General features: G+C 51.7%; 2 protein-coding genes across 6 annotated transcripts; one reads left to right on the forward strand and one right to left on the reverse strand.

The window, feature by feature from the left end:
- Positions 1-9,159: 9,159 nt before the first annotated feature.
- On the forward strand, positions 9,160-444,145 carry GMDS (GDP-mannose 4,6-dehydratase). 5 transcript variants are annotated; one of them, XM_024983738.2, is made up of 12 exons: positions 9,160-9,369; positions 99,121-99,165; positions 104,891-104,978; positions 106,391-106,500; positions 199,371-199,563; positions 200,498-200,602; positions 222,566-222,693; positions 368,544-368,662; positions 387,895-387,991; positions 393,421-393,567; positions 443,644-443,712; positions 443,856-444,145. In XM_024983738.2, exons 1-12 carry the CDS (start codon positions 9,268-9,270, stop codon positions 443,916-443,918), a joined length of 1,266 nt encoding a protein of 421 aa, XP_024839506.1. In that variant the 5' UTR covers positions 9,160-9,267; the 3' UTR covers positions 443,919-444,145.
- Positions 444,146-452,217: 8,072 nt separating this feature from the next.
- On the reverse strand, positions 452,218-456,016 carry FOXC1 (forkhead box C1). The gene has a single exon (XM_024983879.2). The coding sequence runs from the start codon at positions 455,612-455,614 to the stop codon at positions 453,974-453,976; it is 1,641 nt and encodes a 546-aa protein (XP_024839647.1). The 5' UTR covers positions 455,615-456,016; the 3' UTR covers positions 452,218-453,973.
- Between the last annotated feature and the right edge of the window lie 68,697 nt (positions 456,017-524,713).

Here is a 524,713-nt window from a genome sequence, read left to right on the forward strand (position 1 = left end):
GGAAAGAAAGTTATGTCCAACCTAGATAGCATATTCAAAAGCAGAGACATTGCCAACAAAGGTCCGTATAGTCAAGGCTATGGTTCTTCCAGTGGTCAGGTATGGATGTAAGAGTTGGACTGTGAAGAAGACTGAGCACCAAAGAATTGATGCTTTTGAACTGTGGTGTTGGAGAAGACTCTTGAGAGTCCCTTGGACTGCAAGGAGATCCAACCAGTCCATTCTGAAGGAGATCAGCCCTGGGATTTCTTTGGAGGGAATGATGCTAAAGCTGAAACTCCAGTACTCTGGCCACCTCATGCGAAGAGTTGACTCATTGGAAAAGACTCTGATGCTGGGAGGGATTGGGGGCAGGAGGAGAAGGGGATGACAGAGGATGTGATGGCTGGATGGCATCACTGACTTGATGGACGTGAGTCTGAGTGAACTCCGGGAGTTGGTGATGGACAGGGAGGCCTGGTGTGCTGCGATTCATGGGGTCGCAAAGAGTCGGACATGACTGAGCGACTGAACTGAACTGAACTGAGTGGAATTACCTTGAGGAAGGAGGTGTGGTCTGGTACGTGGCATAAGGTAGGCATAAGATAATGGTTTGTTGACCTAATGCAAGATTACTTTTCTGAAGGAGCAAGGACTTTGCTGTCAGACAAAGCAGAATTTTTTCCTGGCCCTGCCATTTATTTACTAAGCAAACTTTAAGCCATTTACTTAACTTCTTTATGCTCCAACTTCCCTTTCTATAAAATGGAGCTACTTCCGACCTTTTACAATTGACATATAATGAGATAACCCAGGCTGGGCTTCATCTAGGGGCTGCCCAGTTTATTTGCTTGGTAAATGGAAGAATTTATTTCCTCTTAATTTCCCTGGCCATGCAAGAGAATTCCATACCCTCAGAAAATCTGACCCGGGCTCTCTTCACAGCCTCCTTCCTGGCCCTCTGAGCACTTCTCTATTGGTTTTAAATCCAGCCTCCCCAGCTCTGCCCTTTTACGCTGCCCACGGTTCAGTCACATCTTCCAGTTGCGATGACTTATCACCAGCACTTTAGCTTTTTAGTAGACTCACAAACACTGCGTTTTGTGGGTTGTATTGTGTCCCCAAAAAGATGTGTTCGAGTCCTACACCAGGCTCTTGGGAATGTCATCTTATTTAGAAGGAAGGTCTTTGCAGATGCAATCGAGTTGAGATGAGGTCGGACTGGTCAGAGTTCACTGGGGTGAAGAGGGCCCTGAACCCACTGTGACTCGGTGTCCTTATAAAAAGAGGAGTTTGGATCTGAGATCACACCGGGGGAACGCCAAGTGCTGGTGGAGGCAGGGGTCAGAGGGAAGCATCTCCAAGCCAAGGAATCCCAACGTTGGCTGGCAACTCAGGAGCCAGGGGGAGGCTCCTCTCAGAGCGCCCGAGGGAGCACAGCCCCACGGACGCCTCTCCTCCAGACTGCCAGCCTCCGGAGCCAGGAGCGGCTGAGTCTGCTCCACGGAGTCCCTGGTACTTTGGTGAGAAGCCTGAGGAGACTGACGCGCTGCCCCCGAGGTCAGTGGGCTCCAGTTTTGACTCCGTCATCATCTGTGACTCAGATGGAGGTGGTTCCCGGTTTTGACAGTTCTGGATAAATCCCAGATTATATAGTCTTGATGTTCCAACGGGAAGCCGGGCTTAGAAAAGGGGAGTGTATTTAAGGACTGCTGCTGCTGCTAAGTCGCTTCAGTCATGTCCTACTCTGTGCAACTCCATAGACGGTAGCCCACCAGGCTCCCCGGTCCCTGGAATTCTCCAGGCAAGAACACTGGAGTGGGTTGCCATTTCCTTCTCCAATGCATGAAAGTGAAAGGTGAAAGTGAAGTCGCTCAGTCGTGTCCGACTCTTAGCGACCCCATGGACTGCAGCCCACCAGGCTCCTCCATCCATGGGATTTTCCAGGCAAGAGTACTAGAGTGGGGTGCCATTGCCTTCTCCGATTTAAGGACTAGATGGGCTAAAAAAAATTCTAAGGAGACAAAGCAACAAGCAAGGTTAGCCTCAGGAGAGAGGGCTCCAGGGGCGGGTTCCCGACAAGGAGCCTGAAGGCCCCCACTTCCCTGGCTGCGTGCCGGAGGGCTGGTGCGCAGTGGTCGTCTGGGGCTTCTGGGGCTGCCGGGCTCCTTTCTGCTGCCGCTGGGGCATCCACGGGAGGCGGGGGTTCTGGGGGCACAGCAGCAGAGGCACGTCACCAGCACATCTCGTGGGACAGGGCTGACCGATAGGAGGGTGTCAGTCCGTCCTGACGAGGGGGCGCGATCACCATGGTGAATTCTGTTTGGCTCCCCCAGGGGCCCCTCTCCCCACACTTGCTGCTCAGTACCCATACTAGAAGCCCAGCCCCGTGTCTGCCGAGGGTCTGTCTGTCTGTCTGCGGCCTCAGTGCCCACGCTGACCCTCTCTGCCCCCTGCCCCACCTCTCCACTGAGGTTCCCGGAGGGGCAGCTTATATCCTCGGGGCTGACGTTTGCTGTAGGAACTCGGGACGAGTTTCTGCAGAGCTGCCCTGAGGATCACTGGGCATCTCCATCAACCGTAACGTCACAAGTGAATCTTTATATGGATGATTAGGACACAATCAGGGACAGAGCCCGGTACACTTCAGCCCTCCTGCAATGACCAACCCGTGTGCTTGGTCCTCCCCAATCCACAGAAACTGATCGGAGGCCCGATGAGAAATTTAGGCCAGGCTTTATGGGGCCCCTGCTGCAGCAGGAGGCAGAGGGAACAAACAGCTTCCCTTGCTCACTCTCCGAGGAGTGAGCTGGTTCCTCACAATGAGTGAGGGTAGGGTGGGTCTGGGGATCAGCTGGAGGGGAGCTTAGGAGGTGTGCCCACCCCTTTGGTGGTGTTGGGAGCAGGGGGCATGCACCATACCCTGCTTTTGCTCCCAACACTGCTCTTTGGCCACGGGTTTTTTGCGCTTCTGATAGCTTTTTGTTCATAATTTGCCCCCACTGTGCATAGTTGTTTTGAGTCCGTTATTGTTTCTTTGTATTATATTTTGTTGCTCGAGGAGACATTAGTCCAGGTGCAGGCACTGGGGCAAGGATCCCAGGTCCCGGCCTGTCTCACTTCTCGTCCTGGAGAAGAAGATTCCTTCAGGCATATCTCCCAGAGGTTGAAGGAAGCTCTCTCTTGGTGGGGAGGAGGGGGCCACTAAGAAAATTTACTAGGATCCTAATTTTTCTTACCATCTCTCCCAGCTGGTCTAGCAGATTCTCTAATGCACAGGATTTCTGGTGTGAGCCTTTATAATCCTAAAGTTCCTCTGTTACCTGCACACACGGGGCCTGAGCCAAGAACTTTCTAGGCACACAGGTACTGGAGACAAGATCGGAAACAGAGGTGGACTCAGCCTGGAGGAGCTGGAGATTTATGACAGCATCTCGAATGTGCTGAACATGTCAGCATAAAGTTTTCTGGAATCAGAATCCTTACCATTAAACGTGAGACCTATATCATAACCTTGAGGCAAGTTAGACATTTTATAGGGATCAGACTAGCAGCCAGGAACTGGAAGGGTCCTCTCGGCAGTCAAGGGTGTTTTATTACCTCATCTAATTTAAAGAATAATATATTACTCCAATTCCAGTGTTTCAAGTTATTGGAGAGTCACTTTTTGTTGGGCACGGCTTTGGGAAACATCACGAGGAGCAGAGTGAGCCTGTGTGCATCCTCATGTCCAGAGGGAAGGCTGAAAATCAGGGCCCAGGGAGGCTGAAAGCGTCAGCTGCTTCACCCTGGGTTTGCCGCCAATAACTATGGAAAAGCCATACTGTGTGCCTTGAGTGGAGATTCTAGTTAGACAGTCCAGGAGGGACCCACGGCCCTGCTCCCTGGGACTTTAGTGAATTAAGAAACTAAGATTACCAGAGGGGAAACCTTTCCCAATGAATAGCTCTTCTACCGTGAAAGCTATTAGCGCAACTAAAAACTTTGGAAATTTAAAAACAAAGGAGGCAGAGGTGAGGTGGCAGTCCGCCCCCTCGCTCCACTAGAGACAGTGTGTATCTGACAGGCGCAGAAAGCATCCTTCTCTGCTCATCTGCCTGGAGCCAGAGCAGAGTCTGAGGCAACTGGATGTGTGAGAATGTGGGAAATACAGGTCTTCAACTATTTCGGTTACATCTTCCGTTTTATGAAAACATGATCTGAACAACTTGCTGCAGTGAGATCTCATTTGTCAAAGGAGAAACCCAAAGCAGAGGTGACAGATTTCAGGAAGTCCTCACAAAGCCCAGGGATGTCTTATCATTTTCCAGTTTTGTTTCTAAAACTCTGCTGCTCCTGCCACAAATCCCAGGACAGGAGACTTGCCCAAGTTAATTTTATTCTGGAGAGAAATGCAGTGAAAGACAGGGGTCTGAGCTGCCTCTTCTTCAGTGGAACTTACAAGATTTGACTTAAAAATTCACTACTTCTATCCTGCTTTATTTTCTGGAAAACTGGTGTAAATCCTGAAATAGAGGGAAAGTAAAAAGAAAACGGTCTTTTCTTTCCCCCTATATGTTTGCCGTGCTCCAGTCCTTCTCACTCAGTCACACACACACACACACACACACACACACACACACACCATTTCACTGGCCTTTCAGTGGGGATTCAAGGGCCCAGGTTTGGAGTTTCTATCTCGTCTGCATCGCTTTGCTCGTAAGAGTTCAGGGTGGGACACAGGAACCACGGAAGGCAATTCAAGTGGAAAGGGGTTTTAGAGCAAGATATTCTGTTTACAAACTCTTTGCAAGACAACAGTTTGGAAGTTTAAAAAACAAAAGAACTAAGTGTGCAATTTCCACGTGGCCCGGCAATTATACTCTTGGGCTAAATGAAAATTATGGCCACACAAAAACATGTATATGAATCGTGTACACGTAACATGTACGTGTTCCTACCCACAGACTAGAAACCATCCAAATATCCTTCAGCCGGTTAGGGTTGGGACTGCATAAACTATGGGGCACCCACACCATGGATGGGTTGATATACAGCATTGGGACATGGATCCCTGGGGAAACTCAGGCTCAGTGAGAAAAGCTGATCCACAGAGACTGAAAGCTGGAGGAGTTCATTTACAACTTTGTGAAGGGACCGCTGCAGAAGTCAAGGACAGAGTAGCAGTTCCCAGGGACGAGGGATGGGCTGGGACAGGGCAGCAGGCGGGTCCTTGTGCTGTTAGAACTGTTCCGTACTTCGAGCTGGTAGATAAACAGACCCACAGGTGCAATAAAGTGGTGTGGAACTGAAGGCAAGCATGCACACGCGAGTACAAGCAGAACTGGGGAAACCTGCATGGTGTTGGCGTCTGGTCTCGGCGTCAGTACCCTGCTTCTGACGCTGCACTGCAGCTTCTGAGGGACCACGAGGGAGATCGGGTAAAGGGCACATGGCAGGTTCCCGCATTATTTCCTACAAATACATTTTAATCTACAATCATTTCAGTAAAAACATTGGTTCAAAAAGAAATCTTTGTAAGGAGTGGAGGAACAGAAGCTGGAGGGCTATCACTGGGCTGCTGACGTCAAGGGTATACCGTCGCCTTGCTCCAAACCAGAATTCGGGAAGCCGCTGCTGACGCCACTCCCCCTGGCTCCTGGCGAAACTGGTAACAGACCTAAACTTGGAGTCCAGTTGCCAAGAATCTTTCCACTGTGTGACCAGCAAGGAGAAAGACGGCGCCCGTTTCCCTTCCACCTGTCACAGTCTGACTGGTGGAACTCAATTTCTAAAACTCTAGATGCAAAATAATCTGGGAAATGTGGGTTTCTGCTGTTGTTCAGTTGCTGAGTCATGTCTGACTCTATGTGACCCCATGCCAGATGCCTCCACTATCTTCCAGAGTTTGCTCAAACTTACGTGCATTGAGCAGTGATGCTATCTAATCATCTCATCCTCTGTCATCCCCTTCTCCTCCTGCCCTCAATCTTTCCCAGCATTAGTGTCTTTTCCAATGAGTCGGCTCTTTCCATCAGATGGCTAAAGTACTGGAGCTTCAGCTTCAGCATTAGTCTTTCCAATGAATATTCAGGAGTAATTTCCTTTAGGATTGACTGGTTGGCTCTCCTTGCAGTCCAAGGGACTCTCAAGAGTCTTCTCCAGCACCACAATTTGAAAGCATCAATTCTTCGGCGCTCAGTCTTCTTTTTTTTTTTCCCAGATAGAATATGGAATGGGATTGGACAACCAAGAATGATTTTTACCATTACCAGCTACTAGCTATGTGACCTCGGCAACAGCTTTTTACAAGTGCAGTCATCATTCTTAGATGACATGTTACAAGGTTCTGGACACAATTCCAATCAATGTGTGTTTTGGGGTGGATTTCCCATAGCCCCAAGGAACAACTCTCCCACATCAGCTGGGTGTCCTCCAGTACAGCTCAGTTCTGACACTTCTCACCCAGAGGTGAGCCAAGAAGAGAGGCCGCAGAAGGAACCAGCCCTGCAGACACCTGATCTCGGACTCCAGCCTCCAGAACTGTGAGGAAACAGATTTCTGTTGTGTAAGCCCTTCATCTGCGGCGGTCTGTGCAAACCAGTGTGCTAGCCTGCTGCTGTTCCTGGTCTCCTCCAGATCTGGGGACAACAAGGCCACAGAAATGTGTATCGCTCCTGCAAGGCTCTTTGGTAGGCAAAATTTTATACTGGAAGGAGAGCTTGTGTACAAGGGAGAAGGCAGAAACAAATACCAGCTGCTGGAGACGTTCAGGGAAGGGGTTTTAAAGGCCACTTGAGGGTGAGGACCACAGAAACCTGATTACCTTGTGCTCAGTTGTCTGACTGGTTGGCGTCGAGGTGAAGTTTCAAGCATCATCAACCATCTGATTTCAGCAGGGCTGGGGGCCACGTGCTTGTTCTTGGCAGTTTCCAGCATTTTCATCGGATGGGGGTCTGCTTCCTGCAGAACAGCTTGGGAACACCTGTCAGGTCTTTATCTGTAGCTTTCAGGGAACTGGCAGTTCTGTTGGGTGGGGCTTTACAATCCCGCTTTTGTTCTTTGGAAACTATGTACATACATCAGGGAACAGAGAGAATCTTTCAGAAGCCCAACCCTGTAGGTGCTCTGTTTTACTGAGCCTGCTTACTTAAGGCCGTTCTTCCGTCCTTTTCCAAAATGGCTGTACTCGTCTTGCTGTTTCATCCCCTTTTTTCAGAGACATTTTCTAGGGAAATATCCTTCCTTTTAAATCTCCCACTGTATCTCGGAACTACCTTTTCCCTCAATATTTTTTTTTTTATTGTTTACAGGCCCTAAAATATAGTCGATCTTCTGTCTGGGGGTCTTCCAGCATCAGGCTTCTTAGCAGGACAGGTCAGAGATGTGATGGGGGTCTCAGCTGCAGATAAACTTGGCACATCCTCCCTAAGTATCCGTTTTTTCCCAGCAATTTCAGGGAAATGTTAAATAATTTATCTGCAAATTAATTCAAAGCATATTTATTTCAAGACAAACATGTTTTTCGTGGACTCTAGTAGATTTCACAGACATTTCTTGCTTATAGCACGTTCCTCCAATGACAGGGTTCCCTCTCTCTGCTTCAGGCCTCTGTGTTCACCAAGGAGGTGCGCCACAGACCTGCCTTCAGCCATTCTCTGTGTAGAACAGACAGGAGTGAGGCAAGTGAACCCAAAGATGAGTCTATCCACAAAGCTAAGGAGTATTCCTGATGACTTTAGGGGACGGAGAGATTTTTCATTAAATCCCGAGCTTTTCTATTTGAGGATTTGAGGTCTGCAGGGGTCCGGCAGTTTAGGCGGGCACCTCCAAGTCACCCAGCGTGTCATGTGAAGCTGGTCTGTGCGGGTCTGTTGGGGAGAGGAATATGCACAATGCTGGGAGGCAGAGCAAGGGGACTGGGAAGTTCCATTTCCGCCCTGGATTCCCGCCGGGGTTCAGGTACACACACCTCCTGCCTCGCCAGGGTCTGAGTCACCTCCACTCCTTTCCCTGCCCTACCTGCCACTGCCAGGTGGAAGCCACATTCAGCAGGCCTCAAGCTAGGACCCTACCTTGCATCAGAATTATTTTTTGAAAGTGGACATGTCCAAGGTTACTGACCTGTGCAGTCTTTTCAAGAATTCGTTACACTGCACATGGGTGAGGCCAGAGACTCTTGTCCTGCTCTGCCAGTCCCCTGACTACAGCATTTTGAATCGAGTTACTTGGAACCTCTTGCCTGGTTCCAAGCCTCAGAGAAACGTGAGAAGAGCCCGAAAGCAGAGTGGAAGTGAGGCTGGTCATTGCCCACATGTGTGACCCCATTCAGGGCCCTTCAGGAAGCAGAGAACCAGACTCCTCAAAAGGTATTACAGCAGGTTTCCAGAAATTACACATAGCTTCCCGCGTAGCTTAGCCTGTAAAGCATGTGCCTGCAATGCGGGAGACCTGGGTTCAATTTCTGGGTCAGGAAGTTTCCCTGGAGAATGAAATGGCAACCCACTCCAGTATTCTTGCCTGGAGAACTCCATGGACAGAGGAGCCTGGCAGGCTACAGGCCATGGGATCGTAAGAGTCGGACACGACTTAGCTCTATCTTTCTTTCTGCAGAATTTACTTGTCAAAGCCGATGATCCAGGGCCGTGACCCCTGGATTCAGAATTAAGGGCCTTCTCCCAAGGTAAAGGTCAGCCCGTAGCTCAACTCGGCACCCTAGGTACAATGATTCTGGGAGATTCGGGAGGGTGGAGGGGAGGACGAGCAGCGTGAGATGGGCAAGTCCAGGTGGCTGACAGCCCGCCCGGTCCACTGCCGGCCCTTACGAGGGGCAGGCCTGGCGCGAAGACCCAGCATCCTAGCGTCTGCCAGCAATCTGGACCAGCCCGCGCGGACCCGCCCAACGCCCCGCCCCTGGGTGTAGACCCCGCCCTAAGCCCCGCCCCTCCCGGCGAGCGCGGCCCCTGTGGGGTGGGAGGGGCGCCGGCGGGGCGGGGCGGGGTTTGTGGGCTGGGGGGCGGAGCCCCGGCCGGGTGGGCGGGTCCCGGCGGGCAGCGCGGAGCTGCGCTAGCTGACGCGGCCCTGGCGGGGAGGCCGGGGAGGGCGGGGCCCGGCGGGCTGCGCGGAGCGTCGCGCGGTGACGCGACCACGCGGCGCCCGCCGGGCAGCATCCCGGCCGCCCCGCCCCCGGCCCGCCCCGCCGGCCTTCGGGCGGCCTGTCAGTGTGGCGGCCGGCCGCGCGTTGCTGGTCCCTGCAGCCGGCTCCGCGGCACACCCCCGGCTGTCGGCGTCTCGGGTCAGAGCGCGGATATGGCCCAGGCGGCGGCGCACTACCCCGGCGCCTGCGGCGCCGGGGACGCCGAGACGGGAAAGCCCAGGAAGGTGGCGCTCATCACGGGCATCACGGGCCAGGTGAGCGGGCCGGGGGTCCGCGCCGGGGGCCGGGGTCTCTGGGGCCGGGGGCTTGGGGCGCCCCCGTGCGCGCTCGGGGCCGGGGTCCAGGGGTGGGCGCCGGGGTCGCCCCGCCGGGGTCCGCGCGCGGGGGCTTCTCTGCCGCCGCGGCCCCTCGCCGGTCCCCCGGTCGCGGAGGAAACGAGAGGGAGCCGGGCTGTGCGGCTGCAGACCAGGAAATGTGCGCCTGTTTTGTGCTTTTTAAACATGAAAGCCCGCCTCGCAGGAGCTGCTGTGAGCGCCGGCAGTTCCGTGTCCGCGGCCGCACATGCACGTGGGGCAGCCGGTCCCCTTCCCGCCGGGCCCAGAGGAGTGTCCGAGCCCGGCCTAGGTGGCGGCGGGCGGGGCCTGCCCTTTCGGGTCCCCCCACCCCGCAGACCCCGGCGCTCAGGAAATGATGGGCGGCGCGAGTAAAGGTGGTGACTCCAAGGCGCCTGCTGCTCTGCCCACTGCGGCCGGTCACCTGCTGATGCATCTCGTTTGGTTTCCCAGCTGTTTTTCCAGGGGGTGCTCTTAGGACCCCCACTTCACAGACGGGGCAACTGAGGCAGCGATCGTGGACTAGGAGGTGTCCAGCGGGATTCACACTGCCCTCAGCCTCTCTGGGGCTGAAAGTAGAAACCGTCTAGAGCCTTAGGCAATGCTGACTGCTGGCTACCTGATAACTTCCTGGTTAATGGTACCTCTCTCACTGGGTTTACGTTAATTACAGTAAATGCGGGTTTGAAAACTGGTGGCAGAGGTGGGCGGGCTGGAGCTGCGAGGTTGAGGAAGAGAACTCTTGAATTCAGTCAAGAGACTGCATGCTTTCAGTATCGGGGAGAAGTCAGTTAAGCTGTTCTTGTAACTCTGTTCGTATGGCTCATGGCAAGCTAAGTGCCAGCAGTGTGAATCCACCGGGTTAGAAAGGAACCCTGCTCACAGCCCTGAGAGCAGTGGGCTGGAGGTGCCAGTGGGCACCTCCGCCCTCGGAGGAGCACTTCCACCTTTAAGGCCCGCCTCTTCATCTCTTCACCAGTGTTTCCCGCTTGCCCCCAGCACCCACCCTCTGTGTTGTCCCCTCACTTGTTGGGTGGTGTCGTTGGCTTCTGCAGCCCTGGCCTGTGCTGAACTCTGAGGGCTACGTAAACCCCTCCTGGTGGAGGTGACTGGTCTGCTCTGCACTTAACTTCCAGGACAGTGGCTCCTGCCCTGGGTATCCCGGGTCTGGGAGAGCCGTGAGGTCAATGGGAAGGGTCTGGAGATACACACCCGCGGTCCATTTTCTTCATCACTTTGGGTGAGAGCTTACTGAAGGGCTCACTTTGCTAAACATTTGTTTTGTCTCTGTATAAGAGGCAGATATGTTTTCTGTCCCCATTTTACACCTGGCTTAGCAAGGTTATGTTCCCTGCGGGTGCATACCTCCTGAGTGTCAGGGCTGAGATCTGAGCCCAAGAATTGCTCTAAGGCATCTTGTTACATTGCCTCTGTAGCGAGCCACCCATGTGAAATTACAGCTCTGTGTGTGTGTGAGAGAGAGAGATGGGGTGGGCAAAGGGATTCTTTACTCTAAGAAGGGATCTCTTCTTAGAGGAGAGGTGGAAACCGCTGCTCTGGCCCTTAGGGCTGCCGTGGCCCCTGGGCCGGCGTGGGCTCTAGGACGGGTTGTTCCAAGCGCGCACTTCAGGTGCCTGTCTGCCGTGGTCTCTCGTCTTCACTGTCACAGCCACCCCAGCTTCCTCCCTCCCATCTCTCCTGACAGCAGCCCTGAATGGTTTACCGGGGATTTTTCTTACTGACTGGCCGGGGGGAGCGGAGGCCCTGCTCTGCGTTGCCGCCTCCAAGCCCTCTGCCCCCACCCCCGGGCTCACCCTGTGGTGTGACTGCACCTGCCCTTCTTTACTGCGCCAGGGAATGTTCCTGCTGGAATATTGCTGCCTGTACCTCTTCAGGGTCGTTATTTGTGGCTGAATGCCCTCCCAGATCTCCCTCCTCTTAACTAAAAGCCTCTGTGCCTGCACGCATCCAGCCAGGTGCAGCCATTCCAGGGTTTGTATTTTCATTTCTTTGTATTTACACAAGTAGAGTCTCTGTTGGTTACATTGGTCGTGTACATGCCTTAGTTTTTTTTTTTTTTTTTAACTTTCTTTGGTTTGTAAACACCTTTAAGATAGAAACCCTTTTTTGACCTGTTACACCTCACATGACTTCTCCACGTAGGCTTCCAGAATGTTGACTTACTCTTCTTATTAATGGAGCGTGTCTTTACTGTGTGTCTGCGGGATGAACGGCTTGCTTTGATGCCTCTGGGAACATGAGGGTACGTAGGGTGTACTCTGCCCTCCAGAGCTGCACAGCTGTGCAGGGACTTAATGCACGTGACAAACTTTGTGTTGTTCAAGAATTAGAGGCCCCGTGACTGGTTCATCCAGCCTCAGGACTCTGGGAGAAGCCACTGACTGCTGGAAGTAGCTCCGACTGTGTTCTGGGTGAGCAGTGGGTACAGGAGTGCGGGGGGTCGCGGGGAGGGCGGTGGGGGACAGTGAGGATCAAATGTAGTAATAATGGGAGGATATGTAATAATTTATCCTGGAGAAGGAAGTGAAAACCCACTCCAGTATTGTTGCCTGGAGAATTCCATGGACAGAGGAGCCTGGTGGGCTACCGTCCAGGGAGTTGCAGAGTTAGACATGACTGAGTGACTAACACATATGTAATAATTTATGAAATTTCATTCTCCTTGCTCCTTTCCAAAAAGATTCTGAGGTGGCTTCAATGAAAATCACATCATTGGACCATCCTAAGGAGAATGAAAGAAGCAGGAGTCTGCAGTGTGGGCTGTAGAAAGATGGAGATTGTGTCCCCAGCGCCAAGGACAGCGTCAGGCGGGCATGAGACTCAGCTTTGGGCTCCCTGACAGTCGAGACAGAATGGGTGGGCGGGTGAGGCTTCGTTAGCCCTGAGCTCTCAGGGGGACATAGAGCAGAACGACACACGAGGAGCTCAGTAGAGTCATCCCCCTAACGGGCCCGGGGAGCACACTGGGTGGGTGGGGACTCGGAGAAGTGAACGGTCAGCGTTTGTAGACGTGTCCTGGCCTTCCTGCTGTGGGTTATGTCAGGCTAGTCTCAGCCGGGAGCGTAGGCAGGCTGGAACTCAGATTGTTTTGTCGGGTCTGCTTGGTAGGACGTTGGTGTTTTAAATATGGAGGAGTTGCACCAGTGAGTCCTGCATACCCACAGGTACCCTGGGTTTGCCTTACGAAGTGGTTTCGATGTGCTCGGACATCTCAGCAGGCCCGAGTTCCAGAGTCCTGGCCATGACACGCGGGAGACACAGCGTTCCTCTGTGCGCGGTTGGAAAGGCAGTCCTGGCCAAGAGGACTTAGCTTGCTGGGAGACCGCACGTTTGTGCTGAGTCTTGTGTAGAGCAAAGAGATGAACTGTTTGAGTTGTCGAGGTCCGATTATTTAAGCTATAATATTTTGTCTTGGAATTGCATTTTTATGGCCTTGTTTCTTGTTTTTACTGATTTGATTGTGTTCTAGCTGCTGTAGGTCCCCCGTAGCCTTTAGAGGGAACATACATAGAGCAGGTGCCCAGGTTCCCTGGACATGGGCGGCTCTCACAGGCCTCACCTGCTTCTGAGGTGGATGCAGAAGCCAGGAGGTGGCAGCTGAGGACTGGCAGCGAGAGCCATTCTTCCTGTGCTTCTCTGCTCCCTGCAGGTTGGGGTCTGTCCTCGCTGACAGGCCCGCGTTTCTGAGGAGACTGGTAGCCCCCCATTCCAGTCTCCTGTGCCCTGACATGTAAGCCTGCTCTGGACACGCACTGCTGACTTGCCTTTGCCCTGATGGGGGTCGGCTCTGCACAGATGCTTCCCTCACTTGAGAGAGCCCTCCCGCTTCTCTCCCCCAACAAGCCTTGTGTTCAGGCTGAGAGCGGTTCTCCATTTCATATCTCCTGAATTTCTAGGAGCAAATTTTTTCACGCTTAATTGGTCTCCTCCTGGAGGCAGTTACACCTGGGGGCTGACCGTCCTCTATTCAGTCATAGACGTGCCCGTAACCGTGGTGCGGTCAGCGTCCGCAGGCGCTTGAGCGCCAGCCGCGTGTCCCGCCCTGGGGCTGCGACGGAACAGGCAGCCCAGGGGGAGCCTGCTCGTGGCCCCGATGTTCCCGATGGTGACGTGGCGGTGACGAGGGGCGGCGACGGTGACTGAGCCGCGCGGGCGTCCACTGTGTGCCGAACGTCGCCCAGTGGGCTCTGCCTCTGTTTCGCTTTCGGAGCAGGGAGCCCTCCTGTGAGGCAGCTTTCTTGTCGCCCCTGGGAAAGGCAGAGGTTAAACACTTTGCCCAGAGGTGACTCCCATCCTTGTTTACAAAGTCAGGTGTGAAATATAAATCCCAGCAATTTTATTTCCTATCAAGTTTTTAACTGCTGCTGCTGCTAAGTCACTTCAGTCGTGTCCAACTCTGTGCGACCCCATAGACGGCAGCCCACCAGGCTCCCCCGTCCCTGGGATTCTCCAGGCAAGAACACAGGAGTGGGTTGCCATTGCCTTCTCCAATGCATGAAAGTGAAAACTGAAAGTGAAGTCGCTCAGTCGTGCCCGACTCTTAGCAACCTGATGGATTGAAGCCTACCAGGCTCCTCCGTCCATGGGATTTTCCAGGCAAGAGTACTGGAGTGGGGTGCCATTGCCTTCTCTGAAGTTTTTAACTAGTATTAACTAATTCTAAGAACAGGTAAATAACTTTTAAGGGGAGGTGGATAAATTGTCACATTTGAAATAAAGCATATTCAAGAGTTTTTTTTGTTTTGCAGTTGTGAAAGGATGTAGATTACAGCAGTAAGGCAAATCTGTATCCATCATTATGTTCTGTGCTGCTCATTTTTTTTTTTTTTTTCTTTCTTCGCTGTCATTTGGGTCATACTGTCTTGGCAGTTTATCTTGTGAACTCTCTGGAGGCTGGAACTCTGTCTTGGGGCGGTGGAAGAAGATTTGGACTTCTTGGCCAGTGTGGGTTTGAGCTACTGCTTAACCCCTTAAGTGCTGTGTCAGTTTGGGCATGGTGTTTGCAATTGCTGCCCTGTTGGAACAGTTATACCTACCAGATAGAAAAGAGGTCTTAGCAATGACAAACCAGCAGTGACAAACCTAGACAGCATGTTAAAAAGCAGAGAGATTACTTTGCCTGCAAAGATCTGTAGAGTCAAAGCTATGGTTTTTCCAGTAGTCATGTAAGGATGTGAGAGCTGGACAATAAAAAAGGCAGAGCGCTGAATAATTGATGCCTTTGAACTGTGGTGCTGGAGAAGACTCTTTAGAGTCCCTTGGGCAGCAAGCAGATCAAACCAGTCAGTCCTAAAGGAAATCAACCCTGAATATTCATTGGAAGGACTGATGCTAAGCTGAAGCTCCAATACTTTGGCCACCTGATGCAAAGAGCCGACTCATTGGAAAAGACCATGATGCTGGGAAAGATTGAAGGCGGGAGGAGAAGGGGACGACAGAGGATGAGATGGTTGGATGGCATCACCAAGTCAAAGGACATGAGTTTGAGCAAATTCTGAGAGATGGTAAGGGACAGGGAGATCTTGCATACTGCAATCTGTGGGGTCGCAAAGAGTCAGACATGACTTAGCAACTGAACAACAAGAAAAGAAATCTGGCATGAAATAGAGAGCTTACTAGGATGGACTTTCTCTTCATAGAGCAGCCAGATAGAAAGCGCTCTTGCGTATGAGGAGAGGGCATTGCACATGGAGGGTACAGTAGTCTGCCTCGCTTTGTGCAGGCAGCAGGTTCCATGGGATTTGGATCAGCTGCAGGCTGTAAACCGCTTTGCCGTCCGGTGGGTCTTACAGTCAAGCAGATCTGGGAGCCGGGCTTATCCTCCCGGGGCGAGAGGATTGCTGGCCATGGTCGGACGCTAATCCTATGTAGCGTGAGTGCTCCAGGATGGCAGGTCCTGCTTTGGTCAGAGACTGTTACCTGGTGGGAGTTTTTTATGTCTTTACATTACACGTAGTTAATTGATTAACTGAGGAAAGACAGTGGACTTGAGTGAGAATCAGAGGCTGGGTTTTGACACCGATTAAGTGTATAGCTGTGATTTTTTTTCTGACTCTGTCACGCGAAGGGGTCACCTGGCGACCTCTGAAGTCTGTTGAGAGTGACATGCGCTGTGACTACAGGACTGAATGCTGATTGTAATCTATTGAGGGCAAAACATCTTGTATTTAAGCAGCGCAGTCATTTAATATCAGTTTTAAAGATAAGTCCAATAGGAGAATTTAAAAAGTGACTATTATCTGTAGTTGCTCAGTGGCTAAGTCATATCCAGCTCTTTTGACCCCATGGAGGTAGCACCCTAGGCTCCTCTGTCCTTCACTATCTCCTGGAGTTTGCTCAAAATTAACTGTAGTGAATTTATAATTAAATGTGTACACTGGAAAGAGATGAGTTGGTATTTTGCTAGAAATTATAGAGTTAAATGGAAAATCCCATGGACAGAGGAGCCTGGCAGGCTACAGTCCATGGGGTCGCAAAGAGTTGGACACGACTGAGCGACTTCACTTTCACTTTATAGGGTTAAAAGCAGAAAATCTGAGCTGTCTGCCATGGTAGGTTTTACCAAATGAAGTGATTTTTTGGTGAAGAAGGCTTTTAAATTCCTGCTATTTGTTTTTTTGGATTGAAATGTTAAAAGATATAAGCATCTATATTTTGTGCTTCGTGTTTAATAGTGGCATGTCTATTCATGCAGTAAATGTCTGCCAGCCCCTTCACGATCACAGCCTTGTCATGGCAGAGGGCCTTGCCCAACTCAGTGAGGGTCTGAGCCGTGCCGTGCGGGGCCACCCAAGACGAACGGGCTGTAGTGGAGAGTCCTGACAAAACGTCTGCTGGGGAGGGAATGGCCAACCACCCCAGTATTCTTGCCGCAAGAACCCTGTGAACAGTATGATAAGGCAGAAAGATGTAACACCAGAGCACAAGCCCCCCAGGTCAGAACTCGTCCAGTGTGCTGCTGGGGAAGGTTGGAGAGCAATTAGTAATAGCTCCAGGAAGAACAAAGCATCTGCGCCACAGTGGGAAGGATGCTCAGTGGTGGACGAGTCAGGTTCCATGGGAACCAGATCAAATTGCCAACATTTGTTGGGTCATGGAGAAAGCAAGGGAATTCCAGAAAAATATCTACTTCTGCTTCGTTGACTATGTGGAAGCCTTAGACGGTGTGGATGACAACAATCTGGAAAATTCTTAAAGAGATGGGAATACCAGACCACCTTAACCTGCCTCCTGAGAAACCTGTATGCAGGTCAAGAAGCAATGGTTAGAACCGGACGTGGAACAACGGACTGGTTTGAATTTGAGAAAGGAGTATGTTGAAGCTGTATATTATCACCCTACTTATTTAACTTATATGCAGAGTACATCATGCGAAACACTTGGCTGGAAGACTCACAAATTGGAGTCAAGATTGCTGGGAGAAATATCAACAACCTCAGATATGCAGATAATAACACTCTAATGGCAGAAAGTGAAGAGGAACTAAATAGACTCTTGATGAGGGTAAAAAAGGAGAGTGAAAAAGCTGGCTTGAAACTCAACTTTCAAAAAACTAAGATCATGGTGTCTGGTGCCATCACTTCATGGCAAATAGATGGGGGAAAAAGTGGAAGCACTGAGAGACTTTATTTTGGGGGGCTTTAAAATCACTGCAGATGGTGACTGCAGCCATGAAATTAAAAGACACTTGCTCCTTGGAAGAACAGCTATGACCGACCTAGACAGCATATTAAAAAGCAGAGACATTACTTTGCTGACAAAGGTCATTTTAGTCAAAGCTGTGGTTTTTCCAGTAGTCATATACGGATGTGAGAGTTAGACCATAAAGAAGGCTGAGCACTGAAGAATTGATGCCTTTGAACTGTGGTGTTGGAGAAGACTCTTGAGAGTCCCTTGACCTGCAAGGAGATCCAACCAGTTAACCCTAAAGGAAATCAACCCTGAATATTCATTAGAGAGACTGATGCTGAAGTTGATGCTCCAGTACTTTGGCCACTGATGTGAAGAGCCAACTCATGGAAAAAGACTCTGATGCTGGGAAAGATTGAGGTCAAAAGGAGTAGGGAGCTGCAGAGAATGAGATGGTTAGATAGCATCTCTAACTCAATGGAAATGAGTTTGAACAAAGTCTCGGAGATAGTGAAGACAGGGAAGCCTGATGTGCTGCAGTCCATGGGGTCACAAAGAGTTGGACACGACTTAGCGACTGAACACAAAAACAAATACCTGCTGAGGTTTGTCCTGTGCTGAGTTAGGTGCTGGGGATGTGGCCACCAGCGCGATGGCTGGGACGTTTCTCAAGGAACTGGTCGTCTGGGGGCGCACGTAGTTTGACAGGTAACTTCACAGCGTGTTAATTTCTGTGATCAGAATAAATAAGTCACTGCGGCACGCGTGTAACACGCATGTTAGTTTCTGTGATCAGAATAAATAAGTCACTGCGGCACGCGTGTAACACGCATGTTAGTTTCTGTGATCAGAATAAATAAGTCACTGCGGCACGCGTGTAACACGCATGTTAGTTTCTGTGATCAGAATAAATAAGTCACTGCGGCACGCGTGTAACACGCATGTTAGTTTCTGTGATCAGAATAAATAAGTCACTGCGGCACGCGTGTAACACGCATGTTAGTTTCTGTGATCAGAATAAATAAGTCACTGCGGCACGCGTGTAACACGCATGTTAATTTCTGTGATCAGATTAAGTCACTGCGGCATGCGTGTAACAGCATGTTAGTTTCTGTGATCAGAATAAATAAGTCACTGCGGCATGCGTGTAACACGCATGTTAGTTTCTGTGATCAGAATAAATAAGTCACTGCGGCACGCGTGTAACACACGTTAGTTTCTGTGATCAGAATAAATAAGTCACTGCGGCACGCGTGTAACACGCATGTTAATTTCTGTGATCAGAATAAATAAGTCACTGCGGCACGCGTGTAACACGCATGTTGATTTCTGTGATCAGAATAAATAAGTCACTGCGGCACGCGTGTAACACGCTGTGGCCGTTCGCACGCGAGGACACCTGGGTGGGCCTGCGGCGGGACTGCTGTGGTTTAGTTCTCGTCGTGTGGGCACACTGAGAAGTCGGTGTCCTGCTTGCTGTCTCAGAAATGATGCGGGGAATAAGGAGAAGGTGCTCCTGCCATGCCCTGTGTTGGGTCTGGGGGGATGAGCTAGGAGGAGTCCTGAGTATCAGCCCATCCCAGATTTCGTAGACTGAGAAAAACTTGAGAATGATATGCAGTGGCCAAGTTTTATCTTGAATGTGGGAACTTTAAGCAAATTCCTCTGTGGTCCCAGCCATCTTGCACACTGAAGTGTAACAAGGATGTGTTGTCAGAGTAAAGAACAATCACCAAATCACATCCTCTGGGCTGTGGGACCTACTTTTGTATTAGTCTGTCTCTTCTTCTCGCTTTGTAGAAGAGTGGGCTGTAACTGTCATGGATTGGTATTGGTCTGTTGGTGGCATTTGGCCCTCCGCTGAATACTGCTTTATTAAAAAAGAGTTACTTGTCTGATTCTCAGGGCTCAAGTATAAGTCTCCGGGCCTGCGATGACTGCTTTTTCTGGACGGCAGGGTAGGACACGTCTCATGACTTATGCCCTGGAGCAGGCCGTGTCCTGGAAACCAGGACGCTGGGAAGGGCGTGCAGGGCCTGCCCACCGTGCCCGCCGTGTCCAGCTGGTGCCTGCCGACCACTGGGCACCGTGCACAGTACTTGTGAGCACGAGGAGCTGCCTGCTGGAGATTTCGTTTGTCGCCACATTCCCTGGCACGCTGGGCAGAGCCCACTTCACAGAGAGTACCGCAGCAGCCTTGGGGCCAGGACCCCCGCCCCTCTGACAGCTCTGGACCTGGGCTGCCTCCTAGGGCGCGGGAGGGAAGGTGCAGATTCTTGCTGTTTCAGGTCTAACTTGGGAACCTGAAAGTGAAATCAGGTTTGGGGCGGTTCTGACTGGTTTTGACTTGGCTTTATGACATTGGTCAAACCTGGGTATGCCCTGCAGGGCGGGTACTGAGTGAATTTCTCAGGGGTGAATAGGAAGACTTTGGGAGGGGTTGGTTTTCAGGGGAGGTGATAATACATGGTGGGTTTTTCAGAAAGTTTTGCTTTTTAATGTAAACCTTGGGAAGGAAACATAGAAGTTAGAACAAATACTGAACCATTTCTATTGTTTTCTTTTAGCTTTTTTGTGGACTGTAGTGGTTTTTCATTTTACCCCCTCCCCCCACATCCATTTTGCTGTTTTGACTGTTTAGGAACTTTTGAATTATTTCAATTTATGTAGTATTTTTTTTTTCCATTGAATTGTGTTTTAGTCTTTAGTAATGTTCGAGCATATAGATTTTAAGTTTATTCTATTACCATACTGTTATTTTGGAGATTTTGGTTTTAATTCCTAGAAACAACGGGGTGTCTTAGAAGGAACCCTTTATGGCAAGCAGGCCAGTGGCTGGGGCCCGGCTGGGGGCCAGAAGCCCCTGTGGGGGTCCCGTGCTCGGTGGCGGCTTGGCTTGTGTCCAGGAAGCCTGGGGTTCCCTCTGGGCTCTCTGAGCCACACGGGCTGCTTCTCCTGCTTGCATTGATTTTCTTCTCTTTAAATACACTTTTTGGAAGAGGGAGATCCACGCAGGGAGTGAAGGCCTGGATGCCTCCCCTCGTTTCCTGGCTGGAGTTTCCAGCGCGTGTAATGGAAACCGGACTTGAGGAGGGCTGGTCAATCTGGGTGACATCCGGTGTGGCTTGGACTCGAGGAGGACTTGGGGAACAGCCTCTGGCCAGGCTCTTTAGGGGGTCTCTGGGTAGCTGGGGCCCTTCGCTGGGGAAGGGGTGGCCTGGGGACCGATGCCTGGGTTTCACTGAAGGATGGTCTTGTGTCCCTACGTGCCTGGAGCTGAGCCACTGGGGGCAGGTGTGGGAGCCCCTGCTTGAAGGGCGCAGGGGAGCTCTGGGCAGCCTGCACGTGGCCGGCCCAGGGGAGTGGGCCTGGCCGCTAAGAGCACCACCCCTGTGGCCCGAGGTGCACCTGTGCAGACACACCCTTTGTTCAGAACCCCAAGGAGGCAGTCCTCGCCTGTCCACTCCGTCCTCCAGCCCACCCCGTCTCACCCCCTGCTCTCGTCTTCACAGCTCCGGCTCACTCTCTAGGAATTACTGACATTCTGCCAGCATCAGCAATTCTCTAGATTTGGGGCTTGTTCCAAAAGAAGGTTTTGATTTTCTTCTTGGCGTTTGACCTTCGATTCCAGTCCTCCTCGAAGATGCCCAGGTTCTGCAGCTGCAGTAGGAACCAGCTGGGCAGCGTGGACAGCTCTCAGCGTGGACAGTCTCGGGTCCTCCCCCTTCAGTCTGCTGGCCTTGGGGTGGGACTCACCCTTGGCTGCTTGTGGAACAGTCCCAGTGACTCAGGAGTGAGCTGGAGCTGAGCGGGTGGTGGCGGCGGCGACTTGAAGATACAGCTTGTCTTTTCCTGAACACTTTCCCCAGTTTTAAAAAGAGTATTATGTGCATACTGTAGAAAAATTGTGAAGTTTAAGAGGGTATAAAGTATCAGGGGAAAGTGCACCACCGTGATGACAGCAGTCGGAGCCCGATCTCACCGCTTGCTTTCGTCGTTCTGTTTCTGAATCGCTTCCCTGCCTTTCAGCAAACCTTACTGCCTAGACTGGGACAGGCTCTCGCAGCAGCTCTGGACTCCCGCTGATCTTCCGTAGGAGTCAGCGAGGGTGGGTAGGGCCGTTCCGGGGCGAGGGACCCCATCTTAAGGTTCCTCACCCCACGGCCCATGCGACGCCTCCTTGCCTGTGCTACAGCTGTCACAGACTCTGCTTGTAGATTTTGGCTTACACGTTAAGTCGTTTGTATGGTTTTCTGTTTTCAGTGAGATTATGTAATTTAGGGGAATACATGCGAGTAGGATCAGAGTTTGTTAATTTTGACGTGTTAAAGGCAAAACCTTGACTCACTGTTATGTCTTGAAGATCGCGCTTTCAGAGACTCAGACACATTCAGAGACGTGTCCGTACCTTTGGTGTCGGGACTGTTGCTCTGGGTATGCTTTTCAGTTCACTTTTGTTAATGGTGTGTTCCACGAGAGGACTTTATTAACTTGATTCATTAACATTTAAATTCAATTATAACACATAGCAATGCCAGGAGTTGGTTTTATTTTTATTCTTACACACAGTTTTCATCTATAAATCTAACTCTTATATCCCATGGTGGTCTCCTGCAGCTCTGACGAATTCTGTCCGAGTTTGGAGCCTGCATCCTGGCCCCTCTGTAGAGCAGACTCTCACTTCCCAGGTTTTCTATTTTTCTGCCCAGGAGCCCGGGTTCTGCACCCAAGGCCAGTCCCAAGGAAAGACAAGCTTGTGTGCAGCAGGGCACGCACCAGGATGGCTCCTCACACTGGGAAGGTGGTGGTGGAGGGCCCACCTGGCCGAGGTCCCACCTGGCCGAGGACCACCAGGCCGAGGGCCCACCTGGCCAAGGACCAGCAGCCTGAGGGCCCACCAGGTCAAGGGCCCACCTGGGCGAGGACCACCAGGCACTGTCAGGATTTCTCCTGGATTTTCTGGAGACTGGCTGTGTGGAGACATGGTGAACTGTTGAAAAGTCTTGGCTGCCAACCTGGGTCACCTTTTACAAAAGGTCCTGGCTTGATTATCTGTTTTTTCTCTCCCTCCTGTAGTTTTCTCCCTCCCCCATTTCTTCTCCTTACAGTCGTCTTTTCCGACACATACCCACACACACCCACACGCACCCACACACACCCACACACACCCACACACACACCCTCTTCTTCAGCAGAGGCCTTAAGGCCTGCAGTGAGAGCAGCTTATCATGAGGGACAGAGGTCACCTGCCCGAGAACGCAGTGCTGTAGGGGCAGGACTCTGGCCCCCTGATTGCCTTGTGGGTGGTGACTGTGCCCAGAGAGCTGAGAAAGCAAACAGTGGGTTCTTATTTAAACAGTCCTGGAAGGGGCAGTCAGGATGTGTGCAGGTCTTGGTCTGGGTGGAAGGGGCGCTGGCCTCCGTCCACCCCGCTCCTGTCTCCTCTAAGCGTTTCCTTATTCTGCCCTCCTGGCGCTTTGCAGTCACTCCCTTCTGGTCTCCAGCTTAGTGTGTGATTACAGGTGTTCTGCTACTCCCTTTCTGCTGTGATATTGATCTTTAGTGTGGGTCTGTAGCAAACACAGGGATCCAGATGCAGACGGGGAAGTCGGAGGGCTGCTGATGAGTCAGCATTGCCAGGAGTGGCCCAGAGGGGCTGCCTGCATGTGCGTGGGCCCGGGGCAAGGCGGTTTAGAAGGAGCCCCCAGGGATGCGCGAGCAAAGGCTCCGGTCCAGTTTTGGGACTTTGCAACTCAGGCTTTCCCCTCTGGGAACCTTGGAGTCTTAATCTATTGAATGAGGATAATTCACCCTTAATTGCAGGGTTGTTGGTCCGTAGGCTAGTTTACGGTAAGTGGTGTGGCATTTGTAATCTGAAACACTTTAAAATACACACACATTAAAGTATATCAAGTATCCAAAATTAAAACCATACATACTTGAGGTTATTGAAGCATTATCAGGTGGGGAGGATAGAAGTTAAAGTATGTCAATGTGCTGTCGTCTCGGAGGTGAGTAAAGTCAGCACCTGCTTTCCCCTGCAGGATGTGAAAGCATGTTGCAAAAGTGAATCCCTTAACTTCTGGCGAGACAGACTTTTGGTCCAGGAAACGGTTATAAATGCAAGTGCTCAGTGGCCCCTGAGCTCCGATCTGCTGCCGGGCCTCCATCCTGCCTTTCCTGGGGGACAGGGTTTCCGTCCCATCACTTTCCTCTGTCCCTGGGGGAGCGGGGACTGGAGGTGGTTTGGGCACAGAAGGCTGGGGTTTGTTTTGTCCTTTATCACTTTCCTTTGACCTCCCAGCTTCCAGAGGGGTTTCTGGGCATCTTGGTTTTCAGACGAGTTCTTTGTGACCCTTCAGCTTTCTTTTCCTCTTGTTTCCTGAGATTCTCGTTACAACTCTCAGATGGTTTTTAGAAAGGGGTGAGTGAGAAAGTGCCTTGCCAGGCTTGGGATGGAGTGCCTGTCTTGCCCGCAGGAGGGTGTGAGGCCCTCAGGCCATGCCCACGGCCCCTGTGGTGCTATCAGTGCCAGCCATTTCTTAGCTCCTCTGCGTCTGCTTTCTGTCAGTGTTTCTTTCAGACGCAGCTGGAATAATTCCAGAGCCTAAATGAATTTGATTAAAACCCGGCCTGGCTTTTTGCTCTCTGAAGCATAGCCCATCTTGTCTTCTTTCGGAGGACGGTTGTTTCCTGATGGCACACCCGCAAGAAGGGCTCCCTCACACAGACTGTGTGCACAGGGCCCCGTGGGGCTGGGAAGGTCAGAGAGGGGTGAGAGGGTGAGAAAGAACCACCTTGCCTGCAAGGTGGTTACTTGTATTAAAATGCCTGGAGCTCAGTTACTCACATCAAAGCCATTATACTTATAATTTAGGTAGTACTAGGATTATCATCGGAGAAGGCAATGGCACCCCACTCCAGTACTCTTGCCTGGAAAATCCCATGGACGGAGGAGCCTGGTAGGCTACAGTCCATGGGGTTGCTAAGAGTCAGGTACGACTGAGCGACTTCACTTTGACTTTTCACTTTCGTGCATTGGAGAAGGAAATGGCAACCCACTCCAGTATTCTTGCCTGGAGAATCCCGGGGACAGAGGAGCCTAGTGGGCTGCCGTCTATGGGGTCGCACAGAGTTGGACATGACTGAAGCGACTTAGCAGCAGCAGCAGCAGGATTATCATTAATAACAGCAGCTAAAACACCCAGTGCTTGTATGTGTCCAGCCCCGTGTGTGCTCGGGTATTTGCATGTTTAATCCCCACAAGGGTACCATCACTTTTCAAGCCATTTATGAAATTATTATAAGCACAGGGGTATTTACTATTTAAAACGGGGTTGGGGGGCCTTTTTATCCACCTTATACCTCAGTAAAATACTTGAGTTCAAGAGCAAGTTGGTGAAATTATATATATCTCCTTTAAAATTAAACAGCAAACCACAAATATAAACCTTCACCTAATATTAAAATATTTTATCTGATACGCTATTATATTTTATTACGTAAATGTCATATTGTATTGTAGCGACATTAGAGTATATTAAAAATATCCTGCAGTCCTGTATCCCAGGAAGGCCCTTGTAGCCGCCCCCCAGCTCTCCTGCCTCGGGGAGGGATGGGGAGCAAAGACCCCAGAGAGGAGAGCAGGCTGGGGGTGGGCGGTGCAGGGTTCCCGCGGTGGGAAAGGAAGAGAGGAGAGCAGGCTGATGGGGGTCAGGGCTCCTAGAGGTGGAGTTGGGGTGGTTGGTGGGGAAGGAAGAGAGGAGGGTGGGCGGCGGGATGTCGCGGGGCTCGGGAGGCTTAAGCAGATTCCAGGACATCATGGCCTGGGCTGCAGGGAGACCGGCCTGAGGCCCGACCCCCCTCCTGCCCCCCACCCCGTGAGGACAGAGGGCAGCCCCGGGCCTCTCCCTCCTCAGGACACACACCTCCCTCTGCAGGGACCACTGCCACATGGCCCTGTCACAGTGGCCGGGACTGAACCACGGGCTCCGGCCCCAGGGGCACGGTGGGTGGCAGGAGGGCTCCCCCCGCCCAGTGGTGACGGCTGAGTTCAGGTCCTTTAAAGTGGACGTGGTGGGTGGGGGTCCTGGCAGGTGGGCGGCTGCTGGAGGACAGTCAGGTGTACAGTGCAAGCGTGTGGTGTGTGGTGGGAAGGGGTCGCCTGATCCTGGCGGTTCTGTTTATTTGTAGAGATCACACTTCGCTGTGTGAGGATTGACAGCAGCAGGTCTCAGGGAGGCAGGGTTTTTTAGTTTTTTTAACTGTCCTTGGATGGTAGACCTTTCTGACTAAATCCTCAATCTTTCTCTATAGAAAAGTGCAATAAGTGTGTGCACACGTATATCTACATGCTCAAACACACTCGCTCACACACACAGAGCCCTCTGTGTATCACAGAGGCCTGAGGGTCTCCTGAAACACATGCGTGTTCCTCTGATTAAGTTATAGTTAGTTTCAGGCAAACCATTCAGCACCATAGTAATCCAGGTCTGTGTCCCAACCACTGATGCCGAAGAAGCTGAAGGTGACTGGTTCTGTGAAGACCTACAAGACCTTCTAGAACTAACACCAACAAAAGATCCTTTCCATCATAGGGGATTGCGATGCAAAAGCAGAGTAACAAGCAAGTTTGGCCTGGAGTACAAAATGAAGCAGGGCAAAGTCTAACAGTTTTGCCGAGAACGCAGTGGTCATAGCAAGCACCCTCTTCCAATAACACAAGAGCCAACTGTACACATGGGCATCACCAGATGGTCAATACTGGAATCAGATTGATTATATTATTTGTAGCCAAAGATGGAAAAGCTATATAGTCAGCAAAAGCGAGTTCTGGAGCTGACTGTGGCTCAGATCATGAGCTGCTTACTGCAAAATTCAGGCTTTAATTGAAGAAAGCAGAGAAAACCACTAGGCCATTCAGGTACGATCTAAATCAAGTTCCTTATGATTATACAGTGGAGGTGGCAAATAGATTCAAGGGATTAGATCTGGTAGACAGAGTGCTTGGAGAACTATGGACAGAAGTCCATAACATTGTACAGGAGTGACCAAAACTCTCCAAGAAGAAATGCAGGAAGGCAAAGTGGCTGTCAGAGGAACTTTATGGACAGCAGTTACTAGTTTGCAGCAAAGTTCATTTCATGTGTAGCGCTGTATTTTTCCATGACCCCACCCCCCGCCCCATCCCAGTTTTTAACAGTAAACTCTGTGCACAGTATCATAGCTGTATTTAGCATCGTATTTACCTGTAAATGATTATCTTACAAAATGCTGTGCTATCAATATTGTATTTATCAACTTAATAATAGTTAGTACAATCAGATATCTGTCCGTATTCCGACTGCCCCAGTTGTCTCCTAGCTGTTTTTAATAATTCGTTTATTTGTACCAAATGACTGGCTGTTTCCCTGCGTGGTGCTCTTTCTTTCATTCCTCCGTGTCCCGTCTTCACATGTTCAGGTTTACAGATGTGATCAAGTTTATTCTTGGTCTGGGGGTGGGTGAGGGCAGGAGTCGCTCCCATCTGGTCCTGTGTGCTCCCATCAGGAGGAGCACACGGTCTTGTTTTTCTTCTTATAACGTCGGTAGACACTGAGGGTCATCATCAAGGTTCATTTTTTCATTAGAGGCTGCAAAGTGGTGATAATTGAATTCTGTAATTCCTTCTTCACTGATTAGCTGAAATGCTTCCTGAAAGAGAAGCTTGCAAGTACTTGGTTACCCTGAGGTACAGGAGATTCACGGCGAATCATCCATTCTTCTTCTTCTATCAGTTCTTACTGACTTGGTCTGTAGCATCCTGTAAGGGCCAACTTTTTTGGCTGTTTATGAACTCACGGAATTAAATCTTCTTCTCGGTCTGTTGACGCTCCCGTGGCCTCGTCTGTGGCCTGGAGAACCTTCCGCTCGGCCTCCATGTCCCTCAGGGCCAACCTTGGTGATCCCGGCTTCCTTTGCTCTCTAGGGGGATGGGACAGTCCCTGTGTGTTTCTGCTCCAAATCTGGTATCAGTTATTTTTCCAAGGAGCTCAGGGGCAGGTTTATTTTAATTTTGAAAGTCTTTAAGAAATGAGCAGCCTCTACTGTGTTTCTGCTGCGGCTGAGGCAGTGGTTTTGGTGGAAGGTCCGCAGCATCGGGAGCGTCCTGCCCGCCCTCGGTCTGCGGTTGCGCGGTGTGTCGGGCGTGATGGGGCTGTGTCCGTGTTTGCCAGATTGTCGTGCAATCTAGTTGTCCTCGACTAGCTCCATGAGTGGTGACGGTTTGGTCCTTCTCCACCTTGAGGGGTCCTGGCCACCCTCATCTGTGTGCCTGGCGCCTCCCACCTCCAGGGGCTCCTCCGTCATCCCCTGCAGTCCCATGCTCACCGTCCTCCACTTCGGGCGGGCCAGGCCTGCGCCTTGGGGTATGCCTGCAGCCGCTCCATGGGGAGGCAGCCCCTGGCCTCTGCTGGCCGCCTCTGAGCAGCTGGCCCCAGGCCTGCCCTTCCGGACCTGGGTGGGGTTCACGGTGCGGTTTACCTGTGCCCCAGCCCGTCCCCGCCACGAGAATAGAATCGCCTTCTGCACCTTTGTGACAAAGTTGATTTGTATTTTATTTGCTCTCTTTTCAAAGTGAGTTCAGGTGAGAATCTTATTGAATTTCCACAGCTGCTCTTTCGAGCCTGGCGGGCCTGCATTGTTCTCATTTTAGGAATGAAGGGAGTGGAAGGCAGACGGCCTCCCGGCCTCGGTCCCTGTGTGACCGCAGAGTGACGGGTGGCAGAGTCAGGACTCAGCTGCAGAGGTGTCCGCGGGGCTCCCCGTGCACGAGTCAGGTATCCCTGGGTTAGGATGTCTCCGGAGCTTTCCTGAGAGCTTTTTGCTCCCTGAGGTCGAGCTTTTGCTTTGCATCAGAGTTTTATAATTTCCAGTACATACTGCAAACAGGAATTTATAGGGAGAGCCTGTGCTCCCTTCAGTGAGTTAAAAAATACGGGAAATAAGGTTCAGTGGGGAGTATTTTTTGTCTTCCTGACCCTGAGGTTCTTAAGTCACCTGGAGAGGGAGTGACCTTGGAGAAGAACACACAGAAGAAATGATAGGAAAAGATGATGCTTTTCTGTTAAAAAAGTAAGCAGTGTTTTTTTTTAAACCAAGATAACTATTTAGAAAATAACTTCTGTTTTAACTTTCTAGGAAGATAATAGTTTGCCCCTTTGAGGTCAGAGTCCGTGTCAGGCTACACAAGTGTGCGAGTTTTCTTGAGGTCATTGTCAAGTAGTAAACTCAGTTTTTTGAGTTCTTTAAAAAGTTCGCGGAACTTTGGTATACCAACAAAGGGGACCGCTAAGAGGAGACGTGTTCTCAGGTGCTTTCTAATGCAGCGGCTACCAAAGGTGTTTTTCCAGCAGTTACACTCTATATCAGTTTTATAGGAACACGAGTTCTGGGCTGTGCAACTTTCAGAGAGTTTGGATGTTTACGGTTTAGCTCTGTAAGGAGTATCCTGTAACTTGCATTATGTTCTAACAGTTGTTGTGATAGCCTTGAACTTTTGTCCCTTTGATTTTCCCCTTTCTTTTCCTGTCATGCACACCCTTTGGAATCACAGTCCTGCAAATGCCCTGCTGCTCGGCGTTGGGTCTTAGTTTGGGGAAGTTCCAAGCCGCCAGTGTGCTCTCCTGCTTGTCTCTTTAAGTCATCGTGGAAGAGCTGCTTGAGCCCAGCTTTTCCAAGTAGAGAATAACATCCACGTCACTTCAGGAGTGAGTGAGTTGAGGTGTTGCTGTTTTATAATTGAATCCAGATGTTTAAAAAAGTTCATGTCAGAGGTAGTATGACTTTTCTTTATCACATCACAAAATATCACATCTAGTTGTCTTTTTAATCAATTCAATTACAGTGAAATTTAACACAGATTCTAAATGAAAAACAAGGAAGTACTAGAAAATTCTCCACACAATTCTGCCATATTTATTTAATTGAATGAACTATAATTCAGAAGGGATGGGTTAAATTGTCAATTGTTGAAAGTTTAATGAAATTTTTGGTGATTGAACTGGGCTAAGTGATAGGAAAGTTGCTTATGTATTATGGCTTACAAAAGCTTACCTGACAGATTAGAAGTCTTGTTTCCAAATGGAATACATATTTATGGGGACTTAAAATTCTGCAGTAATTTTATAGATTCTTTATCATTAATGTTTTCTGATCCTGTAGCATAGAAGATTTTAAGAATACTAACATGAAAAAAAATTATTATTATTTTGCCTATAGGGCCTTTGGGAGTTTAAAAAAATTGCCTACTGCTTTTTTAAAAATTAATTATTTTTTTACTTTACAATATTGTATTGGTTTACAATACATGGACATGAATCCGCCACAGGTGTACACGTGTTCCCCATCCTGAACCCCCCTCTCACCTCCCTCCCCATACCATCCCTCTGGGTCATCCCAGTGCACCAGCCCTGAGCATCCTGTATCATGCATCGAACCTGTACTGATGATTCGTTTCACATGTGATAATTTACATGTTTGAATGCCATTCTCCCATATCATCCCGCCCTCGCCCTCTCCCGCAGAGTCCAAAAGACTGTTCTATATATCTGTGTCTCTTTTGCTGTCTCGCATACAGGATTATCATTACCATCTTTATAAATTCCATATATATGCATTAGTATACTATATTGGTGTTTTTCTTTCTGGCTTACTTCACTCTGTATAATAAGCTCCAGTTCCATCCACCTCATTAGAACTGATTCAAATGCATTCTAAGTGAGTAATAGTCCATTGTGTATATGTACCACAGCTTTCTTATTCATTCATCTGCTGATGGACATCTAGGTTGCTTCCAGGTCCTGGCTATTATAAACAGGGCTGTGATGAACATTGGGGTACACGTGTCTCTTTCAATTCTGGTTTCCTCAGTGTGTATGCTCAGCAGTGGGATTGCTGGGTTGTATGGCAGTTCTCTTTCCAGTTTTTTAAGGGATCTCCACACTGTTCTCCATAGTGGCTGTACTAGTTTGCATTCCCCCCAACAGTGTAAGAGGGTTCCCTTTTCTCCACACCCTCTCCAGCATTTATTGCTTGTAGACTTTTGGATCCCAGCCATTCTGACTGGCGTGAAATGGTACCTCACTGTGGTTTTGATTTGCATTTCTCTGATAATGAGTGATGTTGAGCATCTTTTCATGTGTTTGTTAGCCATCTGTATGTCTTCTTTGGAGAAATGTCTGTTTAGTTCTTTGGGCCACTTTTTGATTGGGTCATTTATTTTTCTGGAATTGAGCTGCAGGAGTTGCTTGTATATTTTTGAGGTTAATTCTTTGTCAGTTGCTTCATTTGCTATTATTTTCTCCTGTTCTGAAGGCTGTCTTTTCACCTTGCTTATAGTTTCCTTCATTGTGCAGAAGCTTTTAATTTTAATTAGGTCCCATTTGTTTATTTTTGCTTTTATTTCCAATATTCTGGGAGGTGGGTCATAGAGGATCCTGCTGTGATGTATGTCGGAGAGTGTTTTGCCTATGTTTTCCTCTAGGAGTTTTATAGTTTCTGGTCTTACATTTAGATCTTTAATCCATTTTGAGTTTATTTTTGTGTATGGTGTTAGAAAGTGATCTAGTTTCATTCTTTTACAAGTGGTTGACCAGTTTTCCCAGCACCACTTGTTAAAGAGATTGTCTTTTCTCCATTGGATATTCTTGCCTCCTTTGTCAAAGATAAGGTGTCCATAGGTGTGTGGATTTATCTCTGGGCTTTCTATTTTGTTCCATTGATCTATATTTCTGTCTTTGTGCCAGTACCATACTGTCTTGATGACTGTGGCTCTATAGTAGAGGCTGAGTCAGGCAGGTTGATTCCTCCACTTCCATTCTTCTTTCTCAAGATTGCTTTGGCTTTTTGAGTTTTTTTTAATTTCTATACAAATTGTGAAATTATTTGTTCTAGTTCTCTGAAAAATACCACTGGTAGCTTGATAGGGATTGTATTGAATCTATAGATTGCTTTGGATAGTATACTCATTTTCAGTATATTGATTCTTCCAATCCATGAACACGGTATATTTCTCCATCTATTTGTGTCATCTTTGATTTCTTTCACCAGTGTTTTATAGTTTTCTATATATAGGTCTTTTGTTTCTTAGGCAGATTTATTCCTATTTGATTCTTTTCATTGCGTGGTAAATGGAATTGTTTCCTTAGTTTCTCTTTCTGTTTTCTCACTGTTTCTCAGTTTCTCAGTGTATAGGAATGCAAGGGATTGATTTTATATCCTGCAACTTTACTATATTCATTGACTAGCTCTAGTAATTTTCTGGTTGAGTCTTTAGGGTTTTCTTCATGACCCAGATAATCACAATTGTGTGATCACTGTGTGATCACTGACCTAGAGCCAGACATCCTGGAATGTGAAGTCAAGTGGGCCTTAGAAAGCATCAGTATGAACAAAGCTAGTGGAGGTGATGGAATTCCAGTTGAACTATTCCAAATCCTGAAAGATGATGCTGTGAAAGTGCTGCACTCAATATGCCAGCAAATTTGGAAAACTCAGCAGTGGCCACAGGACTGGAAAAGGTCAGTTTTCATTCCAATCCCAAAGAAAGGCAATGCCAAAGAATGCTCAAACTACTGCACAATTGTACTTATCTCACACGCTAGTAAAGTAATGCTTAAAATTCTCCAAGCCAGGCTTCAGCAATATGTGAACCATGAACTTCCTGATGTTCAAGCTGGTTTTAGAAAAGGCAGAGGAACCAGAGATCAAATTGCCAACATCCGCCGGATCATAGAAAAAGCAAGAGAGTTCCAGAAAAACATCTATTTCTGCTTTATTGACTATACCAAAGCCTTTGACTGTGTGGATCACAATAAACTGTGGAAAATTCTGAAAGAGATGGGAATACCAGACCACCTGACTTGCCTCTTGAGAAACCTATATGCAGGTCAGGAAGTAATGGTTAGAACTGGACATGGAACAACAGACTGGTTCCAAATAGGAAAAGGAGTACATCAAGGCTGTATATTGTCACACTGTTTATTTAACTTATATGCAGAGTACATCATGAGAAACGCTGGACTAGAAGAAACACAAGCTGGAATCAAGATTGCCGGGAGAAATCTCAATAACCTCAGATATGCAGATGACACCACCCTTATGGCAGAAAGTGAAGAGGAACTAAAAAGCCTCTTGATAAAAGTGAAAGTGGAGAGTGAAAAAGTTGGCTTAAAGCTCAACATTCAGAAAACGAAGATCATGGCATCCGGTCCCACCACTTCATGGGAAATAGATGGGGAAACAGTGGAAACAGTGTCAGACTTTATTTTTCTGGGCTCCAAAATCACTACAGATGGTGACTGCAGCCATGAAATTAAAAGATGCTTACTCCTTGGAAGGAAGGTTATGACCAACCTAGATAGCATATTCAAAAGCAGAGACATTACTTTGCCAACAAAGGTTCGTCTAGTCAAGGCTATGGTTTTTCCAATGGTCATGTATGGATGTGAGAGTTGAATGTGAAGAAGGCTGAGCGCCGAAGAATTGATGCTTTTGAACTGTGGTGTTGGAGAAGACTTTTGAGAGTCCCTTGGACTGCAAGGAGATCCAACCAGTCCATTCTGAAGATCAGCCCTGGGATTTCTTTGGAAGGAATGATGCTGAAGTTGAAACTCCAGTACTTTGGCCACCTCATGCGAAGAGTTGACTCATTGGAAAAGACTCTGATGCTGGGAGGGATTGGGGGCAGGAGGAGAAGGGGATGACAGAGGATGAGATGGCTGGATGGCATCACTGACTCGATAGACGTGGGTCTCAGTGAACTCTGGGAGTTGGTGATGGACAGGGAGGCCTGGCGTGCTGCGGTTCATGGGGTCGTAAAGAGTCGGACACGACTGAGCGACTGATCTGATCTGATCTGAATGATGTAGAGGATCATGTTATCTGCAAACAGTGAGAGTTTTACTTCTTCTTTTCCAATCTGGATTCCTTTTATTTCTTTTTCTGCTCTGATTGCTGTGGCCAAAACTTCCAAAACTATGTTGAATAGTAGTGGTGAGAGTGAGCTCCCTTGTCTTGTCCTGACTTTAGGGGAAATGCTTTCAATTTGTCACCATTGAGGATAATGTTTGCTGTGGATTTGTCATATATAGCTTTTATTATGTTGAGGTATGTTCCTTCTATTTCTGCTTTCTGGAGGGTTTTTATCATAAATGGATGTTGAATTTTGTCAAAGGCTTTCTCTGCATCTATTGAGATAATCATATGCAAAAATCCTTAACAAAATTCTAGCAAACAGAATCCAGTAACACATTTAAAAGATCATCCATCATGACCAAGTGGGCTTTATCCCAGGGATGCAAGGATTCTTCAATATCTGCAAATCAGTCAATGCCTACTGCTTTTCTGAGGGCGGAACTTCAGAAAGGAGCGTTGTTGGAGAGCAGCACAGATAGCACTGTCTTATCTGGTCTTATCTAAAGTTTCAAAGGCAAGTTAGAGGATTACAGGAGAAAGAGCCATTGAGAATGCCATCAGAACACACTCTGAGTGCTCAGAAGTCCTTTGAAAAACAGATACCTGCGGGGAGAAATAAGATTACTTTAATTACTTATTCAACAAAAGTTTGGTGACCCAGAGCTGAGATGGGCTGGCAGGCAGAGGAGGCCAGGCCTTGGGGTTCAGCGCCCGCGTGGGGTCTGATGCGGCACCCACACCTGTCCCCCGGCCCCGGTGTCGTGTGGGGCAGGCGGATGTGACCTCGAGGAGACAGCGAGGCCGCTATGGGAGGGTGGCTGGGTGGGAGGAAGTCCCCACGGGCTCGGAGATGAGCCTCGTGCTGAGAGAGAGTATGGGGCTGGAGAGGAGCTTTCTGCCTGACTTTGTCTCTTCAGAGTAAGACACCCTTGCCCAGAAGGAAGCCCCCAGCAACCTCGTCTATGTCTTGGGGTCGTTGCTGACCCTCGAGTGCTCCTCTGACCCGCCCACGGCCCACTTGCACTGGGAGGGCTGGGGAAACCCACCTGGGACTGCGTGAACCCCGGTGGTGAGTGCACTGCAGGCCATGTGTCCTCGGGCCCGGGTGTGCCAGCCCAGTCCCGCCAGCTCCCCGAGGTGGGCCAGCCCCTGCCTCGCCTTCCCACAGTACCACCTAGGAAGAGAGATGTGTTTCTGAACCATCCTAGGCACATTTGTTACTTAGAATAGAAACTCTAAATTGATCAACATTCAGTAGCTAGAAAACTCCATTTATGTGACGCCCCCTGCTCCTCTGCCGTGTGGGACAGGGAGTCTTTCCACTCTTCTGCACACAGCACTGTGTACCCCGTGCGTGCCCGGGCTGTCTTGTTTAGACGGAATCAGCTCGGTTCTCGGTCCTGCGGGTGAGAAGTGGGTTCCGTGGGTGCTCACCGCCCATGGCACTTGTGCTCAGCTGGCCACCCACTTGGGAGCCCTCGTTTCACCAAAGCGGCTTGAGATCAGTCTTCAGTCTCCTGTTAGCCATTGTGATAAATCATGAGCTAAGATTCCCAAGATAGATTTCCCCTTAATTTAAGGCTTAGTCTGTCTGTCTGTTTGTTTCTAGGACCACTTGCCTGATTTTCAGCGTGTTTTTTAGTAAATGCTCATGTTGGATAATGCTAAACTTAAGGACAATAAGCTGTGGACATCCTTCTCCAGTTCAGTTCTTCAGCTGAAAGTGAAGAGTGAAAGTTGCTCAGTCCTGTCCTACTCTTTGCAACTCCCTGGACTATACAGTCCATGGAATTTTCCAGGCCAGAAGAGTGGGTAGCCTATCCCTTCTCCAGGGGATCTTCCTGACCCAGGAATCAAACCAGGGTCTCCTGCATTGTAGGCAGATTCTTTACCAACTGAGCTATCAGGGAAGCCCATGTGTGTGTGTTAAAGCTCCATCACACTTCAGGATTTGAGCGTGGATTTTGTTTTCTCACTTGGCACCTGTGAAGTCCCAGAGGGCAGGTGCAAGCCTGCGTGTTGGGGAGAAGGTTCTGGACGGGGCGGTGCTGTGTAGGACTGCGTCCCCCAGAGGGGAGGGCACTGAGAAGTCAGCCCTGAGCTGAGGGACCCTCTGGAAGGGAACGTTGGGAGTACCAGAGGTGTTAATTCTGGGTTGTGTGTGGGGCCCCCAGAGCTCTTACCTTCTAGATTTTGACAGAAGAAAAACCATGTCACACACTAATACTGAATCTTGCCATCATTTAAAATAAAGGACAGTCCGCAGCAGAGTGCTCAGGAGGTCACCTCGAGAGCAGAGGTCCCAGGAGAAGTGTTGAGCAGGGTTTCTCTGACCTTATCCCAAACCCTTCTTTCTGTGCAGCGGCCCGGGGAACACTCACTCAGGGACCCTCCGTAACAGGGATGGCAGCTTCGGAGTGGCGGGGGGTGTGTGGAGCCGAGCGTGGGGTCTTTTCAGCCGCGTCCCCGCTGTGCCCACACGGGCCTGCAGGCTATGCCTGTGCCCGCTGAGATTAGGGCCTGTGAACCTGAAGCGTTCCCATCTTCCCTTCCATCAGGGATGGGGACGGTTAGCGGTGTCCAGACGGCGGTTTCAGAGCTTTCCCAATGCAGTCCACTCTGCAGGCCTTAGGATTCGGTGATTTAACAAAATCGTGCCAGTTTTACTTGAAGAAAATGGTTAAAAAAAAAAAAAAAAGAAAAAGGTCTTTCTAAAATTCTGCACTCTCAAATTACGTCTTGGGCATGCTATTTTCTAAAGTGCTTTCCCTTCCCCTGGGAGTTTCAGCAGCACCGAGCCCGTCTACTGTCTGAGTGTTTTGAGTAATCACATGGCCAGTTCCCTGGGAGCATTTAAGATGCACGGACTAAGCAGTTGTTTGAGGCCCAGTGAGTGTTGAGGGACGTGAGTGCGCATCCCGTGTTAAGGGCACATGTATACACACACGTGCTTTACTTCTTGGTTCCCAGGATGCTGTTTTAGAGAAATGATCTCAGTTTTTCTGGCCCAGAGGAATTCACATGAGTAACCCCATAGTCCTTCAGAAAACTGCTCTGGCAGGCTCGTCTCGCAGTCTTCCCAGGATAACCTTCACATGAGAAGCCTTCCAGGGCAGAAGAGCAGGGGTCTCCTATAAGAACCCTGTTTGCTTTTATTTACTGGTGGGTGCAAGTTGCTCTTGTGGGTGGTATCCATTCCTTCAGCAAATATTTGTTGACCATCTTCTACGAACAAAACGCTTCTAGGAACAATGTAGATAGATGAGCTACTGGACAATTTGGATCTGATACAGACTTGCTGAGTTTTACTGCAGTCCCAAGCCTGTCATAAAACCTAGTGTTTTGTTTTCATTGTGACACAGACAGCCAGTTAGCTGACTGCCATTCTTCTCTTCTTACGAACACAATTCCTGTGTTATTTGGATCAACTGTGCGCTTAGTTAAAAGACGGCATTTTCCAGCTTGCACAGCAGACACTCTGACCCTACTGAATTCTGGCTGAGTGTGAGTGGAAATGCTGTGTTGGCCAGCAGGAAGGGATGTGTAAGAGGCACTGGGAAAAGTGCCCCCTTGGCCGTTACCTTCCTCTTTCCTACACCTGGTATGTGGATGTGATGTCTGGAGCTCCAGCAGCAGTTCTGGATGATGAGGTAGCCTTGAAGACGGAAGCCAGAAGGACGGGAGGCGCCTGGGTCCCTGATTATTACTGAGCTAGTGATGAACAGCTATACCATCTCTGGACTGACTACCGCCATACTCTTTTTATGTGACGTGTGTTAGGGTTTAACTTACATGCAGCTGCAGTTAATTATTTTGAGTAACTTAGGTTTCCATGCTCATCGTCAGCTTCAGTGGCATGACCGCGAACACCACACTGAGCGGCCACGGGGGCTTCAGCAGTGCGCTTGTCCTGCCTTGTGGCACCTGGAAGCAATCATTCCAGATTGCAAGTAAGGAAATCCTCAGATTAAGGAATATTAATTGCACTGGTCCTGAACAAGTATGCCTGGAAAACTTTCCACGGAGGTTCTCAGAGTGCTCCCCACATCAGCAGGTCTGGCATCAAGTGGGTGTTTGTGGTCACCAGGCCTCGCCTCGGCGCTCTGAATGAAGCTCTGGAGGGAGGTCCGGCTGTCTGAGATTTGACACGTGGCTCAGATGCAGATGGTGGTCTGAGATCGCGGCTTTGTGACCTGCATCTTGTCACTCAGACAGACAGACGGGCACATGCAGCTGAGGCTGGGGGCGGCTGGGTCTGGAGGTGCTGGTGCGGCTGTTTGGGTCCTGCTCGCATTGTGTTCCCTTGCTTACCGAGGAGCTGGCAGAGGAGCCCGTAAGGAGACGCAGAGATCAGTGCAGCCGGGCTTCTGATGTCTGCCAGAGTTGCCCCGAGGCACGCCTGGCCCCGCCAGCTGTGGTGAGAACCCAGAGCCACCTGGTGGCAGAGGAAACAGCAGTTTGTTTGAATGGGGACATCTGATTTCACATTTGGATATCTGTACTTTTTATTATGTTCTCTGTTCTATTATCAGACTATTTCAATGAAAAATGGACAGATTGCTTGGAAAAAAACTGTATGTGAAAACTGACACATGATGAAACAGAGCACATGTGTGGCAGTGTGACTACGGGGAAATTGACGGTATGATCAAAGCCCTTCTCTCTCTACACGTGCGGAAGCCCTGCAAAGCAAGCAAAGACCCTGGCACTGTGGACAGAACAGTGAAAAGGAGGCGGCCGGGCAGGATCTGGGGAGCAGAGTGCCGGGGGCCTGGGGAGCAGGTATCGAGGCCCCTCTCCTACCTTCAGCCTCCTCATTTGCAGGGTGGAGATAACTGGGAAAAGCAAGTGAGGAAAAGTATGTTCAAGTGTGGAGAGCAATACACGTCAGATAGTAAACAGTCAATACATATCAGTCATTACTATCTTCCTTTGTAAAACTTTTCACATAAAAAGCCAGTGTTGAAAAGTGGAAGTCGCTCTTTGCAACCCCATGGACTGCACAGTCCATGGAATTCTCCAGGCCAGAATACTGGAGTGGGTAGCCTGTCCCTTCTCCAGCAGATCTTCCCGACCCAGGAATCGAACCGGGGTCTCCTGCTTTGCAGATGATTCTTTACCAGTTGAGCTGAGCTGCCCGGGAAGCCTCTGTAAAACTTTTCACACAAAAAAAACCAGTGTTAGGTAAAGCTTTGTCAAAACACACGTACTATACATGGACTTTTGTTTTGGAAACTGGTGGTCTTGGCTTTCGGCCTTGAAGTAGCTGTAGGAGAGGGCAGATGACAGCACCGGCCGCACACTGGGCCTAGGGGGAGGGCTGTGGCCAAGCTGCGGACCCAAGGGCCCTGCCACCATGTGCAGCAGAGTAGCGACAGATGGCGTGGCAGCCCCTGGTCTTCTGCCCCAGTCCCAGACCGTCAGCACAGACATCCCCCCGCCTGCCTACAGTCGGGCTGGCTGTGGCTCTGCGACAGGAGCCCCACACGAGGCACGTTGGGCACCACTGGAGCAAAGCTGGCCCAGGCCCCAGCCTCATCACTGCGTGAAGCAGCTTCCTTTCTGGACGCGTGTCACCAACTAAGGACGTTTGAATGCCAGGCTCTTCAGAGGCATCTCAGCCTCACCTCAACCCCTGCCCCACCGCCCCCTTGAAGAAGAGTGTTAAGTACTGGTACATTTTGGTCCATTCTAATTTCATCTTACTGATTATTTTTATTTGTTCAAAGCGGATTAGTTTCCCTAACAAGTTGCACAGCCATTTAAGGTTGTTCATTTCTTGTCGTGTTGTGAAGGTGTCTGCTCAGCCCCCAGCCTTCCATCCTTGGCCCAGAAGGGTGCCAGAGGCCGTCTGTCAAAGTGTGCCACCGGGGAAGCCAGCACCGGAGGCCACTGTCGCCGTGTGTGACTTGGGCACGTGGTTAGTTGTCGTGCAGTCGCTAAGTTGTGTCCAACTCTTTGTGACCCCATGGCCTGCAGCACACCAGGCTCCTCTGTCCTCCACTATCTCCTGGAGTTTACACAAACTCATGTCCATCGAGTCGGTGATGCTATCCAACCATCTCATCCTCTGTTGTCCCCTTCTCCTCCCGCCGCCCTCAATGTTTCCCAGCATCAGGGCCTTTTCCAATGAGTAGGCTCTCCACATCAGGTGGCCAAAGTATTGGAGCTTCAGCTTCAGCATCAGTCCTTCCAATGTATGTTCAGGACTGATTTCCTTTAGGATTGACTGGTTTGATCTCCTTGCAGTCCAAGGGACTCTGAAGAGTCTTCTCCAGCACCACAGTTCAAAAGCATCAATTCTTTGGTGCTCAGCCTTCTTCACTGTCCAACTCTCACACCCATACATGACTACTGGAAAAACCATAGCTTGGAATATGCAGACCTTTGCTGGCAAAGTGATGTCTCTGCTTTTTAATATGCCGTCTAGGTTTGGAATAGGTTGCCTTCCAAGGAGCAAGCGTCTTTTAATTTCATGGCTGCAATTGCTGTCCACAGTGATTTCAGAACCCAAGAAAATAAAATCTGTCACTGCTTCCACTTTTTCCCTGTCTATTTGCTATGAAGTGATGGGACTAGATGCCATGATATTAGTTTTTTGAATGTTGAGTTTAAAGCCAGCTTTTTCACTCTCGTCAAGAAGGTCTTTAGTTCTTCTTCACTTTCTGCCTTTAGAGTAGTGTCATCTGCATATCTAAGGTTGTTAATATTTCTCCCAGCAATCTTGATTCCAGCTTGTGTTTCATCTAGCCCGATTTCACCTGATGTACTCTGCATGTAAGTGAACAAACACAAAACATTCATTTTAGAGTCAACGACTTCCCCTAAACCACTACAGAAAACGTGGGAGTGACGTTTTAAAAGTCATCTTAAAAAAGTCCTGACACGTGAAACAGAAACTGCAGCCTAACGCCACAGCGGCACACACGGGGCTTGCACGCTGGGGCTGCTGCGCTGTGTCTGAGAAACTTGGCGTTTCGTCTGCGAGTAAGTCAATAACAGGAACTCAGTCATAAATGCCCTGGTTTCCTGCCGCTGTGGCCCCCCAGAGCCCCCTTGGGCTGGCAGGAGCTCGCGTTTAAATAGCAGCCGGCAGCGTGGCCTGACAGGGAGGCTGCATTATTTCTAAATTGGGGAACTGTTCCTCAGAAATCTCTTTTCTTACATATTCTTTTCCAATTTTACCATCATTTTTCATTTCAAAATTGAATAAATGTCTTCAAAGTGACAGGAGAGCCTACACTGAATCAATAAATGTTGCTCCTTCCAGCCCCCCCAACCCAGTGGCCTCAAAGAACTTGAGCACATAAGCATCAGCGTTTTATTAATTGGACAGGCCTTCAAAAATGAGGAAAAGTAATTTGTGTTGGCAGTTTGATTAACAGGCTACCCACGAACACGCATTCCTGTAAAACTAACAAGTATGAACCATTCAAGACACACCAAGCAGAGCTCTGAGGAGCCTTTCAGATGGAGAGGCAGCAGGGTGCTTGTGGCTCGGGGCGCCCCCCGCCCCCCGGGCCGTTGCTGGTGTCGCAGGCTGAATTTCTGCAGAGCCTGGCAAGTGGAAAAGGACTGCTGCTCTGGGCCTGGGGCCTGGGGCCCTCCTTCCTCTGCTCCTCTGCTGCAGACACTGTCCACTATGGTCAGAGTGAGGGGCGTCAGGTCAGGAGCAGTGTGCTCTGTGGAGATAACCTAGCAGCCGTGGTGCCAGGTTAGATCGGATCCCACCCCTGGGCCTCCCTTCCTTTGCCGGCACGCGGGTCATGGCCCAGCCTCGGGCAGAGCCTGTGGGCCGTCGGGACGGCTCCCCTCACCTGGTGTCATCGATCGGCTCCATCCCTATGCGGGCAGCCAGCCCCTCCTCCCGGTCCCAGGGCACAGAGAGAAGTGCAGCGTCTGGAAAAGCCTTTGAGGCGACACCAGACCTTCAGGCACACTGGTGTCGGAGGATTTTATCTGTCGAAGAGAGTTAAAAACACAGTAAATTAGACTAAACGTGTATACCACTGTGACAAAAAGTGAGCAGTACTGGATGATGCAGTCTGTTATATGGTGAAATAGAAAATTGCGTTTTTAAATATTTCACTATTGAAGTTGCATTTTGAGTGAACAGACTGTTAGAAGTTAGAGGCTCAGCTTCATGAACCAGGGCTCGGAGCTGTCTCGGGTGCGGTGGCCGCGCTCGCCTGCTCCGAACGCCGGCTTCTCTCTTCGGTCCTGGTGAGGCCTGGGCGTGCGGGTGTGATGTCACTGGTCAGGCTCCCTGGACTCTGGTGCCCGTGCTCCAGACGCCAGGATGTGCCCGCGGCTTGCTTTTGCTCCAGCTTGTAGAAGTCTGATGTGGTGCAGAAGTTAACGACGTTTCTCACCTTTCCCGGTTTCCCAGTCCTAACTTTCTGATTCTGTGAAAAGACTCATCTCTGGGAAAGATAAATCCCCTTGCTCGGTTCTGTCTGCAGCTCACTTTTCTTCATCGCTCAGTTCCCTCCTCCTTTCTTTCTGATCCAGGGGTCTCTGGGGCATGATTAGAAATTATTGATGTAACCTTGGACCTCGCAGTCATTGGGAGTCCTAGCTCTCACACGGTGGAGAAGGGAAGCAAGCAGATTGAAAGCTGTGTCACTGAAGGAGAAGCAAGCGCAGTGGTTTAGCAGGACCCACAGAGCCTCTCGGCATTTTGGACATATCTCGTTTCCTAACAGGCTGCTTTTCCTGCTGTGAGATGGCAGTGATGGGATAGCAGCTGACAGGGAGGCCTCTTCCCGAGGAGACGGTGGTCTTAGAGCCCGTGTACTTGTGCATGTGGGTGCTCCTGTGTCCACGCCCCTGGTCGTCACGGGAGGTGCCCCCTGCCTTCCTCCCCCACCAGCCCTTGGGGGTCCGGCCCAGGGGCCGTGGGGCTGGGGACAGTGTCCTTGAGTGACCCAGCTGGGATCTGAGCCCTGACCTGCTCCTCAGGCTCACGTCCCGCTAACGCCCTTGCTGCTCCCTGGTAGTGATTTCTTCCAGAAGTGGCTGAAGGGCTGCACTTAGATCTGCCTTTGGCCCTGCAGCCCGAGCGGTCGGGAGGCCCGGCTTCCTGAGGGCGCCTCCCTCTGTCAGCTGCCCCCGCCGCGGCCCCCCGCTCGCAGGCCCAAGCTCTTCGCGGCAGCCGGGCCCCGGGGAGCTCTGAACCTGGAGCCGTGTTACCCGGCCAGGGAGTGAGGCCCTCCGACTGCGCTGAGGCAGGCGGCGTCTGAGCCCCCCGAAGCTGCTCACGCGAAGCAGACTCTGCAGCCGGGGCTCCCCATGAAGGTGCACGGTGCAGAGCAAGGCAGCCTCTGACGGGAAGTGTGGTCAGTTTTATAGGCCTGGCCATCGACATTGTCGGGGTGAGCCGCTTTCTCAGGACCACACAGGGAGGGGAGAAACGGCTGGCCAAGGGGCCTCCGCCTTCCCGCCGAATTCTTTTACTAAAACTGTCTACCTTCCTCAGGAAACGAGTCTTTTAATAGCAGCCTTGCCTCCGCCGAGAACCTGGCCTGGAGGATGGACAGAGCCACCCTTGGGGAGCTTCTCTCCACTCCGCGTCTCCAAGGGGCGAGACGTGTGGCCTTCCCTCCTGGGACGGGCCAGGAGCGCAGGGCGCCCTCGTGGGGGTCTGGGACCGCTCCCGGGGAGCCGGCCGTGGCCGCAGCACTGTGGAGCGGGTGGGCTGGCTGCTCGTGGTTCCTGGTGCTGAGCTTTGTGCGTCTCCGTTGGCGAGACTGCTGAAGCTCCCGGGTACTGCTGCTGCTGGAAGTGGGTCCATCTCCCCACCCGCTTCCTGGGCGAAGGGCTCGTTGTCCCTGGCTCTGTGGCAGGCATCCACGTACAGCCAAGTTCTGTATAATCCTCTCCTCCACCACCACCAGGGTTGTCTAATGCCCTCTGCCTCCCAGGCCTTTCTATTTTAAGATGAAGGTGTTGCTTTTATAAAAGTTTGAGCACCCGAGGCATCTCTTTGGGACCTCTTTTGGCGTCAAGCAGAGTCATAAAGACTGCCATTCTGTAACTTTCCTCTTGTCGGCAGATTGGACCTCATTGACTTTTTTTCTGTGTTTTTTTACCCACGTCTTTGACCACCTGTTGCCGCCTTGCTGGAGGTGAAGACGGTGTCCTGTTAGGAGTTCTGTTTGCTCTGTTCTGAGCTGCCCAGACTCAGGCAAGAGGTCAGCAGAGCCTGGGCAGGCCTCCGCGTGAGCTGTCGTGTCTTTGAACTTGTTTTGAATTTGGCACCTAGTGTAGGCGTCAAGCGCTGTTGAAAAGACCTGGGAACAATGAGAGACTGCAGTGGTGAGCCGTCAGCAGTGGGTCCTGCGCTGGCAACGGCCGCGTTTATCAGGCGCTTCTCTGTGGGGCTGCACCGCGCGGCCGGCACTCCTGGTGCTGGGCGTGTGGGCTCCCTGTGGTCTCGGCTCCAGCAGGAGAGCCGAGGAGAGTCCAGCGTGGGCCCGTGCCGGCCCCCAGGTGTTTCTCGGTGCAGTGAGGGCAGCAAGCCACCAGGTGGCTCAAGTCCGTAGCACTCTAGTCCTTGATGCCTCCCCTGCATCTTCCAGTTGGTTTCACTTCAGAGACCAGTTCAGAGAAACCGTCCCGAGAGTTAATTTAACACCATCTTAGACTCTTGCAGCAGAAGATTACCTTCTTGAATTGTGTCATTCATTAGTATTTACAAGACTTTGGACCCATATACTGTGTTTTGCTTAGATTTATAAAAAGCTTGAACATTTATTTCTGTTTTTGGCTGAAGTGAGGGCCCCCCCCCCATTGTTGATTTAGAATGTTGTAATAATTTATGTGTTTATTTTGACATATACATTCCGTAGTTACAAGGAAAATGAATAGATATAGAAATTTAGACTGTCATACATGGTTTATATGGTTTTAGTTTATGCTTCTGTTCTTTGAGAAATGAAGAGACACACAGTACCTAAACAACGAGCACAAAATTTTTGTGGACTTATTATTTCTCACGAAGAATTTAAAAACCTACCTTATTCCATGAGAAGGACGTCACTGTGTAGCTTCCCACTAACATTAGACAATAAGCATTAAAATGCCAAAGTATTTCCTTTGTTTTAGGAATACGTGCAGTAAAGTAGTAAAGTTCAAATTAACCCTTGGGAGACTTGCTTATTTTTTTAGCAGATCATGACATAGCGTCTTAATTTTGGTTTATTTTTCAACCACAGATTTTCTGGAATTAGGATTTTTTTCTGATACACTTAAGGCATCTTAGAAAATAAAACAGTTATTCAAAAATTTAATGTTCAGTTTCGTATTTATGTGGGTCTTTTTCTTTTTGCTTCAGTGTTTTTGGACAGAGTCCTTAGGTATTGTCACTTCTCTTGCTGCTGCTAAGTCGCTTCAGTCGTGTCCGACTCTGTGCGACCCCATGGACGGCAGCCCACCAGGCTCCGCCGTCCCTGGGACTCTCCAGGCAAGAACACGAGTGGGTTGCCATTTCCTTCTCCAGTGCATGAAAGTGAGAAGTGAAAGTGAAGTCGCTCAGTCGTGTCCGACTCTAGCGACCCCGTGGACTGCAGCCCACCAGGCCCCTCCGTCCTGGGACTCCCCAGGCGGGAGCACTGGAGTGGGCGCCCTCGCCTTCTCCGTCACCTCTCCTACATAGTGGGAAAAGGGAAGAGAAGGTGAAAGTCAAATCAGGTTCCGCTTCCCCCAGCCTTTGTACTAATTTCAGTTAAAAATAAATTTTAAAAAGCATGTTTTAAAATTACCATGGGTTTATATACCCTTGTTTTAATAATTTCATGTAAGTATAATTACCTCAGAAAGGAAACCAGAGTCTTTACTGCTATTATTAAAGGTTAAGTTCTCGTGTCCTTTTTCGTGAAGCCGAGGCTGATAACTGCAGCGCCTGGCCCCGCCGCCGTCTGAGGGGCTGGGCCTCTGCCCCCGGCAGGCGGACTCGCCCCTTTGCACGCAGGTAGCCTTGTGGCCGCCAGGAGTCTTCAACAGCAAGTCTTTGTTAAGGGATTCATCTCTGTTAAGGCCATTGATGAGATTTTAAAACTGCTGTTCCTGCGTGTGAAGAGTGTGGACAGCGTGGTGTGGGTGCTGCCCCACCCCCATGATCGGGAAAATAAAGCAACAGAAAAGTGTGTGTGTGTGTAGCACTGTTTAATTCCACTTATCTTTAATTTAACTTGGTGGCTTGGTATAAAATGGAATCATTTGTTGTGACGATAAAGCAAGTTGATGAGGAAGTAACATTGCTAGAAAGTGGCTGAAGATATAATTGAGTTTCATAATACTTCAGGGGGAGAAAGCAATGGCACCCCACTCCAGCACTCTTGCCTGGAAAATCCCATGGATGGAGGAGCCTGGTAGGCTGCAGTCCATCCGGTCGCTGAGAGTCGACTCAGGTGTAGAGCTTTCCAGGTGGCTCATCGGGGGTTCGATCCCGGGGTCGGGAAGACCCTCGGGAGAAGGGAAAGGCTAACCACTCCAGTGTTCTGGCCTGGAGAGTCCCATGGACAGAGGAGCCTGGCGGGCTGCAGTCCATGGGGTTGCAAAGAGTTGGGCACAACTGAGTGGCTGAGCACGTGCTTTTAGATGTGATGTTTGTCTGTTGGGTTTAAACAGTTTTATGTGTGTGTATCTTTAAAAAATATCGCATAACGAATTGACCTTATGAGTCAAGAAGCACGCTTCCCAAACTTTTTCATGTTCTTTATAAGGTTTTTTTTTTAAGTTTTCACTGTGAATATTTTAATAATCCCATTTCCTCCTACTTTGAAATTGTTTTAAATTAGTTTTATTTTGTATGTTGCTTCAAAAATCACAGTGAATTTAAAAATTGAGCTCTGGCATGTGCAGAGCACAAAAGTGCATTGATCTGCCGGTGCCTCCCCTCACGCACATTGTCCAGACTGATGGCAGAGCTGAGATTAAGTCAGGATTTCCTGAGGCATGGGAAACTACCTAGCTTGACTTGCGTTGTGCTGAATTGAGAAAGACAGGTAATATTTATATGCCTTTTTAGAAAATAGCCCTTTCACTAAGCTTCCACTCTTTCAGGGGTCCATGTGGCCATTTCATGTATAGTTGACGCCTGTACAATCTTAGAATGAAATTAATGGATAACATATCTTAACGGCACACATTATGTTTTTTTAAGTCCATATAATGTTTTCATTATAACCAAGAAAAGGAAGGGGAAGTAGTTTGTGAGGAAAGTCTGTTCCGTGTGTACACGTGAGGCGCTGCTGCACGGGACACAGCATGGGGCCCCTGGACACCTGCCCCGGCGTGCCTCGCGGGTGTGTGCCGTGACGGCCGCGGTGTGCGTCCTGACGTGACGGCCGCGGCGTGCGTCCTGACGTGATGGCCGCGGTGTGCGCCGTGACGGCCCCAGTGTGCGTCCTGACGTGACGGCCGCGGCGTGCGCCGTGACGGCCCCAGTGTGCGACCTGACGTGACGGCCGTGGCGTGCGCCGTGACGGCCCAGGCGTGCGTCCTGACGTGTCGGCCGCGGCAAGCCAGCAAACACTACCACCATGCTGTTGGTGTCACTGTTTTTGAATTAATTAAATTTAATTTGGTTAAATTTGCCATAAAGTAGCAGTTTTCCTCAACATACTTTGTAGTGCCGGCTTGGTGCCTATGCAGAAACCAGGTAGGTTCTGTACTGAGACAATCATAAGCATTTCTTTCCTTTTCTTCTCTGCACAGGAATACCCAGCAGGACCTCTGAAGGCCTGGAGGGTCGCAGGACAGGCTTTGGCGTGCGGGCGGTCCTGGCGTCCCGCTCTCCACCCCGAGGCCGGCCGCATTCCCCGGTGACCGGCATTTCCAGGCCCCTCTGGGCTCTGTGACGTGGGCCGCGAGAGCCCGTGGGAAAGCCCCGCGGGCCCCGTGGCCGTGGTCCTCCGCAGCTCTGGCGGCGGCCACCTTTGCGGCGGGCGGCCGCGGGCGCTGGGGCCCTGGGGGTGAGGGCCCCCTGTTTCCTTGCTGAGGCCCAGCCTCTGCGGGAGCACGGAGACGTGCCGTGTAGGGAAGCGAGGGGGCCGGTCACAGCCGGGGTCCAGGAAGCACGCGCGCGGGGCGATCCGGCCGAGCGGTCCCCCGCCTGCGCCGCCCCCCGTTGTGGCCGGGCCGGCCGTGCCCCACGCAGGAAGTGCGCCTGGAACCAGAGGCGGCCTGTCCCGGGGGCAGCTTCCTTCTCTGCAGAAGCCGGGACAATGGGATTAGCTGCGCGGTGAGATAACGGGAGAATGGAGAGAGAACTATGAGGAGACCAGTGTGTAAAAGCGTGTCTTTTACTGTTTTTTAACAAAAGAGAAAACTGGCAACAGACGGGGTTAAGGCTGCTCATGTTTGCTCTTTTACTACGAACACTAAATAGATTTTCCGATGTGAATGTACTTAGTGCCACTCAGCTGTACAGTTAAATATGGTTAAAATACTGTTTTATATTATGTGACTTTTACCACAATAAAAAATATTAAAAAAACAGAAAAACTAACAAGAAAGTAAAAGTTAAATTGAGAAATAAATAAAACCCCATGGTTTGTCCTGTCAGGGTTTCATTCCACACTTGCTCTTTTTTCCCTTCCTGATTATTTTCTTTAGATAAATACAGTATAACTCAGTACAATATAAATACGATAGAGCCTGCCTGTGAGCGACTCAAAGTCCTGGGTGCCTGGTCCCCGGGCCGGGCAGGACGGCTCCTTGTCTTAAGGCGGTGGGCTGAGTCCTCGCCCGCGTTGTCCGGGTGTGGAGCTCCTGTAACTGCTTCCACAACCTTCCTATAACGTCCTTGACGAGCCCTTTGCGGCAGGATCCGAGCACGATAACCAACCATAAAAGAAGACTTAAGAAGGCAGCTTAAACCCCAGATTATGATGTTTCTGACAAAGGAACTTGACCGAGTTGCTGCTATGTACATTTTATGGTAAGAGCCAGAACTGTAGCGCTGTACTAGGACACAGCCAGATTTCTACATTAACAGCATTCATCCATTGCGTGCATTCTAAGTAGGTTTGCCACCCGTGCGATAATGCTTTCCAGGTAATTTTACATTCCAAATAATACTAGTTAAATATTTCTCTCTCAGATGCCTCGGGGGCCCTGTAAAGCATCCCAAAGGCAGCTGAAAGTCAAGAGGATTTTAACATTTGTATTTGGGAAGTTTGTCAAAAAGTTTCAAAACACTTAGTCAAATGAGATTGTAAGTCACTGTGAGACAATACTTATTCCTTAACCAAATTACAAGACAGCTCACCTTCAATACCAGACATTGGTTTAATACCGAATATTTCTTCAGATCACATGAACCTGAAATTTGCTCAGACTGGCTTCTTTTATATTTCTAAATGTTTATATAAGCACTTAATTTCTTTTAAGCCAGTTAAATAGAGCTCTTCTATTTACAAAGTGCTTTTGGCAATACCATGCACCTACAACAGACATAGATAGATTCACACACACAGGCCTCATAGCTCCCATTCCAGAATTTCTGCCACGAATCGGCTACAACAATGTAAAACCCATCAGTTACAAAGGAGGTTGGTTCACGTTGGGTTTGCAGTAGATGGAACGAATCAAGGTCACCTGTCTAGATGGTGAAAACCCTTTTTAGGGAAAAAGACACAGGATTTCTGTTTGTCCTCAACAAGTCAGCTTCTAGATCACCAACCTCGTTTTCAGAATTTTCGTTTTAAAAAGATGATGGGTTCCTGGAGAAGACCAAGTGGAATATTTGCATCTCAAAGGCACGGAAAGGCTAGTTTCTCCTAGGATGACTTTGTTCCCTTAAGGCCAGAATTTTTTTTTCCCTCTCGAAGAATTGAGTGATCACCTCAGGGATGCTGCATGCCTGATACACCCGTTTACCTGCGCTGGAATGGTAACGTGGTAACAGACTTCCTTCATCTGTGTTAGGAAGCACCCGCCCCACCCCTGCCTGCTCTCCAATTCCTATCAGCCAAGGTTGGTTAGTCAGAGCAGTGGCCTCCCATTTTGGTTATTCATAAACACTCTTGAGGATCCTCCCTGGGTTTAAGAAATATGTGCCTTAGATTTGGAGACTCTCTGGCCCTTTTGAACTTAATACTCACCAGCTGGATATCTTTGGCCACGTCTGGGGCCTCTGCAGTCCACACTCCAGGGTCTCTGGCGTCCTCTGTTTTAGCTCTAGGTTTCCTCTGCTCCTTCCCACTTCTGTTAGAAGCCTGGTGATGAGGGTGGTTTCGTTGCCCCTTGAGAAGCAGCGGCCCTCATTAGTTAATACGCCTCTTCCCATTAAAGGGATGGGACGGTCAGGCACAAAAAGGAATGTGGAAACAGCTGGCCATTGACGTTGCACAGAAGGGGCCGCAAGACAGCGTGTCCCCGCCTCCCCCTGCCGCCCCATCACATACCCCTTACGGTTGCTAAGACTTCCAGTCGTTGGGGTTAAGGAAGGTTGCACCAGTGTCTGTAAGAAATTCTGTCAGCTGGCTGCCCCATCAGTGACCACGCATGGCTCATCGTCAGTTACGCAGAGGGCGTCTCTAGGCAGAGCCCCTGTTGGCCTCAGGCCCTGTCCATCTTCTGATGGCAAAACCGTCAATGGCCGAGGGGCCCCCATCGCTCTGGCATCTGGGCATCCCCTCCACCAGTGCCCTGGGTCTTTGCAAAGGACTCATGGATTGCGATCTTCCCCCCAGTGCCCCCTTTGTCCCCTGCAGAACCCGGGCCCCATCTGGGTAGCCACGAGCCTAGGCGTCCAACAGGGTCAGATTGGCCCAGAGAAGCGGGATCCCCCTGGGCAGTCTCTGGATGGACAGAGCCGTGCCATCATCTGGGCCTTTGCGGAGCTCTCTGGGTGCCTCCAGCCCTTTTGCCAAATCCCTATGACTGGAGACTGAATAAACCAATTGAAGCAAACAGTTTTTGGCATCTGAGGACCAGCTGTCGCTTTCTGAGTATCGTGCCTGATGTCAGCGTGGGGACCAGCAGACTGGGCTGGAAAACGCACGGCCTAAAGGGCCTGTCTCTCGAGGTTGGGGGGTGGGCTCCACGCTGTCCTGCTTCCCGAGAGCCTCCTCTGGGCCGCCTGGGAAGGCTGCAAGGTCGTCGCCCTGTCCCCCGTTGACCTCTTTCACCTCTGCACAGCTGACGGTTTCACTGTAAGTGTCTTCCCGCCCTCTGTTAGATAGGCGATCTGGTACCGTCTGGTGACACGGTTCCATGTCAGTACACTTCCCCTGGTGATTCCACTGAGGGCCTGTCTGCCTCAGGGGCCCAGGGTGCTGGTGACCCCCTAGGGGCCCAGTCGGCATGTCCTCTGTGTCCTTCCTGGAGTCACTCCTCTGGGCTCCTCATATCCTGCCTTCCTTTGGGGTCTCGTTTCCTGGATGCGTGGCCCTGGGAAGTTGAGCATACGGTGCCCCGGTCCGTTTTTAACTTCCTTCTGTAATATAAGTTTAACTACAACCTGGGGTCATAACTCAGGGGTCCGTTTAGTGGCCACTTTTCTTGGCTTTCTAACTCATACTGTGGCCAAAGCTGATTACATAACCTAATAAGATTTTTTCTTTTTTAATTCCTATTGTCCAAACTTTTCCTAGTCCCAGAGTGTATGGCCCAGAGGGGTATTAGTTGGGATGGAGGCGACCTGACCCATTTCAGACCCAAGCCTGGAGTGACGTCTCTAACTCCTGTGCTACCCACAAGTTCCACTCTCCTGTCAAATCCACCGCACAGCTTGGTGAGGGTTTGCCTTTGGGATTTTGGGTGCTGCCCCTTCCAAGATGGTCTCCCAGCCAGGTGTCAGTGCCTGAACAGGTGCCGCAAACAAACGAGCACACGGTACAGAGGTGTCCCCAGCGGCGTTAGCAGTGAGCGGGGGCTGGTCCAGCTGCAAGTCGGGAGTCAAGGGTCAGTGCTTGTCGGCCACACAGGCCTCCTGGGGTGAAGAAAAGAAAGAAGGGACGGGAATGAAGGTAGAAGGTAGGAGCAAGCCTCTGAGCCAGGAGCAGAGTGCAGAGGCTCAGAGCCTGCAGCATGCGAGGGCCGCGTCTGCCGGGCCTGCTGTCCAGCAGCCAGGCTGATGGCCCCTCCCACCCCACCGTTCGCATTAGTACAGGGTCTGTTTTCTTCGAGGGTCGTCACTGACGGGTGAGTTAATGCCTGGCGTGTGGGCCCTGCCACAAGCCCCGCAGCCCGTCCCTGTCGTGGGTATCACGGGGGTGTGGTTGCAGGGCACAGCGGACGCTGTCGCTTCCCAGGGGCGTCTGCTCATCGGCTGCATTGTGTGTCCTGACGGAGCTCCCATGTCGGTCCTGGAGGCCGGCTTCCCGGCCCCTCCTTGCGGGATGGCCCGAGTCTGTCTCTGAGCCTGTGTGGCGTGCGAGGTCATTGGTTGTCACCTTGTCCTGACGACCGCACGGTAAGCTCCTTGGGAACCGAGACTGGCTCCTGGTGACACCCCGCAGCAGCTAGTGGAGAACGCAGACGCTGTATGTGAGGCAGTAGCTGCTGGTTGGACCCTTTAGAGCTGGACTTGCCTGTGACACGTCCCTCTGAGGCAGAGATGGAGCATGGAAGCCTCTTTCTGCCTTTCCTGCTGCAGCGATGAACCCAGTCCACGTCAGATGAGGGCAGTTGGCGAGCTCCAGGACCAGCTGATTCTGTGACTGTTCAGTTTCAGACATTTCAGTGAAGCAGCTAGAGAGACTGAGTCTTTTTTTTTTTTTTTTTTTTACAAAGTAATTAGATTTGTTTACTTCTGTCTGGGCTGGGTCCTCACTGCTGCACGCAGGCTTTCTCTGGCTGTAGTGAGTGGGAGAAAGTTGTGGAAAGCCTGCTGCTTTCTGGTGGCTTCTCTTGCGAGCACAGGTGCCCGAGCTTCGAGAGCTGCGGCGTGCGGGCTCTGCACTTGTGGCTCCTGGTGCTAGAGCACAGACTCAGTAGTTGTGGCCCGTGGGATTAGTTGCTCGGAGGCATGTGGGATCTTCCTGGACCGGGGACCGAAGCCGCGTCTCCTGCATCGGCAGGCAGATTCTTTACCCACTGAGCCACCAGTAAAGCTCTTACAGGAAGCTCTTGATACTGTTTTTGTAGGCGGTTTTGCCTTTGGGTTTGAAAATACTGACTGTGGAAAAGCTAAAATTTCTTTTGACTGACCATTGATGAGTTTTAGCTAAACTGGACTTTGTATCCAAGGAGAGAATTCTGAGATTGAGTAAAATAATCACATCCATAGTCCTGTTCTGTGCAGGAGGACCTGTGCTCCCCCGCAACCCTGACACTAAACCCCCCTCCTCTGTGGGAATGGGCACCCTGCTTCTGAGGGCAGGGGGTGCCTGAGGTGTGGGCAGTCAATTTGTCCCTGTTGGGGGCCTGGCAGGAGTGGGTGGGGGGGGCGGCGCTGGTCATATCCTCAAGGAGCTGATGGCTCTGCAGGAGCCTGGAGACTCCACCTCTCCCCTTCTGTGGAGCTGACCCCTGGTGTCGTCTTAGTGTTTCAGCAGTAGGAATTGAATTATTTGATTCTCAGGCGAGAGTGCTGGTTTAAATCTGTCATTTTCTGCTTTTCAGGAATTGACTGTATTGAAAACATGTAAAAGTAACTCTCCCTTTGAATAAAGCAGTTCCAGCTTGAAAACTGTCACTGTTTCCTCATAATGTGGGTCCTGTTTTAAATGATCTCTTACGGTGAAAGAATGGCAGATCACAGCACAGCCAGGCTATTATTCTTCACTGTTTTACCTGGGGTGTCATCTTAGGCAAAGCTTCTTCGTTTCATTTTAAACCTCGGTGTTCTCTTTTGAAAAGCGAGAGTAGTGTGGGTCTGCCTCGCAGGCTGGCCGGCGGGTGAAATGGGGAGCAGGGCGTCTCCACGAGGTGATGCTTTCCCCGCGGGACCCCACGAGGCAGTCTGGTGCTCCCATTCCGTATTTTGTCTCAGAGCTTGGTCCCTTTCCAAGGAGGAGCTTAGGTCTCCTGGGATAAGAGTCAAGCTTGTGACTGTGACTAATGGGGCCACAGGTAAATCACAGCCAGAGAGCTGAGAATTCTTCTTGCTGCTGCTAAGTCACTTCAGTTGTGTCCGACTCTGTGTGACCCCATGGACGGCAGCCCACCAGGCTCTCCCGTCCCTGGGATTCTCCAGGCAAGAACACTGGAGTGGGTTGCCATTTCCTTCTCCAGTGCATGAAAGTGAAAAGTGAAAGTGAAGTCGCTCAGTCACCCTTAGTGACCCCATGGACTGCAGCCCACCAGGCTCCTCCATCCATGGAATTTTCCAGGCAAGAGTACTGGAGTGGGGTGCCATTGTTGGTGAGGAGCAAAGGAATGGGATGTCTTTCCCAAGTGTGGTGTGGATCCTGCTGGTCACTGACTTCTGCCCAGACTGACAGAGCAGAGCTGAAGCAGAATCTGAAGGTGGGGAAAGGCCCTACTTGGCCAGAGTCAGCTGACCGGAGAGGGGCACGTCCTCTCTGACCCAGCACAGGAAGGACCGGGGAACCTGGTCCTTTCATCTGTTTATTTTATGAACTTTGAACAAAGACTGTGTCGGGTCCTAAATGATGCCATTGCAAAATCAGAGAGCAGACCTGATATCTAAAGAGTGGTTGCCCAAAGAGAAGGGATTGTTGCGGGTACTTTAATGATTTGGCAAAGCTTTTAAAGCATTTATTATTTTTGAAATATAGAGTAACATTTAACAGTAGACTTCACTTCAGTTGAAAGTATCAAATGTATCACATATGTGACATTATGTATAAATATATATCCTTGTATGCATTTATTTCTGAAGCGTGGCAAATACTCAAGTAGAGACTTCTCGTTGGTGCCCGTTTGGGTCGGAACCCCAGCAGCTGGAGGGTGTTAGTGTGTATCCACCAGTACTTTCAGCCCTTCGCCTTGATTACTCAGATCTTGATAAGTGAATCTGTGTAGGCGATTATGTGGTTTTCAGTCCTTGCTTGATAAAATAGATTTTTTTTTCCTTGAAATTAGTAAACACAGCTAAACAATGGTGTTCAGTGAGTATTGGAGCAAAGGCTCGAAGGTGCCTGCAGGGGACGCGGGGCTGCCTTGTTACAGGAGAGCCAGCCGGCACACCGCTCCTGCGCAGCGGCCGCAGGGGATTCGTTGCCCGTCATCCCGGTTGTCGCACACGTTCTGATGCTTCAGTGGAAATCTTTAAGCAGTGCCCTTGGCCTTCTTTTAGGAATCAGGTAAGCCAAGTAGGTAGACTTACGCCAGGTTTCGTTGATTGGTGCCTTTGCTGTTTTTAAGGGATGGGCCCAGGCCTCCACTGCGGTAACATAAACACGTGATTTTTGAACTGCTGCACAATTAATACTTTAGTAACACTGTACAGTAAAACATTACGGCAGGCCCAGCAAGTCTTGAAAATGAGCAGCTGGCATGTTCCTGCTTTCCCTGCGTGTTTTTGTCCACATGCATCCTTGGTTTTCACGTGGTGAAGGTCACTTATTTCCAGGGCCAGTTTGGCTGTATGAGAACCAGCTGGTGGCTTCGATCATGGCAGCTTGGTGACCTGAAGCCTAGCCAAATTTGAGAGTCATTGCCAAGAAAGAAATGCTGTATTTAACAATAAAATTTTAGCAAATGTGTGTTCCTTGATTCATTCTTTGACAGGCATTTACTAAACATCCCTAGTTCGCCGTTTTCTCATCTGTGAAATGGAATGGTGATGGTGTGGGGAGCTTGAGGGAGAGGGTGTGATGGATGGGCGTGGAGAGAAAGAGCACCTGTGACGCGCCCGCCCTCAGGATGCAGGTTCAGACCTGCTGGTGGAGCATGTGGGCCAGGGTGCCTGCACCTGAGTGGGGCTTCATGTTTTATCACAAGCTGATGAGATCTTAGGAAGCTGAGTTCTGTGTTTAATATGTATTAGCATCATCTTGGCCCCATTTCTTTAAGATGGCCCGAGGGTGGCAGCTGGGGTTTTCTGCTGAGACATTGATCCTGTCTTGGGAGAAATTCTGAGTGTCTCTATTACTGACCTGGGGAGTGGGTGAAGGAACTCACATGTCCGGTAGACTGATGCTTGCAGGGCAGACAGGGCGAGGGTTGGCAGTTTAGCTGAGGAGTGGAATGGCTGTTAGGGACCGTTGCTGACGGCTCCAGACACTGGTTAAGGATGTAGTTGAGTTCTTCCACATGGTTGGATCCTCCAAGTTGATATCCCAACGGACACACATTTAGAAGTGGTGACTTTGATCAAAGTCTTTGACTGCCGTGTAATGTAAGGAGTATGCGGTCACGCGAGGTGGTGTTTTCAGGAGCAGACGGTGCCTTGTGTGGACCGGGCCACCCTGGTCCAGACTTGTTGGTCCGCCGTGCCGGCAGGCAGCGTGCTCTGCAGGAGGTTACCGTTGCTCTTGACCCACGTGAAGTCTTAAGGCTGTTCTGGAGCATTTCCTCCCCTGCTGGGATGTGTGCTTTCCCACAGCACTGAGGAGAAGTGATTAGCGTTGCTCGGCACCCGGGAAACGCCGCGGAGTCACCCCGGAGTTCAGATCCTGGTTCCGCCTTGTGCTCTTGACGAGGACCCAGCCTCTCGGGCCTCCCTGGAGCACACGGCCCTGAGAGGGCAGGGCCCTGCGCCCGTCCGTCGCTGTGCTCCAGAGCCCAGCACAGCATCTGGCAGCAGTAGCTGGTGGTCACCCTGGTGGCAGCGCAGGCAGTGCCCAGGCTCGGGCTGCCGGCTCAGCGGGAGGAGCGCAGGGGCTGAGGCTCAGGGCTGTGATGGAGCGGGGTTTAGACCATCACTGCTGTTAACTAAAATCTCTAGTGCATGTTCTCTGTGTCTTTGTTGACTCTATCTTTAAAGAAAATAATTTTACTGTATTTTAGATCAGTTCTGTGATAGATTGAAAATGAAAAAAAAGGGGGGGCTCCTTTCATCAGAGGTAGTTTGAGAAGCCCTGTGCTCCAGGCCAGCAGGTGAAGATGGGGTGTAGGTTCTGGTCAGGGAAGGCTGCTGTGAGGTTTGTGCTGAAATCTGAAGATGCTGGGGCTCATCTTGACACGCCTCAAGGTGACAAGCTGAGTTTGAATGTCCTAGGAGCAGAGAGAGGCTGGGGGCATGGTGGGAAGGAGGGGGTGGCAGGAGGCTGGGGGCACAGTGGGAAGGAAGGGGTGACAGGAGGCAGCTGACGGGTGGTCCTAGGAGCAGAGAGAGGCTGGGGGCACGGTGGGAAGGAGGGGGTGACAGGAGGCAGCTGACGGGTGGTCCTAGGAACAGAGAGAGGCTGGGGGCACAGTGAGAAGGAGCGGGTGGCAGGAGGCTGGGGGCACGGTGGGAAGGAGGGGGTGACAGGAGGCTGGGGGCATGGTGGGAAGGAGGGGGTGACAGGAGGCTGGGGGCACGGTGGGAAGGAGGGGGTGGCAGGAGGCAGCTGACAGGTGGGCAGGGCTTCCTGACTCTGACAGCAAGGCTGCGTTTTGTCTAGAATGCTGATTTTATCCAGTGACTTCTCTGAAGTTTCAGAGTTGAAGCAGATCACTTTGGCAGCATGGATATTAGGGTTCAAGAAAGTGGGGAGGTACGAATTAGGAGACCATCGTAGAGGAGATCATCCTGGGTGTTCATTGGAAGGACTGATGCTAAGGCTGAAACTCCAATACTTTGGCCACCTGATGCGAAGAGCTGACTCATTGGAAAACACCCTGATGCTGGGAAAGACTGAAGGCAGGAGGAGAAGGGGACGACAGAGGATGAGATGGCTGGATGGCATCACCCACTCAATGGACATGGGTTTGGGTAAACTCCGGGAGTTGGCGATGGACAGGGAGGCCTGGCGTGCTGCAGTTCATGGGGTCGCAAAGAGTCGGATACGACTGAGTGACTGAACTGAACTGAATGAGTTAGGAGGCTGGTGGAGTGGCCCAGCGTGGAGGTGGTGGGGGGTAGTCCAGGCAGGAGGTGATGGTGGGATGGTCCAGGCAGGAGGTGATGTGGGGTGGTCCAGCCTGGAGGTGGTGGTGGTGTAGATGGGAGTGTTGTGGGACAATGGAGAGAGTAGGCTGGTCTGTGGGATGTTTTGAAGTTGAACTGGTAGGACTTGCTGACAGATTGGATTTGGGGAGTGGGAAGGGCAGCAGGGGTGACTTCTGAGTGTGTGTCCTGATTGGGTAAATAGAGACGGCGGTCATCGACAGGAAGAAGTAGTTTGAAGAGAGGGGTGGGTGGGGATTGAGATGTGAGAAGTGTTGCCTTCCTTGTCCCTGTGAGCCTCTTTGTAAATCCTTTTAAAAGTGGGCTTCACAGTTCTGACTCCTGTACTATTATTACAGAGGACCCGGAGAGGAAATGCCTCGTGCAGGAGGCCTCTGGCAGTGTCCAGCTGGTTTCATGCCTTCAAAACAGCAGAGAAAGAAAGCTTTTTGTTGCTCAAATATTTTGGAAACTCTCAGAAAAATTCTTTGGGACGACTGGGAGGACTTGTCCACGTTAGCTGTTACTGATTCCTGAGTGGCATCCTGCTCCGTGTGTGCTTAATTGGCCCGTGATTCTGTCTCAACTCGTCCCACAAAGAACAGCTCCTCACGAGGCGGGGCGGAGCTGTGGGCCGCCCTCCAGCTGGATCTGACACAGTGTCCTGTTCTCAAGACAATGAGAAAAGAGGAAAGGAAAAATGCAACCTTTATATTAGCTTTTAGCTCCTGAACTCTATTTTGCAAACCATTTGTGTGTTTGGTAATACCTGTCCCCACCCCCCACCCCCCCTTTTTTTTTCCTTTGGTAAGTTCAGTGACAAAAAAGATCAAGACTCAGACCACACTTGTGACTATCACACCAGAGCTGCCCTCCGCCCAGAGGACTGAGAAAACAGGGTGGCTCTGGAGCACGCCTCTCCTGTAGCCTTCGGGTCTTCCCAGAAAGCTCCGGGGGTCTTTGATTTGGTCTGGGCTCTGTGAGGTGAGACCCTGACGCTCCTATTCTTTTCTTTCCCTGAGAGAGGGCCTTTGCTGTTTCGAAATACGCTGTGACGTTGCCCAGCCTCTGGCGTCTCGGCCAATGCCAGTGGGCATCTTCGCCTGTTCTCAGGCCGCCGTTGGTTCAGTCCTGTATCCCTGAGTGGTCCGCACACGCCCAGGTGGTACTGCTCAGACCACAGACCGAGAATTACTTAGTCTCCCTGTGGGGGACCTGTACTTTGTAGCTGGCCCTTGTCAAGAAATTGCCTGTTCCCATCTTGTATCTTTTTCATCTCTAGTATGATCCGATTGGTGTAGCATCTGAAATTTCATTTCTGTTTTTAAGTGAGAATTCTATTGATCTTATTGACTTCGGCAGTCAATCCAAATTTCAAAATAGAGAAACTTAAAATGATTTTTTTTTTTGGCATAACCCTTTCAAACACCTGTGGATTGATACTGCAACTTCTTCAATCAAGTTTTAAAGCTACCTTAGAATTTTGTATTGTGAATACCAATTGCCTTTTTTAAAGAAAGGCGTTATCTTAGACTTGACTTGACTTGGAGTTGTTTCTGCCGTGTTTTATGGTCTTGACGCTTTCCTGTGTGTCCTGCGGTGTTTTGCGTTTATTTCTCCTCTCTTGGACTAAATGGCGGTGTTCTCGAAGGCAGGTGGCGCTTCTGTTCCTTGTTACGTTCCACAAAGAGCATAGAGTTGTCTCTTGCACAGAGTAGCTGCTCGATGAAAGGATGCTGAGGGATTTCAAATTTCTGTGCTCTGCTCACGGCAGCCCTGTTTCCGTACGCCGTGGAGATTATCTTGTCTACTTGGAATGTGTTTCCAGTGACGTGCTTTGGCATCAGAGCATCCTTGTTTGTGGGCGACATCAGCATATGTGTGTTCAGAAACTGCCTGTTTCCTGGTCTGTGAGGCCGGTGTAGAAGCAGTGCCCCCTTATGAGGTGGGCATGGTCCACACTGTGTACGTGGACTCGGAGTGAATAGGGGTACAGGGTCACAGCACGCTTCAGGGGCCATGTAAGTGTTGGATATAAACTGACCCGTACTGTTACTCTTAACAGAGACTCAGTGGATGTTTCATCTGTGGCAGTTTGAAGGGCGTGTGCCTGCCCTTGTGTGTTGAAACGCAGCAGATTCACTCCTTGAGGTTTGAGTGTCTGGGTGGGCATGTGCTGGGAGGGTTACCCCTGCTGGCTCGGAACCTCGTGGGCCCGAGGGAGCTGGGCCGCCCTCCGCGTCTACCCATCCTGATTCCCTTGGGAGGGTCTGCGGGGCCGTGGAGCGGACAGATGGTCCTCCAGGCCAAGGCGGCAAGTTCTTTGAGTTCTACAATACTTTGATTTAGTTCTGTCCAGCCCAGGAAACACAATTTTTTTAATTCTCAAGCTCCTTAAATTGGCTGAGTCTTTTTAAGGGCTGGTGATGTTTTAGTCGCCTTAAACTTACCATTACTTTACTGGCCCTTTTGCGCGATACCATCTGTTCTTGTATGTATATATTTACATCCAGTTTACTGCCCATTTCTATTTGATCAAGTGACAGATAATACAGACTGTGCCCGTTTGGATCCCTAGCTTGCACACATTCAGTTGAGCCGTTTCTTTTGTTTTGAAATTCATTTTAACTTTTTTTTTTTTTTACTCAGAGAAGAAGTTCAGTTCAATTCAGTTCAGTTGCTCAGTCGTGTCTGACTCTTTGCGACCCCATGGACTGCAGCACGCCAGGCCTCCGTGTCCATCACCAACTCCCAGAGCTTGCTCAAACTCATGTCGATCGAGTCGGTGAAGCCATCTAACCACCTCATTCACTCCTAATAAAATTTAGTGTTTAAAAGGTATTTTTTTAAAAATCTCTAAAAAGAGTTGCCATTATTACACTGCTGAAGAAGTGCTGTTCCCTTTTTGAATTAGTGCTTTTTAAGTTGACTCATGTTAATTAACTGAAATATCCTTTTCAAGAAGCAAAAATGTGAAGATTTATTAGATTCCCAAATCTGGCCAACCCTGAGATTCCTGAGGTGTGGGGTGAAACAGTCCTACTGTTCAGGGGTTCAGTCGCCGGCCCCCCGACCAGGGGTTCAGTCGCCGGTCCCCCGACCATGACCGGCTGGGGAGGCCCTGCCCGCTCCGCAGGAGGACGGTGGGGCTGCCTCCCGGAGCTGCCTCCCAGGCTACTCTGCTTCCTGGGTCTGGGTCTTCCGAGTCTGCCGTGGAGCCTTCCAAGGGTGGGCACCTTTGCATGCTGTCCTCACCCATCATCTCGTTCTGCTACCATCTGAACAGCATTTGAGATGAAAATGAAATGAAAAAACAGTTAGGACGATTGTACCTGTAAAACAGAAGAATTTCCTTTATCCAGAAAAGTGTGAGAGATTCTGCAGGCATGGTTTTAAAAGAAGTGAAATTGGTGAGTTTGAACATGGATTTCTTCATTTTTCTGTGTAAGATCTGAAAATACCATAACAGGAAGGAGTGGGAGAAAAGGCTTTGTCCTTTTTTAAAAGTACACTTGTGAGCGTTTACTCACCTAATCCCCCAAACTTTTCAAAGTGGGTGGTGAGTCTGTTCACACTGTGGGAGAGTTGAGAACTCTGAGCCTCCAGCATCAAAGCACGGAACCTTCTACCCCACAGAAGATGCTCAGTGAGTATTTACTGAATGAGGGAGGGTGTCCAAGGTCCGTGACCCGTCTGTGTTTGCCGGGAACCTGTAATTGGTTTAGAACCGGACACTCAGCCTCACGGTCTCTGTAATAGTCAGGAGGTGCTGACATCCGACCTGCGTCCTTGCTGGTGGCACGGTCTTTGGCTGCGTGGAGCTCAGGTCGCTCCTGGGGACCCTGGTGATGCCTGCCTGCCCCGTCTGGTCCTTAGGGTGGGGGGTGGGGGGTTACCCAGTTCTTGACACGCCAGGAGCTTGAGGCGCCCCTGCGGTTCCCAACGCTGAGCGAATGAGATGTCAGAATACTCAGTGGTTATGGGCGTGTCTGTTTTACAATCTCAGAAGCAGGGTGTATCCCGGATGGAAACTGCTACTGGATGGCCCACACCTGGAAGCTCCCCTTTGTTCTTGGTCATGAGAAGTGCTGGCAGCCTCACCTGCCTTCACGTGGTCTCATTCTTCCCACCGACTGAGGCCAGGTCGACCTTCCTGGGTGCCCTGCCTGTCTGTGTGGCTTCTGCTTGCGCAGCCCGGTTGGGCCCGGAGTCGTTGCACTGAGAGCAGGGCATCCATGCCAGACCCTCTGCTGCGTCCTTGGCCTCTGCCTGGACCTTTCCGATCTTGGGCCTGCCTGTGTCCTGCCTTCTTTCCCTCCACACCCTGCCCCAGCCCGGCAGCATCTGGGGTCGGTTCTGTCAATCCTGCCTCCGGTGCAGGTTCTGAGACGTTCGTTCGGAAGCCTGTCGTCCTCAGTTGTGGACTCGTGGTCTAACTTGTTTCATTTCTCAGTGTGAATGAAAGTTTCCACCCCACTCCCCGTTTTGGGGAAGAAACTATAGGTACCAGCAAGTGGACAGTAAGATTTTTATTAGTTTGTATGATAATAAGAGGCTGTTCAGTTCAGTTCAGTCGCTCAGTCGTGTCTGACTCTTTGCGACCCCATGGATTGCAGCCCGCCAGGCCTCCCTGTCCATCACCAACTCGTGGAGCTTGCTCAATCTCATGTCCATCGAGTCGGTGACCATCCAGCCATTTCATCCTCTGTCATCCCCTTCTCCTCCCGCCTTCAATCTTTCCCAGGATCAGGGTCTTTTCCAATGGGTTGGTCCTTCGCATCAGGTAGCCAAAGTATTGGAGTTTCAGCTTCAGCATCAGTCCTTCCAATGAATATTCAGGACTGAGTTCCTTTAGGATGGACTGGTTGGACCTCCTTGCTGTCCAAGGGACTCTCAAGAGTCTTTTCCAACACCACAGTTCAAAAGCATCAATTCTTCAGTGCTCAGCTTTCTTCACAGTCCAGCTCTCACATCCATACATGACCACTGGAAAAACCATAGCCTTGACTAGAAGGACCTTTGTTGACAAAGTAATACAATTTATTTGCAGTGTATCTGCTTTTATTTCCCAAGTATTCATAAGTAGTAGTTCTTTCAATAACCAATAATTGCAAATTTGGCTTTCTTTATGTCTATGTATTACTTAGTGTAGTATTTAAAAAGTTCTAACATTTTAAATTTAAGATTGGTTATGAATTTTATTGCTTTGGAAATTGAGACAGTGGCTTTGTGCTGTTTATATTTGTTAGGAACTTTTGTGTTCTGATATATCATCAATTTTTATAAATGTTCCATTAATGCTTAAAAGGAAGACGTAGTGACGACAGTCTGATGCAGACTCATCACCCGTATCCAGCGTATGATTGCGTCCTCCGTGCTCTGGGCTGGTTTTTCCTGCAGAGAACGTCGGACGAGCAGATTGCTCTCCCAGGGCTTTTAGGTTTGGTGGGCCTGTTTTCCATGCTAGTCAGAGCTTGTGCCTCTTCCTTGTTCTGGACGAGCAGATTGCTCTCCCAGTGCTTTTAGGTTTTGTGGGCCTGTTTTCCATGCTGGTCAGAGCTTGTGCCTCTTCCTCTTCCTGGACGAGCAGATTGCTCTCCCAGTGCTTTTAGGTTTGTGGGCCTGTTTTCCATGCTAGTCAGAGCTTGTGCCTCTTCCTCTTCCTGGACGAGCAGATTCCTCTCCCAGTGCTTTTAGGTTTTGTGGGCCTGTTTTCCATGCTGGTCAGAGCTTGTGCCTCTTCCTCTTCCTGGACGAGCAGATTGCCCTCCCAGTGCTTTTAGGTTTGTGGGCCTGTTCTCCATGCTGCTCAGAGCTTGTGCCTCTTCCTCTTCCTGGCCTTCTTGGTCTCTCAGGTCAGTGATGTTTGATGCAGAGAGATTCACGACTGTTACCTCGTAATCGTTGTTCTACTTACTTCTTCTGCCTGAGGCCTGCTTTGTCTTGTATTAACATTGCTGCTCCCTCTCTTTTGTTTTTATCTGCTGGATATATACCAGATCGGGTTATTTTGAGAGGTGGTATCTTATTTTTTCCCCTTAATCTGAGAGACTTTATCTTTAATAGAGGGGGTTAAATTAATTTACAATGACCAGCATTGCAACGGAGAAGGCAGTGGCATCCCACTCCAGTACTCTTGCCTGGAAAATCCCATGGACGGAGGAGCCTGGTAGGCTGCCGTCTATGGGGTCACACAGAGTTGGACACGACTGAAGCGACTTAGCAGCAGCATCACAAGTGAGTTTGGATATAATTCTGCCTTCTTATTTTTGTTGTTTTTAACGTATTCCTGCCTCACGTGGGGCTTGGGAGCTTTGTTTTTGTTGTGTACACTTTCTGTTCTTTGGTGTCTCTGCCGCATTGGGAAGGTATCTGTTTCAAGTCCACAGTCTGAGAAACATCTTGCGTCTGTCTGCCTCTTGAGTTGTTCCTCCGCCCTGTCTGCTGTGGTCTTGCCCTTCGCTGCCTGTCTCCCAGTCCCTGAGGTGAGAAGTCTGAGCTCGAAGCCGCCGGGCTGGTCCCACGCCCAGGGCTCCCTTGTCCCCTCGTCTCGTGGACGGCTGGAACTTCGACACATGGATAAGGTGGAGTTTTCAGCAGTGTCGTGATGGACACACGCCCTGTGTCTCAGTTCACAGCAGTGATCATCAGCGATGCCCATTTGTCCTCTCGGGGGCTGTGTTACTCAGAGTCCTTCAGAGGCAACCCTGGCGTCCCGGACGCTACAGAGGCGACCCTGGTGTCCCGGACGCGCCCGCTTCTTTTGTCCTACTGCACCCGTCTTGCCGCCCAGACCTGCCGGGGTCCAGCCCCGGCTGATCCAGGGAGTTTGAAGCAGGGACGGTGTCGGCGAGGATCAGGATACAATAGCTTCAATTAGGTATTAATTAGAGATATAAAGAGTAATAGAATGAGGATAGCTCAGCAGGAAAATTCAGTGGAGAAAAGAGGCTGAGTAGCTTGGTTTACGCGGGAAACCAATACAACTTCAAGACAAGAAGCTTGCACCACTTACATAGGCCGCAGGCGTCCTTCCGTTCTCCCGAAGGAGAGGAGACACTGAGGCCTCCCCGGTCGGATCTTAGAAGCCCAGGCAAACTTAGTAAGCTTGGCAGGCTCTGCGCTCCAGATGGAGACTCAGCCAGAGTTTGAGAGAGAGAGAGAGACATGGGGAGACCAGTATTTCGAGGAACTGATCCCAATTCTTTATTTTCCAGAGTCTGTTTTTATACACTGAGATGTTATACAAAAGTCACGCGGGGACAGCAGTCCTGACTTTTATTAAAGTCAGGTGCTTCATACAAATGTATACAGAGGTCTTAGGGGTGTTATATCATCTTCTGGCCAGGGGGGCCTGCTGACAATTTATGACCCTCTCCTTGTGACAGCGGTCAGTCAACACTTATTTCTCCAGGGGTGATTATTCTTAAAACAGACACCACCCAAATAAAGTTACATTCCTATAGGGTGAGGGTGTAGTGGGTTTTAATTAAGGAAAGAGTTTACTTAGCCTAAGGTCTAACGTGATTTATATCAAAGGTTAATACTTATTTCTTCTATATATTCATTAATGTGTGTAAGGGCAGGGGATGTGGAGACTTAGCAGTAAACATTGGCTCAACAAATGAAAAACCCTTCACCAATACAATTTCTAATCAGCCCATTATACTTATAGTTTTCTAACTTCTCTAAAGAACCTGTTTTTAGAAGGTTTAAAGCATCTTGTGCCTCTCACGGTTGGGAGGCTGTGAGCAATCACATGTGGCCGGACAAGCCTGTTAGGCAGGCTAGAGAACCTTCAGAGGAGTTTGTAGGTTGAAATACTCCTGTCACGCCAAGGAATTATTATTAACTGGAGCTCTAAGTTAACTCCTTCTCCGAAAGAGGTGGTGGGGGACAGCCCCCTGTAAAGTCAGAGGTGTAAGTGAGAGCACAAAGTAGTGAAGTAGGCAGGCTCTGGTTATGGGGGTAGATGCTCGAGGATTTCCAGGGGGACTCCTGAGGCTCGATCCCGCCTTTGCGCATGCCGAGCCAACTTCCTCATGACCTTTGCCATGGGCGGAGTGCCTCACGCTGGCCCCCAACACAGACCCACAGTCAGGGCTTTCTCGTGGGAGTCCTGTCTGTTCAGTGGGGTGTCAGGCCAGGCGATTCTGAGCACACTGCCGAGGAAGCCCGGAGGCTGGGCCCCCTTCCACCACAGCGCAGGGTTGGTGGTGCAGTGGGCAGGAGTGTGAGGGCTCGGGGGCCCTGCACCCAGGCAGCCTCTCTCCTCCACTTAGGGCACTGCTCAGTCGAGGCAGGCCAGGGTCACCGCTAGGGACTGAGTTCTGTGGAGTTAAGGACTTGCTCGGTATTTTCACAGCTCTGTCCTGAGCGTCTAGAACAGGGCCTGACACGTACCTGGCACTTGGTAACTGTTCAGTGACTGTATCTGTGAAATGAAGCTAACGGGGGTGCTCTCCTACAGGGCAATGGGATACTCGGGTCATGTTCACGAAATGCTTATTGCTGCAAGAACTGGGAGGCGTCTGAGATTTTAGCTCCTTACAAGCTGACAAGTTGGTGGGTTTCCTGGGAGCTGGCGGAAGACTTCAGAGTCTGGGGTCAGAGACAGGAGGCCTCACGACCTACAGCAGTAGCAGCAGCCAGGGAGCCCCATGTCCCTGCTGTCCTTCCGGACCCCCTGCTTTCACGGGGCGATATGGAGACAGAGGGAGAGGTCCGTGCGTGCGGGAAGGGAACCCCGAGCTTAGGGAACCTGAGTCTTTTGTGATGGGCGGTAAGCAGGCTTTTTGTGGAGGGAAATGGTTTATCTTCAAAGCAGTCACTGTCCAGACCTCCTTGAAAAGGCAGTTCAGGACGCAGGACAGTCGGTCCTCCTGCTTTAAGATGTGCAGAAGCACGGAGGCCTGTGGAGCCTTGTTTCCCAGCAAAAAGCCCTGACTGGTGCTGTCGGCAAAGACTGGTCGTGAGGGGTTGGTGACGGTCACCTTCGGTCCTGTCCCAGACTGAGCATAAGAGGCTTCTTTCTGCTGCCTTCATCTAATCCGTATTCAATCCTGTCTTCCCAGCTTTTGTTTCAAGACTCCTGGGTGTGTATTTTGTGGTTTCTGGCACTTTCATCACGATTTGACTTAATTTTGGTTACTTATTAATTTTAAGCTGTGTGTGTGTATATATATGTGTGTGCACGCATGCGTGTACTAAATCATGGCCCTTACTCTGCAGTAATCCTTTCTGTGATTTTTTTTTTTTTTTTTTGGAAGGGGTGTAGCTGAGCACATCTGCTTCTCTCTTTCTCTCTCTCTCCCCCCGATGTTCTTTTTCTCCCCTCCCCTTCCCAGCCTTCCCCGTTTCTTCCACGTTTTCGTAAATGTGTCTGGCAGGTCGTGTGACACAGGCCGCTCTGCCTTGCCGAAGGGGCTCCATATTGAACAGGCTAAATTTCTCCTCCGTTCCCTGTTGGTCTTGTTTCTCGTATTGTCATTTGAATCTGGCTAAGGGCTCACTGCTCTGTTTTATTAAGTTCATGAGACCCTGGAAACTTGTGCAACAATCTCCCACTTTACTCCTCAGGTTAGGAGTGCGGACTCCTGAGCGCAGGCTCGTGAGCGCCGAGTCCCCTTCGCAGCCTAGGTTTGTCACTTGTGATGCTGTCGTTCAGGTTGGTAGATACTCACGGGTAGTGATCTTTTCAGATCATTTATTTACTTATTTAATTTGCCTGTGCTGGGTCTTCGCTCATGTGAGGGCTTTTCTGCTGCAGTGAGCGGGCTCTGCTCTTGAGTTGCGGTGCACGGCTTCTCGTGGCGGGGGCTTCTCTTGTCGCGAGGCACGGGCTCCAGGTGCTTGGGCTTCAGTAGCTGTGGCGCTCAGGTTTAGTGGCCCCGCGGCGTGTGGCGTCTTCCCGGACCAGGGATGGACCCCTGTCGCCCACTGCACCACCAGGGAAGCCCACTGGCAGTGATTTCTGTGAGTCTGATGTGTATTGGTTTTCAGAGTTTTAAGTCTTCCAAACAGACAGATGGGTGAGTCTCTACTGTAGCTGTGCTGTTTTTTTTTTTTTTAAACACTTAGTTTAGACTATGCAGTGACAGGGATAAAGGACTTCAAGCAAGCTGGAAGTAACAAGGCCTTGTTAAAGTCACACCAAGCACAGGGGGCCCACCACGTCCGGCGAGTCCGCGGCACGGCATGCTCCGTCCAGGCAGGGAACTGCTGTCCTTGACCCAGCTGCCTCCGTCCAGGCAGGGAACTGCTGTCCTTGACCTGGCTGCCTCCGTCCAGGCAGGGAATTGCTGTCCTTGACCCGGCTGCCTTCTCTCTGTGTGTCTGTCCCGCTCCGGGTCTGTATCTGGGCATGCTGTTCTGCTGGAGGAGGGTGTGAGTTAAAGATCCCAGGTCCTGGCAACTATTTTACGAAAGTAAAGGGGAAAGTAAGTTACTCTCAACGGCCTCATCGAACTATAATTGTGATCATTAAGTTCTTGGTGCCTCTGTTTTCCCAGCAGATGTAAAACTGGGTCCGCTTTTCTGGCGGGAGCCTGGGGGCCTGCCTGGTTGCTTCTGACTGTTCCATGTCATGTTGTAGACTGAGCCATTGTTCCCTCTGAGGAATTTTCAGCTGTTTTTTTTAAACACCTGGACTTCAGTTAGAGCTACCTTGATAGAAACGTGCCTGCTGCTGCTGCTAAGTCACTTCAGTCGTGTCCGACTCTGTGCGACCCCATAGACGGCAGCCCACTCTTCTGTCTCTCCAAGGACCTTGCAGTTCCTGGCCTGTCCCCGACTTAGGTCTGGTGACCGTAGTGCTGCCTGTGCTTGACGATATCCTCGATATTGAGAAAGGAAATGATCTTTGGCTTTTCCTGTAGGAAGTTGATGATGGATCCAAAGTGAAATCTACAAATTCTCTCTCAACCTCAGTATCTTTTTTCAAGCACGCTGTCTACCACTGAAACTAAGCATTCACAAAATGTGCTTCCTAATCTCTTCGTTGTGTTTTGTCAGTATGATATATCCAGATGGGGTTTAAAATATCAGTTATTATTTGTGTTCTCCTGTTGACTACAAAGACTCAGAAATCCATGAAAAGCACACTTTCTCCCTCTAAATATTCAGCACTCAGGTTTCTTGAATGATTTCACTTTTGCCTGCGGTGCTTGTAGTAAGTTTATATTTAGAAGCAGAGTCCTTACTTGGCATTGACTTTGCCCCATTTTGGAAGTTTATTTTAAAAGAAGCAGCTGATGTGTTCTGGCTAGTATTTGAAAAATGTAACCGATTCATTCAGTTTCCAAAACAGCAAAGAGAAGAGAAAGAGCATCGTGGAGTCTCAGCTTGTGGCCTGTGAACTAAAGTATAGTTAGGGGTTTTTCCACCCAGCCTTCTCTCTCTGAACAGTGTACAAGCCCAGGGTGTCAGCTGTCTGACGCTGGGAATGGACGAGGCCTTAAACCATGCCGTATCGCTGGCCCTGCATGTTGGGGCTCGCACTTTGTCAGCAGCGAGTGACTCTCTGCTTCCCTCTATTTCTTCTGCTTGAAGTGGAGCAGGACTCTGTGGTCCTGCCCCCCCGCATGTCCTTCGCCTGCCTTTTGTCCTTGGAAAAACTTTAGCCAAAGCATAAGTTTAATTAGAGAAATGAGAGACTATAGAAACAAAGGAAGACAGTCCAACAAGACTAATAATAGTTTAGTCATTAAGCAAAGTCAAAGGCCTTTAGTTCCTCCTCGAGAGCTACAGGTGATACTCTGAGCCGTGTCCTGTGAGCTGTCTTATGCTGAACCCGCTCCAGGTGGAGGAGTCAGCTGCATGAAGCCCAGACTGTAGCCAGGACAAGAGCCGCCACCATTCTGAGGATGGACCTCAAGGACACGGGAACAAACTGGCCCTGGGACTGAAGATAACTGGACCCAGAACAACCAAGACGGTGCTGGTCAGACCAGCTCCGCGTGGTAAATCTCTTTGCTCACACTCTGCATGGCGTCCAGCTGGCCCTGCTTCCCCAGGGCACTCTGGTTGGGACAGGGCGTCCAGGGCGTTCAAGCTCTCCTGACACGAGAACCCAGCTGCAGGTGGCTGGTTGGGCGTCTGAGTCTTCACTGGTGATTCCTCTCTCCCTGAGATGTCGGATGTCAGACGCTTTTTCAGGTTTCGTCTGAGATGGCAGATGACATGGCTTTCCGCCCCTGCCCTGGAGGTTTCTCTAGTGCCACTCCCTGCTGGGAAAGTTTCTCCCTGTCCTCTGAGCCACACACGTGCCATCGTTCAGGGTTACCAGCAGCGGCTCCAGGGTGCTCTGTCCGTCCAGAGCAGACGTCCTGGGTGCCCCCCCCAGTCTCCCGTGGGCGTCACATCAGCCTTCGTGCCAGCGGAGGGCCAGAAAATCAAGAGCTTTTTCTCAGTTGATGGGCTGTTGCTTCCTAACCTTTATCCTTAGATGGTCACAGAGCAGGTGGGGTGGTGGAGAAGGGTGACTGCGGGCATGCAGAGGGGTCGGGATGGAGGGAGACTGCGGGCGCCCAGCACCCAGGGGCCAGGTGGGGCTCCGTGCCCTGGGGAAGCCATGTGAGGCGGGAGGAGCGGGGGGTCGTGCACGCTGTCTCCTCAGCCCAGGGCCCTGCTTTAGACACATCTGACCCAGTAGGTCTCAAATCTGGCCATGCCACAAAGCTCCAGGAAGGGCTTGTGTGTGTGCCTGTGTGTGTGAGAGAGAGAGACATAAAACCCTAGTAACTCTGATTCTGTCAGTTGCACCAGGAATAATTTTACTAGCAAGAAATGTAACTATTTTAAAAGTATGAAGTTTAACATTCCAACCTGGAAGCACAAAAACAAATCTCTTTTCTGTTGGGTAGTCAGTTTCTGCTTGCTCATTCAGACACGTGGTTCCCAGCCCCAGAGGCCTAAGAAAAGCTTGATGGGAAAGAACTGTGTGCACAGATGCCCATTATTTGATGTTAGCTGAGAAAACCACAGTCTTAATTTGCGGAGCACTGGTGTTCCATGGGAGGAGAATTTGAGAACCACTGAACTTGTCTGATCAGTTCACCGGAGCGAAACCTGGCCGCCGTGCCCCGCGTCTTACTCAAGATTTCAAGGTCACGTAGCGGCAGGCAGAACCAGGACTGGAGCTCAGACGCCCACGCTGTCAGCCGTGCGTCCCAGTTTCAGACGAGGGGCCGCGTTTCTTTAATAGGCGCTGGAATATGTACCCTGGTGTGGTTCTGGGGCCAGTGTGGTCTCGAGAGGTTTTCCTCTGAGAGCAGTGACCTTATCAGGCATAGGCAGTTTCCTGCGTCATTATGATGCTCCTTGGCAGAACGTTATTTTTCTTGGTGACTGTGTCGTGGTGCAGGACGCGCAGGCAGAGCCAGCCCTCTGTTTTCCCGAGTGAGTTCGCTGTATCGTCACTTATCTGTGGCAGGCCTTGCTTTCGACTTCATCGACAGGGCCTCCTGTCATTAGTGACCCGCTTGGTTGAGGTCTTGGCTTTCTTTTTATTCTGCTTTTTTTTTTTCCTAAAAGCCTGAGTCACAGCCAGGAAGTCCTTTGAAACCAAACCCTTATTTGTGTTTCCGGGAGAATTTGGGAAATGGTAACTCTGCTTAAAAGGTGCTTTGGTTTGGTTTCCTCTTTCCTCCGTTTCTTCCCTCACCTGGTGTGAGAGCTCACTCTGTCCCAGAGAAGCCGTCCATGGGTCACGGGCGGGGCACCCGGGGTCTCCCCGGCCGCCTCTGGGTCAGCGCTTCATGGTACCGCTCTGTTACAAGGCTGAAAGTGAATCTCCAGTTACCCCCAGATGGAAACCAAGCCCTCAGAGAAGCACGTGGAAGCCCCTGGGGCCTTGTGGGTCCTTGCTGGGTCCTGTCCCCGACTCTGACTGGAGCCCCTGTCCCCAAGACGTTCCGCCTGTGGCCTCAGGAGGTGCTCTGTGGACGCTTGCTGCCTCTCAGCTCAGCGCTGAGTGAATAGCTTGCTTCAGCTGACGAGTGGACCTCACACGAAGACTTAGAGGTCAGACCCTAAAACAGTCCTAGCAGAGTGCTCCTGACAACGTTCGCGCCCCTGCAGGCGTCCTGGAGCGCTGCGCCGTGTGTGGCAAGAGTCACAGCGGGTTCAGGAGCGCGCCGTGAGTGAGCATGTTTGCCGTCCGTGTGGGCTGAGGAAACAGCTGTCTTTCCAGAACTAATTTAAAAATACCTATCCAAATTAGTTGTTTGGAATTGGACATCAGACCCTGGTTGAGAGCTTTCTGTCTGAGGTGGTTTCCAAATCAAGCAGGGTCATCAAAGCCTCACCCTCCAGGCTCCTGCAGGGAGGCTGAGTCTGTGACACCCGGGGTAGGCTTCTACCCCTGGGGAAGGATCACCGTCCGGAGCCTACCCTTCTCTCAGTTCAGATGTCGGATGTGGCATAAGCTGCAATTTATAAATGAATTGTCTATAAACTAGTTTATAAATTGCAATTTATAAACTGCAATTAAAAAAAACTATTGTAATAATCTATTGGAAAATACAGTACTACTTGTTTTTATAGGGAGCAAAATTTACATTTGAATTTTAAAATTTATTTTAACATACATTAATTTTAGGCTTAAATAGATCAACGTTGCTTCCATTGACCGTAACAGATTTATATTATATATGTAGGCAAGTGATGTTTCACTGGCTTCCTTGTTCATTTATACTCCAATGCATGGTACTAATCTATTGTGACACCAAACTGCATATTTGTACATATTATTTACAAAGGCTTTTAAAAAAAATTTTTTGGCTTACTAAAAGTGTGTGTGTGTGTGTGTATATATATATATACACACACATATATATATATATATACACACATATATATATATATCAGTTCAGTTCAGTCGCTCAGTCGTGTCCGACTCTTTGCAACCCCGTGAATTGCAGCACGCCAGGCCTCCCTGTCCATCACCAACTCCCGGAGTTCACCCAAACTCGTCCATTGAGTCGATGATGCCATCCAGCCATCTCATCCTCTGTCATACCCTTCTCCTCCTGCCCCCAATCCCTCCCAGCATCAGAGTCTTTTCCAATGAGTCAACTCTTCGCATGAGGTGGCCAAAGTATTGGAGTTTCAGCTTTAGCATCAGTCCTTCCAATGAACACCCAAGACTGATCTCCTTTAGAATGGACTGGTTGGATCTCCTTGCAGTCCAAGGGACTCTTAAGAGTCTTCTCCAACATCACAGTTCAGAAGCATCAATTCTTCGGCACTCAGCCTTCTTCACAGTCCAACTCTCACATCCATACATGACCACAGGAAAAACCATAGCCTTGACTAGACGAACCTTTATTGGCAAAGTAATGTCTCTGCTTTTGAATATGCTATCTAGGTTGGTCATAACTTTCCTTCCAAGGGGTAAGCGTCTTTTAATTTCATGGCTGCAATCACCATCTGCATTGATCTTGGAGTCCCCAAAAATAAAGTCTGCCACTGTTTCCACTGTTTCCCCATCTACTTCCCATGAAATGATGGGACCAGATGCCATGATCTTAGTTTTCTGAATGTTGAGCTTTAAGCCAACTTTTTCACTCTCCTCTTTCACTTTCATCAAGAGGCTTTTTAGTTCCTCTTCACTTTGTGTCATAAGGGTGGTGTCATCTGCATATCTGAGGTTATTGATATTTCTCCCGGCAATCTTGATTCCAGCTTGTACTTCTTCTAGCCCAGCGTTTCTCATGATGTACTCTGCATAGAAGTTAAATAAGCAGGGTGACAATATACAGCCTTGATGTACTCCTTTTCCTATTTGGAACCAGTCTGTTGTTCCATGTCCAGTTCTAACCGTTGCTTCCTGACCTGCATATAGGTTTCTCAAGAGGCAAGTCAGGTGGTCTGGTATTCCCATCTCTTTCAGAATTTTCCACAGTTTATTGTGATCCACGCAGTCAAAGGCTTTGGCATAGTCAATAGAAATAGATGTTTTTCTGGAATTCTCTTGCTTTTTTCATGATCTAGCAGATGTTGGCAATTTGATCTCTGGTTCCTCTGCCTTTTCTAAAACCAGCTTGAACATCAGGAAGTTCACAGTTCACGTATTGCTGAAGCCTGGCTTGGAGAATTTTGAGCGTTACTTTACTAGCGTGTGAGATGAGTGCAACTGTGTGGTAGTCTGAGCATTCTTTGGCCTTGCCTTTCTTTGGGATTGGAATGAAAACTGACCTTTTCCAGTCCTGTGGCCACTGCTGAGTTTTCCAAATTTGCTGGCATATTGAGTGCAGCACTTTCACAGCATCATCTTTCAGGATTTGAAATAGCTCAACTGGAATTCCATTACCTCCACTAGCTTTGTTCGTAGTGATGCTTTCTAAGGGCCACTTGACTTCACATGCCAGGATGTCTGGCTCTAGGTCAGTGATCACACCATCGTGATTATCTGGGTCATGAAGATCTTTATTGTACAGTTCTTCTGTGTATTCTTGCTACCTCTTCTTGATATCTTCTGCTTCTGTTAGGTCCATACCATTTCTGTCCTTTATTGAGCCCATCTTTGCATGAAATGTTCCCTTGGTATCTCTAATTTTCTTGAAAAGATCTCTAGTCTTTCCCATTCTGTTGTTTTCCTCTATTTCTTTGCAGTGATCGCTGAGGAAGGCTTTCTTATCTCTTCTTGCTATTCTTTGGAACTCTGCATTCAGATGCTTATATCTTTCCTTTTCTCCTTTGCTTTTCACTTCTCTTCTTTTCACAGCTCTTTGTAAGGCCTCCCCAGACAGCTATTTTGCTTTTTTGCGTTTCTTTTCCATGGAATGGTCTTGATCCCTGTCTCCTGTACAATGTCACGAACCTCAGTCTATAGTTCATCAGGCACTTTATCTATCAGATCTAGTCCCTTAAATCTATTTCTCACTTCCACTGTATAATCATAAGGAAAATGCAACCAAAATCTCTCCATCGCCTGTTATGTTAAGCCTGATAAATTGGTTTAATGTAACAGGCAGTGGAGAGATTCTGGTTACATTGTGTAAAGTGTCAAAGTCCCAGAGTGTTGAGTGGACGCGCGCTCAGTCCTTCTCTCATCTGCCGAGTCCCTTTGTCTGTGATGCCTCCCCCATCCATCAGTACCGGCCTTCCATCTGCCCCTGCAGAGTTAGCCTTGTGGAGTCTCACTGTACGTGGCTGCGTTTGTCACGGGCATCTGAGGACTGGGAAGGGCCCTGGTGCTCTGTTGGCGGGACGGGTTTGCTAGGACAGACACTGAGAGGGAGCTTGCAACTGTCTGTTGCAGCTGGAAAAGGAAGAGCCTCAGTGACCATATCCGAGTGTCCAGGCGGGAGGGACGGCTCGAGAGGGGTGCTGCCCAGCCCAGCCCATGTCCCCCCCGTGAAGGAAGGGCAGGCAGGTGACGGCTGTGGTGCAGTCTCACGGTCAGCAGGTGTCTGGGGGCACGTCTACTGAAGAGTGACCAGCTGTGACCTGTGACTCTCACCAAACCTGCAAGGTCCTCTGAGGCAGTGTCACGTGGGAAGCACCATTTTAGTTTGAAATCAAGATGGTATGTATTTGAGGTGGATTGGAAATCTTGATTCATCTTTCTTCACTTTTTAAGGGAAAACACCCCGAACAGTTGTCCCAGGACATCTGTTCCAGTCTTACCAGACCCTAGGAGGTGTTTTCTTCCTGTAAGTTAGGCCCCTCTCAGGGGAGTTACTTGAGTGTGACCTGACACAGATTTGGTTTCTGTCTCTTGAGTCCTGTGCGTTTTTCTTTGTGTTTGTTCTGTAGTGTTCCGAGTATCAGTGCTGTGAAGAGTCGTGTGTGTGTGTGTGTGTGTGTTCTCTTTGGGTTTGTCTGTAACCTTGCTGGCGTCAATACTGTGAAGCGTCGTGCGTTGAAGAGTCGTGTGTTTTTCTCTGTGTCTGTCACATTCCTAGCATCAGTACTATGAAGGGAAAACAAGACTGGGGACCAGCGAGGTGGCGAGGAGGCACTGGAGAGCCGTGCGTGAGAGGAGGCGCCTTCGGAGGACGGCGGTGTGGACGCGTTCGAGGCTGGGGTTTGTGCTCAGAGACGGGGGTCAGAGCCGCGTCAGGCGGGCCGTGTCCCCGCGGCGGCGTCTCTGCGGCCGCACCGGGGCCAGGCCTGCCCGGACGGGTGTGTGTTCTGCTCCGCACCTCACCCTCACCAAGCACAGCAATCCCGCGATGGGAGCCAGCTTCGGTGTAGGCTGAAACACGTAATTGTATTGGGTAAGAGAGGAATTCAAAAATTCCTTTTTTTTTCCTTCCACAAAGTAGGCCAGCGGTGAAACCCTTTTGCAAGCGCTCCCCTTCATCTGCGACTGACGCAAGACGCGTAGTGGCTTGCGGTTTCCTAATTACCGAGGCCCTGAGTTCCTTGGCAAGTCTGTCCTCTGTCTGCAGGCTTCCTCTTGGCAGCAGAAGTATTTACTCACACGATAAGACGAGCTCTGGCCTCCTCGGTGCTGAGATGCACCGTGAGCCGGGCCAGCTCGCGGGTCCCGGGCACCCGGTCAGCCGTCCTGGGTCGGCGGGCGGAGGCGCGGAGCTTGACCACGAGAAACGAGCCAGAGACCGCCAGCGCCTTCCCCAGCTCGGAATCCACCGAGCCGGAGGTCCTCGTTCAGAAAGAGGCGTGCTTGTGCACCCCGGGCGTTCGTCCTGGGGCGTGCTCTCCAGAACCTTGCTGCCTGAAGCCCGGTCCTCAGCCAGGCAGTCTGGGCCCTGCCCAGCTCCGCGGGCTCAGGACTGGCTTTTGAACACATGTCGTGCCATTTGGATGCACAGTAACGTCTGAGCAGCTCTGTTCTGGGCCGTCCTGAGGCTGTAAGACAACCTGGGCTCTGCTGCTGTTCCAGATGGAGCTGTCATGGTTCACTCACTTCTGCACTTGACACGGAAGCAGAACTCCTCTGAAATACAAGGAAATAAACTTTACCGTGTGCAGGGAGAAGCCCAGGGACAGAGGAGCCTGCTGGGGTACAGCCTACACGGATGTGAAAAGGCAGACTGAAGCAGCAGAGCGCACAGGCACGCGCGTGTGCACAGGAGGGAAAGAATTCTAAATGAGTCCTGTGTGTCCCTTTAATAATCACAATCCGCTGGTAACTGTTCTCTTTGCAAGCTGAGTTACATGGGCATAACCACGGTGTTTGGCCCTTCTCTAAAGCTCAGTGCCTTTGGCTTTCTTCTCTTTTTATTAGGACATGGGAGAAACTGCAGGTTGCCGTTTGGTGGAAAGAAAATAAACAGGAACATCTTCAGTGTGGAAATGAGAAAGCGCCCCTGCTGAGAGATGAAATGACATTTGCTCTTACATACATTTTTTACGCTCCTTTTCGAATCACAGCCTCTGCTCCTTACCTGACTTTAAGAAAAGGAGGAGGCTGTTCATTTTGTTTGTCACGTTGTGAAATTTAAATTTTTTTATTATGAAAAAATAAAGTTATCAATACAATCTTATTTTAATAGTTATCAGAGATGTGTTTTAAGAACATATTTTTAAAAACCAAAGACTTTTTAATTTACTGTGAAAATCAGTATTGGTTGGGTGCCCAATTCTTATTCGTTCACTAGTTTATTTCATGGTTTATTTGATGAGCATTTGCCATGGGATAATACTTCGAGGCATGGGCTGCTCCCTTCTAGGACTTAGAATTTCTTAATAAAAAAAAATCAATACTATTTTATGAGTAAGAACATTTTTTTTCAGAATGCAGTAATAGGAACGTACATATAAATAAATTACCTCTGAATTCATTTCAGGTGATTGACATTTTCTGCCTCTAGTATTTATCCTTCACACTTTGCCTTGAAAGGAAGTTGTAACACCGCTCACAATTATGGGGGGACCGGTTTTTAAAGTACTGAATAATATATTTGGTTTTCTAAAGCCAGGGACAAGAAGTGGTAGTGGGTGAAAAGATTTAAAGAAAGACCACTACAGCATCCATTCAGGTTTACCTTAACGTTTAGCAATAACTTGTAAGTACCCGCCCTTCCTTAGGTCTTTAGAGAAAAGCGATCCCAACACTTCAGGCCAAAAAGTCTCGGTTTTCTTTTGTCGTTGGTTATTCCTTATGGCTGTTTGATTTTGTAAGTAGATTGGTCTAAAGTGCCTTTTCTGACTTTTTCACCTTGTGGCCATTGTTTTTGGTTTCACATACGTTTGTAAAATCTTCACAAAAACGCCCGTTAGCAGCCACCCGGCTCCTCACCCTCCGCTGTGGCCGGGGACGGTTGGATGGAGCTCTTGCTCGGGAGGAAGCTGGCATCACAGCTCTTGCTCGCACTTCATTTTTCTTAAGGGTCTGGTTTTCGTAAGGGCTCGGTAATAGGAACGCCTGTGCACACAGTGCCCGAATTGAAAACTTTTAGAGCAGTTGTGTTCTTCTTATCTTCCGCCTGGGACACCCTAGTCTTCTGTCCGTCAGGAGACGTTAGGCTGAAACACCGAGCCGTCATCCGTGGGCAGCCAGAAGTCAAGTGGTTCCTTTCACGAGAGACACCCAGAATCAATCTGGGCCATTTGGTCACAGGGCTTGGCCACAGAAGATACACACCTGAGTGGTAATTGCCTTTCGAGTCTGTCTGTGAATTGACTGAGTTTTTGGAAACTGTCCACTTTTCTGATTTCTTTGTTAATTGTCAAATCAGGAGGCAAAACATCATTGTCTTTTTTCTGCTTTCTCATCTCCTTTTGTATTTTGTCTTTAAATACAATTATTGAGAAACAGTAGAGATTAACCTGGTTATACGTAACCTTTCAATGGGTGATAACATATCCCCTATGGTTTGAATCATCTGCGTTACATCACACTGGGCACGTGAAGTCTCACTTAAAGAAGTGAGTCCGTTTCTTTAAGTTGCCAACATTTATGGAGGACTTGTGCCAGTGTTGCGGGAGGACCTGGGGATGAGCATCCTTTCAGGAGGAGCCTCCCGTCTGGTTTGGGAAAGTACTTAAAAAATAAAGCATGGTTACATACATTATGCTTTGAAAAAAATAAAGAAATGCTATGAGAATTCATTAGTCTCTTTAAGTTTTTCTATCAGGTTGAGCATGTGAAATAGGTAAAAAGCTCTAGGTAAACCATGGACTGCATTTCGTTTGGTTCAACCTATTGCAGTATTCTTTGGAATCGCCAGTTTGGTCTAAGCAAACTTCTAAAAGAATTTAAAAAAATTTGTTTTCTTTTTGTGTCTTCTCAATAGGAAGCTTTTATCTAACTTGCCTTTAGCCAGATAAAGCTCAACACAAGATTAGGTTTGGCCAGGAGCTCAGGTCCTTAGTGATAAATAGTTTGAAAAATTCTGTTTTCACTCTGATCGTTCATGTAATTATGTCTCAGTGCGTGCTCTTTTCGGCACGTTGTTGCTCAAATACTATAAACTTAGAATTAGTTGTAAGAACGAGTTTTGAGTGGCAACAGACAGGGAATATCTGCATGTTGAGTGGCCCAAGTTTAGGTGGAAAAAATCCTTTGCTGAATTTGAGTTGGAAGTAGAGCGGGTGCATACTTGTGGTCATCGGCTTTCTTTCCTATCCTGTGTGCCAAGATCAGAATTAGAGATCCTAACCACTTCCCAGGACCTTAATTTAATTTTGAGGATAAGAGTGCTTTTCAAACATTGTTTTTGTGTGTTAGTTAATGAAAGTCATTAACAGAAATCTGAACAGAACATTTATTTAATGTGTCATTTTGATATTGAATAGAATTTCTGAAATAGACGTTAAAGATTTCTCAAATAGGATCATTGTTTGTATTCACTGCCATTTTCCTTTTAGGTCCGGAAAAACTGCAGTGGGCCAACATCTCAAGAGGAAAGACTAAATATTCTGTATGATTTATATCCACTTTGTCTCTAAAATCTACCATAAATATCAAATCCTTTTCTTTGAATTTTTAGTAAATGTGATTATGACTTGGAGTTGTAGGTGTCATCAGGAAGAACAGAGAATACTTACATATGAGGACATAGAAGTAGCCTGACTAAATACTTTCTTACTTTTTATACAAAAGTGTTGATGAACGAGGCAGAAAGTCTCTGTCATCACATTCTTCCCCAGCCCACTCTTCTTGCCTCAGAATACAGGTTTTGTTGCATCTTTTAAGAATATTTTAACGCATAAGCCTATACATATCTTTTAGAATTTGCATGAATGTTGTATTCTGCATAAAGTCTGCCACATGCTGGACTAGACATTCTTGTTTAAGTATGAATGTACAACTGGGTAAAAAGCATGCTGTTGACATCTCCTTTTGATTTGTATCTATTTCATTTTGCGTAGGGGTCAGTGTCATTGCATATGTATTTATTATCTATTTATATGTATGTTTTATGTTAATTACCTGTTCATAGCTGTGTCTCCTTTTCATGCTGAATGATTTTTCTTCTCAGACATGTTCTTTCTATGTGGGGACTGTAGCTCTTTTTGTCACGTTGAAGATAAGTTCCCCCTTCCATTTTCTCATTTGCCTTGTAAGTATTTGGTATTTTTTTGGCCCTAAAGATATTTTTAATTTTTCTCTAGTCAGTCATCAGTCGTTTCCTCTATGATCTGGGTATTGTGTCTTGTTAAATATGGTCCTTGCTCTGAAGTTATAAATACATTTATCCATTCTAGTGTATTTAAGGTTTTGTTTGTCAGCTTTGTTGGGCTTGGAATACGGTTCAGTATCAGGACAGAGGCAGGGCTGTAACTTTATTTTTTTCCTAAAGCACTGGTTCCTCAGCATCATTTAAGATCCATCTTCTGCACATTGGTTGCAGCGTGCTCACCGGGCCTGGCCTGCCTCTGGGGCTGCATTGAGGTTCTGAGTGCGTCACGATGCCTCTCTCCTTCATTATGTTTTCATGATGTGTGACTTTCATGACCAACATGAGTCAAGCCCTGCTAATCTTTTTCAGGATTTCCAGTTTACTCTTGCATGTTTGTTTGACTCTAGCATATAATTTTGTCACTTTCTGTCCCAAACCCGATAATCTGGCATTGAATCGAATTTAAGGTTAATTAGGGTGTAGTGGATATCTTCATAATGTTGAATCTTCTAATCCAAGAATAAAGATCGTCCTTGACTATTTTAAAATATCTCTTTTTATACATCTTTGATGTGTTTAAAGTTTTCTTTATATGATTCCTGTTATTAATAAGATCTTATTAGCTCTATTTTTAGGTGTTCAACTTTCCTTGCTAGTATAAATAGAATATTTTCCCTCAGTATAATTTTATTGTTTATTAATTGGAAAGCTCTTGATTTTGATTAATAATTTTGTAACCAGGTAATTTAATAGATGCTTGTTTTTAAGTATACAGTTGCATCATCTGCAAAATGACCATTTTTGTGTTCTTTCTCATCTAATTGCATTCACTAACAGCAGGAAGAAATTCTTCTGAATTTAAATACTTTCCACATTGACCAATAAAATATTTGGAGTGAATTTAGTTTGAGTATAAATAGCCTTTTAAGGATGTTAAAAGGCTTGAATTTAGTTTTCTGTCTAATAAAGGGTATTCGCACACTGTCAATAAGCAAGTGAAGTCGAGTATAAGGAGATGACAGTGTGGGCCTGGACGTTTCTCCGTAGCACTGACGCTCTCATGTCAGAGGAGGGTCTGTGTTTCCGCGGGGGCCTCTCAGCTCGTGTGCGGCCCATCCGTGTGGTGGACTTCACCTCAACACGCAGATTAGCGAATGCCAGTGTAGAACAGTGTTTCTGAAAACCACTGGTAAGATAACATGAAATATTTTGAGTACATTTTAAATGAATAGTCGTAAGATTGTTTGACCTTTTGGGGAACAAAGTGTTTACTCCATTTGTAACGTGTGTTTTCATGGTTGACATTTGTTTAGAATGGTATCAAAGACAAAACAAAATGATCCAGAGAAAAAAGTAAATTAGTACATAAATGTCATAAAACTCTATTAAAGAGTGAGAGAGATTGAAACTTGGAAAATCAAATTTTTTATATTAGTATTGTACATATCTCTTTTGAGATCAGGAGCAGTTTTCTATGCATTTTGTTAGTAACAGTGCTTATTAAATAATAATAGTAAGAGTAATAATCCTGAAGATCACGGGGTAGGTACTGCAGAAACATCCAGTGCATTGAATGGCATTTTGTTTTAATTATTGTGCATTATTAATCTGAAACAATTGCTTCTTTTAGGTGAAAAATAATTTCAGAGGTTATTTTTGAGTTCAATTTCTAATTTTGTAGATGAGAAAGCTAAAACCAAACCAGTGGTTTCCCCAGGACAGTGTAATACATGACAAAGCCTGTTGGGTGCTGGGGTCCCTGTCCTGGAATTCCAGGGAGATGGCTTTGTGTTAGTGAGAGAAGCAGTCTCAGCTGCCGGCTCCCTCTCGGTGAGACGGGGTTTACTTGTCTGTCTGGGTCACGTCTTCATCCTGTCACGTCCTAGTGCTGTTCGTCTCTGTGCACCGGCTCCTCCAAGGAGCGTCACTGACCAGGGTGGTCCTTCCCCAGTGCTGCGTCCTGGGTGGGACAAGCATTTTCTGGTAGAAGTAATACAATGCACACCGTAACCAAGAATCGGGTATCATGGCAACTTTAGCCATAAGACTGTCTTGTTATTAATTTGAAAAAAAATTAATTTAAGGACTAAATCTACATAACAAGCCAACATGGAGGGGCTTCTAAGTATTTTTTTCTTGTTTCCAAGACGTATGAGGTATTTTTAAGACACTTAGGGGAAAAAAAAAAAAAAAAAAAAACAAGAAGGAAAAAAGGAAGAAGAAAACTCCCAACCCGAAAGGCCTGGGCTCAGTGAACGCACACGGCCTGGGCTGGGGTGTGCTTGTGCCCGTCTGCCCACAGCTTGTAAAGTGGGTTAAATATAGCCTCAGCTGGTTCTGGGGAACAGCAAATAGGAAGAGAAGGGAAAGCTGGAGGCGTGCTGGTGAAAAACACTCCAAAGTAATTTATTTTGACGCTTCTTAAAGGCGTCTTTGTCGGCGCGCTTTTAAGCAGTGCTCTGCGTCCTTGAGTCCAAGCAGGGCCGCAGAGCTGGCTGGGCCCCCGCCTGGCCTGGGAGTGCGGGCCGGCCGCCCCTCCGCTCTGCCGCGCTTCTTCCCTCCCTTCTCTTTTAAGGGACCTGCATTCAGGTGCGACACACCCCTTAGTCCGTAGGTGCACGTTCATCGCTCGTCAGTCCCTCAGAGCTCTGTACTGTCCACCTGTTAGGTTTCCAAAGAGCAGGAGGCGTGCAGATGACCCCGAACTCGGTAGCAGGTTAATACGTGAGAAGGGAACCCATCTCGTCCTTATTCGCCTTTTAATGGCGCCCACTGAACGGATGGTTTCTTCCAGCCAAACTACTGGCACTCCAGTGATCCTTCCCAGCTAATCGGAAAATCATTGTCTCCTTTTCCCTCCCTCTTTCTCCCTGGTAAAGCCTGTCCTTCCTAAGCTGTCTGAGGCAGCCTTGGATAAGCAGGAAAGCAGTTTCCATTTGTTTTTGTCTCCGTTTCATTGTCAAGGCCTCGGTTTCCTCCCTGGTGGGGTGATTGAAGTTCTTGACCTCTGAGGCCGTCTCCACCTCTGATTAGTAACTCATGACCTTGTCGACGGTGCTCTGGGAGCCCAGCCAGGCGGTGGTACCTCCGCGGATGCACCTGAGGGCTTCCAGAGGAATCCACAGGAGCTGTCTCTCCCTTCTCTCCTGCGGGTTCCTGGACCCTCTCTGCCCCCTGGGCGCCGTCTCTCCCCCAGAACTGGTGGGACCCGGGTCCCCGAGAACCCCTGCCGCCCCCACCTCAGGTGTGGGCAGGCGCCCAGGCTGGCGTTGATGCCCGGCTGCCCGACTTATGACTCCCAAGTGCGTGCCGAGTCCCTGAATAGATCCATTAACTGGAGGTTTTCACACACTCGCTGAGTCACACCAGCCTTTCATTTACTTTGGATCAGCCCTGTTAGCTGGGAACTGAAGGTTTTACTGCTCGAGAAATGCTTTTGAAACGTTATTTACCCTGTTGCTCACTCAACATCTGACAAAAATGTGAAAGTGCTTCCAGGAATAGTAAAAATGTGTTTCCAAATGCTGGACTGGAACAGGGGGCTTAGTTGTACAGTGTGGGGGCCCCGCTTTGAGAACATCTAACATGCCACCTTTCAAGAGGCTTCACACAGGCGTCTTTTAAAAAGGGATACTCCTAACATATTTTAAATGTGAGTCAATATATAAATATTTTGTTAAGACATCTTGTCAGCAACACATCTATTTCATTATGCATAACATCTAAGGACTTTTAGTTTCTAAGTTGCTAAATTATCTAGTATGCTCAGGGGAATTTTTCTGCAGCATTTTACTAGGCTTGGAGATATCTCTGCATTCTCTTGAGGACCTGAAGAAAAGCCCCATTTTGTAGCGTGATCTGCGCTGTCAGCAAGAGTTGAGCCTCTGTGGAAAGTCCCAGCCTGGTGCTTGGCCGCGGAGATGTGTTCCGGGCGGAGCCGCGCTGATAACGCGGGGGCTCCAGAGTGAGGACCGGGCACCGTGCAAGGGTCTCCAGTGTCCGAACGCCAGACGAGAGAGAATTAACTCAGGGCTTCAAACTTACAGCAGTCTGAATCTGGGTCTTTCCTCCCCGCTTTGGAATATTATCAAAATATCTTAAACTGTTGGACCGAGTCACTGGAAAGTGTAGGCTCAGAATCGCCTGCCTCCATCTCAGCTGTAGCCCACGTCACATGGCTCTGAAATGAGGGGCTTTGGACGTGTGTGTGGGGTTGGTTTCATGTCTCGGTGGAGTCCGCTGGGCCAGAGGTTAAGGATTTCTGTCTTGACTGTCTTCATGCTTTGTGTCAGAGCGCCACTGGTCAGCTTTTTGGCCAACTGGTAACGTTTTTTAGGTTTTGTCAAAACTGAATAGCTTTCTGATTGTTTTATTTTTATTCTTTGCTCCAAAATACTATCTTTGGCGAACATATCAAAAGACTATAGAGACTTCCCTGGTGGTCCAGTGGTTAAGAATTCGCCCTCCACTGCAGGGGAAGCGGGTTCAATCTCTGGTCTGGAAACTAAGATCCCATGTGCTGGGGTGCGTGTGTGCAACTAGAAAGTCCGAGCATCGTGACAGAAGATCCTTCATATTGCAACGAGGACCCAACACAGCCAAGTAAATGAATATTTTAAAAACTAGTCTATCAGGTTTTTAAAAATTAAAAGACTGTAGACATTCTGAATTTAAGAATGAACAGAATAAGCTCAGTCAGAGTGGACTCCTGCCTGCTCCTGCCTTGAGGTCCTGCAGCCCCGGTCCCTGGGGCAGGGTCAGCAGTGACTCCGTCCTTTGCATCTTCATACCCTGCACCCAGGGGTCTTCTTCTTCGTCTCACTTTGTTAAGTTCCTTGACATCTTGTAGAGGCTGGCCCCGAATTCATCGTCATGAATTTGCCTGTCTGCTTCTACCTGACAAGGTCACCGTCCTGGATATAGACGTTTAGAAGGTAGGTCACATGCTCTGTGTGAACAGCGCTGCCATAGAAGGTTCTCTGAGGAGGAGGATGGCTGGGTGCTCAGCCCTTCTGGGACCTGCTGTCCAGTTGAAGAGGAAAATCACACATCCGCGTCGTAAAGATAGCTTCCCCCCGCGCCCCCTCCCTCCGCCCCCCTTGCTCGGGAGGTGGTTGAGAAGCAGGTCTGAGTGTCAAGTTAGGGAAGAAGTCACTCCCAGCAGAACACCCGAAGGAGCCGTGAAGCCTGGCTTCATCTGATATTATCATGGAACCCTCGCTCTTCAAGAGCCACAAGGACCATTCGTGATGATATCATTTAATCACGTCTCGTCTTCTCCTGCCGTGAATCACCTGCTGGACACGTCCGTCCACCGTGACTGCCTGGTTCTCAGAATGTCTGAGACGGAGCATCACCTGTGCCCCTTAACCACGCCACCCAGTATGCACCCTTCCTCTGGGCAGCTGAAAACTCTTCCTCTCTTCTGCCCTCTAACTGCCCACTCTGCCCATCCCTTACGTGGTCATCATCACCATCCATGTTTGGGGACTCACCCCCTTTCCTGGACTCGGGTGGTTTTCTATTTGTCTCCCTTCTTAGCTGCTCTTCCAGCTTCTGGTCGGCCCTGCTTACCCCTGCGGAGCCCGAGGCACTGCTTCCACAGACGTAAAGTTTACTGATTTAAGTATTGGTAAAGAACCCACCTGCCAATGCAGGAGACACAGGAGACATGGGCTTGATCCCTGGGTTGGAAAGATCCCCTGGGGGAGGAAATGGCAACCCTCTCCAGCAGTCTTGCCTGGAGAATCCCATGGACAGAGGAGCCTGGTGGGCTACAGTCCATGGGGTCACAAAGAGTCAGTCATAACTGAGCAACTGAGCACACACACACACACACAGTGTACAGACCATGACTGGGTCTTGGATTAAAAAAAATAAACCGTTATTAAAACATTTTGAGGGCATTCGGGAAAGTTGCCCTAGGATGAGGTGGTTGGATGGCATCACCAACTCGATGGACATGAGTTTGAGCAAACTCCAGGAGTTGGTGACGGACAGGGAAGCCTGTGGTCCGTGGGGTCCCAAAGAGTCGTACACGACTGAGCAACTGAACTGATTAACTGGGAAAGTTAGGAATTGACTACGTTAACCGTGCTGAGGTCAGAGGAGAGCTTCCAGGCCCCTGGGAACCTCGAGGCGAGGAAGCTCGAGAAGGGCGGAGTGTCGCTCTGTCACTGAGGCTACAGTGTGCTCCCACATGAGTCTCCTGCCAACAGCAAAGTGAGTGCAGGCACGTGCAAGACAAAGATGAGACAGATGTGAAAACCCATCAACAGGTGAGTCTGCATGCAAGGTTAATGGGTGTTTCATCACTTTTTTGTAGGTGTAAAACTTTTCGGGATCACAAGTTGGGGAACTCCTGGTGATCCCTGCAGGGCTGGAGGCAAGGGCCAGGCCGGGTGAGAGCGCTGGGGCAGGTGGTGCCCTGGGAGCCGGTCTCGGCAGCGCCGGCTCCCTGTCCTGCGTCTGCTGCTCGTCCCCGGTCCCGTCACACGGCATTGCAGGTCGGGGGCCTATTTTCTCCCTGCTCCAGATGTCCGGGGTCGAGTCGTCCACACAGTGGCCCCTTCTTCAGGCCTGGCGGGTGGACCGGCCCCGGCCTCCCCTCAGGGCTAGAGGGTGGACCAGCCCCGCTGGCGGGTGGACCGGCCCCGGCCTCCCCTCTGGCCTGGCGGGTGGACCAGCCCCGGCCTCCCCTCTGGCCTGGCGGATGGACCGGCTTCCGCCTCTCCTCCGGCCTGGCGGATGGACCGGCTCCCGCCTCCCCTCCGGCCTGGCGGGTGGACCGGCCCGGCCTCCCCTCCGGGCTGGAGGGTGGACTGGCTCCCGGCCTCCACTCCGGGCTAGTGCTGTCGTAGTTGATATTTTGGCTTCTGCAGTGTCAGCTTGGCCTTTGCTTCCGTCTTCACACGGTGTCTCCCTGTGTCTCCGCGTCCAAACTCCCCTCTGTCAGGACCCTGGTCACATCAGAACCTGTTGTTTCCGTTGCGAAGTCGCATCCGACTCTGTGACCCCATGGACTCCAGCCCGCCAGGCCCCTCTGTCCATGGGATTTCCCAGGCAACAACACTGGAGTGGGCTGCCATTCCCTCCTGCAGTGGAGCTTCCTGAGGCAGGGACTGAACCCGAGTCTCCTGCTTGTGGGCAGGTTCTGTTACCACTGAGCCACCTGGGAAGCCCTCATATCAGAATGAAGTGAAGTGAAGCTGCTCAGTCGTGTGCAACTCTTTGAGACCCCCCAACTCTTAGCCTACTGGGCCCCTCCGTCCATGGGATTTTCCAGGCAAGAATACTGGAGTGGGTTGCCATTTCCTTCTCCAGGGGAGCTTCCCGATCCAGGGATCGAACCCAGGTCTCCTGCATTGTAGGCAGATGCTTTACCGCCTGAGCCACAACCGTCTCACCCTTATGGCAGAAAGTGAAGAGGAACTAAAAAGCCTCCTGATGAAAGTGAAAGAGGAAAGTGAAAAAGTTGGCTTAAAGCTCAACATTCAGAAAACAAAGATCATGGCATCCGGTCCCATCACTTCATGGGAAATAGATGGGGAAACAGTGGAAACAGTGTCAGAATTTATTTTTCTGAGCTCCAAAATCACTGCAGATGGTGATTTCAGCCATGAAATTAAAAGACTCTTACTCCTTGGAAGGAAAGTTATGACCAACCTAGATACCATATTGAAAAGCAGAGACATTACTTTGCCAACAAAGGTCCGTCTAGTCAAGGCTATGGTTTTTCCTGTGGTCATGTATGGATGTGAGAGCTGGACTGTGAAGAAAGCTGAGTGCTAAAGAATTGATGCTTTTGAACTGTGGTGTTGGAGAAGACTCTTGAGAGTCCCTTGGACTGCAAGGAGATCCAACCAGTCCATTCTAAAGGAGATCAGTCCTGGGTGTTCTTTGGAAGGACTGATGCTAAAGCTGAAACTCCAATACTTTGGCCACCTCGTGCGAAGAGTTGACTCATTGGAAAAGACTGATGCTGGGAAGGATTGGGGGCAGGAGGAGAAGGGATCGACAGAGGATGAGATGGCTGGATGGAATCACCGACTCAATGGATGTGAGTTTGAGTGAACTCTGGGAGTTGGTGATGGACAGGGAGGCCTGGCGTGCTGCGATTCATGGGGTCACAAAGAGTTGGACACGACTAAGCGACTGAACTGAACTGAACTGAACTGATTCTAATATGATGTCATCTTAATTAATTTCATCCGCAATGACCCTATTTCAAATAAGGTTGCAAATAACTCAGTTATTCAAATTCAAATAATTTCTGAGGCCCTGGGAATTAGGGCTTCAACAGATGAATTTTCAGGGGACAATGTTCAACTCATAACAGGTCCTATTTTTAGACTGATGTTACGCTTTTAGTAAATAGCCCCTTCGGATATGTGAATGAACTTTCTCGCCCCTTTGTCTCAAGGCCTAGAGACAGAAACATGCAGTTGAAAGTGGCTTGTGGTAAACGTGCCGTGAAGGTTCCATAGGAGGTCTTTGTTAGGTGCTGTAGTTTGCCTCCGCCTTGTAACAGAACACACATGCCCGATGTTGGGCACTGACCTGTGTGACTCTGCTGCCGAGTGGGTGCCTGAGCCTGAGACCAGCGGGACCTGCGTTTGTGCTCTAGGAGCGTGGGGAGAAGGGGAGAGGGAGTCGGAGTCGGAGAGCCGGGGCAGAGACAGACAGACACACGGAGACGGAGACAGAGAACGCAACCAGAGCTACACCCAGACGCCCTGGCCTGTAATTAGCTTTCACAGGAGGTGCCAAGCGGACACTTGGAGCCCGCGGTGCCCCGTGTGTGGCCGCTGGGCCCTGTGGTCAGCTGGCTGGCGAATGGAGAGCGGCCCCTGCCTACCTGGCCGTCTTCCCCTCCCGTCCAGTGGCCTCCTCAGCCTGGGGACCTTTGTCGGCTCACAGGAGGGTGTTGCGTGGTGTTCATTTTCCCCTCCTCCCTCTCTTCCTGCCTTTTCTGAGTTTGTTTTCAGCTGCAGGTCACGTCAGCAGTTCTCCGAAGGCGGGTGCACAGTGGGTTCCCGCCTGTGGGCACAGGACCTGGGTGGGCTCTGGTGGGTTAGTGCCGAGCTTATGGCTTACTGAAGACTTGGAATCTGACCCCTCGCTTGGCAGTGTTTTTCTCGCAGTGATTATCCCAGCTGCACATGCGGCTGTGACAGAGGCCTGGGACCAGCTCGGGGCCTGGGGCCTGAGCGTCCGGGAAGCTGTGGCTTTTCTGGGCCCACTTCCTCCCCGGTGTGGGCTGCCGGTTCCCGAGAGAGTCTCTGAAGGGCAGGGGGCTTCCTGTGGGTTCTGGCCCCTCCCCAGGGTACTTCAGTGCTGGCTTGTATGGAATCCTCGCGTGCCTTCTTCTCTGTTTTGTGTTAGTTTTTGAGTTACTTGCAGGCACTGCTATTTTGTTCCCCGTGGGATATTTTCTTGGAAACCACGCTCCTTTGCTCCTTCTGTGCCGTGTCTCACTTGCCACCTTCCAGAGCCACCTCAGCTGGCCCGTGTCCCTCCTGAGACCCGGGCCGCTGCCTGGAGGTGGTGGGGTCACTGGGGTGGCTGAGGGGAGCCTGCTGTACCGTCACATGGGGCGTTTCCGAAGCCATGTTTTCTGCCACTCTGACATCACCAGAATCCAGGCTCGGGTTGTCCCAGGGTAAACTCCAGCGCTTCTCAGAACCCTGCAGTGGTTCTGTGCGGTTTGTTCGTGTGCAGTCCAGACTTAGCTGCCTGAATTATGCGCCTTCCGGAATTCGTCTTGGGTCTGGATTTTCCCAGGCTTTGTCAGGGACCCCCAGTGTGTCCTTATACCGGACACATTGAAAAATGCAACCGAGAAGATCCTGAAAAACAGAAGGGTGTGGTTGCATGCAGGCTGAGCCCCGTTGCTGTTGGCGAGGGAGGGCACAGCGGCGAGATGAACATGGCCAACAGCGGGCGCCTGCAGAAGCTGCCCCGTCGGAGTCCGGGAGCCTGTCCTCTCCCTGTGTCTGGGAGGGGCTGGGCGGGGATGGACGCCCCCACCTGCAGGGCCTTGGAGCCAGTGACTGCAGAGACGGCTGCCGGCTGGGTGGAGGTGCGTACTTTTCAACGTGTGAAGTCCCCCCAAAGTGCTTTTTGGCCCCTCGTCTGAGTGGCAGGACCTTCACTCATAACAGCACCACCCAGCAAGTAAGCAAGGGATATCCTTGTCCACATAGTGGTGTCCTACGGTGACCGGCCCGCAGGCCGCGTGCCCGCTGAGATCAGCCTGTCCTGGTGACTGGGAGGTGTGCTGCTCTTGCCTGTCCTCGCCTTGCCAGGATGCCCTTACCCCCCGAGCGTCATCTTCGGTCATTTGATGACGGGCAGCTTTCTGGGTAGACGCTGACACACTCCGTGACGCCTGCGTGCGTGTGCTCGACTTCCATCATCTTCCAATGGTTCTAGGTCCCACGAGCCCCAGCTCTCGCCCTGTGTGTCTCTTCTGTTATTTGCAGTGTCTCCAGCTTCCTGGGGACTCCATGCTTGCAGAGCAGATCTGCAACGCCCCAGGGCTCCCCAGGTGGCATTTCTGTCACGGCTGTACCTGTGACAGGAAGAGTCTCACCTGACTGTGCCACGTGCTTTTATCCCTGGAAGAAATCAGGTTAAAAAGAGCGAGAATGTTTGCAAATCGCTAAACTCTACTTACCACCAGCGGTGACATTGAAGTAACAACCTCATAACTGAATGTGCAGTAAAATGGAAACTGAGACAGCCATCAATGTATGTGTATCCTTTTCTTATTCTCATGACCTTTTCAAAGCCGGTAAATAAAAGGACACTTGTTTTTTCTTCCTCCATTAGGCAGGGCACAAATTATAAAAAGAAATGCACGAGGAAATGTTAATAAATCAGGTAAATACTAAAATTTAATAATTCTTCTCTTTTCAGTACTACTTTTTTTTTTTCTTCCAAATTTGAAGTTTTCATTAAGCATGGCCTTGAACACTGGACAAAGTGAGGCTCTGTTTTGGTTAGAGTACCTGCACAAAGTCGTTTCCTCCATAAATCACTTGGGTGATTGGAGCTGTGCAAGTATGTGCTTTGCAAAGAAACAGCCTTTAGTTGTGTGGACCGTCACTCTGAGCGATAACAAGAAAAGGAAGAGGAAAGAGAAACTGTTTTCCATTTTTGTACAGTTTTAATGTATGTGCATATTTATTACAAAGAGATTATTTTAAGCATGAAGTTTACCTGTAATTTATTATTAACCTTTCTACAGATCTGAACCAATCTTTATCAATGTATCTGGAGCCCTGAGTTATGAAGACTTTCAGTTAGAATATTGTTCTAAACTTGAAAGCGGCTATTCACAGCGGCACTGAACTGGCCAGTTAGGCAGACCTTTCAGGGGGTTTTGACGGGATATGCCTCTTGTATTTCCTCGGTTTTCTCCCACCTTGATTTTGTGCTGGAGGGTGGTGATGGATTTCTGCAGAGCACCATGCTGTCCAGCACAGATGGCGTCCTGGGGAAGTGCATCTTGTTCAGTCGCTAAGTCGTGTCTGACTCTGTGACACCGTGGACTGCACCACGCCAGGCTTCTCTGTCCTTCACTATCCAGAGTTTTCTCAGACTCATATCCATTGAGTCGGTGATGCCATCCAACCATCTCATCGTCCGTCATCCCCTTCTCCTCCTGCCTCCAATTTTTTCAGCATCGGGATCTTTTCAGTGAGTCAGTTCTTCCCATCAGGTGGCCAAAGTACTGGAGCTTCAGCTTCAGCAGCAGTCCTTCCAATCAATATTCAGGGTTGATTTCCTCTAGGGTGGACTGGTTTGAGTGTTTCTTGGCCTTCCTTTTATCCCTGCCTGCCTCTGCCTGGGACTCCTGCGTCTCCTGGCACACCAACAGAGGAGACTGTGACAGCTGTGCAGCTTCCCTGGCTCACCGTCCACGTGGCGTGGGCGTCTGGTCCTATCTCGCGCGGGAAGTGCCTGGCTTCCCAGATACTCTCAGGACTGGAGCGAGGGACTGAGGCCCTGGTTTCCTCTCTGTCCTCTGTCCCCTGACACCCATGGCCTGGTGAGGGTTTGATATTCACTAGTCTGTGACACTTTGCTTTGTTAACAAGTTCTGTAGAGACCGGATTTTATGTCCCAATATCTGTGGGCCCGTCCTTGCCGAGGGATTGACCCTATTTAGTGAAGCTGGTGCCACACACGTCATTTGTCACAAGTCTCTGCAGTGTGATCCTTTCTCTGCTTTCTAGCTGGGCTCTCCTGCACGTGGCGGGATCTCAGTTCGCTTCAGTTTGCTCACCTGTAAAATGGATATAATACCAGTGTCAACTGTCAACTGCACAGGTTGTTGTGAAGACATAAAGCTAGTGGCCGTGCAGCACCGGGAGCACGGCCGCGTAGCCGCGTGCTGAGCAGTGCTCCTGCCTGCCGCTGGCACCGCTGTCGCTGTTACCTGCAGTCACACCAGGGCGCATGGGGAACCTCTGCTTCCCTGGGTAGGGCAGGAAGTTCAGCACGAGCTTCACGACGGGAGACAGAGAAGGCACAGGGTTCAGACCGAAGGGGCTTATGTTTTAAACGGGAGGGGAGGTGGGCAGGAGGTGGGCAGCCAGCTCCCACGGGATGCATCCATGCATCACACAGGTGTTACACCCACCCAGGCACGTGTGTGCTGAGTGCTTCTAGACGTGCTTCTGGGGCTTTGTACGGAGTTCTGGGGCTGTGCTGCCCTGCGTGAGTTGTCCTTCTTCTAACCGTGTGATTAGAAGTGATCCTTCTGTGCCTTATTAGCATCTCTTCCCTCTAAGCCCACTTTTCTTACAACATTTCCCTAAATGTTGTAGCCTCTGGAGTCCGAGGTGCTGCCCGAGTGCTGCGTTGTGTTGACGCTCCTGGGGTTCAGGGTTTTGTGTTTTCATTCTTTGCTCATTAAACCAAGAGTTTACAATAATCATTTGCAGTTTGAAAGGAATGAATTTTAAACCAGTTATCATGGGGGTTCGTTCTACCACTAAAAATCTCTGCTCACCTATTTCCAAATATTTTTTGAGTGTCTTTTATTGGAGATAGAAATTAGGTTTTATATATGTTCTAGATGCTTAGAGAAACAAACTAATTGAGGAAATATAGCCTACTAGAAAAATGTATAAGAAATATTAAAGGTAAGAATAAATAATTTCTGGAAGAAATAGGGCACACAGTCATAAACACAAAAACCTTGTAAATCTTAATATTATCCTAATCAAAAAATGGAAAGAAAAACATCATTTTTTAACCTATCAAGCTGAAAATAAAATATTTTCTAAAATTAACTTTTTAGATAATTTCTTTCCTCTATGATATTTTATATTAAGTTTACCATTAGACACAGGACTTAATATTAGAATCTTTTGAAACTGAATGTTAATTTGAAATTAGCATTACAAAATTTTGAGAATGCTTGTGGGAAAGAACTGAAGATGGAGTGATGTTAGGCTGACAGTGGTGGGGGATGTCCAGCCTCTTTCTGAAAGGCTGCCCATAGTCAAGGCTATGGTTTTTCCAGTGGCCATATATGGATGTGAGAGTTGGACTGTGAAGAAAGCTGAGTGCCGAAGAATTGATGCTTTTGAACTGTAGTGTTGGAGAAGACTCTTGAGAGTCTGTTGGACTGCAAGAAGATCCAACCAGTCCATTCTAAAGGAGATCGGTCCTGGGTGTTCTTTGGAAGGAATGATGCTGAAGCTGAAACTCCAATACTTTGGCCACCTCATGCGAAGAGTTGACTCATTGGAAAAGACTGATGCTGGGAGGGATTGGGGGCAGGAGGAGAAGGGGACGACAGAGGACGAGATGGCTGGATGGCATCACCGACTTGATGGACATGAGTCTGAGTGAACTCCGGGAGTTGGTGATGGACAGGGAGGCGTGGTGTGCTGCGCTTCATGGGGTCGCAGAGAGTCGGACACGACTGAGCGACTGAACTGGACTTCCAGCTCATCATGGTTTCCTGGGAGGCCCTGGATCACCAGCAGAGCCAGTGTTACCACTGTATGTGTGATGTGCGTGTGAGGCGTGTGGCATGCGTGTGTGTATGAGGTGTGCAGTGTGTGTGTGTGGCGTATGTGTATCAGGCATGTCCGTGTGAGGCGTGCATGCGTGAATTGTGCTTTTGTGAGGTGTGTGTGCAGCGGCTCTTACCCAGCAGAGGGCCCATGTCAGAGAGGAGTGTTCCTCATTCTTGGTTGTGCAGCGACCGCTGATCACTTGTCTCTGAAAATGAATGTTGCACAGTCGTGTCCGACCCTTTGTGACCCCATGGACTGTAGCCCACCAGGCTCCTCTGTCCATGGGGTTCTCTAGGCCATTCCCTTCTCCAGGGGATCTTCCCCACCCAGGGATTGAACCCAGGTCTCCTGCATGTCAGGCAGATTCTTTACCATCTGAGCCATCAGGGATACCACTTCTCTCTGCTGCTGCTGCTGCTGCTAAGTCACTTCAGTCGTGTCCAACTCTTTGTGACCCCATAGACGGCAGCCCACCAGGCTCCCCCGTCCCTGGGATTCTCCAGGCAAGAACACTGGAGTGGGTTGCCATTTCCTTCTCCAATGCAGGAAGGTGAAAAGTGAAAGTGAAGTTGTTCAGTCGTGTCCAACTCTTAGCAACCCCATGGACTGCAGCCTACCAGGCTCCTCTGCCCATGGGATTTTCCAGGCAAGAGTACTGGAGTGGGGTGCCATGGCCTTCTCCCCCACTTCTCTGTATGAGGAGGTAAATCATGGAGTGAGAATCTGCCCTTTGGCGACCTCAGCTTTTGTGGGGAAATAATTTTCAACTCTAAAGACTGCAGGAGTGGGATTATTTGTATGTTTTATGTACTGACGGTGTCCTGAGTCCTGTTGAGCCATCTGTCAGTTTGTATTTGCCCTCCCAACCCTTGTGGGCTCTGTCTTGCTCTTGCTCTTCCCTCTGCTTCTCAGCTGTAGGCATCAGTCCAGTATCTTCATTTTAGTTCTTTTTACAATACCTTTTAGTGGAAAATTCTGAGGTCTGAGATTCTGGATATCTATTTTTTTTTCTTTTCTCTCTTTCTTTCCTTTCCCCCCCCCTTTTTGTAACATTCTGCTACTTCTAACTGTGCGACTGGACACTGAACATTTAGCGTTTTCAGTCTCCATTTCCTGATCTGTGAAATGAGACAGTGGGATTAATTAATCCCTTTGGGCTTTTGAAATCTGTTTTTGACGGAGATTTTGTCCAGTGATTTGTGTTGCATCCATGTGCCTGGTGAAAATGCTTTCCCTGGACATTCTGCCTCTGGATTTCTCACACTGCCAGAGCTTGTTTTCCCAAGGGCAGTTCTCGTTCCTGTTCACAGCAGCGTCTTCTGTTCACCTGTGAGGTGTCTGTGCTTCTGTCGCTGGAGGTACAGATGACTTTGCTATTGTAACTGCGGTTAGCTGAAAATGCTTGTTGTAGAGTGATTAGCACATCTAGACATGTTTTAGAGTGACTGGCACACCTAGACTTGCTGTAGAGTGCTTTGCACATCTAGACTTGCTGTAGAGTGCTTTGCACACATAGACTCTATGTAGAGTGACGGGCACGCCTAGACTCACTGTAGAGCGACTGGCACACCTAGACTTGCTGTAGAGTGCTTTGCACATCTAGACTTGCTGTAGAGTGCTTTGCACACCTAGACTCGCTGTAGAGCGACCGGCACACCTAGACTCGCTGTAGAGCGACCGGCACGCCTAGACTCGCTGTAGAGCGACCGGCACACCTAGAGTTAAAGCACATGGCAGGCAGTGTTGGTGAGGCTCTTTTCTTGCAGGAGGGGTGTTTTACTTCTTGGTGTTCCAGGTGATGTAAACAAGGGAGTTCATTTTATCAGTGATCTGTTCTTCACCCAATTCCGCTTGTCTTCCTCTGTGTGAAGAAGCTTCCTGCAATGCCTGGCAGAAATGTATGGTCTGATTCAGGTGCATTTCAGAGCGGCCAGGTGCTCAGGCTGCATCTGAGACAGCACTGTCTTCATTCATCCTCTGGGCTAGACGAGGGTCCATGTTTGAAAAGAGAGGAGAAATGGCCCCTCCTCTCTGTGGGAAGGTGGATGTCCAGGCACGTTCGTGTGTGGTCGTGGGTGGGCATGAGGGTCTTCAGGGCTATTTCAGCCTTCTTTGGACATCAGGAGAATGGGGGACCTTCCTCCACTTCCTTCAGCTTTTCATAGATGTGAAATTTTAGATAATTTTTATCCTACAATCAAAATACGATTCAGTTAACTTCTAGAGTTGCTGTGAATTTTATGGGTTTATATCTGGAACAATCCATGGAGGTGAAGGACAGAACTACTCAGGGACATAGCTGCGGCCCCAGGCACCGAAATCTGCCTGTTTTGGATTCTAGCCAGTGGCTCTGGCTCCTGGGCTTTACAGCCCAGAAAGAACATCCACTACCAACCCAAGTCCACCTCCAGACAGCCCTGTGGCACTTCCCCAGAGGCTCTGGTGCCCACCTGAGGCCCTGTGTCCTGCCCAGTCCTCTGAGCTCCAGGTGGTCCTGAAGTTATGGGACCTCTGCGTTTGGGTCGCTTGGGTAAAACAAGAAGCACCATTGCCCTGTCATGATGGCAAAGCAACAAAAGCAATTTGATTTACCAATGAATCCATTTTGGAGTTTTTATTGCCGTGTTGGGTTTTGACATGGGCTGGTGGGTCCCAGGGGTGGACCGTGTTTTCTGGGTGACAGTGGTGGGAGCCCCGGGCTCTAGTCCTGCCTCCCTTCTCACGGTGGGGACCAGGTGGGCAGCTGACCTCCAGCTGCCTCCGTAGCTCACAGGCCAAGTGGCTGCTTGCGCTCCAGGGGTGTTCCTGCGAGAATAAGATAGAAAATACTTCTGTGTTTTGAAAACGTCAAAGCCGCAGTGCTTGCTTCAAGCTGTATGGCCTTTAATATGGAAAGGAGATTCTTTTAATAGATGTGTGCAAAGTCAGATGGAAAGAGTCACAGTTGGAGTGTCAGCTCTCCAGTGAAAACATTTCTGTGACGAGGACTGAGCCCAGGCTGGAACCTGTCCCAGAGTCAGTGTGCTTGTGGTGAGTGAGCTGGGCTCTTAGTCCCTTAGCCCCTCGGATTTGCAGAGTCGGGTGTCCGGTTGCGGCGCTGGCTGCGGCCCCGGGGGCGTGACGGGTCAGTCTTCCACCCGTCCTGCTGGAGGGGCTTCGGCGCAGGGTCGGGGGCTGGGGGAGGCCGGGGCCTGGGGCCCTGCAGCTCCGTTCCCACACTGTGTTGCTGGCCCTATCGCTCGGGAGGCCTGGCAAGGAAGTGGGGAGGAAGCGGGTGCCACCGCTGGTGCAGAATGTTCCAGGCGGCTGGAAAGTCTGAGGAGGGCCCGGTGAGAAGAACAAGACCTATTGACAGCGTCCAGTCCCGGCAGGCCTGCGTCGCATCAGCGTCCGGATAATCACAGCTCGCCCCTCCCCCAGGGTCTCACCGCTGCCTTTTTTCCTTTTTAAAACATTCTGGGCAACTGTGGTGAAGTACAGTGCATTTTAACTTTTTATTCCAAGAGACACAAAAAGTGTGCAAAGCGTAGTGTGGAGCACTTCAGAGTGGCGACAGCACAGACAAGAAGACACGTCTCTCCAGGGCGGTCTGACCGGCTGCGGTGCGGTCATAGATGCTTCTCTGCTAGGCTATTTTCTGATTGATTGGTTGATTGATAAGGCTTTGGGGTCCTGTCGATCAGCCTGGCTTGTCGGAGTGCGCATTGTTCAGCAGTCTTGTCTGATTTACTTTGCATGTTGGGTGTGTGAAACCAAGCAGCCGTGTGTATATCATGAGAGGGAGAGGAAAAGGAATATGCCAGACCATCTCTCTTCTTCTCCACATGAGTCTATATACAGGAGTATTTATGTCAAGGAGTCAGAAGAAAACTTGCTGCATGTTTCAATGAACCACAAAACGTGTCCCTGGTACCCTTGCCCAGCGGTCCTGCCTGAGTCCGTCCTGACTTCTGCGCTAAAGCGTGAACGCCCTCGAGGCAACTGCGCCATTTCCAGGACCCGCAGGGTGTCTCCAGTCCCAGCTTTTGAGTCCAGCAATGATAGGAATAAAGCCCACTTCATTTTTCTTATTCCTGGAGTGTCTACCTTTGAAGCTCAAAAGGATATTTTAAGATTTTTTCAAACTTAGGAAACCAAAGAAAACCCAAGTGCTCCCAACCAGATTTGCGCACAGAGCCCCAGCAGTTGTGAAGCCTGGATGGGTGAGGGGCCTGCCTGGGCTGGGAGCAGAAACGCAGCTACGGGCTGGCTGTGCAGCGCCTGGTCACCCTGGCGGGGCTGGGGTGGTCTGCACCATCGCTGTCTCTGGAACTGTGATTTTGTGCCGTGCGGCTTGTTAGTGCTTCGGTTAGATGACTCTTGTACCTTCTTTCCCTGAAATTGGCACATAAAATACACAGACCCCTATCCTTACTTAGGCATTTATAAAAGAATTTTAGAAAATAAGTTGGGAGGGGATTCCATGCTGGGTCAGTGGTGAAGAATCTGCCTGCCCACGCAGGAGACATGGGTTCGATCCTGATCTGGGAAGATCCCACGTGCCGTGGAGCAGCTTAGCCTGTGCAGCACAGCTACTGAGCCTGAGCTCTGGAGCTCAGGAGCCTCAACGAGAGAAGATGCCACAAGGAGAAGGCCCACAGTGCAACTGGACAAGGGCCCCCGCCTGTCACAGCTAGAGAAGGGCCTGGCAGCAACGGAGGCCCCTCACAGCCTAAATAAATAAAATTAAAAAAAATAAAAAACAAGTTGCGAATCTCTGTGTTTAGTCCAACACCTTGATCGTAGAGAAAGCATGACTTAAGGTGCATACAAATGAAGCTCTTAATATTCTATGTAAAATAAGTGCGCTCCTTCTGTTGTGATCCATTCATGTGTGCCTGCAGGGATGATACAGACCTGATCACGTCACTGCCCCCACCTCCACCCCACCTCAAAACCCCTAAACGCTTTCTCGTGACTTTCCGGACCCTTGGGTTCGAAGCCTGGAGGGCCTCTTCTCCACGTGCTGGCTTTTCCCAGGGATGTCAGCACCCCGTATTCTCGGCCCCCTCCCCGTCCTCGCCCTGCACTCTCCCCAGCCCCTGCAGCTCCTGTCTCATCCCTCCCCCAGTGACCCCCACCCCCGATGTTGTCAGGGTCCTGTTTTATGTCCCAGCAGCACCAAAGGCCTTCTGCGAGGCCCACACGTTCTGTGTTTTCACACGGCTTACAAGTGCCAAACCTGAACCAGATCCACCAGCCTCTGAAGCCTCACGTTCTGCCCGTTGCCCCCAGGGTCCCTGGACCTCAGCACTCTCCCTGTGCGGGTGGTGATGCCAGCGCCCCCTGCCTCGTCCCCCTGTGGGCTCAGATGAGCTCCCGCCTGTGGAAAGGAGGACAGCAGAGCAGTGCGCGGCGCTCACGTCGGGTGTCGTCTGAACCGTTTTTCCTGTCGGTTGCTGTGGGCCTTGTTTACGCCCACAGAGCCCCTGAAAGGCTGTTCTCAAGCCTCGGTCGTGGCTGCGGTGGTCTGACGTTGTCCCTCTTCCTTGTCTTCCAGGACGGCTCCTACCTGGCCGAGTTCCTGCTGGAGAAGGGCTACGAGGTGAGTCCCTGAGCCGGTGGAATCCCGCGGCCTGTGCGGCCTCCTGCTTCCTCTGCTTCCTCTGTGCGTGTTTTCCACGGAAACTCTGATAAGGAGGCAGGGGCGGAATGAGCCCCCGGGCCTGTCCCCGCGCCAGCCCATTGTGCAGTTTATCTGCTGGCGAACGCGGGCGGCCCCCCTCCCTGCTCCTGGCTCTGCATGCTCCCCACATTCTCAGATAAACCAGCAGCCACCGTGCCCTTCTCGGGTGACTTTATGAGGTCGTGGCTACACGAAAAAGTCCCGCTGCCAGTGAAGTCCCTTGATTTGCGCCGAGCAGTAACACCTACACTGCCCTCCAGCCTGAGCGGCAGAGCTGACCTCAGGACGCTGGCTTTCCAGCCCTTGGCCGGTGGGTCGGGGCGGCCGGTGCAGCAGCTGCGTTTGCTGCCCTTGCCCTCATCTTCCTTTCCTGCTTTTTCTCCTCCTTCCAAGTGTACTGCTTTCCCCAGTGCAAACGAGAGTTTTATGTATGAAATGGGTGTAGCTCTGTGTGTGCACCTTACCCTTTTTAAGAACGGTGTTTGGATACGCGCCTCTCTAGAGACTTGTGCTCTGCAGTGAACAGAACCCCGAGCAGCGGCCCGCATGTTCCTCCTGATGCGGCAGTGTTTGCTGAATACCATGGGGTGCCACATTTCTCCAGTGGCAGGTGTGCTGCTTAAACATGTGCACAGGGACCAGCGGAGAAGCAGCAGCAAGGGGTCTGGCAGCTGAGCACCAGCAGGACTGGAAGACAAGGAATGTAGTCTTTGGTTTTTTTTACTGTAACTCATAATTTTTGAGAACTTTGACTCTTAGACTTTAATAGGAGCAGGTATGATTAAACCTTCTGTGCCCTTATCAAATAATAACTAGTTCTACATCTTGTAATGCCATCAAGATAGGTAAAATGTAATTATAGAAATATACACACATGTTCATATACATGGATTCCTGTAATAATTGGGTGATCAATATGTATTCTGCAAAGCAGAGCACTTTAGAGTTATGTTATATATGATATCATTAGAGAAGGAAATGGCAAGCCCCTTGGAACAGGCCCACTCCAGTATTCTTGCCTGGAGAATCCCATGGACAGGGGAGCCTGGCAGGCTACAGTCCATGGGGTCGCACAGAGTCAGACACGAGTGAGCACGCAGACACACACACACACACACACACACACACACACACACGCACACTGAGTGGTCATAAAGAGAGGTCTAGCCTGTGTTCATTATTTACAGAATGTCTGCAGGTGTCATCTTGTGATGAGAAAAGCCAATAATTCTCAGGTTTTGTAGAAAATCTCCCTTTAACCTTTATGGATTTAATTCTACACACTGTTAAAGTGCAGAGGGCAATTTGCCCCGTTGTAGTGTGCCAGCCAACTTGGAGCAGGGGGTGAGCAGGCAGGGTGCTTCCGAGGCAGCCCTTGGCCACCCCCACGCAGGACTGTGTCCTTATCCTTTGCCAGCTCCACGGCCTCTCGGAGACTTAGGAACTGCGTACCCGTGTCCCCCAGATCATGGTGAGGAGCAGGTGAGATGCATGTGGGCAACAGTGCAGAGGACCCCGGGGGCCCCAGGGGCTGACCCTCATAGGAGAGGCAGGGGGTGCAGCTCGGTGCTGACCAGCCGAGGGATGCAGACTTTGCAGGAGGCCCTTAGTCCCGCCTGTCACTCGCACCAGGGAAGGGTGGGTGTGTGATGTTGCCCAGGCCTAGCCCTGCACCTGCTTCTTTTCATCACGAGGGAAAAGGAAAGCAGAGGAGGGAAGCTTCCTGTGAAGGTACCTCTGGTTTCAGCTGCCTTCCTGGTATCGTCGTTAGCAGATAAGCCAACAATATGCTTTTGTACCTATTTGTGCAAAAATACAGAGAGAAACCAGAAAAATGAAGGACACGGTCAAACCCTTTAAAAGCTGTATTTGGGAGTATGTGGACAACCTATGTTGCTCCACTCGGTGACAGGGGCACAGGGACTCAGAATATAAACAGAGGACAGGTGAGCGCGGTGTCCCTGCCTGAGAGAGAGAAGAGCTGGCGTGGGCTGTGCAGGCCCTGGGGGCTGTCTGCTCCCGATCGTCGGTTCCTCAGCTGTGGGTCCTTCCTTCTGAGTTGCTGAAAATCCTCGAGGCCTCCGTGCAAACAGACCAAGCTTTCTGTGGCTTTCACTCTGCAACGCTGGCTGTTGGCCTGATGGCCACGTTTCCCCTCCATAGGCCAACGTGCTGGCTGCGTGGTCTCGGCAGCACCCTGGCCTGTGGATGGGAGTCACGGTCAGAGGGGCTGTGAGGGTGCTGTGCTTTCACTCACACAGGACAGTCTGTGCGCGGGCATGGCCCGTGTGAGCGCGGTTACTGCCTGTATATGTGCCGGCCTCTGCCCGTGCGTGCGCGGTCACGGCCCGCGCGTGCAGGCTGCCGCCCGTGCGTGCACAGGTGCGGCCCGTGCGTAGTGGCCGCCGCCCGTGCGTGCGCGGTCACGGCCCGTGCGTAGTGGCCGCCGCCCGTGCGTGCGCGGTCACGGCCCGTGCGTAGTGGCCGCCGCCCGTGCGTGCGCAGGTACGGCCCGTGCGTGCAGGCTGCCGCTCGTGCGTGCGCGGGTACGGCCCGTGCGTGCTGGCCGTTGACGGAAACCCGTCATCCGGCTTCTCAGAGGCACGTGCCTCAAGCAGCCTCTGGAGGACTCTTGACTCCAGGAGAAACCGCGACGTGGAGAATTTAAAAATCCGGTGGTGATGGCTTTCTGTTTTCTTCACTGTGGTCAGTCAATCGACTGTGATCAGTTAATCAGCATTTCTGTGTTATACAGCCTAATCTGACTCTTGGTTTTGAAGTCAAACTGGCTTTGTTCTGACATTGTGAGAACTTGAAATTTTCATTTTCATCACTGTTACTTTTCAGAAATGCTCACTTCCATTTAACACCCTCAGATTTTCAGAAATTTTGTTTTCCAACTTCTGTAATTTAATAATAATTTTGGTTAAATTTATTCGAAGTTAGCTCATTCATCTCTTCACTTTGGTTTCCTCGCTCATTTCTTTTTCTCCAAAGATCCTTATAAAAACAAACAGAAAATCCTACCTATTAAATACATCCCTTCTGTAAGAAAAAGCTGCTAATCTCAAATTCTTAACTAGATTATCCAACGTGCACACATTTTGGCTTGTCTTCAAGTTTGCATTTCACCTGTCTCAGAAGGAGACAGACTCAGCTTTCATTAGTTCTTAGAATAATACCTGCTGTCATGGATTAAACATTTGGCAGTCTTTCTTCCCCTATATACACATACCAAGAGTTGGGAGTGAGGGGAAATTAAAACACAAATTTTTTTTTTTTTAAAGGCCCCAAACTAGTGCTTAATGCTTTTGGTTGTGAGTGTGGCAGTAAAGTCCTAAATTCTTTACTTGCTGTGACTTCGTGTAATTGTCTGATTTCATACTGGGTCCATCAATGTCGTTGACTATTTGTAACAGTCCTTTATGTTGATACAAAGGCCTTCCCTGGTGGCTCAGCTGGTAAAGAATCCGCCTGCAATGCAGGAGACCCCGGTTCAATTCCTGGGTCAGGAAGATCTGCTGGAGAAGGGTTAGGCTACTCACTCCAGTATTCTGGCCTGGAGAATTGCATGGACTGTATAGTCCCTGGGGTCACAAAGAGTCAGACACAACTGAGCGACTTTCACTTTCACTTCATGTTGATATAAAATGTGTATGTATATAGCATTTCTCTTTGCTTTGGGCTGTTGGGATATGTGACTTATCCAGAGACCAGCCTTCAAGAGAAAAAGACTAAATCATATTATTTATAGTTTTTCATTGTCAAAACTAAATTATCTGTTTTTAGAACTTAAAAATTTCCCTCTATCCTGTTAAATAAAGCTCAACTTACATCTGAGATCTCTGTATTTCAGAAGTAACTTTGGTAGTAAATACCAGTTTTGATATGTATAAGTATACATGTGAACTTGGTTTTTATTAAAGTTTATTAAATTTATAGAGTAGCTGAACTTTGTCATTAGCAACTTGAAAAACTGGAGACTATGAGGTTGAGTTAATTCAAAGTTTAGTGTAAGAATTTTCTCTACTTTTAAATTAAGTAATGGGTGTGTGTGTGTGTGTGTGTATGTGTGTGTGTGTGTACTAGGTCACTTCAGTCATGTCTGATTCTTTGCAGCCCCATGTACTGTAGCCCACCAGGCTCCTCTGTCCATAGGATTCCTTAGGCAAGAATACTGGAGTGGGTTTCCATGCCCTCCTCCAGGGGATCTTCCCAACCCAGGAATCGAACCTGCATCTCTTATGTCTTCTGCATTGGCAGGCAGGTTCTTTACCACTAACCCCACCTGAGAAGCCCTTAAGTAAGGGGTTTGTATACCCAAATCTCAATGTAATGTTTCCTATATTTTACTCTTGGCTTCCCGAAATGGCAACCAAGTTTGTGATGGTCCTGTCTTAAAATATTCTCATGTTTACAAACTTGTTCTGGTTTTAGCTCTTTTGGGAAATAATGTGGTTTTAGGTCTTTGGATGAAGCATCTGACCAGCAGAATTATTAATTGTGGATGTGTTGTACCCTTTGCGGAAGCCAGTTTCTCATGTATGCCACGTAGAATGACGATGACATTTCTTTCTCTTTGAAAGAAAGTCTTATGTGCTTATAACTCCCCACCCCCCCCACTAGGAATATTTGAGTCATGCCAAGGATTAATTTTTGTTCGAAATAGACAGAAAACGATTGAGTTAAAATATAGAAGTGTATTCAGCTGCAAATGAAACTACCCAACGTAGGAGGAACTCTTCTAAAATAAGAGAAGGATTAAAACTGCCACCAGGAGAACTGGAACGTGGGCAGCCGGTGACATAAGCTGGTATTAGCATTGGCAACACGGAGGAGGAAGTGAGAGCAGGTCTTGAACAATTTCTCTAATGTGTCTGACACAAATAGTCTTTTCTTCAGTGTCGGACAGGTATGCGTTCTGGTTCCAACTACTTTTTTTCCCCTTCACACTTGTCATGGTTAAGTCAAAGATAAAGATTGAAAGAAAAAAATCCTCCCTTCCTTTGAGTTTCCTTCATGTCTTAAATCTCATAGGACCTCAGTCTTGTCCCTGCCCTGAACTACTTCACCTTAGCTTTTCCACATGACTGCATAATAGCAGCTGCTCCCCAGTTCTCTCATGGATGGAGAGACGTGTTTCTTTAGACACCCAGTGCCTGCTGCAGAGCTCGGGGGGGCCGGGCTGGGCGGGAGGCATAGAGCCCTGACCTCGTGTCCCAGTCTGCGAGACGGGCCAGGCTTGCGATGGATGCGGCCGCACAGGGCCTGTCTTCAGTTCCAAATGGAAGAGAGTTTTGTCAGTGGCAGGACTAAGTGTGTGTGTGTGAGTTTGGAAAAGGAGACACTTGAGTATCTACAACTAAGCTCTCACTGTGAAGTTGTGTTACTATCTAAATACTTGGGTTGAGATTGGCAGTGAAAACACAGGGAAGGGATGGAGGGAGGTGCCTGCAGGTGGCGGCCAGGGGCTGGAGAAGAGCAAGTGTCGAATTATTTCTACTAATTCAAAATAACGTCTGTGTATCACAGTTACATGTTGTTTGGAAAAGCTGAATGTTAGCAGAATAACCGCTGAATTTCTAATCAGTCTTCATTGCTGATTTATAATTTATCCTTTTCCTTCCACATGATAAAAATGCAGGTCCATGGAATTGTACGGCGATCCAGTTCGTTCAATACTGGCCGAATCGAGCATCTGTATAAGAACCCCCAGGCTCACATTGAAGGAAGTAAGCCATTTTCTGTCTCTAAACTCTCTTTCTGTGTAACTTCCTGTATTATGATAAGGCATTTTCAAGTGTCATTCTCTTCAAAGCCCATCACACCCCAGTTACTTACCCCTGAGTTACCTGCCCTGACTGCTGTCTGCACACTCTGAAGCCTTTCCCTGCCTGCCTGCGGCCCTGGGCCGTGGAGTCATCGTGCTGAGGCTGTGCCCAGGGGCCTGGCAGGTGACGCTGCCTGAGAGCCCTCAGCAGGCCAGCCTTTGATCTCCTTCTCCAGGTGTCCCCGTGCCCTGGAGCCAGATCAGCTCCACACAGAGCCAACCTCTGCTTTGCACGTTTGGTCTAATTTAATCAAGTCAAGCAGTCTTTGTACATTAATATTAAAAACTATCAGGGAGTACAGGTCCAAAAGCAGACGGCAGTCAAAAATATATGTAAATGTCTTTACAGGCAGTTGTCAGCCTCTGCCGTTGTGTGTTGTTTTTGGTGACGCACTTGCAGGCTGACATCCCGGTTTTCCCCTCTGACCCCGGCAGCAGTTCCTGAGGTCATGAAGGAGTCCGTTTTGCCGGTGGAGGCAGAGAGAGGTTGACTCTGTCGCGGCCCGCAACACCTAGGAGACGTAGGCGGGACGAGGACATGGGTACTTCCCGCCAGCAGAGACCGTCCAGGAGCCTCTACTCACTTCAAGGCCCTGAATATTGGAAGGCTCGGGTCCATCGCACAGGCAGTGATGTCATCAGGAAGATGACCTGCTGGTTGTCTTTCCACCTTTAATACTTAGGTTTTTCAGTGAAGCCTCCCTGCAAATTACCATCGTTTTGTGCAAAATGCAGAAAGGTACTGCCACTGTATTTAGCTGTAGACCAAAATGTAAAAGTAATGAAAATATCAAGTTAGTAGGCTGCCCACTGGCCTGTGTCACCTGTTACAGCAGGGAAGTCCGTGTGGGGATTGGCTGAGATTTGGGATCAGAACACTTTAGATGTCTTTTGATCAGCCGTGGCCCATGTCAGGCATTCCACAGTGGCTTCAGGACTGTTTATGAAGGACTGGAGAAAAGTTTCTGAATAGAGCCATCCTCACCACTACCAGTACGTTACAGATTTCTTTGGAGAGTGTACATTTTATTTCCAGATTTTCTTTGAATCCATTCTTTTGTGGCATGTCTTACCGTCACCTGGGCGCCATAAGCTACATTAATCGTGTAACCCTGTGGTGATTCTGTTTCTGCGGCAGGCTCGTCGGAGTTTTCACAGGTCCTCTGTAGACGTGGCAGCAAGTGTGAGCTCTGCTGCTTAGTCTCTTTTCAGGTGGCAGTCACGGACGCCACCCCAGAGCCAGTCTGGGTTCAGGTGTTCAGAATGCACATTACTGTTCCCTTCCCGCTCACGGTGTGTGTTTCAATTCTGCAGACATGAAGCTGCACTACGGTGACCTCACCGACAGCACCTGCCTCGTGAAGATCATCAACGAGGTGAAGCCCACCGAGATCTACAACCTCGGAGCCCAGAGCCACGTCAAGGTGAGCCGTCCGGCGTAGCGTGCTTTCTCTGCTCTGCCCTGAGTTCTGCATTTTACTTTTGCTTCTTTTTTTTTTTTATTCTGTGTCTTTTAATCTGTTTTTTAAATTACTTTTAAATTCACTGTTAATTGGGGGGAAATTGCTTTACACCGTTGTGTTGGTCTCTGCAGCGCAACGAGGCAGATGAGCGGCGGTCCTGATACAGCACTAACTGCTAGTTCTAGTCCTCGAATTTAATTCTTCACGCTAGTTTGGTTATTAAGAATCCCAACAGAAATGCTGATACATTTTTTAAAAGTATATTCTCTGTTAGTGAACAGTGTATTAAATCTTACTGATGACATTAGAATAAGAGTATTCGTTTCTTTGGGGTTGATCTTACAGTCACAAACCCCACTTGGATGTATTTTCTGCTACCTTAACTCGCATTGTGAATGAAGTCTTTTGTTCAAATGTTGGAAAATTAAGTCAATAAAACTTTTAATATTAATTTTTGGTAGTGATGATATTACTGGCTGAGAAAATAGTATTTTTGGGTGCCAATATGTCAGAATTAATGGAATTAACGTTTCTTGTGAGTAGTAAAAATCATTGGGAGAAAAACTCTGTTTGGACTCTTGTTCCCGCAGTGTTGTGACACACGTAGCTCATGCTGACTTCCTTCCATTGATTCAGGCAGATTCTCCGGGGGTCTGTCTACCTCTCCTTAGAGCAGGGTCTTTCTGGAACCTAAGGAACTACCCCCAGAGTTCTGGCAGTCTGCTTGACTCCAGTTTCTGCTGCTGTGTCTGAGTGAGATTCGAAGCCAGGGATGGTATGAATCCTTTTAGATACATGTTTAATCAGGGTAATTAGTGGAGCTTGGAAATACAAGCAACTAATTCCAAGTTAAAACAGCCCCCACCCCCAAACTAAAGAGAACAGAAACTGTATCAGCATTTTTGGCTGTTTCATCAGTAAACCTGGCATTCTGGCTTCAGAAAGTATTTGAGGTGGTTGCTGTTTCTCCACACCCCCAGCTTGGGGCGAAATGGAAACTAGATGCCTGTTTTATACTCTCTGCCAGTTTAAGGAAGAAATTATAGACTAGTCAATGAAACCAAGGGTAGAACATGGCAAGAGAAGCAAGTAGAAAGCCCAGTCTCATTATTGATGCCAAAATTAAACCCTCACAGCACATTTTTCTCCGACGTTAACTCTGGAGGACGGCAACCGGCCCACCAGCAAGGATACTTCTGTACCCGTCTGTACTGTCGCGGAAGGTTCTTGTTTCCTTTCTTAGGTTCTGATGATTCTGTTCTATATCCACGCTTAAGCTCTGGGTTGTGTGAAGGTGTCAGGGTCTTGTCTTTTGGTGAGAACAGAGTTATTTTTCTAAGTGATTCTGAATGTATTTTCCATCTGAAAAGGTGTCTCCGGCATGCTGTGCCTTGAGGGCCTGTCCCCTCTCCTCTGGAGAAGCAGTAACTGCCACTCCAGGAGTGAAGACTTTATCCTGGATTGAGGCAGCCTATCCATCTTCACGTTGTAATTTATCTCTAGGCTTCTTGCTGTCTCCAGACAAAACAGAATGTTTTGGATGAGCGCTCTGTTACTCAGCTTCCTCTGGATCAGGACGTTTCCTCTGTGGTGGTGTTTGGTAGATGGTTTATCACCTCTGGAGCCATAGGTGGAATGGTGGGGAGATGCGGGCGCTTTATAGACTTGTGTATATGAGGGCTTCCCCTGTCATTTTAGCATTAAATGAGCCAGTCCTCTCCTTTCTCCAGAATGCCTTTGTAATTGGTTCAGAAAGTCCACCATGCTTTCCGTACATGCATGTCCTGGTGCGTCTGGTTAGCACCCCAGAGTGGCCGGGCTGTGCGAACAGAGACCACAGGAGCTTAGCTGATTTCCTCTAAGTGGCTCCACGCGAAGTTTATCTGTTTTTATTGGGTTTTGTCTGCTTCGCCTAAAGGCCAGCTAATGGGCAGAAATGGTGCTTAATTGGAGATGAATTTTGGTTTGTAAAATAGGTTAGCCCTTCAATGGCATTTGCGTGCATGGCAGAGTGGAGCACCCACCTCCGTCACAGGGGGTCTTGGCTTTCTCACGGATGGCAGAGGCGGGCGCTGATGTCCTTGGGTCTTTAGAGACAGGTGATCTCAGTCTCGGGAAAGCATGCATGGTGTCAGGGAGGTTCAGGGAGGAGTTTACAGATGCTGTTAGTGGGAGCGGGTAGTTGAAATTGAGGTAAAAATACAAGGCTGAGAGTCAGAAACGAGGAGACATGGAACATGTTTGTGACATGATGCGTGTCCCACGTGAGCTGAATGAGAAGTGTGCTGGGAGGAATGGGCAGGTGGGGCGCTGGGCTGGATTTGAGCGGCCTCTGTGTGTGTGTGTTTTTAAATTAGCCACTTTTGAAATTGAAGTAGTTAATTTACAATGGAATGTGGTTCCCTGTGCTGCACAGCAGATTTTTGTTGTTTATCTATTTTATATGTAGTGTGTGTATATTAATTCATTCCATAATTAATTCCCTAAACTCCTAATTTATCTCTCACCTTGCCACCCTGCTATCCCTGTTGGTAGCCATAAATCTGTTTTCTCTGTCTGTGAGTCTATTTTTTGGTAAAGACGTTCATTTGTATCATTTTTTTAGATTCCACATACAAGTGATATCATATGATTCTTGCCTTTCTCTGGCTATCTTCACTTAATACGACACTCTGTAGGATCATCCATGTTTCTGCAAATGGCATTACTTCACTTTTTTATGTCTGATATTCCACTGTATATACATACCACATCTTGTCTATGCATTCGTCTGTTGATGGCCACAAGTTGCTTCCCAGTCTTGGCTGTTGTAAACAGCACTACAGTGAGCATTGGGGTGCATGTATCTATTTCAAAAGAAGTAGAGTTTTCGTCTTTCCTGAGCATACGCCCAGGAGTGGGGTCACGGGGCCACTCTTGTTTTGGTTTATGAACCTCCACGCTAGTTTCCATATTGGCTGCACTAATTTCGTCCCACCAGCGTGTCCCAGGTTCTCTCTCCTCCGCAGCTTCTCCAGCATTTGCTCTTTGTGGACTTTTCGATGATGGCGATTCTGGCTGTTGTGAGCTGATACCCCCTTGTAGTTTTGATTTGCATTTCCCTGATACTTAGTGATGTTGAGCATCTTTTGCCCAACGTGATTCCTTCAGCTCTGTTCTTTTGCGTGATTGCTTTGGCTGTTCAGAGTCTTTAGTGTTTCCATACAAATTTAAAAAATTCATTTCTGTGACAAACACCACTGGTAATCTGATAGGGACCACATTGGATTTGTAGATCGCCGTGGGTAGTATAGTTATTTTGACAGTATAGTTTCTCCAGCCCAAGAATACATCTCTCCATCTGCCTGTGTTGTCTTTCCTCTTTCATAAGCGCCTTGCAGTTGTCAGAGCACAGGCCCTTTGCCTCCTCAGGCAGGCTTATTCTAGGCATTTAATTCTTTTGACATGATGGTAATGGGCTTGTTTCCTTAATTTCCTTTTTGATATTCCATTGTTAGTGTGTAGGAATGCGATGGATTTGTTTCCTGCAGCTTCGCTCAATTCCTTAATGAGCTTTAGGAGTTTACTGGTGGCATCTTTAGGATTTTCTGTGATAGCATCATGTCATCTGCAAACAGTGACAGTTTTACTTCTTCCTTTCCCGTCTAGATTCCTTTTATTTCTTTTTCTTCTCTGATTGCTGTGGCTAGGACTTCCAGAATTATGTTGAATAAAAGCAGCATGAATGAGCTCCTTGTCTTGTTTCTGAACAGGAGACAGATTCAGAGGTGAGTGGAGGTGGGGCTTCAGAAGTGCAGGAAGCTGTTGGGTGAAGGTGGTGGCCGCCGAACTGGGTGTGAGTGGATGAAGTGGGGGGCCTGGTGGGGCTGGCCCGCTGCCGTCAGGACTGGGGGCCTGGTGGTCCCAAGGCTGGAAGCTGGTGTTGGAGGAAGGACTGCTGAGCTGGGTGGGGTGCTAGGGGTCCCCCTGGACACGTTTTATTAACAGGACTTGAGGGACACTCAGGTAATGCAGGGCAAAGGTAATTTAAAGCATGTTGTGAGGTTGGAGAAAGATTTGGAGTTCAGTTCTAAGGATTCTCGAGAGGCTGAAGCCAAGGCAGCAGGTGGAGACAGAGGATGAAGACTGATCCTCAGGGAGGGGAGCGCTTAGCCTGGGGAGGTTGGGAGTCAGGGATGACAAGGGCACGGGATGGGGAGGCAGGAGAGTGGAACTGTGTGAGCCAGTCAGCAGATTAGGCCCTCTGAGGCAGGAGTGGCGTCTGCAGGCCGAGTGAGGGCCAGACACGAGGCCTTGGCCGTTAGGTTACGAGCGGTTTGTGACGTAGGGGTGGCTCAGTGATGCGAAGATGTAGGGGTGGCTCAGTGATGCGAAGATGAAGGGTCAGGAGGGATTCACACTGAGTGGCTTCTTCTCTAGAAGTTTCCTGCCTGAGGAGGGCCCACCGCAGCATCAGCCACAGGGTCTGACCTGCAGGGGCCTCCTCTTCCAGGACGTGTCCTGGCAATGCTGACCTGGTCGGGGCGTCCCTTTGAGAACCGCTGCTCTTGGTTTCTCTCTGTGTGATACGCACCTTAAATGCATTCTTCCTTTGGTGGCGCATAGGTTTTGGATTTGGTATAAATTCTCTGTCAGATAATGATGGTACGAACTTGTAAAGCCTGAAATGGTACTTTCCCTCAGAAATGAGGAGGATGGAGGGGGTCTAAGGAGAATCTGACGTATGTTCACACCAGAATCCTCCATATTCAGACATGTTCTACTGAGCCGTGTATGACTGGTGACAGCGCTTACTTCCTGGCACCCCAGGTGCTCTGGAGGAGTAGGTGAGAGCAGTCCATGGTCACAGTGTCCTTGGAAAGCCCATGTTCCACGCATTCTTCCTTCTGTGGTCTCACGTCAGATGGATTATTAATGATGGACAGAGTGGGTGTGGGGAGGGCTCGCCTGGCGGCAGCTGGTAACAACCAGCATAGTGGTGGCTCCTGTGCCCGCCCGTTGCCCACGCCAAGGCTCTGTGTTTCGGTCTTCAGCTGCCTCCCTGCTCTCCCAGCAGCGTGCTACTGGGTTGGGATGGAAAGCACGTGTTTTGTTCCTCATAATAATTTCTCCGTATGAACCAATTTTGTAGAATTTATTGTATTCATGGACAATAGTTTTTAAACAGAAGTTCTTTCTGGGAGTTTAATGTTTGTAAGAAGTTGATTAGAGTACTTCTCTCACTTGGTTTGGAGTTCCGCAGAAAGCTCTGATATCAGCACGCGCTGTTTCATTCTGAATCCGTGACCTCTGGACTGGGCATTGTTTGCGGGGGCCTCTCTTTGTGCAGGACAGAGTCTGCTCTCGCTCTCACTTCCAGGTAATTTGATGTGGGCTATGGTATGCTAAAAGTAAGGAAAATAAAATAATAGGAAGTTGGTCTGGTTTCCTGTAGGAAACCAATGAGGATGAAATTGGTTCTTGGAAGAAACCCACAGTAGGCTGGGAAATACTGACTGAAGACAGTTTTCTGAATCATAAACAGAAAAATTATGACTCATGTGGTGTAGGTCATCGAGAGGCTGATTTGATCTAATGCAGGACAAAGTGAGAGACGACCAAAATGTACTAGTTATTAAAAGTAGTTAAACCCAGTGTGGTGACATCACCCCACTAGGATCAAATGACCCGGCACAGGCCTGCCCATCTTAGGGGTGGGGGAGGGTGTTTAGGAGCCTGCGTTATTATTCTTAAATTTTTGCCATATAAATAATATGTTTCAGTAACTTTTGTCTTGAATTTCTCATCTACTCAACATCCATTACTGCTGTGACTTGGGGTTTTTCCACCATTCCTTGCAGCTTTTTTGATAATCTCAGTTCATTCTTGAAGCCACTCTGTTGGATGGGATCTTTCCACAGGGAGTCTAGCCCAGTGTGGCCCTGTGATCTCACAATGTCATGTTGGAATTGCCTTTATTATTGTTTAAAAATTAAAATTACGCAATTATGGGATGTTAGAGCTGAAAGGAGCTTTAGAAATAATTTAATAAGATTTTCATTTTATAACTGAAGCTACTTGCTGCTCTGCTTGGACAAAACTCAGATCTTCATATTTGGTAATTTATTTTAAAGACCATCAAAGACAATGATGATCTCCATTAGTGATAATTCTAATGTAAAATCGTCCTCACCTTAAAGACTTTCTTGCCCCATGTACAGAAGTTTCTTCTTAAACTTTTTTTTTCTTGTGTGTTTGTAGAGACAGAAAGTCATTTGACTCTTCTCTTTTTAGTTTTGGGAAGTATTTTCAAATCCCTTCTCAGTGTTCAAGACCATTATGAAGTCTTTCTTTGACTTTCTCTTACTCACATTGAATAGTTCCATCCGTTTTGCTTGTTTTCTAACTCCTGAATTATCTTTATTATTTCCTTTTCGACTCTATGGGTCATTTGTTTGATTCTGTCTGCTGACAGCCAGGAGGCCTACGTGCCTGAAGGTGCCTGGGGCCCGGGGGTCTGGGGGGCAGGATTTCCTCATCCAGCTGTGCGGGCCTGGGTAGCAGAGCTGAACATGGGAGCAAAAGGCTGAGTCCGATTGTCCTCCTGGTGGACGTCCAGCCCAGGAAGTGGGCAGGAAGCAGGGCTGATTGTGAGCCAAGGGGCTGGCGGAGCAGCCAGGCAGCCAGTCGGGGTCCAGGAGACAGAGCGGCCAGTGCAGGGGTGAGGCTGGGGGTGAAGAGGGGTGCGGCAGGGGTGGGCTGGGCGACAGGCAGTGACAGACCTGCCCTCTCCAGGGCTTCTTCCTGATGCTCCTCTTTTGTTGTCGTTGTTCAGTCGCTGGGTTGCGTCTGACTTGCTGCGACCCCATCGACTGCAGCACATCTGGCTCCCCTGTTCTTGAGCGTCTCCCGGAACTTGCTCAAACTCATGTCCGTTGAGTCGGTGTGCCATCTAGTCTCATCCTCTGTCGTCCCCTTCTCCTCCTGCCCTCAATCTTTCCCAACATCAGGGTCTTTTCCAGGAAGTTGGCTCGTCTTTTTTTTTTTTTAATTTAATTTATTTATTTTAATTGGAGGCTAATTACTTTACAATATTGTACTGGTTTTGCCATATATCAACATGAATCCGCCACGGGTGTACATGTGCTCCCCATCCTGAACCCCCCCTCCCACCTCCTTCCCCGTACCATCCCTCTGGGTCATCCCAGTGCACCAGCCCCAAGCATCCTGTATCCTGCATCAAACCTGGACTGGCGATTCGTTTCTTATATGATATTATACATGTTTCAATGCCATTCTCCGAAATCATACCCCCCTCTCCCTCTCCCAGAGAGTCCAAAAGATTGTTCTGTACATCTGTGTCTCTTTTGCTGTCTTGCATACAGGGTTATCGTTACCATCTTTCTAAAGTCCATATATATCATGGTAGTATACTGTATTGGTGTTTTTCTTTCTGGCTTACTTTACTCTCTATAATAGGCTCCAGTTTCATCCACCTCATTAGAACTGATTCAAATGTGTTCTTTTTAATGGCTGAGTAATACTCCATTGTGTATATGTACCGGGAGTTGGCTCTTCGCATCAGGTGGCCAAAGTATTGGAGCTTAAGCTTCAGCATCAGTCCTTCCAGTGAATACTCAGGGTTGATTTCCTTTAGGATTGACTGATTTGATCTGCTTGCAGTCCCAGGGACTCTCGGGAGTCTTCTCCAGCACCACAATTTGAAAGCGTCGTTCTTTGGTGCTCAGCCTTCTTTATGGGCCAGCTCCGAAATCATTGAAAGTGAGAAGTGAAAGTGAAAGTCTCTCAGTCGTGGCCTTACATGACTACTAGAAAAAAACTGTAGCTTTGACTATACAGAGCTTTGTCAACAAAGCTGTGTCTCTGCTTTCTAACACCCTGTCTAGGTTTGTCATAGCTTTCCTTCCAAGGAGAAGCTTTTGATTTCACGGCTGCTGTCACCATCCACAGTGATTTTGGAGCCCATGAAAATAAAATCTGTTACTTTTTCCACTTCTATTTGCCATGAAGTGATGGACTTGATGCCATGGTCTTATTTTTTTTAATGTTGAGTTTTAAGCCAGGTCAGTAGTATCAGACTGTTTTGCAACCCAGTGGACTGTAGTCAGCCAGGCTCCTCTGTCCATGGGATTTCCCAGGCAAGAATATGGGGGTGGGTTGCCATTTCCTTCTCCAGGGTATCTTCCTGACCCAGGGATTGAACCTGCATCTCCTGCATTGTAGGTGGCTTCTTTACCGCTGAGCCATCAGGGAAGCCCCACTATTTTAGCATATACAGATCGTAATTCCATGTTGGGTCTCTGAAGATAACTTATTTTGATTGGTAGATATACAAATTGATATAGCGTTGTATATTTTATAAGGTTTAAAATTAATTTTTATATTTTCATGTATAACTCTCATATGTACTTAGTGTGACATAAAATCACTCCGGGATGCCAGCAAATTGTTAGCCCTGAAATTGAGAAGGTGTCTGTTGGTGAGGGCTTTCCTTGATGCGGCCGTGAGACCCTAAGAACGAGTGAGGTGCATCGCGCATTGACCTGACGTCCACACGGATATAACGTGTCTATTTCTGGAAAAATGGGAGGAGGGAGGAGACAGAGGAGAGGGCCAGGCGCACAGAGTCGCGGCCTGGGTGGTGCTGAGCCCCCCGTGACCTGGGCGATGCTGAGCCCTCCATGACCTGGGCGATGCTGAGCCCCCGCGGCCTGGGCGATACTGAGCCCCCCGTGACCTGGGCAGGCTGCGTTTTTCTGCTCTTGTTCTCGTCTTCACTTCTTGCTGACGGGTCCTGTTGCGACTCAGTCCCTGTGATGTTTAACCTCTTTAGTTTGTTACGAGGTGAAGTTGTGGCACAAAAGCCCTTTTCACTTACGATGTAATGTTTGTGCAGATGGCGCTCGACCCCCTAATGTGTGTGTGGCTGGTCGGTGCCTGCGGTCCTCAGGGGGTTGCTGAGGGTCTTGTCTTCTGTGGACAGTGCGCTGTGTTTGGGTCCGTAGGTGTCCTATGGCTCAGACTCCCCTTAGAAGCCTGTTACAGGCCTGAACAATTGAATTCAAATCTAAAACCACTTAAAAGTCCTTGCCACTAAGAATTTAAGAATGTATATGAGAAAACACTCCATGAAAGGTCTCCTCCCCCTATTCAGGCAGATTGTCCTGTTTTGCTAGCCCGAGTTGGTATTGTAATTTTGATAACAGTTAATAATGTTTGGATTTTTTCTGGTGATTGGGGGACCACACAAAGGTACGTCTGTTGAGTTTGGTACTCTTAATTCACTCACAACAGTGACTTACTAAATTAAATCCAAAGTATTAATTTACCTTTGCACAGTTAAGCCAAAATTAGTTCAGATAACTAAATGTACATCTGTATCATAATACTAATTTCTAGATGTATCTATACACACAAGCAGTAAAGAGGAAGTAAGTCAGTGAAGGTACTGTGAGTGAAACACTTTGTTTTAGACTTTTGATGATGAATGAAGAATTTTCTCTGGATTCCTGATTAAATTGGAGTACATAATTTGCATAAACTAAAATGTACACAAAAATAATGCCTTATTTAATACCATAGATATGGTATCTGGATCTTTGTTTAATAAACGTGCAGATAAGAGGTACACATAAATAATACCTGTGTTTGGTGGTGGGTTAGTCTCTAAGTTGTGTCCAACCCTTGCGAGCCCAAGGACTGTAGCCCACCGGGCTCCTCTGTCCATGGGATTCTCCAAGCAAGAATACTGGAATGGGTTGCCATTTCCTCTTCCAGGGGATCTTCCTGACTCAGGGATCAAACCCAGTTATCCTACAGTACAGGCAGATTCTTTACTAACTGAGCCACCACTGAATTTATGTTTAATACCATAGATCCTGGAAATTTAAGAATTTAAACTTAACTTTTCTTTTGAAGCACAAAATAGAGCTTGGTGTCTGTCAAACAAGATTTCTACTTTATCCTTTTAGTACCAATAGAATTTAATACAAATTCTCTTTGTTAAAGTTGGATCCTTGAAGTTGGTATGTATAGTAAGATAAAATGAAATGTTTTCTACTTCAAAGAAACTTAACATGTGATATCTTTTGAATATATTTTTTTTTGAAAATCATTAATTGGATACTTTACCAGTGCAAGTAATAACTTGTATCAAGACTTATTTAATTTAATTTCCACTTTATTAGTAGGTCTCATCATTTCATCCTTCTTCTGACATTCACATGAAGTGTGTGTTGTTTAGGAATGTCAATTAACAAATCATTCATGATGAATTTAAATGTGCTCTATTTACAAAGAAATACACGTATAGGCTTGGTTTGGCTTGTTAAACTATGTTTAGCTCGAAATCACTTTGATAGTTCCTTAGAGAACGTTGATTTCAATGATGAACTCAACCAGTATACAGTCTCAGTCCTCCAGGCCAGGATACTGGAGTGGGCAACCGTTCCCCTCTCCAGGGGCTCTTCCTGACCCAGGGATCACACCCAGGTCACCTGCATTGCAGGTGGATTCTTTACCATCTAGCCACCAGGGAGCCCAAGAACACTGGAGTGGGTAGCCTGTCCCTTCTCCAGGGGCTCTTCCTGACCCAGGAATCCACTTGGGGTCTCCTGCACTGTGGGCGAGTTCTTCACCAGCTGAGCCACCAGAGCGCCCTGCACACGGTCAGCATGTTGATGATTAAATGGAGTGCTTGCTGGGCGACGTGTCGTGCTGACAGCAGCTGTGCGGCTCCCGAGAGTGGAAGGTCACTGTGGGGGCGGCCAGGGCACGCTCCTGGTTTGTCGGGTAAACCCAGGCTCCCTTCTCCCGAGTCTCCTCTCCTGCCCTCCCCTGTGCGTTTCATTGGTGCCACTTGTTGTACCAGTAGAAAGTCTTTTAGAAATGAGTAGTGTCGACAAGCTAAACCTTTGAGGCTTGTTCTCCAGGACTATTGACAGCCTCCTTAGTCCTGATCGGAAATACCAATGTCTGCCTTTACTGCGTAGATTAATTATTGTTTAAAAGTTCAGTAGAGGAAAGGTTTTATTTGTTTTTGTGTTTGTTTTGCTTAAGGATCTTGTGTGACTCACCCTGGCGTGGTTTTCTTATTTGTTTGCATTCTCGATGTTGACATCTACTGGGACACTTGAGAGCCTGTGTAGTCCGCACCTTAGGAAAGGCTGAGGGCTGTCTAGGGTTCTGACATGTTTCTCTGTCTTCCCTAGAAAGAAAGCATTTGGGCATCTGATAAAGACTAGGTGATTATATCTGTGCTGTTGCTAGTTGAAATAATGTGAGTAGATACTTTTTTAATCTGGTTTTTTTATAGTTCCTTTATATTAAATATTAATATTATAAAAGTGACCATATAATGTCATTTGGAAGTTTTGCAAAATTATTTATATTGCAGTTGTTTAAGTGACTTAAAGCTTCAACTTCCTGTCACCTCTTTTTTTTCTGTCATAATTCTGTGGAAATGGCCATTTTTGCTAAAATTTGTCAACAGCAGTAATGGAAAAGACTGTTGGTTTTGGTTTATGTTAAATAATGCATTGTAGTCCCCTTCTAGTTTTAGAAGGTTGCTTCATAGAGAAGTAAACAGAGGTTCCTGGGAAGCTGCTACATTTTTTTTGTGGAAAAGCGGATTATTCCTGAAGCTTCCCTTCTCATCTGTCCAGATCAGAAACAGGGTTGTTTCTGGAGCAAGGGGAGCTGAGGGGGTGGGCAGTGCTGTGCCCTTTTCTACACATAGATGGCGGCAGAGTGTCGCAGACTGCGGAAGTCAGCCTGGCAGTTAGAACAGACGTGAGTGACAGTGAGAACCGACTTCTATCAGCGTGGGCGCCTGTGTCCTGTAGTTAAACACAAAATAGGAAAGAAAGCCACCGTTGATAACACCAGGGTGTAGGAGGATGAAGAAGGCCGTGAGAAGCTGTAATACACTGGCTCTCTGGACAGATCCCAGGTGGGAAAGCTTAATCTTTGAAGGTATGTCACGCAGTCCTGGAAGACGACAGGACTCAGCTAAGACAGCAGGCATGTCACGGCCCAGAGCCGGCCGAGGGCTGGGGGCGGCGGGCGGGGACAGCCAGGGAGAGACCAGACCCAGCAGCGCGGCCAGGGACAGCCCGCCGCCGCCTGCTCACTCGAGCTGGTTCCCAGGAGGAAGTGTCAGCCCAGAAATCAGGCAAACAGTCCATGGGAACATTCACTCAAAGGCAGCATTTCAGAAACGGGAACTGCAGTCTCTCATGGCCCCGTCCCCACGCTGGATTTGCTGTTCAGCATACGAGGACAAATAGATTCCTTCAGAATGCATCTGCAATCAGCAAGTCATTTAATGTCTTAATTAGCATTCCTGAATAATGACATCATCACCATAAAAGGTGACACTCATCCTTACAATTAATATTTAATATGTGTCTGCTTCTCCGGGGCCTTTCTGTGGCTGCCCGCAAATTTCCAAGGTAGTTTTCGAGTTTCAGATTTGAGTTTGGTGAGAGCACAGGCAGGAAGGTCTGCAGAAGTGAAGCTGTGTTCATTAGAAATGTGAGACGTGGAAGCAGGTTATAAAAGGGCGGTCTGCGGCGTGTCCCGAGCTGCTGGATCAGGCCGGCGGCTCGCTCCTCGTGGGCGTCGGAAGGGCTCCTCGGAGCGCCGACCGTGCGGCTGTCCAGGAAGCTGCCTGCGTGCCCCTCTGTTCTCCCCTCTGCCCCAGGCGCACCAGACCCCCAGCCTCATCTCCGTGTCACAACACTGATCCCAAAGGTGTGTGTGACCACCCGCTCCGACACTGTGGGCCTGGCAAGTCTCTCTGTGACAGCAACTTATTTCTCACATAATTATTTTTTTAGTAAATTTGATATCTTAACAGCCCCTTCCCTCATTTCTGGGTTCAAAACGCAGCACTTAATATAATTTATTTCTCAGCCTCACAAAGGCTCACTCGAGCGTAGCTGCTGTACCGGAGACGGCTGTGGCCGAGCAGCCAGGCCCACGCCGGGCACCGCCACGGCCTCGGAGCTGCTCTGACACAGCTGCCGCTTGTTGCTCGTTAGTGATGAAGGGGCTCTGCCCTGTCACACGCGGGTGGGACAGGACACTCACTGACATGTGGGCTCTGTTTTTCTGAGCTCAGCAAGCCATTGTGTTAACTTCACTTTGCACAGCTCGGTCTGTGTTATTCTCACTTTTTTCATAGTGTGAGCTCTGTAAATGTAAGAACTAAGAAACATTTGAACTAATCCAAATTTGAGTTTGATCCTAAACATGTAGTTATTTTAGAATTTTGTGAGCTTTCAATTTAATGAAATGGAATTTTACAAGATGAAACTTTCACCACTGTACAATCCTTAACATCAAAGTCTGTGTTGTTTGAATTAGTTACAACTGTGTGTAAATTTCTTATGAGTCATGATCAGTGCGTGAACGCTTGTTTCAGGGTTAGACGGAAGTGTGTGTGCTTCGCCGTAGATGGACCTGTACCCTTTGCAGACAGCTTTGGGCCGGAATATAACACGATCTGCAGGCGCCTGCACACTTTATCTTACACGTTTGTCCCTCTGCGGCCATCATTAGATTTAGAGCATGTGCTTTTTCTTGGTGGGAGAGTACCTGGCAGATTATTTATGTGACCTTTTTCAAAAAAAAGGACAATATTGCAAACTCCACTTCCTCTGACTACTTGATTTCTAAGAATCGTGTCTAGTGTAGGCAAATCCCACAGAATAACACTGTTTTAAAACTTTTTAAACCTGTATATATATATTTTTAGGTTAGCATCAGCACATTAGTTTTCCTTGATAAAATGTTGTGAATATTTTATGCAAATAATTAAATGTAGAACAATTAAAAAATTTGTTTGCTTACAATTTTTCAAATGGATTTTAGAAAAGATGCTTTTTATAAATAATTTTTGATGACTTTCAAAATAGAGAAACAGATTTTATGTGAGTGATAGAGGTTTTTTAAAATTTTATTGGAATCATAACTAATTATAATTCATAATGGTTTTACATTTGTAAAATCAATCTTGCAAAACCTTAGATATTTGAAAGTTTGTACTATAATGAAGTATAGCTTGTGTACTGCTTCTCTTGAGTGTTTGTTTTTAATTGTGTTATCTTCTGTATAATTAACTAGGTGGCATTTTAGTTGATCAGTAAAATGGAGTACACTGTTTAGGGTTATACTGTAAAAATATTTGTTCTTTTAATGCTTAGCTTTTCATTCTGACTATGCCTAAATTGTGCTTTTAAAAAATCTGATATATTTTAAAATATGTAAGCATTTTTAAATTGTGTGTATTGATAGACAAGAGAGACTTGAATCCTAAAACATACTTTCTCACGTAACTATTGTTCTTCGTGAAGTACTCATAATCTGTGGAAAATTTAGTAAATTTAAATGCCCAAAGTCCAATTTTGGCTGAAAATTTCTCCTTTTAAAAATCCCTTTTTCTTTTTTACAGGTTGCACCCTTAGTTTGGACTGAACGCTTCCGTTCCTAATTATGTTCTTTGAGGGACGGTCCCACGTGGATTTGATGTGGGGGCTCCTTCATGTCTCTAGTTTGTTTCTCTGCCTGCTTCCTTCTCTCTCGGTTTCCTCTCAAGGGTTCTACTTCTCCAGTTGAACATCTTTTATTGTGATGAGTCTTGCTGCTGCAACTTTATTGGCACAGAATCCGGAGACTAATCCATAATACAGTTTGAAAAGTCTCTAAGGTGTAAAATATTAGCTTGTCATTTTTTCTCCCATTTTCTCTTTTGACAAGCTTTGTTGAATTTTCTTTTTGTTTTTCAAACATATTCTGCCATCCTGATTCTGAAAGAATGTATAGATATATCATTTAGGAAAATGTGTATTTTAACTGACAACATAAATATCTTGGTTATGTAGTTTTCTGGTCAGAGATTTTATTGATAAATTTCAAACCATGAAAATTTGTTATTTATAGTATAGCATAAATTGCATTTACTGCTTTTAGTAAAAGCATTTCACTAGAATTTTGATACATTTAAAAAGAAAAGAAATCTCAATGTCAGCTCATATGCTCATGAAATATTTAATAGAAGCATTGCAAGTTAATTTTATCGTTTTTCATAATAAAAGAGAAGTTTACAAAGCGCTTTGACTCAGCTTACTCACTGTTTTGCAATTACTGACGCAGCTGAGAGCTTTCATGGGGATGACAACTACGGTTCTCTGTGTAAGACCACGACCGTGAAGGGCAGGGCTCCAGCGCCTCCTGCGCTTCCAGGGCGTCCCCTTCCCCCGGCAGCACGTCTGCGTCCCAGGTGCTGGCGCACGGTGCTCAGTCCTGTCTGTCTGTCTCGTGTTTGTCCGGCGACCTGACGCTGTGTGTAGTGCCGTGATTTCTCAGTGTTGCAGATTTTATTGCTGTTACTTTTTATTTGCAGTCTTCCACCTGTGTTAAACGAAAGACATGATTGTTGCCAACCATCAGACCCATTATGAAGAATCTGTACTTCATTTAAGTTGTATTGAGAGTTTAGGCCTGTATCAATGGAGCTTCATAAAATTAAGTAAAACAGTTTATTGCATGTACAGACATGTTCATGAAACAGCACTGTAATGACAATGCTGGTTGTTGGGACAATTAAAACATTAAGAAAACACATATTTAAATGTAGTTAATGGCTGAAAGTTTGTTGTTTATCTCTTAGAAATTTGTGATAAATCTAAAAGATAACAGAGAATTTCACTATATTGAAAATTTATAGATGCATATTTATTTAGCTCAGCTTTAATTGTATAATTATTTATGATTTAAGCCTCATTGATCTTATGTTTGTGATCAATATACTGAAATGTAAAACATCCTAAATACTAGCACAGGGTATTATTTTTTTTTCATGATGAGAAACAGAAGGACTTAGGCTAGCTGGAGTCTTTTTAGTCATGAAAAGCAGAACTCAGAAACCAAACCTGTAACTTCTCTGGGCCTCAGTTTGCACATCTGTGCAATGGGGTGTGAGGCTTTGGGGACTGAGGGTTAGGCCAGGTGCTCTCTGAAATCTCTTCCAGCCTAAAATTCTACGATGATATAACAGGTGTTTGCCATGCTGCTATGCGTATCGGTGTTAGCCACGTTTTATCTAATAGAAATGTTAGGTGTAAGAAAAGCTGAGGATGAAAACGTCAGTCTTTTTTCAAAACCGTATTTTTGGGAAGAATCAGTTGATAGATTTTCATATATAACGGTTTTCTTAGGAAATATTTGAAATCCTGATTTAGAGTAGACGCCTGTCTTTTTAAAATGTGATACAGAAGAGTGGCGACTAGGTGTTTGATCTGTGGAATAATGAGTTTGTCACACTACTAAATTACGCTAAATGGGAGTTTATGATGAGAAATGTGGTGGCTATATGTAGACAATGATTTTAGAAAACAAACTGAAATTTAAAACAATTATCTTTAAAAGGCAACGAAGGGAACATTATAATTTTACTTGTTGTTGTTCAGACGCTAAGTTGTGTCCAGCTCTTTGCGTCCCTGTGAACCGCAGCACGCCAGGCGTCCCTGTCCTTCACTGTCTCCCTGAGTTTTTACTAGCACAGACCAAATTCATCACCTGGCAGAAAAAAAAATAATAATTAAAAGTCTTAATTTCCAAAATATTTTTATTGTTCATTTTTTATTTGGAAAGGAATTATTATTTATTCCGAGAGTTTATAAATATCAGAGAAAGATACCTCATGCTAATAAAAATATGTCTTTTCCTCTTAGCTATTATTGTATTTAAATACTGATTTCCCAAGTAAAAGATTCCAGCATTATAACTAGCAGAGGTTCAATTATTTTTAAGTCATCCCGATTCTTTTTCCATTTAGTGGCATTTCACAAGTTCAAGGTAGCAAACTGTTTTTTAAGGTTGTTTTCTGAAGCTTAGTATCATCTTATTTTAATCCCAATCAGGACATTCCTAAAAATAATTACTCTGAGCTTTTTATAGTTTCCTTATACGACTTGTGGAAATTTTAAAAGTTTTCTGTAGAGATTCCTATAACCCAAATAATCATGTAAAAACCTTCCCACCTTTCTCCTTTGCAGTTACTTTAAGTATTTAAGAATTTGTTTGTAGCTGGTTATATATTGCATGCAAACTCTTACATTGTTCTTTGTTTTTTGCTAGCTACAATAAAAGCTTTAAAATTTTTAAATAGGTTGCTTTCTTTGTGACCAAATTTTCCTTATTTGAAGAACAATTATAAAAATAACTTATGTGTAATTTAAAAAATAGCACCCTAGCTTATTTGGTTTTAGTAACATAAGGAGATATTTAATCAGCTTTTTATACTGTTTTCTCATCTTTTCTTTGTTTCTTTTAAAGCTGTGGCTCTAACTAGAAGATATCGACAGCTCACTTTGGCGTGTAGCGTTGGCCGCAGTGCATGTACTTGCCAGTTCCTTTGTTGTCTCCACTCTGGCCATCTAGACTGCTGACTACCTTCGTATACCTGGAGGATTCCTTCTGTTATGTACCAGATAACTAAATCTCAAAGAACTTCCGCTCCTTGCCTTGGGGCCCCCAGGTCCACCAGCTGGGTGCTGAGCAGCAGAACCAGGGCGTGTTAAGGCTTCCTTGCTGTTTCTCCAGAATCTTCTCCAGAATCTTCTCTGCTTTGTCAGAGCATGACGTGGATAGATTGCTTGGAATTCTTGCAGAGCCTTTCCTGTGTAATCATGATGGCAGAGGTTGCAGACATTTGTCAGGGGCCACTAATACATGTTGTGACAGCAGTTTAAGTGGGGGGGGGAGGTGGATTTATTACCAATGAGACAGTAAAACTCTTATATTTAAAGCCGAACAGAATTCACGTCCAGCCCCGCCCCTTGCTGCTCTACCTGTCAGTTCTGATTTAAACCGCCCCGCTCCCCACGGCATCCATCTTCCTCCCGCCGCCCCCACGCCGCCACCCTCCGCAGATAGCGGGCGAGGAGCTGGGAAAGGCCCTGACTAGAACCATCTGCTGCCCTGGCCCTCAGACACGCTCGGCAGGCGGTCCTCTGTGGGGGTGGTGTGTGCGTGTACCCTGTAATAGTGAGGAAATGCTTCTCGTTTAAGCGCTTTCTTCTCTGCGACCACCCTGCGTTTTTTCAGTCTTAACTTCACTGAGGCTTTCAGTAGCCAAGTCAAAGAGCTGTCTTGGTAAATGTTGCATTGCGCTTGAAAATATGTGGGCTATTTTCATATCTTTTGGTACTGATCTCTAACATAATTCCACAGGGGTAAGAGAACAGAATCTCTATGATTTCAATACCTTTAGACATGAAACTTCTGCACCTTATTTTATGTCCCTGGATATGTTCCAGTGTCTCCTAGTTGACAGTCTGTGGAAACTTGAATAGAATTTGTATCCTGCTGTTGAGTGAAAATTGTTTAAATCTTAATTATGTTGAACTGGTCATAGTGCTCTTCAGGACTACTGTATCCTTCTATTTCTCTGTATATTCATTCTGTTCATTTTTAAGAGTTTGATATTAAAACTACAAGTAAAAATCTTAATTTACTTAAAAATAATTATAATATATGGTGGAATTATAATTAACTTTGTTCTGTATTTTGCAAGTCTCCTGTAAATGTGTTATCATACTTTCATGATTTAAAGAATAGAAATGAAAAAATAATTTCGTAAAATAAAATACAAAATTTTCAGATTCTGAAAATCTCATGGTCTGGAACCGTCTCTCTTGGACTTCTGGGTGTTCTTGTGATTCTTCCATTCATTTATTCTGCAACTTGGAAACTTGCCTGGTTTATTTTTCCTTTTCCTTTCAAATAGCATTATTTTCTTTGTATTGTGCACAACGTGATAACTTTAAGATAAAACCTCTTGAATAGATTCACGTTGGCCATCAATATATGCACAGTAGATATCTATGTTTGGAAACTATCTTTTAAGAAAAGACAAAAACTTATTCTTGGCCTCTTAAATATATGGACACTTAAAAAAAAGAAACCTGCACTCCTCCACTAAAGTGGCCTCTTAGATGTGTGTACACACACCCGAGGTACACGCTGAACTCGGCCTCTCTAGCAGGACCTCGGGGCTTGCTTAGAACTCTGCTGAGCTCCCTGTAACTCAGGGCTGACACCCTGATGTTTGAGTGGGGGACCTCCTTGCTGATAGGTTGAGGAGGCTTTTATTGTTCCCAGGCTGGTGAGAATTGTTTTCCCCTTGCTTTTGATAAGTCCTGGGAGGTTTGAGCAATACTTGACCTTCTCAGCCTGAGAGACTATTGAAATGTTTTCTAGAACTAACCTTACCATGTCCTTAATAATTTGAATTGCACTTGACCTAGTAACAGCTGTCACACAACTTGTCATTTTTCAAACGGCAAATCGGTGATGTAGTGATTTCCACTGCCTCAGTTAACATCAGTTAACATGAAGACTTTATTTCTGAAATAGACACTGACTGTTTTCCCTACTGGGTTACACTTAAACTGTGCTCACATTTACAAATCTGTTGTGTTTTCTTAAAACATAACCAAATCCTAGTAATAAAAGAAATACGAGTTTATATATACATATATGTATGTATATATACTTGGAAGTCATAAAATATACCTTATTTCTCTGCAAACGTATTATGCTGCTTTAAAACAAGCTGATGTGTATAAATCCTCATTTAGAAAACAAGTAGGATTGCCACTGTAAATCGTCATGTGACCACTTACTTTATAAATTATTTCATCTGGGGCTTCTTTCTAATAAGCTTTCTGTGTTACTTTACTGAATATTAAAATCTCTGTATATTTACCCAGTAAATTTAAGGACAATTATATCATGTCATAGCTTTATCTCTGATTGATAGTAGGGTTGAACTCTTTTTATGTGGTCATTTAGGTTTTCTGGTATTTCCTTCTGTGAAATGCCTTTTCCTAGTCTTTGTCCATTCGGTTCTTCTGCCATTTTTATTGCTGATTTATAGGAATCCCTATAAATCTTTTATCAGTTAAATATGTTGCAAATGCATTATTCCAGTTTGTCAGTTCTGTGCTAACTTTGTGGTGTCCTCTGAACGTAAATCTTCATTTTCTGAGGTCAGACCTTTTTGGTGGGGGCGTTGTGGGGTTTGCTGAAGAAGCCCTCTTGTGGATTGTACACTCTCTCTGATGGGTTCCCACCTTTCTGGTGGGGGCGTTGTGGGGTTTGCTGGAGAAGCCCTCTTGTGGATTGCACGCTCTCTCTGATAGGTTCCACAACTGATGGGGCGCTGTCTGCGGCTTTGGAAGTTGTCATCTGGGATATATTGTTGAAAGGGTTCACACACTGGACTATGTTTGACCAAATGACTGCTGAGCTTCCTTCCACCTCCACGATTCTAGAATTCCATTCTGTTGCAGACAGAGTCAAAATGAAGGGCTGTGAAGTCTAAAATATATACCAGATTTGCAAGAAACACATTATATTTCATTGAATCCAAGACACCACTGGTTTTCAGAGGCATTGTTATTTTATGTACCGTTAGGAAAGAGGAGCCACTTGTCTTATCTGTAAGAAGAAAATCCATACAGACCACGTCTTTGGTGTTGGCATAGCTGTGCCTGTTCCATCCCTTAGCTGGCTTACCGCCTCCTGGACCTTCATAGGATGTCCTCCTCCTCGGGCATGCATGCGGTGTCCTTGCTGTCTCGCATCTGTGCGTCCTCCTGGCACTCAGCCTTGCGCTGACGCCTTCCCCAGTGCCGGCTCTGCCTTTGGACTGGTCAGAAGGTCATGGTCTAAACCCAAACCAGCTTCTTTCCAGTCTCTGTGCCATTTGTTCTAGCTGTCCCCAAACCACCGAACTCTACCAAAGCATCCACCTCTCTTCTTATACATCCATAACTTACACTTAAAATGTTTACCAGAAGCCTTAAATCTGCCGTGTTTTCCCTGAGCGCTTATTTTATTGAAGTTCTTTGTAAAATGTGGGCTTGGTTAAGCAGGTGGCATTCCAGGGCCCCCATCTGCTCCTCTGTGCAGAGTGGACTCTCACTTGCTTTATTGGAGTCATACTGTGCTCTTGAGTGACAGCTAAAATGCCCAAGTTTTTCACAGATGTTTAGCCCATTAGCTGTGTTTCCCTCGGCCCTAAATTTGTTTATTACTGTTGTTTAGTCGCGAAGTCATGTCCTACTCTTTGTGACCCCATGGACTGTAGCCCGCCAGGCTCTGCTGTCCATGAGATTTCCCAGGCAAGAATACTGGAGTGGGTTGCCAGTCCCTTCTCCAGGGCATCTCCCCAACCCAGGGGTGGAACCCATGTCTCCTGAATGGCGGGCGGGTCCTTCACCGCGAGCCGCCAGGGAAGCCCCCTTATCGGTTTATTTGGCTGCATGTGGTCTCAGTTGTGGCATGCGTGATCTAATTCCCGGACCAGGGATTGAACCCGGACCCCCTGCACTGGGGATGTGGAGGCTTAGCCACTGGACCACCAGGGAAGTCCCTGCCTTGCTTTTATAATTCAGTAGTTGGACTTGAGACTCCTGGGAGACTTTGGATTTAAGTTTACATCTACAGATCTCAGTGAATATTCTGTCTGCCATGATTTAACAACTTGAAAGTTTTCTTCTGTGATACCGCTGGAGCCTCCAGCATTAGCACTGTGGATGCACTCTGCATGTTTCCAAGCCTGTGTCCACTCCCTGACTGGTACGTGGAGCAGAGCTTTGATGCGTCCAGCAGGAGGATCCCTGCAGCTGAGCATCTGTGTTGGCCTTTAGCCCCCTGGGAGGGCAGGCAGTTCAGGATCTCCCTGTTTTCTCACAGGGCCAGCCTTTCATCATCCTAATGACAAGAGGATCGTGAAGACTTTATTTAGGCCAGAAGACTGTTGGGCATTAGCACAAATCTGTTTCTTGAGAAGTGCCTTCTACCGTAAGCACTATTTTTCCATTATATCAGGTCTTTGAAAATTTTTTAATGAAATTCTGTTTTTAAATTACAAAGGCAGCAAAATAAGAGCAAATTTGGAAAATTAAAAAAAAAATTCTTTAAAATCTTAACACCGGAACCTATATTTTACTTTTGTTTTTAATGTTTTCCTTTCTAGCCTGTTGAATTCCATGGACTTGTAATATGCATTCAACTTTGTGTCATTTTTAGAAATAAAATTTTATAAAATGATTCTTTTTAAAATAATAAGCATCACTTCAATAGCTGTGTAATCTTGCATGTCTTTCAGTTTGAAGGCTCACACAGAATGACTTTTAACTTTACATTTAATGGAACATTATAATTAAAGCGCGCCCTCATGCATTTTTCTCATTTGCTTGGGTCTGCTCCCTGATGTCTCTAATAATGTGCTATTAGAGTCGTTAACTACTCTCCTCTCTGGGGGATTAGTTGAATCTGTGCTGACTGTATGAAATGCCTTGAACATTATGTTTTAAGACAAATCTATGATTTTGTCTTCTTATCATTTTCTTTCTTATTTTATAAAAAGTAGAGCATGTAATGCAAAAAACAGGTTTTTGGTCTGTTTATTTGTATTTTTTTCAAGTGGATTTTTTTCTTTTTTGTCTTCTTTTAAATATGAAAAAATGTTGACCTATCTTCTGTTTAAAATAGAGATTTCAAAATGCCCGACAGGACTGGCAGAGGTGAAATGTGCTTGAACTTGACTCTCAGTTCATTTAGTTACATCTGGAAAGCCTGGTAACCCTGTAAGCTTAGTTGGTGGTGAGACTACAGATTTCTTGCTTCGTCATATTTTTATAGTTTTGCCATATTCTGATGGGCAAGTACAGCCCAGAAAATGGAATAATGAATAATTTTTATTCTGTAAAGTTATATAACCATTATGATTGGCTTAATACACACAGCTCTGTATATTTCCTAACAGCCTCCAGATCTCTGCTTATCTATCAGGCCTTCTGCTGTATTTAGATCATCATTTATGTTGCCAGTAAGTTAACAGTTGTTCTTTTTTTCTGGAGTGTCTAATGTGCCCAGCTTCTACCTGTGGAGTTCTGGATGAGCTGTTTGTTTTTGCTCTCCGGAAGAGCACTCCAGGCCCTGAGCCCCTCTGTGTTTCATGGGCATGTTTGCAGAATCTCTTTCTTTGCTGCTCTCTGATGTGGGTACCTGTGGGTGAGCATCTTCTCTGTTCGCTGGGAAGAGGCTGTGAGCTTGTCTCCAAGTTTCCTACAAACCTCGATGCAGGGTCTAAAAGGCCGCCTAGCCTTACTCTGCGTGTGGTACTTGACTCTTCTCTGCATTTCAAAACACACCTGTTGCCAACAAGATGATGGTGCTGAGCCCAGCCTGGGTCCTGCCCGGGTACCTGGAGAATTAAAGAGAGTCACTCAGAGCCCCTCTCCTGCCCCACACCTCAGTGTAAGTGGTCACTGCAGCAGAAGGACCAGCGGTGTGCGCGCTCTCTGAGGTTGAGGGCTGTCTGGAGGAAAGGGTGGTGTCAGGGGAAGTCGCAGAAAGGGGGCTACATCTGAGCGAGGAAGATTGAAGCCGGATTCTGCCAGGTAGTCAGAGAAGGGTGCGGGTTCAGAGCCGGCAGTGCCAGCCGAGGCGTGACCACGGCGGGGGTGCCGGGCAGGGGGCGACTGGGGAACCTGGTTTAGGCGCTTGCGGTGCAGCCGAGGCGTGACCACGGCGGGGTGCCGGGCGGGCGGGCGACTGGGGAACCTGGTTTAGGCGCTTGCGGTGATGCTGGCTGTGGCAGCCCCCCTCGCCCTCAGGCTGCTCTGTCTGAGGATCTTATCTTCCTCCGTGGCAGGTTTTACAGTGTTGTTTCTGCTGTCTCCCTTGGGAAATGCACAAAAGGTTACCTTACGTGTCTCCTCTCTTAGTTGGGAAAGGGCGTTTATTGCCCGCAGAGCCCCCACCCCAAACCGGCTCAGCCTTCCTGCCGCCCCTCGGGCCCACAGCCCGCCTCCTGGAGCCGTGCTTCCTGTTGCACTCAAGGTCCCAGGTCCTGATTCTCAACTGCCCAGCCTCTCCCACCTGCCTTGGTCCTTCCTCAGATAAATGCTTGGAGTTGAAGTTTTCATACTAGGCTGTGGGCCCCAGTGGTGTGGAAAGAGATGAGTCTACAATTGTCTTTGATCTAGTGACTAAACTTCCGTTTATCTGACCAAGATTGTGAAGACTGTTTTGCTCAGCGTATCAGCTGTCCGTTATAGTCGTGTTAAGTGGACTTCGACCGTACTTACGCTCATTATGACTTGACAATGATGGAGATCCTGAAAGGAGGGGAGGGGGACACGGAAAATGAAAACTTGAATAGAAATTAAATACCTAGCAATGGAAACATATAAGAGCCAACCAGGTTCAGTTCCCCTGAAAATATTTTAATGTGTTCTGATCACTTGAACTTATTTAATGTATGGGGACATATTATGTAGTTAATGGTATTTGGGGGTCACCTTTTGAGATGTGTTGTTTCCTCATCCATCCAAACATCTGGTGAGGCCATTTCAGACCACGTTGGGCTCCCTATCAGCGTACTTTAAAAGTAAGCAATTCTGACTAAACACGATGAAGCCTCCTGTACTGTAAACCGAGAAGCAATTTAGCTGGCAACTCAGAAGTACAGAGCAGCGCGAGAATGAAATGAGATAAATCCCCCGGGCGGTTCACAGTGCACACCCTGAAGGGATGGCTGCAGGGGCTGTGCACAGAGTGTGCTTTTATGAAGGCTTGGAATTTCCAAATATTTATCATGGCAGAGCTTTATTCTTAAATCACATAATGAACTTAGTGTCATTTTTCCTTTCAGTTCTGTTAGGCTGATAGTCCGAACTAACAAGTGATGAGACCTTGAAACTTCAGCTAAATCCTTCTTTGATACTCTAAAGTACATATTCCACTTTGGTTGTAGAGGACTTGTTCTAATTATTTTATGCTGTTATAAGCATAGTAAGAGTTCAAACATTTTAAAATATGTGTTTTAATTTGAACCAGTATCAGTATAAATCAAAATGCTATTCCACAAAGTTTGGGGTTTTATGCCATTATAATTAAAATAAAGAAACAAGGGTTTTTGGTTTTGTTGTTCTAGCTTGTGACTGAAATCCTGGAAAGCCGTGCACAACAGGCCATTTCATAAACTTAGGACTTTAAAAAAGTCTATTCTTGTTTATCTGGGCTGAATGCTGCTTTGAAATTTTAAGAGATGTGTTGATCTTGGGGATGTATATCATTAGGAATATTTTCTATGTATTTGCTGGTGCCTGGCCTAATAAAATCATTTGTTTTTCGGTGGTAAATAACTTTGTTTATAAGTATCAAGTAAATACATTAATCTCAGTTTTGTAAATACTTTTTTTTTTTCTCTAAGTATAGAAACTTTTTATACTTATTGCCAGGAGATTTGGGGCCAGATAATTTCCTAGTTTACTACAATACTTCCCGTGTATGGAGATTTGAATTTATTGTTTTGTTCTATATCCAGGGATATTGTAGGCTAGATTACTTGGATCAAATCTTCTATGGAAAACAACTAAAAATGCAGGGTAAAGAATATCTTAAGTCTCCTGAAAATAACTTGAGTGAATAAGATCATAAGCGGTTATCGGAAAAGCAGGGGTGTAACCACACACTCATGCTGCTTTAATCCTGGAAGTGCTTGCCTGTTTGGCCAACAGAAGCGTCGTTCTGAGGTCTCGTGTGATGAGAAAGATGGAGACCTAACGGCTGCAGCACCAGGCTTGGGATGAATCAGACAGAAACCCTGGCTCCACCTCCAGCGACTTCCCCAGGAAGGTTGGTCTCAGCAGAGGCGAGTGGAGGGAAATTCCTGAGAAGGTGTCACCCCAGGGGGCCCCTCGAGCAAGCTGTCACCCAAAGTCACATCACATCTAGAAAGCTGTAAGCCCGGAGTCTGGCTTTAGAATACGCACGTGTGCAGAACCCTTAGGCTCCTCACAGAGGCTGATAAAATTCCTCTCTGGGGGAACTACCACAAACGGCTTTACAAAGGCAATGAGCAGCACGCACTGCGAAATGACCAGGCACCGGGAGCAGCGCTTCCCCCGCGACCGTCCTCTCTCCGCCCCGTGCACGCTTCTCCCTGCCGCTCTCTGTTCTCTGCGCCCCTTCTCGCCCCCTCCCAGCCTCGCCCCCTCCTGGCTCAGAGCCCCCCGGACCCCACTCTCTGACCCGCTTTTGCGCCTGTTGCTCCAGGCAGGCTTGTCCTTACCATCGCACTCACAGTCTGCGCTTAGAGTCTTCTCGTTGGCTTCAGTTTTGTTTTTTTCTTCCCAAATTCAATGGTAAACTGAGTTCGGGCTAATTAGGTTCCTTTTTGAAATCCTTAGGTGTGTCTGAGTGGAGCTTCCACCTGATTTCCCCCTGGTCTGGCCTCAGCTAGTCCATCCTTCACTGTCTGGAGGGCCAGGGCCCTGCTGAGAGCGCCCTCTGTTTCCAGGATGCCTCGCGTGCTAGGGGCTCAGGCTAACCTGGATGCTCTCTGAAGGGGGAGAGGTCTCTTGTTTTGCTCTTGGCAGTGGCTGTTCACAGAGAGGTTTATGCGCGCAGTTGTCTAGTGAACGCTCACCCGGCGAATCTGGGCTGTGAGAAAGCAGGTGACAGCTTTGCTGAAAGAAGTCCTGAGCTGTTAGGCAGGAGGGGAGGGGGGCAGGTTGGGGAGACACTGCCCACACTGGAGCTCTTGGGTTTGCAGGACATTTCCCGTGGGTTTTCCGCCGCCTTTATCTTTGAGCTGACCTTGCAGTGCAGGCAGCACAGATCCTTGTTACTGCCGTTTGTGCAGAAAAGCTCACCTACAGCCAGACTTTCTTGTTGCAGATGAGGTACTTGGTTCACTTCTAGAAACTTCAACTAAACACCACACTCCCACCTTCTGCTCTTGACTGCAGGTTTTTTTTTTTTTTTTTAACTGTGACCCCTGCTGCAATCACTAATTTGGCCTTGTAACCTTGGCAAGACACTTGGCCTTTTTCTTCCAAAGCATTTTCATCTGTAAAATTAATACTCCATGTCACAATGTTTTATTATATTGAATAGCTTCTATTTCGCCTTTTGACCTTTTTAACCACCTCTCTTTCCTCCATTCCAGTGTATGAATGTATTATATTACTTTGCAGACAAGTAAAGTAGATAAACACTGAATTAATTGTTATGTCCAAAGTTCCTTTTTCAGCTCTCGTGGGGTGAGGAAAAACAAAGATCTTACTTGTGTAAACAAAATATGTCAACAGATTACATGCAGAAATGCCAACGAGACTCTTAGGACCCAAAACTTGGGTGACGTAGATAATCTACCTGATTATAGAGACTTCACTCAATCTAAAATGTTGGCAAAAATAGCAGCTTCTTTGATGCTGATAATATTTTAGAACAAAGAGTCAAACTGTGATAGCTCTTGGGATCATTAAAAGTTCACGACACTGAGCTTGTTTTCCGTTCCAGAGGAGAGGCAGTCGTGGTGGGAACCCAGGGATGCTACGGTGGCTAAGTGCTGGTGCAGCGTTTACTGAGTGCCTGCGGACTCCAGGTAGCGAGGATCCAACATCTGTCCTTAAATCTGAAAAGCGAAGGGGAAATGATGGGCCCGAAGGCAAGTTCTTCGTGAGATTTCCACTGGGGTTAAGTTTGAGAGACGGTTACTGAAAGATGATTTATTCCACCAGTGCTGCTCTGCCTGCCCCTCCTGTAGGTATTGATTACTTCTGGTAACTGGTTGTAGTGGCAAGGCCAAGCCCTTCGACTGGAGGAAGTCCATCTAGAATGAGGATGATGTAAGGAGGGAAGAAGTGTCTCTATTTTTCATGCAGAAGGAAGAAAGAAGTTAAATGTCTATAGATACAAGTGTGATGATTGGCTCTTGGTTATTAAACGCACCCCTGTTCAGGATGGAGTGAGAGACCGCCCTTCCATCTTTGCCCTGACCCGTGCTGTCCGAGCGCCCGGGCATCCTGTGCCCGCGGGGCTGTGGGAACTGTCCCAGACATGGGCTTGCAGGGGTGGAAAAGCTTTTGTGGGGCCGGGGCCCTCAGATCCTCATAAATCACATCTTGGTATTTTAGCTCAACATTTCAACAGGGTTTTTATGTTAATATTTTATTTGGAGCAGTATTGTAATTTTCCAAGTGATTTCTCTCATGGAAACTCCCGAGTCCACGAAAGATGGATACAGATATTTCAGGGCTTTTTTATTGCTCGAGACAGCAGCGAGCACATGGCAACAATAAGGTCCTGAAAGGAGAACCAGTACAGTTAGGAGAGGGCTCTTGTCAAAGCCCACCTCTCACAGCCTCAACCAGAAGGGCCTGGAAGGCCCGCCGCGCCGCTCTGTGGCTCTCGGCCAGCCCGCGGCCCGGAGGCAGTGAAGCCCATGGAACTGATGCACCGGCCATCGACAGCTGTCTGCAAAACGCCTGTGGTAGTAATGGAGAAGCATGTCGGCGCTGGGCGGCAGACCCACCCGCTCCTGGCTGGAGCCCCAGGGGGCTGTGGGGCGTGGCTTTGAGGGGCACCCCTGCTTTTCTGGCTGCCTGTTTCTGGAGGCCTCGGTGGAGACGCCGCCCGCCCCCTGAGGGAGGGGTGCCCATTGTGTCAGGATGGTGCGAACCGAGGGGTGTGGAGCGTGACTGTTTTTGTGCTTCTTTGAACTGTGTCTTAGAATCAAAGAAGTGTGGCTTCTCCTAGAGGGATGGGAAGGGTTTCGTAGATTCTGCAACTCGGAGGGAAGGCTGGTGCTCAGATGGACAGAGCGGTCGCCTCAAGACCCAGAACTGCTGGCGAAGCAGCCGGCACAGGTGGTTCTAGATTCCGCCAGCGGGGTGACCCCAGCGGTCAGCGCTGCAAGAAGAGAAAGCCGGCCGGTTCTCACCCACATGGATCAACCACACCTGGCTAGGTAGAGCAGGTCCTGGATTCGAATATTTCCTTAGATGACTGAATTTCACGGTAGATATTTTTTCTTCTGATGAGACTGGCATGTAAAACACCAGGAGAGGTCAGGAGTGAGAGGTCAGGAGTGAGAGGGTCAGGAGTGAGAGGGTCAGGAGTGAGAGGTCAGGAGTAAGAGGCTGCGGCCGCTGAAGACGCAGGTACAGCCGCAGGTGCGCAGGCACCGGCCTCTCCTCTTGGACTGAGGACATCGGCCTTCACTTCTTTACTCTGAGTTGGTGAGAAAGCAAGCTTGATTGAGTTAGGAGACTGAAGAGCTGTAGTGAAAAAAAAGAAGTAAGCGAGGAATGAACATGGAATGAACCTGTTACAGACCCTGGGGCGACAAGGAGAGGGAAAGGTGGGACGCGGGGTGGGCTTGGGCTTGTCTAAGGCAAGGAAAAGGTGTTTTGGTTTTTCCAAGGAAGAGAGAGTACTTTCCTAAAGGCTCCCCCGACTGGTGAATCATGGTTGTAGAAGCAGCAAACAAACAAACAAACAAAAAAAAAAAGAAGCAGCAAACATTTCCAGGTGTGGATGGGCTAGTTCAGGGTGTTTCCCAGGCTTCGGTGGCTTACCTGGAGAAACTGGTAAAATCTTGAAAAATGACCAGGGCTGCTAGACTTTGTCGGAGAAGGCAATGGCACCCCACTCCAGTACTCTTTCCTGGAAAATCCCATGGACGGAGGAGCCTGGTAGGCTGCAGACCATGGCGTTGCTAAGAGTCGGAAATGACTGAGCGACTTGACTTTCACTTTTCACTTTCATGCATTGGAGAAGGAAATGGCAAGCCACTCCAGTGTTCTTGCCTGGAGAATCCCAGGGACGGGGGAGCCTGGTGGGCTGCCGGCTATGGGGTCTCACAGAGTCAGACACGACTGAAGCAACTTAGCAGCAGCAGCAGCTAGACTTTGTGTTGACTCCTGAATTTGGTTATGCTCCCATAGGACTAATTGCCAGGCTGGTTCTCTCACTTTAGTCCCTTTAGACAGTCTCTGATGAAGGGGATGGCCACTGACCTGTTCTCCATGTAATAGGTACAATCTACATGTAAGCCTGTATTCTTACTTCTGGAAAGTTGAATTCAAGAATTTTATTTGGATTATTTTATTACAGCTACTTGCTGTGAAATGACGGGTCATCAACTAAGATCTGGTAACAATTTTAGATGCTGGAAATTAGGTCTCCATCTGCCACTTGAACAAATAAGCAGCTTCTCCAGCGCTCGGCCCCTGGCTCACTCCCAGCGGGTATTTGCAGAGCTGCCCCTGGTTCGCTGGTCTGTCACGGTCAGTGTGATTTAGAAGATGTCTCCCTTCCCTCGGACCTGCAAGACCCACAGGTGCAGGGCCCTCTACACTCGGGTGGAGCCGCTTCTGTGGAGAGAACCCACGAGGAAGGAGGGGGAGGCTGAGGCGATCGAGAGTAACTTGCATCCTCCAGAGACTTAATCTGGAAGAGTAAGTTACCTGCATTCGCCTGAAACACAGAGTCTAGCACTGTGTTTCACATATAGTGGGCATTTGATAAAATATTTTTTAGTTTGGTTTTCTCTACCCAGAACTGTCCTTGAGACATATAATTTTGACCAACTGACTTATGATTCATAGTATCTTGAATACTGTTTATTTTAGCATTAGTTGTTACTTTCTCTTCAAGTGGAAATAATTTCTGTTAATGTGGGACACTGAAAGGCCTGCCCCCCAATTAACTGGGATGTTTTGGTGAAAATAGACCTCCAAGTGGTGTATCTGTCAGGAATCACTGGCAGATGATAAATACACCATAATTTAAAAATTACTTGATGAGGGGCTTGCCTGATAGACGGCAGTTACATTTAAGAACCCTCAGAGCGTGAAGATGGATGTGAAAGGGAGACCTTGCCGTCCGTTCAGGCAAGCCTGCTTTCCGAGCACCCATGCGACCTTCGACCCCTGACCTCTCAGAGTCACCGCCATGTCAGAGGGGTAGCAGGCGCCCTCTGAACTGACATTTCGGACTGAGTGTTTCTGATTCAATTGTTACTTCCTAAATAGTTGTTACACCTCTTGTCTTTTTGCCCATGTTATTTAACATGTCTCCAGAAAATGAAGATTTTTGTTTTTTAAGACATAAAGAACAGTTAAGGTTGAGTACCTGCCAGCAACGGGCTGTGTAATTGTGGGTAAGTCTTTTCATCTTTTGGGGCTCAATTGTAGTATCTGTCAACTAAGGCTATTATGTCAGATCAGTGTTTTTAAACCTTTTTTTCCACTCAAGGGCACAGTGAGAAGTATTCTTGTGAAAAATCCTGGTGCACACGTGCGTGTGTGTGCGTGTGTGTGTGCTGAGCGCACGTGGCGCAGAGTGGCGTGTGTCCTCACGGGGTTCAGTGTGCTCCTCGCGTGTGTTGTGAACTGACTCCAGGACCCTGCATCCTCACCCCTGTTTGGAAAACACTGGATGGGCTGCCCTCAGCCCCATGGGTGTTAGGACTTTAAAGTGAACACGCAGAATCGATTTTATGATTTTTGACTAGAAACGCCAGTGAGTTTTTGGTAGTGACGCGCTGCGGTCCCAGCAGAATGAGGGGCGGCCGTGCGGGGCCTGGGGCCTGGGGCCGGGTGAGCGGCGCTGGGCCTCGTCAGGCCTGTAAACAGAGCTCCAGCGAGGACACTGAGGCGGCTCCTCGAGGCTGCGGGGCTGCTCCCACACAGCCCGGGAGTCAGCTCAGCTTTGCTGAAAATGGAGGCTGCTGTGCTTTAGTCTCGTCGTGTGTGAAGTTGCCATTTTGTAGCCTCCAAACAGTTGAAGAGTCAGCCTCATGAGATTGTTCAACCCGGGAACTCACCAAAGGTTATGTGCCCAGCCGATGGCATTCTGATTGGCCTCCGATGACCCAAAGCCCGTCTCCTTTTCCCTACTATTCTGTGCGGAATTTGCCGCATTTTAAAGGTCACTAAACAAACCGCAGAGAAGCCTGAGGCGTCCCGTCGTGCTGCACAAGCCCGAAACACCGTCTCGGTCGGGACCAGACAGTGGGCCCGGAGGTCAGGGGGCGTCCCGACCACCTTTGTTCTGAAAAAGGCACTATTTAGGCGTCGGGAGTGAAGGGTGACTGCAGGTCCCCAGTGCAGTCATTTCTGCGTTCTTTACTTCCTGAAGGTGAGCGTGTCTTGTCCTTGGCTGGGCATCCGTGGCCGACACAGTCTCTGCGGAACTGATCGTGCTCTTCTCCATGTGCCTTGTGACCGCTGGTGACTTCTCCGTACCCTGAGCCGGCACCCCCTCCCCGGGATGCCGGATGATGGAGACAACCAAATATGTTTAGAAAGGTGCCTCCCCACCGGCCCAGAGCTGTCCCCTGGATGCTCTGTGGTCAGCACAGGGGTGGCCCCTGCAGAGCTCCCAGGAGGCGAGGCAGGTGGGAGCTGTGTTCGTTTCCCCTCTGCACTGACTGTCTAATGTAAACATTCCAATGCTGAACACAACACCGAGAGCTGATGTTTCCAGGGAAGGGTCACTGAGCCTCAGATGGACACAAAAAATACACGCAGAAAGAAAGCAGTATGTTAATGCAGAATATCTGAACCTGAGACAGAGGAAGGCCACTTGCTCATCTGATTTAGGGGGATAGAAATTCACAGATGTGTTTGTGATTTTACCAGCTGTGGAGATTTCAAATATTGAAACGGCATTTGAAACAGGAAGATGGGGCTCAGATTAGGGCCCTGTGAATAACAAAGTGAAAATGGTGTTATTCTAGCAGCTCACAGATCCCTCATTGTGTTTGCCTCCGCGGAGTCTTGACGAGATGATCTCGAAAGAGTGTAGCCTGTTGTTCTTGGCTTTTATTGATTTTGTTCCGTACGGTGCGAAGGCTCCACTGCTTGTCCTGAAATAATGAAATTGAGAGAAGATTGATTTTGGATGACTTCCAGTATCTTTCCTTAAACTTGAGTTTGCAAGAATTGGTCACTCAGAATCAAAGCCCCAACTCCCACAGTCCACTCCCTACTGCTGTGAATCAAGAATCTACAGTTTATGTGTCTAGTAGCTTTGAGAGAGGGCTTCCCAGGCGGCTCAGTGGTAAAGAATCCGCCTGTCAATGCAGGAGGCACAGGTTCAATCCCTGGGTTGGGAAGATCCCTTGGAGAATAAAATGGCAACCCACTCCAGTGTTCTTGCCTGGAGAATCCCACGGACAGAGGAGCCTGGTGGGCTGCTGTCCATGGAGCTGCGGAGACTCAGGCACGGCTGAGTGACCAAAAGCAGCAGCAGCAGCTTTGAGAGAACTGAGATTCCAGCCTCTTTTGCAGCAGAAGTGCCACCACATTCAGTGGGTTCCATTGAAAAATAGAAAATAAAAGGGGAGAGCATTCCAGAGCCTCCCAATGCCCTGCCTTTTCTCAGTTCAGTTCAGTTGCTCAGTCGTGTCCGACTCTTTGCGACCCCATGAACCGCAGCACGCCAGGCCTCCCTGTCCATCACCAACTGCTAGAGTCTACCCAAACCCATGACCATTGAGCCGGTGATGCCATCCAACCATCTCATCCTCTGTCGTCCCCTTCTCCTCCTGCCCTCAATCTTTCCCAGCATCAGGGTATTTTCAGATGAGTCAGCTCTTCGCATCAGGTGGCCAAAGTATTGGAGTTTCAGTTTCAACATCAGTCCTTCCAATGAACACCCAGGACTGATCTCCTTTAGGATAGACTGGTTGGATCTCCTTGCCTTTTCTCATCTGTGTCCTAAAGAGCAGCTCTTGGAACCTGGGGAGTGTGTTGATTTGGAGAAAGGAGGCCTCCCCTATCCTTTCAGATCTTAGACATTTTAGGGCATCTAAATTGTAGAAACAGAGTAAGTTGTTTTTTTTAAGTAAATTAATACCAGCTTTGTCCTATGGCATGCGTTTCCTGTTGTGTAAAGGACAAATGAAACTTGTGAAATATGTTCCTGGCCAAACCCACCCTGCTCGTGCCCCAGCCCCCTGGCATACCTGCTCTGGCCCAGGGATAGGCTGTGCATCAGTGAAGAGGTGATCCACACGCCGACAGAAGGCCTTCCCATCGTTTTTGCTCCTTCTTCCTTGGAAGGACTTAAACGGTAGTGTTCACAGTTAGAGGCTAGGAACCCCAGGCCTGGGTGTGCGGTGTGACATGTCTGGGGTCACATTCAAAGTCAAAACTTGGCATAGACAGCTCAGTGGGGGCGTGTGAGGGCTGGCATCCAGTCTTCCTGTGTCGTCTGCCCTTCTGCTGTCTTGGAAGGTATAACATGGCAGCCGTAGGTGGCTGGATGGGGGTTTAGGGTTTGAGGGTTCAGAGCTTTAGTGCCTTCTCTCTCTTTTTACGTGAAGTAGCCTGTCTTTCACGGCTTTTTCAGCCTCCAGTTTTGCCCTAAAGGATCACAGAGTGCTTACCCTTGCTGGGGACCCAGCCTCTGGCCCGTCTTCCGTCTCCACATCTCCTTCCATGTCTGTCTGCCCTTCCAGCATTTAGTGAGCTCCTTTCACGTTTGCGGCAGCCGTGTCAGGTGTAAAGGAACACAGCCTGTTTTTGTGCTCAGAGCAGATGAGCTGATAGAAAGACACTCAGGTCTGCTTCTCCTGCGCTTGTGCTGAAGGAATAAGGGCTCCTTGGGATTTCCGAGTGAAGGTCGGCTTGCCGGGGCCGGAAAGGACGCAAGAACAGAGGAGCCCCGAGCCCCCGAGGGCTGTTTCAGCAGTCTCTGTTGCAGGTGATGGAGTGAGGGTGTGGGCCCAGTTAGCTCCTGGGAGTGGGCTTACTTGGTTGCACTTGCTGGAAAGACAGGCGCTGAAGGGCAGCTGTGTGCGACAGGATGCAGGAAGGTGCTGGAGAAGACAGGGAGCTTGGTCCCCCCTTGGCAGGCGTCTGTTGTCTGTGGCCGAGGGAGCTGTTTAGAGGAAGGTGATGTGTGGTCCTGGGCGATGTGAATGAGAGGGTCGGTGCTGAGGCTGCCACGGTGTGTCCATGAGGTTTGGATCTGCCATGCCTGCTTTGCATGTGGTGTCAGACACCAGCAGGGGAGTTAGTGGAGGGAGCAGAGGAGGAGGGGTGGGGGAGAAGGATGGGGGGGCCCAGGCACTCCTCGGATGGGGGGCCCAGGGAGACCTCAGATGGGGGGCCACGGACGCCTCTGATGGGGGGGCCCAGGGAGACCTCGGATGGGGGGCCACGGATGCCTCTGATGGGGGGATCCTGGGGAGACCTCGGAGCAGCCTCTGAGGTGTCTGACTTCTGGCCTGGCCTGTCCTTCCCTCCATTAGCCTCTTTAGAGGGGCCATAGTGTTAACGATGTCTATGAGCATATATAAAAATGTGATTTGGGTTATTTTATTTTATTTATTTATGATTAATTTATGATTATTATATCAAATCATTATATTTTATGATTTTAGTTTATTATCTTTCCAGCCTCCACATTAGTGTCTTCCTTCATCACAACGCTAGGTCCTAAACCAAGGACATATGTTACCTTAGCATACGGAACTTGTTTCCTTTGTAATTTTACTTTTGTGATTGTAGTTTTCTTTGTATCTTTAAATGCATTTTTCTGAGAAAATGCCCCTCAGCTTCATGCACAGCACAAACACGGTCCAGGATGCAGGCTGGACCACGCGTCCTGTGCTCCTGGGTCCCCAGCAGTGTCTCCACATGGGCCCTGGGCGGACGTCTGGACATGAGGCCTGGGCCGTGGACCAGCCTCCTCCCCTGGGGTCTCAGCATCCATCCGGCCCCGTCCCGGGACTTGGCAGGCAGGCAGTCTGTGTGACCGGCTCCTCTCATCCCCGCAGCCAGTGTGGGGCGTGGGGTGCGGGACCTCCCCATGTGAGTGCCCAGATGTGGTCTTGGATGCTGTAGTTTTCTGTAACACAAGACGATGATGGAAAAGGATATAGCACTTGAGACGCACCATGATGATGTAGGCGCTTGTGCCAAAAGGACTGGAAATAAACAAAGATGCTTGCAGGTATTGATACTTTTTCTTTACTTTCCATTTCTCTATAGAATCTCTTAGTTTTATGGCAGTAGAATCAGTGTCAGGTATAAAGACTGCCTCTGGTTGCATTGTGGGTAACAGCGCCAGAGCCACGCCTTTCCAGATTAACTTGCTGAGCCTTGAGCCTGTTTCCGAGCAGCGTGAGTGGTGGCCGGGGACGCTGCCTGCTGCCTGCTGACGGCAAATATGCTTTCACTCACACAGCGACCGCCTCTTCAGAGACGACGTGGCGGGAGAGGCCCTCCCGCGTCATCTTGGCTCCCGGCTGCAGCCGCGCCTCGCGCCCCTGTGCCCTCTGCGGGCCTGGCTTGAGCGGCTGCAGCGCGTTGTTCGTGCTGTGAGTACAGTGGTTACAGTGTCACACTGTGAGTGCTGTAAGTCACGTGCTTAACGAGGTAGAATCTGAGCTTCCTGTCCCAGGTGAACAGAGTAGATACATTTCTCATCAAACATTCTTCAGTGCCTAGACTATGGGGGCCACTGGTGTTTCAAGGGAGGTGCAATCTACAATATGATAGACTTTTCTAGTTACAGGCTTTCGACTCTACATACAGTCCCTGATATTGTGAAAGTGAAAGTCTCTCAGTTGTGTCCGATTCTTTGGGACCCCATGAACTAGTCCATGGAATTCTCCCGGCCAGAATACTGGAGTGGGTAGCCTTTCCCTTCTCCAGGGGATCTTCCCAACCCAGGGATCAAACCCAGGTCTCCCGTATTGCAGGCAGGCGGATTATTTACCAGCTGAGCCACCAGGGAAGCCCAAGAATACTGGAGTCGGTAGCCTATCCCTTCTCCAGGGGATCTTCCTGACCCAGGAATCAAGCCAGGGTCTCCTGCATTGCAGGCGGATTCTTTACCAGCTGAGCCCTTTTTTATCTTGGAGAATTTGTGTGTGTGTTAAATTGAGACGTGCATGGGACACTTACAAGTCTTAATTCTGGAGAAGCAGAGAAGAACTTTTCTCTTTTAAACCCAAGTCTTTCCTCCTCCCTCGCCCGGTGTGCACCAGGTCCCGGGGCCGCCTTGCCCACTCCTCGTCCTTCTCCAGGTGCCCGCCCTCCCCTGGGCACCCTGTCCTTCTGCTCAGGCAGGCTGGCCGCTGAGCGCCCCGAGTGCAGACACTGCCCTGATCCGGCAAGGATTCCTCGCCTTGGGTGGCCTGACCTCTCTTTAGCCCTTTAGATTTTTTACACCACCCTGAAGAGACCCAACTTCTCTGGTCTTGAACACATTAACAGCTTAACTGCTCTCAAGTCATTTCTCTGCTTTCCTGGAGGTGGAAATTTATATCATCGTGTATGTCAGATGTTACATTTTCTCTTCCTTATTTTGATCCAGAAGCTATTTGAATTGTTTGATTGCTTGGTTTCCTGGCCCGCTCAGAAACCCAGAGACATGAGAGCCCCACAGCTGTCTTCTCTTCAAGGGCCTGGATTCTTCATGAATTTAGAATTTTACTATTTTGAATTTGGTTTGCTTTCCTGTCATCCATTTATTATGAGATTTGCACTGTAGGGAAGGCAGGACTCCACCCCCTCAGGGTGGGAGCTGGGCTTGAGAGTTAAGCTGACACAGACAGATGAACAGGAGGACAGTGTGCAGACGGGGGCCTGTCCTGGGGGCCCCGCAGGCCCTGCAGACCTAGAGACATGCGAGGCCCGGGTTCACACACAGGGTGAGCAGAGACACGTGGTGGAGATGCAGCCAGAGCACGTGGGGAGTGGCGGCCCCTGGGCTGCGTCCCCAGCCCTCGGCCTCCACCCAGTCATCTGCGGGCCACAGTGTCTGTCCTTGGGCATCGTGAGGGCATCTTTCACGTGGGGGTTTCCTTCCTGCTCCCAGGACAGAAGGTAGAGGTCAGGGTACCCTCCCTTCTTCTGCTGTTCTTCCAGTACCTTTGGCTCAAAATAATCCTTGAGCCAAAGTGGCATATTTTGGGGTGACATGTCCTGCCACCTCCATGTCCTTCAGTAATTCAGTAGGTATCAGAAGACTTCTCACAAATGGTTTATACCACAGCATTTGTGATTTTTAACAAGTCCCTGATCTCTGCGTGCCTGTCTCCTAATCCGTACACAGAAGTAACAGTGGTATGGCCTCCCGAGGGTTGTTGTGAGGTTTATAGGAATGTGAGTGCAGTGCTTCGAAGGCCTCCTCCTCCAGCGAGGGTGCCCTGCAAGTGGCGTGCCCTGGGGCTCCCGAAGGACAGCCCACCGTGGAGTTGCCTGCCCTTCCTGGAAGCTGGGGAGGCCTGAGCCCCTGCTTTCATGCCAGCTGCACTACCCAGCGCGGAGCCTCCGCCCCTGGTGTGCCGGCGCCGGGGCTGGACCCCTAGGACCCCCCGGCGGGAAAGGGGGAATGGGGCCAGAAGAGGTGCCAGCGGGCGGCATGGGAGCAGGCGACCCGGGCCCAGGAAAGAGGAAGACAGACTTGACATCTGGAGGAACATCAGCTTCTCCTCTGCCTGTTTCTTTTCATCTCTCAGCCTTGCTACCTTTTATCCTCCTTCCGAAATACTTTGACTCAATTTTGACAAACTGAAAAATACAATAATTACAGGTATATGATTGTGATTGTTAACTGATAATGTTTAAAGATGTAGACTGCTCTAGAGGTTCCCTGAGCTTGAGTTACCTTTTAGCATCCGTTTGATGTGCAAAAACATAATTTATGACCAGATCTACTTTTCAGGTGATGGAAAATATGAGATCTCCTCTTTGTGTTTTGAAAACCATTTCATTAGGTGCTATTTGTTGACGTTCTAAATTCGTGAGATCGCTTTTCCACATGGTCTGTCGTTAATTATTCATTCTCCATATCTTTATTTGTAGGTCCCTATTTATATCACTCAATTCGTCTATCATCTGGGTATGTAGCTCAGCTGGTAACATCTGTTAATTCATAGCTATTTCTGAGCAGTAACGTGAGGGGCAGAAACAAGGTTTATTTATTGCTGGCTCTTTTCTAACCACTCAGAGTACTTCTAACCTTCAAACAGCTTCCCCGACTGCAACAAAAGTGTCTTTTGTTCCTTTATGGAAGTGGGCCAAATCGTTTGACCTAACGACAGGTGGGGTATTATTCAGGGCCGCTGAAACGCTGGGCTCCACACGCTTTGTTCCCTTGGGATTGTGTTCGACTCGCATGTTCCCGGCTGCCCTCGTGGCAGGAGGCGCCTTTATTGAGCTTGAAACGTGCCTGCCAGAGCCTTAAAGGAGGTTTCAGCTGTAGGGTGGGCGTTTTACGTGTTAATAGTTACGTAGTTTGGTTTCATTTGTGCTACTAGAACCACGTGTGGTGTTTGTCTTCGTTTGTGTTCACGTAGTTTCCCATTATGAGAAACACAGCTGTCGTGGTTGTGTTTGTGAGGACTTGTGCATTTTGGGTTTGGGGCCTTTTGAATTTCAAGGATGGATATGTGTTTACTTGCAAATTAAAAAAAAAAACTTGCAAGGAATGTCTAGCACTTTAGACAAGTGACTTATTCTTTAAGAAGTTAAAGATCTTCCTTATTGATGATTGAGTATCTGTTCTTAGAGCAGGAGCTGATGCAGAAGTTAAGGCTGATGCCGACTTCGAGGTCTGTTAAACACTCTTGCTTCCTTCCTTCCAGTCAGAAAAGATGCATCCTCGGTGTTTTAAGTTCACTGCACTGTGCTCTGCCGGGGGATGATCAGTGGTCAGACAGAGGCTCTGTCCCCTGTCATCTGGTCCTGGGCTCGTGTCTGTGGCTCATGGGATGAACACCATGTTCCTAGGATCTGACCTGAAGCAGACCCTGAAGCAGACCCAGAGGTGCAGGCTTTGTGTGTGATATCTCTGCCTTCACAGGAGCGTGTTCTGTCTTCATTTTATAGATGAGAAAACGGAGTCTGGGAAACTTGCTGCTTCACTCGAGGACGTTGATGCTGGGAATTTAAACCGCAGTCTTTCTGTTCCAGCTGATTACTGCTCTTGGATCTCTCAGTACAGGTTTTAGACACGTGCTCCTGACCGGTTCTGGAGACGACGCTAGTGCCTTGCCACCTGAAGCTCGGGGACTGGGTCGTGGGCACAGCTGGATGTGGCCCATTGTAGCTGCTCAGTTCATGCTTTTTCAGTAAAGTGGTGAAGATGCTTTAAGCGGTCACGGAGCTTAGAATCTGGCTTCATTTTGTTTGGCTGTTAGTTTTTCACCAGTGTTTAACAAAAACCTGAAAGTAAGATACAGATCATTAAGATCGCTTCCTGTTGGAGACTTGAGGAGGGGTGGCCCTGGTGGAGGCCTCTCCCTTGGCCCGATGAGGGCCATTTGGGCGGTGGTTGAGATGACCACAGCGGGCAGGGAGCCCTGGGGTCTGGAAGGCAGGACGCACAAGCACTACGTGTGTTCGCGGGAGTGGTTGTGTGACCTCTGTTAATTTTCCATCTGTGAAATGAGGGTGTTTATGTCATCATGTCCCCTATAGTTTATTGACCAGAGAGCAGTTCAGAAAATTGCAAACTAGTGAGTGACCCAGTAGTCACGTGAGAGTGAGGGAGGCTCGTATTCGCTGATGTACTTTTTGTTCTTTTATTTTGAAAGTGTGGTTGTATTATTTATTATCATTTCAATTAGAAAGCTTATTTTATAAATTAAAAAATTCAAAAGACAGACTGTAATACCAGTGCTGAAAATGGACCAATTCTGTTTCCATTTTTAATGTAATTCATACTTTTTATTCTATAAGATCTTTAGGTCCTTGCCTCTAAGCTTTGTTCTGTCAGAATTATTTATCATGTATCTGGGGTTGATGAACTTAAAAACTATTCAGGGATGAAGTACAGTCTCCTCCCACCATAGGATTTGAGCAGTAGTGCATTTTTAAGCTTTCCCAAAGAAATGATTTTCCCTTTCTATCATTTCTAGAAAGGGAATGATAATGAAATTACAAACAAAACCATGATATATTTAATAATATTTATCATTTCTAGAAAGGGAATGATAATGAAATTACAAACAAAACCATGATATATTTAATAATATTTATCATATTAATGATCAGCTTTTCAACCTGTCTCAAATTCATAGAAAATAGTAGTTCTGTATAGTTCTGTGTTCTCACCTGGTGCTCTCTGTTGGCTTCGTCCAGACACCGGGCAGGAGGGCGTGTGTAATGGGCCATCGCCGGCAGGGGGACGCGGAGCCTCTGCAGCTACTCTTCTCCTGCCGGGAGCAGGCCAGGGGTTCGAATGCCGGGGGCACGTTGGACCCACACGACCGCGTCAGGGAAGCGCCAGCCCTCCAGAGGGTGTCGGTCTCCCCCTGGACGTGTGGGCTGGGACTCAGCTTCTCCACCCCACCCCCCACACCCAGATTCCTTTCTGGTGACACCAGGGAGGCCTTGAGATGCCCCAGAGACTCTCTGGGGGCCAGGACTCCTGGTGCCTCCAGGCGACCGTGTTTGAAAACTCTTCCTGTGCTTATAATACTCTGCCTGCCTTTACCGTCACCTCAGAAATTAGAGAACATTAAATTTCTCTTCTACTTCTGCCTCAGAGCGCTTTCTCACCTGGGTGTGGGGGGCTGGCGGTGAGAGTCGTGGGGTGTGCGAGGGGGACATGCAGTGTCCTGCAGGCAGCTGGGCTGGTCGTGGCTTGGTGCCGCCTCAGCAGCAGCGTGGGTGGCGGGCTGGAGCCCTGGCCAGTGCAGGTACCAGGCTGTATGCGGACATGCGAGCAGCAGGGCTGCCAGCTGCCAGCAGTGAGCCAGGGGACAGTTGGGCAGGTCTCCATCGTCCGCTTTCCGTGGTTAGACCGACTGTCTCTGCGTGCTTGTCTTTGTATTTGTCTGCTTGGTGTTGGTGACCTTTACGAATCTGTGGCGTAATGACTTTTGCCCTGATGGGGAAATTTATTTTTTCTGCACTCTTTTTCTTTCTCTCGGGAGCTCAGTTACACGGATGTTTTAGTATTATTCTGTAGATCCCTACGTTCGTATCATTTTGTTCAGGAACTTCATCCTCAGGGTCCATAGTTCCCTCTGCTGTGTCTCCAGCTCTCCTCAGCCTTCTCTGTCATCACCTGTCTGCTGGTAAGTCCATTTCATTTCAGTAAGATGCTTTTCAGTTCTAGGACTTTCATTTGGTTCTTTTTTCCTTCTTTTTTAAAAGTTCTCTTTCTCTGATGAGATTCTTTTTATCCATCCTGAACGTGCTTTTTCAAGTGTCCACGATGTGGGTGGCAGTCGCAGCTCATGCTGACATCCAGGATTATCTCGGTATCAGCCTTCCTTGATTATCTTACCTTTTGAGATGGCGCAGGTTCTCATTTCTGAGACACATTGCATCCCTCCTAATGGTGTTGATTTTTTTCTTTCGCAAAGATTGGCTGACTCAAGCTGCCAGCAGTAGTTTGAGTGTGGGCAGTAGCTCCAGTCACCGTCGTTTCTTTCAGTTCCGTCCTGGTGTCCGGTCAGCTAGAGGTTTGGGCACAGTTCACACACAGATGGGCATGCCATCTTCTTGTCTGTCTTTACTGGAGTCACCCATCCCTGCCAACCTCACCCCAGTTGCTGCTGTTGCCCCAAACTTAGTCCTTTGTTTCTTCATGTTGCTGCCTCTGTTTGGTCCACGTGGGAGCCTGCCCTCAGGCTAAAGTTCACGAAAAGCAGGAAAGTCACTTGAGTGTCATCTCCTCTCTAGACTCTTCACTGGGATGCTCTTAAATACCTTGGCCAGTGGTGTTGTGTTGTCCAGGGTTTGTAGTTATTATCTGCAGGCAGTTCAGAAAAACAGGCATTTTTTCTTCTTTTGTCAGAGGCTTCTTCTGGACTACTTACATTTTAATAATCACAAATGTTTCTTGTGATGAAGATGTGTGAAGGTTATATTTTGCTTGGGAAGAACAATGACTTCTGTTTTTTAACATGTTAGAATGGAGGTTTAGAGCTATTGCTTCACTTTGCGTGATAACTGAATGTACTCTTTTTGCATTTTGGTTTCTTTCGTGAGTATAATTTATTCTGAATTCTGAATGAGCACATTTGGTATGTTTCTTGGAGAAATAGAAATTTTTTTTACTATATGGAAACTTTTGCTTTGCTAATAAATAAGAAGATGCTGGTTTTTACAAATCAAGTATAAGCGCTTTGATTAGTGAAGTGATTTATGAATGGAGGACATAAATATAAGTAATTAACTCTTGTTTAAATTCTATGTTTAATTATAGAAAAAAGGCACTCTGATGATTTTGCTTTGATAATTGGCAGTGCAAGGTGCTAGTAGTAAAGAACCCACCTGACAATGCAGGAGATGTTAGAGATGCGGGTTCAGTCGTGGGGCTACTACCCTACTGATTTGGGCTTTCCTGGTGGCTCAGATGGTAAAGAATCCCCCTGCAATGTGGAAGACCTGGGTTCGATCCCTGGGTTGGGAAGATCTCCTGGAGGAGGGCATGGCAACCCACTCCAGTATTCAGGCCTGGAGAATCCCCATGGACAGAGGAGCCTGGTGGGCTACAGTCCACGGGGTCACAAAGAGTTGGACACGACTGAGCAACTAAGCACAGCACAGCACATTCATTGATAGAAACATTTTAATTTGAGTTATGCCGTGATTATAAAATGAAATAAATGTGGGTTTTTTTTGGGGGGGGGCTTGGTCATGTTAAACCTAGAAATTAATTTTCTCAGCATGTTTAATTTCTTATTTCTTAAAATTATGTGCAATTTTAGTCTGCTGAATAAGTATGTTATTGACTTAGAAATGTACACCACTTTCTTCTATACTTTCCTCAAATTTGAACTACTTTGATACAAGTATTTAATCTGGTGTCTATAAAAGGATATGAAAAATTAAGAAATTTAAATTTGTTTTTGTATTTCCTAATTTGTTGAAAATCACAGAAAAGTCCAGTAGAGCCCAGACTCTTATGAAATGCCTAATGCTATCCTACATCTATATGTAAATGTGTGTGTGTTTGTGGAACTCAACTTTATTCATTTTTATGGGTTATTTCTTAATTCTTTGTATTTTTACCTTATCGTGGCCAGACCTGGGAACTTTATTTTCAAAAAGAATACCTGTAATACCATTAGTTTTTAAGGATTATAGAATGGTAATGTTTTAAAAATTAAATTTATCAATATTTTAGACTGTCATGAAATATATACTTATATCAATGTTTGGGGGAAAAGTAAAAAATATATTCTCTTACAAAGATTATTCCATTTTGAAATTAGCTATTTTTCAGCAATCTATTGTCATTTAAAACTGGAGATAAAAATATCAAGAGGTGGTATAACAGGATGCTTCTGCTCTAAAGAGCAGAAAGCCCAACCAAAAGTCCCCTAAACAATGCAGAGGTTTTAAACTTGCATAACAGGAAGTCTGGGCACAGGGCCAGGTCACTGGGGTCACTGTGGATAGATGCTCCTTCCATCTTTTCGGTCCAGCAGCCTTATCACATTAGCTTGGTCCTAGGGTGAGTCCCTTCATTGTCACAAAATGGTTGCTATAGCTCCAGACGTCCAGGTTTCCTTCCATGAATGTGTTATTAGAGGGGAAAACCTTTTCCTGGTGTTTCCTCATATCTCCTTGATCATAGAAATGGAATTATCATAATTGGTAAGCAGCAACCATGATTTACCTTCCCAGACTAGACCATGTGTTTCCTGACCACACAGCGCAGTGAATACTGGAACAAAGCTAGGACTTGGGTGGCCAGCAAGGGAGGGGTATAGGGTAGAGGTTGTGTTCTTATAAGCAGATTTTAGATAACCAAAGATTCTTCAGTTCCTTAAAAGAGCCATATTTTCTCCTGCTTTTAGGACCTTCTTCTTGCTGTCTGGAATCTACTCCTAATAGATTCTTTCTCCTCTTTTAACTCCGAACTTGGATATAGCTTCTTTGGGGAAGTCTCTCTAAATATGATAAAAAAAAAAAAAAAAAGGAGACTTTAAAGCAAAGCACTGTTACAGATAAATTACCTTTATAATGATAAAGGTTGTGTCCCCAAGAAGTGATAACAATTCTATATATGTCCACACTTAGCAACCTAAGTCAAGCTATAGTATAAAATTGTATAGTATGAAATAGTATAACAATTGCAGAACTTGACTAAGTAAATGGGGAAGTAGACAAATTTTAACCATCAGATCAGATCAGATCAGTCGCTCAGTCGTGTCCGACTCTTTGCGACCCCATGAATCACAGCACGCCAGGTCTCCCTATCCATCACCAACTCCCGGAGTTCACTCAGACATAGTAGGAGATTTTAGCCTACTTTTCTTATAATTACTAGAAGCAGACTATATATATATATATATATATATATATAACTGAACAACAAGATTAACTCACTTGAGCCAAGCAAGTAATATATCACATGGCTTGATATGCACTTAGGTCGGGTTACATGGCGTCAGTTTCTTCCGGGGAACACAAAAGGAGCGGCACCCTCCCACCTCACTGTAGGAATCAGTAGAAGCTAACGTAAGTAGTATAAGTGGGGCTTCCCAGGTGGCGCTAGTGGTAAAGAACCTGCCTGCCAGTGCAGGAGACATGAGAGACGTGTGTTCGAACCCTGGGTCAGGACAGTCCCCTGGAGGAGGGCACGGCAACCCACTCCGGTGTTGTTGCCTGGACCATCCCATGGACAGAGGAGCCTGGTGGGGGTGGGGGTGTTAGTGTGCCTAGCACTGTGTGGTTTAAAAAGGTGTGCAAAAACAGTTGTGCTTAATCATGAAGATACTTCTGATGTGGGTATGAGGACGCTGCTTTCAGCACGTATCCATTTGACCTCCTGATGGGGCACAGATCCGATGCGATTAGGCGAATATGTAAAGCAAAAGAAGAACTTAAAATAGAAGTTTGGAAAGGAGGGCATACCCCTTATTATTTACAGGCGGAGAAGATGGAGGACATACCCCTTATTATTTACAGGCGGAGAAGATGGGGGAGCTCTGTAGAGTCAACAAAACCAAGACCTGGAGCTGACTGTGGCTCAGATCATCAGTTCCTTGTTGAAAAACTCAAGCTTAAATAGAAGAAAGTAGGGAAAACTGGTAGGGCATACAGGTATGACCTCAATCGAATCCCTTGTGATTATACAGTGAAAGTGACAAATAGATTCAAGGGGTTAGATCCGCTAGGCGGAATGCCTGAAGAACTATGGATAGAGGTTTGTAACACTGTACAGGAGGTAGTCACAAAAACCATCCCAAAGAGAAAGAAATGTGTGGTGGCAAAGTGGTTGTCTGAAGAGGCTGTACACACAGCTGAGGAAAGAAGACAAGCAGAAAGCAAGGGAGAAAGGGAAAGATATACCCAGCTGAATGCAGAGTTCCAGAGAATAACAAGGAGAAATTAGGCCTTCTTAAATGAGTACTGCAAAGAAGTAGAGGAAAACAATAGAATGGGAAAGACTAGAGATCTCATCAAGAAAACTGGAGATAGCAAGGGAACATTTCATGCAAGGATGGGCATGATAAAGGACAGAAATGGTAAGGACCAAACAGAAGCAGAAGAGCTTAAGGAGAGGTGGTAAGAATACACAGAAGAAATTTACAACAAAGGTCTTAATGACCTGGATAACCATAATCGTGTGGTCACTCATCTATAGTCAGACATCCTGGAATGTGAAGTCAAATGGGCCCTAGGAAGCATCACTATGAACAAAGCTAGTGGAGGTGAGGGAATTCCAGCTGAGCTATTTCAAATCCTAAAAGATGATGCTGTTAAAGTGCTACACTCAATATGTCAGCAAATTTGGAAAACTCAGCAGTGGCCACAGGACTGGAAGAGGTCAGTGTTTATCACAGTCCCAAAGAAGGGCAGCGCCAGGGAACGCTCCGACTGCTGCACAGTTGTGTTCATTCCGTGTGCTAGGAAGGTCATGCTCAAAGTCCGTAAAGCCAGGGTTAAGCAGTATGTGAACCAAGAACTTCCAGATGTACATGTTGAGTTTAGAAAAGGCAGAGGAACCAGAAATCAAATTTCCAACATTTGTTGGATCATAGAGAAAGCAAGGGAATTCCAGAAAAACATCTACTTCTGCTTCATTGACTATACAAAAATCTTTGATTATGTGGATCACAATAAACTGTAGGAATACCAGACCACCTTACCTGTCTCCTGAGAAACCTGTATACAGATCAAGAAGCAACAGTTAGAACAATATATAGAACAACAGACTGGTTCAAAATTGGGAAAGGAATGTGTTAAAACTGTATATTGTCACTCTGTTTATTTAACTTATGTGCAGAGTACATCATGTGAAATCCTGGGCTGGATGAATCACAAACTGGAACCAAGACTGAAATATCAACAACCTCAAATATGATATCACTCTAATGGCAGAAAGTTAAGAGAAACTAAAGGATCTCTTGATAAAAGTGAAAAAGGAGAGTGAAAAAGTTTGCTTAAAACTCAACATTCCAAAAACTATGGCATCTGGTCCCATCACTTCATAGCAAATAGATGGGGAAAAAGTGGAAACAATGACATATTTTCTTTTCTTAGGTCCAAAATCACTGAGGACGGTGACTGCAGTCATGAAATTAAAAGACATTTGCTCTTTGGAAGGAGAGCTATGACAAACCTAGATGGCATATGAAAAAACAAAGACATCACTTTGCCAACAAAAATGCATATAGTCAAAGCTATGGTGTTTCCAGTAGTCATGCATGGATGTGAGAGTTTGACCATAGCGAAGGCTGAGAGACGAAGAAATGATGCTTTCGAACTGGGGTCCTGGAGAAGACTCTTGAGGGTCCCTTGGATAGCAAGGAGATCAGACTAGTCCATCCAAAAGGAAATCAACCCTGAATATTCATTGGAAGGACTGATGCTGAAGCTCCAGTACTTTGATCACCTGAGGAGAAGAGCCAACTCATTAGAAAAGACCCTGATGCTGGGAAAGATTGAAGGCAGGAGGAGAAGGGGGCGACAGAGGATGAGATGGTTGGATGGCATCACCGACTCAATGGACAGGAGTGTGAGCAAACTCTGGGAGAGAGTGAAGGCCAGGGAAGCCTGGCATGCTGCAGTCCATGGGGTTGTAAAGAGTGGGACACCCCTTACTGACTGAGCAACAAAATGACTGTGCACAAAGGAAAATCCCAAAATTGATAGAGAAATTGTTCAAGTTAATGACTAATTTTAGGAGTTGGCTTAGCCTGGCCCCTCATAACCAAATAGCATCATCTGGGTGGCTTAAACAATAGAAATTTATTTTCTCATAGTTCTGAAGGTTAGAAATCCAAGATCAAGGTGTCAACCTGGTTGGGTTTGGTGAGAGCTCTCTTTCTGGCTTGTAGGTGGCTGGCTTTCCACCTTGTCCTAAGGTGGTAACACATGGCGGGGAGGGCGGAGGACACGCAGAATTTGCAAGGTCTGCTCTCTGAGGACACTCATCCCACCATCAGGACCAGGTGGAATGTTCTTTATAGGGAGACGGTGCACTTAAAAACGTTCACTCTGCATCATATTTCTTTATGTGATTTTATTCCTAAAAATTCTGTGAATTAGTTGGGGAAAAAAAAACAAAATCCTGCCAGGCGGCTTACTACTTGTGAGGACTTCTCAGCTGAATTTGCTCTCCAAAGGCCGAGCACCCTCTGGGACCCTGTCATCATGCCCTTGCTACCGCTCCTCTGAGTCACTGTTTTGTGAATTTAGGCGGTTTATGTTTGTGAGGAACTCTGTGCTCAAATTTTAATCCAAATCAAACTGTGCAAGATTCTCTAAAGAGAATTGCCAGAAGATTTGTGTTCTCATGGATTATATCAGATGTCCATTACAATGAGAATCTAATCTAGTGTGTGAATTGGGTATTGGTTTCAGTATATATTCAGCCTGCTTCTGACTTTTTAGTGTCTGGAATTTATCCAAGCATAACTGAAAAGTGAAATTTGTACTCAATATAGTCCGCGTTTCTAGTAATTCCTGCATGTGTGTGAGCACACTTCTGTGCTGCACGCAGCCCTGAGTATACACAGTAGAAACATGGTTTTGCTTGTGTGGAAAACCGACTCCTCAAACCACCACTTAGTTTAAGGAATATGATGGATTGGGGGGCCACTTTTAGTATTGCAATCACTGCTGGTGTGTCTCTGTCACTGTCAACTGGCGAGTGGGAGACTCAGAAGAGTTGGCCGCTGCTGCTTTACTCAGTTCCTTTATTTCACGTGATACGCCAGGCGATGGGAAAACCCATGACATGGCATCCTGGCAGGTGTAGTGTGCTTTCTGCCTGCACGTCTAAACTTTGCTGTGCTATGCTGTGCTCAGTCGTGTCCGATTCTTTGCGACACCAAAGTAGCCCACCAGACTCCTCTGTCCATGGGGATTCTCCAGGCCAGAACACTGGAGTGGGTTGCCATGCCCTTTTCCAGGGGCTCTTCCCAACCCAGAAACTGAATCCAGGTCTCCTGCTTTGCAGGCTGATTCTTTACCATCTGAGCCACCAGGGAAGCCCAAGAATACTGGAGTGGATAGCCAATCCCTACTCCAGGGGATCTTCCTAATCCAGGAATCGAACTGGGTCTCCCATATTGCAGACAGACTCTTTACCAGCTGAGCTAGCAGGGAAGCCTGGACCTTTTCTAGTAGCTTCCAAATGTATATATTTTTGCAAAGTCATATTTTGATGTAAAGTTGTGGTTTGTTTTCTTGTAAATATTTGTTTGTTTGGTGTGTTGGTTGGTTGCTTGTTTGGTTGGTTGGTTGTTAATTGGTTTGTTTGGTTGATTGGTTAGTTGGTTGGTTGGTTTTTTAGTTGTTTGGTTGGTTATTTGGTTGTTTGATTGTTCGCTTATTTGTTGTTGGTTTGTTGATTGGTTGGTTGTTTGGCTGGTTATTTAGTTGGTTGGTTGTTTGGTTAGTTGTTTGGTTATTTAGTTGCTTGTTTGTTTGGTTGTTTAGATGCTTGGTTGATTGGTTGGTTGTTTAGTTGGTTGGTTGGTTGGTTGGTTGTTTAGTTGCTTGTTTGTTTGTTTAGTTGGTTGGTTGTTTGGTTGGTTGGTTGATTAGTTGTTTTATTGTTTGGTTGTTTAGTTGCTTGTTTGGTTGTTTAGTTGGTTGGTTGGTTTGTTGGTTGATTGGTTGTTTGTTTAGTTGGTTGGTTGGTTGGTTGTTTAGTTGGTTGGTTGGTTGGTTGTTTAGATGCTAGGTTGGTTTGGTTGGTTGGTTGATTAGTTGTTTTATTGTTTGGTTGTTTAGTTGCTTGTTTGGTTGTTTGGTTGGTTGGTTGATTAGTTTGTTTAGTTGCTTGGTGGTTTGGTTGGTTGGTTGGTTGGTTGTTTGTTTAGTTGCTTAATTGGTTATTTGTTTGGTTAGTTGTTTGGTTATTTAGTTGCTTATTTGTTTAGTTGGTTGGTTGGTTGGTTGTTTAGAAGCTTGGTTGGTTGGTTGGTTATTTAGTTGGTTTGTTGTTTGTTTGGTTGGTTAGTTGTTTGGTTAGTTAGTTGCTTAATTGGTTATTTGTTTGGTTTTTTGCTTGTTTGTTTGGTTAGTTGTTTGTTTGGTTATTTAGTTGCTTGTTTGTTTAGTTGGTTGGTTGGTTTGTTGGTTGATTGGTTGTTTATTTGGTTGTTTAGTTGCTTGTTTGTTTGTTTAGTTGGTTGGTTGATTAGTTGTTTGTTTAGTTGCTTGGTGGTTTGGTTGGTGGTTTGGTTGGTTGGTTGCATCCAATCTAAGTTGCAGTACATGAACTCTCTAGTTGTGGCTCATAGCTTAGTTGCTCCGAGGCATATGGGATCTTAGTTCCCTGACCAGGGATAAAACCCATGTTTCCTGCATTGCCAGGCAGATTCTTAGCCACTGGAGCATCAGGGAAGTCCAAAAATTGTGGTTTAAAGTCTGTATTAAGGACTTCCCTGGTGGTCCAGTGGTTTGAAATACACCTGCCAATGCAGGGTGCTGCTGCTGCTGCTGCTGCTGCTAAGTCGCGTCAGTCGTGTCCGACCCTGTGCGACCCCATAGACGGCGGCCCACCAGGCTCCCCCGTCCCTGGGATTCTCTAGGCAAGAACACTGGAGTGGGTTGCCATTTCCTTCTCCAATGCATGAAAGTGAAAAGTGAAAGTGAAGTCACTCAGTCGTGTCCAACTCTGAGCGACCCCATAGACTGCAGCCTACCAGGCTCCTCCATCCATGGGATTTTCCAGGCAAGAGGACTGGAGTGGGGTGCCATTGCCTTCTCTGCCAATGCAGGGTACACAGGTTCAATTCGTGGTTTGGGAAGACTCCACATGCCATGTAGCAACCAAGCCCGTGCACAACTACTGAGTCTTTGCTCTAGAGCTCATGCTCTGCAGCAAGAGGCCCCACAGAGAGAAGCCCAGCCACCACCGCTAGAGAAAACCCGGAAACAAAGACCCCATGCCGCCAGAATTCAGCAACACGTGTTGAGCGCTGTGTTCAGCAGACAGCTGGAGCCCCAGCGGCCCTGCAGACCCCCGTCTGCTCGCCCCTCTCCCAAGCCCAGGACGGGAGGGTATGGGTCAGGGGTGGGACCGACTGTCCGCAGCTCTTGCTTGTCGGCAACGATAGCACTTTAAACGCTGGACGCCTGGTGCTGTGCTCTCTTAGGCCAGGTCTGAGGTGGTGCCATGCTGCTGCACTGCCAGCTGCTCTCTGCTGAGCCCACTGGGCTCTCCATGCAGCTGAGCCAGTTACAGTCTCGGGATTTGTGTTTTCATTTATTTTGTTGTACTCTTTCAGGGATTGTCTCTCTGATTTTTTTCACCTTTTCTAGAAGGCTTTGCCATCATGAGTTTTGCCTGTATATACACGCGTGTGCACATCTGTGTGTTTGAGCCCATGTCCTTGTAAACAGCGCGAGGCCCTCCTGCAGGCTTGTTGCCTTGGAGCCTGGGCCCTGCCGGTGAACGTGCTCCTGTCCACTTCCGCCGCGGTGGCCTCTGCAGCCACCAGTGCCGACGCACGCACCGTTTTACTTTACACATGAGGAGTGAAGGTGGGGTCATGCTGTGCTACTAGCTCGTTTGCTGTGAAGTAAGTCCTTTCTGACGTAGATGAGTCCAGCAGGTCACACAACTGTTTCCTGTCACACAAGCTCTGGGAGTCCCCCCAGTCTCTGCCTTCACACGCTTGTGGACTCTGTCTCTGAACACTGAGCTTATATAGTGCTTCTTACTTCAGAAGGGCTTCAGTCAAATGCATGGTACCCCACAACTCATGCTGACGCTGGTGAGCGTCCCGGCTGGGCCAGCGGCCCCTCTGAGCCCTGATTCGGCGCCCCTGTGAGCAGGCCGTGGGGCCCGCCCTCCTCTGCATTGTGTCTCCTTCTGTAGAGAGACGGTGCAAGAGTCCTCTGCTTGGGTGGGAGGCTGCGCACCCGGGACTGCACCCTGCATGCTCAGGTGCGGCCTCGCCCTCCTCTCAGAGGAGTGTCCCCTGGGGTCGAGTGAGATAACAGGCTCCCGGCACTCTGTGTTTAGGTAACGGCCTTGCTCTCTTCTCAGAGGAGTGTCCCCTGGGGTCGCGTGAGATACAGGCTCCCGGCACTCTGTGTTTAGGTAACGGCCTTGCCCTCCTCTCAGAGGAGTGTCCTCTGGGTTCACGTGAGATACAGGCTCCCGGCACTCTGTGTTTAGGTAACACCGAGGGCTTCCCTGGTGGCTCAGACAGCAAAGAATCCACCTGCCAATTCAGGAGACTTGGGTTCTATCCCTGGGTCAGGAAGATCCTCTGGAGAGGGCATGGCAACCCACTCCAGTGTTCTTGCCTGGAGAATCCCATGGACAGAGGAGCCTGGTGGGCTACAAGTCCATGGGGTAACAAAGAATCAGACACGACTGAGCAACCAACACTTTGACTTCTTTCACTTTCTGAGACCAGAGGTACTTAGGAAGTGAGACTCTAAATTAATCACGTTCATTACCTTCACATTTTATTTTGTGAATAAGAGTTGGAGAAAGCGTTGGGTGCCTGTGTTTCTGAGCAGCCACTGAGGGATGGCATTTCTGGGGGGTGTTTGCTTTGGTGCTGGGCTCCCTTCTGGGAGGGCTTTGAGTTAGCAGAGCCTGAGGAGAGGCGTTTTCTTGCAGGACTTAGATTTGGTGTGTCTGCATTCCCTGTGTGAATGGGATGTTGCTCTGCCATTTCAAACCCGAGGCCCCGCTGCCCGCGGGAGGACGCCGGGTCCGGCCTGCTGGAGGCCAGGCTGGAGAAGCGCTGGGGTCCAGCAGACAGGCCTGCATTCTTGCCGCGGCTGCCCGCGGAGTTCGCTTATCAAAGCACTTTATCGCTGGGAGGGGATGTGGGTTAAGCACTGCACTGGGCTCTGGCTCCCTGGCTCCCTGGCTCTCTGTCTGGCTGTCAGCAAACAGCTGCTTCTCAGCAAGCACGCCGTGCTGCCCGCCCGCACAGAGCTGGGGACAAAACCCGCTTTGTGTCCCGTGTGGAGGGTGGGGGGTGGGCTTCAGGGAGAGGGGCGAGTTCCCGCTTTGGGAGGGCGTCTTGGGTGAGCAGGTCTTTCCCTCTTCATTTCAAGGTTCAAGGTTAACTTTAAAAGCAGGCCAACCGCAGGTACACTGTGGCAGAGAGAGCGTGGGACACAGAGTCCCTGCGGACGTTCGTGCTGCGTGTGGCAGCGCCTTCTCGGCCACTTTTCCTGCTCCTTTCCCCTACTGCCTTCATTCACTCCTCATCCTCCTGTGGCCATCTCGGGCAACTTGAGAGACAATGTGCCATGTAGCAGCAGGCACATGTGTCAGGAAGCCCAGCCCTGGTGTTTGTAGACCCCAGGGAGCAGCAGAAGCAAATCCCAGGACAGAGTCTCTGTTCAGGATGCGGGGGCTCCCAGCCCGGCCTCATCTGTAGAAGCTGCTCTGTGCGTCGCTGGACAGGGAGGACAGCCACTCAGGTTCCTCCTCCTGGACACAGGGCCGGGTCCAGTCCTCCTGCCCCCGGGATGTCTGCCCCTCCTCGTCAGCTCCCTTCACTGCCCCGTCACCGCTCGTGGAAGCTGCCAGGACACAGCCCCCGTCCCGGGGCCCAGGGTGAGCGCAGCCCTGTGGCGTGTCACGAGACTTGCTGCAGGGGGGCGTTCATTTGAGGCTCTTGGTACTGCAGGAAAACACAGTTCTGACGGATTCACAGGCTGGAAGCGAGGCTGCTGTGCTTTCCTCGTGGACCCTTTGTGAGGCTCCGCCAGGATTTCTGTCTCTCCCCCGGCACGTCCCCCACACATGGACGAGTTCCGTTCTCAGAGCGCATCCGCAAGTTCAACTCAGGGAGCCTAGGAACCCACGCGCAGCTGGCTGTGTAGGACTGCAATAGGTTTAGAGGACTTCTCACAGAAACGCTGCGTACGAACAAATGTGAAAAAGGAAGGGAGCACGGGGCCTTGAGAACTAGGGTGGCGCAGTGCTGGCAGCCGGGGCTGCCCTAAGTGACCAGGCAGGACGAGCTCCTGACTGAGGGGGCAGGGGCGCGGGGAACGGTGGAGCCGGAGGGGCGTCCGTCACAGGGACCGGGAGGCGGGCTGCAGCGCCACGCCTGACGCTGATGGACGCACGTTCGCGTCTTTGAAAGTTGGGGCTTGCAGGCTCGTGTCTGGGGACGCAGTGTGCTTCCTTGTCTCCTCTCTTCACAGCACAGCACGCCTAGCGGGTGCCGCCCGCCCGGCGCGGGCTCCGGGCCTGCGCAGTGCAGGCGCTCGGTTTCGCCCGGTGGGTGCGGGTGGAGACGCCTCTGCTGGAGCGTGCCGTCCCCGCTCTTGCCCTGTATCCCCCACGTTCAGGTTCTTACCTGCTTCCTGCCTCCGTAAAACAGTTCCACGTGGAGCGTACGTAGAGTTTATTCTAAATGTTACTTCTGAGAGTGCCTTTCGGACACACGAGATCATGTGTCCACACTCGGCTGGGGAGCTCCGCTTCCCGGGCTTCGCAAGGACGTCCAGAGCGCTGGCGGCGCTCCGGCCTTCCCACAGCAGCCTTCTTCACGGTGCGTTTTTCCTACAGAACACTCGTCATGGGTAAACTGCTTACCCTCGGTATATACTGTATTTACTTCCTGACATTTATGGGAAGAAAAGTATCATGAATCAGCATATATAATTCTATTGTTTAAAACTCTGGCGTTTTGCCTGGAGCCCCACTTGTCTGGAGTGGACACACACGCTACTGAGTAGCCGGGAAGTGCTGTGTGCTCAGTTTTTGTGGACAGCAAAGCTGGGCGGTGGGAGCTCTGAGGGTCCCTGAGACAGACCTGCCCACGTGGCGTCGCACGGATTTCTCGGCACCGACCGCTGACCAGCCTGGTGCTCTCCCTGGAGCAGTGAAGAGTGATGGTTTGTTTCCAGTTAGCAAACATATTAAGGGATCAATAAACTGGTTTATTCATGCCATGTGAGTTTGTAAAAGACAGCTTGGTAATCTGTGATGCTGGTGTATTTAGATCTTTATCCAGTCAGATCCTAATTTATCAACACCTTGATATCTTAAATACTTTACACAGAAGGGTCATAAATCCTCCTTAAGAGGGCTTTTTTTTACCCTTTAATTAAATCTCCGATTTCCTTCACTGACTCTAAAAGGGAGTGGAGGGATTCCTGATTTTCATTAGGCAAAAAATACAAATATTAAACTAAACTTGGGTGGCAGGAAAGCACTGTCTGTTCCCTGCAGCAGCAGGACAGATGAAGGCTGAGGCCCCCTCGACCACTGGCTGCAGACGCGGACTTACTTGTGGGGAGGGGTTTGGGGAACCTTGTTCCACCCGCTGGCGTTTTCTGTTTCCTTAAGAACGTGACTGTGGTGCTAAGACCAAGAGCCCTGACTGTGGGGGAAGAACAACGGACAATTCCTGGGGAGATGGAGGGAGACACAGGTGCAGGGCTGACTCACTGGGCTAGCCCTGAAGGATGGAGGGCTTCAAGCCTCGGGAGATGAGGAGGAGGGGTGCTCTGATCAGAAGCACCGACTGAGGCAAGCCAGCAGCAGAGGGCAGACCTGCCTGCCGCTGTCCCACAGCCAGGCCTGCCCTCCACGGGGTGACCCGGCGGGCCAGCGGGACCAGGCCCTGCGCTGGGTGTGAATTTGGGGCGATGCGATGCTGTGCACATAAAGAATTTTGTTCAGCTGCCGGTTATGGGGAATCCTGGAAAACCGCTTAAGTAAGTGTGCTTTTCTCATGAGGCGGGAGGGTTGGAAAGGCCAGACCAGTGATGTCTCTGTCTGTTCCTGGTGCCACCAGGGGTGGGCGGCTCCTCCTGCTCCCCGCAGCGCCCACGCACGTCTCCTCTCTCGGTCTCGGGGTGTCTCCTCGCTTGGGCAGGGGTTCCCACATGGCACTTGGAGAACTGCAGCTCTAGGTACCTGGTTGCAGACTGTGGCCCCTGGGCTCAGCACTGAGATAGGAGAGGCTGTCTCCCTCTCCCTGACAGCCTCAGGGAGAGAACCCAGGTGAGCGTGCCGGGCGCTGGGTTCCATCCCCTCGCAGGCCTTGTGGCCGTCGGCACAGCTGGCTCCAGGACGGCGCTGTCACCCCAGGAGGCACCCCCACACCTGTTAGGGTCACTGTTCACTCCAAGCCCCTCAAGCCCCTGGCACCTCTCCACGTCGCTTCTGCTCTGGACATTGCAAATAAGTGGATCCTAGAATATGTGCTCTTCTGTAACTGGCAGTTATTGCATTTTTTAAAGGTTGTAAAAGACACACAGAGAATAGACGACAGAGACTGTCTGTGGCCTGTGAAGCTTAAACGATTGACCATCTGACCTTTAACAGAAACGCCTGCCGACCCCTGTTACAGATCAATGTGCATTTCTGATCAGAAATAAGTTTTTAAGCATGAATATCCTGTATACACACCACATGCACTTACGCAAGGACATATATTTATGGATTATATATGCTTAATCCTGTACAACATATTTGTATGTTATAAATCATTCAACTCAAAAATGAAAGATAAATATAAAAGCTAAAATGTTTTTCCTTATCTTTGTGAGCCATTATATATTCCTCTCAAGGGGCACATACTATGTTCAGGATTGGTGGTGCCAAAATATCTATTTATAAATAGACTGCATTAGAGGCATGCTGGCGTTTGTCAAAAATACACTATCCAGACCTCCCTCCACCTCAGAGCTACTGAAACAGACTCTTTAGTAGTTGAGTCCTGGGACTTCCCTGGTGGTCCAGTGGTTAAGAATCTGCCTTGCAATGCAGGGGACGTGGGTTCAATCCCTGGTCAGGAAACTAAAATCCTACATGCTGTGGAACTTAAACTAAGCCCCTGCACCACGAAGAAAGAGCCTGCGTGATGCTACTAAGACCCAGTGCAGCCAGATAATTTTTTTTTTTAAGAAATTGAACCCAGGACCCTGCATTTTGATAGGAAGCCCCAGTGACTCTGATGGGGAGCCTGGGTCGGGCGCCACGGCTGTGTGCCTCCAGGCCCCTGGCGCAAGGTGTGGGAAGCCGGCGCAGCAAAGGCCATGGTACGGAGCCTCAGATGCTGCGCTCCTTTAGAAAGTGGGTTTCCAGGGACTTTTATGTCATGAGAGCAGCCTTTTAAGTTTCCTCTTAGGAATCAAACGTTGCCACTTGCCCCTCGGGGTGCGCCGTAAGAGACTTCAGGAGAGGGGACGGGGAGCAACCTCGGACCGGTGATGCAGCGAAGAATTTGTCCACACCTGACGGGTTCCAACGTGCGTGTTTCCAGAACGTCCGTAACGGTTTCCTTGGACACAAATAATGAGACTGTCCTTCCCGCCTCCCAGCAGACAGCCTGGTGATTTTTGAGGGAAGTAGATACTGCTCTCATTTATTGATTCAGGAGCAGAATAAAGAGATGCTGTGGGACCTTCTCACGGAGCTCTTTCACTATCAACTGCACGAGGGCGTGTCCGGCTCCTGTCAGCAGTGGTTCTCCACTGATGAGTGAGTCCGCGACTCAGTGAGTGTGCAGTTATTACTTCTCTGATCTTGTGGTCTGGCTCAAGTGACAAGTGAAGAAAATAATCAATTTAAAATAATCCAGGAAATGAAACGGCCAGAATTCTGAGGGCCTCCGTCTATCCTTTCCTGTGTGATTCAGCTGATTATGAGAGTTAATACGCTCTTCCCTTTGAATAAATGCCAGTAACATAGTTTACCCACATGTAAGATGAATTTTAATTTTACTTTGATTTTTGTGGCTTTTAATTCAAAAATGTTAAAAATGAGATTTGAAAAACCCCAAATTGTTAAAATTTTTTCTTAGCACCTTCTTCTTCTTGGTAGAGTGAGTATATGCTGCTGCTGCTGCTGCTGCTACTAAGTCGCTTCAGTTGTGTCCGACCCTGCGCGACCCCATAGACTGCAGCCCACCAGGCTCCCCTGTCCCTGGGATTCTCCAGGCAAGAACACTGGAGTGGGTTGCCATTTCCTTCTCCAATGCATGAAAGTGAAAAGTGAAAGTGAAGTCGTTCAGTCGTGTCGGACTCTTAGCGACCCCATGGACTGCAGCCCACCAGGCTCCTCCATCCGTGGAATTTTCCAGGCAGGAGTACTGGAGTGGGGTGCCATTGCCTTCTCCAAGAGTGAGTATATAGCAGATCACTAAGAGGAAGTGCTCCGTATATGTCAGGATGAGTTGTATTCCAAATGCTGACAGATATTTCTACTGTGACCTTGTGGAAGACATCGCAACTAGTGGTGGATTAGCAGTTTTACAATAATGAGTGGAGATCTTACTACTAATGATGCTGATGATTAAACCAGACTCCTTGTGAACAAGTCACTGCTTTTCTTGTTTGCATGTGTGTATATATGTGTGTGTGTGTGTGTGTGTATTTATAAAATACATAGATATATATATATATACATATACTTTGGTATGCTCCCTAAGGGCAAGGATCATTGTTCTCTGGTATATGCCTAGAACCTAATAATGTCTACCTTCAGTAAAAATTTAGTGAATGAATGGACTCCAGAACTTATTTTGAAGAGGATTTTCAGAAATACGGACACGTGTGATGATATGTACAGTATGCCAAGAGAAAATAAATTCGGTATTGCTAAGGAAGAAACTGAGACGGTGGGAAAAAAGCGAAGGACGACAGTCCTGAGGATGAGATCAGAGTGCAGCTCACAGATGGGGCCTTCTGCGGACGCCCGGCGAAGGCTGTGCATTCGACACTGGGATGCCCAGCTGCACAGGATTGTGTATCAGGAGGATAAAAGGCTATGTAGATTTACTGTCTGTGGGCATCCTTGACCTGGCTGCTTGCCTGTCAGAGGCTTGACGTTGATCACAGAGCAACCTAGGGATAGATGTGTGTGTGCAGGGCCGCCCCGGCCCTGCCCCCAGAGACGTGGCTCACAGCATGTATGTGTCTTCCAGATGATGGACGGGGGCAGCAGATCCACAGACGGAGGACGGCAGAGTGTCCCCTTTTGCTGGGATTTTATTCCACCCTTTGATCATTGAGAGATTCCCACGTCTGTCCTGGCTCCTTGTGGATCTTTGTGTGTGCACCTTCAATAATAAGTTCTGATTGTAAGATTGCATGCTTTCAATGTACTCGAGTTCAGGAGAAAGGAGGCTGTGAGAAAAGTGGCTATTTATTTTTTTCATAAAGCATATTACTAAAATATTACATGTATTTGCAAACTGGATCAAGATCATCCCCATGGAAAAGAAACGCAAAAAAGCAAAATGGCTGTCTGAGGAGGCCTTACAAATAGCTGTGAAAAGAAGAGAAACGAAAAGCAAAGGAGAAAAGGAAAGATTAAACATCTGAATGCAGAGTTCCAAAGAATAGCAAGGAGAGATAAGAAAGCCTTCCTCAGCGATCAATGCAAAGAAGTAGAGGAAAACAACAGAATGGGAAAGATTAGAGATCTCTTCAAGAAAATTAGAGATACCAAGGGAACATTTCATGCAAAGATGGGCTCGATAAAGGACAGAAATGGTATGGACCTAACAGAAGTAGAAGATATTAAGAAGAGGTGGCGAGAATACACAGAAGAACTGTACAAAAAAGATCTTCACGACCCAGATAATCACGATGGTGTGATCACTGATCTAGAGCCAGACATACTGGAATGTGAAGTCAAGTGGGCCTTAGAAAGCATCACTATGAACAAAGCTAGTGGAGGTGATGGAATTCCAGTTGAGCTATTTCAAATCCTGGAAAATGATGCTGTGAAAGTGTTGCACTCAATATGCCAGCAAATCTGGAAAACTCAGCAGTGGCCACAGGACTGGAAAAGGTCAATTCTCATTTCAGTCCCAAAGAAAGGCAATGCCAAAGAATGCTCAAACTACCGCACAATTGCACTCATCTCACACACTAGTAAAATAATGCTCAAACTACCGCACAATTGCACTCATCTCACACACTAGTAAAATAATGCTCAAAATTCTCCAAGCCAGGCTTCAGCAATACGTGAACCGTGAACTTCCAGATGTTCAAGCTGGTTTTAGAAAAGGCAGAGGAACCAGAGATCAAATTGCCAACATCTGCTGGATCATGGAAAAAGGAAGAGAGTTTCAGAAAAACATCTATTTCTGCTTTATTGACTATGCCAAAGCCTTTGACTGTGTGGATCACAATAAACTGTGGGAAATTCTGAAAGAGATGGGAATACCAGACCACCTGACCTGCCTCTTAAGAAACCTATATGTAGGTCAGGAAGCAACAGTTAGAACTGGACATGGAACAACAGACTGGTTCCAAATAGGAAAAGGAGTACGTCAAGGCTGTATATTGTCACCCTGCTTATTGAACTTATATGCAGAGTACATCATGAGAAATGCTGGGCTGGAAGAAGCACAAGCTAGAATCAAGATTGCCGGGAGAAATATCAATAACCTCAGATATGCAGATGACACCACCGTTATGGCAGAAAGTGAAGAGGAACTAAAAAGCCTCTTGATGAAAGTGAAAGAGGAGAGTGAAAAAGTTGGTTTAAAGCTCAACATTCAGAAAACTAAGATCATGGCATCTGGTCCCCTCACTTCATGGGAAATAGATGGGGAAACAGTGGAAACAGTGTCAGACTTTATTTTTTTGAGCTCCAAAATCACTGCAGATGGTGATTGCAGCCATGAAATTAAAAGACGCTTACTCCTTGAAAGGACAGTTATAACCAACCTAGATAGCATATTCAAAAGCAGAGACGTTACTTTGCCAACAAAGGTCCGTCTAGTCAAGGCTATGGTTTTTCCTGTGGTCATGTATGGGTGTGAGAGTTGGACTGTGAAGAAAGCTGAGTGCCAAAGAATTGATGCTTTTGAACTGTGGTGTTGGAGAAGACTCTTGAGAGTCCCTTGGACTGCAAGGAGATCCAACCAGTCCATTCTAAAGGAGATCAGTCCTGGGTGTTCATTGGAAGGACTGATGCTGAAGCTGAAACTCCAGTACTTTGGCCACCTCATGCGAAGAGTTGACTCATTGGAAAAGACCCTGATGCTGGGAGGGATTGGGGACAAGAGGAGAAGGGGTCAACAGAGGATGAGATGGCTGGATGGCATCACCGACTTGATGGACATGAGTTTGAGTGAACTTCGGGAGTTGGTGATGGACAGGGAGGCCTGGCGTGCTGCAATTCATGGGGTCGCAAAGAGTTGGACACGACTGAGAGACTGAACTGAGCTGAACTGACAGCTATATCTTGATATCTCCCAAATACATAACTAGGTTTCTCTACTTTTATGTCAGAAGAGAAGCTTTAGTGTTTAAGGAAGGTGCCCGTCTTTTCCGGGTGTCTCCTCCTCAGCCCCCCGACCCCCAGGCTGGCCCAGTTTAACAGACCCTGGACATGCCGGCCCGGTTTTCACAGCTGGGCTTTGCTGTCTCCCCAGAGGTCTTCAAGAGTCTTCTTCATCTTCTTCTTATTCTTCAAGAGTCTCACCTGCCTTGTTCTCAGTGAGAGTGTCCCTGATCACACAGGTATGCATACATGCATACACATAGGTCAGACACACATGTGTACACATGTGTACACATGTATACACACATACACAGTCATGTGCATTGCACATGCACACTCATACATATACACACGCCTCTGCACGTGCACACATACATGCGTACACACACACACACTCTCCCCATCTTTCCCTCTCTTTTCCACAGCACTGGCCACAGACTTGCACGCTATCTGTGAGTATCTTGCCAGGCGTCTCTCCGGCACATCCTGGTCTGTCTGCTCATTGCTGGACCTTCCGAGCCGACAGTGCGTGAACACAGACCAGGTTGTATTTGTTGGATGAATGAATTTCCGACTTCTTCAGAGAAATGGGTCAGCACTGGGCCTGGTTGCATTTCTGTGTGGAGGCTGTTGTCTGAGGCAGAGTAGCAGGAAGGGCGAAGAGGTCTCCAGGCCGTTGCTTCTCAAGGAGCTTGTGAGAAATAGGGGTCTTGGGTGCTCCTGCAACCCCTGAACTTGACCCATGGCAGTCTGAGAAGCCCTCATGGGTTGACCGCAGCCTCACCTGACCCACCTGAGTTACTACGGGACAGGCCCACCCCGTGGGCATCTGTGATCTGGTAGGGAATAAGGTGGTCATTTTTACGTGTGAGAGAACTGACATGTTCACAGCTGATTTTGTTTGTAGTAAAGGACTTGGGGAGCAGGCTTGCTGTGTGTCTGTACTGAGTCCTGGGGATGAGACTCATGTCCCCGGCTCGTCACGCCTCAGGGGCCTGTGGGCTGCACCGCCCCGCCTCCAGGCCGTCTGCTGCCCTGCCGTGTGCCCACGCTCAGTGAGGCACTTGCAGCCGCTTTGCTGTGCTTGTCCACTGCACACGGCCTTGTTTGGAACCAACAAGTATTTTGGCAAGTGCTCTACTTTTAAAAAACATCTATTACTTTCTTCACCAGAAAGTAATAGTTCCCAGGGAACTGTTACAACGAGTTTTAAAATTTCTTCTCTGCACACATGTCCTCTATCCCTGGAGAGCAGGGGAGCCTCTGAGACTCATTGCGGTCAAGTCTGCTGCACAAACTCTGCTTGCCGCAGATCCTCGGGGGAATCTTAGATAAGAAAACATTTTGTATTCATTTTATGTATGGAACCAGGTCCATGTAAAATAAAAATTGGGATAACATTTGAAATTGTGCTTCCTCTCTCTGCAGATTCTCAGATGCTGAAATAAAAAACACCAAATTAAAGTTTGCCTTACTCATGTTTTTACTGACTTTCCAACCTCACAAATTTGATGCAGGTGTTCAAATGTACCAACCCTCAAAATATTTCAAGAAATTGTGGATATATGGATATTCTTGTTCACCCTCTATTTTGAAAAAATCTTTTTAAAAAGTCCAGACCAAAGGCACAAGCCCTTCTGGAGGAGTACCCACGGGGACTGGGAGCCATGGCTGGCGGTGCAGGAGATGCTATGGGCAGGGGGCTCCGGAGGGGGCACTCTTTCCTCCTCCACGGCCTGTCCACTGTCCATACTGACCTGAAACGCTCATTATCTCATGGGGAGAAACAGCCCAGCAGATAAAATGTATGTCATCTGTTTGACAGCAGAGGTTTGCTCAGGACCAGATTAACATCCCGAAGGATCTCAGAGCTGGAAAACAATATTTCATGGTGCCTCTTCCACACTCTGATATGTAGTTCCACATGACACAAGATTTAAATTCATGTGGGTTCTTTGAAATATTTTGATGTCAAGATGCTAGGAAACTTCATTGAGGATGAGCTTTTTCTCCTTTGGGATGACATGTGGGAACTCCAAGCGTGTTCTCAGGCAGCCTGCTATGTGAGCCCGCGGTGGGTCGGGCCTGCCCCCAACAGAGGACGCTCAGGAATGTTCATGGTGGGAGTGATGCCCACACAGGCCTGAGAGGGGGCACGTGCTTCCTGCCCCTGACGCCCTCCGCTGCCCCCGCCTGCTGACGCTGAGCTGGACCGTCGGTGCAGTTTTTAACCTGGTCCTCCTTCGTCATCAGGACAATTCTTGGAAGCCCCAGTACCCTGGACCAGTTGTAATGGGTTTTTGCTGGGTGGGTAATTTATCCGCTTTCGCACGCCCGATAGTGAGAAAGAAGATGAGGGGTCAGAGGCAGGGCAAGCTGACAATTGGATCATCATCAGCTGAGTCATTAAGTAGGATTGTAAATTTTTTTTATTGTAGTTGGAAAATATCTGATTAGGGTGTGTGAGAGACAGAAAGGGTGGAGGGGAGACAGAGGCAGAGAATGGAAGAAGCCCAGAAGTGATGTCCAAACATAAATCAGTATTTGTTATGATATCATTTGGATTTATTTTGTCTTGAAGGAAGTCAAACTTTAACATAATGCTTTGCATTCCTTAAAAACATACAATTCAACATATATTTTTTAAGTTATGGTAAAGGTCTTAAGACATCTCTGCCTCCTCATGCCCCTAATTAAAAAAAAAAAAAAGTCACACGGCAGAGCCATCTACCTTGTATAATTATCCTTATAAACTTCCAAGGAACGCTTCTCTCCCACAATGTCACTGGCGTTGATCCTGGCATACAGTCATCACACCAGTAATTACAGGTCTTCAAAGGAGTTCAGTCGTCAGTATTTACTAGCCTTCATTATGAACACATAAATCACTTCATAAAATGGCGAGGGGACACTTGACTTGTCATTCTGTTTACGTTAGGCATTCTCTGCAGGCGATCCACATGAAAGCTAAGGCAGGCCGGGCTCTTTTTGTAGACGGTCCTTATCGTTAATAGAAAGCAGCCTGTGTGCATCCTGCAGACCCATTTCCTTATTTAAAGTGGGCATCCTTCCTTCACTGAGAGGTGCTTCCTCTTTATTACAGGACTGAAGACCGAGCCTTTGTCAACCCTTAAAGGCACATCCCTTCCAAATGACCTTTTGTCCTGAGCAGCTAAGATGTATTGTTTAGTCCACTCAGAATTACACGGGGTGTCCTAGGAGTATTTGTTTTGGTTAATTAAATTTGGAAATGTGTCATTTTTTCCTATTATAAAGCAGAAATGAAAGTCCAGCCAATTGATTTTGGAGTTCTGGGAGATGAGATAATTTCAGAGGGTTTAAAAATATGTACACCTTTTCTCGACTGAGAGAAACATGAAACACATTTAACTTCAATTAAATTATCTGTGTTTCTTCCCACCCATCAGGGTGTTTATATGCATGCCATGCTGAGCGCACATATCCTTACTAGGTACACTAAACAGAATGAGGCTCTGCTTGAATGGAAGTGCTTTTTACTCTTAAATGTTAAGGGACGCTGAACTAAGGAGCCACATCAGAGCTTATCAGACGGGTCAGAAGCTGTTTTATACATGAGACCTCATCACACCCTTTCATAGTTGCTCTTTTCAAGGCTGTTCTTCTGCCGAGAATTTTTTGTTTTTCTTTAACTAGTCAAAGTTATTTTAAACCTTTGTTCAATGAACTATAAACGCTAGAATTTTTTTTTCAGTCTTAACACCAGAAGAGGACTGTTCCGTGGCAATATGTTTATTAATAGTAACAGTATAGAGAGCCGATTTGATTATGCAGACAACTTCCTAAAGTTTTCACTTTTCATTTATGATTTATTTGTAATAAAAGGACTTTCCCCAAACTTTATGAGACACAAATTTACAACCTCTTGTCTTAGTCTGTGTTTTGACATGCCATTTGCCTTTTCTTCTGGTAACTACGATGTCATTTGCTGTCCTCTGATACTATGAATTTGTTTCTGGAAGAATCCTGTCTCTCGTTTGCTATTCCACCTCTATTTCTGCATATCTGGTATATCCAAGTAAAAATCATCTTTCTGAATCTCACACTCTAAGGAAAATCACCTAAGCCCCTTCCTGAGCAAACCGCAAGGCAAAGGAAAGGGAACAGGGGTCGCCCTGGGTGTCAGGGTCTGCCTGCTCCTGTCCCCATTGGGTCGCCTCTGTGTCCCCCCACGTGACCTGGGAGGTCACACACCACAGCCACCCACTTCAGCTGTGAGGTGCCAGGTCAGAACCTCCCGCTTTACAAGGACCAAAGGGCCCGCCCGCCCCTTCCCGGAGCCACTGTAGGCTGAGTGCGCGTCCCACACCACCAGTCCCTGGCTTCAGCTCCCGGGTTACCGTGACCATTTTGCTTGTGTGCACATTAGTACGTATTTCATAGGTTCTGGGGGGTTTGTTGTAGTTTTTAGTCTGCTTTTCTTTAACCTTATTGTTGTCTTATTTCTTATATGATCTGTATCCTTCTTTGGAAAGATATTTTTGACTCATTTCCTGTTTCTTGATAACATCTCAGAGTTAGTACAAAGCTCTTCCATAGGCAACACGCGGTAAACTAATGGAGCTGCAACGTTGATTTTATAAGGTGGTGACCTTGGATTTCCTGTGTGCCAGGATCCCAGTGGCCTGGGAGCTATGTCATCCATGGCCTCATCCACCCCCGTGGGGCTCTGTGAGCTCCCCCTGCAGGGTACCCGTGGGCACCACCAAAACCAGCGCCGGTGAAGAATTCCTGGAGACGCTGAGAGTCATCGAGCGGTTTCAGTGTTGCCGCTGAAATTAAACTGCTGAGAATGCGTGTATCGCACAAAGGGCAGCACTAACTGTCTTTCACAACAAGGTTGCACCTGAGGTGGTTATGATGGTGATTTCGAACAGCAGCTTCTCGTTTGCCAAGAAAAATGATCTTACTATTAAATCTAATTTTTATGTTTTATGTATAAATTGCAGAGGTCTTTTCAGTACAACTTTGTGTTTGTAAAGTCCTACTTGCTTATGGCCCTACTTGCCACATCCTTAAACCCAGCGTGTTTGCATCAGGGCTGGACAGGCCGTGCCTGGGGCCGACAGGGCGACACACCGAGCCCGCGGCTGTGGAGTGAAGGTGTGTGCGTGGGAGCCCCGATGGAGCCTCCTGACTCGGAGTTTAGAGAAGCTGGGCAGCTTTCTGCATCCGGACATAAAGAAAGCCACACGGCCAGAAAGCCCAGGGGCTCTATGGCCCGGGCCCAGGTGGTTGCCCTTTGACCCCTTCTGCCTACGGAGCAGTTTTTACTTAACAGACAAATGCAGCTTCTTGAACTACAGCGATTGTTCTGAGGGTTGACCTGCTAAGTTAAAGATACAATACAAACCTCGAGCATTTGAGCAAAAGGTGCTAAGCAACCTTAAAATTAATTTAAAGAGTTATTTTGTTGTGTTGAAAAATCTCTAAGGGCCCTCTAGCAGTTTAAAACCTTTTTTTTTTTTTTTTAACCTTTTTTTTCTTAAGCTAACACCACGAGTGAGGGAGACTGATCTCTTCCCATGTGACCTGTGAATCTTCTTCACAGAGCTAGCTAACCAACTGTTCAGTCAGCTGTGAATCTTCTTCACAGAGCTGGTTAAGCAACTATTCAGTCAGCTGTGAATCTTCTTCACAGAGCTGGTTAACCAACTGTTTGGTTAGTTGTGAGTCTTCCTCACAGACCTAGCTAACCAACTGTTCAGTCAGCTGTGAATCTTCTTCACAGAGCTGGTTAAGCAACTATTCAGTCAGCTGTGAATCGTCCTCACAGAGCTGGTTAACCAACTGTTCGGTCAATGTGAATCTTTTTCACAGAGCTGGTTAACCAACTGTTCAGTCAACGTGAATCTCCTTCACAGAGCTGGTTAACCAACTGTTCAGTCAACGTGAATCTTCTTCACACAGCTGGTTAACCAAGTGTTTAGTCAACTGTGAATCTTCCTCACAGAGCTGGTTAACCAACTGTTCAGTCAACGTGAATCTTCTTCACAGAGCTGGTTAACCAACTGTTCGGTCAACATGAATCTTCTTCACAGAGCTGGTTAACCAACTATTTGGTCAGCTGTGAATCTTCTTCACAGAGCTGGTTAAGCAACTATTCAGTCAGCTGTGAATCTTCTTCACAGAGCTGATTAACCAACTGTTCAGTCAATGTGAATCTTCTTCACAGAGCTGGTTAACCAACTCTTCAGTCAGCTGTGAATGTTCACAGAGCTGGCTAACCAACTGTTCAGTCAGCTGTGAATCTTCTTCACAGAGCTGGTTAACCAACTGTTCGGTTAGTTGTGAACCTTCCTCACAGACCTAGCTAACTAATTTCTCAGTCAAGCCCAATTCCTGCACAGGTCCCTTGGGATTCAGAAAGAACTTGAACTTTTTTTTTTTCCCCAAATCTTACTTCAAGCTTGAAACGTGTTCAGATCGCCAGAGCTGCTGGCTATGTGGGAACATCGTTATTCATTCACTTATAGACCAAGAGATTAAGGTATGAGGTGGAAAGTAGGGGTTTTTGAGCTGGTATAATCTTTATTCATACAGTATGTGGGTTGAATTTACTTGGCTAATTCTTATTATGAATGTATCAAGTTAATAAATTTCTTGATTTGAAATTTTTCAAGTTCAAAAAGAAAGAAATTCTCACGTGTATGTGTGTGGTCATGTGCACACGCACACACTGAGTCTAAGTCTTTATTCAGTAGGTTCAAAGCTCATCTTATCCTGGCCATTTAGTCAGTACTCATTACATACGTATCAGTCACACAGATACACTCACACACACCTCATTAGGTTGAGAGAACTAATTGGTTAAGTTTTGCATTCTTTCAGTATCTTTTTCTGTTAGACCTTAATTTATGGATTTCCCAACACGTGGATACATGTTAAATAAATTAGAAACAAGTTAGATTTGTTGTCAAAGTCAAAATTTTAAAAATCAACTTTAGTGTCATCTACTTTCTTTGGCTACGTTGTTCTTTTTCTTCTATATAATCTCAAGTTCGTTTATTTTAATTTTTTTTCCTGAATGATTGCATTGAATTTGATAGTATTCCCACAAAGTATTAAAATCCCTATCATTGTGGATTTATTTGTCTTTCCTTGTTTATGGTTATCATATCTTTTGGGGTGCATGGTTTTACCAATATGTAGTATGCTCATTATTGTTAATATTTTAAATCAAAAAAAAGAATTCATATTACTGAATCAACTTTCTTTTTACAAGTACTTGCCTGGGATTTCTTTTTCTAATATTTATTGCTACGGCTGATATGTAGATGCTTATTTCTATCTCAGTGTGCGCTTTCTACTTTCTCTTTGCCTCTCTTTTTTCTTCCTTGTTGCCCTTGGTTACTTTGATATTTTTTTGTAATTTCTTTTTCCTCAGCTACCAGTTCAGAAGTTAAACTTTTAATTTGTATACTGTCAACTTGTATTGTTTTTGCTGCTGTGCTTAATTTCAACACACATATTTTATAAACTCTAAATCTGATTTATAGTTCTCACTGCCTCAGAACACTAGTCCATTTGCTGCTTCCCAGGGCCGTGGACTGCTGTCCAGATATTTTAATCCTGTCTGCATGTCTTTCCAGTAATCGTTACCGTTATTCTGTTGTTTTCCATATACTTCATAATTTTTAGATTTATCTGTGTGTTTTACAGTTACTTTGCTCCCTCCTGCTTCCTCCATCCTGCTCCTGCTTTTTCGTTTAAGTTTCTTCTTGTTTCAGTGGATCCCTCAGTGGTGTTTCAGTGCAGGTGTGTGGGTTACAAACACGCTGCCTTCGCCTGAAAAGATTTTGATTTTGCCCAAGTTCCCGAGCGGTGGCCTGGCTCGCTCTTGAGTGCTTCTGTGCGCCGCTCCACTGTCCGTTGCTGCCTCTTGTTGCTCTGTCACCAGCTCTGTGCAGCCTGCTCAGGGCTTTCCTCAGGCCCACCGTTCTTGCTCTGTGCCTTTACTTCAGCCTGCTCAGGGCTTTCCTCAGGCCCACCGTTCTTGCTCTGTGTCTTTACTTCTTTCATCTGCTTGACTGTTTCAGATGTGCTTAGTTTAGAGGCTTTCACATCCCCTTATTTTTCGTTCTGGGGGTGAGGACTCTCCTGGGTGTGCACCCCTGCTCTCTGTGGGGTGTCTGTGGGCCCTGGGTGTGGGCGGCTCCCTGCGGAGGGGCATCACGTCTGTGCGGTCCCGTCTCAGGTTCCCAGCGCCAGCCAAGTTCTTTGAAATCTGAAAACTGTGGCACAGAACAGTTTGTCCATATAGCAGATAGTACTAGGAAGGGACAGATGTCCTATCCTTTTGCAGCTTGTCACCACCCTAACTGATGACACATTTATGAATTTCAAGTCTATGTGAATAGGACAGGAGAGGCTTTATGCTAAAATCCAGGTTAAAATGAGTGTCACTTGATAGCATAAGTACATATGGAAGTGGTTGCCACTGTTCTGAATGTTAGTGTGATTTACATGTAAGTTTGAGTATAGTTTTCAGTATAATTTAAGATGAAATTCAAATTGGCTATTTGAAAAATGCCTGGAACGCCTCTGGGAATACAGTTTGCCTGCCAGTCACCTAGATTCCAGGACTTGCCTCAATATTAACTGACATGGTTTGCTAAGTAGGCCCAGGATCTGCATATTTAAGGAAATCAATTATACAAGTTAACTAATGAATACTTTTTAAAATCTTAATTATGTCTTGAGAACACCTAGTTTCTTAAAAGTTTCTTAAAGTACATGAATATTTTTATTCTTCTTCAGAAGGAAAGCTGATCAGACTTTTAGGGGGGTTTTCTTAGTGTGTTCTAAAGATTTGCCTGGAATGCTCCAATTGACTGATTTCCAAATAACTTACATATATATAAAGCAAAACCTTATTTTTTAGGAATGTTGTCTCCTGTATAGTTAAACGTACAGTGAAGTTCAGAAACACACGTTTCAGCCTGAGTGCCTTGTGCACCTGTGGTGTATACATAACACACGCATTGTGTTCTCAGAGGCTCAGGGCCGTCCTGTGTTAAATGTGGTGATTTTCATTTTTGTAATCTGCATAATTACCAGCAGACTTAACAGGCCATTTCACTTGTGATTTCTTCCCTCCTTTTAAAGTTTGAATTTTAAGAATGATGGAATCTCTGTGATATTTTGAATCATGTGTAGCATCACCATGTTCTCTTTACCTCATGGATCTCACAGTCGTAAAGAGAAACCAGGAAGCAGCTGCAGAACCACCCGCTGGTTTTCAGAACACACGTTGTTGCCGCCCGGGGGCCAGGAGCCTCTCTCCTGTGCACGAGTGGAGCGTGTGCTCACTCAGCCTTCATACCGCGAAGCTCTGCCTCCTTACTCTGGCCCATCTCTTTGCTCTGCTCTTCTTCAGTGCCCCTGTGAAATTAAAAATATTTTTTGCTCCACTCTGGTTTCTTTAGACCCTGTGCGTGCTCAGTCACTTGAGTTGTGTCCGACTCTTAGCGACCCCATGGACTGCAGCCCGCCAGGCTCCTCTGTCCATGGGACTCTCCAGGCAAGAACACTGGAGTGGGCTGCCATGCCCTCCTCCAGGGGGTCTTCCCAACCCAAGGATGGAACCCGCGTCTTTTATGTCTCCTGCTTCTGCCGGCAGGTTCTTTACCACTCACGCCACCTAGGAAGGCCCTTTAGACTGTGTTTTCTGTCCATTTGGCGCTGCCCCTTCCTGGTTTTGGTATAACTCACATGTCTGCACTTTTCTATACTCTGCTGCCTTGCTTGGGGTAGGGAGCCTGTCAATCCCAAAACAGAGAAGAAATTCAGGTTACAGTGGAAAGCATTCCCTCATCCTCAAGTCCAGCTCTCATCACCCTTTGGCTTCCTAGGACTATAGCAAGGTCACCTGATGTCCAGGGCCGCCACGTTAGCATTTTGAAGATGTTGAGAGACTGGCTGTGTGTTAGTGCGACTCTACCATTTCACAGCCTGGGAGTCAAGGCAGTACAGCTGAGGAAGCCTGGCTGCTTGCCACCCTCCCGGCGGGGGGCTCTGTGCCTCTCACCATGTGGGCTGTGTGTGGTGCCACGGTGGGAGCTGTTGCCATGCACGTGTGGGGTGGGAGCCTGTTTGGAACGTGGTCCCAGTGGGGGTGACAGCTAGGTTCTGCCACCCCAAGATGCTGGTATGCGTGCCGTCTCACAGCCGGGACCAGGGCTTAGGAGTCAGAGTGGAGATGAGATCTGGTGACGTCGATATATTGCTCGTTATATTTTTGGCTCTTTTTCTCTGTTTATATCTTTAAGTCTGTATGTACTGTTGCTAGACACTGAATCCTTGAGTTTTGCGCTCAGCCTTTCTCTCTCTTGGTTGTTAAGGAGAAGGCACCGTGGTCTTTGTCAGCTAACTTAGTATTTTAATGGTCCTAAGACCTCTGTAGCCAGCATCTCGACTTTGTTCATGACTGGTATTTAAGATGAGGTAGTGTGTCCATTCTTTCCCCTATATTTTGGGTCTTGAGTTGAAGAGGGTCAGCATTTGGGTCCTTGGAGTGTCTGGTTATAAATAGATTGGACAAGCAACAAGGGGCCACCGCTTCGGTGATGGCCCTTTCCAAATACTTAAAAGCAAAAGATTCATCAAGTAAAATCGCCAGAAGCAGAAGCCTGCCAGGCTGTAGAATGTGATCCTCCTGATCAGAGCGCGCCAGCAGGATGTGGGTTCCTGCTCTGCACCCGATTAAAGGCGGGCACGCGGCTCGGCTGCGGGAGGAAGCCCAGGGCACGAGGAGGAGGGGCTTTCACGAAACCTTCTCCATTTGTTTAATTTTTCTAGATATGCATAGCAGAGAGGCACAGTTTCAAGCTTTGCATTTTTCAGTAACATTCCATCTCTGATTTAAGGAAAACGAATCTACGTGTGATTTAAGCAAAATGTCTTCCTACGCGAGTTAGACGTGTCATTTTCAGGCAGTTCTGTTATCCTAGGTTTGCAAGCATCCTCTTCAGGCATTTGTTGCAGCTATTAAAACAGCCACTCTTCTTCACTTATAGTCAATGATTCCTCCCTATTGAGTTTCAGTTTTTATTGTTTCCCATTAAAGCGTTCTCTGATGATTTCGATTTTTTAAAAAAATATATACATCTGAGTTCATTGTTGTATTTTCTTATGATTATTAAGGCATTGCAAAATGTTGTCTGTAGTTATTTTAATATTTTTATGAAGTTAAGCTAAAACTCTTGCTTCTCTAAAAATAAATTTTTAGAAAATTGGAAACATTCCACCGACCTAACTTAAACTGTAGAACTGAGAAATTGTTAAAAATTAAGATTTTTGTACTAGAGTCTAAGCCTTGCTGTTGAGCGCCCTGTCTTTTCTCTCTGGTGTTCCTCCCACCAGCAGTGGGAGGGAACTCAGTCCTTTCCCTCTCCGCCAGCACTTGGCGGTGTGGTGTAGACTTGGTCATTCTAAGAGACCTGCGGGCGTATCCGCTTGTTCCGTTTGCGTCTCTGTGATAACACACCGTGTGCAGCATCTTTTCACGTGCCTGCTTGCTGTCTGTGCGTCTTCGTGGTGACGGGTGAGTGCTGAGTCTAAATCTTCTGTGTTTATTTGCCGCATGTGTTCTTGGCCTTATCTTTCTTTCTTTGTGTTGAGTTGGGTATTTTAAAGTTTTAGAAAATCAAATCTTCATTGTATTTGTCTATACGTCTTTGTTTAAATTCTTAGTGAGTGCTTTAGTGCGTTTTTCATACGCGCTTTTGTCTTATCTCTCTCTACCTGTACTTGGTGAGGGTGGTGGTTTAGTTGACTAAGTCGTGTCCAACTCTTGAGATCCATCCCATGGACTGTAGCCCGCCCGGCTCTTCTGTCCATGGGATTTCCCAGGCAAGAACACTGGAGTGGGTTGCCATTTCCTCCTCCAGGGGAACTTCCAGACCCAGGGACTGAAACTACATCTCCTGTTTGGCAGGCAGATTCTTTACCACTGAGCCCCTGGAAGCTCCACCTGTCCTTGTACACGGTATTAGACCACTTCCCATATAACGCAAGGAGCTGACAGCAGTATACTTCCGTTTTCTCATCCTGGTCTTTGTGCTGCAGTTATTTTCATAGATTTTCTTCTCACGCATCTTTTAAATCTTACAATCTATTGTTATTTTTGGTTTAAACAACTTCAAAGGAGTTTTTAAAAGAGTATTTTTGGCAGGTTCCTGGGAAGAGCAGGAAGTACTCCTTGGTCTAAGATTCATTCAAAATCGAATGTATTTTGGCCTTTTTTCTGATAATGGCGTATAGATGTGGCTTGAGGAAATGGTAAGCTAAGTTAGGTTCTATCCCGGTATCTATAGGATGCGCTTCTGTTTTTGCCCGGCAGTGTAGAATACTAGCATCTGAGCCATACATCCACATGCTCGGGTGAGCTGTCAGCTACTGAGCTCAGGGAGGGAGCAGGGGAGCTGTGTCGGGAGCAGGGGAGCTGTCTCAGCAGCAGGGGAGCTGTGTGGGGCTGGCAGAGGGGGCTGGCAGAGGCAGCCTGGGCGAGTTCAAGCCCACCCTGTGACGTATGGACCCCATAGGCATTGAAGAGGGACCCTGTCATAAACAAGAAGTATGGATGTAAATAGTTAGAAATTAAGCTGTACTTTAATTTTTTAAATCAAGAATGAATAGGAGAAATAAGAAGAATCTTCTGTATTCAATAAAAATGATGTTGAAAATAGTTTTCTTCTGAGATTTAGTGCCAGGAAAATGTTTCTGTGTGATAAAAAACTGGTGTACACTCTCTTCAAACAATGAGAAAAGATGATACGGTTTCCCGCATAGTTAGTGCCTCTTATTTCCACAGCAGTTTTAGATGTAAACAAGATTAGAATTACAAATGTTGGAGTTTGTATTTCAGAAGTAACGGGGTAGAAATTATAATTTTAAAAATATTCTGAAATTAATTATAAAATGAAGCCATAGCACACAGTCGTCGTAAAACATGCTGCTCTGCATTTAAGTGCTGATGTTTCATTTATGGACGACCAGAAAAGATTTGTGTAACCAAATACACAAGACATGAGAATATGCCCATTGGCATAGCCAGATTCACTGCTTTCCTGAGAATCCTACAGTCATTGGAACATATTTTTCTCCTAAAATGTCATCAACTTAACTCTGAAAAGCTAGAGGATGTTTTCAATGGTGCAGATGGCTTTAAACTCCAAAAACCAAGAAATGAAAAGTTTAGACCCTTTTTTGGGAAAACCTAGTAAATTTGAGAACATAGTGAGTAAACAGAGCCCTGAGCTATATAGTCTCGCACTCAAGAGAAAGTGAGTGAGAGAAGGGGAGTGGCAAGAGGACATTTGTTAACCTGAGAGGCACATTCCTCACAGAACTTTTCATTATAAGTAACCAGGAAGATAACATTCCCCAGAGGTTCATGTGCTTCGAATTGTGTCATTTTTTTTTTTTTTTCCAATTAGAGGGCAGTTCCTGGTGCATTATAAAGGCATCATTTGCTTTTACCTCAGTTTTCCTTAGGTGAGCTTTTTATTCCCCACAAACAAATAAAAAGGACTCTACCTCAAGGATGATTTGAGGGGCCCTGAGGCCCCAAATTTCATTCCTTGAAGCTGTCAAAGGATAAGTGACTCACCAATCACAAATTGCTCAGATCAATCTGGGTTTTTTTTAAGCCTCTTGTTAGTTTCTATTCTGTTTTAAAGAGTACAAAGACTGCTCTGTGTAAAACTCTCTTTTCTGTCACTTTTTCTCAACCTCAAGGAAGAATTATAAGACAGGAAATTATATCACAGCAGATCGGTGTTCCCCTTTTAGGAAGAACTTACACTCAGGGTATTACTCAAACCATTTCTACACTCAAGGGCAAAATATCTGCAGTGCACCCTGGGAGTTGTGCCCCTCACTGCTTTGAACACTGTGATTGAAAACTTTATGCACTTTGGATACATGTAAATGAATTTAAAGGTCAAATTGATGTAAAGTAATTTTGTGATGATTGATTTATTTGGGGGAAAAGTTAAGTACTTCGCTAGCTTTTTAGTTACAGAATGGAAAAGGTGGTGAAAAATTACTGGTGGGCAGACAGGGTAGAATGATGTTGAAAAGTGTGTTTTTAGTTAATGCAGAAAATACATAAGACAATGAAAACAACATGTAAAATATTCATCTTTAGGTTTAGTTATTGATAATTAAGAATCTATTTAGAGTTGTTTAAAATGCATGGCTGTGAACAATGATTCAGCACCCACTTCTTGTCCTTTATCTCTGAATCCAAACGATTGGATGACTTCTGCTTTTCTGTCACGGGGGTGGGAGGGCGTTGGGGTGGGGGGTAGGGGGCGGGGCGTGGAGAAGTGGGCGGGGCGTGGATGGGGCAGGGGGCGGGGCGTGGAGAAGTGGGCGGGGCGTGGATGGGGCAGGGGGCGGGGTGTGGAGAAGTGGGCGGGGCATTGAGGGGCAGGGGCAGGACGTGGGGCAGTGGGGCAGTGGGGCAGGTCCTTCGGGCAGAGCTGTTCTGGTGCAGCCGGGCAGCCTTCTGGACTCAGGTGGTCGCGTTGGAAAGGAGGGCAGGGGTGATGAGTGTGAGTCTGCCGTGGGGGAGGGATGAAAGGGACCCTTGGGAGCACGAGGTGCCTCGGGTAGAGGCGGCGGTGACCCCGACAGGTGAGGCGAGCCCTGCGAGGCGGGGTCCAGGCTTCCCCCGGCATCACCAGTTTCTCACGGCCCGAGCTGACGGAAAGGAAAGCGGGGACGCTTGAGTTCAGACGCCGAGACCCCGGCTGCGTAGAGGGGAGCCGCGTGTCTGCCCGCTCGAGGCCTCTCCCTTTCCAGAGCTGGCGTCAGGGAACCCGCAGGACTGCTGACCGAGCCTTCTGGTCCGAGGTCGGGCCCCGCACTGGGCGCCCTGAGCCCCAGTGATCCCTCACATATTGCACAAGGCCCAGTGTTTTGAGGTAATTTAAAACCTTATTAATCCGGGCCCCATTGAGTCAGGATTTGAGCAATTCCAGACGCAGGCTTGTTAAAACTCACCGTAACGGTCGCCTAGAAAAGGTTCCACTAAGCAAACTCATAGCGCAAACACGATTGTAGCAGGAATGTTCCGACTACTTAGAGCGGGGCTTTGTTTATAAGTGGTCGTAAGTACTTCTTAAGTCCTTCAGAGGCCCCCACTCATAAAGTATCTGCTAGCTCACTGCTAACCACTCTTATCTAGTTATTACATCTATGGATTGATACTGGGTAAGATTTTATTAGTTTAATTCCAGTTGCTGTATTTTATAGACAGTTTTCAGCAGCTAATGTCAAACATCAGCTCAAATAATTGTCTAAAGAGCAGCATTAAATCCAAATACCAGAAACCCACTTAGACCTTGCTGAAAGCCAGGCTCTGTCTTTGTGTCCCTCGCTCTTCTACCCACAGTCTTTATTTCCGTCAGCCCCGCCCTCTCCCTGCAGGACTGTGAGAAATGTCAGTGGATGCCCGGCTCAGGGGGTCTTTTCCTGCTTCCTGACTCACCGAGCACGAGTCTGGAGCTTTCCTGTCAGCCTTGAGGCAGTGATGGTTGGGAAAGCCTCAGTCAATGACAGCATTGGACCAGCCCCAGAGGAGGGAGTCCTTCCGTCAAGTCTTCAGTGTCCAGCGGCTCAGAGGCTGTCAGAGTTCCCTGGGATAATATCTTCTATCATTTGGAAGGACGACAGAGGATGAGATGGCTGGATGGCGTCACTGACTCGAGGGACGTGAGTCTCAGTGAACTCCGGGAGTTGGTGATGGACAGGGAGGCCTGGCGTGCTGCGATTCATGGGGTCGCAAAGAGTCGGACACGACTGAGCGACTGATCTGATCTGATCTGAAAATGAGAGAAATGTTCATCTTTTTTTTTTAAACCACATTGCTGCACATCATGAAGGATCTTAGTTCCCCAACCAGGGATTGAACCCACACCCCCTGCTTTGGGAGCTTCAAATCTTTTTTTTTTTTTTAACATTAAAAAATTATTTATTTTCAACTATGCTGGGTCTCTGTCGCTGCGCTCGGGCTTTCTCTAGTTTCAGGAGCTTCTCTCTCATAGATTCTCACAGCGGTGGCTTCTGATGTTGCAGAGCCCAGGCTCTAGGGCTCGGGCTTCAGTCACTGTGGGGCACAGGCTGAGATGCCCCTTGGCATGTGGGATTTTCTGGACCAGGGATCAAACCTGTGTCCCCTGCATTGGCAAGCGGATTCTTAACCACTGAACCACCAGGGAAATCCCAAGAAAAGCGTCAATTTAAACACTGGTTGATGTTTCTGTTTCTGGCGCTTGCTGACCAGAGGAGTGTGTCAGCGTCAGCTCAGCCTGTCCTCTGTCACTGCCCTAGATTTCTAGCGCCACAGAAGCACGTGGTGGGGGGTGTATGATTGGTTTGAATCCTGGCACATCGGCTTATCAGTGCTACGATCTTGGGCAAGTCCTTGGGCTCTCTGACCCACGGGAGCCCCCTGGATAAAAGGTGCTGTGGACATGGCCTTGGTGCTGAGTCAGTGAGAGGGAGGTGCGTGTGGTCCCACTGGAACCAGGCGCTTACCTGCTGCTCTGTGAGTGTCAGTAGCCAACCGTGCGGGGCGGGGCGGGGCTGTGCCCCGCAGTTCTGTATCCAGCGGTTCACATGTGGGAGTGACAGCGAATATGGACGGGAGAGGAGACACTGCTTCAAGGGAGGAAAAGGCTCCGTGGTCTTGGGGTTTGTGGGTGATGAAAGGGGCCTGTGGTGACGCTCATGGGAATCCGCGGGGCTGCGGCGGGAAACAGGTGGAAAAGTCAAGTTGGAGCCCGCTGGCGGAAGGCTGTGCAAAGCTGCCTGAAGTGCATCAGCATCTGGGAGCCTCTGAGGGGTCTTGAGTGAAGGAAGCCGGGCCCGGGCAGAGACGAGGGGCAGGTGGACCACTGGTTAGACCGGAGGACCTCAGAGAGAGGCACAGGGATTCATAACTGGTTTAAATGTTTGCAAATAAATTGTCCTCATAAAATATCTATACCAAAATATTAAGCTGTTAATGTGTATCTGACAGCCTTTCATTTCTGTGTGTGGGCACAGAAGGAGCCACTGGGTTCCCTCCTGACCTGTTGTGTCCGTGGCTAGAACCGTGTGTCCTTGCGCTGGTGCAGCCGGGCTGCAAGTCCAGTGCCGCGCATGTGGTCCTCGCGCTGCCAGTTCGGCAGGCGTCTCCGCTGGCGCCCTGTGGCCGCGGTTCCTGGAGGCCTGGAGCGTGCGAGGTGGCTCTGCCGGCAGGGGTGGGGCCCGGCCGTGCTCCTTCCTCTGCTGCCCCTGGAGCCCCCGGGCGCCCCCGCTCCTTCGCCAGGTCCCCTCTGCACCGAGGGAGTCAGGTGCACCCAGCGGAGGGCTCTGCGCACCGCCCCTCCTGTCCCCCACTCTTTGGTCTGGTCCCCGCAGCCTTCCAAGCCCTTGCCTCTCTCCACTCCAGCCAGGGAGCCTGTGCCCTCCGTCTGCCCAGAGACACCCCATGTCCTGGCTTCCCACACCCCAGCTCCCCCGTTTCTCTCCCTCTCTCCCCCTCCTCATTCCCTTCATTGATGTGTTTCTCAGGACTTTATCTTTCAAATTCTGAGACATATAGAAACCCCCCAGTACAATTGTATTGTCTAATTCTGTTGCATTCCTATTTTCACTTTATACATTTAGAAGCTGGAATGTTGCTTTGTGTTGCTAGCCTACTTTAAAAAAACTGTACAAAGTATCTTTTTTTGCTATTTTCTGGATTTACTCTTTATTTGATGTTAGTATTACCACTTTTACTTTATTAGCATTTGTTTATAGCATTTTTTTCAATCTTTTTCTTTCATGTTTCGGGTTTAGATGTCTTGAAAATAACTTCTAATTAAGCTTTTTAAAATACTTTTAAAGAACCTTTGAGTCTTGATTGGAAGGTTCAAGGCATTCACATCTATTTTAATTATTGATCTGTTTGTCCTAATTTGTCCTAATCCCTGCCATTGTATTTTATGTTTTTTAAAAAAATTATCACTTTTTTCCTTTCTTTCTTTCCTTCTGTTTCTGACGTCTCTTATTTATCTAATTTTCTTTAAGTTATGGTCCACCCCCAAGCTGTTTAGAAGTTCTGCATTCCAACTATACTTCGCTGGTTGTTTCTCATAAGAATATTTGAAAGTATGAATTCCAAGAATTTAATAGTATCTGCATGTTACTGCATCTTTGCCAAGGATGAAAGGAAATCTTGTGCATGCTTTTTGCTTAGGTCCTCTTTCCTACTTGAATCCTAGGGTTTTTTAAAGAAATAATCTATATTTTAAATACTGGGTCAGCTTTTTTTATCATGTCTTTTTTATTTTACTGTCTTTCTGAGCAATTGCAGTTTATCCCACAGCTGCCTTGTTGGACAGGGTTTGGGCCGATTGAGATTCTTATTATCTTCCTAGTTTGCCACTCACTGCTTGCATTATTCATCACCATTATTTTCTCTGAAGTACATCCTCAGGTAGTATGTTTCCTGAGAAGAATGCGTTGGCACGCTTTCCAAGTCTTTTCATTCAGAAAAACGGTTTTCTCTTATCTTCACGGTTACTGTGGCATCTTGTTCCAGCTCGGGGGTCACGGTCCTCTCCCTCATCTGTGTTTAGCATTCAGGATCGTCTCCGCTCCCCATGGGTTTCCTCCTTCCCTGCCCTCCTCTTCTCCTGCTGGGGGCTCATGGCGACTTTCTCCTTGTTTTTGCAATGAGAACCCCCCAGGTCTGGGGTCTGGTCAGCACCCGGGGGCCTGATGCTCAGAGGGTCTCCCTGACCCGGCGACGGCTCCAGCTCCTCCCTGTCAGCTCGCAGCTGTGGGCGCCCCTGGCCGCCACGTTATGCTTCTCTGGTGTGCGCAGCTATTCCTGTATGTTTGGGGAGATTATTGACTTGGAATTCAAACCGAGACTTTGGTTTTCTTAAGTGTTTTATTAGGTCGCATGTCACCACTAGGCATCTCAGCTGAGTAGCCGTATTCTCACTTTCCTCACGCTTTCTGGGTCCTCCATTTCTCTGTGTAATTTCACATGGCTCTTGTCCTGCTTGGAGGTGACGTGTCTTCAGAGCTTCCTGAGCCTGCTGCTTTGGGGCCTGCCCCCTCTGATTTGGATGCTCTGCCCCCCACAGGGTGCCGCATGCTCCTTATGGAGCGAGGTGTGAACCCCCCAGCGCTGCTGGTTGGAGAGGCCCCACAGCACCGTGGGTCTCTGCTCTCCCAGGGGGCCTCTGCCCACCAAATGGCCAGTGGGGACAAACCCCGCAGGGGTCCGCAGGCCAAAAGGGGGGCCCTCCCCTCCAGGTGCATCGCCTGGGAATGAAGCAGAGAGTCAGCCTCTTCTAGGAAGACCGCAGTGGGTGGGTGCTGAGGGGCCTGTGACTTGAGCCTGAGATGGAGGCCCCAGGGTGACGTCGCCTCACGTGCTCAAGGAGTCGGCAGCCTCTCGCTGCCCTTCCTCGGGCTCAGGAGCAGCCTCTGGGCCAGCTCTGTCCTCTCTGGGCACTTCCCCCCTCCACCCTGTAGTGGCCTCTCCCCAGCCATCAGAGCAGACGGGCAGGAAGAGGGGAGGGGTCATCAGGCATGAGCACCAGCCTCCTGGGGCGCTGTGGGTGCCTCTTCCCAAGCTCAGGGTTGGGGACATTGCAGGAATTACTGGGGAATTGGTGCAGCTTCCAGAAAGGCTGGCGTCTCGCTCCTTGACTGGAGGTCTGCTTAGCGAGTGTGGCAGAAGTGCTTGGTTTGTCCCTCAGCTTCCGTTTTCTCCTCATGGGTACAGTTCTGAGTTTTTATCTGAGTATATCGTCTTCTATAATAATTACATTCCCAACTCCCTTTATAATTTGTTTGGGCATGTGACTGCATTCTATGAAATTACTTTCAAATAGACATGATATCTGCTACAGTCTATAAAATGTGTGTGTGTGTGTGTGTGTGTGTGTGTGTACACAGAGGGGAAGGGGAAGAATCTTCTTGGTGGGAGGGTGGATGTGGTGGTAGGAATCTTGGCAGCCGTTTTGGACCAGGGCTTGGAAGCTTCATGAAGTGGATAGCAGAGCCATGGAGAGAACTGGCATCCTTAGTGATTGTGGCGCTACCACAGACAGACTTACACAAGGGGAAGGGGAACTTTCAACTTGTGTCAGCTTCTCTTTTTGAGCTTTTCTTTCACTTTGATGTGAGCCCAGTCCCAGCTGATGGAGGCAGTTTCTTGGAGCAGGGACGAGGAGAACTGGAGAAATGGCAGAAAGGGCAGCTGCGAGTAGCCCCCTCTTGCTGGTCTGCAAGGCTGGGCCCCAGCAGGGACCCCAGCAGTGAGACTCCATGGGGAGGAAGCCTGTCACAGAGTGGTCAGCCCAGAGCCTGATTTCTCCTGCTGGGAGCTGGGCAGAGGTACTGCTGCCCCCGCCTAGGCACCCTGAAGAATTCACCCCCACAAGTTATGCCAGAACCAGCTTCTGTTCATCAACCACCGTGTGACCCAGCTGGTTGTTCGGTGCAAGAGTGGAGAAGAGGAAGAAGCTGGAAGCTGTGGCCGCAGGCAGTTAAGCAGCAAATGACATAGGGTGATTTCAAGGTGATTGCTTCTTCACAGGGGAAGTCCTCCTTGTCTCTGAGCGCATGGGCTCCCCCTGCGCCTTCCTTGTCTGTCCAGCAAGGGGGACGTCCTCCCCGCCTGGCAGCGAGGGCCGGCCATCGGCCCTGGCTCACCTCAGTGCCACGGATCCTCGGCAGCCTGGCTCCTCGGGCCTGTTTATTCACTCCCTCCCTTGCAAGTGTTGTCATCGCTTGCCGAAGCTCTGATTGTTTTTAAAGAGGTTTCAGTGTTTCTATGTCACTGTGTGTGTGTGTGTGTGTGTGTGTGTGTGTGTGTGTGTCCTGATATATCGTGGGCTCCTGGACAACAGAGGCAGAGCCTCATTCATCTTTCTGTCCCCAGACTCTGCTCGGTACCCAGGCTTGGAAGCATGCCCTCCGTGTTTGCTGAAGAGTGATGTTTGCTTTGCTTGGTAGATGCTTTGTGAAAATTATAAGCTACAAGTTATGGAACATAGTGCCTCGTTTACCTCATGGGAAGACCAGAATTATTCTCTCCTTTTAAAAACTGAATCCATGTGTTTTTTAGCTGCATTCTGAATGAAACAGGCTTGTATGAAAACTAGGCCACTGTTTGCAATCCTACACCTATGGGGAAATACATTCCGAATGGTGGAAATGGCCTAAATATGTACTGCCATAGGCAAGCGGATTCTAAATCACAGCCAGCCAGTTTTTAGAAAAAGGGAAGCATCGTCCTGGTATTAAATTGCAGAGAGAAACAGGGGCACCGGCTCTGTGTCTGGCTTGTGCTGAGGAAGCACTCATGTGAAGGCACACCCGGGGCGTTGGTGGCACTTTGGTTGTTTCCCGTTATTATTATTCTTCCCCTCGTGTTAATTCAAGCTCTGCTGCTTGCCGGCTGTGACCTAGGCAAGCTCCTTCATTGCCCTGAGCCTCATTTTTTCCAGATGTAAAATAGATACAAGAGTAGTTTCTGACTCACAGATGACTGAGTACTGGAAGAGCACTGGGCAGGCGCCCAGCGCCCAGCCGGCCCCGGAGCCTCACGCAGCTGAGCTGCGGGGGCTGCGCGCGTCTGTCCCTGTGCCCGCCCCTTTGCTCAGGGAGCCTCACGGCATCCGTGTCACCATGCCCTGCCTTCCCCGCACGCCTCTCACCTCCTGGGACTTGCTGCGGGCCTTCTCCTTCACATTGTCTCTCCTCTTCTCCCGTCACCGGAGAGTGAGCCCCGCAAGGGCAGAGACCTTTGTATGTTTCGTTTGAGTCTGGACAGGGCCTCAAGAGTTGCTCTGTAATACTTAACTGAATAAACAGTAAGAGGACTTAAAGTGGATCGGATGCTAGTTTTGCAAATAGCATGACTCAGTGTATCTGAAGCAAAAAGTGAAAGTAAAATAAAATGTGAGAAACTTGCCCGTCAGAGAGACACTACAACTTCCAGTGGATTTTACGTTTTGAGGGTATTTTATCTGGACGTATTAATATGTAGAAAAGAATGAAAACCAGATGAAAGCAGGTTTTAAACATTCCTTTCCCACATTCTCTACTCTCCTTCCTCCTGGCACAAGTAAGGGGAATGAATGGGCTCTCCTTGCACATCTTTGTACCCGACTCCCCGGCGGTTTCCCGAGTCCCTGCTTTGCGTCTCCGTGTCCACGCCGCAGTGACGATGCTGGTCCGGCCCAGCCTGGCCTGTGCTGTGTGAGCAGACGGCCAGGGCGCCGTGCGTCCCTCTCCGTGGAGGGCGGTGTTGGTTCAGACAGCAGCACAGTCTCAGGCTCAGCCCTTGGTTTCCTGTGCTGTCATAGAAGAGGCTCAGCATCGCCTCCGTGAATCGGGGCCCAGGGCTTCTTCACTTGTTCCCTCCTTCTGTCCCCACCCCGACCCTCACTCTCAAACCCTGTGTGGTCTGAACCTGGCACTTTGGCAGCGTGGTTTGGAGACGACCCTGGAAGATGAATTGCTCTTACCAAGTCTCCCTGACAGCTGCCCGGGTCATTAAATTAACAGCAGTGAGGGGAGTGACAAGTAAAACTCAGGCCAGACTCAAGTTTCCTGTTGGGGTCAGAACCCTGGTGCTCCGCAGGGTCTCGGGAGGCCTGTCCTTCGCCCTCGGGGCATCTTCATATTGCCGTTGTCTTTCTGTGAATTCTAAACCTTTGTGTAGAAGTTTGAAGATAAGCTGATGTTAAACCATTGTGGCCATGCTGCACTGCATCCTTATGAACTTAATTCACCTGGCTTTGCTGCTTAGTTAGTAGTGTGTACTCTGCTCTCTTTATGGCAGTGAAAGCCTGGCTTCATAGGGGAGACTGTTGGCACTGCCTGCAGATGAACGCCAGGGTCGCTGAGGGTGGCGAGCTTAGCAGCGCCCAGGCTGCGGTGTCTGGCATCGCGGGAGGTGCCCCTGCTCAGGCTGGACCTGCCCAGACCGCACTGGCACTGCCCAGGCAGTTAATCTCCAGGGCACCTGTAATATTTCAGGGAGGCAGAGCAGGTACCAACATCTCATCTTACTCAGAGAACTCCCAGGGAAGGTCATTTTCTCAGACGTTTTTAAGAACACAAAGAACATCATTTGCAGATTACCTATGATTTAAGACCTTGTCTTACTGTAATAAATCTTAGAGGAAAGTGATGTTCTTTTGAATAACAGAAATGCTGAAACTTGAAATTACTGGCACTCACTAGTTTTCTAGGTCATCCACTTTTCAAGGCGTCATAAATATGCCTAAGCTTTCTGCATCCAGACACAAAGCAGTTCTGCTCGGAATACAGCCCTGCGTGCGCCCCGGGCCGCGTGCACTTGCTGAGCCCCCTGCTCCTGCCAGGGCAGGCTCAGGGCGGCGAACTCAGGCCGCCTCTGACTCTGGGGACCTGGCTTGTATCCAGCTCTCGTTCCCTGGTCCATCAGCCTTCCCCACCTCTCTCCCTCCCTTCACTGCATCTGTGTGTTTGGGGCGACATTCCTGGCTCTGTGCTAGCTGTTGAAGATTGAAGAAACCCAAGTCTCACAAAATGTGGCCGTTCTTTCGTGTGTACTTTTGCTGTGGTGTTTCTCGGCGTCTTTTCTAAAAACTTTGCCTGTCTTCAGTCGCCACAGTTTGGATTTCACTGACTGCTTATTTCCAGTATTTTCAGTCTTTTTCACTCTGTTATTGTTTCATTTTGCCTGTTTTCAAAATTTTTTTCCTCCTTTTAGCTGATGTTATTAATTTTTTGGTCTCTTTGGGATATATATGAAGTCAACATTAAAGAGATATTAAGGGGAAATATTTAAGGTCATTTTCAGAATGTGCTATTATTTTCATTTCCTCTTGTGTAAATTCTCTCTTGAATTGTAGATCTTGGTTCTCTGTTTAGCATGAGTAAATAATTGTTTTTGAATTATTTAAACTAAGGTGTTTGAACTTCATCTGAACGCTGTGAGGAGCCATTCTACTTCAAGAAGAATGTGGCCTGATTAGATTTTACATTTTGGGAAGATCATTCTGGTAGCGTGGAAGATGGAGTGTAGAAAGGCCAGGACCAGAGGCTGGGAGATGTGTTTGGAACATTGAGTCTGTGCAAAGGTCATGATGAGAGACCCAGGTGTTCGGGGGTAGACTCAGCATGGACATAGGGGTCACGAGGAGCAGCTGCGTTGTGCAGGGTGGGGTGCCCAGGCTGCCTGGACGCCCTTCTCCTTCAAGGCCAGCCCTCTTTCCTGCTGCACCTCTGGCCACGTTACTCACTGGCTGCTTGGAATAGAACGTGGAGCCTTTGTTTCCCTTGCTTCCACTGACCATCATGTCAGTCAAGAGGATGGTTGCTGGACACGTGTGTGGTGTCCTCAGATATACAGAGGAATAAGCCTGGAAAGGACTGTATGTGGGAGAAAGGGACTGAGGCTTAGGTTGTTGACAAAACGAGGAGGAAAGCCGAGAGTTTTGACCAGTCGTCGTCAGCACCTCCTGCGGCACCTTCTCCTCACTTGTCACCACCCGTCACACACCTGGAGGCATCTCTGCCTCACCCAAGGAAGCTGCTGTCACAGCAAGCTGCGTTTCCTTCTTCTGAGAACTCACACACTCATTCTAGTGCTTTCTTTCCCTGCTCAGCTCTGACTTGGATGCTGTTATTTCCCCGTTTGCTCTGAACTCAGTTTCCTCTTGGTCTCGTGTCTGTTGGCCTGACGTGCAGTCTGTGTGGCCATCTGTCCCCCCACCCGGCCTCCTGTCTCTGCTCAGTCACATCAGCTCACGGACCCCAGGGAGACACATGTGGGCAAGCATCCCACTGGATGGTGTTCAAAAGAGAGTAAGACATATATCCTGTCCAGCGTGACCTCCGTTTTCCTGTAAAATCTAAATTTTGTACCACACAGCAGTTTCAATGTGGAAAAAACCCCATGAAAACACAGAATTTTTTTTCACATTTTGAAAGCCTATGGCTAATACCTGCTTCTGCACTTTTTTGTTATAGAAAATACCACTTTTAAAACGCCATTTAATAGCACTAAACACGTACTCAAAGCGTTAATAGCAGCAACGCTGTTGGCAATGATGCTTTCCCCCAGAGCCTGCAGTCGCTGAGCCGCCTCAGCCTTAGGGCTGCCCCAGGTTTTCACATCATTTTGCTCCTGTGGGAGTGACTCCGGTCTAGAACGGACACTGGGGTTTAGAGAAAGGCGTTCTGAGAGGAAGGAGCGATTTCGATGTCCCTGTCCTTTCTGAGGAGATCTGCCGTGTTTGGAGGTATTGGAATACTTGGCTCCTTTTTATTCGTGTCCTCACGGAATACCACCCTGCACTGGGCATGACGGAGAGCAGATGGAGGTGTGTGCCTACCCCTAAGACCGTGGTTTCTTTTATGCACAACCTGCTTCTCAAGAGCGTGGGTTGCTCCAGAGGGAGCATATTAAGCAGATTGTTTTTCAAAACACCGCTCAGCTGAAGACGGACTTCTGTTTTGTTAATTTAGTGCCTAATCAGACTTCAGTGAAGGGTGTGCCCCGTTCAGGTCTTCTCGATCCTAATGAGCAGGTTTATCATCTTTCTATTCATATCCTCTATTATTTAGCAGCGCCTGAGTCACTGCACCCACTTCCTGTCTCAGAGCTCACAATGGAAAGAAATCTCACCTCTCGAGCCCTCTGCCCGCGTAACGGCTGCTCTGAGTCCTCTGGACTCTCGGACTCTGTGCCTGCAGAAGGCGCTCCTGGAGGGTGGTGACCGGAGGCCTCCCCACGCACAGGCGGGGGCACTGCCTTCTGTTCTGCGTGTCTGCTCTTCACAGTGAGACTGCTCCTTTCTGATTCTCAGTCTGAGCTCTGTGGGGGACACGGGGTCTGAGGGTGTGGCTGCCGTCACCTCTCTCTCTTTCTCTCATCTAAATGCACGGCCTCCTCGGTCCAGCTTTCAGTGTCCTGACGTGTTTTGTTCATTTCCCCCAGTGGCTTAGTATATTATTTCTTCTAAAATTGGTACATTATATGCTTATGTGCTATGTTTGGAAGAAAAAGCACCTCAAGAGAAATGGAGGCAAAAAGGACAGAAAACCATTTGTGCCCACACGCCGCGCTGCTGCTGTGGTCTGTCTTGAGCCGGGACACTCGGACACACCACTTGCCTTGAGGCTAAATCCCCCTGAGCTGTTAGCTTCCTGCCAGGAGCTCTGGCTCCTCTTCGTCTTAATGAAACTCTCTTCCCTCACAAACGGCACCCGCGTCCCTGCAGCTGTGCGCTTTGTGGCTTCTCGGGGCCGCCTGGCGCTCCCAGCACCCGCGTCCCTGCAGCTGTGCGCTTTCCTGGCGTTCCCAGCAGTTCTCGTTTTGCGGTTGCTGTCCTGATGGTCTGTGGGCTAAAGAACAGTTAGCTGTTTAGATGCAAAGGGAAATGCCGAATTCCTACTCCAGTGTGTAGTAGTGGCCACTCCAGCTGCCATGACAGTGGTTGGAAGAGAAAGGGATGCTTTATGCTAAGAGTGGACACCGTTTCGGTCATCCTGTGCATTACCGAGCCACTGCTCAGACTCGGTCTGTCCCGAGGGCTCCCCGAGTCCCCACTGCCTGCGCGGTGACGGGTGACAAGAGTCAAATCCTGTGGTCACCTCTGGACTGTCTTCAACAGACAGTTTAATCCCTTGCTTAAGTGTTTAAGGCTCTTGGCTGAGTCCCCCTCATGCAGATAATCCCTCCAGTCACTCCCAGGCCTCCTGGCCCCAGGCTTCAGGGCAGTTAGAGCCTCCGTGTGTGTGTGGTCAGAGCCATGCGGAAGACTGAAGTTGTGAACTTTATCAGCTAGGGCTCAGAGCTAGATTGGTCATTCACTTTTTTATTATCTGTCCAAAAACAGTGTCACATTAATGCCTTCATACACCTATGTGGTTTTGGGACTAGTTACCGAGGTCAGGAGTCTGCCGTGATGCAGACCGTAGAATAATCGAAGATGCAGCGATGTGCCGTGTGGTTGTGTGCGTCAGGCCCCGACGTGGGTGGGGGGAGCTTGTTCATGGAGCGGGTGTGGGTTCTGAGAGACTGGGCCGAGGTTCTGATTAGTCAGCGTTTCTGTTCGTCTTTATGGATGAAAAGTGGAATCGGAGAGAAATCGAAACTTGTCCTTTGTCTGTTCCACAAACGGTTTCGTGTCCTGCTGCATGCTGATCAGATGGGTGGGAGGCGGCGGCCCCTACGCGGGCAGTGGACAGACGGCTCTCGTGAGGTTGGAGTTGTCAGGAGCACGGTGCCTGGGGGCGGTTATCTTGTCCAGACACCATGAATGTTCTGATTCCCTCTGGGAATCTTTAGTCCACTTGGAGTATTTTTTAAAAAACCTAAAGGGAAAGGCTCCCCACTCCAGTGTTCTCGCCTGGAGAATTCCAGGGATGTGTAGTCCATGGGGTCGCAAAGAGACAGACACGACTGAGCGATTTGCACTTCCAGTGGAAACTGCGTTGGGTGTGTAGAGTTGCACAGAGATGGCACCCCGCTCCAGGACTCTTACCTGGAAAATCCCGTGGACGGAGGAGCCTGGTGGGCTGCAGTCCATGGGGTCGCACAGAGTCAGACATGACTGAGCGACTTCACTTTCACTTTTCACTTTTCACTTTCACTCATTGGAGGAGGAAATGGCAACCCGGTGTTCTTGCCTGGAGAATCCCAGGGACGGGGAGCCTGGTGAGCCTGGTGAGCTGCCGTCTATGGGGTCGCACCGAGTCGAACACAACTGAAGCGACTTAGCAGCAGCAGCAGCAGTCCCCTTTGTTTAGTCTGGGTAGAATTCGACACGCTGACGGACTAATAACCTTATGATTGTTAGATGTTTCAAGTTATCATTGTAAATGTTTTTGAATATAAATATAATTATAGTGAAATAAGGAAAAGATCATATAAAACCGGGCTTGTGAGTGTCAGGAGGTTCTGGTGTCGGGGCACAGAGAGCCAAGGCCGGGAGTGAGTCCACAGTGCAAAGGCCCGGTTGAAACAACGCCCCTCCTCTATTCTGGCACCATCACTGGCTCCCCAGTGCCCACTGAGCAAGACTGCACCCCCGCCTCCCCCAGTGTGGCCCGCCTCTGTCCTTGGCTTTTCCCGTCTGAGCTGGAGCCTTCTGGTTCCCAGCACAGCCAGGGTGACCCCCCATCAGGGGGCCTCCCACCCTGTCTCCACTCTCTGCGTGGGTGTCTCCTCCCCGAGCCTTCTCTCCTCTGTCCATGCCCTCTCCCCTCCTCTGAGTTTCTGGGCCCCTACCCGCCGTGGTCCCCAGACCCTGCAGCCGTCTCAGCCCCACCCCCTCAGTTCCAGTAGCCTCAGCCTTGAGGGCCCCTCCACTTTCCTCACTGTTCTGTACCCGGAGGCAGGCGGGGGGACTCCTTCACCTTTGCATGTCCTGCACTTAGGATGGGTGCCCTGCTGCTCAGGGTGGACGCCCCATAAACAGTGCTGCCCCTTACCCCAGATCGGCCAGGAAGCCCCTCTGCCAGGCTGCAGCCCCCTGGGCCAGCCCCCTGCCGGCCCCCCCGCCCTGCTCTGATCTCCTCTCGTCCCAGATGCGAGGAGGTAGCTGCCCACTGAGCGCTGCCCGCCAAGCGCCGTGTCCGTGGAGACGGGTGTTTTATTGTTGCTCTCCTTGGTTAATAATCTCACTTGCAGATTCCAGCTCTTTGGAGGCGCAGCAGCGGGCGGCTGCCTGTGTGGTCCCACGTCTCCTGGAGGCAGAGGCGGCGCCCGGGGCCCGGCTGCCTCTTCCCACACGGAGTTCTCCTGCAGCAGCAGCCTCTGAGGGTCTGAGGCAACATCTGTACTCAGGAAACACTGGCTCCTTCCTTGAAATTTCAGAAATCAAGTTTGCTTCCCACGTAAAGTCCACTCCCTTATTAACTGTATGCTCAGGTCACTTAGAAGTTACCTGCCTGCACTTCAGACTCCATGCCATCCTCTGTGTTCAGGTTCCCACTGGTGCAAAAACAGGAAAAACAAGCACGCACGCACAGACACATGGCTCCTGGCCTGGGGGCTCTGGGCCACTATACAGTGGGCGACTAGGGCTCTGAGGTAAGAGGTGACGCCAGGAGGAGATGCTGCCCGGGAGGGGTGTGAGGGTGGCGTGACTGCCGACCTTACTGGGCCTGTGTGGCGTGAGCCCCGTGCCGAGAGCTGGGCTGGTCCAGTAAGCACGCTTCCAGAATCCGCGCTCACGCGTTGCCCTGCGGGGTGCAGGGCAGGCCTCCAGCTCCTCCATCTGGGTCCCCACAGCGCTCTGGGTGGGAGGCTCAGATTTCCACTCCTCTCTGAATGAGGATAACTCTGGGATACATGTTTATATCTTTGAATGTTGATCAGAGCAATCTGCTCTATATTTGAACTTACGTCTCCTATTTTCCTTTGACTTTAAGCTAAAGCCCTGGGTCCTGGTGGCCTTGCCACTGTCCTGATGGGCCTGGCGGTGAGCGTGTCGGGGGCGGCACCTGCTCCTCCTGCTCCTGCTCTCCGGCTGCAGCCTCAGACGGCCCTCTGCTCTGAGCTCCGCATCTTTGTGCAGCGGGACTGTGCGGCCCTTGTTGTAACTGTTATGCCGAAGCTGTGAAATTGACAGAGTTTCTTGTTAATTGTACCTATTTCAGTAAGATTGGGTTATCAACCTTCTTCCGTCTTCTGGTAGCCTGTGTTTTCTCTTAGTCTTTGTAGTTTTGATATTTCTGTGTTCCACATTTAAATCTCAGTGGTTCACATGCTGTCTTCATTCATCCCCCAAACACTAGCAAAAGCCGTGTTTCAGGCCCAGGGCTCCCGCTCAACACAAGGAAACTCTGCCCTCAGGAGCCTCGTTTTAATGGAGAAGCTGGACAGTGAGTGAAGGCTGGGTGGACGGAGGTGCGGGCCTCTGGGCTTTGTGGGCAGAGAGGAGGGCAGGGCAGGCCCCCAGGACGGGGCACACTGTGTGCAGCGCGAGGCTGACTGCGTGCGCACCTGCCTGGGTGTGTGTGCCTGTGAGTACGCCAGGACAGTGATTTTCAGACAATGGTTTTTATTGGTTTAGGAGATTTTAATATTAGGTTAATTTATTATGTTTACAGTTAATTGAAGTAAAAAGCACATTGGTCACATTTATTTTTAAATAAAACATGTGAGAGCTGCAGAGTACTGAGTGATTCCTTAACACCCTCTTCTTCAAAGCCCATCAACTCAACATGCATTAGCATCTTTCTGTATTCAGTGTGTCTTATAATTAAAAGATATGTGTGATTTTAGTCGTTAAATCATGACCGACTTTGCAACCCCATGGACTGTAGCCCACCAGGCTCCTCTGTCCATGGGATCCTCCAGGCAAGAATACTGGAGGATTTCCTTCTCCAGGGGATCTTCCCAACCCAGGATTGAACCCACATCTCCTGCATTGGCAAGAAGGTTCTTTACCACTAAGCCACCTGGGAAGCCTATATGATTATGGATCAGATCAGATCAGTCGCTCAGTCGTGTCCGACTCTTCGCGACCCCATGAATCGCAGCACGCTAGGCCTCCCTGTCCATCACCAACTCCCGGAGTTCACTGAGACTCACGTCCATCGAGTCAGTGATGCCATCCAGCCATCTCATCCTCTGTTGTCCTCTTCTCCTCCTGCCCCCAATCCCTCCCAGCATCAGAGTCTTTTCTAATGAGTCAACTCTTCGCATGAGGTGGCCAAAGTACTGGAGTTTCAGCTTCAGCATCATTATGTATATAATATAAGGTACTAAAAAGTCATGCTTGTAGCTTAATTAAAAATAGAAGATAAAACAGTTCTTTTAACAATCAACTGTGTTCTAATCACACGTTCCTGAACTTAATCTGTGCATAAAAATTAAACGGGACTCACTGAAAATGTGGATTCCTAGCCACCTCCCACCCAGAGATTGGTTCCAGCTGAATTTTTCGGGGACACCCAGGCACCCCGATGATTCTGTGGAGCAGAGGCTTGCGTTTTGAGAAGCCCAGCTCCAGGGCCTCCAGCCTGGAGTTAGCAGGCGATGTATGTGGTTCAGGCATTCCCTGTGTTACCACAGGGAATTGATACCACTTTCTTAAGGTATTTTTTCATCCACCTGATGTTAGAAACAGATGACATCCACACTCTTACTCTGCTGCTGGAAAATAATATTTTCCCACAAACAGAGCCCTTCCGAGTAGCAGTTGCGGCCGTTACCTCTGAGGGTCTTTGCTGCTGGCCTGCACTAACGTGGCCTCATCGGCACCTGCTGTCTCCAGATCTCGTTCGACCTGGCGGAGTACACGGCCGACGTGGATGGCGTGGGCACCTTGCGGCTCCTGGACGCGGTGAAGACCTGCGGCCTTATCAGCTCGGTGCGGTTCTACCAAGCCTCGACAAGCGAGCTCTACGGGAAGGTGCAGGAGATACCTCAGAAGGAGACCACGCCTTTCTACCCGCGCTCCCCTTACGGTGAGAACGTGTGGCCCCGTCCTGCTCGGGGGCTGGCGACACGTGGTGGGCGGTGGCTACGCAGACAGACCAAGGTGCGTGGCTTGCCGGCCAGACGCCTGTGCGCAGGCAGGGGGTCGTGCTGCCCTTGCCCCTGGGGTGAAATTGCTGACTCACCGCACCCTCCAGACAGAGCGCTGTGAGAGGGAAGTTGCTTCCTCCAAGATTCCTTGTACTGGACTGTTGTGGGTCGAGCTGAAGTGATATGTCTGGTATTTATTCCATTTCCCAGTTTAAATTCTCCCTGAGCTCAAACCCTTAAGTGCAAGTGTTAGTCACTCAGTCGTGCCTGACTCTTTGTGACCCCATGGACTGTAGCCTGCCAGGCTCCTCTGTCCATGGGATTCTCCAGGCAAGAATACTGGCGTGGGTTACCATTCCCTTCTCCAGGGGGTCTTCCCAACCCAGGGATCGAATCGATCTCCTGCATTGCAGGCAAATTCTTTGCCATCTGAGCCAGCAGGGAAACCCTAAAACAGATAGACAAATCTATTGCATCTAATATATTTATAAAAAGAATATTCACAGAAGACTTTAGTGATAAAATTTAAAGCAGCTAGAATATCAAGATTCAGGTTTTTCACTTACTACTCCCTTAAAGAAACAGGGGACGAGGCCTAGGAAAGGTCGGTTTGCTGTGCCGCGCACACTACAGCTGAGTTAGGCTGTGAAGGCATGGGCTGTGGCCGTTACACAGGGAAGAGACTTAAGTATTTCCTTGTTTCATGACTAACTGGCAAAGGAACCTTTATTTTGTCCTTGGCTTTTGATTCATTTTTTCCCTATCTTGATACATCGTGAGCTGTAAATTCTGCAAGTTGTTACTTGTTTGAGTGAAAATCTGTTTACAGTAAGACGCTGTCTTTGATTTGCTTTTAAACATTTATCCCAACAGGGGCAGCGAAGCTCTACGCGTACTGGATCGTGGTGAACTTCCGGGAGGCATACAACCTGTTCGCAGTGAACGGCATCCTCTTCAACCACGAGAGCCCCCGGAGAGGTCAGTACAGGTGCCGATGGGAGGAGAGCGCCTGGCTCCAGGCAGGGACACGTGTGTGTGTGTGCGTGCGCGCGTGTGTGTGCATGGGTTCTACACATGTGCTGTGCAGACTGGGGCCGCTTCACATCTGTTTTTAATGATGCAAGTGTCAGAAGCAGTCGATGAAGACATGGGAATCCAGCCTTGGTTGCCTACTAGCTTTGATAGCGGTTTTATTCAGCATGGAGCTGAGCATGTCCCAGGTTTACCATTCCCATCGGAAGCGCTCGCCGCGCGTGCTTGAGCCTGGGAGTCAGGAGGTGTCCTTGGAGTACGAGGGGCCGGGCGGGAGCCGGGGCCTCTTCCCCATGTCGCTGTTGCTCCGGAGCCTCCACTGTGGAGTCTCCCCTTCCTCACTTTGAATCAGCTGTGTACTCAATATTCCGTCTTTACGTTCCATTCAACAAATACCCAGACGTTTCTGTGCTTCTAGAGTGTGTCTTAAGGTACATTTGAAATCACTGCTTATACTTAGAATCTTCATGTATTTTCTTTTTCAGAGAATCACATTTGTTTCGTTGGCTTGTTGCCTTTGAGACTGTGAGCAACGTGCCAACTCTCCTCTTCCAAATATTAGGCTTTAAATAAGAAAGTGTGTACTCCTTTCATTATTTCTGGTTTACTAAAGCATGAGAAATCTTTAACAAAACATGTACACCTACAAAGTGAAAGTCATCTGTTTAGCTCTGAGTTTTATTAAATCTCACTGTCATTCAGGCTTTCAGCTTGAAAACGAATGAGAAGCCAGTGCTGTAGGTGTTCCGTGCCCAGCAGTTAGTGATGCTTGTAACTCGGTCAGTGGGTCTTTATGTGACTGTGTAGCCACGTAATTAAACCAGCAAGTCAGAGGAAAGGCTGGAGTGGCGTTTGCACTGGTACGTTTAGTCGCAGTGCGTTTAATTTTATAATCGCTTCAGTTAAAACTTCCCACGATGCACTGCTGGAGCATCAGAGCCCGGCGGCCGTCTCTGACTCTGAAGGGAGAGCCAGTGAGCAGGCTCAGCGCCGCGCTGCGGGGCGCCCCGAGCAGCCGGGAGAGGGGGCGCCCGGCCGTCCCCGCCTATGCCCGGGTTGGGGTGCTGAGGACTGACCGTCCGGCCTCCCAGGCGCAAACCCATCAGTGCGTCTTGTCTGCTGTGCTTCTCCCCTCAACTTTTCCACTGGCCAAAAAGCAAACTCAATTGTTTGGGGTTAGGTTAGGGTAGGGAAAAACATTCTTAGTTGTGGAATAAGGAGATTTACAGTTTTAAACGTAAACCCCCCTCAGGCCTCCGTGTGCGCCTCCCAGTGAGAACCGTTTGTCTGCACTGATGTCAGCGACTGTTTAAAACTGTTTATTTTTAAAAGGAATCTTTATTTTTTATTAAGGTATGGTTGGTTCGTAATGGTGTGTTAGTTTCCGGTGTATAATTAAGTGATTTGTATATAATAGAACTGAATATATATATGTATGTATACACACACACACACACACAGAGACGTTTTTCCCATATAAGTTACTACAGAACGAGCGGAGCTCCCCATGCAGTGCAGCAGGGCCTTCCTGTTTACCCGCTCTTCGTGCAGTAGGGCGCACGTGACACTCCTAAACTCATAAGTTACTCCTCCCCCAGCCTTTCTCCACGGGTGACCATAGTTTGTTTTCTGTGTCTGTGAGTCTCTTTCTGTTCCGTAAATACGTTCATTTGTAACATTAAAGCCTCTGCAATAAGTGGTGTCACGTGGCACTTGTCTCTGGCTTCACTGGGTAGGACAGTCTCTAGGCCCATCCATGTTGCTGCAAGTGGCATTGTTTTGTTCTTTCTTACAGCTGAGTAAATATTCCGTTGTGTGTCTACCACATCGTCTGTATCCATTCTTCCGTTGATGAACATTTATGTTCCTCCCGTGCCTTGGCTGTTGCATATAGTGCTGCAGTGAACACTGGGGTGCATGTGTCTTCTCCAGTTTTGTTTTTCCTCCAGGTGTATGTCTAAGAGTAGGATTGCTAAGTAAGATGCTGGTTCTGTTAGTTTTAATGCAGGGGTCTCTAGCCTCAGGGATCTTAATGCCTGATGATCTGAGGTGGAGCTGATGTAATAATAGAAATAAAGTCACAATAAATGTCAGGCACTTGAGTCGTCCTGAAACCATCTCTCCCACCCCCAGTCCATGGAAAACCTGTATTCCATGAAACAGGTCCCTGGTGACAAAAAGGCCGGGGCTGCTGTTTTACGGAACCTCCATGCTGCTCTCCACAATGACTGCACCAGCTCACATTCCCACCACCAGTGTAGGAGGGTCCCTTTCCATCACACCCCTTGCAGCATTTATTGTTTGTAGACTTTTTGGTGATGGCCATTCTGACTGGTGTGGTGATACCAAATAAAACCTAATTAAACTTAAAACCTTTTGCGCAGCAAAGGAAGCCATAAACAAAATGAAAAGACAATGTGCAGAATGTGAGGAAATATTTAGAAATGATGCAATAGACAAGGGATTAATCTCCAAAATATACAAGTAACTCATACAGCTCAGTATCAAAACAAACAAACAAACAAACAAATACCACAAAACACCCAATCAGAACTCCAGTCAAAAAATGGGCAGATGATCTAAATAGACATTTCTCCAGAGAAGACACAGATAGTTAATAGGCTCATGAAAAGATGTTCACCATCACTAATTATTAGAGAAATGCCAATCAAAATGGAAACTAATACTTCTTTTTTAGTTTAAAGAAAAGTAAACCGTAGAGGGAGGTTATGGGGAGAGAAGCCCCCTTTCTCACCAGGCGCCAGCCCCACCCTCGGGCCTCGGCTGACTCTCCTGCAGAAACAGCCCAGAGGCCCCACCTCAGCACAGACGTGGCGCCGTGTGCGCACAGCGCTCCTCGCCGTCACGCACGGAGGTGGACCTGCAACGCACACCACCTGGTCTTGTTCTGAAAGCCTCTGACATCATAGTTCTTATTTCATCCATGTAATTGAATAATGGAAAATGATTAAAATAGTGGTATGTGTGAAAATGATGTGATACTTGCTTGATAAGATATCTAATAGTGAATACCCACAGCATTTCTTGAAACTTGGAAATTAATCTTCATATTAAATTAAGCTGATAATACTGTTGTTGTTTTGTCACAGTTAATTGTTAATTTTTTGAGATTCTTTAGCAGACTGAGAATTCCTTCATGGTAGGGAGTGTGTTATAGTCTTTCATCTTTAGCATGTAAAACAGTGCCTCAGTTCAGTTCAGTTCAGTCGTTCAGTTGTGTCCAACTCTTTGCGACCCCATGAATCGCAGCACGCCAGGCCTCCCTGTCCATCACCAACTCCCGGAGTTCACTCAGACTCACGTCCATCGAGTCAGTGATGCCATCCAGCCATCTCATCCTCTGTCGTCCCCTTCTCCTCCTGCCCCCAATCCCTCCCAGCATCAGAGTCTTTTCCAATGAGTCAACTCTTCGCGTGAGTTTCAGCTTCAGCATCATTCCTTCCAAAGAAATCCCAGGGCTGATCTCCTTCAGAATGGACTGGTTGGATCTCCTTGCAGTGCAAGGGACTCTCAAGAGTCTTCTCCAACACCACAGTTCAAAAGCATCAATTCTTGGGCGCTCAGCCTTCTTCACAGTCCAACTCTTACATCCATACATGACCACAGGAAAAACCATAGCCTTGACTAGATGAACCTTTGTTGGCAAGGCAATGTCTCTGCTTTTGAATATGCTATCTAGGTTGGTCATAACTTTCCTTCCAAGGAGTAAGCGTCTTTTAATTTCATGGCTGCAGTCACCATCTGCAGTGATTTTCATGTGATTTTCATATTAAACATGAAAAAAATTTTCTAGCCTACCTGCTGTTAAACAGTGCCTACCTGCTGTTAAACATTTACTAAATGTTATATTAGTTTCAGGTGTACAGCATAGTGACTGATATTTTGTAAAGACTGTTCTCCATTTGTAATTACTGTCAAGCCTTGGTTCTGTTCCCTGTGCTGGACAGTGCATCCTTCTAGCTTATTTGCTGTGTGCATAGTTGTTGGTAGGAAACGATGTAGAAGACTCTGTCTGATACACCTTAGTAAACACACAGAGCTCCTCTTTAAAACTGCCTGTCGTTTGCTCGCCGGCGATACTCTGGTGCTTCGAGTCTGTCTTCTTAAGCAGCTTGAGCGCGTGTGTCCGTCCGTCCTGCCCCGTCATCTCTGGGCCACTTTTGCTTCGTTGCTGCAGTGGGGAAGCTCAGTGTCAGTGAAGGTACAGCGTCACGAAGGCCTGTTAGGTGCAGCTGAAACGGGGGCTACTTTCTGCTTTTTCTCTAACAGAAGCTAATTGACAAGGCCCTTTTTGACTGCTTGCATAACAGTCCATGAGAATCTCTGACTTTATGGAAGAGGTATTTTTCGTATAGAGATATTCTGGACCAGAGATTGGCCAGCTCTGGCTGGTGCGCCCGGTCCTGCCCACCTGCTGGTGTTCGTGAGTGAAGGGTCACGGGAGCCTGGCCATGCCCAGGACTCGCACATCATCAGCGGCTGTGTCCACGGTGGAGGCCTGGGGCCTGCAAAGCCCCGAGAGTTGACTCTCTGACCCTTTAAGAAAACATCTGCTGTTCCCCCACTTTCCACCCCCTGGGAACAGCTGAAGCCTCAACAGTAAGAAACATTCAACTGTGTATAGTATGGGCTTCTCCCAAGGCAGCAAGGTAGTTTTATAGAAAGGCTTCCAATAAACATGAATCGCGTTGAGTCGGTGGTTAACCCACCTGCAGCAGGATTCCTGCAGCATGTTGTCAGCTGGGCACTGAGAGGCCCCCAGGCGACCTGGCGGCTGGGCTGGTCCTGCCGGGCACACGGCCGCTGGCTTCCCCTGCACCATGTGTCTTTGCTTCCTCGCAGTCCTGGTGGTTCTCTGGAAGGATGCTTATTTACTTGGTCACGTGGTGAGCTCACAGTAGCTCTGAAGGTGGGTGGGGTTGTTCTCATTGGCGCAGAAGTGACTGCTTAGAGTCCCTGATCTGCTGGAGACACCTGTGATCAGAGGCGGGCCTCCCCCTGCTCGCTTTTCAGAGGTGCCACATGGCTCACGCTTCAGGTTTGCTTGTAAGAAAGCGGAGGCCCTTGAGCATCATTCACAGCACATTCACAGCGAGAGATAGTTCACTGTCTATCAGTGTGTGCCGCAAAAGGGTGGCAGCGCATCACCGCGTGCTCGCGTCGGGCCGTGGTGCTCAGACACCAGCACAAGCTGTCACTCGTACGCACTCAGCCCTTTGAAGTAAAAATGGACTATTTTTTTTAAATTAAAAGAAGAGTTGGTTTACTTGGTGGAGAAATGCCACAAAACTGGACACGCACCTGAAAACCTTCTACTTCTTTTGTTTTTCTAGACTTGAGCTTCGGCGTCTGTTTTACTTACGTATTTCTACGTGTTCTGACTGCCACACGTGTGGCAGTGGTACCACCTTACTCCTGAAGACACAGGTTTATATGTTCCCTCTTTAGGAAGTCAAGGCCGTGCTTATTGTCTAGAACTATTACATTTCTGTGAGGAAAATATCACATGCAAAGAATCTTTTTGTTTTTGTTGCTCTTTCTTTGGAAAGCTAATCAGAGACTGATGTCACAGAGCTGTTAACTGTAGAAATTAGACTATGTAAAAAATGCTGAGAAGTTTTAAAATTACTTTAAAGTAGCTTGTGAAGAGAAAGTAGCTTCTTTTCAAATATATCGGTTATCATGATAAAATATGAGACTATTCTATAGATTAGAACATTGAAAGCAAGCCCACTGGGAAGGTCATTGTACTCATGAGCTGTTTTTGCTGCAGCTGACATGTTCATTCAATACTCTAAAGATACTTGTGGACATATTCTTGTGGTTTGTGGACATATTTTGACAGACTTGTTAAACTTACACATTTCTCTCTGTGTATGTGGTAATGCATACACACTTCTGTTTTTTAAGATTTCTTAATGTAAAAGTACATAGTGGCCCATGAGGTGACACTGTTTCTCTGAAAGAGCTTTCAGGGGGCAAACAGCGGCCGCCCACCTGCGTGTGCTCCCCCCAGAGGCGCTCAGGATCCTTGAGGAGGAGGAGTGTAGTCTTCTCATCCCATTTGTCTCGTTACTGAAGAAGCTGAAGCGGCATGAGGGTGAGGTGTTCACGGTTCTCGGCACTGACTGATGCCAGTGCGGGGCTGGCACAGCCCTGGGGTGGAGGGTCGACCTCCACACTGCTTGTGTCTGTAGAAATCGCCCGTGGTGACGCTTTGGAGTTGGCATTGGAGCAGGTCACCCCCAGAAGCAGAGCTGGGCTTCAAAATGGAATGAAGCAATGGCTCATATCTTTGGTGAAAGATGTGAATTCTTTTGGTTAAATGCAGTGTGCCTTTCAGATGTTTAGTAGAAATGATCATAATGAAACATTAGATTTATGACAGTAAAATACAAATGTGACTTAAAGTAAAAAACTGACCTTGAGCTGGCCTGGAGGAAAAGCAGAGCTCGTGCAAAATGCGTTACAACCCCGTGCGACAGTGCGCAGTGGTAAAGCGCCTTAAGTACGCCCACGGTTAGCAGCTCGACTCCGCACATGCGTGGTGTCCAGCGACTGCTTAGGAGCGGAGACCTTTTAGATGCTACAGCACATTCCTCTAAACACAGGCTGCGTAAGAAATCATATATATATCTAAACACAGTATTCACCTGACTGGGAGACTCTGGAAGGTTCGTGAACTTGTAGTTTTAAGGTTTAGACTTGAGCTTTTTTTTTTTTTTGCCAAGTATTTTGCTTTTTAAAATGTCTTAACTATATTAACATGCTAATCTTCAGATTTTTAAAAACTATAATTGCGAGAATTAACTACTCAAACCATAGTAAAATTTTAGACAGTTTTCCCCTTTAGTTTTCTAAAGATTGTTCTTTATTCATTGCTGTAAATATAAGATTAACCCTCCAGACTAGAGGTTCTCCACTGGGATGGGAGCGAGGTGGGGAGAATGTGACCTGCCCCCAGAGGACATGTGATTCACCTGAAGACGCTTTTGGTTTTCACCCCTGGCGGGAGGGGTGCTGGGTGCTTGCTGCCAGCACCTTGGCTGGGGGCAGGGATGCTCCTAAACAGCCCACAAGCACAGGTACCCCCCGGGCAAGAGTCCCCGGGCACGTGTCGGGGTGACGGCCCCAGAGGTTGTCACCAAATCTAGACGAGTGTCCTCTCAAGACCAGCAGCTGCTTTTTCTTAATGTAGCACTTTTACTTTGTGGTCAGTCCTTCCTGCTGCTGCTGTTGCTGCTGTGTCGCTTCAGTCGTATCCGACTCTGCAACCCCAGAGACGGCAGCCCACCAGGCCCTGCGGTTCCTGGGATTCTCCAGGCAAGAACACTGGAGTGGGTTGCCATTTCCTTCTCCAATGCATGAAAGTGAAAAGTGAAAGTGAAGTTCCTTCCTAGAGTTTAGCAAATGTTCACCTAAACACAGGAGAAAAGAAATCTGATTTAAATAGTTCCCTGTAAAACTGTTTAGGCCTTAGGTCTTGGAGGTCAGGCCTGAGTCAGGGAAGCCTGAGACCAGAGGAGTTTCTTCACGGCTCTTCTGATCAGCTGGGGATGAGCTCTCACTTCATAGGGGCCCATTTCCACAGCCCACGTCCAGGGTGGGTCCATTGCACACCCTCCACCTCCGAAGTACATGAGCATTTTTATCTTTCGTTGTAAATCAGAGCACAGCTTTCCTTTGGGAATAAACTGTGGATCCATGTCCTAGGCCATCCCTCAGTGCGTAGGGCCATAGTAACGTTTCTGTAGAGGCTCCCTGAGTATGAGAGTTTTCCTTTGAAATGATTCAAACTCACAGCTGTTTAATGCCCTAGGGGATAAGAGGATGCATGGTATACATTAAATAGTTGGAACTGGCTTGTATTTAATCCTGATGGGCAGAAAGCACTCCCCTTTCTGTATGTGGATGTCTATTTGTAAATAAGGTAATCTTTTTAAAAAATGACTTAAGTTAGTATTTGTCAACCTGGCTGGTAAATTTAAATTGCAGTGCTATAGACATACTAAGAAACATGGAAACCAATGTCACATCAGCCAACTATGTATCTGTATAGTTGTATATTAAGAGTGCTCTGCGGTTTTGGGTGAGCATCACAGCCTGAATTACCGAAAACAGCGCAGCCACGTGTTGTGAAATCCAGGCGTGAGTAGCCACATGGGGGCCCAGCCCAGGCCTGCAGGCGCAACGCCGACCCATTCTACCTGCGTTCACGATGAGGTCACTGCCTGAAGCCCACACGAGGGCCCAGCCCAGGCCTGCAGGCGCAATGCCGACCCATTCCACCTGCGTTCATGATGAGGTTGCTGGCTGCTCACTGTGGCCCTACCAGGCTCCTGGTGGCCTCTGACTAGTCCTCTGGGCCCCTGTCACCCCTGTGGACTGTGACACTTGAACGTCACAGAGCTGTCTGCCTGTTCTTTTCTGCAGAAGATGCGGTGTAACTGATCGGACACGCTGGACTGTTGTTTCTTTTTAAGACTTTAGAATGTTACCGTCCCTTTACTTCCGGCTGTGCTGGCTCTGGGGCCCCGAGGGCTTTTCTTTAGTTGCAGTGCGTGCGCCTCTCCCTGTGGGGCTGCTCTGGCTGTGGTGCGCGGCCTCCAGGGTGTGCGGGTCTCAGCGGCTGCAGCCTGCAGGCTCCGGAGCACAAGCCCAGAAGCCGTGGTGCACGGGCCCAGCTGCCCCGCGGCTCGTGGGGCCTTCAGGACCGGGGACTGCACCTGTGTTCAGCACTGGCGGGCGCCACCGAGCCACCAGCAGAGCGCACGAAGGACGCCTGAGGTGAGGCTTGGTCTCAGCGAGTGGTTATCACCACTCAAGAAAGTCAAGTCCCTTCTCACCCGCTGAGAGGACATTTCCAGGATTGTTAACACTGATTTTTTTTTTTTAATTTTTTGCGATTTCTGTGGCATTTACATTTGAAACCAAACTGATGACTGTTGGGTCTCACGTAGCACGCCCCCCACCTGTAAGCTGGCAGTGTCCGCGGGGCCGCAGGCCACGCAGAGCCAGGCACGGGCCGGGGCCACGTGGCAGGGACTCGGGCAGCCCTCGGTCCTCTTCCGTGTCGGGACCACGTCCAGCTCAGGCTGTCTTGTGAGGACCGCTGAGCTGACCGTGCTGCGTACCCGTGGGGGCCGTGCAGGGGAGAAGCGGGGCGCAGGTGTGACACAGAGGAGCTCGGTTCCAGTGCACTGAGAGCCTTTGTGTGCCTCCCTGCCCCTCCCTTCTCTTCCCTCCTCCCGTGCTTCCCTTGCTGAGTCCTGGAGGCTGGACTCTGGACACCGACCACCCCCAGACCCTGTCTGAGGGAGTGGCCCTCGGAGCGGGGCCCTGGCAGCCGCGGCCTGAAGAGCGTACATCCCGCGGGGCTGCCAGCCAGAAGTGTGTTTGAGCCAAACACTGAGAACCGATCGTGATGTTTACAGATGGCTTAGAGTGGCCGCCGAGGCGTCCGTGCGTTGCAGAAAGAAGAGATGGAGGAGGTCCTGGAGAATCACTGGAACCACAGGAAAAGCTATTTGCAAGTGAGATTCTGGAAGTTAAGCCAGTGAACGTTTGAATTAGGGAAGCCAAAAACAGATGATGATGAATATGGAAGAATTATGGATAAACACCAAAGGCCTGTGTGAGACCCTTGGGAAAATTAATGAAACCTTTAAGTATTTTTAAAAACGGTTCACATATTTTCATTAGTGGTCCTGTGAAGTGCAAAATGTTTTGTCAAAGAAATGCAAACCAGAAAAAAAAAAAAAAAAAAACCTGCTATACATTTTGGTGATACTAAGAAAAAAAAAATACAATTATTGTTTAAATTTTATTATAAGATACATTGCAAATTTTTTGTCAAATGGCATTTTCCCCAAAATTTAGTTTGAGCCAAAGCTTTCTTTTTCCTGTTTTGTTTTGAGCAAAAAAGGCTTTGCTCCCCTTTTTCATTGGCTTGGATTCAGGGGAGGACCCAGGAGTCATCAACCGCTTAGATCCAAGCCAGCCTCCTCCACTTATGTCAGGGGCAACTTCGGCAAGTCCTGTCATCTGTCTGAGCCTCAGTTTTCTCACCTGTGAAATGGGAGGATGACTGTCTTCACTTAAGGGACTGTGATCTTGGGAGGAAGTTCTATAAGTAGGGTTATTAGCGCACTGTTACATCACCCCTGCTGAAGGTGCTCTGGAGAAGGGACGCCCATCTGTGGCCACCTCACATTCAAATGCAATAATCATGAAGGAATGGGGGAGACTCATGAAGGGAGAGGTGACTTGTCTTTCCTGAATAAGTTGGAGAAGTTCAGCTCTCAGACCTTGTTAAGGGGTGATTAAGGTAGGCGAGATGTGGTGAAGTGTCAGTAATTTCCAGAATACCGGACACCACGTTGCGGTGGGAAGTGTGCCGTACGCGTTTATTTTCAATTCCCAGAGTTCAGTTAGAGACCAAACTCTGAGCAGAAATGATTCTTCTAAAGCCATGTTACTCTCCTAAGCTCATCCTTCGCAGAGGAAAACTCTTTCTGTAGAAAATACTGGTGGTAAAGAAAGAAAAGGAGGGTGGGGAAGGAGCTGCAGTAAGCAGCCAGAGGAAGCGGAGCATTGCGTGCAGCCAGCCGAGGACGACTCGGGGCTCGATGGCGGCCTCTGGCCTGGGCGTCCGCGGTCCCGAAGCATCGTGGCAGCCGGCTGCCCGCCCGCCTGTGAGGGGCGCGGCGGAGAGCCCACGGCACAGCGCGGCTCCTGTGGCCCGGGCGTGAGGGCGAGGCGCGCTGGGGGCTTTGCCTGAGCCACTGACGTCCTTTCCGCTTGGTCAGACGCTTGCCCACGCGCGCGGCACGCGGTGCGGGCTTAGCCCACGCGCAGATGCGGAGCCGGCTGGCGGCGCCCTCGCTGAGAGCCGAGACGCACAGCCGGTCTGACCCAGGAGGGCTGAGGGCGGCACCAGCTTCGGGCTGTTAAAACAGGAGGGGCCTGTGAGTCTGGGCCGAGGGCCTGAGAGCGCGCCCACGGGGCTCCACTCTGATGCCAGGAGCTGGGGCGGGGCCTCTCCCCACGAGCGTGGGGAGCGCTGTCCTCGGGGAGGGCGTGCTGCTCCTGCAGCTTTGGGGCCAGCTGAGCTCTGGGGCAGGGTGTGGTGCCTGTGGTTCCTCCCTCAAGCTGTTAATGCCAGGACGGTGAGAACTTCAGACAGGAGGCTTTGAGAATATTCAGCATTTCCCACTGGGTCAGTGGAAGTCGGCCCAACTGCTTCTCTGATCTTGGTAGTTACTGGCTGATGGACCCCTAGGCTTCCGGTCCTAGGTCCGTTCAGGAAGTTAGAGCTTAGGCTCAACCTCTCAGCAGACCCTTCCCGTCTTCCTACAGCCCTGGCTGAACGGACACTCCCAGGTGTTGTTACACAGACATTCGTGGTCTGCATGGACCTGATTGATGGGTCACATCAAAACTCCCAGAGTGGGCCAAAGTTGATGTTGAAGAAGGCTTATTTCTGCCAGAACAGGCTGCTGCTAAGTCACTTCAGTCGTGTCTGACTCTGTGTGACCCCATAGATGGCAGCCCACCAGGCTCCCCCATCCCTGGGATTCTCCAGGCAAGAACACTGGAGTGGGTTGCCATTTCCTTCTCTGAAGCATGAAGGTGAAAAGTGAAAGTGAAGTTGCTCAGTCGTGTCCCACTCTTCGCGACCCCATGGACTGCAGCCTATCAGGCTCCTCCGCCCATGGGATTTTCCAGGCAAGAGTACTGGAGTGGGGTGCCATTGCCTTCTCCGGCCAGAATAGGCATATCATTGCAATAACACTTGCTGAACGTCTAGTAAGTTCGGGGTGTCTGAAAAGGCACCAAAGAGGATGTGCAGAAGGATAAGTAGCCCATAACGGCCGCAGTTGAGGAAGTGCGACCACAGTCCGACCGCAGAGAGCACTTCCTGGCCGTGAGGAAGGTGGGTGCTCAGCAGCATCTTACCAGTGGAGAAGGGGAAGCCCCTGTGCCCACAAGACGTTGAGGAGGCTGCGGTGAAGTCCACAGGAAACGTCTCAGCCCGGCCCCAGGTCCCTCTTAAAACCCTAACAATGGATTTGTGCAGAAGGAGCAAACCTCGTAAAAAAGACGGAGGTGATCCTCAGAGGAGCTGTGAGGTTTCTGTTGGAGGAAGCCGGGCTGAACGTGGTTGCTGCGAACCTCAGCGTGGATGTGAGGCCACGTGCACGGCCCTGGGATGGTGCTCACAGGAGGGCCCGGTGGACGATGCAGCTGAAGTGTTTCCTAAGCCTGCAGACACGGCATCTTCTTGTAAGAAAGAAAATCAGGCAGTAACTGAAAATATCCTTAATAACAAGTATCATCTACTCTGCTGGGCCCACCGACTCAATGGACTTGAATCTGAGCAAACTTTGGGAGATAGTTAAGGACAGGGGAGCCTGGCGGGCTGCTGTCCACGGGGTCACAGAATCGGACGTGACTTAGTGACTGAACAACAAACTTCTGGGCCCAGCGCAGTCGTGAGCTAATAATACACCATTGTGAAAAAATGACACATAAATGCCCCTCTAACTGAACAACGCAGGCAAATACTGCTAGTTAATGAAATTCAGTGGTCATGAACGTGAGCTTGCTTCCTGGAATGGGCGGTGAGCAGTGGAGTGGCCACGTCCGTGGGAGTGGACGGCACCTGCCGGTGCTTGTGCCAGCCTGCCGTGCAGAGATGTCGCTTGCTGTCCGGCGTTTGCTGGGGCCCACGTTTGCTCACTGTTCTGTATAGGAACTGGACCCCAAGCACAGAGGGAGATGACCCTACAAAGGGGCGCGTGGCCTCCACGTGTGAACCTTTGTCTTGTTCCTGTTGCCCATCAATGAAGGGCTTGAAGCAAAGCCTTTGGGAGGTTTTCTCACTTTGCAGTCTCTGCACTGGAATGCCTATAAGCAGATGCTGGCTTTTTAAAGTTACCTTGAACGTGACATTTCCGTGAAGTGGCTGTGCTCCGCGTCTCAGTGGTCAGGATGGTTCTGAGCCGAGATGGAATCTCCGTGGTCACGAGCGACCCTGGCCGGGGAGAGGCACTGCCTTCCTGATGCACCACGTGCCCCTTCCTGGGTGCAGCCCGGACGCGACCCAGGTCCACAGGAGAGGAGTCGTCTTTTAACGTTAACAGATCATTTCAGTACAAAGGATTTTGTACAGGGTTTCAAAGGATGGTGTGCAAGTCCCTGTGTGGCTCCAAGGCGTGTTTCCTCCTGGGAACACTGCGTCTCCGGGGCGGTCGCCCCGAGGGTTGAGTGCCCAGGGCAGCCCAGGACAGGAGGGTGAGCATGCAGGCACGTGAGGAGCCGGCTCCCCGGGAAGGGCAGCGAGTGCTGGGACAAACAGCAGAGCAGCCCGCGCCTCTCTCTTCAGCCCACATTTATGACGAGCTGCCTGGAGCTGGTAGCTCACGCCGTGAATGGGCCTCTTGTCCACCGGGTCCCCGCAGTCAGACGCTGTTGCTCTTGGCCGGGCTCGCAGCACAGGAGGTACGGGCCCTCTGATCTCCGCGGTCTGCGCCGCTGGCCGTGACCTTCCCGTGTCTCCTCTTTCTCCACCCCGTCTGCACCGCGCCTGGCCCGGGCCCTGCCCGGCGGGGCAGCCCGGATCCCTGCAGGGTGGGACGTGGGCTCCGCGGAGGTTGCCAGGGGTTCAAGGAACATTGGAACGATTTCTGTTTGCCGAAGAACGTCATCCAAGCTGTCTCTATGCTTTATCTAATTCCAAAAGCCTCTCAATCAAGAGCGTCTGGATACAGTGCCGGGCAGCGGGGTAGAATTTTACTGGAGGTACCGTGGTCGCTTCTCCTGCTGCCTGGTGCCGATGGGGACGGCTCACACGCGTGTGTGTGTGTGCTCACACAGCCCCGGGCACGGGCAGGCGGCCTGCTCCAGTCCCCCACACTCAGAGCTGCAGGGCTTGCGACAAGTGCTCGGCCAGAGAAGAGGTGACTTTGTCTTGTGAACGATGGAAGAGCTGTCCCGGGGACCTGGGGGCTCCCGGGCGCGCCGTCCCTCGGAGCCGCTCAGTCTCCCTACGCTGTCCGCTGTGGCATTGTTAAAAAGGCTTGTTGGAGCGGTGCTCTGTGGGAGAGAATGCGCTTTACCAGATGATCTAGTTCTGTGATTCTCACTAAGTGTGCGGTCTTCACGTCTTCTGGTTTACTGCTGGCAGTTAAAGGTGTGTGCTTTGTGAATTTTGTCCCGTCTTCTTTTCCTTCAAGTTTTGTCTTGAAGGTATTTGACTTGGGGGGTGTTATGTGGGTGCTTTGTGAGATGAGATTAGAAAGTTTAATAGAACAAGGGCTTGGATGTCCGCACACACATACTCAAGGATCAAACACGGGAACAGAGCCAGGGATTTGGGGTCTGGCTTGGGCTCCCCCCTGAGCCTGAGTGTCCTGCTCCCCAGCTTCTCAGTGGGTCCTGGTTATCAGGCCTCACAGGAGGTGAGGCCTGGCAGGAGGGAAAGGCCCAGAAAAACAGAGTCCTCTTGAATTTCATGAGTTTGCCTGTGCGTGAAAAAATCATTACAGATAAGTGTATTTGAGCCAGAAAAATAGCGTGAGCAAGATAGACCGATTTCAGGTTTTTACGTATTTTTTAAGTACATGTAGTCAATGTACAGACATACTCCATATGAAATAAAACAGTAAAATCAGTTTTCTGAATGTGTAAAGTGGAACTAAGTGTGTCCAGCGTGGCTGGTTGCTCGCGTTGTGCCCAGGTGTGCGGAGCAGCAGGTTCTCCCTTCAGGTCTGGCTGGTCTTCCCGGCAGCCCTGCCCACTGGCAGGCGGGGGGCGTGAGGGACAGCAAAGCGCCCGCTGGTTCCGCCCACCCAGGAGTGGTGACCCAGGAGGCCTCTCACCACCCAGCCTCTGGGGGGGCTCAGTCTGGACCTTCCCGTGGAAGTGGGGACAGAACCCTGTGCCCCTGGGGCTGGAGAAGGTGAGGGGAGACGGCAGGGCGGTATCTCTGTGCACCCTCGACCGGAAGCAAGCAGACCTTCCCCGGAGACGACCGTCCTTGTCAGACGTGCCCCCGGCTTCCAGCAGATTATTGCTCACCAAGAACTGGGAGTGCCACCAAGTGTGCCAGGAAGCAAGTGAGTCCGAATCCACAGAGGAGACGAGATCAGTCACCAGTGAACTCAGAACTGTTAAATCAGAATATAGAACTCCAGGGTGTGTTTAAATGAAAAATGGTAAAATGAAAAATCATAAAAAAAGAAACAAGATCAGAATATGAAAAATACCTAGTAGATCTGCAAAGAAGCAGAGAGGACTTTAGATGTAAAAGACTATTTAAACAAAGAGTTAAATGTTTGACTTAAATACTAGACACCGAGGAGAATGACATGGCTCTAAGGAAGTTACCCTGCATGTTGCAGAGACGGGCAGAAGGAGGAAAATTATTTTAAAAAGAAGTGAAGAGATTGTAAGGTAACATGGGAGGGTCTAGTGTTCTTTCCCAGAAGGAAACGGAAAGAAGAAAATAGAGTGAAGAGGAGGCAGTGCACGAGGAGGCCCAAGTGTCGCACAGACACGGGAAGGCTCCGCGGGCACCGAGCAGAAGCCGCATCTGGACGCCTGGACTCCAAGGGCTGAAGAGGGAGAGGGCGTCGTTAGTCTCCCCGGACGAGAAAGGGGAAGGGCGCTCGCGCTGGCCGCACTCTCATCCAGGACAGAAGCGCCAGAAGGCGTGTGTTAGTACCCACGCTGCTGGGAGGAGCAGCCTTCAACTTGGGGCTGTGAGGACTCTCAGAATCAAGCCCGACAGTTCTCCACTTTGAAGGAAATTTTAAAGTATACATTTTAAGAAGAAAGGAAAGGATGCCAGAAGAGAGATTCAAGAAGGTAGGATGAGAAGGAAAATTGGTACAGATGGGAATATGCACAGCCTTTCCAGTTCAAAATTATAAACAGACCTGTCTTCTCTGAAAAGAGACCCTGGGAGCTATTCAGAGCAGTCAAGAAACCTGCAGAGTTAAAGCTGAGAGGAACCTGACTTTATCACCTCCAACCTAGTACAGCTGGAGACTGTTAGGCACTTTTGCTCAGGAAAGGTACGTGATCACCCTTACCAGTGGCTCAGCAGTGAAGGATGTGCCGCAGCGCAGGAGACAGGTTCAGTCCCTGGGTCGGGAAGATCCCCGGGAGGAGGAATGGTAACCCACGCCGTGTTCTTGGCTGGAGAATCCCACGGACAGGGGAGCCTGGCCAGCTATGGTCCATAGGGTTGCACGGAGTCTGATGTGACCGAAGTGACTTACCAGGCACTGATAAAAGTGACAGAATTAAGAGTGACTCCCAGGGCGTGTGGACCTCTCTGGAAGCCTCACCCTTTGCCTCCAGTTGGAGCTGAGAGCTGAAGCTCTTTCCGGGGCCTCAGGTGATGTCCCACCCACTCCCAGCCTGACCCCTCGGGGCCCACCTGTGACCCGGGCGGTATGTGCAGACTCAGCTTTGAAATTCAGTGAATCGTCGTCATATTTTATCCAGCATAGTTTGGTGTTTTTTAATGGGGCGAAATGGGGTTTTAATGGAGTTTTTTGTCTGCTATTTGCCACAATAAAAGTTCTGAACTTTTCATTCCGTCAATGCTAGAAAAGCTCCTGATCTCAATCTCAGCTAATATTTGGACTAAAACTCATTTTGATTGGTTTCCTTCTTATTAGTATACACTTTTGTGTGTATTCTGTTTTTCCTTGGCTAATGAATTTATCTTGAAAAAGTAACCTACAACATACAATATAAGAGATGTTTATCGGTGCTTTGGGTGTGTAAGTCCACCCGCCTGCCTCTGGCTGTTTACTTAGATCTATTCTCATTCTCAGACTTCCAAAATCAGAGAGTTAAGGGACTTAGTCATGAACAAACTAAGAAATCTGGACCTCTCGTTGAGGTTGAATTACAGGTACCGTCGACTTTGTAATGTAGTAATTGTGGTAGTAGGCGACACACTGAGACTGCGTTAGTCACATTCACCCGGAATTTCCGAAGCATCGACCTGCACGGGCAGCACTGTCGCTGTCCCCGTTTTACAGACCGGACGCGACGGGCCTTACGCGCCTGCGTCTGTGATGGCTCACGGTCTGCAGCGCCATGTGCCCGGGTGGGCGCCCAAGGCGTGGCCTGGCAGGTGTGCCTGTCCAGAGTGCCACGTGGTCTGGGTGGCAGGGCCAGCGGCCAGCGGCCTTCGGTTGTCAGTTCGCTGGGCCGACTTTCCGTTTCTTGGTCTTCATCCTGCCTGAGGTCTTGTAGTGAAGGCTGTTGGAAATCAAGCATGTATGTGCACACTTACAGGAGTTCCATTCTCTGTGTGCTCTACCAGCACAGCCACACCAGCGACCCCGTCCAGGCAGGGCGCCTCCTGCCTCGTGGCAGGCTGGTGCCAGCAGCAGTGGCAGGAGCCAGGGGGCGGCTCAGGCCGGGCCGTGGGCCTCTCCTCCTCCATCTGCATGGTGGGCCTGGCTGGACATTGTGCCCTCCAGGCCTCAGCCCTCAGGTGAGTGGTTTCATATAGTTCTCTCCAGAAAACAAGAAGCTTGTGTAATGAGTGAAAATGAAGTGCATGCGTGCGTGCTCGGCCGCTCAGACGTGTCCCACTCTCTGTGACCACATGGACTGGAGCCCACCAGGCTCCTCTGTCCATGGGGTTTCCCAGGCAAGGATACTGGAGTGGGTTGCCATCTCCTCCTCCAGGGGATCTTCCCGACCCAGGGATCGAACCTGTGTCTCCTGGCATTGCAGGCAGATTCCTTACCACTGAGATCCAGGCACTCAGCTCTATGGAAAGAACAAATTGAAAAAAAAAAACAATCACTTTAAGCCTCTCCCAAGAATTAACTAGTGAAACATGGTGGCAATAAAAATGTTGAAAATGAACCTGAAAATGAAATCATGAGAAGTTACACTTATAACAACATCACAGGGAGTAAACTACTTAGGAACAAATTTAACAAAAAGTGGAAAATGTATTCTCTGGAAACTACTCAGCATTGCTGAAAGCAACTGGATAAGCCCCAGATCAGCGGAAGCCCCCTCCCCCCCGTCGGATGAGCAGAAAGATGAGGTGCTGTCAGAATGGACAGTGCCCCCCTCCCACCCCGATCTGCACATTCAACACCATTCCTGCAAAAGTTCAGCCCCTTTTGTGCAGAATTAACAGGCTGGTCCTAAAATTCACACGGAAATTCAAGGGACTGAGAAAAGGTAAAATAGTCAGAAAGAGCAGTCAGAAGACTCGCACTTCCGGGCTGTGACGGTCCCCGCAGACCTGTGCTGATCACGTGTGTGGTTCTCGCATGCCAGCAGGTGTTATATCCACGGAGCAGGACTGAAGGTCAGTGATAAGCCCGTGTGTCCATGGGTAACTGATTTTCAGCAGAAGGTGAAAGGCCATTCAGGTGGGAGAAAGCATAGCTTTTCCAGCACACACGCCGTACCAGAGCAGCCCTATAGCCACATGCAGGGGCCTCAAGCTGGGCCCTTTTCTCCTCACCATACACAGATGAACTGGAACCAGGTCAGATACCTACATTTAAGAACCAAATCAACCCAAGGCGTTAAACATACGGGAGAAAATCTTCAAGACTGTCCTTTTGGATGTGACACCAAAAGCTCATACAGTCAAAAAAAAAAAAAAAAGACAAATTGAACTTCGTAAAAAACTAAAAAAATTGTGTGTGAAAGGACACCATGAAGAAAATTAAAATATAACTTATACAATGAGAGAAAATGTTTGTAAATCATGTCTGATAAAGGACTCGGTCCCATAATATATAAAGAATTCTTACAATTCAAGATTAAAAAGACCAGTGACATTGTCCTTTAAAAATTGGACAAAAAACCTGATTAGACATATCATCAAAGAAGATACACAGTGGCTGATACGTACATGAAAATGGAGGTGCTTAATGTCATTAGTTGTCAGAGAAATGCAAGTCAAAACCCCAAGGAGATAACACTTAAGTACCCACAAGGATGACTGCCATTAAAAAGATAAAACCGTACAGTTGTTGGGGAGGATGTGGAGGAATGAGAATCCAGTCGCTGCTGGTGAGCACGCAGCTGGCGGCTGATCAGTGGGTTAGCTGTGGAGCTGCCCTGCGCGCGAGCGCTACGTCGTGTCTGACTCTTTACAGCCCCGTGGAGTGTAGCCCAACAGGCTCCTCTGTCCATGGGCTTTCCCAGGCAAGAGTACTGGAGTGGGCTGCCGTTTCCTTCTCCAGGGGGTCTTCCCAACCCAGGGAGTGAACCTGTGTCTCATGCATTGCAGGCAGATTGTTTAGTGCTGAGCCACCAGGGAAGCTCCACGGAGCTGCCGTCAGTTCAGTCGCTCAGTCGTGTCCGACTCTTTGCGACCCCATGGATCACAGCACGCCAGGCCTCCCTGTCCATCACCAACTCCCAGAGTTCACTCAAACTCATGTCCATCGAGTCGGTGATGCCATCCAGCCATCTCATCCTCTGTCGTCCCCTTCTCCTCCTGCCCCCAATCCCTCCCAGCATCAGAGTCTTTTCCAGTGAGTCAACTCTTCGCATGAGGTGGCCAAAGTACTGGAGTTTCAGCTTTAGCATCAGTCCTTCCAAAGAACACCCAGGACTGATCTCCTTCAGAATGGACTGGTTGGATCTCCTTGCAGTCCATCCAAGGGACTCTCAAGAGTCTTCTCCAACACCACAGTTCAAAAGCATCAATTCTTTGGCACTCAGCTTTCTTCACAGTCCAACTCTCACATCCATACATGACCACTGGAATAACCATAGCCTTGACTAGACCGACCTTTGTTGGAAAAGTAATGTCTCTGCTTTTGAATATGCTGTCTAGGTTGGTCATAACTTTCCTTCCAAGGAGTAAGCGTCTTTTAATTTCATGGCTGCAGTCACCATCTGCAGTGATTCCAGGGGAGATGAACACTTGATCCCCACATGGAAAGGGGTGCACCCGCGTTCACTACAGCACCGTTCACAACAGCCGAGAGGTGGGAACGGCCCAGTGTCCGTGTCCACTGGGCCACAGAGAAGAAGTACTAACTCATGTAACATAGGTGAGTTGACATCACAGATTTATCCACGGAACTTCAGGATGAAGCAGAGTCCTGACACTAAAATACAAAGATAGACATCAAGCCTGAATTTAATTGTCACTTTAAATCAATAGTAAATTAAAAGCTGCTAATTGATAGTAGATTGAAAAGGGTTGTGCCTGATAAATACTTCATATTCAAAGGCTCTTTTTTGAAGGAGCTCTTGTGTGTATTATACAGTGCCCTGCAGAGTTGAAGCTGGATTTCTGAAAGTGCTCTGTTAACGACCAAGAGAGGCTGAAGATTCAGATTCTCGCTGTCACTCGTGGTGGGGCGTTGGTATAAGTGTGCCTGCAACGTTTGTGCAGTGAGTCTGCTGTGTTTTTGAACTTGTGCTGGGCTTTTCCAGCCAAAGTTGAGAAAACCTGTTTATAAGAACTCCCCTTATCTCTGTGTCGGTTTGTCTAGAAGCCCACGCTTTTGTCATAACACTCACCTCCCTGTTTCTTCTGCAGAAGAACAAAGCTGAAGCTACTGAAATGTGATAAGTTGTGATGGCAATCTGTCTACACTGTGAGACGCCACCACTGACCAGCTCACGTGCCTGTTAATTACCTTGAGATTTTGGTAGCTTTGTGATAACCTTGCTTAGATGCGGGGGCATAGATAAAGCTGCCTCAGAAGTGCCTTTTAATTTTCTCCTTCTTTGTGATCTTTTAATAGTGGATAGAGGCTTTCATTAAAGACCAGAGAACATTAAAACAGTTTCACTCCTTTCGGGTATGATACGTTTCATCCGATCATTTCAAAATATTTATAGAGAATTCAGAAATGCTGTCCTGCAGATAACACTTGGGTGAATTTAGAAGGTGACGTTGTAGTAAGTACAGAGTCTTCAGACCTCACGCTTAGCCCTGGAGAGCCCATCGCTGTTGTTCAGTCGCTAAGTTGTGTCTGACTCTGCGACCCCATGGACTGCAGCACACCAGGCTTCCCCGTCCTTCACTATCTCCTGGAGTTTCCCCAAATTCATGTCCATTGAGTCAGTGATGCCATCCAACCATCTCATCCTCTGTCACCCCCTTCTCCTGCCCTAAGTCTTTCCCACCATCAGGGACTTTTCCAGTGAGCTGGCTCTTCATATCAGGCGGCCAAAGTATCAGAGCTTCAGCTTCATCATCAGTCCTTCCAATGAATATTCAGGGTTGATTTCCTTTAGGATGGACTAGTTTGATCTCCTTGCTGTCCAAGGGACTCTCAAGGATCTTCTCCAGCACCACAGTTCAAAAGCATCAATTCTTCGGCGCTCCACCTTCTTTAGATAAAGAAGGATGGACCACCCCCCTTCCAGCAGCCATATGCACTTCTGGTTTGTTTCCTGTGGTCACACCTGGGAGGCAGATTAGTCTCCTCTCTCTTCTCATGAACCCCGAAATAGTCTTATTCATAGGAATACACGATGTTTATGTTCTTAAAAGTCAGGATGGTCTTATTACAGATTCTGGCATTTCCCTTTGTCCAACCCTGTTGACTCTTCTGTGTAAAGACTGGCCTTCCAAGAGCTGCTCTCTGGCCTGGGGCCTGCTCGTGTGTCGCTGCAGCACACGGGGCATGGCAAGACAGCCCCACAGTGTTCGCCGCGGCCGCAGAGCTGGCGTGACGCTCGAGTGGGGCTCCTGATCTTGCCTAAGTGACGGCCAGTGGCCTCTGTCGTTTACTTTTGTTATTATTTTAGAGGGGCAGGGGGTGGAAGAAATGCCCAGAGGCTCAGATTGTGTTTGGTTCACCAAACTGTTAAATGTCAAAATCATTCAACTGATAATACATCTTTTGTCTCTTTTAGGAGCTAATTTTGTTACTCGAAAAATTAGCCGCTCAGTAGCTAAGATTCACCTCGGACAACTGGAATGTTTCAGTTTGGGGAATCTGGATGCCAAACGAGATTGGGGCCACGCCAAGGACTATGTGGAGGTAGGAACTGATGCGTTCTGGTTTCTAAGTATCTGCGTCTGCATGTCCAAGTGCCAGGCCTCCTGGGAGGGCTGCCTGGAGGGGGCGGTGGGTCAGCCGTGCTCATGCAGCTGTTTCTCAGCTCACACTGTGTCCCCTGCTGGCCCACGCTCAGCGGTGTGTGAGGCCGTTCTGCACAGTCTGGAAGGGGGAGTACCTCACAGGTGTTGTTTTAATTATTGAAAACAAGGATGCCGGCCAGTGGGCTGGACGGTTCTTTCCTTTCTGGAGTGTCTTCTGCATGCCTCCTCCCTCACTCCATCCAGGATACGAGTGATGACCTGCAAAGGGATCTGTTGGTGAACAGAACTAGTGTTCAGACCTCCCAGAAACACGACTGGCGCTGATGCTGCCACCAGTCCGTGAGCGCGCCCTTCAGCTGGCGTGGCCACGCCCGCTCGCTCCCGAGTGCTGTCCTCAGAGAGCCTGGTGTCTGCTGCTTCAGACTGTGCTCACCCCCTGCCCTGGGCAGCTGTGACTCCCACCCGTGAACCTGTCCACTAAAGAGAGAACACGAGAGAGGTGCTAGCAAGGATGCTGCTGGGGAGCAGCGGGTGGCGTTAGAGGGGATTCTGGCTTGCTGATGTCTGGAGTTTCCGTGGCGAGACGTGAAGGAGCGTGTTGATGACGGGGTGTTTGCCCCGGAGCCCATGGTGCCTGTTTAGGTACTCACTGATTTCCTGCACTCAGGACTATTTCTGTCCCCAGTGATGCCTCTGGGAAACCGGATCTGGCTTCCTTGTTCATTGATGCGGTTCAGAAAGAAACTTGACCGTTTACAAAAGAAAGCAAACACGGGTTCACTTGCCAACACAGAGGTCAGCCCCACTGTGGTAACGCTTTTGTGTGTAACAGTTAAGAATGTTGCGTACTTGAACACCTAAATTTTGATTTATATTATGGCCAAAAATTTTCTGATTTAATATTTTGCATAGCAGTGAGACATTTAGATCATTTACATGTGTTCTTCTAAGCTATAAACACAAGAAGCTTTTTGTGATGGTAGCCCTTGGATATATTTTAAGAACACTGCATTAAAAAAGTACGGAAGTCCACACTTTTAAAAACCATGAGACAGTGGGCAAAGGTGATGTAAAAGAACCTGAGACTTTCTTTCGTCTAACCTATATGGCCTCACCTTCTTAAGAATATGAGGCAAGTTTTGTAAAAATAATTGTTTTTTCAATACTGTCATCTTGGTGTATAACCTTCTAGCTCTCTGCAAATACCTGCAGCTACTTAGAAGGCTGTGAAAGTATCCATCTTTATCCGAAGTCTTGTTCTGCAGTTTTGGAACCAGATAGATCAAATTTCATTCTATTTTATGTTTTTGCACTGGGATGCAAAAGAAGTTTGTGTTGGAACTCAGAAACAGATCTGATAATGCAATAAACAGTATATCAAAATGTTAGTAATATTTATTTTTGGTTATGTTTATTTTCTTCTGTAGACTTCTGTATTTTCCATGTATTGAAACAAGTACATATAAACTTTTTCAATCCGGGAAAAAAATAAATGACATTTGGAAAACACGCCAGAAAAACCCAACAAAAATGCATGAGACCATTCGGTAAATACAGAAGTCATGAAAACCCCTCTGGGAGCTCAGTGGGTCTGCGTGGGGACCATGGGGTCGTGTCATCCCCAAATGCCAAGCGCACCTCGGCTCCGGGGCTCACGCGGATCTTGGTGTAAAGGACCCCTGTCTGTGTTCGTGTAGCAGGGAAGCATTTAAGAAACATGTTGGCTCAAAGACTTCAAAAGGTCTTCCCGAATGATGTCATTTTAGGATGCCTTGACGAGACGTGTCAGTCCAGCAACCCCAGGTGCTAAAGTGCCCGGGACAGTAAGGCATGAGAGCAGGAGGCCTGGCTCCTCAGGACAGTGTCATGTTTTTGGATTCCAGAGATGCACGCTCAGAGCCAGGCATCCCTGGGTGTCCATGGCCTAGCCTGTGCCCCGACACGGGTGGGCTTTGCGTGCTGAGGGTCCTGGGGCTCTGACAGTAACACAGAGTACTGCTCCTAAACCATTTTCTCATTCACGGGTTCTGAAAGAGATTGACATTTCAAGATTTCCAAAAAAGTGTCATCATTAAATAAAATTCATAACTTTTATCCCCATTTTAAGAAATAGGACCATCCTTTGCAGTTCTATTTTAAAATGAGGCTACTGCACAGACTTACGAATCAAGGTGGGTGTGGCCAAAATTAGAATCAACAAGCCTAAGAATGAAAAAACAGAAGCTTTGTTTAATTAACCCATATCTAGATCCTGGCACTCTAATCAGTCTTAGATTGGAGAAGCCTCAGCCAGCACAGATCAAACGAGTCACAATAGCATCTGGTTTACACACGCTTCAATTATAGAATCCCTCTCATTCATACATAAATATATCAATAAGTCTTTAGGTTAAGCAATTTATACTTTTTATTTGTGTATGGATTTCAGAGAAGAGGAGTAGAGAGCGTTTGCTGGACTGGGTGTAGTTGATCCCACCTGGGCTAATGATTTTTGCCTCAGTCTCAACAAGGTTTACGTATCAATTATTGATCTTTGAAAAGGACGTAATAGCAGTCCTGTTAAGAATTAGCCTTCACCTTCACGTGCTGTACATCCATGATGGGAATCTCTTTGTCTTGTAAATGTTTTCCCGACAGTTAATACAAAGCCATTTCCTGTTGCTGATTCAGATCCGTTAACTTCTGTTTCATAGTCTTGTTTCTGAGATCAAGATGATTAAAACATTATTTGAGTGGGTAAGAGGTATTTCAACTTGAAATGAAGAATATAAATTCTATATTAAACTATATTGTACTTTAGAGTAAATAAGTCATGTGCAGTTACACCTTTTTTCATTATTTTATTGGAAACATTGTTAAAGGTGCAGAATTGTTGAATGGATTTTACCATGAACAGCCGCATACATCCATCACCCAGGCTCTGTGAACGCGCGTTTCTGTCGGGATAAGGTCAGCTGACAATTCAAACCGTAAAATGCTCTCGTCTTCTTAGCTGTGTAGATGCCCTCAGCACAGCCTGTTCTCAGGCCTGGCTCCCCACGTGCGCGTCGGAGCCGCACCTCGAGTTCACGAGAGCACGAGGGCTGTGCTCGCAGGTGACGGGGACCCAGCAGAGCAGAGGCCTCCGGCAGGACGGGAGCCCGGCGGCCAACCTGGGGGAGCTGTCTGCTCTCCGCAGGCCCCTCGCCCCGCGTGCAGGCTGCTGCAGGCATTTCTGCCCTGTGCTCATTCACACAGATCTGGGAGAGGATGCTGTGTGAGCGCCCTGAGACTGTTAAAGGCAAGCTGGCTCATTGCAGCATCTCTTCTTCGTGTTCAGGAGAGGAGTTGATTTCTTGCCAGGGTTGAGTCTCTGAGAGTCAGTGGTCTCTGAACCGGGTCGCTAGCCAGGCCATACCCGGCAGAGATGCTGAAGGTCACCATAGCCAGATTTCCTTGGCCAGGTCTTGATTGGTTGGGGGTGACACCCCAGGAGTGGCCATGGTCCCCACACCCCATAAACTGTAGGTCCTGTCTATGTCATCATGTTGACAAATGAAGCTTCTAGGATGGGTTGGGTTACTCCTTAAGTTTTTATCCACAGGTAAGTCCCAGCATGGAGATTCGAGACGTTGCAAGATCAGATTTTCAGTTGTATTGTACAAAAGTAGAATGGAACATCTGACCTTGCATTGGAAGAGCAGTTCTTGGCCAAGGGGTACGTGTGTGTGCGCGCCCGCGTGTGCACATGTGCATGGAGAGGAGGAAAGCGCGTCTAGGTGGGGTTGCCGGCTCAGCAGATGCCACACCGAGCACACGCCCTGCACCTGCTCAGGGGCAGAATTACCCGCCTTCAGCAGTGGCCTGGGACCTGCCCACTGCCCCACCCCCGCACAGCATTGGCACACCTTGGGTCACCAGGTGACCCCGCGTCCCCAAGAGAGTCATGGGTGTGTTCCTGAAGATGACCGTGTAAAAGGTGAGGCTCACTCACTCTTATTTCAAGGGTCTGATGAGGGTCCCTGGGTGGCTCCCCCGCCGCTGGGCTGCGGCCCTCAGCTGCCCCGCCTCTGTTGCCCCCTCGCCGGCGGACTCTGTCCCGTGTCTACTCCTTCCCTTCCCGTCTGTCCCTGCTGGCACCCGCTTCCTGTCTGCTTCCGCCCACCATGAGAACTGGCTCTTTAATTGCAATGACAAGACTCTTCCTGCTGTGTGGATGTAATTGCCTCTCACAAGGCTGACATCACCTGCCCTTGGTGATGGTGTTAAGGAGGTGGCAGTGCTGGGCACTCTGGTTGTGCAGAGAGAGAGTGGTTGACACTCTGACTTGCTAGTTAAATAGTTTCAGGATAACATATTGACTTTATTCCGAGTTCTTGAACCCTTATTGTGGTTCACGTGTCTGCAGGAGCCATCATCCTCTTGAAACCAAACTTCCAGCAGGTTTTACGTGTGGCTTTTCACGCGGCTCCAGAGGCCGTAGTTGTGCCCTGCTCACACGTTCACGGTGCCCCGGGGATGAGCCGGGGGACTAAGGCAAGACCCCTTATCACTTCAGCAAAGAAAATCATGGATGTTCCACAAAGCCCGAATGCTCACAAGCGAAGTTTTACAGAAGCAGAATTACCTGAAGGCAAAATCCAGAAACCGTTTGTGGAACGGTCGGTGTTGCTGACGAAGCCTCATGCAGATGTTACTCTGCATGAAAGACCCTAAGGAAGACCCTAAAGAAAGACACAAAACTGCTGTGTGCTATCGCTTCCCCCACTACCTCTGAGTTATGCAAAATATTTGAGGTTGCTTTTGCTGCACTTTCTCATTCCATAAAGAAAATGGTTGAGCCTCCCTCGTTGTCCATCACTTCATGCAGAATCTGAGACCTGAAATCTCGGAGAATGAAGTCCCTGCTCCACAAACACAGGAAGGATGAGGTTGGCCACCTGGGCCACCCCCCACGGACTGGGGTCTGCCCCTCTCACTCGCCATCGTGCCTTGCAGACGCCGGGTGCAGAGCAGGTGCCCGGTAAGTGCGTGGAAGGAACGGGCCCTCCCTGTCAGGTTTCTTCATCACGCGTATAAAAATGGATTTATAAAAAAACGGGATGTGCTGGATTTCTCTCACTTGTACAGCGTTTTGAGCATCGTTTCCTATACTTAGCGTAAGGCGTTTCCACAGAGCACACCCTTAGCACATGTAGGTTTTAGTTGTGGTGGGTTTTCTTGACCCCAGCCAAACGCGCTTAGGCCGGCTTCTCTCTTACTGCACGCTGGCCACGAAGGATCGCGGAGCAGTGCTCACGCATTCTCATTTTGGGTCAGTCTCCCGAGGACCGCTAGTTTCTATCAGTACTGTCACTAGACGTGATTCCTAGTTTTAAAAGAAGGGTATCTGAGCAGATGGAAAACACAGAATGGTACAGTGGCCCTGATTTACAAGACAGAATTTGAAAGTCACAGAGTTAGTTATAGACCAGCTGCCCGCGGCATGACTGGTAACACGGCACCCGGCCCTTAGAGGCCTCCGGGTCTGTGGGATCCACGGTGTGTGTCCTCTCGGGTTCCAAGCGCGTCACCGATGCAGGATTCTTCGATAGAGCAAGATTTCCATCACAGATTCTGTGATGGAAACTTTCTCTCCATTCCAGCCCCCCCACCTCCTGCCACACACACAGACGAGGGGCTCACTTTCTAACGATTTGTCTTTGTTTCTCAAGATGTGTAAAGGTTGACTTCATGACTCTCAGGCAGCTCTTTGGCAGAAGCAGAGATAGGAACCTCTGAACTGTGGTGAGAAGGAGGCCGTCCTGCAGGACCTTGTGTTCTCCGAGAGTCCCTTCCTCTCCTCCTGTGATCAGAGCTCCGGTGCTGGAGCTAGGGCCTGTACTGCTGCTGTCTCCCCTGTGGGCGGGCTGGGGGCCGCCAGGCAGAGCCTGGGAGGCGGGGCACATTCCTGGCCTTGACCGTGACCTGACCAGCCTGGGGCCGTGTCCGCGGTCCCCAGGCCCTTCTCGGGGTGGCAGAGGCACTGCCGTGCTGCCCGTGGTGGCACAAAGATCAGGGGCCTGGGCGTCACCGTGGTTTCACGTGCTTTTTTCTTACGGTGTCTCCTATGGCTTAAGAATTACTTGCTGACTTTCACTGAATCTTAAATTTCAAGTTTGGAAACAAAAAGTGCTTTCAGGCAGATTGAAAACAAAATAAAAAGTGCTTTCAGCGGACCTTTTTGTTTTTGAAGCCCCGAAGGTTGTCCTCTTGTGTTTGCATGGTGCTTTATCAGTTCCATCTTTGATTCTCCTGACAAATGTCAGACCGTGGTTAGGAGAGCAGGAATTACTGTGTGCATTTTTCACAGGGCAAGGCTGGCTTTGAATGGAGACACCCTGGCCCGCAGGCCTGGCCTGACTGTGATGCCGCGTGGCCTTTAGGGTGGGTTCTTGGCGCCTTTAGACCTTCTTATGAGATGTGGAAGCCGTGTTTTGCACTGACCCCCAGCATCGACCCTCCCCGGGAATCACGGATGAGACAGCGTTTGTGCTGCTGGCTTGGGCCATCCCCCGCCACGGCCCCACCCCGAGAGACCGAGCCCAGGCCCGAGGACCCGGGTCAGAAAGAAGCCGCAGCAGCTGCGCAGGGGGGGAGGCGGCCTGCGGCTCCGAGCTGCGGCTTCCACTGCAGCATGTTAGCTCAGTGCTTGCACCATTGTGTCATCTGGGGAAGGTATCAGCTCCGTACAGGAAATACAGGTTTAACAGAAATCACTTCATTTGATCCTTATCTTCAGAAACTCTGAAGTGAGAAGTTGGAAGCAAGGGCCGAGGTGGCTTGAATTCCACTGCTTGTTGTCAGCGGCTGCTGAAGGCCTCACTATAGTGAACCGTCCGCAGGCGGCTCCGGAACCGGCGTCAGCGGGCGGCGGGGCCGTGAGTCACCAGTAACCTGAGCCCCGCGAGCCCGGTCCAGCTCAGCTGCCCACGGCTTACAACCTCTGCGGGCTCCAAGTGGCTGTGCGGCTCAGGGGGTGTTTCGGGGGTCTCTTTTCCCCAGCACACTGACCCCCTCCTCCCCGCTCCCTCCCCTCTCTCCCTTCCCTCTCTCTCTCTCCAGTGAAGCGGCAGCTCCTGAACCCTCACCTGAGTGCATCTATGATGGGGTCTCAATGTCTGAGGGCGAGGCCCTGGCCTTGGGCCCCGAAGGCCTCTGCAGCCGCAAGAGCCCCTGGGGCCCCAGCCCTGGACCCACTGGGCACCTGTGACCCGCAGTCTCCCACCTTCCATGGAAACCATGACAGCCATGCGCTCTTGTGTTAAACATGAAGGGAGGGGTTTTGCAGCTCCTGTCCCCTCTCAGTCCAGTCACTCCTCTTGGCCGGAAGTCCACACTTCTCAGATCCTTGCCCTCCAGTGACCCCAGGTTGGCGGTGGCCCTACCCGCCCCCTGAGTTACCCCCAACCCCTGGCCCGTGCCCTGTGCCCTTGCCCAGAAGACAAGGCCGCAGACCCTCAGGTGAGCTCTGACCTGTGGCCGCCCTGCCCTGCTCTGCTCTGCTGGGGCTCGTGGGGGCAGGTCTTCCCCTCCCAAGACTCTCCCCGGAGGGCCTGCCTGGGCCGCGTGCCTGCTCGCTGGAGGCCTGGTTCTGACCAGCCTGGGCGGCTCCAAGCTCTCGGCCCAGCACCCTGCCGTCCCCGCCGTGCCCCCTGCCCCCAGACCCGTGTCCAGTGCCTTCCCAGGAGGGCTTCTTGGGGTCCTGACAGGGGTGAGATGGACAGGCCAGCAACCCATGAGCAGACTTGGGACGTGGGTCCGTTTCTGCTGTTTTTGTGATCCTTCGTAAGTGCCCAGTCTAACACCCTCACGTGTGATTGGTTTCCAGGCCTTGGTGGCCCCACTGAACCACTCCAGTCTCTGGTCTGGACCGACGGGGTTGCTTTTCCTTCCTTTGTCTCCCTGCCTCCACTGACTGCTGTCGATGGGAACACCGCAGAGAGCTGTGCTTGTCTTATTGACATCAGTCTCCACACTAGCTTTCGGTTTTACCGTATCTGCATTTTTGTGTTTGACCTATTACTGCCTTTTTGGTTTTATAAAGAAAAGTGCCTCCCTCAGCAGAACCATCTGGCTGCGTTTCCGGTCCCCGGCGGCCGTGTGTGTACTCCAGCCAGGCCGGCCCTGTGGTTTCCGAGCGCTGCTGTTACTCTGGTGGTCTCAGGACTCAACTGGAACGCTGGAAGAGTTACACTATGGGCGGCTTTCAAGTCTAAAGTTTCCAAGGTGGAAAAAAGTGCATATTGTTGTCATTTTTGACACAGTATTATTATTTTTTCCTGTAACTAAAATATAGTCTTTTAAAAAGAATTACAGCATTCTATTCTTTGAGGAAGAAACCTTGCTTCTAAAATTTCTTTTAGATACGGAGCTACCAAGTTTGCATGTCAGCCGCCTGAGGTGACTGTGGATGGACTGGACACGTTTACAGCAGTACAAGTTTTCTTAAAGTTAGGGTCAGGTAGAAATAGTTTTTTGTTATTGTTCCTTTTTAAAAAAAATTGCAAGCTAGTTGGCATATAGCTGCTAAGTCGCTTCAGTCGTGTCCGACTCTGTGCGACCCCATAGACGGCAGCCCACCAGGCTCCCCCGTCCCTGGGATTCTCCAGGTAAGAACACTGGAGTGGGTTGCCATTTCCTTCTCCAGTGCATGAAAGTGAAAAGTGAAAGTGAAGTCGCTCAGTCGTGTCCAACTCTTAGCGACCCCATGGACTGCAGCCCACCAGGCTCCTCCATCCATGGGATTTTCCAGGCAAGAGTGCTGGAGTGGGTTACCATCGCCTTCTCCGGCATATATGTGCAGCATCATGATTTGATGTTTGTACATGTTGCAGAATGATCACCATGATAAGCCTAGGTACAGTGTTTTTTATCTTATGATGAGAACATCTGAGATCTGCTCTGAGCATCTTTCAAGGCTGCAGCAGCTGCGTGTTGACCGTCCTCACCCGCCGTCTGCCGCACCCCCCGCCTCCCCTGTCTTCCTGCTGGGTGGCTCTTGACCGCCCTCACCTGTTGCTGTCGCCTTTATCCTCACTCCTCCCCCCACCTGGCAACCAGCAGCCTGCGCTCTGTACCTGTCGGTCCCTTTTTCTGCTTGCTGTGTCTTTTCCCATTGCGTGAGGGCAGACACCATCTGTCTTTCTCTGACTCGCTCACTCAGCGTCACGCCGTCCACATCCATCCGTGTTGCTGCAAACGGCAAGATTTCATTCCTTGTTGTGGCTGGAAAATGTTCTGGGTTTTGTTTGCATGTACATGTATATACGCACAAGAGCTCCTGTGCGGCTGGGTGGTAAAGAATCTGCCTGCAACGCAGGAGACACGGGTTCAACCCCTGGGTTGGGAAGATCCCTTGGAGAAAGGAATGGAACCCACACCAGTATTCTTGCCTGCAGAATCCCATGGACAGGAGCCTGGCAGGCTACTTTCCACAGGGTCACAGAGAGTTGGGCACGACTTAGCAGCCAAACAAGAATAAATATATACATGAACTATAATATATATATTAGCCAGTTTTCTAAGAGGATCATATAGCAACAATAAAGACTCAAATTAACAATAAATAATAACAGTAAGTGTTAGACTGGAGGAGACTTCCCACTCGGTTCCTGTTTCCTGCGATAGTGGAGAAGGTGAATCTGCTTTTAAAGGCTGGTCTCTTCAGTGCAGGCAGAGGTCACTGGGCAGTGAATGTGTTTCCACAGATGCGTGCACAGCGGAGGTGAAATACTGTATCTGTATGCTGTAACAGTCCTGTTTCTAAAATGCTTTGAGCAAATGTGCACTTAGTTTTCATTTTCTAAAATGCTACTTTTTCATATGAAATCACTGTTTTTAGAAACAAACTTTTTTTTTTTTTTTTTTTTACAAAATAACAGTTTCGTGCATCTCCCCTGCCCCCATATCACCTGGCAGCTCAGATCCACAAGCTATGGAGAGAAGACAGCCTGGGCGTCTTTTTGTCTCTTTTTGTAGTTTTTGTCCCAGACTTCAGTGCATAAGAGCAATGTGTGAAGTAATGCCCAGCATGTGGGCAGGACCGGGATTTAGAGTCTTCTGCAGGATTCTTTAAGTGACTTCTTTTTAGTGCCTAGGAACGGCCAGCACTGGAGGAACAGGGCTGTGACGCCCTGATCCTCGCCCCCAGTCTAGGATTTCTTAGATTGTGAAGGACAGGGAGGCCTGGCGTGCTGCAGTCCATGGGATCACCAAGAGCTGGACACGCCTGAGCGACTCAGAAAGCCTGCACTGAGCATTGCTGTTCGTGGTGTTTTCCCGACCTCGCTGAGCCTGACTGCCACGGCTCGAAGGTACACAGACGTGAAGGGATGCTCATTTTTTATTTCAAGAGAAGGATAAAAGCTAAAAATGGAGACCAAGGCAGGTTAATGAGGAGCAGTGACACCCTTTAGTGGATGGGCTATGCTGTTAACGGCGTGTGTGGCACCTTCCCTCGTCAGGTGCAACTCTGCCCCCTGGAAAAGGAGCCAGTGAGACACGAGGCTGTGTCGCCCCCCTGCCTGTGGCTCACTTTCTGGCCAGCTCCACCGTCATTTTCAATGGTGAAAAGAACAGGCACACAGAAATGACAATATAAAGGTTGGGTTTTTTTTTTTTTCCCCCTGCCATTTTCCCTAATTTGACAGACGGTGGTAAAACAGTTATCAGCAGAGTGACCATTCCTGTCTCTGTGCTTATAAGCTTATTTTGGGATGGGAAACGTTCTCCAAACCCAGCAGGCACAGTTAATACTCCAGTTTTCGTTTGAGAAAAAGTTAACTTTCCGTGGTAGGGATGTGGGGCATTACCTGACTGCACATCTAGTGTTAACGGCCCAGAGACAGTGCAGCTGGGCTTTCTGACAGGCCGCGCGGGGGACACCAGCGAGTCCCTGGAGACGGTGTCCAGCTTTGGTTACGCGAATCTGCACGCAGGGAAAGGAACGATGTGGGACAGTTCTAGGTGATGGCTAATGTTGTGAGCTTTCTTGTGGTAAAATTAATCACTTGCCCTTTCTCCAGAGTTATTAGTGATTTTTCTGAAAAGCAGGATACCATTTTTCCCATAACAAGTTTTTTAAAGCTAATAATTATTCAGAGAAATACTTGTATCATATTTCCTAGAGGGCCTTCACCTCATGAGCTGTTTTTATTAAAATAAAATATGTGCTCCTGGAATTTATCTCCGGATGGAGCGTGAAATCCTGAGTGTTTGTACCTGCCGTCTCTTGGCCCGTGTGGCTCGGCCCGTGTGGCCTGACATGCAGGGCCGTGTACCCCTCAGCCCCGAGCTGCTGACTCTGACCCAAGGGCTGCAGACACTCCGAGTCTTGGTTTTCTCATCTTCAGTGTGAGGGGCTGGAGTCACGTGTACTGTAAGGTTCAGAATCTGAGGCTATGATTCCAGACTGATAAACACTTTTCCCTGAAAGCCTAGAGACCATCTAGTATACAATGTATATTGGTTTTAATGATGCAGACTATGCCTTCCTGTTCTGACACTGTGAAATCCCTAAATGAAACAATTTACACAGCCCAATGTCATTTTCTTCAACTTTCATGAGTTAATTTAGACACATTTAAGCTAACATTTATTTCTCTTAATAATAATTTATCTTATTGTTTCTGGAAAGAGATGTTATAGAACATGGCTATCCAATAGAAATAATTGGATAATAGTAGTAATTCAAGCCACACATGTGAGCCATTTCATTTTAAGTAATTTAAAATTTTCTAGTAGCCGCATTTGAGAAAATAAAAAAAAGAAGAGATTAATTTTAATATTTTATCTAACCCATCGCATCCAAAATACCACTTAGATGTGTTTAAAACACACAGTCATCGAGACACTTCACCTCTTCGCTGCTCAGTGCCCACACAGTCATTGAGACACTTTACCCCTTCGCTGCTTGGTGCCAAGGCTCCCAGCCCAGTGCGCACTGTGCACAGGCAATCCACTTTCTGGGTTGCCCACGTTTGTGAGCCCTCGAGCCCACAGCAGTCACTGCACGGGGGCTCTGCAGGTGTGTAGAGTCATGGTCTGCCCTCGCGCTCAGAGCTGCATATTTTAAAACCAGCTCTTACATACACACAGTCCTGAAGAAGGGCATCTCTGGAAGAGAAAGCCTGGGTGCTTGTATGCTGAACACGTGGCTCTTCTTCTCTGTAGTGACCGGGTGACTCGGCGGTTGGTGGCTTGTCCTGTCCCCCTGGGAAGCTGATGGGGCCCCCGCCCAGCGACCTGTGCTGCTGAGACCCTGTCCTCAGTCTTCCCCCAGAGTGGCTGCAGCCAGCACCGGCAAGGTTACAGCACACACCGCCGGCCTTCCTGGGGACAGAAGCCACACCAGGCCACCCATGAAAAGCCTCAGAGCAGATCCTTTTGCAATCCAGAGAATCCCAGAATTTTTTAAGTGAAGGACCTTAGAAAGAAAGTAGTTGTTGACACAGGATTAACCGTAAGAACAGAGTATATATCTTTGGGGCTTTGATTCAGACCAGACAGATTCATTGTGACTCTGTTCTTTCAGACAGGCAGTTCAGCAGTGGGTGGAGTCCCAGTTGTCAAGTGGAATTCGGGGCTGACTTAATTTACTCTGCTTAAGTGCTTTAACTTCAAACTAAGCGTCCATTTAACTCTGGAGAGCGTTTCAGCTGCACCTTTCTGTATGGTTTTGAAGACTGCCAAACTTCCCTGGTTACAAACTCAAAACGTCTGTTTAGAGGGAACATCACAAGCTCCTGGGGTGCTCTTTTTTCATAGGGGCAGCGATACAAATAATGTAAGCACTTGTAACTTTCCTCGTGTGACTAATCTCCTAGGTTTTCAGTGAATCCGTGTCATTCTTTCCATCCACACCACATCTTTTTTAGTAAGCCTCTCAAGCCATGTTTGGGTAGAAGTTGGTATAGTTTTCTAATTACAGAGATGTGGATATTTTACCCCCGCCCCCCGGGGTCAAAATGGCTTGCTTTTAGGGTCAGCCAGGAGTCTGGGGGCAAACCTGGGATTTAACCCAGGACTCCTGATTCTTGAATTTCTGCTCAAAGTTTTAGTTCTTTAAAAATATGAAGAGACAGGACACTGCTGCTCATTACAACACATGTCCAGCCGTGTGTGAGCCCACAGCCCCTGCCCAGCCCACCCGCTCCATCCATCTCCTGCAGCCTCAGAGCCCAGGGGCACACGCAGCTTTACCGGGCACTTGTTGGAGGGTCAGAGTGATGAGCAGGAAGAGGAGGTCAGGAAGGGGAGGCGCGACTGAGCAGATGCTGGGCGCACCTCCAGGACCCCAGCTGCTGGCCGGTGGTCGCCATCCGCGGGACGGCGTGACACAGCCTTGGTTGAGGTCTGTATCTTAGCTCACATCACATGTGTCTCACAGAGAGCTTTTCATTCCAATACATGTTTTTACCAAAGGAAATTCCAAACAAAACTGGTCAACTTATCAACTAATTGGCAAAGAGAACCCTTAGATGAAACATGTAAGTGAAAATATAAGTAATGTATTTTGGTGTTGTTCAGTCACTAAGTCGTGTCTGTCTCTTTGCAGCCCCATGGACTGCAGCATGCCAGGCTTCCCTGTCCTTCACCGTCTCCCAGAGTTTTCTCAAACTCATGTCCATTGAGTCGGTGATGCCATCCAACCATCTCATCCTCTGTCGCCCCCTTCCCCTCCCGAGCCTTCAATCTTTCCCAGCATTGGGGTCTTCTCCAGTGAGTCAGCTTTTCACACAGGTGCCTAAAGTATTGGAGCTTCAGCTTCAGCATCAGTCCTTCCAATGTATATTCGGGGTTGATTAACTTTAGGACGGACTGGTTTGATCTCCATGCAGTCCAAGGGACTCTTAAGAGTCTTCTCCAGCACAGTTTGAAAGCATCAGTTCTTTGGCACTCAGCCTTTTTTATGGTCCAACTCACATCCCTACATGACCACTGGAAAAACCATAGCTTTGACTATACAGACCTTTGTCAGCAGAGTGATGACTTTGCTTTTTTAATATACTGTCTAGAAATACATACAAGAAATGTATACAAAATTGTGCTGTCTTCTTATTGGTGGGGAGGGCACTAACATATAGGTACGTGACATATCATTTACGATGCGTATCAATTTTAGCTTGCTTGTGTTTTTGTGTGTGTAGCCCCCTGAGGTCACAGTGGCCCCAGGGAGGGACTTTGACACCCGTCCTGGGCCAGCCTGCTTTGTACGCTGGAGCAGGTCACGGGCATGTGCTCTGCAAGCTCTCTGGCCTGTTCACTGGGGAAAGTTCCATAAGGAAAGTGTTCTCCTGGTTTAGTCAGAAGCCCCTTTAAGGCAGACCGTTCCCCAGAGAGTTTGTTTGACTTCCTTGTTTCATTGCCATATGGCCCAAAGTGGGTATTCAGCCTTTGGTTTCTCTCTCTTTCAGGTTTGTCTTAGTGAAGTAGAGTCGATTCCAACGTTGTCTTCGTTCCTGCTGTCCAGCAGGTGACTCGGTTATGCGCATGTGTGCTCTTTTCCATGTTCTCTTCCGTCGTGGTTTATCACAGGGTATTGACTATAATTCCTTGTGATAAACAGACCTTTTTTATCCACAGTTATTGGTTTTTTACCCTGGAGGAGGAAATGGCAACCCACTCCAGTATTTTTGCCTAGAGAATCCCATGGACAGAGGAGCCTTGCCGGGCTGCAGTCCCTAGCATCGCAAAAAGTTGGACACGACTGAGCGACTAACACTTTACTACTTTTTTATTGGTTTCTTAAACTCAAGCTATTTTAGAAAGCTCTCTCTGTTGATAGGTCACAATATATTGCCTTGTGCCACCTTCGTTTGTTAAATCCAGCTTTGGAAACTGGGCTGTGGGACTCTGTGGCCCTAGACTTGCCATCCATCCCCAAACATATGGAGCTTTAAGCCACCTGGGGCCGGGGGAGCAGAGTTAAGTTAGTGCAGAGGTAAGGGGCATCTCCCCCTAGAAGCCTGGGATCCTGGGGTAGAGAAACCACGTGCGCAGAAGGAAGCGCTCCTGCACGGGCGCGGCCCTGGCATGTGGACCTAGCACCGTGGCTGCGTCTTCCTGCTCTCCAGTGCCAGTGCCAAGAACCGCTCTGCACCGTCCAGGGTCAGGGGTCGGGCCGAGGGTCGCACTCCCCTGCCAGTCCACTCCCCCACCAGCTGCAGGCTTGCCCCGCTTGGCCCCCCTTCCCGGGTGCAGCTGGACACATGGCTGCTGAGTAACAGGGGCCCTGTGGCCATGCTTCAGGGAGCCCCAGACCTGAAGGCTGGACCTGCCGGCCTGCTGTGACCAAGAGGGGCTCCTGCAGGACAGAGTCCCCTGTTCCCCAGAACAGCCGGGGGGTGGAGCAGGGAGGGGGAGGAGGGAGGAGGGGAATCCCGGGATACGCACTTTCGGGTCATACACACCCCGACGCGTGCACCTGTGGGGGCCAGAGCTCGCAGGTCTGGAGGATCGGCAGCATCGCCTGGCCCAGCTCTGCAACCCCCAACCTCCTCAGACCAGCATGTCCTTGAGATGCGGAGACTCCCAGCATTGGTGAACAGACATGTTCAGGTAAAACTTTCACTGTAGATTTTTTAAGGAGTCGTAAAAATTAGAATAGGCTTCAATGACAAAATGCATGTCTGGCTGTTTGACTTACAGCACTTAGGGTTCTGGTTTGGCCTAAATCGTCCCTGAGAAGCTGGGGGTTCTTCGGTTATCCCAGCCCAGTGGAACCCCTAGCAGAAGGGGGACCCGCACCCACACGGCCCCCTCCCAGCGAGCCTCTGGGAAGCCACTCTGGCTGGAAGTTCCCGGTGTTCTGCTCACGGCACGGCACCGTCCATCGGTGTAACCCGCCTGCAGGCCCAGCGCTGTCCCCCGGCAGCCCCGGGTGAGGAGCACTGTCTCCAGGTGCTCCTGGGAGCTGGCGGCGGGCGCACTCGCAGCCCCCTTCCTCCCTGCACACGGTCCCCATCGGCTCTGGCGGGTCCGCCCACCCCCCGCACCAGAGCAGAGCGCGGCGCTGACGGCAGGCGCACTGGCAGCCCTCGGGCTCTGGTATCCTGTCTCTGGCAGCCCCACACCTGTCATCAGCATCAGGAGTGCCCCACGTCCAGCATGGGGGAGTTGGACAAAGCCCAGCCCCACAGAGCAAGTGTTTTTATCCCCGTTTTGGTGATGAAGAGGAGGTGCAGTGTGGCCAGGTGACTTCCCCAGAGCGCGTGGCAGCACCAGCCCGGACTCCGCAGGCAGGTGTCTCTCGCAGGCGTGCGCGCACTCAGGTCCCGCCCCCACACCTCTGGGGCCTTCCCTCTGCTCCCAGCCCAGCTTCCTACGTTGTGGCCCCTCGAGCGGCACGGTAACTGCCTCTGATAGGTCTCTGACGCCCTTGCTTTGTCAACCGTGCATTCCCTGTGACACTTGGCCTGGACCCCGCGTGCTCCAGGCTGTCTCCCGCCAGCTGGGGAGCAGGGGCCTCAGGGCAGAGCCCCTGTGGTGAGGCTCCCACCGTGGACTGGGTGCTGTGCCAGGCCAGGCGGGCATCTCGCTGGCACTTGGGTCACCGTGGCTGAGCTCAAGCAGGTGGTGGCACCACAGCACAGGGCCCAGACCTCAGCCAGGGGCGCGGTCTTCCCACAAGAGATGCAAAGTCATTTGTTAAACCTGGTGACTCCTTTGTTTCGTCACATAGATACGCCTTTTCTTGACTTACTGTGTCTGCCTGAGACAGTCAGCGCGGGAGACCTTCCCCACCTCCATCCACGAGGAGGCTTTTCTGCAGAGGGGTTGGGGGAGGGCCGAGTGGTCCAGCAGAGGCCTCTGGCCGCGTCCCCCTACTCCCTGAGATGAGGCCGCAGCCCCACCCGGCTAGGTCAGCCAGCTCTTCCAGGAGCCCGTCTCTCTCATCCACGATGGTGTTTGTTTTGTTTCATGCAACTGCGCATTACTTGAATCTTAGCTTTTTTGGAAATGGCTTTCCCCGAGGCCATTCCTGTCTGCTCCTTTGTCCCGAAGCCTGGAGGGCCTGTCCCCGCGTCACGTGTTCCGCGCTCAACAGCACGGCTCTGTTCCGAGCTCACCCTCGCCCCAGAGCTGGAATAAATCACAGTCGGTGGAGACTCCGTCGCCATAAATCAAGGCCTGTCCAGAGCTGGAGCCTGCCCAGTCGAAATGTCATAGCTCGGCTCTCACTGAGGATTAATTAAAGGCCTGATAGAAAGCCCAGATGTGCTGCCTGGTGGCTGCGTCTCCCGGGTCTCTGCCCACCCAGGAGCGCGGGGGGAGCGCGGGCGCGCGCGAGTCCGAGCGGACTCCACCTGGTTTGCAGGATGCGCGCGCGTGCTCCGGGCGTCAGGCTCTGCGTGCCCAGCCTCTGCCTGCAGGGCCTGCAGTCAGGCAGAGGCTGCGCTTTAACCGAGGAAGACGGAAGAAAAGGGACAGTCAAGACGCTCTCAATGCAGAAAAAGCTGTCCTGAAACCAGTGTCCATGTGAGGCCAAGGAACCCATGATGCCCGAGTCTGCAGCGCCTGTGCTCAGGAGAGCTGGGCTCCTCGGGAGCGGCTCTCGCCTCAGCAGTTGCTCAGTCCTTCCTTCAGTGATGAATGAGAGCGTGGAACCATCCAGAAAAGGGTGCTTGGTTGAATGTACACGAAAGGGAATGTGCAGCGTGAACCAGTTCTCGACGTATCCTAGCAAAATACTGCATTAGAAACAGAAAACAAAAAAGAGCTTGTAATAGAAAACTATGCACCACAACCATGTTTTTGTACAACTTTAGCCTTAATATTAACCAGTGTAGAAATTTGATTATGAAGTTGGGGGAAAAAAGACACCATGAAAGACTAATAATAACCAAACATCTTTTTCCTGTGGTAATATGTTTACTTTCCTTACTGAGGATCTGAAAATCGGCTATTTAGAAACTTCATAAACAAAACGGAGACTCCCGATTGCTACACGATCCATGCAAATAGATAATCAGAGATGACAGTTGGAAAGCTCTGATAGTGTAAAGCAAGGCTCTTTGTGCCAAACAGAGCTTGCTATTTTGTATAGCACATCTTTCTGTTTACCTGAGGCTTTTATCAACAGAAAGTTTGGCTTTCCCCAGCACATGGGATTTTCTCACAGTGCTATATTGATGCTTACTTTCTGGATGTGAACACTTGTTTTTTATGAACTTAAATAATGAAATAGCATAAACCTTAAACAAATTCCAGAGAAAAGCACGGTGATGTCAGTGGGAGTGATCTGAAGGTTTCTATACCTGTTATGTGACCCAGGTATTTAAATATACAAACATATCCAATTTTAAGGATTTTTTAAAATCTAATAAACTTTTAATAGCCACATTATATGTGGTCGTATATGACTTACTGTTTTCATCCTATAATCTGATGATTGTGACTGAAGTAATAATCTGAATAGACTTTTTAGCATACCTGTGCAATTTCTCAGAAACAACAATTTCAGCTGTCTTCCAAATGATCAAATTCTGTGCTTCTGTTGAGATTACTGAGGACTGGTCAGTCTTTAGGAGTTATCATGGGTCTCACAGCATGTTCGTTGGCTTTCCAAGGCTTTCCTCAAGGACCCTTCCTTGGCTTAGAGTAGTCACTTATCTGGGGGGAAAATAGTTTACTGCAAAGTTCCATTTCTGTTAGCCCAGATATTTGATGTTTTTAGGAGGATTGCCACTGCATGCTTTCTTGGCTTAGCCCATGAATGACTTCACATTTGTCATTGCTTCTGGTCCTGCATTTAAATTTCAGTAGCTCTGCACAGGCTGAAAGGCCCAAGTCAGTGGCTCCAGAGCAGAAACTGATCTGAAGAAGTCATTGCATTTCCCCAAACCAGGCAGCCTAGCTCCTGGAATAATCTTCATAAATACTCCTTGTGTATTTTCCCTTCTGTGTTTCTAATCGCATTGAGGCGAACAGCTAATGTAACAGACCTGGTGTGATTGTGCTAAGTGAGCGTGTGCACACCACCAGCACCAGCGAGGAGGTCTCATTCCCAAGCCCGAGGATTAACACCATCAGAAAAGGCTAAAGCACTTGCTGTAGTCAGAAATCAGATTCACATCCCGCAGTTGAGAGGGGAAATGTCCTTGTTTAATGCAGGCTGTCTGCTGCCCGGGGTGCTGGGCAGTGGGTGGGCGCCAGGCCCACCTGCCCTTGGGGCTGGGCCGGGCGCAGAGGGTGCAGACCCATCAGCTCAGCCGGGAATCTCCCTGCTGGAAAGTGGCCTGGGAGGGAGGCGAGCCCACACCTGGCCTGTCCTCCCTCACATAGTATCTGAGTGCAGCAGACTGGCTGAGGGAGTTTCCGGAACACTCCCGGATGATGGCGTCCAGATGCACTGCTCTGAAGTTAGGCAGCCTCCATTTCAGCGTATAACATTTTAGACGAGAAGGTTCACTCGGAAGTTGTCCGCTTTGATTAGACGTAGACATGAAGGCCAGCAGAAGTCAGGGGTGCGTCCAGGGCTGTCCAGCCAGAGCTGTTAGCTGCGTGGCCAGTGTTTCTTCTTCCCAATGCTGTCTCGTATTTTCTCATTATTTTAAAGATTGGTAGATGCTGACCATCAACTGTTATGATTAGTTTGTGAAAACACATTTATCCATTCGGTTATATGTGTTTTTTCTTTTAACCTGTATATTATCTACTTCATGAAATTAAAAGACACTTGCTCCTTGGAAGAAAAGCTATGACCAACCGAGACAGAGTATTAAAAAGCAGAGACATCACTTTGCTGACAAAAGTCCGTATAGTCAAAGCTACGTTTTTTCTGTAGTTGTGTACAGATGTGAAAGTTGGACCATAAAGAAAGCTGAGTGCCAAAGAATTGATGCTTTCACACTGCGGCACTGGAGAAGACTCTTGAGAGTCCCTTGGACTGCAAGGAAATCAAACCAGTACATTCTAAAGGAGTTCAGCCCTGGGTGTTCTTTGGAAGGAATGATGCTGAAGCTGAAGCTACAATACTCTGGCCACCTGATGTGGAGAGCTGACTCATTGGAAAAGACCCTGATGCTGGGAAAGACTGAGGGCAGGAGGAGAAGAGGGCAACAGAGAATGAGATGGTTGGATGGCATCACAGACTCGATGGACATGAGTCTGAGCAAACTCTAGAAGATAGCGAGGGACAGGGAGGCCTGGCATGCTGCAGTCCATGGGGTTGCAAAGAGTCTGACATGGCTGAACAACAACGTTATATTTCAACATAAATTATCTTTAAAACATCATGATTTATGAAATTTTACACCATACTTACCAGCATGGGTTCTTTCTGAGGGTATTTTTGATGAGAGTAAATACTTAGCTCTTCAAATCAAGGGGTTAAGTATATGAAGGTGGGGCGGTGGCTGCTCTGCACTTGTTAAGGTACCAGGTGGCTCCTTCCTGTGTTGCTGGCACTGTCCTTGTGGGCTGCACGTGATTGAGGCCTTGGATAGTTCAAGGTGAGCAGATGCCACTGTATCTGCTTGGGAACCGCCTCCTCTAGGGTGGGCGTCCCCCCACATCAGCCCCTAAGGGTGTCGCCCTCTCCCAGTGACCCCTCCTGTGGTGTTTTCTGCTGCTTACTGGCCCCCTTCCCGGGGAAGGGTCGGTTTGTTTGGAAAACCCGTGGCTCGCACCTTACGTGCTGGCTCACAGTGTGGATGGCAGTGGGCATGCCCCACCCCAGGTGACTGTGCCCCTGGGCTCACAGTGTGGGTGGCTGTGGGCACGCCCCACCCCAGGTGACTGTCCCCCTGGGCCAGCATCCACGCTGCCAGACCCCAGCCGATGCCCCTTCACTTAACATTCAGCCATGTTTACCAAACAGCCTGAGCTACGGTCCTGCTAAAGCCTTAGGAGATTGTTCTTTGGCTTTGATATTTAACATCTTTTATAGTAAACTTACTAAAATGTCTGCTTTTTTCCTTCATTTCCTGGAATGGTCCCAAGGGGTCTTCTCTCCTGGTTCCTTGCAGCTTCTACCCTGGGCTTCCTTAGTGAGGTCTTGTCTCTCTCCTGAAGTGGCTCCTGACTCCTCGCAGGTCTCTTCAGTTGCATGTGCCCGCTTTGCTACACGGAGAATCGCTCACTGTGCAGGGAAACCCTGCTCTCAAATTTCCTCCTAGAAATGAAGGTAGATATCGTTCAGTGTGCCGGTTCCTAAGTTTTAGATCCAAGCCCTCAGAAACACGGTGGCACTGGTGACGTTTAAGCCTGACACTGCTGTCCTAAGTAGATGTCTCCACAAGCAGGGTGGGTGGGCAGAGAGAGGCGGGCAAGTGGAGAGGAAGCCTCCTTCCTGCCGCTACTCGGGCCTTCCCCGCGAGACGAGCGTGGATGACGGATGTGACGGCTGATGAGGCATCTCGGTGGCCTCGCTTCCGTTCTCTTCTCTGGTGGCGGCTGCCACAGCTGGGACCCCCTCGCTGTGACCTGGGCTCACCTTCCTCCTGCCCTCCGCTGCGCGTCCCACTTGCCCCTGACCCCTGCCCACCCGCCGGGGGTGTGGATGTTTGTTCAGAGGGCGGGTGATGAGGCCGGGTGCTCCCGCCGCTCCGTGCGCAGGGGCCCCCCGGGAAGCACCGTCCGCAGGTCTCCCGATGCTGCCTCGGGCCCGTCGGAAGCCCTGTCCGCGGGCCCCTCGTCCTGCCCTTCACTCACCCTCAAAGGCAGTGTGGTCCTTTTTGCCGGCAGGGCGTCACTGTTGCCGCGCCCTCGGGCCTAGCTGGCACCAGCCACGCTGACATGGCCCGTGTTTACTAAAGGGACAGTGGAGCAAACGCCGAGCGGAGCCGGGTGTGCCGTCCTGCCGGACCAAGCCGGGGGGCCGGGCCAGCGTGGACGGCACGCGGCACTCAGCGGGGGCGGCCTCTTGGCCTGTGTGCCTCCCTCCAGCCCGGCCCTGCCGTGCTCCGGACGGATGTGTGGCGAGAAGAGAGAATGGAGCTCACAGGTGACTTGGACCTGCTGGGGTGCCCGCGCCCATTGCTCACGTGCGTGTCTGTAGACTCCCCGGCCTCCTGGCCTGCACACGGGGTCAGGCGGGGTCAGGCGTGAGGAGCTACTGCTCTTTGGAGAAAGACTGGGAGCCCCTGAGTGTTAGACGGAGAGCATCCACCCGAGGACAGGAGTCTTACTGGACGGTTTTGTAGAAACAGCAATGGAGGTAACATCGTTCCAAGAGAAGAAAGATTTAGGTGACCAGGAGAAGTGTGTGTTCACTTTGAAACTGTAAAGAAGGCACTAACTGGTATTTAAGAAATTTAATCTGTTCTCTTCTATTAATGTTTTAAGATTATTAGATGTTTTGCTATTAAAGTTAAGTTCAGTCGCTCAGTTGTGTCTGACTATTTGTGACCCCATGAATTGCAGCATGCCAGGCCTCCCTGTCCATCACCAACTCCCAGAGTTCACTCAAACTCATGTCCATCGAGTCAGTGATGCCATCCAGCCATCTCATCCTCTGTCGTCCCCTTCTCCTCCTGCCCCCAATCCCTCCCAGCATCAGAGTCTTTTCCAATGAGTCAACTCTTCGCATGAGGTGGCCAAAATACTGGAGTTTCAGCTTTAGCATCATTCCTTCAAAGAACACCCAGGACTGATCTCCTTTAGGATGGACTGGTTGGATCTCCTTGTCCCAGAGACTCTCAAGAGTCTTCTCCAACACCACAGTTCAAAAACATCAGTTCTTCAGTGCTCAGCTTTCTTCACAGTCCAATTCACACATCCTTACATGACTACTGGAAAAACCATAGCCTTGACTAGACGGACCTTTGTTGGCAAAGTAATGTCTGCTTTTGAATATGCTACCTAGGTTGGTCATAACTTTCCTTCCAAGGAGTAAGCGTCTTTTAATTTCATGGCTGCAGTCACCATCTGCAGTGATTTTGGAGCCCCCCAAAATAAAGTCTGACACTCTTTCCACTGTTTCCCCATCTATTTCCCATGAAGTGATGGGACCAGATGCCATGATCTTAGTTTTCTGAATGTTGAGCTTTAAGCCAACTTCTTCACTCTTCTCTTTCACTTTCATTGAGAGGCTTTTTAGTTCCTCTTTACTTTCTGCCATAAGGGTGGTGTCATTTGCATATCTGAGGTTATTGATATTTCTCCCGGCAATCTTGATTCCAGCTTGTGTTTCTTCCAGCCCAGCATTTCTCATGATGTACTCTGCATATAAGTTCAATGAGCAGGGTGACAATATACAGCCTTGACATATTCCTTTTCTTATTTGGAACCAGTCTTTTGTTCCATGTCCAGTTTGAACTTTTGCTTCCTGACCCGCATACAGGTTTATCAAGATGATTATTTAAGGAAGGGCCGTTTTCCTACAGCAGGCGTTTCACGGGACAGGAGCACATGTCTTTAAAACCCTTGGCTGGGAACTGAGTTGGTTCTTCCCCGGGGAGCTCCTAGGGCAGGAAGGTCAAATTAGAAGTGCGAGTAAAATATTATCATGGTCAACTGAAGCATTAGGCTCGTAAATTGAAGGATACATTTTCACGAACACGATGAGCCCTGGTCCTTTCCTGTCCTGGGAGGGGCCGCGAGCCGAGCAGAAGCCGAGTTTGCTTTCCTGTCAGGTACTTGGTGATGAGTTCATTGAAGATTTTCGTGGCTGTGCTGACCCTGGTCTCCAGCTTTCAGGACCAGCCTCCACCCTCTGCCTGCCCGCAGCCCCTGCCCAGCTTCCTCGCTGGACACCGAGGGCCTCGGGTTTGCACAAGGTTCAGAGCAGGGCATTTGTTCGCCGGTGTTTTGTACAGGCGGCCTGAGCTCCCGCAGTTGCTTATCTTCATTAATTCCTCTCATCCGCCCCCACCCCCACCGCATGCAAGGCCCTTCACGTGAATCCAATTTAGCCTCAATGCATCTTATTCAGCGGCTTCAGGCTGCCCTTCCCGCCAGCTGTCCTGCTGCCCGGCGGCCTCAGGCTTCCCAATTTAGCTCTGGAAATGATTTCAGCATGGCAAAAACGTTTCTCCGGCCAATTTGGAAAACAGGGTTCAATTTGTGAGGAAGGCCCGAAATGGCAACTGAACTTGGCAGGGAGGTGGGGGAGGCGGGGCGAGGCCGTCAGGGTGGGGGGTGGGGGTGAGGAGGGGCCCCTCACCCCGGGGCGGCCCCCCAGGAGCGCCTCCGGGACGGTGCCCTCTTCTCACCTGGAGGTGCAGGCGGAGTCAGGCTCGGGCTGGGCTGCTGTCTCTGCTCGTCCCCTTCTGGCCTCGGGCCTAAGCGCGGCTCTGCGGTCACTGGGGGTGGCGGGTGGGGAGGCCCAGCAGGGCCACGGTCACCCGTGGTGTGCGGGTGGCCGGGACCCAGGAGGTGCTGCAGCTGAGTGGGGACAGGTCTCAGCACAGCGGCCGAGGCTGGAGTGACGGCACGTGACTCGCGGGGCTGAAAGAGTGACACGCCCCATCGCACACACACACCGTTGCACCTAAGCCACCTGCCAAGCGTGGCTCTGTTAGGTCCAAAATTACATGCAAGTAATCCATATAGGGTGTAAAAGGTGCCTAAAAGTGGGTTTATTGTGGGCTTTGGTGAAGGGTGTGCTATTGAGATGCATGCAGGCAGGTTCTAGGTTCTGAAGGCTGGCTGATGTCAGAGGCTGGTGGGCAGGGACTGTGAATGTGTGTCATTGCTTTTCTCTTTGTACATAAACCTCAGTCTCTCACAAGAGAGAAGAAGTGTGTTTGAACGTGTGTGGCTCAGTCGTAGCTGCTGCTTAAGCTCTACCGTGTTCCTTCTGTCCCACGGAATCTGTGATGTCAAAATAAGCGAGGTTATTACTCATAGCTTCTTCTGCAGAGGACACTGGATTTTGAATAATTTCAAAAGCCTAATACCTTCAGAGGGCTTCCCTGGCAGCTCATCAGTAAAGAATCCATCTGCCAATGCAGGAGATTCCAGTTCAATCCCTGGGTCAGGAAGATCCCCTGGAGGAGGGCATGGCACCCCACTCCAGCATTATTGCCTGGAGAATCTCATGGACAGAGGAGCCTGGCGGGCTAAGGTCCGTGAAGTTGCAAAGAGTCAGACACGACTGAGCAGCTGAACACCACCACCACTTCAGAGTTTACAGCTGCCCCTCACGAGCTGTGTGTGTAGCTGATCGTTTATCCATAACCACTGCCGCTGGTGGTCAGTTGACTCCACGGGGCTCTCTGGTTTCAGAGGCCAGTTCAGCATCTGGAATAGATACTGATGACGTCATGTGACCTCTGACACCCGTCCCGTCTCCCAGGGTCAGGCTCCTCCTCTCTGCTAGCCTCGCTCAGAGGTGCTCAGCCTTCTGGCTGCAGGAGGATGCCTTGGAAGTTTGCTTAAAGCACAGACGTGGGTCCCCTGTCCCCCTGGTTTCCCACACAGCAGGTCTGAATGGGCCCCGAGAATGCACATTTCTAAATTTCCCCAGGTGATCCTGCACTGCGCCAGCCGCTCACCCACATTCTGACTCGGCAGCAACGAAGTGGGGACCGAGCTTTAAAAGGCAGCAGCTCTGGATTTCTAATGAAAAGCATGGTGACCGTGGTTACTGATACACTGAGTACCTGAAATTTGCAGAGAGGGCAGGCCTTCAGTGACCCCACAGTGAAAAGAAGGAAAAGAGAAGGTGGCTGCAGGTGCTGGGGGTCGTTGTGCAGTGTTCACGCACGCCAGCTTGTCACGTGGGCACCTCGCATACGTGCAGACCCTGTCAGCTGTGCGGCAGTGAAGCTGTAGAAAGCGAGCCTGTCGAGCCAGATTAGAAGCTCAAATGTTTATCGTAAGTTGACCGTTGCTTTAAAATAGTCATAAGTTTTCTATCATCCAGGACCATCCCGGGATGTTTCCAAATTAGCTTTATCTTTTCTGGAAGTTGAGGGACAGGCCAAGGATGGCAGGACACAGCCACCCTCTCTGCTCTGCCCCGCATGTTAGAGATCTCTCTTTGACCTTCAGAGGGGTAGTGCTTGGACTTGGAGGTCAGACAGCCTGGGTAGAGGTGACTTTCTGCCAGGGTGGAGAGCATTCGTTTTGGGTCTGTGTTGCTGAAGGGAGTGGAGGGAAGGATGGGTGAAAAGGACTTGTAGAACTGCTACAAAAATCTCCCCAAGGATGTGGTCCCTGCTCCAAAATGGAAATAATACTGCCCACTTGCAACATTTCTGATAGGATTATTTTAAATGTATTGTTGAAAATACAGCTGCTGAATAATTGGCAAAGAATAAAGCCCCAGAATAGACCGTCACCCATTCCAGTTCAGGGCAAGTTCCTCACCCTCTCTGTGACTCCGTTTGTTCATCTGTGGCGTGGGTACAACACAGATGTTAATCTCCTGCGACTGTCGTGATGAGTAAAAGACAGCATGCGTGTCTGCGCAGAGCCCGGCACATCGGAAAGGCTCCATAGTGTGAAGTGGCAGCAGCAGCCACTGCTGACACCGCCTCTTAGAGTATAAGTCTTCAGAACAGACAGAAGAAAGAGTCGTTTTCTGCGATTGTCAGTGAGAGCTCATCAATAAGAAGGACCTCTGCTGGTTTAATCATTTATGCAAATTACAGATCTGATCTCTTACGACCAAACAGTGCTACTCCCTTCAGTTGTCTTCACCCCCAGCCCCTGGTGTAGATGAATGTAATGAGATAAATGTTGGTTTTGTTCTTGGTTTTTGAAAAGTATAATTAATTGAAATGAGGCGGATAAAACACGATGTCGGGTGGGCCCCGTTCGCTGCCCTGCAGAGCTCTGGGGTCAGAGGATCCTTTCCCTCCCAGGTCACACTCATGTGCATCCTCATCCCGGAGACTGATAACCAAGTTGCCGCTGGAGCTGCAGGCGTGGCAGGCGCAGCGTCCTGGTAACGGGGAGCCCACTCGCGCCCACACAGCAGGGCCTGGAATCATGTCTCTCTGTCTGTCTCTGGGATGTGACGGAGTTGTTTGATTTATCACAGAGTAAAGTCTGTGCCATTTCTGGTCCATATCCTTTTCCCATTGATATTTTAGGGCTTGTTACAGTAAAATTCCAGCAGAATTACACAACCGAGAAAGAATGATCCAGTAGGTCCTGAAAGTTTTCTGATGGAGACTGAACTCAATGGCAGTATGTTAAGTTCTTGAAGTCGGAAATTCGTGTTATATTTTTAGGAGACATTCTTGAAATTGCCTTTCCCATTTGGGAGGAGGCAAGGAGAAACATCATGACTTTTCTTCTTTTCTCAGACAAACCAGCAGGAGATTTTTTATATATTACAGACACTCACTTTGCAGAGCCGCTGTGAGTCCCGGCTTAGTCGCTGGGGTTCTGCGTTTGCGCAGTTCTGCGGACAACAGCCCCCAAGGCGGCGGGAGGACCACGTGCCCTGGTTTGTCTGTGCGGCCAGGGAGTTCAGAAGGCTCTGTGTTGGGGTGTAGAACAGGAAGAAAGGGCACAGCTGGCCTCTGCCTGAGGCCACACTGTGCTGCACCCCGGGCTGGCCCGAGGACTGGTTTAATTCAGCCTCCAGACCCACGGGCTGTGTCCTGCGAGGATGGCAGGTGGGCGGTAATTCAGGAGGCGGGAGGATGGGAACCCTGGAAGGAAGCAGGTGGCCTGTGGAGACAGACTGTGTCTGCCCCTTGATACCTGGGATGCCTCTGCGGCCAAGGAACAGCCGTGGTGTCTCCTTGTCCCTTTCCGTGATGATCTTTATAAACCAAAGCTCCAGAGTGTTTTCGGCACCGAGAGGTCATTGCCCTGTCCCTGTGCCTTTATGCTCTCCAGCCAGCATCAGCTCAGATGTGTTCCCCCGTGTCTCCTGCTCGTCCTTGCTCTGAGAAAGTAAAGTGAAGCTCAGATTAAACGCTTGCCTTCTGTGCCTGGATGTGCAGACACATTAGTTTGATAAATGACAAAGATAAACAAGCAGAGAGAGGACGAGTGGGAGAATCCACTTATTCTGAGATAGCTTTTCTTTTTCAACTTCGAAATGAGAAATAATTATGTTTATCTCTGCAGCATGGAGATAACGAGGCTGTAAATTAATTTCCATGCAGGCTCTCCTGTAAATTACAGTTTCACTCTTTTCCAGAATCAGAAGTCTAATAAGATGTTTCTGGGTCAAGAGCTCTGAGCCTCCTGCCCCTGTTTCTTTATAACAAGGGTGTTATCCCCTTCAATCCATAAATTATTTGAAACATCCTTTTAACTTCTTGGAAGAGAGGTGCCAGAGTGCTTAAATATTTCCTGTTTTATCCGAGTTCTGTATTCCTTTTTCACTTATTTCAGCATGGTTTCCTCCTATAATTAAATCAGCATTTTAAAATTTAACGTGAAGTAGGGAGCTTACAGATAAATGATGGAACTCTATGGCTCAAAGAGATAAATCTTGGGGCCCTGCCAGTAGGTAAATAACGAACTTGTATTCAAGCCACTTAGGAGCGATCAGCTGCGAGGTCGGCCGCTCAGGGCACTGGGGCTTAATGCACTTTTTAATGAGTAAATCATGGCTAACTGGTGCTCTCATAATTTAACTCCCTTTTTAATATACTGCCCGTGAGTTATGCCCCTAAAAAGCAAGTGTGGTGCCCTGAGGGCCAGAGGGGACTGGGAACATTTACAGGCCAGCGTGACTCCAATGTGAACCGATGGATTATTTGAATTCCACTGCCTCACTTATCGCTTAGTGGCTGCCGGCTCCGGTGGCGAGCGTGAGGACTGCGTTATGTTAGCCTCAGAAATAAATGCTAATATCTGCAGTGTTTTCACATTCCCCACCATATTTGGTGAATTGTGCTCGCCGAGCCCCCTGAGGGCTGCCAAGAGTCTGGCTAGCAAAAACTGCCACTTTGCTGAAGACATGCTGACCACTGGTCCTGTTTGCTGGCTTTCCGCAGTGGGACCTGCATCCTTTCCTCCCTAGGACTCGGGTTTGTGCTTTTTGTTACAGCGATGATTTGAGTTGTATGTAAATCGCCCTCCTGATTGCATTTTCCTTCGTTGGCAGAGTTTCGATCTTTGGATAATAACGGAAGCCCTTGAGTGTATGAGTTAATGAATGGTTGTATTGATCTGTTTTGTGCAAGGATGTTTAGTTGGGCACTTAGGACCTATAGGTAAAAAAGTAGATACATAGGTCAAAAGACAGTGACAAACTCAGGTCCCCACGTGGAGGTCGATTCCTGCCCTTTTCCACTGAGGCTCTTACTCTAATCATAGTTCCATTATATCAGAGTCTTGGCCAGCTGAAAATTATATGCTAAATATTGCTTAGGTGACTGTGCTCCACACATGAAGTCTAAATGAACCAGAAGTAAAACTATGTAATACATTTTGTAATGATTAAAGAAAATTAGATTTGATTACAAAAATATGGAACAATGTATTTGTATGTATTCTTACAATAAGGAAACATAAAACACATCTTCCTTTCTGATATATTTTGTATTTAATTTGTTGTTGTTCAGTCACTCAGTCTTGTCCGACTCTGTGGCCCCATGGGCTGCAGCACGCCAGGCCTCCCTGTCCATCACCAACTCCCAGAGTTTGCTCAAACTCATGTTCACTGAGTCTGTGATGCTGTCCAACCATCTCAGCCTCTGGCGTCTCCTGCTGCTGCCTCCAGTTTTTCCCAGCATCAGGGTCTTTCCCAGTGAGTCGGCTCTTCAAATCAAGTGGACAAGGTATTGAGCTTCAGCATCAGTCCTTAGAGTGAATATTCAGGACTGATCTCCTTTAGGATTGACTGGTTGGATCTCCTTGCAGTCCAAGGGACTCTCAAGCATCTTCTCCAACACCACAGTTCAAAAGCGCCAATTCTGCGGCGCTCAGCTTTCTTTATAGTTCAACTTTCACATTCATACATGACTACTGGAAAAACCATAGCCTTGACCTTTGATGGCAATGTAATGTCTCTGCTTTTTACTATGCTGTCTAGGTTGGTCATAGCTTTTCTTTGAAAGAGCAAGCATCTTTTAATTTCATGGCTGCAGTCACTATCTGCAGTGATTTTGGAGCCCAAGAAAATAAAGTCTCTCACTGTTTCCATTGTTTCCCCATCTATTTGCCATGAAGTGATGGGACTGTGGTGGTACCATGCATCATGAAGTGATGATGCCCTGATCTTCGTTTTTTGAATGTTGAGTTTTAAGCTGGTTTTTTCACTCTCCTGTTTCACCTTCATCAAGAGGCTCTTTAGTTTCTCTTCACTTGCTGCCATGAGGATAGTAGTATCTGCACATCTGAGGTTATTGATATTTAAGTTAACATTGACATTTAAATGTTAATATTTTATCGATGAAGTTTTTAGTCACTTGGCTTAGTGTCCAGGGTAACGAGTAGGTGTTCAGTTGTAGAAGGAGCGGTAGGTGGGCACCAGGGGTGCTGGCTGGCGTTAGACTCGCATCTGCTCTTTAAGCTGCGTCTCTGTGCGAGTCACATGCAAAGGTGTTCTCGGTAGGTAATACAGAGTTTTAGGATAGACAGATGGTATACCTGAGGGCTCCTTCAAATTTCGAAATCTGTTTTGTAAACATGTGGAAAGACGCTTCCTAAAATAGTCTTTCACATGTTTACTTCGCATTTCGTTTTCACTGCCAACTGTTAAAATCCATTGATCTGTATATAAAAAGTAGGTCAACGGACAGTTGATTAATTCTGTAAAATTATGTTAAAGGCAGGAGGCCTAACATCTGTGTGTATTTTGAATGCCGCACGTGAGGTCCTTTGCTCCTGGCAGAGGCATGTGCTGTTTCCTGAGCTGCTCTGACCGGGATACAGGACACGCCCGTTTTCCTCCAATCCTCAACCGCTCGCGGACTTGGCTCAGTAACTGTTCCACAGGTGGAAAAACTGGAGCGCAGCCTGAGGTGTGTAACTAGAGAAACGGGAATTCTGAACGGGATAACCAGCGCGCTCTTCTGTTACATCCTGTGGCCACATCCGTGTAAATCCACGCGTGGACATCATCGTGCAGTGAGTTCAAGAGCTGGGGACTCGGAAGGTCCCATCTGTAGCCACGCTAGTGCTCGTAATAATCAACAACAGACGTTGTTAGGAGTCTCGTGGTCAGTGACTTTCTATGACTCTGGGTCATGTGCTGGATATTGCTAATGGTGTCAGGATTAATTTTAGAGTTTTTCCCCTCCTGAGTCTACATGTGGAGTTTCTTCATTATTTCTCTCTCTTCTAAGTGGTCCTAAAAGTTGTGATCATTCTAAGTGCAAAATAGGGAATTTGGGGTCAACTTGTCCTCCTACCCTGGGAGCACTTGAAATCGCAGGCTGACTGACTTATCTCCTTCCAGCCGTGTGTGTGTGTGTGTGTGTGTGTGTGTGTGTGTGTGTGTGCACGCGCATGCACTTATGCTCACATGCACATACATACTTATATATGCTCAAGTAAATGGTGATTTAACTACAACCATTACTTCTGTTTCTAAGTAATATTTATCTTCAGTAGAAAAGCCGATTAGGGAGTCTCACAGAGAGCCCTGGGCTTCAGTTTTCTCTGCCACTAGTTCTGAGGGACCAAGGGCTGCAGAGAGTTGTCCCCCAAGATGCCTGGTAAAAACGTCTAACTTAGCAGCTAAACTGGCGCCTCAGTTTGGAAATGCTGCCCATGGTTGTGAGCCTGTGCCGTCCTTGGTTGATTTAGAAAGGAAGTTCTAAAAATAAAATAGTGAGCACACATAAACCTACTTACATGTGCGTTTGAAAAGAATCCTTTCGACAGTGTTTGGTGGATGGAGGTTCCTTGACGTCGGTCGGGCCTCACCCAGGAGGAGACGTTGAGCCTCTGTGGCCACACGGACTGGACTCCCTGCTCCCGGTGCTTCTCCCAGCCTCCCCGCATTTGGCCCGGCTCCTCTGAGGGCGGCGGGCGCACGGGGCTGGGGCGTCTCCTCTTCCCCCCGCGGTGCGTCCTGCGGGAGAGCAGAGGCGCTTACTTCCCGTGCACACGGTGGGGTGGGGTTTCTGGGCTGAGAGCTGGGGCAGTGAGTCCTGCAGCACCCTGAGATGAGAGGTGGGCGGCTTGGGGAAAAGCGGAGCGGACGTTTGGGGCAGACAAGTCTGTCTCCTGTACGTGGCTCTTGTTTTAATCGCGTCTTTGCCGTGTTAGGGCTGTGCTCTTTCTTCAGATCTGCTTCTTGTGGCTTGATCGATGCTGCCCTGAGGAGGCTGCCTGGCAGAGCTCGGCGATGGTGCACTCCAGGGATTTATTCGGACTCACTGTCCTTGAACCTGTACTCAGCCTTCTCTTTTCCTAGAAAGTAAACGATCAGTTTCTAATCTCAGTTATTTTTTCTTCTTTTTAATTGCTTACTGATTTTTTATTTGGTCTGACGCTCACGGTGGGTGTCCGAGCCCGGGGGCGTGGCCGCGGGCGGGCTCCGCCGTCTCACCGCTCCTCCTCCTCTGCTCAGCCTTCTTGTCCGTTCCTTCCGTCCGTATCCTGGACGTCTGTCCGGGTGGATCCCTTGTGTCACTGCTTCCACTTCTGCAAGAAAACCTTCTTTTCCAGCTTCTTTGGTTTCTCTGTGCCTCCTTTTCATCCTGCCTGTTTTTGTTTTTTAATAGATGGATGTCTTCTTTACAAAAATACTCTTTCCGAAAGTGTCTTATTTTTCCCCTAGAGTTTATACCTCAGCATTATTTCAACTTTGGTTCATCTAAAAGTTACACAGTTAACAAGGTGTTCTTTTATTTCTTTATCCTTGATTTCTTCTCTCATATCTCATCAACACATGTCCTTATTTCCAGTTTGATTTTTCTGCTAGTACCTAGTGCTGTAATGGGGGTGTCAATTCTCCTGCTGACCTCACTGTCACCAGAAGACAGGCAGAGCCCTCGTGGTGGGTGGGCGGCAGCTGAGATCTCCAGTGGATGACGGGCATCCTTTCTGCTGCCAGAAGTTGTCTTTGTTTCTGATAATTGTCTCACTAATAACATACTAATGGGATTTGGTTGGAATTGGGAAAATCCTGAGCCAACTGTATTGCTTTGTGCTGAGAGATGCCTTGTAAGTGTGCACTTTCTGATCACCCTGCAGCGATGATGCCTCTAGCAGCCGTTTGCAAGTTAACTGGATGGCTTGGGTCCAAGCAGCACGTTGATAGTTACAAGCATGGGTGTGCAGTCGCTCACTTGCGTCTGACTCTTTGCGACCCCAGAGACTGCAGGCCCCTAGGCTCCTCTGTGCGTGGGATTCTCCAGGCGAGAATACTGAAGAGGGTTGCCATTCCTTTCTCCAGGGCCTGAACCTGCGTCTCCGACGTCTCCTGCGTTGGCAGGTGGTTCTTTAACCCGCACCACCTGGGCAGCCGTTTACAGGTATAGTACTGGGCAAAGCCAGGAAGGGAGACGCGCGTCAGCCCGGCGACGCTCTGAAGGTTTCCATCCAACAGTGGGGTCCTTGTGCGAGTCCCCCTTCCCTTCCTTCTCGTTGTCTTGCTCCGGCTCCTGCCCCCGTAACCAGCTCCACTTAGAACACACAGCGTCCCTCTCTGTTGTTCACACACCAGCAGATCGCACACCGGTTATCTGCAGGAGAGTAAAACCTATCCAGGGTCTCCTCCTGCTCACCACAGAGCTCTGCACGCCCCTGATGTGGAATGAGGTCCTGTGTTCCCGAAGCAAGACAAGCAGCCCCCCACCCCCCGAGCCCATCCATCCAGACCCTCGGAGGGTCTTGTCGCCTGGAGGGCCATGCTATCCAGGCTGGGGGGCCAGCTGCCCTCGGGGACCCTCTCCGGTCTCCTTGCTGTGCCCAGATCAGAGTTCAGTGCCTGAAGGCAGTTCCTAAGAGATGTCTTAGGGACACAGTGCATTTCCAGAGCGACCCTTGGAGGTCCTGCGTCATGTGTGTGGCCCGGCAGTTAGTGGATCATCTGTCAGGACGTTTACCTTCAAGTCCTAGACTTTCTGCTGCTGAAACACAGAGGAGTAAAGAGGAAAGTCTGTCGTGAAAGAGAACTTGTCTGTTATCATCTTAATGTAAAAACTGGGGTAACGTGCTGAGAAATAAGGATAAATTTCTCTTTTCAAGGAATAGTCTTTTATTTAGCATAAAGGTGCCTCCAGGACCCTAAACCTGTGGTCACCTGGGGTTGGCTCACTGCCAGCCGCCTTCCTGAGCAAGTCAACAGCGCAGCGTCCTGGGCTGCGTCTTGGACTTGCGAGGACTCTGATGGTTCTGCCTCCCGCCTTGGCAGGCTCTGAGATTGTTCCTCTTGCAGCCAAGTTGTCCTTCTCACCTGAACCTAAATATATTTTGTGACCCCATGGACTGTAGCCTGCCAGGCTAAATATATTTTAGAAGTGTATTTTTAAAATGTATTTTGTGCCCACTACCTGTTTAAATAGAAAATCGCCAGTTAATTATTGTCTTTGCCATGCTTATAACTAAATTTTAGAAATAATCTTTGGATTCTTTTGTCCCCCTCTTTCTATAATAACTTATTTAGGGAATATTTACTGAATACCCAGCATCTATTGCGCTGTATGTGTTTTGCACTGGGATTGACTGTGTGGTGAATACGACGCAGCCTCTGACCTCAGGGAACCCGGCACCCCATCCAGAGCCACACGGTCCTGGAAATGGGTCCTGGTACCTGGCGGGTGTGGCGGGGGCTCTGGGCCCAGGAAGGAATGTGGAGAGAAGTGAGGGCTGTTCCCAACTCCACTCCCTGCATTCACTCTGGAGTGCCTTTCTATCGGGGAAAAGCCACCCCTTTATTAGAGTCTCCCGAACTTTATTTTTAAGTGCTGTTTTTGCAAATATCTAATCATTGGCCTTGCTCTCCACTGGATTCCCAGAAAGGGCACTGGGTTCATTGGCACTTCAGTTCCCTTTTCTCAGATTAAATAAATAAAACCTGTCCCCAGCAGCCGTGTGTACATCAGTGGGCATTTCTCAGACCTCACTTGTCACACTTCTGTGAAGGGGGCCCGTGGAGCACCATGGGGCTGGGCACCGCAGTCTAGCGGAGGCGCCGGGCTTGCTGGTGGCACTGCATCACCCCAGGGTTGTAAAGTGGGAGCCTGTCCCTGAGGAGCCAAGTAACGGGACTGGTTTGCATCACTGACTGGAGGGCTTTCTGGGGAGATGGGAGGCTGTGGGCTTCTGTTGCCCGTCACAGCTGAACCAGGTGAGCTGGAGGACGTCGGCAGGTTGGCTGACCTCTGAATCCTGGTGTTTGCCTCAGAGAGCATTTCACTCTTGATCTTGTAGGCTGTGAATTTACTCCGCAGGGGAAGCCTCCCCAGCCCACCTCCTGGGTGCACGCGATGAGGGTGTGCGGGCCGGGGGCCGAGGGAGCAGCAGCGCACCCGCCGGGCTGGCCTTGGCGTCTGTCCCGGGGCTTGTGGCAGCGGCCTCGGCCGTGTCCCGACTGCTTCAGGGGGGCGTCCCAGGTCTGCCGAGGACACAGCCGTTGGTGGGGTCACAGGCCTTCCACGCCCTGCCTTGAAGCCCCTTCCCTTTCCAGTCCGTGGTTCTACTGACATCTGGGAATCCTCTGCAAATTGAGACCACTCCCGTGTGGTCTGACTTGAGACTTCAGAAATGTCCTATGACCAAAGGGCTTGGAGGTGACAGTTTCAGCAGCACAGCCTCACCGAGGTGACCCCTTGGGATTGTGTCCGTCATCCCATGAGACCCTCCTCTCCTCCCCGGAAGCACCAGGGCTTGGACACTGAGCTGCAGCCGGCAGTGGGCTTACTCGGGCGGTTTAGCCTTGGCTGGGCCCCAAGGTAGATTTTCCTGCATGGTCACTCCTCCTGGCTTGCCCGCCACCAGAGAGGTAAAGATGACCAGAGAACTCTGTCCATAGGGAATCAACCATCTTATCTTTCCCTGTAAATCAGGACAGAAGGGAAGACTTTTACTTCACGATATATTCCAGGTGAGCTTTCACTGAAGAGACAAACAGGAGCGTCATTGTCCATGCCTGACGTTCACTTCGTGTCAGAGTTTTCAGGAAGCATCACCTTGTTTCATCAGTGTTCCTGATGGCCCTGGGCAGGGTGCTTGTCCCCAGTTAGGTGGGATGGAGTTGCGTCCCAGAAGCTCAGAAATTGTCCAAAAGCCCCTGTGAACCTGGGTCTCTGTTCCCAGCCCCGCCCCTCCTCCAGCCCCCCCCCTTCCCCAGCCCCGCCCACTGCCTCCCCACAGCCTGTGCACAGCTGAGCTTCCTTCAGAAGTTTCACGTTTGTTTTCAGTGTGTTCATTATATCATGCGTGTTCGTTAATGAGGATGCGGTCGGAGACGGCGTCATTTTGCTTGCATGTTTTAGAACATGAGATTAGCGATCTTCTTCTTCTGGGCAATTTTTACTTTGTCAAGTGTACTTTGGCATAATATTTGGCAAATAGAAGTTGTGAATATATTTGGCAATCAGATCAGTCGCTCAGTCGTGTCTGACTCTTTGTGACCCCATGAATCACAGCACGCCAGGCCTCCCTGTCCGTCATCAACTCCCGGAGTTCACCCAGACTCATGTCCATCGAGTCAGTGATGCCATCCAGCCATCTCATCCTCTGTCGTCCCCTTCTCCTCCTGCCCCCAATCCCTCCTAGCATCAGAGTCTTTTCCATTGAGTCAACTCTTCACATGAGGTGGCCAAAGTACTGGAGTTTCAGCTTTAGCATCATTCCTTCCAAAGAAATCCCAGGGCTGATCTCCTTCAGAATGGACTGGTTGGATCTCCTTGCAGTCCAAGGCACTCTCAAGAGTCTTCTCCAACACCACAGTTCAAAAGCATCAATTCTCCGGCACTCAGCTTTCTTCACAGTCCAACTCTCACATCCATACATGACCACAGGAAAAACCATAGCCTTGACTAGACGAATCTTTGTTGGCAAAGTAATGTCTCTGCTTTTGAATATGCTATCTGGGTTGGTCATAACTTTCCTTCCATGGAGTAAGTGTCTTTTAATTTCATGGCTGCAGTCACTATCTGTAGTGATTTTGGAGCCCAGAAAAATAAAGTCTGACACTGTTTCCACTGTTTCCCCATCTATTTCCCATGAAGTGGTGGGACCGGATGCCATGATCTTTGTTTTCTGAATGTTGAGCTTTAAGCCAACTTTGTCACTCTCCATTTTCATCAAGAGGCTTTTGAGTTCCTCTTCACTTTCTGCCATAAGGGTGGTGTCATCTGCATATCTGAGGTTATTGATATTTCTCCCGGCAATCTTGATTCCAGCTTGTGTTTCTTCCAGTCCAGCGTTTCTCATGATGTACTCTGCATAAGTTAAATAAACAGGGTGAAAAGCTCAGTGAGGACTTTAAGATTCTATGGAAAATCTCCTAAGATGTCTAACCTACCTGTGTAATTATGGTGTTTAATGGTTTGGAGACGGTAGCAGAGCGCCATGGGTTTCATTTTGTGTGCACATGTGTGTTAAACAACGGAAATATTGTTACAGTGTGTCTCTCTTGTCGCACTGACATACTTTCAGAAGTCCTTTAAATCTTAATAGACATTGTGTTGGCACAGTCTTCCAGTCTCTCTGTGTGTTATGTGTATATGTAGTTATGTAACTTTTAAACAGAAAAAAAAAGATTGAAAATAAATTTGCTTAATAAAAGATATTCAGATATTGTCTTTAAAATTTGAATCATAAACATCAAAAATGATGTTCCTTTACATTTGTTCATAGTCATTCATTTGAAAGAGTTTTCTTTTGGAGTAGAACATTTTTGGATATTTTTACAGTATCTTACAGTTTTGTATTCTTTTTATTTTGAATTATATGTGCCCAAAAATAGGTAACCTCAAATATGAGGCCATCCCATATTGTCCACAGGGAAGAAACAGAGAATGCGCTAAGCCAACCAAATATTTTAACCTTTAGAAATGTGGACAGAACGGTTAAGTGACTATAAATATTTAATTTGCTAAATTAAGTACATATTCATATTTTAAATAACATTAGGATGTTTCAGTGTTTAGGAGTTGGCAGTGGACAGGGAAGCCTGGCATGCTGCGTCCATGGGGTTGCAAAGATTCGGACATGACTGAGCAACTGAACTGAGGATGTTTAGAAATATTGGAGTTTTTTCTTCTTGCACTTTATAAACTATTTTATCCAATCCCCTCAAATGCGTCTTTGGCATCTTTCAACCAGCCGTTTCCCCAGAGCCCCCCCTCTCCACTGCTGGCCCCAAGTCGGGGCACCAGTCTGAGGCCTCGGGACTTGGCGGGGACGAGCTGCTTCCTCCGTTGCAAGGACAGGCCGTTGTGCTCCTCGACCCGAACATCCTGCTTTGTAGAGCATTCCAGTGTTTTCGTTGACATCAGACTCTTTGGTGATGAGACCGTGCTCGCGATGATTACAGCTCCTTTGGTGCCTCGTCTCTAAGCAGACTCTCACACGGCCCTGGGAATCACGGTCACGCGGCCCGGGAAGCGTGGAAACTAGGAGCGACCGATGTCATTTCCAGTGAATGTCCTCCCTCTCGCCCGCCGCCCCCGACATGGTGCTTAGTGTCTGAAACGGTGTAATTGAGAGGCCGCCCAGGGCTTCTGGGATGCTCCCAGGACGCGGACAGAGGTGCGCTGGGGGCAACGTCCCACACAGTGGAAGAAACGTCCCTGTCTTTCTGTATCACCCAGGGCCCCTGGGGCCCTCTCAGGACGTGGACAGAGGTGCCCTGTGGGCAACGTCCCCACACCGGCCACTGGGACCCTCTCAGGACGTGGACAGAGGTGCGCTGGGGGCGACGTCCCCACACCGCAGAAGAAACGTCCGTCTTTCTGTATCAAATTTCACACTTCTATGAGATTTTCTGTATAAACCAAGTCTCAAACTTGAAATTGCATCAGGCCCAAGTGGAAACCTGGAGTCAGGAACAGAGGGATCGCTGTTCCCGGGATCCCCCCTCCCTGGATCGCCGCCTCCCACGAGCCGCGCTGCAGCTCAGCTCTGGCGTGGCCCCGGGGCCCAGCACGCAGCGGTGGGGGCTTCCTGCAGGAGGCGGCTGCAGCAGGGCTCCTGGCGCCTGCTCTCCCGCTCCCAGCAGTTCAGGGGGCGTGTCTGCTGCTGCCAGCAGCTCCCCCATCCACCCGGCCGGCCTCGCCAAGTCCCTGGAACTGGTGAGGAGCTGACATGGCTACCACTTAAAGCCAGAGCCCTGGGCCCGGGCCCTGCTCCCAGGCCGCCTGTCTGGGGCCTGGTCTCCCCATCCCTCTGCCCAGGGCCAGCGGGTGCCCATCTCCAGGGACACAGGGGCCCTGCTGTCCATGTCCTGTGGGAGGTGGTAGCCCAGACTCCCTCCCCCTGCACAGGGGAGCCCTGGCCTTGTGCTCGACTCGCCCCCGGGGTGGGCGGGGTGGGGATGCTACAGGGCAGCCCAAGACGGGGGTGTGGACCCCCCCGAGCGACCGCCTCCGAAGGGCGAGTGCAGGGAGGAGGGCGAAGTGCAGGCCGCTGACGCTGCTCACTTTCATGTGGCGTTTCTGAGGCCCCCCCAGGTCCCCCAGAACACCACCACCCCCTCCCGGCCTGGAGGAGGGGCTCTCGCTGTCCCTCTGCCTCTGAAGGCCTGGGACAGAGCCACTTCCTGAACCGCCCCAGCTGTGAGCCTTCTGTTCCTCCTCACCTGTGAACGAGGTCGCCGAGCCCCAGAGCAGCGTGGGGTGTCAGTGGGTTCCAGGCCCCTGAGTCTGCAGCCCCAGTGGGGAGACGGTTCATAGCTGGGGGCAGGGTGCAGCAAGGCAGGGGTGACCCAGCCGGGGCCGGCTCTAGGCTGCCATGTGAGCTGTGTAATGCTTGTCATCTCCAGTGAGTCATTAAAAGGTTCCCCTTAATGGGGCTTTGAAGTGCAGGGCAGCTTGAGCGCATCCATAAATTCCACAAACAGCCCTCTGACTGCGCCAGCTAATTGCTTGCTCTTTGACTTATTAGGATCAACTGAGTTAAATAATTTGTCACATGTGTGGCTCGTAATAAATAATGTGGCCGGCTGGTCTGTGGGCTGCCTGGGTGATATATTGCACCCCTTTTGGGTGTTGTCACACGTAGCCAGCAAATGGGGCTCTTTTATCCCCAGGACCATCTTTTCCTGCAAAAAGAGTAGTTCCTGACGGCGCAACTAGGGGAAGAATTCAGAAGAGTCTAGTTACAAACAAATGCGTTCACTTCTGCTTCAGCCTTTCCACAAGGCATCAATCATTGTTTTTCTCGGTTATTAGGCATCCGTATCACACGCCATGCAGCCATAGGCTGAGCTGTCGTAGGTGTGGGTCCGGCGACTGCAGTCAAACTGGGGAGGAGGCTGTCCTGCTCGCAGCCCCGCGTCCTGTGTCCCCTCTTGCCGCACGCGGGCCCCACTGCCGCTGCAGGCGTGGAGCTCCGTCCGCAGGGAGTGACAGGGGACTGCGAGGGGAGGAGACAGGACGTGGCCAGGGAGGGGGTCGTCTGGGAGGGGAGGAGCAGGCCCAGTGTGGACTTGAGGGTCCCTCACTCGGGGCCACAGTCCTTTCACCTCCGGAAACGTGACGTCCCAGCAGCTCTGGGTTGCCTGGCTCTCAGCTCGGTATTGTGTATTTGTTCACATTCAGGGTAAAAAGGGGGCGGAGGGCAAATTTCTTGCCGTGCCGTTAATCTTAGTCTTGACTGTGCTCTTGCAGAAAGTGTTATGTGACTAATAAGAAAAGAATTGAGCTTATTTGTAACTACTTTTAAAAAATCTTTGGAAGAGCAAGTCCTGATTGACTCTGCCTGTTGTCAGCAATGGCCACCTGACAGCATGATTTTATCATGTTTAGGGTGGAACAGGTACCTCCCGAGTGAAGGTGGTCATGCTTTTCTCTGGTGGATGAGTCTTCACAGTTTCACAAAGTGTTTCTGCAGCAGAACAGGACAGGAACAGCCCAGCTCACCGGGGCTTCCTTTCAGCTTTTTCGGTTCATGGACGACCATTTATAATTTATTTATTTGTCTGCGCTCCCCAAAGCACCCAATTGAAATAATAACTGCCTTTACTAACACTTTTATGGCAATTTCAAAAATTAAAAAGACCTCCTTCTCTGTGCATGCTGCTTCAGAATTGATGTTCTTGAGCCGTTTTCTCTAATGACCTATTCTTTCTCCCTCTTTGAATATGTTTACTTAGGGTTTTAATATATCTCTATGCTTGCACATTATCACTGAGACAACAGGCAATAAAAACGCCAGAACGTCTCAAACAGTGAGGCCGAGGGGTCGGAGCGGCTGCAGCTGGAGGAGGCCCCGCCCCCATCAGCCTCGGGCACGCAGGCCTCTGGGCTGGGCGTTCAGAGCACAGTTAGATAACAGGGGGAGTTTGGGGTGGGGACACGAGCAGGAGTCCCCGCGTCTGCTGTGTCGTCCTCGGGGCAGTGGGCCCCCTCTTCCGGGCACCGGCCGGTCATCCCCTTGTGCGGCAGGTGGCTCTTGGCTCTGGCCCATCGAGTTTGTTTGCAGAAATCAGTGGCTTGGTCCAGTTCATCTTGTCTGCTTCTGTGCGAGGTGATATCAAGTGAAATAAAGCTATTCACCTGGCTTCACTGAGCTCATGCCCGTTCTGAGTACTCTTCCCCAGCAACTCTTTAAACTTCGTGGGTGTGTCTAGGGTGTGGCAAGGATAATGGTTCTATTAAGAAGAGTGTGTGAATGGAAGAGGGCGTTTAAGATGTTTATCTCCTGGTGACCGGCAGTGGTGTACACTCCTCCCCTTAGAAGGCAGAACATGCTGGGATGGGGCTTCTAGCTCGGGGGCGGGCGCCGTGGTTTGGCCTGGGTCTCCTGGGCAGGCTCAGGACATGCTGTGCAGGGGGCGCAGGGGAGATGGGGGGGGCAGAGGAGAGATAGGGGTTGGTCGGCACGTGCTCTGCAGAGTCTCCGCACGTGTGCATGTTGCTTCCTGGTGTCCGGGTTGGTGGACGCACCCTTTTTTCTGCCCTCTGGTTGGGGGCAGGGGCGGTGGGCGCAGGCACACGGCAGTGACCGCAGAGCATGCTTCTCCCACACACCCTGGCTCAGGATGGCTGCCTCAGGTGGGGTCCGGGCAGCGTGGGGAGCAGCCCCTCCAGGCCTCCCCAGAGGGACAGAGGGCGAGCCCAGACCAATGCCCCAGGATGCAATCCCCCCTTTCCTGGTGCAGGAAAGTGCATGTAAATTATGAGGAATTGATTTAAAACCAATGTTTTAAGCTTAAAATACGTACAAGGAATCTGCCTTTGCTTTCTGCCTCGCCCAGTTTCACTGAGGTGGTCTGACACGGCCGTGTGTAAGCGTGCAGGGTGCAGACCTGCCACACCTGCCACGAGGCGCTCACCACTGAGGTGATGAAGGCCGCGGGCCTGCCCCTCAGCCGCGTGCAGATGCAGGACCCAGCCTGTGCCCTGTGGGTCCCGTGCCGAGCTTTGCGTCCTGGTCCTGAGGCTGACGCTCTGTGCCCTCGACTGGCAGGAGCACTCGTGCGCTTGCTGCTTCCCAGGTCCTGTTGGGAGCTCGGCATCCGGAAGCACACCTGTGTGTCATGTATTCCTATTCTTTCCACCCTTGTAACTCTCGTGGCAGAGAGTTCGGAAACCCTCCACTGAAGCCAGGGGGTCAAGACTGACCCCCAGCCCTGCTGCGCCATGCCTCTGAGATAAATTCCATCGCCTGTAAACGTCTTGAACTCAGAGAGCCTTTCGAACTGTTAAACGAAGGAAGGAGTGTGAGGACGCTCACGTCGGTGCCCTGTGGAGCTGCACTGTCTGTCCCCTTCCTGGGGCCGAGGCCACCCCGCGGTGAGCCCCGCTCAGGGCCATCGGCCCGAGTCCCCACCGCCCCTGTGGCCCTCGGTCGGCACAGGGCGGTGCCTCCCAGGCGGCCTGGTTAGCGGCCAGGATGGATGGCCCTGTATGTTTGCGGGTGGACACTGCTGGCTGCAGGGCCGCTGTCAGGAGCTGAGGCGAGCACTCGGTGCCCCGTGTCTCTGGAGCGGCCGCGCCAGGCAGAGGCCCTGCCGAGCGGGCTCCTTTCCTCCCGCCTCCTGCCCACTGTGTTCGAGGCTCCTGGATGGGGTGTTCTTGGAGTCCCAACTCTCAGCCAATTTTAACTTTTGTTCTGGCTTGTTTTCTCAGTTTCCTTTTGATTTACTGACTTACTTTTCTTGCGCATTTTTGTGTCATCGTTATTAATAATTCAGTTACTCAAGCAACAGAGGGCGGTCTTCTGTTGTGTCTTTATCTGTGTCTGAGACCTGCGTCCACTTGTGTCTGGAGATCGCTGCTGTGGAGACCTTCTCGTGTGATATTTAGGCTGAGTGGGCCTTGGGCTGTAACGTGCTCTGGGGGCCAGAGTGCATAGTGGTGTCAAGTCCAGATGGATGGAGTCTAGATTTGTCAGAATTATTTCAGTATTTGCACACAAACGCTATCAAATCTGCCAGACGTAACCTTGCTGTTCCCTTTTAGGACTCCTGCCTAATTGCTTGTCTTACCCTATAGTAGTATAAATAGAATACGTCTTCATTAACATTTCAGAGAGAAGAAACCTTTTCTTAAAAAACGCGTAAGGATAATTCTATGATCCTGAAGTAACCCCTGTTATAGCTTCCCTTACTTTGACTCTATTAGCATGCCCTTTAAAATGCAGTGTCTCAACTTTAAACATTGTCATAATTTACACTTTTGAGTTGTAAGTAATTTTTCCACGTATTAAAGAAGTTGCTAGAACTAGTCATCAGAAGGAAACACAGAATCTCTGTCAAATTATTGTACATAAACTGATAAGCATGGCTAAATATATCTATGCAGTTTGTCCAAAGAATATTTTTGCATAAAGTGAAGGACAACATTGGAGTCTCTGTTAAACTTTGTTTTTTGAGGGGGGTGCTATTTCAAAAGTTACCAAAACTATTAATGCATTATAAATCCAAAAAATGCGCTTCTCTTGTCATCCTGTGAGTTTGCCACGCTGAGTGGTTTTCCTTTCCGGAGAGGACCTGAGCTGGCCATCCCACCCGGGCGTCCAGCGGAGGGGGTGGTGGTGTGTGTGGCCCCAGCACCTGACCGGACACCTCGAAACTCTGCTTCTTCTGAAGCTGGGAGGACTGTGCGGGGCAGGGAACGGTGGGGGGCACCATGCAGGGCAGGGAACAGTGGAGGGCACTCGGGCGGGGCAGGGAACGGTGGGGAGCACCGTGTGGGGCAGGGAACACTGGGGAGCACTCGGGTGGGGCAGGGAACGGAGGGGAGCACTCAGGTGGGGCAGGGAATGGAGGGGGCACTCGGGTGGGGCAGGGAATGGTGGGGGGCACCGTGCAGGGCAGGGAATGGTGGGGAGCACCATATGGGGCAGGGAACGGTGGGGAGCACCATGCGGGGCGGGGAACGATGGGGAGCACCTTGCTGGGCAGGGAACGGTGTGGGGCACTCGGGCGGGGCAGGGAACAGTGGGGGGCACTCGGGTGGGGCAGGGAACGGTGGAGAACACCATGCGGGGCAGGGAACGGTGGGGAGCACCTTGCTGGGCAGGGAACGGTGGGGGGCACTTGGATGGGGCAGGGAACGATGGGGGGCACTCGGGTGGGACAGGGAACGGTGGGGAGCACGCGGGTGTGCCCCTCGCTGCGCTACGGCAGGTCCTACTGCTGAACTTCAGGGCGCTTGTCGAGGTGCCTGAGGCCTGCCGGTCCTCGAGGACTGGGCCCCATGTGGCTGCGGTAGCTCCAAGCACTTGACGTTTCTAAGCCCTTTTCCCGTCTGTAATGTAAACTCTGTGAAGCTCCGGCTTCTTTAAAGCATGTCCCCTGCACTGAGGCAGCTCCCACAATGAAACCTTTGTTCCTGGCCGCGTTGCACATTCATATATGCGTGTCCACACTCCCACTGTCTAATGTTTGTCTGGTCTGGAATGAGCGTTCATCTTTAATTACTGGATAAACATTTTAAACAGGTGTGGAAGGACTGCACCCAGCCCAGCCCAGTGCGGTGTTTATCTCCTGGCTGCCGGGCAGACCGACCCCTCGGCCAGGGCTGGGGGTGCAGGCGGAGGGGCAGAGGGCAGAGAAATGCCCAGGTCCCACATGAATTGGGACTTTGCAGTTACAAATTATGCGCCACCAGAACACCCCTTACCGCAGTCTGCGCGCCAGGAGCGGCCTGGGGACGGCGTCTCTGAGCAGTGTGCTTCTCTTTGTGGGAGCAGTGCGGCGAGGGGCTGTGTGCACTGCGTCTTCCTCCTTCCTGGGGATTGCGCGGCCCCGGCTGCCTTCCGCAGGGCCGTGGTGTGAGCAGATATAAAGCAGCCTTTTTCTCGCTGCCTCTGGGACAATGAGGCCTCTGTTCACAGGAGCCTGGCCGCACAGACGGCCTCGCGGGCCACGGGGCTGCTGGAGCCCAGGTTCAAAGCCGTCGGCCTCCGAGTGCTCTTAATTCAGCGTTATTTTTGCTGCTCTAACCTTTTTTTTTCTTTCTGCATAAACCTTCTGAGGCCTCCTTGTTTGGTTGGGAACCCAGCAGTGACTTTTTCTAATTAGATTAAAGTTAATCAAATGAAGACGTGGATATTTTTAACTGTCATTTACTCTCCTCCTCCTCCTCTTCCCTGTGGATTTTATCACCTTAGCTCAGTTTGTTGTAAAGTCTCACCTCACTTCTGCCGAGTTTCAGGTTTTCGAGTTTGGGAAAGCAGAGGCCAGCAGGCATTTCCAGGCATCTCGTTTGTGCTGGAAGGACACATGCAGCCAGTGGTGCCTGAGCCGCTTCTGACCAGACAGCCCTCTGCTGCCCCTCCGTCCACTGCTGCAGAGCTTCCCAGCTGGCGACCAGGGAGAGGAGGCGTGCAGTAAAGGGCTTCTGTAGTTAAGGACGGAACAGAGAAGGACTGCCCCGAAGAAACCTGGAGAACGTTGATGTCTGGGGAGGGGACTGATGAGATTAGGGTGCTCTGGTCGATTTAAGACAGTAAGGCCAAAGAGGGAACCTGTGAGCATGCTTGATGAGGCTTCTCTACTCCAGCAATGAGAGTGTGAGCGTCCCTTCTTGTTGAGTCCAGATTTATGCCCTGGATGATGTGCTTTGGGAGGAGGCAGAGGGGGAGGGGCGGCAGAGGGGGAGGGGAGGGGCGGCAGGGGGAGGGGCGCCGGTGGTGGGGGAGGCAACAGAGTGGGGGGCAGCCATGTTGCCCTTGCCGCTTGGCTGGACTTTGACAAGCATCCTTTCTACTCGATGGACGAGGGGTCAGGTTTCGAGTTTCGAGCTGAAGGCCGTGGGGTGGTGAGCCGAGGGCCTGGTTCTGATTTTTAAGTGGTGCTAAGAAGGTCAGGGTTCACATTCCCCGTTTTATCCTGAGTTCATCACCAGCGGGTCTGCCTTTGCACGTGTAGTAAACACTCCCGAACGGAGGAGACCGGGACGGGGTTCCCATCTCCGGCCCCGCGCCGACACCCCCAGTGTGAGGAGAAGAGTCCATGTCGCTGGAGGTGAAGCCACTGCTTCATGGTTTTCACGGGCTCTCTGATATCACGTGTTCTTATTTACAGTAAAAATTAATGACTTATTTCCCATCTGAGTGAAGGGCTATTTTATTCACTGGTTTTTTCCTTTGTCATGGTCACTTAAATTTATGCTTCTGTTTTTTAAAACACTGTTAGGACCTACATTACATAAAGATACATGCTCTTGAAATCCTCTGTCTGTTTTCCTAATCCAGAAGTTAGTTACGTTTCCTAAGGCCTTGCTCTGAAAGGTTCGTCAAAGTGCTATTCCTGTGTTAAAACCCGTAAGTAATAAAAGTTCTCTAAATAACTCTTTAATATCTATATATTTTATCTTCTTAGAATTGTTTTTGAACCAATAATAAAAGTAGGGAACGTATTTCTTATTTTTGTAAAAAGTGACTTAAATTTCTTTTTTATAAATAAAATGTTCTGACCTCCCTCTCTTCTTAGACAGTTTAATCTTATCCATCAAAAATGACCACTTTCTTCCTGTTGGTTTATTGGCTGATTTGCTTGAAATTGGTCAATGTCTTTTTAAGGCTATACACTAGAAAAAAAATTTTTTCTATTTGTCATAACTGTAAAGGTTGATTCGTAATGCTGGTACAAGGCGCAGATGTGGAGGGAGGGACGTGTATGTGATGCGTTTGCGTTGTATTGATGAGCGTACATTATACAATGACACCAGAGGTGGAGGGGCTCGCGGACCGGCAGATTTCCACACTGTTAAGACACACATTCAGCAGCTGAAGCAAACATGAGCATGTCTAAATCTCTAAGAGTGATTTTAATTTATAATATTTTTTTAAAAACCTTTTAGGAGGTGTCAGAATCTTTAAATCACCAATAATAAAATAGCCCATTCTCGTGCTACGTAAAAGTTTAAAAAAAAAAAAAAAAAGCTACCCAGATACTTCATGTGAATTTAGAGGTGTTGAGTAAAATCACCAGGAGGCTTCCCCGCCCTCCCCTGTTTACCCTGGAAAACACTCACACACACACACACACACACACACTTTGCTGTGAGGGACTGCTGTGTGCACACACATTACATAACACTTCAGGGTTTACAGCCAAGCGCTTGTGGGCACTGTTTCCAGTCCACTTGCCCTGCTCACAAAAACGTACTAAAGCAAACAGGAAAAATATATCCTCTAAGGTAAAGCCCGAAAACATTTTCTCTTCGACTTGGTAGAGGCTTTCCTATGGCGAGATTTCCTCTGCGTGTTCAGAAAACCCAGCGCTTGTGCATGTGAGCCCCAGTCAGAGTTCATGGATAAGTCCTCCGGCCCCAGCCCCCGTCGACGGCTCTGCCACCACATCGCACATCAGGTGACAGAGCCCACTGAGGCAGCAGAGGACAGGCAGACGCTCTAGAGTTTAATGTCTAAAATCACATTCCCTAAGAAATTTCTTTTCCTGTTCCGCAGAGTGAAAATAGAAGCATCGTTCCTTACATGTTCACAAGTAGAAAACGCACGTAGTCTAGCTTCTGAGCAGTCACTACGTCTAATAAATGGTCTGTAACTTCACTATTTAAGTTCTTTAGTTTAGGGATGTTCACTCGGGGTTTGGTGTAAATCGACACGGGTTTTATATTTGGAAGAGAGACTCCTGCTTGGAAAGACTGGTCTTAACAACACCACCGTTGTTGCGCGCATGGAAATTATTCCTCCTCCTCATTAGCTTTTCACATATGCCATCATTTTAGCATAAAGAAGAATATCTCAATAGTACCAAATAATAAATCCACAGCTTTTTTTTTTTTTAACCAAGGAAAATGTTACATGAATAAAGCGTTAGATGTTTTCCATGAGGCTTACTGGGCACAGCTGGGCAAGAGTCCTCAGCTGAGACAGACTGGCATGAGCTTTGCCAAGTTGTGGGAATGCATAAATCGTAGACTTCTCTTATGAGCAGTTTTAATGCTGTTGACCTTGTTCTGGCTAAGGCAGAGAACTTTTCCGAGGTGCACGCTCGGAACGCTCGACCGGGTCTCCTCCCCGCTGGCTGCGCCGTGGGCTGCACCTGACGCAGCCTGGGCGTGGGGTCCGGCTCGCCGGCACCGCCCCCAGCTGCCCTACGCCGTGCCCGCAGGAGCCCTTGTCTTCTTGTCCTTGCCGTTGTCTGCTGTCCAAGGCCTGTTTATGTAAAGGAAGAACCACTATTTCTGTTTGAAATATTAAACAAAATAATTTTATTCCTCTTTCAATACCACTGGATCACCCACAGCCTCTAAAATAAATAAATGAGCTTAGCTCATCAAACAAAACATTATTTTTATTGGTCTGATTTGTGAAGAATGAGGAATTCTAGTGCAGAAAGTATCTGTTCTTTCATCATCGTCTCCCTTCCTGTTCGAGTTATTTTCTGTAAATCCTACTCAAATAGTCCAGGGTTTAAAGTAACTCAGGCGTAGAAGCTGGGAGACTGGTTGATGTACATGTCCTCCCTGAGCCTCTTTCATTATTTTAAGGTTTGTGCAATGTCTCTGTGCTTAACACAGCCCATAATAGCTGCTTTTCAGTTGGAATTTTAGCAAAATTAAATGTCAGTCTAGTGATAGGATGTATTTTGACTTTGTCATCTGGATGAACCTTTTCAGAAGAAAAGCTGGGTAGGACCAGGCGTGTTTATGAGCACCTGGACCCTCTGCGGTGGGAAGGGAGTGCGTTTGCTAGGAAAGGGCTGCAACAGCTTCCCCATGGCCTTGGGTGCCTCCTAGTCTTTTCACTTTTCGAGCAGAGAGATTACAGAGATGACCTTCAGCCACGGACGTTTCTGCTCTGTGCCCTGAAATCAGAGGCTGTGAATCAGCCGGGCAGCGCTGGCATCCAGCCCCGGGGGCTGCCCTTCTCACGGGGCAGACTCCAATGGTCCCCTGGAAGACAACGCCAAGCTGCTTACTCCACTGGCTCTGGGGAAACTAGACCCCTGATGGCCACCCCCATACCATTGCCTGGGCAGCGATCAGAGCCTGCTGACATCTGTCTTTTGAGATTATCCACCCTTTCAGCTCCCAGGGCTTCTGGTGACCCAAGGCTAACTCGTTGGCCACCAGAGAGGGACAGACAGAGCAATGCTCTTGGTGACTATTTAGTCGGCAGTTTTAAACATTTCGTAGAAACTGCTTCAGTAGTTTGGTCTATGCTTTGGTATGCTTTTCAGTATGCTTTGGTCTAATGTAGAAACTTGAAAGCTACAGTTTCACATTTGAAAGGCTGTTGTTCAGTAGAGGAAATAGAAATCAGCTATATTCTTCCAAAGATCAAAACAGCATTTTATAAGAAAGAGTCTGACTTCACTGTTTACCTGAGTTGGGAACAGTGGCAACAGCTAGCTCAGGTGTGGGGCGGACAGCAGCCCCGGGTTCACCTCCAGCTCTGGGAGCCCTGGACTCCCCGTGCTCCTGTCCATCACGCAGACTCTGTTGTCTTAAATACATCCGGCCCCTTCCCAGACACTGGGCTCACACACGCTCCTCCTGGAATGCATGTTGTCAGCCCAGAGCTTGGGAGCTGTCGGCCCAGCCCTGTCCTTCACGGCCTGAGAGTCCCTCCATCCTGTGGGCATCATGCCTGCCGAGGTGACTCGCCAAGCTTTTCTCTAGGGACCTGGCCCAAAGCAGCCCCCAGACCCTTACACAGCTCCGCAGGGCGCTCACTGGAAGGCAGAGCTTGTTTCTGTAAATTACACTCCTGAGCGGGCAGGCCTGATGTTTCCTGCCCCTGCGGTGGGCTCTGGCTGAGATGCTGCCCGCTGGCCAGCAGCTGGCGGAGCGGAGGCACCAGACGAGAAGCGCGGGGAGCCCAGGCCGAGGCTGCAGTGCAGCAGGGCTGCTCGGGTCCTCGCCTCCTTCCCAGCAGCGTCTGCTCGTGTGTGAGTCAGCAAGCTGGGGAACTTGACATGCTGAAGCCTCTAAACAACGTAGGCTTTTACCTTCTAAACTAAGTTCCTAAAATCCCAAACCTGTGGGCCACACTCCACTCCATGTGTGACAACTTGTGACCTTAAACTCTTTTCTTCTGTTTTGGGGGTGCTGTCCGTATATTAGGAAGAAACGTCAGCCCCTTGGTTTCGAGCCAGGCTCACTGTGTCGCGCGCACACGGTGAGGCTCACGCTTTGCAGTGTGTGCATCTGGGGCATCCATAACTGCATGCAGCCCTGTGGCCGCCGCCACAATCAGGGTTACAGTAACCTGCATCCCAGGTGGCTCAGATGGTAAAGAACCTGCCTGCAATGCTGGAGACCCAGGTTTGATCCCTAGGTGGGGAAGATCCCCTGGAGGAGGGCATGGCAACCTGCTCCAGTGTTCTTGCCTGGAGAATCCCATGGACAGAGGAGCCCGGCGGGCTGCAGTCCATGGGGTCACACAGAGTCAGACACGACTGAGCAACTAACACTTTCACACCCCGTAAGGCCCCCCCGTTCCTCTGTAGTCAGTTGCCCACCTCTCCTCTCCTTTCTTACCCCTCGGAATCAGTGAGTTTTCTGCCCCAAAGTTTCCCCTTTTACAGAAAAACGTGTGAATGTGATTCCGTAGCCTTTGGAGTCTGGCTGCTTTCACTTCTCATTTGCATTTGAGAGTCAGCCCTGCCGTTGCCATGTTTTCTTTTTTGTTGAGTAGTAGCCCATTATATGGATCGACTTTTTTTAACTGAAAAAAAGGTACAGAATTTCATTGTAATTTTTTTGTTTTGCGGTGATATTGTTTGATTGCAATCATCTTTTTAATTGGAGGATCATTGCTTTACAATGTTGTGTTGGTTTCTGCCGTGCAGCAATGCAAATCATTTATTTATATAAATACATATGCATATGAACTGTATACATGTAGGAATATACACGAATCCCTGCCCCACCCCACGCCTCTAGGCGACCACAGAGCGCCAGGCTGAGCTCCCCGCCCTGTGCGGCAGCCCCGTGAGCGTCTCACGTGTTGTCATGTGTGCGTGGCGGTGCTTCTTTCTCACATATTTTAACTCAATGTCTATCATACGTGTTCCCAGTATTTTAAAATACATATAACTAAAGTCAGGTCAGTGATATATTTTGAATTTCTCTCTTCCCTCTGCCCCCCCACCCCCCATTGATTATCCTTATTTATTGAAGAATAGTCAGCTTACAGCGTCGTGCTTCAGGTTTGTAGCGAACTGATTCGGTTATACATGTATACACACACATATATCTAATATATCCTTTTCTGGATTCTTTTCCATCGTAGGTCATTACAGTGTATTCTCTCCTCCTTTTTAAGCACGTTATCACGCAGGTGTCTTGTGGCACTTTTACCTGTTACTTGTTTGGCTGGTCTCTCGTCCTCACTAGATGTGAGGTCTGGGAGACCAGGGCCGAGCGGGAGTCCGTGCACGTCCACTTGCTGTGTAGGACTCTAGTCCAATCATTACCCAGCGCTTCTAGTTTGTAAAATTTGGACTTAGTACTATTTTCTTAAAATGAGGATGAGTGTATTTGAAGGCATTTACTAAGCACGTCGCAACGCTGCCCCGTGGGTGCGGTCAGGTGTCGTGACGCACGGTTCGCACGTGACTGTCACGAGGGCTGAGACGTCATCTCCGCAGCCCCGACTGTGAGCAGAGAAGCTCGGGTCCGGGCGGGCCTGCGAGGCCCCGGACACTCCAGCCCGTGGTCTCTGGGCGCGTCGATCAGAAGGGAGGGCTTGGGCGCCGTTTTTCCGACTTACAAACTGAAACCAAAAGTGAGACGGGACGTGCCGCCCCGGGATGAGGTAGACAGAGGTTGGAGTCCTGTCTCCAGCTGGAGGAGGGGGCTTATTACGTCAGTTACACTCATTTCACTCTTAGTGGATGTTAGCCCTAGAATGTTTATGCCAAACGGAGTTTTTTTCCTAATTGAAATTTTTCATCCAGTGTACTGCAGCTTAGCCTAGTTTGACCTGCTGCCTGAAGAAATGTTTGTTCGAGTCTCTCGCATGAGATATCTCAGAGGCCGCTTTGTCAACGGCCTTCCCGTGAGCAGGGCCGTTTGGGGAGCGTGCTCCCGGGGACAGGGCAGGGGCAGCACAGGCTCGCGGGGGCTTCCGCGCCAGGGGAGGCCTCACTGCCTGCCGCTCGCCTCCTGTCTGGGCAGTGCTGGGGTTGGTTGGTTGTCAGAGAAAAATCACAGACAATATGCTAGTCGGGTCACAGCTGAATCTCCAGTTTGTGTGGGTCTGAGGACCAAGAGGAAACAGTAAGACAGGGCGTGTCCCCCGGAACCCAGACGCCAACCTCAGGGCCTCTCTCAGGGCCTCTGCTTCCGTCTGTGTCCTGTCGGGGGCGGGGCGGGGGGCCCTGAGATGCGACTGACGTTTCTGCTTTGATGGAGCCTGCTAACACTTGTGAATGACCTAAAACCATTAAAATTCTCTTTTAAAAGCTAGATCTATTTCAACCTCCCATGTAGACAGGGAGGGAAAAGAATAAAAACTATCATCTTTGTTGAATTCTCCTAAGATCAACCAACAATCCTTAATATTACTGATGCCAGGGAGGTCCACAAAAATGTTAAAGACGCCTCTGTAAACTGGCCAGTGAGAATTCTCCTGTGAGAGTTAAGAAAGCATTCACTCTGGCCGTCGGAAATAAATGTCTGAATTCATTCTCTCTTCGTGACGTTTCTTTGCCTGTTTTTATTCCTTTTCGAATAATATACGTCGCACTCCTCAGCGAAAAGTAATTGGAATAAGTAAAATCTGAACCAAATTGTAGTGTGAAGTTGTAGAAAAAAAGAAAGAAAGAAATGGAAACCTAGTGACAAGCAAAGCATTGTTATTGAAAGTTTCTGGAAAAAAGCCGCTTTCGCGTTGCTGGCCGCGTCAGGAGGCTTGGCCGCGGGTACAAAGCCACACAGCTGCGCACGGTATAAACGAAGGTTAGCAGCACATTCGGGGCGTTTATAACTTCCCTGGGGCGTTTTAACAGTGAAGTAGTGATTGTTAACCCAGTCCATCTGAACTCAAATATGAGCTTACTTTGCAAGAAATGAGGGGTAACGTGTAAGCAGTTTTCTCCAGGTTTCACTCGTTTGAAGATTTCACGTTATGGATCCTTTTTGTCTGACTTCATGTTAATATGTTTTATCCGACACGCTGACTTATTTGGACTCTCAGCCTGGTGGCTCTTCTCCTACGTAGGGAGACACGTATCATACCTGTGACACAGGCCGGGGCTGCACACGCAGAAGTCATACATGTGACACAGGCTGGGGCTGCACACGCAGGACTCATACCTGTGACACAGGCCGGGGCTGCACATGCAGAAGTCATCCTTCAGTCGTCCCGGCGGATTTCCTAGGGTGCGCACCACGGCGTCCTTTGCTTATAATCACAGGAATGCAGTTTCCAGCAGCCGTGACCTCTAGACTGTCAGAATATTTCTAACTTAATTCACAAACAAAGCCAACTCTGCGCATGGACCATGGTCAGTCCTGCTGTGCAATGCAAAAAATACTACAGATGCATTTCATTATATTCCCGGTGAGGCCGAGACGAGCAGCCTCAGCATCTGCACTCCGCTGCTGACTCCCAGCAGACGGGGCGCCAGCGTGCTCCGTCTTGAGAAGCCGCTCCCGGTATAAGGATGTGGAGGAGCACTTGCCAAAAGAGCCCTTCGTGTCCGACTCAGTCGCTCAGGCGTGTCCGACTCTTTGTGATCCTATGGGCCGTAGCCCACCAGGCTCCTCCATCCATGGGATTCTCCAGGCAAGAATACTGGACTGGGTTGCCATGCCCTCCTCCAGGGGATCTTCCCGACCCAGGGATGGAACCCACGTCTCTTCCTGTGACCCTAAATCAAGCATCAGCTGGAGCCAGATGGCAGTTTCCGAAGTGTGAGGCACTGAGGTTGTGGCTGGACACCCCCCGCCCAGGCCCAGCGTGAGCTCCCCCATGCCTGCGGACTCCCCGTGTCCACACAGGGTCCCCGCGTGTCCACAGGCCTCATCTGACTCCAGGAAGCGGCGCTGCTGACTGCTTCAGCATCTCTTGAGAGCGGAGGACGGCGTGGCCCAACCGGCTCCCAGGTGGCGAGTCCTGGTATGGTTCCCTGCTTCCCCCTGAGGCCTGGTCCTTCTGCTCCGTAGCTCAGCAGCAGAGTCTGATTTCTCAGCAGATGCCACGCTGTGTCTGCAGAGGACGATCTGCCGAAGGGCACAGGTGCTGCATGTGGCCGCACATGGTCGCTCCCTCGGGAGGCGCAGCGTCTGCGTCCCAGGCGGCTTTCAGCTCTTCCTTTCCTTAGACTCTGAGAGGAATTAGAATCTCATGAATGGTTTGTAATGGTTTTGCTCTCTCTCTCCATTGCTTTGAGGAATCACTGTCCTTCAGCTCAAGATAGATTCGGGGCGTGAGCGGCCCCTTCCCTGCGCCCTGCCGTGGGGAAGCGCCGGGCCCCGGGCAGAGGCGTTGCCCTTCCCCGTTCTGAGTCTGCTCCTCGAGGCTGCCCGGGACGGAGACCCGTTGGGAGTGACAGTCTCTCTGCCCCGCCAGAGCTGTCCGACGGGCTGCGGGTGTCTCCCTTGGGCGGCTGCCAGCGTGGCCCGTCCTGAGCGGAGCCCAGGTGGGGGCGGGGGGTGGTCCTTGCAGCTGCAGACCCTGAAAGGCGGACACTGCCGACTGCGGCTCGGGGGGCCCGGGAGGCGCTCTGGTCCGGCCTGGCCTGGGGTGGAGTCTGGCACGTGTGGCGGCCAGAGGGACGGCCCTGGCACGGCAGTGCAGGCAGCAGCGCAGATGCCGCATGGACACGGGCACTAGTAGGCCTTGTGGGCGTGGGCTCCGGCCACGGGCGGGCGTGGCGCAGCTGTCTCTGATGGGCGCCCAGCCGGGGATTAGGCATAAGGCTCTCACGTTCAGCCCCTGTGCGCACTGGCGTCAGGAGATGCTGGGCTCTCCCTGTGGCCCCCGACAGCTGACACATGTCCCCAGTGGCCGCATTCTGAGTCGCGGGCTTGCCCCAAGGTGGCTGGGTGCCCTAGGGTGCCCACAGCCGCAGTGCGTGTTCCTTGCGCGGCCCTTCAGATCCCCAGCAGCCTGGGGCTCTCGTGGGAGGTTTTGGAGTCGAGAGGTGGACACAGGGACACACACTGTAGACAGATGTCTGTGCCGCAGCAAGAGGAGGTGCCACCACGAGGAGCCCACGAACCGCAGCCCCTGCTCGCCGCAGCTAGGGGAAGCCGGGGCAGCAGCGAAGACCCCGCACCACACAAGAGAGACATCCGGCCTCATGGGGTCACCCTGACCACCCTGACGACCCCAATGACAGACGCACGCGGCCACGCCCTCCCCAGGCAGGGGTGCTTTGGGGGTACTGCCCCACACGTGGGGCGCCCACACCTCCAGGGCTCAGGCCCTCCTCTGGACGGGACCCCTGCCACCTATGCCCACCCCCAGTCTCTTCCTTGTCCTCTTTCTCCGTACGTAGGTCTTCCTCTCAGCGGGAAGGTGAGGAACTTGAGGACTTGATGTTTGTCCCCAGAACGCGGCTGATGGTTTTGGCCGGGGGCAGCCCTGGAGCAGACACTGACACCACGGTTGTGGCTGGACCTTCTCCGTCTTGGCGCCTCCGCGGTGCTTCCTTGCCCGTTTCCCATCGTGGGTTCTCAGGGCACATGGGGTCCCCACGTCTTCCCTGCCACAGGGCACGGAGCTCTCTGATCAATCGTTAGGTGAACAGTAGGGTGTTGTCTCTGTCCCTCAGGGATGAGCAAAGCAAGTGGAAGGTTTTCACACCCGTGGGCTCGGGCCCCGCAGAGCAGCAGCCTCCCTCCAAAGAAAACAAAGGAGGTGTCAGGCCAGCACAGGCCGCTTCTTTCTCACCCCCCTTTCTTCCTTTCGCTGATTGTCTCTGTGGTTTTAAAAAGCCACCCTTAGCAAGAAAGTTATGATCAGGGAAGAGTCTGAGTAATTGATCCGGGATGGCGAAGAGTCTCCTCTCTAGGCAGTGCAGACAGAAAACACAGGCGTCACTTCAGGACCCAGGAAGAGAGGTTTGTGCAGATGCCCTGGGTCCAGGACACAGAACTGTGGCCCCAGCGAGGACAGCCCCCGGGGCTCGGGGGCAACTGCCCAGCAGGGCCTACCTTGCTCCCCGCCCCACAGTCCCGGGCCCTGGGTCCAGTCCATCCCGTCCAGTGCCACCCCAGCTTCAGCCCCAGGGCATCATCCATCCAGGGCATCAACCACAGCTGTCCTCAGACGTTGCTCCAGCCCCCTGGGAGAGAAGCCCCTCGGCCTCGTCTCAGGAACCATTGTTGTTCAAGGATGGATGGTGCTGGAGGAGAGAATGACATGAGGCAGTGTCTTCTGGTTTTTCTAACAACAAAAGCTGAATTTCAAAAACTGAAATCCCGATTTGGTGTGCAGTCTCTTTGTCCTGGGACAGCAAGGAGACCAAACCAGTCCATCCTGAAGGAAATAAACCCTGAATATTCATTGGAAGGGCTGGTGCTGAGGCTGAAGCTCCACATTGGAAGGACTGATGTTGAAGCTGAAGCTCCAGTACTTTGGCCACTTGATGAGAAGAACCGACTCATTGGAAAAGACCTTGATGCTTGGAAAGATTGAAGGTGGGATAAGAAGGGGACGACAGAGGATGAGATGGTTGGATGGCATCACCAACTCAATGGGCATGAGTTTGAGCCAGCTCCAGGACACGGTGAAGGACAGGGAGTCTATGGGGCCGCAGAGTCAGACGCAGGGGGCCTTGGCCCTGTGCACAGATGAGGGTCCCTTTCCCACCTGCCCACGTCCTGTAGAAATTAGTGCACTCAAAGTATGACGTTTTGGTACATTCTCCTGTTTTATAGAATGGTTTCTGCTACCAAAGTTTACCGGGGTGTAAATTTTTACAACTGGGATATTAATCCTTAAAAAAGGGATTTTTTAGTGGAAATGCTGACACAGCCTCAGCGCCCCGCCTCCCGTGGCATCACACCGTTACTCCACTCTGGACCGTGTCTGTGCCTTGCGAACAGTGGTGGCATTGTCTGCCTTGGCACGGGGCTGGGGCCAGGGTGGGGGGCGGGCTTTGGCACTGATATCAGAGCGGGGGAAATGAAATACAAAACACACCTTCCGTGCCTGGGTCACCCGTTCAGCTCAGGGTGCTTTCTAAAATGGATACCCTGGTGTGATCCACGCAGGATTTGCATGTTTTGCTGCCCATGGTAAATCAAACCGACGGCGCTGCCTCTGGTTGCCTCTCCCAGCCTCCTCCCTGGGTGTGAACTGCTGGAATGGAGGCCCAGGGAGGGGTGTTCTCTTTAGTAAACGAGTCGCCTCCCTTCCCCCAGCTCTGACAAAGCCACTGTGGACAGCTTTCCCAGCCCCTCCACAGGGTTGGCTGCCCTTGCACACACGCAGTTGTGTCCTGCATGACCTTGAAACGACCTTCTACAGCACGAGCAGCTCTTCAGGCCCGGCCTGGTGGTGCTGGGCGTCTCGGGCACTCGCTGTTCAGAAGCTGGCCATGTGCACGGTGGTCAGCTGACACCTGCTCTGGCGGGGACCGCGCACACACGTGGCCGTGGCCTACCACTTTTTTCTAGTCTGAAAGCATTCATTTCTGCAAATAAAAGGCACTTCTGAATAAGAAACGGAAGAGGGGCCTGAGGTTGGGAGAGGCTGGCGTTACAGAGGTGACGGTCTGGCTACCTTGGGTTGGCCGTCGTGGTCTGTGGGCAGTTCTCCGGTCCAACTTTTCTTGTGTTTCGTGATCGTCTTTTGAGTATGTTTGGGGGGGACGCCGGGTGGGGGCCCCTGGGGTTGGTGTTGGGGAGCCCCCCACACTGGTTTGCTGGCCCCCCTCCTGGCTCCGTGCCTGTGCCCTGGCACTCAGCGTGCGGTCTGTCTTCCCACGGCTGTGTGTTTGCAAATAGTTGCGCTCGCGCAGCCAAGGAGCCAGTTCCCACCCTGAAGCTCCTAACCTCAGTGAGTCTGTTGTCTCCAGTAAACCCTTCACCACGGCTCAGTGCCACGTTGTTGGTCACCAAACGCACTTAAATATTTAAATGACGTCAGCAAACACCTAAAGCTTATTTCCTTTTGCAATAAAAAAAAAATATATATATATATATATTCTCAGTCTTATAAGTCTCCACATTAATAGTAATTAAAAGCTTAGAAGACAGTCTTAATTACAGCTACTCCCTCAGCCCTCCACTTGTGTCGGGAACACGCACATGATTTCTGAACATCGTAGCTCAGCGTCTTGGATTCCATTCCTCTCTCCTCTTTCAATCTGATGTGTAAGACAGAGCTTCGTCTGAAGGGTCATCTCCCCCGACAGCCCCTCCGGGAAATCTCTGAGCCCTCAGCCTCGTACAGCTGCCCCACCGAGCGCCTGCTATTGTTAATAGTCTGTTACCCCTGAGGCTGGCTTCCCGCGTAATAAAGTACTAAAAATCTCGTCGAGTAGGATCAACTTGGGTGTCCTGCGGTTTGCATGGTGGTTGTCCTGCCTGACTTCCACAGCAGAGCTGGGAATTGGAGCGGCGAAAGGAGGAGACGTGGGGGGCTGCCAGCTGAGAGAGCCCCTACAGGCTGGGCTGGGGGCGGTGCTCCTGAAGGGCGGGCGGGGACCAGTGAGGGCTGGTCTTAGGAAGCAGCCGCAGGTCTGGATCCAATAATCCCTCGCCGGCTGCGTCTGGAATAGATCTCGGGGTGAATGGAGTGAACTCTTACCCCGCTCTGTGCTCTGCACTTATTAGCCTCCGAGCCCCTGCTTTGACCCTGTTCCCTTTCTAAATTAATGCATCTCCAATTCCCTAATCTAGACATTTTTTTAAATCTCACGTTTCTTTGTTTCCACCCAATTTGAGGAAATAGCTGAGGAGTTTTCAACTGTTTACCCAGAGGCAAAATTAACAGGTGCATTCGGGTGACTGGGGGCCTCACCCACCGCGCCAGGCCGGCCCGGGTGCAGTTCCGAGAAACAGCCCAGTGTCGTCAGTTAATTGAAAACCGACAGGGTGACGGCGTAGCCCAGAGTCTGGGTGAGGCTTCGCCACGTCCCGTGCAGGGGCCTCCACACCTGTGTCCACGGCACGGACTTTCTCAGGAGAGAGCTTGAAGGCAGAAGTTGAGGTGGGACCAGAAAGGGTCGCCTCCCTGAAGCAGTCCAGGGCGCGTTTCCCTCGGGGGAGGCCTGGCGCGGGGAGAGGCCGTCGGGCGCTCTGCTGTGTGCTGCCCGGTGACGCCTCTGTTTGGAGCAGCAGGTCCGGGAGCCCGCGTGTGTGAACAGGGAGCATTAGGAAGACGTGGGGTGTGTCCGGTGTCCTGCGTCGGGGCACAGGGGCCGTTTACAGGGAAGCACGTGGAATTTCACACACACGTCTTCAGGCACAAAAGCTCTGCAAGACCTTATTGTGAAGGACGAGCTTCGTAGCTTGCAGAGAGCACCCACTCTCTCTGAGCTGTTCTGGTTCCATGAAAAGGGTTTTGAAGAGTTCTTTGTTTGAGAGAAGGGATCGCAAAACTGTGTCGTCGTGGTCCAGACAGCGTTGCCATCCACGTGCCAAGGGTGAAGAGCGTCATCTGAAGGCCTCGAGAGGGACCTTTCCCGCCCAGGGACCTCCGAGGCTAGCCAAGGACAGCCTCCCAAATGAATCCACCGTCTCTCCTCCAGGCCTTTGCTGACACCGTTCTGCTGGGCACATGCTGGCAGAAAAAACGCGCTGAGCGACCCAAGGCAGAAAGTGGCCATTGTCAGGACAAGTGGTGCCAGGAGCTCCGAGCGCCCATGAGGAACTTCTGCGCCGAGGGCAGGGGACCCGGACTGGGGTCGGGCTCCGGGCCCTGGGGTTCATTAGAAGGGGACAGAGGTGCCGGGCACCGAGAGCTTCGCCACATCTGGACCCCAGGCTTCTGGGTGGAGGGAGGTGGGCACTGGCCCAGAGGCTGGGAGCAGGTGGTGGGGTGCCTGCTTGGGAGAGGGGCTGGTGCTGGATCCGGGAAGAATCCGAGGCAAAGCTGAGGAGTGTGCTCTGTAGGCGTGGGGCGCTGGCGAGTGGGAGGTGGGACTGGGGTGGATCCAGGAAGCAGTGCGGGTTTTCCTGGTGGCTCAGTAGTAGAGAACCTGCCTGCCGATGCAGGAGATGCAGGAGATGGGGGTTCCATCCCTAGGTCGGGAAGATTCCCCTGGAGAAGGAAATGGCAGCCCACTCTAGTGCTCTTGCCTGGAGAATCCCATAGATAGAGGAGCCTAGCGGGCTACAGTCTACGGGGTCGCAGAGACATGATGTGGCGACTAAACAACAACAAAACCAGTGTCAGTCCCAGGACCCCCTGCCCCCCTGCACCTTGAGTCCTTCGAGTGTGCGCCTCCCCAGGTCCTCCCCGGCGCCCGGCGCCCGGCCTCGCGCAGCACGTGCAGTAGACCTGAAGCTGACGTAATGTTACGTGTCACTTCACCGGCCTCGTGCCCTGGCCTGGACGCCCTTGGTGTCCTGACCCTTCGCTCCCGTCGGTCTCGTGCACGCCCTTGGCGTCCTGACCCTTCGCTCCCGTCGGTCTCGTGCACGCCCTTGGCGTCCTGACCCTTCGCTCCCGTCAGTCTCGTGCATGCCCCTGCTCCTCCAGAGCCGGCCTCCCCTTCAGCTGTGGTCTGTCAAGTCAGGGCCACGCCTGTCTCGGCCTCCGTGAAGGTCAGACCGGCACAGGTCCGAGCTCAGCCCCGGGGACAGGGATGCTGCCGGGCAGATGTGCGATGTGCGCGGTTTACCAGCTGGCTCAGCTCGGGGCGAGGGGAGGGCGAGCCACACTGCCTTCTGCCGTGACCCGTATGCCTTCCCCAGAAGAGCGGTGCTTCCGTGTGTGCAGGCACCACAGGCGTGCGACTGTGTGTCTGTGCTCGTCACTGAGAAAGGTTTCCACAGATCCCAGCGAGGCATACAGGCAGTCTTGCGTGAGGGGTGGTAAACTGCATGCAAAGCGTCAGGCTCCCTCCCGTTCAGTCTGTGCCCTTCTCTAAGCCACTTATTGTATTTGCCATAGAGGCCCACCTCAGAGATACTGCAGGCTTGATTCCAGGCCTCCGCAATTAAGCGAGCATCGCAATAAAACAAATCGAGACTGTTTGGTTTCCCGGGGCGTGTAGCGCTCACACTGAACTGAGGTCTGTTAAGCTTGCGTTAGCATTACGTCCAAAGAAAGTGCCTTCATTAAAACACACTTTATTGCTCAAACGTGCTAACTGTCATCTGACAGTGCAGAGCTGCCACAGACCTGCTGTTTGTAAAAGACACAGTACGGGCAAGCTTTGGGCAAGAGTGAGGACAAGCAGAGAGGAGTGAGGTCTGCCTGCAAGTCAGAGAGAAGTCGAGGCCGATGGTGGCGTTGATGCGTTACCTCCATCCCAGCCGTGAAATGCCCTGTGACGTGAAAACAGTTTGCCTGACGTTACTTTCAAATGTTTCTACTTTTCATCCGTAACCAGAGCCATGTTTCATATTCAGATGGAACATGAGAAAAATTCTGGGGAGACATAATGTAGACATGTTGAGGTTTAGCAGCATTTACTGAGCAGAACAACGTGGCCCAGAGGTATCTTCTGAGGCACCCTTTCCATTTTGTATAAAGAGGCCACTTAATGTAATCATCATCATCAATTCATATGAAGAAATGTTACTTTAAGATTACAGATGCAATTCTGTTATTAATTTCTTCTACTTACACAAAATTATCCAAGAGAGAAGTTAGCCTACTTATAAAAAGAAGTATGTGTTTGGATTTGTGCCCAAAGTTATTTTGAAATGAACTTCTGTGTAGTAACGCTACCAAAGTCTGCCTCGCAGACCAGCTGGGCCAGCTTGTATGCTCGTTATCTTTCCCAAAATGGCCAACCAAAATTTTCTAAGCAACAGCAACAGCAGCAACAAAACACTGCTGTAATCTTAACTTTTTTTTTCTGCTCCCTCCAGGGGGAGGAGGTGGGAAAAAGGTGTGCTTTGTTGTATTTCTTGGTGCAAAGTTTTGAAAGATTTCTTCTGATAATGAAGATTATCTGTCAGTGATTTGGGGAAATTTCAAACTAAACAAACAGCAACAACAAAAATATGCCAAGCATTTACGAGTTTAAACTTCAAGGTAAACGCAAAAAGTACGGTGTGGTGAGAACTTTACGTTGAATCCTGAAATAGGCGCACCCCGTGAAAGGCCGCCGTCTGTGCCATTACGAGTCTTGAGGCCCACCGTGGAGAGTTCACGTCCCCACCGGCCCCCTGCCTCCAGGCCGCCCGGCCTCGCCTCCGGTGGTGGAGGAGCTCGTCCTGCGTGGGGCTGGCGCTGGGCCTTAGTCTGGGGGCCTGTTCTGACTTCCTTGTGTGTTGGACACACATCACACTTGGAGAGACGGCAGGTTTAGAGACAAACTTGCACGCAGACCACGGGGTGCCCGCCCAGCCTGGTGGCCGGTGGGGGTCGTGCCACCTCCGCAGGGAGGGTGAGGCAGTGAGCCAGTCTGGACGGGGAGCTGGCGTCGCCCCCGCGCCCCATCCCGCCCGTGCCCCTGGGGGCCCCGTGGTCCCAGGCTCTCCAGTCTCACAGCTGGTGCTGGTCGCCGTGGTCTGAATGGATGTTGACCTGGACGCTTTCCTTCCAGCCCCGGAGTCGGGAGACCCGGGAGGGTGGTGTCCGTCTCCTCCGCCCACGTGGCCGCGGCCTGCCCGGGGCGTGAAGGGGCCTGCCTGCCCGAGGCCGCACCCCGCCGCCCAAGGGCCGCCCACCTGGGTGTGGGCAGGAGCTGTCACCCTGGCATGTGGCTCATCACCCGCACCTCCCACGCCGCCCCGGGGCAGCACCCGGCCATGCGGGATTGGGGCTCTGCTTACAACATGTCCGCAGGCCGCTGGGGGACACAGGCCTGCCCCCACCCCCAAGTCAGGATGTGTCTGCCTTCAAGTCACAGAAAATGTGAGTCAAGTTGGCTGCAGTGTAAGGAAGGCTGTGTGCCCAGAGGCGTCCGGGGCCCGGCCGCCCCCTGTGCAGTCCGCACACCACCCCCCAGGCTGGTCCCCGGGGTGTTTCGGGCCGCATCACCCCCACCAAGAGCAAAGCAGCGATGCCCGTCGTGTTCCCAGAGACCAGCCCTGCCGTGGACCCTGGCGGTCAGCTGAGACCACTGCCCGTCGTGTTCCCAGAGACCAGCCGCAGACCCTGGCGGTCTGCTGAGAGCACAGCTCTGACCGCCCAGACTCGGGCACCACAGACTGCGGCTACCACTCAGTCTGTGCCAGACTTCGCTCAGCAAGGGAGAAGGCAGGAAATCACACCACAGAAGCCTTCCTGGAGGAGGCAGCCTTTGCACTGGGCTCTGAAGAGTAAGTTATGGACGAGATTTGAAGTAGAGGAACAGTCTGTACAGCAAGTCCTGAAGGGCCTTGTGGTGGGAGCCCGACGTGGTGACTGCAGAGGATGAGGGTGGTGGGATGACCGGGAGGGCGTGGGGTCACGGCCGTCCAGGACCTCAGGGTGTCTCGGCCGGATGTGGGCAGGCCTCTGAGCAGACCCAGGGCGGGACAGGGAGGGCCGGCCTAAGAGGAAGCCCCCCGGGGGCGTAGGGGGAGAAGCAGGTGCGTCCTGGGCCCTCGGGCCGCGGTGACCCTCGAGCTGGGTCATCCTCACACTGTGGCCGCGACACTGTGCCCAGAGCAGGGCCGTGCGCGCAAAGCACGTTTCATCTGTGCTCGTCCCTGTGCCGACGTCCGCAGCTGCCCCTTCCCGATTTTCCTAAACATCTTAAATGAACGGTTTTACTTGTTTGAGGATGCAAAAAAAAAGTGACCCTTAAAGAAAAAAAAACATTCCCTCCATGGAAGCACCCAGACGTGGGTTTTGTAAAGTGGGGAGAGCCCAGCATCCGGCTGTGATTTCGACTCAACCTGTGGGGTCCCAGGCTTCCCAGGTGGCTCAGTGGTGAGGAATCCGCCCGCCAGTGCTGAAGACCCAAGTTTGATCCCTGGGTCAGGAAGAGCCCCTGGAGGAGGGCATGGCAACCCTCTCCAGCGTTCTTGCCTGGAGAATCCCACGGACAGAGGAGCCTGGTGGGCTACCATGCGTGGGGCACAAGAGTGGGCACGACTGAGCTCGCCCACACACGGGGCCCCCGCCGGCGGCACCCTCTCCTCCTGCTCGGGTAGGCGGCTGCCCCTGTGTTTCTGGCTCTGACTCTCTGTACCCAGAATGTTCTGTCCGCACAAACCTGGTTGACATCCGTGGTTAGCGTGTCTGCCTGTGTGGAGCTGCGGCTGTGTGTTCAGTGCCCACTTGGAGCATAGTGGGAACCGACTGTGTGCCGAGCGTGTGTCCGTCCAGGCATCTGCTGCCTGGAAACTTAAGAGGGAGTAAAACAGGCTGCCACATCGTTCCCGATGCCGTTGACTTCAGAGGAACAAACGGAAGTGCTTCCTAGGGATTTCTTTCCTGGTTGTGAGCTCAAGATGAGCGGTTCTCAGCCATCCCTACACAGGTCGGGGCCCAGGGCTCCCCGGCCGCCCAGCCCTGCTGTCTGCTGGTCGCAGGTGTAGGAGACCGGGGCCGGAGCCCCCCGCTCCTCTGGGAAGCTTCTACGCAAGCACAGCTCGAGGTGCAGCAGCCCAGCTCTGCCTCTGGCTTCAGGGAGAGCGTGCAGGATGATCTGGAATAGCACATATGACGTGGGTCGATGCGGCGGCCAGGATGATGGATCTGAGATGTACGTGAAGGGATAATTGTACACAACCAGTTTAAAAGCTGGTAAATATTTAAGGGTCAGGGGTTAAATGTCAGAGCCACGGCGCTTTGGGCTCGGCTCCATAAAGCATCCAGAATGAGTGCTAATTAAACCCAGGGTGTATTTCAGCAAAGGGAAGCACATTTGACAGCTAACAACCGATACCGGATTACCACCTCGCAGAGGTTAGGGATCACGCTAGGAGTTGTAGACGGTTTACAGTTGTTAACCCGTAGTCGTCAGAGGGTGAGTGCTCCCCACGACAGATCACTGCGCTGAACAAAGCTCGGTCTTGGGACTCAACCGTGAGCATCACCGAGAGGCACCGAGTGTCCGGGTCCCCTGACTCGCCTGGTGCTCAACAACAAATGCCGTGTGGCCGCCGCAGAGCAAACCCTTAAAACAAGTGTAGTCAGAAGGCAGATGACGTTTCTTCCTGAACTGGATTTCTTTTCTGTGATTAACAATCACCAGCGAGTGTCACAGCCAATCAGGAAGCGAGATGAATTTGATTTCCAAACAGGACAGCAAATTGAAAGCAGAGGACTGTCAGCTCGGGTGTCCTCGTCCCCAGGCGAGGCACGCCCTGGTGGTGCTCCGACGGCCCCGTCCTTTACCAGGTTCAGCATTCTGCTCAGGTGTCCTCGTCCCCAGGCGAGGCACGCCCTGGTGGCTCTCCGATGGTCCCGTCTTTTACCAAGTTCAGCATTCTTCAATGGGCAGGTAATCCGGACGCCGCCCTGCGTGCCCCACCTCGGGAAAAGGCTGCTTACCTTGAGATGAGATATGCCTTATGAGCGCTAAGCAAACAGAGTGATTGTAATATTTTAATAGCTGTGTTTACATGCAGATCTTGAGATTATTTCTGCATTAGGTGATTTATGAGGCTATATTAAGTAAATCACACTTGGAATGCTGCTCCAGAGGATGAGTCACGGAATATGGCCATTTCCCTTTCTCCTCGCCGGAGGAGCTCCGAGGGAAAGAAAGGGAATCGCTCGGCACTCAACCCTGTGCGGATGGAGAATGCGGCCCATTCAAACTGCAGTTTGCGCTGCTTTGGATACTGAGTGACATCTGTTTAAAGTAAAATTGTCTAACCTGAAATTTCACAGAGATAAATTTATGTAGTAAAAAAAAAATAATAAAAATAACCAAAGCCATTACAGAAAACCTCATCATTCCTACTACTGCAGCTTCTGCAGGCTGAACTAATTACTGCCTAATCTTTACGTGAGGTATTGGTTAAATCAATTAAGTCGTTAGGAGTAATTTCAATAATGCTAGTGTTTGAGAGAACGACCACATCGCAAACAGTATTGGCCTTAATTAGACTTAAACTCAGAGCCCTATCTCAGTCTGGAGCCGAGTTCTCTAATCTTGACTCTCCCTGCCTTCACTTAGTTGTAAGGGGGAATTTTTAATATGTCTGGCTCAAAGTAATTAGTTTGCAAATGTGTAATGTGAGACCTGGTCAGAGGGAGCTGGAAGGAAAGCACAGCCCCTCCCTTTTCACTTTATGGGCTTTTCCTGTATCTGGAGGCTCCCTGCGAGGAGGGAGTGCTCCCAGGGGCGCAGCTCTGGGAGGTTTGCACCAGTCGCGTGGAATGTCTGCACACAGGTACCTGTGGCTGACCTGGGCCCTCTGCCCTTTAACAGAAAGGCCGCGCTCTTCTTTGTCAGGTCTCTGCCCCCTCCCACCTCCCCGCCCCGTCCCGGAGCCCTCCGCACCGGCTTCCTCTGGGCTGGACCTGGGCAGGAGATCCTGTCCAGACCTGTGGGAAAGTGCCCAGGGCCTCCCATTCCCACCGTCCCGCCCACCCGCTGGGGAAGGAACTCGGGCAGGAAGGTCTCATTAGCCTGAAAGAACATCCCGCCTTCCTGCCCCGCTCGCTCCCGGCTCCTGCCACAGTAACTGCAGGAGGGCAGCACTCACGTTGCTCAGATGGGGCTCTGTCTTTGGAGAGTCACAGCGCTCTGCTCACACAGAGAACTCCCTGCTAACTTCCTTCCCCAGGCGACGACGGTCCCGATGCGTTCCTGCCCTCGGAAAGTTCAGGCTTGAGAAGCCGGGTGGCCGGCACACCAGTCATGAGGCCAGGAAGCCAGAGCTTCATGACTTCAGGGAACCCGAATCCTCGGCATCACGCCATTTGCTTCAGTTCTAACAGTCTTCAGAGACTCAGGTTCTGCTTTTGTAGAAACTTGCTCTATGTTAGGAAGAAATGGCTTCCCCCCACCCCCCAACACACCCCGTTTTGTAAGTGCAGAAGGACCAATCAGGACAGCCACAGTGGACAGCCAGAGCGAACATTGATTCACCACTGCGTGCCTTCCCGGCTGCATCGCATCTGAGCCTGCGGCGAGCCCAGCAGGTGAAGTGTCTTCTCCCCAGGGTGCAGTGGCTCTACACTTTTGCATGCAATTTAATTTTTACTTTTAAAGTCTTAGGTGACACAGCTGAACATGCTGGAAATTAAAGCTGGTATGAACACAACTGCAAGAGTTAGCGGAAATTGAACAAATGAAATATAAAGACTTGCACTTCCTGCCCATGAAGTTTTAGCTTTTTCCCAAACTTTCTCTATTGTAAACTTAAAACAAAGTCTTATCAGCAAGCAACACAGAGTAGCAGCTGGATACCATTAAGCCCTCCATCCACACTATTCTTCTTCATTACCTTTCTCCTGACAAGCCTTGCTCTGCACAGAAATGTAACGTGGTGATGAGATTTATGTAATTCAGGTGTCCTCTCCGCTGAATGAGCCCTTGGCCGCAGAAGAAAGGGATTTGCAAGCGTCCAAGGAGTTGTATAAGAGGAGGAGGCAGGACATGACAGAATTCGCAAAGAAACAGGGGCTAACCTGACCACTTTTACCAACGTCCCTTTATAGGTTCTTTTCATATTGAAACATTTTTCTGCAAACTAAAATAGTCAGGTTTTATTTTACTAAAGCAAGACCTTTAGCTGTCTTACCATAAAATACCCAGCAGCGGTCTTCAAATGCCTCCGATTCAGGGGCACCGTGAGCTGACTTTCTCAGCAGCGTCGCAGACGTCGCGCCGTCAGTGCAGGCTGCAGCCGGCCACGCGTGTGCCCCTGAGTTCAGTGAGGCAGCCTTCCGGTTGTTAAGGTGGCGGCCGGCGTGCTCGCTTATTCTCACCCATCTGGGAGGCTTCCGCTTGGCGTCTGCTGGAGTAAGTGTCAATACCTGAGCCCAGGGTCAGGCGTGTTTCTTTCAGTGACACCACAGAACCAACGGGGAGAGAGACTCATCCCTGTTAGAGGTGATGGGGCACCAGGGAATCAAAAGCATATTTAAAAAATAGAGCGAATGAAGAAAATCCCCTAAGGACCCTCTGGGACGTTAAATCAGTAGACTCTTCTTTCCTTGATGGGATAGTTATTTTCTACTGTATTACCAAATTAAGGTCTTTAAGAATTGTTGTAATCAAAAAGCACCTGCTACATGTAATTTTATCAGCAACAGTTCAGTTGCTACTTATGTCCACCCTCCTGCACTTCCTGTTTGAATTATAAATACAGAAAGTCTAAGAACTTGTAAAATAGTCGATTCATCAGAATTAAAACGTCATAGGCGTAATTTGGTGATTTAAAGGTGAAGGTTACTTAGGGGGTGGTGGTTTTGTAAGTTAAGCCTCCTTTGATTTCACATCATTTTCTGTAAAAACAGGATAAGGATTCCCAGCGTTTGACATCAGAGCTCCCCTCAGAGGCACAAGTGTAGCTCCCTCGGGCGTCTCACTCCTCTGCTGCAGGGACGGGGGGCGGGGAGGGGGTGAGAGGCTGTCACTGAGGGGCCTCTCAGGCGTCCTGCCCCTAGGAGACCTCCCTGACAGTCTCTGACCCGCACCGGTTCTGGGCCCTTCCCCTCCCACCCCGATCACCCCCTTCTGCTCTATGGAGGGGCCGTCCAGCTCCCAGAGGCCAGGATGGGCTGTGTCCCCTGCCCACACCCGCAGCCTCGTCTCTTGGGGAGGGAACGTGCACAATCTCATTCACTCCTCTTAGCGGCCCCGTGAAGCAGGAGGAAGAGAAACAGGCCCAGAGAAGCTGCAGAGAAGTTGCCCAAGACTGCGTGGACAGTAAGTGACAGAGTCTGCACGAGAACGTAAATAATTCTGGCCAAGACAGCAGCAATCTTAGTTGAAAAAATTTTTCTTTACTGACTTACCTAGAAACATCTAAACTCATGCAGCTGCTCTTTGGACAACTGGTCAGCTCTGTCCTGTTCCCTTTTTCTGTTGTCTTGTTAATGACAGTCTAAGCCCTGAGGCGCTCTGGTGATGCTTTAAAAATCCCACCCCACCCCCCGCCCCCGCCCCCACCACCTCCACCTGATACCTAGTGAGTGCCAAGAGAAAGACATATAATAGATGCTTAGTAAACACTTGCTGAAAATATAGAAATTAAAAATAGAGCATAGTATTGTTTACAATTGATAGATGACAGGCTTTGATTTTGGATCAAATTCAAGGACCAAATAATTATGCTCAAATGATCAGCTGTGCCTAGTTAGAGCCATGGAACAGAATCAAGATAAGATTTAAAAATCCAAAATAACTTTTCTTTTTTTTGGAAGTGGGGTGGAGGCAAGCCTATTCCCATCTAATAGCGAACCGATTTGTATCTAACATAAAGCATAGTTAAATGGGTTATGATAAGGCTATCAGGCGGCTGGCTTGCAGCTGTGGCGAAGAGCAGGCATGTTCTCCAGGAAGTGGAAGCACCTCTGAGAGACGTCTTAACAGAAAGCTGGGTCAAGCAGCATATTCTGTGGCGCTGACCGGGTGGCGAGAGCAAGAGAAGGACCCCCTGGCTGCCCGCCGGGGGGTCTGGACTGGTGGGAGGCAGCTCGGGAATCACCCAGTTAGCTCGAGATCTTCAGCGCGGGAACGCAGGATCTGCAGAGAGAGGGGAGTCACCTGGGATTCCTGGGGTGGTGCAGCTCCACAGGCCCCGCCTTTCAGTCCATCCTCCCTGGGGCAGTGGGATCTCAGATTCAGATTAGAAGTGTGTCAGAAGCCGAATGCAGTCAAAGCGTCAGTCGCTCAGTTGTGTCCGACTCTGCAACCCCGTGGACTGTAGCCCGCCAGGCTCCTCTGTCCAGGGAATTCTCCAGGCACAAATACTGGAGTGGGTAGCCATTCCCTTCTCCAGGGGATCTTCCCGACCCAGGAATCAAACCTGGGTCTCCTGCATTGGCAGGTGGAATCTTTACCACCTGAGCCACCAGGGAAGCCGTAATCTTGTATTCAAATTGGAAGTGTATCAGAAACCAAGTGCAGGCTGATGTTTAACCCTCATCTCACAACAGCCTTGTGAATAAATGGTTTGTTGCGTGTTCCTGGTTGGTGAAAGAGGGAGTTGCTGAGTGTCCACACAGATGTCACACTCCAGGAAAAGATGGGTCCCCGCTGGGCGGTGGCAGAAGGTGGCGGTGCCCCTCACCCCGCCCCTGTCCAGCCCAGGCCGTGTGGTGTCCTGGGCCCAGCCCTTCCCCTGATGGAAATTAGCATCTTGAAATCACCCAACTTTTTTCCATGACCATAAATGTTTTACACAGAATCTGTTTTAAGTTTTTAAACCTTTTAAACCATAGGTTTGAATGTTTTCAGCCTTTGATGGACCCCTAACGAAACCTTGTACAGTATCCTTCATTTTCCTGCTACTGGATGAAATTGAGTATCAGCTGGCTTCATTTCAAAGCATGCCAAACATTTTAACCTGCAAATCAGTAACTTTCTTCTTTTCAACTTTAACTACTAGATTTTAAAATATTAACCCTTAGTAATGTCTTTAAATTTGCAGGAACTTTCAGCTGGAGTCCCGGCCCTGCCTTGATGAGCCCATCGTGTGTGTGCCCAGGACTTGCTTTTCGACGGGCAGGACGGGGCTTCTATAGGGATGCATGCCACGCGGTTTAAGGGGGTCGTGTTTCCCAAGTAGACGTTGACTAGAAATGGAGAAAAGCTAACCAACTACCTCTTAATTCACCTTGTTTATTTAATGAGCACCTTGGGTTTGTGTTAATTTCCGCCTCCGTAAATTACCTTACTCCTGAATAATGAAGAGTATTCAGCCCACTGCCCTTCCATCTGAACACTGTTTTGAGCAAGCTGGGTTGTAGTTTTCTCCTGCTGCTGCTGGAACGAGGTCATCAGAACACGCATGGGGCACGGAGTTTGTCTTGGGCACAGATTTGTCATGAGCCTCAGCATCTGTCTCTCTCAAGTAATTTACCATGTAATTACCTTGTGTTAATTTCCCTCAGGAAGGGGAGGAGAGGAGAGGAGAGGAGGAAAACTCAGAGAAACAAGTGGTCCCGCCTCGTAGTGTCTTTCTGGTCATGGAGTGAGGTCCAGGGTGTGCCTCATGTTTCACCTTGAGACCCCGAAATGAGCTTCCCTCCGAAGGGAAAGGAGACCTTCTAGGCCCCAGGCCGGCGCCCCCCCCAGGGCTGCTGACTGTGCAGTTTGGGCAGGAAGCCCCGAGGGAGGGCTGGCTCCCCCGCTGACGCCCGTGCCGAGGGTCCAGGCGTCCGGAGGTCCGGGCCTCCCTGCCCTGGGGGCCCCGCCGTAGAGCAGGCTGTCCGTGGCTGTGCGCGGCCTGCTGGGCAGAGGGCCCCGGGCGCCAGCTGCTCCCCGTCCTCTGGGTGGCGATTCACAGGCCCAGGGCAGCAGAGCTCTCTGGAGCCCAGGACCTCCAGCACCCAAACACCCTGCGGGCTGACCGTGGTGCTGGGAATTGGCCCCCGATGCCCAGCCCGGTGAAGGTCACCACGGTTTCACACGGCCTCTCCGCACGTCTGGCAGGCCCTGCGTGTGAGGAAATCCAGCTTCAAGGGGGAAGTGGAAAGGAGCGCTGCCCCAGCGGGCCTGTGAGCGCCCTTTCACATGAGACGCCCCCGTCAGTCTGCTTCCGGGACGTTCACAGTCAGGCTGCTGTCCCAGTCGCCCGCCGGCTGTACGGGCAGAGGGTCTTCATCTCCTCCCACCCTCCGGGGAGTCCTGAGTGTGGTTCTGGCAGGTGGTTCTTGGTCTTCTGTGCAGACTGGCCTGGTAGCGTTTGCAGGCCCTTCAAGACCAAAATGTCAGCTCAATGCTCGGGGCGCAGTGTTGCAGAAGAAAGCGCCCTCTCAGGGGCCTCTCAGGTCTGCACCCAGTGTTCACTCGGCTCCAGCGAAACCACGCAGCGTGGTAGTTTTCCCTGTCCTGTTGTGTTTCTGAACGTGGAATGAGCATGTGGGCGTGTCTCTACCGCTACCTCGAGTGTGTGCGTGAGTCGCTCAGTTGTATCTGACTCTTTGTGACCTCGTGGAGTGTAGCCTGCCAGGCTCTGCTGTCCAGGGAATTCTGTAGGCAAGAATAGTGGAGTGGGTTGCCATTCCCTTCTGCAGGGCCCACGACTGTATGCCCCGTTAGAAGGACGGCAACAGGAAAAAAGGTTCGCACGCTCAGAACACCGCAAGGAAAAGCAGTGGCCTTGCCCGGTTCCTGATACAGAGGAGATTGAGCGCCACGGGGAGGAGAGGGGACTGTGGTCTAAATAGCACCTTCTGGACCCTGCTGTGTGTGTGCATCCTCTGAGAGCTCCACCAGGTCTCAGGCGGGGCTGAGACAGGAACCCTGCCAGGGTTCCCTTAAAAATAAGCCAGGCGGAGAGAAGTGGGTCAAAGCGTAGATTAAACAAGATGGAACCCACGTTGATAACAGTGGAGCCCATTGATAGTTACTTACATTGCCTAATGTCATGTGTTTAAAATTATCTCAAATGGAAAATTTAAAAAGTAAATTTTCTTTTAGTCTGGACATATATGAGGTCCTATGTAGCTTTCTAAATGAACCTCACGAAGGGCACCCCTGTGGGCAAGGTGAGGGAATGCCTCCTTCCGCCTGGACTCAGGGGGCCATATCCAGGTAAGCAGACAGCCCTGAATACACTCAGGTTTTGGGTTTGTGGTTTTTATTGTTCATTTGCTAAGTTGTGACCAACTCTTTGGGACCCCGTGGACTGCAGCATGCCAGGCTTCCCTGTCCTTCACCATCTCCTGGAGCTTGCTCAAACTCATGTCCATTGAGTCAGTGATGCCATCCAACCATCTCATCCTCTGTCGCCCCCTTCTCCTCCAGCCCTAAATCTTTCCCAGCGTCAGGATCTTTTCCAGTGAAAAGACTCCAGTGACTCTTTGGGTCACCAAAGTATTGGAGCTTCAGCTTCAGCATCAGTCCCTCCAGTGAATATTCAGGGTTGATCTCCTTGCTGTCCAAGGGACTCTCAAGAGTCTTCTCCAGCACCACAGTTCAAAAGCATCAATTCTTCGGTGTTCAGCCTTCTTTATGGTCCAACTCCCACATTCATACATGACTACTGGAGAAACCACAGCTTTGACTAGACGGACCTTTGTTGGCAAAGGTTTTTTACTCATCTGCAAGCTTTAGCAGTATTGATGGGAACAGGTTTCTTGTGAGTCATCTAAGAACTACCACATCCCACTGGAGGTGTGTAACTCCTTGGTTGAAAGTGGGCCCTCTGAGGAGCACCCCATTATCACGTGGCTGTGCCAGAGGCTGGAACATGGAGGTGAAGGAATACTTTATCTTCTTTTAAGATATATACTCAAATAATGTGTGAAGGTTTCTGAGTGCCTACCATGATGTCCACATAACTAAAAATTAACCTGTCATTATCAACTTAGAACATGAGAATGTCTTCCATTCATGAAATATTAATACTGCTATTTGTAGATGGGGCAGAAAAGGTCAGGCATCCCCATCATCCCTTTTTATATATAAACACACTGAGGGGAATGAGCATGGTATATTACAGACGCCAGAAACGTAAGTTCACAAAGAACAGAGTCATTCGCAGAAAGTAAATGTTCGCGTCAGTCACCCGAATTCTCTATGGAGAGTTAGTTTGCTGAGTGTTTTACTCATATGAGATCATTTTTCCTCACTCTGACTCTGAAGTGGTCAGGGCATGTGGTATTGTCCCTGATTATAAATAAAGAAGCTAAGATTCCAAAGGGCTTTCCTGGTGGCTCAGCATTAAAGAATCTGCCTGCCAATGCAGGAGATGTGGGTTTGATCCCTGGGTTGGGAAGATCTTCTGGAGAAGGGAACGGCAACCGACTCGTGTTCCTGCCTGGGAAATCCCATGGGCCGAGGAGCCTGACAGGCTACTGTTGATGGGGCCATAAAGAGCCGAGCACAACTTAGCAACTAAAGAGCAACAGCAAACAACAGAAATTCCCGGAGGCCGAGCGGCCAGCCCGGGGCTGCACGTTCAGGAGGTGGCGGAGCGGAAGCAGACCCCCGCCTTCCCTCTCACCGCCCTGCCGGCACATCTGAAGTGTTGTTGCCGTGTGGATTGCACTGCTCCGAAAGGTGCAGCGATCTGACCGAGTGTATTCCAGCTTCACTCCAGTGCGGCTCCTGCCGTCACTGCCGTCGCGGATCGCACCTCTGAACCTCGTGTGCCCGGTGACTTAGATCCACAGGTTGTCTTGCGTACACTTGCCTGTTAGATAATGTAGAAAGTGAAAGGCAGAGTGACCAGCCAAACTTGCTGTGTACTGACTTTATAGCGTCTCTGTGACCACTCTACTGGGGATCCTCACGTCTCCATACGGCTTTGACTTATGCTCTGGCTTCCTTCAACTTCCTTAGCCTCTGTTGATCTGGGGAGGCTTGCTTTCTTCCTCATGTTTGAAGGACAGTTTTACTGGATATAGAATTCTCATTCAACAGTGATTTCCTTTCTTCACTTTAGATATATCAACCAGAGGCTCTTTGGCTTCTGGACTGTAAGGTTTCTGCTGAGAAATTGGCTAACGGTCTTTTTTGAGGCCCCTCGTGTCTGAAGAGGTTCTTCTCTCTCCTGCTTCAAGATTCTCTCTCTCTTTTTAATGATTTGAAAGTTGAAAGATTTTAATAATCTGCATTTTCATTGTTCTTTTCATCTTTTTTTTTAATGAAAGTAGAGTTAATTTACACTGTTGTATTAGTTTCAAGTGTCCATCAAAGTTATACGTGTGCGCGCACACACACACACACACACACTCACACATACACACGCACACACACGCACGCACACTCACACACACACTCACACGCGCGTGCACACACATACACACACACTCTCTTTTTCAGGGTCTTTTCCATTGCAGGTTATTACGAGGTACTGAGTAAAGTTCTCTGTGCTCTACAGCAGGTCCTGTTATTCCCTTCTTATAGATAGTAGTGTGTATATGTTAATCCTAAACTCCTAATTTATCTCTCGGAGATTCTGTCTTAATTTTTTTTTTAATTTGATTGCGTGTCTTAGCGTAGCTCTCTTTGAGTTGATCCCACCTGTTTGTCCAGCTTCTTTGATTTGTAGGGTCCTCCTTCCATCAGGTAGGGGTGCTGTCGGCCTCCGTTTCTCTGAGTCTTCTTCTGGTCCTTCCTCCCTGTCCTCTTTCCAGGGTGTCCGCAGCAGAGACGTCGGCCTGTCTCGTGGGGTCCGAGAGTCACTGAGGCTCTGCTCACTTTTCTTCATGGTTTGTCTTTCCGACTCAGTAACCTCCTATTTCTTGTCTTCAAGCTTGCTGCTTCTTCTGCTTACTCAAATCTGCTTTTGAACCCTTCCATCATGTCTTTTATTATTTATTTATTCATTTTATTATCTATCTTTTATTGTATTTACTTTTCAGCTCCCGGCTTTCTCTGTCATCCCTTCTTATAGGTCCTGTCTCTTCTCTCGTGGTCTCTGTCCCTCTCTCACTCTCTTTACTCCGCCCCGCAGCCTTTGCATGTCTCTGTTCAGCAAGCCCGAGGTCTGAGCCTCCCCAGCTGTTCGTCCTCTGCATTTATTTTGTCCCTTTGAGCAGCTCACACTTTCTTGTTTGTTGTTGAAAACTAGACATTTAAATTGGGTAAAAGTTAACTCTGGAAATCAAATTCTCCTTCCCAGGGTTTGTTTTTATCTTTGCTTTGTCTTTATTATTGTTGGGTGTGTCTGTGCCAGGGATCAGCCTAAGGTGAAAGGATTAAGGTCTTCTAAGGCCTTTCCCTGCTGAGCACTGTGACTTTCTGAATTCCTGAACGTGTGGGTCTCTGAGTATCTGAAGACACACGGCTGTTCCTTTGGCTTTGTGGAAGCCATTTCAGCCAGTGGGGGTTGAAGCAATAGAATAAATCCTTATCTTTTAATAAAGCTGATTTACAGCATTTTTTAAAGTCAGAGATTCTGCCTTAGGGCTCTTTCCCAAACATATAATGTAGTGCCTTGAAGTTAGTATATATTCAGTAGATATTTGTTGAATTATAATAAATAATCACTACATGAATTCTCCATTTTATACAGGCAGTAGACCCTCAAACAACATGGATTTGAACTGTTCAGGTCCACTTGTTATGAGGATTTTTTTTTCCAGTAAACACTTCATTGCTGTGGGCTTTGCGGGTGGCACAGTGGTAAAGAACCCTCCTGCTGATGCAGAAGATGCAGGAGACTCAGGTTCGGCCCCTGGGTCAGGAAGATCCCCTGGAGGAGGGCATGGCAACCCACTCCATTATTCTTGCCTGGGAAATCCCATGAACAGAGGAGCCTGGTGGGCTACAGTCCACGGGGTCCCAAGTGGACATGACTGAGTATGCGCGCGCGCACACACACACACACACACACACACACGCCCAGTACTACACCGTCCAAGGATGGCTGACTCTGTGGGTGAGGAACCCCCTGTACAAAGTCCTGAGGGTACAGGGCCAACTGTGAAGTTACGCGTGGATTTCCGACCGCACGACGTCAGTGCCCCGACTCCAGCATTGTTGGGGGGTCGGCCATATTCAGTCACTGACGTAAATTAATTTCAGATAGCAGTTAGAAGCTTATAAGCAGCCTTAGGTCATCCGTGATGAGATTTTAGAGTTGCAAAGTAACCCAGTATGTATAATTAAAGTCAGGTTATTTTAACTTGCCTCATTAATTTGGATTCATAACTGTACCATTACAATATCTGTAGAAAGCATTTGTTTAGCATGCTAACAGATTAAGCAAAGTGAAAATGATGCCTACCTATACCAAACTTCTAAGCATTAACATCATTTTAGGAGCCTCTATTTGTACAGAAGTAGACACAGGCATGTGTAAACATCTCAGGCTTGCTCCTGAGAACTGCTCCAAGTCCTGACTACAGATATTTTAGCTAGTTCTTCAAACTAGATGGGCTTTACTTACTCAACTTCCTCAACTTAAGCCAACTTTTAATTTATTTGTCTGCTGTTTTGCAAATTTTAAGTTTTGCAATAAGTTTGGTCCAGTACATTTTTTAAAGTTAAGAAAATGTATGTTTTGTGATTTTTTTTAGGTTTTTTTTTTGTGTGTGTGTGTGTGTGTGTGTGTCTCCTACAGGTATGTTCTCACAAGAGTCAGGTATTTTGAAGGACACTCTAACGTGAAACTTTACTAGGATTATTCTCAGCTTTGATTTATGTAAAACCTCAGGCGCTGTGTTGGAGGGCAGCTTTGAATGGCAACTGACTCCCACAGGGAATTTATTTCTTTGCAAGTAAAGGATTTAGATGTTTAAAAAAATGACCCTGCGTGTTCCCCTCCCTCCTTCTGCCTGCACCTCTGTAGTTTCTGGCCCAAGGAAAAGTGGCTTCAGGAAGACAGTAAAGTGTTTCGTAGGCACCTGCGATGCATAAGGCACTGAGCTGGCTGCTGGGGGTGACGTGACGCCACCCCCTCCTGCTAAAATCCCATTGGGAGGCGAGAAGGCAGCCCCGGAGCCCGAGGCAGAGGGTGCAGGAGAACAAACACAGTTTTTGGTGCCGGGATGTTGACACCATAGCTGCGAAGAGTGAGCATTAAAATGTCTCGGGCGTGCAGTGTGCGTTATTCCATCTAATCCTCACGGCCCGGTTGTGACCCTCACCCCCACCGGAGAGCATGGCTGTCAGGTGGAGCGTTCAGGTGGTGGACGCGAGGCACCGTGGAGCCCCCCGGGCTGGGGCTGGGCCTGACGGGACTCGGGGGGACCTGGGGAGAGGCTGTGGGCGCCGTGGAGGCAGGTATCTGGCTCTCTTGGCTGCGGGCACATCTGGGGCCTCCTGCAAGTTTCTGCCTGAGTCTGAGCGTGGAGGAGGATGGGCCGCAGCCCAGGCTGGTGGGACAGGCCGCCGTGGACGGGCAGCTAATTAGTGCTGCTGGAGAGGGAGGAAGGGGGAGTCGGAGGGGAGTCTGGTGACCCCACCCTGAGCACATGGGAGAAGCGCTTTCAGGGAGGTGGCAGGTGGCGCCACGGGCTGGCGTTGGCCGTGCTGGTGACGCTGCCAGGGCGGAGATGGGGTTGGGTTGGGGTTTGTCTTGTGCGGATTCTCGGTATTCACGCCTCCCACCCTGACTGCGGAGTCTAACATACCCCTGACGTCCGTGCAGGGACCCAGGTTCAAGACCTCCGCACTAGGACAGAGCTGTTTGAAACCATGTTAGTGATGAATTTCCTGAAAAACAGTATGTAAAAGGAAAGGCAGGAAGACCAGGTCATAACTTTAGGAACGTCAGATCCCGGTGTCGGGGGCGGTCATCAGGGTGGGGCAGACGGGGAGTTGGACCACAAGGTGTCTTAAGGCCCCCAAGGACAGGCGGGTCAGCTGTGTGTAAGATGATGCAGTTAGGAAGGTCTGTCCACAGACCCCGAGACTCGATGCGTGCCCAGGAATCAAACCCGGGTCTCCTGCAGTGCAGGCAGACTCTTTCCCTTCTGAGCCCCCAGGGGAGCCAGACAGGCAGCTCCTGTTGCTTAGTATTATGGTTCCCGTTTCTAAAAAAAACTGTGAGAAAGAGGATTGATTATAAACTGCAGAGTGGGTGGTGGGGAAATGGAGATAATATGGAATTGTATTGTCTATCAAAATATATCATTTCTGATCCAAAAAAAAAGAATCAAGCGGGAGGTGGTGTTGGACAGGGAGGCCTGGCATGCCACGGTCCATGGGATCGCAAAGTCGGACACGACTGAGCGGCTGCACTGACCGACTGACGCTACAGGTGCCTACCATTCTGTGTAGAGTCCTAGAGAACACTTACAGATAAAAATTAGATAATTTTTGTATATTTTACAAATAAGTAAATTTTGTATATGAGTTTTGCCAAATATTTTACATACTTCTGATACACAAGCCAGATCTTTTCAATGAGCTCTAAATTTAAAAAGTACAAAAAGTCACTGAAATTGAGAGGATGTTTAGAAAAAAGGAAATCCTGTGGTATAATTGACCCAAATAGACAATATTTTCATGTTGGTTCAAGTATTTTTTTACAACACTTTGTGTTTAGGGGAACAGCGGTTTCTGTCTTCTCTCAGACGCCACTTTATCAGGGAAATATTTAGCTCCAGTGAAATACATATACCCAAAATACTTGTTATATTATGGATTTTAAAAATCATATTTTATTATATATTTTTTTTAATTAATAATATTTAAGCAGTTAAAATATTAAAGAGGAATCTTGCTGAAGCAAAAATAGATCATCGTAATCTAATTTTGGGGCTTCCCTGGTGGCTCAGACGGTAAAAAAAACCTGCCTGCAACGTGGGAGACTGGGTTCGATCCCCGGGTCAGGAAGATCCCCTGGAGGAGGGCGTGGCAACCCACTCCAGTGTTCTTGCCTGGAGAATCCCATGGACAGAGGAGCTTGGCGGTCTGCAGTCAATGGGGTCGCAGAGTCAGACACGACTGCAATAAAACACTATACCCCAAACTACTTGTTACATCACAGATCTTTTTAAAATCACATTTTATTATATTACGATCTTTTAAAATTAATAATGTTTAAGCAGTTAAAATAGTAAAGAGTTGTTTTGCTGAAGCAAAGCTAGGTCATTGTGCTCTGGCTTTCCCAGTGTAATCTTTGAGGGTTGAATAAGCCTGCCCTCATCACAAAGCCTTCAACACGACCCAGAATTTTGTCTCTCTTTTCTCCTCTCTCCTGTGTATGTGAACGTCGTTAGGCCTAAAAGCATGTTGATGTTTTTCTTGAATTATCTCTTGACTGCGCACTTTGTCTCCACGGTTCCTTTCTGCTCCTTGAATTTGTCAGATTGCTACTGGCGTGGAGTTCCGATGTGAATGTTCCCCCTCTTTTCTGTCTGAAGGAACTCACTTCCTCTGAAAATAATCAGAGCACTGTCAAGCCTAGCAGTAATCTGTGACCTAGAACTCACCCCAATACTTCTCAGAATGATGCGTTTCCTAATGTGTTTGGGCTTTGCCAAACCATCACATACTTTAAAATATAGCTCTGGTTTTGAATTTCCAAATGCATTCACTTTGAATAATTTCATAACGCTAATACTTTCAAACGGGAAGATGTGGATTGGGTCAGAAGGCTCGCGTTTGCAGGCGTCTCCAGCTCAGGGGACCGGTCGCGGGGTTTCACAACACAGAAGGCAGCGAGTCCAGCTCAGGTAGCCGGTCACGGGGTCTCACAACACAGGAGGCAGCAAACAAGAAGTCACTGGTCAGAGCCGTCTGTTTCCTGGCAGCTTACACACCAGAACCTGAAATCCGAGAACGGCCCTTGAAGGAAAACAAAGAGCTTTACAGTATTTTTTTTTTCTTTTCAGGAAAACACACAGAAGCTAATTTTAGCTTCTTGATCAGATTGACCCAGCCTTTAACCCTGGCGAACGCTGCCCCACACACTTCCAGTAGACAGTGCTTTGCGTGCCCGCCCCGCACTGGGAACAGATGTGCACCGGGCAAGCCCCCAGCCCCTCCGGGCCCGCGCGCCGCGGACCCTGAAGCCGACGAGGTCCTTCCCAGCTGGGCTAGAAACGGGGGCTTCTTTCAAGTTTCAGGCTAAAAGCTTTCCTGACTTCTTAAAAATTTATTATGTCACAGTTCTGTTTTGACCCGAGATTCAAAATATCATTCACTAGAGAAACATCTCTTGGCTTCAGCATGAATTTTATCCTGGGGGAAAAAAAGAGAAGAAATTGCTAGCAGCTGCTCTGCTCCTGAGTGATGGTCACACAGCTTATATATTAAAGCGTTTGGAATGCGAACAATTACCTCTTTTACTTTCTCACCACGTCTCCTATAGTTTACATAAATTGCATTTTTATTACCAAAGAAACGTCAGTCTCCCCCACCCTGCCCCCCCGCCCACCCCTGCCCACCCTGCCCTTGCCAGGCACGCTCCGGGAGTGTCCGCCCACTCGAGGCTGGCGCGCCCCGGCCCCTGCCCCATGCGTGTTTCCCAGGCCCGCAGGGACGCCTGGCAGCACCCCCAGGAAGGAACCCAGCTCAGCAGTTTTACTGTAGCCTCTTTCCTAAGCCCCAGGGAGACCCACTAACTTCTGACATGCTGGAGAGTTTTCCCATTTCTGCCAGGAGACAAGGAAAGGAACAAATGTCTGTGCTCCCTTGAGTGATGAAAAAGAGTGTCCTGTCTCTCTGCTGTAGTAACTGCCTCTCTTTAGACGCCCTCTCGCCCTGGCATGCTGTAACTGGGCGTGACACGCGTGTCCATATACAGAGCCCACGTGTGGACGGCACAGGGGACTGTCCTGTCAGGACTTCCCACGGCTGTTTTGGTGAATTCCTGTTTGGAACCTGTGGTTCTGGGACTTCACTGAAATCACAGAGCTAGTTGACGACCCTGGGTCTAAGCTAGGACCCCAGGGCCAGGTTCCCAGCGGAGGCCCTAACCCACGTGTGCAGGGCGGCTTAGCGACCAGCCAGGGTGTTCTTAAGGCTTACAGGCGTGAAATCCTCACTGAGAACTGGAGCTATAAAAGATGAATTTAGGGGCATGAATGATATTTTTTAAAAGCTGAGACTTTATGTTGTAGACATGTGTGTAAATTACAGTGCTTATCAGAATTTTAGAAATTAAATGAACGTATTCTTCAATGCCTGTGTATTATCTCTGTCTTTAAAACATTCTTCTCTCTTAAAAATAATTATGAGCGCTACTTATTCCTCCTAAAATTTAAATACATAATAATACATCTGAATGGAATTACGTAAAGTAAATAGATGTTGGACTGTTATCATGATAATTGCATATTAAATATATTTAATGCAAAAAAAAATTCTAAAGTTTACAGGGTGCATAAGCAATTGCTGATCAAGTATCCACACGAAAATGTTTTTCGTTATATTTGCATGTTATAGCTACATTTGAACTCTGTGAAGGGAATTTAAACTATTTTCCTGAAATTTTAGTTTGACTGCCAAAGGGGAAAACTTTTTTGGTAGATTTCGATTGTGAAATCCAATATTTTTTATGTGTATGTTTTTATTACCAAGGGATTCTTTATCCACCTTTCATTTTTTTTCATAATAAAGTTCATACGTCTTCTTTCAGTAACAACATAAACAGTAGGTATCACCCTAAGTTCTTCCTCCCACTTAAAATTTATGCTAAATATGTTTCTAAGTGTGTAAGTCTCAGTAGTGCTGAGTCAAAGATAGTTTGTAAATGGTAACAACAGATGAGGAAATACAGTCTCGCTGAACCGCAGTTGTGCTGTCAGAGGCTCTTCTATTGGCTCCAGACGGAAGTTTCGTGTGATGTGTGTGTTCACTGCCGTGCACGTTCCAAAGGAAGCACTCCGGGTGCTGCCGGCGGGGCTGCTCCGCTCGGAGGCTGTGAGTGTGCACCGTGTGCGTGTGAGCTCGCGTGCCCGCAGCTTCTGCCTGTCCTTGTGTCTCTGCGGGGACACCTCGCCCGACGCGCAAGCGTCTTTCAAGGACCAGCCCTCTCCCACAAAGCTCTCCTGGGCTCACAGGTCACAGGCAGCAGTTTCCCCTGCCGCGCGGGCCCCACTGGACTCAGCCTCTCCGGGGCGTCCTGAGCGATCAGCTGCCCAGGACGAGGTGGGACGCCGGGCCCCCCTGCGCTGCCTGGTCACGTCTCAGAGGCCCTGGGGGGGGTGTTGGGGCCACAGCCTGAGGCCAAGGAGGTGAGCCGGCTTGCCCAGGCCCGTGTGGGGGGTCAGCAGCAGATCTGGAGTTTGAAGCAAATCCCAGGTGCAGAATGCAATCACTTCTATAACCTGGTGTGCGTGTGTGTGTCGCTGCACACACCTGTGGAAGTGTGTGTAATACACCTGTGTCGTCTGCGCATATACCGCGCGTATGTATGTGTTAGTGTGGATGTGTGTGTATATGTGCCACGCACGTGTGTCTATGTGTGTATCTGTGTATTTATTGTGTATGTGCGTGTGCGTCCTGCATACACCAGGTGAACGTATGTGCATATTTGTGTGAGGGGCACATGTGTGTATATATGCCTGTGGTGTTTCCTGTGTACTGTATACCTGTGTGGTGTGTATGTACCATGTGTGTCTATGTGTGTAATGTTCGTGTGTATATTTGGGAGTGCATGTGTGTATATGTCATGTATGTGTGTGTGTGTCTATGTGTCTATGCATGTGTGTGTGTGAGAGTTCATATATGTATGTGCACATACGTGTCCACGCATGGGTGTCGGTGTGTCTGTGTGCACACGTGTGCTTCTCCTAGTCCCTGTGCCATCACCACCCCGCAGGCAGTATTTATTTTCTCACTTGGGAGAAAAATTTCATTTAGAGAAACCCCAACTTTGAGTCATTTCAAAGTTGAGTCATTACAATAGCCTGTCCTTGATATTCTAGTTTTTCAATTCATTAGCTCTGCTTTCTCTTAGCTGTTCCGTTTTAATATATCCAGTTAAGTTTCTGGATATGTAACACATCCAGAAGTTTTTTGGTAGCATTGTTACCCCTTGACATATTTACACCATGAATTTGCATCAGTGTGTGTTCAGATGAGGCTCTTACATTTCCCCGTCTGCTGTAATTTTCCAATGGGCTGGTGACTAGGAGGTATACCTTAAGATCAACTATATATTTCAGGAAACTTGACAGCGCGATTTCACTTTTTTCCCCTTTTTGTTAGCTCTTTGCTGCTGCTGCTGCTAAGTCGCTTCAGTTGTATCTCACTCTGTGCGACCCCATAGACGGCAGTCCACCAGGCTCCCCCGTCCCTGGGATTCTCCAGGCAAGAACACTGGAATGGGTTGCCATTTCCTTCTCCAATGCATGAAAGTGAAAACTGAAAGTGAAGTAACTCAGTCATGTCTGACTCATAACAACCCCATGGACTGCAGCCCACCAGGCTCCTCCGCCCATGGGATTTTTCAGGCAAGAGTACTGGAGTGGGGTGCCATTGCCTTCGTGTTAGCTCTTTACAGCAGTATAATTTTTCTTTCTTTTTCATTCTCCTTTAAAAAAAGGAAGAAACCCATGATTTCATTTTATTCTAACCTCCTTTAGGGTCCATCAGGCCTCTTCCTCCCCCAGGGTCCGCCCCTCAAATGGCGTGCTGGGTGTGTGCTCCTCAGAAAGTCAAGGGGTGCTCCCAATCCAGCCTCGCAGGGATCTGTTTGCCCTTACAAGGACCGAAGCGATTAATATGTTTGTTCTGCTACAAAGTAAATGGCCTGCTGAGAACTTGTTTGTATTTTTATATGTTTTTATGCTTGATGTTTTCAGTGCCCCTTGTTATGAAGTGAGCCGTAACTGCTTCTGTAAACATGTTACAGTAGTAAAGCACGGCTGTATAGTCCTAGGTATTTACATCACTTCACTCAAAACCTTGAAGTGAAAGTTGAAAAAGAAAAAAAAAAGATTTCTTCTCAAAAATTTCAGCTAGAAACTCCATTTCAGATCCTTGGCAATGTCCTGTATAGACTTTCTTACATGATTGTTGAATAACATGTTATTATACACGGGGAAGAATAGTTCTTTTGTTGGCTGCGTTACATTTTGTGGTGAAATTGGAGAAAACAAATCATTAAGGAAGTCTATTTTGGTTCAAGACATTACACACTTATGACGAGTCTGTTTTTTAACCTTGCCAAGTTAAAATGCAGACCCGTTTGTGCTGGGACAGGGAGGCATGCTGTAGACCCCATGCCGGCAGCAACAGTGTGTGTGTGTGAGAGTGTGTGTGAGTGAGAGTGTGTGTGAGTGTGTGTATGTGAGAGTGTATGTGTGTCTGTGTGAGAGTGTCAGTGAGTGTGTGTGTGAAAGTGTGTGTGTGAAAGTGTGTGTGTGTGTGTGTGTGAGTGAATGAGTGTATGAGAGTATGTGTGTGTGAGTGTGTGAGAGAGTGTGTGTGAGAGTGTGTGTGTATGTGAGAGTGTGTGTGTGTGAGAATGAGTGCGTGTGAGAGTGTGTGTGAGTGTGTGAGAGAGTGTGTGTGTGTGAGAGTGAGTGTGTGTGAGTGTGTGTGTGTGAGGGTGTGTGTGTGTGTGTGTGAGAATGAGTGCGTGTGAGAGTGTGTGTGTGTGAGTGTGTGTGTGAGTGTGTGAGCGTGAGTGTGTGAGAGAGTGTGTGTGTGTGAGAGTGAGTGCATGTGAGAATGTGTGTGAGTGTGTGAGAGAGTGTGTGTGTGAGAGTGTGTGTGAGTGTGTGTGTGAGGGTGTGTGTGTGTGTGTGTGTGTGTGAGAATGAGTGCGTGTGAGAGTGTGTGTGTGTGAGTGTGTGTGTGAGTGTGTGAGAGAGTGTGTGTGTGAGAGTGAGTGTGTGTGAGTGTGTGTGTGAGGGTGTGTGTGTGTGTGTGTGAGAATGAGTGTGTGTGAGAGTGTGTGTGTGTGAGTGTGTGTGTGAGTGTGTGAGAGAGTGTGAGTGTGTGAGCGAGTGTGTGTGTGTGAGAGTGAGTGTGTGTGTGTGTGCAGGGCAGCGGTGGGTGACACAGGTGTGTGGACCCCAGTCCTGCCGCTGTTCTGTGAGGTCACAGCCAGTTCTCCAGTGACTGGCTTTCAGATGCTGCTCAGAAGGAAGGAGGAGGAGGCTTTCTGGGTGGTGCCGGCGCTGATAATCCTCCCAGACCTGCTTTCCTCGGGCCGTTTCGCTGGTTGCCCAAAACCGTGTGGCTGCTGCTCCCTTGAAACTCCCATGGAAGCAGCATCCTGTGGTCAAAAGTGAAAAGAAAAGCTTTCACAACTTTAAAAAAAAAAAAAAAAACAAGAGTGTCTGTGTATCTCCTTGTCACAGTTAGCCTGAGCAGGGAAACAGTGTAGAAAAAAGGCCGGATTTGAACTGGGCCAACGGGTTGAATTCAACTTTGTTTGAAAGAGGTGGAGAAATTCTTTACACACTTCTGTGTTCTTTGATTTATTACAAAGAAAATGGATTACTTTTAAAGGTGTAAAAAGGAGAAGACAAAGCCGCCGGTTTTGCAGAGTACCAGCAGCGGTCTGACATCCGCCCTCTGGACGCCTGGACTTCAGGAGAGGGTGGACACACGCAGACAGACGCAAAGGCAGCCTTTTGTGGGCTCCCCGAAATGTTGCCGTCAGGAGCTTTTGAGCTGGGAAAGGAGACAGCCTGGGGCAGTCCTGCTTGGGCCTTAGCTGCTGTGATTTAGGTCAGCTCATGAGCTCTTTGGACGCCCCTTCCTCATCCAGAAGGACGTTATAAAAACACCGTGTCCCTTAAGATGGCAAAGATGAGGGGAGATAATTAAAGCTCCTAGCTCGTGGCAGAATTCCCATAAATACCACCCAGAACCCAGCCCTGTGCACAGTAGGTGCTCATAACTACGGGACCAGTGGGCCGATGAATGAATGATTACTTTTCTGCTAGTCCTGGACTTGCCTGGCCACCTCATGGTCAGGGTCGGGGTCAGATGGGAGGCCAGGCCTCCCGCTCAGCTCGTGGGCACCCACACCTGTGGACGGTGGGCTCTCGGCTGGGCGCTTCTTTGCAAATGGAGGGGTTAACTTGCAGACCCCAGTCAGAGACGGGAAATGTACTCACGTCATAGACAAAGTCCGCTTGCAGCTGAAATCTTTCTTTTTCTCTCTACTTTGCAGTATTCTGCTAGTCTGGGTTTTCTTGTGAGTTAAATTTGCCAGGGTTAAAACAACACTGGACATCAAAATAAGGGCCATCCAAACAGCTAAATAATTAAATAGGAAGTTATCTGCAGAGCTTATGTTGGCCTTTTTACTACTCCTGGTCTCTGTCATTAAAAAATAATAATAATAAAGAAGAAAGAGACAGAAGGAAAGAAGAAAGTAGTTGAAAGGCTCGTTGCTCACCTTGTATGAATGGAAATGGGTTTGTTGTTTAAATCTCACTTGAACAAGCTTACTCTTGTTTATAAAGGATGGTTCAAAGCATGTGAGTCATCACAAAGGAGGAAAACAAAAATTCCGGCAAACTTTCTCTTCGTTTCCCAAGAAATGGATTATTCCGTGGTCTCATTCACCATGTGGAGTGCATGTCCCCTTTCGAGCCCCCGGGCAGGGCGGCTGCCCCGGTCCAGGAATATTTTCACGGGTGATCAGTAAGTCCAGACCACATGTAGCCTCTTCTTAGAATTTAATAGCAAAAACAAAGACACTGCAATATTCTACCGTAACTTTTATTTCCAAAAATAAAGTAGTCCCCTAAGGTTTATTTTGTTAAAATATCAGTTTTTCTGTGTGTATGTATGCATATGATAACTTGGTGGGTTAAAAATATTATTTTGGGGACTGACTGAGACTCTAAACTTGCCTCAAACTTGAGGTAAAGTGCTGCAGTTTTTAATGAGATGAATTGCTTTTTTTACTGATTGGGGAAAAAATGTCTTCAGTGATCTAAAACCATTTCAAGATACAGAAAGTCTCAGCATCTTATGTGAAGGAGATGTACCGTGCCCTGAGGGGCAGGGCAGGTTTGCCCAGCAGAGTCACTTCACCTTAAAGAGGGGGGTTCATGGCGCCACCACGCACGTTCCGCCTTAGGGTCTGCGATGTCTTATTGCGTTCCTGCTATTGTCCCCACATGTGCCTTTTTTTTCCATCTGATCTAAAATAAACACTTTTCTTCTTCTTAATACAAGTCAAGTGAGCACAGAATTATTCATCCTGTCACTTCAAATTGGAAAGTGAAATATCAAGAACTTTTACAAAATCATAAGATAAATACCAGTCGTTGAATTGGTTTTGTATAACAAAATTTGGAGACTGAATTATAAAGCAGAATTGTTTCAGTATGTGAGCTACAAATGCACACACACACACACACACACCTTGAAAAAAGTTAAATGCCTTCAAATTAAATCTGCTCATCTCAAACTTGAAATGCTTTAAAACTACAGACGTTAAGTGGCTTTTACATTATTAAGTCTTACACCATCTAAGTCTCCATAATGCCCCCCACGTTCAGCCTCGGCCCTCCTCCGAGGGTGCTGGACGGGCTTGGAGAGCGCAGCCTGGGTGGTCTTCGACTGTTCCAACTGCAGCCGCACTTTTCTCCCGGATTCCCTTATCTTGAGTATTAATTAATGTTGAAAACATTGCTGTCGTAAAGCTCCGATAGTCTTTCTAGTTCCAAAATGTACCCTTCTCTTAGTAACACAAGGAAGAAAAAGCCTTCCAGCCACGGCCCTTGGGAAGTGGGTGCTTCTCCCTGGTGAAGAAATTCCTGTCTCTGTGAGGAAGGGAATGCAGCCTCCCGACCTGGAGAGCTGGAAGCCCTTGGCAGCCACGATGGGTTCAGTCAGACTCACCCCGGAACTGATACTCCGATGGGGTTTAAACTCCCGTTGCCCACCTTGGTTCTCAGCGACGCCTGAGGTCTGCTGACATGGAAGTGGAAACACAAGGGGAACAGGCTTCTGGCTGCCCCGGAGCCTGGGCTGCACCAGTGCCTCATGCCCGTGATGCCACATTTTCAAAACGTGCTTGCGAGAAGCAATTATGGTTTATAAACTAGTCCTTATGTTTCTTTATATGAAGTCAGAGATTGCTCTTAATTACTATTAAATGGAATTAATTACTAGTCCCAGTGCATGGGATTCATTCTGTGATTTTGCCCCAATATTTCAGTTTCCAGTTCTGTGTTCAGATTTCTGCTGAGAAACATCGTAAAAGAGTTTTGCTTTAGCTCCTATTTGAGGAGAATGAGTTAGAACTCCGTTACTGAAGGAAGACCAGTCCATTGCTTTCCTCTCATACTTGAAGCTCTGAAGAGTCTCACGCTTGTTGCTCCTTGCGAAGATGCTCTTATTGAAAGCGCTGGCGTGCTCTGTTTTCTCAACCATCCAGTGTTAGCTATCTAGGACTCATTACTCCCAAGGGCCCGTCTTTGGGATTTTATGATTCTCTGTGTCTCCTGGGACATCATGCAAAGTTTTCAGATGATAAAGGAAGCCCATAAGAATTCCTTCTTTTTCTTAAGTCAGGTGAATATAAGAATGACTTCGGTGCCAGTGTTCCTATGATAACTTCACTCTGGCCTTTGAAAGCTGGGTTTTCTGTCTGAACTTTCCTCTAAAGAACTTTTTAAAAATGATTAGTTTATTGATCAGTTTTTATTTTCCAAGATTGTTGAAAAACACTTGACTTTGATCTCTCGTGTCCTGTGAACTTGGCTGTGGCGCTGAAGGGATGGTCTTTCAAAAAGCAGATCTAATCTTGGCCTTGCCCTGCTGGCCCGCCAGGCGTGCCCAGCCCCGCTGGGCAGGGAGATCCCTGAAGTAGCCCCTGTTAGCTCCCCCGTCGCCTCCCTGTCTGGTCCTTGGACAGACCAGGCTCTCCCAGCGCCTTTATTCGCTCTGGTCCATCCACCTGAAAACCGTTCCTCATCCGCCCTCCCCGGTTTCCTCCCCGTGTTCCTCCCCAGCACGGCTGCTCCTGAGGGTGCCTTCCAGCCCACACCCCAGGTGAGTCGGGCTGGGAGCCTTCAGCCCGCACCTCCAAGGCTGGGGTCTTCCCCGTGTCTCCTCCTCCAAGACGGCAGGGCTGTGCCTCATCAATCTCCGCGCCCTCAGCCACAGGGTGGGCAGACAGTACCTGCTCAATCTCCTTTTGTGGAATAAATGGGAGAACTATTCATCAATCTGAGCCAGTTTGAAAATTGATATCAGTTAAAAAGCTAACCTTCCCAGGTGTATCTCCAAGGCACCTGCCAGGCATGTGTCGTCCCCCTAAGGCCGCGGTCCTGTGTCCCAGGTATCGCGGCGTCCTGCTCTCCGGGGCCGTGGTCGGGCGTGGGGCTCCGGGGGCGGTCTGCACCTCTCTCCCCTCCTCTCCTCTCCTCTCCTCTCCTCTCGTGGTTCATCCTGATCTAGTCTTGGGTTTCAGGATCCTCTCACTAGCCCTCTTGTGTGTCACTGGCTCTTTAATTTACACGTCGGGCTGTCTGGTTCCTGTTACTCGGCCTACAAATCTGTCCTATGTCATCTCCTCTGAGTAATTTATAACCTCCATAAAATGCCACGGAGAGGCGCTTTTTTACAGTTTTGAGTAATGGTGAGAAAGAATTGCCCTGGGAATCAAAAATCCAGTGAGTCATAGATTATTTTGTTATTTATGACCAGAGAGTGGTCATTGACAATATTTGGCAATTTTACAGCTATGAACCCAGGCTATTGTGCTTTAGAATGTAATTTATTAAGCAAATAAAACCCTTACTGGTAATGGTTTCTGTTAAATCTGGGGGACCACGTGGGCTCCGGGCCGGTGCAGCTGTGCACGCTCATAGTAGCCACATACATCTTGCACGTCTGGACACTAATATTTTACACTTACTTCATGGTCTTATTTATTCAGTTGCCTTTATATTCTTGATTGGATTCTGAGCAACCATTTTAAGAAGTCATCAGCTTTGAGCAGAGAAGGAGGAGCCTGGAGAAAATAAAATGAATCTATGTTGAAAAAGCATAAATTCTTCCTTCATTAGATATGACATTTAGTAAATTCAGGCTTTAAAGAAACACCAGATGTGTTCACAGAAAATAACTGATATAAAATCATCTTTGAAAAAGAAAAAGACAAGGACCTTAAATTTGGTTACATGTACCTGAGGGAGAGAGAGATGTGGACACAGAGGCAGGTAGGCCTGTATACACAGTGCACACGCGCACACAGACACACATGCACACACACGCACAGCACACGCACACACGGACACACACACACACACGGACACACGTGCACAGTGCACACACACACAGACATGCGCACAGCACACGCACACACAGACACACACACGGATACACGTGCACAGTGCACAGAGCACACAGACACAGCATATGCTAGTGCAAATGGTGTGAGCAAGAACTTAGGATTTTTTTCAAATTTTCATTATATGTATATATATATATCACTAGTATTTTGTAATGTTGATTTCAGTTTAGTTCCAACCATCTTTAGCTTTTCATATGTTTGAAGAAGAGAATAATCTTGAAATTCTCAACCAAGGAAGTTGATCTTTTTCAAAATTACCACAGCAGGCAATAGAGTCCTTTTTTTGCTGTTGTTTTCTTTTTAAGCTGGAAATGTGCTTCCTCTGGTGCGACGTTACATGTGTGTGTCTGACCAATTCCAGGGTGAGAGAAACTTGGTCACGTACTTACCAGCATGAGACTCTGAAGACCTGGTTTCAAAAGCCAAACTGCAAATACCGATCAACAGGAGAATTCCAGGAACATTCCTTCCGTTTGGAAGTTAGTTCTGGATGCTCCATCTGCCTGTCCTTTCCACGGGTAATGATCCACCTGGCCGTGGTCCTTGCCAGGGGTCTCTGTGCAGAAGAGAGACGGACGGGTGAGACCTGCGGGGGGGTGTGGGCGCGGCACCAGGGATGGTAAGGCTGAAAATGAGGAGATGAGGCCAGGCAGGTGGCCTTGAGAGCTGCCCTCGTGTTCAGCCAGGCCCCTGGAGGCGCGCGTTGCTACCCAGGGCTCTGTTACTGTTCTGGTTAAACTGGCAGCTTCTGGCCGTGCCCTTTGTCACGCACATCTCCTGTGGGGACGCAGGCCGCCGGTGATCCTGGCGTGAACCTGGGCTGGCTGCCTGCCCGCTGGCCGCTCTGCTTCTCAGGACGAGCGGTGGTGCTCCGGGCGAGAACTGTCGGGCCCCAGCTTCCCTGTGCTCGTTTGTCGGAGCCGTTTTCACGGGGCAGACCCGGGTCCCGCCGGTCACGCGCGGTGTGAGCGTTTCCTGTCCGTCTCTGGTTGCCTGTTCTCTCTGGTCTCCTCTGAGGCGCAGTCTTGACTGTTGTCCAGTTCGGGTTTATCCTTCTCCCTTCGAGGTTAGCGCCATGGGTCTTTGTTTCTTCCGGAAACTTTGTAGGATTTGGTTTCACCGCAGCGCTGTGACCCGCCTCTGACTGCTCTTGTGTGTGGTGTGAGGTTGGGGTGGAGAGTCGTTCTTCCTGTGTGATAGTGAATCGCTCTGGAACTTTACCGAAAACACCTCCCTTTCCCCTCACTGAAGTGCTTTGATGTCTTTGTTGAAAATTAGAACGATACCAAGGTTTTGAAATTCATTCTCTGATCCACAGTTCTTACAGTGAATTTTAACTGGATTCGTGTTTTAGTCATTGTCAAACAGCGTGAAACACAGATGTGTCCCTGCTCTCGTGGGGTTTACAGTCCACAGCTTCACCCTTCGGTTTAGACTGAAGCAAGGAACAGACTTTACAGAAGAGTGAAGGTGTACTGTCAGAGGCTGAAGATCCCTGTCTGTAAATTGCATGCTCTCTCATCTGTTCTTTGTATTTTAAAAATAAATATTGTGACTAAACGAAAACAGCTGAAATACTGAACATGCTTTTCCAAAGCAAGCAGATGACCTCTGCCCACCACCCTGACAGTCAGACCCTCAGGTCTGGGTGAGGACCCCCCACCCCCGACAGTGAGACCCTTGGGTCTGGATGAGGATCCCCCGCCCCGACAGTGAGACCCTTGGGTCTGGAGGACCACCCACCCCCAACAGTGAGACCCTCGGGTCTGGATGAGGACCACCCACCCCTGACAGTGAGACCCTCGGGTCTGGATGAGGACCACCCACCCCCGACAGTGAGATCCTTGGGTCTGGATGAGGATCCCCCGCCCTGACAATGAGGCCCTCGGGTCTGGATGAGGACCCCCTGCCCCAACAGTGAGGCCCTCGGGTCTGGATGAGGACCACCCACCCCCGACAGTGAGGCCCTTGGGTCTGGATGAGGATCCCCCGCCCCGACAGTGAGACCCTTGGGTCTGGAGGACCACCCACCCCCAACAGTGAGACCCTCGGGTCTGGATGAGGACCACCCACCCCTGACAGTGAGACCCTCGGGTCTGGATGAGGACCACCCACCCCCGACAGTGAGATCCTTGGGTCTGGATGAGGATCCCCCGCCCTGACAATGAGGCCCTCGGGTCTGGATGAGGACCCCCTGCCCCAACAGTGAGGCCCTCGGGTCTGGATGAGGACCACCCACCCCCGACAGTGAGGCCCTTGGGTCTGGATGAGCACCCCCCGCCCCAACAGTGAGGCCCTCGGGTCTGGATGAGGATCCCCCGCCCCGACAGTGAGGCCCTCGGGTCTGGATGAGGACCCCCGCCCCAACAGTGAGGCCCTCGGGTCTGGAGGGCCGCGCGTGTGGGTGGCGTCTGTCATCAGGACCAAGCGTCTCAGCGCTGGAGGCTTGACGGGGGCACAAGGGCAGATGTGCAGACTCCCTGGGAACCGTTAGCTGATTTGTGAATCTGAGTGGCATCTATTATGTTTCTATCTTTGGAAGGTAAATATTGCTTAAATAAAGCCCTCGGCTTCGATGATAGGCATCAGTGTGCAAAAGTATCAGCAGAACCTTTGTCCTGGTTTCAAATATAAGAATCCTAAATTCTAACCTGGGCAAGTTCAAATCCATTCTGTCACCAACACGTACCAATGGCTATAATAACAGAAGGCTTTCATACCAGCCCCAGGATGGACCAAGCCGAGGTGGTGTCCCCAGCCCCATCCACGTCGCAGGCGGCCACGCAGGTCTGCATGTCTGACGCCTGCGGGGCCCGCATGCTTTCGTCTGGCGCTGATGGGCGCCCGCGCCCAAGGTCAGAGCCTTTAATGAGTTGAATTGGTGTGACAAGCTCTGTTCCAAAGAAATCTGCCTTTTAAATCCAAAATTAAGAGCTCAATTTATAAGGACAGAGTTCTAAACTTAAGAACTGCTGGTGTGGTTTTCAGTATTCTAAGTAACCCATTCTAACCAAATGCTAGGACCTAGAGGGAATAACTCTCTTCAGAGCTCATAAAGTTGATTTTTGAAAGCCTGAATACTTCTTCAAAAGTTTATGGTTGTTGTTCAGTCACTGAGTCACCCCCATGGACTGCCGCACACCAGGCTTCCCTGTCCTTCATCATCCCTGGGAGTTTGCTTAGACTCATGTCCATTGAGTCAGTGATGCCATCCAACCATCTCATCCTCCGTGGCCCTCCTCTTTTGCCTCAAATCTTTCCCAGCATCAGGGTCTTTTCCAGTGAATCGGCTCTTCACATCAGGTGGCCAAAGTATTGGAGCTTCACCTTCAGCATCAGTCCTTCCAATGAATAGTCAGGGTTGATTGTCTTTAGGATTACTGGTTTGGTCTCTTTACTGTCCAAGGGATGCTAAGAGTCTTCTTCAGCACTATAGTTCAAAAGCAGGAGTTCTTCATTATGGTCCAACTGTCACATCCGTATATGACTACTGGAAAAACCATAGCTTTGACTGTACAGACCTTTGCTGACAGACTGATGCCTCTGCTTTTTAATATGCTCTCTAGGTTGGTCATAGCTTTTCTTCCAAGGAGCAAATGTCTTTTAATTTCATGGCTGCAGTCACTGTCCACGGCAAGGATGAATTTGGACTCAGAACAAAGCTGGTTATCTAGGTACATGCTTGTACACAGGCGCAGTTACAGAGGCCACATTTTCATGTGAATTGAAACTGTGTGGTAGAACAGCCGCAAACGAAACCAGCTAGGTGCCCTTAGCCAGGGTTCTGCAGCCTGTTCTCACCTCGGAGCCCTACTCCCTCCCCTTTGCACTCTTCAAACTGAGAATCCCAAACTGCTTTTGCTTCTGTGGTCTGAATCTACCAATATTTACCATATTAGAAAATGTGGTATTTAAGAGAGATTTATTACTTCTTTAAAAATAACATGGCAACGTAAACATTTTATGAAAAATACTTATCTTTATAAACAAAGAACATTAGTAGGAAGCGTACTCACGTTGAGGATTCTCCCTGCTGTCGGATGTGCTGAAGGCAGCTGGGCTCTCTCGCCCGCTGACAGTCTTGTAGTGCCACAAGTGGGGCGGCCCCTGGGGGACCCCACACACCCGTGAGAGGAGACTGGCCAAGACCCAATGTCCTCATGTTATTAGAGAAATGATTTTGGCTGGACCCGGGGCTCCAGGGTCTCAGGCTTGGGGGACCTCCAGGGCTGCCCAATCACACTTTGGGAACTGTGCTCTGGAACGCCGTGGGCCGCATCAGAGCCGTCCACCTGACCACACTGCCTTGCAGAGCAGCAGGGGTGTGCAGACTGCAGCACACAGGGACGTTTGCTGGGTCATGTGTGCTCCCTGCTTAGAAACAAGCATTATTTCTTAGAATGTCTAAGTGGATATAGAACACAATGGGAGAAAGAGAAAGCATACATTCCAAACCAGTTCCAAATCAGTGCTTCATAAAATCAAACAGCGTGACGCGGAACCATCTCAAAGCCTCGACCAGTGAGCTCCCTATGGAAACCTAGGAGTATGAAGACGGAGCTTTAAGTTCCATGAGACAGGAAAGAGACGCTTCAGTTCTTAAGATGATAAAAGGAGGGAAGTTGATCCTCTGATATGACAGCAAGATGTCTGTCTTCTCTTTGAAATAGAAAGCCACTCAACTTCTTTAGAAGGTTGGTTACAGGAAACTTGGAGACCATTTTTTTCTCTCTCAAACAAAAGCTTTAATTTTGTTGAAGCACATGGATCTGTGCCTCTGAGTTTGTGGAGACGACCTTAGCCTAGAAAATATCAGAGCAACGCATCTCTGCTGCTGGTGGAAGTGAGCACGTGACAGTAAAGAAAGCACGAAATAGAACAGACGCACCTCTGTCGTGTAAAAGTGTAAAAGTGTCTACTGATGAGGACTGGAGTGAATTTCTAGTGCATTTTATTTACGTGTGTTTGTTACTGGGCTGTGCCGTGTCTCCGTTGCCGCACACGGGATCACGTGTGACCGGCGCTGGGACCCTGGCCCCTGGGAGTGTGGAGTCTTAGCCACTGGACCACCAGGGCGTCCTTCTAATAAGTTTATAGGATTGTCTGTGCGTGGGCTTCGTGCCGTATGAGTCTCTGTAATTTCTCGTGCACGTGTATCTGTGCGTGGGCTTTGTGCCGTATGAGTCTCTGTAATTTCTCGTGAACGTGTATCTGTTCGTGGGCTTTGTGCCGTATGAGTCTCTGTAATTTCTCGTGCACGTGTATCTGTTCGTGGGCTTTGTGCCGCATGAGTCTCTGTAATTTCTCGTGAACGTGTATCTGTGCATGGGCTTCGTGCCGTATGAGTCTCTGTAATTCCTCGTGCACGTGTACACAGTTCGTGAGAAAGAAGTCAGAGTCTGTGTGTCCTCCGGTGGCCGGGGAGCTCGAGACTCGGGGTGCTGTGCCCAACCAAAAGGACTCGTGGGTCCTGACGTTCCGACCCACCGGCAGAGTTAGCGGAAAGCTGCTCGTCTGTCCCCAAGTCTCAGAAGTCATGGTAGAAAAGCGGAGTGGCCCCTGAAGTGGCATGGCCGAGGCCCAGCTCCTGGTGGGGCACCAGCCTCCGGGATGGCAGGGGTCTGGGAGCAGCTGCTGGGTGCGCTTTAAGACTGCGGGGAAGCTCACGGGCTTGGAAAGACTTCCATTCGAGCCAAGCTCATGTGCGAAAGCAAACCCTCCAGGTAGCCAGCTTGCTCTGTGAGCTGAGTAAAAGGCTCTCATTGTTCCTGCTTGCTCAGAGAAAATGAGCCGCTTAACCCACTGGCCGTAAAGCAGTTACAGAAAGAAGACAGGGAAGGCAGCTAACCAGGCGCTGCTGGCCCGTCTGGCTCGACCTTGAGTCATGGCTTGATCTGGTCCTCAGCCCCTTCTCCTGGTGGACAGTCAAGTCAGTGTCCCTCCCCTCTCCGGGGAGCTCTGGCATTGCAGACGCCCTTTAGAGAGAGGCCCCCACAGCCAGACACCTGCACGCGAGCTTCAGGCAGCAAAGCTCACCTCCCGACCGCGTGTACGCCTGGCCTTGCCGTGTGGGCCTGGCCATACTGCCGGCACCTCGGGGTGCAGGGCTGGCTCCCTCCCGTGAACCTGGCCCCCCGTCTCCCCCGCGTTTCCCCTCAGTGTAACCCAACACTTCGGCAACTGGAGGCCCAAATAGTCTTGTTAACTTAAAAGTTTTCCTTCAGATTTATTGACCCAGTGGAGTTGAACAGGGTGAGTGTTGATCCACACCTCGCAGGCATTTCTTTAATTATTGGGCTGGCATCTCGAGGGCCTCGTAAAAATGTGCAGCGTGAGTCGTAATAAAGTCACTGTGTGTGTATTTATTTATTTGTGCATGTATTTATGTATTTATTTATTTATTTGGGGGGGTGGGAGAATCTGGGGTTTTCTAAGGGGAGCCCCTACCTTCTGCCATAAATTGTAGCCATGGCCTTGATAATACTGTGGTTAAGCAGTCAGGGCTCCAGGACTGCTCCCTGAAAGAGATTAAACTGTAATTAAACTCCGCTATGAGTAAGGAGGGACAGAAAAAAAGAAGAAAAAAAAATTGTGGTTTCATAAAGCAGAAAAGAAATACATTGACTGGTGTTTACAGCCCAGAGACTTTTTTTTTTTTGCCTTTTTTTTCCGACTACAAAACAGTCTTATTTTTAGCCAGCCAAGGTTTTGCAAGAAGGCCGTATCAATCCCACAGTGCTGTTCCTTGAAATAATTGCACCAGGCTGGTCCCAAATCAGCAGTAACTAACGGAGAAGCAGGAGGGAGCCATTTCTCAAACATACAGTGCCGATGAAATTTGCCATAACCCTCTGAATTATGTCGGCTGCCTGCGTGAAGTTCCACCTAATGGGAAAAAAGAATTTAACTGGATCTTAATTGAACATACAGCTACATAATATCCTTTTGTTTAGGCTCAAAAATGGATTTTTTTTTTAAACCTCCTTATCAGTGCAGCTATTAAATACTGTGGCTCTCGGGCTATCAGTCTCCAATCAGCTCAGTTAGTGCATTTTACCTTCCAAGGAAGTGCACTTGAGCCAGCTGGAGCGCGAGAGACGGAGGAGCTGGGGAAAGTCGTAATTGAAACAGGCGACTGCTTCAGAGCAGACAGGAAATAAAAGGAACACTGGCCCTCCAACGGATTAAATTAGATGTTTCAGATGCAGACAGTATCAGGAAAAAGAAGACTTATGGGAGGGGGGAAAAGGTAACAGTAAGTTCATTCAGCCGACTCCCCTCCTCCCTGCTTGCACGTGTTTCTGCTGGGCTCTCTCTGCGTCCCCCCAGGCCGGCCGCCCGCCCCCTGCCTGCAGCAGTGGCAGGTCTCCCCTCTTGTCACACCCTCCCAGCCCCCCTTCCCGCCCGCTCCCTTCCAGAGCCCTTTGGTATTCCATTTCCATAAATTAGGCGTGAAATTACGTTGGACTGAGGATACAGGATTTCAGCTGTTTTATAGTTGGAAAGGAAAATCTTTCAGACCTAAAGCAAAAACATTTTTTTAAATATGCTTCCTGCCTATTAGTTTGAGATATGCCTATTATGGAAAATGCTTGCTTTGTAGAAACCTTCTCTTTTCCATCTCAGAGAATTCTGTCTCATCCTCACGAATTGAGAGCCGATTGTGCACGAGGCCCCCGGGCTGACTGGAGTCTGGTGTGTGTACATCACTGTATCATTCAAATGCTCAGGGTGGACTTGTGCTACTTTGTTAAAGTACTTTAGGAAGCAGGTTTTATTTTACATGATCAACTGATACTGTTGCACACTTTTTCACTTTCCTTACATGCTACTTACTGTATCTCAGTTTTCCTATTTTGCAATACAGGCCTTAGTTTAACACAGTTTGCTTAAATATCTAAATTCAAAGTTTGTGACTAGCAATGCCTGCAACATTGCTTTTTAAGGTCAGTGCCTCTTTCAGCCTCATGGCGTCCAGCGTCATTTATTTCCTGGGGCAGGCAGCACTGGGTGAGGCATTTTCTCCGAGATATATATAAACACACTGAAAACGTCAACAAGCTAAAAATATGATGGCTCTCCTCTCTCCCCTCTTGAAAGCTGGTGACGTTCAGCGTTATTGTCGCGAATGAGTGGAATCCCAACTTGAAAGGCTCCTCTGAGGCTCCCTGGGTTCCCGAACCATCGTCTTTGGGGAGCAGGGGGCTCAGGTGGGCTCGCTGCTTGGCTTCCTGAACTGAACCCTGGGAAAATCGCCGTGCAAACATCTGCTTCGTTCACTCCACCTCTGCCTGGGAGCGCATCACGGGGTGGGCTCGTATGGAAAATGTGGGTTGCTTCCACTCAGCTAGACAGCTTTATGCAGCTATAAACCTTTACTGCCGTATTAAGGTTCTGTTCAAAGCGTATGGATCTCGGATACTCATGGTCCAGCAGAGCTGTTACTAATTGCTTATCTACTGACTGGCTACCAGGGCTGGCAGCTTGAGCAACAATAATCCAGGAATGTGGTATCCTCCAGCACTAGAACATTCTTGTTCATATAAGTGGCACGGCTTGTGTTTTTCAAACTTGAAGGAGCAGATTAGCACTGTTTGCTGTGTCCCCATCACAGTGGGGCTGTGTCCCCAGGCCTAGTGTCCTGACAGAAGGCGTGTTGTTCCTTCTAAGGGGTCATTCCAACACTGGTCTCCAGGAGCGGGGACGTCTTACAGGGAACGGCCTCTGCGTCTCAGGCAGGCTATGCTAGCACCTGGGCCCCAGGTTCAGGGTCGAGTGTTAAAAGAGTGCCCGGAAGCGGACGGGCCTCGGCCCAGGGATGAAGCCACTGCCCGGGGCCAGGACCCGTGGTGTCCACAGCCCTGAATGGGGCGCGCCTTTCAGGAGCTGCATCGCCGTCCTGCCGAGGTTCTCCCGGCAGCGGTGCCTCTTCTGAGGGACGGTCCCCGGAGGCCCGGCCCCAGCTGGGCGATCCAAGGCAGGCACCTCATCTCACTGCAGCCTGAGTCCCGGTGGCACTGGCCGGGTGGTGCTGTGCGGAGCTGCGGGGGTTCACACCCAGGCTGAGGGAGTCAGAAGCCTCCCTGATCCCCTCCAGCACACCGGCGTGAGCTGGCCCTTCTTTAACTTGGGAAGCCTGCTGTGTGCAGCAGGGGGACGTCTCCAGGAGGCCGCCTCTCTGTGGGCGCCGTCCCACGGCCTGGGCAGCTGGGGGCGGGGGTGGGCAGGCAGCCGCGGGGGTCGTCCAGGCTGGGGCCCCAGGCGGGAGATGCAGCCCGGCCTCCTGCTCTTTCCCCACAGACCAGCCCTGAACTGTCGTGATTTTAATTACTAAAGAAACGTGGACCCCACGGTACAAGTGACCACTAGCTTTAACCCGTGGGTTGGTTGTTAACTCGTCTCTAACAGGTGTGAGCATGTGGGCGGTGTTTGCCGTGGGGGGTGAGTTGTCCTGTGAGCTCGGCGAGGGCGTCCCCAGGGGCTGCCTCTGGTTTAGAGGGACGTGATGCGGCAATCAGCCATCACAGGTCGGCTGGGCGTGAAGGGCGCGATTGGCAGGAGTGGCCCCGAGTGAAGAGCAGGCACATGGACCCCAGGCCTGCCTTCTCCAGCCCCACCCCATTTCTCCTGACCCCGCCCCATGCTCCTCCCACTCCATGTGCAGCTCCTGTGATGTCCGTCTGTCTTGCTCGTGATGGAGGGCGGGAGGACCATGCTCTGGGTCTCCTGCTTGCTCCCCTCCCTGGACAGTAATGAAGACTTGCGCTCCCAGGGCCGGGGACCGGGGTTCAGCCCCTCGTCGGGGAAGCACCAGAATGAAGAGTTCACGTTCCACACCTGACACCTGGTGTGGCCACATAAGTGTCCTTTAAAAATAAAGAAGTAGAGAGGACCTGTGCTCTGTGACCTGAACACTGAGGGCAAGAAGGAGGGGACTTGGCTGCCAAGGAGACTGGGGCCTGGCCCAGCGTGCCCCCACCCCCACCCCGCTCCCCACTCCGTCTCCCCTCTCCTCGCTGGGTGCTAGGAGTACAGGTTTGGAAAGTTCGTATTTGGAAATAACCACTGGTGACTGAGATGCCTCCTCCCTGGCCCGGGAGACACGTGGAGCCTAGCCCTCCCTCCCCAGGGCAGACGTCAGCTCGGGGCTTTCTGTCTGGGTTGTTCCCATCCTGGCCGCGGCCTCGCTGGATTCCGAGGCTGCTCCCCACCTGTCAGGAGCCCGTCCCCAAGCTCGCAGGCCTATGTCCCAGCCTGGAGCTCCCGCCCTGAATGGGTGTCAGCAGGCCTGGCTTCCCTTTCCCAGGCTGTGCGGGGACCGGTGGGTGGATGGGCGTGGGGAAGCCGGGCTTCGGAGCTCAGGCTCCATTTGGCGTCTCGGGGTGGGCACTTGGGAGGCTCGGGGCACGCGCCCGCTGAGAGGACGCCGGGAGAGGACCCTTGGCTGCGAGCAGGGCCTGGAGCCCTCCTGCCCTCCCCCATTTCTCCCCCACGGGCCGCTTCCAGAAAGCTGGGGCTGTTCCAGAACCTCCCACATGGGCTTGCACAAGCCCAGTGGTTTTGTAGGTACTGTCTTACTGGGGAAGAACTGAGCCCAGGAAGTTGACCAGCGTCCTTTAAGTCTGGGTTCTTTCAGAGCCGCCTGTTGCGGTTACTCCCTGGAAAACGATAGCACGGCGGTGCGGGGCTGCGATTCCAGTAATCGCTGCAAAATCCTTGAACACTGTCTCTTAAGGGGGAGTCTGTGCGTGTGTGTCTGATGGCACTCTGTGTATATGTGTCTGTGTGTGTGTGTCTGATGACTGTGTATTTAGAAGTAAACTCAAATCAGAATTGGGGCACAATTGGCCCCATCCTTATGACCCACAATTGAAGTTCCTAGAAGTATAGGATGAGTGTTTTTCTGAGGTTGGTACAAATGTACTGAAACCAAAACTTGGGAAGGTGTGGAAGCTCCTTGTCCTTTGACTGCTGGTAAAAGAAGTGCAGAAGGGCGTTTTCCAGGAGTAGTTCTGAGTGTGTATAAAACCAGGAAATACCTCTGTGACATTCGTAGTATTAATCCCCCCAACTGAATCAGAGACGCGTCTGGAACAGAGCCAGCGTGCCCTGGCTGTCTTCAGAGGGCAGGGGTCTGACTGACCACGCCTGTCCTGGTCACGTGGAGGCCTGGTCACACGTGGTGCAGCAGGGTGTCCAAGCGGGAGACAGACCCCTGGGTTCAGACCCTGCCTCTGCTGCTTCCTGGGCCCGTCTCTCCAGCTCTTTGTGTTTCAGTATCTCTGTCTGTAAAGTGAACGCAGCAACAGTTCTCACCTCGTAGGACTCCAGCGAGCATTAGCCAGGCCGTGTCCAGTTCTCTAGACTGTGGATGTGTTTAAACGTGGGAAGCTGTGATGACACTGGTGGAGATGGTGTTAACAGGTGCTTGCCTCTGTGCTTTGCATCGTCACCCACCTCAGAGCACCCCAGAACAACCCCACAGCAGGCCACGTGCACAGAGCGAGTCTGTGACGACGTCCGTCACCTGAACTGAAGGGGGCGGGCGGGATTCTTACCAGGTCCCCCTGTGCTCTTGCCCTGCCGGCTCTAAGGTTCAAAATCTCCTCCAGCACAGCAGAACCTCGAGCTAGCGGCCGTTTCAAGTGGGTTTAGTGACATACTCTTTCTGCTTTCTTGAGCCTTTGGAAGAAACATTTCTGGTCGGAAGCGATATAACGTTTCCCCAGCTTCTTATTAGTAACTGGGAAACGGACCCCGCAAGCCTACCAAGCAAGTCAAGGTCGCCGTGGTTTGAGGAGTGGGGGTCCCAGTGAGTGCCGAGGAAAGGAAGACCTCAGGCTCCGCTTCTCAAGGTTTTTGCTCCTAAAGTAAGCGTTTGGATGGAGAACTCAGCAAGTGAATATTTTATGTTCATTATTTTTAATTGAAGTGAAGAGACACATCAGTGGGTTTTTATGTTGCTAAAAGAGCAAATATATATGGGAGTTCAGGAAACTAAATTTGCATGAAATTGGAAGGCCGTGCTTTGAGAAGTTAGTGCCCCAAGGAAACTTTCCGAAATAGCATCAAATTTGAAATCCTAAACACAACTTGATTGTTAGGAGCTCTGGGGGAGCTTTATAAACTTAGACGTTCCCAGGCCCCTTACCAGCTCACCAAATCATAATCTGCAGAAGTGAGGCTTGAGAATTTGTGTTTTTTAAAGTACTCCAAGTGATTCAAAATACACATGGTTAAAAAAAAAGTACAGTTTATAACCTGGACTAGCTTCATTTTTATATCCTCTTTTATGGAGCACTATCTTAATGAAAAATAACAAATGTTATACTTGACACAAGATGACCAGGGACCCCAGTTCTCTGTGGGCCTCAGGGGAAGTTTCCAGGTCCCCACGCGGCAGGGGTCCACCGTGCCCAGCTTCTGAGGCCTTCTGGGGAGACGTGTGCATACAGCCTTCCTCGTAACTCGGAGGGGAACACCTCCCAACTGAGCTCTTGGCTCTGGTTATGCTTTCTCTTCGCTGCACAGCTCTCGCTGACTCAGGGAGGACAGAAGGGCACGAGCCCGGCCCTGCCCTCCTCCTGCCCTGGCTCCACTGCTCACTGTAAATGCAGCTGATGTATTTATCATGAACTATCAGCATTCATATCAGTGTTTCTTCGGGATCACATTGCTGGTGTTTCCTGCATATCTTTAGAGCAAAGAGCTGTTTAAATTGGTTGTAATATTCACAAGATGAAGGTGAAAAAGCTGGCTTGACACTCAACATAAGTTCATGGCATCTGGTCCCATCACTTCGTGGCAGATAGATGGGGAAAGTGGAAAGAGTGACAGATTTTCTTTTCCTGGGCTCCGAAATCGCCATAGATGGTGCCTGCAGCCATGAAGTTGAAAGACACTTGCTCCTTGTAAGAAAGCGATGACAAACCTGGACATATTAAAAAGCAGAGACGTCACTTTGCTGACAAAAGTCTGTCTGGTCAAAGCTATCTCATCCTCTGTCGTCCCCTTCTCCCCCCGCCTTCAGTCTTTCCCAGCATCAGGGTCTTTTCCAATGAGTCAGTTCTTCACATCAGGTGGCCAAAGGATTGGACAACAGAGGAGGAGATGGTTGGTTGGCATCACCAGCTTGATGGACATGAGTTTGAGGAAGCTCTGGGAGTTGGTGATGAACAGGGAAGTCTGGCATGCTGCGGCCCATGGGGTCACAAAGAGTCAGACACGACTGAGTGACTGAACTGAGTCAAAGCCATGGTTTTTCCAGTAGTCATATATGATGTGCGAGTTGGGCCCATAAAGAAGGCTGAATGATAAAGAATTGATGCTTTTGAATTCTGTTGCTGGAGAAGACTCTTGAGAGTCCCTTGGACTGCAAGAAGATCCAACCAGTCCATCCTAAAGGAAATCAACCCTGACTATTCATTGGAAGGACTAATGCTGAAGGTGAAGCTCCAGTACTTTGGCCACCTGATGTGAAGAGCTGACTCACTGGAAAAGACCCTGATTCTGAGAAAGATTGAGCGCAGGAAGAGAAGGGGGCGACAGAGGGCTAGATGGTTAGATAGTGACACTGACTCACTGGACATGAATTTGAGCAAGCTCTGGGAGATGGTGAAGGACAGGGGAACCTGGATGCTGCAGTCCATGGGGTCACAAAGAGTCAGATTCAACTTAGTAACTGAACAGAAATTCAGAATACAGTTTGAGTGACTGTTAACACAGGTGCATATGTGTTTACAGTATCTTTATGTGGCCAAGCATTTCACATGGACTCTGTGTCTGCACATAATTATCTTCAACTTTTATTTGAATTCAAAGCTTGGTTCCTACTAATATTCCCATTTGTCACTTCATGGTTATTATCTTTAAGCCTGAAAGTTTTCTGCAGCTTTTAATTGTTCTCCAGTGAGGAAACATAGATCTTTCTAGTAGCTGATTTAAAAGATATAAATACAGAAAAAGAGCTTGAGCCATTTGGAAGGTCACATTCCACACGGCCATGTGAGCAGTGAGCCCAGGATTATGGACATCTGTGTAGTTTTGTTCCCCATGGCCTTTTGGTATAACTGAGAGTTCCCTAAAAACAAAAGACGTCACAGCCTCAGAGTCTTGGTTAGCATATAAAAATCTTTATATAAAAATGCCTTCATGCAGCAAATTTATGATATTAGTCAATACCTTCAGTCTGGAATTGGACAGTTTTAGCTTCTTTTCAAAGATTTCAGAAGGCTCCAAATGAATTTTATGCCCTTAGGGTAAGCATGACAAATGTGTCCAGTATCTCCGCATGCAGGGGTCCGCTCACTAAATGTTGATACGTGTGGCTTTTAATCCGTCTATAAAACCATCTGGGCACCACTGTCAGCAGCCAGTGTGGGTAGGAGACTGTTGGTCACTGCTCATCCTCAGACAGCCTATCAACCCTCTTCTCTTGTGAAGTCAGACTGAGGCCAGCCTTCCCAAGGCTAGGGGACTTCCGGCAGCTGACCTCTGCTTCTGTCCTTGGCGTCCAGCCACCACAGTTGGCCACACCCATGGCTTCAGCCACCAAACCCCGAGCTCTCCATAAAGTGCCTCCATGAAACACCACAGTTTCCTTTCTGTGATTTTTGCTGATACAGAGGTGTCTGTGTCCACCCTGGTGTGTGCATGACCTCAGCAGTTTACGCAGAGTTGTGGTTTCCCGAGGTTTTATTTTTTCCCTCAATGAACTGATTCTTTAGAAGATATCTTAGACTGAGAAATGCTCAGAGTGCAGTGAAATAAGTATGAAGAAATAAGATCTAAATGTAATTATTCAGCTGTGAGAATCTCCATGGGTTTATTGCAGGAGAAAGAACTCAGTGGGCGTTGGCCATGGTCTGGAGGGAGTGACAGTAGATTCACCTCAAAGGTGTGGATAAGGCTCCCATAAAGAAGGGAATGCCATATTTTGTGGATTTTGTTCTTTTGTTTCATGTTCCTTCCGTTAAAACGTGTCCTCCTGGGATAATCACTCACTTCCTCACCCTTTATTTCGAGAAGTCCAGCTCCATCTCCTGTACATTTAAACCGGTTGCTCCCACACACAGGCAGGCACTTCCCATCACTGCACTTCTCACCGTCCTTGGGGGTCCCTTGTCCCCCTGGACCCCAGCATGCTGTCCCTCATGCTGAGCACAGACGTTTCTTCCTCTGTGGTCCTGCACCGTCACACTTGCTGTGCTTTAAAGTCTGGAGTATCTGGGAGAAGCTCTGAGACCTGAGACAGAGAGTTTGTGTGCATTTAGGATCACGAAGCCGGGTGAGAGACCCAGGGTTGCAGGGCAGCGAGGGGAAGGACAGCAGCTGGGCTTTGAACTCCCTCTGGCCCCTCCTCAGTGTGCTCTGCCCCCCACCTGTGCAGGTGGGGCATCCCTGGGCTAGTGCAGAAGCGTCTGGGTCTCGTGGACTTGGCTACATTCACTGAACACGGACTAACTCCATATCCTTGGACATCTCAAGGGCAAACATCAAGTTTTCATCTCATAAGCTTCTGGAAAGAGGTCATTTATACATTTATAATTCCCCATGCTGATTCAGACCTACTTTAAAAGAACATAGGAATTTATGTTTATCTGAATTTATTTTAACTGTTCTGAAGGTAACTGGAACTCTTTGCTCTCCTTAACCCATATCTACACCCAGAACAGCCCCATAAGTTCCTGAAACCATTCTAGAGTAGAGAAGTGTGTCGCAGCTGCAGAGTCATGTTCCAAGACAGGTCCCAAGACTACCATGAACCACGGAATGTCTGGGAATGTAAAATGACTGAGGAAAGTGTGTGCCCAGAGGAAGCCTTAGGAAGCTGTTTATTAAGTCTGGAAAAGATCACTGTTGCGGTGAGTGTAGACAGAGAAGGGGATCGAGAACTAGCCCTGGAGCCACAAGGAGATGAAACATACAGGAGCCGAGGAGGCACTGAGAAGTGACAGCCTCACTCGGGGCTCAGCAGGGGAGTAGAAGGAAACGATCAGATGACTTCTTGAAGACACTGTCCCAGAACTGAAGTATCTGAATGTTGGGATTGCAAAAGCTTTGTGAGTGTCCAGCCCAGTGAATGAACAAAGCCCCACACCAAAGGCCACTACTGTGGAATTTCAACATTGGGTTTAAAGAGAAGTTCCTAAAAGTTCTAAGAGGGAAAACAAGTTTCTTAAAAATGACCCAGAGTAAAAAGCAGGAGTGAAAATGCCGTTGTATGATGTTCCAACACCAAAAATGAGAAGCCAAAGAAGAAAAGCCTTCTCAATTTTGGAAATGATCTTCAACATGAGATTCTAAACCTGTATGAAATATTATAGGCATTTTCAAGCATGCATCATTTTAAAAGACATTGTCCTCCATGTACTTTTCTGAGAAAGATACGGGAGCGTAGGCTCCACCAAAACAATGAGGTAAATCAACAAAGACGAAGGCAGAGGGTTCAGGAGGCAGGGATACAGCACAGACACAGGGGGAGGGCGTTCTGGGGGTGATGGCCGAGGAGCCAGGAAGGCAGCTGCGGGTTGAGAGCAAGGTCAGTGACTGAAGGTGGAGGTTTCGGAAGGCATGTCACCCGGAGAGAAATGGAAATGAGCCAGGAAGCACACTGAAAGGCCTGGGGCACGGAGAGCCGGAGGCGTGAGAAAACTTGGAAACACAGCAAAGCTAAGCAAACGCAGAAAGCCTGACGGTTACTGAGGATATTAGACTGGGGGAGGGGCTTTGCAGAAGCTGAAATCTTGATCCACTAGCTGACTGAGGAGTAGAACATTTCTTTAGAAATTAATACTGGCTACTATGGTAATTGCTGGGAGAAATATCAACAATGCAGATGACATTATCACATATACAGATGACACCACCCTAATGGCAGAAAGTGAAGAGGAGCTAAAGAGCCTCTTGATGAGGGTGAAAGAGGAGAGTGAAAAAGCTGACTTAAAACTCAACATTCAAAAAACTAAGATCATGGCATCCAGTCCCATCACTTCATGACAAATAGATGGGAGAAAGAGGAAACAGTGGCAGACTTTATTCTCCTGGTGAGCTACAGTCCATGGGACCCCAAAGAGCTGGACACGACTTAGCAACTCAGCAGCAACAACAACTATGATATGAATTTAACCAAAAATTGAGGGGTAACGTAGATAAAAAGTAGGATAAAAAGGTGTGTAGTGCTAAAAATCCCCTATTGCTATACTAGACAACATTTTAAGGCCTTAAGTGGATTAATCAGGTGATAAAAGAATAAACACACATAATTTAGCAAATGGTTATAAATATTAAAAGGGGCCCTAGAGGATCTGACAAGTTGGGAGGAGCAGGGAACAAGGGGATTGATTTTTTGTTATGAGTCTCTGAACACTTTATAATCTCTTATATTTTTGACATGTCATATTTTGGTTAGTTTAAAAATTAATTTTGAAATAAATATAACTTGATCATATGTTGTACACAGCACTAAAGTTTAAAAATATATTCAGTTTTCATCTTTACTTAATAAGCCCGAATCCACCCTACATTCTAGGAACTGGAAGGAAGGCTTCTGCTGTTGTTTTTAATTGTGATATAATCCGTCTATAACATTGTGTTTGTTTCAGGGGTACAACATAATGATTTGACGTTTGCATGTCTTGCAGAATGATTGCGCTAATTCTAGTTCGTAGCCATCACAAGGCACAGTTACAGTTCGTTTCTTGCAATGAGGACTTTTTAAGATCTATCTTAACAACTTTCAAGTATACAGTGCAGCATTATAAACTAGTGTTAGCATGTGTGCTGTGCTTATTAGCTCAGTCGTGTCTGACTCTCCGTGACCCCTTGGACTGTAACCCACCAGGCTCCTCTGTCCATGGGATTTCCCAGGCAAGAATACCGGAGCTGGTTGCCATTTTCTTCTCTAGGGGATCTTCCCGACCCAGGAGTGAAACCTGCGTCTCCTGCGTCTCCTTCGGGGATTCTTTACCATTATTGACACCTGGGAAGCTCATAGTATAGTTAGAAGAGTAAGATGTTAGTTCCACTTATGGGGAAAGAAGCATATAGTTTCTTGTTGTTCACACACGTCACCAACTTGGTCATCGATAAGAGCTCCGTGTGGACTGGATCGTGTCCTCCTGCGTGTAGTGAGGTTTGGATGTGGGCCGTTGGGAGGTAACTGGATTTGGAGAAGGTCGTGAGGTGGGGCTCTTTCAATGGGGTCAGGAAAAGAAGTGGGAAGGTGGCCATTTGCAAGCCAGGGGGCGAGCTGCTGACCACACTGTGACCTCAGCCTCTAGAATGAAAATCACGTCTGTTGTTGAACTCTGAGCGGGGGATTTTGTGCAGGCCAGGCAGACGGAGAAAACAGGAGCGCATTTATCATCTGATCATTCAGGTCCGAGTCTGGACGGGTCACACAGGCTGCTGTCATGGAGTCCTCCTCCTGGCGGCTCTGGGGGCTCGGGTCCCACAGGCTGCGGTCACGGGGTCCACCTCCTGGCAGCTCTGGGGGCTCGGGTCCCACAGGCTGCGGTCATGGGGTCCACCTCCTGGCGGCTCTGGGGGCTCGGGTCCCACAGGCTGCGGTCATGGAGTCTGCCTCCTGGCGCTCTGGGGGCCTGCACCCGCCTTCCCCAGCTCCTAGGCTCACCTGCACCCCTCGGCCTGCGGCCCCGCGCACACTCACACCACGTCACGCCCCCTCTGCCTCCTCAGGCCCCACCCCCATGCTCTCGTGCACTCACACTGGTCACTGGGTTCCTCAGTAACCAGGACAGCCTCCCCGCTTCAGGGCCCTAACCTTCATCCGCGTCACTTGAGCTGACTCAGGGCCTGTGCTCACGGGTTAGAGGACTGGGGCGTGGACCTCTTCGGGGACCAGTGTTCAGCTACCACGAGGGCAAGGGAACCGGCAGGTGTGAGTAGACAGACCTCCTTATACTTCATCCCCAAGTATCGGGGCTGTTGTCAGCAAAATCACATTTGTTTAAAACACGTGTTACTGGTTATATTCGAATATAGAGGAAAACTTAAATTTCAGTTTTAACTATAACTATACAGAACCTTGATCCTTTGGAAAATAAATAAATTTCATACATAAATCTTTCTCATCTCCATTAAAACAGGTAAAGAAGTCAGTGGCAGTTGCCTGTTGGATGCTTGTGTCAAAAAGCTGAGCTTAAAATCTGTCTCTGCCTCTTTTCGCCTGAGTTGGGACCAGTCACTAAATCTCTCTAAATCTCAGCTTCCTCGTCTGTGCAACAGAAAGACCCGGAGTCTCCACCCTACCGGGCTGTTGCCAGGCTGTGCCTGGCGCTCTGAGGACACTCGGAGACCATGCATGGGCTCTTACTGTGATTATTCATAGGAAGTTTAGGGGCTTGTCTCACATCCCCCAAACCCTGAGGGATCATTCCTGAGCCGTTGGGCTGGAGTGACGCCGTTTCTGTCTGGATTTGTCGACAAGTATTAGGATTGGTAAGGCTGCTCATGGAAGGAGTGAGGGAGGAAGATTTCATGACACACGATAAGAACTTCAACAGCATTAAATGCAAAGTCATGTATTTGAGGACCAAAAAAAGTATCTTTATGGATACAAGTTGGGGAAAAATAAGAAAACATATCAGAGTGAGTAAAAAATTATTTTGATTATAGGGGCAGAAATATGATGCTACTTGAACAGGAGTGAGGCCGTGCGCCTCTTTTAAATGTGAGCTCAGGGTAGCCGTGTCACCACAGCGAGCTGTGCCGAGGATATCCTGCCGCCCACTTACATGTACGCTGTACAACAGAGGATTGACGTTGTTTCTCCCTCATTCCTGGAATGAAGGCTATAAACGCTTGGGACTTCCCAAGTGCAGGAGCATTTGGTCCGTTGCGGTGGGCTACGACAGCATGAGCACTGGGGCTGGCCATGCTGAAAGACCACCCGTGGGGTTTGGGGGCGGGGGCTCTGAGCCGTAGGAGGAGCCCACCTCCTGGCCTCTGCGGAGGAGGGCGCTGGAGGTCAAGCTCAGCCGTGTAGCCAAGAATTCAGTCCATCAGGCGCGCAGCGACCCCCGGCCCTAACTGAGTGCCCAGGCTCCCCAGCGCCGATGGCACTGACTGTGCGCACGCGTGGGAGGGTCTGTGTCTGGGGATGCGGGGCTCCGAGTATGGCCCCCGGGGTCCCTTGTGAGTCCCTGCGCTTGCCTAGTCCAGGGGCGTCCCTGCAGGCACTTCAGCCTGCCCGCTCCCCTCCCCTGACTGTGGCCCTGGTGGCCACCTGGCCCCTGCCCGTGACTGTGGCTCCTCCGCTCCCGCCTTTGCCCGCTGGCCCACCTCCTCTTGGTGCCTGCTCTGTTGTTGCTCAGTGGCTCAGTCGTGTCCGACTCTTTGCGACCCCATGGACTGCAGCACGCCAGGCTTCCCTGTCCTTCACCATCTCCTAGAGTTTGTTCAAACTCATGTCCATTGAGTTGGTGATGCCATCCAATCACCTCATCTTCTGTCATCTCCTCTCCTCCTGCCTTCAATCTTTCCCAACATCAGGGTCTTCTCCAGTGAGTCAGTTCTTTGCATCAGGTGGCCAAAGTATTGGAGGTTCAGCTTCAGCATCAGTCCTTCCAATGAATATTCAGGATTGATTTCCTCTAGGATTGCCTGTCCTAATCTCTGGGTGTTAATATTCCAGTGTGATATATCGGTGACTGAGTCTGGCAAAGTGTAAGGATCTGCCAAGGTCGCAGGCTAGTGGGCAGGGCGGGGCTCTGGGGGTGCAGGGGGGTGTGTCTCAGTCCTGGGCACGCCCTGCTCTTACACCTGAGCATCAGCACCAAAGCCTCAGTCACCAGGCCTAAAGAAGTGCGAGTCCTGCAAGAAATAGTCCCGACTTGTGAAACTGACTTCACATTTTATTTCTACCGTAAGGTCTAGATTCTCTCTTTGGTATCTCAGGAATATATTTGCACCTTCACCACATGAAAACTATTTCAGGCATCTGGGGCTTCTTCTCCTGCCTTTTTTAATATTTGGGTCTAGAGACTTTACATGTTAATTTTGATGCAAAAGATAGAATTAAGCCAATTAATGTTGATTTAAAAAAAAAAAAAAAAACACAAATCTTCAAGAGCATCTCAGGAACTGTTTCCCCCTCACTGTAAGCGGCGTTCCTTCAGAGGCAGCCAGGCCTGAGCGCGGACTGTGAGCAGGGCCCCTGGTGTGTGGAGATGGGCTTATCACATGGTTAGCAGCTGGGTTACGTGGGGCCTCATTAAATAAAGCAGCAGAGGCAGCCGCCTCCTGCCGACACACACCCGGAGGTACAGTACCTGCGTCTTTCCAGTTCTAGCTCGTCTTTCTTACTTTGTTTTATGTCTCTCTCATTTTTCCGACTGTTTTTGACATTTTCTGACCTCACAGTACTTTTATTATTATTTTTATTGCTACTATAACAATGATAACTTAAGGGTCTGATTTATATGATGGCAACTTAGCCAAGGGGGAGATTAAGGCAGACCCGAAAAAGCATGCCGTAAATGTTTGAATCCATGAGCCTTTCATTTTTATTAAGTGGGAAACTTTGGTTTTGACACACGTGAGTTTGGAGGGTGCTGAGTGGCTGCAGGGCGGTGTCTGCTGGACGGGCGGCCCTGGGTCCCTGAGGCCGTCCTACATGACGCTGTTCACTCGCTTCCTCCTTTTCTCTTGGAGCACTCGGTAGGCATTGCTTTGTTTCTCTTTCTTCCTGAAGTAAGTATGATTTTCAGAATGATCAAAAAGCCACAAATTGTGGGCAGAGTTCCTTCACTGTGGTGACTTTGACGTGTAACTGTCTTGTTTGGGAGGGGCCAGGCCTTGTGCACCCCCAGCAGAGCCAGCCCTCCCAGGGGGCGTGGAAAATGGCCTTGGGGGACGCCTAGCCCCTGGTGCGCCCATCCCCCCCGTGCCCCCACCCCCCTCCGGTGCCCCCACCTCCCCCACCCCAGTGCGCCCATCACCCCCCCATGGCCCCCGTGCCCCCCTCGTGCACCCATCCCCCCAGTGCGCCCATCCCCCTAGAACAGGGCTGGTCTGACCTGAAATTGTTGTAAATGTAAATTGGACACAAAATTTCCAAGGGCAAAAAGCAGAACATAGCATATCTCAACAACTGTTTATATGAATTGCAAGTCAAGATAATAATGCTTTGGATATATTAGATTAAGTAATGTATCATTGTGTGTGAAAGTCACTCAGTCATGTCCGACTCTTTGCTTCCCCATGGACTGTAGCCTGACAGCCTCCTCTGTATGGATGTGACATTTGGACCATAAAGAAGGCTGAGTGCGAAAGAATTGATGCTTTTGAACTGTGGTGTTGGATAAGACTCTTGAGAGTCCCTTGGACTGCAAGGAGATCCAACCAGTCCATCCTAAAGGAAATCAACCCTGAATACTCATTGGAAGGACTGATGCTGAAGCTGAAGCTCCAATACTTTGGCCACCTGATGGAAAGAAGTGACTCATTGGAAAACACCCTGATGCTGGGAAAGATTGGAGGGGAGGAGAAGGGGACAACAGAGGATGAGATGGTTGGATGGCATCACTGACTCGATGGACATGAGTTTGAGTAAACTCCGGAAGATGGTGAAGGACAGGGAAGCCTGACGTGCTGCAGTTCATGGGGTCTCAAAGACCCAGACATGACCTAGCTGAACAACAACTGTGATATGTTATTAGAAATCATTTCACCTATTTCTCCCTTTTTACTGATGCTGCGAAACATTTAGAGGCCTCGGCGGGGACACTGCGTCTCTGGCACACAGGGCCGTCCTGCGACCTCGTGATCACCTGTGTGTCAGCAGCGCATGCCCTGGGCCCGGGCCTGGGGGCATCACAGGGCCCTGTGTGCGTGTCCCCTGTGGGCACCGCCGCACAGTGACAGCCAGCTCTTCTCCGAATGAGGTGTTACCACATTGTTCAAACTTGAGACGAAGCGTCTCTGACTGTCCTTTTCCCGTACTGCCCTTCAGCAATGAGACACTTCCATCAAACATCAGCAGGGCATCCGGTTGCCATGGTCATGGTTAAGTGCCTCTCTTCAAGGAGTGAGGCCTAATGATGCAGCCTGTTACATCCCAGAAAATATCAGGACTTTCATCAGATTAAATTGTTTTTCTTATTACTTGTTAGAATTTCCCTTAACCAAGCATCTCTATAGATCTTTTTTTATTCTTTTATATACTTCATGCTGAAGTTTATTACAAGTACAAATAAAAACATGTTTCTAATCCTGTTTTTCAACGATAAACCATCTGGATTTGTTATGGCTGAAGAACTTCATGAATTGCATTCCTAACCCTGTTTGGCTCATATCAGTCTCTGATGAAAAATAATAAGTCAACTTCTTAGGATTTGCGGATATTCTTGGAGCTTTGCAGCACGTTTTTATTTTGATCCTTGCCATGTTTATGCTTTATTAGAAGAAAAACTTATGCTGCAACACATATTATTTCTGTATCAAAGGTACTCTGGAAAGCTCTTGCTTTCTGCATATTTTCTGAATGGTGATGCTTAAAGTCTTTAAACATCATTTTAAAGATAATCACACCATTTTAATCTGTGAGTTGCCATGATCCGTTATTCAGATCTGAAAGCGTAACTGTGACGGGGCAGAGAAGGAAGTCGGTTTGTTTCACGTTGCAATGCAGAGGAAACGAAGCTGCCCTGTGGTCGGTCACATCCTAAAGCAATAGGGGCCCGGCCCTGCAGAGGTGCTGAAGAACGCTTTTATTCTTTCCTGCAGCGGAGGTGGCAGAGGGTCCCGGTCCCGTGACAGAGCTGGCGCCTGGGTCCAGAGGCGCCTCTCCCCCCACCCGCTGCCCTCTCGGTTCCAGACTGTGCTACACGTCACCTCCTCTGAGCACCCCCGCCCGCCTCTCCCTCTTCTGGACCAACGCTGGTCCCTGGGTCAGGCACTCCCAAGGTCACACAGACGCCGGGCATCCTTAGGCCCTGGGTCAGGCACTCCCGAGGTCACACAGACGCCGGGCATCCTTAGGCCCTGGGTCAGGCACTCCCGAGGTCACACAGACGCCGGGCATCCCTAGGCCGGGGAGGTCAGGGAGATCTGTGAAAACCTGCAAAGGAGCTTTTCTAGTCTCTGCTTCATATCATTATGCTTAGATTTTTTTTAACTGGTAACATAAATAGCCCACCTGTAACATGCAGAACATAGATTCCGTTACAGCAGATTGAACTTCTGAATGTCTCACCGATGTCAAGGCCCTGACTACTGTTGAGAGGGTTTTGTGGTTTCTGTTTTTAGGACCAGCCCATCTGGCCTGACCACCTACCTAATTATCACAAATCCAGGCTGGCCAGAGACCCTGGGGAAGGGGCTTGACCACATGTTACCATCTTGCCTGTCGCTAAGCACCAGGGCCTGGTAGCCTCTTGGTGTGTGCGCAGCGCAGTGACGTGACTGAGCGAGCCGCATGGTGACACCACTTGTACTAACGTTTTCACGTTTCTCTTTTGCGTGTTTTCAGCGGTAATAGAATTGCTGCCTCTTAAGAGGCCAAAACTGCACTTATCCCAGCAGGACTGCCGCCACCTGTGAGACTCCGTGGTGCTTCTTGAGGACGGACACGCTGGCTCCACACGGCGTGTCTTTCGCCTCAGACCTGGTTGCGGACTTTGTATGCCAAAGGGCACAGAGGCTGTGCCTTCCCTTTGGGTCATTTGGACTCGGGGCTCCTGACCTCGGCGTTTAGTTCTCACTGACGTCTGGCAGGTCGGGCGCAGGGGTGCGGTGGGGAGAGGGGCGCCCTGGGGATGCACACACGCCCCCTGAAACGTCAGGGTCCAGTGCGGCTGCCCCATGTGGCCTCAGCGGCCGGCCTTCCAGCAGGAGGGGCTGCTGGGGAGGCTGGGTGAGCAGCCCCGGTCCCGCCCCAGCCAGGCCAGCGTCCTCACTGCCCCGCCCTCCGCTTTCCGACTGGGGCCGTAGCCCCCCTTCTGCAGGGCTGTCCTGGGAATGAGGTGAGCGGGGGCGTGTGCTTGGCGGCTGGCATGGGGTGGGCCTTTAGTAAGGTTTTATAAATATTTCACTCCATTTTGATCCACATTGCAATTTTGCCCGCATTCATGGCCTCCTACCAGTTCCTAATATCTCTCTTTGCCAGACAGAGTTCACATTCGTGAGTCTGGGACTCAGACGTCCAGCCACAAGCCCATCTTCCTGTGGGTGGTACTGCCTGGCTTTTCGTGACAGTCCATTTGCTCTAGATTCAGGTTTTATTGGTCCTGACACAGACCTTGAAGGAGATTATTACAAGATTAAGGCTTGGAGCATTCTTCAGCCTCTGGTGAGGTAAAAACTGCCTCATTGTCCAGATCAGGATAACAAAGCGTGAACTGATCCTGATTATGCTTGGTTCTGTGCGTCCAGAAACAGTGACCCTTAGAACACGCTTAGGTGTCCTTAGAACACGCTTAGGTGTGGGTGTTTTGTTTTTCCTTCTTGTTCTTTTAATACATGTAACTAGGTCTTTTGCTAGAAATTTCTTCGGGGCTAAGCTGGAGTAAGAAAATAAATGGAAGAGTTGGACCCAGTTCTGTGAGTCTGGACTCCACCAGGCCAAATTCCCCTTCCTTCCATGCAGTTTCAATAGAATTCCATTGAATTAATTTTACTCGTAATAAAGTCGGCTGTATTTCAGGCCTGCAGCCCTGGGGCCTTCTGATCCAAGCACAACAGCCTGTGCTGTGCCGCTGTTGACCTTGGCAGCGAGGGGTGGGGATGGGATCATGTTTGAAGTTGGCCCCTTCCACCCCGCTCATCAATATTTCTGGACAGCTGGGATTCTCTGAAAATCAACTTTTGCCAAAAAAAAAAAGTTGGTTTGAGAGGATTGTGCTACTTCTAAATTATTATTCCTACAATACTATAAAATTGTAAAAGGCTCCATAACCATTAAGAGTATTGGAAGCTGGTGACTCGTCTTTCAGGGCTGAGTGTGGAGGAGAGGCCGCTGTGGCCAGCAGGTCCCTTCCGGGGCCTTCCGCAGCAGGCTGTGTTCCCTGAGCCGCTGGGGTGGCTGCGTCTCACACGGTGGCCCCGGGCCGGGGACAGCAGGGAACGGGGATGGGGCTGCTCGGACACCACAGAGGGACCTGAACACACCCTGCTGCCCCGGGGTGTCCCGCGTCCCCCACAGAGCCGGGCTTCCCACCCGGGGCCAGGCTGCCGAGTCTGGGGGTCTGACCGTGCCGGTAGGCGTGTCTGAAAGGGAAGCCCGCTTCCCGCAGGTGGCTCCTTAGACGCAGGTTGTGGGTAGTGAGATCTGAATGAAGAAAAGCTGGTTTAGTTTTTAAAACCTGAAATGCGGTCTCTTGATTGGATGGTTTTAAATTATACACGAAGCGCATGCTGCTGCGTCATCACACGCGCAGGACATCTGACCGCCACGTGGACGTGGACTGGTGAGCCTCGGGGTCATCCATGGACCGAAATCTCGGGGTGCCAGTCAGCACCCCAGTGAGAAAGGAGCGTGCCCCCAACATGGAATAAGGCAGGACAGCAGGGCGGGTCCTTGCTGGGCCTCCCGTCGCTCAGGTGCTGCAGCTGCTGTTGTGACGTGTGACCTGGGGGCCTGGGAAAGTGACTGCCAGCCGAGCTGGCCCTCGCAGGAGAGGACGAGGCAGAGAGATGGGAGGCTGCCCGCTGCTGCGTCTGGAATCCAGCAGGAGGGTGGAGAGCCGCCTCGGCCCCACAGGCTGCAGACAGGAGGCAGGCCGGGCACTCTAGGGGAGACGGCTCAGCTCCTGGTTCCCTGGGAGGGGGCAGTTTCTGAGTGTTACCCAAGATCGGGGTCAGGGGGCCACGGGCCTTTCTGCCCCACCCCAAGCCAGTGCAGACGCCCCCAGGGAGCTTGGGACTGGAGGCAGGTATGGCCGCTGTGGGTCCCGTCCACGGGTCCCCCAGGCTGAGTGCTGACACTGGACCCTCACGAGACCCCAGGGCCACCCCAGATCTCCTCCTCATTGTATGGACAGGACCCTGGGCCCCCGAGGGGAAGGGACTCGCCTAGGGTCCCAAATTCCAGGGGGCAGGAGTGATTATTTAGAAACAAAGCTCTTTCTCCTGTCCTCAGAGGCGGGCCCCAGAAAGTTCTTTTCCACCCATGTCAGCGCCTGCAGGGACGTGTTCAGCCGTCCTCTCCTTCTCTGGGTCTGTCAGGCTCTGCGGGGGTGGGCGGTGTGCGGCTCGGCCCTTCGGGGAGAAGTTCCTCAGGAGTGGACCTCGGAGCTGGAGTCAGCAGGGCAGAGGCTCCAGTCAGCCTGGCCCCCGTGACCGGGTGAAGCTTCTTCCCTCTGTCGCCTTGCGGGGCGCGGGACCAGCTGCCTGGGCTGGCGTTGACAGCGGCTCTTCCGTGGGGCAGGGGTGTCTCCGGGACACCTGCCACCACATGACACCGTCCCCATGGACTGGACAGCACCCTAAGACCGCCAAGTGCCCTGTCTCTCCTGGAAGTCGTGGCTGGGTCCCAGGTTCCTTCCCAGTCCTGGGCTTCCCAGATAGCTCCTGGCTCGTCAGGCCCCCTCAGAAGGGCTCGGGGAAAGAGGGTCCGGCCCACAGACAGGCGGATGCGCCCGGAGGCAGCTCCAGAACAGGGCTTGGCTGGGGGGAGGGGGCGTGAGGGTCGCAGTGTGGGGAGGGGGCTGGGGGGAAGGGGGCCTGGGTGGGGAGGGGGTCTGGGTGGGGAGGCCAGTGTAGGGGCTGCAGTGTGAGGAGGGGGTCTGGGAGGGGTCCTGGGTGGGGAGGGGGCGTGGGGCCACAGTGTGAGGAGGGGGCCTGGGTGGGGAGGAGGTCTGGGTGGGAAGGGGGTGGGATCTGGGTGGGGAGGGGGCCGCAGTGTGGGGAGGGGCGCTGAGCAGGGGACACCTCGCCTGAGGTTTCCCGTCACTGGCATCACACATCTGGACTGAAGGGCTCCGGGCCGAGGCTGCCAGGGACGCCGGGCGGAGGAGGGCTGCCTGGCCGTGAGCAGTGCCACCTGGTTAGGGGGCAGCCTGGGCGGCCGTGGCAGCCCCGCCTGGAGGGCCAGGCTGCAGAAGGAAACCTGAACTGGGAGGGCAGGGGGTGCTGGGTTGGAAAAACACTCTCAGGCGTTTTCTGCCTCAAAGGAAGAAAGGAACGAGAGTGTCTGAGAGGCCGGGCCCTGCGGCGGCGAGGGTGCAAGCCTGGCCCACACCGGTCCGGCCGCAGCCGCACGCCGGGCTGAAGTGCGGACGTCAGCAGGCTTTTTCCTGGCTGGCAGGAAGGGAAAGTTCCCTCCAGTGACAGACAGAAGTAATGGATCTGGGGCGCGCCACGGCCTTGGGAGGTTACGGTGAAAATTAATGGAGGCCACGTTTACTAATGTTGCTCTAATCCTGCAGTTCGGGGCATTGAGCTGAGTTTCTGCTTTATGGCATGTTTTACAAACTAACCTATTTGAGATGCTGGAACAGCCAGGCTGCAGTGAGTTCCAGGTCAGGAAGCGTGCCCCTCCCCTTGGAATCCAGCGCCCTGGCCGCTGGGTGCTGGCCGCCCAGCCCTGCCCGCTGCCCCAGGGCCCGCACGGCGGCCCGTTTATCTTCCAGGTGTTACAGTCGCAGGCCGGGCCACTGCTCCATCACGCTAAACGGGCAATTATCTACCTTGTCACTTCTGCCTCTGCTCTTTTGACCCAGGGGTCACAGGGGCCCGGCTGTAACTGAATCCAGCAGAACTACTCCCTTACCTGTCATATAAATAGTCGTCCTGGCAAAATGGGGCCCGCGGGGCCTTTCGGGAGGTGTTGAGAGGCCGGTCTTGAGCCTTTATTCGCCCTGTAAGGAATGCAGTGCTGTTTTGGCACTCTATCAAAATCAAACAAAGCTCCATTTTTCAGCTTCTTTTTCTAAAGCGTGCGCCCCTGAGCTCACAAATGCTTCTTTGTGGCCCTCGTTACTGAAATTTCCATGCAGCTCTTCCATCTGTTAGCTGTGTTTACCACTATTTCTAGGGAAAGAATTCAGCATTTCACCTTTATTTGGGGTGTAAGGTCATAAAACTGTCTGGATTATTTCAGCTATATTTATACCAAACCTAATATTGCTTCTTTAACAGGTTTAAAGCTTTTAACTCCCAGGTTCGTTATTCACGGTGAGCTGCCTGAAGAGACCAGCCGCGCTTTAAATGAGGAGGCATTCTGCGCCCTCTTTCTGTCTGTGCTCCCCGCTCCCCGAGAGCGTGCTCGCTGTGACCTCCATCCGGGGCACCTCCACCTCCGCCCCAGCGCCCCCTCCACGCAGGGCTGCCGACAGCACGCCGCGTTCCGGGAGCACACACGTGCTCCCTGAGTCCCCTTTTTGTAGAAATGGTCACGTTACTGTGACCTCAGAAAAGGCCTAAGGCTACGGGTGTAGCGCCCACTGGTGAGGTGAGGCCTCTGGGACAGAGCTGATCCTTGCGCGTATCGGCGGGTGTGCATACGTATGTCTGTGCACGTGTGCACGTGTGCGTATGTGTAGATGTGCGTACGTGTGTGTGTGAATTTCCCAAAACTTGGCAACTTCAACTTCAGTTTTCAGCAGTAAGTTTGGAGCTGTGTCAAAAAGACATATAGCAATAATATAAAATAAAAATGCACGCAGGTGATTTTTCCGCCTAGAATTGCCACATCGGTACTTTTGATGTTGCCCCATTTCCCCGGCAGCCTCGGCTATAGGAATCAGGTGGAGAGGTGGGCAGACAGCAGGCCATCAGGGTCCTACATTGTTAGCCTAGGACGTTCTGATCTCACTTCTGCTTTCACGTAGGAGCGGAGCAGGCTGTGCAGATGCGCCATGAGGGACGGGGATGTGGGCAGTGACACGGGCCCTGGTGGGCACTCACGGCAGGGGTGTGGACAGACACGGGCCCTGGCGGGCACTCACAGGGGTCGTGGGCAGACACAGGCCCTGGCGGGCGCTCACGGGGGACGTGGGCAGACAGGGGCCCTGGCGGGCGCTCTCGGTGGGTGTGGGCAGACACGGGCCCTGGCGGGCGCTCACGGGGATCATGGGCAGACACGGGGCCTGGTGGGCACTCACGGGCCCTGGTGGGTGCTCACAGAGGATGTGGACAGTGACACGGGCCCTGGCGGGCGCTCATGGGGGGCTGTGGGCAGACACGGGGCCTGGCCGGCGCTCACGGGCGGTCTGGGCAGACACGGGGCCTGGTGGGCACTCAACAGTGACGGGCTTCGTTACCATCAGGCCGCCTGGTGGGGGGGGGGCCCGACTTGGTGTCTCAGCGCTGCTTCACAGGGTAGTCGTCTGATACCTGCCCGGGGACCACCTGCTCATGTTCTGTGTAGCTGCTTCCCCTAGTCCCCGACCCGTGAGTCCTTGCTGAAGAAGAGCATCTGTCTTCACCCTTTCCTGGATCATTTCCTGTGGTAACAGGCTCCCGGATGAGGGGAGGGGAGGTGGAAGTTGAGTCTCCACATAGAGAAGAACCAGAGTGACGCTCAGGGCACTTAGGTCAGCACAGCCTGTGACCCATCCGTCAGAGCTGGAGTCCGAGAGCTAGCTGACTCCGGTGAGAGCACAGCCACAGGCCACTCCCGAGAGCCAGGACCGAGACCGCTCGGCACCCCACAGGCCGAGAGGCCCCATGCGTGCAGCGGCACCTCAGACCTCAGTGGGCATCCTCCTGTTTTAACGAAAGGGGCTTACAGAAGGGCTGCCACCGCCTTGTGACTTCGAGACTCGGGAAACAGAGCAGTGGTGCTTCTCCCTGGCCTCCCGTGACCGTGTCTTGTTGGTCCTGACAAGTCGTCGAGTCCAGGTTGTGCCCAGTGGTCAGTTCACAGTTGGATGGAGCTTCTGGGCCTCTTTGTCCGGCCGTCCGCGTCCCCACCTGTCCCTGCTGTCCCAGGACCGAGTCGGCACAGAGGCCCGTGCGCGTCAGCGGGGGGAGGTGGGGAAGCACAGGCTGCGCCCCACAGCAGAGCTGCCGTGGCCCCCAGCCTCCCGGCATTTCACGATAAAGACAGAAGGGCTTCCCTGGTGGCACAAGTGGCAAACAGCCCGCCTGCCAGTGCAGGAGACATAAAAGTCACAGGTTCAAGCCCTGAGTCAGGAAGACCCCCTGGAGGAAGGAACGGCAGCCCACTCCAGTGTTCTTGCCTGGAGAATCCCATGGACAGAGGAGCCTGGCGGGCTACAGTCCATGGGGTCGCACAGAATCGGACATGACTGAAGTGACTTAGCTGCTGCTGCTGCTGCTGCTGAGTCGCTTCAGTCGTGTCCGACTCTGTGCGACCGCATAGACGGCAGCCTACCAGGCTCCCTGTCCCTGGGATTCTCCAGGCAAGAACACTGGAGTGGGTTGCCATTTCCTTCTCCAATGCATGAGAGTGAAAAGTCAAACTGAAGTCACTCGGTCGTGTCCGACTCTTAGTGACCCCCTGGACTGCAGCCCACCAGGCTCCTCCGTCCATGGGATTTTCCAGGCAAGAGTGCTGGAGTGGGTGCCATCGCTTTCTCCGGAAGTGACTTAGCATGTACGCATAAAGACAGAAAAGAGTAAAATTCGCTTTAGAAAGTTGAAAAACTTCGAAGAAAAAAATGCCAACCCTTAGAAACCCTTGAAAACTGTATCAGAGCATCTCTGTCTCCTGGAGACACCTTGACTCGTCAGCAACATGAGTTTCTAGAGGAAGCAATAATGGGCTGTTCCGTCCTCTCATCCCGGGCCACAGGCTGCTGCCTCCCCATCCCTGGTTCCTGCGCCGGCAGGGTGTCTGGCCGGTCCTGGGGACCCCATGTGCGCTGGCGTCACATGGCGGTCCGGGGGCTCCTGTGCACTGGCGTCTCCCTGGCGGGGTTGCGGGGGTGTGCGTGTGCATGTCAGCAGAATTCACCTCCTCTCTTGACGGCTTGGGTCCCTGAGCTACTTTATTTATTTCCATAATCACAGTACGTGTTACAGACATTAATGTGGTAGTTGTCTCCAGAAGACCTGTCCTTCGGAAGAAGCCAGAGACGGATGGCCTCCGAATGGACATCCCCAGGACAGGCAGCCACCTGTCTGCTTCCTGAAACGCCATGCCCCTGACCCGGGCCCTGCCTTCAGCTCTGACGCCAGGGTCCCCGCCCGCGGTGGGGGACACGAAGGGCCTCCGTCGCATATGTGTGTGATCCTGTCTCAGCGGCTGGTGAAGATGTCTGTGGTGATTACGCAGGAGCACCCGCTTCTTCATAAGCACAACGCAGGCTTTGCAAGAAGCGTTTCCCTTTTCAGCGTGGGTCAAGTGCTTTCTGCCCTGACGGGAGTTGCTGGGCTTCCTGAGCTGACGCTCAGCACACGTGTTTTCAGTGTGAGCCGCTGGCTGAAATACCTTTGCTAGACTTCTGGGGCGGCAGCAGGACAGTGTGCGTGCCTGCACGTTCGCACGCAGTCACCACGGGGACATGCTGATGGGCCCTAATCCGCTTTAACAGCCTGCTGAGAGATGGCATTGCGCCTGGTGGGGCAGCGTCTGAAGGTGCTCTGCAGCCGCGGAGGGACCACCCTCGTAACTCATCCGCGCGCCTGCCCCTCCAGCTCGTGGGATCTAGCCGTTATCTCACGTCGGCTCGTCACCCAGCATCCTCCTTGTTGGCAGAAAGCCCTCGTGCTAGATGCTGAGCACCAGGGACGTGAGGGGGAGGGTGTGCCGTGACACCCGAGTGAAGAGGCAGATGCCGAACGGACAGCCTCTCTCCACCCCAGACGACACACGGGGCTGGATTCCTCAGTTCTGTGAGCGCAGAGCAGACCCCGGGAAGCCGCGAGCTCCTATCTGTGACTCGTGTATTCATAAGGCCTCACCTCCGATGTATCCAGAGCCTTGTGGAAATTTTGCAGGAAATAGTCACGGCCATGACTGTCTCCTCTCAGGAGTTCCTTTCATTCATCTGTATGTTCTTCTAGTGGTGGTTTTGAGTGAGTGTAGGCATTTCTGTGCTTTAAATTGAAGCCACTGTTCAAAACAGTCTCATTTCTATTCTTCGTAAACATATCATGTCCAGTGGGTTGAGCTTTTGACCTGATCATGACTACTTGAACTCTTAGATACAGATAAACTGTTTGTGGATATGATACTTCAGAGGAACCACCTGCACCCTTTTATGTTAAAGTCTAAATCCCGTAAACTCTTGACGCTCTTGGAATAAGACGTAACTCTTGACGCTCTTGGAATAAGACGTAACTCTTGACGCTCTTGGAATAAGACGTAACAACCCCATGAAGTTTGTCTCGTGCACTCTCGAGAGGAACTGCCCGCTTGGGATTCGCACATCAGGGACTCTGCTGGTGGCCCAGTGGCCAAGACTCCACACTCCCAGAGAAAGGGCCCAGGTTCAGTCCCTGGTCAGGGCAGCACAGCCTGTGCTGCACAACCGAAAACACAAAACAGCGCAAGTGCTGCAGCTTAGACCTGGAGCAGCCACAGAAACAAACACTAAAACACCTCACCCGTCAGACGTCGTGAGCTGAGACCTGGGCCAGCCCCCAGCAGCACGAGCTGCTGACCACAGGCTCTCCGTCCACATCCGACCGCCCCGCGTGCAGGTCCCTCTCCTGCCGTGAAGCTGGGACGTTGTCGCCCAGCCAGCCGAGCGGCAGGCTGGGGCTGCATCTGCACAGCTGTGCCTGTTGCGGTCTGGAGCCCCCAGAAGCCTTCTGTGAGATGGTTTTAGTGTAAACAGGGAGGAGGGGACACAGGATGAGACGGTTGGATGGCGTTACCAACTCGATGGACATAAGTCTGAGTAAACTCCGGGAGATTGTGAAGGACAGGGAAGCCTGGCGTGCTGCAGTTCACGGGGTCGCAAAGAGTCGGACAGGACTGAGCAACTGAACAATGGCGACAGAAAAAAGGGGTGCCGAGTCCGGCTCTGCGGAGCCCTCGACGTTGTGAGCCACAGAGGGTCTTTAACCATCATCTCCTTAAACGCATGGAATTCTAACAGGAATTATTACTTCATTCGATGCTAATACTGTCCAGGGGCCACCATCACTGTTGAGAAAGTCCTTCGCTAACCCAAGTAGCTTCTATTTTCTCTCAAAGGTGCACTTACCTTGGACCTGAAATAGCGGATCCTCAGTGCTTTCTGTGTAAAGTGTGGAGTCCTTGCTCTGCGTTCCTCCCTGAGCTCCCTCTCCCAGGGGGCAGCTGAGCCCCGCCCTTGGGCTTCACGCTCACAGGCAGGGGGCCGTGGTTCTGCCGTTTGCCAAGAAGGCCCAGCTAGTGATGGTCAGAGTGTTCTCCCGGGGTATCTTTACCTTACGTTTTGCTCTGGAACGTGCATCCCAGCTTAAACAGGATGAATATCAAACAGAAACATAGAAGCAATTTTTTCAATAAAACCCCCCTTCTAGAAACCAGTTGCTGACAAGCTGCATCTGCAGAGAAGTCGAGATGAAATAGAGAATATTTGCATCTTTTTATTTTCAGTTTTCTCTCCAGGATCACAATAATCTTTGGCTGCTGGTTCTCCCCTCATCAGTCTTCCCCACAGTCACCAGCCTGTTTTCAAAGTTCTTACAAATGAACCCGGTGCCGGACAGCCCTTCAGGATGTGGGCCTGGGCGACCTCACCCACAGGGGCGCCTCCTGGGACCCCCGTGAGGCCACTGTCCTGGGTCTCTTCTAGGGCTGCTGCATTTTGAGAGCTAAACAATCTAAAAAGCATTTATTAACCACCTCTGAGGACACAGTCCCAGTGCTCACACCCTGAGATCCTTCATAGACCTCTTCAGTATCGGAAAGGCTAAACGTAATCTAAAAAGCATTTATTAACCACCTCTGAGGACACAGTCCCAGTGCTCACACACTGAGACCCTTCACAGACCTCTTCAGTATCGGAAAGGCGTCTTCTCTTATTGCCCCGAAGACGCGAAAGCTTCTTTTCTCTCTGGTGGTGAGATGAAAGACCTGGGGGCAGTTACCGCCAGGCCTGCTCTGCATGCCCTCAGATGCCCCCCGTGTATGAGGACAGGATGCCACTCTTTCCTCCGCTTATCCCTTCCCACCCTACCCTCAGGGATTAAAGAGAGAGAGAGAATGTTGGCTTTGGCCGTGATCTTCAGGTTGGTGTCCTTGTCCGCTTTATTTGCTTTGGAGCAGTGACTGACAGCCGCTGAGATGCCGGAGCAGAGCTCGCCAAGGGCCACGCCCACCCTCTTCTGTCCGGTGGCCTGCCCTCGGAGGACCACAGGCTGTGCCGGGGGTCAGGGGACCGCTCTTTGCTGATCGCCTGCTTCTTTCCAATGCTCCCCATTTTCTCAAGACTGGTTGCCTCCTGGTTATGTGTTCACGCCCTCAGACAGGGCTTCTCCTTTTCCTTTTCTTGAACATCTGCAGTACTAAGAGCTCGTGCTGGACCCGTGGGTACTGGTGATGCAGGATGCGCTGCTGGCTGGATGACTGACAGTCTCCTTTGGGCCATTTCTGCGTCTCCGCTGTGTGACTTTGGCCCATCCACTAACACCTTTCATGCATTGTCTCCTCTTGGGTGAAAGAGAGACCTTAGTGCTGCTGATTTACTCCGAGTTGGTTGTGAGGGTCAGGTGACGGAGCGTGTGGGTGCTCACCAAGCCTCTCTCCCTGTATAACTGGGGCCTCTGGGCCTCGGACACTGGGGGAGTGGCCTCCAGAGTGCCGGTTAACGGCAGCTGCCCCACTGACCTCCTTCTATGGCCGGCCATCGTTATGGGCACTTTACACTCATCTTCTCATTTGTTTGTTGAAAGCCTGCAGAAGAGGCTCTGTTGCCCTCATATTACAGCTGAAGGGCTTGCCCGGCACCCTGAACGTGAGACGGCAGAGCTGGAGCCCTGCCCGGCCTGCCCATGCCAGGGCCCCGTACTGTGCCTGCGGAGGAAGAGGTGCCATGCTCTCCGTGGGGTGTGGGGTCTGACTCTCTGGCAGCTGAGGGGTCTAGTGTAACCCTATTTTCAGGCTTAGACGTCTGAGCTGCAAAAGAAGCAAGTGTTTGCCTGCCGGCAGGCAGGTATCTTAGCACAGAAGGTGTAAGCCGCCAGTGAGTTTCAAAAGCAGCTGTGCCTTATAAACCTCTTGTTTGTATGGGCTTCTCTGGTGGCTCAAACGGTTAAGAATCTGCCTGCAATGCGGGAGACTTGGGTTCGATCCCTGGGTTGGGAAGATCCCCTGGAGAAGGGAACAGCTACCCACTCCCAGTATTCTTGCCTGGGGAATTCCATGGACAGGGGAGCCTGGCTACAGCCCGTGGGGTCACAAGAGTCGGACACGACTAGGCAACTAACACTTTCGCTTATTTGATTTCAGTGTGTTTTACTTACACATCTCGTGAACCAATGAAGAATGTAAGTCAAAGTCCAGTGCTGCAAGCTCTTTCTTCTTCCTTTATTGCTGTGGCAGCTTTATTTCTTAAAGGATCATAATTAAAAAATTTTTTTCAGAACAATTCCTTGGGTGCTTCTGGTGAAGTGATCTTCTCCCCTCAGTAAGAAGACGTCCTGGACGCTTCTGATGAGTTGACTCCTTCTTGCTTTCCCTTTCCGGGTGTAAGTTCCGCTTCCCTGATCCGTGGCTGGCTCTCAAGGCAGGAAGGCAAGTTTGACTTCATAAACTGACAGCTAACATTTGTTCAGCGTCTGTCGTTTACAAAGCAGGCACTGTTCACTGCGTTGTCTCGGCCCCAGAGCTGGTCACCGTCCGGCGGCTCGCGCCTGGACGCGGGAGCTGCCATCTGGAGCGCCCCAGGCTGAGCTGACGCGGGCAGGGGCACCGGTCACTGGCTTTGCTGCGCGCCAGCGCCTCCCCAGCTCCCTGGTGCCCCACTCAGGTGAGGTCCTGACCCGAGCTCACCGTGGCCATCAGTGAGCGTGTGAGCGTGAGATGAGTGGAAGCTGCGTGTGTCCTCTGTGAATCAGAGGTGTCTAAGCCAGTGTCCGCAGACAGCCTTTCCAGGATATCTGTGAGTCTCCGAAAACCTTGGGCAGAAGCGTGCCCCATGCAGACTCACACAGGCATGCTTTTTGGAGAAGAAGGCATCTTCCTCATTTTTCATCACATCCTCAGAGGGGTTCATGACCCCAATAAAGCCAATAATCACTGCTTTTAAAAATGAAACAGCCTCAAATCTTAAGATTTTATTTACCATTCATAACAAGAGATAGAAATCATCAGAACGTTAGGCTTAACCTCTGTTACCTAAAGGGTATCAACATTTCATGTCTGAGCTAATTGAATTTGGTTTGTTAGAGCTTAAAACTAATGAGCCTGACACTTGGGTTTCAACCTTCCAATTGGCGAATTCTCAGCTCGGTCCTGGGGCCGTGGATTTCACTGACTTCTACCAGGCATCTTGAAAATGCCTGTGATGGGTGTAAATGCCAGGGAATTACAGTGCATCCACCAGCAATTGGCTGAAGCAGAAGGTTCCAAGATGAGCACCCACGTTTGCGTTCTGTAATATTTTATTGGTCATACGTAATCGACAGGCCACATTGTACCTTTCTAGAGTGATCCTTCCAATTAAATTCTTTAGAAGCAAATGATGAAATGTCATCCTCGCCCTTTTGCACGTCTTATTAATTACACTATCATTCTAAATATTTACCGTGTGTTCTTTCAAATATTTGTAGATATAATAGAAAGCACGTCTGTGACAGTATATGCCTTGCTAAATCAACATTAGACATTCCCGTGTTTACACACTCACATATGGTTAATGGCTCACGTTACCTAGTAAAGCTTTCTGTTTCCCGATTTAAAAGATAGTGAAAGGATGAAGTCCTGAAATGTTTATTTTTTACCCCAGGGTCTTACTGCTTCATGGAGTCACACACAAACAGGCTGCATACGTATTTTAACACCCCTAAACCCACGCTGGAGCTTCGTCGGGAAACTAAGGTCTGGTCAGCTGAGGTCGCGCCGGACGCTTGGCGTGGCCGCCGTGGCCGCCGGTGACCTCTGTCCCGGGGAGGCGCGCGGAACGCAAACACGGTTTCTGCAGCAGCTCAGAGCCGGGATTAACTTGGATCAGCTCGTCTTCTGCTTTTAATGAAATTCCGTCCCTTGTATTTTTGTGTTTGGAGGAGAGTCCAAGTTGTCTCCTGCTCACTTAGTCGGGCCGTGCCCTCGGGCCGTCGCAGGCTTCCCTGACCTCTGGGGGGCGAGGGGGGCACGAAGCATTCCTGAGAAACTGGAGCGCGGCGGCCCCCAGAGAGTTCGCAGAGAAACTCGCTCCAGACTCGCTGCCAGACACTCGAGTCCCCTTTCAGCACTTGCCTGACGTCTCTGTCAGCCCGTCTGGCTCCTCGGGGAGGTCAGTCTGGGGGCTGGGAGAGGTGGCCGCCCCCCGAGGCCAGGGGCCCGGACGGGCCTTCGGTCTCCACCATCTGACGTCCGTCCACGGAGGCGGGAAGAGCGTGGGGAAGCAGGGCTGCAGTCTGCAAGTCATTTTCTTTTCTCTTAACCCTCAATTTAAATTAGATGAATTGGTGTTTTTATTCCTCAAATAATGAATTCACTGATTTGGGGTGGATGAAATTGAAGGGTTGTTGGCCGTGGGTTTTTTTATAGGACCTCTGCGACTAATTATTTTGTAATGATATTAGCTATCGTACAAAGGATGTTTTCTCTTGTACATTTAATGAAATTTGGGGCAAGGGGGTTTGGGAAATATGTTTCTGGTTTTAAAATTATATTCTCTTTGTGGTTTGCATTTCCTATATGATGGATTTCAGAAAAAGTGGGGAACAAGGGTGCTCTATACTGTAAACAAACCGAGAAGCCACATTTCTTGGCTTGTGCATTGTTTTCCGTGCACTGAGTGCAGCTGAGTGTGCACGGCAGTGGCCGTGTGGGAGAGTCTGCAGGTCCTAGCTGGACGGGACACCCACGTCGGATCCTCGGGAAAAATACTCCTGCTGGGGTCCTTCCCGACCACACCAGGGCTGGGCCGTGAATGTGCCTGGTTTGGTCCAGGCAATGTTTAATTTTGTTTTTTTTAACTATCACTTAAAATTAGTCTTTTTTTTTTTTTTTAACAAAAGTGTCAGTTTTTTGCATTTCAGATGTACAACTTCTCTTATATACCCAGAAGGCCTGGCAAGACTGGTTCCCCATCCCATGTGAGAAACACCTTCGTCCCAGAAGTTTCCCGGCCCTTCCTCAAGGGAATATGCCCTGCAGGTCACCAGGGTGCCTCCCCCGCCAACCAGTGCCCCTGAAGTCACTGGAGGTGTGAACCTCTGGACTCTTTATCCAGTGCTGTGTTAAAAAAGAGAGATCACTCTGCCAAGTAAAGTGCTCTGTTCACTGGAAAGCCCTTCCTAGCTTTTGTATAAAAGCAGATGCTTGACTAATACAGTCACGGCTTCAGTGACCTGCCTTATGCTTCTCAGGGTGCCTGGACAGACGCCCTCCTCGTAGACAGACTGGGGCCCCGCACCAAAGCCGTCTCTCATCATCTGAAATGTCTCTTTGGACAGTTTCCTTATCACCAAAACCCAAAACAAAATTTCCAGCTCTCAAAAGTTCTGTGATCTTTATTGCTTTTCTGTTTCCAGTGATTCAAGACGCAGTAGCTTGGGCTTCCCAAATTACCTGCCTTCTCTGCCAAAACACTAATCACGGAATGAAGCACGTCACTGTGTCTAGCACACATTCGGCTTCTGTGTGGAGAGCCCCCTCGTAGAGACAGGGTCCTTCAGATTAACACCCACCCCCATCCCCATCATCTTCATAAAATGAAGCAAGTCTGGCCAGTCTGACCCCCGAGACGGAGGACATGTGCCTGTGACGTCTGAAGAGCATCAATAATGAGGGGACCCAGCAGAGTCTAGGAGGACCCCTTGTGTCCAGGCTGGAGAGCGGGGAAGGAGGAGGGTCCCACTGATCCTGGGATGGGACTCTCCGAGTCCCCTCACGTCCTGGCTGAGTCCCAGGCTGGCCTGTGGCTGGAGCTGCAGGCCCAGGCCTCCCCCAGGCTGTGGTGGGTGCTGGGGGCTGGCTCAGGTGTTTTCAGGGAGCCGCTGACCAACCCTCAGCCACTGCGGGCTCGCCCGGACGGGGCGGCCTGGGAGGACACTGGCCCCGGCCGGGAAGCCTGCCCCTCCCTCCTTGCGCCACCATGACCTTCACAAGGCCACTCCCGCCCTTTTTGTTTTCTCCATCAGTAAAATAAGACGGTAAAGTTAACGTTCTTCTTGAGAAGCTCTAGGGAGACTCTTCTGATAGCTTCACGGAAACGATGGCAGATGGACGTTTCTTGGGGCTCCACCTTGGTCCCCTTCTGGGCCTGCCTCTCCGGTTGGGGGGCTTCTAAGACCCGCCTTCCTACCCCGTGCCCGCCAGTTCTGCCCCAGCCTCACCTGGTCCCCCCGCTGCCCCAGGAGGAGAGGTGGAGGGGGGGGAGCTCTTATGCCAAAATAAACGGTGAAGGTTGGAGATGTTTAGACCAAGATACTTAGGACAATGCGACCGAGTAAAGATGGCATCAGATTTATCGTTACACTTACGTTAGAGCCCAGCGCCCCAGAGCACACTCTCCAGTTAACTGCTCTGTCTTAAAAGGTTTGTTTTGTTTGTTTTAAGATTTCATTTTGTTGAAACCTTCTAATCATGCCTCAGTTTAGGCTCTGTTTATAGGCTTTTCTACTTCATTGAGAAATGTTGGAAAAACATCTGTTTTTCTCTCAACAACTGTTGACAATTTGGGAATAGTATCACACCAGGGGGCACACACAACGATGTCTGAAGCTAACTCTATAGAAGGAATGAGTTCAAGCGCCCCCCAGAAATCTATCTACTCGTGTAGCACAGATTCATTTTCCTAAAATAGCAGAAACGCACATATAAGACAAACACATAAATTGCCAGGATTTTTTCACTCTTTCAAAACTTAAGTAGCCAACCTGCCTTGGTCAAGGACTCAGAAATTCTTAAGGATGGAAATGTTGAAACCACAGATTCCATTCTAAAACACATCTTTAAAAAGAATGAGTGCTCTGAAGAATGCTGTGTTTTCATGTTAGGACTGATAACAGGCTGTGGAATTATCACGTCGTATCTGGGAGATCGTTACGGGTCACTGATCTCTTAGGCATTAGCCCAGGAAATTTTCTCCAATAATATCAGCATTTGCAGTAGCGGTAACATCTTGTGGATCACAAAGTGCTTTCAACAGATGCTCTGATGGGAGCCCTAGACCCTGGAACGTGTGGGGAACCTGAGCAGGAAGTCAGTGACATGTCTGACATGATGAGCCTGGAGTCTAGGACTCTGTCCATGTTCTTCCCACCGAGTAACCTTGGCCCTGGCCTTCATGGCCCGCTTCCCTGTAACGCTGTCCCTGGGGGTATGCGCGGCGGTTCCAGGCCTTCACATCCCACTGTCTCCGGGCTGCGGGAGGGGCTCTCCGGGGGGATGCTCGCGGCATAGGCTCAGCTTGTGGAACTGACCCCCCTCCCATGACAAGGTGACAGCCGATCGCGGGAGGGATCCTCAGCCACCGCGCCCGGCACCGCTGGGAGCCAGGGTGCCATTCTCACTCTTCCCTTCATCCTTGCCCTCCACCTCCAGCAGCAGGAGGAGTTGGTATCAGCGGGGGCTGGCCCTGCTCCCCCCCGACCCCCCACGGGCAGCGGGGCCACCGCAAGACGGGGGGTCTCTGCTGAAGCAGGTGGCAGCCCCCACGGGTGACATGTTCCCCACGAGAGGGGGGTCTCTGCTGAAGCAGGTTGCAGCCTCACGGGTGATATGTTCCCAGCTAGGGGACACCGCTCACGCTTGGGAGCAAAGGCCCCAAACTGTGCCTCTGCTCAGGGTTCTAACCTAACACGGAGCCGGAGACGGAGACGAAGGTGACTGGCACCGCGAGATGCTGCTTCTGGCCCCTGGTGGGGGATCTGTGCCAGCCTGGCTGGGAGTTCACACTGCCCCCCAGTACCAGAGCCCTGCCCATCCACGCCCCTGCAAGAGCACGTGCTTGTGCCCTTCCCGTCCCGTGTGGCCTGGCGTTGGGCACTCAGAGGCGCGGGGCAGGGGTGGGGCAGCGGTCATTGCAGCCCACCCTCGTCTCCGCCCACCCTAGGCTGGGGGCTGCCCACGGGGGGACGCGGATTCCTCTCCCTGCCGGGGAGACGGGCTTCCTTGGAGGCAGTTCACTGAGGCTTCATCTCACTTGCGTGGTCTTCTCACTGGACTCTGAACGGAATTTCTTTTTTTAACCACTGTGCCACCTGGGAAGCCCTGTTTCCCTTCGTTTTTGCTCTCAAGGCTTCGCTGTGGCTGATGGGGAGGGCAGGGTGGGAAGGACTCCTTGTCCACTGTCTAGTCGGGTGGCCCTGATCAGGCAGCACCCCGCGTGTGTCCCAAAGCTCTGGCCTCCCATCCCCTCACCACATTGTCTTTCCCTGTGGCTTTAGGAGGAGTTGAGTAGAAATGGGAACCGGAGAATCCGGGTGGATTGAGCAGCAAGTGTGACTGCTGCACTGGCCCCTTTGCCAGAGCCTTGATGGGTGACTTCATGTTCTACCTACACACGTGCTCCTGCGTGAAAGTTAGCAGCCTCTTAATTTATGATTAATTTATGATTTTTGGAGCAAATGTTCAGTAACTGTTCTTGAATCGACAACATTGATTTGAAAAAACTGTCAGCGTTACCTAGTGTGTCGTAGGGAAGAAGAACGTCTAGGGGTCATTTCAGATTGAGTTTTGAGATGTTATCAGTGGCCAGCTTTCTAACCAGGCTCCGTCCATGGTAAGAGCAGGACAGTGAAGGTGCTGCACATCTGTGCACAACCAGTGGGCTCAGTTGGTCCTGAGGACCCAGTGCGTCGCGCATCTTCCGGGGAAGGTGCTCATCCTGGGGTAACGTCTGCCTTCCGTAAACACCTCTCCAAGTGCCTCCTTCTCGGAAAGTTGGGCCGAGGGAGCCAGCACAGATTTCCACATACCACCCCCCCGCCCCCATCCCCCCAGAGCCTTGCGTCACGAGCCTTTCTGATCAATAAGAACATTGTGGAGGTTGTTGCAGGCTGACGAGCTTGCTCGTCTGCAAGCCAGCACCTGACTTGAAAGGCTGGTCTGGTCTCTGTGGTGGAGCGCGGCCTCACTGCCTGTCCTGGCTCCCGCCCCGGGCCCGCTCTCCCGACGCCGCGGCCCAGACCGCAGTTTCGTGGTGAGTAAGCTGTGGCCGGACCCGCGCTCCTGTGAGAGGCATTGCGCCTTTCCCGTCAGAACCGCCATGCCCAGATCCTGAGTGGGAAGGAGGAGAGAGCGGAATCGAAACCCATCAGATAGCTGGTCGGGGCCTTCAGGTCTGAAGAGACTGAGAGCCCAGTGGCCCTGTTCTCCTTAGGAACTGGGATGAGTGCATGCGGTTCCAGGCCGTGGAGCATCTAAGCATGAGATGATGCGGAAACGCGTGACTTAGGGCGAGCTGCCCATGTGTTTCTCAGCTCGTTGTTAAAGCGCACGTGTTACTTGGCTTTTCTGTAATTGGTGGATGTGGTTTGTATTTTAATTCATGTCAGGCTCTTAGAATTTCCTCTTGAAATTTTTGTCTTCCTCCTTGAAAACTTTCTGTTTCATTTCCAGGGAAATGGAATCCTTTGGTCTTACTGTTGAAATGTAGTTTTGCTGTTTCTGACAATGCTTTTAATTTCACCAGTTGCAGGGTAAATAAGCCATTGTGCAGCTGGAAAAAAAAAAAAATTGGCAGAAAGGCAGAATATGTTAAAGGCTTGCCTTTCGTTGCTGAGGAGGTTTCCCAACTGGAGTGTCTCTGTTTCATTTTGCCTCTGGCTAACATCTGAAGATCAGTCATAAAGCTCCATGCAAATACTTTCATGTATTAGAAGAACAATATTTTGACACTCATTGACACTGCAAAAAAATACAACACTAAATTAGTGTTCAGGAAGACAGTGCAGACATTGTTCATTCATATGAAATGAATGTGAAAATGTTGTGTTAACAGAAAAGATGGCCCCATGGCCCCTGCCGACAGCGTTTGCCGGGAGAACCACCTCTGGTGTTTCATAGGATCCCACAACTTTTTCTTCTTAATCCTGGGTCTTGAGTAGTCATTGGTACTGGTCAAACAACTGAAAATTTTAGTCACCAAGAAATAAAGGTTTGTTCTCCAGAATCTGGTAATTTGAGTTAAGCTTCTCTAAGAGGTTTATGTTGATTTGATACTAGGAGGTAAGGGGCGAATTTTAGAATTTTTAACTACTTGATATGTTAACTGTCTTGAAAATATTAATTCAATTTATCAAAGACCTGATTTTCCAGACTTCATTTAAAGTTATAAAGACTCAAAAAAAAAAAAAAAAAAAAATCTCTTGTCCTATGAGTTTTTAAAGTAATCAAACCTTTAGGAATTCTCTTGATTTTTTTTTCTTTTTTAATTTGGAGAACATTAAGGAGCTTTTTGCTTAATTTTCAGCAGTGTCGTGGGAGTGTCATCTGTAGACTATTGGGTTTTTTTATCTAGTGGAATTCCCCTCCTCCCATGTCACTCAGCTCCAATATTACTGTCACAAGAAATGTTTTCTTAAATGTAACTGGCTTCCCTTCCCATCTCTTTCAATCAAGGACGTTGCTGAGTCAGCATCTAGGAAATAATTATAACAGAAACATTGTGCTCGTGGGCAGGACCGAGCTAATATGAGTGACCTGACCTCCCAGAAGAGCAAAGCTTACGTACGGTGTGTGCTGGGGTGTCTTATATTTGGCAACCAAAAGTTAAAGACGGGATGATTAAATCTAAATCTATTCATCGTAGCTTCAGGAGTACTGAGGGGAGGATGACTTTTAAGCTGAAATCCTGATTTTTGTGAATCGGAACATTGTGGGAAACACGTTTGAAGTGAGTTTCGGTGAATGAGGTGGCCAGGCCACTGGCCTCCGTTAGGAGGATGCTGTGAGTGCCAGGTGGTCCCTGGGACGCTGGACAGGCAGGCACTGAAGTCCTGAGGTGAAGGGGCAGGCAGGTGCCGGTTCTGGGGGCCCATACTGAAGTGTGCCCCCGCCCCCCACCCCTGCTGGCCATCACCCCGCGTGGCATCCTCACGGGCCCTGAACCGGGTGCCTCCTGAGTGCTGAATGCCGCCCTCCGTGCGGCCGCCCCCCACCCAGGGGCTGGGCCCCCATCGTCCTCACAGCCTGTGCACTGGGGCCGGAAGCCAGCTCGGAGAGTCCAGGGAGTCAGTGCCTCCCAGGCCTGGTCAGGGGGCCCCCTGCCGAGCCCCCCGCCGAGCCCCCCAGGCCTGTGGCTCCCCGCCCTCCATGTGTCACCTCTGGGTCTCCCACCCTGGGCCTAGGCGCTCCTGCCCCAGGCCCCCCCAGCCTCAGCCAGCCGCTGTCCCCAGCACAGCTGGGCATCTGTGGTACCCAGGGCCGGCCACGCAGGCTCTGGGCCCCTGGACACAGGTTTTTCTGAGACCCTGACTGACCCAGAATGAGTCTGTCTCCATCACTGAAAATGGCTGGGAGGTGGGGAGACCCCAGGACAGCCCCCGGGCTGCACGCCCCTGCATCCTGAGCCGCGGGCCGTGGGCGTGCTCAGGACGGAGGCTGAGGAAGCCCCCACGCCTGACAGCTCTTGGAGGCTCCCTGGAGTTTATTCTCAGAAGCCCTTCCCCAAGTCAAATATCGGCCCGTTGAAGCTGTTTCCTGCATAAAGTGTGGACGTCCCTGAGCCCGACAGGGCATCTGCCGTGTCTGCCCACCCTCCCCGCCCTGCGTCCTCCAGGCCGGCACCTTGAGGGCCCCCGTGAATGCTTGCCGACCAGCAGGTCGAGTCCCCGGGCGGGCGCACAGAGGCCCACGCGGGCTTCCTAGCAGCCGTCTGTGGCGCTCCCACAGGAAGGCGTGTGGGAGCAGAGTGCGCCTGGAGGAGGAATGAACAGGGGTGCAGCCTCTCGTCCCGCCGCCAGCTGAACTGCTGTGTGGCTTCAGACGGGTCACCCCGCCTCCCTGCTCTCAGCTGCTAGCCCACCTTCTAAATGAGTGGAATTGAATGGCGGTACCTTGAAGTCCCTTCCAGCTATGAAAGTCTGTGGCTCTGACTAACAGAACTGGGATTAAATCCTCTCCACCCTCTACTCTCCCCTCCTGGAGAGGAGCTGACGTCTCCAGATACCAGGAGCCCTCGCCAGCTATGTAGTCAGCATTGTCGTCACGGTAAACCACAGTCCTCGAGCACTCACTCTGCCCCAGCCCCTGTTCCCGGCAGTTTTCATGAAAGTGAAAAGTGAAAGTCGCTCAGTCGTGTCTGACTCTTTGCGACCCCACGGACTATACAGTCCATGTAATTCTCCAGGTCAGAATACTGGAGTGGGTAGCCTTTCCCTTCACCAGGGTATCTTCCCAACCAAGGGATCAAACCCAATGTCTCCCGCATTGCGGGTGGATTCTTTACCAGCTGAGCCACCAGGGATATTAACTAATTTAATCCTAAAAGCAGCCCTCTGAGGCCAGCACCATTTATTCTCATTTTTCTGAAGTGCTGGAAGATTAGGCAACTTTTGAAAAGTTACCCAGTGATTCCTGGAATGGGGGTCTAACCCAGGTGATCTGACTCCGCGTCTGAGCCCCTCAACAAGCCTGGATTCTCCTTGTGGTTCCCACACTGGCGCTGGCAACCTCCCTGGAACCTGTTAAAGTACAGGTGTTCAGGCTGCGGGGTCAGCCTCACGGGGGCTGGTGGAGGCCCACAGGGTGCACAGGCCCCTTCTGGGTGACTCTGAGGCACCCAGATTTGCTTCGAGCAGCCAGCCTTCTCTCTGAGCGCTCAGCGCCATCGTGCCTATCAGAGTCCTCTGGGTCTTCACTCCCCGCTGTCCCCACGGGGTGGGTGGGGAGGGAATCGCTGCCCATCTGACAGTCACGACGCAAGCTTTCACGTGTTTAATGGTCATCAGCCGGGAGCTATGGGACGACTTTTCAAGGTCTGTCTTCACCGGTGAGGTCACTCCAGGAAGAGGCAGGCGGCGTGGAGGCCGTGACGAGGGAGGGACGAGAGGTCAGTCCTGCAGCTGTGCCGCCAGCGGGGCGGCCACCTCCCGGGCCAGCGGGGCGGCCACCTCCTGGGCCTGCAGGCAGAGCAGCAGGACGAGGCGCTGCCCACTCAGCTCTCCTCCCCCGGGACGGCTCTGCCGCCTATGCCCGGCAGGCGCCCACCAGGCCTGAGCATGTGAGGGGTGCCTGTCTGAACTCAGGGGTGCTGTGACCACAGTAGGAGTGCCAGGGCCCTGCATGGACAAGTAGCGTGAAATACCTTGAGGGTGTTCTGTGCTGAAATGACAAGGTGCCGCGTGGGGCATTCTAAGACATTGAAACAAGCTTCACTTTTCCCACCTTTTTCATTGTAGCTCATAGAAAAACCTAAGTTGCATGTGTGGCTTGTATCATACTGCTGTTGGGGCAGCACTGTTTTAAGGAAACTGAGCTTGTAAAGAAAGTACAATCTGTATTTCCCTAGTGCACATACCCTGATGTGTTTATGGGTTTATTTACCAGTGACAATGGTTATTGGGGTGGTGAGACTCACGCCTGCCATTCGTGGGCGCCCAGGACCAGCCCAGAAGCTGGATTCCAGAGGTCAGAGTCAGCCGAGGGGCAGGGCCAGGTGGTCAGGACGGGCTGGAGGGGAAGGTCACCGGGAAGTCAGGGCTGGCTTCTGCGAGGGAGCCACGGGCGGCCGGGGCGGCCGGCAGGTGGCCATGGGTGTGGAGTCACTTCCTGCCCCGAGCCCACAGCTCCTGGCGGCCCCGCTGAGCCAGGAGCGGGTTTGGGTGGCTCGCAGGCCGTGCGCGTGGGAGCAGGTAATTGGAAGCACCTGGTCCAGGTAGGCGGCTGGGCTCCAGGAAGCAGCACTTCTGGGAAGCGTGTTGTGACAGTCCGGGAGCCTGGGCTGGGCCGCCAAGCCTGACTCCCGGGCTCCTGTCCCTCTCGGGGGCCTGACAGGGTGTTAAAGGCAAACAGTGCTGAGCAGAGACGCGGCGGCAGAGGCAGCCATGCCGCTGTTAAAGGCAAGCACGGAGTTCCACTGCGGTGCTGACCCACTAGCTGAAGCTCCGGTCATCACAGGACCGCCCTCTCACCCCGAGTGCCTCACTGTGCGACTTGACTTCTCACGGTGGTGTTTCCCCTTGTTGGGATTGGGCTGAGCCTGTCCACGGAGTGGGGGGACACTGGGTCACTCCAGGCCAAGGCCTCACAAGGCCAGAGGAGGCCTTGCAGCTTCTGTTTTCTGAGGAGGTGGGGGCAGACTGGCCGGGAGGCCACGGAGGCGGGGCAGGTGCAGGAGAGCGGGTGTGTCCAGCGCGAGGACCAGGCGGTAAGGCCACTTGGCCCGCAGCCCGGGAGCAGGGTCCTGAACTCTGAGTCCTGAGCAGCTCGAGGCCAGGGTGCCATTGTTAGTTTTGCATCTTCCGTCGTGGTTCTTTCTTACACTGTTTACATGGTCACGTAACCTGATGCACCCACTCCGAGTATGCTGTGCTGGGCATGCATGTCTGGCTCTAGAATTTGCTCAGCTTAGTCTTCAATCCTAAAAGCCCCACAGAATGATATTACGTATGGTTCAGTTCAGTTCAATCGCTCAGTCGAGTCCGACTCTTCGCGACCCCATGCAGTGCAGCACGCCAGGCCTCCCTGTCCATCACCAGCTCCCGGGGTTTACTCAAACTCATGTCCATTGAGTCGGTAACGCCATCTAACCATCTCATCCTCTGTCGTCCCCTTCTCCTTCCACCTTCAGTCTTTCCCAGCATCAGGTCTTTTCCAGTGAGTCAGCTCTTCGCATCAGGTGGCCAGAGGACTGGAGCTTCAGCTTCAGCAACAGTCCTTCCAATGAACATTCAGGACTGATCTCCTTTAGGGTTGACTGGTTGGATCTCCTTGCAGTCTGAGGTCTTCTCAAGAATCTTCTTCAACACCACAGTTCAAAAGCATCAATTCTTTGGGGCTCGGCTTTCTTTATAATCCAACTGTCACATCTGTACCTGTCTACTGGAAAAACCATAGCTTTGACTAGATGGACCTTTGCTGGCAAAGTAATGTCTCTGCTTTTTAATATGCTGGCTAGGTTGGCCATACCCTTTCTTCCAAGGAGCAAGTGTCTTTGAATTTCATGGCTGCAGTCACCATCTGCAATGATTTTGGAGCCAAGAAAATAAAGTCTGTCACTGTTGCCATTGTTTCCCCATCTATTTGCCATGAAGTGATGGGACTAGATGCCATGATCTTCATCTTTTGAATGTTGAGTTTTAAGCCAACTTTTTTGCTCTCCTCTTTCTGTTTCATTAAGAGGCTCCTTAGTTCTTCTCCACTTTCTGCCATGAGGGTTATGGAGGGCTAGAGAACGTCCAGTCAGTGCCCACTGTTTGCTGCAGGAGACACCAGGTTCCCTGTCAGGCTGGGCCTCCGGGCCGAGGATGCAGACTGATTTGCGGCCAGGCTGCCCAGTGGCCACGCTCCCCAGCCCGATGCTGGGAAGAGAGGGGAAGTGTGCCCCAGTGGGGAGTGTGGTGGTTCTGGAGAGAGTGTCTGGGGAGAACCTTGAGGGGGCAGCAGGCCCACCCTGTGCTTTTCTGCTCTTCCTCATGCGGTTCTGCAGCAAATAATAACAGTGGGAAAGGGGAGTGGCCTGGGGACGGGGTTGCCGGGGAATACTAGGGCCCCACACGCAGGCAGGCATGCATGCTGACCGCAAGCAGCAGTGTCAGAGGAAAATACCAGGATCCAGAGGAACTACAGGCAGCACAGTCCGGTTCTGTTTGCTAGAAGCCAAGGTGGACAGGTAAGCGTCGGTGGGCCAGGCGCCGGTTCTGTAGCAGTGCAGCCGCACAGGCTGTCCCTGAGCTGTCGTGGCCCTTCGGAGCTCCGGCCGCAGAGCTGAGTGCTTGTGGTTCAGCCTGTGGCTCAGAAACCTCAAGTGTTTACTCTCTGGCCCTTTAAGGAAATGTTTGCAGATTCCACACTTGAAGGAAATAAATGAAATGAATGAAAGAGCTGAGCTGAAGTAGTCAGGAACGGCGTGGACAAGAGAAAATCACTCACGATGTTGCAGCCACACTAGAAAGAAAATTTAAATAAATGTTATTAGAAACAATCAAAGGAACAAGCAAAAGGAAATCAGATAAAAGAATGTGGAAAAGAACAAGCATGAATGTGACCGGGCAGCACGCAGCAGACCTGAGAGGAGGAGAGGCCCCACACGCGCGTGGTTGCTGCGCCCGGGAAAACAGAGACGGAGCGTCCGCGGAGAGCAGAGGAGGAACGGCCGGAGCGTCCGCGGGGAGCAGAGCAGGAACGGCCGTGCTACCTGGCTCTGCGTGTACAGAGAGCAGACGGCGCTCCAGACACACCGGGTCAGGGAGATTCCCTAGGACAGAGCGTCCGCGGAGAGCAGAGCAGGAACGGCCGTGCTACCCGGCTCTGCGTGTACAGAGAGCAGACGGCGCTCCAGACACACCGGGTCAGGGTGATTCCCTAGGACTAGGGCGACCAGGCTGTGGTTCCCCCGCCTCGGACCTCGCAGGTCCGTGGGTGTGGCTGGAACAAACGCCAGGGCAGGGCACTGCTGGCCCAGTCCATTTCAGAGCGTCGGTACCAGTGTTGAATGACCGTTCGTAGCGAGAGCTAGAGAGCCTTCTAAGTTTGTTCTGTTATTTTGGGGTTTTTTTTAAATTTATGATCTAATGATTTTTTTCCTGTCTAGTAAGTTTGTATCTTTAAAATGTCTAAAAGGCCCTTAATCAAAGGACTCGACAAGCCTCAGTATTTTTGCCCATGAAGAAATTACTAGGTTGAGGTTTTGATTTTATGCCAAATGATTTTCTCAACGTAGTTGCATTTGTTCCCCAACTATGTCAGAGTAAGGGGTGCTCCCCCGACCCTGGGGTGCCTTCAACCTCCCGCTGTGGGTCCCACAAACATAAGACCCAGCCTTGCCCAGGACTCCTCGACGTCCTGATTCAAGCTAAGAACACCAGGCTGTCGTCATGGAGACAGCTACTGAATGAACTTAAAGAAAATGCATGTGCCTAGTTCCACACTTAGAACACTCTACGGGGAATTTTATCTCCATTTCTCAAATGACTCTGATTTTCAGTAGAAATAGTTTGCGGGCTTTCTCCGCTGTTTTATGTATATGTGTGTATGTATGTGTGTACATGCGTGTGTATTTGTAAGCATGTGTGTATGTTTAGACCATTTCCATGATGGGGGCCCGTGAAGCACACCACACAGGCACAAGGCTGAGACGCAGCAGTCCACTGGACAGAGTTAAACAGAACCTTGATTAACACATCTCGTTATTCACGGATGACAGCTCAGTTAATAAGTGTCCGTGGCTTGGATACCAAGCCGGAGGTTAACGGCGAGGTGGAAGCAACCGCCGAACCCAGGTTCTGGAGACAAACACACCCCGCGCTCTGAAGGGCGTGTGCGGAATCGGGCCGCTGGCCAGCGGTGCACTGTGGCTGTTCTCCACTGGCCCAGTGGGAGCCGCCCGAGCCCTGCGCCCAGGGAGGCGGGGCCCCTCCCCGGACTTACGCGTCCGTGACCCGAACATCCAACAAGCAGGCGTGGGAGAGGAGGGCTTTAGGGTTCTTTTTTTTTTTTTGAAAATTTTTTAAATCAAAGTTTTATTTTGACTTCTGTAATCAGATTTGTAAAACAGCTAGGTTAATTGTATGGTTATAAGAAAACACACTTCCAGATGGAGCGAATATCTATAACCATCTAGACTTGGCCCTCCGATGTCAGTGACCTGGGTCAGGTCTCCCCGACTCCATGTGCCATGAGATGCGGCTGGACAGCTGAAGGCTCCATTTGCCATCAAGGGACGGTTCTCTGCGGAGGAATTTCCAGCCTCGGTGCGCCCCTGCACTGGCGTCTTTCCTCCCCGTGGGACAGGTGAAAACGTGAGAAGCAGGCGAGGTTTTCATCTGCCCTGGTGATCAGGTCAGGGCGGAGGTGATGAGTGTGTGAGGACATGGGTACGTCTGTTGTATCCTCATGGGGCCCCTCGTACCTGGAGAGATGGGGCTGGACCCTGATGTCTGACGCCTGTCCCCTCTGGAGCATTTCTGTGTCGGAAGCCGCGGGCCGATCACGGGTCACCCCTCCTGCCCGTGATCAGGAAGGCATGTGGAGGTGGACCCTGCTCAGCTGCACCGTCTGTCCAGGGAGAAGTGGACCAGGTCACCGTGCCCAGCTATGTGCAGAGGCCGGGCCATCGCTTCCCACTCAGGGGCCCTTGTGTCGGGCTGGGCGAGCATCCCTGTGGGCTGCCCGCCGCGACCTGGGGGCAGAGCGCTGACCGCGGCCACTCCAGACATGAGCTCGCTCGCCCGCTGACCCGGGTGTCACCCGGCCCCCGTCACCAGTCAAGGACCATCCGCTATGCTCAGTGGAAGTTCAGACAAAGCCCTTTCCCTCTGTTAAGACCAGTAAACTGCTCAGGAATAACAAATAAATCTGGAGTTGTATATCCTTTCCCTTCCCATTCCCAGACTGCAGTCTGGGACAGTATGAACTTCACAGGAAATGCCTAGACGTTGGCAGGTCAGAGGCCGCGGACGGTCTGCTGGAAAAGAAGAGGGCAGATTCTTGGCGTTCGGTCCAGCGAAGGGACAGGCTCCTGGTGACCCCGGGTTCCCGGCGGGGACGAGCCCGCCCCGGGCCGGTGCCCACGCTTCGCGTGGCCCAGCCCCGGCCAGTCACCACGTGCTGTCCTTTTGTTTTAGCTGTCCTCACTTTCTTTCACATGATTCAAAATACGATTTTTTTCAAAACCATTTGAGCCCCAACATAGTGTTCAAAAGAAATAAAATAAGCTGAGCAGTCCTGAAAGACCCATTTGAAATGTTATTTTTAGAATGGAAATTTGAGTAAAACACACTTAAGTGTATACACTAATCCCTCAGAAAAACGTTCAAATAGAAATTCTATCCAGGAGCATAATTTGATTTTTCCTAAAAACTTTGAAAGTATTTTGAAGAAAGTGTGTGTGCGCGTGTGTGTGCTCACCGCATCTGTGCCCCAGCTCGTGTGTTTGGGAGGCGGGATGGTCCCTTCATCGGGGAGGTGGCTGCAGTGAAGTCAGCGTGGGAGCCATCGCCCCAGGGAGACCCAGGAGACTGCTGCGTCAGGCCGCGGGAGGAAGGCAGGCAGGCTGGGAGGCTCCTGCAAGAGACACCAGGAGGGCCCGACCTGCGCGGGTGCCCACGAGCAGGGCACCCCCGAGGAGCGGACAGCCAGGGTGCGGGGCCCCAGCCCCGACACTGCGAGGGCCACTGAAGCACAAGCTTCCTAGGCCAGGCGTGCCATCATGACGAAGAGAAGAGCTTGCATTCTGTGCCTTTTTAAAACCGGTCAAGCTCTATTATTAATATAACTCATATAAAATTTTTGAAGTGTTACAACTGGGACTCCCCTTGTGCTCCAGTGGCTAAGACTCTGAACTCCTAATGCAGGGGGGCTCAGGTTCGATCCTTGGTCAGGGAAAAGACCCCACATGTCTCACATAAGACACAGTGCAGCCAAATAAATAAAAATAAAATTTTAAAAAGTCTTGCAGCTGAGTTCATTAACTATAACACAGCATGAAACTGCCGGTCTTTCTGCAGTCTGTGGCCGTGAACAAAGCCCTGTCCTGCAGGACGCCCTCATCTGGCGTCTCACCATGTCCCTGACGCGGGCTGTCTCCTGCAGGACGCCCTCATCTGGCGTCTCACCATGTCCCTGATGCGGGCTGTCTCCATCACCCCGCTTACCGCCACATGAGCTGCAGCGCCGCGGCATGTGAAACGGCCAGAAGTCTCCTCTTCCGTAGGACAAAAATACGATTGAAGACAGTCTGGAAGTAGGCCCAAAATGCAAAATAGTCGCGAGAAAAAATTTCGAGCACAGGAGATATAACCACGATTGTATTTTTTAGAAGGCTACCGTAAATTCAGATGGATAAAGAAGAATTGAACTTTGTTGATTGCATCTTCTAAAAGAAAATTAGCTGCTCCGTTGACCTCAGAAATGTATTTGTCAGCTTGTCTAACAGCAGCCAGGGAGACACCAACCAACAGTTCTCTTTCAATGTGAAAGCAAAAGTTGAGTGTACCTGCCAGTGGGCTCTGTGTTCTAAGGGGGCGCCTACTGCTTTTACCTACTTTATTTAAAATGGGGGTCCCTGGTACAGTGGGACAACCCAGAGGGTTGGGATGGGGAGGGAGGTGGGAAGGGGCTTCGGGACAGGGGGACACATGTACGCCCATGGCTGATTCATGTCAGTGTATGGCAAAACCCACAATATTATAAAGTAATTAGCCTCCAATTAAAATAAATTAATAAGTTAAAAAAAACACGTGGGTACGAGTGATGAAAACATTTTATTGAGGTTGATTTCCGCTTTCTTGGTTTCAGGTGTGCAGCAAGGTGGTTCAGTTACGCACTTGTGTGGATGTGTGTGTGTGTCGGGCTTCCTGGGGGCTCAGTGTGAGGGTTGTCGGCGTGGCCCGGCGGGGGTGCCCTGTCTCGAGGGCAGCGTGCAGCTCTCACCCGCTCCGCCTCTCTCCTCAGGCCATGTGGCTCATGCTGCAGAAGGACGAGCCCGAGGACTTCGTCATCGCCACGGGGGAGGTCCACAGCGTGCGGGAGTTCGTGGAGAAGTCGTTTCTGCACATCGGGAAGACCATCGTGTGAGTAGGCCCCACGGGCGCCCCTCCGCCTGCCTGCAGTCTGCCTCTCCCCTGCCCTTCTAGAGCAGGAAGCAGATGCTTTGTCCCGCTGACACCGCCTAAGCTCAGTCTTTCAGAAGTTTATCTTTTTAATTTTTAAATATGATTTTAAGCTCTTTAATTTTTTAACTTCAAATTTTGTACGTGGTTTATACATGCTTTACTGGGATTTTACTGTCACTAATTCCTCTAAACAGATCAACGTGAGAACATTATACAGTCTCTGTTTTTAATACTTTCACTATATATTTAAAATTTTTGAAACCACAAAAATTTACAGGTCAATTTCAAACATACTACCAGCAAAACCTTTTTCTCTGAAGCACTGAGAGTGGGCTGCTGACCCGAGGCCCCATCCCATGGACTCCGTGTGCTTTCCCCGTGACCAGCGACACTGTCGAGCGTGGGCACAGGGCGGCCGGGAGATCCCACTGGGCTGTGAACAGCATCCAGTTCGTGGGTCTCACTGAGGTCCTCAGCCCAGCCAGCACTACCCCTCATACCAGAACAATCCACACACTTCATCCACTTGTTAATTACACAAATCTTGAAGTCAGATTTTTGTTGGAAGATTTAGGGGCAGTCTTATAGACAGAGAAGGCAATGACACCCCACTCCAGTACTCTTGCCTGGAAAATCCCATGGACGGAGGAGCCTGGTAGGCTGCAGTCCATGGGGTCGCTAAGAGTCAGACACGACTTCACTTTCACCTTTCACTTTCATGCATTGGAGAAGGAAATGGCAACCCACTCCAGTATTCTTACCTGGAGAATCCCAGGGACGGGGGAGCCCCGGGGGGCCACCGTGTATGGGGTCGGACACGACTGAAGCGACTCAGCAGCAGCAGCAGCATTATAGACGGAAGCCTCTTTTTCCGTGATTGTTTTATTGAGGGTATGTGTAACATGCATGCGTGCCTGGTCTCTCAGTCGTGTCTGACACTGGGACCCCATGGACTGTGGCTCACCAGGCTCCTCTGTCCATGGGATTCTCCAGGCGAGAATACTGGAGTGGGTAGCCATGCCCTTCTCCAGGCGATCTTCCCAACCCAGGGATCGAACCCCATGTTTCCTGTGTCTCCTGCACTGGCGGGCGGGTTCTTTACCACCAGCGCCACCTGGGAAGCCCGTGTATGGCATAGGGTCTCCCATTTCCATCGTTTGGGGCCACGAGTCAGTGGCATTAAGTGCACTCACAGTCGCGACCAACAGCACCGTCCCCAGAGCCCGCCCGCCTCCCCACCCGGAAGCTCCGTCTCCATTAAACACCTGCTCTCCACCCCTCCCCCAGCCCCAGCAACAAAAGTTCTGCTTCAGTCTCTGAGTTGGAGGACCCCAGGGACCGCGTGTAAGTGGAGTGACAGTTTCTGTCCTTCTGTGACGGGCTCGTCTCACTGGACCTGATGTCCTCAAGGTCCATCCCTGTTGTAACTTGCGTCAGCATGTCACTCCTTTTTAAGGCTGAGTAATATTCCATTGTGCGGTTGGACCACGTGTTGCTTATCTATCTGTTGTAACAGCTGGGTTGCTCCTCTTCAGCTATTGTGAGCTGTGCTGCTGTGAACATACAAGTATCTGAGTCCCTGCTTTCAGTTCTTTGGGGGTAAAAGCCTAAAGAGTAGAATTTCTGGGTCTTATGGTAACTCTGTGTTTAACTTCTTGAGGATCTGCCAAATATTTTCCCAAGGTTTAGTTTTAAAATATAAGAAAGGACTTCCACTTCTAACTATGACGGAATAACAGAAATTCGGTTAAACCTCTGCCTTGAAAAACTAGGAGACTATGAAACACATAGAACAACTTTCGGCACCGGCAGTGCAGGGCCGTGGGCCCCGGTAGGAAAGGAACCAGCGAGGCGAGCCCTGCAGGACCCGGCTTCCTGGAGGCATGGCCTCCACCTGGGAGGGAGGAAGAGGCGCGCCTGCAGAGAAGACGGGGGTCAGGGCTCAGAGCCCGGGGCTGTGGATGGTGTGGACAAGTTCTAGAAAGGTGCCATCTGCAAGCAAAGGAGCTCCAGAAATGTGCGTCAGGATCCCGCTGAGCTCCTGCCAAACACGAGGAGACTCCACAGGCTTGGACAGGAAACTACCCGGGCATGGGACTGAAGGCTTCTCCGGGCGTTCCTGAGGCCGGGAGGCTCGCGAGCTGCAGCCGCCACCGAGCCACCTCGCTTCTCGCTCAGAGGACGGACTGAGTCCCCAGAAGGCCCAAGCTCGGAGGTGGGGTGACCCTGAGTGGAGGCTCCTCTAGGGCCAGGCCAGCGGAGCTGACGCACAGACTTCCAGGGCTCACAAGTCACTGAGCCTGCAACCACTGCAAAGCCCTGTGTTCTTCAAAGAAAGGCAGTAAAGTCTAGACTCAGACGCATAATTTTCTTAACGTTCAGCATTCAACCAAAAATTAGCAGGAGTGTCACCAAGTGGGAAATGACCTAAAACCAAGAGGAAAATCCATCAACAAAAACAGACTGACGAATTATGAAGACAGTGGTATGAGCTCACAGGGAAGGTGAGGCAGCCACTGCAACGGTCAAATGTATTAAGAAAAACATGAGTATAGTGAGGAGAGATAAGGAAATGTGTGTATTTTTTATAAGAGCCAAATGCAACCTTTAGAGATGAAAAATAAAGTATCTGAAATGAAACCTCACTGTTGGCATTGAGAACAGAGTAGACACTGCAGGAGAAAAGCTAGTAAACTTATACATGTTGTACTAGAAATAATCCAAAATGAAGCACAGGAAGAAACAGACTGGAGGGAAAAAACTGAGTTTGATTTGATTAACCTGTGAGACAAAATCAGACAACCTAACGTGTATAATCAGAGTCTTGGGGAAAAAGTGGGGAAAGGGCACAGGAAAAGAATTAAATAACAGCCCCAAGTTTCCCAAATTACTGAAAATAAATGCTAAAGAGAAAACTTTAAAAGTACAATTATGTAGAGGGGAACAAAAATAAGAAAGCTTTGGTATCAGAAACTATGCAAGGCAAGAAGACCTTGTAGCAGCATCCTTAAATTGCAGAAAGAAACCTAAGCCTCGAGGTCTGTGCCCGGGGACACCATCTCGGAAATGGAGGCGAGTTAAAGACTTTCCAGATAGGCAGAGGTTGTGAGGGTTCGTCACCAGCAAAACATTTAGATGGAAGGAAAACAGAAGAATGAAGAACAGGAGAAGTAGCCAAAATGTGGGAAAATATAAGTTTTTTCCCTCACTTTAAAATTTCTTTGAAAAGTAATTGACTGTTGAAAGTACAAATAACAGCAATACATTTGTGGTTTCTAATACATATATAAATAAATTGTACAATAGCAGTAGCTCTGAGAGTGGGGACAGGATGGAAGCATTGCATCATTACATTGTTGTAAGATTCTGACACCAGATGGGAATTGGCATGAAATTATTTGAAGACAGACTGCAATTAGTTAAAGTATGTGCTGCACACTCTGGAGAAACTACTAAAACGAAACAAAATGAAAAATAGCCACGAGCCAACGCTGGAGTCAAAATGCAAGGGAACCACTCATCTAAAAGAAGCTGGAAAAGAGGGGCGAGAGCAAACAGCAGACGGGGCTTCTCCAATCAAAAGAGCGATAAAGTTGGACTTGATAAAAAAGCAGTATGCTACTGACATGAGACACATTTTATATATAAACATATAGATAGGTTAAAAGTAAAAAGATAAAAAAAAACATCCAGATACTACCCATAAGGAAACTGGAGTGGCTGTATTTATATGGGATGAAATAGACTTCATTTACTTAGAAGGAATAAAGAGCCCTTTCGTATTTTAAAGGGGTTGATTCTTCATAAAGACATAACGATTTTAAATGTATATACACCGAGTTATAGGTGCTTGAGAATACTGACAGAATCGACAGGAAAAAAGACAACTCTATGTCTGTGTACGCCAGCACGCCTTTCTTTGTAACTGCAGTACAAGTAGACAAAGCCTCTGCAGATACAGAAGAAAACTTCCTTGACCTAACTGGTATTTCTGGAGCTTACCACCTGACACGCTTCTCAATAACTCACAGGTCAAAAAAGGAAATCCCAAGGGAATTCAGAATAGATTATGAATTAAATGAAAATGCAAGCAGCCTACCAGAATGTGTGGGGCGCTGCCGAAGCAGTGCTTAGAGAGCAGCGTGTGCTGTGAACACTGATGTTAAAACGCAAGAAAGAGCCTGAACCAGTTAGCCCAGCTTCCATCTTAAGCTTGACAAAGAACAGCACGTTAAACCCAGCGCAAACAGAAAGAAGGAAACGACAAAGATAAAAATAGAGATAAATGAAATAGAAAACAGGAAAATAATGGGGAAAATCATACAACCAAAACGTGGATAAACCTCTATCCAGGAAAAAAAGAGATGACAAATTATGCATAGTAGAAAAAAAAGAGTTATCATCCCTACAAGTCCCCCAGACGTTGACAGAATGGTAAGGAAATACTATGAACAGATTTTTGCCAGTGACTTTTTCAAATTAGAGAAAATGGGCAAATGCATGAAAGACACAAATTGCAAACCTGATTCAAAATCTATAAATTGTGGTAGTTCCATGTGTATTTAAAGAACTGAATTTTTAATGTTTAACGAAGAAAACACTCCCTTCCTTCCTAACACTCACTTAGAAGAGAGAATACTTCCTACCTCATTTGATGAGGCCAATATTACCCTGATGCTAAAAATAAAAATGTTACATGAAAAGAAAAATACTGACTAGTATTTCCAGTGAACATAGAAACCAAAAATAGTAACAGAATATTAGCAAATTGAAATTATCCATATATAAAAAGTCGGTACACCACGGCAGAGTGGGGTTTATTCTAGGAATGCAAGGTTGGTTTAACATTTGAAAATGAACATAATTCAACATATTAAGAAAACAAAGAAGCCGTATTTTTTTTTCAATAGAGGCAGAAAAGACATTTGATAAAATTTAACAACTATTATTTTTAAAAATTAATTTCAACACACTAGAAATTGAAGGAAATTTCCTCAAGCTGATAAATGGTCTTTGAGAAAAACCAACAGTTAACATCATAGTTAATGTGGAGACACTGAATGCTTTTCTTCTAAAAGTGGGGCTCAGGGCAAGGCTGTCTGCTTTTGTCAAACCATTTCCACATTGTCCTGGATCTTAGCCACAAGAAAAAAAAGAAAAAGGAATGAAAGAAAGATGTGTATCTATCTTATTCACAGATAGCTTGATGGAGTACATAGGAAACATAAGTAATTACCCAAAAAGCCAGGAAAACTAACAAGTGCATTTAGCAGCATCACAGGATACAAGGGCTATGTACAGAAGTCAACTGTCTTTCTGTGTACTGCCCTTCAACAACAGGGAATTGAATTAAAAAAAAAAAAAAAAGCACAATATCATTAACTGTCTTTCTGTGCACTGCCCTTCAACAACCGGGAATTGAATTAAAAAAAAAAAAAGCACAATACCATTTAGAGTAGAATCCGAAAAATGAAATAGAGATGAACTTAATAAAGTACATGAAAGAACGTGCACACTGGAACCTAAAAGACATCGATGGAGAGACCAGAAAAGCGCGAGTGGGGAGGTGCGCCGTGTCCGTGGCTGCAGGGCCTGGGAAGGCGCAGCTCTCCTGGGATCAGCCTGTGGATTCAGTGCGGTTCTCCCACTTTGGAGACGGCATCTTGTGTTCAGCCTTCTGTCCCTGGTCCCCTGGGCTAACGCCTTTTTTAAAGTACCTACAACAGACCTGCACACACTGAGACTTCCGCAGAGAGGAAATGCCTTAGAAGAGCGCCTGTGTCCAGTTCATCTGGATGTTACAACCCCTCCTGGAGAATCACCAGTGAGGAGTCTGGGTGGCGTTGTTTAACCCAGCGCTTCTTAAGATGACCCTGTATCGAAATCCTACTTGAACAACAGAGCCGCGTGGACTGCCAGCTGGGAGTGCCCTCTGTCCCTCGGAGCCCCGCTGCAGCCTGCGTCCGCATCCCCAGAGGCGGCAGGAAGGCCCGGCGTAGTCTCGCTAGAACCCACGGCAGATCTCAGGAGGGGCCTTCACGCCGTTCCAGATGACAGACCAAGCCACCAGCCGAGGCTTCAGTGGTATTCAGCATCACCTTTGAGTGTCGAAAACCAAAACGTTTTCCCGAATCTCCCAGGAAGAGAGCGGGTGTGAGGTGCCGATGGCCCGAGACACTGGAGCACCGCCCTGCGCCCCCAGCCGAGCCTCCTGCCCGGCGGCCACCTGCGCCCCGAGTCCGCGTGGCCGGGCGTGGGAACAGAGCGCCAGCGATGCGCGCTCTCACAGCATGGCTGAGACACAGAATTCCTTCTCAGGGCCAGATAATGAAATCACGATGGCTCTCTGAACGCTGTCTGCAAGTTGCATTCAATTGTTTGTTTTCTTTCCAATTTCCTTCCCTGGATCGTCTCCGGGCCCCATGAGCAGCATTCCAATCTCAGCTGGAGCAGGCCGGAGAGTCGGGACCGCTCCGGGCCGGCCCCGCTGCAGCTGGCCTTCTGACAGGCCGACCATGCCTCCTTGGGAACGGATTCCGAACAGTCAGACGCCAGGCAGCGACAGGCAAGGGAAACACCGAGCTGGAGCTGGGCCTGGAGGGCCCCTTCCCCGTCGCCACCGGCTCCCTCTCCCAGGACTCTCAGCACGCAGTGTGCCATGGCGTCGGATGAGGGGCTCCACGCGCGGCCCCAGGCCTGGCTCCTGCTCCACCACCCCCGCTCCCGAGCCTGGCCCCCGCTTCACTGCCCCCTCCCTGGGCCTGGCCCCGGCCCCACCGCCCCCACCCCGCCCACCCCGAGATGAGGTGAGGGCCTGCCTCTCAGGGAGAGGAGCAGGTGAAACGTGTCAGCACGCGGGACGGCGGGCTGGAGCATCGGGTGCTCTGCCGTTTTTGCTGTTCGTGAGGAAACGGTGTTGATGGAAAGTGACATTTGTCTACAGTGAATGCTAGGGACAGCAAAGCATGAAACCAGTAAGATCGGGCAACTGATGCTATGTCTGGGACTCCAAACAGTCGAGTCCCACCAACGCCTCACATTCATGTGACCAGGAGGAGCCTACGGGCGTGCTCAGCAGAGAGGCGGGCAGGGAGCGAGAGGACAGGCCCTCAGCTCCAGCCCCGGGGGGCTGTGGCTGTGATGAGAACACCCCTGCTCTCCAGGAGTAACTCACCTACCATCAGAGTTAGGGCATCTTTCGGCTGGCCTGTCTCCCGTGGAGCACAAGTCCTCCAATGCTAACTGCTGAGAAGCACTTAGGGATCCGGTAGGTCTGGGCAGGGCCTGAGCATCTAACGGGACCCCCAGGATGCCAGATGTGGGGGCTGCTGGCCCCTGGACCCCACTCTGAGCAGCAGAGCCTGGGCGATCACAGAACCTCAGGCCCAAGGTGGACCCGACAGTCGCCACATCCGAGCCATCGCCCCTTCTGACCGCGATCTTAGGTCACCTGGGACTTTACCCTCCCTGGCGGACTGGGCATTCTCTGCTCGAGGCCGAACCTGCTTTGGGTCCTTTCTGAACCTTGCATCCTGCCCCGCACAGTGGCAGACAGTTGGTAAATAAATCAACATTTTCATGAGTCGGTAACGGAAAACGAATATTTGAAAGTTGAGAGTTTGATTGTGTGTCTGTGTGTGTGGCATGCAGGGTGGGAATGAGGGCAGATTGCTGTAAAATGAAAAGCCTAGACTCTCTAGGTTTTTCCATGAGGACTGTCGTCCAGGGAGCACCTGCAACCGGCTTGGTTCCTTCTCTTTTTCTTTCTGCCCTCATGCCTCCAGCGATTGCTTAAGTGCTAGTTGAATTGAACAGACATTGGACTGAGTTTATTATCTGATAAATTGAGACAGAAGAAACTCTCTGCACACCCCGTTCCTGCCTCCAGTGACTTTGGATTGCTCTTGGGGAGACATAGAGTTCTGAACAGCTGGAGGCGTCCCTACCTGTTTTTTTTTTTCCAAAGTAGGAAAGAGATTGACCAAGAACTGATGGGGGTCTCCAGGGTACAAGAGCCAGGGGGTCCAGAACCCTGGTCTCTAGAGCGAGAGGAGAGCCAGGCTTTGATGGAAGTCTCCTGGGAGCCCAAGAAACATGTCAGTCATCTCTGAACTGATGGGGACTCGGTTCCACAGTTGTGTAGAAGTCAAGTTCTTCCAGCCACTTAATTTATATAGTAGTTCCCTTACCTCAAAACTTTTAATGGCAATCTGTCAAAAACAGCCTTGGAAATGGGAGAAAATCCAGGAGCCCATCTTTTGGAAAACACTTCACATGCTTTCCTGTAATACTTTGCCTTTAAAACATTTGGCCCTTGGATCCCGAGAGAAGGTGAAGGTTTGTAAACCCAAGACCAGCATCCCCGTTTGTAGTGGACTTTAGGTGATTATGCTTCCAGACTGTAGAAGGGGGAGCAAAAATTCCACCCATAGAATCACGTTCTATGTCAAAAATTCCATAGACTCATCTTCGGTGTCATTATTTTTTAATTCACCTGCATTTTCTTTCTTAACTACCAGACTTATATATTTGTTTTGCATGAAAACATTGTGCAGGAGACTAATTACATTCATTAGAAGAGATAAGGAACAGGAAGGCAGATGTGTTGGCGTTTTCATTTTAAATACAATGCTGGGAGCTGGAACATAAGTGAAAAAAAAAGCAAGAGGACATAAGAGAATATGCAGGCAAATGAGTCATCTGGATCATCTCCATGCCCTCTACTTCATTGTTAAAGAAGATAGTGCATGTTTCAAGAAAATTATCCATATTCTTTGGTGATTTGCAAATGTATCATGGGTCTCTTGTGTCAGGATTGAGTTTTTAAATACCCTTTTAATTCAAAATCCATATTGCTTTGAATAAACCTCCAAGGTTCTTATTAGAGTGAATACTGTAGAAACAGTGACTGCCCTTCGCTCCACAGTGGAGGTAACTTCACGTCTTTTTTCTAAAAATAGGTACGCTTTTTGTTTACATTTTCTTATGGAATAAAGTTTCACATTTTATTGACATTGTCTTAAACTCCAAAAGTTGTGGGGGATGAAATATATAAATTCTTATTTTTTTCAATGTGTAGTTCATTAATGCTAATAAAACCTAGCCACATGCGTAATCCAGGTCAGAGCAGCGCTCCTCGTGTGAGTGTGCGTCTGTGTGCAGTGCGTGTGTGTGAGTGTGGTATGTGCATCTGTGTGGGTATGTGTGTATCTATGTGAATGCCTGAGAGTGTGTGTATGTGTGTGTCTATGTGTGTATCTCTGTGCCTGTTTGTGTATATGTGTATCTGTGTGTCTGTGTCTGTGTGTGTATCTATGCGTCTGTGAGTGTCTGTGTGTATATATGTGTCTATGTGCATGTGTGTGCATGCGTGTGTGTGTGTGTGCCTGTGTGTGTACACGTGTGCATTTGGAGGAGGCTGTGTTCTCGGGGTTGTTGTCGGTGTTAAGTCTTGCCTCTCGCTTCCCTGTCCCCTTATTACTTATTAGGTAATAGGTAACGTGAAAAGGAAGTGCTTTTTTCTTGCACTTGAAGTGATGCATAAACCAAACAGGCCAATACTTGTCTTGACTAATTTTCTGTCATTAATCTTGTTAAATTTTGAGAGGAGAGTTGTAGAAACAGCCTGCAACCATGAGAAAACCACCGCATGCTGCTGTGGTGGGGGCGGCGTTTCGCCAGTGGAAATATTTATCATAGTTTGCGGTATGGTATCTATATTTTCAGTCAAAACAACAAGGGAAAACCTTATTATACGTTTAAAAAGAAACTCATTTCTAAACGCCTCCTGGCTGAGATAACAAGCATTTTGTGTTCGTGCACATTCTTCCCCTAATTAGGAATTGTTTCTTGGGGCGGGGGATGGGGCCGGGGGAGGCGGGGTGTGGGTTGGTGTGTGAGGCTTCTGGCCCCTGGGCTCGGAGGACGCAGAGGGTACTGCAGGCAGGTGGGGTTGGGGGTGTCCCAGGAGCAAGCCCATGTCCCGTGTCTGAGTCTCAGGGCCCCAGGAGCGAGCCCGTGTCCCGTGGCCGGGTGTCAGAGCTCCAGGAGCGAGCCCGTGTCCAGGTGTCAGGGCCCCAGGAGCGAGCCCGTGTCCCGTGGCCGGGTGTCAGGGCCCCAGGAGCGAGCCCATGTCCCGTGGCCGGGTGTCAGGGTCCCAGGAGCGAGCCCGTGTCCCGTGGCCGGGTGTCAGAGCTCCAGGAGCGAGCCCGTGTCCGGGTGTCAGGGCCCCAGGAGCGAGCCCATGTCCCGTGGCCGGGTGTCAGGGTCCCAGGAGCGAGCCCATGTCCCGTGTCCGGGTGTCAGGGCCCCAGGAGCGAGCCCGTGTCCCGTGGCCGGGTGTCAGAGCTCCAGGAGCGAGCCCGTGTCCGGGTGTCAGAGCCCCAGGAGCGAGCCCGTGTCCCGTGGCCGGGTGTCAGGGCCCCAGGAGCGAGCCCGTGTCCCGTGGCTGGGTGTCAGGGCCCCAGGAGCGAGCCCATGTCCTGTGTCCGGGTGTCAGAGCCCCAGGAGCGAGCCCGTGTCCCATGGCCGGGTGTCAGGCCCCCAGGAGCGAGCCCGTGTCCCGTGTCCGGGTGTCAGGGCCCCAGGAGCGAGCCCGTGTCCAGGCGTCAGGGCCCCAGGAGCGAGCCCGTGTCCGGGTGTCAGGCCCCAGGGGCGAGCCCGTGTCCCGTGTCCGGGCGTCAGGGCCCCAGGAGTGAGCCCACGTCCGGGTGTCAGGGCCCCAGGAGCGAGCCCATGTCCAGGTGTCAGGCCCCAGGAGCGAGCCCATGTCCCATGTCTGGGTGTCAGGCCCCAGGGGCGAGCCCGTGTCCCGTGTCCGGGTGTCAGGGCCCCAGGGGCGAGCCCATGTCCGGGTGTCAGGCCCCAGGGGCAAGCCTGTGTCCCGTGTCTGGGTGTCAGGCCCCAGGGGCGAGCCCGTGTCTGGGTGTCAGGCCCCAGGGGTGAGCCCGTGTCCCATGTCCGGGTGTCAGGCCCCAGGGGCGAGCCCGTGTCCCTTGGCCAGGTGTCAGGCCCCAGGAGCGAGCCCGTGTCCCGTGGCCGGGTGTCAGGGCCCCAGGAGCGAGCCTGTGTCCCGTGTCCAGGGTGTCAGGGCCCCAGGAGCGAGCCCGTGTCCCGTGGCCGGGTGTCAGAGCTCCAGGAGCGAGCCCGTGTCCGGGTGTCAGGGCCCCAGGAGCGAGCCCATGTCCCGTGGCCGGGTGTCAGGGCCCCAGGAGCGAGCCCATGTCCCGTGTCCGGGTGTCAGGGCCCCAGGAGCGAGCCCGTGTCCCGTGTCCGGGTGTCAGGGCCCCAGGAGCGAGCCCGTGTCCGGGCGTCAGGGCCCCAGGAGCGAGCCCGTGTCCGGGTGTCAGGCCCCAGGGGCGAGCCCGTGTCCCGTGGCCGGGTGTCAGGGCCCCAGGAGCAAGCCCGTGTCCTGTGGCCAGGTGTCTGCTGTGAGCCCTCCTGTTGTATGTACTGAACCTTGACTGTCAAGTTGCTCTGTGGGAAAACCCCACCCTTCCAGTGCGTTGCTTCTGAGGAAGTTTCTTCACCTGTATGTTAGGGTTCTACTTGAGCGGAGTCAGGCGAAGGAACGTCCGGGGTCTGCCTTCTTTCTCTGGAAGGTTCCGCACGTTTGCGCATGTTTGGGGCCGCGCTGGCCCACGTCTCCTCTCAGCAGCCCCGCCCCGGAGCTCCAGCTCCCCGCGGTGGCCTGCGGCTGCCCTCTCTGACATTCACACCGTCTAGCCAAGTTGAGTGAACTCTCAGACGCTGAGGGGTGGAGATAGCGTCACTTGGCGTCTTCTGTGGAGCTGGGAGAGAAGTGGGCATGGGTTGGGCCCCTTGAGAACTTGGAGGAGACACTCTGAGCAGACCCGAGCCTCCTCCCGAAGTGTCCGTGTGGAGACTGGACCCTGCTTACCAGCCTCCACTCACTGCTGAGACGGAATCTCCTCACTTGAGAAAGCTAAGTCCTCATTTTATGTTTATATGAACTTCTGAGATACTTACGGTTTTAACCCATTTAAAAAAATAAACAAAATATAGCAGCTAAAGCGATATGAGCTTCGACTGAAGTGGCAGGTGTTTGAATGAGCAGTGCATGCAGCTCTGATGCTGTCTGCCTTGGAGGCCGGGGCAGCCCTCGCTAACTCTCACGGACGGTTGATGCAATCCTCTGGATAGCAGGTCAGTTACTTTCTTTAACCAGGGATCCATCAGATCTCAGAGTGACTGCTGCCTCTGTAAGTTACCTGATGAAACGGGCTTTGACCTGAACACAGAGCAGGTGCTCCACCCACGTGCTCCCAGCATGTTTTCTTCTTCCTTTTTACTCTCAGAGCCAAACTCACCCAAAATAACCAAGACCGTTGCTTGCCCTTGAGAAGCGCAGGCTTTAATGCAGTGATAAGGAGAAGCCATTATTTACAAATCTATGCAAACAGATGTGGGTATCACGCAAGCCTGTTGTATCATCACTTCCGAAGTAACAGCCGCGTGACCGAGATTGGAGTGCTGTCGGCAGGGAGGTGGAGTCACCGCTGGAGACGAGGCTGGGAGCTCCGAGGAGGAGGGCCCCATGTGGTGGAGAGGCCTGAGAACCGGCGCGGAGGCCGCTCAGTCGCCCAGCCGTGGCCGGGACCAGCCTGGCTGCTCCGGGCAGGTGGGCAGTGGTGGGGAGGGGCAAGAACCGGGGCTCCGCGCCTGTCTGCGGGGTCTCCGCTAGGAGACCTTCCCGGGGCCCTGCCCGGCCGTGGCTGCTCCTGCCGGGTGCCGCCTGGTCCTCTGGCCCCGCTGTTCTTCTGCTGCCCTGTGTGGCCGTCAGGCTAGAGGCCCCTGGAGGACAGAGACCTGGGCCCTCAGCCCTGGCTCAGCTCAGTGCCCGGCACGCAGGGCCCGTGGCGAGGACAAGGGGGTGGGGGGCAGACGAGCAATCTCGGCCGGGAGCGGAGGAGCTGCTGGGGACGCCCAGGGGCTCAAGGCTCTCCCCTCCCGATCACCACCCACCTGCCCATCAGGCCGCTGCCCAGGTGCTTCCTCGGTGCAGGTGCCCGCGGCGCACAGCAAGGCCTCCAGGGGTCTGAGTGTTCCTCCGCTCTCGGCTCACGCTGCGGGGGCTGCCCCTAGTCTCTCTCACTTCATCTCTTGAGCCACCTCATTTGGCCTCGAATGGACCACACGGGCCCTGTCCATGGAGCTAATCACCCCCGTCGGAGGTCCTGCAGATGAAGCTGACAGAGGACAGTGTGAAAGGAGACTGTTCTCCATTTAATAGTTGCCAGTGATACTCGTGAGAGTTCCTTCAACGCAAGGAGATCCAACCAGTCCATCCCAAAGGAGATCAGTCCTGAATACTCATTGGAAGGACTGATGCTGAAGCCAAAGCCCCAATACTTTGGCCACCTGATGTGAAGAGCTGACTCATTGGAAAAGACCCTGATGCTGGGAAGGATTGGGGGCAGGAGGAGAGGGGACGACAGAGGATGAGATGGTTGGATGGCATCACCGACTCGACGGACAAGAGTTTGAGTGGACTCCGGGAGTTGGTGATGGACAGGGAGGCCTGGGGTGCTGCAAACCATGGGGTCACAAAGAGTTGGACTCGACTGAGACTGAACTGAGCTGAGTGATGCTGGTGATGAGGGATGCAGAGGAGATGCTGATAATTACCCCCGCCCCCTGGCAGAGGACGCCTGCAGTGGGGGAGGGGACGGAGGGGAAGCTGCTCGCTCTCCTCTCACGTTCCCCAGTGGCCTCCGCTCCCCACTCGGCCCCCAGACGCCTCCCCCCATGCAGGCCGCAGACCGTGCGCCTGGGTGCCACACCCAGCCTGGTGTGGAAGCCCCGGGGATGAGTCCCATGGCAGCCCTCTTCCGGAACCCAGGCACGAGGGTTAAAGTTTAGCCCTTGTGTTGTGGTTGGTTATTGGTTCACAAGGCGTGGCAGCGGGAGCCAGAGTCAGTGGCAGTGACCCTGGCTGAGGGGTGGAGGGGAGACTCTGCAAGGGCCCTGGGAGCCCCCTTCGCGCCCCGAAGCCCCCCGGGCGCTGCCCTCCGGAATCCCGCTTCCCCCGTCCGCATCTGGCACGGACGCTCCATGGACCAGAGGCTCCAGCTGCCGCCTCCGTGCGCACAGACCACCGTCCCTGCCTCCTCTGCCTTCAGCTCCTTCCCCAGCATCGAGGCCGTCCCAGTCCTCCCACCGAGAGGCCCTTCCTCCTGTGCCGGCTCGCAGAGGCGCAGGGCCCAGCTCTCCTCGTGCGGCGTCCCCGCCGGGCCCACCCTTCGCTCGCTCTCCGTGCCCCCGGGAGCCCATCCAGCCTGGGCCGTCTGGGGTCTGCCTCTGCCCTGCCCGTGTCTGCCACCTCTTCCTGGGAGCCCGTCCGCCGCGTCACTGGCCTTTCCCTTCTGTGACTCCAGGCTGTGCTCTGCTCCACTTGCGGCTTCTGTCCTGGCCTGTTGCTCAGGACGAGGCTCCGTCCCTTGCACCCCGCATCCCGCGCTCCCCCCCCCATCTCTCAGAGCCGTGACAGACACGTCGCAGCGTCAGGACGGGCCCCGTGTGCGCTCCAGGGGCCCCTGGCACCCACTCGTCATAGACCGACGGTCGTGTTTCTCTGCATTTGCCCCGTTTCCCGTAGGACCGTCCCTCGCCTGCCCCATCAGCCCCGGGTCCCCCGGGCGTGTCGCCTGGAGCGGCCCCTCTGCCACCTTGTCACCTGACCCCGCCTGGACAGGTGGACACTTGGCAGCCCCTATTTTCCGACATCTTTTTAAAACCTCATGGTTTGGTTTCCTGAGACCAGAGCATCTGAAAGCATGTCTCTTCTGTCATCGGCATGAATGAGGGGTCGGCGTTCATTTCTTGGTTGGAAACAGCCTTCTTTCAGGACTTGGAAGGCACTGCTTCCAGAGGCCGAGCCCACCCCCGACCCCGTCCCATGTTCTGAAACCCTGTGCCGTGGGCCGCTAGTCCCACCTGGCGTCTGGGTACTCGGTGGGGCCCTTTCTGTCTGGAAATGTCTGTTCTTCTGCTCTGATCCATTTTCTTCATTTATATGAAGACAATTATTTCCTTCACTCTCTTTCTGGAAATCCTATTATACTGACCTCTTGAGGCCATCTTCTGATTTTATCTTCCTTTTTCATATCTATGTCTTTTTGCTCTACTTTCTGATAAATTACCTCAATTTTGTCTTCAAAATCTTTTCTTGAATTCTTCTGGATTTTTTCCAATCCCTGCATCTTTTGTTTTCAAATCGTCCTTATTTTATACAGTGTCTTATTTTTGCCCCCTGGGACCATGTCACTGTGCGGCTCTTCTCGGGGGCGCCTGGAACCTGTCCGTCTGTTCTCCTCTCACTTACCTCCCGCTTGTTCAGTCGCCTCCAAGTTGCTCTGTTTCAGTTTGCCTCTTGTGATCTCTTGTCTCCATATGTGTGGTTTTCCTCACGTGTCTGGCAAGCCTTAGTGTTTGGCTCATATTTGAAAGTGGGGGCCTAAAAGCTGGTTGGGGTTTCTAGGACCTAGAGCTCAGGGGCTCCTGGTCACTCTGGGGGCTCTGAAGGGCTGTTTGCTTGGAGAATGGAGCCCAGAGGGTGTCCCTAGCTTCCCCGCCAGAAGGGGCCAGCCTGACCTCCACCTCACTCCTAGAAAGAGGTACCCTGACCCCCACACCCCCTGGGGGCCAAAGGTGCCCAGAGCTCAGGTCCAGCCCACCTATGTGCTCTCTGCGTGGGGACCCCGCCTCGGGGGCGCAGGGCCGTCCCTCCTGCCACCATCACAGGAATGCTGAGCCTGCCGCCTGGTAATGTGGCCCCGGGGGTCTGGGCCCCAGCCTGCTTCTGGAGGAACCGAGCCCCTCCGTCCTGAGCACCTGGGGCTGCCCGGCTCCACCTACCCACTGCCCACTCGTGAGCCTGTTTTCGGGGCTCCTCCCCCGTCCTTCATGCTCGTCTGTCTGCTTGATGCAGGTCATCTCTTCTCTCCACGGTCCAGCCCTTGTAGACTGACCCATGTCTGCAGGTGGGTCGGGAAGGACGAGAAGAGGGTGCAGCCAGCCTCCCGTCCAGAGCTGCTGCCTCTCCCAAGCCACCCGGGGCCTCTGCTGCCGACCTCCTGGCCCCACCCACCCCGCTCCAGCAGCGCTTCCTGCAGGGACCCCTGTAGGTTCTGGGGGTCCCTGCTCGCTTCACCCCGCCTGCTCCTCAGAGGGGCTCCTGGGTAGGGAGGTGTGAGCTGCCCCTCGTCTCGCCATGTGGCACTCAGATCTGTTCTCAGTGCTGTCTTGGGCTCTTAGCGCTCCTTAGGAGCCAGCAGTTGACCTCACCGTTCAAGTCTGCGGGATCCCACATGGTGAGCGCCATCCCAGCGAGCAGGATGCGCTCCTGCCGACCAGCGGGATCCTCACTCCCCACCAGCCGCGCACAGGCCCGCTCTGCGCAGAGTCACCTGTTAGGGTGGGTCTGCCCTTGCGTCTCGCTGGTGAATGCTGCGCTCCGTGTACTGTTGCAGCCCAAGGCTTCCTGGCCTTTGGCCGAAGCTTCTGCCTCTGCCTGGAGCAGACCAGAAAGTGGCTCTGTGGCTCCGTCCTGCTCTGAGCCCTTCGCTCCTAGCCGTGGCCACGGACGCCCCTCCAGGCCAGCCGGCAGCATGGGGCAGAGGAGACCTCCGTGTGGGCAGCTCACCCTGCAGGCGCCCGAGGTGCCTGCTCGGTTCTGCCAGGCAGGCCCTTCCCCAGCTGCTCCCACTTCAGCCGCTGCAACAAGTGCTGATGTTGGCCCAGGACCACAGCGCAGCCCAGCGAGCCCATGTTGTCGGGGAAGGTCACCCTAAGCCCGCTGTTGGCCCGCCGGTGTGGACGGAACCGGATGCCCGCCGTCAGCCCACCGGTGTGGACGGCATCGGACGCCCGCCGTTGGCCCGCTGGTGTGGACGGAACCGGATGCCCTCCCAGGGCTGAGGCTGAGGATGTGTCCCTGACTCGTCCCCTGGACCCGGCGGACGACTGGTCTGCATGCCAGAACCCCAGCAAGGCCTGTGTTCTCCTGTTCTCCAAGGATGTTTCTACTGTTCTAAATGGTAGTTTAAAAAAAAAAAAAAAAGATGGTATTGGGAAAGAGAAGGAGGAAGAATATGTACCAGAGCCTTAGCTTATGGCAAAGTCTGAGACAGTCCGTTTCTAGCTCTGTAGAAAAAGTCCCCCAGCCCCTGGTCCAGACACGCGGGGGTGGTGTCGTGCATGCCCGTGTTCCCGCTTGAGCGTGGCCCGCGCACGTTACGTGTGGGTGAGCACTTGCTGAGATGCGTCAGGAAGGAACGTGAGCTTGCTTCTCTTTGCGAGTGTGAAATGTGAACAAAAATAAAACTAAAACATGCTCGTGAGGAACAACTGTCCTTTCGTTGACTAGAAACGCTCCCACAGAGAGGGCCCGCGGAAACGACAACGTTTAGAGCTACATAGGCGATCTTTGGGAACCTTGACTTCACCAGCTGCCCTCCCGTGCTGTGGACGCTGGCTGAGGGCTGAGGCTTGGTCTGCAGCTGCCCTCCCGTGCTGTGGATGCCGGCTGAGGGCTGAGGCTTGGTCTGCAGCTGCCCTCCCGTGCTGTGGATGCCGGCTGAGGCTGAGGCTTGGTCTGCAGCTGCCCTCCCGTGCTGTGGATGCCGGCTGAGGCTTGGTCTGCAGCTGCCCTCCCGAGCTGTGGATGCCGGCTGAGGGCCGAGGCTTGGTCTCCAACCACCTGGGGTCCCAGGCTTCCCCTCTCACGGCACCTTTAGGCTAAAGCTTGTCCAGGTGAGTGTTCCAAAGGCTTAGCTCTGAGCCTGCCAAGTAAGTCTAGGCAAAGGTAAGAAAATAAACCAAATAAGTAAATAGCCAAACACCCTTTCTTGAGTCAGTTAATCAATAGAAAATTCATGGAAAATGCCAGTTCGTTCAACATAATCTGCTGTAACTCTCTGTGTGTTGTGGGATGTTTTTCATATTTGCCTTTAGTCTGTGGGCAAGCCCAGCGTACTCACAAACTGATTATTTCTCCAACGATGAAATGTGATCCCCGTGCTGTCAGAAAGTGATTTAAACACAGAATCTCCGGATGGTCGATCAGAAATAAAGCTTGTGATGCCGCTTTATGTCTCTGATACCCGACCTCTGTCCAGAATACAACTGCGATCAACGTTTGCTGTCCATCTTCAACGACACCTATAAGGCGCGTGGCCCAGTGGCCAGTGTGATACTCTGGTCTTCCCTCCAAGCCCCCTGTGGCTGGTCGGGGGCACAGGACTGCCCTGTAATAGGACTCTTTGCCCGCCGATAGAGCAAAGACCTGAGATCAAGTATTGGAGTCAAACGTTACCCTGCAACGTATTCCCTTCTTTGCCAAAAAGTTTCATTTGTGAAAATAATTAAAATTATATAGTATGTTTTTGTTGTTAGAGTATTGGTTTGTGGAAATGCAGAGGTCAGCTCTAAGCCAGAGTCTTTGTTTCTGTAAAAGTGAGAATGTAAAATCGAACTCCAGCGAGAAGCCAATGTTGAAACGCGTACACTTGCGTCCTGGACTCGTGACAGTGGGGGCTGTGCCTGGGACCCTGAAGGGTGGGCGACTGTGGGTGTTTACAGAGGAAAACGAGTCCACAGAGCCTCGCGGCTGAGTAAGAGGAGGAGAGGCTGGCAGACCCTTTCTTAGCAGGAAGTGACCGAGTCGTTACAGTTTTTGGAGATTTGTCACTGGGATTTGTCACTGGGGCCTGTGGCTGCCTGGGTACAGCAAGGTGACTGGTATGTAATACCGGGATGATGTGAACAGTTAATTAGGACATGAAATTTGTTCCAAATTGGAATGCGTTAAAATTACAATAAATACACCTAAAACTCAAAAAAAAAAAAAAGGGGGCGGGGGAGACAGAAGCAATTACTTCATAATAATTGACTTTATCAAGGATAGTCTAAAGAAGCACAGTCTTTGAGAGCCCTGAAAATTGCTGAATTCCTTATTCTGGCTAATCTCTTCACTGAGGTCTCACTTCTGACTGTCTCTAAAGAGGCGGGGCAAGCCCTGACTTTTGAAATGGATCTGGGAAGGCCCTAAGGCTGCGGGTTAGCGTTGGCCTGCGCTCCTGAGTTAACGCGCTTCCATGCTCCGCCGGGCACCCTGGCCAGTGCTCCCAAGCAACCAGGTGCTGATGACTAAGTCTTTATCTCCTTTCCAGGTGGGAAGGGAAGAATGAAAACGAAGTGGGCAGATGTAAAGAGACCGGCAAAATTCACGTGACTGTGGACCTCAAGTACTACCGGCCCACTGAAGTGGTAAGACTCTCGGCCGTGTCTTCACTGGCCACTCCTGGGAGGTCGTCCCTGGACGTCACGGCCAGGCTGCCCAGCCCCGCGCTGGGCAGTCTGCCACCCTAGCGCCTTACCCAGACCAGAGCCCTGGGAGGCGAATTTGGGGTGCTATTCTTGGCACAGGATGCACTGCTGTATAAAGGAGAGCGGGGGGTAGCTCATACCCGGGGAAGGGTTGGTTTCAGAAATGGAGATTCCGGTCAAAGGCAGGCCCGTCAAGGTTAGGCCTGCTTGATGGCTGAGTCCTAGAACCTGCGGGATGTCCGCCTTCCCAGTGCCCCGTGACCTGCAGGGTCTGGAGGCCCCAGTGCACACGCACCCACACACGTTCACAAACACACTCACATGCACTCTCACACACACTCATATGCACACGCATGCACTCACACACACAGTCAAATGTACTGAGTCACATACACACGCACTCACTTGCATACACATGTACTCAAACACTCGCATGAACAGATGCACACAACCACATGTATTCACACTGTCACACACGTGCACACACACACACACATGCACACACAGTCACACACACATGCACACACACAAACCTGAGCCATGTGAGCCTTTTTGAGCCTCAGCTCAAGTATAGTCGTGGGTGTGAAGCCTTTTCTGGCCAGTGTACTAACCATCACTGAGCTTCCAATTTTTTCTCTTGGATCTACAGTATACGCTCTACATACTATATTATAACATGTATAACAGCTTGTTATACTCATTTCTTTACATGTTTTTCTCCAAACTGTGAACTCTTTGAGGAGGACTCTCTTCCTATCTCAGACGATAACAAACTCAGTATAGGTGCTGGTTGGCAGGTGGGTGGGTGGATGGTGCGTGGTCTCTGCTTGCAGGGGCTCCTGTAAACTCAGCGTCGGTGCCGGTTGGCGGGTGGGTGGGTGGATAGTGCGTGGTCTCTGCGTGCAGGGGCTCCTGTAAACTCGGCGTCGGTGCCGGTTGGTGGGTGGGTGGGTGGATGGTGCGTGGTCCCTGCGTGCAGGGGCTCCTGTAAACATCGGCGTCCGTGGGCCGTTGGTGGGTGGGTGGGTGATTGGTGCGTGGTCCCTGCGTGCAGGGGCTCCTGTAAACTCGGCATCCGGTGCCAGTTGGTGGGTGGGTGGGGTGGGATGGTGTGTGGTCCCTGCATGCCGGGGCTCCTGTAAACTCGGGTCGGTGCCAGGTTGGTGGGTGGGTGGGTGGATGGTGCGTGGTCCCTGCGCGCAGGGGTTCCTGTAAACTCGGCGTCGGTGCCGGTTGGTGGGTGGGTGGGTGGAATAAGTGGCGTGGGTCTCTGCCGTGCAGGGGCTCCTGTAAACTCGGCATTGGTGCCGGTTGGCGGGTGGGTGGGTGGATGGTGCGTGGTCTGTGCGCGCAGGGGCTCCTGTAAACTCGGCGTCGGTGCCGGTTGGTGGGTGGGTGGGTGGATAGTGCGTGGTCCCTGCGTGCAGGGGCTCCTGTCTGGAGAAGCAGCCGGTTGGTGTCAGGGCGCAGCGCCCCGCTTCCCCCACTGTGTAAGAATTCCTGGCTGGGTGTTGCCACTTAAACATGGGCCACCTTCACTCAGGCCGAAACTCAGTGTTTTAAAGGGACGGACCTGGGGAGATAGAAAGCAGCGTCTTGAGAGAGGTGTTCAAATGTGGTGGTTCCCAAACGAAATGTGTGTTAACTGTGAACACGTTACCCTGGAACCTGTTCGACCTGTGTTTTGAACCAAATTCCTGCCTGCCGCGCCACCTTTCTGAGGTCAGGAAAGCCCCGCGAAGGAAGATTGAAAGTGAACGTGTCTCCGGTGATCACCCGTCAGACGGTCTTGTTTCAGACAAAGGAGAGGCGGCGTTGCCCGTCCACTTGGGCGGGACAGCGAGGAGAGGAAGTGTGCAGGGCTGTCCGGCCGGGCGGGGCGCCTCTGACGGCGGCGAACAATGGCGCGCTGTGCCGGGGAGTGGGTGTGCCGGCAGGGGATGTGCGCCGGGAGGGGCCGGGGCAGCCCTGCTGACGCAGCAGGGGGCCCTGCCCTGGAGCCCACACCCGCCGCCCCCCCGGCCCAGAGACGCCGCAGGCTGGCGTATCTCTGGAGCCTAAACGGGCAGCCTGTGTCCCAGCTTGCGCCGAGAGTTGTCATCTCACAGTGGGAGTGGACGGGGCCAGCCCTCCGCCTGTGACACCGTCACCCCGGGCCTTCTTTCCGAAGCCAGGGGGCCGTTACCAGCAGCTTGGCTGTCAGCCTCACCTGGGGACCCTGGGGCTTGGTGGGGACATGGCATGAGAGAGCCGAGGAGCCTAGGGCTCACGAGTCGGTTTTCGAAGCCCCCGTGGGCCATCTTTCCTGCCGAAGCTCCGCGTCAGTCCGTCCTTTTGTTCCTGCGGACGCCGTGGTGGGACCTGCTCTGCAGGTCTGTCCACAGAGGGCGTCTGAGCCTGAGGGCGCCACCAGGCTCCGTGGGCTCCTCTCGCCCATCTGTCGCCCCCAGGCCCCCGTTACTGCTGCGGGAGCCTGTCCTCCCCGCCCCACTCAGGGCTCCATGGGGCATGTGCAGTGAGGCTCAACTTTTCACCTCATTCCTCAGCACAGCAGCTTTCCCAGAACCGAGCAGTCTGACAGGCTGAGGCAGAGCTGCCCCGGGCGCAGTGTTCCTCCAGGTGAAAGGGGACCAGACCCAGAGCCGCGGCGCGAGCTTGCACTTGGGTCTGGGCCCTGACCAGCAGCCGGGGGGGTCGCTGGGACGAGGCCTGAGAAGCACTGGGCGTGGGGGCCGTGGAGCCCCCCGGGGCCGGCGGCGGCCTGCCTTGTCTGTGGTCAGGTCCATCTTCGGGGGCCACAGGCTCCTCCCTCCTCAGGTTCTAGAAAAGCTCCTTCCCCTGGCCACTTTGTCCTGTGTCTTCAGCACCTCGCACACCTCAGAGCTAACCGCAGAACTAGATCATCTTAGGGTCCATTGCTTCCAGAGAGACTGCCAGGGGGAAATGCCAGACAGGAAACAAGGGGGCAGGCTGTCAGGACACGGCAGGCCCCAGAACAGCAGCGTCCGCAAGGAAGACTAACGGGAGGCACAGATCTGTGTCATTTTGTGAATAAGATTCAGACCAAGGAAGGCTGTTTACCCAGCAGAGCCCAGCATGAGCCCCAGGGAGCCCACCAGCAGTTCTGTGTGGAGCAGAACTCCCAGCTGGGGACCTTCCCCTGTTGATCTCACCGCGGCGGGCTCCTTGGTCCCGCTCCCGCTCTGCATGGAAGTCCTGAAAGTGTGTGTCTGAGCTCAGGATGCTGGCGTCCACTTAGAGCTGAGCGGAGTCCTGTTCTGGGTCTCTCGGTGGACACCCCTGGGCTTCCCCTGAATGTTTAGTTGTTTGCCTCGGGTGGTGAACTTGATTCTGGAAACTGGGCTTTACATTTCCCAGGGTTGATGACCGCCCTGTGAAGACTGGGCTCCCCTCCTCTGCTGGTCTCTCTGGGTGCATGCTACGCGGAGCCCTGGCGATGGGCGTCCGTGCCCCGGAAGAAGCAGTGTTGGGCTGCAGGCCAGGCGGCCTGAGTTCAAAAACTGCCCATCACGGACAGGCGACCTCGAGCCTGCTACTCCTCCGTGCGTCTGTCTGCCTGTCTTTAAAAATGGAGTTAATCGTCAAGCTTCTTTCAAAGAATTGTTGTGGAAGTAATAATCAGTTCCACAAACCGCCCATTAGAACAGTGGTGCCCAGCACAACACCCAGCACTGATGCTGTTAGTGTTAGTCATTCTTTCAGCAAATATTTGCCAAACCCTGTGTTAGACCCTAAGAATCGAGCATGGACGACACACACACCCCATCGCCATGGGGAGTGTAGGTGGGAATAACAGGTCAGTTACTCAAGCCGACTGCCTTTTGAAAGACAGACTGACATTGCTGAAGGATTGTGCATGTTAACTGCTAACAAGTCAGTGACGTGATACAATCAAGGCCTCTAGCAAACGTTTTACTATGTGCTTTGATTTCTTTATTCTTTATTTATTTTGATTTTTATCCTTTCTGACCCTGTCTCTGAAAATTCAATAGCGATTCAGGGATATAGAATTATCATGTAAATATGAGAAAATTAACATTGATTTATTACTTAATTTAAAATAATAACAAAGACGTTTTCTTTTTGTCTGAAAATTTTTAACTTGGGAAACTCACAAAGATTGGATTAAGAAGTATTCATCCCAACGTGGCAATTGTTAATCACACCAAATGGTCAGTTCACTTAAAAGCTAAGATTTTCTTTTTTTCAGTGAAACAAACAAACCAAAAACTGCCTTTTTTTTTTTTTTTTTTTCTGGAGAGCACTTTAAGAAATGTCATGGGAAATGCATTCACAGACCAAATTTGAAAGCACCTATTTTTCATGAAAAAATATCTTTAAACCCCACTGACGATGGAGCTGGATTTTCCTCCCTGTCCTGTTTGTCTCTAACATGGACTTTTCTTGATGTGGTATTTCCAACATCCGCCACTGTGACTGGCTTTTGCTTTATTTACCTAGATACATTATGTTATTCCATTCTTTATAGATATTAGAAAAAAGTCCTGAGTTAAAATCTAGATCTGGGAAAGCAGTAACTTCAAAGAAGGCAAAGCCAGTTAAAACAACACCTTCCTTCAGCAGAAACATGTGGCCTGTTTCTAATCAAATTACCACACGCTTGTCGAGTTGTCCCCTCTGCAAACTTTTCCTAATATTTTTCTGTAAATGATGTTAAGTTAAATGGCCCATAATTGCTTGTTCTATCTCGTAGCCCTGTTTAGAATAATGCAGGGTAACACTTTCCAGACCTCAGGAATCTGATCTGTCATCAGAGGACTTGTATAAATACCAGTTAGACCTTCGCCCAGATCCACCCCGGGCCGCAGCGGGGGTCTTGAAAAGGCCCCTCTTCCCCGAGTCTGTGCTCCCGCCCCGGCAGGAAGCGGGACCCTGCCTTCCCCGTGGCTCCGTCTTCCCCAGCCCCCCTGGAGGCCCCCCATCGCTCAGTCCTGGTCCTCTGACCCCCAGGGCCCTCATCCCCCACTGCCGCCCTCCTGCCCTTTGTGGGGCCGGGGAAGAGGAAGCTGGCCTGGCGGACGAAGGGCGAGCCCCGTCTCTGCCAGGACCAGAAGAGGAGCTGCTGGGCTCCCGGCTCAGCGTCCGCCCTCTCGTAACCGCCAGGTGCAGTGGCGTGGATGCTGTCAGCAGTGCGTCGCTTCGGACGGAGCTTCCTCTTTGTAATTACTCCCTGACCTTCTCACCACTCGTGTTTATAAGGAGTTCATGTCTCGGAACCACTGTTTACGTACTTAAGCCGCCCTCCCAGGCTCCGCCCTCCCAGGCTCCGCCCCCTAAGCTTTGTGTCCCTCCTTAACCGCGCTGCCCCTCTGCCCCTCTCCTTCCAGGGACGGACCCACGAGGGCCGTGCACCTCGCTGTCTGCACTCGAGTCTCAGCCGGACTGCCGCCTGGCCTCCTCCGTGCAGGACCCCCGGGCAGGGGACACTCCTCCTGAAGCCTGAGCTCCTCCCTGGCTGCCCAGCCCTCAAGAGTGTTTGTATCTAATGAAATAGTAGTTGTGCCCCGACCACAGTGCCCCCGACTTCCTCCTGTTGCTCCTTGAAGGGTTCATGATTAGACCTGGATCAGAACGGTGCCATTCAGCTTTGGGGGGAAGAAGGTACAGATTTTAGAGGAACCCCTATTGGTGTAACGAATGGTCAACCTGCATTAGGAATGCTGGTCTGCACGTTCCTAACGCATGACAGGTTTCCCAGGTAAGTCAGAAGTGTCCGCCTCCTAAACCTGGTGTAAGAACGCCTAAACTAAGGAACAGGTCAGCACCCAGCCGCTGAGAGGCTCTGCAGCTTTTAGGGTTCACTATAGGGATCCCTCAGGCTTAGGGGCGTGGGGTAGCTCCTCCTACCCGTCGCCCCTGGCCTCGGGCTTGGGGCGTGGGGTATCTTCTCCCGGCCGCCGCCCCTGACCTCGGCCCGAGGCCAGGGGCGGCGGCCAGGGAGGACCAACCCCACGTCCAAGGAGCCGTGGCTGCGAGGGCGCAAGAGGGCCTAGAGGAGCTATCCCACATTGAAGGTCAGGAAGGGCAACGGTGAGGACATACCCCTCGTCCAACGTAAGGAGCAATGGCTGCGCTTTGCTGGAGCAGCCGTGAAGAGATACCCCACGCCCAAGGTAAGAGAAACCCAAGTAAGACGGTAGGTGTTGCAAGAGGCCATCAGAGGGCAAACACACTGAAACCATACTCACAGAAAACTAGTCAATCTAATCACACTAGGACCACAGCCTTGTCTAACTCAATGAAACTAAGCCATGCCCGTGGGGCAGGTCATGGTGGAGAGATCTGACAGAATGTGGTTCCCTGGAGAAGGGAATGGCAAACCACTCCAGTATTCTCGCCTTGAGAACCCCATGAACAGTATGAAAAGGCAAAATGATAGGATACTGAAAGAGAAATTCCCCAGGTCAGTAGATGCCCAACATGCTACTGGAGATCAGTCGAGAAATAACTCCAGAAAGAATGAAGGGATGGAGCCGAAGCAAAAAGAATACCCAGCTGTGGATGTGACTGGTGATAGAAGCAAGGTCCGATGCTGTAAAGAGCAATATTGCATAGGAACCTGGAATGTCAGGTCCATGAATCAAGGCAAATTGGAAGTGGTCAAACACGAGATGGCGAGAGTGAATGTCGACACTCTAGGAATCAGCGAACTGAAATGGACTGGAATGGGTGAATTTAATTCAGATGACCATTATATCTACTACTACGGGCAGGAATCCCTCAGAAGAAATGGAGTAGCCATCATGGTCAACAAAAGAGTCTGAAATGCAGTACTTGTATGCAATCTCAAAAACAACAGAATGATCTCTGTTCGTCTCCAGGGCAAACCGTTCAATATCACAGTAATCCAAGTCTATGCCCCAACCAGTAACGCTGAAGAAGCTGAAGTTGAATGGTTTTATGAAGACCTGCAAGACCTTTAAGAACTAACACCCAAAAAAGATGTCCTTTTCATTATAGGGGACTGGAATGCAAAAGTAGGAAGTCAAGAAACACCTGGAGTAACAGGCAAATTTGGTCTTGGAATACAGAATGAAGCAGGGCAAAGACTAATAGAGTTTTGCCAAGAAAATGCACTGGTCATAACAAACACCCTCTTCCAACAACACAAGAGAAGACTCTATACATGGACATCACCAGATGGTCAACACCGAAATCAGATTGATTATATTCTTTGCAGCCAAAGATGGAGAAGCTCTATACAGTCAGCAAAAACAAGACCAGGAGCTGACTGTGGCTCAGACCATGAACTCCTTATTGCCAAATTCAGACTGAAAGTGAAGAAAGTAGGGAAAACCACTAGACCATTCAGGTATGACCTAAATCAAATCCCTTATGATTATACAGTGGAAGTGAGAAATAGATTTAAGGGCCTAGGTCTGATAGACAGAGTGCCTGATGAACTATGGAATGAGGTTCGTGACATTGTACAGGAGACAGGGATCAAGACCATTCCCATAGAAAAGAAATGCAAAAAAGCAAAATGGCTGTCTGGGGAGGCCTTACAAATAGCTGTGAAAAGAAGAGAAGCAAAAAGCAAAGGAGAAAAGGAAAGATATAAACATCTGAATGCAGAGTTCCAAAGAATGGCAAGAAGAGATAAGAAAGCCTTCTTCAGCGATCAATGCAAAGAAATAGAGGAAAACAACAGAATGGGAAAGACTAGGGATCTCGTCAAGAAAATCAGAGATACCAAAGGAACATTTCATGCAAAGATGAGCTCGATAAAGGACAGAAATGGTATGGACCTAACAGAAGCAGAAGATATTAAGAAGAGATGGCAAGAATACATAGAAGAACTGTACAAAAAAGATCTTCACGACCCAGTTAATCACGATGGTGTGATCACTGGCCTAGAGCCAGACATCCTGGAATGTGAAGTAAAGTGGGCCTTAGAAAGCATCAGTACGAACAAAGCTAGTGGAGGTGATGGAATTCCAGTTGAGCTATTCCAAATCCTGAAAGATGATGCTGTGAAAGTGCTGCATTCAATATGCCAGCAAATTTGGAAAACGCAGCAGTGACCACAGGACTGGAAAAGGTCAGCTTTCATTCCAATCCCAAAGAAAGGCAATGCCAAAGAATGCTCAAACCACCGCACAATTGCACTCATCTCACACGCTAGTAAAGTAATGCCCAAAATTCTCCTGGCCAGGCTTCAGCAATATGTGAATCGTGAACTTCCTGATATTCAAGCTGGTTTTAGAAAAGGCGGAGGAACCAGAGGTCAAATTGCCAACATCCACTGGATCATGGAAAAAGCAAGAGAGCTCCAGAAAAACATCTATTTCTGCTTTATTGACTATGCCAAAGCCTTTGACTGTGTGGATCACAATAAACTGTGGAAAATTCTGAAAGAGATGGGAATACCAGACCACCTGATCTGCCTCTTGAGAAATTTGTATGCAGGTCAGGAAGCAACAGTTAGAACTGGACATGGAACAACAGACTGGTTCCAAATAGGAAAAGGAGTACGTCAAGGCTGTATATTGTCACCCTGCTTATTTAACTTATATGCAGAGTACATCATGAGAAACACTGGACTGGAAGAAACACAAGCTGGAATCAAGATTGCCGGGAGAAATATCAATAACCTCAGATATGCAGATGACACCACCCTTATGGCAGAAAGTGAAGAAGAACTAAAAAGCCTCTTGATGAAAGTGAAAGAGGAGAGTGACAAAGTTGGCTTAAAGCTTAACATTCAGAAAACAAAGATCATGGCATCCGGTCCCACCACTTCATGGGATATAGATGGGGAAACAGTGGAAACAGTGTCAGACTTTGTTTTTCTGGGCTCCAAAATCACTACAGATGGTGACTGCAGCCATGAAAGTAAAAGATGCTTACTCCTTGGAAGGAAGGTTATGACCAACCTAGATAGGATATTCAAAAGCAGAGACATTACTTTGCCAACAAAGGTTTGTCTAGTCAAGGCTATGGTTTTTCCTGTGGTCATGTATGGATGTGAGAGTTGGACTGTGAAGAAGGCTGAGCGCTGAAGAATTAATGCTTTTGAACTGTGGTGTTGGAGAAGACTCTTGAGAGTCCCCTTGGCCTGCAAGGAGATCCAACCAGTCCATTCTGAAGGAGATCAGCCCTGGGATTTCTTTGGAAGGAATGATGCTAAAGCTGAAACTCCAGTAGTTTGGCCACCTCATGGGAAGAGTTGACTCATTGGAAAAGACTCTGATGCTGGGAGGGATTGGGGGCAGGAGGAGAAGAGGATGACAGAGGATGAGATGGCTGGATGGCATCACTGACTTGATGGACGTGAGTCTGAGTGAACTCCGGGAGTTGGTGATGGACAGGGAGGCCTGGTGTGCTGCGATTCATGGGGTTGCAAAGAGTCGGACACGACTGAGCGACTGATCTGATCTGATATTATATGATAGGGATCCCTTAGTGCACTCGCCACATCCACACCTTCAGCTTCTCAGAAGACGTAGCAGCACATGTAGAGTGGACTGTCTCTGTCCGACTGAGGCCTTAGAGGTTTCATCCTGAAGCCACGCTCACTGGATCCCTGCCGTGGAAGCGAGTCCTCGCCGCCCATGAGGAATGTCCAGGCAGATGAAGCAGGGTCTTCGGCCGTAGACAAGGGGATGGAGTGGAAGCTAGTCCAGAGCAGGCCAGCGAGGTGCTTGCTGGACTGGGGGGTGGCAGCCAGACAGTGGCAGGTGCCATGACTTCACAAACAGAGATCGCGGGGCCAGAGCAGGTGGGACGGTGCCACAGGACAGGCAGCACATGAGGGCGTGCGGTGCAGGAGGGGGACCTCACCCCATCGGGATTCCCCGAGGACCCAGGCACTCCGTTCGTGGGGCAGGTGCAGGGCGCTGAGCTCTGGCACGATTTCAGGTCCTTGAGCTGGCGCTGGGCCTAGGGGCCTGCTGTGGAGGGGGGTTTGGGGCCTGATGTGCACGAGGAGCGTTGAGTGGCATTTAGAGGAGGGGGTCGTGAGCAAGAGTTGGTCCCCTGCAGGCAGGCATCTGTGGGTGCAGGAGGTCAGTCTTAGAAACCCAGCTGAGGAAGCATTTGTGTCCAAGGTCCAGGAGATCAGACTCTTCAGAGGGATAAAGGGCTGATGCCAAAGAGCTGACGTGAGCTGGCAGGCAGTGCCCACCCCCAGTCCAGGCAGACTGAATTTCAGGGTTGAGCAGAGACCTACTTTCAAACTGATGTGCCTGCGAGGTGGGATGCAGAGCGTTTAGTTCCTGAGGATGAAAGGCTCGTCTAAGTATAAGGTGCTTCGCACCGCCTGTTATCGCTTTTATTACTGTCATCATGGTTAATTATCACTGTCAGCATTGTCGTGTACGCCCGTGGAGTCATTAGTTATCAGAGGCCATCTCAAAGGCTTCTTTGAGCCATCGGCTCCTGAGGTTTCCTGTAGTGTGTGCCTGGTTCTGTTGCCCGACGGCTTAGGGCAGAAACAGTCACGCTCTCCTTCACTGCCCACACTGCTTCTGGACCGATGGTCCTGGGGAAAGATGAGTTTCTACTCTGATTCTCTTCTTCTCCGTGCCAGGCCCTGGGGCCCAGCATGTTCCACGGCCACCCCCGGAACTGCAGCCTTGCCGGCAGGCTGGAAGTCAGCTGCCACAGGAGATGCTGGGCAGCCATCCACCACCTTCCTGTCACCCGCCCCACCCGCTCCCGCAGAAACCGGTCCCTGCGCACATCTTGGGCCCGACACCACTCCCAGCCTGGAAGCTGCATGGGCTGCTGCGCTCCTGCAGCAGATCAAACAGTGCACACACTTGTTCCCTTGTGGTTCCAGGCTCAGAAGCCTGAATAAAGTCACGGCGTTCACAGAGCTGTGCTCCTTCCAGGGGCTTCAGGGTCTGGGTGTTCTGGAAGAAAACACTGAGTTGATCATGTGGAACCATTGCTGGGTCACAGCGTTTTCTGTTGTTTGGGAAACACATTGTTAATCACTTTGAGGAGAAAGAAGAAATGGAAGATTCTAGTTAGCTGTCAGTTGAAAGTTTGATCATGCACACCCTTGAAAACACAGTGAACACAGATGTGGGCCACCGCGGGCGAGGCCAGACTGCATGTGCGGTGTTTCTGAGGGACAGCAGGCGGGGGCCAAGATCAAGGGGCGATTGTGGCTTTACAGAGAGGCCCAGAGGGCATCCTGGAGCAGGGACCACTTCCTCCCACGTGGAGACGCTGGCGCCTGGGGCCCTCCCAGACCCCCACAGCAAGTGCTCTGCCAGCGGGCAGCGCTCAACCCTCCTCCCCTCACGCCTCGCCCTCTTCTCCCTGCACTTGGACTCTCTTCCATCCTGTTCCTGCTGTCGTGAGCCTCAAAACCGTGTCATCCTTAAGCCCCACTGAGTCCCTCTTCCTCTGAGACCCTCCTTTGACAAGGTCATCTGACCACTGGCCAGTCGCTGCGGGGTGACCGCTTGCAGTGTCTTCCTCTCCGTGACCAATTTTGATGAAAATTTCAGTCAGATGCATTGGACTGGGCTTTGGATAGACTCTCTGAAGCAAGTTCCCAGACACAGTTCTCATTAATGCCGTGTTTCCCAGATGAAGAGGAGTGGCCTCACTGAAGATGGCTCTCTTGCTAAAAATGTTAACTTGCAATGACAGAGTGAAGAAACCAGAATTCTAAGGACTCATGGATCAGACGACAGCGAGACGAAGAGAGAGCGAGCGTGTGGATTAGAAAGAACAGTTGTGATTCCCTGTGAGGTCCTTGTGCTGTTGCCACACACCGAGGTGAGAGAGGAGCCCTTGTCACACGTCTCCTCACCTGTGGACGTGGCGTGTTTGTCCGGGGGTGTGCAGCCTGCCCTGGCTCCTCGGTGGACAGAGCGTGCATGTCCACAGACCTGGTGTGCTTGTCCGGGGGTGTGCAGCCTGCCCTGGCCCCTTAGTGGACGCAGTGTGCACGTCCATGGCCGTGGAGCCTGCCCTGGCTTGTCCCCGGGCACGTGGTTTGTGTGTCCGTGGCCGTGCAGCCTGCCCTGGCCCCTCGGTGGACGCAGCGTGCACGTCCGTGGCCGTGGAGCCTGCCCTGGCCCCTCGGTGGGCGCAGCGTGCACGTCCGTGGCCGTGGAGCCTGCCCTGGCCCCTCGGTGGACGCAGCGTGCACGTCCGTGGCCGTGGAGCCTGCCCTGGCCCCTCGGTGGGCGCAGCGTGCACGTCCGTGGCCGTGGAGCCTGCCCTGGCCCCTCGGTGGGCGCAGCGTGCACGTCCGTGGCCGTGGAGCCTGCCCTGGCCCCTCGGTGGGCGCAGCGTGCACGTCCGTGGCCGTGCAGCCTGCCCTGGCCCCTCGGTGGGCGCAGCGTGCACGTCCGTGGCCGTGGAGCCTGCCCTGGCTTGTCCCCGGGCACGTGGTTTGTGTGTCCGTGGCCGTGGAGCCGGTCCTTGGGTTGGTGGCTGTGACTCGCTCTCTTTGTGAATCAGCCCCTCCCAGCTGCCCTGCAGATGCAGTGGGTGCTGCCACTCTGGCCTCGTGTCCGCCCCCGCTGCTCAGGGAGGCCTTGGGAAGAGACGTGAGAAGACAGCCCAGGGTGGGCAGTGAGAGCCTGGCCCCGTCGCCACGTGGGCCCAGCCGCCCCTCGCCGATCCCGAGGGAGTAAGGACAGCTCCACCGGAATCTGTCTGTGAGAGCAGGGCACTCATCCCTTCGGGACAGCAGGGGCTGAGGCCGCCGTTCTGATTGTGGATTTCTCTATTTGTTTATCAAAAGGCCGTCACTGTCATGTCTGGCTGAGTGTGAAGCACAGCTGCTGCCTGTCCATTGAGAGCGTCCAGAGCTATCACCTTCCTCCCACCCAGCCACCTCACACCCAGGCCGGGGTGCTGAGAAGCCTCATGTTCACAGCCTTACTGCTCTGGAATAAACACAGATCCTGGGCTTCCCAGGTGGCTCAGTGGTGAAGAATTCACCTGCCAATACAGGAGATGCAGGAGGCTTGGGTTTGATCCCTGGGTCAGGAAGAGCCCCTGGAGGAGGAAATGGCAAACCACCCCAGTATTCTTGCCTGGAGAATCCCATGGACAGAGGAGCCTGGCTGGCTGCAGTCCATGGGGTCACAAAGAGTCGGATACGACTGAGTGACTGAGCACACACACAAACCCTGTGGCCGTGGCTTTCAGCAGAAACGCCTTTGCACACCTGCTCAGGTTGATGTCAGTCCTCTGACTCAGTTGCTCCTCTCCTCAGTTAAGTAATATTTAGGTGATTCTGCCCCCAACCTCTGCTGAAATCCAAACGGAACCACCCACTGCTTACTGAAAACACTCTCCTTTCCTTGTCTGCATTTTTCATGATATTGCTCTTTTTTTTTTAAGTAATTCAGCCTCTCTTCTGTCTTCCTTCTTCATCTTTATGACCTTTCCAGGCAGCTGGACTTTATTTTTGATCCCCTTACACTTGGTGGTCTGTGTCACAGACCCTACAGTGATGGTTTATTTGAAACCTGAGTTGACTGTTGGTCATTACTTCTGCTCCGTTGTCTGTCTGTGTGGCATTTTTGTGCCCTGGCCCTCACGGGGACGGCAGGTTAGGCTGTGGTTTTCGCAGGTATTGTTTACGTAAACCAGCGGCAGAGGTTTTAGTTTATTCATGGACAGTAAACAGCACAAGGAACCCCCCGGGGGTCAGACATGCAGAGGCTGAAAGAGAAGGCTGCTGCTGGAATGGCACCTTGGGCTCCGTCGTCGTCTTCCCCTGACTCAGCGCCTTCCCGCGTCCTAAGAGAAGGCTGCTGCTGGAATGGCACCTTGGGCTCCGTCATCATCTCCCCTGACTCAGCGCCGTCCCGCGTCCTAAGAGAAGGCTGCTGCTGGAATGGCACCTTGGGCTCCGTCGTCGTCTTCCCTGACTCAGCGCCGTCACGCGTCCTAATTGAGGGATGATTGTCCCAAACTGCACACGACTGCTGGGGGTGAAATTTACGTGCGTGACGCGTGTTGCCATCTCACCATCAAAGACGCCCATTAGTGTAAATTGCGCGATTATCCTCCCGGGAAGTCCTCAGACCGCCTCCGGAGCCCTGTGCCCGTGCCTGTCAGCGCCCCAGCCTCCCCCTCGGGGGTGCCGGTCTCAGTCCTAGGGTCCGTTCCTGGAAGTCGGGGAGAATCAGAGTAGGTCAGGGCCTGGAAGTTGGGAAGAGGCCTGGTCACAGCACGGCCCCCAGAGTCCTCTTTCTCCCTCTTCCTCTGACGGGCGCCTGGAAACTCTTCCGCCCAGAAGCTGTGTTTCAAGTGACACTGGGCCCAGCCCTGCCCACCCAAAGCCATTGTCCCAGTGACGTGCCCAAAACACAGATCAGAAACCCTGAGCTGTGCCTCCGCACACGGGCAGAGCTGTTTCTCTGTGGGGTGGGTGGGGGAAGGACAGACCCTCGGTGCCAGCAGGCCCCCGTGAGGACCAGGAGAGGGCCCCCGGGAGGCTTGCATGTCCCTGGGCAGCTTCACCCCCGCCCAGGCCATCCCAAGGCCCAGAGGTCTCCGGGAGCGGACGCGGGTGGGCCCGTGAGGTCACCATCGGCTCCGCCCGAGTCTTGACCTCGAAACCCGCTGACTGGCTCCCCTTCCTCATAACCAGGAGTGTGGTTAGAGAGACGTGCTTCTGGTGGCGCGTGGGGATGTACTTTTAATTCCCCCTCTTCCCAACCAATAATAATATTGAAATTTTGGGTAAACAACATTTGAGAGGTACTGAAACTTGAGAGTCACTTAACTGCTAAAATACTACTCTCTTATCCACAAACCACCCGCTGTAAGTGTTTCCATGCCCAGTTGACGGCAAGAGACATTGGGAAGTTGTAAGCCAGGAAGTTGTAAGAGATGCCAACTGCCTCCTGCCCTGAGAGATGGCCGAGCGGTCTCCTCTAAGTTATGACGTCCTGGGCATTTAGAGACAGTGGACCGCAGAGTCCAGCCATATGTGACATGAAGAACTGGTTCTCTTTGAATCAGAACATATTTTGCTGCAAATAAAGTGATTTGTCATGCCCATCATTAGTAAGCAAACTAATTCACTTTAAGGAGCTTATGTAAGCTTATAGAAAGGAAGAGACATTTATAGAGTATTGAAAGGAAGACACTCATTTATAAGTAAACTTATTAATTGCGTATAATTAATATTTACATGTAATTTTAAAATGAGAAGACTTCTGAGCCAGTGTCCTTGGGTTTGATGACGTAATCTAAAAAAATAGAATGTAGTAAATTACTCTATTTTAAATTTTGTCATCACGAAGAACCTGTTAGAAAATGGCATATTGTTCATGTCTCCTAAATTTCAGCATTTCTCCTTAAATTGCACGGACCTGTCTTTAGGTTTGGAAATGGTCCTCTGTGGGGTGGGGGACGATGCAGCCAGGGGCTGTTGGAGCTGGAGGCTTCGTGAAAAGGAAATCCCATGAAGGTTTTCCCCGAAGAAAGTTTCCTCTTCCTGCACTTCTATGCGTGGTACAGTTTCTGCCATGGTTGTTCAATACAAAGTGTCTTGAATTAAATGCCAGCTTCCAAAGAGACTTAGGATAGACGGGCAAGCTGGATGAGCTGGCAGTCCAGCTTTTGTGAGAGAGGCACACCTGCGGGCTCCCTGTGAAAGAGTGCACACCTGCGGGCCTCCCTGCGGGAAGAGTGCACACCTGCGGGCCTCCCTGCGAAAAGAGTGCACACCTGCGGGCCTCCCTGTGAAAGAGTGCACACCTGCGGGCCTCCCTGTGAAAGAGTGCACACCTGCAGGCCTCCCTGCGAAAAGAGTGCACACCTGCGGGCCTCCCTGCAGAAAGAGTGCACACCTGCGGGCCTCCCTGTGGAAAGAGTGCACACCTGCGGGCCTCCCTGTGGAAAGAGTGCACACCTGCGGGCCTCCCTGCAGAAAGAGTGCACACCTGCGGGCCTCCCTGTGGAAAGAGTGCACACCTGCGGGCTCCCTGTGGAAAGAGTGCACACCTGCGGGCCTCCCTGCAGAAAGAGTGCACACCTGCGGGCCTCCCTGTGAAAGAGTGCACACCTGTGGGCCTCCCTGTGGGAAAGGGTGAGGAAGCGTCTGGCTTGGTGCTTTTGTGAAAGAGTGCACACCTGCGGGCCTCCCTGTGAAAGAGTGCACACCTGCGGGCTCCCTGTGGAAAGAGTGCACACCTGCGGGCTCCCTGTGGAAAGAGTGCACACCTGCGGGCCTCCCTGTGAAAGAGTGCACACCTGCGGGCCTCCCTGTGGGTGAGGGCGGGTGCCTGCGGCCTGCGAAGAGTGCACACCTGCGGCCTCCTGTGGAAGAGTGCACACCTGCGGCCTCCCTGTGGAAAGAGTGCACACCTGCGGGCCTCCCTGCGAAAGAGTGCACACCTGCGGGCCTCCCTGTGGAAAGTGCACACCTGCGGCTCCCTGTGGAAGAGTGCACACCTGCGGCCTCCTGCAGAAAGAGTGCACACCTGCGGGCCTCCCTGTGAAAGAGTGCACACCTGGGGCCTGTGGAAGGGTGAGGAGCGTCTGGCTTGGTGCTTTGTGAAAGAGTGCACACCTGCGGGCTCCTGGAAAGAGTGCACACCTGCGGGCTCCCTGTGGAAAGAGTGCACACCTGCGGGCTCCCTGTGGAAAGAGTGCACACCTGCGGCCTCCCTGTGAAAGAGTGCACACCTGCGGGCCTCCCTGTGAAAGAGTGCACACCTGCGGGCCTCCCTGTGGAAAGAGTGCACACCTGCGGGCCTCCCTGTGGGAAAGGGTGAGGAAGCGTCTGGCTTGGTGCTTTTGTGAAAGAGTGCACACCTGCGGGCTCCCTGCGGAAAGAGTGCACACCTGCGGGCCTCCCTGTGGAAAGAGTGCACACTTGCGGGCCTCCCTGTGAAAGAGTGCACACTTGCGGGCCTCCCTGTGGAAAGAGTGCACACCTGCGGGCCTCCCTGCGGAAAGAGTGCACACCTGCGGGCCTCCCTGTGGGAAAGGGTGAGGAAGCGTCTGGCTTGGTGCTTTTGTGAAAGAGTGCACACCTGCGGGCTCCCTGTGGGAAAGGGTGAGGAAGCGTCTGGCTTGGTGGGGCGGGGGGGCGTCTCCATCAGCAGAGGACAGTGCTGAAGCTGTGTCTTCTGGACCAGGGGCCTGAGAGGCAGGCAGCTGATGGGGTCGCCCTGACGTGTCCCTGTCCCAGTCCTGGGACCTGTGGCTCCGTAAAGCCCAGATTCTTCCTGGGCCTCGTCCCTGGAGTGTGACTCGGGGTCTGCTGGTGCCCACGCTTACTTAACGTGCTTGTAGGTGCTGCTGGCCCGGGGACCACATTCAGAACTGCTGGCTGGGAACGCACGGTGCAGTGGCTCTGGCTGGCGCATCGTCTGTGTTTAGGAGTATCTTATGAGAAGCCAGCCCCAGGTTTTCTGTTTGATTCCTAGTTCAGTTTGTGACTGACAGGGTGACCAGCCCTCCTGGTTTGTGCAGAACTGAGGGGTTCTGGGGCTTCCCAGTTGGGGCTAGTGGTAAAGAACCTGCCTGCCAGTGCAGGAGACGTCAGAGAGGCAGCTGTGATCCCTGGGTCGGGAGGATTCCCTGCAGAGGGCATGGCAGCCCACTCCAGGGTTCCTGCCTGGAGAGTCCCATGGACAGAGGAGCCTTGCAGGCTACATACAGTCCACGGGGTCACAGTCAGACGCGACTGAGCGATTAAACAGCACCTAAGTGGCGTCTGCAGAACCGGCAGAGGCTGTTCCTGTGAACAGTTGTGTACTCTAATGTGAAAACCGGCGATGGCCTCGGTAAACAATCTTCAGGCTCTTGCTGAGTTTATGTAAGGCCCATGGATGATTGTTCACTTGCTGGGCTATGGGCAGATGAGACATCCCGTCCCGCCAACATTCGCTGATGGTGTTTCTACTGGTCTCCATCGACTGCACTTGACTCCCACGGCCCCCGGGATACGTGTGCATGCTGACACACAGGTGCTCACACACACAGGACTGACATGTCGGCAGGAAACACAGAAGGTAATAAGACGGACTTATTTCAAACAAGCATATTAGAAGTAGCAAAACCAGGCACCACCGTTTACCAGCTGGGTGACCCTGGCTGGGCCCCGGGCCTCTCTGCGCCTCCGTTCCTCTGAACTGCAGACCAGGACGCCGCCCCTCAGTGTTGCGGCTCAGGGCAACAATGGCGGGTGGTAGGTACCAGTTAATGTCACTCTCTAGGTAATTGATTTTACTGTGTATTTTGTAAAATTTTAACAAGTCTAAAATTGAGATCAGGTGACTACTTATGATCCTAAACAACATTAAGTCTCAGTCTTTATATTTTGTTTCATTTTTATTAAAATTTTGACAAATCCTGAAATTTATTTTTTAGCATTTAAAGTTTAGTTTTACTAAGTAAAGCGCCGTGTCCTGGTTTAATGGGCAGTGTCTTCCTTTCTCGGGGATGGACAAAGTCACGAGGCCCTCCCAGTCAGAGGCCCTTGTGCCCTTGTGTGTGTGAGTCACTCAGTCGTGTCCAACTCTTTGCCACCCCGTGGACTATAGCCCACTCCTCTGTCCATGGGATTCTCCAGGCAAGAATCCTGGGGCGGGTTGCCGTGCCCTCCTCCAGGGGCTCTTCCCGACCCGGGGATGGATCCCGTGTTGTGTCTCTGCACTTGCAGGCGGGCTCTTTAGCACCGCCTGGGAAGCCCCAGAGGCCCCCTCCATGAATGAAACAGGGCGCTGCTGCCGTTCTGCGTTTTCCGCTCTCAGGAGGGGCCACACCTCATGATCCCATGCTTGCTCCCGCACGTTCCCTGTGGCCCGTGGTCTTCTCTTCAGTCTGTTCAGGAGAGCCAGGAGCAGAGCGCAGGCTTGCAAATCAGAGGAGCTGACGCTCAGCTCTCAGCCCGGACACTAATCAGCCCCGTCACCTCTCCACGTGTGAAGGGGGAACCGTGTTTTACTGTAGAGTTGTTGCGAGGATGAAAGTGCGGTGGTGGAGGTCAGCACGGCCGGCTCTGCGTGGAGCTCGGCTAGTGAGGAACAGGAGTCGCTGGGAGACCGTACTTCCTGGTGACAGAACTTTATGTTTGGCGTTTTCTCTGCAGCAGACAGAAGCCACCTGCACACGTCTGAGGAAGCCATCGAGGCCGGGAATAACCGCCCCAAGGGTGGGGGCGCAGGCGTTCACACGGGCTGGGGACAGGCTCCCCCCAGCTAGGCTGGGAGAGTGCAGCGTCCACAGGCCGCGGCTGAGAGTCCGGGGGTCCCGCCTCTGAGGCGGGGGATCCACTGGCCCCGCCCTGGGCGCCGGTCCAGACCTGCCTAACAGATCTGAAAAGAAAGACCCCAAGGACCACCCTGTTTTCAGGCGACCTAGGGATATACCGCAAAATGAAGTTCAGTAGTATTTGTAACAATATAGAAATACCACCTCACAAGGGGAGCTTCACGATGGATGACATCCAACCGAAAATCACTGGTTTGCAAAGAAGCAGGACAGTATGTCCACAGTGAAGAGCAGAGTCCACCAAAACCAACGAGACGTGACCCGGATGTTGACACTTGTGGCAGGGGCACCAGACGCTAAGCCCGCGTGAAACCCTGCCCCGTGACCCGGATGTTGACACTTGAGGCAGGGGCACCAGACGCTAAGCCCACGTGAAACCTGCCCCACAGGCCGAGAAGCTGGAGGGAGGATGTGGAGAAGACAGCTGGACTTGCAGAGATGAAATCCGCCATGTCCGATGTGAAAGTCACATCAGATGGAATTAAGGGGCGACTGCTCTACAGAGGAAGAGCCCAGTGCCCCTGGAGACCCTCTGAGATGAAACACAGAAAGAATTTTCCAGGAAACAAGCAGTTTCAGCTCTCCAGGGCAGCTTTAAGTGCCCAGATGTGCTAGTAGCTGGGGTCACAGCGAAGAGAGGAGAATTAAATAAACACATGAAGAAATAACAAATTTTTTTCAAATTTCATGAAAACGCTAAGCTCACAGATGTAAAAAGCTCCACAAACCTCAAGCATAAGAAGTAGGGAGAAAACAGCCCAGAGGGGTCTCACGATCATGTAGCACAAGCCAGGGAAAAAGCGGACGCGTCACAGGGCTCACGAGGGGCAGAGCTGAGAAGGAGGCCGTATACCTGGGCCGTGAGCCGCGGAGCGTGAAGCGAAGCCCCAGCGCGGCTCCCCGCCCTGCCCTGTAGACGCTCCAGGAACACGTGCACCAAGGCTGGGGCGCAACCCGCGGCTTCACGGAGACGCCTGTAGCAGAACCACCTGTGTACGAGTGTGCAGCTGAAGCCGTCTGCTTACGGGTCTTGTGTGGTCAGTTCCTTGCTTGGCCTTCTGCTCTCTGTGCAGATAGAAACGCTGAGTCTCATTCATTAGGCCCAGTCCAGTCCACCCGACTGAAGATCTCGGCTCTAATTTAAGTGTGTTAGTTTTCAGGGGTCAGTTAGGGAGTGCCCGCTGGCCAGACACTGGGGCGGACAGGTGCCGTGTTCAGGCAGCTTGTGGGTGGTGGAGAGGCACCGGGGACCGAAGAACGCCTGGAAAGGGATGGGGGGTTGCCTGTGAGAGCGATGGGCCGGGCGCGGACGTGCAGCTCACCTGCCCGGGTCCCAGCATCCGGGTTCCCCTTCCTTCCCGACCCCCGGGTCATAGGTCACAGGACGCACTCGTCTCTGATGCAAGCGGGAGGGTAGCTTCTCAGTCCCTCTTGCGCTCTGTTCCACCTGCCGTGACTCAGGGGGCGCGTCCTGACCGCTCCACTGCTCAGTGACGTGAGTCATGAGACACTTCATTCAGAGAGAAGTCGCTGTATAACCGCCAGTGAAAGCTTTTAAGGGCTCATCGCAGAGTTGTGTCGGAGGCCTGCGGTTAAGTGACTTTATGGGCTGGCTTGCTCAGGCGTGCGGCCTCTGGGCGCGGGGCACAGTCAAGGGAAGAGGAACGGGGTGGGGGCACCCCTCTGTGTGTGCAGCCCGCCCAGCCCCGGGGCCCCTGGGTGCCCGTCACCCCTTCCTCTGGTCTCCCAGTGGCTCCGGACGGGGCCTGGGGTGGGCGGGACCTGGGGTGGATGGGGATCACAGCTGGGCGGGCGTCTGGCTGGACAGCTCAGGCTGTACCGGCCCCTGGAGCTGATGAGGGTGCAGGAGGCCCATCGCACAGCCGTGCGTCTCCGTGGCCCTCAGAGCTGTTAGAAGGAAGCCATGCTCACAGACGCGGCCTCGGCGGCGCAGGTACCCCTCCCGCCTCCCCCCCCCCCGCCCCGCCCCCCCGGCGTCTGCCGCAGGTGGTCTCCAGCGTGGGTGCCATGTGTCAGGGTCCTTCCGTGGCATCCCATCCTGCGTCCACATGGGGAGCTGATGGCCTTAATAAGTTCACGTTTCTCGAGTGGACCCCTGAAGTTGGAGAAAGCACCGCCCCCAAACCGCATACACCTCCAAGGTGAGGCTCCCACACCTGACACACACATGGCGGTTATTTTCGCTGAAGCCCGGCCCCGTCTTGCATCCGCACCTCCTCCATCAGCCACGGCCCTCTGCGCTCCTTTCTTTGGGAACTGAACCTGGATCCAGCTCACCTCTCCCCTCCCCGCAGCCCCTGCTGGGCCCCGCAGCTTCCTCAGGGCGGGCACTCCCGCCCTCAGCTGCTTCTCCAGATGACAGCCGGAGCCAGCCTGGCCCAGAAGCGAGCGGAGGGCTCTGTCCCCACCTCCCCTCCTGCTGAGAGCGCGCCTCGAGGTGCCCGTGGCCGCCCCTCGCTGAGCCAGGCCCCTGCCCCACGCCCTCCGCCCCCTGACCCTTCGGGCCTCCGTGATGCTGCAGGCCAGTCCCCAGGGCGCCCGAGGGCAGGGTGGCTCCTTCCTGCCCTGGGCTCTGCATCTGTCCCCAGAGCCCCCGAGAAGCAGCAGCGCCCCCGCAGCTCACCTCCCGCCAGCTCTGCGGCCTGGGCGCTGGCCAGGGCCTGACGCTCTGGCCCGCTGCCTGCGGGCCGGCCCTGCTTGCCGTGGAAGGGCAGGACTGCAGGGCAGCACTGGGTCTGGGCTGGGATTCCGGTCATGGCCGTGGTGCTCACCACCTCTCTGACCTGGGGCCAGCTCTGGACCTGGAGGCCGGGCCGGTCCTCCTTGCGGTAGGGTGGCTCCTGGGCCTCCCAGCCCTGACTCCAGTTGTCCAGAGAAGCGGGAGACCATGTCTGCCTGTCCCTGCCCTCCTGACCAACCGCAGAGCCGCGGACCGCGCGGAGATCCACTGAGCGCCGTGGTTGTTCATCGCGGAGGGACCACATCGTCCAGCAGGTGGGAGGGCGCTGGTGCAGGGAGGGCTTCACAGACAGCCGTTTTCCTCTCATCTTGGAAATAATCACAGCCACAACTTTGCCTGAAACTAGGGCTGGACTGAAACCCCATCAAGTTCCATTTCTACAGCTGATTCCAAACATTTTTCTCTTCTGTAAAGTCAATGTTCTTTGGGTGGAGGAAGTGAAATGCGGTGGTGTTTCAACAGGTGGCGCTGCGGGTAGCTATTATCTGACTATAAAAAGTAAAATTCAGCTTTCCTACCTTAAAAAAATAATCTCACTAAAAAGTTGCTCTTGTGTCCCAGGACGATAGATTAATTTGTTTAGCCCTTTATGACTGAACGCCAGGGTAGTGACTGGTTTACCCCTTCTGAGCAGTGAAGCCAGCCCTGGAATGCAGGGCCGTCAATTCATCTCACACACGCGGAGCCGGTGCTGCCTTAGAGAGCAGCACGGGGCACTTCTCTGAGGGGCAGAGAGAAGGCCGTGTGCACAGCAGAGCAGCCCAGCCTGGCTTCTGATGTAAACACAGCAAACTGGGGCCTGTCTGCCCAGATGCTCCAGAGGGATGCAAATACCGCATCCTCGGTGACCACACTCGAGAGGAAGCCACTGGCTGGGCAGCGGGTGCGGAGAGAGACGCGGGCCTGCTGGGGTCTCAGGAGAGGAGGCTCCCGGAGGACAAGGCCCAGCTCGTGGCTTCCTGCCCTGGACCAACGTGCCCCTCTGGCCTCGGAACAGCCGCCTCCTCGCCCTGCAGCCATGCCCTGGCCACTGGGTGCGGCCTTCCTGATTGCACACTCCAGCGCAGATTGCAAATGTTTGGCAGGAGTCCTCTTTCTGTGGGAACCAGACAAGTCATAACACCCACTGGACGCTCCACACGGCGTGCAGGAAAGAGTGGCGTCGTTTTGGGTTTCAGATTGTGGAGCCTGAGGTCGCGGGGCTCCGCTCCCCCTCAAGCCGAGGCCCCGGGGATGCTCTGAGGAGAGAGTGGTGGCCCGTGCCGTGCCTTGTGGCAGTATCACCCAGAGCGGGATGCAGGGTCGGGCCTGGGGCGTGTTCAGGAGCAGGCGGCCGGGGGCGAGGCTGCAAAGCTGACCCTCAGGAAGCCCCGTGTGTTGGGTGAAGCGGCCACACGCCTCCCTTGACTTCCAGGCCCTTGGCTCCTGTCCACCTGCTCCATCAGGCCTGCCTGTGCCCACGGCCCACCCCACAAGAAAGCGGGGAGACCCACATGGAGAGGAGAGTGGCCGGGAGGGAGCCCGCCGCCCGGGGGGACACAAGCCAGTCCTCTGAACACAAGGACAGGCGGGGAGCACGGCGCCAGCAGCCTTCTGACTACTTTCTAGGGTTAAACAGGGTGTTTTTTAACCTTATTACTAAACTCATTTAGCAAACCAAGACCTGTACTATCTGTATCCAGCTGACCCTGGAGCCGTGCAAGGCTAAGCTGGATAGGCAGAGTCCGCCCCAGCTTCGTGGCCCTGCGTCCGCGGGCCCAGCCTCAGCCCCAGGAGCCTCAGGGCCACTCGAAAGCCAGAGGAATCACGCTTGGCACCCCTACCTCACTTCTTAGGGGTGCCCACTTTGATTGTGGGGCAGGGGGATGGAGGCGAACAGTCAAAGATAAAGAACGGGAGGGCGGGCGTGTGTCAGAAGGAAGTGGGGGGACGCTGTGCTCAGGCCTGAGGTCAGCTCGGCAGGCCCGCGCTGGCGGCAGGAGCGCGGCATGATGGGGCTGTGGTTCCAGGAGACAGGACTCGAGAGGGGACGTCACAGCCTCCTCGGGGCCAGCTCCACGGTCGGCCGCCCGAGGTGTAGCGAAACAGACCACTTGCTCCCCTGAGTTTCGGTGACACTAGGGTGTGTGGCCGCCACAGAGATGCAGAGCGAGTCTGCCGCCTGGGGGCTTCTACGGCCCCTCTGCGGGGTCCCTTGCCCGCTTTTTGACCACATCAGCCGTCGTTCTGACCATCACCAGAAGGGAGCCTTCCCCTGGAACTTGCCTGTGGGGCCCTCAGGAGGCAGGAGCGAGGCCCCGTCTACCTGGGGTCTGTCCCTGCACCCGCCCCACGGGCCACCACAGCCGGCAGCTTCCTCTGGGGCGGGCGGGGTGCTGCCCGTGTGGACGTCACGCCGAGGTTTCTGTGGGCTCCCGTGTGTGTCTGTTGGGCAGACAGCCGGGAGGGGCTCACGAGGGGCAGGCGGACGCCCAGGAGGGGCTCACGAGGGGCAGGCGGATGCCCGGGAGGGGCTCACGAGGGGCAGGCGGATGCCCGGGAGGGGCTCACGAGGGGCAGGCGGACGCCCGGGAGGGGTCACGAGGGGCAGGCGGATGCCCGGGAGGGGCTCACGAGGGGCAGATGGGGCTCACGAGGGGCAGATAGACGCCCAGGAGGGGCTCACGAGGGGCAGGCGGTCGCCCGGGAGGGGCTCATGAGGGGCAGATAGACACCCAGGAGGGGCTCACGAGGGGCAGGCGGTCGCCCGGGAGGGGCTCACGAGGGGCAGGCGGACGCCCGGGAGGGGCTCACGAGGGGCAGGCGGACGCCCGGGAGGGGCTCACGAGGGCAGTGTGTTTCTTAGGCCCCGCCGAGCTGTCGCCCCAGGTCACCGTGTGTGCCCTGAGACACCTGCCCAGCAGGGTGTCTGAGAGTTCCCTCGACCCCACCTCCGGTTGGTCATGCGTTATCTCAGTCCCTCCTCAACGACACCATAAATCAAGCGTCATAGGTCCTGTTCTCATTTTACACACAAGGAGACTGAGGCGTGGAAGGCCACGTGACGCGTGCAGGCCGCGTGCTGCGAGCTCGCAGCTCCACTTGCGCTGTCCCGGGTCTGGTGAGGCTTCTGTAAAGTGAGCTGATGTCGAAGCTGGAAATGCTCGCGTGGATCAACTGAGGGTTTAGGATGAGTGAAAGACGACTAGTCACGTTTGAGAAGCCCAGTGTCTCTGGCTTCTCCTCATGGGCTGTGCATAGGAAACGGGATCAAAAGGATTAAAGGAACCTTTCACTTCAGTGAAAATACATTCAGGGCAAGCCAGGTGAGGTGGGAACAGTGCTCGTGTCTGAAGCCTCTATTCCCCAAATCCTGCTGATGATGACCTCTTTCTGTGCTGCCACCCGCGTCTCCTAGCGGCAGGGGGGCGGCCTCGCTGGACCCTGACTCAGCGCTGCTGTTCTCCTAAGTGGATGACATTAGAGTGCACCGAGATTATTCTGGATGTGACTCCTTCTTCCCTTTTCTTTGTTCTGCCTTAGAATAAGTTAGAGAATAAATAAGTGAATCTCGTCACATTTCTCCCAACTGCACATCTTGGAAAGGTAAATTGTCGGTGTTTAGACAGCACGGTGGTTTCGGAAGAGAACGTCTCCTAAGCCCAGAAGGTAGCGGTGGTGGAGGCTGGGTCCTCGCAGGTGAGCGTCCGGAATGCGAGCCGCTGTCTGAGTCCGCATCCACCGCCCTCCTCTTCACGTCGGGAGAAGGCTCTTCCGCGGGACCGTGCCCCACGGGTGCTTGAACGTCAGGTTCACCTTCCTCGCCTTCCAGCCCATCATTGAGGTGACCAGAGACCCGGAAGGCAGGTGGGCCTGCGAGTCCGCAGCCCGTGGGGCCCTGCCCCAGCTCCCCTCCCCACCCCGTCCGCAGAGCCACGGCCTCCGTCAACATGAGGACGCCGCACATCCAGGCCGCGTCTCCCGGCCCCATCGGGCCCTGCATGCTGCAGCTCAGCGATGGCAGGCTGAGGGCTTGTACAACAGCGTGACAGACCCTGCGGTGCACGGCCGCATGCATCCGTCAGCAGAGGCCTTGTCACACGGCGGCAAGTGCCGGCCCGTCTTGGGGCAGCACATGGCCACGCAGCGGGCGCACACACATTCCTGCCCATGCTGACACATGCCCTGCATCCATCATCTCCCCGGGGTGTGTGAGAGAGGGTGTCTGTGTGTGCGTGTGTGTGTCTGCGTGTGTCTGCATGTGCACTCGGATGTGTTTGCACGTGTGTCTGTGTGCGTGTGACTGTGTGTGTATGTGAGCATGTGCATGTGTGTCTATGCGTGTGTGTGTACGTATGTGAGTGTGCATGTGTGTGCACGTGTCTTTTGCTTCTCTCCTTTCCGACCCCCGCCCCAAGGAGGCAGCCCTGAGTGTGAACCACCAGACGGAACAAACCAAGTGTCAAATGGTCTCCCGTGCACTTGCGGGGCTTTTCTTCAGGAGGCCTCTCGCCAGCAACTGCATGAGGAGCAGCTTTCTGGGAGGCGTGTACAGGGCTGGCTTGTGTGGGTGTCAGAGTGAGGAGTGTGCCGGGCACCCCCGGCAGGTGTCCGTTCAGAGGGGGAGGATCGGGGCCGGAGCTCCCTCGGAGAGACCAGCATGGAGACTGTCCGCTGCTCCTCATGGCTCCGCGCGGCCCCGGCAGATCCCTTGCCTTGAACATGACGACCTCAGCGGGCCTTACTGAGGTGACATCCTGTCCCAACTTGGCTCCCAAGGGGGGACACGGAGCCACAGTCAGAATCAGAGCTGGAGTCTGACGACCTTGGGCTGTACGCACGCAGAAGACAGAGGGTCAAGAGGACAGAACTCATGGCCTGTCACTGACCGAAGGCCCTCAATACCTGCAACTGAGACCCCGGACGATTCAGTCCTGAGGGGCCAGGCCCCGGTGTGGCCAATACTGCTCACTTCCTGGTCCTGCCCATGCAGCTGGCTGCCCAGAGCCACGCCATATCTCTTTGGGGGCTTCAGGGTGGCAGAGAGCCCACAGTTCTGGAATTCACATTGGCACAGAGAACTGCATCCTGAGCAGAGGCCATGTTGAGACCTGGCAACCGTGCCCACTGTCAAGAGCAGCCTGCTCTGAGGGCGCTGGGGATCGTAGGCAGGAGGACCTCTGCCCCGCAAGCAGCCACAGATGCCGTCTGCAGACAGTGTGGTTTCATCCACAGCACCAGCCTTTGACTGCAGTCACAGACAAGACGAAATCAGTGATCAGTCCGGCAGGTATCTGTGCATTGCGACGGCCTATCCACACCACACATCCAAGAACAATATATCCCATTGTCAGTCTTTCATTTTGTTTTCCTTCCTTTCTTTCCCCCTCGTCTCCAGGAGACCAGTTAATTGCTCAAAGGTGATGTATAGAGGAGATTCTGAGAGCATTTTCTTTGGCACCATCTCGGCCCCTTCATGGTCTGGCTAACGATAAGGCTGAAATTTGTTTTGCAGTGATGGTTCCAGTTGGACTGGAATCCCTTTGAAGTTCCTGCAGTTTGCTGTTGTGAGAGCTCAATATATTATTTGACTGCAGTAAAACACTCTGTACATTATCAAAATAGGGGTCACACTGAACACGGCAACAGGCAGCGGCCAGACCCGCCCTTGGAGGCTCTGCCCAGGCCCCGCAGCACAGGTACAGGAGGTTCACCCACAGGGCCCGTCGTTACCGCGGGGGCCGCTCACGGGCCGGAAACTCATCCTGTCGGGCCCGCATCAGCCAGGGTGGGGAGGACAGAGCAGAGCTGCGCAGGCCAGCGACCGAACCGCGGGCAGCCCCGCCTGGCTGGGTGACCGCGGGGACCCGGGGCAGTTGCTGTCACGGTTCAGCCTCTCAGCTCTTGCGTCAGCTGACCTAAATTATTCTGTGCTGTAGTCACCCCTAAGTAAATATAGTCCTTGTCCTGGGCTCTATTTATACTTTGGAGCTCTTTCCCAACCACCCCGGGACTGGGAACAGCTCACCGGCCTCAGTGAGGAGGGTGTCCCGGCCTCCCTCCCACCGGTGGGTCTGGGACCCTTGTGCACAGGGGGCTTCGCCCAGGGGCTGCTCCTCCAGGACACACGTGTCCTGGCGTCAGGGCAGAGCCTGGCTGCTCTGAGAGCAGGAGTGTCTGTGCACAGTGAGTGTGCATGCACACCCTGGGGGCTGTGCACATCTATTGGAAAGCTGCTTTGTCTCAGGTGGTTTGGTAAACAGCTCCCGCTGAGGCCATGTGTTACTTGGCCACCATGTTCCAGGTGTTAGAAAATGCTGCGATGGATGCTTGTTTTAAGCAAAGAAGGAAACCCTCGTGGTGCTCACTGACACCGCTCTGTGGGCTGTGCTACCTTGCTGGTGTAGATGAAGATTTTGTAAGTGATTTCTATGATAGTTTAAATAACCAAAAGAAATGCCTGCAAGTGTATTTGGGCACAAGGAAATCCCTCCTTATAGAAATTTATAAATATGTCATGTGGGAAAATAATTATAAAATCTGGTTTAATCTTCTTGCCTCTGACTGAGTCCTCAGTTAGAATGTTCTACCTGCCCCTGCCTTTCTGTGGTACCTTTCCATGTTTGGTCCAAGCTGTGTCCAGTTGGGAAGGAGAATAAATAAAATTCCACTTAACTCACTTCCAGTTTCCACCCCGACAAGTGTCCTCACAAGAAGGAAATAAGCTGAACCAGCTGAAAGTCTGTAGCTGTTCTTAGATCCATCAGGACGCTGAGGTCACAGGACGAAATGGTGTCCCCACACTGGGGAGAGGGCTTGAACACAGAGCTGACCAGGATGGACCCTTCTACAGGGCCAGCCCCACACGTGAAAAGGGTGACTGGCTGGTTGCTGGAGGCTGAGTGAGGAACGCAGCATGTGGGGCCCAGATGCCTGTGAGGGCCCTGCTGTGCTCAGGATGGGAGAGGAGGGGCTGGCCTTTGGTGGGGCGGGGACAGAGGGGGAGAGTCACCAGTGTCCAAAGTGCCCAGAGCCCTCGGGCCCCTTCCCTCCAGGGAAGCTGACGATGTGGGGGAAGGAAGCACCCACCTCAGCCCCGAGAGCCCGAGAGCCCTCTGGTCTCCTGCAGCCGAGGAGGAAAGTGAGGGCCACTAGTGAAGGGCACAGCAAGGGACACAGAGTGAGTGCCAAGCCTCGGGCTGCACGGGCCCTTCCTGTACCGCACCAGCAGGCCCTGTGTGACGACACGGGGCCACAGCTGGAGAAACTGCGAGGCTCGGACCCTGCTTAAGGAGGAGTCGCTAGGGAAACCCAGAGACACCCGGGAGGCTTTGGCCAAGGACCCAGGGAGGCGGTGGCCTCTGGTACCCGCAGCTGCGTCAGACAACACAGCCTGCCCCGAGCCAGACCCACACAGGCCTCACACTGGAGGCCCATGCACCGTAGTTCCTTTCATCCAACGCATCATGTCCAGATTTCAGCTACAGGATATGCTGAAATGTGAAAAGCACAGGCTGAAGAGGCAAAGCAAGCATCAGAACCAGTCTCAGACATGAATGAGATCTGGGGATCCTCAGACTTTAGATTAAGATAGCCATGATCGTCATTCTGAGGGCTGTAGTGGACAGAGTGGACACCACACAGGAACAGATGAGCAACGCGAGGAGGCAGGTGGGCATCTAAGAAGGAGGCAGAGGAAATGCCAGCAATCAGAGGCTCTGTGACAGAATGAAGAACACCTTTGATGGGCTCATAGGTCGACTCAGGACCAAGGCAGCAACCAGCAAGCCTGAACACACATCAGTGGAAAGGTCCACGGCTGAAAAGGCCAAGAAGGAAGAAGGGAAACCGGAACAGAGTGTCTAAGGGCTGTGGGTCAGTTACGACAGGCGCGGCGTGCATGCCCTGGGAACCAGGTCGAGAAGGAAGAGAGAGGAGAATGGAAGAAGTATTTGAAGCAAGGATGGCTGAGAAGTTCCCAGAAGTAATGACAGACACCAAACCACAGATCCAGGAAGGTCAGAGAGCACCGAGCAAAATAAATACCAAGATGCTTGTGGTTGCATGTGTCATATTCAAAATGCAGAAAATAAAAGACAAAGAAAAAATCTTGAAAGAAGTCAGAGAGGAAAAAAACACCTTATCCACTGAGGAACAAGGACAAGAATTATGTCAGATTTCTCCTCGGAAACCATGCATGCAACGACTGAAGTGAAATATTTAAACAGTTGGGAAAAAAAAAAAGCATAGAATTCTGTATGTAGCGACATTATCAGTCAAAAGCAAATGAGAAATAAAGACTTTTTCAAATAAATAGAAATTAATGGAATTTGTCACCAGTAGACATACCTTGCAAAAAATGGAGTTAAACCAACTTCTTCATAAAGAAGAAAAATAATATAAGATGTGTGTTACGGGTGTTGACAGAGTGGTTCTAAAGATTATACAGAAAGGCTAAACCCTCAGGAAAGCCACCACAGCACTGAAGAAGAACTCAGTCAGAGAGCGGTCACGGCTCCAGCGGCCGCAGTGATGCCAGCACACGGGAGCAGACCCTCACACGTACGGTCAGCTCGTCTCTGACGGGGGGAGGCGTCCCCGTGGAGAAAGGACGGTCTTCTCAGCTGACAGCACAGAAACAGCCGGACAGCCACAGAAAAAGACAGCAAGTTAAACGGACCTTGCGCCCATCACAGAAGGCAGGCCGAGCCAGGCCGCAGACCTCGACGCAAAATGCAAAACCAGGGGACTTCTGGGCAATAATGCAGGAGAAAATCTGGACGATTTGGTGACCTTGGAGTTTTCAGTTGACACCAAGGGCACAGCCCAAGAAAGAAGAGTTCCTCAGTGGCCATCACCAAGAGTAAAACCCGTGCTTCAGGAAAGAGCCGTCACCAAGAGGGAAAACTTGCGCTTTGTGAAAGACACTGTTGAGGGGGAAAAAAGATACAGACTTGGAAGAATCTTTGCAAAACCCAACTCTGATAATAATAATAATTTAAAAAATTATATCCAAAATATACAAAGAACTCTTAACATTCAACAATAAGGAGATGAAGAACCCAATTTAAAAATAGGCAAAATGTCCAAGCAGACACCTTACCAAAGGAGATACACAGATCGCAAATAAGCACATGAAAAGAGGCCCAGCATCTTACGCCATTAGGAAAATGCAAGTCAAAGCCACCCAGACGCGCCTCTGCACACCTCTGAGAACACTGAGCATCCAGACATCACCTGCTGACAAGGTGGCGTGGCAGGGCCCTCAGTCCCTGCTGGTGGGAAAGCAGAATGCTTCGGGCCACTCTGGGGAAGGTGTGCACTTCCTTAAAAGGCAGTCGCCCCTCTGAGTTGGAACTTATGTCCCCATAAAAGCTGCACATCATTGTTTATAGCACATCCCCACAGATGGAAGCAGGACATCCTCCAGTAGGTGAATGGATGGATCACGGTCCATCCACACAGCAGAGTGCCAACCAGCACGGGAAGGAAACCCTTGGGGAAGAAACAACTGCATGTTGTCAAGTGAACGAAGCCGCTCTGAAAGGGTGCGATCCCAGCTCCCTGCCACCCCAGAGAGGCGGAGCTGTGGGCACGGTGAAGAGCTCTGTGGTTCCCAGGGATGAAGGGAGGGTGTGTGATAGACTGGCTTCCCAGGTGGCGCCTATGGTAAAGCATCTGCCCGCCAACGCAGGACGCTAGAGACGTGGGCTTGAGCCCTGGGTCAGGAAGATCCCCTGGAGGAGGAAAGGACAGCCCACTCCAGTATTCTTGCCTGGAGAAGCCCATGGACAGAGGAGCCTGGTGGGCTGCAGTCCATGGGGTGGCAGAGTCGGGCACAGCCGAGCACACGCGCGTGTGTGGCACACTAGGTGGAGTGCGGGGTTTTATTTTTTAAGGAGGTAGGATTACTCTGTATAAGCCTGTGTGTTGGCGAGGAGAGGTCGCACGTCTGTCAGAGCCCAGAGGACCAGAGCCCCCAGCAGGGACTGGAGTCAGTGCGCGGGTCTTGGTCCCAGTTGGAAGTAGGATGTCCGCAGGGGAGGTCGTGCAGGGCAGGTGGAGGAGGGGCTCAGGGGCCCCGTCTACCTTCTGTGTCATGTTTCTGCAAAATGAAAACTGCTCTCAAAAGGAGTCTACTTTTTAAAAGGCCCTTTGACAGCGGAGCTGAAGAGAAATCAAAGGAAGAAACATGGAGCCTTGTGGAACCAAGGAAGCGGTGGAGGGTGGGCGGGAGGGGGCCGGAGCATTGGGGGCTCCGGTGCGTCCAGGGGCGCAGCCCTGACGCCTGGGATGGCCGAGGGGACACTGCGGATGTCAGGATGCTAGCGATGGCCCGAAGCCAGAGAGGCCCTCTCAAACCCCGAACCTCATCTGTTTTCGCCGAAGTTCAAAACCAGGGTGGTCAGCTGCTGTGGGCTGATGGGCAGTGCGTTTCATGTTTAAGAACACGGGGTTAGGGATGGGGTGGTGCCTTCGAATCCCACCAAGGTGTCTGGCCAGGCGTGGGGGCTGCAGAGCCAGTGCCGACCTGTCCTCTCAACTCGCCAGGGAGGGACCTGGGGGAGGCGCTCTGTCCAGCCCCAGATGCCCAAGGTGGGGAGAGAGCCTGCAAGAGATGGGGCGCACCTGGGCGTGGGGAGGGGCCTACTCCTCCTGGGGACACGGAGCCTGGTGGCCGAACAGGCCCTCTCCTCTCCCGTCCGCCGCACACGCAGCCTTCGCGTCTGCTGTCTCCAGGGACCCTCAGGACCCGTCTCTGAATTTTTTGTCCACGTCTGATCACGGAGACCAGGCACTGGAAAATGCCCTCTTGTCCTCTGTCGCCCCCTCCTCCTGCCCTCAGCATCAGGGTCTTCTCCTGATGGGCGGTACGCGGCATCATCAGATCCAGGACAGAACACACTTCTGGGGAAGCACGGAGCAGCAGCACGTGCTGGCGCTGGAGCTGTGCTTCTCCCGTGTGTAACCTGTGCTCACTCGGAACCGTGGAGTGCTCCCTCCGGAGTCACACTCGGAACCGTGGAGTGCTCCCTCCGGAGTCACACTCGGAACCATGGAGTGCTCCCTCCGGAGTCAGCAGAGCAGCAGAGCTGCCGCCACTTATCCCGGGACTCCGTCCCCTCCTCAGCGGCTCGCACCCGTGACTAAGCCCCGGACCCAGGACCGCCTGCCGGGGTCTAGGGAGTCGGGGGGCCCTCGGCCCGATCCCTCCTGGTCACCCTGGCTTCTCAGGAGAGCCGCCGGCCGCGAACACAGCCTGGGGTTGTGGCTTCTTCTGAACAGGGTGTGGAGGGCAAGGCAGCCCGTAGGCACCTCCTAGAGGAGGGCAGGGGGCACCCCAGGCCCGGCGCCTCCACAGGCCTGGGGAGCGGTGGATTCAGGGCGCTGGTGCAGTGGGCCCTCGCCTGCTGGCCTGGGGTGGGCAGGAGGCAGCCCTCAGACCTTTGTCCGACTGTGCAAACCTCCTGGAGGCCCGCGTGGGTGGGGGTGAGCCGTGGGTAGAGGCACTCATTGTCTCGAGCTTGGAGAAGCCTGCCAGCCGGGCCCTGACAGCAGAACCGGGGGGAGCGGCCACCCCCGCCCCGGAGGGCAGAGCTGGGGGGCGGGGCTCCCAGCAGCCCGCCTCAGAGCAAGAGTTTTCACGTTCAGAGCAAAGACCCGTTTTGTTCAGATGTGTGAGGTACGCACCCCGGGCCATGGGCTGACCCGCCGGTGACTTCGGCTTTTGGAACAGTGGAATGCAGAGCAAAGACTAAAAACAGAGCTGAAGATAGGAGACGTGCGGAGATGAGTATCTGCAGTATCACTGAGCTGCTCTTACCTCCGGAGGTCTCTGCATCCAGCATTTCTGTCCACATAGCTTCCCTCGTTGTAAATGTCCTTGTAATTATGAAGCCAACCTGCAGAATGTTCTAACTTCTCATATGGATATGCGTTTTCTCTGTCTCGTCCAGTCTGGACAAACCAGTTCCGTTTAGATATCCGACCTACTCGTTCATTAAGAGAAACCGAGCGTCAGCTACCCACCGTGATGCCTTGGGAGGGACAGACCCCCGTTCCGGCATGTGTTCCCCGGGAAGGGGTCCTCTGACCACCCACGGGTCTCCCAAAGCCCCCGATCAGGTGGGAGGAGCCCCAGAAGCCCTTGGTCTGTAAGAGCTAGAGGAGCGGCCCACATCTGCCCCCTGTTCCCGGTCAGGGCAGCTCTGAACACCCTCCCGCCCCCCACCCTGCAGCAGCTCCTCTCGGTGACCAGAGAGGACCTGTGATCCTCCCGGGCTCGGGTGGGTCTGCGGGGCATAGTAACGCTGGGGGCGCCCCTGAGGAGCCCTCCGGCTCTCGGGGCTGGGGTCCCAGCAGCCCCCTGCCATCGCCAGACAGGCTGTGACGGCCCCGGCTGCCGACCTCCCTTCTACCAGAGGCTTCCTCACCTCTCTGGGGTCATTCCGAACCCACCCCACACACATACTTCATTTAGGCAGCAAAGCACACCGTGCAGTTTCTGTTTATTTCAGTGGCAGAGAGCAGGTTTATAACAAAGCCATCTTTCCCTCCAAACAAACGTTGATCCAAAAGCTAGGAAGAGTCTCAGAGGCCAAAGACCCTGACGCGGCTTCAGGGACGGCCTGTGCCCAGAAGGGCCTGCAGGGGCCCGGACGTGTCCCCCAGGGCCTGGACGTGTCCCCTGGGAGCCTGGACGTGTCCTCTGGGAGCCTGGATGTGTCCCCCGGGGCCTGGACATGTCCCTGGGAGCCTGGACGTGTCCTCTGGGAGCCTGGACGTGTCCCCCAGGGCCTGGACGTGTCCCCCGGGGCGCTGAGCTGAGCGGGCTCCCCCTCCACGCTGGCCTCACAGAGTACACATCCAGTCAGTCCACTCCTTCTGAGAGAATAAAAATACAATTCTTTTAATGCGGCTCACGAAGCTTCTGCGCTTCCGCAGGCCTCAGTGACCCCACTGACGTCGGGGTCAGCATGAGGACCCCGTGGCCTCTCGGGATCTGTCCTCCTGGGCCGATTCCTGGTGCTCGGGCCTCAGCGAAACTCAGTGGCGTGTTGCTAAGAGCAGCACACGTTCCCACTTATCTCTAGGTTAATAGCACTTGCGTTACTGGTAATGTTCTGCTCTGATGTTGGGTCCCTTTTCTCCCCCCATGTCTCTGAAAACATTCACATTTTCTACCTATTTTTTTTAGAATTTAAACTGCAAAGATGTTTTTAAATCATCTTGATAACATATTTTTCAAAGCACTCTGTTAGGGTTTATAAATCTTACATTTATGTGCTTACCTACGTGCTATTTTAGTATCTTAATAAAAAGCAACAGCATCCTCCTTATTTGGAAGCTAAGCCACAAAGTGACTAAATACTATTTTTATTCAAAGTGAAAAAAAAAGTAAACAGATATTCCCAAGGTTGGTGTTCTCTTTTGAAATAGCATTACCTGGAGGATATTCATAAATACATTCACATTGTAACTACCCCCTCGCATCTCACAGGAACCCAAGTCTCACCCGTTTGTGGTGTCAGGAAACAGGTGACAGGTGGCAGCCTCTCCTTGTTCGTCCTGGCCGCGCACGTGGCCCTGGCTCCCCCGAGCTTCAGCCTCGAGCAGAGATGGGGACCCCGGGGATGTTTCCTCAGGGTCTGCGCACAGTCAGGAGAACCTACCCAGGACGACGTGCGTCCCGTCCTTTTGAAATGTCCAAACCCCTGACAAGTGGGACACATGTTTTTTTTGAATGGCCACTTAAGCACCCACGGGGCTCCCCAGGTGGCACAGAGGTGAAGAACCCGCCTGCCAAGGCAGGAGACGCCGGAGACAGAGGGTCGATGCCCGGGTCACGAAAATCCCCTGGAGGAGGGCATGGCCACCCACCCCAGTGTTCTTGCCTGGAGAATCCCCATGGACAGAGGAGCCTGGGGCTGCGGTCGATGGGGTCACAGAGGGCTGGACCTGCCGGAGCACACACACCTGAGGAGGCGAAACGTGATAGCAGTGTGTCGCCTGGGAAACGGAGACGTGCAGCCCACCTCGCCCACCCTGTGCTGCCGTCGCAGCCCCTCCAGAAAGCACCGTCACCGTCCATGTTTCATCCTTAAAGGCTCTAATTCTTTCAGCATGTTCACATGGTTTTATAGAGCCCCAGATACCGGGCAAATCCCCTTGGTGTTGTAGGACACGATTGCTGTTAGAAAACGTTCAGGCTGTCAGCCGCGGCTCAGCGCTGTCGTGGCGAGGGGCCCTGGGAACGCTGCTTATGCTGACGCGGGATTGATGGGGCCGGGGTAACGCGGTCGGGTCAGAGGTGCAGCTGCTTAGCCGCGCTCATCAAGCTCTCCGGTTTCACTGCGGTTTACGAGGAGGGTCTGCGGCGATAGCATCTGGCTGCCCAGCATGACTGCGTTCGTCTCTGTGATTGAGCGGGATTTAATGGTGGGCGGAGGGGCCCAGGGCAACCCTCGGTCCTGAACGGTGGTCCAGGCAGATCAGGAGGGGCAGCCGCCTGCAGGCAGTGGCCGGAGCAGCCCTGCTTCCTCCTGCTCTGCCCCCCACACGGCGGCCCCCCAGACCGGCCTCCGGGTGGGGCTGAGGTTAGCCCCACGAGGGCACTGTGTGTGTCCTTGTCCAGCTGAGCCCTGACCTGCTGGGGCCCTTCCCCGGGGGCGCCCCTGGGACGACTGTGGCCCAGCCAGGGGATCACTGACCAGGGGCCAAGGTCCATGCTGTCGAGAAGAGAAGAGGTTTGTTCTCTACTCTACTGTCCTCCAGGGCCAGATTCCAGGGATGCTGTGACCCCAGGAGCAGGGGGCGTTGCGGGCTGACTCCCCCCACTCCCCCGGTGGGGGTCCAGCCCAGAGGGGCCCCTGGCCCCAGGGTCCGGCGTCCTGGGACTGCTCGGCAGCTGCTGTCTGCAATCACAGTGGCACGACGTGGAAAGCTGGCCGCGTGTAATCTCCGCTGCCGGGGCCTCTCGAAGGGCGCGTTGCTGCGTGTCCCTGCCCCTCCCCCCTCTTCCAGGAGCCTCTGTTCAATTGATGGGGGTCCACCGCACGCAGGCCCACCGTGGCAGAGGGTCCCCTGCGCGTCAGGCCGACCAGCCAGAGGAGGGGCGGGCGCGGACAGTCAGCTGTCGCCCTGCTTCTTGCTTCCCGGCCCCCTGGCCGGGCAGGAAGGCCCCAGTGAGGTGAGCCAGCTGACGGCACCCAGCACCCCGAGAGACCAGGGTCAGGTGCCCTGAGTCACGTCCCCACCCACTCCCGGCATGGCGTGCGGCCTCCAGCAGCCCGCTCAGCCAGCCCGTTTCCTCCTGTGTCCAGTGGAGCTGACCGTAGCCATGCCGCAGGGCACCGTGAGGCTCGGTAGTTACCACGCGTGTGGTGCTTTGAGGACGCAACGCTGGCCACGTGTTCAGGTGCCTGATGACCATCCCCGAGGGCTGCTGGACCCTCCTGGGCGCTGGCCGGCCGGTCACTGCTGACCACCGGCTCTCACAGCCCCGGCCTGCGGTGCAGCCCACTGCAGTGGATTCGCGACCTGGAGGGATGCTGGTGGGGCCGCTGCCAAGCGCTGGCCGCCCAGGGGCTCCTGCAGTCTCCTAGAAGCGGGGTGGGCAGGGGGGTTGCATCGTGTGCAGGGGGTCACCTTGCCTCCTCGGGTGGCGCTGCTCAGGGGCAGAGTGGAAACCGCCTGCTGGGCCCTGCGGTCTCCTCAGGCCGCGTCTCAAGGTCGAGATGAGAGAAGAGGGCCGTGCACCATGGCCAGTACCAATCACACGGAGCCCTGGGCCCAGATGGACAGACAGGGGCCACTCATACCCGAGTGTCCACAAGAAGCCCGGGGCCCCAGCTGGACAGATGGGGGCCGCTCACACCCGAGTGTCCACACAGCCCTGGGCCTGGCTGGACAGACGGGAGCCCCTCACACCTGAGTGTCCCCAGGAAGCCCTGGGCCCCAGCTGGACAGACGGGCGCCCCTCACACCTGAGTGTCCCCAGGAAGCCCTGGGCCCCAGCTGGACAGACGGGGCCGCTCACACCCGAGTGTCCCCAGGAAGCCCTGGGCCCCAGCTGGACAGACGGGGCCGCTCACACCCGAGTGTCCACGCAGCCCTGGGCCCCAGCTGGATGGACGGGGCTGCTCACACCCGAGTGTCCACACAGCCCTGGGCCCCAGCTGGACGGACGGGGCCACTCACACCCGAGTGTCCACGCAGCTCGCTGAGAGCTCAGGCGCTGCGTCCGTGTGTGTTCTGTGGTTTTGTCTGTTGCACAAGGACTTCACGGCGGGTCTGGGCTTTCACTTTGCTGTCCTGTTCTGTGATGTCGTGTCGCCTGCCTCTCACACTCCAGGGTGGATGTGGGGAGCGGGCAGCTGTGGATCAGACAGGCAGAGTCCGGCCTCTACCCAGCTTCCCGCCCAGACTTTCAGCACAGACACACCATCGTCCCCTGTGTCCTCTGCTTGTCTGGAGAAGCGCCCGCAGTGTCCGCGGGGTGTCCAGGGTCCCACCGGCCCTGCCTCTTCTGGGCGGTGGGTGCTGTGAGCCTCCGGATCCATGAGCCCCGCTCCTTCCGGTTCCGTGTGAAGACCTTCAGACTCCCCCTAGGCCCTGGAGTCAGCGGCAGGCGGACTGAGGCTCTGCTGTGGACCTCACTGCCGGGACGCTGAGCAGGGGCCGCCGCTCGTGAGGCGGGAAGCGTGGGTGTGCGTCGCAAACGCACGTCCTTGAGGTGCTGATTAGGACCTGCATCAGGACACGACGGGTCCTCGGGGTGGGGACCGCGCCACCCACCCAGTGGGGCCTGGCCCGGGGCCAGAAGGCACTGCGGCTTCAGGGGATGCCCGTTGACGGGGCCGTGCTCACCCATGGCACCCTGCGCCTGTGTCCCCCGGGAGACAGCACAGAGCGCAGGCTGCACAGACCGCTCCCTCCCCAGGGGCCCCGGCCAGACACTGACCTGTGACCCTGACTGTGGCCATTGGCCACCAGGCCCTGATACGCGTGGGCAGACCCAACGCCCTCGGGCCGCACGAACAGACACCGTTGCAGCTTTCATTCTAGTTTTGTGTTTAAAATATTAAGGGCTTTCAACCTTAAAAGAAAGCTAATATAAATATTTTACTTAAGTAGGGAAATTCTTCACTTAAAAGGATACACACACACGTGTCAGTTGAACATGAAATAGTGCAGTGAGTGGCCGGACCCCCGGGAAAGGGGGCCAGGCTGTGTGTGTCCTGCTCCTTTTTTAGCTCAGTGACCAGTCTCCTGGCGTCCCAGCCCTGTGCTGGACTCCGGGGACACAAGGCTTGAGGCTCAGGTACCACCTGGAGCCCAGGCTCAGGTGTGTCAGCTTCTGAACGATAAAGGCAACTTAGTGATTCTAGATAGAAGTGGTTTGTTCGTTTCTTAAATTGGGTACTGATGGAGTTTTGTGGTTAAGTATACCTAAACGTTGCCATGTTAACCGTTTTCAAGTGGGAGTCCTGTGGCCTTAATTACCTTCACAGCTATCACCTCTGTGCTTCTGGAACCCCTTCCTCCCCCAGAACTGACACCCGGTCCCCACTAAGCGATTACCTGCCACTCCCCCGCCCCAGCCCCTGAAGCCCACAGCCCTAGTTTCTGTCCCCATGCATGTGACTCCTCCACGGACCACGTGTGCGTGGAGTCGGGTAGTATTTGACCTTCTGTATCTGGCTCGTTCCTCTGAGCACAGTGTCCCCAGAGTCCATCCACGGTGCATCCTGGGTCAGGATTCCCGCCCTCTTGAAGCCTCAGTGATGTTCGCTCTGTGTGTGGACCAGCCCTTGTTCATCCATCCTCCTTCATTGGGCATCGGGGTTGCTTCCACCTTCTGCCCATTGTGGGTGATGCTTCTACAAACATGGGTGTGCCAGTGTCTGTTCAAGACGCTGCTCTCAGTTCTCTTGGATAGACACCCAGAAGTGGAAGTAGAACCGCTGGGTCATGTATAGAATCTGTTGTTTTTAAGGCGTCTCCTTACTGTTCTCCACGGTGCCTGCACCATTTATGCTCCCACCAGCAGGATGCCAGGGTGTCAGGGTGCCCGTTTCCCCACAGCCTTGCCGGCCCTTGTCATGCTCAGTTGCTGTGTTTGTTTTAATGGAACCATCCGAATGGGAGTGAAGCAGTGTCCCGTGTGGTTGGTTTGTGTTTCCATACTTCAGTGACGTTGAGCATCTTTTCATTTGCTCCTTGCCCATCTATGTGTCTTCTTTGAAGAAACATCTGTGCAAGCCCGCTGCCCGTTTTTCAGTCGGGTGTTTGCTCCGCTGGTGCTGTGCTGTGGGAGTTCCGAGTCTATTCTGGGTCTGAGCCCTTCTCGGATGCAGTTTGCAGATTCCTTCTCCATTGCGGTGTGTCCCCCCGTTCATGGTGTCCTTTGACATCCAGAAGTCTTAAATTTCGATGTCGTCCAGTTTATCTGTTTTTGCTTTCATTGCTTGTGCTTTTGGTGTCATATCCAAGGAGCTGTCGCCACGTCCAGGGTCGTAAATCTTCCCCCTTGTGCTTCCTTCTGGCCATTTCGTCATTCGGCCACGTATGCAGCGGTTCCTCCCTGAGGTCTGTGCTCTACTGCGTTGGTTTACTCGTCTGTCTTATTCCAGAACCACACAGCGCAGACTACCATACCTCAGTAATAAGTTTTGAAATCAGGGAGTGGGACACTTGCAACTTTGTTCTTCTCTTTAAAGAGTCCTTTGTCTATTACCAGACCCTTGCAATTTCATATGAATTTTAGGACAGATTCTTATTTCTGGGGGAAAAAAAAACCTTCCCTTGGGGTTCTAATAGGGATCGCATTTAGCTGTGTAGATGTCTTTGGTGGTATTTTCCTCTAAACATATTACATCTTCCAATCCGTGAGCATGGGATGTCTTTCCCTACGCTTGTAGCTTCTGCACTCGTTTTTGAAGCCCCGTTATAAACACAGCACCATCTTTGATCATAGAGCAAAGGAAAAATTCTTTTCCTAGAGTGGGCTATAGCCAAGTTTGAATGATAAGCACAGTTTATGAATAAGTCAGAACCGAGATGAGAAGTGACACCAGCTGAGGGCATCAGTCAAGGTGATACCTTGAGGGTCAGAGGAGGAAACCACGTCTGAGCAGCTCTTGGAGCCCCCGGGAGACTGACCTGAGCGCACAGGAGTCGGGAGCCAAAAGCCTGGTGGGCCTGTGCACTGGAGGTGGATTGGATGGTTCGAGTGAGACGCACAAGCCGGGGGGCGGTGCTTAGACCAGGCAGGTGACCTGGGCAGCTGTGGGAGGCGGCCGGCGCAGCGTGTGTGTGTGTGTCTGTCTGTGCATCGTCAACGCACAGGCATGGACAGGCGGCGGGTGTGGGCAAGAGGCCGGCAGGCCAGCGACGGTGCAGCGCAGGGTCTCTGCCGCCGCGCGCTTGGGAGGAAGGGCATCTGTGCAGCAGCGTGTGCAGGACAGAGGGACAAGGCTGGACACGGCTCACGGGGCGGCCTCCTGACACCTGGTCGCATCCAGCCCCCCACCTCGCTCCGCCGAAGGCTAACCAGCAGGCCCCAGAGGTCCTCCTTGGAATTGTGGGTGCTGAGTCAGGCCTGTGACCCTAACTGAAGGCCTGAGTGTGCGCCTGTGGTTAGCATGGGCAGAGACAGAGGCCCCTGCACCCAGGGGAGCAGTGCACCCTCAGTGGAGCTTCGGGGACCCAGGGCCCAGGAATGGAGTTCCTGGAGCACCTCAGAGGGGCCTTCAGGAGACCGTCTCTTTGCCTGTCAGTCCCTCGTCTGCTCAGACCAGAAATGCCGGCGGGGCCGCGCAGGCAGCAGGGGCGGCCGTGCTCAGGAGCCCCCGTCAGCCTGGCGTCCTGGGCCTCTCACCAGGCGTCCTCCTCTGCAGGACAGGGGTGAGCGCAGATGCGGTGGGGACAGGCTAGGGTGATGTGGGCCGCCGGCGTGCGTGGACAGGCCCGGGGCAGCCAGCCCCACTGGACAGAGGAGCACAGCGCGGCCAGCACCGCTCAGACCAGATCCCCTCCCAGGGGCGCCCTGCAGGGCTCGGCCTGGATTTCACCCACAGAGGCCAGGCCAGTGGCTTCGGGCCCACCCTCCTGCCCACCCACCCACCCTGCCGACCTGGCCCTGTCCCGGAGGGCACACTCCCCGGGGGGCACGTTCCCTGGAGAGCATGCTCCGTGGAGGGCACGCTCCCCGGGGGGCACGTCCCCCACTGGATGTTTTCCTGTTCCGTTCACGTGTCCGGTCTTCCATCTGACAAGACTGTGGCAGCTCTTTAAGGCATCTCTTTAAGAGACGGTGAGTCTGGTGGGCATTTTTCTCCGCTCATGTATTATCTGACTTGGTAGGTAAAATGCCGGGGTCGTGTCGGGGTCTCCAGAGCAGTCCTGGGTCTGCCTGGTCACAATGGCGGGGGCACAGCACCCATGTCCTGGGGGCACCGGGAAGGGCAGGTGCTTCCAAGGGCCTCTTCCGTTTCCAGGGAGAGACAGGAGTGTGTCACTGGGGGTGTCCTCGGCTCGGGAGGTGTTCTCAGAGGGACGCCGGGGAGCAGCTCATCGTGTGGGTGACCCTGGAGTCTGCAGAGTGGGTTGGGGCAGAGCCCTCAGCCTCAGTCCCTCCTGCACCCCCGAGGACCCTGGGGCCTAGGGGACCACTGCAGAGCCAGCACCTGACAGGGACCCTTCCCATAAGGGGGGCAGGGTCCCGGCCAGGAGACTGGACAGAATGCCAGTTCCTACTTTAATAAAGGCTTTTGAGGGCTCTCTGAAAGATGAGCTGGGAAAACTCTTAGAAAACCCGCGTAAAGAAACAAGACGGCTTAGAGCTATTTTCTTAAAAAGCCATCAGGACAGTGACATATCAGGGCCATCTTTGAAGCAACATAAATATCTTTATAGGAAGGATACGAGAAACTTGCCTTCAGTCTAAGGAAGAGGCGGTTGGAAAGACTGCCGCGGGTCTGTGGCCCTGGCTGAGAGGGTCCCCCGGGTCTGCGGCCCTGGCTGAGAGGGTCCCCCGGGTCTGCGGCCCTGGCTAAGAGGGTCCCCCGGGTCTGTGGCCCTGGCTGAGAGGGTCCCCCAGGTCTGCGGCCCTGACTGAGAGGGTCCCCCGGGTCTGTGGCCCTGGCTGAGAGGGTCCCCCGGGTCTGTGGCCCTGGCTGAGAGGGTCCCCCGGGTCTGTGGCCCTGGCTGAGACCATCCCCAGGTCTGTATCCCTGGCCTGACTGAGCAGGAGATGCCCTCCGGCCACCTGGGGAGGTGTGGAGACAGGCAGGAGCCCCGGGCGGCCGCACCTGCTCTGGGGCAGCCTGCCGTCGTGGTGCAGGACAGGAGTCACTCCTCCAGGATCGTAGGTGAAGGGCCATCGTATCAGGAAGGCTGAAACGCAGTGTCAGCCGTGCTCCCGGAAGGTCAGATGCTGCTGGCCTAGCGTAACTGTTACATTTAGAGGCTGAGACGTCATCAGATATTCTGACCCCTGAGCTGACCTCTGAAACTGAGTTCTCCCGTCTGTTGGGGAGCGAATGGCGTGTCCTCGGGACTCAGGCTGAGTCAGGACGAGGCTGCGATCCCCGAGGAGGGCGCGATTCTCTCCTGCACTTGCTGCCGAGGGGGCGTCACAGACTCGTGGGGTCCGGACTCTGAGGCGGAGGGTGCACGCCTCCCGCGCCGGGGGGCCCAGCCCCGTGACCTGCAAGCAGAGGTGACCGGCCCCTGCACATGCGTGGTGTTTCATAGACAGGACTATAAGTTGACACTTTAAGCAAGAATTGTAATTACATTTCGAGATTTTAAGAGGATGCCTTAAAGTTAGGGCATGATCTCGTTATTTCTGACTTTGTACCATGTTGCTTTTATAGCCCTTAGCCGTGACTTTAGAGCAGCCGGTCCATGTGTTAGGTCCTCCGTCAGCGGGAAGCTCCACACAGAGGCAGCAGCCAGTGTGTTTCACAGTCAGTCTGCACACAGGCCTATAAAATGCAGCTGCTTCACGAAAACACTTTCATTTAAAATTGTCAGTAGTTAAGATGTTTTATCATTTGGGAGTGGTAATTAGCTCAGCGACCCATGAATTAAAGTATCACAAAACTAAAAGTCCTGATGACTCTCTGTGCGGCAGCTCTGCATTTTTACTGAGGAGGCAATAAAGGATCGAGGAAAATCCAACTGCGTTTTCTTACCAGGGGTCCGAAACGTCACTGTAACGGCAAGGCACGTGGGTTATCAGAGCTGACGCTTGCCGTGGATTTCTCGCGTATAAAATCAGAATCGTGGTGCCGCTAGCTGCACGGTTAGACTGTGCCTCATGGAGCAGCTCTGCAGAGAGACATAAGATAAGACACAGCACCTCCCACAGTGCTGAGTGCTGCTCCGCAGGCAGCTTGGAACACACGAGCCACTCAGAACCCCACGCCGCAGAGAGAGGCCTTCCCCGCTCGGGGTGGACGCCGTGATGCGCGGGATGGTAGAGACATGAGATTCCCCTCGGAACAAGCACCGCTTAGGTCGTCCCATCTAAAGAACGCTCCTGGGAAAACCTGCGAGGAGAGGTGACCGGCCCCAAGCCATCGCCCGCACTTTAGCGCTCCGGGCCTGTTCTCATCAAGTCGGGGGCAAGTGTGGTTAGTCTTGCAGGTAGCCTCCCCTGGGCGGTCACTGGGGAAAGCACTCATTCAAGGCTGTGGTCGGGGCTGGGACGGACAGACTGCCTTTCCCTGGGGGAGGCCGAAGGCGCTGCAGCCCCACGCTCCTGGGGTTCTGTGGCGGCGCGTCCTGGGGCTCAGTGTGGGTGGGCTGGGTCCAGATGGAGAGCTGAGCCCTCTAAGGGGGAGGGCTTGTCCTGCCCTCTGCGGCCTGAGGTGGGACACCTGATCTTCAGGACTCAGCCCTGACACCCTGACTGCAGAGCCCGGCCTGTCGCCTGGCCCCCCAGCCCCGATGGCCCCCACCCGCAACCCCATGAGTGACCCCAGGTGCTGGCTTGCGTGCCCGTGTCCCGACCACTCTGTGTGCCCCGTGTCTACCACTGAGTCTCAGCCACAGGGGTGCTCCCACCCAGGCCCCTCACCCCCCGGGACACTGGCTCTAAGTTGCCTGTGTTCCCACCCACAGACGGAGGGACCCCAGTGCCGCTCCCACCCTCTGCGAACAGCCCAAGCTGGGAGTTTCTGCCCCAGCTCTGCAAGCGAGGCTGGCCCCGCGCCCACCCGGCCATCCTCTGCTGGCCCTGGGGGGTCGGGGCAGCACTTTTTTGTCGGGAACTCAAGTGGGGGGTGGGGGGGTGGGGGCGCTGGCAGTGGTGGGTCAGGGCAGCTCCATGTGCCCGGAGGCCCCTCTGCAGGCTGACAGCTCGGAGCCAGGCTGAGCGCCTCTGACCTCTCCTGTCTGGGGGCCGCACGGAGCCCCAGTCTCCCAGGAACCTTCTCATGGTCCCGTTCAGTCGCCCGTGATCCTGCGAAGAGTCCAAGCTACACTCTGTGAGGGAAGCAGCAAAACCAGCAAGAGCAGAGTCCTCCCGTCCGTCCTCCCAAACCCCAGAGACCCACGACCTTCAGAGGAGGCGTCGCTGGGCCAAGGCGGGCCACGGTCTGTGCCAACAGGTGGTGTGGATTTGCTGTGGCCGGAGTCCTGGACCACCACCCCAGCCCCTGAGAGGCTCTCGCCCGCCTGTGCTCGCCTTTCCGGGGTCTGTTTGCAGACACGTCAGAGGAGACACGGCTCCTGCCTGGAGATCTGACCCAGTTACTGCACAGGAGCAACAGTCGAGGTCGGACATTCATGCAGGAGGAGGCTGGCCCTGGGCTTCCTGGACACCTCCGAGCACCTCTTGGCCCCTTGGTTACTAAGGATGACGGCTCCTCTTAGATGGGGCGCACACTCTGGGAACACAACGCAGCGTGCACAGCGGGGTCCCGGGAGGGACCTGTGGGGTCGTGTGACACAGGTGGTGCCCACCGCCCGTGATCCGTGATTCCTCCCGTGTGGGCACGGCTGGCGTTTCCAAATGACTCTCACACGCACTGAAGCACTCGGGCACGCTGGCAGAGGGCGACACAGGCTCCTGTTTTCTCTTGGCCGCAGGCAGCACACAGCTCGGACCCCAGCCTCAGCGGCGACGACCACTCCGGCTGCAAACAGTCTCTGCCTGGATTCCAGGACAGCCAGCCACACGGAGTCGCCGCCAAAGCTTCCATCAAAGTCAGCCTGATTATCTTCCACTGCGTTTTCCTGAAAGGATGTTATGGTTTTCTAGATGTTTGGTAGCTGGCGATAAATCAGGCTTTTATGATGTCATGTGAAAGGTTCCCCCCCCGCCTCCTGCTGCAGCCGCAGGCTGAGGGGACGTGTCGGTAGGACACGTGGACACCGCTGGCTTAACCCTCTGCTTGCTTGGGCTGGGCACAGCGAGGCTGCCTGCCGGTGGGGCGTGGACGGTGCTGTGGGCCTGCTTCCCCCGTGGGGTGAACCAGACCTCCTCCACCCAGAGTCTGACATCGAATCAAGATTCATAACAAGCCAGTGTGTCCCTCAGAGCCATAGAGGCGATCACAGGTGATTTTACAAAAGCCATCTTCTGGAAGAGCCTCTGCGTCATCATCATGAAAAGGAGACGTGTCCTTGAAAAAGAGGCGCTGTCTGAAGTCAGGGCATACCGATAAAACGAGACTCTGGAACTTCGTTGGTAGTGCCTTCTCTGGAAGCAGTGAGAGGTGCTCACTGGAGCCCCCTCCCACGGGTGTTCTCCCCGAATCCCGCCCCCGCCCCTCCCCACCCACCCTCCCCACCCCCCGCCCAGTTCCTGGCCAGTCTTCTGTCTCTCTCCCCTGGGAGCGGGTCCACCGCATCCCTCCACCTGGCATCCTCAGCACACCCCCTGGTCCTGGCTGCCACCGTCTACGGTCATCTGCGTGCCCACCATCCCCCCTTCCTCCACCATCTCCCACCGCTCCTGCTGAGGTCAGAGAAACCAGCGAGCTTGTGCTCAGAGACCCGGGGCCCGAGGAACGAGAGTCTCTGAACTCCACTGGAGGCTGATCAAGGCCATGAATCTTGAAGTGGAACCGGCTGGCGGAGCTTTACATCACAGCCTCACAGAGAACTGGGGTGGAAACAGTCAAACTCAAGCAGGTTGCGGTGCTGCGTCCTGTCCTTGCAAGAGCTTCTGGCAGAAGAGGAGCCCGTGGCCCAGGAGAGGTCCACTGTGTCCTCGCTGGACCAGGGGAGGGTCAGCCCTTCCTTCCTCACCCCCACAGTGGGTGCTGGCGCAGCGCTGGGCCCTGCCCTCTGCCCGGCAGGCCTGAGGGGTGACGTGACCCGCCCACCCGTAGGGCATGGTCCTGACTCTGCAGGGCGGTTGTCCAGACCTCGGCCCCCAAGAGTGGCCAGATGTTCCCAGGCTGAGAGGCTCAAGCACAGCAAAGGCTGGCAGATTTTAGGAGGGAAGGGGGATGTGTGTGAGTCTCCAGGGGAGAAGAATGCACTCACCCTTGTAAGACACAGAGCTAGAAGTCAACCCCATACTTACTTTCAAAAATCACATGGGCATCAGAAAGCAGACTTTCAAACCACAGCACGCCGAGGTGGCCAGTTCATAGCTGCAGGTCCTCTAAGGGGCCGTCAGCGACCACTGAATAAAGCCACGTGACCACGTGGCTTTGCTGCCAAGGGCCTGGGCCCCATGATGGGAATTCCCCGGAGGTCAGGGTGTCGCCAGCTCCTCTGGGCTCTGCCCCCCTGGACGCCCTGTGCAGAGTCGGGGGCCTTCTCTCCGTCCCCGAGACCCAAGGGCTCTGCTTGCGCTTCTCTCATCATCAAATCACTGATGAACGTCACCGCTCCAGGGAGGACCTCCCACTGTTCTTCAAGCCCCCCTCCTCCTAGGCTTCTGCCCTGAACCCCCTGTGGCCTCAAAGGGCTTAGTCACACGTCCCGCCCCCTTGACGGGCCCTCCTGTTGACACCGAGGCTCAGGACAGGGCTTCGTCATGCCCGCTACTGCCCCCCCAGCGTCTGAGGCAGTAAAGGTTTGGTAACAGTCAACAGCGTGTGAGATGGTTACAATAACTGGGGGAAAATTAAATATAAAATCGGTTACCATTATTCAAAAATTATGATCTAAAAATAGAAGTTTGGTTGGGGTGCAGGTCAAAGTGACAGAACTATAAAAGCAAAGCTGTGAGACAGCCCCTGCGCGGAGAGGACGCTCCATCCCTGATGTCACTGCAGGAAGCCGGAAGCGCCGCTCCCCCACCTCGGTGATGACAGCCGGTCTGCTGCTCCCATGGGCTGCGACCTTGGAGGCACACCGGCCGACGCCACCCGGATCCTGACCCTCACGGGCCTTGCCTGGCGGGCGACGTTCTCCCCGCTTCACAGACTGAAACCCTGAGGCTCGGGGACATTGAGGGACTCCCCCGAGTCCACACCGCTCCAAGGCTGAGCCGCAGAGGCAGCCGAAATGCGCGGATCCGAAGGGGGCAGACGGCGCTTTGGCGAGCACACACCTTCTGTACCGCCGCCCTCCCCGCCCACCGGCCGTGGCCGTCTCCTTCCCAGCACCGCCAGTGCCGTTGCTGGGACAGAACCTCTCACACGGTGGACCGTGAGCGTGATTCTGGCCATCTGGTCACCCGGCACTGCAGCGCACTGTGGGTCCCGCTGCTCAGCTTCGTCTGTGTTGCTCAGAGCGCTCTGCCCCTCAGACGACGGTCCACAGAGCACGTTCTTGCTGTGTTTTCTGGGCGGGCTCGTCCTGCTGAGGGCCCTGCGCCTTCCGGTCCGGCGCCCGACCCCCAGGGGGCTTCATGACGTCCGTCACGTTGTCGTGTCTAAGCGTCTCTGTGGCCGTGTTCAGGGAGGGCTTCTATTTCTCTTACAAAAACAGAAAAGGAAAACCCCAGGTAACCGGGCAGCGTGGCTGCCTCTCAACCTGGTAAACCTCCCGCTGCCAGGAAAGCGAGAGAATGGACAGTCAGACGTGACGTCCGTCCTCATGCACGCCTTCCGCCACGCCTCTCAGAAACCTGACTAACAAGCGTCGAAGCAGTTGTCCTAAGTTTCCCTCAACTGAGAAACTCCCCAGAGAAACAGCCTAAAAGCAAGACTTTGGATGTGGTCTGTGGCCGGGCTAGCCCCAGCACTTCTTACAGGTCAGCGAGGAATGCGTGTTTGCGTGAGTGCCGTGTCATTTCTGTTTGGGGTGAGAAGGAGGCGGGCGGGAGGGTTATGGAAGCGGGGTTTCCTGAAGGCGAGTAGCCTGACGTGCTCTTCAGATTGAGAAAAACCCAAAGGAAGAAGCCTCCTTCCCGTGCTCCAGGTGCCTCCCTGTATCCACAACATTCATCGATGCCGTGCTGTGCTCAGTTGCTAAGTCGTGTCCGATTCTCCGCGACCCCATGGACTGTCGCCCACCAGGCAGGAGTACTGGAGTGGGTTGCCATGCCCTCCTCCAGGGGATCTTCCAGACCCAGGGATCAAACCCGTATCTCTTACGTCTCCTGCAACAGCAGGCAGGTTCTTTACCCCTAGGGCCACCTGGGAAGCCCGTATTCATTGTACTAATCGGGGGCAGGGAGGGGGTGGGTGTCTAGGGCCCAGCAGGTCCCCTCACAACGGGGAAGGAAGCAGCCCTCCTCTGCACGTGCGGGTCCCTGGTGGCCAGCCTCGGCCTCCTTGCTGAGGGGTGCCCCACCCGCGTCAGGCTGCAGGTGAGCGAACACAGAGCTGGCCTTCGCCCCCCGGTGCTTGTCAGGTGCTTCCGTGCCCAGGAAAGGGGCCTCCTGAAGCAGATCCAGGATCTCCTGAGTTGCATTTGGATCGTCTCGAGGTTTACTTAGCTGGTGTACCTGCAGCACTTGGAGGGTAGAAGGGCCTCAACGGCAGAGGCAGAGCCGCCCAGCCTCGTGCTCCAGGGGCCGCCAGCCAGCAGAGTCAGCCCCTCTAATCGTCCACTTAAAGGCGCTTTATCTCCTTTCTGCGGGCTTTGTGTCACCTCCTACCAGCCTGGGTAATCTTCACACCCTCGACCCAGTTATTAACAGTAACCAGTCATTTCCGACAAAGACGCTGCTGGCTTTGAAGCCTGAGATGTGCTGAGCTCACCGACAGTCTTATCTCCCTCTCGTGCACCAGCCCTGTGTTGCCACCTCCAGCGGCCCCGCCTCCACCGCTTAGAGTGATCGTCAGGGAGGGTGTCAGGGTCCAGAGGCTCCCGCGGCAGGACTGACCACGCTCTCCTGGGGCTGTCATCCCCTGGAAGCACCTCGGATCCTGGAGGACAGCCGACAGAGAAGGGAGCGGGCCGGGGTGGGGAGGAGGTGCCTCACCAGGGCGCGTGCAGCCATGCTCACCCCCCGCCTCACTGGCGCCTTCAGAGCAACCTGGGCGCAGCTTTGAGAAAGCAGGCTCAGGGGCTTCCCTGGGGGCTCGGTGGTAGAGGGGCCTCCTGCCGAAGCAGGAGGTGTGGGTTCGATCCCCGGGTCAGGGAGATCCCACGCGTGCCGCAGAGCAGCTAAGCTGCACGCCACAGTGCAGCCGTGCTCTGCAGCAGGGTGCCTCCACCACAGTTAGCAGGCAGGCCCTGCACCCCAGCGAGGGCCAGCACAGGCAAGAAAGAGAGAGAAACCGGGCACAGACTGAGCCCGGGTGAGCCAGGCCCGGAGGCGGGTGGGCTGGCCTCTCTGGGGCCCGCTCCTCTGCCCTGGGAGGGCATGCGGCTGTGAGGGGGCGCCCGGGGCTGGCATTGGGGACAGAAGCCAGCCTGGGTCCCGGGCGTGTGTCCACTCCGCAAGGAGAGGGCCCCCATGCTCACCTCAGCCTGAAAGGACTGTCTCTACCACGTCTGCTCCAGCTCTGTTTCCAAGGAACTTGGTGCGCTTCATCCCATATTCCACTGTAGCAATAGTCTGACGGCCTCTCCCCTCCGTCCTAACCACATTTCTCTTTCTGCTACCCGTATTTTCAAAATACAAATGAAAATAGACATCTCTACGTAGGCTGCACTATAAATGCTGTTAATTGGCTTCTCCATTTATAAAGCAAATACTTTTTCTGTTTACCACCATAGGCTTTATTTACGAATTTAGAAGTGGACGTGTCAGGAAGTCTGTGTTCTCGTTCATTTTTCCAGAAAGCGCTGCGTGCTAGGTAGATGCCTTCACCCCTGTCTGGGGTGCACGGGGAGGTGGCCTTGCATGCCTGGGTTTGGTAGCTCTCAGGAGCTCATTCCAAGTGACAAATCGTGGTTCCCAGCCCAGAAGCTTCCTGGGGACCCGCTCAGGTGCCGCCTCCCCAAGCCCTGAGGCCGGGACGCATGTCCCAAGGCCCCACCCGCAGCCCCCAGCAGAGGTGCCAGTGTCTCTGGGCAGGCTGCTCTCTCTGCCCCACCGGCTGCCCCGTATCTCCAGGGTCAGAGGTGGCGGGGCGGTGCTGAGGACTGGATTTCCGCGCGGGAGAGCCCAGCATTGTTCAGGGCCCGACGGCAGCCCGCTGACGGACAGCCCCTCTGAGGCCGCTTCCTGAGCAGACCAGACACCCGCTGTTTTCTCCTCATCTCTTATCAGCCCTGTTGTTAGAGGGGAGGCCGGGCTTCAGTTCCGTGGGTGCCCATGGCGGGGGTCCTGGGGGTGAGCGGTGCTCCCCACGCTGCGCTCCCCGCCTCTCTGGGACGGTTCACAGCTAAGGACACGAGAGCAGGAGGCGTTGAACCAGCCCCCGGGAGGCAGGCTCTCCTGCGGGCTTTCTGGGGGAAGGTCCCCGCTCGGCCCTTTTCCTCACTCTCGCTGACTCTCAGCTGCGCGTCTCCAGCCTGGACTGGGCCAGTGTTTCCCACTGACTGTCCATTGCTGCTGTCGTCGTGAGCAGTTCTGTCTTTCTAAAAAGGAGCATTTCCCCAAGAGGAAGGCATTAGCATCGAGTTACACGAGGAACCACATTCACTGGCATTCTTTTATTCCCTGGGAGCCTCAGCCATTCCTCAGTTTTGCTTTTTTAAGCAAAGTGGAAGGAAGCTGATGAATCTGGAGCAGTCCTCACGCTCGGCTCTCAGGTCCTGGAAGGTGGCTCAGCCTCAACGGTCCGGGCCGTCTGCCCCTTCTCAGTCACAGGCTGGAGTCCAGCTCTTGCTGTGTGCGCTGTGGGCATTTAGCAGCCTCCTGCCCGAAGAGCACCCACCCTTGGCTACTCTCCACCTAAAACGATGCCCTTCGGAAAGCCTACAGACAGCCCTGTTAAGGAGACGCGCCACTTGAAAATAAAATGGATGTTAACTTTCATATTAAAAATTTTCCTAACGTAACTTCAGTGAAAGAGCAAGAGAAAAGAAATGAGAGCATGAACTTTAGAAAGAAATGTGACAGACTCTGCCTCACAGCTTTCCCCGGGTGATTTCCAGGAAAGCGGGTGGGCAGCCGAGGGCTGAGTGTGCTGAACACTGACCGGAGCACAGGGGAGGCAGGGAGGCCACCCACTGGAGGTGGGTCCTCATCCTGGCAGAGAAGAGACGCCCCCGGCGCAGAAAGCGGTCTGGTGAGGTGGCGGCCGGCAGCGCGGGCCTGCTCTCCGGCTCTGTGCTGACTGCTGGGGGCTCAGGAACCAGCCTGATGACTTTTCCAGGATCAGGCCTGGCCCTTTATCACGTCACTGTAACAAGGACAGAAACCAGGAAAGCCAGAAAAATTACTGCAGCAAAACATGCTTCCTACCCGCGTGGGTCTGCTACTCCGCCCACGGGCACTCGGGCCCTCGGCCTCTGGGCTGGACCCCGCCATCGGAGGACGAGCCCTGAAGGCGGCCCCGGAATCTGCGGACCCGGAAGAGCAGGGGCGTCTGCACACGGGCGTCTGTGCCGCCCTGCCGCTGGGACCCGCTCAGCCAACCCTAATTGAATCCGACAAGAATAAATCACAGGCTGAAACTGTAGTGCTCACCTAAGGAACAGCCGTGGAGACGGGAGGACACGCAGAGCCGGAGCTCAGGAAACGTGGTCTTCACATAGAAACGCCTCACATTTTTCCCAGAGCGGTCCTGTCTCCCTCCTAAAGAAAAGGGCCAGACCACCCAGTGCACAGCGTGCGTTTGGGAAAACTGTACATAAAATCATCACGTCCCTTCAGCTCCGGCCGCTGTTGTCATACTAAGGCTTTAAGCCTATAAATAAAGGAGGGACTGAACTGTCAGAAGAGAAGCAGAGAGCAAAGCACACGGCTGGTTCCCCACCTGTCCTCAGAGCCGATCCCACGCGAGTGGGGAGGGTTTGCGGCTGGGAAGGATGCTGGGCCTGCCCCCCAGCCCCGGGCCCCACATTCCCTCCCCACTGGCCAGCCTCGAGTACCCCAGCCCGGGCCCCAAACCTTGCGGGCCCAGCTGTTTACCTTTTCCCTAACGGACTCACTGGGGACAAGCAGGAAAGCCCCTCAAGAGGGGTTGAGCATAAAACAAGCCACGTGTCCCTGTCTTCCGTAGAAGGGGCCGGTCTAGGTGTCAGCTCGGACACAGCAGCTGGCGTCCAGAGCCGACGTTTTGTTTTAATGGAACCTCATCCTTTTCCTTCACAGGATCTCTCGGTCTAATTAAATTTCAGGGAGACAGCGCTTTGGCAGAAGGCAAAAGCTAGCTGCCGGGCTGGAATGTGGGAGCTGGGCTCAGAACTGCATCGGGAAGTTTTACTGGTGCGTCTCTGGTTTCAATGAAACCCTTGCACGGTAGCACGTCTGTTTCTGAGCTTTTGAAAGCCATTTTTCTTCTTCCTTAATTGTCGTCCCCTACTTGTTTTTAAATTAGGAGCTGCTTGTAGGAAAATGCAGGAAACAGAGTTTCAATGCAGAGCGCCCTTTCCGAGCCGCCTGCAGCCAGCGGAGAGGCACGGGCTTCGGGGCTCTGCACCCTCGCAGGCTGGAGGCCATGGCAGGTGTGGGGTGGATGGCGGCACCCCCCAAGCCAAGCGTGGCCACCGCAGAGCCTGGGGCTCTGCTTCCAGGGACCACGTTTCACAGCTCCCGCTGGGGACACAGGCAGAATGTATGTCTTTGTGTGACTCTCTTCTCCAACAGAAGTAGCCTCGAAGTCTAGACACGTTTACTCGGGGAAAGGAGAGAAAAATAAATTCACTTGTTTTTCCGCATATATTTCCAGCTCCATGTAGCACTGTGTTAAATTGCTAATCAATAATATCTGCACCCTACTTTTCCTGAGGACTCTGCACATGGACTTTCAGGGCCAGCAGAAGTAACTTGTTTGACTATTATTAATGCTGGAAGCCAAGGCAGCCCTTCAGTGAAGCCCTTTGGGAGCTTGCTTGAGCCCAGCCTGAATGTGGGGCTGGGTGGTGGACAGCCGCTGGAAGGGCCATGCTGGAACAGCCCCGGGCAGACAGTGCAGACGTGGGGCCAGGCCGAGTGCGTCGGGCCGGGCTGGGGTGAGCACAGAGGTCCCACCCGCCCCTGGCCTGCCTGTGGGATCCACCTTCCAGAGCCTGAGTTGACTGACATGGGGCAGAAACATTTCAGCTGCAGCTTGAGCATCCGTTAGGCTCCTCGCTGTGGTGGTTTGAGGCTGTCCTTTAGTACTCCATGTGGCTGGGAGAATGTCTTCCCTGGGGCCTGGGGTGCTCACGCAGCTTGGTCTGTTTCAGAGCCTCTCTCTCTCCTTTTTCTTCCCTCTCTCTCTCCTCCCTCCTTCTGCCCTCACTTTCTTTTTGGAAGCATCTTGACATTCTCATTTCTCATCCTCCCATCCATCAGTCGTGGGCAGGGGGCGCTCCGCTGGGCCGGGTGGGTGGGCTCTCTCGACTCTCCCCCGGTTCCCTTCCCAGGCAGGCCAAGCAGGACAGCCCGGAGGTTCCCAGCCCCTCCCTGTCCAGGGAGGCCCAGCGGGACTGGTTGAGTCATCTTGCCCTCTTTTATGTGTTTTTATATTTTGATAAGACCCTGTCAGCTGGGGAGAGAAGCTCACCACTGAGCAAATGAGCCACAGTGGGACCGGGGGCGGGGAAGGGGCAGAGGAGCCCGGGCCCTGGGTGGGGGGAGCTGGGGCAGGGGCGCGGTGAGGAGAAGCCCTGAGATCAGCATTTCCAAGGAAGGAACAGGACCGACAGAATAACCTGGACCTCAGCTCTGAGGGCAGCAGTGGGGGTCAGTAAAGAGGGGGCGGCTCAGAGACCCAGTTCCTGCGGGTCAGGTGTTGGGTGGGGACTGCGAGAGCTGGGAGAGGGAGTTGGGGGAGGCAGGGGAGGGGAGGGACGGGGTGTTGGGGAGGCAGGGGAGGGAGGGAGGGGAGTTGGGGGAGGCAGGGGAGGGGGGAGGCAAGGGAGGGAGGGAGGGGGCAGGAGGGAGGGGGAGGGAAGGGGCTTGGCTGGGAGCCGGGAAGGGAGAGGAGCCGGGAAGCAAGCACCGCGGGGGGCGGGGGACACGACCCCTCTCCTCGGTGAGGCCCAGAAGGCCCTCAGAGCGCGTCCCCGGGGCGGGACTCGGGGCTGCGCGGGGACCCGCCCAGCTGCGCCTGCAGGGCTGCGGGGCCGTGGGTGACCGGCCGAGGCCGCCACCGCCCGCCCGACCGTGCGCCCCCCATCCCGCCCGCAGGACTTTCTGCAGGGAGACTGCTCCAAAGCCAGGCAGAAGCTCAGCTGGAAGCCTCGGGTCGCCTTTGATGTGAGTGAGTCTCCGGGGCTCCGGCCAGGCGGGAGGGGCCCCCGGGGTCGGGGGTGGTGGCGGGGGGTTCCGGGGTGGGTGAGGAGGGCCCAGGGGCCGGGGGCTGGGGCTCCCCGTGACACGCGCCCACGCCCTGCCCGCAGGAGCTGGTGCGGGAGATGGTGGAGGCCGACGTGGAGCTCATGAGGACCAACCCCCACGCCTGAGCGCCGGGCGGACCCGGGACCCAGGACCCGGGCTGGCCGAGGTTTGCGGCAGCCGGGAAGGGCCCGGCCGATTCCCTTTCCTCCTCTGATGGGTTTTGGAATCACGATGTTTTAAATCACTTATTCGCTTCACTTGAAATTATATCCCAGACAACTGAAATCGTGGGGCTTTCAAAGGGTTTTTCTCTTTTCTTATTAAAAAGAGCCTTTCTCTTAATCAGCATTAACACAGTGCCTGTGGATATTGTCTCCAAGTGATAAAGCAGCACCTGTAAGGACCCCAAACAAAAAGTCACCCAGATCCACGCCCTGGAGGGTCTCGGGCCTGAGCCCGCCGGGCCGCACGCCCTCCTGAATCTGAGCGGCGACACTGCCGTCCCCTCCTGGTGACAATAAGCCGCTCTGTGCAGCCGGTCTGGAAACCCAGGTCCTGCAGAAAGGCGGCATTCACAGCAGCTCTGGTCTACAGCTATAATTAGAACCCACAGGGCTCCCACCATCTCAAAAGAAGGCTTGAGAAACAGGGAGAGTTAGAAGAAGAAACTTGAAGGAAGGTAAATATTGCTGGAACATTCCATGCCAGACCCCTGGGTGACCCAGAGGTCTCTGAGCCCAGGCCTTTGCTTGTGGTCTAGAGTCTTACACACACTACTTATTTCCAACCTCCTCTCAGTACTAGATCACTTTTTAAATCTAATTTTTATTTAGTCATTCAGCCGGTTTATATTTAGTGCCTAATGTATGCACGTGAACCACACGAGCTTAATCAGAAATCCGGTTTTGCTGAGAGCATCGTTCAGCGGCCGGGCTTTCACCACGTGTGCTCCTAAGACGTGAACAGCGTGTCTGTACAGCGTTAGGCAGGTGGACACACACGTGTGGAATTCACCCGCACCAAGCAAGCGTTCGTGTACGGGTGGGTCCTTTGCCTGAGAGGCCGTATTTTGCCCCAGAACAAATTAGGTCAGGACTCCTCTCCCCCTCACTCCCCCTCCAAGGAAAATAAAACTTTACAGCAAATGGAATTCCAGCCTTTGCACGTGCTTGTGAGCGGGGCTGAACTATTTCTGAATGTCTTCACGAGCAGGTTTATGATCTGGGGAGGACCTGGGCTCCAGGCTGGTGGCTGGAGAGAGGGCTCTTTGTGTGGCTGCTCCAGTTGTGAGAGCCTGGCTCCCATGGAGCAGAACCGGGGCCTGATCCGGCCCACCCGGGCCTTGGGCTCGGGAGCTGCCCCAGGACAGGCCTTCTCCCAACCGGGACTCTGCTAATTGGAAACAGATGGTCCCCGGAAAGCTGGGCCTCCAGGACTAGGCAGGCTGGTGGGCACACACGCGCACACACTCTCACACAGGCAAACACAAATACAAACACACACCAACAGACACGCCAGCTCACACACACACACACACAATGCAAACCCGCTGTCACAAATACAGTCTTAAACATCTCACAAACACACACCTTCACACACATTGCCCTTGGCCTCGATGTGGTGGGCAGACCCCCTCCTCCTCTTCCTCTGACCCCCTGAACCCTCCAGCCCGCCTCACACTGGCTCCCAGGGCTCTGTGGCTTGCTACCCAGGGGCTCCTCAGTGAGCACTGGAGGGGGTCCAGGCAGGGGGTTAGCAGGACTTCGGTGGTGCCCTGGGCTTAAATTACTCTCAAAATGGCCTGGAGCATCGGGCTTCAAGGACACAAGAAGTATTTGGATTGCAGCCTTCTCTCTTTTCCCGTGTTTTGGATGGGGAGGGGGTAATCTGGCTTCCTGACCTCCCCGTGTGTGCTTAAGAGGGTGGAAAGAGAACAGGTCTGCTTGAGTATCTCTGCGCTTTCTTTCTGTGCTGTGAATTTCACTTAGACATCCTTCAAGACAATTCTTATTAAAGGGTTTCTTCTACCTTAAGTCTCGCTTCAATTTCAACAAATTTACTTTCCCCCTTTTCTCTCCTCTGCCAGCTTTGAGTATTCATTTTAGATGTGATAAATTATCTTCCACCTTGATTTTTCAAGTGGAAACTAAGAATGTTAAGCTTTACGCTCCTATATGAGAGCAGAGTCGTCAGGCCCATACTGGCGCCCCCATGAGCCACGAGGCCCGCGGGGGGTACCAGACAGCCGTGGCCTCGGTTCCACCCCACCTGCCGGACGGTGGCAGACTGTGCGCTGTCCTTGCGGGAGGGAGGGAGGGAGGGCGGCCCCGAAAGCCTTTTGCCCCTCCAGCTGTCCAGGGGTGAATGTGGACACACAGGCTGGGCCTGAGAGGGAAGGACTAGAGGGCTTGGGGGTTAGCCTCCCCTTGAGGCGGGTCCTTCAGGAGCTGGACTCCAGGCTGGGACACGCCAGCCATCAAGATGACAGACTCGGGGGTGGTCAGTGCGCTGCTGGGGAATGAGACCTTCCGCTTGTTATTAAAGCTCAGTGCTGTGCTTAGTCGCTCAGTCGTGTCCGACTCTTTGCGACCCCATGGACTGTAGCCCACCAGGCTCCTCTGTCCATGGGATTCTCCAGGCAAGAAGACTGGAGTGGGGTGCCATGCCCTCCCAATCCAGGGATTGAACCCAGGTCTCCCACACTGCAGGCAAATTCTTTACCATCTGAGCCACCAGGGAAGCAGAAGGCGATATCTCCAACTTTTGTTTCAAAATAACCATAAATGCATTGTTTACAAATCATTTTGAAGCCCCCCAAAAAAGCCTCAAAGCACTCCAGGTAGGTTTGCACCAGCAGTTCCAGCCCGGTATTCTCTGATTTAAGAAGTGTGCAAGTCCAAGTTCCCAAGCCATCTGTTTTCCACAAGGAGCAGCCTTTGGGGTCGGTGATGTCCGGGTTGGGGGAGGGGAGTCACCAGATTTACTGCAGGATTGTGTGCCTGGACGGGGGTTTTTCAAACACCTCCACAGCCAAACACGCCACCCACACCTCTCCAAAAATGTCAGGATTTTTTTCGTGCGTCAGGACGGCTGGGCCGAAGCATCCAGCGCCCCTTCCCTGGCGCCCGGCGTCGCTGACCCGCGGTCCCCGGGTCCAGGCAGTGCCACCACGATCAGCCCGCGACCGCCTCTCCAGCCGTTCAGTTTCCTGGGCCCGCCGCGGGATGTTCCGCTGGCCCGTCCCGGGCACCACGGCCGGGCCCCATCGTCTCTGCCGGGGGAGCGGCCCCGCAGGGAGGCCAGCGACCGCGGCCTGACCCCCGACCCCGGCTCCCACCCTCCCTCCAGGGTCAGGGGTCGCAGGCACGGGTCGCCCCGCTCTCAGCTACCCCTCTTTGATCTCTGCATTCGGGGACCAGGCGCCGGGCGCGGAAGCTACTGTACGAAGGATCCCCGACGTGGATGCGGGGTCCGCGGCTGCCACACCTACCGCCGGGCCGCCGGGGGTCAGGCGCCCCTCCCCCAGCGCGGGTGGCGGGACCCCCACACCCCGCAGTGTCCCAGCACCGCGAGCGCAGGCCTAGTGGAGGACGCGGGAGAACCGCAGTTAAGAAAGGACCGCACGGCTCAGCCCCGCGCCGAGCGCCCAAGGCGCGCGAGATGCGATGCTCAGAAGCCGAGGCCCCAAACGCCCAGCGGCGGGCGAACCGCGGCGGCGGCCGCCACGGGATTCCGAGGAAGGCGGCTCCGATCCGAGGCCTGGGCCCACCGCGAGGCCCCCCTGGGGCAGGAGGGGCGGCCGGGCGCGGCAGGGCCGTTTGCGGGGAAGCAGGACCCCGGCTGGAGTTCGGCTTGTTATGGCGAGGAGGCCGTCCAGCGAGGGCTTCCTGTCGCGCTGCTTCTCCCCGCGGCCCCCGACCCTCTCCCGGGAACAGCCTGCGAAGCTGCGGCGGCGGGCGGGTTCTCAGTCACCAGACCCGCTGGACGCCGCGGCCCGGCCTCCCCGACGCCGCGCGCAGACGCCTCAGGGGTGTCTGGCTCCCAGACGGCCAGCCCGGGAGCCACAGTGGGGCCTCCGCGTCTCCTCCACGGCCCCTCCGCCGCCGCCCGCTGGGACCTAACGCCAAATGCCAGGTCCAGCGCATCTCCTGCGGGGTGACCACGACGAAAGGCCCTTCGGGCCGCACGGAAGACCCTGGGGCAGCCCCCGCCCAGCGGGAATCCAGGCGCTGCGCACTCGCGCACCGGCTCGCTCCCGTGTCCGCGGCCAGGGACGCGGGGCTCTCTCTGCGCAGGGGACACAGTCCTCGTCTTCCCTCCACTCTCAGGTTTTTTTGGGAATCCGATCGCTTCCTAAACACGCGATTCGCACTCCTGCCCGGTGTCCCCAAGTGTAGCCACTAAGGGACCCGCGCTGCCTCGGGCCCAGGGACCAACCTTTATACTGAAGGGAAAGCAGAGGCCTTAGGAGTTAATGGCGCTAAAAGCGTTGGTTTTCCTGCCTTTTCCCAGGGGTGGGTGATGGCGGAGGGAAGGGTCTGTCTCCTCTCCCTCTCATCTGTCATGTAAATCGTCCCCAAAGCCCTGCAGCAAAGCCCTTCACTCCCCAGCCTCCAGCTCGGAGCCTTGGCGACCAACCTCCAGCCTGCGCCCAGGGGAGGCCTCCTCTGCCCCTAAGGCCAAGCCTGGGGTGCCACCACCCGCTCAGGGAGGAGGCCCACAGCTTTGGCTGCCTGCCCACTGCTCACTCACTCCCTGGGCTCCCGAAATGCAGTCCCAGGGCCACCCAAGTAGCACTGAGCTGTGCTGACTCGGGGGGCAAAGGAGCAGCCCACACAGGTCCTTCCTGGGAGTGGCCCCGGGGACAGCAGCGGCTTGGAGGAACCAAAGGCAGAGACAGGAGGTGCTCTGTAGGGGGGAGGGAGGTGGGAGCCACCTGGAGGAGCAGTGGGCCTGGGGAGGCGCCGGAGTCCCGCAGGGTCCCCGCCAGCCACTCTGAGCTGTCTTGGTCTCCTCCAGGAGCTCCGCCCTTCTCTCCTGCTGAAGACTCCCGCCTGTAGGCCAGGAGATCCCAGAGCCCACGGCATCCCCTCTAATAAGCTCAATATGCTGCAAATTTGAAATCAGTGAGGGAAAAAATCAAGTCAACAACAACAAAATAATGTGAAGCAGAGACTTCTCTGGAGCCGGGTGAGAAGGAACAGCGCAGCGAAGGTCTTAGGCTGCCCTCCTGCTCCCTAGGCCGTAGTCTGGTTTCCAACAAGGCGGACATGGTCCATTTCGCTCAATTTTCCACTCCTAATCCCGTGGAGAACGTCATGGGGAAGCGCTTTTCATTCCTCTGAATGGGGTTCGGAGCTAGAATTCCTTGGATTAACCATCGCCCCTTTTCCAACCAGATCTGGACCTGGAACCAGCCTGTCCTGCTCCCTGGGGCCGGGCGTCCAAGGCCTGCTCGCCAGCCGGCAGCCACATCCGGCCCAGGCCCAGCGCGGTGGACACGAAAGGCAGCCCTGCTGGGTGGGAACCCTCCCAGGAGGGGCTTCGGCCCCCAGGCGTCTGCGGAGGCCTGGGGGGCTGAGGGCGGGAGAAGGGGAGGATAGAGGGGGGTGCGGGGGCAGAAACCGAGACAGCAGAGCTGCGTGCTGACGATGGAGTCGCCACCAAAGGGGGACCCGGAGCAGAGGGCCCGATACTCCGGTGTCAGAGGAAGGCTGTGTTTAGGTGTGACTGAAATGCCATTAATAAACAGCTATTTTCAAGGAACCTCTTGGCCTCCTTATAAATTGAAATAGTAACTTTCAGGAAAATGGGGTCTTGAAACTGGCATTTCAGCCCCAAGCACATGTCGAAGGGTTTTTTTTTTTTTTGCCTTGGCCATCCCCTGAATCAATCAGGCTGTGCATCACCCCCCTCCCCCGGGGTTCCTGGGGTGAACACTCTGATACAGTCTCTGGGTCCTTTTTCTCTCGACCTCCCCCAAAGCTCCCTGCCTGGCTGAAGAACCATTCGCACAGAATCAGATTCTCACCCGCCCGACCGCTTTATTACGTGTCCACCATCAATCTTGCCCCTAAAGCGACATTTGTTTATGACCCGGTGGGAAGGCCTAATGGCTTCAGGAACAGATCTACAAAATGAGTCCACAGGAGCCCGAAGACTCAGCGACACCAGGCAGGCCATCCCCACGCTAGGCACTGAGCTCCAGGGCAAACAGCCCCCCAGAAGCTCCGGGCGTGGGGTGACTGTGGAAAGAAATTATCACTCCCACTGCCGCCAACAACAGGGCACGGCCTGGATCCACGGGGGTGCCGCCTCCCGCCCGGGCAGCCAGACCAGCACCGTGCCATCCACAACAAAACGGAGGGCTCTCCACCTTACGAACCGAGACCCCTCCAAAGGCAACAGGGAGGGGGGCGAAGGCCCCCGTCTCTCTTCACCTATCAAAGTTCAGGAGAGCCACAGGGCTGGAAGGCAGGCTTGTTTCCTGACCTTGCTTCTGACCCTGCAGGAAACAGCCAAGGGCTTGAGGGCCACCAGCACAATCGAGCCTTATTCGCCTGCAGCCCTCCATCACTAACGACACAAGCTGCGGGCACGATGGATTGTAAAACGTGTCCTTGTTTGCATGCAGTCTGGTGGGAATGGCCTGTAACCTACATCACCCTGGAGAACAGCACCCACCACCGTGTGACGCGCCAAATGCAAGCCTGGATGTGGCAGGCAGCACGCCCGAGAATTGCCTGCCCCTGTAGAAACTGCTAAGAAGTGCCCACTGCCACACACAGGACAAGAAGACTGACTTTCCTCGGGCTTCCCACAGAGACAGGCTTCCAAACGAGCCCAGTCCCCCCACTGGGTCCTGTGTGATGTCCCAGGCTAATTCCAAACTGTGCTATTTGTTCAAACATGAGCGAGTTTCTCTTAGAATACCTCACAGCAAAATTATCCTTGTTGCTGTAACAGTTTCAATCAAATGTGCAAAGCACTAAGGAACAACTCGGGGTCCCTCCAGAATAAAGAGCCCCAACCTCCCAAGGATCAGGTGGCAGAGTCGGCCTTAAACTGTATCCGAGAAGCCAAAATGTCCCGAGAGCAGAACACGCCACATAAGGGGATCTAACATCAGCCTCAGGACCAGGCCCTGCACCCTTCTGTGCCAACACAGCTTCTGAACAACGCCCTGGGCCACTCCTGTAGAGAAAACTCTTTTCTCTGCCTACAAGGCAACCCAAGCACCTTCCTCGACGCATGTCTTAAAGCCCTAACTTTCGAACGCTGGGATCGAAAAGGCAGAAGGGACTGTTGAGGCTTCCCTGGGGAGCAAGCAGGCAAGCGCTCCCCTGCTTGGGCCGGGGCTGCCCGCCGGCCTCCTCCAGAAGCCAGAGCGCCGCGCCGGGCTCCCTCTCCAGCCCAGGGACTCCGGGCGAGAAGGACGAGCCGGGTCGGAAGCGCCGCCGGGCCGACCAGCTCTCTCCCACCCTCGCAGCCGAGCACCGAAGGCGGGTCGAGGCCGGGCCCCGAGGCCGCGGGGACGCCCCCTGCCCGAGGAGCGGCTCTAGCTGCCCAGCGGACTCCGCGAACGGGACGCGCGCGCCAAGAGGGGACGCGGCCCAGCGGAGAGGCCGCCCGGGCCCAGCGCCGGCCGACAGGCCAGGCCGAGGCTGCCAGGCCGGCCAGGGCGCGCGGGGCACCGGCGGCGGGGCCTGCCCGTGGCCCCGGGGCCGCCGCGCGCTGGACGAACGCACGTGCGTCCTCCAGACAAAGCGGCGGCGCGGCGCGGGACCGCAGCCCCGCGCCACGCACAGAGGCGCGGTGGGCCCGCCCGCCTCGGACCCGGCCAGCGGCGCCTCTGCGCGGCTCTCCTGGCGCCCGACCCAGCCGGGCGGAGAGGAGGGGCCGTGGGCGCTGAGGGGCCGTGGGCGCTGAGCGCCCGGGACGCGTCTTCCCCCTAATTAGCGGAGAAGCGTCCGGTCCCGAGGCCGGGTAGAGCCGGGTCCACACGGCCGCCCACCGCTCAGAAAATCGGGGCGGCTGAGGCCGGAGGGCTCGGTTCCCGAAGCCCGCCTGGGGGGCTGTGGGGGCGCTCCGCGTCCTGCGGACCCGGCCGCTGGCCACCTGCGGCCGCTTCCCTCGGGGCCGGCCCCGCGCCGCCGCGGCCCCTTTGTCCGCCAGCCCGGCTCCGCTCTCGGTTCCCACGAATGGGCCACGCGGGAGCCAGGCGGTTTGCCCGCGGATCCTTCCCCTTCACTCCCAAACGGGGGCTCCCGGGAGGCGCCAGACCGCCCGGCCCAGGGCTGCAACTCGGAGGCCGCGCGGCGGGGAGGCCGGTCCCCGTGGCCTGCCCCCGGGGACGCCGCGCCCCGCGCCTCCCGGCTCGACTCTGAGCCCGGGACCCAGCAAATCAGAGGCCGTGTAAAGCAGTTTTTGACTGGAAGTAGAGTGTATTTATTTGCAGCAATCCTTTAACAATGATCAAATTTTGACAACAAGCAACAGCAATTACTGCTAAGTGTTGCCCCTAGATCGAGCGGCAGATAGCAGGGAACTGTATTATCTCGAGAACAAACGGAAAGGCCCTGAAAGTCTGGAATCAAATCGCAGCTCCCCAGAGTCTGATCGACAGGGCAGATCACCCAAAGATAATGAATTTATTACATTTCCTGGGTTATTTACAAAAGGAGGGGCTAGCGGGCTGCCCCATAAGTTTAACTGTAAATTAACAAGAAAAACGGGACTGAAAAGAAACCGCCTGGATTAAAACACCCTGCTTCGCGCTCCTTCCCTCTCCTTATTGCTTTAAATCTTTTCCCCCAAAATAATTGTTCTACAAGCATATCTTCTAAAATAGTTTTCCCAAAGATTAAATATCCCTTTCCAACCCGCAGTACATTAAAATAAAAATCAATCCTACATTGGACATGAAGGATTGTAGATGTGGATGACTTATATACACACATTTAAAAGCTAGGTTTTTTTATCCCCCTCTTAAAATGGAGTGAAATTAACAGGAAGAAAATTCATCCAGCATTTGGCTCACAGGGATGTCTGGTATGTACGACAGTTTTTTAAGTGATACACAAGCCAAATATTCAAATGTGTATCTGAAGGCACAGCTACCTCTCCACACACAGGTATCACTGTGGTGAGACTGCCGCTGATTCATGGGCTTGAAATTTCCAAATCCTGTTGTCATTACTGAGAAAATGCATTTGTGTATATGCCAACTCAGATATGTTTAGGAAAATCTCTTTTTACTAGCCACAAAGCAAGCTGACTATATAGTACTTTTGCAAAAGATGCCGCAGGAAAAAAATAAATCTAAACAAAAAGAGACTTACACGCGTAATTTGACCAGGAATAGTCAGAGGATGTCTCTACTTTTTTTTTTCAGAGATTTAGGAGGAGAATTGGTAATTTCTAGTGTTTTAATCTCTGAAATCTTTTTCTCATAAGAATTAAGGCTGTATTAAAGTATCCAGACATATAGGTCTCATTCAAACTGAATGGTAATTTATTAATAAACAATGAATATGCTCAACAAAAAGAAAGCAAAGATGATAGAATAAGATTAATACAGTTTCCCTTTTCATAATCAAAAAAGCACAGTTTAAAGTTTCAGGCAATTTAACGTCAGGTTTTGGAAACACTTTCTGGCGTTTGGTCCACGACATCCAACTACAAATTAAAAATAAATTACTATGTTGCAATTTACATTTTAAAACAAGTCCAGGAATAAAAAGAAAGCCATTTCCACGTACGGGGGACTTCCTCCCTCCTTTCAATAGAGGATAAAATAATATCTTACAGGTGAGAGAACAAGAGACAGGGCAGGAGGAGGAGAGGTGTTCTCTGAAAAGAGGAAGAAACTTACGTGTTATCTGGAGTAACACTGCCCTTTAACAAACCATGACTCTGCTGTCTCTGTACAAAACAGTTTACGGTTCTGTTTGTTTAGATAAAGCAAAGTGGAGGTGGCTCCGAATCCATCTTCTAAGAGAAGAAAGCCTTTTCTTCATGCTGGTGACTTCAAAGTGTGGAGGGCTTCTGTTTGCTGGTTTGGTGGACGTTTTACGCACTGGGTTTTTGGTTTCGCTTTTGCGCTGAGGGTCCTTTTGGCCGATCCTGCTCCGGGGTTCGGTTCGGTCAGGCTGAGAGGCAGGCGGGGCGGAGGCGGGGGTCAGAACTTGCTGCAGTCGTAGACGAAGGCCCCGGACGTGCGGTACAGGGACTGGCCGGAAGGGAAGGCCATCTGACAGCTGCTGTTCCCATTTACCGGCGAGTTGTTCAGGCCGATCCGCTGCGACTCAAACATCTCCCGCACCGAGTGGAAGTTCTGCTGCTGGCCCGGGTAGCCCGCGGCCGCCGCCGCCGCGCTGGCCAGGTGCCCCAGGTCCCCGCCCGCCTGGTTCAGGTACCACGAGGCCAGGCGGCCTTGGTGGGCTGCGGGGTGGTGGCCGGCCTCCTGGCCGCCGCCGCCGTGGCCCAGGGACGAGGAGCTGCTGCTGGTGGCCGGGGGCAGGGAGTAGTCGGGCAGAGGGTCGTCCACCGAGGAGCCTCCGGCGCCCGCCGGCGCGCCCTGCACGTGGCCGCCGCCGCGCTCCCGGGCCGCGTACAGGCTCATGGCCTGCAGGTTACAGTGGTAGGTCCCGGCGCCCCCCGCCCCGCCGCCCGCGCCCGCGCCGCCCGCGCCGGGGCTCTGGCTGCAGGGCGAGCCGTACAGCGAGCTCTGGCCTGGCGAGTAGGCGCCGAGCGCCAGCGGAGGCGCGAGGCCCGCGCGCGAGGACGCGGCGGCCGGGGCCAGGAGGCCGGATCCCAGCTCGGCGGCCGCGCCCTGCGGCGACCCCCGCAGCGACGTCATGATGTTGTCCACGCTGAAGCCCTGGCTGTGCGCGGGCGCGGGCGCGGGCGGCGGGCCGGGCTCCGCGCCGTCCAGGCTCAGCGGCCGCGCCGCCGGCAGGCCGCCGGGGGGGCTGCCCCCGCTGGACAGGCTGCTGCTGCTGCTGTCGGGGCTTTCGATTTTGGGCACCGCGGCGGCGCCGCTGCTGCCGCTGCCCAGGGCGGCGGCCGGGGACAGGGGCTGGGGCGGCGAGGGGCACGTACCGTTCTCAGTCTTGATGTCCTGGATGCGCACGGGCGGGGGCTGCGCCCCGGGCGGCGCGCCGTCGGCCTGCTCGGGGGGCGCAGGCGCGGGCTGGCGGCCGGCCGGCGGCGGCGGCGGCGGCGGCGGCGGCGGCGGAGGCTCTTTGAGGTGCAGCCGGTCCTTCTCCTCCTTGTCCTTCACGGCGTCCTTCTTCTTGAAGCGCCGCCGCCGCCGCAGGAAGCTGCCGTTCTCGAACATGTTGTAGGAGTCCGGGTCGAGCGTCCAGTAGCTGCCCTTGCCCGGCTTCTTGTCGTCGCGCGGCACCTTGACGAAGCACTCGTTGAGCGAGAGGTTGTGGCGGATGCTGTTCTGCCAGCCCTGCTTGTTGTCCCGGTAGAAGGGGAAGCGATCCATGATGAACTGGTAGATGCCGTTCAGGGTGATCTTCTTGTCCGGCGCGTTCTGGATGGCCATGGTGATGAGCGCGATGTAGCTGTAGGGCGGCTTCACCATGTCCTTGGGCTGCGGCTGCGGCGTGTAGGGCCCGTAGGCGCGGGCCATGCCGCCCGGGTACTGCTCAGCATGCGCCGGGTGCGAGTACACGCTCATGGGGGCCGGCATGGCCGTGTAGCCGCCCCCCGCTGCCGCCGCTGCAGCGCGGTAGTAGCTCTGCTCGCCGCCGAGGTAGGGCACCACTCCCAGGGAGTTGGGGCTGGACACGGAGTAGCGCGCCTGCATGGCCCCGCTCGCCGCCGCCGCCCCCCGCCCTCGCCGGGCCGGCCGCCCAGTCCGAGTCCGGGCCCGCGGGCCGGTGCCGGGCCGCCGCCTCCCCTGCGCGCGCCCGGCTCCGGGGCGCCTCGGGCCGGCAGAGAGGGCCGGACGAGGACGCGGCCGACGGCCTGGATCGCGCGCCGCGGCTTCCCGGCGGGAGCGGGAGCGCGGAGCCCCGGCTGGAAAACAAGCCGAAGCCCGGCCCGCCGCGCCGCCTGCGCCTCGCGGAGGCTGAGCCCCAGCCGCCGGCGGGGCGGCCAGAGGAGCGGGCGGGGGCAGCGCGCCGGCCCCGGCCCGGGCCGCGTCACCTTTCTCAGTCTCGCGCGCGCCGGCCGCTTAAGGAAGCATTGGGAAAACTCCTGAACTTTTGAGCATCCGTCACCCAGGCGAGGACTTTTTTACGCAGTTACATTTTTTCCGGGCCGCGGGGCCCCGCCCCGTCCCGGCTGCGGCGGCCAATGGGAGGCGGGAACGCCTCCGACGGAGCCGGAGGCCGAGCGGGCCGGCCCGCGCCCCGCCGCGGAGGACCGCGGGCTGGCCACACGCGCGCCCGCCCGCCGGCCCCGCTCCCGCGTCCCTGCCCGCACCCGCGCCGGCGCCCTCGGCCGTGGGCCCCCGCGCCCGCCGCCCGCGCCGGGCCCTTTCCCCGCCCCGGGCCCTGCGCTGGACGCCCATTGTTCCCGCGGCCCGGCCGGGCCCTCCGGTCCCCGCGCAGACCCTTCCTCGTCCGCTGCGCCCGGATGTCACGGAGTCCTGGGGCCCCGACTCTCCCATTCCCGCACTCTCCCGGCCCCTCCTCGCCGACCTGGCGCCCCGGTTTCCCAGGCTGCTCCTCCTCCCCTCCCCGCTCCCCTCCCCTCCCCGCTCCCCTCCCCTCCCCGCTCCTCTCCCCCCTTCTTCCCCCTCCCCCCTTCTTCCCCCTCCCCCCTTCTTCCCCCTCCCCCCTTCTTCCCCCTCCCCCCTCCTTTCCCCTCCCCCCTTCCCTTCTTCCCCCTCCCCCTTCCCTTCTTCCCCCTCCCCCCTCCTTCTTCCCCCTCCCCCCCTTTCCTCTCCCCTCCCCCCTCCTTCCCCCTCCCCCTCCCCCTCCTTCCCCCTCCCCCTCCTTCCCCCTCCCCCTCCCCCTCCCCCTCCTTTCCCCTCCCCCTCCTTCTTCTCCCTCCCCCTCCCTTCTTCCCCCTCCTCTACTCCTCCGTACTCCCTCAAATCTACTCTCCCCGATCTGTCCCCCCTCCGCTATTCTCCCCTGCTCCCCCCACACTCTTCCTCCTCTCCCCTCCCCTCCCCTTCCCTCTCCTATCCTATTCTCCCCTCTGCTCCCCTCCCCTATTCTCTCCTCCCCTATTCTCCCTTCCCCTCCACTCCTGGTCATCCGTCTCCCCGGGTTCCCAGAAGTCCCCAGTCCCCCCAACCTGGAAGTTCTCCAGTCCTGAGCAGGGTTACAAAAAGGCACAGTTCTGAGTCCGACAGCAAGGCCGGCCGGAACTGTAGTCTGTTCTGGGTGGGAGCAGGGTTGTTGCTCCCACCTCACTGTTCCCGCGACCCCTCCCCAGTAAACAAGGGAGGGGGACATGGGGCCTTGCCAAGAGCTTGGGGCCGCCTTGGCGGCGGGGGTCTGCAGCGCAGGCTCCTGGAGCCTGGGCGTCCCTAGGCTCCTCGGGTTCACGGACAGGGCCGCCTCTGGGGGAGGCCGGCACCTTTCGGCCCAAAGGAGGATTCGGGCTGCGAACTCTGACGAGAGCCGGTGGTGACGAGTAAAGACGGCTACCTCCTTCCCCGCCCCGCGTGGCTGCTGCTTGCAGAGCTAACGGGTTGGGGAGGGGGGCCGTTCAGAATCGCACCTGCAGGGCCTTCGAGGGTCCGGGGACCCTAGACTTGCGGCTTGCGGCTTCTGGGGTCTGGGATGGAGGGCAGAAAGGAGCCGGCCTCCGGGCCTGCGGGGCTTTCTGTACTTCGGCCAACATGGAGCGGCCCTCCGGGCCCTCTCCTGAGGAACTACGCGCCTCGGGGGCTCTGAAGAGCCGCAGGGCGCCCCTCACACCTCCACCCCGGTTCCGGACAGTCTGGAACTGCCAGGATGTGTTGGGAGCCCTTTGGCTTCCCGGCTCGAGTCTGGCTTCCTCCACAGCCCCAGCCACAGCTGCGCTCAGTATCAGGGCGCCGGCCTGTACGGTGTTAAACTGTTGGCTTTCCGAGTGGACCCTGACGTGGAGAAACGGGGGTATCTGCTCCTCCCGAGCCGGCGGCACCTCCCCGAAGCCCGGCTCCCAGCGCCGCGCGGCCTGCAGAGCTCCTGGGCCGCTCAGGCCTGCTTCCCGGGCACCCCCCAGGCCGCGTCTCTGCCGCCTCGAAACCCTGAGTTACGGGCAGAGGCTCGGTGCTCCCGAACACCCCGTGGGGAGGGAGGAGCAGCGAACAGTGGGTTGGTGTCCAGCACCCTCCCGCGTCCCGCCGGAATCCGCTGCCTTGACCGAGGCCTTGTAGGCGCCCCGGTTTCAGAGCAGCCTGGAGGCCGAGGAAGTCAGCAGTCGCCCCGAATGCCTCGGCCTCTGGCGACTTCGGCCTTTAAACTGCGTTTCCACGGCTCGCGGTGCGCGGGCACCAACGCGGCCATGCAGACTCGCCGGTTTCCCCGGCGCGGGGGCCCGCGGCTCGCGCGGGAGACGTGGTGCGCACTGCCCGGCCCGCGCGGCCTCTCTGCTCCCGGCTCCGAGGCCCGAGAGGTGGAAAGAGGTCCTTACGTAAACTGCAAATCCGACAGCCGGCCTTGCTGGGCCGCTTCGGGGATGAAAGTGGCCGTTGTGAAATGAGTTTCTGACGCGCGGGGGATAAAGGAGGGTGCAGTTTACGAAGATCAACTTTCCCTGGTCCCGCTCTGGATATTCGCCAGGAAAAGATATTTGCGTTTGTGTTTTATAAGCTTCCTCGGAAGCAAACCTCCACAAAACGGCTTGATTGTATTTCAAGTACTCGACTTCTGTTACTATTGTCGGTGGTGGTGGTATGTGGACACGAAGGCACAGAAACGAAGTCTTCAGGGAATGGCGTGAAGCTTTTTATTTTCGGTCAGGGTTTCTGATGCCCCCTGCATAGTTCACTGTCCCCACGACCTTAACTGGCAGAAATGCCTTCGCAGGAAACCTTCGCTGTTTTTCTGACACCTCGCGGCTGCGACCTGCAGGTCCGAGGGCGACAGCGGTAATGGATGTGTTTCCTCGGATGGTCGCTGACCTTCCTGGCCCCATCCCTTCCCTGACCCGCCGGCCCGGAGGGTGGGGGCTTCACAATTCCTGGGCCCCTCGAGGGGGTCTTAGCTCTGGGGAGGGGCGTCACAGCCTTCCCCAAAACAGGACTCCGTGAGGAAGGGAGAGGGGGCGGGCCCTGCAGGAAATGCCCAACTTGGACCTGGTGACACCGCAGGAAGAGGGGGAGGGGTGACCCCCTGCTGGGCACCGGGAACTGGGGAGGGCAGCTTCTTTTCATGTCGTGATAAAGGGAATAGGGATCCGGGAGGGGGCAGGGATCCCCGGCCCAGAAAAGAATTCCCAATGGGCTGTAAGTTCAGCCCAAGTTCCTGGCATTGTCCTCCAGAGACCCTCTCGGGAACTTTCCAGCGCCCCTGCCCCCCACCCCAGCCCCGGACATTGATCCTCCCCAGACACAAGCAGGCCCCTCCGCCCAGTGTCCAGCGGATCCGGCTGGCTCAGCGGGTGCCCTGCGGGGAAGCTGGCCCCTGGGGGTGCACGTCGGGGCTGGTCTGAGGACGGTTACAGGGGGCGTCAAGAAAAGCTGGTTGGCAGTCAGCCCAGGATGGGGGGACGCTGCACACTTCATGGACAGTGGGACCCGAAGTCGCCCCACTAGACTGAAGTCACTGAAGCAATTGTAGCCAGGTCCGTTTTGGGGTGTCTTCACGCTATTTAGGTTCCTGTGGAAGTTCTCCACATGGCCTCCTTGAGGAAGAGCTGAAGTCCAGGGGTGGGGGAGGATACGCGCCGGCAGTGATCCTTATTCGTTATCAGACTCTCGGACAGGCTGGACGGGCAGGGAGCACTGGACATCTGCATATGGCAGGGGGGGAAGACTCCCAGCCTTCTGGAAGATGGACTTCTCTCTTCGGGGGGCTTCGGAGTACTTGTTCTGTTAATGCAGTCTTCCTGTCTCAGTCCCCTGCTTAGTAGAAAAACCATTCTTATGATAAATAAAAAGTGTGTTTGTTTTTCGATTTTAAAAATCGAAAACAATCTGATGCCAAAGTGATGCCTGTGACTGACCGGACTGTGGAGCTGCTGTCCCAAGGGCGGCCTCCACAGGAGGTTCATGTGACGGGAATTCAATGCCCCCCAGTCCCCACGACAGCCGTCCCACTAATTACTCTTAGTTGCAGGAGTGTGCCCACACCTGCTCAGGATTGCCTGGGCTTGGCCCACCTGCTTCTGGTCGCAGAGAATGCTGGATTCCCAGAACGTTTCTGGGGCGCAGAGCGAGCTGAGTGCCTAGAAGGGGCTACAGGACAGGAGGGGAGCTTTACCCACGGTCCTGGCTGTGCATGCTGGGGGCTTCCTTCGTCCTGGCAGAGGTGGGTGGAGAAGACAACTGCCTCCTCTCCTTAGCCATCCAGGATGAAAATAACATGTTAAGCATGGATGAACGGAAAGTACCAGTCTCCACTCAGGTTCTTCCCACCCGGGTCCCCACTGAGACTTGGGAGCAGCCTGGCCTGCAAGGGCCGACGACCCGCGGGGCCCCAGGTGCGCGGTGCGGACGACAGAGACGCGGCGCAGGGGCGCCTTCCGACCCACGTGTGGGCTCCTCCGGGTGTCGGAGGAAAGGCCTCTGTGTGCAGACAGACCCGAGGGCCAGCAGGCCCCGCAGCGGGGAGGAGTTGGCCGCACCTCTTGGCGGCGGGGCCTCGTCCCGGGACGGCTCCCCTGCTCTCCAGTCCGGTTCGGGAGCCCCACGCGCAGAACCAGACCGCTCGGGAGCGGCCTGAGGAGCCCGAGCCCCAACTCCCCGGCCCCTCTGCGAGCCCGCGGCCAGGGACCCGGGACGCTCCATCCACCCGGCCCAGGGCGCGGCCGGCCTGCTCCCCAAGCTCCCGGGCGGCCGTGGGGTCCTCGGCCCAGCCCGCCGTCCACACTTTCAGGGCGGGCCCGGCCGGCACCGGCTCCGGGCAGCCAGCCTCCGGGTCGCCGTGTGCGTCCGCACTGGGGAGTGCGGCTCGGCGGGGCCCACAGACTTCCCTCCGTGGCCGCTAGGGCGCTGGGCAGGGAAGCAGGGGGGTCGGGGGTCCGCACCTGAGGCGGGAGCTCTGAACCCGGGGGCGCAGGTCCCCCGGCCAAGCCGCCCGCTGCGCGGGGCTCTGGCCGTCCGGCTCCGGCTCGGCTCTGCGCGCGCCCCGAGCGCCCCCTGCCGCCCGCGGCCGCCCCTGGGCGACCCGACGCGCCTCGGCGCCCCGGCCCAGCCCCTCAGCGCAGCCCAGGGAGGGGTCTCTGCGGAAGGGGTCCCGTGGGCGGCCTCATCGCCAGGCGGAGGGCCCGCCAGCCCGGCTCCTGGCCCTCGCACCCCGTAAGCTCGCCAGCGTGCCCGCGGAAAGGGTCGGCCGACAGGCCCCTTGGAGGGACCGGCTCAGACTCCCGGCACAGGCCTGGGGGCCTTTGTTCCAGGGACCCTAGGCGACCAGGCTGGAGGCTGGCAGCCCCGGCCGCATTCCTCCCAGCGGCCCCTTTAATTGATGGACACGTTACAGAGAAAGAAGGGCCTTTTCGGCAAGTGAGCTACATTCTGGGAGATGCCAAGGAATGTATTTACTGGCAGCCAGGTTTGCCAATAAAAGTTGCAAATGAAGACCTCTGGTTTCCAGGAAAAAGTACTTCTGTTTTTTAACCGCTCCTTAGTCTTAATTACCAAAAAACTGAACCCCCAAAGAATCGATTTGGAGAACAGGGCGGGGGTGGTGGGGCCGCTGGCTTCAGCGCGGACGCCAGCCCTGTGCGAATTTCCACCGGAGCCCCGCACACAGACGGCGCGCGGATGCGGCCCGGGTGGAGCCCTGCGAGACGCTGGGCATGGAGGGATGCACTCGTGTCAGGGCTGTTTAGTTTGGAAATGAAAATTTAAGGAAAGATAAACTACAGCGAATCAGGGCAAGTTTCCACAGAATGTGGGTGGGAACACACGTCTGAAAGGAGAACAGCCACGGTATAGTCACTGTGGTCGCTCCCGGATCTTTTAAGGCCAGTGGTTGACTCGAGTTAAACTTGATGGCGACAAACTTGTGACTGACTTGTACCGAGGTCCACTTTGCTTGGGATCACAAAGACCCCAGCCAGAATGAGAAAATCTCTCCACGCCCCAAAGCTGGCCTCCTCCAGCAGGCCTGGCGGGGGCGGCAGGTGGACCCGGTCAGGGGTGGGGAGCCGGGGATTCAGGGTTGTCCTGTCCAGGGCCGAGAGTGCCATTCCCGCTGAATCCTGGCGTGGGTGCCGTCCTCTGTGCCTCTCACGGGAGGAGGCTGGGCTTAGGTGACTTGCTGGGTCGCGCGCCATCCCTCTGCTGTGTCTCTTGGCGCTAAGGTGCCCTTTGCGATAACGTATGTGGCTTATCTGCCCCCGAGAGAAGACAGTAAACTATTAAACCTCATCTGTGTTAAGTCTGATGATTTCAGATGTTAAAGCGTGTTTCTCAGGTCGTTGGTAGGTGAGCTAACCCGTGTAATCGGCAGACATACGGAGGTGTCCTTGTTCAGAGTATTCCCAGCAGACAGATGCATCGCCTGGGCTGGACACCTCTGTGGAGGTCACTACGGGAACACGTCCACCCCAGGGTCCCGTGTCTGCTGCGATCACAGATGGCCCTGTGCTGGCCAACAGGCGCTCTCGTGCCCGAGGGCCGCCCTGGCTCCTCCCCTGGGTCTCCCATCCACGTGGGTGTCCCAGGACCATTCTCCTGGAAACAGGAGCATAGAAGACGAGGTGCTCTTTCCAGTCCCCTTCATGGCTGGTCCTAACCGCTCAGGAGGAGCAGCCAGCAGGGCCTTGCAGGCTGGGAGAGCTCAGGGCACTGCTGGGAACCCCGGCCCATCACTCTGTGCCCTCGGAGACTCGGGAGGGTGAGGCAGGGGCACAGGGCCTCAGACCTCCACGACCCCATGAGGGTACTACCTGGCTGTCACGTCTCAGAGGGTAAGCCTGAGGCTTGGGTCACCTGCTTCTGAAGTGGGTGAGCCCCAACTCCCAGCCAAGATTTGCAGAGTCCCCAGCGAATAAGGGTGGTGAGGGGTTAGGGTAGGGGTGGGGTGGGGTGGGAAGGGGGCGGGGGAGGTGCTTCTGCAGCGCTGGGGCTCTGCTCTCCCGGGGACAGGGTAGCAATGTGTCCTGGGCCCGTGGTGCCTGGGGGCCCTTCTGGGGCAGGACTCCCTCTGTCTTCCCAGGAATGGCCTGCAGTCCCAGCTCTGGCGGGCGCGTCCCCCCAGCCAGTGGCCGCGGCAGGGGCGGGCACCTTAGGCCAGACTCCCCGGGGACGCCAGCCGCCACTGGCCAGCTCTGGCGACAGCCTGGGACGGTCCTGCTTCCCTTCACGAGCAGCCGGCGAGGGCGTCTGCCCCCCCGGGTGCCGTCTGTGTGCGCAGGGGCGCACGCGGAGTCCCGCACCAGAGCATGTGTTTAGTCTGTCTCGCTGACGTCCTTCCTGAACAGATGGGAAGAGGAAACGCTCCTCTCGGCCATTTTTGCCGGCGCTACCCCGGCTCATCCATCATTTTCTCACCTCCCGTCCCGGGACGCCGCTCTGCACCGCCGGTCTTGAGCAGCCGGTCCCGGGAGAGGCCTCTCCACAGCCTCTCACACAAAGGTTTACATTATTGGCCATCCCTGTGATGAAATGGGCTCCAGATTAGATAAGGTTAAATTACACTTTTATAGGGTGCCAGTATCGTCTTAGGAGACGTTCTCTTTTCATTTGAGTGTGCGCTTGTAATAATAGTTTGTTTTTATACTTATCTCTCCTCTAAAGCAGACAACATATATACACGCTGTGACTTATTAGGGAGAAGACCACTCACTGCCCACAAGGTGGGGGTGGGGGGAACCTCAGTTATTGCCAAGAAAGAGCACGTTGCTCACAGCTGGGACTCCTGGGAGCCGGCCCAGCCCGCCGTGTGGAGTGCCCCGTCTGTGTGGTAACTGCGTGGTGCCCGCCCGGTGCCATCTTAAACAGCCCATAGTAGCTCTCATTGTTCGCCTTTATGAGTCCCAGCTATCAAAGATGGTTTGTTTGGTATATTTGTTTTAGTAAGGAACCCGTCCAAAGGCAGACAGACATGTCACTGGGAAAATGTTTTGGCAGGAGTCGAGCAGGGGTTTTACATAATAGGAAAACAAACGGGCCGCGCCCTCTCACATCAAGGCAAACGCAGCCACAAGTTCAGCTCGTATCGGTCACGTTGTCCCCTGCCTGCTGGAAGTGAGTGAGTTTTCTAGTAAGCATCACCGTCATCCACGTCAACTGTTTTTTCTGGAACGGGCTCAGGCTCAGCCAGACTGTAGCGCATGGTCCATTCTAGCCTGTCGTTGGACGTTTTAAAAGACAGGGCTAGTGCATTGCAGTCCCATTGCCTTTGACTTGAAGAGTCTGTGTTTCACGCTCCTCCTCCGTTTGGCAGCGTTCGGGTGTTCCTCGATTATGCGTTCGATGAAGTAAACAAGCTTTTCTGACTCTCCTTTTCCTCCTCTCACTGCTGGAACATCAGCCTTCCTGATGGTATCTCTATAGCTTTGCTGATTTCAAGGAGGTTCAATTATCAGACGGTGCTGACAGCCTGTCGTAAATCTCATGAAAGGACAGTGGTGCTTTCTTTTCCAGCACTGCCAAACGTTTTCCAAGTAGGTAAGCAGAAAGCGTCCCCTAGCAGATCAAAGTTACATTAAACACAGGTCAAGTGCTGGCTTCGAAGTTCTCGGTCACGTCCCTTTAAAAACGCTTTTCTCTGCTGGGCCTGGGTCTGCTTTTCCAAGGTCAGTATAGCTTCCGTTTTGTCCAGCAGATAAATGCGTGCTGCAAGTGTGTTCATCAGGCGGAGAATAAAGACCGTGGGCACACCACTTGTTCTTTGCCTTGGGAAAAGTCTGACTTGTGACTAATCCACGTGAGTATGTCTGCAGATTCAGCTGATCATCCACCTCTGTGCCCACTTCTGGCCATTTTACATTGTATTTAACATTTGCGATTAGCTGCGGGTGGAGTGTGGCAGGAGAGAATGGAGGTGAGGTCAGAGAAGGACTTAGAGACCAGGTTGTTGAGGAAGAGATTTGATGGGCTTTTTGTGGGTTTCACCTTCTGTTAAAAGGCAGGACAGCTGTGGCTGTGTGGTTCTGGCTGAGCCCCACAGAGGGGACAGACGGGAGGTTCGGGGCTGGCCTTCTCCGTGCTGGCTGGACTTTCTTTCTTTGTGGGGGGGGGGGAAGGGTATTTTTGTTCAAGCATGCCCCCCCTTTTTTTTTCTTTTTTCAAAAGACACGTGAACTCTAATACTTCACCTCAAGTTGCTTCTGTAGCGCCCACTTCTCTCTGTGCCCTGGGAGAGAGGCGGGGGTGTGGGGGCTGGTGGAGATGGAGGGACCCACGTGGAGGGGAGGAAAGAGCCCCCCCACCGCCTCCTGCGGCAGGTCCAGGTCGGGTGGCAAGGTCAGCACGCTGGCATCAGACACCCTGAAGCTGGTGCAGTGGGAACCAGGCTCTTGTCAGGAGCAGAAGATAATTTGAGGGGAAGCAGGGCTCCCCGGGCAGCTGCCCGGCCAGACATGAGCTCTGAGCAATATGTGCTCCCATAGAAGGCAGGGTTCGCACCAACGCAGGGAATCTTTGGGGTCTTCCTGCGGGTGGAAGGCGGGGCCGTCTGCTGGGGACAGGGTCCTATGGGCCACTTGGCCAATGGGGTCCACCTGGGAGCAGCCACTAGGCAGGGGTCACCCCCGCACTCTGTCTGCAGGGCCCACGCCCTCTCCTGCCTCGAATGTGGGTGTTCCTGGCGAATAGTTTCCGTCTCAGTGTGGAGCTGTGCATCTGCCTGGCCCAATTTCTGCCCACGTTCGGTGTGCACCATGAAAGGCCATTTTTCTTTTTGAAGCAGATCCAAAATAATACACATGATGAAGTGCAGGCAGGATGCTTGTGGAAAAAGGCAACTTCTCCCAATTTTTTCAGTGGAACGGATGGCTGAGCCCTGTGAGCCGCATCTGTCGGAGGAGCAAAGCTTCCCCCCTTCAAGTCAGGGGTATCAGCCGCAGAGGGGAGTCCAGAGCACCCCGACGGCAGGGCCACATGGCCGAGGCCCGCGGCTCCCAGCGGACGGAACGCCCGCACCAGTGCTGAGCTGTGCCTCGGTTTACTTTGTCCCCAAAGGAGAATAACATGTGTCTTTTACTTAGAAGACAGATTTTTATCAAATGATCTCAATGGAGAACCCTTGGAATGCCTTTGAAAAAGTCAACTGTAAATACAGGAAATCGAAGAACGGTGATTACAAATAGCGGTTGGGTCTCTGAGCATCTGGTTAAAGCCATTGGACTTTCAGGTTTCTGCTCCGACCAGCGCACACCGACGGGACTGTGTGTTCAAGTCTGTTTCTGCAGATGAAGAGCTTGACTGGCCACGGAGGACTGACCGCGGGCAGAGGGGCCTGAAGGCCAGTACTGGCGATGGAATGCGTCTGAGCCTTCTCGCTGAGCTTCAGAGGAGACAGAGCTCCCAAGTCTAGGGGGAAACGCCTCCGTATTCTGCAGCAGATACTCGATCGTAAACGTCCACGGACGACGCAGCTACCACACTGCGAGTGGGTGTTAAGGGTGTTAAGCTTGTCAACAGTGCAAACTTTGAAGCAAAGCTTTTGGAAGCAAGTTGGCTGCCCATGAATGAGAACGTCAACTTAACAGGATCGTGAAAGGTCATCATTAGGAGCACCGTGCAGATATGACATGGTGATGGTTCCCTTGGACAAAGAATGTCAAGGAAAATGCAGAATGGAAACGGTGGCCAGAGTAGTGGAGTGACGTTTCCTTCCAGCTCAGCGTGTCTTTGACATCTGACGATGCAGATTTTAAACTCTGAAGTGGGGAAGCGGAATCTGGAAAGGGCTGTTTGTGACTCGAGATGGAGGCAGTCGTGTCCTCAGGAGGAGCGATCCTGGAAGGAAGCTGCTGTCAGCCAGTCTGGAAATTCCAAGGAACAAGTGTGGGGCAGGCAGAGGGCCTCCAGCGGGGTGTGGGAAGAGGGGAAGTGGGTGTCGTGAGAGGTGTAAATGGCCCAGAGTCATTTGGTGAGAGGGAGAGATAAACACGGGCCCACAGCCCTGGGAAGGCGGAGAGCCTCGCTGCTGCAGCTCCGTGGGCATAGGGTTTCAGTAAAGCCCTTTATCTCCCTCCGCTCTGATGTTATCACACCTTTAAAATGGTAAATCGTTTATATAACATTTGCCGATTCTCAAATGAAGGGGCTGCAAGTTAACATGCAGACAAGGAGGGCGGTGGGGGGAAGCTGGAGGGTATTGATTTACCTCTGGTTCTGCCTGAGTCTTATCTCTGAGCTTGTGGGGGGCTGGGCGGAGAGGGGAGCCTGGGGGAGGGCCCACTGCTCCCGAGCTGCTCTTCTGGTTTTTCTGGGCTGGTGTGTGTGTGTGTGCGCACGCGTGCGTGTGTCTCTCTGGGAGGCTCAGGGCAAATGACTCTGGCTTCCCAGGGAAAGCAGGATTTGGGGGGCTCCCAACTCTGGGCAGGCGGGCTGCTGAGCGCCCCCCGGAGCTGTTTTCTGGGAAGAAGAGCCCCTGTGTGATGTCAGCCGCGCAGCAGCCCGCCCTGTCCTGCTGCCCTTCAGCCTACAGGGAGGAGAGGTCATTACAAGTCCAGGACCAGCTTGCTTTAGACACACCCAGTGTGATGCCTGGTTCTGGACCTGGAGTTAAAAACTAACGGTAGGTTCCACATTTTGGCCACACTTTGCACATGCAGTTATCACGGCTTTTCGTGCACTGATGCCAACTGTTCCCTCGTGGATCCATAAGCGCAGGTTCCCGCGGTCTCAGCTCCCTGCGGGCCTCCGGTCCGGCCGCGGGGCCGGTGGAGCTCTGGCGCCACCGCGCGGCGGACGCGGAGACTGCGGGCGGGAGTAGGCCGAGCCGGCTGGGGGTTTCAGGCTGTTTGCCGGCCGGAGGCCTTCCAAGGGGGTTCCGCAGGCAGTGGTCCAGGCATCTTTGCAGCTGGGTCCTTACACCGACTCCAGCTCGTTAGGGAGAAGGGGCCGCTGAATGTCAAGTGACGCTGGGGTCCGTTTTGGTGGGTCTGTTTCTGTAAGGTGTGCAGGAAATCTATGAGTGAGCTGGACGCCCTTTGCCTGCTTCCCTGGCCCATCCGTCTCCAGACCCAAGAGCACCTGTGCGAGGTGGCCGAGGCCAGCCAGGCTCAAGGTGTGTGCCGGGCACTCGCTCTGCCTCCTGCACTCTGCACCGCCCCCCCCCCCCCCCCCCCGCCGACCTCCTGCAAACCCTGCCAGCCTCCTTAGAGCAGTGTGCCGGGCACTCGCCCTACCTCCTGCACTCTGCCCTCCCCCCCAACCTCCTGCAAACCCTGCCAGCCTCCTTAGAGCAGCCCTACAGCTCTAGTCCCTGTGCCCCAGGGGCCAGGCCCAGGCAGACTCGAAACGACGAGGGGCTGACTGTGCCCCCAAGCCCTCTGTCCCCTGGTGCCCACTGCCAAGTCTGTGCCTGGGGCCCAGCCCCCACGGCACCAGGCTCTTCAGGGACATCTGAGGGGCACGTGGCCGTCATCCCCTCCCCCGACGCAGTTCCAGACACAGTGAAAGACCCTGTGGGGGCCCTTCCCCTCAGTGGGCCACTCCGAGGGGATCCCCTAAACCAGCCCTCCGGGCAGCTGACCATCTGGATGCATTACCTGGAAACCCAGGCCTTGGAAAAACCTCAACTACAGGGGCCATGGTGGCCAGATTAGTTAATTCAAGTGATGGTTTTAACATGGCGATTAATACTTGATGATAATCAAGGGATCGAACCCAGGGATCAAACCCAGGTCCCCCGGATTCTTTACCAGCTGAGCCACAAGGGAAGCCCAAGGACAGTGGAGTGGGTAGCCTATCCCTTCTCCAGCGGATCTTCCCGACCCAGGAATCTCCTGCATTGCAGGTGGATTCTTACCCAATTGAGCTACCAGGGAAGCCCGATGCTAATTAACAGTATTGCTGTTTTAGCACGAGTAGTAACAAATCTGCGTAACAAAGGTGTTCATGACCGTCTGGAAGGGTTCCTGGAATAATTGCATGGGGCTCACGCTCACCTCTGAGTCCCTGAGTCCACCTTCCCGGGACACTGGCTCACAGCGTCATCAGAAACACGTCTCCGGGTCATCCCCATGCTGGCCGGGCCTTTTCTTCCTCTTCTGCTTTGCCCAGAGCAGGGCTCTGCAGGGGGGACTGTCTGTCTGCTGGAACGGCCAGTGGGTAGAGGCCCTAGTGGGCAGCCCTGGTGTTGGTGGGGACCACAGCTGTCTGTGCCGAGAGGAAGACGGAACCACTAATTCAGCATCTCCAGCAAAAAGATTCTAAGGGAGAAGGGTCTGAATTTTCACTTCTAAGTCATAAAGGTGGCCAGGACGTGGTACAACACCCTCGGTGATGGGGTGGGCGGAAGCACATGTGGGTCATGGCCACTCAGGAAGGTCTCCTGGGCTGGTGGCTGCACAGGTCGCCGTCACTGTGGCCGAGGCGTCGGGTGCCTGGCGGTCTGTCCTTCCACCCCTGGCCGCAGCGGCCCTCGCCAGTGTGAAGCTCTGATTCCAGGTGGGGACGAGCCCAGGCAGACGCCCCTGGGTGCTGTGAGCTGGGTGAACCGGTTCCGAGGGCATCTGGCGCCCTGGGGATGTGGTTACCTCCCGGCAGGCTCTCTCTGCCCAGGCAGTGCCAGAGCGAGGTTATATAAAAAGCCTTTATGAGCCAGGGAAAGTGTGTGATTTGTCCTGGAAGAACATAAAGCTCATTGTTCTCCCCCAGCCGCAGGTTGCTCTCAGCTCCGTTGGTCTCCTGGGAACGTTCGCTACCTGCTCCCGCTTCCACGGGCTTCGGGAGGAGGCTGCCAGACCACAGAGCTCTTGCCCTTCCGAAAAGAGAGAGAAAACGGGGCTCTCCCACCTTCCTCCGATTTCACGAAGAACCGACTCTGGACAGGTTTCCTCAGCGTGTTGACTCGTGTAGAACTCATGATACACGTATGTCTGTCAGTCAGAAGGGTTCAGCCATATTCAAGCGCAGACGTTCAACACTCCCTGCCTCAGCTCTGCGCTCTTGGGTTCACAGACCTGAGAGCTGCTGGGGAAGCCGGGGGCAGACACAGCCCGTGAGAGACCCCGGCAGACCTCCTGGTGGACACGGTGTCCAGGGGACAGGCTGAGTGGCTGCAAGGGAGCCCGTAGCTGCTGACCCTGCCCCGGCAGCACCGACTTTACGGGCCTGACAGTCGTTTCTGTGCCTGCACCTTGCTTTTTGCTTTCTTTTGAAGACAGTGACACAAAAACATTTAAAAAATCATATCTACACACACGCACGCACGCATGCACGCACGCACGCACGCAGATCTGGATTCAGCCACACTCATCTTGCGGCTCTCAGTGACTGAGCAGAATGAAGAGCCGTCAAGTCAGGGGGCATCCCCTTGTTTCTGTAGCTGGACCCCAGGCCCCAAGAATCAGCCTTTGCTGACACCCCACAGGAAGAGAGAATCCCTCTGCTGCCTCCCCTGCCTCCCCCAGAGAAAGTGCTCATCCTCTGCCACACCCACCTTTGCCGCCGGAGGAGCAGGACTGTGTTTGGCAGGTGGGGATGTGGGGCTGGCAGGGGCACCTACCTGGGGCTTCCTCCCTGGAAGCAGGACTCGGAGGCCGCCTTCTCTGGACAAAGGTGCTGACAGGGCCCGGCGCCCTTTGCTCTGGGGCTGAGGTGCACGCAGACGCACAGGGGCCACAGGTGTCTCGAGCACTGTCCGCCTGGTGTGAGCAGCCCCGCCAGGCTTCCAGAACCCTCTCCTGAGGGGGACCTCTCCTGAGGCTGATGAGTCTGGGGAAGCAGACCCTGAGCCTGTTTCTCCTGAGCTCCTACGTGTGTTTGACGAGCCAAGCAGAGAAGCCTTCTGCATCACTTTTCTCCTTGCGAATCCCGGGCCCCGCTCTCAAAATCGCCTAAGGATCTTTGCATCAGTTCAAAGGAAAAGTGTGTTTCAGACTCGGAACGTGTCTCTTTATAGCCGCACGATCGTCACGTCATGGAAGAAGCACGCGGCTCCTGGGAGTAGGGGTACCTGACCATAAAGGGCTTTTGGAGGGTGACTTTCCACTGAAGGAGCCCGAACGTCAGACTTATCGGGCTGTGAACTTCTCTTTCTGGGCTGAGTCTAGCAGCAGGTAGGTTTTTTTTTTTTTTTACCAGATTGAGCAAAATTAACCTTGCAGGAGGACAAAGGGGCGATAGAGGAGGAGATGGTTGGGTGGCATCACCGACTCGACGGACATGAGTTTAGCAAACTTTGGGAGATAGTGATGGACAAGGAAGTCTGGTGTGCTGCAGTCCATGGGGTTGCAGAGAGTCACAAACGACTGAGCCACTGAACAACAGTAAATCTTGCTGGGTGTGTGTGTGTGGGTGTGTGTGTGTTGGTGTGTGTTGGTGTGTGTGTGTGTCAGTGTGTGTATGTTGGTGTGTGTGGTATGTGTCTTCATATGTAGGTGTGTGTTTTGGTGTGTGTGTGTATGTTGGTGTATATGTGCTGTGTATTGGTGTGTGTTGGTGTGTGTGTATGTTGGTGTGTGTCAGTGTGTATGTGTTGTGTGTTGTATGTGTGTGTTGGTATAAGTGTATGTTCATGTTTGTATGTTGGTGTGTGTATACTGGTGTGTGTCGGTGTGTGTGTGTGCATGTCGGTGTGTGTGTTGGCGTGTTGGTATGTGGGTGTGTTGGTGTGTGTGTTGGTGTGTGGGTGTGTTGGTGTGTCAGTGTGTGGGTGTGTTGGTGTGTGTGTGTTGGTGTGGGTGTTGGTGTGTGTGTCTGTTGGTATGTTGCTGTGTATCGGTGTGTGCGTGTTGGTGTGGGTGTAGGTGTGTGTGTATATTGGTGTGAGTGTTGGTGTGTGGGTGTTGGTGTGGGTGTTGGTGTGTGTGTCTGTTGGTATGTTGCTGTGTATCGGTGTGTGCGTGTTGGTATGGGTGTAGGTGTGTGTGTATATTGGTGTGAGTGTTGGTGTGTGTGTGTTGCTGTGTGTGTGTTGGGGTGTGTGTATTGGTATGAGTGCTGGTGTGTGTATTGCTGTGTGTGTATGTTGCTGTGTGTGTGTTGCTGTGTGTATGCATTGGTGTGAGTGTTTGTGTTTCTGTGTGTGATTGAGTGTTGGTGTGTGTGTGTAGTGCTGTGTGTCAGTGTGTGTTGGTGTGAGTGTGTGTGTTGGTGTGTGAGTGCTGGTGTGTGTGTGTTGCTGTGTGTGTTGGTGTGAGTGTGTTGCTGTGTGTGTGTGTTGGTGTGTGTGCGTTGCTCTGTGTGTGTCGAGGTGTGTGTGTTGGTGTGTGTTGGTGTGAGTGTTGGTGTGTGTTGTTCTGTGTGTCGAGGTGTGTGTGTTGCTGTGTGTGTCAATGTGTGTGTGGGTGTGTGTGTGTCAGTGTGTGTGTTGCTATGTGTGTGTGTTGCTATGTGTGTGTTGCTGTCTGGGTGTGTGTGTTGGTATATGTGTTGGCATGTGTGTTGGTGTGTGTGTTGCTCTGTGTGTGTTGCTGTGTGTTGGTGTATGTGTGAGGGGAGGGGCACTGGAGATCAAAAGCTGCAGGAGCAGAGACTTCCGCTCTTCTCCTCTCAGAGCCGGGCTGGCACGTCCCCATCAGGCACCAGCCCTGAAGTGAGACCTCCAGGTCTCGGGTCACCTGGGCGGTGCAGCTGGGTGACTGGGGACGCTCTGTGCAGAGCCAAGCTCGTCTCTCCCCTGCAGGCCTCCTCAGCGCCTCCAGCACAGGTTGGAATCCCATGAGGTGTGTGCGTCCCACACAGGCCAACCGTGGAGCATCTCCCAGACTGCTGTTCTCTGGTTCCCTCTTGGGGAACGCTCCTGCAGAGGCTGGGTGGGACCCCGGCTGCACGGGGCACGTCCAGGGAAGAGGCGGGACCCAGGGCGTGGGCTCCGGGGCTGCTTCCACGGGGAAGGAGGCTGCCTGAGATGGTCAGCGCCGTCTCTCCCGCATCTGTCTGTCCTGATGGCAGACGGCACACTGTGCCTGGTGGTCTCACAGAAGTATTTGTCAAGCCCTGGCTGCAAACAGGCGCTGGGAGTGGGCAACGTGTGGAACAGGGCTGGGGGTGCCAGGAGGGAGAGGAGCCCCGGGCCTTTGGTCTTGGACTGGGGCTGGGGTGCCAGGAGGGGAGAGGAACCCGGCGCCTTTGGTCTTGTCTCCACGCCGCGCTGACCGTGGTCCCAGCTCAGCCACCACGCACAGGTGTCTCAGGCTCCTCGAGCACAGTGAAGCTGGGCACAGGCGGTCAGGTAATCACTGTGCCCAAACACTGTGGCTTCCCTCTCCCCTAGCACTTCTCATGGGTCAGGGTCGCCTGCACAGCTGGACCACAGAAGCAGGAGTGAAGTCGCTCAGTCGTGTCTGACTCTTTGTGACCCCATGGACTGTAGCCCGCCAGGCTCCTCTGTCCAAGGGATTTTCCAAGCCAGAATCCTGGAGTGGGTAGCCTTTCCCTTCTCCAGAGGATCTTCCCAACCCAGGGATCAAACCCAAGTCTCCTGCATTGTAGGTGGATTCTTTACCAGCTGAGCCACAAGGGAAGACCTGGACCACAGAGGAGACTCTACAACATCGCCCCAAAGTGGGCTTTTGGGGGAGAGGCAGCCCCTCTCTACCTTGGTGTGACGCAAGGGCGGGCACTGGCCGTGTCTGCACACAGGAAAAGCCTGAAAACGGTACGATCCACGCGTCCTGCGTGCTGGGTGCTCTGGCGGGCATGGGGCAGCAGTGTGAATGAGAAGAACTTCTGCCCGGTTGGCAGACTTCTAAACTGATGGTTGGACGGCATCCGTGCAGCCACCGGGTCTCAGACACGTCCCCGGGGCCAGGATCACCCCGGACAGTGGCTGGGTGTTGGCAGAGTTCAGGACAGGGGTTCTGAGTGGAGTCGACTCTTGATTGTTGGGGATCACGTGAACGTGCTGAAAAGGTACGTGTGACGGTGTCCGGCCAGAGGGAGGCGGGGAGGACAGGCGGCCTCTGTCACTGGCGGTCGTGGCCGCAGGGCAGCCCTGGCCTTGTGGTCGGCCGTCTCTCCAGAGGCTGGCTCTGCCCGGACATGCCGTGACGACGCGGCCGGCGACGACTCAGCCAACGGCAGGTGTGGGCGCTCAGTTTTCAGAAGGAATTTTCTCTGCTGATGACATGTGCAAACTGAGGTGGAGACTTGAGCCCGTGCGGCGGTGGCATGGAGTGCAGCCTGCCTGCGTGCTTCATCTGGAAGGTTCTGGCAAGCGTGCTCTTGCGGCCACAGGTCTGGGAACGGCCTCGTGTCTCCGTTTCTCGGCCCAAGTCAGCAGTTGTTCCAGGACATCATGCGCTTGTGCTCTGAACTTGGCCACACGGCGATCCTCTGTGTCAGACTCTCGAGGAATCGTGATCGGGGAAGGTTCCCTACGTGAGGTGGGTCTGGAAGGGGCCATCGAGAAGTCTGCAGCCCTGCTGCTCACGCAGGTCGCTTCACCTCAGCTCTCAGGCCCCTTCCTGGGACTTAACCCTGGGAGTTAACCCAGGTGAGCCGAGCCCACCGCCGGGGACGCGGTCCACACCCTTGCACGCGCGGGCAGAGGCCGGGCCCTCGGGGGCAGCCGAGTGTCCCAGCCACTTTAATCACCTGCTCGTGACCGTCTGCTTTTCAGGACTGAAACCTCCTGTCTGGTGCTGGGCCGTGTCTGCCCAAAGGTAAACTTCTTGGGAAGTTTCTGCCAGAGCAATTAAGCCTTCCGTGAGTCGGTGAAAACAGATTCTTTATCTGACCCGTTTGGCTTCGGTTCACCGGGAATTCAGAATGTGACCCGGCCACTCAAGAGGTGCTGGGTCCCTGTACATCTCTCACATTCACACACTCGCACACCAGCCACCGACACACACCGTGCACACACAGGCCCTCGGTCTGGCTGGTGCGAACCCGTCTCTCCCCGCTTGGTTACGTGCCAGGAGAAGCACACCGGTCAGGACTCGGCGGTCCGAGACACACACTCGCTGCTTCAGGATCGGGAGTAGGGGTCCGAGCCAGAAGGCGAGTCTGGGGCACCTTTGACTCAGCAGGGGGAGCTAGGCCCTTCCGTCGCGATGGGAGACGTGCCTCCCCACCCGGTCCCCAAGCTTTGCTCTTCTGTCCAGGATGCTCTGAGCGGGTCTTGTCCTGGTCCTGACCTGACAAAGAGCCACGTTCGCGTGTCCTGGGCAGCAGCGGGAGTCCCAGGGCACGCAGGGAGGGCAGACGCTGTGAGTGGAGCCGAGGCCAGGGGCTGAGCTCACCCGCCACCTGGTTGCAGGTTTGCTGGTGCCGGTCAGTGGCTGGTCAGCAGCTCCGTCCCCTTCAGCCTTCTGGAGAAATCTCGGGCTGCCAGGCCTAGGTGAGCCCTGGTCCCAAGGGCACCTGGCCAGGAGGCCTGTCTGCCTGCAGCTCTCTCCAGAAGGCCTCGGAGCGGCACGTTCCCACTAACACTTCCCGACTTGGAAAAACTGAACTCTCAAAATTTCTGTATTTAAATAACATAGTGTCAGCAGAATGTTATTTCATAAAATGAAAACAGAAAGAGCTATGAAGTCGCGGGCAAGGAGGGGGACGGATGGGTATTTAGGAACCCAGATCGATGTATCCCTGGGGGCTCCGGGCTGTGACGGGGGCGTCCACTCGCAGGTGGCCCGGCCCTGGGCAGGGGGCGGGGCCAGGGATGCAGGGCGCTCGGGCTCTGGGCCATCCTGCGGGCTGAGCAGGGGCCCGGGTCAACCTTCGGGGTCACAGGTGGGCTCCTCCTGGGGGATCGGAAGGCCCCGCCTCCTGCCGCTCCTCCTCCATCCGTGTCCCTGGGCTGCGTGCGCCTCATGGCAGGTGCCGTTCTCTTCCGACAGAGCTTTACGTGCCGGGGAGCCATGGGGGCATCAGGACCAGGGCTGCCCCTGTCCCCCCGCCATCCCCCGTCAGCTCCAGGGCGGCCCAGGCTGTCCTCCCGAAGGACAGCTCTGGTCCGCCTCAGCCCGGGCAGGCGGCCTCCAGGGGAGGCTGTGGCTGTCCCTGGGCCTGGCTCCCCGCTCGCAGCCCAGGCCGTCGGCCGCTCTCCCCTGAAGATGGGAAGGACCAGGCTCGCCGTGTGTGGCCTCCTGGCGTCAGCTGGCTCCAGAGGGCGCGGGCGCGCCGCACGAGGGGTGGGGGCACTTCTCCTCATTCATCCCGAAGGGCAGTCAATGCGCTCGCTCCCCTGGTCTTCACGCGTCCATATTTGTTCAGGAATTCTCAGGAAGCGAGGCTGTGGGCGCCATGCGTGGTGCCAGGCCCTGGGAGAAGCCGGGCTGTGTGTTCACACGCAGAGCCCGGGGGAGCTGACGGAGCCTGCAGAGCCTACTCCACGCTTCCAGGCCCTGGAGACGAGAATGGTCCAGTCGTCCTCCGCAGCGGCCAGGCTCACCAGGTGGGCAGCAGGCTCGTTATTCTGCACAGTTTAAAGGAGGTGACCGAGGCCCGGGTGTTGCCTGGACCACACATGGAAGAATCTTCACGCTGTTTCTCCAGCAGTTGTGAAAGCCTTACCTAAAAATCAGAAGTTCTTGAAGACTTTTTTTTCTTTTACATTAATTTTGTGTGTGTGGTTGAATAGGTGACCCTCAAGCTTGGTTTAAGCAGAACCAAGATGTAAAAAGGCAGACACGGAGAAGTCTCTTTCCTGCCCAAGTCGCTGGCCTCCTCCCCAACCTCAGCGACTTAGCAGCTGCTTCTGCTCGCTTGTGTGTTTGTCTAGGGCAGGTTGTGATGCCTCGTCCTCCTGATAGTTCACTGTAGATCAGATCAGATCAGATCAGATCAGTCCCTCAGCCGTGTCCGACTCTTTGCGACCCCAAGAATCGCAGCACGCCAGGCCTCCCTGTCCAACACCAACTCCTGGAGTTCACTAAGACTCACGTCCATCGAGTCGGTGATGCCATCCAGCCATCTCATCCTCTGTCATCCTCTTCTCCTCCTGCCCCCAATCCCTCCCAGCATCAGAGTCTTTTCCAGTGAGTCAACTCTTCGCATGAGGTGGCCAAAGTACTGGAGTTTCAGCTTTAGCATCATTCCTTCCAAAGAAATCCCGGGGCTGATCTCCTTCAGAATGGACTGGTTGGATCTAATACAAGCAAATAAAACATGTTCTTATTTTTCTTCTTTTTACCCCCCCGACAGTGTAGTATTAATCTCACTCCCTGTTGTGTTCTGCTGACTCTCCTCAGTGCGTGGGAGCGCCCTCCAGAGGCGCCTGGCATGCCCAGGTTGGTTAACCCCACACAGAGGTGTTGTCAGTCGTCTGCTAGAACAAACAGCTTTTCAGCGATCCCCTTGGAAGCCTCGTTCTGTGTGTGCAAGGGTGTCCACAGGCTGGACTCCCTGACGTCAGGTGGTCAGGCCTGAGTCAGTGCCTGTGAGGGGTGTGGAGGCCCCGCCCTGCCGGCCCCACCCCCCCGTCCCTAAACTTGGGGGGTCTGCCAACAACATACACGAGGCTTGTTGACTCAGTGCAGTTTTGTGTTTTTTTTGCACTAGGTCTTTGTTGCTTTGTGGGGTGTTCTCTAGTTTTGGTGAGCAGGGGCGCTTCTTTTTTATGGGGGCTTCTCTTGGTGCACAGCAGGGGCTCTAGGCTCCCGGATTTTGCAAGTTGTGGGGCGTAGCCTCAGGAGTTGTGGTGCACGGGCTTAGCTGCTCAGTGGCATGTGTAATCTTCCCAGACCAGGGATTGAACCCACATGCCCCACATTGGCAGGTAGATTCTTATCCACTGAGCCACCAGGGAAGCCCTCAGTGCAGTTTTAATTTAAATTTCTTTCAAAGAAGAGTGAATATTTTTTCATGTTTTCTGTTTCTTGGTGAGCGGTTTTTTCCTTTGCCCACTTCCCATCTGGTTATGGAACTTTTTCCTCACGATTTACAGAGCTTCTTTATGTGTGAGTAAGACTCACCTTGTCCAGGAGGTAAGTTACAGACAGTTTTTCCCAGTTTGTCATTTGTCTTTGGACTTTAGTTTATCGTGTACTTTTTTCAACTCTCTATTATGAATAAATAAATCATCAAAAGAATAGCACCGTGATCACCCGTGTGTGTGTGTGTGTGTGTGTGTGTGTGTAAGTCGCTCAGTCGTGTCCAGCTCTTTGTGACCCCATGGACTGTAGCTCACCAGGCTTCTCTGTCCATGGGATTCTCCAGACAAGAACACTGGAGTAGGTTGCCATTTCCTCCAGGGGATCTTCCCCACCCAGGGATCAAACATGGATCTTCTACATTGCAGGCAGATTCTTTACCATCTGAGCCACCAGGGAAGCCCTGAAGGATCAGACGGTATCCCTCTGTATCCACCCGATAAAGTCAACAGTGGATAGCAGTTTCCACCTCTGCTCTAGCTGCGTGTGTGTGCGTGTGTGAGTGTGCGTGCGTGCGTGTGTGAGACAGCACGTCAGCTTGGCCCTCCTGAAACCTGGACGTTTTCTTACACAGTCATTGCGTCCAAGAAAACCGATAATAATGCCCCCACCTTTCTGCTCGGGATTGTCTTGATTCTCTTTCCTCTTCTTCATACAGATTTTAGATTTACTTGTCTCGTTCCAGAAACAGGCCCCTTTAAAAACCGAGATGTATTCGTATTTGGTTGCATGAACTTGGAGTTGGCATCTTGTGATGCAGAGTCTTCATATCAGACACGTGGTGTGTCCTTCCATTTAGAAATTCTTCCTCCATGTTCTTCAGGAACATCTTGAAGTTGTATTCTGAGGGGTAAGAGGAGAAGACAGGCTCAGGACGAGGACAGACTCGGGGTCCAAAAGTCCGCATCCTTGGCCTCTGACTCTGGCTGCTGTCTGCGCTCCAGGCGGGGCGGCAAGTGGGCAGGGCTGAGGCAGGGCCCTCCGCGGCCTCTCCTGAGACCTGCAGGGAGTCTGCAGGGTGCACCGTCTTCAGGGACCCGGTGGTGTTGAGGCTGGTCTGCAGGGTCACGCGGGCCTCGAGGGAGTACTGCTGTGCCATCTCTCTCCTCCCGGGCTGAAGTGGTGAATGAGGCAGGAGCATCGATGTGGCGGGGAAGGCCTGGGTGGGAGGGGGCTCAGAGGCCTGGCCGGGCGCCTGCACTGATCCGGCCCCCTCTGCCTGGCTCGCCCCTCTGTGGACTGTCTCTGGGAGCAGCCGTGGCCTCTGGGGTTGTGGTTATAATTACACTACTGGCTCTTTAGTGGAGAGCCCGGGTGTGGACTGCAGTCCCGGTTCTGGGGCGGAAGCACCTTCTCGGGGCCGGGGGGTGGTCACCATCCGCTGTGCTGGCTGTGGTGGACCCGGAGCCACTGAGCTGACTCGGGGGCTCCTCACCGCTGCTGACCCACCCCGTGGAGCGCCCCTCGCAGCCCGTAACTCACTCTGCGGCTCTTTCCTGGAAGGGTTCCCGTGTTCCCAAGGCGCCTCTGAACTTGGGGTGCTCCAGCCCGTCTGCGGTCTCCTCTGAGGCTGTACGAAGGGCTGGGCCCCACGGAATAAAGAGGGCCTTGTCAGGCGCAGTGTCACACCCAGGGCAGCATGAGGCTTTTAAAACCCTTTCTGTGAGTCAGCGACCTCACCTGTCTATCAGCGCCTCGCCGCTCAGCACTGCGCCCAGGCCGCTCCCCGAACCTCTGCTTCCTCCGAGTCATCTCCCCATTGTTTCTCCGTGCCGGTCGGGCGAGCAGAGCTGAACAGCAATGCGGCCACTCTCCCCTCCCCTCCCTCTCGCGGGGTTCCCAGTGAGGACAAGCCAACGCGGGGCTCTTGCGGCCCGGCCGGGGGAGGCGCACTGCACAGGCTCTCTGCTGTCAGGGGGCCAGGCTGGCCTGCCGCATCTCCCTGGGAGCCAGAGAGGCTGAGTCACCTCAGGGTGGAGAGACGCCCCTCTCCCCTGTCATCCGGAAACAGCTTCTCTCCCTTCCTTTCTGCCTGTTTCTTCCAGCACACTGTCTCACCTTCTCCCCTGCCTCCCGCAAACTGAAGGTAAAACCATGGGGCCCCGCAGCAGGAGACCCCCAGGTCCTCCTTCAGGGCCCCGGCTCTGAGCCCCAGAAGCCCTGTGACTGGACCACGGCCCAGGCGGCTGCGGGCAGACTGGGCCAGACCCAGGCAGGACACACTTCCACAGCCACTGGTCCAAACAGCTAATAAATGACCCCAGGGTCTGGGTGTCAGCAAGAAGCGCTGGGCGCCCCGCCCCGCCTCCCACATGCCTCATCCTCAATTTATGAAGAGGGAGTTTGTGGGATTTTTCCTGTGCAGGCCACTGGGCTTAAATTCATCATAGCTCGCCTCGCCTTTGTGGAAAGAACCGTGGTCAGAATCTGACTAATTCATCAATGGATTTATGGCCTGTTCGGAGCCCACATGTGAAATGGAAAGAACCATGCTATTCGGTGACAACAGCAGGATTTATTTGGTACGAGATGGTTACCATAGAGGGACCTTTACGGATGAGATGAGGTTTTGGAAATGGTGGGATTTCGGACATGTGGCCGTATTGTTTTTGGAGACATGGCAGAATACTCCACTCAATTATCTGTTGTGTTTGGATGAGTAATAAATTCCACTGAAGAAATGCAGAAAACAGTGGTAGGTTTTCTTTTCTAAAGCGTGGTATTTTCAGTCCTCACTCCTCACAGCTCCCGCGCTTCCTCTTGTGTTGCCCTCTTTGGGTTGTTCAGAACCAGGGATTTCTATGTTAAATAATAAAGCGTAAATGAAGAGATGAGTCCCGCTAATGTCTCTGAAAGCCAGGCTGCTCTGCGCCACACACGGGCTTCACCTCCGAAGGTCGCTGTCACTGCCCACGTGGGCATCCAGACCCCCGGCCCAGCCTCCCAGGGCTAATTCCTGCTTTCCACCCAGACTCACTGCCGCTTCTTCCAGGGACATCTTGGCACGGACGGTACCAAGGGCCTTCCATCCCTCCCCGGATCCTTCTGACACTTTTCGGACAACACCATGAGGACCACAGCTTGGAAAAATAACATCGGATTTGGGGGCCTTTCCAAGTGCTTTGATGGCAAAACTCAGAGTCACAACCGTTTATTCTTTTTCTTTTGATTCCTGCTTTCAGATATTCTTCTTTATTTGGGCCTTTGGACCCATCCTTGGACCTCACGAATACTGAACACTCTGGACACCAGAGAGGGTGACTGACTGCGGCTGCTCTGAGACCGGCAGCTGGTCACAGAAACGCAGCCAAAGCGACAGGCTTGCCCCTAAATGATGTGTAGGAAACTCAGAGCTGAGGGTCTGAGTCCGAGGAGGAAGTCTGTAGAAACTGCTGGGCAGTCTGCAGATGGAAGTGCTGATCTCAGCTCAGGACTTGGAGGCTGTGAACAGCCTTGTCCTAACTGTGCAACGTCGCTGTCGTGCAGAAAGTCGCTGTCTCTGCTGGTGTCTTCAGCGCTCTGTCCTAGAAGGGACCCTAGGCTGGCAGACTGACCTTGAACACAGCATTTCAGACTGTTTCCATGGTTTGGTTTCTAAATCCCAGGCTGAGACCCTGCAGTGTGTGGATCATAACTGGCATTAAAAGTGGGGTTTTCATTTCCATCCCCGCTGGGACCAGAAGCTCACAGAAAACAAGACAGATGGCTCTGACCTCACCCAGAAACGGCATCTCCAAGCCCCGTGGAAACACACGCTTTACTCATCAAGACCCCTCCTTCCCATCGCGGGGAGCACAGCAACGCTCCCCCGGGAACCCCAGGCCCCACCCCACCCACTCTGGACGGGGAGGTGCTGTCCTGTCCTGGGCAGGCAGAGCTCTGGGCATGAAAATGGCTTTAGAATGAGGCTTCTGGGTGGTTGTTTTTGAAAGAGATCTCTCGGTGATCCTGGAATTCCATCCTCCTTGAGAGTGAGCACCCAGGGGCTGAAGCCCTGAGACTCGGCCTCCGGGACTGCAGGGGAGTCGGTGTCAGGCGGGCGGCTGGCGCTTTGCGGCTTTGGTGTCCTTTCTGATGGAGATGCTCATCGCCCAAACCTCCCGGAGTCCCAGGTAGAGACGTCGTTGCCCGTGAGAACAGGAGGCTCTTTCCCTGCGCTGAGCTGCTCGCGGCCCCAGGCTGGGGCTGGCGGGACTGTCAGCTTCTTCTGTTTCCTAGAAACCAGACGCACCGTTGAACCTTTCCCCAGCGCAGGGCGGCGTCTGCATGAGCCATGAGATGACCCAGCACCACGGGGCTGACACAGGGCCTGGGGGTCTGATGGCCCCAGCTCTGTTCTGTCACCAGAGCGCAGCCTCCACTCCCACAGAGGGGTAGTGAGCAGGAGTGGGAGCCCCACGGTGGGGTCACCCCACGTCCCTCCCGTGGATGAGGGGTGGTTGTTGCCTCCACTCCCACAGAGGGGTAGTGAGCAGGAGTGGGAGCCCCACGGTGGGGTCACCCCACGTCCCTCCCGTGGATGAGGGGTGGTTGTTGCCTCCACTCCCACAGAGGCGTAGTGAGCAGGAGTGGGAGCCCCACGGTGGGGTCACCCCACGTCCCTCCCGTGGATGAGGGGTGGTTGTTGCCTGCACACAGGGGGCAAGCCCAGGGCCTCCACGCAGCTGCAACGGAGGGGGTGGGGCTGGTGCTGAGATAGACCTGAGGTGGAGCTGGGGGGGAAGGACTCCCTCACGGGACCAGGTGGGCATGTCCAGGTGCCTGAGGAGGCTCGGATCGCCCTGTGTTTCTAGCGGCCCGGGGGCCTGGGGACGCCTTGTGGTGTCTTCCTGCAGGCAGGGCGCCAGCCAGGAGGACTGTGGTGCTGGCCCCAAAACTGCTCGAGGCTGGGCGGGTCTGGGCCAGCCAGGTCCTGGTCCTGCCCCCTCTGCCACGGGCACTGCCCTCTACACCCAGTGAGGAATCTTCCGAACAGAACAGCAACATGACCTGCTGACTGTCCATCTGATGAAGGGCCCCACCACTCCACAAAACAGTGAGCACCACCTGTCCATCTGATGAAGGCCTGTCATGCAGACTGAGACTCTCCAGTGCCGAGGCTGCGGCCCTCAGCTCATCACGGTGGCAGGAGAGGGCCAGGGTCACACCGCTGGGCTCACCCCATGTGAGGCCTGTGGCGCGTCCACTGGGAGTGGGCACTCGGACCGTGGTGCATATGTGGTAAGTCGCTTCAGTCCTGTCTGACTCTGTGAGACCCCACGGACTGTAGCCCACCAGGCTCCTCTGTCCATAGGATTCTCCAGGCAAGAAGACTGGAGTGGGCTGCCATGCCCTCCTCCAGGGGACCTTCCCAACCCAGGGATCAAACCCACATCTCTTACGTCTCCTGCGCTGGCAGGCGGTCTCTCTACCACTTGTGCCACCTGGGCCGTGGTGGGCAGGGTAAACAGTCTGATGAGGATTGTTCCATGCCTCCGCTCCTGGTGGCTCAGCGTTAAAAAGAACCTGCCTAACAATGCAGGAGATGTGGGTTCGATCCCTGGGTCCAGAAGATCCCCTGGAGGAGGAAATGACAACGGACTCCAATATTCCTGGCTGCAGAATCCCATGGTCAGAGGAGCCTGGCAGGCTACAGTCCGTGGGATGGCCAAAGAGTCAGACACAGCTAGTGACTAAACACCGACATCCACCTTCCCGTGTGCCCTGTGCCACAGGGAAGGCCAGTGTCATCCTCAGCCCCAGGCAGTGGGTCTGAGTGGTCTAAGGACCATCTCCCCTTTATTGCCAGTGATCTGGTTAGTGGAGACACAGGTGGTTCCATTGCTTGGGGAACAGATGGATGACTTTGCTTGTGGGAGGCCCATAGCTGGGAAGGTTAGAAAATGATGAAACTGTGAGGTCTTCCATTTTGCTTCCTAAGCAGTGGCAGAAGCTGACTGTGTTCTTTCCCTCAAACAGCATCCGTGGTCAAGTTTCTAAGTAGTCTGGCGATCCTGATGCTGGTTTCTAACACAAAGCGTGACGTGTCCCAACAGCGGCGAAGGGACCCCGTGCCCGTGTGTGCTCGCGCCCTCTGCAGGTCGTCCCCGTGAAGGTGAACGAAGCCTCCCCGTGATGTGGGGTGACGTGGGCCGTTAGACCCCCCGGCAACTCACGGCCGTAGATCAGAGCCCTGTGGGCGCTTGGCCTTCGTGGCCGTTCATGGTGACCCCTGACAGCCTGTCCCCAGAACCGCACTGCGTCCGGGTCCTGTTCTACGCACAGAGCCGTGCACTCGACAGGCCGCTACGGTCAGCCCGGGGGTGGTCGCTTCTCTCTGGCGTCCTGTTTTCACTTCCTGCAACTCACGGCTTCAAGTTTTATTCAAAACAACATTAAATAAAAGCACGGAGGACTCATCTGTGGGTAGCTCACGTTTTCGAGGCTTGATTGGTCCTGATAACTGAAGAGGCAGTGCACGCACGGAGGAGCTAGCTAGGGGTGCTCCGCCTGGGGCGGGGCCTCCTGCAAAGGCCCGGGGGCGGGAGCCCCGAGCGCCGGAGCAGAAGCGCTGATCAGTGAGAGCGGCCACGTAGAAACCCAGGTGCGCTCAGCGCGTGCTGTGGGACTCTCTCTAGCCTCACAGCAGCCTTTTAGGGAAGGCATCGTTGTTCCTATTTACAAAGCAATAACCGAGTTGCAGACACCAGGCTCAAGGTTGCCTAACTCGTAGGTGGGGGCTCGTCCACGGGGTCTGCTGGACTCGAAGGTCTGTAGGCTCTCTTTCCTTCCGACCATGTGAGACACTGTGTATCCTCCCCACAAAGACTTGCCCAGAAAAAGTCCTCCTTCGCAGTAGCTGTGCATTACGTAGTATTGAGGTCACGGAATCCATTTGTTCTTTTTGAAAGGAAGGAAAAATCACACAGCTGAACGGTCTCAGGAGGGGCAACGCTCAATCTCAGAAAGGGTCTAAATTGAACTACCAGTTACACGAAGTTCAGGACATTTACATGACACCACTGCATGCAGTCAGCAAAGTCACAGCATGGATGGTGCTGCAAGACAAAAGCCCCGGTTTCTTCAACAAAGACCCTTCAAGGAAAAAGAAGGGGAAACTGTAGGTGGAACGAGTCAGCCGGACGCCGTGTGGACCTCAGACACTACTGAGCAGCCGTGAGGAGAGGCCCTGAGACGGTCAGGGAGACGAGCGCCGGCTGCGCGTGTGGCCGTGCGGGAGGAGGCGCTCGTTTTTCTTTAGATGTGATCATTGTAGTGCAGCTGTTTTTCGCCCCCAAACAGCTATTTTTAAATGCCATGGGAGCATTTTTATATGAAATGATATACCCTGTTTTTACTTCAAAGTAATTGGAGGAAGTGGGTATTTGGTGGGAGTTTATATAAAAATATTGAAAATTGAATTGAGTGAAGGGTGCTTTTTGTTTGTATTTAATATATTTCCAATTCAAATCTAGAAGAAAATAAGGAAGCAATAGAGCGGACCTTGTCTGATTTTCTTATTGATACTTGAAGCCTGTTTGTGTGTCATGTCAGTTATAAAAACAAGGAATCCATTCCTTCTTCCATTCTTTTTAACTCTGTTTTTCTTCAGTGTTTAGTGCTTTTAAGGAAATACTTATGGTGAAGAAAGATAAGTTTAATTTTCTGGGAGGTACTGTCTTGGCTGGGGAAATGTTTTTATTATATGTCATGGCAAATCTCAAATATTTCAAATGTAAAATTAAGTAGCTCCTTTTTATTTGCAGGGGAAGTTTAAATATTTCATGATACAGTAGACTTGACCTAAAAATAAATGCTGTAAAGTGTTTGATTATGAGTTAAGTAGATATGCCGTCTGAATTCGTAAGTACCTTATAGAGCTCTTTAAAGGAAATGCACTGTAGAAAAGTCTCCAGTGTGAGCTGAGTGCTAAAAACACATGGTTTGCATGTTGGTGGTGTTTGGCTTTGTCATCATTATTCTGATTTCGCGTTTCAGGGTGCTGCTTGCATTTGGTCTGGTGGGAGAGTAATGTGGGCGAGCGGTGGTCAGGGCCATCACCAAAGGCGGTGGTGTGGCTGGCACAGAAGGCCTGGGCTGTCCTGGGCAGCTTCACCGAGGGCAGGTTAGCAGTCCCTCAGCCTCGGGGTGCTCAGGGCACACGGGGGGTGACTGGCCTGCCTCCCAGGACTGCATGAGGTCCCACGTGGCGAGGCAGGCCTGGCATGGAGGGTGAGCCCTACAGGTATCTGCACTTACGGCTAATTCCTGGGACCCCCGTGAGCAGAGAAACGATCTCGCAGGCGCTGGGGACGGGCACTGGGGATGGGCACTGGGGACGATTGTCACCCTGGTTCGTCCCCTGGTTGAAGAGGAGGTGACTTCCGCCCGGACTGCTGTCCTCTCTCCTGCACGGAGAGGGAGAACCCACGACCACACGATCCCAGCAGCGGGCAGCCACTCCTGAGAGCCCGGGGAAGGAGCCTTTTCTTTAAAACGATGCTCCCCGCATTTCAGGGAAACTTCTGTCTCTGAAGATGAAGAGAAAGGAGGCTCCAGAGGTGCGTCCTCACACATTTCCAGAAGTGTTAAGACATTTCAGGAACGCATGCACTTTCACACGTGCAGCATGCAAAATATGAGTTTAATACGTGTTAGTTACCAAACTTTATTTTTTTAATAAAAAGGACAACGGGTTTTTTTTTTCTTCTAAAGACAATTCAAAAACACGTATCTGGATCTTTGCCTTCAAGGGGCCGTAACTGGGCGCAGCTCCAGCTGCGCAATGCGGCATTTGCATCAAGCACCTTTTACAGCTTTCTCAGGAATTGCCTTTTTTCTGAAGATGGAGTTGCAGGAGTGAAGCCCTTATTTTTCATGGCACACACCCTTTGTTTCTACCACGTCTTGCAAGAGCAGACGCCTTGGGACGGTGGTGGACTCCTCGATGCCAGGTTGATACATACGCCTCATTAGCTTGTCCTTGTCATGGGGACCTCCCTGGGCATTACCAAGCCGGAGTGCCCAAGAGACTTTCTAGTTCTCAGTGGTTATCACATCATAGATGGGAAGTAATAGAAGTGCTGAGAATGTCCAAAATGCCTGTTTTTGGAAATATTTAAGTTCTTTTAATATCTTTTAATATCTAGTTGATCCTGGTGAGACGTGTGAACAAAAAGGCATGTACTACAATCTGCTCATCAAAGGAAAGAATAATTAAAGTAGGAACAGGTTAGTGTCCCCTGCAAGGAAGACAACCTTCCAATTAAGGAATCTCTACAGATTAAGTTTAGTTCCAAATCCCAAACATTGGCTTAGTGGCACTTCATTACTTCTTGAGTTGCTAGAAAAAGTGTTAGTTTTATTATTGAAAGACTATTCAGCTTTGAAAAGGACCCACAAACAAGTAGGATTAACTAACCAATTAACTAAAAATGCTTTGCATTGTTCTTTATTATTGTAAAATATATCAAAATGTAGATGACATTATTAATGTCAATTATTATCTCTTTTTAAGGTTTTACATGGATTATGGTTTCTTTTATTTTTTAAACTTTTTATTGGGATATAATCGCTTTACAATGTTGTGTTAGTCTCTGCTGTACAACGATGTGAATCGGCCATATGTATACATACGTTCTCTCCCTCCTCCTGCCCCTCCCCCCCTCCTCCCACAGCCTCCCGTGCTGCACAGCTGCCTCCCACTAGCTGCTCCTCCCCCCCTCCCCCCCCCACAGCCCCCGTGCTGCACAGCTGCCTCCCACTAGCTGCTCCTCCCCCCCTCCCCCCCCACAGCCCCCGTGCTGCACAGCTGCCTCCCACTAGCTGCTCCTCCCCCCCTCCCCCCTCCTCCCACAGCCCCCGTGCTGCACAGCTGCCTCCCACTAGCTGCTCCTCCCCCCCTCCCCCCCCACAGCCCCCGTGCTGCACAGCTGCCTCCCACTAGCTGCTCCTCCCCCCCCCCCCCCCACAGCCCCCGTGCTGCACAGCTGCCTCCCACTAGCTGCTCCTCCCCCCCCTCCCCCCCCCACAGCCCCCGTGCTGCACAGCCTCCCACTAGCTGCTCCTCCTCCCCTCCCCCCCCCTCCCCCCCCCCCACAGCCCCCGTGCTGCACAGCTGCCTCCCACCAGCTTCTGTGCACGACAGTCTGTCTATGCCTACCCTGATCTCCCACCTCCCCGTGCGCCGTGTCCACAAGTCCCTTCTCTACGTCTGCGTCTCTATTCCTGCAAATGGGTTCACGTGTGCTGCTTTCTTAGATTCCACACATTTGTGTTAATATACGATGTTTGTTCCTCTTTCTGACTCGCTTCTCATTTTCACAATTGCTGGTTCCACTGCCAAAGCCCAACAGTGTGGTTAATCAAGGGGTCATGACATCACTTCTGAGTGAGGCAATTACAGGTTAAAAGGAAAAAGGCAGTGACTTTGGAAATCATAGTCAAAGAGAAGTCCAGTTCACGCATCTTAAGTTGTCTCTCTTTGGTTTGCTGGCATGCTGTCTCTCCATTTAGTTTTCCTTTGCAAGTTTCTCTTTAGGACTGTCGGCGACTTTGCTTCTGTATCCTTATCTGCCTCTGCTCTGGGCCAGGTGGAGAGTCTGCAGCTGAGAAGTGGACAGAGACACCTCCCGGGAAAGCAGAGGGCCCTGCGGGGTGCTGTGTGCCCGCAGGGGGGTCACCTGCCCCCTCCACCCCAGCACCTGCCACTTGGAGCAGACTGACTCAGGAGGCGGCTCTGACTCCAGGGCCTCCTGACACCTTTGCTGACAGATCTGGACTTTTTTTTTTGGGAAAAAAAATCCCGTCACTGGTGTGATTAACTTGCATCTAGTTCTGCTGCCAATTGCCAGAGCTGTGGGAAGAGGAGAGGTGAGGAAACAGGAAGAGAAATAGCTTGAAAGGCCAGAGGAGTAAGTTTGCACACGTTCCGCCACCCCAGCCTTCAGCTCCAGCTTTTAAGTCTTCATCTGGCCGGCTGAGGTCAAAGTACTCTTTACTTCTCGTGAAAAATGCTTCCCAGGGGACGCGTGCTGACTCTGGTTCTGAAACTGATTAATGCTCTTTGGGTCCCCAGAGAGCCATTGCTAAGTGTCTAAGTTACAGTTTCAGAGGAAATGGGATGTGTTTTTGAACTCATCTAAAATGGCTTCATGGAGGGTAAATCTCAAGTTGCATTTGTAATGGGGGAAGCCTGCGGTTTGGCTGAGGAGAATGAATAAAACATTTTCGACCCATGTGTGGGGACTTGGTTTAGTCAGAGAAGGATCCGAATGAAAAGGCATCACCACGAGGCCTTCCCGGGGTGTTGCCTGGTCCGCTGGCTGACAGAGGACTCACTCCAGCGAGTGCGAGCAGAAGGGGACTCGTTACAGGATGGCGCGTGGTTTCCAGACTCTTCCTGGATCCCCAAGGAACAGATGTCATCCTGAGAAAGGTAGTGCAGCTGCGTGGTCCGTGCCCCGCCCCCACCTTTGTAACAGCTGCGTGGTCCGTGCCCCGCCCCCGCCTCCGTAACACACAGCAAAGCATGAGTGGATGCTCCCCCGCAGGAGAGGCAGCGGCCCTGGTGCTCCTCCACGGAGGTGTGACAAGCCGTGCCAGGCCTGGGTGAGCCCTCCCTGGCAGCGAGGGGCTTGGATGCGCTGAGATGCCCCTAGGGCAGTGGCCCCGACTGGCTGCAGCGACCAGGAGCCCTCCTGTAGACCAGCTATCAATCAGCTGTGAGCCGGAGACCTGCCTTTGCTGCCCAGGGCCCAGGGACTCAGCGCTGCAGCCCTGCAGGGTCCCAGTTTAACTGGACCGGCTCCAGTGGGAACAGGCAGAGTGGCCACGAGGGACCCTGCTTGGGGTGTCGGGAGCCCTGGGTCTAGGTGTTACTAGGGAACCAGGGGCCCGTTTCCTGAGCTTTAGTCTCCTCACCAGTAACTTAAGGAGACTGAGCAAGACTTTCATTTTATGATCCCATTAGTTGTCTCTCTGTGGGTCTCTCTTTTATTTGGCTGTTACCCACCTACCACCTTTTTATCTATCTATCTATTATCTATTTATCTACAGCCATCCATCTGTTCATCCTTATTCCAGAGACTGAGATGAAGGACTAAGTAAACCATCATATTTTTGCTATGGTCTGAATGCTTATGTCCACCAAGCTTGCTATGTTGAAAACCTAATTCCAAGTGTGAAGGTGGAAGGAGCCGAGGCCTTTGGAGGTGATCGTGTCCGAGGACAGACCCTCAGGGGAGGGATTCATGCTCTTACAGGAGGCCCCACGGACTCCCTCACCCTCCGCCACATGAGAATCCAGCGAGAAGCCGCCAGTCTGAATTTCTGGTGGGGCCTCGCCTGACCCTGCCTTCCAGCCTCCAGAACTATGAGCAATAAATGTCCGATGTTTATAAGTAGCTCAGTCTATGGCATTTTGTTATAACAGCTCAAAAGGAATAAGACACAAAATTCAAAATCTTAAAATCTGCATACCATTCTATGTAACAGCAAGCTTAAACCAAGAAAGCAAACCTTCTCTTGGACTTTCCCTCAGATGCTCATATTTCTGGGACGAAGAAGAATCAAGCATTTTCACTTTGAACAGGACCATTGTTTCTTTGGAGGGTCTGACACACAGAGGGAACTCAAAAAGGAGCCCTTGAATTCGGATCACAGCTGGAAAAGGCATCAAAGTAAATAAATCCTAGTCAAAACAGCTCTTCTCTTACATCAATTTACTGAATCAGAAGGAAACTTCCTCTTGCTGGAAACTCAGCTCCTGAGAGATGGAGGGAAAGAGGGAGGCAGGTGAAGGAAATGTCACAACCAGGTGACGTGGCAACCTTGTGGTGAGAGACCCCACCCAAAAGGAGATGCCGGCAGGAAAATGGAAATACAATTTACAGCAGAAATGTGTGTGGTGAAAAGCCATGCTGAGTAACTCTGTAAGGGATCTGGCCGGGGAAAGAAGACCCACATCCTGCAGAGAGGACCCGGGGCCACAGGCCGAGGTTCTGGGTGAGGAGCAATCCCTGGGGGGAGGGGAGTTTTCCAGTTGGTTATCAGGAGACAGATCAGATTTCTGCTGGAGCAACAGCAGGGAAGGTGGAAGCTTGCGTCAGAAATATCAATAAACTCCAAGTAGCTTCTCTCTTCTCTTTGGTCGAGATTTGGTTCCACTGCATGTGAACAAAGTTCTCTTTTCCAGTGAATTGGCTCTTTGCATCAGGTGGCCAAAGGACTGGAGCTTCAGCTTCAGCATCAGTCCTTCCAATGTGTATTCAGGGTTGATTTCCTTTAAGACTGACTGGTTTGATCTCCTTAATGTCTAGGGGATTCTCAAGAGTCTTCTCCAGCACCACAGTTTGAAAGCATAAAATCTTTGGTGCTCAGCCTTCTTTATGGTCCAACTCACACCTGTATATGACTATTGGAAAAACCATAGCTTTGACTATATATCCAGCAAATGTTCAAATTTCTCATTGTATCAAAAGTGTCGTAATCTTTGGTAGCATGTTTGTTTGAGTCGGGATCCCAGTAAGCCCCACACATTGGAATTGATTGATGTATTTAAAGTCTCTTTTAACCTAAAGGTTCCCCCTCCTCTTTGGTCTCCCCCCTCCCCTCGGAAGTCCGTTATGGCCTGCGTTCAGGCACCAGTGTCCCCACCGGCTCCAGCTGGAACTTCCTGCACAAGATCCAGTGGTAATCGTAGGCAGCGTATAAGGGTGTCGAGTCACCACGTCCTACGCCTTCAGCTTACCCCGTGTCTTATGTCAACTGTATCTCTGTAAAGCTGGAAAAAAGAAAGGCTGTAAGCCTGAGCCACTCCCGGGGAAGAGCCGGGTGGTGTGCACTGGAAGTGTGGCCTCTGGGGGCTAAACGGCTGTGCAGGGAGAGCTAACGTCTGGGGGCAGGTGACGAGGAACGGGGACCATGCTGGCGGGACCTGGGAGACCACAGGAGGCGCAGGCGGGCGGGAGCAGGTGGCAACACAGCCGCCCACACCCAGGGAGGGAGGGGTGCACCCGCCTCCTCTCCCCCCCGGAGGCGATGTCTCTGCTCCTGGCTCCAGCTCCTGCGGTCTCTGGGCTGGGAGAGCTCGCAGTGTGCCCACCGGCCCTGGGAAGTTAGCCACAGGCTGTGCATGGGATCCCCATTCTCTCCACCCCCTCGGGCCTCACTGGAATTCTTTGCTTTGAAGAAGCAGAACCTAGAGAAAGCGCGTGAAGGTGTAGCCATGGGCTGTTTTAAAAATGCATGAAGTTTGAAAGAAACTGAAGTTGCTCAGTCGTGTCCGACTCTTTGCAACCCCATGGACTGTAGCCCACCAGGCTCCTTTGTCCATGGGATTCTCCAGGCAAGAATACTGGAGTGGGTTGCCATTTCCTTCTCCAAAGGATGTTCCTGCCCAGGGATTGAACCTGGGTTTCCTGCATTGTAGGCAGACACTTCCTCTGAGCCACCAGGGAAGCCCGCATGAAGTTTAAGGCAAACAAAAACTTCACTAATCATCAAAGAAATGGAAAGACCTTTGAGTTTATCTTTTTTGTTATTTTTTTAGCTACTAAAAAAGTCAGCAAAAGCTAATTTAACTCCTAGCAAGGTTGTAGTTTTTGTAAAAAATGCTCACGTTAGTTGTATATTGTTAAAAGCTTTTTCAAAACCAAGTTGGAAAACGGTTATACCTATGGGCAGACTCGAGTCACTTGTGGAAATTCAACTCGAGGAAGTAATTCTGTGGGAGAAAGCAGTTGTGTCTGACTGTCCAGTGTCAGGGGAGTGAACCCCGCGCACCCCCTGAGTGGGACAGGGTCCGAGCCAGAGCGTCACAAGGTGGGGACTCCGCCACAGCAGAGGTGGCTGAAAACAACAGATCAGAGGAAAATGCCGCTGCTGCTGCTAAGCCGCTTCAGTCGTGTCTGACTCTGTGCAACCCCACAGACGGCAGGCCACCAGGCTCCCCCGTCCCTGGGATTCTCCAGGCAAGAACACTGGAGTGGGTGATGAAAATGCTGCTGCCCCTTAAAGCTTGGTCCAGTGCACATTCATAGAGGCAGGACTGGAAAACGCCAGCGACCGAGAATCACAGGGTCGACAGTCGTGTTCTGGGTTACACACGATGTGAAGTTTCACGGTGGAAACGACGACTGAAAAGCTGTGTTTGAGGACCGCAGCCCGCGGTGCCCTGGAGAAGACACGGGCCTGGCCCGCGTCCAGCGCCAGGTCACAGCATGAGAACCGATCCACCTCCGCCTGGGCCCCCGGGGGCGGTCTTCTCCTGCAGAGAGGGTGCGCTCGTCCCCTCCTCCTGGGCCCCTGGGTCGAAGTGGTCATCACTCACTGATGATCACATCTTCCCCAGACAGGAGCCCGGGGGAGGCTGAGGACACGCCTGGGGAGGAGAGCCTGGGACCTGGGGACTCTAGGCCGGGACCGGCGCCTGGACGGCGGCTCTGCAGGTCAGACCAGGTGCCTCTGGGCTTAAAGATGGGGCACCGACAGTGTGCACCCTGGGACTCGGGGTCACAGTTCAGGGGTCCCGTGAGCCACCTGGGTTTCAGGGCTGGGCCCTGGAGCTGAGCAGGGGCTCCTGAGATGGGGGGCTCCTGAGGATGGGGGGCTAGCCTGCCTTCTGGGAAAGGCCCCGCTTGGGATTTGCTGGAGAAGGCACCTGGGGAGGGGCCGCAGGAGAAGAGCATCCCCTCTCCACGTGGCAGAGGCCACGTGGCCCCGAGTGGCCGCTGCTCAAACCCCACGGGCCCAGGAACACTGAATCTGCACGCGCTCAAGGCTGGATTTTACATGTGCACAGGGCGCCCTGGAAAGCCCTGCCGCCCCTGAGCCTGGGCCACGGGTACAGGCGTCCCTGCCTGCACCTGCGTGTGCTGTCCACGCCCACGATCCCAGTCCCCACGAGGGCCGCGAGCCCATGGCTCTGAGCGTGGCAGGGCTGGAGGGAGCCCTCAGAATGGCCACCTGCACGGTTCTGGGCCGAGGAAACGCCCTCCTCGTGCTGCTGCAGGCACGGTGGCCTGGGGCTGAGCTCGAGCGCAGCCCCACTGGGCCGGGTCCCCAGGAGAGTAAGGACAGGGCAGGCCACAGCCAGAGGAGCCCGGACCAGGGTCTGAAATTGGACCAGATGGGGCAGGCGGATCCACTGCTCCCTAAGTCTCCTCCAGGGAGAGTGCGGTGCTCCGCACGAGGAGCGTTCTCCAGACCCCGCGCCCTTCCTGAATCTCGAGGATTTGGCTCTCCCCTGCCTCCCTCTCTGCTCTGTTCCACGCCTGCAGGCTGGGCCAGGCTGCGGCTCAGAAGGGCCGCGATGGGGGAGCCTGAGGTTCAGAGCCTGCGGTGCTGGCCTGAGGGGACGTGGGGCCCGGGAGCTGCGTCCCCACGTGCGCCGGACTCTTCCGCTGCTTCTCACTTGGGACGGGGCGCCGGGGCCCCTCTGGGGCCGTGAACCCTCAGTGCCGCCCACAGACCCTTGGCCTCGCCTGGCCCCTGTGACGGGGATGGCCCGGGGGACGAGAGGGCAGCTGGCTGGCATGTGCCCACCTGGCCCCCGGCTCTCCCTGCAGCCACCCCGAGCAACCGTTGCTTGAAGATCCCCAAGATCAATCCCCAGCTCTAGATCAAGACGTACTTTGCTGTCTAAACTCAGGCACGTTTCAGACTGAAAGGGTGATACTGACGATCACCTGGTGACCACAGGGTGAAACGACGCTGTCCTGGGAAGCTGAGGACGGCGGCCGCCTGCTCCACACTCACCGGTCCTACAAGGCTTTCAAGAATCCTCGCCCTGGCCACTGGCTTAAATACAGGATCACCTCTAAGACTCCTTGAGATGACCTTTCCCTTACACACGAGCTCTGGGTTTTCATACATTTGCTTTGAATTAGGTTGAAGCATTACAGATTAATAAAAAAGAATACACATGATTTTCTTATTTTAACAAATGTTCCAAGAAACATGCTTCTTCCAGGTTTAATGTTGCTCTGGTCTTGCAGGGTGAGCTCAGAGCGTCTCAGAAGGCTGATGCTCGCAAACACGGGAGAACTTCCTGGCTGAGATCTGAAGACTGTGGCCGACAAGTGCTTTTCTTTGCATTTTCGCAGAGTGTTTTGTGCATCTGAGAATCCATGTTCAGAAATGTTCCCCAGAGTCAGACACGGGTTATGGGGGAAGGGCACTTCAGCAGGTTTCACCACTTACGTCTGACTCCTTCCATTAACCTGCTGACAGAGGGCTGGCATCCGTGATACTCTGACATGGATGAGTGACTAACACTGGTCCTCTCGGTCCTGAAACTGAGCTTAACTGTCACACCCCTGTCAGCCCCTCTCATCCCTGGAAGACGCTGGAAGTGAAACCCCACTGTTCTGGTTTCCCTGATGACGGAGGCTTCAGAACCCCGCCCCCTGCCTCCTCCCATCACCAGGCTGCCCCAACCACGCTTTGGGGTAGCCATCCCGCCTTTCCTTCCCTGTGTCCCCTGATGGAAGTGCTGGTGTCACCGCAGAGCAGTGACCCCAGATGGAGCCTGGGAACCCCCGGGTCAGCCCCTTTCTCCTCTGTCCACCCCTCGCCTCCTGCCCAACCTTGAAGCTCAGCCTGAGTATCCCTTCCTCAAGGAGACTTCTCCCGACCTGAAAAGCCCCAGGCCTCAGCTCAGGCCTCCCTGCACCCCAGCAACTCTCAGAGTCCGTGCTGCTCAAATAACGGAACGTGCTTCCCTCACTCGGTGAGGGCGGGGGCCATGTTTATCTTTCTCCTGCTGCAGTGGAAGCGCACGTCGCTCAGTCGTGTCCGGCTCTTTGCGACCCCAAGTCCATGGGTTTTTTATCAGCTGAGCCACCAGGGAAGCCCAAGAATACTGGAGTGTGCAGCCCATCCCTTCTCCAGAGGATCTTACTGACCCAGGAATTGAACCGGGGTCTCCTGCATTGCAGGCAGATTCTTTACCAACCGAGTCACCAGGGAAGCCATTTCAGAGTCTCTGGCAAAAGACACAGACTGATCCGTCAGAACTTTTTAATATAATGGTCAGGCTTGTTAACTTAGGTTGGCAAAGAGAAAAGCACTCTTTCTTGATCAGGAAAAAAAGATGCGACGAGGCTTGAATTTCTCAGCTTGCTTTGCGGCACTGTGTCCTAAGCAGTTCCAGAGGATGTTTATGGAACTGTAAATTCATGCTCACTTAACACCAACTACTTAAATGGCCTCAGAGTAACTTTGCTGCAGCTGCTGCTAAGTCGCTTCAGTTGTGTCCGACTCTGTGAGACCCCATAAATGTCTATGTTAAACAGCCCTTGGGTTCCTAAGATAAAAAACGGTAAATGAAATTTTATAATCAAATAAAAATTAAATATAGAACTATACGGCATATCCATGCTAGCAATAGTATTTTCACTTTAGTTGAAAGTCTGTTTTGCTCATTTGGGTGAACGTAGGTAGAGTCCCAGCATAACCATGCTTTTATTTTTGTTAATTAATTAATTTTTGGTTGCACTAGGTCTTTATACCGTTGTTAATTATCTGGGTCATGAAGATCTTTTTTTTTTTTTAATTTTATTTTATTTTTAAACTTTACATAATTGTATTAGTTTTGCCAAATATCAAAATGAATCCGCCACAGGTATACATGTGTTCCCCATCCTGAACCCTCCTCCCTCCTCCCTCCCCATACCATCCCTCTGGGTCGTCCCAGTGCGCTAGCCCCAAGCATCCAGTATCGTGCATCGAACCTGGACTGGCAACTCGTTTCTTACATGATATTTTACATGTTTCAATGCCATTCTCCCAAATCTTCCCACCCTCTCCCTCTCCCACAGAGTCCATAAGACTGTTCTATACATCAGTGTCTCTTTTGCTGTCTCATACACAGGGTTATTGTTACCATCTTTCTAAATTCCATATATATGCGTTAGTATACTGTATTTATGTTTTTCCTTCTGGCTTACTTCACTCTGTATAATAGGCTCCAGTTTCATCCACCTCATTAGAACTGATTCAAATGTATTCTTTCTAATGGCTGAGTAATACTCCATTGTGTATATGTACCACAGCTTTCTTATCCATTCATCTGCTGATGGACATCTAGGTTGCTTCCATGTCCTGGCTATTATAAACAGTGCTGCGATGAACATTGGGGTACACGTGTCTCTTTCCCTTCTGGTTTCCTCAGTGTGTATGCCCAGCAGTGGGATTGCTGGATCATAAGGCAGTTCTATTTCCAGTTTTTTAAGGAATCTCCACACTGTTCTCCATAGTGGCTGTACTAGTTTGCATTCCCACCAACAGTGTAAGAGGGTTCCCTTTTCTCCACACCCTCTCCAGCATTTATTATTTGTAGACTTTTGGATCGCAGCCATTCTGACTGGCGTGAAATGGTACCTCATAGTGGTTTTGATTTGCATTTCTCTGATCATGAGTGATGTTGAGCATCTTTTCATGTGTTTGTTAGCCATCTGTATGTCTTCTTTGGAGAAATGTCTATTTAGTTCTTTGGCCCATTTTTTGATTGGGTCATTTATTTTTCTGGAGTTGAGCTGTAGGAGTTGCTTGTATATTTTTAAGATTAGTTGTTTGTCAGTTGCTTCATTTGCTATTATTTTCTCCCATTCTGAAGGCTGTCTTTTCACCTTGCTAATAGTTTCCTTTGATGTGCAGAAGCTTTTAAGGTTAATTAGGTCCCATTTGTTTATTTTTGCTTTTATTTCCAGTATTCTGGGAGGTGGGTCATAGAGGATCCTGCTGTGATGTATGTCAGAGAGTGTTTTGCCTATGTTCTCCTCTAGGAGTTTTATAGTTTCTGGTCTTACGTTTAGATCTTTAATCCATTTTGAGTTTATTTTTGTGTATGGTGTTAGAAAGTGGTCTAGTTTCATTCTTTTACAAGTGGTTGACCAGATTTCCCAGCACCACTTGTTGTGAAGATCTTTTTTGTACAGTTCTTCTGTGTATTCTTGCCACCTCTTCTTAATATCTTCAGCTTCTGTTAGGTCCTTTATTGAGCCCATCTTTGCATGAAATGTTCCCTTGGTATTTCTATTTTCTTGAAGAGATCTCTAGCCTTTCCCATTCTGTTGTTTTCCACTATTTCTTTGCACTGATCACTGAGGAAGGCTTTCTTATCTCCCCTTGCTATTCTTTGGAACTCTGCATTCAAATGGGTTTATCTTTCCTTTTCTCCTTTGCTTTTCACTTCTCTTCCTTTCGTAGCTATTTGTAAGGCCTCTTCAGACAGTCATTTTGCTTTTTTGCATTTCTTTTTCTTGAGGATGGTCTTGCTCCCTGTCTCCTGTACAATGTCACAAACCTCTGTCCATAGTTCATCAGGCACTCTGTCTGTCAGATCTGATCTCTTGAATCTATTCTTTACTTCCACTGTATAATCATAAGAGATTTGATTTAGGTCTTACCTGGATGGTCTGGTTTTTTTCCCTACTTTCTTCAATTTAAGTCTGAATTTGGCAATAAGGAGTTCATGATCTGAGCTACAGTCAGCTCCCAGTCTTGTTTTTGCTGACTATATAGAGCTTCTCCATCTTTGACTGCAAAGAATACAATCAATCTGATTTCGGTGTTGACCATTTGGTGATGTCCATGTGTAGAATCTTCTCTTGTGTTGTTGTATGAGGGTGTTTGCTCTGACCAGTGCGTTCTCTTGGCAGAACTCTATTAGCCTTTGCCTTGCTTCATTCTGTACTCCAAGGCCAAATTTACCAGTTACTCCAGGTGTTTCTTGACTTCCTACTATTGCTTTCCAGTCCCCTATAATGAAAAGGACTTCTTTTTTGGGTGTTAGTTCTAGAAGGTCTTGTAGGTCTTCATAGAACCGTTCAACTTCAGCTTCTTCAGCGTTACTGGTCGGGACATAGACTTGGATTACCGTGACACTGAATGGTTTGCTTGGAAACAGAGATCATTTTGTCATTTTTGAGATTGCATCCAAGTACTGCATTTCAGACTTTTTGTTGACTATGATGGCTACTCCATTTCTTCTAAGGGATTCCTCCTCACAATAGTAGATATAATTGTCATCTGAGTTAAATTCACCCATTCCAGTCCATTTTAGTTCGCTGATTCCTAGAATGTCGACATTCACTCTTGCCATCTCCTGTTTGACCACTTCCAATTTGCCTTGATTCATGGATCTAACATTCCAGGTTCCTATGCAATATTGCTCTTTACAGCATCGGACCTTGCTTCTATCACCAGTCACATCCACAACTGGGTATTGTTTTTGCTTTGGCTCCGCCTCTTCATTCTTTCTGGAGTTATTTCTCCACTGATTTCCAGTAGCATTTTGGGCACCTACTGACCTGGGGAGTTCATCTTTCAGTGTCCTATGTTTTTGCCTTTTCATGCTGTTTATGGGGTTCTCAAGGCAAGAATACTGAAGTGGTTTGCCATTCCCTTCTCCAGTGGACCACATTTTGTCAGAACTCTCCACCATGACCCATTGGTCTTGGGTGGCCCTGCATGGCATGGCTCATAGTTTCATTGAGTTAGACAAGGCTGTGGTCCATGTGATCAGATTGGTTAGTTTTCTGTGATTGTGGTTTTCAGTCACTCTGCCCTCTGATGGAGAAGGAAAAGAGGCTTATGGAAGCTTCCTGATGGGAGAGACTGACTGAGGGGGAAACTGGGTCTTGTTCTGATGGGCGTTTAATCCAATTTTCTGTTGATGGGTGGGGCTGTGTTCCCTCCCTGCTATTTACCTGGGGCTAGTTTTGTCTTGGAGAAGGCACTGGCACCCCACTCCAGTACTCTTGCCTGGAAAATCCCATGGACGGAGGAGCCTGGTAGGCTATAGTCCATGGTGCCGCTAAGAGTCGGACACGACCGAGCGACTTCACTTTCACTTTTCACTTTCATGCATTGGAGAAGGAAATGGCAGCCCACTCCAGTGTTCTTGCCTGGAGAACCCCAGGGACGGGGAGCCTGGTGGGCTGCCGTCTATGGGGTCGCACAGAGTCGGACACGACTGAAGCGACTCAGCAGCAGCAGCTTTGTTTTTGCAAGGCTCTGCTCTGCATTCTGTTGGTTTAAATCACTCAGAAATTCTTAGATGTCCTCTCTGTTGTGCCCCAGCAGCCTGGGACTCCTCCCCCGGCCTGTCCAGTCTGCCGGCCTCACTCAGGCCAGTGGAAGCTGAGTGTCCGTCCAAGCAGCTGAGGAACCAGAAGGCCCTTCACGCAGGCTGAGTTGGAGTAAGCGCCTCTCCTCCCCGGAGCACTTGCCTGCTCTTTTCTGTCTGACTTCTGAGGTCAGTCACATCTGACTCTTTGAAGCCCCATGGACTGTAGCCTGCCAGGCTCCTCTGTCTGTGGGAGTTTCCAGGCAAAAACACTGGAGTGGGCTGCCATGTCCTTCTCTGTCTGACTTTGGGGTCCAGACAAAAGCCAGTGCTGTTTCTCTGGGGAAAATGGTAGCTATTTGGCCCACGTATCAGCCAGGATGCAACCAGGAGGCAGAAACCACTTAACAAAGTGAACAGGGAAACTTAATGTAAAGGATTACTAACTAAGGGGGATTGGAGTCTTAAAGTGAAGAGAACTCTAAGGAGCGGTGGCTCCTGGCTGAGACACAGAACCCAAGAAGGGGGTCCTGGCCCCGCTGTGGGGGCCGCCTTTGTCAGGAGGGTTGCCGCAGGCCCCTGCGCGGTGGAGCCGGCACAGAGCAGCCGACAGCCACTGCAGAGGGACCTGCCCCGCCGGGCTCAGCCCAGGGGTCTCTGCCCAGGCGGCTGCCCCACCTGCGGTGGGAGAGATGGGTAGAGAGGGCAGGAGCACCCTGGGCAGGAAGGCCTTCCTCCTGGCCGTCTCTCCAGGGCCCTCCCCCAGCAGCCTGAGCTGTGCTGGTGGCGGCAGCGGGGGGGGCGGGGGGGGGGGAATGCGTGTGTCCCAGCCTTCCGGTCACCAGCCACTCCTGGGGGAGGAGAGCTGGGAGCCATGATTGGGTTCACAGGGGCCCAGTGAGCTCCTGCCTGACGACACCCCGCTTTCTGCCGAGGCTGTGTCCCGGGCGGGGTGGGCCGTGAATGCCTTTAGGGCGGGGTCGCAGATTCCCACCTCGAAGGAGCAGGATGCACGGCTGCCCGGGAGACGGGGCCGTGGGGGCCGCGCCGGCTGCCCCACGCCCAGTGCCATGGACGCTGTAAAGTGGAGAGTGTGTTTGTGTGGCCAAGTCCAGGGAACCGTGGGCTTGGGGGAGCAAGAAGGCGGCGGTGCAGGCGTCCGCTCCAGGGTGGACTGCCCCGCACCTGCCCTGGCCTAACCGGCCCCAGGGTCTGCTCGGGGACAGGAGACCCCTGTGGGCAGATCCTGGACCTGGAGGAGGGTGCACCCGGAGCCCCAATCCCAACCGCCGCAGGGTCTCTGCTCCGAGGGGGCCCAGCCATGTGGCAGGAGCACTGGATTAAGGCTGGGCCTCGGGGATGGAGCCGAGCCCGGGGCCGGCCAGCTCTCGCCCTGTCCAGGGGAGGGTCATGCAATGCTGCCTGCCGGGGAGACACGAGCAGCCCCTCCCTGGGGGTGGGCTCCTGAGCACAGCAGGGGGGGTGCCGTGGGGGCAGGGCGGGGGTGCTGTTGGCCCCACGTTCCCGCTCCGGGGAGGATGTCCCACATCCAACTGCCGCAGTGGCCACCTCCTCAGGCTTCTGGATCCAGGCTTCGAGTGCCAGGCGCCCATTTGCCTGTGAGCTGGGGGCCCGCCTCTCGCTCTACCGAGGGGCAGGGGGCCAGAGACCTGCCTGTTCCTACCTCTCTATGGCCCCACATGTGTCAGGGGACAGAACGCGGGGCCCCAGCACACCCGAAGGTCCTGGTGTCAGGGCCTGGAAAGCCGGGCAGGCTCGGCCCTCCCCTCACCACAAGGCACCCACAGAGGAGCGGGGGACAGGGATGCCCTGGCCTCCTGGGCTCCGAGGCTCCTGTCTCACCCTGGCATCCTGGGAGGCAGGCCCTGGTCTCCCCTACGCTCGATACCTCCTGAGGGAGCTTGCGTTTGTGCATGAAGGAGGGGCACGGACTGGGTTCCAGGCGGGTTCTGCTGTCTGGTGCCCTGGGAGCCCTTGTGCATAAGAGACCGACCCGTCCCACCAGTCAGATGTCTGGGCGCCAGACCCAGTGCAGGGGCCAGACCGAGGCCCTGAGCAAGTCGTGGGGGTGACCTGTTCCCTCAGGCTGCGGGATGGGCAAGGAGATGCCGAGGGCATGGGTGTGGCCTCTGAGACAGGGGAGAGGTGATGACTCCCTGTGCTGGGTAAACCAGTTCATCCTCCTTAGCACCATCACCGAGCCCCTAGGGGCCCTTAGGCGGGCCCGCGATGCCGGCAGGAGCTCTGCACGCCTGGAGAAGCAACCGCCTGCTTTCCCTGGGCTCTGATGGAAAGTGACGGGGCTGCTAGAGCCCAGGACTGGGGACCTGGGACCCTGGAGTTGCCCGCTGGTCCCCTGACTTCAGGTCCTTTCTTGCTGCAAGAGTCCGTGAGTCTGGAATTCCAAGCCTCAGATTTCCTCCTCCTAAAGTAGACGTTAAATCCAGGACTTCATGTGGGGCCCACGGGCCCACCTGCAGCTCCTTCTGAAAGGTCCTGGAGCACGTGTGCGTGCGTCCCATGAGAAGAGGCCAATTTAGCCCTCACTGTGGTTTCTTTGCCTTCAAATAGCAAACATCAGGCTTGCGTGGGTCTGGGATTTTCACTTAGAAACTTGTCCTTTAGGTGAAACCTCTGCAGTGAGATAAAGCAAGTGCATCCTACACGTTCTGCCCACACTGCAGCGGCCACCACCCTGGCCTGGAGACCCTCTGCTTCATCCGGGGGAACCCCTGCAGGGCCGCCCCCACCCCAGGGCAGGAGGACATCAGTGGAAGCAGCAGGCTGGCTCATACAGTCTGTGTGGCCATAGAGGGGGAGCCCCCTGCAGACGGGCGGAGGACGTGCAGCTGCCTGGAAGCCCACATCCCATAACCGGCAGAGGAGGGAGCCTGAGGCCGCCTGTGGTTCCCAGGGAGGGAGGAACTGGGGGAGTGGGCCCCCGGGAGGGCTGCTGATGGGGAAGGCCTGAGACCCCCCTCCCTGCACCCCGCTCCCTCTGTCCCCAGCGGGCACACAGACGGCTCCCCTGCAAACAAGAGGTGCTCACTCCGTCTTGGCCCTTGGCCGGAGCAGTGTCTCTGTCCCTTCCCCGAGGTACCATCTTAATTCACGGGAATGCACCCGTGGGGATGCCGAGGAGTCTCAGGCCTGTGGTCACAGGGAGGACGTCCTTCCTGTTTTCTGGAGGGCCCCCCGCAGGCTCTGTGCTCTGAGCACGCAGGGCAGGAGTCCAGTCTGGGAACAGCTGCCCAGGGGCTCGGCCTCTGACGGAAGTGCCTGCTTGTGCCGGGCCCTTTCTCCCTGAGCCGTGAGGCGTCCCAGGCCTGAGGACACCTGGGCAGAAGGCCCCCTGTGATGCCCCCACGAAAGCATCAGTGGTTTCCAGGCTCTCTCCTATTTCCGCATCACAGCGTATGTGAGAACCATGCCTGCTCCCCAAGGAGACCCCAGATGCTGCGGCCCGGCCCTGTCCACCTCCCACGGGCCACTGACTTCACTGGGGGCCTGCCTGGGAAATGGGTCATTTCAGATTCCTGAGTCTGCGCTCTTTGGCCCTCTATCAAACTAAAAGTTTAACGTGAGAATCAAACCATCGTTTGGGGCAAGAACAACTGTCTAGGTCCCTGACAAAGCCATATAGAATTTCACAGAGCAGAGCCAGCCTTATTCAAAGTCACACACCCCCATCCCTAATTCTATGCATTTATTCAGCTGGGGACTTGGGGAGTATACAATTTAAGCTGCAAAACAAGACTATAAAGGGTGTTGGGTATCCTCCTGGTACCAAAAAGAGGAGCTGCAGCCCAGCTTCTTCTCAACACCGCATGGCTTCCTCCAGAGCCCCCCCGCCCCCCGCCTCACTGGGCAAATCCAGGAGGTTTGTGCTGACACAGCCTTTCGATAAGATCAGCCTCTGAGCCACAGGCTTTTCACAGGGAAAACTAGAAGAGCCGTTCCGAATACGCTGGGAGTTTTGAAGCGGCCCCTGCGTCGTGCAGAAGTCTGGAGAGTACGATCGGGAGCCTTGAACTTGAAAGATGGAGTTGGCCTGAGCCAGTGGCGTGGGCCGTGTCTCGCGAGGATGGACAGACTCTCTGGGTCCGGCGGAGCTGCCCTGCTCTCGGTGCTTTGGGTGGGACCGTGCTCCACGCCCACCTTCCGTAGGATGCCGTCCTAACACTCGGCCTCACATGTGGTTCTGTTTGGTAGAGGATTTTCACAGAGGTGATGAAGCTAAAAGGAGGTCTTTAGGGTGGATCCTAATCCAACGAGCCTGGTGTCCTCATGAGGGAAGATCAGGACACAGACACGCAGGGAGAAGGCGGCCTCTGCCAGCCAAGGAGAGGCCTCAGCAGAAAGCGGCCCTGCCGACAGCTGGAAGGGCTTTGAGAAAGGACTTTTCTGCTGTTTAAGGCGCCTTCTGTTCATCTTGTTAGAGCAGCCCTGGGGACTGAACACACTGTGTAGGAGGAGAGACTTTTATCAGCCTGACCCAGTGATGATGGAGAAGGCAGATCACTAAGCTTTTAGCTTCAAAAAGAGATGAACACAATGTAATGAGTGAAAAGGTATCTTCCTCCCTGCCTGCTTGTCACCCTGCCCTGCCCCCTCCTGGGGAGGACGGGCGAGAGAGGTTCAGACGGGGTGGGGTGGGGGTCCTGGATGCAGAGGGACCAGATCAGCTTTATTTTTGTAACAGGAGTGAGTCTAGGTTCACCCACATCACTTCAACTGACTCAATTTTGTTCCTTTTTATGGCTAAGTAATATTCCATTGTATCTAGAGCCTATCATACAGAGTGAAGTCAAAGAGAAAAACAAACATCATATATTAACATATATTAATATATGCGGATGGACAAGGAAATAGCAGTCCACTCCAGCATTCCTGCCTGGAGAGTCCCAGGGATGGAAGAGCCTGGAGCTACAGTCCATGGGGTGGCAAAGAGTCAGACATGACTGAGCGACTTCACTTTCTGACATACGGACTCGAGAGGAGCAGCTCTGACTCGCCTATTTGCAGGGCAGGCACAGAGGCGGAGATGCAGAGCGAGGGCTCTGGACACGGCAGGGAGCGATGGGGCAGACACACTGCCAGGGCGGCTTTGACACACAGGCAGACACGCCTGTGTGTACAATATGCCTCAGCATAGCACGGGGAGCTCAGCTCGCCGCTCTGAGACCTAGAGCGGTGGGGTTGGGGGAAGGGAGGCTCACAGGGAGGGGATACTTGTATGCTTGCAGCTGATTCATGCTGTTGCACAGCGGGATCTAATGCGGCAAACCGTAAGGCAACTACATTCCAATAAAAATGTGAATCTAACAATGTAAACACAAACAGGAAAGAAATGTCATTTCTCTTTATCCTTTCAAGTGGACTCAAACGTAACCCAGTGCTTTCAGTTCATCTTCTTAGAACAAAAATAAGATTAAAGCGAAACCGCACTTCTGTGAAACCCCTGCCTCTCTCGGTGAGCGGCGGCAGGCCCCTGCCCCTCTGGCGGCAGGCTCTGTGCTCGCGGTCCCTGGACGTGTCTGCCCCTTCTTTCCGACCCGCCTGTGGGGAGGGTCTCCTTCCTCACTGGGGCCCCTCCTCGTGGTCGGCACAATCGCCAGTGGGTTTCTCTAGAATGTGCATGCAGCGTGACAATCTCGTGCCCGTGGGATGGAATCTTTATTTTGCCTCCATTTTTAAAAGTGTTTTCATGGGGCTGAGACTTTCAGAATTTACATTTTTCTCTCAGCACTTCACTGATGTCATTCCACTTTATTCTGGCCTCCAATGTTAGTGATGAGAACGCAGCATATTAGGACTTTTTCTCCTCCGGTTATTTTATTTTTCTCGTCCTTATTAGTTTTTAACAACTTGAGGATGAGGTGCTAAGGTGTGGTTTTATTATATTTAACCCTCTTGGGACTTGATCATCTTAAATATCTGGAGACTGAGGTTTTTAATCAAATTAGGACTAATTTTGAACAACATTTTTTCAAACTTTTTTTCCGTCCCATTTTCTCTTTTCTTTGCTGCTAGGACTCTAAACAGAGTCTCCAGACAGATCACATACAGATTAGATTGTTTGAAGCTCTCACATGTAACTGCGACTCTATTCATTGCTTTCATCTTTTTCTTTTTTGAATTATTTTCTCCAGTTCTTCATTTTGGATAATTTCTGTTGAGATTATCTGTCTTCAAGGTCATTGACACTGAAATGTTCCACATTGCGGAGGTTTCTTTAAAATTTCAGATATTGAACATTCAGTTCTAGGAGATATATTTATTTATTTAGAATTTCTATTTCTCTCCTAAACTTCTTTTTATCTGTGTATCTTTTCCTGCAAATTGTTTTAATGTATCTGCTATTTCCCTGGTGGCTCAGCTGGTAAAGAATCTGCCTGCAATTAGGGAGACCTGGCTTTGATCTCTGGGTTGGGGAGATCCCCTGGAGAAGGGAAAGGCTACCCACTCCAGTATTCTGGCTTGGAGAATCCCATGGACAGTCCATGGGGTTGCAAAGAGTCAGACACAACTGAGTGACTTTCACACTCACTCACACACACTCATATCTGTTATTTTTTCATTTGGGGTCATGAGTGAATCTGCCTTGTTGACTAGGTCACATTTTCCTGGTTCTTTTCATGTAAAGTACTTACCGTCTTAGATAGGGCACTGTGGGTGATGTGCTGTAGAAATTCTAGGTTGGCTTGTGTTCCTGTTGAAAATGTTGATGTGAAGAATGAAAGTGGAACTCCTGGCAGGAAACCAACCCGCCCTGTGATCCTGCTCTGCCTGGGCTTCCCTCCTCCTCCGGGTCCTGCACTGCCCGCCCCAAGCTCTGCCCTCTGCAGGGATGCCCCCACTGCCCCTGCTCTTGCTCGGCCTCCAGTCCCTGGACCTGTGAAGAAGGGCCTGTGAAGAGGGGGACAGACTGGGTAAAGGTGGCTCCTCACTCCGTCCGGGGCGTCTCTTCTCTTCAAGAGCTGAGTCTTCTCTGCGTCTGCCTCTGCGCTCTGGTGCCTCAGAATAGCCCATCCTGTCTTGTGTCTGAAGCTCATAACCGATGCTGGCGGGCAGGTCAGTCTGCTGTAAACTGCTTTGCCATTTCCAGAAATCAGAAATCTCTAAGACTGGGTACACCAGCTCAGTGACTCTTCACCATGTCTCTAAGGGGGTCAGTATTCTTTTGCAGAAGGTGCTGGAGCTCAAGGAGTTTAACTAACTTACCAGCTGGTCAGCAGCGAGTCAGTGGTGGAAGGACTCTAGCTGGACACCAGATTCCACAGCAGGGACGTGGTCACTGTGGGCATCTGTCTGTGCGGTGTGGACACTGGGGTGTCTCCAGAGCAGGGAGCCCGGCGGGGGTGTCCACGAGCACCAGGAGCGCCTGGGGGGCACAGCGGTCCTGCGGGCACATGGCCAGCTGTCCTCCTCGCGGGGCAGTGCTCTTCCCCAGGGTGCCCCTGCAGGGCGATGGCACCGGCTCCAGGGTCACAAGTGCATCGACAGCGAGGAGGCCTCAGATCCACCCCGGTGGATGGGCGAGAGAGTGGTGTTGGCGAGGCTGTTTTCTGGAAACTTCCAAGAAGATTTGCTGGAGGAGAGTTTAGAGAACATATGAGGCCGCAGGTGTGCAGGTGGGACCCTGCGCTGGACAGAATATTGACACAAATGGGCTGCTGGGTTTCCAGGGTCTGACCCGCTCTACCCGGGGACCCAACAGCCGCACCCATGCTTCCTTGAGAAAACCTACTCAGGCAGCTGGACTCGAAATAACCTGAGGATGGCAGGAATAGCAATAGCTTATCGAGGCGTATTCTGTGCCCAGGCTGTGAAAATTTCTTATCTGCATCATCTCATTTAATCCTCACAGAAACTCTGGGAGAATTGCTATGATTTTTTGTTTTTTGAGTTTTTCTTGGAGTGTAGTTGATGGACCATGTTGAGTTAGTTTCTGGTGTGCAAAGCGAATCTGTCACACATGTGAGTGTGTGTGTGTGCTCAGTGTGCAGCAAAGAGAATCTGTCATACATGTGAGTGTGTGTGTGTGCTCGTCGCTTCAGTCACGTCCGACTCTGCATCCAGTGGACTGTAGCCCACCAGGCTCCTCTGTCCATGGGATTTTCCAGGCAAGAATACTGGAGTGGGTGGCCATGCCCTCCTCCAAGTGATCTTCCTGACCCAGGGGTTGAACCCAAGTCTCCTGCATCTCCTACATTGCAGGCAGATTCTTTACCCATCTCAGACCACCTGACCTGCCTCCTGAGGTACTGTATGCAGGTCAAGAAGCAACAGTTAGAACCAGACACGGAACAACGGACTGGTTCCAAATTGGGAAAGGAGTACGTCAAGGCTGTACACTGTCACCCTGCTTATTTAACTTCTATGCAGAGTACATCATGAGAAACGCTGGGCTGGAAGAAGCACAAACTGGAATCAAGATTGCTGGGAGAAATATCAATAATCTCAGATATGCAGATGACACCACCCTTATGGCAGAAAGTGAAGAAGAACTAAAAAGCCTCTTGATGAAAGTGAAAGAGGAGAGTGAAAAAGTTGGCTTAAAACTCAATATTCAGAAAGTTAAGATCATGGCATCTGGTCCCATCACTTCATGGCAAATAGATGGGGAAACAATGGAAACAGTGACAGATTTTATTTTGGGGGGCTCCAAAATCATTGCAGATTGTGACTGCAGCCTTGAAATTAAAAGACCCTTGCTCCTTGGAAGAAAAGCTGTGACCAACCTAGACAGCATATTAAAAAGCAGAGATATTACTTTGCCAACAAAGGTCCGTCTAGTCAAAGCTATGGTTTTTCCAGTGGTCATGTATGGATGTGAGAGTTGGATTATGAAGGGAGTTGAGTGCTGAAGAATGGATGCTTTTGAACTGTGGTGTTGGAGAAGACTCTTGAGAGTCCCTTGGACTGCAAGGAGATCCAACCAGTCCATTCTGAAGCAGATCAGTCCTGAGTGTTCATTGGAAGGACTGATCCTGAAGCTGAAATCCAATACTTTGGCCACCTGATTCGAAGAACTCACTCATTGGAAAAGACCCTGATGCTGGGAGGATTGGGGGCAGAAGGAGAAGGGGACGACAGAGGATGAGATGGTTGGATGGTGTCACTGACTCAATGGACATGAGTTTGAGTAAACTCCGGGAGTTAGTGATGGACAGGGCAGCCTGGCATGCTGCAATTCATGGGATCGCAAAGAGTCAGACACGACTGAGCAACTGAACTGAAGGCAACTATAGATAAAGAAAAGGAGTCACAGAGGCAGGTTACGTGATCAAGGTCCTACAGCTGGTCAGCACCCCCAGTGATCTGCTACATTGGCGGTGGAGCCAGGGCTCGGCGTCACAGGAGACGCTTCTGTTTATATTCAATTCACAGCTGGACTGTATCAGTAAGACATTTTCTGCTGGGACTTTGGAATTGAAGCTGAAGTCACTGAACAGATTCGGTTAGAACTTGAACTGGGAGGACAGAAAACTTTGGGAACAAAGGAGCAACCATCTCCTGCCCCATGGTTGAGAAGCTGAGCAAAACGGCAGTGAGAGAGACAGAGGGGGAGACAGAAACAGAGAGACAGAGACGGGGAGACAGAGATGGGGAGACAGAGACAGAGAGACAGAGACAGAGAGACAGAGACGGGGAGACAGAGAGACAGAGACGGGGAGTGAAGAGGACCAGGGATGAACAGCCGTGGGTCTCCAGAGAGACTGTGGAGCGATGCCGGTGGCAGAGGGGCTGGGCCGCCCTGGTTTCGCGTGATTTCCACGTTCTGGCTCTCTTCCCTCTTGAGGCTTGACTGTTCTTGTCCTTGGGTGCAACAAGGCTCCCTCTATCTCTGTAACCCAATTTTCTACGGTTTACTTTTAATGCATTTCTGTTACTTGCAAGGCAAAGGAAGAGGGTGATGATTTTAGCTGTAAACAGGCTGAGAGCAGGTGGAGCCTCAGGGCAGACAAAAGCCTTCATGACCCAAGAGACCAGCCCCACTTGAGGAACCAATTCCATCTCCACCCCGAGCACCCAGCCCTTGTCCCGGGACACGGTAGCCATCCAACACCCATACTTTCCATAAGAAGGAGGGTCGGTCTGCTACAGAGCACCAGACTTCTGTTTCATGGTCAAAGACTCTGTGATATCTCGGTGACTCTGGGTCTGAGCAAATGAAACAGGAGGTTGGACTTACCATGTATGGCTTCTAGGAAAACTCTGTGGAAAGCTATTTCCTTTTTTATTGCTAATTTCTCTCACAAAATTGCGATTAGCTAATTTATTCTGAGGTCTTTCTTAAAAGTGTGAGGCAGTTCAAAGTTTCTCTCATGATTTGATATGAAAGCCCCCATGTACCTGATCTCTGGACTGCAGGAACATACAGCTAATAAACACCTCAGCTCAAGAGTGAAGCTCATTTGAATTGTTTTTAAGCTGCTCAATGAGTTTCTAAGACCGTCTGTTTTCCAGGTGTCTTCTCTTTGGGCCTAAGGGTCTGAAATGCAATTTAAAAAAAACCTGGGAGGCATGCACTTGTAATCGCCTTAGGTTGGATCAGAGACCTGAGACTCTGCAAGTTCCCTGAAGGGAAGTCGAGGGGGAAGATTCAAGACGCAGCTGATCAGCAAACAGCTCACAGGGAGGCGGAGGGTCCTCGCGGTCATCCTGGGGATCAGAGATGTGAGTGACTCTGGCCATTTTACTGGCTTTGGAAACCACACAAAATCGTTTTTCCGTTTTACTTCGGGCTTGGAACCTCTGTGTTCACGATAAATTCAAGCAGATGTGTTTGATTTCTAACATTCCCTGAAAGATCACGCCTGCGCCTCCACGGGGTGAAGTGACACCCACTGAGGCAGAGAGCAGGGTCCCATGTGATCACTCCTTTATCTTACTTCCCTCCAGATGGAGAATCGGGCAAACCCAAGTCATGGTGGTCACAAGTGGCCTTTGAAAGCAGATGCTAGGTTCCATAAAAGCACAACGCAAAATTAAACTTGGAAACCCAAAGTTTTCATTGAGCTCCAAGGAAGAAGAGGGTAGAAGAGGCAGAGGAGGAAAAGAACATTTGAGGGGGAACCTACTCGGAAAACCTCTGACTCTTGTCTAACTTGGCATTTGGCTTCTGCAGGCGTCTGCTGAGTCCTCGGTCTGAGGGCTGGGCGTGTTCCTCTTCTTACTCTAAGGTGCCGATTGTAACCAATACACACACACATCGCCGCCACCACCCTCCCTGACACCCACACCACCCCCAGTGTTTGAAGGCAGACACCCCAGGCTAAAGTCAAGGATAAAGCGTTAGCATGCAGAGGCCAGCTTACCCTGGATTTACATTTACCAAGACTGCGTAAAAGGACTGAAATCCTACTTTAACAGCCATTTGTTACAAAACTTCTCTAAACCAGCTCTTCTTCTATGTCAGAGATTATGCATCGAGTCAGATGTTATTTGGTGTTTCTCCCACAATTCAGCCAAACCCATACTGAAGCTATTTAACTTATTTCAAGTCTCCATCCCATTGAAGTGCCTCACAGTTTTACCTAACTGCATTCTTTGTATTTGCTTTGGTTAATAAGAAGAAAAGAAAGTGAAGTCACTCAGTCGTGTCCGACTCTCTGCGATCTCGTGGACTGTAGCCCACCACATTCCTCCATCCATGGGATTCTCCAGGTAAGAGTACTGGAGTGGGGTGCCATTTCCTTCTCCAGGGGATCTTCCCAACCCAGAGATAGAACCCTGGTCTCCCACATTGTAGGCAGACACTTTACCGTCTGAGCCACCTGGGACATCCACTTTGGTTGATTTGTCATTGCATAATTAGACAAAAGAAAATAGCTCTGTCTCCTAAGTCGCTAATGCTAGGGGAGCACTTCATCCTTTGAGTGTCTTCAGGACCCAGGACAGCAAGTACGTGGGATCGAACACCCAGGTTGTGGGTTCTCAAAGGACCAGGGCTCCATTCCCTCGTCCTAGACCCCTTTGGGACCAGTGGGGAAAGAGCACATCTCACGCTTTGGAGCTAAGCTCAGGTGGCCCCAGGGGACTGAACTGGGAGCTGGAGATGAGTGCAAATCACACAGCTGTCTGCTTGAGTCAGTTCTGAGGAGACAAGCAGCTGGTGACTCCCTTCTCAGCCAGCTCTCCCCCGTAACCCCCATATGTGTGCGCACACACTTAGCACATGTGCGCGCACACGCACAACATACTTAGTACACATGTGTGCACATATGCAGGCACTCAGCACATGCGTGCACACATGTACACACTTACTCAGCACGTGTCCTCGCATATATACACATGCTTAGTACACATGCACACAACATGCAAACACTTGCACACGTGTCCACACACATGCACACATGCTTAGCACACATATGCACACCTACCTACACACATTCACTCAGCACACATGTGCATACAGGCACACACATGCATACACTTGGCACACATGTCCACACATACACCACACTTAGCACACATGTGTGCACCCACATGTGTGCACTCGGTGCACACGTGCACACGCGCACACACGACACACGCATTCACATGTGCACACATGCACACACACATGTGCACACACATTTACTAGGCCCAGGGCCCGTGCACACATCTCCAGTCTTGCCCCTCCTCTGTCCTGGATCCCCAGGTCTGTCTCCAGGACCCCTGTCAATATAAGGCCCAGGGAGTAGAAAGCTCCCACTCCAGTGGGAGGACTTTGCCAGCTCAGAGAGCATTGTGAGCCTGAAGCTTTAGCCTCAGCAGGGGTTGATGGGGCCCCCTCGAGGGGCCTGGAGTCCTGGATGTCGCTTCTTCACAAGATAGTCGTTGACTCAGGGGATCCAGGTATACTTTGCAGATTTTTGATTGCCTAGCAATTAGCTTCTGGAATTTTTTCAGAAAAATATTTAGCTTTTTACTTTGAGATAATTATAGACCCACAAGAAATGGCATGACTCGTACAGAGCCCTGATCCCATCCTCCACCCATCCCTGCAGTGGTGTCGCAGCCGGGACATCAGCCTCTCACTGGTAACTGGACTTCAGGCCTCAGCAGGTGTCCCTGGCTCTCACCGGCACTCGTGTGTGTGTTTGTGTGTGTGTGTAATTCTTTGCCATCTTATCCCCTATGCAGATGCCTGTGACCCCCGGCGAGTTGCGAACTGTTCTGTCTACTCATCCTACTCTCTTTAGAGTCACCTCCCCTCCCCTCACTGCTCCCAAGAAACCACGGTTCGTCTCCATCTCTAGGATCCTGCCGTTTCCTCAGTGCTGCATAAGTGGGATCGGACAGCAGTGTCGTGCTCCTGGGTGTGCTCTTGCTTTCCCCCAAGTCAGGTGTTCCTGTCCCCTAGCCGTGTGCATTGGTCACCATCAGGAGCCCTTGACTGCCCCCACCCCTCTTCGGCTCTGCTGAAACCCCACCCCCTCCTCACCCGCCGGGTTCATGAGGGTCATGAGCCTCCGCAGGGTGCCCCAGGCACCTTCAGCATTGCTGCCCAATAACTCTGTTACAGTACTGTAATGGAAATATTTAGGATCAGAGGAGTGAAAAAGATTTTCACTGGGAAGCTTAGAGCCAGCAAACCTGAGGACGTGCAGGGGAGAGGGCGGGGAAGGCGGGGCGGGGCGGCCACGTGGAGGCTGGAGCTCCCAAAGATAACTCCGAAGCGCTGTTCCCTGTGGCTGGCAAAGGTGTAGACAATGTAGACGCCCGTCAGCAGAAGGAAGCTTCTGTAAACGGTGAGGCGTGGAGGACTGTGTAGCCACTAAAACACGGAACCACGACTCGGTCCCTGAGCCAGGAGTGACTCTTGGGGGAGGGAGGGTGAGCGTGAGTCCTAAGACCCCTGTGTGAGCATGGCGAGCCCAGTGCATGAAAATGAAGACTGCCCTCCGCTGTCTGTCCACGAGGAGGAGAGCGTGGACACGCCTGTGTCAGGTGTGCAGGGGTTGTGCCTCCGTCCCCTTGCTGCACCTCTGTCTTCTGACCAGAAGCCTTGGAGACGCCCACTATCCGACCGTCTGCCCTGCACGAGGCTGCCGCAGGAGACCCTGAGGCCTGGGGGTGAAACAGTCCCTCGGAGCTCGTCAGGGGCTCGTCGTGGGAGGCGACCCCTTGCCCCCATGGACGCCCCTCTCCTCCGTGCTACGGTTTGGGAGTGACAGTGAGGCTCAGGGCCCAGGCAGGAATATCTAATGACCTGCGTTCAGGGTGAACCAACAGTTAGGAAGCTGGTCTCATTGCAGAAATGTGCTTTCATGAATTCGCTGGGGCTTGTTCTCCAAGAATTAGCCATCAGCTCACAGAGATGCTTAGGCATGTTTGAGCCCCATCAACTGGTGTTTAAGCTGCAGTTCATCGGGGCGGATCCTGGCTCCAGCTAGAGCTTCACGGACCTCTGGAAAGTCAGAGCTCCGGGGGCACTGATGTTTCTGTGGGTTGGGTGTAAAGGCTGGGCTTGCAGCAGGTACGGGGGACACGCTTACCCCGGCCCCCCGCGGGCCCTGGTGGTCCTTCTCGGCGTCTCTGCTCCCCCAGGTCTGTCCCAGCTGTGCTGTTTACTCTTGCAGACGGTGGCGGTGAGGCCCGCAGCTCTTGTCTTAGGCTGCCGCTAGAATTCTAAGTCGACTCTGCGTCCAGCAGAGCACCGGGGGCGGTGTTTGCTCTTCATCGCGACACCAAGTACGGAACTGTAGCAGTGAGCGGACTCACAGTGGAGCCTCTGGAGCCTTTAAGTCACTGCTCTTGACAGTCTGAACATGACGGTTTGGGGCAGGTAGGAGGGAGAGTCCCCAGGGCAAAGAGCCCTGCCTGGCAGAGCGGGCTCACTGTCCCACGACCCCTGCTCCCCACGACCCCTGGTGGACGTGGCTGCATGTGAGGGTGCTCCCTGGCCACCTTGGCTTAGCGGGGGCTGTGTTATCAGTTCTGGACAGTGACTTAGCCAAGACCACAACTTGGTCTAAAGTGACTCAGAATGTGTCATGGGCTGAAGGGTGATGCCCAGGACCTCAGAATGTGATTGTGTTTGGAGACAGAGTCTGCAGAGACATGATTAAGGTTAAATGAGGCCGTGTGGGTGGGCTCTAAACTAACGGGACTGAGTTCTTACAAGAAGGGAAATTAGGGCCTGCACGCACAGACGGAGGGAAGGCCCTAAGAGGACCGGCGAGGAGATGGCCGTCTACATGCCAGGGAGAGCAGCCTTGAAAAGGAAGGAGAGGAAACCAGCCTTGCCCACACCCAGACCTCAGGCTTCCGGCCCCCAGACTGAGAGAAAGCCCGTTCCTGTTGTTCCAGCTGCCCGCCTGCGCCGCTTGTACACGGACACCCCAGCAGGCTGGTGGAGCCCATGAGCTTTTCCCACATTCTCTCTCCCCATCTTTGTGGGGGTGCAGGTGTGGATCGCATATCTGGGAGCATGGTGGGGCATCACTGGTGGGGGCATCACTGGTGGGGCATCACTGGTGGGGGCGTCACTGGTCAGGGCATCACTGGTGGGGGCGTCTCTGGTGGGGGCGTCACTGGTGGGGGCGTCATTCCTGGAGGCAATGGGGCCTCCCTTAGCTGGCCTCTGAACACCTCCGTGGGGAGAACCGGCTACTTTGTGACATTTGAGATTTTCAGTAAATGAGAGACAAAATTGTATCATACAAGGGCGTGAGATTTTGAGCTTACCTGTCAGTACAGTAGAATTACCCCTCCCCCCGCAATGGAGAAGACTTCAAAGATGCTGGAGGGACACAGGGGGTCCCAGCTGGACCCAGAGGGGAGGCCTGCCCTTCCTCTTAGAAGGAAGTTGAGACTCTAACATGACTTGAATTCTGTAGGATGTGGGAGCTCCGGGAGGCACCATGCACTGGGACCCAGCTCCTTCATGGAAGCTGAGAACACTGATGTTACCGAAAATTTATTAAGAGATGAAGAGTCAGATGCACAGGAGCTGTTTTATTCCTCAAAACTAAAGGGGATACGATGATAGAAATAGGCCCCCCGAAAATGAGGTGAAGGTTATACCAGGGATGTCAGATCTGGGAATGGCATTGATGACTACGACCAGTTGATCACGGAGAGGGAGCAAGGTCAGACACTTGGCAGGCAGGCTCGAGAATTGCATCCTTATTCTCAAGAATTCTTTTGTACAAAAGACTACATCACTCCTTTCAAAAGAAAAAGACAAGTGTTTGTGTGGGATTGTGCTTAGGCTAAAGACTAAGAAAGTGGCCTTTTTTGTGTCACAGACATGCCCAGGGTATGGGCCTCTGCTGGCCTGAGTGGCCACGTACTCTCCTCCAGAAGTCTCGGGCCAGGTCGGCTCTCCCTTGAGTGGGGCCTGAACTGAAGGCGCTTCATTCACCGTGGAGAGTTATGGGCTGTAGAGAGAGATGGAGCCTAACTCTGCCTGCAGCTGTTTGCTTTTCTAATCCTGAGATTTAAAGCTGCAGGTTTTACAAATAGCTAAAATAGGACAGATGTAAAAACCAGTATTGTCTTGTCCAGCCTCCAGCCTGTCCACTTTGGAACTGAACCAGAGTTCTGCCAAGAAGTGTCCTGTTTTCATTTCTGATTTTATCCCTGACTCTGGTCATGCAGAATGTGAAAACAGACTAAATACAAATATCTGAAAAAATAAAAACAATCCAAGCCATTGGACACAAGGGAAGATCTTACTAAAGGGAAAGACCCGTCTTTTCTTGGGTTGGAAGACAGTAGTATAAAGGGTCATTTTCCCTAAATTATTTTATGTAATTCAGTATCATTTCAGGTAAACAACTCAACAGAATTTGAGGAGAAGTTGACAAAATTATTCTAAAGTTCATCTGGCAATAAAAATTTGAAAATAACTGCGAGTATTTTGAAAAGAATAATAAAGGAAGACTTGTCTTATGTGAATGAAACGTGTCCTGACAGTAATAAAACAGTTACAGTAATAAAACTGTGTGGCCCTGGCCTGGGAATAGGCAGGTAGATTAGTGAAGTGGAACAGAGGACCCAGAAGGAGGTGAACACAGACAGGAAACGCAGCACGTGGTTTCCATGTCAACTCGAAAATAAGAAAACAAACAGCCTAATAAAAACTGGGCCCAAGGTCGGAACAGGCATTTCACCCAAGAAGATACACAGGTACACAGAATGCAAACACGTGATTAGCTGCTGGAGCCGTTAAAACCAGGGCGCTCGTCCTGTTCGGGGGAGCCGAGCGGCGCCTTTGCGGACGGGCAGCTTCTCATCCGCAAGAAACAGCTGCACGTGACCCACTGCTCCGCATCAGGGTGTTTGAGCGGTGCTTTCGCAGGACGGCGTTTAGCCAAGAGAAGTGGGACGCACGGTTTCACCAAGGCCTGCGATCAGCTGTCTCAGTGCATCCAGGAGGCAACAGCAGCCATAGGCGAGGGGCCTGGACCACCCTGTGATGTCTCCCCTCGCGGTCAGGAGGCCGGGCGTCCGAGGTGGGGCCCGCAGGTCCCGAGTCTGCGGAGAGTCTGCTTCCTCAGAGATGCTGGCTTTCACACCGTGTCCTCACGCGGGAGCAGTCTCTTCTTTAAGAGATCCCATCCCAGGGCTCCAGATCCTGCCTGATCGCCCCCCAAAGGCCCCATATCCTAATTCCATCACACTGGGAGGTAAGATCCCAGCAGATGAATATGGGGAAAGGGCATAGACATTCAGCCCATCATAGCAAATTTATTCACAAATCACTAGAAGCAGAGAACGTCCCACGTGCCCTTCGGCAAATGTATAAACAAATGGGATGGATCTTGCTCAGCACCAGGGCGTGAGTGAGGGACACTCCCAGGACCAGCCGCTGGAGGAGGAGCCACTGGGAGACACACTCATCCTGAGCCTATGGTGATCCTGTGGTGTCGTGGAAGAGGTGGTGGCCTGGGGACTGGGGCCAGGAGCTGCTGTGGGCTGGACTCTAAAGGGGCGGTGAGAAGGGATTTGGAGGGTGTTGGGACCGTCCTGTATCATGCTCGTGAGGCTGCTTACACAACTCGTTTACAAAACTCACACAGCTACACTCCAAAAGTCAGTGATGCTGAACGTCAAATATACAATACACTTTAAAAGACATCATGTCATCTTGGAGTAAAAAGTTAATCATCTAGTAGATGGGGTGTGATTCCAAGCTAGTGATTTAGACAAAAACAGAGGTAGGTGATTCTCTCAGCCCCCACAGAAATAAAGTCCAGATGGACTGAGGTTTCAGTTGAAATACAGAAATTATAAAATATTACAAGAAAATAGGGGTGAATAGTTTTCTAATCTTAGTTGGCGGAAGCCTTTCAAATAAGCATGTCAGAGATCTCCAAACCCATATACTTGATGGTATACGAATTTAAAGCTACTGGACAGCAAAATAAAATAACGTAGATGTGGTGGAAACTAAATTGGTGAAATTAGCTACAAGTCACATGGTAACAGATTAATTTTGTGAACTCAAAAAAGAAAAAAGAAAAGAAACCCGAAGAAAAATTTGGAGAGAACATGAATAAGCAATTTACAAATTAACCAATAGACACAAGAAAATATGTTAAACCTCCTTAGTGATCAAAGGAAGAAACAAAAACAATAGTTTTGTTTGTGTATCAGATCAACAAGGGGCAAAGGGACTGATAAAACCTTCCGGTGGCCAGTTTGGAGAGCGGGAAACCATGAACAAGCTGTGGGTGTGCAAGCTCCCCTAGTTGTTGGGTCGGGCCATGCGGATGCCTGTTCCCCTAAGGAAGTACTAACACAATCGAGAGACTCCATGTGATTCAGGATATCTGTTGCAGCACTGCTTATAATGTCAACAGTTTTTGCTGCTACAGTTTTGTGAGCCTTTAAAATACTTGTTCTCTGTGAGTTTCAGGTGGTGGATATGATATACAGAAAGTTCTGAAAATTATATTTGAAACTCCTGCTCTTTCTTTCCCTCAATGGGTCACCCTTCGGTCATAAGAAGGCGACGGGGAGAATGGTCTTTAAATGTTAATGGCCCTCCCACCTGGATTCGGTGAAACTTTACAGACTTCTTTGTACTGTTCTGTGTTGCTTGAATTCTGTAAGCAATGAACATTTACCATTTTGATTAAAAAGAAAAAAAAGGATCTGTTTTCAAAAGGAAGAAAAAAGGTCCAGTGATTATAAAAGATGAGTAAGTTAAAACTTCACTGCAAAGCCAACCTCTCTGTGAGTCACCTTGATGTAAAGACAGGAGCCCTGGTGCTGGCGGGAGCACATGAGCCTGGGTCCTGGGACCCCCAGGTCGAGGAGACCACCAGGCCCCATGGTGGCACCACGTGTGGCCTGGCAGGTGGCCCCCTAACTCAGGCCTGTTCCCTCACCTGTGAGGCTGGAGTCAGGATCCACCCCGCCTCATTCACAAGTTTCCTGACACTGTACAGGAGGTGGCAATCAAAACCATCCTCAAGAGGAAGAAATGCAAAAATGCAAAGTGGTTGTCTGAGGAGGCCTTACAAATAGCTGAGAAAAAGAGAAGCTAAAGGCAAAGGAGAAAAGGAAAGATATACCCATCTGAATGCAGAGTTCCAAAGAATAGCAAGGAGAGATAAGAAAGCCTTCCTCAGTGATCCATGCAAAGAAACAAAGGAAAACAATAGAATGGGAAAGACTAGAGATCTCTTCAAGGAAATTAGAAATACCAAGGGAATATTTCATGCAAAGATGGGCTTACTAAAGGATAGAAATGGTATGGACCTAGCAGAAGCAGAAGATATTAAGAAGAGGTGGCAAGAATACACAGAAGAACTGTACAAAAAAGATCTTTATGACCCAGATAATCATGATGGTGTGATCACTCACCTAGAGCCAGACAGACATCCTGGTATGTGAAGTCAAGTGGGCCTTAGAAAGCATCACTACGAACAAAGCTAGTGGAGGTGATGGAATTCCAGTTGAGCTCTTTCAAATCCTGAAAGATGATGCTGTGAAAGTGCTGCACTCAATATGCCAACAAATCTGGAAAACTCAGCAGTGGCCACAGGACAGGAAAAGGTCAGTTTTCATTCCAATCCCAAAGAAAGGCAATGCCAAAGAATATTCACACTACTGCACAATTGCACTCATCTCACACACTAGCATGGAGAAGCAATGGCATCCCTTTCCACTACTCTTGCCTGGAAAATCCCGTGGACGGCAGAGCCTGGTGGGCTGCAGTCCATGGGGTCAATAACAGTCGGACACGGCTGAGCAACTTCACTTTTACTTTTCATTTTCATGCATTGGAGAAGGAAATGGCCAGCCACTCCAGTGTTCTTGCCTGGAGAGTCCCAGGGACGGGGGAGCCTGGTTGGCTTCCGTCTATGCGGTCGCACAGAGTCGGACAAGAAGTGACTTAGCAGCAGCAGCAGCACACGCTAGCAAAGTAATGCTCAAAATTCTCCAAGCCAGGCTTCAACAGAACGTGAACCTCCAGATGTTCAAGCTGGATTTAGAAAAGGCAGAGGAACCAGAGATCAAATTGCCAACATCTGTTGGATCATCAAAAAAGCAAGAGAATTTCAGAAAAACATCTACTCTGCTTCATTGACTATATGGAAACCTTAGACTGTGTGTGTCACAAGAAACTGGAAAATTCTTAAAGAGATGGGAATACCAGACCACCTTACCTGCCTCCTGAGAAATATGTATGCAGGTCAAGAAGCAACAATTAGAACCAGACATGGAACAACAAACTGGTTCCAAATTGGGAAAGGAGTACATTAAGGCTGTATATCGTCACCCTACTTATTTAGCTTATATGCAGAGTACATTATGAGAAACACTGGGCTGGATGAAGCTCAAGCTGGAATCAAGATTTCTGGGAGAAATATCAATAACCTCAGATATGCAGGTGATACCACCCTTATGGGAGAAAACAGAGAACTAAAGAGCCTCTTGATGAAAGTCAAAGAGGAGAGTGAAAAAGCTCGCTTAAACCTCAGTATTCAAAATACGAACATACAAAGTGGCATCCAGTCCCATCACTTCATGGGAAATAGATGGGAAACAATGGAAACAGTGACAGACTTTATTTTCTTGGGCTCCAAAATCACTGCAGATGGTGACTACAACCATGAAATTAAAAGACATTTGCTCCTTGGAAGAAAAGCTATGACCAACCTAGACAGCATATTGAAAAGCAGAGACATTATTTTGCCAACAAAGGTCCATCTAGTCAAAGCTATGGTTTTTCAAGTAGTCATGTATGGATGTGAGAGTTGGACCATAAAGAAAGCTGAGCGCTGAAGACTTGATGCTTTTGAACTGTGGTGTTGGAGAAGACTCTTGAGAGTCCCTAGGACAGCGAGGAGATCCAACCAGTCCATCCTAAATGAAATCAGTCCTGAATGTTCATTGGAAGGACTGATGCTAAAGCTGAAACTCCAAAACTTTGGCCACTTGGTGCAAAAAACTGACTCATTGGACAAGACCCTGATGCTGGGAAAGATTGAAGGCGGGAGGAGAAGGGGATGACAGAGGATGAGATGGTTGGATGGCATCACCAACTCAATGGACATGAGTTTGAGCAAACTCTGAGAGTTGGTGATGGACAGGGAGGCATGGAGTGCTGCAGTCCATGGGGTCACAGAGTCAGACACGACTGAGCGACTGAACTGAACAGTTAAGATAATTAGTGCAAAATGACTTAACTTTGAAATCTCTGATCCTTGAAGTGGTTGCAGGAAAAGTTCTCAGTGGTTGAAGAATGTGAGGCGCTCAGAGAGCCCCTTTTCCTGAGCCAGCCGTCACCAAATAATGAAACAACACAGAAGGTGGGGGCAGGACCACCTCAGGGCTGCTCTCCACCCGCAGGTGCAGCTCAGAACCTTGCTACTTGAAATGTGGTCTGCGGCCCAGCAGAATCGGCGCCGGGCGCGGAAAGCCGTGTCAGGGTCTGAACAGATGGCACACCGCCCACTCCCCCCGCCCACACACGCAAAGGAGTCAGTGCAAGTCAGTGCTTGAGAAGCACTATTTTGGGGACAGAGTCTAATCTACAGGACACACAGACCTTGTTTTATTGCGCTTTGGAAATACTGTATTTTGTACTAACTGAAGTTAGTACAAGCTTATTGACACTCATTTTCCAGCAACGCTATCTTTAATTAAAGTAAGTCTGTTCTTTTTTTTAAGATGTAAAGCCATCGCACATCTAGCAGATGTCGTGGGTGCTTACGTGCTCAGTCCCACAGTCGTGTCTGACTCTTTGCAACCCCGTGGACCGTAGCCCACCAAGCTCCTCTGTCCATGGGATTCTCCAAGCAAGAATACTGGAGTGGGTTGCCATGCCCTCCTCCAGGGGATCTTCCCCATCCAGGAATGGAACCTGTGTCTCCTGCATTGTCAGGCCATTGAGCCACTGGGAAGCCCGCCCCAGAACGTGCTCTCAGGCTATCTTAGAACCTCAGGTCTGCCCGGCAGGGTGATAACAAACAGGGCACTTCTCTTTGCACTTCTGCTGGCTTTGATTAGGTTTCCTTTGCTTTCATTCATCAGTTGGATCACACATTCTTCCCCGGGCGCTTCCAGTGATTCTGCTAAGCTAGTGATCAGAGCCTCATCTCAAATTCAAGTGCCCAAAAGACTTCAATCTTAAGAGCAAAGTAGAGGCGACATGAGATTCTGACTTCTGCCCACATATTTGACTTGGAAGAAGGGCATCATCGTCCTCTCTGGACCCCTGGAAACCCTGCACAGTCTGGTCTGGGGAAGGCGGGAAGCTCCCCGCCGAGGCCTTTAGGAAGCGTGTGTCATGCGAGCGTCGTCCATGAGGTGGCGCTATTGCGCCACAGAAGGAGGCGTCCTTCCTGCCTCTCGGTCTGAAAACCCCAAGAACTGCTGCTATAAAAAGAGATCCCAGGGCTAAGAGGAGTCACTTCTGGGGCTCTCACGTGCAGTTCGGGGAGTGTGGTCCATGCTATTTAGCACATGACTGAACACTGGTAATGATACACGCTCTCAGCACAGGAAAGAAATGGCCACCGTGTGCTGTGCCGTGGCTGCCGCGGTGGGCGTCTCACCAGATGCGAGCGAATCGCGGGCACGCGGGTCCGGCTCGCGCGCTGCCTCCTGCAAGCTCGCCGCCCCGCCTCGCTCGGCCCTGAGCCCCGGCGGCTCGTCCTGTCTTCCAGCCCTGGTCTCTCGCAGGCCGACGCTTTTCTTCCCACGGTCACGTTTCACACGCTCTTGAACCCAGCTGTTTGCAGAGTGTGTGTTCCTGCCCCTTTCTCAATGTCTTATCTGTTTTGTTTCTGAGGCTAATCTTGTCTGTCTGCCCTCCTGGGAGTAACCCCTGAGGGATGGGGTGCATGGGGCTCGCCCACCCGGGTGTCGAGAGCTGCCCCTTGTCCCTGACAGCGCCAGGGTGGTCCCCAGGTCAAGCGGCGCTGGGAGGGGGGTGGTTGGGAGCTGGGGGGCTTAGAACTGAGGGGCTGGGAACTGGGGGGCTGGGAACGAGGGGCTGGGAACAGGGGGACAGGGAACTGGGGGGCTGGGAACAGCGGGACAGGGAACTGGGAGTCTGAGAACTGGGAGGCTGGGAACTGGGGGGCTGGGAACTGGGAGGCTGGGAACTGGGGGGCTGGGAACTGGGAGGCTGGGAACTGGGGGGCTGGGAATGGGGGGCTGGGAACTGGGGGGCTGGGAATGGGGGGCTGGGAACTGAGGGGCTGGGAAATTGGGGGCTTGGAACAAGGGACTGGGAGCTGGGGGGCTGAGAAGAGGGCCCATTCCCTTTCCTGCAAAATGGATTGTTCCTTTTTTTTTTTAATTGTGGTAAAATGCACAACTGGCTCAGCCAGTAAAGAATCCGCCTGCAGTGCGGGAGACCTGGGTTTGATCCCTGGGTTGGAAAGATCCCTGGAGAAGGGAAAGGCTACTGGCTCCAGTGTTCTGGCCTGGAGAATTCCATGGACTGTATAGTCCGTGGGGTCATGAAGAGTCGGACACGACCGAGTGACTTTCACTTTCACACAGTCTAAAGTGGGACATCTGAACTATTTTGGAGTCCGCAGCGCTGTGGCAGCCAGTGCGTTCTCAGCTCTGGGCTCCCATCCCTCCACCCTCCTCCAAACTAGTCTCCCCAAACTGAAGCTCAGTCCCCGTTAAACTCTAACCGCCCCGCCCCCTGCCCCCAGCCTCCATGCTACACTCTGTCTCCATGACTTTGATGGCTAGTATTAGTGGGGTCGGGTGGTACATGGCTCTTTGTGTCCGGCTTATTTCACTGGGCCTGACATCTTCAAGGTTTATCTGTACTGGGGGCTGTATCAGAATCTCCTTCTTTGTAAGTCTGACTGGCACTCCACTGTTTGGAGAGGCCACACTTGGTTTGTCCATCATCTGCAGATGGACGTTGCTTGCTTGCACCACTTGGCTCCTGTGAATCGTGCTGCCGCGAGCTTGGGATGCAAATATCTTTGAGATTCTGCTTTCAGTTCTTTTGGACAGGTATCCAGAATGGGGACTCCTGGATCATGTGGTGGTTCTACTTTTGGTGTTTTGAGGAACCTGCGTGCAGTTCTCCTCGGGATGTACCTTTTAGCATCCCCGCCAGCAGCACACAGGTGTTCCCTTTTCTCCACACGGCCCCCAGCGCTTGTTCAGACTACGTTTAAAACCTGCTGGGCACGCACACCTAACGGGGAAAAGTTAGTGTCCTGCCAGCGCCTCGCTCGGAGCTCCTGATGGGTGTTTCTGTCGGGACGCCTGCCTTCTATTTTCCCAGACAGTGTGCAGATTATTTCTTTTAATCAATTCGCCTTTCACTTCCCTCTTTTTGAGATGGTCATT

The sequence above is a fragment of the Bos taurus genome, chromosome 23 (genome assembly GCF_002263795.3).
Source record: "Bos taurus isolate L1 Dominette 01449 registration number 42190680 breed Hereford chromosome 23, ARS-UCD2.0, whole genome shotgun sequence".
Lineage (NCBI taxonomy): Eukaryota > Metazoa > Chordata > Mammalia > Artiodactyla > Bovidae > Bos > Bos taurus.

Bases quoted from the DNA above. Each gene is read 5' to 3' on its own strand.
- GMDS (XM_024983738.2), top strand. From the start codon at position 9,268: ATGGCCCAGGCGGCGGCGCACTACCCCGGCGCCTGCGGCGCCGGGGAC. The intron at 393,568-443,643 runs GTTTGTATCTAA...TCCCGCCCGCAG, and splicing joins GCTGCCCAGCCCTCAAGAGT to GACTTTCTGCAGGGAGACTG. The intron at 443,713-443,855 runs GTGAGTGAGTCT...CCCTGCCCGCAG, and splicing joins AGCCTCGGGTCGCCTTTGAT to GAGCTGGTGCGGGAGATGGT.
- FOXC1 (XM_024983879.2), bottom strand. From the start codon at position 455,614: ATGCAGGCGCGCTACTCCGTGTCCAGCCCCAACTCCCTGGGAGTGGTG.